The following is a 457267-nucleotide window of genomic DNA, read 5'->3' on the forward strand; positions in this document are numbered from 1 at the left end:
TTTTTTTTTCCTTTCTTGATGAATATTAATCCCCAAATGTCTGTAATTAGGTGAAGATCGACCCTGTTTGTTTGGTTTATTTTATTTCAGTTAACTGGTGACACTAACAGCATTGCAAAAAGTCGTACAGAAGATTACTTCAGCAGAAATTAAGAATCAAAATTAACATCTATACTACTAGACTTAACTACTGTATTACTGTACTTAAATAAAACTTACAAAGCAAGACCTTACCCTTTTACACAAAAATAATTTTCTTGGGAAAAGAAAACAGACAAGTGAAAATTTTTCACCTTGGGTTAAACTCCCCCTCAAATTTCAAAACTCAAACTTTCTTACTGATGCACCTAGTGAAACCTACAGGTGGTAATATTTCTCACTATTTTTGGTTACATTTTTCTAAATATATTTTCACTACTCCCACAGTATCATTACCACTGCGGGATGATTTTTTAAGTATTTTTAAGAGAATTATTGATATTGTAAAAACCCACTTCACAAATGTTTTACAACAACATCCATATACTCAGCTGTCAAGCTGTCCCCATCATCCCATACAAACACAGTCCAATTCAGGACACACCAAACTGCTCTGCTACCTAATTAATGCACTGTTAGAAGGGTTAAAAGCAGATGATAGGCAATGAGGAGGAGGATGAGGATGGTAGAGTTAAGTGACCTTGTAGCTTGGAATGTCAAGGTCTGGAGAAGAACAGTGAGGCCTGTATATTGTGTCTACTGCTGTTTATACTCTTTTGAGAAGCATTTCTGTGTAGAGACAATATAGGTGTTTTGAGAGACTTGGAGGCACTCTCATGGACATACTTAAGCTCCCTGGTTTTGGGAGAGAGAGGGTCAAAGCTCAGAGATCATTAAAAAAGCCCAGAGGAGATGACAGCGCATGGGTAAACTACAAGTGCATGGGCCCTTGATAAACTGCAAACAGCAGGCCTGCCTTTCACTTGGATGGAGTGAACCTAACAATGCCTGCCTTCCTGCTTGTGTCTCTGCCAGGGTGTTGCCCTGGGACCTTCCAGTTAGTAAGGTGACAAAAAAAATTTACTCTTTTCATTTTAACCTGTTTTAACATGTTTTTGTGCTTGTTCAAGCTGTCTGTGTCAACACAGACACAAACAACAAAATCCTTATTTGCATTAAATATGTTAAATATGTTAAATATTAACACAGTTGCTACTCCCACTTTTGTTATATTAACTAGCAGAGTGCCTAATGCTAATCTGCCAGAGCCCAGTTGTTCTCCATTTGCTTAACTACATCTGCTAATAAAAGGGTAAATATAGTGATGCTGATATGTAGTCTGTCTTTCAACCCCTATTTATCCCTCATGTCTGGGATGTTTGGACCTATATGGATGGCATTGACAGCACAAAATGTCCCTTCCTTGCTTCCAGCTCCCTTGCAACTCTTATTGTTAATTGACAATCTTACTGCATGTATCATCAGGCTGATTGAATTCTCATGTAATTCTGTCTTTAAATATATTGTATTAATATCTTGGAGTTTTGGTGTTTTCACCTCTTAAAATGTATTTCTTGAATAATATTTTAACTTTTGTTCGTTTGAAATATTTACTTCCATATTTCCCCCTTGTCTAACTCTATTCCTTTACTGATCTGACCTTTTCAGAAATCTTTTCCTGGAGTCTATTTGTGTAATTCCTAGCCCAAATCCTTTTTTTTTTTTTTTTTTCTGTCTTGCAGTTCTCCATATTTTTTATTACTTCTTTAAATGTTTGACATCCAGGTTATACCAGGATTTTAGTTCTAACTGCAATGCACAGGTACCTCTGTACTTACTATAAATAGCAGGGTAAATGTTCTGAGCTGGCCTTTCAATTCCTGCAGGCTGTGAAGTGAGTAAAGCATGAATCATGCAGTGAAGAGAGATTCAGAGGGCTGCTTTAAATGGAATATGCTCTCACTGTTAATTTGTTTAAGTGGAGAGTAACAATGGTCACATCCCTTGTGACACTCTAAGTCTCTCTGGCTCCACTTATACAGGGCTTGCGAATCCTAGATTTATTCCACAAATCCCCTGTTCAAGACTAGTGCAGAGGCAGAGAAAATCTAGATACACCTTCACAATCTTCTTAAATTTATCCTGACAGGTAGGTCTGTCATTTACCTCTGCCTCTCACTGCATGCATCTTCTTCATTATGTTTAGGCTGCTGTAACAAATACTTTCATTGCATCTTTCTTCTGTTATACTATTGTATTTTTGGTCCCCTTTGCATAGTTTTTCAGGGCATATATAGGGACAAAATCTGCCCTGTCCCTGCACTAGGCTTTCTCCAAAAGAATGTTATCCTTGTATTTCCTTACAAGATGCTCTATGTACTTGAAATAATTTTGCTTGTCATGCTGGGGGCAAGGGAGAGTTGACTTGTATTTTTCCTCTAATCAATCTTCCTCTGGTAACTTTTGAGCATTGATTCAATGTTAAAGAGAGGGGCTGAAGTATCAAAGATTCAATGCACTCACATTCTTGAGAAATTGGCGCCTGAGTAAAGAAAAGAGAGGAAGATTCAAATTTCTACGACGGAAAAGAAAAGCAGAACTCAGTCTTTTGTGTGTGGAGCAGCAGCAATGAGACAATTAACACAAGCATCCAGGCTGGTCAGCATAAATACAGCTTGAGCTCAGCCCCTGCTCCATCATCTCCAAACAGGAGAAGGTTTGAACTATCCAAAATCAAGACCAAAAAACAGTAGAATTCATTTCTAGACTTCATTTAATTTGCTACATAAAGACCTTCTTCTTCCTAGTATGTCTATCTTTATCATATTTAAATTGTGAGCTTCTGAAACAGAAAAAGTTTTTCAAAGCTTGTCTGTTTGAAGGGATCTTGATGTTTTCTTTTCTTGGATTTTTATTATGACTAAAGTAATTTACAGTAAGAAAATACTTTTGTTACACATAACATTTAAGATTTACTGCATTTCTAATACCCTCCTGAGAATAACCAAAATTCTACCTGTGTAACAGAGAAGAATAGGATGCTTTCTTATCAAGTAATCCATAGGTAATTGAAAGATTTCATTAACCCCAAAAGTATTTCTATCCAACATAAGAGTTAGACATAGTTATATACCTAAGATTTTTAACTTTTTTTAATCAGATAAAGACTTCTTTGTCAGGATTCAGAATAATACAAAAAAAACCCCAAAATTTAAATAATTTTTACAAGGAAAATCTCATTTTCTGAAAATTTAAAAATATTATTCTATCTCCATTAAAAGAAACCCACTGCAGTTGAAAGATTTTGTTCAGCCTTTTTAGTGTTTGATTGTATAATACAGGCTTGGCCTGGAAGACTTCCTGTTTTAAGCCTATGACTTGATGATGAAAAAATGTCTTGTTCAGTCCTGACACATACTGAGTTTTCAAATACTCAACCACTTCGTAAAACAGTCTGCAAAATTCCAAGCTAATTGTAAGCAGCCAGCCATGTTCCAATTCCTAATAAATGTTCATATTAGACTTAGAGCACTTTCACCATTACAAGTGAAACCCCTCAAAATAAACATGAGGGTGGGATTTATTCTGCTAATCGAGCCACTAAACCTGCACCTACCTTTTAACCTCTTCTTTTAAAGGGAATAGTTTTCCCAAGAATATTTGGAAAGAGGTGGGTATCCTGCAGGCCTCCAAAAGGACATCTAGACTGCCTAAATTTAGGTGCTTACATAGTTGATTGTTTTCCCTTTGTTCACCTCAAGTTTGTTTGGCTTTTTTACTTGCTTGTTTTCTGGGTTTGAGGTTTGTGGTCTTCTTTCAAATACAAGTGGTGTTCAGGACTGGAAACTTAAGTGTTTTTGCAAATTAGGGGAATGAAGTCTTCCTTGCATGTAATACAAGGTCCTCTTCCCTGTTAGGAATAGATACCAACATAAGGAGCTAACTTACATTCCCTATGTAAGCAAAATTGCAATTAATTGTAAGTTGCCTAAGCAAGACATATGAGACAAAGATGATTAACAAACATACCAGCCAATTCTTGAGCCAATTCTTTCCTACTGTAAACCAAATATATTAGTTTGTCTTAGTTCATAGTATTTTGCCTTTGTGTTACTTTTGTCATGGTCTGTAATTTCCTTTGTCTGAAACTCTGTGGAACTTGAGCTAAGATAGTAAAATTGACTAGGAAAAGTTTCAATTAAGGCTCCTCTCCCCATTAAGTATTGTCTAAAACTGCATTGGTTTTGCCAGAAGCAGAATATAGCCTCAGAATATAAAACCCCAAGCCCATCCACCAGCACTGTGGAAATCAGTTCCTACTGTAAATCTCCTTAAAATTCAGGGCTTGCTGATAAAACTGGTGATTTATTTTCAGACTACAGAGCTAGAATAACTATTGGCACCAGTATCTTGGCAATCTTTCTTCAGCTCACCTACATGAGAATGCAGAAATCTGGTACACACATTGTTATTTTGAAAACTGCATGGCATATTTGCATAACAAATTTCAGAAGCTGAGACTCATCCTAATAGCTTTTGAATAACCATTAAAATTGCCTACAATATAGCCACACTAAGTACAAGGGTTTAATATGTTTAAATTTACAATTTGAAAACCAAGTTATCAGTTGCATTATTAACAACACACACACATATATATATAATGCATTGTAACCTGAACCACAGGGGCTTCAGGACACATGGCTTGCCTATAGCCAGCAGCTGTAGGCCAACCCACGACCCCCTGCTGTAACCTAAGCTATGGAATAAACAGCATTAGAAAGAAAAGCCTTCTGAAGTCCCCATCTCTCTGTCAGCTCTTACAGCTTGGTACAACTCAGTTCACTCTGACAGTTTCTGGGCCCCAGGAATTCATGATGCTCATGGTCTCATTGTGTGTGTGTGTGTGTGTGTGTTTCCTCATATTTCCTTTCCCTGCTCTGTCTTCTACATAGGCAGCCCTTGGGTTACTGCCTGCCCAGATCATGCCATTCCAAATACGTGCAGGCATTGCTCATTTGAAGGCAGCAAAACAGTAGTCAGAGTAGTAACCCCAGCAGCCTGGTGTTCTGGACCACACCACCACACTTCACTTCTTGCCGTCTCTGATGGCCACACCACCAATCCAATTTCTTCCCCTGCTTCTTTTCACCAGCATCACACTCACTAACCTGCTGATTCTGCATCTCCAGGCATTCACCTTCAGCAGTTGCAGGTGAAGTGATCTAGACTTTGTTCTTCATTATGGTTCCACCTCAGCCTTGCCATCCAAGGAGTTTACAGTGTCCAGGGAAAAGAAGCAGACCTTCCAACATTCTGCCCTTTCAAATGTAGGCATATGCCAAGTAGGCAAAACAGTGACACCTTCCTGATGCCATCTCTTGACAGCACTGAAATTCAAAGGAACACATCAGACAAAGGGCTTTTCTGAACATTCAGTTATGTCATGTGTAAAAAAAGAGGGAGGGGGTAATGACATTTTAGATAATTATAAATACATTTCCTCTTACAAATTATTTGTGTTGGAGGCAAAAGACTAGCTTAATTTCTCATTGCATTTATCCTTCTTCATAATGTTTTACTTCAGTTTGAGTGTTTTCCTGAATCAGGTATAAAAATATCTGCATTCTCTCATAAGCTTCCTGTCTCCCTCAGTAAACTCAAGTTGGATTCACTAACTTCTTTTTTTAATGTTGCTATGACAGACTCTTCAAAGTTCAAGGGTAATAGCCTGAATATTGAAGAGTTTTCACTAGCAGCCAAAGAAAATATCAGGAACTCATTCTTGCTGACATTTTTCATCTTCAAACTGAAAAAAATGCCTGGCTGAGATTTTTCTAGACCAACCAAATTTATATATCAGTTTGGTTTGGTTGTTGGGACTCTGTACTAGCCTCTTTGTCAGTCACAGTTTTACTCTGGGGTATTATCTTTACCATATTGCATAGAACTGAGAAAGCAGTTGGTTAGTAACTTTGGATATCTGTAAAAACTACTTCTAAATTAGATGGCTCTGGAAATTCAACGGTACAATTTCTATGTTGTTTTTGTGATTGACAGATCATTTTCCATCAGTAACAACTGTCTTATTTTAAATTGTGCCGTACTGATGACAGGTTGACTGTAAGGTGCTTACTCATGATCTACAGGAGACTGACAACACAATTAGAAGAAGCAGAATATGCTCCATGACTTAATTTTAATTTAGGCTCTGTAGCCAGAAGGAAGTATATTTAAAAACTTCCTGTATACAATAATCATGGAATTCATCCACTGTATGCACCCATACAATTAGAACTGGTCTAAGATGCTTGATTTAGGAAAGAGTGGATCTTGGATTCTTTCAGTTAAATGCAAATTTTCCAAAGTAAACTTGAAGCAATTTGGTTGTACCAAAACTTAGTATAAGTTCACATGCTGTGGTCACAAGAACATGGATATATCTGAAATTTGCAGCAAGACATTGCAAACAGTCCTTCAGATCAATAATTATTTATTCATATACAATAGCAAGACTGGGGTTGGTAGAGACCACTGTTTATTTTCTTATATTTACCAAAATGTAAGGGGATTTTTTTCCCCTATAGTCTGGTTGTAACATGCTACAAATTAAAATTATATGGTCCTGTTTCTTTTAAGTAAGGGTAGTTTTTCTTAACCTCTCTTACTTGCAACAAAAAGCTTACTTATCATGAGCAAGCCCATAAACACAGAGGCACAATATTCCTGCTGTAAAGACATTCCAAAGTTGTCTCTATGTTTTCCAGTTGTTCTTTTGCTTTTATTGGTGCTAGTTAGTTTCAAATTTCTTGTCTTATTTTCCTCTTTGTGAATGTAAAGTATTTCCTTGCCTTATTTTCCTCTTTACAAATGTAAATAGATTCAGTTTTTCTGTCTACATTGACATGATCTCAGCCTAACTGTACATCATGGGAAGTTGGAAGATTTATGGGCAGAAAATAGCCTGTTGGAAAAAATCTGGGTAGTGTTTATTGGAGAGTGAGTCAGTGTCTGGAGTCCAGCTGTGCTTACTACTCAAGCCTGACTAGAGCTGAGTTACTCAGATTTCTTCAACTATCTGAAACTGGATTCTTTTAAAAAATAAATAGACTTTTCTATCTATTGGGCACATTTTTGGTTGAGAACATTTGTATAAAAAAGGCAGCAAACCATGTTTCTTTCTTCTTCTTGTTGTTAGTATTGCAGTGGCATGCAAGAGCCATGCTCTTGAAAAAGCAATTTATTATCAATGCACAAACCAGCATGTCTGAAAGATGGTGTGGAATCAACAGCTCAAAATGCACCAAAAATAGTTTGATATGCAATCAGTTCTGTGACTAATATTGCAAAAAACCTACATCTTGACTCTGGGAGGCAAAGCTTTGCTATTTCTTGTTGCATACATTTACAGTGGTTGAAAATTAAGAAGCACCAACCAGTTTCTGGTTGGTGTTATTTTAATTATTGGGCTGTTTTATGAGGCTTGCTTCATCAACATCCCAAACATTGAAGTTCTAACCTTTGGACAATATATAATTTTGAGGAAAATGGCATTCAAATGTCCTTAGAGAATATTGTGAATCTAGATATTGAATTTAAAGCAGATTTTATAAAATTAAGGTCTTAAATTGCGATTTTTATCTTTCTTATTTTTGGTATACTAATAAAGAGTTACTTTTAAGTTCTTCACAGATTAAAGTGAGAACCTCAGCTGTCTGCATTGCAGCAAAGACATATAAGACAAAATAATTAACTATTAGTGTGAAAGTAGAAGCATTCTTTGTAGCATTAGTTTATTAACTAATTAACCATTAAAAGACCTTATAACCTATAGTCTTACAACCTATAGTCTTACAAGCACTTAGCAAATGTGCTGAATTAACGTGATCTCTGCTCATAGCTGAAGTAGAAGAAAGAGACCTAGATGTACGTTCACTCTGGGCAAGACAGCTGTGTGGGAATTCCAAGCACAGAAAATAGATAGAAAGTTTTAAGGTGTTAAAGATATAGAAGTAGTTATAAAAGTAATAAAAAGTTCTAAGGTGTAGCAAGTAGTTGCCCCTGGATGAACATACCTCTAGGTCTCTTCTACTTCAGCTATCAGCTTTAAGGCATGCTGAATATTTACCATCTCCAAGATGTTTATCTATCTATATTGATTGAAATTTGCCACTACCAGCTGCCAACTCAAAAATCTGCTGCTGCTGCTGTATTCCAGCAGCCTGCAAAGGCAGCCAGTAGAGATCAGCTACACAGACAGCATTTGCCACTTAAATAGTGAGTCCCAGTCCTCACCACAAAATGTCACATGGAATGGGAACAATGCTGGTAAGGTAATATGGTACCTACCTTGCACCCTTAAGAATTCCTTAAGAATTATGACTATCAGAATTCAGTTCTATAGAACTTCTGAACAGTTTATCCTCCTAATTTCCTTAATCTGCCTATCCACAACTCTTCAGCAGTTTCATCCAAGATACCCAGATGTCCCAACTATCTCAGAATAGCACAGATGCTGCTGATCTGAAGGCAGTGCTCAAGGAAATAGAAAAGTACACAGGAATCTTAGTCCTTAGAACTACCTGTAGGTGTTAGCCTAGAATTTTCCAGGTCTCATAGCAATAGTATTTCCTTCATTTCTATTATATTAATATGAAAATAATAAATAGTATCTTCTGACTGTAGTGAGGCAAAGAGGAAAGTGAGAAGTCACATAAAAATAAAGAGGATCAAATGGTCCTGAAACTCACTAAATGAGAAATAAGGGCATTCCCTGGAAGCGAGCCAGTGTTAACTTGATTCAGACTTCTCATAAGCAAAATTTTTGCATCACTGCAATATTTTCTTGCATATCACTGCATATTTTACCTTGAAGGCAGCTTTAACTACCACAAATTCACACATGAAGGAAAGCATTTAATGACCGAGTCTTTTTTTCTAAGTAACAAAAACATGTCCCCTTGACAGTTTTCTTTCAAAAAATGCTTGAGCTATGATATTTTAGGAGAGAAATCAGATTTGTCTATTTTTCAAATGCAAGACAGACAAGCTCTAAAGGCAAAGCTAACATAATAAATAGAAAAGATAAAAAATAACCCCTACCAATGCTAAGGAGATTGATAACCAGTCACAAGACAGAGCCTCTGTACAGAAATAAATCTAAAGCAAGCAAGAGGACCACCATGCACTACCCCATAACAGACATTGGATTAAAGTGCCAATATTCTTTAATTGCCACCATCACCAAGGACATCAGTTATACAAGAATGTGACAGAGATATGGGAACAGATAGATATCTTTCTACAAATGAAGAAAAAGGGGGCTGTTTTCCATCTGTAATGTTGAAAAATGAAATACTGAATGACTTGACAAAGAAGATTAGTAGCCATTGGTCCATCTTTTCCAATCACTTTCTACCCCCATCTCCTCACTAACATCAGGGCAATGCAGAACACAGGTGGCTTGTCTTTTCACACAGTTCTTGCTCAAAGTACAGGAACTGCAAATACAGGAGCAGCCCAAGCAGCTACTTAATGTGATCTGGTTTTAACAGTGCTTGGTTCCAGATGCTGCAAAAGAGATTTCCACAAAACCCACAAGGTAAACAGTCATGAAAGAACTGATGTACAAGGACAGATTCTTCCCAAATTTACTGTTTAGCTGGTTTATGCCCCTGGCTTATACCCTTTCCAAATTCACTCTCTTCCATCATCTCAATAATATATATCCTGTTTAGTGAAGTCTGTCTCTTTCTGAACTCTGCTACATACTTCCCACATGCCCAGGGCTTTAGCAGTCTCTGCACCAAAGATCCTCTAACACCACAGCTGCACAGCCTCTGCTCAGACTGCAGAAAATGAGCTGTGAGTCCATAGAGAGACAAGGAAAATAAATATTCTATGTATGGTGTGCCAGAATTATTAGCAGCTCAAGGATTCAAGAGGGAAAACAGTAGCACAAGAAGGTATATAATTGTAAATTAAAACAGAGAGGACAGCTCCTTGGCCCAGAGACTATTCAGGAGCTTCTTGGTCATGTTACCAGTGCCATGAATGTCAGTGTTGCTGGTGGTAGGTGGCAGCTCAGCATCCCTGGGCACCCACTGCAGGGAGCTGTGGGACAGCCTTCCCTCCCTGTCGTGACTGATGCCTGGCTGAACAACAACAACTTTGGGTACTGTATCTGGAGCAATGAGTATATCCTTAAACTCAGAGGTCATTAAATCCAAACTGCCTTTGTGAGTCATTAACCTGTAAACTGGACATGTCATGTTTATGGGGTATGGACAACATTCCCAAACAATCCAACTCAAACAGGGCCCTGATGTGCGTTTACTGCTGAAACCTACTGGACTCAACCTCAGTCCTTACTGAACAATCAAATGTTCAATCAAATGGGTCACTTACAGATAACCTGACTGAAGCAAATCTTTTTCAACATGCTGTTTTAATCTCTGTAAAACCAGCCAATTCCTACCATTCAATTTGTTAATTCTGCAGCTATTTGACCCTTGGCACATTCAGCAGATTCACCATAGGTCACCAGTTGCAACCTGTGTGTACAGTTTATTGAGTAGCTAGCCCACAACCATGTCTATTTTGTTTTTACAAGCATTTTTGTCCAGTTACACTGACAAAGCAGTCAGCAGAATAATATTTCATGAGGTCATCCTTTGCATTTTTGTGCATTAGTAATGAAAATTTCCACAACAGAATATTGTTTCTAATTACATTCACTTGGCCAATTTAACCACCTAAAGGCTAAGTCTAATTTAAGTTCATTTACTTGGCTGCCTCATTGTTTACTGCAGTGAGAGAATGGTCTCAGAACAAAAGATCTCCAGTGTATTTTTGATACTTACACCATCCCAAGATGAATCACTGTCTAGGAGTCCTCCCGCTTTCTGCTGAGTAGAGATAGTCAAAATGACAAATTTAAAATGGATGCCCACCCCTGCTTTTATGTAGTGTACATAAAAAGTTCTCTGCAGATGGACTGCAAAGAAATGGCATTACATAGACACAGCTTGAAATTGCAGTTCGCTGATGTGAATGAGTGGTTTAGGCCACCTAAAGAATCACTATCAAAGGTATTGGCAAAATCACATATAATATAAATTTGCAAAAGCATGACTTAAAACTTGGTGGCAAGTTTCACTCTATTACCTACTACACAGATGAAGTACAGGAAGGAAAACTGTATTAGGATCAATTTGCATAGAGACCAGGGTCACAAAAAGGCAAGGGTAAGGGAGATCCTCCTACCGAGACAAGTCTCAGACCCTTTACTTTCTAAATGCCTGATCCAGCCTAGGTGTGGTCAAGTCCAAGTAGCACCTCAGACTTGGTCAGCAGCACATATCTAAAAGGGTTTAACAACTTTTAATAATTGACTAATTTAACAATGAATAATACAACATGATTTACAATAACCACAGCAGTAGTTTAAGTATAAATCAGAGATGGCAACATTCACACTACACTAGATGAGGTATTTACATCAATTCACACACAATAATGTACAAAGATACATTTCAGGAAGGGGAATGAAATCTGGAACAGCACCAAAACTTGCCAAAATTATTACCATTAAAATCCCTAAAGACTGAGAAAAAAGGGAAGAAAAGAGACAGAAGAGAAAGAGAAGAAATAAAAGTTAAAAAAACCCCTCAAAAATCCCTGTAGGAGGTGAAAACAAGAATAGTGAATGCAATGATATGAAGTGCAGGAAAAGGCACCGAAGCTTGCCCACTTGATCCTCATTGAAATCACAAGATTTTGTTCCCTTTCCTGAAATCTTGAAATTGGAGGACAGAGTTGAACAGCCACTCTGGAAAGAACATATGGTCAATCAAAAACGAAATTTTGAAAAATAAACAGAAAATTTGAAATGGAGTAACTACAACCAAATGTACTGAGATGAAATAAAGTGCAGTGAATAGGGCCAAAACTTTCTACAATTATTCCCATTAAAATGCGTAAAATCTGGGAAGAAAGGGGAGCAGGAGGACAGATGAGGAACAGAAGAAATGTAATTTCTAGAAATAAAGCCCAAGAAACCCAATAGGAGGTGAAAACAAGAAAAGTGACATGAAGTGCAGGAATAGGCATCAAAGCTTGCCCTCTTGATCCTCATTGAAATCACAAGTTTTCATTCCCTTTTCTGAAAGGAATTATTTATTATCATTCCAGTGATAGGCCATCCCACAACAAAAGCCTAATTTTGAGACACTTGTTTGGGGTATCTGCTTTTTCACCAATAGTTATTTGGGGTATTGCTTCAGGTTATGGTTGAGTACTCCCACACTGAAAAAGAGTAAGGAAAATATCTAAAATTACCACTTGTCCTATAAATAAATTTGGCAGAAATAGGATCTCAAGGTATTTCATGGTATTTTCTTGGGAAACAAGAAAGCACAAGACAGAAATACTCTAAGTCTAGGGAAAAATAGAGTAAAATGAATAGCCATTAAAAAAGGCAGCAACAAACCGCACACCTGCAGAGTGTGCACTGATAGGGAATTTGCATTCCTTTTAAAACATTATCTCATGATTGTGTATTGAGAAACCGCCAGTTTATTCACCAGCCTTCACAGAAGTAAATGTGAACACCGTTTATTTCTATCTCTAGCACACCTTTTATAGGGTTTTACAGGGTCTGCGGGCAGAGCAAGCTACTATTGCCGAACACACACAGTTTCCATTTTTTCTCCTACACACAAGGATATTGTTTTGCTTTACTCTCTCTTCTGCAGGCAAGTTTCAAGGATTTTAGCCCTTAATATTATGACTTATTTCAAATGCTGGTTTGTGCATACAGGCCTTTACTAATATATAAAATATATCAACAATTGTGTCTGTTGTGTGTTCCAGGGATGCTGTCTCTCCAGCTGTGACACATTAAGCTATTCCTGAGGAAAAGATAGAGTCATCCTGGGATATTATCACATCCATGTCCCACAGGAGAAGAGACTGCGCCCGGGACATCTTAGCAAAAAGAAGCAACAAAGAGCAGCCAGGAGGGGAAGCAGGGAAGAGAGGAATCTGATAGACTCCCCCTCACACTCTTCTCCAACCTCTGTGTTCAGCTGGACTCAGCATTCCAAGGGCTCTCCCCACAAGGACATGGGTGTGGGAAGCGTGCAGCTGGCAACGCACCTGCCAGGCTCCAAGGGATCCGAGAACATGCTCAGGTTCACAGGCACCCAGAGCCTGACAAATCATTTCAGCTCATCTCTATTAGCTTGGGACTGTGGCTTTGACATAAGGACAAACAGGAGGGCTGTTACTGGCTACTGAGATGGGAGGAACTTCTGCTCCAAGGAAGAAAAGCATCTTCCACGGCAGAATGAAAAAAAATTCTTTTTTTTCCTTCCCACATGGGCTAAACTACATGAAAGGCTAACAGAGAAAAGACAAAGGGACTATGCAACAGATGTCCATCAGCCTAAACTTCCCCTATTATCATATTAAAAAAAAAAAAAGGTTTTCTGTCTTGCCTCTCAGTATTAAGTAGTAAGAGATCTGTTTTATAATTGTCTCCAAGAGGAAAAAACCAGAAGGGAAAATAGCACTACATGCACCAATCCCAGTACAGCATGACTCCTCATGAATCCTCAGCTCCAGGAGGTGGATGGTTTGGCAGTGGCAGCTCTTTCTCCAGGGCACTTCCCTCTCAAATGACTGGTCCTTAAGACCCATAACTACAGTGAAACTCTCCCCATGCCAGCTGAAACTAAAAATTTATGTAGATGGAAAGTAAAGAGAGAAGGGAAAGAAGAGTCTTGACCATACCGAGACCACCTTTTTTCAGATTACACTAGAATTCTGATCTTTCCATATTATTTCCATGAATGAGTTAGCCTAAGTTAATAGTACCTAAAAATGCCCCAAACACATTTTTGGTTTTGCAAACAATGTTTCATTCATGATGCCTGGTGATGCATCTTTACAATTGTAATGAGATAGCTGCCAGCCCTGGAAGGGTGTACTGCTCCCTGCACTACATTCCTTTGGAATGCTAAAGAGGGACTGAAGGCATGGAGGAGGTTAACATGAGTTTCACTATAAAGAAATGAGAGGGAAATTAAGTCAGGCCTAGAGCCAGAAGTTACCTGAGCTTCCCAAACAGTCCAGGGCCACAACCACTTCTGCTTTAGACTTTTTGGCTCAATACGAACAGTAAAAGCATCACTTAGATGCCAGGAACAGGCTGAGATCCCAGGAGCAAGCTCAGATACATGTTGGACCCTGGGATGGAGTCAGGCAGCACCTGCACCTCCTCACGGTGGCTGGGGACAATATGTGTCACAAACAGGGAACATAAAGCAGCCCTAAATTAAAGCACTTCCAACACAATGCAATTACACTACATAGTGTTTACTTATCTTATATACACTCAGAGGGAAGATAAATGTCTAGTAAAAACCACAGTCCACTATTAAACAGCTATAAAATACTTCACTGTCTTTCTATTTCAAAAGCTCCCATAGTACAAATAGTGATGAAAAGTTCAGTAAACTGTCTTGTAGTCTGGTTCTCCATTCAAACCATGCTATTTCCAAAGAGTCTCCTGACACCGTATCTAATTTACAAAATGAATACACTTAAATTTTCCTTCTTCATGCATTGTGCTTTTTCCTCATTTAAAACATCAACAGCCTCTGGCAGTAAAGGACATCACATTTCTGTGCAAGATGAAGCTTCTTTCCCCCAATATGCAGGAGAATGCCACGTGAGTCAAGGGAGAAGAAAAAATGTATGCAAAAAACATCACACCCCACTGACCCCAGTATATTTTACATTACAATTTCACCATTTCCAGTATAGGCTCATTTTGCACTGGACCATATCAGCCATATTTCAGGATTTACACAGGGGAAAAAAAAAAAGAAAAAGAAAAAGAAAAAGAAAAAGCAGCACCTGGAGCATTGTCTGCATAGGGTCTGTCCTAATGCAATATACAGATTGTCTTATTGATGTGTAATGTAGCTTGCAGAGAACACACAGGCATGCAGGGAATACTTAGGCATGCCAGGGAGGCAGCTCCGTTGGGGATGTACATATACATTCAATTACCTCTGCAGGTAACACACAAGTGCATTTTGATGGGTTAAAACCCAGCCTGACCCACACTGCATATAACCCCCTGGAATCAGAGGGACTTGCCACATAAAGCCTCCTCCCTTCAGACATTAAAGTCCCCAAAATGGGCCATAGGACACAGTTTCACCCATTTAAGCTAAGGCAGCCATGCTTTCAGTGAGCAGCAAAAGGAACATTATCCCCTAGCAGACATTAAAAAGCTTCCTTCCACCTCTAGCACAGGCAGAGAAAATTAATTAATCCACAGCCTGACTGGAAAAGCCCAGAAGGTTCTGGAATCACCTCATGGCTTCACCCTTTAGCTTGAATTGTTTAGATGAGGCCCAGCTGTGCTTCATTAACACTGCCCAAGCTCCCTGAAACTCTGGCAGCTGAGAAAAAAGATGCACCTTTTGTTATCCCAACCCTCCTCCAAGACCAGGAAAGGGATGAAGTAGAAGCTTGTGGTAATCCCTGTTTTAATCAGAGGTAAAATCCCCACACTCAATAGGAGCATTGCCTAACTAAAGGCCATAACAATTCTGACTTCACACACTGCAAAGACCATAATGCTTGTGGAACTAGCACATCTGACCATTACCAACAAAATAATCATCTACTATTTTGACAGAAAATCAAAGAAGTCTGACTCAAGAAGTACCAAGTCCCATAAAATCCTGCTGCTCTCCACAGATGAGCAGCTAGGGGAAGGCTCACAAGGGAAGCAATACATGTATACAGTTATCTAAAGGCTAAACACACCAGCAAAGCAGAACCATCGAGCCAATGGTAAATGTAGATGGAGAGAGGGCTTAAAAGAGAAACAAATTTAGGATTTCACCATAGAAAGACCTTTCACATCAAGCAGCTACTCCACCTTACAACTGTCATATAAAAAGGAACAACTTCAGGCCCTACAACCATCAAACTTTCTCTGCTCATCACCTCAAAAAAAAAACCAAAAACAAACTGGAGCACTATCATGCTACAAAGTTCTAAAACTTTAAGAACTACAGAAAGACTTACCTGAAGCTCAGGGTAGCCCAAAGAGCTGGAGGAAGTATTCTAAGAGAATACAGACTAGCACACAGTAAAAGCATTTACACAGCCAGCTGAAGCTAAAACCATGCTCCACAGGTTCTTTGGGATAACACACTAATCAATTCCCTGGAGCTCATTGGCTGTAATTACTCCACATCCACACCCTACCAGCAGCCCTGACTCAGCACAACCTAAATTCTGGTGTGGATCTGCTTACAGAGTAGATAAAGCTGCTTTGGGTTATTTTGAAGTCCTGGCCAGAGCACTGATAGAACAGGGTTTTTTTTAATGGGGGGCAGCTTGCTGAAAATGCCCCTAAATCCAATTACAAGAGCAGTCCATTTTTCATGTTATTTTAAACAGAAAGGGTAAAATATGCAATATTTTCTTCAGGTGTTAGAACACCTAAATATCACATAGAAGCATCCTATTGTCTAGCAAGTTGTGGACTTGAGGCTTAACAGGTTTGCTTGCTTATTGTCAACATTTATCTGAACTGTTCTTAATAAAACCCTTTGAAGCAAGAAAATCTCCTGCCTTACTCGAGGTGTTGGGAGCCTGAGTGGAGAAGCCTTTCAGGAAAGGGAATAAAATCTTAAAATTGGAGGACAGTGCTGAACAAACACTCTGGAAAGGACATATGGTCAATCAAAAATGAAATTGAAAAAAACAGAAAATTTGAAGTGATTACAATCAAATGAACTGAGATGAAATGAGGTGCAGTGAACAGGACCAAATCATGACAAAATTATTCCCATTGAAATCCTTAAAGTCAGGGAAGAAAGGGAAACAAAAAGACGAGAAACAGAATAAATGAAAACTAAAAAAAAAAAAAAAACCTCAAAAAACCCGATAGGAGGTGAAAACAAGAAAAGTGAATGGGATGTCATGAAGTGCAGGAATAGGGACTATAGCTTGCCCACTTGATCCTCATTGAAATTGCAAGATTTCATTCCCTTTCCTGAAAGGGAAATTTAAATTTCAGTGTTAAAAATTCTCCTCAAGTTCGGTGAAATACCTCAAATAATAAAAAGAATTGGAGCTGTGTATTACAAGTCCAGGTTCCATCATCATCTTCCTCCAATTATCTTGAGCTTGAGAGTTGACAAGCACTGAGAAAGCATCCCACTCTTAGGGAGATGCTGCAGCCCAGGAAACTTAAAGAGCCTTACTCAAGACTTCAGGTTATAGGGTGACCAAAGGTTTGGCTGTAATCATCTGTCAGTCTCCATCCTGGATGCAAACTATCCAAAATGGTAATTACTGAACTTTCCTCAGTAACAATAATATTGTTCCACTTGGGCTATGATTCAGACAAAATAATGTTCCAAGGCTATCTGTTAGAAAACAGAAGTTCCTGGGAACAGACAGTGTTTCTGATAGGCTCAAGGGGAGCTTAATTGCCCAAGAGTCATTAATCAAGACAGAGGCCTAACAAGAATTCCTAAGGTCGAAGAGCAGCCTGGGGAGGAGGAGGAGAGATGCACCACCACAGCTGAGATATATTACTTCAGATATAGGAAGAGGACTTGAAGTTTTCTACTCCAAATCAAAGCTCGGGTCTCTGTCTTTTGCATTGCTAGGTTTAAAGTTAAATGAAGTTGGTAAGCACAAAGAGTCTTCTGGCTCTTCAGGTCAAGGTACTTCAGTTTCTTCCGTGGGTTTTTTTTTTGGAGAGGAGGGGTGAGGGTGTGGTATTTCAGTAGGAGCCATCATCACCAAAAGCCCAGACCACAAGTGAGGGAGGCTGTAAATATGGTTTTGCAACCAAAATTTGGTCATGTGATTTTGGTCATCACATTGAAGAGGGATGCACAAAAATTGAAGACTGTAATCTTCACAAACAATCAAAGTTCCAGAATCAAAAAATATATAATAAAGTGGGGTTGTTTATCCTAGTAAAGGGAACACTGGTAGGGGAGAGTGGTGCCTGATGATTTTCAAAAACCATCATGAAGGAAAAGCAATGATAATTGTAAGGAAAATTTCAGGGTAGACATCAGGAAAAACCTGTCAGAATGAAGAAGTTCCTGGGATAAATTGCCAAGTTTTCATTATTGGAGCTTATTAAAACCAAGACAAATGTCTATCAGGAATGACTTAGGCATAGGTGCTTTGTTAGAAAGATAGAAATACAACAAATACATCCTTTGTCTGTAAGACTTAAGGTATAAGTCAAGTTAAAGTGCTGTTAAGGTTTTAGGTTGTATTCCTTTTTATCCTTGGCCTCACTTTCTTTTGTCACATGCACCTAAACATACACCCCCCTGCCCCCCCGATAGTTCTTGGTTCATTTCTGTTTTGAATGCCTGGATTTTTTTGGTTTTGTTGTCACTTGTTTTCCATTGTTGTGCCTTAACTGTACTGTAAGTAGTAGACTGAATCTTGACAATCAATTTGTTTTGTTGCTTAATATTGCTCATACCCCTGCTAAAGGTTTTTTTAAGGGATCTGAAATGCTTGTTCATAACACCGGAGAGCTCAACACTATAACACTACATCAGTCGGCTTCCCATTGCTAGTATATTTACTTTTTTACATTGAGATTTTTCTTTGCATTTGATCTCATTCCCAACATGCATACTGTAAGGTACATATATATATATATATATGTATGTATATAAAAGTGTGTGTGTGCACGTAAGTACAAATACAGGTAAAGTTTTCTAGGTTACTTAGATTCTTCAGTTCCACTGACTTCCAGGCAAGCTGTAAGTCCTCAGTGTATCTAAAACTCATACAAACTCTCTCATAGGTTTTAGGTGAACTCTGGCACCTCTGTGTAACACCACGAACTTGAAACTTACTTCTTTTGGCTCCAGACTCTGGAAATTCAGATGTAGTGTTCCAATCAACAACATTCCCTGAAAATAAAGTAAAAATAAGCCAGTTGTTTGCTTGACCATAGCAAGCATTGTGTTCTCCAAAATACCTCAGAAGAGCCTATATATCCCACAAAAAATTAATATAGGAATTAATTATTAAGAAAAAAAATTACTGGCTAAGCCTTCTTATCATCATTAAGATAATTCTCATCAACTACCTTCAGCAGCAATAGGACTCCCAATGACCCTCTGTGAGACAGTATTTAACATTTCTATTGATTAATCAGACATATATGATACTCATATAAAGCTTGCTGTTAACAGATGATTTTATTAAAAGTTGGCAGTACTTTCCTGTTAAAGATCCATTGATTTGCCTTGTTTATCAAACAAAACAATTTCATTGTAGCTAACTGCACTGTGGTGCATCTGGGAAAAAAAAATACAGGCTACATCCTCATGTTAAAAAATGCCTTGGAAGTAATCACAGAAGAATGTGCAGAAAACTACATGAATAAGAAACCTTGATAAAATGCTATGGCAAGAGAGATTAGCATTACCTTTTGGGGGTCTGTAAAGGGAAGACAAACTAGAATGGAGGAAGTTGTCTCACCTCTGTATAGCTAATACTATAACACTAAGATTTGCTTGCTAACTTGGTGTCTCTGTTTACAACAAAATACTTCAGTGTTCAAAGAAAGTCACAGAAGGGGATCTAGATGCTGAAAAGTTAACATTGTGGTAGGTGTTTTACAGGGTTTGGCATATTTAGTTTGCTGAAGAGAAACTTCACAGATTATGTGCATATTGGTACCTGAAAATGGAAAAGATATCCAAGAAGAGGTGCCAGTCAGTCTCTGTGAAAAGATGTAGTAAGGTCCAGTGACTGGAATGATAATTTAGACAAATTTAAAAGAGGTAAAAAGTTTTAGTTGCAAAAAAGTCACACTGCTAGCTGATCTCATCACAAGTCATCAAATAACGTGTAAGCTAAAGCCTTGAAATTAATGAATGTGAATTTTCATTCTTCCTTTTCCTTTGTGGGACATTGTAAAATCGTTTCCTGGATCACTCTCAACACACCCATAAGACGTGCAAGAATGGTTTAGCCTCACTGAACTTTGGGGACCACTGCCAACAAGACGAGGCAGGTGATAGTACATGTTCTAGCCTTACACCTCACAAAAGCATTACCCAATCTATAGAATTTAAATAACAAAAAATTAAAAACGAAAATTACCAAATACTAAAATTACTAAAATTGGAACTTAAGACAGGCTATGTTTTCTCTAACCTTGTACAGCTGTAGCCACAGGCTCACTTTTCCAGTCAACAGTGAGACACAAAGGAGCAGTCCACCTGGGATATTTGACACCCATCTGAAGGTGAACCATACCATACAAGTGTTTGCAAGGTAGGCATTAGGTGAGAGGAATCCCAGCCACACCCCCAATGTCTCCCACGATGAAAACAGGGAAGTATAAGAAGGCACACTTCCACTATATTTGGTGTTAGGCAGGTAACGAATTTCTGTTAATGTGAGGGTTCTCCAATTCAAGGCCTTTTGGAACTGAGAAGTCCTGGCATCTGACAGACTCTGAGACTAAAAGCCAGTGTCAGCATTAACAAAATGAACACATAAATCTCAAAACAAAAACCATGCATAAAATCTTACTATTCCTTTGGCATGTAACTGCACAATGTTCTAATCCAAAAAGTGTCGCCCTGAAAACTCAGCTTTGGAGCTTGTTGACATAGTTTCTAAAGAACTTTCCCAGGACAGTAACTATAAACATAGATATGTGTACATTCCTTCTGTTACACGTCTCTTGATGGACATCTCTCACGGCCAGTGTGGTTGGAAAGGTGCTATCCTGACTATCCAATCCCTGGCCATGGTCAGAAACCTATAAATTATGAAAAGAAATAAAGTTCTCTCTTTCCTTTATCATATCTTGAGCTGCATCTGTGTGACTTATTTTGTGTCCGACAGCAACAAAAAAGTATTTATTTAGGGACAGGCAATACTAATTGCCTCTAGAACAAAGCTGTTGCCTTGGGAAGCACAGGACAGGCATAGAAAGCTCTCTCTTGTGGAAGGCAGATTTCATTAACCCACACTTGGCAATATCTGAGTGCTACTTGGCCATCTTTGAGTAGCAAGAGGGCCGAGGGCACTGAAGCAGCCACCCCAGCCATGTGCCCGGCAGTGTTCGAAGGGACAGAGGACATCTTTCAGCAGCTTAACTTAAAAAAACAACCAACTGAAAAACCAAAATAAGGTTAATAAAGGTTAAATCTTCAGATTTTAAGACTACCACGTCTATAGTTATGCCAAAACTTATCCTGTTTATTATATAGTCTAGGAGCCGGCAGAGCACGTACCACGGGTGATGGGAACATCACCCAAAAAAAAGGTGCCACACACAGGAAGGCAGCTGCCTTCCGTGGTAGTATAAGGAAAGCCCGTGCCTTATCACACGGTTTTGTTTTCCATGGAGGATGGGATGAGGAATGCCGACATACAGGGAATGAACCAGGGATGAGCCCGTGGGCAAGGAAAGATCAGCCTTGTCCGGACCTTTCCTCAGGAACCCAGACGAAAACCCCTCAATAGCAACTTCTCCCTCGCCTCAAGCCCGACTCGGGCGCACACGAGCCCCGGCGCGGCCCTCCGGGAGCAGCTCCTGGGCAGCCCCACACGGCAGGGTCCGCGGCGGGGGCGGGGGCAGCGGGCAGGCGCCTCCCCGAGCGGCGCCCCCGGTCCTGACGGCGCTTCCGGGCGGGGGAGCCGGGATGTGCGTCCGGGTTGGGTCGGCCCCAGCGAGCGGTTTCCTCTCGCCTTCCCTCCGTCTCCTCTTCCCTGCGCCCCTCCGCCGCCGTGCCCCCGGAGAGAACGCCGCCTGCCCGCTCCGTAAGGGGTTGGTGAGAGGGCGGGCGGGGATCGGAGCCGGGGCGCCCCGGGCTGGCGGGAGCGGGGCCGCGGGAGGGGCCGGGGTGGCCGAGCCTCCGCCCTCGGCGTGGCCTCTCGGCCGGGGCCGGGAGGTGTCGGTGGGATGAATGGCTGCGGAAACCCGTGGGTGGCTGCCTCTGTTCTCGCCCAAAATGGCCATGCGGCTTCCCGGTGTTCACGGGGCTTGCCGAACTCCGGGTAGCCGCGTGTAGGCTAATGCAGTCAAGGTACATCATCATACATCATCTGTCTGAGCGAGCCGAGCGAAGGGAACGGGTAGCTGCGCCCTGCCAGCACGGCTGCGAGTGTGGTGGTGGGCAGAGCCTTTAAAACGGGAGCATTTTCCCCTCCTTCGAAAGGAAGGTGATCTGATTCTTGGGAGAAAATTTGTCACTCTGCAGCTGCAAAATGTTACTGTGATGATATCCCGGCATAGAAAAACGTGGGGGAAACTTAGCTTTTATCAAGAGGGCAGGGATAAAGTTGTAGCAAGTCTGAGGGCGGCCAAAAAATACTTCAGAGCCTTGGAACAACTGGTTAAGAGCAGGAACACAAGCAGTGTTCTCTTCTGGCCTTCCAGTCACAGGGAATGAAATAGGAAGAAAGAGGAGGAGCCGAATGCTACAAGGCAGAATTTTGGTTTTTTGGTGGTGGGTCAGTCTACACAACAACCATGCCTGCTGATAATAGATGCGGTATACCTGTTTTGAAGGAGGAAACCACTTTTACAGGAGTTAGTAGGACTCAGAGCAGAGTGTGGGGAGGCATGCATTTGAGGGATGGAGGTTCAGAGAGTGGTGGTGAGTAGATTTAAATCCATCTGGCAGCTGGTTGCTGGTGGTGCTCCCCAGGGCTTAGTATTTGTGCCAGTCCTGTTTAATAACTTTACCAGCAATCTTGATGAAGTGATTGTGTGCACCCTCAGTCAGTTTGCAGGTGACACCAAGTTGGGTGGGAGCGTTGGTCTGCTGAAGGGTAGGAAGGCTCTGCAGAGGCATCTGGACAGGTTGGATTGATAGTCCGAGGCCAATTGTGTGAGATGAAACAAAGCCGAGTGCCAGCTCCTATTTTTGGGTCACAACAATCCCATGCAGAGTGACTGGAGTGGGGCCCGCTGGGAAAGGAGCTGGAGGTGCTGGTCAACAGCAGCTGAACATGAGCCAGCGTGTGCCCAGGTGGCCAGGAAGGCAGTGGCATCCTGGCCTATGTCAGCAACAGTGTGGCCAGCAGGAGCAGGGCAGGGATTGTCCCCCTGTACTCAGCACTGATGAAGCCACACTTCAAATCCTGTGTGCTGTTCTGGGCCCCTCACTGCAAGAAAGAAATTGAGGGGCTGGAGGGTGTCCAGACAAAGGCAATGAGGTGAAGGGTCTAGAACACAAGTCCTTATGAGAAACGGCTAGGGCAGCTGGGGTCATTGAGCCTGGGGAAAAGGAGGCTCAGGGGAAACCTTACTGATTTCTACAAGTGCCTGAAAGGAGGTTGTAGATAGGTGGGGGTTGGTCTCATCTGCAAGTAACAAGCAGTAGGACAAGAGGAAATGGCCACAAGGTTTGCTAGGGTAGTTTTAGGTTGGATATTAGAAAAAAATCTTCACTGGAAGGGTTATCAAGCATTGGAACAGACTGCCAGGGACAGTGGGGCAGCATCATCATCCTTGGAGGTATTTAAAAGGTGTGTGCACATGGCACTTAGGGATATGGTTTAGCACTTGGCAGTGTTGGGTTAAAGATTGGATTTGCTGATCTTTGAGGTCTTTTCCAACATTAATGATTCTGTGATTTTGTAGTTTAGTGCCTCCATTTCTTCCTCATTAAGAAAAAAGCCACTAATACACCAGTGAAATATCTTTGCAATAAGCCAAATAAATTATTTTCTACTTTCAATTTTTATTAATTTTTAATTAGTGTCAGACCAAACCTAGTTAAATAACTTGCCTGAGGTCACTTCAGCAGTCTGTGACAGACAGAAATAAATTTTACTACCTATATGCACCCTAATCTGTGTGATCATCTTGCCTCTTGCTTTCTATTCACAGCATTTTTATGAACATAATAGCTATTTACTTTGTTGACAGAATCAGTAGTTTCCTGAATAAACCAGAGAGTCACCTGAGACGCAAAGATGTTGGAAGAAGATATGGAGGTTGCCATCAAGGTGGTAGTAGTAGGAAATGGAGCTGTTGGGAAGTCCAGTATGATTCAGCGATATTGCAAGGGGATTTTTACAAAAGACTACAAGAAAACTATTGGTGTAGATTTCCTGGAAAGACAGATCCAGTATGTATTAAACAGATGACATACTATTGATTTTTACCTCTATCTCTATTTCTTTTTCCTGTTGTAATCCTGAAATTTACAAAGGCTTAGAAAACAAGGTCTGCTGTTTCTGAAGCACACTAAAGGGAGTTGTTTTCTGTCTTGCACTGTGGGCTAAAGTTATATCCTTTATTCTCCATCCAAAAGTTAAAATTATAAATAAAATCTGGAATCTCTGCCATACAAAAGCTCTTTGACAAGTTTGCTTTGTATTCTACCACCTGTCGATTATTTTAAATTTATTTTTTGCAATTTCTTGTGAAGTGAAACTGCTTATGATAAAAGAATTACACAAATTTATTAGCCAATATAGAAAAAAATGACTGTGAAAACATTTGTTACAGTCTTTATGCAGTATAAGTAGGTAATACACAATTATGTTCTTAAAGTGGAAAATTTCATAATAAGCAGTAAGAAAATTCTATGAATTCTGCAAGCAGATTAAAAAGACAAAAGCACCATTCTTCAGGCACCTAAGTTTTGTTTCAATGTCTATCTTATTTTTCATTGTAGAGAGAAATGCAGAGGAAGAAGAGGAAAGGAAGAGGAAAATATAATACAGATTGTCTGTAAAGAGCATATAATGTAGTTGAGGGACTGTTGCTATAGTATGTTATAAAGGTGAATGAATATTAATAATAAGTTACATTATGTTTAAATCCAGTTAAATTTGATTTGGATTACTCTTACTAATAGAAGAAATGTAGAAATAGAAGTATTTCCATATTTCCAATTGTTTTGATTTGTTGCTGTTACTGCATTGGTCACAAAACTATCTTGTTTATTTCAGAGTTAACGGTGAAGATGTCAGGCTAATGTTATGGGACACTGCAGGTCAAGAGGAATTTGATGCAATAACTAAGGCCTACTACAGAGGTGAAAATACCATGTTTGTTAGTTGTTGGGTTTTCTTGGTCTGCACATCTCTAAAATATTTTTGTATTAAGAATTTTAGTTATTTCATGTGTGTGCAAAGCATGTTTAGTTCAGCTTTTCATTTCTTAAATATTTTTTCTTCTTGTGAAAGTTCTTTGTCTTAATTATGTCCACTTTATGCAGTTGTGCCCTTTGGAAAACATTGAATGAAATGCGACAAATACCTGCACAGAAACTGGATGGAATGTAGACATTCAAACAATGAGATGCAAATGTATATTTTGCCTCTAAAAGTGTTTCATTACTTCTGTGAGACACATATTTGTAAATATTCCAAAAACTATGGATGAGGCACATAGTAATTAATCCAAGGAGGGGAAAATCCACCAGTCATCCTAGAAAGGCAGTTTAGAGGGCACAGCAGTTCTTTTGCTAGTATAGTCTGCCCTGAATATGTTAAAAAAAGAGCAGTGAGAAAAGCATATTTACTTCATAAAATAAACTGTGTTATTTTTGTAATGCAGCTTATCAACTTAACCAGTTACAAATTGCATATTTAAGCATTCTTTACTTACAATTTAACAGTGGTTGTGTAAATATTTATCTTGTTGTTTTTTTTTAATGGGAGAGATACAAATGACTTGGCAAAAATTGTGCTCTTCAGTTCTTGCCAACTAATTACCTGAGGTGGGGGGAAAAGATATTGCTATGGTATAAAATTGCCTCATTTAGAGATGATTATGCCAAACTGTTTCAGGTTGTTACAGTCTTACAATCTTTTTATTTCATAATCAGTTTGCTAATAGGTGAGTTTTTTTGGTAATACTTCTCACTGTTGCCTGTGATTGATGATTACTATTTCCTCAGAAAAAGATCTTCTTTTGTCATGTGGATATAGATAATTTACAGATGACAAGTTGAGTATATGAATTTTAGACAGGAGTAATCGATTCACTTGGAGCTTCCTTTTTACTGTCTTGGCCCTTGGTCCTCTTGTGTGCTTTGCTCAACCCACTTGTTTCAAGTCAAAGAATTTTTCTCCGAATTACTGGGACTGATAGGCTGGAATATGGAGAGAAGAACTCAGAAGTACACCTACTGGCCTCACCACAAGCAACCTGGTGGTTTAAAAGCAAAATAAAAAATTTGCATGAGTATCTTGAAATCTTGGTCGTGACTCATGCCCAGTATAGTGCTGTTAGATCTCTGCCTTGGGGTTCTTTGTACAGTTCTTTGCAGTGAAGTCAAACACAGTCAGCCTGTACACATTGTGGCAGCATGATGTAATAAATAGTTCAAGGTGTCAGATACAGGGCCTGCTCTAAACTAGACTTAGATTCATGAAGGACAAGGGAATTTGGAAGAGCCTGGAATGCAATTTTGGTCTAGCATCAGCAATCACACTATTTTAGAAGCAAAGAGTCAAGCTTACTTTGGAAATGCTAGGATATTATTGGTGATAAGGGGAGAACACCTCTAAGATAGGTAAGATAGATACTGGCTGTTAATTTCAGGTTTTCTTCTCTGAGGTCACTGTCCCGCTATGATTCACTGGGGCTCACGTACTCCCCTGGGACACTGTGTATTGTCAATTCTTCAGTGCTAACACGTGAATGCTTCAGAGCCGGTCTCTGAGTGTTTCTTGTCCAGGGACCAAATTCATTCAGCCTTGCAGAGAAAGAGAATTGGAGTTGACAGTGGATTTGTCATGTGGTTTTCTACATGCAGACCCCAGTGTAGTTGCATGCCCACGATCACACAGTGCAAGGAATCCATCAGCCTAAATTCAGAGTTGAAGGAAGCACTGTATGTATTTAGTAATTTCTTTTTTTGTATCGTACCATGCATCTTCTCACCAGTTTGTTTGTGATTGAAGTCAAATATTTCTCAAAGCAGTATGTGATCATTTCTTCATGCATGTATCCTCTTCCTTCCGCTACCACTGGTATATCTTAAAGATCCTTGTTAGGTTTTTGATGGAAAACAGACATCTTGCTCATTAGTGTGTTACTCGGTTGCTGACTAGTCAAATTGTCAGGATCCTCATTTTGCTGAAAAATAGTTCATTCTTTGTAATAAAGCCTTCATAGGATTGCTTTAGTTTGCATTTGTTAACCTCTTTTGTCTGTAGCAAATATGATAATGGAAGGCCTGCAATACTGCCCTGGTACAGTTCTTTTAGATACTGTTAAGGAGACATTAAATCCTGCTGAGCCTGTTAAAGACAGACAGGATCCACAGAAGTTAGAACATCAGCAGTAAACAAGAATTTCTGGGTGATGATACTGGATTTTGATCTCAGAGTGAGATTGAACAAGTTACCATCAGTTTTATAGGTAATATGTGCTTTCTGTCGTAGCCTGGAAAAGCTGAGGCAAAGTACTGAGTGAAATGAGTAGAGTCAGGTATAAAGCCCTGTGAGAGTCTCCTCATGGCAAGGAATTTCCTTATCCTTTTTCTATTGCAAAAGCTTGTACCATTATGAAAGTAAAAAAAAATGTGGTTATGGAGTCTATGGGGATAGGATTATCTGCTGAAGAACTCTGAGACCAATTCAGCTGACAAGCTCATGCTTTACTTGAATTAAGTAGCACTAGTCTCTAAATTTTCTTCTGAACAGCTCTGGGTATAAATATTATGTCAGTGATTCTGCAGGCAGTTGAAACATTTTAAAATATAGAGGAATTATCAATGCAGTAATTGCACACAATGTCATTTTCTTCAGTACTTTAAGAAAGCTTTATGGAACAGCTTCTTACAAAAGAATTTTAATTTAAAATATTCATTGAGAACATCATGAGCTGTTAGGCTCCTGTTTGACACTATCCTGAGCCTTTGCTGCCAGTGCCTGTTGTTGTACGACAGAGGTGGTGTATCACTACATTAGTAGATGACTGAGATAGTAATGTTACTGACCCTTGAATACTGTCAGTGCCTGCATAAAAAAAGGTGTTTACATGGTTAAATTCTAGGGTTTGTCTCCTTTTTTTCCTCCTTAGAACTCTTAGATGGATATTATAATTGCTCAAATTGTTCATGTTTTCAATAAAATACTGAATATTTAGCAGATTTCTTGAAGGTGAAAAGAAAATAAAAATCTCTGCCCTGCAGAATCTGCTGTTGAACTCTGTTGCCCTACTAAATTCTGTACCATAATGAAGCACACTTCAGAAAGGTCACAAATGGTACTGTTTTGCATTGAACCTGAGAGGAAAACTGCTTTTTTCTTCTTTTCTTAAATAAGCATCTTACAGAGTTATTGGGTTAGTTAAGTCTGATCCTTACGATCCAGTGACCAAAAACTTTGGCAAATGTTTGGAAATACACAATGACAGGAGTGTATAGAATTTGTCATTGTTGATGACACTTTGTTTTACTGTTGTTTGTTGTAAAAATCGTGAAGGTCCTCAAAAACATTTCAGTTTGATTCTTCATTAAAGCCTATCATATACTTCCCTTTTGACACTAATATGGGCGAGCTAAGGTATTTTTACTGTCCTTGGCACCTGCATTCTACCTGTACTATATGTAAATTGAATAACATCTGATGTAGTATGCTGCCTTCTCTTTACCTACCACATGCTAGGGGCTTTTCCCTCTAAACTTACTGTTAACTGTGGTAGCATTCAGAAGGAATGGGTAAAAGGAGAAAGATGAAGTGAAGGTGCCTTAGTTTGGAAACTTCACAAAGGATTTCTTGGTCTTTAAACTGAACAAAGTGATGTTTACACATGGTTGGGAGTATTTTAATAAATGCTCTCATCTCCATTAAGCTACCTTGTGAGGTAATAGGCAATTACAAACTAACCTGCCATGGAAAGAAAAATAAATTTTACACCTATGTCACAAGAATTGCATCAGAATAACTGCATGCTTTCGAGTACATTGTGGACAGTATGGAAAACAGAATTTTACAACACAAATAATAGGGGAAATTATGGAAGGCTGCATTGCTGCTTTTCTACTGGTAGAGCTTCAGTTGAAGTTCTTAGGGCAGTTCTTACTGTCTTCTATAAAACCATACCAGAAGGGTCTTAATATGCATGTGGAAGAACGTTAAAGACTGTAGGAAATATTTTTCAAGATAGACTCTGAACCTGGCTTTAAAAAAGTTCAATAAAAGCAAACCTAGTAAGAGAACTTGTGTGCTTTGTGTCAGAGAAACACAAAGATAAACAGAATACAGGAATCAAGGATACGTGGTGAAACTCAGAGGTAAAATTCATGCTGATCAAAAATTTTTCATGCTCTATGATATTAATTGGAGATGTTCATCACAAGATTATACTAGGGTCTCAAAAAACACTGGCTATCTATTCCTTTAATGCTCTGTTACTAAATAACTGGAATATTGAAGGCATATAAATAATATGTGTGGAAAGAAAAGTAGTTTCTGAAGAATGACAAAGGGCTGCTGGACAGTCAGAAGACCACAAACTAATATTGCAGTTGTGGAAGTACCTTCTGAGTATCCATGGAGTTTACCTATTGTTTATTTACAAAACCATAACAAAAGGTTTTGTATAATTTATTGTAGTGCGCTGATAGAATTATTAGACTATCTGATGCTATTAATTAGAAACACACTGTTTCTTTTCCCCAAAAAGCTACTACCAATTTACTTGAAATAATCACAACTTCATGTGAAAGCTTTTTAAAGTTTTCTGCTTTTCAGAATTCAAATTACTGTACCAGAAAGAATAATGTGAAATGTTCTTTACAGATGCAGGATACAGGAAAAAATTTTCCCTCTGGCCTCCATTAGTCTGTCTGTAAAACAGCAATAAACGAACCTTCCCTTCCCTTTTTCCAGCCTTTCCAGATCTCCTCCTGTTCTTTTCCCCTGCATACATTCAATATGCTAGGTTTAAAAATTACCTTTAAAGGTAACAGACGCATAGTCATCATGAAGATGGCTGTAATGATCAAAATAAAATGGCAATGAATTTTCATTAAGGGAGTCTATGACCAGTGGTTTGACACAAGCTGGTGGTAAAAGTGCATGTTTATGGAAAAAAAAAAAAAAACCAACTTGAAAAATCCCTCATATTTTAAATACATTACAATTTATTTTTTTCTATCTTTTATTGGCTAATTTATGTATTTGTAATTTATTTGTATATTTCTAGGAGCCCAGGCTTGTGTTCTTGTGTTTTCTACAACTGACAGAGAATCCTTCAAAGCAATCCCTACCTGGAAGGAAAAAGTTGTGACCGAAGTTGGAGACATTCCCACAGTTCTTGTGCAGAATAAGATTGATCTTCTTGATGACTCTTGCATAAAGAAGTAGGAGTTCTAGTGTACTACTTTTAAAGATCAGTAGGTGCCCCCTGTATACACAAGTTTTAAAAAACGAAGTCTGTGGGAGTTTCTGGTGAAGAGAGAGAATCTGGGTTGTCCCACTTGTGTCCTGCATCCAGATGTGCCCTAGAAGCACATGGGGCAGGTGTTGTTGCATGAGTGTAGCTACTTGGGCAGATGTGCTGCAAAGCTAGGAGCTTTCTGTTTGTTTCATGCTGCATCCTGATGCCAAAACTAATAGAGGAATGACATGTAAAGTTTGGTTCTGGCATAATATGAGTCACACCCCCTTTTTTTTTTTTTAAACTCAGAAAATATAAAACTATAAATTTTCTCTCCTGTTAAAATTCAGTTACTTTTAAACTGTGCTGTGCACCACTGAAGGCACATTATCTGTTTGGCTAGTGAATGCTTGCTAATATTCTTTGCTTTCTTTAATTTGTTTTTTATTTTTCATTTTTATCAAAACATTGTAACTACAGAAGTATGTGTGTGGTAATATTCTCAAACTGCATGGTGCTGAATTTTCCTTGCTGTATTTTTCTTCACAGATTTTATTGTCAGTTCATTCTGCCCTTGTGTATGTGACCAGTTTCATTCTTGTCATAAAATCAGCTTAACAAATCCTTTTATTTACCACAGCATTTCATGTAGAAAATAGTGCATGATGAAGTTGATCATTCTCCACTTCTTCAATTTCTGTCATCTTCCTGAGAGATTTAAATTATTTCTTCTTTTTTGTTGTTTCCTGCACTGGCTTTCTTTGTTGTCTGTTTGCTATCATTGATGGCATAAATCAGCTTCTACTTCCTCTGCAAAGAATTCTGAGGATTTTTCAAAGGAAAAGCAAAATTGCATTTGAACTCCTCCTTTATTCATGGTATGTCACTTAGGTTTGGTTCTCAGAATACACTGTCTGCCTCAGTAACATAATCTTTCTGATGATGTGATTTTCCTTAGGGAAGTATTCATAAGTTTCTTAAACTAACATAAGTTCTTTCTCACTTCACAGAAAAAAGTAATTCTTGGTTTCATCTGTGCACTCATCTGATTGCACAGCACATTGCTTCTTTAAGATAATACTTAGGGATTACTTTTTGTTGTTGTTCAGTTTGCAGTGATAGTGCTGTTAATTACAGCCTCCCTTTGGTTTCACCAACACTCTTCTTCGAACCCTTGTGAAGTTTTATTTAATAAAGTCAGTAATTATTATTTTGAGTCATAAAAAAGCTGCATGTAAATACCTTCTTTTTATAGTGGAGATATTGTAAAGAAATTAAGGATTAGGTATTTTTTGACTGTCTTGGAATTTCTCAACCCACTTTGCCACGTTTAACTTAAAATGAAGCATTTTGTTTATAAGAATAAATGCTAACAAATGAACCAAATAAGGACTTACGAAGTTGTCTTATGTTGTGCAGTGAGGAAGCAGAAGCACTGGCAAAGAAGCTGAAGGTGAGGTTCTACCGAGCGTCTGTGAAGGAAGACCTGAACGTGAGCGAAGGTAGGAGGAGCTGTAGGTAGGGCGTGTCCTGCCGCTGCTCCCTGGGCCCAGCATCCCCCGGGCTGGAGCCAGCTGGGGCTTACCCATTGTTGCGTGCTAGTGGCAACCCTCTTTAAATTCCGTAGCAGCAGGCCTTAAACACAGCTAAAATTACCTGGTATCAGAGGGTTAGACCCATCTCTTTGTGCACATCTTTCTCTTCCACAAACACGCACAGCTGTGATGTTTACAAGTGCCAGTGTTAAGGCTCCTTAGTCCTGATGACTGTCAGTAAGCACGAGCTTTTGAAACAAATAGGCATAGAAGTTCAATTATCACAACATACAAATTGTCGAACAGATTATTTAGTAATTGTTAATGGTTACTAAATAATTGATAGAAACAATTATTGTATATTTTAGTCTTATTTATATAAACCACATTGCATCTATTGCAGTGTTTTGTCTACCGGTGATATTTGATTAGTTCCTAAGTACCACTTTTAATGTACTTAATTATATAAGAGTAGTGCTAAAATTTTGAGTCTCTGTCTTTTGTGGGCTGGATTTGAATAATCATGAACTATACTCCTTAATGATATATTCTTGTTTAATTAGCCAAGATTAATAGTAAACTCCCTGTTTCTTTATTAATATGATTCACCATGAGAAAAATCTGTGAATGAAAACGTAAAACTCTTTTGTATCATTTTTAAATGAGCTGAGTTACAAGTGTAAATAATCATAAGACATGTGGGTTCTGAAAATTCTGCTTTAGTTCTATATTTTTTCAGATTCCTAGGTCAACTTTTTATATTCCAGTAGAAATGAGGGTAGCATTAGTTAATTAGAAAAAAGTTGTTGCCAAGTTTTATTAATGGATTTACTTTACATAACTACTATTTTTCTAAGGCTTCTTGCAAAAAATGTATATATGAAATTCCTACATAACTGTAAAAAGTTCCAAGTTGCATTAATTGAAACATTTGGCAATATGTGTGTGCCTGGTTTTTTTATAAGTGTATTGAGGTATTTCTGTGCAAGTCTTCAGTACTGCAAACTGTAAGAGCTGGACAGACACTGGAGTGACCTGGATTCTGCCCAGGCACACAGACTTGCCCAGAATCATTCACCAAGTGCTAAACCTGGGGTGTGAAATGCATTTTTGTCACCATGCAGAATTTTTATATAATGGCATTATGAAGATGATGATTATTTTTAAGCATTTTGTGATGTGCCTTTTTGCTTTTTAACTTTTCAGTTTTTAAGTATTTGGCTGATAAATATCTTCAAAAGCTCAAGCAACAAACGGCAGAAGATTCAGAACTAGTACATACAAGCAGTAACAAGATTGGTATGTATATTATAATAAAAAACTTCTAAAACCAGTATTTTGTGCTGTTTGTGAGACCATCAAAGCTTGTTGTCTCATATGTTTCCTTATGGAATTAATACAGTGTGAATCAGGGTCTAATTATTACCTCCCTATCTTAGGCTATCATCTCTTTCTGTAAAATAACTTAGTGACTTTGAAGTTACAAGATGATCAAACTGATATACAAAAGTTTCTAGCTAATGCTTGGCTCTAGCTAATGCTTTTACTAAATTAATTTAAAGAAGATTGTACAAGAATTTGAGAAGGATGCTTGCTGGGTTTTTTTTTAATTAGCATTACATAGCATTGCTCACCTCGATGTGGACGTGTAAGACTCATGGGGAAATAGTCTGGCATGTAATCAGAAGGTGTTCACAAGTTGCCTTCTGTAAGAAAACAATGAACTTCTGTGGTTCTTCTTTAAAGCATTTCTGAGTCAGGTAATTTATTTTTCATAGAGCAGTCCTTTTTTATTCAGGGAAAAAGGCCTTTTACTTTATATCAACAAAGTCTCTGAATTTTATATCATCGGGTTTTTCTTCTCTTATGTTACTCAACTAACCACAACTTTGTGCAGTTAGTAACATACACATACACAGATGAGTGCATAAGCTGCCCTTCAACTGCACAGATATATACCAGCTCTAAGTACTGCCTGGCTGGTAGTAATTGCAACTGCCTCTACTTCCAATTTAGCTGAAAAAATGACCCAAAATAGATTTAAAAACTGGTGTACACACTTGAGGTGCTCTCCTATGCTTTAGCAGGTGTTGTGTCTAAAATGTTAATGTATTATGCTGCAAGCAATAAATAAATACAAATACTTCTCTTGTCTGAATTCTGTAGGTGTTTTTAATACATCTGGAAGTCACTCAAACCAAAATTCTAGCACTCTTAATGGTGGAGATGTCATCAACCTTAAACCAAACAAACAGAGGACCAAGAAAAACAGAAGTCCTTTTAGCAGCTGCAGTATACCTTAGACCACTTTTGGAGGAAATTAAGCAACTCAGAGAATTGGATGAAGTTGTGCAATTGAATACAGAATAAAGCCAGCCGTAGAGGTATTTTTACCGGTGCTTTAGCAAATCTTGTGCCTCCTTGACTGAGGGTGGATTTAGACGAACTTGCTGATGCTTTGGGTTTGTTGCGTGGCGAGAGACACCTGGTGGCGACAAACAGAACCGTGGCTGCCTCGTGCACTTTGTACAGGTTAGGTGAGCCTTTCCTTTTTCAAGGAATTTCTTACAGAGCTATGAACTAGTTTATTGCTGAATTTCAAAGCACATTTAATGTAAGGATAGTACTTACACATATAGGTACGGACTGTAATTCTATGGCCCAAGATAATGTAGCAACCTTGTAACTAAATTTCAAAGAAGATATTAGAGTGGTTAGTCTGGACACTACCAAGATAAATGAAGAGCAAAAAAAACACTACTTAATTTTATGCCTGACCATATTAATATGGATTCTGGCAGTCCTGTGGGTGCAAGATCCTTGCATTATATATATGTGTGCTAAGGTATATATGTAGACATTTGGGATGATATCTATGCTTGGTTCCAATGTGTACATTACTTGGAGATCAGCTAATGATCATCAAATAGCATCTTCCAATTGTCCTTTAAAAATGTTGCATTTCAGAAGAGGCTTTTCAAGCTGCCACTGTGTGTGTTTAACTTGCTATACTTCAGGCCTAAAAGCTTAGATTTAAAAATGTATGGTGCCAAAACTGCTCCTTTTTACCTAATGCTATGCTACAGATGTTTTGTAAGTTTGTTTTTCTCAGTTGTAACAGGTTGAACAAATAACACTAATAGCTGTTCAGAAGGAACACATAATAGTATTCTTCTTATTGTTGTATCCTGTGTTGTCTTACGAAAAAGGAATTTTCAAAGTGGTGTTACAAAGTATTTATCTAATTTGAGTTTTTTTTATAGATACCATAAACTAAGTTACAGGGATCCAAAAAATTGCAGCTGATTATATTAGGGAGACATTCTTGAATGTTGACTTAGATTTCAAGTTAAGGAAATCTAATTCTGCAAGATGAGAGACATGGCAAAAAATTTTCAAAGTGCTTCAGTAATTTAGATGTTTAGGAGCCCAAATCTAACTTCGGAGTTATTTGGGCTAAGGCTCCTAAATCACTAAGGTGCTTTTAAAAATGCTAAGCAAGATACCTTTTATTTAGCAAAAATGAAGACTTTATAATCTTCTTCAAGAGCATGCATGCCTTTTAAAAACTATCCATTTTATTTACATGTTTTGTATGGTATGATATAATTTTAACTTTCTAAGATTTCTACAAGTCTGCCAGTGACAAATGCAAAATATGCTGCTTAAAAAAAATCAGAGTTTTAATAGTTTTATAAATGGTGTATGAGAATGAAAATTGCTTGAGTGATCCTGTATATTTTTGAAGGAAGGACTTTTCACTATGTGAATTCATGTAGGAAGCTTGACTGACTTTGTTTCTAAGTCAATGAGTATGAAAACTGAAATGTATTCTTATTCCCACTGTCTGCAGGGAGAGAAGTGAGTGGCAAGTTATGCACAAACACTAAAGATCTCTGAACTCTGTATTTTATGTTTACTGTATTAGACTTTGTACCGAGTACAGCAGTTTCTTTGACAAGCTGTTAGAGATTTCTTGTTGCTGGCAAGGAGGAGGGCACCCCATCCCTTTTGCTACTGCAGCTAAACCATGTGTTCTTCACCATAATGTCTCCTGTATTTTCTCTTGGATAAAGGCCTCCATTTTTTAACAAGTGCATTTAATCACTGTATCTATAAATGGAGTCAAGTCCCATCTGTCTTAGCAGTTTAAGAAGTGAGGTACTTGGGATAAGATGACTGAACATCATGAGGCCACCTCACAACTTAAGGTACAGTGTATGCATGAAAAAATTTGTTTTTAATATGTAAACTTCAACATTTCATTGTCTATCTGCAAGTTTCTTGGGGTTTTATTCATTTTTCCTGAAAAACAAACAAAACCACAAAGTGTGTGAAACATCTTTTTTGCCTTGTTTGACTTCATACAGGGTACTGAAAAGTAAGTCTTTATTATGTATAATGACAATTTGTACTATTTTATGTTATACTGTGACACACTGTACAATTAATATAGGCTGTTTATATGTAAAGTATGCCACTACTGTTTTTAATGACTCAGTAGTAATTTTCATAGATGGAGACTTGAAAGACTTGATAAATTTAAGATATGTTGAAATGTAGTGCATATACTTTAATGTAGGAATAGTTATTTGCAGCATTGGGTAACAGTGAGTTTTCATTTTACTCCCCTCCTAAATCTAAAGTGGATCTTTCTTTGTTGAGACATTGCAGTGCTTGTCCTCCAATATGACTGAGATGGAAAGTGCCGAAATTAGCATCTTTCTGGGAAATGCCCTGCATGTACACTGCTTGAAATTTTTGATTCTTAGTGTGTAGATGTAAGCCAAATGACTTGGATATTGCAGGAACCCTTAGGTATTCACATCACTCTTCAGTGGCACTAACTCTTGCCTTTTGGAAGAAGAGACATGCCTAAATGTTTTAGCACTTGTGTTGTCCCTCATGAATAATTTTTTATTACAAACATTATTTCATTCTCCACTCCAAGTGTACTCATTAAAATATAGTATGTTTTAGTCAGCAAAACCTACAGGTGTGGGGCTGGTAATAAAAATGCTCTTCTCTTTGCAACCCTGGGACTGCATGGTGGGTGAGGATATAGCTCTGTTACACCCATGATACCCTGGATTAAGAGCAAGAGATGCTCGTCCCACAAGACACAAAATTCATTGCACTCCTGTATATTCTTTTTGTATCTCTTGAATAGCTTACTGGCTGTATTATCTTGATTTTGCCACAATTCTTTGCCCTTGGCTGATAAAGCTACCATTAGCAGGAAACTTTAGTGATTGTTACTGCCTTAGTGAAATAGGGATTCACTAAAGAGTATGACACTACAGCTTTGTCACTTCTGTGTTCTATCCATTCAGTGAATGGGTGTTCTCCCAGTACGTGGGGCATCGTTAGATGCAAAGCAGTAATGCTAGGGATGTATTTCCAGCTGGAAATAGAAAATCTCAAAGTTGTATGACTGATCACACTTAATTTTTGTGCTTGTGTGTGTGGTTAATTAAAAAGAAAATTAAATATTCCACTTAAGACAATTTTGAAGTATTCTTTTCAGTGTTTCTTAAGGCCAGACTTTTACAGTCAAAGTGCCTGAATTATCACAGTCAGTCTCATTTCCTGTTTAATTTTTATGCTTCAGTAAAATACAACTTCTTATTTTCTTCATTATTGGGCTGCAGCACATCTGTCATGAGGTTTTCCTTCACATAATTTTTGTGGAGGTGGGATAATCTAAATAACATTGAGCAGCTGACCACACAGCACTCTGGGGTTATGTGGGGTACATGCACAAGACTCAGCAAACCTGCATTTGAAGCTGTCCATGCACCCTTCAGGCTGAGAGCTCCAGGTGTTAACAGGGTCAGTGATCTGCCCTTCTCCTTGGTGGGAGTTCATCATACAGTGAGCCAACACACGCTGCTCTCATTCCAGTGACACTACCTGAGCCCCTGCTGCTCTTCTAAATGTACTCATAGACCTTTGGTTGAAGTTGCAGAACCTGAACACTAACTGTACCAAAATTAGAGTGCAAGAATGGTCCAGCAGACTTGAATTCATCAAAACTACCTTGCCATCTTTTTGTAGGAAGCAAAAGCTGTGCAGATCCTCTTTCTAATGCACCAATAATATTGAGACAAAAAAATAACTCTCTGTTAATTATGGCATCCAAGCAGGTAATCAAAATTATACAATGAAAAACACAGCAATGCTTAGATTTAAAATGAAAGGTGCTATAGTGGAGTAAGAGAAACCTGAAACTGTTCCATGTTGCAGTGTTCTATATGAGTTATCTTGAAACCAGGTGAGTCCTAGTACTGAACTAGGCTCATTCTCAGGTTTCTCAAAGGGTAATACAGATAAATAGTTTGTCAGTTCTGCCAAACTCACTTAAGTTGATAAGAAAAACTAAAAATTACTGTGGACCAGGAGGAACACCACTCTCATTGTGAGGATTAAGATGCATTGATACCAATGGCTTAAATGCAAATGGCTAAAAGAAGAAATGTACATAACTGGTTTTATCACCATCATGCTCTCAAGTAAATGTAACAGATTTGTAGAAAAAAAGGTCATCATACCATAAATCCTTGATCAGAAGAATCAGTGTTTAAAACTGAGTATCTTGTGTATGCTGTTCTGTAAAATCCCTACAAATTAATTCTGCTGTTCTCTTGTAAGTGACACTAGTTGCATCATGCAACTTAAAATGTTTGTTTGCTTGTTGTTGAGTCTGATATAAGTCACTACTTTTGTGGTTATATTAAATTGTGAGTATATTAAATTTCAAAAATTGCTGTAACTACAAACTGTGCAACCTCAGTCTGACTGAGAAACATGTGCTTGATTCTTGTGTGTGTTGCCAACAGCTGGGATCTAAGGCAGCTCATGAGAGCACTCAAAGGAGCAAGTGTGGACACCCCAGTCAAATAGAAATGGTGTTTCTTAGCTCTTGCCTCTGATTTACCATGTGGTTGAAAAACAAAATAGGGATTCTTTTCTGCTCTTTCTGGTCATTTTGCATTTCATGACTGGTTTGGCCAATATAGTGACAAGGTTTAAGTCAAAGATTGTAGACATTGGAAGTGGCATTAAAGTATTATTAATATGTCAAAGATGCCTAGTACATTTTATATTTATGAAAATAAACAGGTAATAATCACTCACTAGTGATTGTTGGTTAGGGGTTTTGCATTGTTTTGGTATTTTTTCTTTTTTTCAGTAAAACACAAATCAACCATCTGCTTCTTTGCCAAGGTATCTGAAGAATATTGGAAGTAACATACTCCTGCTCCCTCTTGCATACAGTTTTAAACACAGAAAATCAGTGTGTTTGCTTAACACCCTGATAAGGATTAATTGGCAACGCTTTAGGCTCATTACAGAGGCAGTGGACAAGATGACCTTCACTGGTCCCTTCTAACCCACATATTCTGCAATTGTGTGATAGCTGTAAGAAATAAAAATTCTTTCAGGTATCAATACAATGAAGAATATCTGAGAAAGAAAACAAAAAAACCTTTTGCCTGAATAACCTTATAATGAGCTTAAAAATCCAAATATTGAAGGAATATTCTAAGCAACAAGCAACAAGAAGCTGTGTTCAACTTAAGTGTTGCACAGCACGAGTTCTGAAAACAACCCAGGCTGTGTATTACTGTAAAGGGTTTTAATACCGTTGAATAGCTGGAAAATTTTTTAAAAAGGAATTACAGAATTAATGTCATTAACTCTTAGAACTTCTCACAATCTCAAAGCTGAAATTTGGTCTGCATTCAAAGCACCCACCTGAAGTGCTGTTTCTGCAAATTAAATGCAGTGACAGTGACCTCACAGCAGCTGAGGTTTCCAAGAAGCGCACACAGCTCTGGAGATTTCCTGCGAAGCATGTGGGCCCATCCAAGGCATTTAAAACCACGGGGCTCCTGGCTGTTGGTTGTGCAGGAGCCTGACATGCAGGGCTCTCACCGTGGGCTGGTGCCCTCAAAGCATCCAGGTGTGATACTCCGACTGTAACACCCTAGGCACTGCCACCAAGGCAGCTGTGCTTGGTGGCATCACTCACACCCTTTGGGCTCCCTTCAGCTGAGTGCTAACCTGAGCCGAGTTCAGCATGCTGGTGGCTGAGCCACAGAGGCCCCTGCTCCCCTCAGGGCACTGCCACCCTTGGGTGAAGTACTGCAGCACTGGCCAGGTTACAGGGGGTTACAAAATTCCAGACACACCCTAAAATCTGCAATTTTTGACCCACAGCCAAAGAGCTCAGTGATGATGTGCAGCAGTTACCGTGAGAGGGTGGAAGATAAAAAACCAAAAACCACTCACAAGAAGAGGCAAGTAATGCTGGATGTACAAAGTACCATCTTACACAAGACACAAATATGGTGTTTGGTGAGAAGTCAAAATGTTTTGCTCTGTGGCTTCATAGATGATGCAAAAATGGAGTAGTAGCTGAGGTACAGTTCCACTTTCTATTATCTTTTAAAAAGAAACACACAGCAATCTCAAAGCTACAATGTGCTTGTGGGAGCAGAATGGTTCACCAGGCATGGAGGGGCAATTTTGAGTCAGGTCATATCTAGCCTGGCTGGTGATCCCTGGGGTACAGGAGTTGCTTTTCACTTCCACAGTTACAAACTGGAGGTAGCTGTCTGTATCTAGAAAGTATTGTGATCAGTTTGTTCAAAATAATCAAAACGTACAAAATTATAAATGGTAATGAGTAGGACGCTGTGTTGTTTATGAAAATACCATAAACGGTTTATTAATTTGTTTTGATTTATTGCCATAATTGTCTTTTGTCCCCAGAAGTCTGGCTCACACACTACTTACACAACAGAGAAAAGCTGAAATCTCATGATAGGACAAAACAACTTTAGTTTTCAAAAACCCAGGAGAATGGAGAAAAGGCTAGATTTTCAGTTTCTGTCAGATCAGCAGAAGCACAATTACAATTTGCAATAGAGCAGTATCGACTCTACAGAAGAACTGATAGCATTCCTTATTGCCAAAAGAAAATGCCAATGCTACCAAAACCCATTAAATGCTTGCACCTCGCAATCAAAGATAAGTTGGTGCGTGTGGATGTGTATATACGTGTGTGCTCGTACAGAGAATTCTTTTCTTGGCTTCTGTGTGCTTTTTATGGGCACTTGCTCATCCTGTGGTTTGCCAGAAGTAGCTGGGAGGATACGTTAATCCTGTTTGCTGTTGCAAGACTGACGAACAGATGATTTCTGATGCTCCAACAATGTGATGGACTTTTCAGAATTTTCCAAGTTTCTGAGCAGAGTCTCTAGGCGCCTTTTGATTTTCTTCTGATCCTCGATGGCACATCCGATGACCACAGACTGGAATTTCTGATCGATGGGTCCTGCTGGCACGTCAGACGTGCATGCACCGTAGAGTGACATTAAGCGCATTTTGGCATCTTCCAAATCATCGAGGAGTTTACTGACAATCTCATCAATCATCTTGGTGGCATGCAGTAGGGATTCCTGCTGCTGCGCATTGCGGATGGTTTCTACGGAAACCTCCACAGTGAGGGTTCGGCCCATCAGGCGATTAGCAGTCAAATTAAGTTCTTCTCTCTCCCCTCAATCAAAAACAAGAAAATATTCTCAGTTACAGGCAAATACTTCCCTGTGCAAATAGCATCATCAAGACACTCAAATTGCTATAACTTAGCAGTAAACAACATTTTATTTAAGTAAGTGACAATCAATAAGATTTCCTGAAGCCAGAAATGAGCTTTTTGCATTTTTCCCAAGTCACACTCATTTCACAGAAGCCAGTGTCTGATTCGAAATGAGGCATTAAACTCTACTAAAATTGTAAGCAATGTTTTTCCACTGCTGACACAATGCTTGCTGTGTCACTTTAAAGCAAAATATACAGTATTTCCAGGAAACATTCAGTAATATAACTGGCTCATTAAGGACTTCCATGCCATTCTGAGGGAGAGATTTAGACAGTACCCCAGAAGGCCATAAAGAGAAAACTAGATATAATGAGGCCATGAAAAAACTGGTTTTCTATTTCCTGAAACTATAGCTGCTTTTCAAAACACACTTGAACACAACACACTTGATACATAGGCTCTTGAAGAGCCAATAAACCAGCAATTTAAAGCACCTAATGATCAGGTTTAGGGAATATATTTAAATCTGTGAATCACACAACTACAACAATGATTTTAATCATCAGGTTCTTGCAGGCTTGTCACTTTGTAACACTCATGCCTATCCAATAGTCAAAATAATTTTCAACTATATTATCATCATCATCATCATCAACGTCTCTCCCCCAGCAGAACGATGTTAATCTTGATTTCGAAAATGAATCAGTGAACTGAGTATAGGCTTTCACATACACAGTTGTGACATTCATGGTAGTCCATCCACCTGAACAGCATGAATTTACACTCAAGAAGAGATCTCAGAATAATGGGTGTCACTTCAACAACCTCAGCTGGCTCCAATGTTACACTTTTACCAGCAGCAAAGACAGCTGCTCACACAGAGCTGCTCCAGAAAAGATGGGCTGATTAGACTTTGGGTCAGTTGGAGGGTACAGGAAAGCAGCTTCTCACCTTCACTGATGTGCCTCATATCCTGGCTGTTCTGTATATTGTGGATCATTTCAAGCAGAATTTCCTTCTCTTGCTCCATAGCAGATGCTGCATCACGGAAAGCCTCTACCCTGTAGAGGTTGAATCAAACAAAATGTTTAAATAATAAAATAGCTGTTCACCTATATTAAAACAGTTGCAAACAACTGTTTTAAACTTCAACTTAAAGTAAGTATAGTCAGTTCTTAGTTATCAATGAGATAGACTCTCTGATTTTATGACTTTATCTTAACATCACTTTTCAAGACTCAGTATAATTTAAAAACAAACAAAATCTTTTATTTCACTGACAGTCCTGTTCTATCCTACTCCGTGGTTAATCTGGATATGCAGAGCGTGATGGTACTACAGCCCCATAGCAAAGTCCTGTAGCCAACTGGCAATTATTATCAGCTGCCTAACTAGGAACCAGGAGAGAAAGGGACTGAGTTCCCATCAGGGCACTTGGGTGGCAGCTGCAGAGATGGAGGCAGCAAGGGGATCCCTGTGCCACCTCCAGGCCAGCAAAACCCATATGATCCACTTGCAAAGCAACAAACACTCCAGAAAACTGCAATGTGCCAAACTATCCCTTTCGCAAAAGAGAAAACCCTGTGAGTGGGACAAAACTCACACCCTTTTATTAACATGAAAAGGATTTCCCCAACACAAGTGGTGTGCCTTGGTTGCTGGGAGAAGATGCTGGACTGCCTGTCCCCACTGTCACTGGTGCTTTCCATGGAACAATGCTCACTGTGATTCACACAGGGAGGAAGCTTATGTGGTAGCAGCTCCAATTTCTGGGCTTGCAAGGAAGCATGAAACTTGGCCCCTCCTGAAACCAGATCCCTACTCCAGTCCTGTTACTGTGCTGAAACTCACATGTAATGCAGTGAGGCCAAGGAGAAAGTCCATTAGAAACTGCTGTCCCTGTAACTTGGGCCTTGGTAAGGTGTGTGGTTCTGTGCTCACAGCCTGCCCTCCTCATGGCATGAAGTACAGGCTGAGCTCACTGTGGACTGTGTGAAAATGCTGCATGAGAAATCTGAGTCCAGCTCCATAATTCTGATCTTATTCCCCACCACAGTTTTAAAGAAGGGGCTTTTGCATTCAGCTGAGTAATATGGAAAAGACCACTGGAGAACTCTAATGAAACAATTTGAAGACATGATACAAAAGAGGGAAATATCCCGTTCCCTTTGCTTTTCTCTGAGACTTGAGGGTAAGGACTTGCAGAGGACTTTCCAAGCTGGAACTGGCTGCAAGAGTTGCACCAAAACCATCAATTCTGTGTTCACAGGCCACACAGAAAAGCAAGAGCATCACATGAAGCTGGCTGATGGTCTGAGATGCTGGCAGTGCACAGCTCGGGAGGTCTAGCTGCATCACAAGAATCCATCCATCTATCCTGAAATGTTTATGAAACCTGGCCAGAACAGGGGAAACAAGCCAAAACGTTGCTAAGTCTCTTAGGTGCTCCACACTCTTGAACATTTCTGGGCGATGCCCTGAGACAGCAGTGGCACATTGCTATCTCTGCTGATGAGGGCGCATCTCCTGAGACAGGAACTGAGCTGCTGCTCCTTCCTCACAAGCTGGCTGAAGGCTGGTAACTTCAGGAAAACAGCAGTAAGAGAAAAGAGGGTGAAAGCAGAACAGGAACATTTGAGGATATAGTCAATCTTCACATGTAGCCTGCTCACAAAATTATTCTGTTCTACAAAATATTTAGCCTAATTTAGTCAGTGAAAGCACAGACTTCAGGCTTTGCCTTTAATGTTTGTTCTGAGGAGGAGCTGGAAAAGTTAATGCAATGCAAATTCATGCCAAGAGCAAATACTTTTAATTATTATTTTGGTCTGGTTAGTAAGAGCGATGAGGCAGGTGGCGTCATTTCATACTTCAGATGTCTCCACTTTCTAATTTGGGAAGTCTAGCAATATTTTCAAAATTCCTTGCCATACCTTTTTTTTTAAAAAAAAAAAAAGTATTTTCACAATTTAAGAAATGCATTGTGGTCACTGGAAAGTTGTAAATTAAAATTTTGAAGTGCAGAATTTCAATTTTGATAGCGTTTTTAAATCGGATTCTCTATGTCATTGTACTGACGTAAAAGCTTAAGTTCTGCCTTCAGTAGATAAATCAGTCCAGTCCATGATTTCCACAGGCTTTGCCGAGTCCTAAGAAGAATGTGGAAAACCTGCATTGCAGATATGTATCTTGAATTGGTACAGTTTTAAAGAGAGTGCCTAAAATATCACTGCTTTCAAAGGCCAGCTTGGTATGTGAGGTAGGACCTAAAAGCCAAATTGTCAGAATTAATGTTGCATACCGCAAAAAAAGAAATCAGTCAGACCTTTGATTGACATTAATTTACTAAAGGCAATATAACCAAATCTTAAGAACTATTTTAATTACTTCTTCAGAATTATTTTTACCATTTCTTAAACTGCAGTATAGAGTGCCACACAACTATGGGACAGGGTCATTTCAGAACAGTCCTCTAGTGGGAGAAAAAAACCAACCAAAAAAATGGAAACCAGTCATACCAACTTCAGGAAAATAATGTGTCAGGATCACACCATGCAGTCAGTTCTCATAACTTCTTTCCTAAAATGCATGGTTTCTTAACTTCAAAGGTTTCTGTAAATTTTTTCTTTCCTTATTTGGGGGACCCAAATAAAAGGTTGGAAGATTTAAACCTCTAACAGAGGTGACTGATGTGGGAAGGGGTGGAAACACAATACAAGTCTCAAAAACAACAACCAACCAAAGAATAAAAGAACACAATGAAAAAAGAACACAAAATACTCATATTTGCGCCCAGTTATCAATTATTTTGATGCAGCAGTACAGTCTTTTTGCCTCTGAGATGAAAACATCCAATCAGATTTTTACTTGGAGTGTATTTGTTGCTTTGAACCTCAACTAAATATTCCATCTATTACCTAGCACAGAAAAACATTCCTTACTACTGATTTTCCCTGTTTGTGAGCAATTAGCTGAGAAATGCCTTTCTTTACTACATACCATTTGCATGAGCAGAGCATTCCCCTGAGAAACAGGTGGACCAGGCTGTGCTTTTGTTTCCAGATGAGAAACTTGACACTCGCTTTCTTAGGACAGCTGCAATAACTCTGTCCTTTAAACTACTGACTGACTTAAGCAGCCCACTATTAAAGTCCACGTGCTGGAGGTTCAGCTAAGTTTTCAAAGGAAATAAGAAACATCTGAGGATGGAATAGCTTTTTCCTGAAATGGAGCTAATCAGGCACACTGGAGGGAGACAAAATGAAGTTTCACCCTGGCATCCTCAGCTCCTTCAGCTGAGTGTCCGCTCCCAGGTAAGCAGTCATGTGAACACTGGAAATTAATGATGGGGGAAAACTGTTGATCCAAAGAACAAGACAAAAAGCATAAAAAAATGAAGATAAAAAATACCCAGCAAGAATCTGACTTACCTCATGTATCATCACACCTAAAACTGTGTTTTCACTTAACACAACCAGCAGAACACAGTGACTCATAAACAGAGCCTCTGGTCTCACTTCCAGCTGCTCCTGAGATATCTTGGCAAAAGTGCCACCTGCCCCCCTTGCCACCTCTACCTCAAGCACTTGCTCCCTGGCAGCCAAATTAATTCCCCTTCCCTGCTCACTTTCTATACAGAAGAAAGCTCCTCTGCAAACACCTACCAGGGAGGTAGAAAAATACCCCATTACTGTTGGAAAATAAGCTCTCACAGTAGAAAGAAAGGGAGGAAACGGAAGGCTGTTCAAACTGGAGAATTTTACAGTAGCTTTAAACTGAAAGAAGGTAGACTTAGATTAGGTATTGGGAAGAAATTCCTTACTATAAGGAGGGTGAGGGCTGCAACAAGCTGCCCAGAGAGGCTGTGGACTCTCCGTCCTTGGAGGTGTTAAAGGCCAGGCTGGATAGGACTTTGAGCCACCTGGTCTACTGAAAGAAAGGTGCCCCTGCCCATGTCAGGGGGTTGGAACTAGTGACCTTTAAGGTCCCTCCTAACCCAAACCATTCTATGATCCTGTGATTTCAAGAGGGATGAGGCTTGCTTCAGAGTTCAATTGACCTTAATCAACTTGAGAGGTTTTAATTAAAGGCTGTAGTTCAGTTTGACACATTTCCACTTATTGTATTTGGTAAATATTATAAATATTATTATATTTATTTGAAGGTCTGTAAGAAAACCAACCAGCTGGAGAAAGAGAAAGTTTGGAAGGTTTTCCTTCTGTCATTCAAATAAATTTGAAATTAATCATGTTGATTAGATGTGAATAGAAAAAAAAAACATAAGACTTAAGCAACTTTTATCAAATTAGACTTTTTTTCCCTCATTACTATTCTACATTTAGAATTATGGCTGTCTGAAAGAACCACAGCAAACTGGGAAGTTTAATTGAGGGTTTATTGCTAGCTAACCAAACTGTCTGCTTTGTTTCAGAGTCACCCAGCAAATCTAAAACACATTTTTGCATATTCTCATGCTAATCTTTGGATTATATATTCATCATACGCCTAGACCTGGATGTAAGCAGTGAGACTTGTTTGCAGACAGTGATTTTGTTTAGTCAAATTCAGAGAAGTCTGCAAAGGACTTCAAGAAGATTTAATCAAGCTAAGTGAAAGGCTAATATAACAGCACATCGAGTCCACTCCTGAATAATGCAAAGTAATGCAGGCAGAAAGGAGAAATAAAACTCCTGCATCCCACAGAGCTCTTTTAATTACAGGAAAGTCCTAGAAACATTCTGGGTGGCTCTGTGAAAGGCGCTGATCAATATGCAGCTGTAATGAAGGAAAGGGTGTGTTGAAACAGTACTAAAGGAGGTGAATCAGTGACATCCTGCACATCCACCACCTCAGAAAGGACACTATGTAATTTAGCAGAGCTGAGAGGACAGAGAAGATGATTAAAGGCAAGGTATCATCTCTCACGAGGCCAAACTGGGAAAAAAAGTCAAATGGTATTATTTAGGGAACATCAAATAGCAGAAAAAAGTCAGGACATGTCTTGGCACAACGATGAAATTCACACAGCATTTGTGATGACTTCGGAAAAACACACCTCAGCTGCAGAATGCAATGCTCACATTTATAGTGAGACGTTTTAATACGCTTCAGAAAGGAGGTGGACACAAACACAGCAAGAACATCCATAGTTGAAACAGCAAGTGCAAAGGGAGTCTCACACGCCAGCATTCACCACTGCAGCTTAAAGATTTGCCAGAGTCTCCGAGAGCCCGAATGACACCACGTTTTATCCTCGGATTTCCTGCGTCCTCTTATAAAACACCTGCCCACAGATGCGGGATAGGGGCGACAGGGTGGGGCGACAGAAAGGACGGACCGCGGGCTCGTAGCCGCCGTGTCACAGCTCCCAGAACACATTCCCGTCTGCTGAAGGCTCCCCGCACCCTGAAGGGTAACAAATCCGAAGCAGCCCTTCGCGCTTTCTCTGAAAAACGTCTGCTTTCATACATATCCACACTCCTATTTTCGTATTTCCAGGCCACGCTAGCTCACCTTAGAGCAGCAGTTCCCATTTTTAAACTTTTCCCCCCACGCAGGAGAACCCTTTTTCCCTCGGTCCGCTCAAGAAGCCTCACACCGGCGCCCCCCCACCTCCAAGCCGGGTGAGGGCTCCGCGCCCGCCGCCGGCCCGCGGTGCGCAACCAGCGGCTCGGGGCCGGACGGCTCCCCCGCCCCCTCCCAGCGCCCGGCCCCGCGCCTCACCTGAGCTCCAGCTGGTCCAGGTTCTCGAGCAGGCGGCTGGAGCGGTCGGCCATGGAGGTGGAGCGGTAGAAGCGGCCCCGGAGCTGCCCGGCCGACTGCTGCTGCTGCTGCGGTTGCTGCTGCGCCCCCTCGCTGGCCTTGGCGCTGATCCTGGCCTGGGCCATCCCACCCGCCGCTGCCGCCGGCGGAACCTCGCTGCGGCCGCTCCCTCCCCGCGTCCCGCAGGCGGCGGCGGCGGCCGAATGCCGGCACCTCTCTCATGGCCAAAGAAGGAGCCGCCCCGCCGCCGGCCCCCGCGGCCACCCCGCCCCCGCGCCGGGCCCGCGGGCGCCGCCTCACGCAGCGCGGCGGGGCCGCCTCGCCTCGGCCGGGGGGCAGCAGAACCGCGGGACGGGCCCGGCTGGGAGGGACCACACTGGGTCATCTGGTCCAACCTCCCTGCCCCCTCTCGAGTGAGGGAGACTCCACCACCTCTCTGGGCGATCTGCTCCAGTGCTCGATCACCTCGGCAGTAAGTAAGTTCTTCGTATTCAGGTGGAACTTCCTGTGCATCGGTGTCTGCCCATTGTCTCTTGTCCTATTACTTGGCATCACGGAGAAGAGGCTGGTCCATCTTCTTGACACCCATCCTTTAGGTACGTAATCACATTGATGAGGAGACAGAGTCTCAGTCACCCCTTCTCGAGGCTGAACAGACCCAGTTCCCTCAGGTATTCCTGGTAAGAGAGCTTCTCCAGACCTTTGGTTAAGTTACCCACTCCAGGAGCTCCCAATATCTCTTGTCTGTGTCCCCGCACGCCTCCCTCTCGCACACAGCGGTGAATTCCGGCTGAGCTGACCAGCGAGCTGGCACCGCAGCAGTCCGGTGTTCCCTGCTGGCGACACCGCAGTGTGACCTGCGCCTGCCCCACGCAGGTGCCCGGCCACCGCACACCCCGACACACGCAGCCCTGCGGTGCCCCTGCTCCTCGCCGCCACCAGCTGGGCACAGAGAGACCCCGGGCTGCCCTGCTCCTGTCTCCGCTCCCTTTTGGACAAAAGCAACAAAACCCGGACTAGCCAAAAACAGCATGAGTTCTGGCTGTAGTTCAGCCTGAAGCTACGGGAGCAGTAATGATATTTTTCAATATCTACATTAACTTTGTGTGAGATGGGAGCTATTGGTATGAGGATTTGTGTTCCTGAACTGGCCTGTATGGGTGGCTCATTGGTTTGCTCTTTCATTAATGGAAACAAGAAACCTCCAACCACCCAATTTTTTTTTTTTTTTTATTTAAGGTTAATTAAACAGTAAACTACAAAACTGAAAAACTATGGAATGTGCAAGAAACAGGAGGAGAAAAAATAAAGGGCTTTAAAAATCCAGAAGTTTGAAAGTTAAACCAGACAGCCCTTACTGCAAGCAGAACCTGAACAGAATTCCTTAAAAAAAAAAAAAAATCTACTTTAGATACTGCTACTCACAGTGCATCTTTCTCCTGCCAACTGTAAGAGCCCCCTAGTACTTGCCGAAAAGGAGCTGTTTCACCAGCTGTTATTGTAACATTCTACAAAAAAGCTTGCTGGAAAGAAAAGTGATTTATGTTCTCCTTCTGTGCCAGAAAGAAAAGAGATACCAATTTAATGGTAGCCAAGGTCTGCATCTAGTAATGACTTGTCCCAAGAACATATTTAACTTGCCGGTATGAAACGGCACCTTCTCTCTCACAAGCACCAGCAATTCAAGTCACACGTAAGTTTTACTTGCCACTACTGAGTATTTAAAAAGGAATTTGCTTATCCCAAAAGTCGAGGTTTGGGCAAATACCCCATGTCTCTAATAGACCAATTTTTGGCACCCAGCTAAGAGGGATTTTGTTGCACAGGGATACTGTTTTGTATGCTTATCCTCCTGTGATTCAAAGTAGCTGTTTCCTGAGGCTCGTCCATTCAGAATGATATCATGTCCCAAGTACTCTCGTTAAATTAATTGCCTGAGTTTTCTTTGTTTTACATGGTTGGATAAGCAAGGCTTATTGCCTGTGAGCTCATGGAAATAATTTCATTTGAACAATTGTTCCATCTCTACAGTCTCTATAGAAAATAATTAAAAACCATTTCCCACCCCAAATAGAAACCGTTTGTAGCCATGACACATAGTTTGCCACCATTTATTTCCTGGGATCCTTCCATTCTTCCCATGCCAACTGATTAAGCATCAATTAGATTGGGTTTAAAAAGCAGAAATCCAAGTAGCTGAACAGCTGTGAACTTGTAAAGAGAGGTTTAATTCCACACAGGTAGAAGTTATAACAGTGGAAACAGAGGCGCAGAACAGCTCTAAGTGTCCAAATGTATCACAATTGACTTACCCTCTTTAACAGAAAAAGGACTCTTTATACTCTAGAAGGAAGAATAGCAAAACTGTGGAAACAAAATGCAAATTTAGAAGTAAAAATGGTCTTCCAGGACAAGTGCTGATATGATTGCCTGTGAAAACTGGGATATTTTCCCTTTTAGAGACTTGGAACGACTTGGAAAACTGCTTTTCCTTCTCTGTAGAGTAGATTGCCTCCATCCCCTCTATTTTTGCCAACGTATATTAAAGGACATTTGGCATCACTTTTCCAAAACAGTAACTGGTTGGTCTAGAAAGATTGGAGTCCATCCCTGAAGGAAGGAAAGTGATTCACACCCGAGTTGGAGGAATTTGCGGGACACAAAAGGCAGGGATTGGTTCCCTTGGGGCCACAAGGCAATGGGAAGAGAAAGGGCCCCCACACCTGAAACAAAGCATATATTTCACCCTCCTCCTTGCCATCTAGTGGTGACGCATGATCAGGACTCCTGGTGATGCCATGCTAACATCCCTGTCTTCTCCCATGTCCCTACCATCTGTGGTCATGTGAAGGACTGCACAGCTCTGGCTATGGGCTCCAGCAAAAACACAAGCAGAGGGTGTGTATCCCATTGTTCCCATATTCCCATCACAGCAGTGAAAACACTGGCTGTCTCTTGTTGTAAAATAATGGGTGCCGATTGCAAAACAGAGCAATGAACAGAAGTCTCATTCACACACACGAAGTCCCTTGAGACAGCAGAAAGAGCAACTTTCCCAGGTCTCAGACATCTGATGTATCCGTAGAAGTCCCAGAGCCAGGGAGATGACCTACTCCAAAAGCACTGCAAATTATAATACTACTAAATAGCACCTTAGTTCCAGCTTTGCCTTATTTCAAACCGTGATATATACCTTGTCATACACCTGAACACTTACACATGAGCTGTCATGGAACAGGATCAAAGAGAAAGTCCACACCCAAGAAATGCCATGCAGGATTATTTTCCTGCCTTCACCTACAGGAACTTAGTATTTTCAAGCTGAGAAAGGGGAAATTTAGGTTAGATGCTAGGAAGAAATGCTCTTCTGTGAGGGTGCTAAGGCATTGGAACAGGTTGTCCAGAGAAGCTGTGGATGCTCCATCCCTGGAAGTGTTCAAGGCCAGGTTGGAAGGGGCTCTGACCAACCCGGTCTAGTGGGAGGTGTCCCTCCCCACAGCAGGCATGCTGGAACGCTATGATTTTTCGGGTCTCTTCCAACCAAAACTATTCTGTGGCTAAGAACCTTCCTTGTGTGCAGGTTTTCTGGAAACAATTCCCAGACATGGCTGAAGGATGTATCCATGACTCAGGCCAACCAACCAAAACCAGCCAGCAGTTTCCCCAGTACTGTAACAATTAACAATAGAGATAGGCCAACTTCACTTTTCAGGGTATGTTTTCAATCAAAATATGTTTGCTATCACAGTAGGCTGCCCCCTCACTTCACACCTGCTGAACCTGTGCTGCTCTGTCTTTACTGCTGTTGTTACCAAAGCTAATTAAAACTAGCCCTGGGTTTGCCTCTACATGCCAAAGTCATTTTACTGTGTAGGCAAGCCCCGAGGTCCCAAGCCTGTTAGAATTCTGAATGAAGCCCTCTGTCTCAGAAGCAATCTGAGAGCTGCTATGACCATTTTGGGGCATGCAGCAGTTCATTCTCACTGGAACACAGTTGACAATTAAATGAGCCAGTGCATTCTGTAGAGCTGCAGATGCTCAGTGGAGTTCTGAACAAAAAACCAAAGGGAAGGACTACCAGAAATTAGGATACTGCAGTCAGTGAAAGCCAAATTACACAGATTTACAAAGGGAACTTTACATTAAATTTCCACGCACAGAGCTTTGCTGTTCAAGTACACACTTGGCATGTTCTTGCCATTTGCCATAAATTTTCTGATTTGTTTGCATCCACTTTTAGAATAGCTCAAGCCATATTATTTGACCCAGATTGTTACTGCTAAGCACCAAACCACTTGAATTAAGAATTTCTACTGGAAACTTGAAGAGGTTTAGAAGTATGAAAGAAAAATGCAGATGCAGACTTTCATAAATCTGCTTAGCTGGAAAGAATTGCCAGAAAGTATCTTTGTGCTAATGTCAGCCAATTTTTCTGAATTAATTTTGAAACAATTCATCATTCATCCTTCTCACCTCCTTCCAATTTACAGCAGTCTCTGTAAACATAGCCAGGACACTGCAAGCAGATGCTAGAACACTTTCCTTTTAAGAAAGACGATGGCATAACTTCATACCTCTATAAACTTCACTATATTTGGTAAAGATTTCGTAAAGGTTTGCATTCCATGACCACTACAGGAACAGTGGTGGTCATTTCTGTATTCCTTGAGGAGCTAAGAAAATTAACCCAAAAAATACATACAAGGCAAGTATCTTAAGAGTCAGCTCATACCTCTCTCTTATTTTTAAATTATTAAATAGCAGAAGCAACCAAGCAGATATAATACTTCAGTGCTCCAGTGACTTTAGTAACAGTTGCACTGACTTATTTGGCACCTCACCTTGTTTCTGAATATGACCAAAACCAGATTTTGTTTCATAAGAATGTGGCACACAAAGCACCAAAGAATTAAGAGGCTTATACCAAACTCAAGTTGTCAGTTTCAGTTTTGTAAAACTTAACACATGCACCATACAGAAATTAAGAGCATTAAAATGAACAGCTAGTGGTAGTCAGGTAGAGATTAGACTTTCTCCTCATTGAAGATAAAAACAAAAAACCACTACTGAATTACTTTAGGCTCATGAAGGATGAACTCAAACATCACCACAAAACTAAATGCTCTTGAAAAGAGCATGACAAATCACTTCTAGTACAAATGTACTGGGCAAGCCCCTTTTAACAGACAGGTTGTGCTAGTAAATGCAGGTAAATTTCTCAGCATATGCAGGACAAACCTCAAAAATTTCAGCCAGTTTAACAAGACTCACCAGACAAAACCATTATATTCTGAAACACATTTACAAGACAACTTTTCCAGTTGAAGGTGTTCAACCACAAGATGCTGGTGAGTAACAAGTCACATGTCTGTACATGCAGTGTTTTAAGAATTCAGTTTTCTCTGTTCTTCTGGAAAAAGAAGTATCACAAACTTGTGATAGCAGAAAATTTCACAAAGAAAATTCTGAGTTAAGAGAGAACCTCAAAGAGACCAAAAATTTTCTTCAAAATGAGGCCAAATTGCAAGACATTGCTAATTCTGAATTACTTTTATAATGACAATAATAGAGAAACTAGAACTCTATTTAGCTGTTTTATAAAAGCCAAAGCAGCAACAGTTGGGATTTGTCACTTGTTTTGGTAAGCAGATGACAAGACCAATACAATGTGGTTAATAAGTGGAGCTTCAAGTATATAGAGTATGTGTACAGGATTTTTTTTTTAATGCAACCAGTTAAGTCATGGCCCATCAGGTACAAGCAAACTTTACATTTATGACAGAATAAAATGTTATGAGAAATAAAGCAAATAATCAAATTCTGACATAGCAAACTCTGGAGAAGAAATTCTACCCAGGTTTTAAACACTGTTGAGCCAAAGAACTTTCTCAGACTGAAACATCTTTTCATATGAAAGAAATTTGAACATTTAGTATCCACATGGAAAAAAACATGCCCAAATGCTTCTGTAACTTGGATGGAGATGCTTTTGAGGATGAAAACTGTTTTCTATTTCATTCCACCCTTAAACAGAAGCACTGGGTGGGAAAAATTCTGGAACTGATTTAAGCTTGGGTCAGTAGCTAAAGACAACTTAAAATCTCCCAGAATAGGGCTTTCTCAGCAGCAGTGTGAATGACACACCTGAATTTTACCAGGAGTACAATTAATCCAAGACTGGCAGTAGGAAAACCAGCAGCAGGCAAAAGGGAAAACCACTAAGAGGTCCTGTTCACCTTTTAACACCTGGGAGTCACTCAAATGCACTCTTAAGTGTTCAAACTACTTTCTGGCATTTCAACAGTTTCTTCATTTACAATTGCTAATGAGTGCTAAGATACCTCTCTGGATTCTTCATTCATTCTATTTGCTTCAGAGACAGCAATTGTATCAGAGTGTGATTAGAAATAAAACCAGTGTCAGCCTTCCAGCTTTTCTAACTATCATGACAAACAGCTGTAGTTATGCTGACTCTCTGGGACAGAGAGAAAAATCTAGCATTCCCCACATCCTACCCTCCACAAAAAGTATCTACTTGCATAATGAGTATTTAAGGACACAACAGGTCGAAGCAAACTCGCAAGGTGAGTGAATCATAAAAAAGAATTAAGCTGGCATTTTATTACATTGAGATTTCTTATTGATTGACAGCAGTCATTAACTGAAGGGTAACAGGCTGGTAAAGCTGGACAGTTTGCATAGGTATTTTTGAACAGAACGGAGAAAGGTAACACAGATAATTTTAAACACAGAAATAATTCACTTAAAACAAGGAAAGTACAAAAATAATTAGCACATTTACATTAATTTATCCAATGCCACCTCTTCATGAATGGAAGAGAGCAAAGACCATAGTATACAGAAATATAACAGTTTAAATCTTCTCACAGGTATTTCAAACAGAAACTAGGAAGTTTACTTAGATTGTGCTCCCTTAAAAGGTTGTTCCTGCCTCAGGTAAGGGAGAGGCAATGAAGTCGTCAAACTTTAAGCCATCAAATCCAAATACTCTACCATTACTGAAAAAACAAACACATTTATAAAAACAAAGCTGGTAAACTAACTGTACAGCCTGTGGTCCTGATTCTGACATTTATAATAAACTGGACAGAGACAAAATTATGGCCTATGAAGTGAGACCAGCCACAGGCAAGAGTTAGGCCACATGTTCCAACAACCCTGGGATCTAAGCTTCTCTTTATAACAAGATTAGCCAGGCAAATGTGAGATTAATTAGAGTTTGCTATTTTTATCTGTTGCAAAGACCACATGAAAAAGTAAATAAAGACAATGACATTTTGTGACAAAAAAATAAATACAAGAACCAATTTAAGAAAAAAAACTAAACAACCAGGAACCCCAAAATACCTAGTAAGACCAGCCTACTAATTAGGTAACAATTTTAAACAGCTAAATTGGAGAGACTTAGTCATCACCCCTTAGAAACAAATATGAAAAGGCTTAAAAAATTATTTTTATCAAACATAACACATTGCTGTGAATATGAATAAACTCCAGCTGTTCATCAGTATGACAGAGGACATCAGATTATTAATCTAACAGTTGCAGTTGAAGTGTTTAAAAGTGACACTTCTGAACCCTTGTAAATAGATTAACAAGCTTCCATTTTTGTGAGCAGTTCTGATGGCATGATGTTAATGTACTGAAGTATCTTCATTTACATTTCCTCGAGGCTTCTTTTGATAGCTTCTTGCAGTTCTGCATCTTGCAGCTCTGCCTCTTGCAGTTCTGCATAAATAAAAAAAGAATGTAATCTCAGACTGAAATTGGTAACTAGCCATAAATACAGCTACCTTAATATTACTACATAAAGCATGAACTTACTTCTGTGGGCAATGCCAGTTGACTACAAAGTCCTTAAGAAACATGAAAATATTTTCTCTCCTTCTGTTTTATGCTATCTTTTCAACACTACAAAATATGGAAAACACCTCCACAACCTTTCACTGTATTAACCAGGAGCAGGCCAATGACTAGTTTAAGACCATAATGCAACTATGTATTTACTGCTCAAAATAATATGAAGATTAGAACCCATATGTATGCACCAAGAAAACGAAGCATTAAAACAAAAAATATGCACACATAACAAGCCAAGAGGTTTCAGTATTTTCTTTCCAGTTTCTTATCCAGAGAGATGCCCATACCTACTGACTCAGCACCAGTGTTGTCATTCTTACTAAGTAGGCCAGACAAGTAGATAAAAAGTCATTATCAGCAATAAGAATAGTCTAGATCAGGGCTGTAACAGTTTTGTTGATGGGGAGGAAAATCACATTGCACTCATCTGAGTTCTTAACCATCTCAAACAACTTTCATAATACTCAAAAAAGAAACTCTGTGCATTACATTCAGATTGTTTTGGGCACTAACTGCTAGGTGTTAGTGCCCAAAAGTTGGTTTATTAGTTAGTTAGTTCAAATACCATAAATTTTACAAGGTGTGTACATAGAGCAAATATTAATATCAATATTATAGCTGGAAAAATTAAAGCAGCTTTCAGACACACTGTCATTCATGAATTATTTATCTTCTGCTTTAGGAGGACATAAGCACATCCTATTATAAAGAAAGATCTGTCTGTTCTTATGAAAAAAGAAACAGAATTTTAGAACTTTAATAATTGTTGGGCTGTTTTATGCAAGGCTGAGAACTGGAACAGAGATCATATCACTGACTGCTCTCTCATGAATCTGGACTTTCCTGTAATATCCAGAACTACTGATAAAAGAGAGAAGCTTAAAGAAAAATATTACATGGTCACAGAAACAAACAAAGACAGAAAACCATTTGCAGACAACTGCTTGCCTTAAAGTATGTTATTTAGCTACTAAGTCTGTGCAAAAATGCAGAATAAGGTCCAAGCTGTGACTCATCTGGAGTCAGATGCCTCTGCACTGCAGCACCAGAAGTGGGACCTCCTGAATGCACCACTCCACTGCTATCCCAGTACTAGGCGGGCCTGAATGCACCAAACTTTCAGTTGCTGGAGATGAATGCTGGACATTTAACAACAGTATTTAGTAACAGTTGGTAAACTTACAAATTAATAAATTCTGCGAACATAAGATTCAGTATTCAGTTTTATCAGTGAGCTTGTACAACTTTTTTTGTTTTTTTAGTTTCTTGTATTACCATCAGGTGGAGGGGCAGAATCAAGTCTGTCAACAGTAAATTATTTTCAAAGTACACCATGGTCAGTCACCAAAAATGCATGACTACATTGAACACCACCAGTAAGCTCAACAGCAAAAGGATGAAAACAATTTCAATTAACGTAAGATAGGAACAGACAGATAATGAACAGAGAGATGTGATGCTGATTCAACCTTGTGCATAACTACAGGTCTTTTAGGAGACCAGAGTACTTTATTGTGAAATGGTATCTAAGATTGAATTATTTATCAGAAGTTCAACCATTTAGTCAATAATTCTGCTCTGACACAACACAGTCATATTAAACTGGTACAAAGAGAACTCAGTCAAGTCTCTAATTGATTGGTACCCTGTGGTGCCAAATGAAATAGATTTTTAGTCTGCTAGCATACTTTTCAGGTTAGGATTTTTTTTTATTTATAACTCATCACAGCATTCTTCACTACTCAAGACTGCCCAGCATAGTTTAGAGACGAATCCTAAGAGGTCACTTGCTGTAAAACTGATTTTAAGTTTAGTTTCAGGATCTTCCATAATTAATAATGCTCTTGAACACAGAAAAGTAAAAATTCCCAGACCTTCCTGTTTGTTTACTTCTTCTAAGCTCCGCTTCACTGTTTCTTTCATATCTTCATCCTCTTCACTATCTGAACCTTAAATGCACAAATGAAATAAATTACACATTGCTTCTAATAAAGATATTAACAACCTCTTGCATTTCTCTTACTGTAACATCAACTTACTTGAAGATTACATTTGTTATGATCTAAAACAATCAAGATAAAAATTCATTCCAGTGGTAGCTGAAGACAGCAACTCAAGAGACAGTTATTTTTCAGCTACCTTCTTCCCATAATCTAGAGGCAGATTGATTCAATTTTTAATTATGTTAAAGCAGTAACATGAAATAACAGCTGCAGAAACTACTGTATCTACTGCATTTGTAGGTTTTTTTGGGTAATATTCAGTTATTAAAAAATGACTCACTTTTTATAAATTACTCACTTTCTATAAAATGCATCAAGGATTTAATTATGGGAAGAAGTGTCTTTGTGTGTCTCTGCCTACACACAACAGCAGCTGTATTTTATTGCCCAAATACTGCATTTGAACAATGGGGTGCTAAAATTCAACAAAGCAGTGCAATTCAGGAGATGTTGCTGTTCAAGTCTTATATAAGCAGGAAGTTGATAGACTTGGTTTAATCTGTTAATTCATCACAACCCAGCCAAAACTGCACAGTCTTTCCCGTTCTTAGTAACACTCTTCACAAGGCTGGTTTCCAGCTCCAGAAGGATGGCTTTATTTTGAAGTGTCTAGTAAGGATTTGTGTACCTAAAGTGGTGTGGGGTTTGACTGGTTGGTTGGTTTAGTTGTTTGTTGGTTGATTTTTTTCCCCATTAAATAGAGAAGCAGTAACCAAGCCAATGAGTCATGTTAGGCATTCATTCTCCTCCTGCTACAGGCTATTGCTATTTTGGGAGATGGTCTCTGCAATGAGGTTAGCAATCAACAAAGTCTCCTACAGTCATACCAACTTAAAGAAGACAAGCAACTTAAAGGGAGAAGCACTCCCCTTAAAGTCATCACATTCATTAACACATCAGTGTACTTCTGATTACATTAACTAGCAAAGAACTTTCCGATATGGCCATCTCCTTTACTGACTGTTTGACTTCTGGCATTTTGAATTGCCCAACTTAGCTATTGCTGTTTTCAAGCCTCTTGACGCACAACCTGTTTGAGCAGAACCTCGCCGACTTTCCCAGTTCCAGGAATAAGAATTCCAACAGCTGGTGTCAAACAGTGATCAGAAGCCCAAAAAGATGCCAGAAATAGATAGATATACACTGCAGTTAAAATGGTGTTTCTCCACTCACTTGGCAGACTGACTGTGAACTCTTTTTGGAGCTGCCTACTATTTCTGAGCAGAAGAGATAGTAATTTTTACATAATTTTCCAAAGCAAAGCAAAATCCACACCCCCTCCTCCCCCAAAAGCAATCACTGCAATTACTAATGAAAGGAAGGAAAAAGTGCAAAGAAAAGGCTTTTCCCAAGTGGCTTCTCCCTAATTAACTAGCCTTTTAATCTTCCAGCCTGGAAGACATGTCAGACTGCCCTAAAAAGTTTTATAACTCTCAGAGGTGGAACAGTTGAAGCAATCACTCCCTAACTCAATTCTTGGTGTAAGTACACATGACACAAAAACACTTCCAGGGATGGGGCATCCACAGCTTTTCTGAGCAACTGGTCAGGTGCCTCACTACCTTCTGAGTAAAGAATTTCCTCCCACCATCTAATCCAAATCTTCCTTCTTTTAGTACAAAACCATTCCCCTTGCCACTATCTGCCCACATAAAAAGGCCCTATTTTTTAAAAGCCCCCTTTAAATACTGGAAGGCCACAATGAGGTCTCCTCAGAGCCTTCTCTTCTCCAAGCTGAACAACCACACTCTCAGCCTTTCTTTACAGCTCTCTGATCATCTTTGTAGCCTCCTCTGAACCCACCTGAACAGGTCCATGTCTTTCTTGTGCTGAGGACCCCAGAAGAGAACATAGCAATACTGGTGGGGTTCCATGAGGGCAGAGTAGAGGGCAGAATACTCTCCCTTGACCTGCTGGCAACTCCTCTTCTGAAGCAGCCCAGGATGCAGTTGGCCTTCTGGGCTGTGACTGTACACTTTGGCCCATGTCCAGCTTTTCATCCACGAGAACCCCAAAGTCCTTCTCCACTGCTCTGTTCTGCATGCAGTTCTTCCCCCAGGCTGTACTCACGTCTGGAATTACCCTGACCCAGGTGGAGCACCTTGCACATGGCCTTGGTCAACTTCATGACATTCTCCTGGGCCCACTTCAAGTTTGTCCAGGTCCTCCTGGATGACATCCCATCCTTTAGGTGTGCAACTGCACTGCTCAGCTTCATGTCATCTGTGAAGCTACTGAGGGTGCCCTCCCTTCCACTGTCCATGTCACTCATGAAGAGATTGAAGAGCACCAGTCCCAAGACACTTGTCACCAGCCTCCATTTTGACACTGAGCCACTGACCACACCTCTCTGGCTATGTCCATCCAGTTATGTCCATCCTCCTTATCCACTGTCCATCTATCAAATCCACATCTCTCCAACCTGGAGATAAGGATGTCATGCGGGATGGTGTCAAGGCCTTACAGAAATCCAGGCAGACGACATCACAGCCTTCCCTTGTCAATCATTACAGTTGCTCCATCCATAAAAGGCCACCAGACGGGTCAGACAATGTCACAGAATGGTGGAAATTGAAGGGACCTCTGGAAGTCATATTGTCCAACCTCCCAACTCGACTAGAATCATCTACTGCCCAGGACTATGTCCAGATAGCTTTTGACTAGTACTGAAAAGACAATGTAGTGGGGAGCTCCCATCTTGTTAGATATGACCTTACCTATTAAAGTGAAAGGATCACCTTCCTGAACCTGCTGGCAACAATCTTCCTAATGCAGCCGAGAATACTGTTGGACCTCCTAGCCACCAGAGCACGCATTAGCTCATGGTCAACTTGGTGTCCACCAGGTCCTTCCCTACAAAGCCATTTCCCAGCTAGTTGACTCCTGGTCAGCATATATTGATGTTTGTGGCTGTTTCACCCCAGATGCAGAACTCTGCACTTCCCTTTGTTGAACTTCATGAGGTTCACTGTCAGCTGTCTGGAGTTTTAGTGCTACCCTATGGATACCATTTGTTAACTCATTCAGAAACCCAGGAATTACTTAGCCAAAATATTTAGATCAGTACCCCACCCTTACCTTTGTTAGCAATCACATTTGGTATGTGTGGCCATGCTGTCTTTAAAATACTGCTTCCTTGGCTTCTAAAATATTTTCTTTATTCCTTTTTTCATATGCTCCTGGAGGATCCTTCCCAAATACTCTTCCCCAATACTTACTCCTCTAATCTCTGTTCATATTAAGGTAATATAATCTGTAAATGCAAATACACCTATGCCCTGCTGTGGGTTACCACCATACAAGACCTCTCTTCCTCCATGCAAAGCAAGCTTCACTCTATGTATCTCTGCCTACAGTTGCTCATTCAAGTGTAGGAGAAATGAAAATAAAGCTCTCAAGCTGCCACTCTCCTCCAATTGCATTTCTTGGATACTGTGGCCAATATAATGATGGTGACTCAGACTTTCATCTAACCTTTATCTTAGATTTCTCTCTCAAATTCAAAGCCAGATTTAAGCTAAACCTCAAAATTTTTTTTTTTGTATGATCTGAGTAGTGAGGTCGTCCTAGTTCATCTACTGACATACAATTATTGTTCAGGCTCATTATCTTAGGTCTCAGTACATTGCTTTCTCCCTAGGGCATATACATACAAGAGATGCCACTGACATACCAAACCTAATAGTAACTTCCTGCTGTAGCTAAACACAAGGTTACAACTGCAGGGTGATTTTCTTATCACTCTACTGCAAGAAGCTGTGGCTGCTACAATAAAAGAATATATTACTACAGAAACTATAATTCATTCATGGTGCATCACTCTGCAGATGCTCGTGCCCTTCACATTCAGTTTCACATTCAGGGAAGTGGAGGCTGGAGGTTGTGACCTAACTTTAGTCATTTGCAATCTGTGTTAACTAAAGGTTTGATGTAGTACTCACACTGGACCTCAAACAAGACCATACACAGACCGTCACCCATGAAAATCTTCACCATGGAGAAAGTAAAGCAACTATTCTCAATGTTGTCTATGAATTTGTTCTTCTGTCCTCTCAAATTCTTTTGTTGGCTGTATGTAAAACAAAAGCTTTTGGGCATAGTGGGAGATAGGAAGCTTAGGACCATTCATTAAAATGAACTGAAATCCTGCTCTTCCAAACATAAAACCTCTCATGGAAGCCACATTTGGTAGTATTTAAACACACCTGGCAAGAGTAGCAGATTGAAAATGCAGGCTGGCAACTCCATTTGAGCACAGTGAAATGTACCTTATGGGTCAGAGAAAGAGGTACAGTGTCTGTTTGGCAGACAACTACATTCAGCACACCACGGATTTTGACAGGCTCATGAGACAGACTGGCTCTTCAGAAAAAAGGACAAGAAATACTTCCAAAAATTTGCTCATATAATTTAAAATAGTCTGTTTTACATAAGAGCTTGGTCACTGAAGGATCTCATTTGAACATAACCAGAAGAAATAGTCAAGCTAAGGGCATCAACTTACACAAAAATAGCCTGTTAACAAAAAAACTTGTGGTCTTCCTGTCAGTGTTCAGATGGATATGATGACCCCAACCTACCATCAGCTTTGCCGTCAACATCGTCCAGCAGTGTACTGGATGTCAACAAGTCCAAAAGTGCACTTTCAGCACACAGGGTATCATCAAGACATAATGGAATACTGGTATTTTTCTGCAAGCTGTAATTTTTTTTGTCATAAAGGAAAACATTGAAAACTCTTCTGCCCTTCCCAAACCACTGGGATAACATGCATGAAGCTCTTGTCATGTGTTGTGGCTTCAGCATAAAAACAAAAACATTGTTCATTTATGAACTCATATTTAGCAGCAGCAGAGAAAGAAAAGAAAGAATGTTTCCTACTGTTTCCATACCTCAAAGGATGTTCAAGCATCTCCTCAGCCAAGGGTTTCCTATAGTTACATACAGTCGGTATTGTATTGCAACATATGCAGAAAATTTTATTTTAAAATTAATACAGCACTACAGCTCCTATAGCAGTTGTGCTGGCAAAATGGTTCACAAGATGCACCTGTCAGATTGCCACATCCAAACACAACCCAGGTGCTCACAGAAGCTGATGATAGCTCTGTGAAGGTGATTTAGGGAAACAGCTTTTTCATTTTGCAGCTCATCCAATACCAACTACACAGTCTGATATTTTTCAACATGATTCTCGGTCCTGTTTCTCACTTACTTCTCTCTTCAGAATAATAGCCATAGGCTTGAGAAAGTCACAAAGCAAGCAATTCTTGTTTGCATTTCCTTATACTCAGCTGCTTTTCTGTAACACATCAACAAGTTATACCAGCCTATGATAACACTGCATGACTTTCCATCTCAAGCCTCCAATACTGGTTTTGCCACATTAAGACTTACAAATGATGGCTGATGCTGCTGAGCCACACAGTATATGTGTGCTACGTGGTGGCTTTATATTTTTAAAGAAAAACTTTATAAACTCTTGTAATGACATCAACCCACAATGCAGCAAGTATAGGCCTATTACTAATGGTGAATTTTCTAATATTCTGTTTTAATACAGGATGGAGAGACAAAGGCAGCTCTTGCTGTCTGGGTCCCCCCCTTGCTGACACTGACTAACAAAGGGGACAATTCTGTTCCTTACAAGTTTGCTAAGGAATGCCAACAGCCAGAGGAATCATGTCATTCTATACATTTCCTGTTAAAGGATTTTTTTTTTAATGACCATATGTGTAACTTAAGTGGAATGTGTAATGAGCAGCCAGCCAGCAGGTAAAGGTTTGCAGCCTCCAGGTAGGGCCAATTACCATAATAGTAAATATTAATGTAGTAAAAGACATTGAAAGAAGTGTTAAATTAAACTTAGAAACTTCTAATGCCTGAGGTGCCCAGAAAACTCTGTATGCACCCTTTCTGTATCAAAAGCACATAAATCAATTCCAGCTCACCATTTTTTTTTTTTAAACTATTTACTTATTTTTTTTCCATTTAATCAATCAATGCCGATTCATCGTTCAGAGATAGCACTCCACTTTAATCTTCTTGGTGGAACAGCAGCACCATGTTATAGCTTTCATGAACATGTATCAAGACTAGAAGTGCAATTTTTCAGAAAACAGTTTAGGGCTAATTCAGAAACAGCCTTCTGTAATACGCCCTGAATTTACAAACCTCCAAAGCTGCAACAAGAAGCCAGGAAACACAAAAATGTTTACAGAGAAATGTCAGGTCTTCTAGGAAAACAGCAAAATACTTTAAAATGCTGATAAGTATTAAAACTCATCTCAGCTCTGGTACCCTTTGCATGAAATCAGCTGGCTCAATCCTCTTAGATTATCCTATATAAAACCAATGTGACCATTTTAGCATGCTGGCAACTTAAGAGAACTTAAAAACTTCCACTGAGATTTTTTTTCTCCAAATGGGTGTGTGAATCATGTGCCAGTGAAGACAATTATCAAATGACAGGAAGTAGCCAGGAGGTCAGAGTTAAAACAGAAGTATTTTGAAAAATAATGATGCTTTAGCAGGGTTACATTTGTTCAGACACAGCATAAATCAAACCAAACAGATCTGAGTAGAAATTGATGACTATGCACACTATGTGTACTTTAAACAGCTTCTCTTTAACTAGAAAGGAGTTTTCAGACTCAGACATCAGTTTGTCTCCTGCTGATGACAGAGTTTCTTATATTGAATAAAAATGCTCAATTAAGTCTGTTTTCAAAACATGCCCAAGCATAATGATTTTCTCATCTATTACTCATTGAAATACCACTACAATACAAGAAGCACCAAGCAACAGTTTATGTTACCAGTGTAAGTGTTCCATTTTTTTATTGGAAAGAACTAAAAGTTTACTGGAAAAATTGTGTTTAATGTTTACTTTCTACCTTTTGTGGTATCTGAAATGCTGTTTAGCAAGGCACACATCATGTCTCCTTCAATGTGGTGAGGATTCAGGATGCGAGCTGACCGCTGGGTCATTTTAAATTGGTTTTCCAGTTCCAGGAAGCTTTTGTCTCCAGAAAGAACAGTGAAAGGAATTTGCTTGGGCAGGTGCTCATCCAGACGACCAGCCTATACAAAACAAATGACTAGTGTTGAACAGAGACTGTGTTTTTATCTCACGGCATTTAGCTAGCTTTGTGCAAGACAGGTCTTCATTGGAAAGTTTTCTACAGCAATTTATTCCTGCCTTTATGATCCAAGCCACATTACCCCACTGTGAAAAGCACTGTTTCAAAAGTTTGATGCTCATTTCTTATCCACATACAATAGATACTGGTGATGGCTACCAGAACAGTGCAGATGGAGTATGAAACAAATACCTAAAAAGCAGCATTTTAGAACTGTCTCCAGATAAAACAAGTCATCTCTGCAGACCATTTTAAGAGTAACATAAAAAGCATGATGAAACATAAAACCATTGTTGCAAAAATGTGCTTATGAAGTTAGATAGGTAGTAATTTATCTAACTCATAAAGCACTATATGGCCTCAAGCTGCACAAGGGGAGGTTTAGATTTTCACTGAAAAGGTTGCCAAGCATTGGAACAGGCTGCCCAGAGAAGCAATGGAGTCATCCACCATCCTTGGAAAAGTTCAGAAATCATGTGGATATGGCACTTGAGGACATGGCTTAATGACAGTGGTAGTGCTGGGCTGATGGCCGGATTTGATGATCTAGAAGGTCTTTTCCCAGATTCCCATCCCTCACCTGCACATCCCCAACCGTGCCAAAGCCTAAAGTCTACCGAATAAAGGCACTGCTCTTTGTCAGCTCAAAAGGGTCTGTGGAACCAGACCCATTCAACTCCATTGCAAAGATGGCTCGAGATCTGGGTTACTTGAAGAGAGACAAAGCAGTTACATGCAACTCTTAGGACAGAAACTGTAAGAAGTGTAGGTTTTCTATACTCTTCATCCCCTAACCAGCTCCCTTTCCCCCCCCTCCAATAGAGAGTTGTCCTATTCGGGCTAATTTTTAAGTCACTTCTTGACCACCCAGTTCCACTCAGTCCAGGTTTATCATTCTTTATAGGGGACACAGAAGTCTCATGGAAAGAACCTAAAAATGTCATCTGCAATTAGTACTTAGCATCCATAGCAGATGCCATCTGCTACCCTTCTCTGGGTACAGAACACAATAAAGCAAGCGTGCCCTAACTTACATGAACACAGAGAGCAAAGTCTGCTGCTTCTCTTCTGGTACTGCAACGTGGATGAAGAAAGAAACATCCAATCCTTTTAAGATAATTGTAAATTTTGCAATGTACTGGAGGCTTCCAGTTGCTGTATCCTCCTATATAATGAAGAGGAATAATATTAATAATAATAAAAATCAAACATGACAAACAAACAAACCATGGGTTTGGGCAGAAGCGCCTTTATGAATTAAAAATGCATAGAAGGTAAAAGCAAATATAAAACTGTTTTTAAAGACAGAATTTATTTTAACCAATGTGAAAGCTAAGGGAAACACATAACCCAAATCCCCCCAGCCCACTTGTTCTTTAGATAGAGGGCAAAAAAAAGTAGTTAGCCTGGTGCTACTCAATCAATTTTGTACTTTTTTTTTTCCCTTCAAATCCTGAAAAACTTATCTTCTAGATATCATGTGATTTTAGACACAAGGATGTGTTTTTCTCCAGTTTGAAGCACAGTAATGGTTAATGTGCAGAATAAGAAGAGCTCTGTAAACATAGTACAAGTAACAGAAATGCTTCTCTTAGGGAAACCTCTACCACAGGACTTACAGACTCAACATGGACCATAACTGCCTGAACTCATCAAAAAGTGGATCCAAGAACTGGATCAATAGCTGAAAGAAATGATACAGTCCTGACAAACCCAGGGATGAAGTCAAGGATGAGTAAAATGAGGCTACAACTGGGAAAAAAGTGCAGGAATTTTCTAAACAGTACACTAAGCATTTAGTTACAGGCTGAGAAAATAGATGGATAATAAAGATGAGCTGAGTGAAGTGCCTGCTACAGACAAAACCAGTTCCAGACCGAAACAAGTTGTAAGGGAAAGAAGCAGAAAATCTCTCAAGAAGAGAGGAAAAACCAGAGGAGCTTACACCATAAAAACACATAAGACACCATAAAAAAGCAAGCAAATGGAAGGACAATTTGACCACAGTTTTGTAACATTCCAATGGCTAGGAAATAATGGGTCTGCAACATGAGGGAAAACACATTTCTTTATCTGCTAGATGACAGAGTGGCTGGATATAAGAGGATTTTGAACAGAAAATGAAAGCAGCCATTGATGGCACTTCACGTGAGGATGTGGGAAACCAATGCTCAAGTAAACAGGCTAGAGAGGATGGTTTATGCCAACGTCCACCCACAGTCTGACAAAGAAAAGCAGGACTCAGTAGATTTCTCCTGTTTCCCCCCTGCCTTTTCAGCCTAATGGTAAGAGTATGATATCAAAAATTACTACAAAGATTTATTAAGAGTCTACACAGAAATGATTTAGTGGAACCTGTCTGTAAGAAAAAAATGCTATTTACAAGTTGTTCTTGTCTGCTGTGACAGCCCTCAGTCACTGCTATTTGGCAAAGACTTGTAATCACCAGCCCTGTTTTCTGGCTGCATAAATGTACAATATAAGCATTTGACCAGGGCAGCTGAAAACAATGACTGACTTCTATTTATTTAGTTAGCCCACAAATGGATGAAAGACAATTGAGTATCTGAAGACAGAAACAATATAGAGTCCAGACAATGCAATGGAAGAACTCAAAGTAAAGGCCATACTAGAAACAGGAATAATAGAAATAATGAAGATATACAGTATAAAAATAATAATTAATAATTCATGGAAATGCAGGAAAAAATGTTACAACATTTTTCACAGGTTAAAGAGACAAGAATAGGATGCTTCAAGTAACTATACAAACCATATTATGAGATAATGATCCAGATGTGCCTGGGAGCTTTAGTGTTCCCAGGCTCAAAACCAATATAGTTGACACTAAAACTAGTAAATTTCTCTTTAATATGAATATGGTCCATTTTATTCACAAGTTACTCTTCAGCATATTTTTTTAGTTCACATGCTTCAGGGGGCATTCCCATGAGGCAGACTGCGTGCAGCAAACCCATTAGGAAGAAAGGAATCAAGTAGTGCTGATATGGGCTGTGTTTGGAGAATCTTAACTAGCACAAAGGTACCTTTGGTAGGAATATTTTATTAGTAGGAGTTCCTACTGATAGACTAACACTATGGTTTTACTATGATTATTTCTTTTGAGTAAGTCAGAGAATAGAAATTTCTGACAACACAGCTCAGACATCCCTAGGTGCAACCAATTTCTTCTTAATTCATCAAAAATATGTTCTAACCTTGGAAAACAGTAACATAGAAGACCTTGTCATAGCAAACAAGCTTAAGTCAACTAATGACAAATCAGTTTTGAGTAAATTAGATAGAATGAAGTATGACTGAAAGTCAGTGTCTGAATTCACGTGGGGAAATTCTTTTCTACTAAATAATTCTTTATAAAAGCCAGACAGAATAGACAGACATAGATTCCTAATAGTTTCTTATTTTTATCAGTAGAAGAAGTTTTTCCAAGGCCAAGTAGATTGAATAACTGTAGAAATAAACAAGTCTTCAGAAATTAAAAACTACAACCAAACCCTAAATCACAATAGAATTCAAGGAATGCACAGGTGAAGTGAAATCTGCCCAGAAGTTTAAACTGGGAAAAGCCTTACAAAAGATAGTAAAAACAAACAACAGGTTGCTCAGCCATATGGAAAAGAGAATGTATATAAATGAAGCAGCCAACCAACATGGATGAAACAGAAATCTAGTACCATTAGGTATAATATGGAAAGTGTGATATCTTTTATATTGTTTATCTTGTGAGACCAAATCTAATCGTGTCCAGTTCTGGTGTCCAAGTGTAAGAAAGACATGGAACTGTTGGAGCAAGTCCAGGGGAGGGTCAGAAATTGGTAAGAGGACAGTTGATAAGAACACCAGCCCTATGAAGAGAGGCTGTCAAAGTTGGGGGCTGTTCAGTCTGGAGAAGAGAAGGCTGCATGGAGACCTCACAGAAACCTTCCAATATCTCAAGCAGCCTAAGGGAAGCCAGAGCAGGACTCTGAGTCAGGAACTGTAGGAAAAGGAGTAATTGGTACAAACTGAAAGAGAAGGGATTTAGGTTAGATATTAGAAGGAAAGTTTTTACTGTGAGGGTGGTCAGACACTGGAACAGGTTGCTCAGGGAGGTCTTTGATGTCTCAACCCCAGCAGTTCTACATGCCAGGTTGATAAGGCCTTGAGCAACCTGGTCTAGTGGGAGGTGTCCCTGCCCATGGCAGAGGGGGTTGGAACTAGATGATCTCTAAGGTCCACTGCAATCCCTTAACATTCTATGATCTGAAAGCTCAAAATCAGTATTTTCTGTGGCTTGCATGTGTACAGGAATGCTGTTACAAAAAGGCCAAAGGTAATGACCGTACAGGTAGTGAAACAGAAGTAATGCTGGAGTAGGACACAGAACTCAGGAGAATAACCTGCTCTAACAGGGAAGATCAGAGGATTCATCCCCAAAACTCCTAACAAGCAGATACCAGATTTCAATTTCAGGAGCACAGATCACTGTTTGAATCTCTACCACTTTACGTTAACAGTATTAATTGCTCTGCTTTCATCAGCTAACTGGAAAATCTATTTCTAAGAGGAAAAAAAAAAGTGACCTAGGCATCAAGAGGCCTTTCTGTCCAACATGAGCAGCATGACAACTCCCAGCTTTCAGAATATCCTTGATTATCTTTTATGGGAAGAAATAATAAAAAACACTTAACAAGGAAGTGCAGTGCAGTAGTGTTTACCAAATGTAAAACATACCTGACCTACAAATCTGGTAAGATGATGCCTGTGTTTCAGGCCATAAGTATTTTGAAAGTATCCCTTATCTACACTTTACATTTCTTCTTCTTTCATTGAAGAAATCAATGTACCACAGACAAAATAATAGTAAAGACAGATACAGGGAAAACCCATAGAAAAAGCATGAGGTGGACACACAGTTGGTTCAGAAACAGTCAGTTAAGCAAAAGTATCAACTTAAAGGGATGCTACTTGTAGACTTGGCAAAGTGGTATGATCTTTAAGGTCCCTTTCAACCCAAACCAATCCATCATTTTATGAAGCACGTGACAATGTGAGTTTCATCAGTCACTGGTATCTTCAAGATGGGACATATACCTATTGTTGTACAGGATGACCAGGACCATCCTTTACAGAACAAACCAGAGACAGAACAAAATTAATAGTCTAAGAGTGCAAAATCATGCCTTCTGTAACTAGAAATACAAACCAAAATAAAAAATCCCAGCCTTATGAGAAGGACTTAGGAGTTAATATAATCTCTGAGTATTATGTTCTGGTAATGATGAAAATATGATACAGCTTAAGTAAGCTCATGAGGGAAGCCAGAAAGACTCATAAACAGTTCCACAATCCTGGAACTATTCTACAAGGAATAGTAAGAGCAGCGGAGGTTTAGACAGAGTTTGCTAAGTTCAAGAACATTTCTGTTACACAGTGCCTGTGACACTGCAACTTTAGAAGCCTAGCACTACTTGCTCTTGTTCTTCATTCTCTCAGATTCAAGGAATCTCTGCTCAAGTACATGTGTAGACTTGTTAATCTTACCTTTAATTTAGTTCAAACAGTTTTTACCTTGAAAACCCCAGATAAATGTCCCTTGGTTCAGGTTAGCTGGCAGCTGTGTGAAAAAGCTTCCCCAGTTGTCCAGATCCACCAACACAATGTGAGTCATAGTACTTAGATAGTCCAGATCAGGAAGTTCACCATCTTCAATGGGATAAAAAGGATACATTTAAAATTCATGTGACTTTCTGGTCAACCAATTGCTTTTGAAAATTCTTGTAGTCACATATATAAATGAAAAGTTACAAAATGAAAAGTTACCAAACATGATGCTATTTGGTGAATGCATATATTTTTAAATCAACTGAATTAGCACTTAATAATGCATAGATTAAAGAAAAGGGTGAAACTTGGCAATATGATGGTGCAAACCTGGATAGTTTTGTGGTAAGCACAAAAAGCTGTCATCCCGCACCAAGACATTTATTTAATATCCAGCTGTGTGATTTAATAACCACCCCTGACTATGCCAAGTCTCTGTAACATTCAACTGCTTGCATGCATAAAAGCACATGAAATGTTTAGATATGCACTTTTTGCTGCACTTCTAACATAACATAACTTCTAACATATGTCAACCTCTTAATCAAAAGCATTAAGACACCACTAGTAATCAAGAAACACTTCCAATTTCTGAACACAAGGTACACCTTCAGCATCCTCGATGTCATTCTTAAAAGTGATAAGGAACTTGAAAAAAATTGCATGCTTGAGGGAAAAAAAACCAAGTCATACTGGGAATATAAATTCTCAGCTGATACTGCTTTTTGGCAAGCTAGGAAAGCTGAGATGATGGTGATATAACAGCACTGCCCACACAGAAAGCACTAACAGGCTCATAAATATTTATATATATAAAGAAGGCAAGTTTCTTTTTGAATGTGTATGATAAATCACTTTTACACTTCTAGGCATTACATCCCTAATTGGGGTATCCTTGATGGTCCTCTTCCTTTTAGTACCAAATTATGCTCCAAACTAATTTGAAAATCAAATGTTTCGGTCTCAGGATTCTCACATCTGCCTTTTTGTTTGTTTTTCTCCCCAAGACTTGGTACACATAGCGTATAAAAATAAATTGTGGAGTCTGAGTTTTGGAAATTCAAGTACTGAGAATTCAGTGTTTGAGAAATAACAAGTACTAAATTCTAAGCTCATTTATAGACTGGATGTAACCAAATGGTATGTGACATGTACTGACAATGAAACAGAGTGTGTTAAGGACAGCAATACTTTTCTAATGTTGAAACAAATTTTCTACATACTTTCACTACATTCTTCAGACTGTTCTGAGTCCTCATTTTTTCTTTTCTTTCCCTCTATTGCGCCCTGCAGAGGAGAAAACTGTGGTCTCTCCTGAGTTTTGGATGGAGATGCTTGAAGTTGTTGCCTGTGAGGTTTTCTGACCACACAAGCCCCACTTGCTGAAAACTTGAATACTGTGTCTTCTGACTCTGATGCAAGACTTGATAGATCAGGTTTCTGCAAGAAGCAGTGTTTCATGTGATAGTGCTGATGTGCGCTTTGAAGATCATCAAAGTTTTTGTTGCATGCAGCACATCTAACAACGTACATATCTCCCTTAGGTTTTACTGACGTGTGACTCTTGAGATGACTGTTCAAATCAACAATATTCTGTGCTGTTGCAGAACACAAGCAGCATCGAAACCATAAGTTTCCTTTCTGCAGCATGACTTTCTGACAATTCTCATAATCATTCCTCCTGTTTATTTTGGAGATGTAACTTGTCCGGCAACCACAGGTTAAACGGTCTCCTTGTTCAACTGGAAGGAAATCCTCTTGTTTTTTTATTGACGGTTCCATCTGCTCAGGCACAAATGTATAGTCCATGCTATGAAGGGCCTTGTAATGGATTAGAAATTCTTCCTCTGTGTTGAAGAAGAGATCACCACAAAGGCCACAGAAGTATTTAGTCTGTATCTCCTCATTATGATGCTCTTGGAAGTGCCGCTGTAGTGTTCCTACTTTCCGAAAGTGATTTCTACATAAGCCGCATGAGTACCTGTGAAATGCATGGCTTTCTAAGGACATGCAATGCTGTTTAACACTCTCTTCAGACTCAAACATCTCCTCACAAATGCGGCACTGCCATTTTCCCACAACAGGAGCACTCTCAGGGGAGAGCTCCACAGGGTCAGAAATGCAGTCTTTATCTTCATCTGCAGAAATGCTCACTGCATAAGAAACAGATGGCATAGGCTCATCTTCTACAGCTTCTTGCTCATAATAGTAACTATGTCCACCATGAAATTCAGTTATGTGTCCCATAATATCCTCTTCTCTAAGATCTACAGAGCATGCTCTGCACCAGAGAAGAAAATTAGTTAAGTGTGCTCCTCCATGGAATCGACTCATATGCAGGCGGATAATGCTTGAATTTTCAGCCAGCTTTCCACACACAGCACACTTGTGACAGATCCTATTTGCTGATAAAATGTGCTTTTCTACTGACTCTTCTGTAAAAAACTTTTGAAGGCATTCACAAAACCAAGCTTTTACTTTGCAAGCACTACCTTGCCTTTGGTTTGCAACTTCATCTTCATTTTTGTCTTTTAAATTACTCTTCCGTTTTGAAGTAGACCCCGTTTCACTGGAGGACTCATCTGGACTCAAATGTCTTTTAAGCAGTGGTCTTGACCGTTCCACAGTGTAGCAGAAATGAGACTGATTTTTATGTTTTCCATTGACATGGCAGAACATCAAGATGGACTCTTCCAGTGTAGTAAAACCTCTAATGTTATGCTGAGTGCTTTGTTTGTGTTGGGTCATCTGATTCTTATCAGCAAACAGTTCATCGCAGTTCTCACAGTAACCTTTCCTTTTAAATATCTCTGCAACTTGGGAGATGCTTTTCTTTGACAGTGCCATGGGCCCAGAATTATAACAACGTGTTCTAGAATGGATTAAAAAAATACAGAGGTTATATCACAACCTGGAACATTTTTAAACTTTCAGATGTACTCGATGTATTACCAAGTAGCTACAGGATAAGTGCACAGTAATGGTGTCCTCTATGTACTTTAACCCACCTACCAGCTTGTCAGTAAAACCATACAATGTATATTTAGTCTCTGAACTTTGAAGAGAATTAGGTGCTAATTTCCAAAGCTAGCATGTGGATTGATGCTTATGTTTTTGACCATGAATTTTCAAAATCAAATGCTGTCAACTCAGAATTAGCAGAACAGAGAACAGCTTTTGTTGTTCTGTTACAGAAAATACAAAAAGCATCCTGACATTGATCAGCTTTCTGCAGTGTGCAGTACAGTTAAGGGGGCAGGCTTTTGATTGCTTATTCAGATGGTCCTAGCTTTCCTGAACTCCACTAGTACCACTAAAGCATATCTGCATACATGTCACTGATCTATAGATGATCACACTTTAAAGACAGCTGACTTTCACAAACCTGAAATGAGCCGTTAATTCCATATGTGAGCGCAGTATCTTGAAGCAGGACATACACTTCACTTGGAAGGGGACCTCTTTGCACAGAGATATCAAGAGGTTCTTTGCAAAGGTTGGAAAAGGTAGCGGATGGCCAGACTTCAATGCATCTATAAAACAGAAGGGTACAAAGTGCAACCACACATTAGAGTTTTTCCATAGAATTTCAGCTCTCTGATGACATCACTGTTTACAAGTGCTATTGTTACTGGTTTGTCACAGGGTTGAGAATGCAAGTTAACAAATATAAACTGAGCTACAGTAACGGTGCAATGGAAGCTGTAACTAAGTCCTTAATTTTTTAAACTTCCGTAACTATCTTACACCTGAATCTGTTTGAGTCTTGCTTTTTCATACGCAGTCACTGACCTTACTTCCCTTTTCTTTCTTCTACAATGCCAGGTCAATATCTCTCTTAGAAAGGTTCTTACCATCTTAACATCATCTCCTCCACCTACCACCAGCTCTCTACACTTACTACATAAAATTTTGTTTTAAGCCATAGAGTATTTTTTTTTTTAAAAAACACAATTTATTTAATAAGTTGCCACAAACTCTGACCATCTCTTTCTCTCTTTCCCATCCTTAATGTTAATTCTTAAATTTTAGATACAGGACTTCCTGTTGTTCTGAGTATATACTCCACAGGTAACTTCTGGTACCAGAATAAGAAAATTCTACTTAAAAGAGAATGGAAAATGGTTTCTAGGTTATATATTATTCATGCTCTGCACCTTAGCAGGCAAATTCTCCTTGATTTTTATGTTTTAGTACGATGTGATGATCAGCAGGCAGTAATTTGAGGTTCTGCCCTTCAGCTAACTTCACTGGCAGATCTCAGGCCATGCTGATAATTGTTAATCATGAAGCCTTACTAATGTGAAGTAGAAAACAGAGCACTCAATTTTTTGTTCTGAGTTAAGCATTCTCCATCTCTAAACGAGAAAACACTAACTTGTACTTTTAATCTTTTCAAGGCAATAGCTCACCAGTAATCTTTTTTAAAACCTAGGACCTAAAAGCATCTGCAGTCATCACATTCAGAATTAATAACCTAATTGAGAATAGAAGTCCATTAGAGTGACAATGCATAAGGGAAAGTATAACCATGCATGACTGTCATTTCACAATATGAAGGCAGCAGGACTGACTCAACCTGCAGGGGATTCCTTCAAAGCTTGCCTTTTCTGTACATTTCCTGCAGCCACTCTAGGGAATGGCAGAAGTTGAAGATACACTTATAAAGATGAGAAATAACTGCATGAACCTGTGCGGCCATGTAGGCTTATCCAGAGAGTTAAAATGTCTAAAATATGGCAACTTGGCAGTTTAGCTAACATTAAGGCATAAGTAAATGCCTTAATGCCTACTGCTTATGTCAAAAAGTAAGTACAGCTATGTTGGGCAATTAACCCTGTTTACAGTACCATGCTCAGACAGATCTTTCCTCTGGACTTTATTAAGCATGGTTCAGGATGTTGCAAGATCACAACATAACAGTATCTGAGCCTCCAACAGGCATGTAGTTTGTGCAAGCCATCAGAACGGCAGCAATGTTCCAGCTAAGCACTCTACATTTGCAATTATACAGAGAAGACATTTTCCAAAGTCTTTACCATCAGGAATGCCAAGGACACCAACAAGAAAAATAGCCTCCAAGCACACTACAGCAGAATAAGAGGAAGGAATTCAACAGCCACTCTGACTGAAATTGAAAAGGTAATTTATGTGTTTTGCTCTGAGTCTCTATCAACATGCTAAATGTAAACTTATTCAGGAAGGTAGCTGCATGGCGTCACTGGAGGCTGAGAAGCTTATATGAGAGACTCAACAGCATCTTATTACAACAAGTGTGATAGAGGAATCATTTCTACACAAAAATATGAATTTCAAAGTATCACATTTAAGATCTTAAAAGAAAAACAAGAATTCATTAATAACAAACTTAAAATCTTAAGCTTTTTTTATGCAACAGAAAAATGTAAGTCACTTTCTATCTTATGAATGAATTATCAGAAAAAATATAAGCAGTACACTTAGTAGCAACGTACCACTCAGTTCAGAAACCTGGAGGAAGTGGTTCTCTTGCGACATATGCTGCACACATTCATCTCTTTTGGTGAAAAGGAGGAAGCAGTTTGGGCATGCAAAACACTGAATATGCTGTGCAGGAATACCTTTTTTATGCCCATCATTTTTATTTAGCTGGAAGAGAAAATTATCTATTTAGGAAAAAAACTTAAGTCAAGAAACTAGTCCCAGTTCTCATATCCTCCCATTCCTCTCTCTCTCATTTCTTTGGTAATATTTTCATTTTTAGGTTTTCAGCTAACACATATACATTTATCTACAGCCTACCCTCTGCTCACAAGACACAAAGAACTGGCCAAAGAACCCCTGTCAAACCCAGTTACTCATCCACCCTAACTACACCATCAACTTCTCCACCCTCTTCTTGCATCACTGAGATCAAGCACCTTCCCTGGGACTATGGGTTCCAGCAATTCTTAGCCATTCCATTTACCCAAGCTCTCAGAAAAAGCTCCCTCTGTCAATAAAGCAGCTGTTTTACCTCATGTCAGCTCTTCTCTAACCTCTTGCTAACCTCTAACTCCCCAAAATGCTGCTCCTCAGAGTGGCCCCCAAAGGTCTGTGACTTTTGTAGAAGTGAACTCCTTCCATCCACTTTGCCTTCTACATCAACGTCAGAGCTCTGCCTTCAGATCAAAAATCCTTTAGTTCTTCTGATATTTTTACTTGCTTCTTTCTACATCACCCCAAGAATCTTTATTATATGCTCAGAGCTTTGACTAGGATTATCTCCTCAACCTTATGCACCAAAATAATCCCAAGAGACACTCACTGCCTCTCCCCAACCTCGGCTGCTACTCTTGCTAATGTCCCTGAGCACCTCAGAGGCATACAACTTTGAAGCAATGGAAAAAGAGCAGGGACACACTATGATGCAGCCTTTCAGTTTGTCAGGTATGACTGTATATCAAGAGTTATTACTACAAGCAAAATTTAGCCTTATTTTCAGAAAGTCTAACACTTCCCAAATTTAATGCAGCTTCTGGAGACTAAGTGAGAATATTTGTTATCAAAACACCCATTTTTGAAAATGCTATTCATTATCCAATTCAACACCAGACTGCTTAAATAAAACGCCCATCTCCTTTCTGCTGCTTCTCTTCACTATCACTTATTTCACCCTAACTTCCTACCTTTACCTTTCACAGTTTTGGAAATGCAAAAAAAAAAAAAAGGGAACACCTATCAACAACACCAGGAGGTTCAAGACAGAACTACAGTCACCTTGAAAGCATACCAAAAAGTACAACCTAATGGTCACATCTAAGGGAAAACTGTCAGGCTACACCTGGTGTTTGAAACACAGCAGAATCAGATAAAACTATCTTGAAGAGTAGAAGAGAGGAGAGAAAAAGAGGGTTAAAGAAAAAACAAAACAAAAAACGCCACCAAAATTCAAAACATGATTTTAAGTTTTAAACCCTCTACTACATTCAATCAGATGAGTTATTTATCCTTATGCTCTTGCCTTAGATAAAAGATGATCATTGTACTGCTGAGAGGTTGAAAATCTTTCGCAGCATATCACACAGGCAAGAGCATTATGTGGGGGTCCATGTAATGTGACTGTTGGATCACAAGGAGAATGATCAAACCTGAAAAACAAGAAATAATTAGCAAACTAGCCCCCTCTAAATAGTCAAATAGTGCTTTTTTTAAATGGGAAAAATTCTGTCCTTTGAAGCTATCAGACAAAACCCCCCTATCTAACCAACCTAAATTATAAAAATTCCTTAATTCCCCTGTCGTGGAATGTGTCAGTTCAAGTGTCCTGTACAGAGATGATTTTCCTGCAGCTTACATGTTAAAATGGCCACTCTGGAGAGAAAGCATACTGCTTTTAAGAGAACTAACAAAATCTTAATTTCCTACATAGACATTTCTATAATTTATTTGTTTTTATCTCCCTGTACTAGTTCTGGTTGGGATGGAGTTAATTTTTTCTAGCAGCTTATATGGTTGTTGTATTTTGGATTTATGAACAACAGTGTTGCTGGAACAGGCATGTTTTAGAGCAGTGTCAAGGTCATCTCTGTTTTTCAGACTGTCCCACCAGCAAGATGTTGGGAGACACAGCTGGGACAGCTGACTTCAAATGGCCAAACAGACATCCCACAGCATAAGACATCATGCTCAGCAATAAAAGTTGGGTGGAGGAGGAAGGGGAGATAGTTGGGAAGAAAAATGAAAAATGCCATCACTCCAAGCTCATATGTGATAGAGCTCTGCCTGTCAATTCCTTACTTTGCTTTGCATGTGTGTGCAGCCTTTTCTTTACTAATTTAATTGTTTTTACCTCAGCCCAGAGTTTTCTCACTTTTACTCTGTATCCTACTAGGGTGAGTGAGTGAGTGAGTGAGTGAGTGAGTGAGTGAGTGAGTGAGTGAGTGAGTGAGTGAGTGAGTGAGAGAGGCTGAGCTGCCTGTGAGGGGCTGAGCTGCCTATGTGGGTTAACCCATGATACTCCCCTCAACTTCTCACCATCCTGCCTATGGACACATTCACTAGTTAAAAGGCAGTATCTGCTGGAATTGAACACAGACACACTGAGCACTGACTAGCAAGATCATCAATGAACACACAGCCTGTAGCTTTTGTTTCTCTTCCCTACATTAGGGGTTTTTTTTATCTTATCATCAACTTACAAGTTGATGGTAAGTTAGCCTTTTAGTTTATTTCAAGATTGGATGAAGATACAACTAAACTGGAGTACAGAAATCTTACTTCTCAAAAAAATTCAGACATTAAAAAGCACTCAACAAGTGAAAAACAACAGTTCTGAATGAAAAAAACAAAACCCACACACACCAAGTAAAAAACTAAACCAAGCCAACCAAAAAAACCCCCATCCATAGAGTCTGTATGGATGAAGCTCATCCATACAAATTGTAACATTTTAATTGGCTGTCAAAGTGGAGCTTTGTCAGTACAGGCAGCTTAAAGCAGACTTGATGCTGATGCCTCAACTTAGAGTATATTCTTTTATTATTATTATTCCTTGCACTGAACTCTTGCAATGTATCTCCTTACCTTTGAAGGTGACCTAGAAGAAGATGTACATTATCAAATCGTCTGTTGCAATGCATCACAGGACAGTATTTGGGTCTGCTGTTGACTTGAGCCTGACCTGTTCTCTTATAAACACCCCTTTTTCCACCGTTAACAGAGCCTGGTTTCAGACCTGAGTTACAAAACAAAGTACTTAACCAGAAGCTGAATTACAGAGACTTAAGAAAACAACACACATGCCCTAAAACATTCCAGAATCAAACTGCAGTGATTCTTAACAGCAAACTAACAATCCACTCACTGTCCTTCAATCCTACTACACTAAGTCTGCTCTGTCACTGTCTCTTCAATTCCCAGTAGTGTAACTTTTGAAACAGTTTGATACCTTTCCTCCAGGTCCTCCAGCCAGTATTTTAAATTCATTAAACATTGAGATGTTACTCTTACTTATACATTCCTAAGCAACAGTTCAACAGTAATATTTTTTCTTCCTAGCAACTTTGCTTATAAAAATAACTAACATTGCCTTACTGGTTTTTAGACTTCTTATCTTAAATTTTCTACATAGCAATGCATTACAAGAATAGTTTTCATGGAAATAAATGTTTAGGTACTTTCAAATTATATGCTCTAGCAAAATTAATATTGTAGGATTTGGTTATGCATAAGGCTCCTGCAAGCTCAACACAATTTTCATATGTTCTACTCTGTGATGCAGGATTTAGCAACCATCACTCAAATTATTTTTCTATTCTTACCTGGCATTTTTAACCACTGGTCCACACATAACCTTGCAGCTTCTGTATCACTGTGTTCCCGAATAAATTCTAATTCTTGCAACCCATGAGCATACAGGGAATCAACTTTCTCCTATGGGAAAAAACATACCAGACAATGTTGTGATCAAATTTTTTAAAAAAAAAGATTAAGTATGTATCTCAAAACTCACATAAGGGCTCCTAAAAAACACAACCACAAAAAGCTGAGTGAGGGGAAAAAAATCTTACAACTTAACTGACTTCTATTTAACACAATAAAAATGTAACGTAATAGAAAAAAAAAAAGAAAGAAAAAGGAGTTTTTACTTTGAAGACTAAATTTAAGTCTGCAGTTTGCATTACCTGATGAAGAGTGAAGAGCCAAGCAGGAGCATATGCATCTTTAACAAAAGGGTATTTTAGCCTTCATTCTCAAGCCACTTTAAAATCTACACAGTTATTTACAGCTGAAAAACCATATATGGAAACATAAACAGATTGCCAAATTCAAAGCGGAAGAGACAGAAGTGGGATGGATGTCGGCCTCCAGACCTCAAGGCATCCCTGGACTATATGTAATCTAGCCTTTTACTGTTGTACTACAGTTGCACAGTCTACCATAGACGGTAACAAGTTCTAACTATAGTAGAATTATGTCATTTTAAAAACCATTAACAGTGTTGAGAAAATCAGGCTGGGAAGTCAGCACGTTTTGCCAACTCTGGAGTTACATTTGTCCCTGCTCAATTCCATTAAGTTCTTGCACTCCCATTCCTTCAGGATGTCCAGCTCCCACTGAGAGCAGTCCTACCATTAAGCCCACTGACTGTATCTCCCAGTTTGTAATAAAAGTAAAAAGTACATTCTTTTCAAATGGCTGCCAAGTGCAACTAATAGAACTCAACTTTAAAATTACACCTTAAACACTAAAAATTTTATCCCATTATGAAATACTACCTGATACAGATTTAATGTGGCAAACAGCTTCCCAAAAATCTCAGACAAAAGCAGGTAAATAGCAAGGCTTGCTGCATGGTGGCTTGTGATAACTGTTATTTTTCAATTAACTGAAATATCAGAATATCAGAATAATTGATACTAAGGTACCTCTGCTATATATACAAACAAGAGAACAAGTTTTTGCCATTAGTTTTCATTAATTTCATTCCTCCCCCCTTAGGAGCTACAATAAGACTAGTAAACTGATTAGTTAAAAGCTGATGCCTTAAGTCCTTAAGGCATCAAAGCCACTGAAAAGACAAAGTCCATGTCCATGCTGTGTTTCACACAATGCCCCAGAAGCAGAAGTCAAGTTGCTAATTCCAGGTATTCCTAACAAATTTTTTCATTTACTTAGTAGTGAAAATAAAGACACTTGTGACTACAAGTCCTTTTTTATGCAATTCTTCCAAAATACCTTAAAAGCTTTATTTTTCTCTTCTTTTTGTTGTTTCTCTACTTCAACATGGCGTGCCAGACGATCCAGGGTTGATGTAACTCGTTCCTTCTGATAGTCAACGTGATCCTTACGCTTAGTGTTTCTCTACAATTGGAAAGTTAAACTCTTATTTGGTGATTGTTATGAACAAGACTAATAATAATTATGAACATAATTATTATTTTGTTATGAACAAACACTAATACAGTGAAAAGTGACACCCAAGCACTGTGACATAATTCAATAGAGATACTTTTATCCTAAGTTCCATGATCTACCTTGCAGCTTTCTCTTCCTTTTTACCAGCATCTGCAACTTCTGTTAAAAAACAACCTTCCCCTCCACATATTCAAGGCAATTCACCATAAACATTAGCCTCACCATGCAGTTTGTGCTGAGTGTGAACATGCATGATTGTGCTGAGTGTCCCAGAAGTCTCCAACAAATGAAAAGCAAGTACTTCTAAGTAAACAAAATCCCTCCTGACTTCAAAAAGTCAACACGCAGCCCATCTAAAAAACCTGAAAACTGCTATCATTCTTGCTCTAACACTGCCCACTATCTTCAAAAAGGCAGAATATGAGCTTTTTCTAGCCTAAGGGATACGCCCCATACTGTAGTTTCCTCTTCTTACAGTCATTTCTAGAAATGATCCCTGTAATGTCAGCCTGTCCATGTAGAGAAGATCACCTTTCCTTAAGAATCACGTTTATTACAAACATCCTCTGCTGCAACACAGAAAAAGAAAAAAGCCTAAAGATAGTCACTGCTGCCAAAACCAGCTCTAGTAGGGTCTATCGTCCCCTTCAGAGGCCTTGCAGAGCAGGCAGGCTAAGTTTGGGGGATAGATAAACTAATGAGCCTGCTTCTGGCTCGTACATTCTTAGAATGGATTATGAAGGATTAGGCTAAGACCAGACTGTCACTGGAACAAGGTCATTCAACCCATAAATTGTTCCTAAAAAGTTATTTTAGAGAGAAAAGGCCTGCTAGTAGACCAGATATGTTTTCAAGCTAGAAACTGGACACCCTGACTTCTGAGGCTGCATGCAAAGTGACATTTTATTTCCACACATTTGTTAAGATGACTGAAAGACAAATAAAAGTACTGAGTGATTTCAAGACAGAAAAAAGTACCTCTGGAAAAAATGGAATACTGGTATTCTTCCTTTTCATTCAACAGCAAGTAGAAAAATCAAAATATTTCAATACTGGTTATTTTGTACTTGTGAGAAATATATCTAACAAGGCTTTTGTGAAGAATAACTGATCGGAAAAAATACAGAAGACCAATTATTTTATTCAACCAAGATGTCTCCAAATACATTCCAACATACTCACATGAAAATAAGAACTGCTATTAGGTTCTTCATCCTCACTGCTTACAAGATCAATGCATTCAAGGACAGGCCTTAAAGGTCCTTCCTGGAAAAAAGTGTTAAAAACACACACACAAAAGCATTGAATTGTCTTCCTCAGAGATAAAATGTACCATCTGCCATATATTGGCAGTTTGTTCAAGATACTAAAAATCAGCTATGTAGGGTAAGGTTTGAAAGACCTACTGCCTCATGATGAGTAGCAGAGAGAAAAGCAGCATGGAATCCCCTCTGCTGCTCTTAATGCATCTCATTCTTTACATTCTTCCACCTTTCAAGGCAGTAAAGCTGTTCAGCTGACCAGGCGTGAACAGCTTCTCTTTCTCACTGGGGAGAAGAGAGATGAAACCTCGGACAGATGACAAAGGCTTCTATGAATCAACCTGCCTGCCTCCAATTACCCCCGAAGAGTAACTCTTTATGATTAATAAAGATAACATGGTTTTCTAAATGAAATATTAAAGAAAGATCCTCTGCAGATTTGCTTCTGTAGAAATTGACAAGCTCTGCAAAACTTTTAAGAAATTAAATCTTTATTAAACAGTGTTAGCAAGTAAGAGTTCAAAGATATACTGACCACCTGACTGATCAGTTCAATAATGTGTTTTGAAATGCCCAGTTCTGATCCTAACAGCTTCTTCAAGGGCAGAGATTTTTCTTGTTTGTGTTTACTTACTCTCAGGGCTGAACAACTAACCAAAACTTGCAAAACTGACAGCTGAAATGCTGAGTAACTTGCTTTCAAGCCTAGAAGTTCAAGTGATCAAAACAATAATTTTAACACAAGTAATATTACACTTGATTAAATGCTTTCTGCACACATGAAATGTTCTTTTTCCTTCCAATATCTGTGCCTTTTTCTATGCAATTATTGGGTACTGTTTACCTCCACACAAGACAAGCCCCAAACTGAAAGTTATGAGAGTTTTAATTACTTTATTTTCCAGATGGTTCAACTAAATAGTAAGGCAAAGACAGTGAGAAGATTCCATCACTATAAGAGAATTAAGAAGATGAGGATCGGTGAGGTTCATCCTACCTGCTGTAACTGCCTCCCGGATGAGTGCGGGTGTTAATCTTGGCACACACAAAGTTTGCCATTTCAAAAAAACAACATGGACAAACTCTCCATGAACAGCTGAAAGCTGGGGCCTCTCTAGCTGACTATACTGGCATACTTGGCACCCAGAAAGACACATAAGTATTCAGATGTACTAGCACTAAGATATGCTCACTCTTCACATCTTAACAGCAGATCCTTCACATTCAAAGAAAAAAAAAAAAACCAACAAAAAAACAAACCCCAAAAACAACCAACCAACCAAAAGTAAAACAAAGAAACACCCAACCTAAAAACATCCCAAACTTCCAACACAATCCATTTCTAAATTACTTCCCTTGACAATCTTCATAAGCCATTTTTCTCACAAACCAACAGCCATGCCGTTGCACAACAAACAAAATTCACAGGTACTTCTGTGAGTAGAAGAATTTCTAGGTTTTTAATTCTCCAGCCAGTTGTGGCATCTCTGCCATTATTCATAGCTTTGCCTGGAAGCATCACCAGAACTGTAATTTCACTATGCTATCCAAAATACCCACTCTTAACTGTTAATACAATCGTATTTAACTGGTGACTGGTAAAGATGAAGCCCCATATTCATCTCCAGGTTTCTTTTCAAGGAGTTCTGTGAAGCTCATTTTTATCCCGAAGTTTTCTTTGAAAGCCCTGAACTGTGGTCTCTCTTTCAGGCCCTTCACCATTTCACTTGATCTTTGGGTGATGTGGCCTAGCTAACCTTGTCCACTGACACCATGCAAGGTGTTCTGTTTGCTGTTTTAGCTTTGTGTGCATTCAGACCAAGTGCCAGTTTACTTAAACAGCACAATAAAACTTCTGCATAGCTACACACACACTAGCAAACAGAAAACATGGCTCTAGCTTTCATGTATGTGACCACAAACTTACCTTTGACAAATAATTACGTGAACATCATTGTGTATACACATGTAAATACACCTATTATCACAGAACAAGTTTACATTGAAATAAAGTTTTAAAAATTGACACAAGATGTACTCTGCACAAGATTTGTATTCTGAATCTTTGTCCCAGCAGACTTCCAACTTTTAAGACTGCTAAGAACCGACCAACATTATGAACCAACATGCATTTAACATGTTTTGTCTTTATAACCTAGCAAATACAAATATTCAGGTCCCTGACTGACGTGGGATGGGTGCAGAAAGAGTTGCTTCCCAACACCACTATCATTTTATTCAGTTCCTGCTGTGATACAACTAAAAGCCAGAGAGACAAATACTTCATTCTGAATATCTAATATTTAATACCACAGAGTGAAAGGAAGCAAAATCTTTAATTGGTAACTACCATGTTTTAGTGCATTACTTGATTTGGTACATTAACTAACTCTCCTCTAAATCTAATGTTTTTGGTGCCAACTGTGGCAACCTGAATTATCTAGCTATTTGTTCACAGGGCATTACAATTGTGAATTTCTTCACTCTTGCCTTATCCTTCCCAAGTATGCAAAATGGAGGCAAGACCATCCTATGTTAGGAACACAGGAGTAACAGCTTGCACTGCAGATTAAATCATATCTCTCTGGTGATATCCAAAACTTAAAACGTAATGATTTTAAATTGACAAAATATGTTTTAATGCAGAATTAAAAGGAAAATTATGGAAGAATAGTTTAAAGTTTCTTGGAATGAGGGTCAGTCAGACTACACAAGCTGAAAATCTCTGGCAGCAGCAGACTGATAAAAAGTCTTTATTTGAAGGAGCAAAAGCACAGTCCTACAGTATGAATTCAAACACTAGTATGAGTGAATGAAGTAGAAAAAAAACCAAAAACAAAACCACAAAGAAAACCTGATTAGAGATAAAAAACCCACATCAAACCCACATCTGACTGTCAAGAAGGAAAAAAAATAGAGAAAAAGGAAGAAAAACACAGATCACATGGGCTACAGCTACTTGTTTTCTATCAAAATGAGCAAAGGTTGGGATACTCCAGTAGCTTCTCTAATTCAATTTATACAGTACTATCTTGTGCAGTGGGTCTTTAGGACATGCAGATAATCAGGAGGCATTCATCCATAACATTTATGAAGAGTGTAAGTTTCCAGTCATACACATTATTATATGGAAATGATGATCTAAAGCTAGCCAAGCAGTCTAGAAATCCTTTTGCTAAGTCCAAAGTCACCTTCATTCAGAGGAACAAATGAGAACTGAAGACATACTGCTGGTATTAGGTGTTGGCCTAATAGGGTCACGCCCCTTTCCCCTCAGATTAATCAATCACAATAACCACCTCCTCACCCCAGGATATAAATCTTGCACAAAAGTTGAGCAGTCATCTTCCTATATATTCCTACATACATATATATATATTCCTATATATAGCAGCCTCTCTTGGAAGCAATAGTCACTAGGACCACAAAAACTATTATCTACAGGCATAAAGACTATTATCTACAGGCAAAGCCAAGGGGGGGAAAAAAAAAGGTAGCCAGAAGTGTTGGTTTTAGTTCTTCTGTTTCAGTTGTCTTTCAGTTACTGTTCTTGGTGCTCCAGCAGCCCTCCAATCCTTACACGTTCCAAGCCATACTCACTTCCTTGTTCATAGCCCAGTTTGAAGAAAATGAAGCTTATTCAGTTATGACCACAGAAAAACAGAATGGTTTGGGTTGGAAAGACCATCTCATCCCAACTCCCCTGCCATGGGCAGGGACATCTTTCACTAGACCAGGCTACTCAGAGGTCCCTCCAGCCTGGCCTTGAACACTCCCAGGAATGCAGGGCATCCACAACTTACGCGGACAACCTGTTCCAGTGCTTCACCACCCTCACAGAAAAGAATTTCTTCCTAGTACCTAATTTAAACACACTTTTAGTCTGACCATACAATAAAGAGTGCCTCACCATTTGAGAGGATTGTTTAAGGCCTCTAACCCATTATTTCCTTCCTCTTCCAAACTGAGTACAGTGATTTCAACATTGATTTGGAGATTGAGCAGTGATTTATTCCATTAACTCTAGAGGGACTATTCATTAATCAAAATACTATGCAATATGTTTACCAGGAAAGGTACCCACAGTGCCTTCTCATATACCTCACCGACCACTGTAATACCCCCCTCACCTGCTCACGTTTTCTCTACAGGACCAACCAACATCATCTTATACCACTCCAAGAAAGGGCACATAAGCATTTAAGATCGAGTTGTTATCTGCCACAAACATTCACAAATAAAATTATGTTTAAGAGTAATGCTCTACATCGAAATACAATCATCATCAACAGAGTCAATGAAGACCCTTTTCCTGTTTTCTGGACTACTGAAATGGTATTTTTTACAACAAGCAGTGTATTTCCAGTACAAGGTCTACTTACTCCAACGAACTCAATCTCGTCTTCACTTTCACAAGGTGGTAAATCACTCTTGCGAAGACAATCAGAGCTATGATTCTCCATTATCTAAAGAGAAACAAAACATACTATATAATTTCACTCTCTAAGTTTCGTTTAACTATATAGCAGTTTCCATTTCACCCCTTCTTTGGCTTTGCAGTGTATCTGTACTCAAACGGTCTCTATCACTCACTCTCAATTATCAGTGACACCAGAGTAAGTGGTAAACGCCTGTATCTCGAATCACGCCACCGTAATTTTCTAAATACGCAAACCGTGGTTTTATCTACAAAGCATACCAATACCTACACTCCTCCAGCAGCCATAGCTGTAGTGTGGCAGCCCAAGGACATGCCTGAGCCTGAAACCCCAGCAACAGCAAACACTCCAGCCTAGCGGTGCTCAGCCACCGACGAGCCGAGGCCGGCCCCTAAGAGCTGCGGCTGAGCTCGGGCCAGTTTCTAGCAGCTGCGGCTGCTCTGGCTGCTTCGGGCCGCTCTAGGACCGCGGCAGAGGGCTGAGCTTCCCGCTCCGAAACAGCGGCGGGGGCTGCAGTGCTGACTCACGTTCCCGTACCGCACGGCCCGAGGCACACGGCTCTGCGGGTTCCGCACGCCGGGCTGGCCGCGCTGCGGTTCGCCGGGCCCTGTCCGCGACCGCTGCTCTGCAACCGCCGGCCCCGCGGCCCGCGCAGCGCCCCGGCCCCGCTCACCCGCCGCAGGGCCCCGCGGGCAGCAACGCCCCGAGCCGCCGTGGCCCCGCTTCCTCTGCGGCCCGGGGGCGGGGCGAGGGCGCGGCACGGCTCGCCGGGATCCGGAGGTGCCGCCGCTGTGCCCCGAGTTCCCCATGGCAGGTGCCGGCGCTACCGCGGCAGCACCATGGCGCGGCCCCCCGGCCGGCGCTCCGGCCTCTCTCCTTCTTTTGAGCTCTCTCCTTCTTCCGGCCTCCCCTCGGCCGCCTTCAACTCGATGTTGGGCTGCATCGAGTTCCGGCTCGGCCGGGGAAAGTCCGCACGCCCCTTCCGGGGAGGAGGAGGAGGAGGAAGAGAAGGAGGAGAAAGGGAGGCTATTGGGGCTGGGAGCCGAGAGGAGGGAAGGCGGCAAAATCGTCAACTTGGTTAAGCCTAATTTCCCCTTGGTAAAGCCATACTGATAACGCAACGATTTTTTTGTCACTGAGAGGCCTAGAAATAGTTATTGGGATTGGACTTCATTAGTTTTCCAGGAATCAGGATGAGGCTGACTGGCCTGTGGTTCTTCCTGCCTTCCTTCTTCTGCCCTTCTTGAAGATGGAGATGGCATTTTCCTCCAGCCTCAGGCACCAGCACCAGACACCATGATCCACAAAAGATAATAGAGAGTGATCTCACCATGACATCCGTCAGCGCCCTCAGTACCTGTTGGTGCATCCTGCCAGGGCCCATAGACTTAGCATGCATGTGTCTAGCTTGGTAATGTATTTATTCCCTGGCTTGATCCTCTCCCACAGGGGTACATCTTCCTTGGTCCAGCCTTTCCTCCTGATTTTTGGGAACCTGAATTCCTAGAGGCTGATCTTGGTAGTGAAGACTGAGGCATGTGCTGTGTCATTGTCATCTGTCTCATTTAGCAATGGACCTACATTTTCCTTAGTCTTCATTTTGTCACCTATGATTTACAGAAACCATACTTCTTGTCTTTGACATCCCTAGCTAGACCCAATTCCAGTCATGCTTTAGCTTTCCTAACTTCATCACTATATGCTTGAACAATATTTCTCTATTTCTCCAAGGTAAGCCATCCTTCCTTCCATGCTTTGTGTGCCTCCTGTTTGTGCTAGAGTTTGACCAGGAATTCTTTGTTCATCTATGCAGGCCTTGTGGCATTTTTGCCTAACTTCCTATTCACAGGGATGAACTGTTCCTGAGCTTGGAGGAAGTGATCCTTAAATACTAACCAGCTTTCTTGAGTCCCTCTTGCCTCCAGGGCTATACTCCATGGGGCTCCTCCAGGCAGATCTTTCAGGATGCCAAAATTCACTCTCCAGGGTAGTGGGCCTGCTTTTTATCCCTCCCCTCAGGATCCAGAGCTCCACCATCTCATGCTCACTGTGGCCAAAGTTGCCTTGAACTTTACATTCCCCACAATCCCTTCATGAGTATAGGTCCAGTAAAGCATTGCTCATTATTTGTCCTTGTTGACTCCTTTTTGACTTGAAAGAAGTAGCCACTGCACTCCAGAAACCTTGTGGATTGCTTATGTCCTGATGTCTTGTCCCTCCAGCAAATATCTGAATGGCTGAACTCCCACATTAGGACCAGGGCTTGCAAACACGAGGCTGCTCCAATCTAGAAAGGGACTGGGAGATTTCTCCATTTATATTGTCTCACAGACGTTCCTTTGCTTGCATGCAAGAGCTGAAGGTGACCTCTCCTAAGACCCATCTTCTTGATTTTGTGTTCTGCTCCTGCCACATCACCTTATGCCCATTGCTTTTTTTCTGTGTTCATCAATCCCCCACAAGGCTGCTGATTACTCTCTCTCTTAATTCTTAGTTTAAACCTCTGCTTATGTGGTCAGTGATCCTACTGAAAATAGTAAAAATAACTTTTCCCTGCTCAGTGAGGTGCGTCTCATCTCTACATGATTTACAAGCAGGGTCCCATGGTCATACAACTCAAATCCTTGTCAGCAGCACAGCTTCTGCCAACAAGTATTGACTTGTCCTGTCAGTGCCCCCTCACTGCCAGGATTGAGAAAACATCACTCAGACCCCCAGGCCCATGATTCTTGCTGTTTATCTGCTACTGCTCTCCTGCTTCTTCCTATAGTTATTTTTGCCACCCAAAGCAAAAGTCAGTATGAATATTCTTTAGTCAATGCATTGGCTTTGAGTAAGCTGAACAGTGTAAATGTCACCTGTGAGTTGTGTGTCAGTATAAAAGAGCTGCTTGCACACCCACAAAACACTTCACTAGTGTGTGCTTATCAAATCCTGTAAACACAGGAGAGAAACAATTCAAGGTAGCATGTTAAATTTTGGTGTTATGTAAGAGAATAGACAACTATCAGCAATATCATATCACATACTGTAAGCACTAATTAGCACACTTATTTTTGCTGAAAACACAGAGTTACTACTGAAAACACAGAGTTAGTTTTAAGCCTCTTTCCAGATGAATGTAAAAACAACTTTATGATAGACTATAGACATATTGAGCTGCTAGTTGTATCTACTAGTAATATACTCATTATCAGCTGTACTACTTAATCACTCTTGTTGGAGTGTATAAACAACCCTCATTTGTCTAGTTTTATTTCATTATTAAAATAATGGAAACCTCACTGCCTCTTAGAAAGTCATTGTTCCTGCCTAAACTTTAATATTTTGCATTTCTAACTTGAATTTGCTAACAGAACGTTGATAACAGTCATTCTGTTTGTAGCTTACATTTCCATTTGCTAACTTTTGATTTTTGAGATTAGATAATATGAGGACCTGTAGTAAAAACTTACTAGGGCAGCGTGGTGGCATCATTTTCCCAGACTCTGGGACCCTATGAAAATGAAGCTCATTTAAAAACTAATTTTTCAGTAGTCATTCATGTAAATGTTAACTCTTGCAATGACAAGTCCAAATTTCCTCCTTGTATGTAAATAATACAGTTAAGGAAAAGAAAATAGTAAGGGAGTTGCCACACGATAATTTTCAATATGCTAACAAAACTCTACATTCCAAAATTTGTGTATTTCATCTAATTCCTGTAAAAGAATAGTTGCCAGGCTTTGGGCCAGCTTAGAAATGTTCTTGTGCAGAACTTGTTTGGGATGGTAGGGAGGTGAGGTAAGGACAAGCAGGGGTTTTTGTGAGATCTTCATGAGCTCTCCAAGTCCAAAGCTCAAATAAAGTCTAGATATCACATAGGATCTGGAAACTGTTTCAGGGCAGCTGATCTTTATAAATTCAGTAATGCTCTCTAGAAATTAATTCCACATATTCACTATGTGTCCTTAATTATAGAGTAGGTTTAGATTAAATAATATTAGGAAGAAAATCCTTACTGTGAGGGTGGTAAGGCACTGCAACAGGTTGCCCAGAAAAATTGTGGATGTCCTATCCATGGAAGTGCTCAAAACCAGGTTGAATGGGGCTTTGAGCAGCCTGGTGTAGTGGAAGATGTCTCTGTCCATTACAAGGGGTTTGGAACTAGATGACTTTTAAGGTCCCTTCTAACTCAACAATTCTATGATTCTAGTTCAAATATATTTCAACATTATTGCTTCTCTCCTTGCTCCTGTAAGTGAAATTCTGATTTTTTTATAACCATTTAATTCCTTCTTGTATCAACATGGCATGCTGCCACTTATTCTTGATTTAGAAAATTTAGATATCTGGTAGTTTGGGTTTTTTTACTATCTGTATACCCTACTAACAGGGGACGTGAACTTGACATGCATTAAACACCCTGATTTATTCAACAGTATACTTTTTCAGAAAGATTTTTATCCTGCTCTTCGCATATCTCAATATTCTTCCCACCTTAGAAAACAAGTGCTCTTCTGAGCACTTAATGATAAACAGTTACCAAATTTTTTTCCCATGGTAACCTTCAAATTCAATCTAATGCAGTATATAAATAAATAGTTGAAATTGTTAGTTTTAGTATTGCTTACCTTTTCAGTAGTAAATCTCCAGTTACTAAATGCCATTACATCTAATGTCACTACAGCTTCTCTAGCAGCCATCAGTCTTCTCCCATTCTGAGGACTACAAATAACGTGACCTCTGTTACTTATATCAGAATTTTACACTTTGGAACACTACACATTTATTTATAACCAATCAATTTTTATTTTAATGCAAATTTTGAGGAGTGGTATTATGCTGATCTGATGTCCTTTTCTTTTACTTCTGAAGTTTCTAGTCTGTGATTACCTAGTCTTCAATTTTGTGTTCTCAGAGTTTGTCAGGGTAATTTTGAAAAAAACAGTTGTATTTTGTACCTTTCTGGTTATATTGCAAGACATTTGGCCCTTTTGTTAATGGTATAATTGTGTAACAGCTATTAATCTCCTTTCATCCAATGGGATAACATTATTTCTATACTTTAGTAAGAGCAAGGAATGGTCTTTTTGCGGCTCGCTCACTTTTTATCCTTTGTTAAAACATTAAAATATCTCTTTCCATTTGTTGTCACTTTTGTCCAAAATACCCACCTATCTCCCTGGCCCATGCCTGGGAGGAGATGTTCCACCCTACCATGAAACTCCTCCCATACTTTTTGTGGTGAGCTGCCAGCCCCGCTGGTTTTCCTCTGACAACAGACCAGCAGAATAGAAAAGCACAAAGTCCAGCGGGATCTGCAGCTGCAGCAGCCTCAGGGAGAGCAGCTGCTCACATCTGGCTCCCTCTCCCTGCCCAAGGGCTTCAGCACCTCCCGAAGGGCAGAACAGCTGCAGCTGTGCTACATCAGCTGCGACAGCTTTAAGGTTAGAGTGCCCTTGTAAGGTGGGCCAACTCCTTCCCCAGGTCAAATGACAAGCTTTACAGAAGCTGGCTTCAGAACAGTTATTAAAGAAAAAGAAAAAAACACAAGAAATGAGTGAGAGAAAAACCCCAACCTTGTATTTTAGAGTGTACCACAAAGGCTGATGTAAGTAAAGGCCCATTAGACAACAAGGACAATAAAACAGCACTAAGACATAGTAATGTTTCATTTTATTTGATAGAAAGTTGCTTCAAAAATATGATCAACTATATACATTATTATATATGCTGTACATACAATTACATATACAAAATTTACATAATAGCAGACATCCTTCTGTTACATTTTATAGATGGTAGTTAATAGCATGAGATAGAACTAACATATTTCATACCTGTTTTCATCCTGATCCTATCTACAAGGAATTGTTAGGTGAGAGATGAAAAAGAAAGCAAATCAATTTGTACCCAAGCCCACACAAAAGTCTTCTCCTCAGTGCATTCTATTAGTGCTTTGCTCTAGAACAGTTAGATTTGTGCACTTCCCTTCAGCGGTATTTGGTTGATAATGTTATTTTAATTTTTTTTTTTCAATGTTCACACTAATATTATTTCTAATTTATTTCTGTAACTCAAATGTCCTGAAATCCTCCTTAAATCAAGCCAGATTTCTTCAACTTAATGTATTTTTGTTTTTCCAATCTGATTCGTTAGTTGCTTGTTTTGCTTGTTTGAAATAGATTCAGCTAACAGTACTCTCAGTTCTGGGAGAAGTACACTCAAACAGGAAAGTTATAGTCTCAAGCGTTCTCTCCTTCCCATGTCAACACACAAGACCTGAAATCAGTCAGCAAGGAAAAAAAATCCTAGAACCGTAGAATATGCTGAGTTGGAAGGGACCCATTGGGATCATCAAGTCAAACTGTGTAGGACACCCCAAGAGTCACACTCTGTACCCGAGAGCATTGTCCAAACACTTCTTGAACTCTGCCAGGCTTGGTGCTGTAACCACTGCCCTGGGGAACGTGCACCTTCCACTCCTCCTCAGGCTGTTACAGGGTCTGTGTGACTGCCAGCTGCTTCCTGGAAGAAGTGGTTTCAGATCTCAAGGGGAACTGCCCAGATACTGGGATTTTTCTGGTCCTAGTCCCATGAGGAATATTCTGCCTGTCCACCCTTTCTCTAAGCAAGGAGTTGCATACCAAAATCAAAACACAGGGAGTAGAAACTGGCAACTCTGCCCCTTACTAGTTGCTTCTGCTTAAGTGTCCTCTATTTCCAAACTGAAGGGACCAGGCACCCTCATTCTATGGACCTGATGGTCAGGGAAGAAGAGAAAGAGCAAGAGCTGCCAAACCAGCAGAGTACCAGCAGCAGAATCCCTGTAAGAAAATGGCTTCTATAACTAAATAGGCTCTCCTGGAGGACTCTTCCCTGAGCTACAAAGGAACATGGCTTCTTCCATTGCCTTTCCTACTTCGAGAGGTTAAAAAATAGCTGCTTCTTTCCGTGGATATCTTCAAAGTTTCAGTTTCATTGCCCTAAGTTTTTTTGTTTTCCAAGTTAGTAGCAGCCTTAAACATATATTTTATTTCTTCTCTGCTCATGTGGCCCTGTGCTTTCTACTCCTGTGCTGGTCACAGTCTTCATTTTACTAGGAGATCTTTATATTTTCTCTCCATATCACTATATTTTTTTTGCATTAGTATACAGTAGCTTTCTTTGATCAATTAAGCAGTTTTCCCTCAGTTGTCAAGGTGAAAGCAAGGGGAATTATGGTTCCTTATATATATTCTTTTGGTAGTACATTAAATAATGTTTTTTTCTAACTAAGGGGAACTCTACTTTTGTCCTTCAGTACAAGTTTTAATTATCACATAACATGCATATATCTTATAACATCTTAAATCCAAATATATTAATACGCCTTCATTTTTTTTGCTAGACTATGGGATTTTCATTTGTTTGACAAAAAAAAGAGTTCTCAGGCATCTGTCTCTGTCCACTGTTGGACACTACCATATATCTAGTACAATTTAGATATTATTTCTTTTTTATTTTGTACTGCTTCTTAATCTCCATTGAGCATGTGAGCTGGAATGAAACTTCAGTTATTCCTTGTCTGAATTCCTGAGATCCTGTCCACAACCTTGGTTGGGAGAGGGCGCTGGTGAGCTGCTGGCGAGTTGAGACTCCGCCTTAGAAGAAGTGGGTTTGGGACACTCTTGCTGACCTTCTGGGGTGGGAGGTGGAGGAGTCAGGCAGCTGTCACTTTGCTGAAGTTGTGCATTAGCAGCTGGTGAATCATCATCCTGCTGGTCTTGCGTACAAGGAGGAGCAGCCAAAGAGATGATGCCCTGAGGAGCAGCTGTTGAACCACTGGTGAGACAATTTGTAACTAAGTTTGAGATATTAACATTAAATGTGCAATTAGTGCTGTTCTTAGTTTCCATGCTGCAGAGTTTATTAGCTAGTTAAATAGTTTTCTTCACTGTCACATTGCCCTTTTCTTTGTTTCACCTCAGCTTCATGGATCTGAGATGGAAGCTTGTCTGTGTCATTAGATTTGACTCCAAATCTTTTCTCTTGAATCATAGTTCTACTCTGGGGAAAGGTGGAGGAGGTGGGTAATGAAGAAATAGCAGCAAGGGAGGAAATAAAAGTGATGCTGCAGCATCACCAGTTTTTAAAGTTATTAATTTGTGTGGATAAGGTTACTAAAGGTATTGCACAACAGAATTTTCTCTACCCCTCTTCTGTACTTCATTGCTGGAAGGCGGACTGAAGGAGTAACAGTGAGATTATGAGCACTTTTAGATGGTCTTGCTTTTCTTACAGAGAGTGCATGTCATCTGAGTTAAAGGAATCACCAAGTTATCTTGATTACTTACATGGTGAGTAACTGGCTTGACAGTGAGGGAATGCTTAACAGATGTAAAAAAAAGTCCATTATAAATGCATCAGTTCGAAAGACACTATTCAGGCAATATCTGAATTGATTACAAAGGATGTTGGACTGGATTTTACATAAGCACTGATCAATAACAGCCGTAAGGGCATTTTTAAAATATTAAAAGGACATTTTTGAAATATTGAGTTTAATTTGCAAGGTCTATAGGCAGTATTAAATAACAACCCAGAATTGTTTTAGGATAGTCAAGGTCTTCCTATCAAGGCTTCAGTAATACCATGTACATTAGAAGACTCAGGAATTAGCAAAATTTATGGACCCTTCTGATGAAGATAAAGATTTAAAATATTTAAGATTTTAATACTTTCAAAGAAGACAAAGTCTGTGGTTTTGTGCTGTTATGTTTTGTGCCTGTGTTAAGGACAAGGAAGAATACTGCAGTGAATCATTGCATACTGTATGTTACAAATACACAGGACCTTTGATTTATTAAGTCTTCTCACCTCTAGGAGAAAAGCATTAACATAGTAAACTTTATTTTTGCCAGGCTGATGCATTTATTTATTGTTTATAGATGGAAAAACCTGTGTATGTGGATTTTCCTAACAGATATTCTGTAAGTATTTCTCAAGTAATAATTCATAAACCACAAGTGGTCCATGGAGTACCACCAGGTGGCTTAAAAAGGAATTTTAGAATCCAAGCACTACTACTTTTCAAAAATTTGTCATAGCATAGTCAAAGATCTTGGGTTGCATCTTAGCTGTTGTTGTTTGAAGTTTTTTGTTTTGTTGTATTAATTTTTGGTTTTGTTTTCTATGAAGTGTCTTACAGTTGCAAATTTGGATTTTAAAAACATGCAGGAGATAAGTGAACCAGAAGAAGAAAAATGTTACTTCAGTACAGAAAGTCTAAGTAAGGACAAATATCTTTTCTCTGTAATCCCATTTAATCTCTTGTTCTGTTTCTTGCTCATTTCTTATTGGGTTCTTGAGCAGAGGCTGAGACAGCTGGGCCTATTTAGCCTCAAGAAGGCTGATCTTATCTATGTGCACTAATGTCTGATGGGACAGTGTAAAGTAGATGGAGGCTCTTCTTATGGGGCCTAGTTGCAGAACCAGAGGCATTGGGCAGAAATGGAAGCACAGGAGCTCCTTTCTGACCAGCAGGAAACACAGTGAGGGTGGTGGAGCAGTGGCACAGGGTGCCCAGAGAGGTGGTGGAGTCTCTGCCTTTGCACATACCCAAACTGTACATGGCTCTGAGCAACCTGGTCTGGGTGACCCTGCTTGGAGCAGCAGGGGCTGGACCAGCCAACCTAGAGAGGTCCCTTCCAGCTCCACCATTCTGTGATATGTACATTTGGTATATGTGGCAACAGTACTGTGCAAATAGCTGACTTCACCAACTGTAGCCAAGAGTTTGGCAATTTTATATTGGTTTCATTTGCAAGGCAAAAATACCCATAATGGGTAACGTGTTGTTTAAGAATTCCTATGACACAATAATTTAGACTCTTCTGACAGTAAAGGATTGCCGGCTTAGCTCTCCTACAGTACATTTACAAATATGTACCAAAGATGTGTGATATTCTTTGTATTCACTTGTGGGTTAATTGAGGTACAACAGGTGACATGAAAATGGAATTGGCTTGTCTCTGGTGAGCCAGAGAATAAGAAAGGTAAATAATGCCAAATCTAAAATAGACATATTGAACAAAGCAACTCCTTATGTTTACTTCTGTTTTCCCTTCCTTTAATTTAATAGTCTTGTGCTGCTTTGTCTGGAACCAATAACTATTTTTGAGCAGTAATGTTAAGCTGGTCTGCTTCTGTATTACTTTTTGTGCAAGGCTATGGAAATATTTACTGGCTTAGTACTGTGTATACCAAGTAGGTAAATATGTATTGTTATCTGAATTTTAAGACTGCTTTTAGATTTTATTACTATGAAGTCATATACAGAATTACAGAGTGCAGGCATTTTTTTATTTGACTTACCAAAAGCTATGTTTCTGAAAAGCACCTGAGTTAAGATCTTTGCTTAAAATTGGCTTCTTGGTGCAATTGTTCAGTTTTTGTCCCATCATTCGCCTAATTAAAGCATCATCTGTGTTTGGAAACAACTGTTTTGTGATTCCTGCAAAATAAAGAGATTATATATATATATATATATATATATATATATATATATATGTAGAGAGAGAGAGCCTCCAAATCAAGGGAACAAGAGATGTGTGATAAAAAATGTATTTTTTGCATCTTTACAGTTCCAGCTACTTCAGCTTCCACTCTAGTTTACTTCACTATCTTTACAAACTCCTTCGTAGATTTTACACATGCCAGCTCCTGTTTTTCTCTGTGCCTTCCACATTGCTGTGCCTGTTCTTGGCAGATTCCAGAGGAACTCCAGGGCCACAAGGGCTTCTGTAGTAAGTGATTTGTACTTGCTAATCCTCTGTCCTTAGGTCCTGTTCTTGATCAGAGTCTTTTTCCTATCCTCATCAGTCCTTATGATTCTGAATCTTACTTTTTTTTTTTCCTCATTCATTTTCATTTGCAGGTGATATCACTTTTTCTAAAAATCTCCCTTCTGTTTTGCCTGGTTACATTTTTTAATGCTCAAAAATAGGACTCAACATGAGGATTGTGATTCCTGCTCCCTTCTTTTCCATCATCTTCTCTCCCCTTGATTTCTCTGCCCTTTCGTTTCATTTTAAAGTCCTACAATTTCCATCTTCTTTAAATAATCTGATCTACTAACTCATTTTCTGCAGTCCTAGAACTCTCAAGCTTCCTTCTATTTTTTCTTTTTCTCTTGTATAATGTTGACAGTTTTCTGTTTAAATTCTTGAGTATTCTCTTCTACCTTAACAAAGTTCTTTGATTTCTTTACAGACTTTGTCACTGCATTATCCACAACACGCTGTATTCCATGTCCTGATTACCTTCTCTGCCTCCCTTTTCAGTTTTGCTTAGGCCCTAGTAGGATTTAGAATCATAAAACCATTTAAGATGAAAAAGACCTTTATGATTGAGTTCAACCATTTTTCTCATCCCATTAAATATTTTTCATTTTTCTCAAATGCCATTCTGAAACTGTCTCATCTTACTGCCTCTAAATATATTTTTACCATCCTACACACTCTTTCCTTTTATCTCTCTTGACTTTGAGCCTTTTTTTCTAACAAGGTTCTTAAGGGAAAAAGGTTTTTGTAATTGATAACTTTTGAAACTGATGGCTAACTTCAACAAAACTGTACAAAGGTCCAGGAACTGGAGCTAAGCTGAGAAGGGAACCAAGAGAACTGCAGAAATCCAAGGGAATGGCAATGAGGGAGGAATTATGGTACAGTAATTAGGGCTATACAGTTCTAGTATTTAGCTATAGGTGTGAATCCAATTAAAATTTGGCTTCATATGCTTACAAAATACTGTTTTCTTTAAAGCTGTTACTTCCATCTGGAATTATTTTCTATCCTATGCACCAAATATTTTCTGCTGTAAACCTCAGCATAAATCAAATTTTGTTTGCTTCTCTGATCACTATTTCTGTCCTCTATACAGTCTCTAGCCCCTAGCGCTATTTAAAATGTCAGCATTCATAACATTCACTAAACTTCAGAACACAGCAGACATAATTTAAAATTTGATCCAAGTGTGTCCTCTTTTTGCCTCCCCTTATCTGTTATCATCAGGCTCCAAGTTTGACTGTTGCAGGTTAACCTTGCAAGGGCTAAAAAAATTTACAATATCACTGTGCCTGAGCAGTCACCTGAATAAACCCCACAGAATTCACACAATAGAAATACTACGACTTAGCATTTCACTGGCAGTATTTTTAACAGATGGTTTAAAAAAGCATGTAGCTGAAGAAGGAAATAGGAAGCAGCTCATCACGAGTACTTAACCAGCTGTTAAGCATGACAGCCCCTCCCTCCGAGAAAGCCCCCTGTCACGTCAGAGCCACACTGAGTAATGTTATCAAGTCATCACCTATGATTTCCTGAACTTCATTCTGATTCATAGCTGGTTTTGCCGCTTTATCCTTTGAAGAGGAGGACTTTGCACCGGTCAGGCTGTGTGTAGCCATGTATTCATGTGTATAAAGTGCTTGCATCAAGTCATTTATAAATTTTTGAGGTTTGCTCTTGTTACAAAGTGCAATCTGCCACTTTTCGATCTTGAACTGGAAAACAAAATTGGTCATAGGCATACCTATTGCAGCTTTCTAGAAATATTATATAGTATTACCATTGAAACATATTTTTCATTTTCTATTTTTAAACCACAATTTCAAAAGCAATCTCTGCAAACAGTGTGCTTGAGATAACACCACACTTGCATACCGCTCAGCGTTTGGGACTATACACACAGCTTGATTGTTTTCCAGAAGGAAGTGTGGGGCAGACTAAGGACCCCATGCATCCTAGCAAACCCTTCACCAGGCCATCCTTATTACTCACTAGCGGAGGCAGGACATGTTCAGATGTAGCAAAATCCTTCTGCTTGCGCTCCATGCAGGCTGGCTGTGGGCCAGTTCTGGCATGGTTTCTGTACTGCCTTGGTACCATGGAACTGTGCCCAAGCAAATATTCCTGCCTGTGAGCAGACATGCCCTAAGAACTGTGACATCTGGTCCTGGGCTTTCAGAGTGGCTTCTACATGCAGCAGTGGTACAGCCTAGGAATCTGGACTCTCCTAAAAGGCAATTTTCAGCTACCTCTACGAAGTAAGGCAGGTTGCTCAGAAAATTAGGTCCTTTTATTTCTTTGAAGATGTTAGGTCAAATTTTGTGGTTTGCAATATGCAGTCAAAACATACCACGAAAATTCTTAACAGACTTCTTTGGATTTTAGCACTCTGTGACTACACTCAAGAATGATTTGCATGGATTAACATGACCCAATGCATAATGTTTATGTAAATTATGAATGCAGATGCTGGAATCATTCTTTTGGTTGTGCCTTCATTTTTTTCATGTACAGCCTCTGTGCCTTAGATTTCTCAACCATGCTTTGTTATAATTGCAGAGACTAAGGGAACCTCTTTATTCAGTATCGCTGTATATATGTATTTCTACTTAACTGCCAGCCAGTGTCTGGAACAGGAGAAGAAACATAGCAGCTTCCAATTACAAATTAACAGTTTGAACAGAATGCTGGTATTCTTCTTAGATTATCTTTGAAATACTATCATTCCCCTTTGGCATCCAAACAATTAGGCTGGAAGTTATCCCTGGATCTCGGTGTTTTCTTCATGCATCCACATTCTGCCCTTAGCCACAGATATGCCAGGTCACTGAAATTAAAGTGAATTTGAGAGTGTACAGGACACTGAATAAAAGCTAATGCTTATAATGGGAAGAACATTCTGTACAAAAGGAGGTCATTAGTCATGTTATCAATGCAGTGATGACGAATTATTTTACTGATGGCTATTTTTTATATTACGCTATAGCAATAAACTTTATACTGTATAAAGTTTTATGCCTGAAATTTTTAACTGACCTGTTTTTCAGTCTGTTGCTCCTCATCTTCCACATTCAAAGTTATTGGTGAGCTGGAGTTACTATGCATAGCTGCATAGGAATCTGCTAATGGATTGTGAGATGCCTTCCAAACAGCATGTGGATGCAGACTGGACGTAGATGATGTCACTCCTCCTTTGAGCAGCGCTTCAGCCATCCCTACCAGCTCCTCAAAATGAGTGACTGCCTGTGGCAACACTGAAATCAGATGAAAAGTGAGGGGTAAAATAGGAATTGAAGCTTTCAGATGCCAATTACATAAGCAGAGATATTTTTGCAATTAGATTCCTGTCATAATGCAAAAGACTCAATCAGCAAAGACATTTCAATTTCAAAAATTACTTTTTTTCCTCCTCTCTCAAATGCTTTCCTGCCATTCTGCTGTCCCCACCCATGGGGCCTTAGAATTGAGGCCATAGAAACTGGCCTCAGTTTCTAGAATATATGAGTTCATCAATATGTCAATATCAATTCAGTGCAAGGCTAAGAGAAATGATTAGTTTATGTCCATCATGGCACAAAACAGATTATTTATCTTTTCTTTTTACAATCGCAAAGTCTCTACAAGTCCCTAAAACTACTGAATATGGGCTAAGTGAGGTCTCATTTTTTTTTCCCCTCAAAGAAGTTACACAGACTGTAGAGGCTTTTCCTTTTTTTAATCTATAGAGAATATGTTTTAAATAACTTTTCCTCAAAGTAATATTGTCAAATGTAAACTTTTATTGCATCCATTAAGAAGAGTCAATGCAGAGCAAAAGGGGTGTAGATGACCTGTCAGCAAGATACAGGATCACTATTACAGAATTAAATAACAGATTAAATTACAGAAAATACTGTAAAAGACTAAGATAATTGTTCAGGATGCATGGTAAATTGACTTATATGTGTGAAAAAAGTTGTCAGACACTAAGAAATTGTTTACAAATAATATTTTAAAAGGTGGAGATGAATGATTCAAACCAAGATGAATAATGTAAGAAATGCAGTCAAGTGGGAAATGAAAATGATAAACAGTTGCAAAATCATCTGACAATAAAAAAACAGATACCAGACTGTCTAGGGATGGTATGGTGTAGCTGTAAATCCTCTTTAAACCTTGTTCATTCTCTACCAGTCTGAAATTTTGAATTCAGTTTTGGCTGCCTCAGAATAAGGGACAGGGACAAGTGAGTGGTGCTTCAGAGATGATCACTAGAAGATGAAGGATTCATTTACAGAGGATAAAATATTTCATCTCTGGCAAAGAATTAAATTAGGTGCATCTGAAACTAATTCAGATTATCAGTAATGAGAAATCACCAAAATAATTAGAAATAAAGTAATTTCAGAAGAAATTAAATATCATTTGATCAAGAAAGACTGCTAATAAATAAGGTCAGTTGGACTGGTCAGTGGAGTATTTGAGCTTAGCCAATGGTTACACAGCATGCAGAGAGGTTCTCTTGGGAACTGCTGGCAGGATTTACACAGATTTTTTCATTTCTAACTCTATGATTGCATGGCCTCTGTGTAAGACAGTAAGTGCTGCTGGAATTAAATGCTGCCATGTATCACAGACTTGGATGCTAATGGTAGGCCTTGATCATGTCAGGTGCTTGAGCATCCATAATTCCCATCCAAATGGCCTCTTATAAATCAAGCTTTTCCTGACCTTCAGGCTTTCCTCTTCATCAAAATACTCCTGACTTTACCTTGAAGCATCACCAGGGACTGCCTTAGGCGGCAGTTTTCTCTCATGGTATCTGTCAGCTTCCTCTTGAGACTTTTAATTTTGGCACATAGTTCTACCTTGGAGAGTTGAAATAAAGGCTCTTCATCATCACTGCTACTTTCACTATATAGAAAGTTGCTTCCTGAGTATGGTTCTCTCTGAAAAATACCCCAAATAACTGTGATATCTAGAACAACAACAACATAAAATCAAAGCATCAAAACTAACATTAAAATATCTGGTTAAATCAAAAATTTCTTATGTATAAACAGACTCAGTGCATTTTAATAAAAGCTGTTACCAAACATAGGTATTAGTATTCTTAGTGAAATTAAAAAGGAAAAGTCAGTTTAAATATGTAACTGTTAGGTACCTTTGTTCTCTATTCACCAATTTTCAAAATTCTTTCATCTTTCAAAACTGTTAATTTCACTATGGCAAAAATCCTATGGCTCCCTCAAAAATACCTTTCAGACTGCTTTTCGTTGATAGATTAACATTGCTGAAAATGGATGTTTACCTGTTTGTTAATTAAAGATGTTTCAAGTTGACTCAGGATGTTGGCAGGAGTAGATGCCTGCAATGATTTCTTTCTTTTTATATGTTTCATCATCTTCCCCTGTAAAAAGTACGTAACAGTGCCTTTGCATTCCTATAGAGCCTTTTATTACAGTACTTCATAATATACCATACATTTTTATTCACTGTGCATTTCACATTCTTGATTAGTTTTTAAAACTGTATTTGTAACTTTGTTCACTTTTATGTTTTCTTTCCCTGTATTTTGTCACTGCCGATCTCAGCACAAGGCACACCTCAGAAAATCTGGTCCCTCCCCCTTTTTATGCACTAGTCAGATTTCTGTCTTACAGGAGAAAATGCAATGGAGCTACAAAGCATCAAAGCCTTGAATAACATTCATCTCTTGACATAGAAAAGGACAAAATCCATTGGCCTAAGTAATTACTCTGACAGGTTATTGTGCTGAGGTACCATGTGAAGGCTGCCTGTATTCCTACCTTTACTATACATCTTTTGTGTGTTATATCATGGAGACTCAGTAGTTGCAGTCTCTTTCATTCCTTTATGGCCCTAACAGTATAAGGCACATAGAGACAGAAACTCACCTTTTCTTTATCCAGGTCACTGTCCTCACTTTCTGAGAATATCATTTCTATCCTCTTTCTCTTGCCTTTTCCAAGGACTTGTATTTTTGTAATTTCATCTGCTCGTAATATCTTCTGCATCATTTCCACCAGCTCTTGGGGATCATCTGAAGTGATGGAAAGAAAAAAGGCCAAAGCACAGACAATCAGGTAACTATACCTTAAAACCAGATTTCGTATCAGACAAATATTCTGGAACTGCACTCACCGCTCATGTACACAACCTTCACCAGGTGCTTTTCTGTCTTTCTTTCTCCCACAGGCCAGTTCACTAGTACATGCTCATTAGGTTTCAGAAGTCTTTCTAGTTCATTGTCGTCACAGGGAAGGTCCTGTATCCATGAAGTCTCTCCAATTTGCAGTGAATTATCATTTACAAAATCAAACAGTGTGAATTTTTTCATCATTAAGTGGCTTTCTTGTCACACAAACACTTCCTGTAGGACATCATAGGAAAAATAAGAGCCACAGGGATGTTACAAGAACACTTTAAAAAGCTCCAAACAACTCTCCTTTTGCTGAATATTGGTAATTACCTTGTATGAAAATATCCTAAGAAACTGAAAACTAGCCAAGCAGTGAGTTGTATCCCCCTTGAAAGATGTTTAACACAAATCAGACATTTGCCTCCAAAACTGTGCACAGAAGACAGCTTTCACTCACAGAGTCCTGGCTCCCATATTACTTGTGTTCATTCTGGCTGGGATCTCTACTACTACTACTACTACATTTGTCTCAGTAAAATTTTTAGTCCAGCCTCTGACTAAAAGATACATGTGTGATAGAACCTTTCCCTAGAATGAAGGAAAGTGCTAGTTTTACGTGCTGTTAAGTGGGATGTATGGTTATAATTTCATGGACAGGAAGACAATTGCAGCCACAGAAAACCAACCCAGAGCTACCCAGGACAACTGAGTGGATGAGGTATGACACATCCTGGCAGTGGAAAACTTGATGTATAAAAGAAATGACAGGCAAAGGACTGCAAGAGAGCTGGGCTGCTTCATGAGGAATAACAGCAACAAGGAGAACCCAAACCCAAGTATACAGTTAAATCATTTGCTTCGTAAAACAATACTTTTAAAGCAACACACTATTCTGGGCTTTTTAAAACACTTAATTTCTCTACCAGGAGAAGAGAACAAGTCATACTTTGTTTTCCCAGTTAGGCTGATCGCCTTTCATGAAAATGTAAATTCTATGGGAAATGTAACCAGTTCTTTTAAGTGTTGCCATTGTACTCAGAGAAGATATTTTCTACTTCAAAATTATTAGATCAATACATAGAAATCTGATTTTCAAACCTGAATCTTCTTTCCAGCAAACATGTGGTCAATTCATAAAAATGAAATACTTTCTCAGAGCTGAAAACTTATGGATTCCTAGATGTGACAGTGTGATTTGCTATTGACTTGGCCTCAATCAGTCAGAAGCAAATTTAGTGCCTCATGAAGAGGCTGTCAAAAAGGTAACTGAGAGCTAGAAAAGGAGAATTATGTGGGGCTATTATGTCAAAGTGAGAATATCTGGCTGCTCTATGAAGTAATGTCAATTTGTTTGCAGAAGCCCAGTTTGCCACTATTCCACATATCTGTGCTATGCCCCAACAGAGCGGGCTTTCCATACAGGGGTGAGCTTGTTAATTTGCAAAAGACAGCTGCAGTCCTGTCAACATGTTTACTGATACAATGGGGCAAGCAGTACAGATAAGAAATCACCATTGAAAGGAGTATTAAATCAAGCTTTTATACAGAATGTGTTTAGTGTGATAGCAGTAGGATTGTTAACTATTGCCTCATTGGAGAAAGAAGACTCTGTTTGCAAGAATTGACATTACTTTTCTTTAAAGATCAGAAAACATCCATCCCAGGCAAATTCTGGAAGTGGAAGCAGCCTGAATATCTCTGCCTAGCATGACTCACCAGAGACCCCATTCTGCCACTGATCCATGCTGGATGGATTCTCATACCACAGACATGGATTATTCAAATGAACAAACATTTGAAACATAGACAAAAAGAACACAAAGGATCAAAAAGTTTCAGCACTGACTTCACTATGAAGAGGTAAGGTCCAAACTGTAACTGCAAGATTTGTCTGAACAACAAAATACCAGATTTGAAACAGGTGGAGTATGCAATCAGCTGGGCATCAGTATTCTTCCTTCTTTTTCAAAATGCTTTTGAATATATATTTCACTCAGATTAGCATTTCTCATCTGGTTTAAAGATGCTACTTCTGCCTCTGATCAACCCAGCACAGCAAACTCCACCACTTAGTTCTTTGCTTCCCAAATGAGGCACTTTGATATTTCCTCCCTTGGCCTTGGCAGTTGTGAGCTACTTTTTTACCCTCCTAAAAGCCCACATAAAAGCAACAGAATTGTGATAAAGTTAGAGCTGCCAGTGTGCAAAATCTAACAACTGATTGATTGACTTTTATGTGGTTTTTTAATGTTTCCCTGCAGTCCTCTAACAGTTTGTCTTTTGTCTCTTATTTTGTATTGAGACAAATATTCTCTGAGCCATGGGACATTTTTGTGGTCTGAATTTGTACAGGGTTAGCAAGCCAGCCCTGGATTTCCAAAGGTACACTGAATACACAGGCTGTTCACAGCATGCAGGGCAAGCGATGATTCCCCACGGCACTAGGGTTAGTCATGTACACACTGTGCCAATACCATGCACATCAATACCAAATCCAACAGCTTTTGGAAGGTATCAGACTTGTCTACATTTTGGAACAGATTAATGAAGCCAATGGGCACGTGGACTTCGGGATGAGCCCATGAGAACAGCCTGGTGACACTAGTAGACACTGTGAAGCACATGGACAACAACATCTTACACAGTCTTTACACCAGGCAAGACCTGGATCCATAAAAATCTATCCTGACACTTTAAGCTAAGGACAATTTTTACCATGCTCATGGCAGGACATGGAGCTCAGCAATTTATCTACATTATATTTAAAGTTCTTCTGAGCTGACCAGATTCTTGCCTCTGGTCAGAGGATGTACTAACAGCTAAACCAGTTTCACTAAGGGACTTAGCAGCTGCCATGTTCTCTCAGCATGCTGAGAGAAGGAATGTTCCTGCTGTTTATAAAGGGACCAAGGCAGGAAAGCAGTTGAGGGGCAGCAACAGCAACTGGCCAGGACCACTTTTCTCTGCTGCAGCTCTACTGGACATAAGCCCAACTGCTTATGTTGTGAGTAAAATAATGAAATAATTACATCGTCAAATAAAAGGAACGGAGTGTAGTATATAAGTACACAATATATACTTATATGCAATAATATATATACACAAAATATATACTTACAATATGTAAGTATTTTCATGTTATGGAGCAATGCCTTCAGCTCCTGCAGTAGACATTAATCAAACTATGACTTTTCACAGAATTTACTGTGACAATCCATGGGCCCTGGGGATAACACCTAACTGTCTGCTGGCATCATCTCTAGCCAGTGATTAAAGGGAACGGAAAGGTAGAACAAACTGTCACTAATAAGGGAGAGGAATAGTGAAACACTTCACTTTCTTGGAAGTCCTGCAGTGTTTTCTCACCCTGACCTCCCACTGGAGTCAATGTGAACCTTGTCCAAGTCATCATGGCTTCAGATGCTTCCCTTTAAAATCTCATTTGCCAAAACAGATCAAAAGCAAAATATGATGTGTCATCAGAAAACAAACAAAAGAACCTGGGGACTGAGATTAACCTTACCAAACTTTTATTGCCTTAAAAGGGAGAAGTTGTCTAGCCACATTTGGCTCAGTCACTGCAGAAAGGAGGTGATTCATCTTACCCTATGACACGTGTCTGAAAGAGAGCAGATGACCTTCTGTCTGGGAGAGCCTCTTTCTCTCTACTCAGTGACTACAGGGTTGGTGTGTCTCCTTACAGAAGCTGGCTTGGTCCCTCCCATGTTGTATTAGCTTCTCATGGTTTTGAATGGATTTTGAATAGTAGGATAGATTCCAGTAGACCAGCAGAAGCTATAGAGAGCTGAAAAGATGGCATATGAAATCCATTAAAGTATCTCTGGTTCTCTGTTTTAAATCTTTCTAGTATAGTTCTGCAAGTCTTCAAGTAAGATTTCTGACACTGAATGCTTTGTTCAGTGTTCATGTGGAGGAAACATTATCATTCACAGGCATTACCTTGTGTGCAGCTACTAATGACAGAAACAATTATATGACCTTTGAAAGCCACTTATGCTTTACAAGTTACTTAATTATGCTATATGCTCCATTTGAAAACACAACTGATTTGAGTAATATACTGAAACACAGATTTATGATTTTTCACTATTCTAGGTCATTTGTAGAAGGGGAAAAAGAAAAAAGGAGTCATATAATTTAAAAGTTCTGCAGAGGAAACATTAATTGGAGTCTTAATTTTTACAAACAGGTTAACACCTCACATACTGCACAAATGCTATAAATTTATAATTTTGATATTATTACTAAGGCACACAAAAAGCCAGAACAAAACCAAACCAAACCAAAACCATGCAAGAAACCCCAAGCCACCAAAATCCACACAGGTCAGATAGTGTGTTCCATTCAGCCAGAGAACTGGCAGATGGCATGCTGAGATCATTATTTCTCTTTTCTTTCAGTAAACACAGTGCAAAGTGTTACAAGTTTACAAAATGATATTGCATACCCACTTGACGAGTCTGGTTCTGTTGGCTTAAAACAGGACTTTGAGACTGGTTTCAGCAAATAAAGAACTGTACCACAGATCCATAATCACAGTAAAGGTCAGGCTTACTACAGAGTTGCCTTAAGTCGGTGAAGAACTGATGAGACTGGTTGAGAAAAACATGAGATGTGCCACTGCTTATCTTATACCTGACTTGAGTAAGGTATAAGGACTGAATGATGCCTGGGTGAAGTGGAAGTCTCAGAGAAGCCCCAGAGAGAACCTGCACCTCTCTACCAGGCACTGTGCATAACCAGCCTTGTTATAAATGTGGTCCTTTTAAGGATACAAGGATGTACTCCAAGACTTTCTAGTGAAGGTCAGACAGCCTTTACTGCCACTTCAGCAGGTGAAAGAGGACCAAAGTGTTTATTCTACCTTTGGTATCAACTATAAATTCTGAGAGAAAATAACCAAGACCCTCATTAAGCCCTATTTTCATATTAACTTTTGCATCCTAAGAATGCAAATTAAGAGAAGTGAAAACACACCTTACATGTACAATCATAACCATCAAAACCCCACTATAACATAAAGGAAGGGTGATTTTGGGGCAAAGAAGAAAATGAGAGAGAGGGGGAAACACCTCTGCCTACTTGGGATTGGTTGATGGACTGTCCTCCCCTGAAGGGATGCCTCTAAGTGAGCTTTGTGCCTCCAGTGCATTGCAAAGACTCATGAATATTTTTATATTTCTATCTATATATCACTAATAGATCTCTGTTACTACCAACTGCTGCAAGTGAAACACTGTACTTACTGAAATCTTATCACCAAAAATCCTGAACCTGCTTTCCTGTTACTTCAGTAAACTATACTGTTTGTGAATCTGGACTGTGAAAGTTTTCATTGAACTCAGAAACTCAGATCTATAGTACTGAACTGATAAACTGCACTATTTGCAAGTCTGTGATCATGCAAGTTCTTACTGAACTCCACCAGGCTGGTAATGCTGAACCAGTTCTAATCAGAAACTAATCCCAGCTGCACACAACTCCTCTGATCTTTGAGGACCAGGTGGAATGCAAGAGGATTGATTTTAGGCAAAATGTCTGTAGCCTTAATGCAATACATAATGAAAACATAAAAAAGCTAACATTTTATTATGTACTAACATTTTGTATTATTTACCTTCTGAGTTCAGCCTTCAATTATCCCAGTTTTCCTTGGGAAAAAACCAAACCAAAACCCAAACTTAACTGGTCTTAAAAATAATCTATCTCATAAAAACCTATTTATTTCCAATTCAGCATAAGTCGTAGTGACAGATTTGGTCTGTGTTACTTACACTAAGACATTTTACACTGGACTTGTCAGAATATTAAATACAATGTTGAAGGAAAACTTGGGCTTCACTGAAGTCTCAAAATTCCCAATAGAAAGTGTATGATGGAAAACATGACCATATTTAAATAAGTTAGATGCTTATTAGATGTGTTACAGGTTCTAATATTTTGCTGTTGTAGGTTCTAATCCTTTTTACCTGAAACCAGTGAAAGTAAAAAGATTTACTAATGAATTCAGTGGAATTAGGTCCTGTCAGAATACAAAAGTGTGTTACTTCTCAAAAGATTTACAGTGCAATATCTTAGTCATTTCTGGAAAAAGATGATTCAAAAGCACAAATCTGCTGCTCTCAGCTGAGAAATACAAAGTACAGATTTTCTAGAATCATCAGTATTGCTGCATTCCAAATTCAGCTGGGAATCTGGGGGAGCATCTATCAGAACACTACTGCAACTCTTAAGACTATAAATGCACTGAAATGACCCCACTTATCTTCCACAGGAAGGATAAAACTCTATGATTTTATTCCTGATATTCAAAAGGTCACTTCCTCACTGCAGATCACTATCCTGGTGTGACTTGCTGTGAAATAACCTGAGATACTTTTCTAAGAAGTGATGCTATTCATGGTAAAGCAGCAGCTCTGGCCTTATTTACCCAGATGGCCTCCTTGACTTTAAAGCCTCAGCAGCATTTACAACTCACAGGATTACACAGAGAACTTAGTGCAAACCTTGTACCACATTCTAAAATCTATTGAGTGACCCAAGGAATTCATGAAACCATTCTTACTTTTCACAATAGTGCCCTCCTCCTATGTTCTAGCAACCTAGGAATTGTATAAAATAATATTAATATCTAAATATGCCAAAGTCCTTTCTGGGATTGTGGCTTAAATCAAAAGCTTGAAGAAATCTACTGGAAAAGCTCTGATTTTTGCATCAAACTATTATTTTATGCGTTAAATTGAGTGACAGGAAAGGCTGAATAATGAATTTTTAAGCAGGTATATTTACTATGTCTGGATGTACTAAACTTTTGTTCTAACCAATAATTTGTTCAACTATCAGTGAAACATGGCATTCAATTTAATCCATTTAATGGATTTCAAGATAAGCTAGCATCATTACTGGGTTTTTAGTACAGGATTCAATTCTGCATTAATATGCTTACATTTAGGTATCAGTGGTGCACCAGGTGTCTTAAGTTATTGCTGTAATCACTGGAGATACAGGGGTCAATTTGGCTTTCTAAGCAGGTGTCTAGCACCACTGTTATTTGCTTGGCCTTCAGCTGCAAGTAGCTTCTAGAAGTACAAATCTCCCACAGGTTTTTTATAACAACTGTCATCCTTTTTGGAGTTGAGTCAGCCTTGAGCACCTCCAGCAGTCATAAGTGTGAAGCCCCTGCTCAACACAGTTAAAGCTTCCTGGAGAGCAATTCAGCTTTTTTCAACTGCTGTAGGGTTCAATTCAGTGGCCTAAAAATAAATGCATGGTGCAATCTTAGATACTGTGCATTATTATGGCTGGCCTCCAGCTGCCTCTTCTGATGGGCACAGACTTCACACAGGGCTTGGACCCTCTTCTGGGCTTACAGTGGTGGTTACTAACTCACCTCAAATGGCACTAAACACTAATTCAGGGAAATGCATTGTTCTCTGAGCCTCAATGATTTAACCGAGTTTAAATAGGAGCCTAGATATCTCATGTGCCTATAAACCATGTACATTAAATTATCTGTATTTCAATCCCACACTCAGGAAAAGATTCACATTGAGGTAACCAAATGCCAAGTAAGATGCAGGAAGCTATCTTAATTCTACATGACAGATTAGTATCTTTATTAAATAGCTATATTCAGCTTTATTCACAGATGACAGATGGAGAACTAATACTCGCTTCAATTTGGTTGTTCATAAATGCCATGCACAATAAAATATATTAATATACAAACCAAGAAATAAAGCTCTTTATCTATTGAGATGGATGAAATACCTATGCTACAGGAGTTTGAATAATCCCAAGAAAACTTGTTTCATGCAGGTTAATATAGCAAACACTTAGAAGCAGTAAGTAGCCTGGAAGGAGAAACAGTCAACGTGGCTTTGTAAAGTCACACACTTGGCTATGCTCATTGTGACCTGGCTTGGGTAATCTAATGCAATCCATTTTAACAGCTCCCAAATTATAAACATTAAAGAACAGTGATTCATCACTTATCTTGTCTAAAGATGTTTATGGGATCATTAGACAAAGTTTGACTACATGCAAATCTGTGCTGAGGTGCAATAATTGTGTACTTGCTCCATGCAACAGCCCAAGCAGTCAAATAAGCTTTTCCTAAAAGGCTGAAAAAATAGACATACTTTCCATATGCAACAAATGCACTTTCAAATTAGACTTATTCAAACAAGCCCTCTGATAACCTGATATGAGAGGCTATAAGAGGATGTGTCTTACTATTTTTATAACGTAGTAGACTTTTTTCATAAGACTATATCTTTCATTCTACCCCAAAGTGTTACTGTTGGTGGCATTCTCCATTCAACTCTTAAAAGCAAAAAAGTGAAATAGCAGCTAGAAAATTCCAGGTTTGATTTCTGGTCAGTATTTAATAACTTAGCAGCATATTTACTATCTCTACTTCTATGTCTTTACTGGCTGTCATAGGTGTGTTATCCTGGATGAGAAGTCATGCCCGATTAATACTCAAAGTGCTTGCTCTTGTACTCTAAAGCTCTTCCCCAGTTGCTCTGGTTTTGCAGCATTTTGGTAGGTAGGAGGAGAAAAAAAAAAATCTGCATTACTATTAAAGGTCATGAACTAGAAAAAGAGACATATATATTGTCCCCTTACTCCAGGGAATATTACTTCAACTAAGAATAATTCTGCATGCCCTTAAGAGAATTGACAGTAACACATCTTCCCTGCAAGGATAAAAACCTCAAAAGTTACTAGAGCAGTTTTTTTCCCTTCCTGCAAAATTAAATGTCTTTTCACTGTACGTAGTCCAACCTAACTTTATAAAGTAATATAATAGTGGAATGACCAATGTTGTGTATCAGTCTGAAACAATCCTTAAACAACTTTCAATTATATAGTTAAAATACTAATGAAGTGCAATTCCCTCTGGGATGTAAGACTACATATAGATTGACAACTGCTACTTTAAATACTGCCAAAAATGAATACAGAGCAAATTTCAGCCAAGGACAAAGGGGCACACTGATGCTGCAATAAAAAAAAAGTGCCATAGGAACTTCAGCAGTATATTTCCATCTAGACTCAAGAACAGCCTTTCTGTGTACAAAGTCAATTTATGCCCACAGAATTCCTGCCAGCATTTTCCCAGCAATACTATGAACCATGAGTGTACAACTGTACGGCTCATTCTCCATTTGATTTACATTCAGTCTAATAAGCAGAGGAAATTTAAATACACAAATAGTTTGAGCTGATGAACAATAATAATAATAATTACCTCTACATATATAAAACTGACAATTTGATTTTATGTGGTCACCTATGACACCTGCAGAAGGCAGGATGTTCCAGCCATGGAGGGGTTCAGGCTGTAGCACTGGAATCACAGGGTTTGGTCTTGAGTAAATCATACAACCTTTAAATTTATAGTTCACCTTTTCTTTTCAAGGCATCTGAAATAATAATACACATTTACCTAAATTCAAAGATATTGTGAGAATCAACTAATGCTAGCGTGCCTTTTAACCATACGAAGCACTGTGTGGAGTAAACAATTTAGCAAGTTTTGCAGGATGAAGACTTGTAATAACCCTGCTGAATTTGGAATGTATTTCAGATAACAGATTTCTTTTAAATGGGCTGCCTATATCAAGCCAGCAAATATTATTCTTTCACCACAAGAAAGTGTTTTATAAGGTTTAATCAACTACTGGAAACTCACATTTCCTATGGTATATTTAAGCTGCTAGTGTAGCACTGGTGGCATCATGTAATCTGTGAGTAGAATATTGAGGGGGAAAGTCAATTATTTCATCAAAAGAAGCTGATAACACTCATTCTATGATGTCTTCTGTATTTTATTTGCTTGCCTCATTGGTTTTGACTGTATTTACTCTGGTTCTTGTTTGATGAGGAAAAACCCAAATATTTTGTTAGAAAATATTAGATGATTAGAGAGCCCTTCTAACCAGTTAAGCAGTCATTTCGGCAGGATATTTTACTCAATTATAATTAATTTGTACAAACACAGTCCTTAAAGCATACCTACATACCAGTGAAAAGAGATGATCTCACCCTTCCACTCACTCAGCTACTCTTCTGAAACCATTTCATGCATCATCTCGTATTTTTATGTCCACATCACCAGATCCAGCATGTGACCTTTTTCCCTCCCACTGACACAGGGAGTCTTACAATGAGGTCCACAAGGCCTCAGTCTCCAGGAGCAGAGAGGTGCCTCCACAGAGCTGTGGAGTGCCCTTGAATCCCATGGCTAACAGTGGGGAAGGTCAGCAGACTTCTGAAGACATGGTTTTTCCACTCAAAATGCCATCACATTTTCTTTTTGCTTTTTTTTTTTTTTTTTTTTTTTTTGCCTGTCAGCCAAACCTATGGCACTCAGCAAGAATTTTTAGTTTCTTTTAAAAGGTGTGGCTGAACATCACCCTAATTATCAAGAAATATGCACTGTCCCAGAGACTGTACTGCAATTCTGCAAGCAGGAGAAGGGTAAGGGAAGAAAGGATGTCTTCTTTCAGCCTTGCTAGGTAAGACTGCTAAGTCAGAACAGGCTATCATGAGAGACCAGCTGAACAAATACTTCAGGGGAAAACTGCCTTGTCTCCCGGCAGGAGGGCTGCTGCTGCTACAGCACATTCCCTGTTCAACTCTTACCTTAAACTGCAGGAGTTTGACACAATTTCCTTGTTGTTTCCCTACCACACTCAATTTTGGAAAATAGGTAAACTGCATTCAAGAGTAACAGTGACCACAGAAACATCCTCCTGTGCCTTTCCACTTCCAAACATTTGCTGGTCACCTCTTCTCTGGGTTCTCTGAACCAGAACTTTCCTTTTTCATTCCCCTGACCAAATACTTATCATGACCTCCTCCCTCAGTATTGCTCAAGTGAAAGGCTGCTTCCTTCACTTCTGCCAAAAGCTTCAGCTATGCCAGTGACTTTGTCACTGCTCTGTTTGCCTGTGGTGCCCATCAAAACAAGCATCTGCAGGACCCTGCATCCCACTGCTCACAACTCTGCAAAAGTGCATTCACATTATGTGTAGTCTGAATTGGCAGCAGGACCCCTTGCTAATTACAGAACCAATAACTGCCTTCTTAGATTATAAAGCACTTAATTCCACTTCTCAACAACTTCTGATCTCCCCTCCCATTCCACTCCCTGTGATCAGTTAATCTCAAGACTTTGTTACCTTCTTTCGCTTCTTCTCTGCAATGGCTTCACCTCCAGGATTTCCCTTCTGAGGTCAAATCTCAGATGAGAAGTTTTGTTTTAACCTTCTCTCTTCATTTCTTTTGTCTTCTCTGTTTATTATCCTTAAGATTTAGGAAAAGTCCCCTAAAAAACATTCTGTAAAGAATCTTAGATTAAAAGTGTGATACATATAAAACTTCTCTTAAATTCTCTTTATTACTATTTGGGAAAAAAAATCTACCCATTATCATTTGCTTATTTTTAATGTGTAGTAACTTGACCAATTTAAACATTATTCAACATGGAATTGATATTTTAACCACACTACCATACCCTGCAGTATTTAACAAGCACAGAGCAGTAATAAACACAAATAAAGCTAGAGCAGCAATTTGGTATACATGTGAGATAGTTGACTCAAAACCCTGGAGCAGCAGCTCTCTAAAAAATCATGCATGTCAGCAGTAAACTGTACTCTCTTTTGCATTTGAAAAAAAAAATAAATTAAGCAGCTGTCATGAAATTTATTACATCCTTGCAGAAAAACATTATCCTCAAGACATCAGTGAGCTCTATCATCTAGAAGGGAAAAGCTATAAACTTTAAACTAAAAAGCTTTCACTAGAGATTTGTCTATCAGATGATTTCTATGCACTATTACCCGAGAACAACGTGAAAAGAACCGTCCCCCCTCAGTTCTCTGTGATTTACCGTGCTGTCACTGCCGTGCTACTTTTGCTCTATCATCCCACTCTGAAACAATAAATCAGCGCAGAGCTAAAGGTGTCGAAAAGTTTCCTGCTCCTGCAATATCCTGCAGCGTGGCACTGCAGCACGATGCCAGGAGGATCACACCAATTTGCTTCATGTTTCAGTGAGGCAACGTGGACTGTTTGAATAATCTCCAGGTAATCTGCATTAAAACCATTCTACTGCAGTGTACTGCGGTATTAGGAAAGATTTCAATATTGCACCACGTGATGCAACACAACCCTACAGCATTTGGCAGTTTTTAGACAGTGAGGGAAAGCTTCAAATCCATGGCTGCAATGTAGCAACTTTCCATTTTACAAAGTAATAGGACAGACTATTTTGGCTCACTCTGTTGGTGTACAGCATGAAATGATACAAATTTCCTGGAATAAATTATTATAGACCTAAATCCCATTTTTTTTCTTTTTTTACTTACACCACCCCCACTAGCATGAGCATCTTTCAATGATAATAAATTTCCCTAACCTTAAGGGCAAAGTGTTACAATGTTATTAGCCCAGTGATATATTAATTTTACTAATCTAGACATTATTTTTCCTCTTCTTATTCAAGCTACCATAGATACATTTCCCTGTCTTTCCAGCTTGCATATTTTTTAGTTTAACTTAAATTTACACATATGCTTTTCTGTACCTTTATGTCAGTCACATGAAGAAGTAACATTTCAGTGTTTCTCCAGTATTTACACAGAGATTTTAATTATTTTTGTGAAGTTTTGGAAATGTTTTTCCTATTTATGTGCTCACCTCAAAGATGCATGAAAAGCACGTGAGTTTTGCTTTGAAGGAACCTTATCCCCCAGTGAGTAAATGCAATGTTGCAAAGAAAATCAGCAAGTGATTTTTTTTTCTGCGTGTATGTGAGAGAGTTCAGAACTGCATTTTCAAACACCCCTGAAACAGTTTTTGAAAGTCTGGACTACCTACAGAGGTAGAAAGAGCGACACAGGTGAACTCTTGTTATCATCTGCATTAGCGTGCTGCTGATGGCAGGATTTTGGTGCTGCAGCAGCTGCGGCCGGGCGGTGAGCGAAGGGCGCGGGGCTGACATTGGCTGCAGCGCGTTGCGGTCCCTGCAGGTGCTGCTCGGCACAGCCCCGCCGCCTTTCGCCTCGGGCACGGCCGGGCAGCGCGCACCCTGTCAAACATCGGGGACACGGGGCAGCGCCGCCAGGGCCCTGCTCACCTTGTCAGGATGGATGGCATTATCATTTCCCAATCCCTTTCCCGAGGAAATCGGCCTCGACCAACGCCTCGGCTCCAGGGTACGCCACAGACTCCCTTCCCTCCCGGATGGACCGCGCAGCGCTGGCCGCTGCCGACACCCCGCGCCCCTGGGTCGCAGCCCCCTTTTCCCACGGGAGGTCCCCCGGTACCTCGCAGCAGCCATTTTCCGACTCTCTCAGCAGCTCCAGCGGTGATGTCACCTGCCGAGGCCCCTCGGCGGCGGGATGCACCGCTCCGTGTTCCTTCCTCCCTCCTGACACCGGCGGCACCTTCTTCTTCTTTTTCCTCCTCCTCCTCCTCTTCCACCTCCTCCTCCTCCTGCCGCCCGGCCCCGCCGTGCCCGCGCCGGCTGCCATGCGGCGCCCAGCCCCGCCCCGCCCGCCGATGCCCGCGGGCGCTCCGGCTCTGCCCGCCGCGCTCCCCGCTCCCGGCAGCCGTGCGGGCACGGAGGGGCAGCCCCACCGCAACCATCGCCGCGGCGGCGGCTGCTGAGTCACGGCCTGAATCTCATCCCGCCCCTCCTCCTTCTCCTCCTCCTCCTCCCCCGCGCCGCCGCCTCCCGCCCGGCTGCCGGCTCCAGCAGCGGTGCCGGCGGCGATGCCCGCCCCGCTGCCGGGGGGAGAGGCTGCCCGGCGCTGCCCGGCCCCTCGCCGCTCGCCGCAGACCCGCGCACGCACAGGGGCAGCCGGGCGCTTGAGCCATGATTGCCGCGGCTTTCCTGGTCCTGCTGAGACCCTACAGCATCCAGTGCGCCCTCTTCTTGCTCCTGCTGCTGCTGGGGACCATTGCCACGATTTTATTCTTCTGCTGTTGGCACCGCAGGCTCCAGAAAGGGAGGCATCCCATCAAATCCGTCTTTTCAGGTCGCTCAAGGAGCCGAGGTAAGAGACGCTGTCGGTCCCTGAGGGCGGAGGGGGGTGTCCCCGGCCCATCCCCAGGTTTCTGCCGGCGGAGGGCCTCTCTGGCACGGTTTAGCCGGGCAAAGGCTTTAAAGAAAATTCAAGCCGAGCCCAGGACTGCGGCAGCCTTGTCTCCACCCATCCCTCAGAGAAACCACGGCTAGAGGGAGAGAGGTGAGAGGCTGGGAAACCCCCCAGCCCTCCCCGGTCTGTCAAAGCGCAGCAGAACTTTATGCTGAACTTCTTCCCGATGAATTAAATATAAATGCCGGGCGGAGCTGCCGGCTGTGCCCGAAGGGCCAGAGCTGTCCCGGAGCGTGCGCCAAAGGGCGAGTGGCGGGGTAAAGCCGCTAGCCGGGGCGAAATGCGAGGTGCAGCTAGTGAAGCCTGTGTGTCTTTCTGCTTCCCTTCCAGATGCTGTCATGAGAACTCATCACTTTCGCTCTGAGGTAATTTATTTAGCACGCAATTTCAAGGTCAGAAGTTGTTCTCTTTACCCGAGTACATATTGTCGTGGTCTTTTGTTAATGAAATCATATAGCGAACTTTTAATTTTGCATGAAAGACATAATGTCCTCTTTCATTTCTTGGTTCGGTTTTTCTTCCTTCCCAACACAAAATGAGCTCTTCATCTGTGTTACCCTAACCGGCCTGCCGATTTGTGTCATTCCCAAAGGAATTGGTTACTTGGAGAAAAGCTGTGCTTACTGTACGTGCCAGACCTCCCTGTGCCCAAAAGCAGCCCTGAGCCCGGTTACTGACCTCGCTGTAAATACGTGCAGAGCTGATCGGTTTTGTGACTGCAGAGCCTCTGCTCGCTTACTTTGCCCACAGCCCTCACCTGCACCCTGCTCCTTGTCAGGGAAGTTGCCTGCTTGGCTTGGATGTTGCCGCGGGAGATCCCAGAAGGATCCAGACTACAAACCTGCTTGGCAGGCACCTCGGTGTGTGACTTTGTATTTGGAGGTCAGGGGAATCAAAACTCTTACGTGCCAGTGCTGAAAGTATAACACAAACCCCAGTCACCTCCTAGGGATTCTGAATGATGAGCATAATTGCTGGAAAAATATGAAAAATAATATTTGTTTTAGTACCCACTTTGTTTCCATGCTGCCCTGTAGAGCTCTTGTCTAGATATTTCTCTTGCCTGGTTTCCTGCTATTGATTTAAGGCATATTTTCATGCCATTGCCTATTATTCTGAAAGCCTTGAGAGACAACGAATCACACAAGCGATATTTTGTTTTAAATTATTTGCATTTTCCCTTACCCTGCTGTGGGTGTGAAAATTAGCCAGTTATGACTAATGTTTTCAAAAGTGTGCATGGGATACATTTTTGCAACATGGTTAATGTTTGCTATAGGTTTTAAATTCTTAACTATTTTGAAATTTGTACACACTATCACAAAAAGATGCTACAGGGAGTGTCCTATCTTTCAACCATGAAAAGCCTGAGTTTGTTGTTCACCAGTGCTTCAGTAAAGTGAACAAACAAATGTGTCTCTGGCAATCAAAAGATGTTTTCACTATTTGGTTTATCTAATATGAAAAGCTTGGTTTCCATGCAAAATTCACTCAGTCCTAGATGGAGATGAAGTGTAATGTTTTGAAATACGTGCCATCCTGCATGGTGACACTTCAGAGGGAAGCTGGCAGAGTAATTTATTTTTATTGCTTCCGCATGTGGTTATTTGTTTATCATCCAGTCAGAAGTAGACAAATAAAAAATATTTCCTAGAATCTTCCATTAAATGAAACATGCTAAACATGTTATATTCTTTCATAATTTTCTGTATTTTGTTTAGATGTAGTAATACTGCAGCTAGTGGTCTAAACTGCCCTTCTAAATAAGTGGTAAAACTGTTTTCGCCTTCATTATCTGATGAGACTTTTGATAGAGAAACGATGACTCATTTGACATCATTAAATTTTCATTTTCCAATATTTTTTAAAGTAGAATGTCATTTTAATGAATCTAATAGAATTCATTAATGAAAAAACTACAGGCGTACTTCCAATAAAAATATTGGAAACATTATTATCTGAAGCAGAATTTGACATTCTCTGTCTATATCCTCACAAAACATTATGTACTTCTAAATGCAACACGATGTTGATGAAAGCAAAGCAGGATACATGAAAATATGGGCTTTGCAAAATCCCCCCACCTCCAAAATTAATGTAATACCTCCAAGTTTTATAGCACAAGGTACATCTGCTAGCTTCCACCATGCTTAGTTGTTTGTCAGGTGTAGTTATAAATAGTGTTTCTTAATTATAATAAAAGATTATGAAAAATAGGTTGATAGTAAATAGCAGTGGGTTGGCATTCATCTCCTGAGAGCTGGGTTCAAATCTGACTTCCATCACATGTGAACGCGCAGGTGGTCTAGCAGCAGTGCACAGAGAATTATAATTGCCCTATCTACAGAGCGTTGGCAATTCCTGCATGATTGACTGCCTGCCAGGAAAGCCTTATATTTGGAAAAATAGATGTGTGCAAATTTATGTTGAGATTCTTTGCCACAGCTCTCATGGTGCATGCCTTCATTGTCTATATACAGTGAGAACTATTGAATCCTTTTCCTTTAATGCTGAACCACACAATAAAAAATAAGACTGCATACTATGGAAGGGTAGATACAAAATTTGAAAATGTATTTATGGTCCTTTTCAGCCCTTTTGTTTTGAATTTTATATGCCACTGGTGAATTGAATCCACAAATAGTTCATTTTTGTGGGCCTTGATTTTTAATGTCTCTGCAAAATATGCCTCATTATAATACATCAAAAGTCTACATAAATATTACTTATTATAGAATGAACTTAAACACATGACCCCCTGCCTAAAAGGAGGTAAATTTGCATGAATCATTATGAATATAAAGTAGGTTAAAGTCTGTCTTTGTTACAGATTCTTAATAACAGAAAAAATTAACCAGGAAGATGTGAGAGTTTATTGAGATAATACAGTGATGTCTCTACCTCCCTACTAACACTTGCTACCATCTGAAGTTTATCAGGCCTAATTTTTAATATATTTTTTATTGCAGTCTTCAGGTTCATTATAACTGCTCCTAAGATTCTTCCATCCCCCAGGTACTACAGAAATTCCATGAAGCCACAACGGAATCACACCCAGAATAGTTAATGTTTCTAATCTCAGGAAGACCTAGATATGCCACTGCTTTAAAAAGAAAACAAGTAAATTTCCAACAGAAATATTCATTGCTACATGACACATCAGACTTTGATGTAGTTGTTTGCACTAGTCTGTCTTTACTTTGAGAATCAGCTGTAGAATGAAATATCTATGCTGAACCAAAACCTCACCAAAATAATAATATAACTCAGTGAGAGTTTTACCAAAGTAGGGACTATGCTCCATTGTTGGGCCTTTTAGTATTATTAGTATTAGTATTTATTAAAATTAAAATTTAAATTAAAATTATTCTTGAAAAAATATAAAGACTATCAATGATTCACCAATTTCATTCTTGTGCTTTTTGTAGAAGTTTTTTTTCATGAAGTAGAGGAATTTTCTCTGAGTACTTTGTGGGCTTGGGCTTGATACATTTCAGTGGTTATCATTTTATGCTTTAGAAAGAGGTCTGAAAGTCTCCTGTACCTTTCAATTTCAAAGCACTGCTTAATGTGTTGGTGTTGCCACTTCTTGTGATTTAAATTTCTCTCTGAATTAGTTTTCCTCATAGTTGAAGCCTCTGGAGTCATTGGATTAAGTGAGATTTTTACCTTTCAATTAAAAGAGAAGCAAGTTTATAGCCCTTAGGCTGGAAAGAATTAATCTGAACAGTATAATTCTTAATATCTTTTGATTTGGTGGTAAGAACTGTTGAAAAGGAAGGTTCTCATTCAGGATCTATAAATGGTTGTGTTTTATGAGATTGTGAAGGATTAGTTGTGCTAACTGCTAAAGTAGCAGTTTTCATACTATTGAGGAAAAATTACCAGATTTATAAATATTTTCCTGAATTTTTCTCTGAGCTTCACAGTTTTTCTTTATCTTAACTTTTGAATGTGCTAGAGATGCTGTGACCTCAGGAGCTGAAGGTATCGGTGGCAGTGGGTAGTGACAAGCAACATAGTATCACTTTGTTTTTGTTTAATTTTGACTCACATATTTTGGGCAAGTTTCCTGTGACTGCTTCCAATGAAACCTACAGGTCTAAAACTACTAGGCAACAAATCAGTACAGGTTTTATAGTCCACTGTGAATTCTGACTTCACATAACCCAGGTGGGACTAAACACACCAGTAAGACAAATAGGAGTTGACACTTTGTGAAAAGACTCTCTGGGAGGGGCTGGCAGTGTGTGTTAACCACGTCTGTAGCAAAGGAATAACATTTGGTGGTTTGAGTTTTGAAAACCCCACATTTTAATTTTAGTACCCTGAACAGTTGCTATAACGTTGTAAATATCCAGTCTATTTCAATATTTTTTGATAACATGGGCATTGAGTCTTTCATTAGTAAATTTCAGACGTGTGTCGACCTGTTGGAAGGGAGGTGGGCTCTGCAGAGAGACCTGGAATGGTTGGATGGATGGGCAGAGTCCACAAAGTAGAAGTTTAACAAGCCCAAGTGCCGAGTCCTGCATTTTGGCCACAATAACACCCTGCAATGTTTTAGGGGCTGTGTGGCTGGACAGTGCCCAGGCAGAAAGGGACCTGGGGGTGCTGGTGCGAGGTGGCTGGACATGAGCCAGCAGTGTGCCCTGATAGCCAAGAAGGCCAATGGCCCCTGGCCTGTATCAGGAGTATTGTGGCCAGCAGGAGCAGGGGGGTCATTCTCCCCCTGTACTCGGCACTGCTGAGGCCACACCTGAGTTCTGTGTCCAGTTCTGGCACCTCAGTTTGGGAAGGACCTTGAGATGCTTGAGTGTGTCCAGAGGAGGCAACAAGGCTGGTGAAGGGCTTGGAACACAAACCCTGTGAGGAGCAGCTGAGGGAGATGGGGTTGTTTGGCCTGGAGAAAAGGAGACTCAAGGGTGACCTTTTCACTCTCTACAACTCCCTGAAAGGTGGCTGTAGACAGATGGGGGTCGGTCTTTTTCTCCAGGCAGCAGCTGACAGAATGAGAGGACACAGCCTTAAGTTGTGCCAAGGGAAATATAGGTTGGATATTAGGAAAAAGAATTTACAGAAAAAGTGAAAAGGTACTGGAACTGTCTGACCAGGAATGTGGTGGAGTCCCCATCCCTGGATGTGTTTTAAAAAAGACTGGATGTGGCACTCAGTGCCATGGTTTAGTTGAGGTGTTAGGGCATGGGTTGGACTCGATGATCTTGAAAGTCTCTTCCAGCCCAGTGGTTCTGTATTGTTGTGATTAGACTGGTAGTGAAATAGTTCATCCAAGACTGATGACATTTTTTTAAGAGCAAATGGATTTTCTAAATCATCCATTATGGATATGCAAAACTATAATACAACAATCCCCAGGAAATGTATGTATTACTTTGGCAACACGGATGCCTAGAAAATTGTTCATAAACTTAACCCTAGTCTACCTTTGCCATAATCAGGCCCCTTCTGAGGCTGATTGAAAGACAGTTGCCTAAAAATACAGTTCTAGTGTCTTACAAAACAATAACAAATAGTCTTTGAAGAGTTGCACCATAATTCATCCTGAACATTGCAGTTATTTATAAACTGCTCCAGATATGTACAGCTCCAGTGAAAGGAGAAATCAGCAGACCCTCCAAGCTGAATTTGAGTCTTCTGTTTGATCGGAGGGAGTGCATCCAAGGAGCACCACAATTGTGCAGGACTAGACAGAAAAATACATTCATTCACCTTTTGAAAGGATGTTTCATTGTCTTTACAGAGCTGAATCAGCCTGAAGATACTTTACCTTTGTGTTTGACATGATTTTCCCTCAGGATGCCTAAACTATTTTTCCATTAGCTGCCTAAGAATTAAGGAGCAGATTCAAAGGAAAATAAATCAGAGAAAAAATAAATTGTTTTCTTAGATGTATGAGAGCACTTATGTACAGGAATGAATGTAGGGCTATAAATACAGGTCACACTGTATAAGGACAAATCCTTCTGTCCATTTTTCATAACATATCCCCAGACAGAGTATGCCACACTACAAACTAGGTATCATTGAGATTTGGTTTACTATATGTCACCTGTCTATCACTCTTTGTCAGCTTTAGTCACAGCAATGGTGCCCTTAGATAGCCCACGAGCACTGTTCTGTGCTGAGGAACAGCCTGTTTGGCAATTGTATCACAAAGTATACGGCAATTGTCTGGGTCCTGCAGCCAGACTGGTCGAGTGCTGAGCTAAACTAACTCCAGAGAAGTTAATTGTAAATATTTAGATATTCATGTTTCTCAGTATCTACTGTTACCTGTGGAAACATGGGTTTTAGATGAGCTGCAGTTCAGTTGAGCTGTGTGCCATTTAAGTGCACAACCCCAGTACAAGCCAACAGAGCCCTGGTTTCAAGGGGATGCAGGGGGAGCACGGCTCGTGGCCATTCACCTGTTAGCAGACACCTTGTACAAGTGTACAGAATGGGAACTTCTACCTACTGTCTTTTGCCCTAAACAAACCTCAGATTGAAACCATGAATTAAAATAGCTGAGGTCATACTTGCAGTGAGCACATGTATTACCACATCTGCAGAAACTGTTCATACACAGACAGAAGGGATCATGCAGGGCTCTAGATCACAAACTGCTCAGAAAAGCTTAATCATCTGCACTGATTTCTCAGATACTGTAGTTAGATTATAATGGGTGACAGATCATGTTGTGGATGCTCCTAAAGTAGCTCAGCTCTTTAGACTGAGGGTATTAAATGTGAGAAAGCACCACATGAACAGGGTAGTATGACCCTTGGGGCTGCTCTAGGGCTGTTACATGTGTTTTCCTTGGGCATGGAAACCTCACGCACACTCTCTTCCATTCCCAGACTGTTTTAAGTGGAGGCACCTTTGATGTGCTATGGAAGAATGTGCAGAGCGCAGGGTGAAGTCACCTTGATGTTTTCATGTAGGATCTGATTCAGCTGAGCTGGCATTTTGGTGCCTGGCCATGTCAGACATGAGAGGATGCCAGCCAGAGCTGCAGCCGCTCACCCTGCTCCACGTGCTCAGCAGCCTGGAGGGGTCTCAGGCTCTGGAGCGTGGGCATGTGGGCTCCCCCAGCCTCCTGGGGCAAGGACTCAGCACTGTGTGGCAGAGACGCTTTAGCATGTCAGGCTCACAGAGGAGACACTGTCTAGTGCTAGCAGAGCTGGTTTTGAGCTTATTCCTTGTGCTTCTGGTTCAGCAGTGAGCCTGGGTACTTGTTACCTGGATACTTGTACCCAGAGTGTCTGAGCCCCTGCTGGGCTCCCTTGTGCCCTACTGCCTTGCATCAAGGAGAGTCAAAGCTTTGTTGTTCCTGACTCATCAGTGGCAATGAAACATGAGTTGTGGCTGAAGTGTGAAAATACCGTATCAGCTACAGAAACTAACTGCACTTGATGTTTGGGCAAAGACACATTTCCTGCAAGTTGTGCCAATGTCCTTATCTCCCCTGTCCACTCAGCTGTTTAAATATGGCACTCAGCTTCAGGGTGATAGGGTAGGTAGTGGAGCAGACTGGAAGTGAAACACAGATCCTACAAGCTTAATTGATAATTACATAAATTGATAGCTCGATTGATAAATTATACTGAAATACATAATCATGTGAGGCTGAGGTATTGTATTTACCCTTCTTCCTTGCTCTAGAAAGAACAAAATGATGCAACCAAGTTGATCTGTCATTCTCTACTGATCTGCTTCCACTACCTTCCTTCATGTGAAAGTAGGAGTTGGAAAGTGAATTTGTAAAAACAGCATCCCCTTCTGCAGCCCAGTAAGCTCACTGTAGGCATTTACAGATTACAGTCTATAGAGCTACTCAGCCAACCTTGTGTTGATGTCTGCTTCAGGATGTGCTGAATGGTTCTTCAAGCCCCACTGAATGTGTCAACTAAATTTCTTATTGGTGATGACAGGAAGCAAAGGCTTGTTCACATATATTATTGGTGTCTGAATCTAGTTACCTTAATAGATACCTGAATTCTAGCCTAGGTATCTTTTTATAATATATTCCTGCAAATCTCTCATCAGTTATGCATCAGTTTTATAATCGAAAAAGTACAGACACATCTTCACATGCTGTGGTGGGATAAATTCTCTTACCAGTTTGTGTTTCAAACAGGCACACTGGACAGAAGAGAAATTAATATCTTTGTATTAGATGTTTGGCAGCAGTGGTATGGTTTAGAAATCTCTGTTATTTCTTATTCAGCTTCTCACTGTATTTTTTATATTTAAAGCTAATTCCTTCTGGCAGGTGCTTGATATATACTGGACACTGCCCAAGATGAAGAGACATGATGAGATGGAAAGCAGGGCTGGAAAGGGAACATGCTAGGGGAATGCATTAGTATATTTTAAATTAAACCTTCCCTTTCAGACCACTGATCAAGCAGTATGCTGATTTTTATATATATATATATATATTTTTTTTTGTTGTTCTTAAATAGTTGTTCCCTTTCTAGGTAGGCATGCAGTGCCCTGAGGTAACAGAGAAGGAACTGGGACAAGCCATTGCAAAGCTGCCGTGGAGAGCTGCAAGCCCTCTTGTCAGAGAATGATGGGGCTGCTTGGAGAACAGGCCAGCCTCTGTGGCTTATAGCTTTAGACAGGAAAGAGTTTTTAAAGGGTATCTTGAGGCATGACTGGTGTGCCATTTGGCTATTTGTTTGCAGTTTATCAGGTTTTCCTAACTTTACAACTTACCTGTGGTTTGATAGGAATCCTGATGTTATGACAGGAAAAACCAAACGTGTCATGTCAAACAGCAGTGTAATATAGCATGGGTTATTAGACACTGTATTCTAAATTCACACATAAACCTAGGGGCTCCTAAATACCTAAATACAAGGACTCCTATGTATTTACATGGGGGGCCTGCTTAGGAACTGGAAAGCAGATTATTGATGTTCTGTTTCATGGACATGGTTGGGAAAGTAATCTTGTTCAGGTTATGTAAAAAGCAATTGCTTTAAATGCCTTTGAACGTGTGGACTTATCTTGGAATATTACATGTGCCAAATCACAGTCTTCAATATCTGAGAAATGGTTCCAGCGCTGCTTAGAGTTTAGATTTTAGAAGATAAGAATAATATCTCCTAAAATAAACATAAGGCATGCAAAGCAGCATCAGTGAAAGCTTGCTAATGAGGGAGTGGAATGAGAACTTGAATGTAAAATCTTATATTTTACGTTTTAAATCCCGATTCAGATCTTACAGGAGTAGCCCTTTGTAAGATTGAAAAAAAAAATCAAGAGAATCACACAAAAAAAAAGTTGCAGTCTATTTTCTTAGTTCTGATAAACACAAAATAGAATAAATGCAGTTGCATCCTCCTTGGGTGTTAGTGAAGTAATACACTCAGTGAGTGTAGGTAACCTCCCTGTGACAGAAGATTTACTTTACATTAAATATCTTGGGAACTTCACTTGGATTTTGGATGGAACTTACGGAACTGGCAGTGTTGTGGGGTGTTCTTTGGTTCTTTGTAAATTGATGATCTCTGGAATGGAAGAGGAAGGAGGGAAATAATGCAATCTTTGCCACTTTTTAATTTAAAACCATTCTCACAATTCAGATGCATAGATAAATGCATATATATATATTTTTTTTTTTCTTATATATATGTATATGTTTTTCTATGTAGTAGAAAGAACCTCAAATTTTTCAGTGTGCAGAGGAATTTGATACAATAAAGTTATTTAATTAGATGTGCCATTTTAGTTGAAGTAGGTACTCCAGCTATAGGGTTTAGTTCTATTTCAGCCTGTCTGCAGAATAGCTGAGAATGCCAGCTCCTTGAAAAGGGTTTGATGCTGCACATACTGATGGCTGCAGGCCCTAAGATGTGGTGGGTTGTGTAGACATGAAAGTTTTAAACAGGTCATAACTGACAATTTGAAGGCTATTTCTTGAGGCCATTGGTTGACAGTGGTAACAGATGACAATTCTCATGCACATACAACCACTGACACAAACCTTAAAAGCAAGAACACGAAGCTGGAGATCCTATCTGAGCTTCTTTTGGCTTTGATATTCATTAGCGTGCATTAATCTACAGAAATTATTCAAATATCTGTAAAAACCTTTGCAAACACACTTGAGATCTGCTGTCATTGAACTGTGACCTAAAGCTAGCTAGCAGTTTCTCTGTGATTTACTGAAGTTCTGCCAGCAGGTGAGCTGGGCTGCAGTCCAGTGCCCATTGAAGTTAATGCAAAGATTTCTGTTGACTTCAGCTGGACATCAGATAGTGCACTTTTACCTCTATTGATGTTAATGCTTACTGAGTCCAAAAACCCATACTGGCTGGAAAGGTTGAGTTCCAAGATCAGAATTCTGACAACCAATATATTCTACATAAAATACCTGTACACTGGAAAAAATGAAAACTGAATACGGCTTCTTATCAAGCATAAAAATAGAGATAACATATGATGAAGGCAGTAGGGCTAGTAGAAACTAGAATGGAAAGGAGAAGGATCTGGCAAATCAATACAATTGCACAGTGAAAGAATGGAGGAGTCAGAGATTTATATCACTAAAGCAATAATGCACACATGGGGAAGCGCTGATGTATTCATATGGTGGTATTAAAGTATCAGACAGAGAATTAAAAATAAATAAGGAAAAACTAAGACAGTGAAAGAAAAAGGTTCCATACATTATTCAAAATGTTCTTATCTGTAAATTTAAATAAAAGCAAAAATTAGACAAATTTTTCAGGAAATTTCAAATTCCTGGTTTTTGTGATGAATGAATTAGGAATGAGAATAAGTGAAAATAAAACAAGGATAGCAGATATAACATATTTGGTTATCAAATACCAGATCATACTCAAGAAATGGGGCAAATAAATATACATGATGTTGTTAAGAAATGCAAGGCTGAGTATATTAGAGAAAAGTCTGTAGTCACTTTCATAATTTGTAGGTTTATGATCTTCAGAAAGGACCTTTTGAATGACTTTCAAGTTTGGCAAGGACTACTTTCAGATGTGTAGCCTCTTTCGAAAGAGAATGGGATGGGAAATGTTTAAACAGAACAGAAAAAATCATGCTACTGTTATATATATCAGTAATATGAATTTATAAGAGTACTGTACTGAATTATGGGGGTCCATCAAGGGTGATATCCATGAATAAGAAAATGTGAAATTCTCACAGGAAAAAAAGTGATGGAAGAGACCAGAATAATTTCATGTAGAAGGACAAAAATAAAAATCTGATGATAAAATATGTATGGAATGTTGAATACCATGGTGAAGGCAGACCAAAACCTGGTCACTATGGGTCTGATCCATCCTATTTAACTTGGACATTCACAGTATGGCTGTTGGTGAGTGAAGTGGTCAATTTGAACTCTGGGTATTTCCAATGGAGTGAAATAGGTGCTGTGAGGGAGTGGCTCATCTGTCCTGCTGGTTTCAGTGGCTCAAAGGGCAACTTGGGGAGGGGATGTCTGCTGAACTAGGGTCAGAAACACCCCACACGTGTTTCCATAGACAAGGAATTGGTCACTGAATCAGAGATGTGAAGTTAAAATCTGGCTGGATAAGATATTTTTTTACAGAACACCTTAGTCTGAAAGTAATTTGACACAGTGTGGTCTGGCACACAGGGGCCAGGCTGGCCACGTTTATCATCTATTTGGGTATAGACAGAATAGGTTCTTTCAATATTATCACACTCCATTCCAGACAAAAAAACAACCAAAGAACAAAAAAACAAACCAAAAATACCCCAACATTCAGAGAAGACTTAAAAGGATGAATTTCAGCTAAAAGAGGCTGATCTCCAGCCTGCTTCCTAAAAGAGAAAACCTCCCTTGAGACCAGGTGGACTAGCCTTTGGCTCTGCAACAGCTTCCAGAGACACCTCTCCATTCCTAATTGCTGTTGACTTTGATTAGGAAGATCATTCTTCCTGGATTCCAACAGACTCTAACTGGAATGATACACATGAATGCTTTTGCAGAGAATATAATTCCAGGGTCAGTTGGTCTTGTATCTTCCTCTGATATGTCTAAAACTCGTTCTGGTGGTCATGTGGGCTGTTTCTTTAAGGAAGATTACTTTACTTTAGTGTAAATCTTTGTGCAGCTATTTTGGTATTTGGAAGACAGGTTTTCTAAAAATACATGTTTGAAGTTTTGTTTGGTTTGCCTTGTTTCAGAATTTTACAGGCACAAAAATGAGTCAGGCTGTAGATTCTGGGAATGAGCAACTCCCTCCCAGTGCAAAGAACAAGAAAAGGTCTTCATTGCCCAGTGACACAGCATTCACATGATACTGGAAACTACAAATTGCTTAATGGTGTTAGAGCAACCTCGTTGTAATATCCATATAATTTTAAAATCTCCAGCTCTTCCTCAGTGACTTGGCCTCAGGTGGTGTACTGTGCTTTCCTGAACATTTTGTAATGCTTTTCTTCTCATCTATGAGCACTGATTTAACATCTAAAATAGTGCTGTCTTTGCCAAACAAATATTTGTGTGTTTTCCATGGTATTTATTTTGATTGCTGTATTAATATGATGTTTTTAATTCTGGGCTAAACTGAGGGATAAATAACATAGATAAATAACAAAAAGCTTCTGTTCATTTCACTGTTTAGAAGGACTCACCAGGCACTGAGCATAGGAGTAGCAGCTTCCATATGTTACATCACTTTTAACTCCTGTCTTCATTTTTGATATGTCAAATTTTGAATTTTCTAGATTTGCATCTTTGTTCTGGCAAAGTCTCATTGCAGGAATGAGTAAGCATTTTGGGATTTGGTCTGAGGACTCTGCCCTTGTAACATTATCTTTGTAGATGCAGAATTAATTTTCCACCTGAAATCGTGATCCTCTGCCTTTATCACATTATAATCCTCCTCAGAGCAACCATTTGTGATACTGCAGGCAGATTATGACTTCAAGAGAAGAATGAGCCTCAGCAAACAGAAGCAGATGAGCTCTTAAAGAGATAAAGATCCCATTTTCTTGCTAGAAATAAACAGCAAAAGTGAAAAAATATGGAAATTATCAAGGAAAAACATTGTCTATAAACAGATTTTTCTGGAAATCACAAGTGACTTTCCCACAGTGAAACATAATAATCAATAAACCTAGACACGTTTTGAGGTGAAGCCACTTGGTGAGACAGACCCACATACTTAAATCCCCATTTGGCATGTGTTTCTAAGCACTTTTAGAGCTGCTTAGCTTCTATCAAATTCTTCTGTTACATAAACATACTTTCCCAAAGAGTTTTATCCAGCTAATGGGATGGGAGTGTGGCAAGGGAGCAGAGCAGGGCATATCACAAGGCTTTGGCCAGTGGCCCTCATGTAAATAAAACATAATGCATTTAACGTTTAGGAAATCTATTCTGATTTCAGAACTTGGAATAGATTTGCTGGGTGGTTTGGTCTCTTAAGGAATATTTTCACTTGCTATGGGATAATCCCTGATGCAAGTAGCATTTTTTTCTAAAAGAAAATTTCCACAAGCAGTAAGCCCCAGCAGTATAGCAGGCTCCCTGAGCTGTGTTTTCCCCTCTCATCCGGAATAGCCCCTAGTATCATGTCGAATGATACATTGTGAGTATCTGTTAGCTATTTCACAGCCTAGAAAGAAAATGGGGCAATAAGCTTTCCCACTGCAATAGTGTGGCAGGATCTCAGATTTACACCTTTGAATGTCTGGAGATCCTCCTAAACCTGCAGAGATCTGCTGGCTGCAGTGGTTTTCACTGTGCTGCTTGCTTTGGTTGATATGGGTAGGGTCCTGCTTCCATTCAGATACAGGGTGTCAGGTCTGTCCTTACCTAAACTCGGAATGATTCCAATGCTTCCGTAGAGTAGAAAAAGATTCAAGACATTTTGGCTGTACCTTTGCACATATGTATATCATATATATTTCACAGCCCTGATGTGCTGCATACATGAACCTCCCAGACTGACTAAGTAGATTTGGGCTCTATTTCTGTCCCTCCTCTCCAGTGTTCATGTGTAGAAGGTTGTTCCCTGCAATCTGCTTCACCTTTCCACTTCAGCCTTTTTACATCATCTGTTGCATGCAGTGTGCATCTATAGCAATTACTAGCATGTGTATGTAAATGTGTGTTTGTGTCTTTTGGCCATTTAAGGGTATATTTACTTAATGTGGAACACCTTTAAATAATGATGATAGATGTTTGTCTGTCCATCTGAGTGTCCAGGACAGACTGTTGTCGTCTTCCTTCGCAGTCTCATGAACATTAGTAGAGTAAATCCAGTTTTCACAGAGCCATACTTTTGATTATTTCAATTTACCAACATAACAGCATTTTAGCATAACTCTTCTGTGCTGATTTCCTAATTAAAACAACAACAAAAAAGGCAAAACAAATCACAAAACCCAAAAGCTAATGGAAGGGGGAAGAAAAAGAACAGCAGGTTTATGTGAAAATGTACTGCTCCCACTAGTTTTCTGCTGGCAGGAATTCAGGATATTTAGATTCACAGCATAGATTTCTGCAGTTTTATCTGAAATCTAACCTTGCAGAAGTTTGATTCTAAAATGCTGGCTTTGTTGCATAAGGACTTGAGCAGAGGTATTCTACTAGACGAAAAAAGAGAGTAGAAAATTAGGAATTGTTGCATCTGTTCTTGGTTTGAAAATAAATATAGTCCTTAAACTGCAGACTGTCACTAAGGACAGATTTGGCTCACCTGTTCGGAAAGCTGATATGACTGAGTGAATGATTATTTACAACCTGGCCAAGTTTAATATCAACCAACATTGTATTCAGTACAAATGGCCCTTGTCAGAGTTGTGCATGCTCATGAGGGGACTCGGTGAAATGAGAGAATGCTCATTGGAAATGCTCTGCAAGTAGCAATAAAGGGACAGAATTATACATGTTGCCATTAAAATAATGAAATTCTGTAAGGCCATGTGACATTCTGGATGATGCTCAGAGGTTTTCCCAGAAAAAAAAAGCATTTCTGAAGGGCAGCTTTTCCTGAGTTTATTAATTTGGCCAAATATACCCGTATTTATAAGATGATATAGTTGTTGCCACCTATCAATTTTTCTTCACTTTCATTCTCAGGAAAGAAGTCCGCATTTTCAGCCCATGCTCCCTAAAACCATTTCTCATGAGGCCAAGAATTAACCTGGAAAATTGTAATTATAAATTTTAAATTAGAAATTTTTAGTTATAAATAACTAAAAGCGTGAGCTTATAAAGAAAAGCAACAGGAGTTACTGCTACAGTCTGTGTCTATAATACATATAATTGAGTGATATAAATCAAATGTGATATTAACAGCACTTGGCAACATCTCTTTATTGTTACATGCAGTGTATATGGACATTATGTCAATTTAAGGTGAGCATGCCTGTCCCTTGAGCTGCTGTTAAGATCCTGTGTGATTTTGCTGTTGTTACACATCTCCATTTTGGGAGATGCCCAACACAATGGTGGCATTTTCTCTTACAGGGCTTTAGATCCAGTCCTCGCCATGCCAGGAGACGTGTAACACCTCGCCTGGAGGAAACACAGCCTGTGGTGGAAGCTCACCATCTAAGTGAGCAGGAAACTTCTGTAAGAAAAAGAAAAATCAAGAAAAGCAGCCGAGTCCAACCAGAATTTTACCATTCTGTTCAAGTCACCCCAACTCGAAAGCCTGTAAGTATTCTACCTTTAGGGATAAATAGCACTTAAAGTTATAAAAACACATATAATTAGGGGCATGTAATATAATTCTAATTTTTTGGCTATTCATATTCTCTTCCTCAGTTTAAAAACCTTTTCAATTCTCATATTCAGCAGCAGATCCAGACAAAAGTTGCTAAGACTGTATTTAATGTTGATGCATAACTCTAAAAAATAATCCAGTTCTGAAGAGGGTTCTTTGAATTTTGGTTTTTAAAATTTATTATTTAGACTATAGACTATAATCAAATCAGACATTTAATTTGATACTTTTATAGTGATTATTCTTAACAGGTTTTTATAGCAAATGTGCATTTTGTTGAAATTCCTTACTCAGATTTAACAGAGATGCTATGTACTGAAACAGATTTATACTAAATATCGTTACTAGATCCAATTTTGAGGTCTCTTCTACTTTATACAGTGTTTACAATCTTTCTGCTCAACAAAACTTAGATCAAATCTCATAATTCTTTGCTCCTCAGCTTGATTTACACACAGTTCTTTTAGTACTGAAAACCTACTTTTAGTATGGAAATATGACAGTTTGAGACATACAGTTCCTAATGCAGATTTAGGTGAAGACATATTCTGTTCTGCAGGCATAATGCATTTTTTGTTTTTAATGAGAGCTCATTGCTTTGACACATTCTCTGAATAACTTTTCTGTGCTGGTGTTATGGTGCTTGAACAACTTCTATGAGGTCAGTATTATTGAAGAGGTAACTATTGAGCATACCCTAAACCAGATTATCTTGCAGTTGCTGGAACCTAACTGAGCCTTTTCTAGATTAGTGTTAACTGAGCACCAAGAATTATCAGTGAGCCCTGAAGATGGTTTGAGGAAGCATTCCTTAATGTAATTACATTGCCTGAGAGAAAGAGCAACTTCTGCAAAGAAAGCCATAGTTGCCAACAACTGCCAGAATTTTTCTCTATTACCTGGATTTGTTCCTCTGCTTTCACTTCACTAGTCCCCATTTCCCTCTGTTCTCTCTTGCTTAGATTTATGATTTATTTTACACTGCTCATGTTTTTGTGATTTATCTGATGGATTTGTCTTCTACTCTTCTTAAAGGATCTGCTGTCACTTTCTTCTCAACCATCTCCCTTTCACTCCCATCCTATCTTACTTTCTGGACTACTTTGTCTAGCTCTGTTATTAAGTCTCCAGCCTCCCACCAGGCTCCCTCTGTTCATTATTCACTTCTGGTCCTTCCTCTGCTCTGTTGTCCTTCTTTCACCTCTTCCATCATCAGTCCTTATTTTTCATACTGCTCTTCTTGGGTTTGTTTTTTTCATTCCCTTTTTTGTTTATTCCCTTTTCCATGGTAGGCCTATGCCAAGGGTAAGCCTGCCTGTCACTGCTGAGGCTGTAACCAATTGCCAGTGATTACTAACATTGGAAAAAGAGCATCAGTGCCACTGAATTAAAGAGCTGAAACTGTAGAAATGGTGTAAAGCAACAAAACAAGCTTGGAAGAACGGATTAGTGAAGCTAAGAAGGTTCTGCTTTTTCCAAAAGTCAGTAGCATGTCAGGGACTTAAGAACTAGCAAAATAAAAAAAATAAAAATAGAAAATGTTCAGTGTTACTATGTAACCTCATTTTTGTATAATTTCATGTGTCTGCTAAGATCTACCACTGTGTTCTAGGGTGTCCTAGGTTTCAGTGAAACAATAATAAATCCCAGATTTAGAGAAAACTTCTCTCAGCTGTCATCATTATGTCACTCCCATGAAATTGCTTTTGCTGCATATCTTTTATAGAGTTATACAATTCTTTTGATAGCTTTTCCTTCTACAGCCTTGATGAATGCACATTTCTACCAAAATAAAATAAATTTTCTTTGTTAGACTACAATCCAGAAAACGTAAGTCACCAATTTAATTTCTCATGGACATTGTAAGTTATTCTGACTGTATTATTAATGCCATGGTGACAGGGTGAGTAAGGTTTATGCCACTGCCATGACAAATCACTGCAGTATTGTGAAGTTCCAGGCAGTCACCAGGATGTCCATCCTGCAGTTTATTGCACCTTCATCCCACTTAGTCTCAATGCCTTGAAATTGAGAGACTTTTGACCTTCATCTTTGTACAGTTTTACATGATTCAGTGCCAGAAATGCTCTTTTTAATCTGTATAATTTCTTTTCCCTTTCCCCCCCTGCTATTCCTAGCTCTGGCCACTTGATCCACTCTAAATAAATCATCTGTTGTCTTGATGTTTACATTAACAGCCATATTCTGCTGAGTCATCACTTGAAAAAAGTAGGGTATGGTATCTGCTAACCAGAAGACATAATTTCTCTCATAGAACAGTTCTCCTTTTTGGTTTGTTTTCTGTCCCTACTCATGCCTTTTTGTCCCCCTTTTTTTCTGACAAGAATGGTATCTCCAAAGTAGCTATAAAAGACCTTATGGAAATCTTTTTCTTTGCTCCAGCAAATTTTTAAGTCCTGAAATATGTTAGCCTGTTTTGTTGTCATATTAAGATAAATGCATAAAGACTTTTCAGATATTTCATTAAGAGCTTTGGTGGATATTTAGATGCTAGGCTTTCTTATTCTTGCTAATTTAGACTATTTCGTATTTGGTTGGTTTTGTTGTGTCTAAATCTTGTTTTGCAGTTTCCTAGCTGCTGCTATAATTATCTGAATTTTCTTGTATTATTTCTTACTTCCTGCATAGCAATCTGAGATCTTTCCAGTATTGTTCCTGATCTTGTCAGAACTAAATTAGTTGTAATTGTTTGGATGGGAGTAATCCTGCTGAAGACAATAATTGCTCCACTTGAATATCTACATGAGGAGATGTTTGGAGAAATAGAACATTAGTTTTATCTGAAAATTTATTTTTTTTTTACACCTTCCAGGTAATTAATAGAGACATTAAATGTATTTTGTGCTAATATTGATCCTTGCCAAACAAGGTTTATAAGCCATTTTCATTTTTATTTATCTTACTCTAGTGGAACATGAACACAGTGCTGAGGCTTCCCCTTTTAGGCTATGTTGTTATATCTCATGCCCAGTACGTCACCCTCTCATTAGTGGCTGCATTACTTGTGCTGACATTCTCTATAGGTGACAGTTTTACATCAGCTTCATCTAGAGGAGAGTACAGATACCCATTACTGACGTGTACTTTGAATTTTTGAACATGATGGAGAACCGCTGAGAGCAAACAGAACGGTGTTTTTTAGATTGGTGTGACTGCCTGCAAGTCAAGGGAGTGTTACATATTGCTCCTTTCACAAGCTGAGTACCTGATTCTGTATAGGTAATTAAATTTTCTGAAAGTGCAAAAATCTCTTGTGAGTGTGCTGCTGCCCAGCAATACTTCTCCAGGGCAGATTTTAAATTGAGGGTTCTATTACAAGCATTTTTAAAGTATTATCTATATTTTAAATAGCACTTGTGCTCCAAAGCCAAGTATAAAACATTGCAGATTATTCACAGGTGGCCTTGAGTTTGTGTAAACATATGTGGCTCCTGAGCTGTAGGGTTAGTTAGATGTACAGTTCTGCTAAATGATGCTTGTATGTCTATGAACATAATTGAAACAAGATGCAAAGCAGCATCTTTTGACATCTCTGTTGTTAAACAGAGGGGCTCCTAACTCTACTGTCTTGTGCAGCCACCAAGGATTATTTACAATCATGAGATGTAGTACCAAAATTTGCACTTTTGCTTGTCATGATCACTCTAAGATAAGTGGTAGATGAGACTACAGAGACAGGGTGATAGATAAACCTGTTTTCTTCACTTTCAGATGTGAAAGCCCTCTTTCTACTCAAAGGCCTTGTACTTTGCACATCCAAAGATGATCTTTTTGATGATTTTGCCCAGAACTGTAGTAACAGCATATATTGAGGTGATTATTTACTGAGTATTGTTACAAAGGAAAGTATCTCTGAAAAAACCTACAAAGAATAAACTGTTGACAAATAATGATCTCAAAACCACTGCTGATTGTAGGTATTCCTCAGGGTCTCCTAATTTACCTGTTTCTAATTATTTAAAGACTGGCCTTTGCTGAAGCAATTTAGCTCCTTAGGGGTGGGTGCAGCATTGCTACAAGTCACTACAAGGAAAACAGAGAGAGGTCAGATGTCTGGGAGGTCACATCTGAAAAAAACCTGATTTGAGCAGCTTCATTTGGCTCCACTGAGACTAATCTCATGGCTAAAGTGAAACTTGCACTATGAATACCCTGATGAAGAAACCATGAAAACAAAGTTTGATCAATTTTTAATGCTTGTAAAACCATAGGCTGTCCCATTCATGGTCTTTTCAGCTATCCTGTTTTTTACCTATATGTTGTGTTTAAGCCTTAGAACTTGTGGGAAAATGAGTATTAGAATTCTGTCTGAAAAACACTTAAGAGTTTTTTTAAATATCTGATACTAAATAATTTATAGAAGTCTCAGAAATCTCTAATTTCTCACACCTTACTTGAGAAATGTATGATTTTTATATGGGTAATGTTATTCTACAGGGCCCTTTAGGAGTTTTTAACATCTCATTAAATAATATCAATTTCATTAATTTTCATTTATTCTTACTCTGATGTTATGTACTAATTTTCCAATATCACTATGTCCTTTACATGCTATTCAAATGACTTAAAACGTATGAGATGCAAATATTGCCCATAACCCTGCACAAGACTTGGTCATTTCCAACTACTAGCTATTTAATCTATAGATTGCATTCATATCTTCTTTCTTTTGGAGACATCTGCTCATGCTGGATTGTGTCTCCTTTGTATTGCATTTAGAAGCAAACTTAGCAAAACATTATCATGCCCTCTTTCACTTTCAGCATTTTTATTAACATTATATTAATGTTCTCAAATGTATGACAAAGATGTGAGCTGTCATATTCTGCATGCACGTGTGCACACACACATGCACAGATCCTCTCTCAGGACAGCCTGAGCACAGCCATACTGAACAAAAACAGGGATCATATGAATCCCTATAAAAAGGGAAAGAAGAACTGCATTTTTTTCATTTTTGAGACTGCTATGGTTTAGCCTGGTAAGCAGCTAAACAGGGATGGCACCACAGAGCTGTTTGCTCACTCCCCCCAGTAAGATGAGAGGAGAGAATAAGAAAAAGGTAAAACTTGTGGGTCAAGAGAAAGTTTAATCAGACCAAAAAGGAAGGGAAAATACTAAGAATTATAAAGCAATGTACAAAACAAACGATGTCCATGCATCAATGCAGTTGCACAGCACCTGCTGACTGATGCCCAGCCAGTCCCTGGACAGGAGGAGCCTGCCACCCTCAGCCAGCTCCCCCCAGTTTTGTTGCTCAGCATGATGCCATATAGCATGGAACATCCCCTTGATCAGTTGAAGTCAGCTGTCCCAGCTGTGCCACCTCCCAGTTTCTTGTGCTGGCAGGGCAGAATGAGAAGGTGAAGGGTCATTGATGTAGTGTCAGCCATGCTCAGCAATGACTAAATCATCAGTGTGTTATCAACATTATTCTTACCTTAAATCCGAAACACAGCACTGCACCAGCAACTAGGAATCAAAATAACTACCACAGCTGAAACTAGGACAGAGGCTTAAAAGATATTGATGGGGATTTTGAGAAGCTCAGTTTATTAGGTGATGGTTTCATATTGTTTTTAACAAGATTTAAGCATCTGGCCATCTCAAACATTCTTTAAAATACCTCAAGGAACCTATTTTAGGTGCATAGGATCTCTGTAAATATGACTATTAATGCTAAATCCAGTCATGTTTGAAATGAAGAGAAAGCTTTCAGTGGCCATTAGGTTGACTTTGAAGTCAGGTCTTTCTCCAAGAGACTGTTTACATATCTTTTTTGGACCGCTGTGTTTTATTGCTTTTCTTATAGCAAGTAACTCCACACTGATACATTCTTCATAAACAGATTTACCCAAAGAGTTCATTTTTCCGCTGTTCTTCCAGCTTCTGTGACCTCCTCCCTTGCTGCCTGCTCCCGATTTCCTCTTGGCTGCTTTTCCCTCTCCACCCTGCAGCTCATCCATTGCGTTATAGCAATTGCCCGTTTCTTCCACTCCCTTTGCCCAGCTCCTAGGCAGTTCAGGTTTTTGAAGGGATTTCTTAAAGCTGTATTGCCATGAGTTTCACTAGGCCCTGGAGGTGATTGCATTACTATTTTAAAACTACTTTTTCCTAAAACACAACAGCGGTATGTTAAGAATTAGATCTGGGATTTAAAACGTTTGTTGTCTTTCTAGTGATTTATTTTCCTATAGGTGAGGTACTACAGCTATTAAGCATAGTACAAAAGAAACAGGTTAATTGCAATAGTGCTAATAATTGATAACACATGACTAGAAAAAGACATAAGAAATAAGCATAGCAGTAACAGTACAAATCTGTATTTAGAGCACCTTCACTCACTTCACTGCTAGCTCTTATTTGGAGGGTTAAGGTCATTTGAATTGATTGTCCTCTGTGGTGACAGATCACAGATCATGCTTGTTTTGAATATGTTTACTTAGACTTAAAGTTACATGGTTGAAAATTGCATAGAATCTGTTATTTCTCTGTACAGCATTGCAAATCATCCTGTACCTGTGGGCAAAGCCCTCTAATATAGCAGGATTTTTCTTGATAGGTGAGCTGATTGCATACCATTTTTATTTTGTCTGAGTCAATTTTCATTCCCATGGCAAATACTTATTTAGTGAAAATGATGTGAGAACTTAAACCAGTCTAACTGTCTTTCATCTAAAGTGTTCAAAGCAGGTCAAAGTGCACCTTTGGTCCTTGGAGCTGAAGCTAACTTGCTACTAAATTAGAACTGAATGAGAGAAAATACTCTTCAAATGTTGTATCAAAAAAACAGTTGTGAAACTCTGGCTTGAATAATGTCAAATTTTTTTGCCACCATCATTTTGCCATGATTTCTATTAACTGGGATTTTGTGTTCATTGATAAAATTTTACTACATGCATGCTGCACAGCCTCACTGAGAAATGAAATCTTTAGCTGTTCAGAATTTTTCTTTTTTAAATCCCAGTGTCCTTCTGGGAGAGCTAGTAATAGAAACCTATGCTGCTAAAATGTGCTAGCAGTCTTAACTGTAAGAAAAAATGTTCTATGTATGTGATTATAAATGGTAAATTCTGTACAGTAGCTGAAAGCAGGATAAAAAGAATTAATCAGCTCTGATCTTGTTGATAGTGTTGTTTGCACAACTTAAAATGACCAGTAATTGTCTCACAGATGCATAGTAATTATAGTCTAAATGCAGATGTTTCCTTTTCCTTCACTGCCATAAGAGTCACTCTTCAGAGCTGTATTGTGTAACATCCTACTGTGGCACATAAAAGTACATCTTTATATAGCAAGGGACTCCCTTATCCATTTGTATTTATATATAACACTACACATGGGTATGATGTTAAAAGAATAGTTTGGCAGAGGCAAGTATTTAGATATTATCAAGCACTGGAATAAAGGTTACACGTGCAGTTTTAATTCAGTGTGTTATGTGTCTGCGTTGTCATACAGGCTTTAATTGTGTGATGGTGTACTGGATTTTCACACTCTGTATTCATCATGGGGTGGAAGTGCTCCTAGGATGACTCTTATGTGTAGGAGTTCTGCTGCAGAAGTTGTAGAGCGTATAAATGAATAAAACAGGAGATAGCAGGAAGACAGAAGCTCTCTTATTTCTTTAAAAAGAATGAGTGCTGCTTTGGAGATTGAAGGGTGGGCACAGGGTCATTGTAAATGAGCTGAACAACTGGTTTGAAATATTTTTTTATCTTCCATTTTCTAAGTGCCTGAGTCGAAGCATGTAGCTGGGTTTATAGAAGTTCTTAAGCTGCCATTCACTACTGAAGCCTGTGTGTGCTGTAGTCCGAGTATTATTGATATATAATTTTAATGTCTCTTAGAAGTCAGATCCCTGGTGTCTCAATTTGACCTAGGTAAGAAAAAAATGTAACTCCTGTTTTATTTTGCATCCTGTATAATGGGAGTGAAGCAGTCAGATACTACTGTAGTGATGAGCACCAAAACCCAGCCTATTAAATAATAGTTCCTTCTTCACACTAGTATTTGAATAGCATGAAGTAAGTTAAGTTCTAGGGCTGCCCATTGAACTGAGGATAACAAACAAAATACTGAATAACTGTTTATGGAATGAATATCACTCATCATTTGTACTAAATAAAAGCAAGACTTTTCTTAAGAAAATTACTAAGAATGTAATAGTATATGATCACATCATTATGACTGCATCATAATATACAAATAAACAGGCTGAATCAAGGCTGCCTAGTGAACCTTAAGTCTGGGATTTGGTAATATTTTAGCACTTAACTTTGCAGCCTTAAGAAAAGCATTTTAACAGGAACTTTGTGTTTAGTTTCCTACTGTTAAAAACCAACTGGAAAAGCTCTGCTGTGTAGCTCATTGGCAGGTTTTGACACTTCAACTACAATATGGAAAATTCTGTTGGATTTCAAGGAGAGACTGATGGCATTTGTATTCCTCATATGAATCAGTAACATAGGGGAGGAGGTATTTTTTTTTTTTCTAGAGGAACTCTCAGATATTTGCTAATGGCCAGAGTTGGGGTGAAATTTCCTTCCAGGCTCCTTAGGGGAATGCACTTTCCTGTGCTCATTCTTCCCAAGTGTGGCTGTTTCTGCCATGTCTCCTCCAGCCTGCTCCTGACCCGCCTCTGCCAACTCCTTCCTCTCTGTCCAGTCCTCACTCCTCTGCTGACCTTGGCCCTTCTGTTCTTGCTCTGTCAGTTCTTGTTTCACTCCTTCATGTCACAGCCCTTCCCAGGTTCACCTGGTCAGTCCTCTCATTGCTCTGAGGCACTTGTTCCAGCTGTCTCTTTGATTTCTGTGCCTCCCTGTGGCCTCTGGCTGCATACTCCGTTCCTTGTCTCTAGTCCATCTTCTCTGAAACCTTCTCAGTTCACACCCTTCTTGTACATTAAACTACCTTGTTCAAAGCCTCTTGCAGAGGCAGTACCAGTTTCATGCCAGCATGTCGGCTCCTAAGCTCTCCCCCAGTCTGCTTCCTCCAGCACCGATGGTTACTAATCCCAACAGTTACCTTGCAGGTCCACTTCTCCTGTAGTCTTTATCCAGAGTCTGCTGCTCCCTCGAATGCTCTTCAGCTGCAGGTCCTAGACTCTGGCAGTCTCTGTTTGTCCCCCAGGCTGTCAGTCCCAGTGTATTTCTCCAGCCCTTTCCTGCAGCATGCCGGTTCCGGTGTTTGTCCTCTCCACATTCACATCATACGGCTTCCTCCTCCTGTACGTGGAACAGCCTCCTGCCTCTCAGGTCTGGTGCCTGCCTTCCCCTGCTCTTCATGCCTCTTGTCTGCACTGCCATCAACCTGAAACCACGGCAAGCAAGGATTAAATGCAAAGATTAGTTTTTCCTCTGGATCTCCAAGCTGGAAGGATCCTGGTCAGCTCCTTAATGGGAGGATGGTAGGTGTCCCGAGCGTGGTGGTAAGAGCTGTGAGGGTGAAATTTGCTTGGTCATTCTGTGATGGAGGGGTATTGGTCTGGCAGACCTAAAACCCCTGAGAGACTCTTTGGGGAGCCAGTCGGAAGGGATTTCTCAGAGATACAATTGAAGACATTTTAGTTGAGAAATTTGAACCTTGTTAAAAAAAGTCTGGTAAAATAACTTGGTTAGTTACCTGAACACTAGAAATAGTAAAATCAAACTATTTACCTTTGCAAAGAAGAACTACTAGCAGGAGAGATTGAAAGAACGAAAAACAGGTAAGAGGAGATAAAATACAGGCTATGAATACACCAGGGAAGGAAAAAAGGTTATTTAAGGAAATGAACATTGTTGTTGCAAAAAAACCCCCAAAGACCAGGAATAAGATTGAGGTGCAAACTAGAAGATCACTTGTAATCAAGACAGTAGGAGGTTCTGCAGCAGTTTTCCTGCCAGAGCAGTGAGATCAAACACAAACTTTAAAAGTTTTACTTTATACTCTCTGATGCCAGGGATAGCAGATGATATTTATACCTCAAAGACTTATCATTCTGACAAATGTAGACAGATTTTTAACAAAGATGGCAAAAGACTTATGTCTGGCTTAAAGCATATTCATATTTGAAGTATCCATCCCAAAACTTACAGTCTTCTCAGAAAAAGATCGCTGGGATTTTTTTTACTGTTTACAAATAACTACTGGGTGTTTTCATAATCTTGCTCTCAGGATTCTCAGTCAGCTTTGGCTAAAAATTTTCAAGAAAATTAAACCTTGGGAAGGGGATATTTTTCTAGCAAATTTATGGTAAAGGAACTCAAAATGGATTTTATAAGAGAAAATCTCATAATTTAATTATGATTATAAGAATATGTATTTTTGAATAAATGTTGATTGATTGCTGGATTGAGTCTTCAAATTTAGTTCTAAAACATGGAATTAGAAAGAGTTTGAAAACTTGTTTATTTCTATAAGAAGGCAAATTATAAGTCAGGAGAGTTAACTGTTGTTACTAAAAGCAGAATATCAGTACTACTGTTTTAGATTTTCCTAATACCATTTAAAAAAAAATTCTTCTATGTCCCCTTTTTATTTTTTCTTGAAAACATTCTATGCCCATCACAGATTCAAAAGCTACTTAGAACTTTAATTTGCTTTCCAGAGCAAATTAAATATGTATTGTTATGATTATTACAATACTAAAAGTATTGATAGCTTTTATAGCAGGAGTAATTTAGTTAACTCTTAAAACATAAAGATATAATATAATACAGTCTACGAGGAGTCTACGAGATCTACGAGGCTGAGGAAAAGGATTTGAAGCTGATTTCTTATTCCAGAGTCTTCCTCTGTTACTTGGTTGCCCTTGTAGGTGTAGTAGGCAAATAAAACTCTGTATGCCTTTCTCAAATCCTAGTTATTTTGTCATGTTATGCTCTTTTGTGTCTGGCAGACCAGGAGGATCTGGGTCTGCCATATCTGAATGAATACAAAATAGCTGCAATTAAAAATGAACACAAGATTTAATTTTACACTGGGAAGTTTTCTTACAACAGTTATATTCAACAGTCATCTAAGGTACATACATTCACATACAATAATTGACCATTTTGAGAACATGAAATCCTGACATTTTAGGTATTAATATAGGAAGCATTAATTTTGGAACAAGATAATGATAACAGAAGAGCACTTATATTTTCCTGATGGATTTAGCATAAAACTTAACTAAAATACCTATTGCCCATGCTGTAACTTCTCAGATACTCACAGCTCAAAATACTGTTTCCCCATTGCAAAACCTCCAATACATTTCTGTTTGCTTCTATAATGTAGGTAAGCTATTTCAAGATTAAATTCTGCAATTCATTGGAAAACTAAGAAGAGAAAATGGATGAGGAATAAAGGAATGGATTTAGTATATAACATATCATGGCTGTCATGTTGATTATATTATTAATTTTTAAATGACTTTCAGAAAGAATCCACATTTTTGTTAGCAGTTTTACTAAGAAGCTGTTCAAAAGAGCTAATGGCTTTGGCATGGTTATTAAACAATATTATTTGTCCCCACTTGCATGCAGGTCTTGGTTACACTACAGGAAGTATGCCTTGCTTTTCAACATAATCATATGAAAAAGAAAAAATAGCAAGCAGGTTTTCCTTGCACAGCAACATACTTGTTTTTATCTCATGATGGCTATCTTCCTTGGTGGATGTTGCTGAGATCTGTGAAGATTACTTTGACAGTATCTGATCCCTCAGCTCAATCTCACACTTAACAGAGAAGCATCTGTGAAATGTGATAAATGTGAAGCATCTACCAACTTTCTGTTCCTGAATCAGAAACTCTGCTTGTTGTAGTGTAATTTATTATACACTAATTAATTTTTTTAGCTACTAGAAGCTGGTATTGCTTCAGACCAATGTATTAGTGCTTGAAATTTGGTGTAGTTCTGCAGAATTCATACATAAGCTGCACAGTGGTTCCTGTTGCTTCCATTGCACATGTCCCATTCAGGGGCTACTTCAATATTTTTCCCAATTACTACTTAAAGTAGAATGTAGAAGTAGCTGTCAGAGCAGGGAACAGAGCCCAGCACTTCCATCTCCCCAGAGAGCACTGTGTGCTCCAATGTGGAGTGGCTATGCTCCCTCTTCCTCTTTTCCCATTCTACATCTAGAAATCTTAAAATTTATTTTTTTTAAACATTTTTCCTCAACCAGGAGGTCATTGAGGAATAGTCTCCAGACTGGCTGCTGGGAGATGAGGGTCTGAGCCTAGGTCTCAAGCTTCCTTTGATAATAAGGGAAAGACAAACAGCCTCTTCACTTCCCTTAGAGTTCAAAGGAAATGGATGCTCTCTGCTATTATGAAACCTCCTCAGTTTCAGAAGAAGGTTTGGGTATGCTTAATGTCCCTCAAGAATGAGATGCTTTCTCATGCTGAGTGAACAGTTTTTCTGACCATTTGGTTCTACTAAAAGCTCAGTTTTGCATCATGTCACTTTTATATAAATAGATGGCTATCAAATAAACATAATTTAATGTTACAAAACTGTGTTGCAACACCCAAGTGCGCAAGTGGATCTAGCCCTATATCCATTTTGAATTTCATGTCCTCAAATAACCTATTTCTTCCAGAAAAATTGCATCCATAATGTTATTTTCAAAGTGGGGGAATGATACAGATTGACCTACTAGCATCCAGAAAATACCTCATCTTCTTCTGAAAGCCTACGAAAGCATCAGAATTTCCTTGTGTAAATACAATCACAGACTCAACAATGCATGTGATAGAATAAATATTGAATGCTAACTTCCATCTTCTCCTGCCTTTTGAAAGAAAGAATGTAAGTTCTCTCTACAAAGCTAGTAGATACTGTCTTGATGTTTGAAAAGCCTACCTGTTTGCAAAGATAGTTTAACATAAAGCCAGACCCTGGATAATCAGGAGTTTCAGATTTAGTGTATTTGCCTTCCAGCTTTCTGTTTATTGTTTTATAACATTAAATACAAACCTAGAAACGTTGTAGTGATTTTCATATTTCCTGATAATACAGGTGCTTGGAAGTATGGATGTCCTCTTAAGTGAGTGGCACAGAACCAAAGAAAAATATTAATTCCCTATATCTGCAGCTGCACTGGTGATTTTTTTTTTTTTTTTAACTTGGATTTACATTGTCCTTGTTTGTGCTTTCATTTGTGTGTGTTTTGAATTTTGATCATTTCTGACAACATGCAATCCCAAGGGACTCACATAGCCTGATTACATACATTGGATGTTTTGTGTTCTGCATTGCATTATCATCTAACCAGGTTAAAGTGGTAAAGATTTACTAATGGGAACATTCAGTTGCCCTAGATTTTGTCTTAAATTTGTTAATTTATTTTACTTTAAAAGTTGATCCACTTCAATATGATTCAGTCTGGGATGCTAAAGGACAAAAATAGCTGTTTACTTTCAATTGATATTCTAAATTATTTTAAATTAGAAGGAATTTTGCTGTAACACACTGAGTAAAATAATTGTTCTAGTGCTTCATTTCTGTTGATATTTTTCTATTTCCCACAATGAGTACAATAAAAGAAAAAATATATATTCCAGGAATTCTGAGATAGTTTAGTATAAGTGAAATATAAATAATTCATAATTAAACTGAAAATTAAATGTCAGTCAGTGTTGACCTGTACTTCCCACAGCTTCCAAAAACCACCTTAAAAGGACTCACTGCAGTGGACAATCTTCTTAAAGATAAAATGTGAAAGTACAAGCTATTTGATTAGAATTCCGCTGACCAGCACAATCTCTGATGTGTTATAGTGTCGGGGAATTTTTGTAATATGAAGATAATTTGGTATCAGCCTTGCAGTAGCTTTTCCCAACTGGTTTGCCTGACCGAATTTAAAACCTGACCTGGGCTAATGCTTCCTCCCCCAGGAATGACTGAACAGTTCCCGCTGTTCTTGACCCTTTCAGCTCCTATTTACAGGTGGCTTACCCGATCTCTGGCGGTGTGCAATACCCTACACCATTTGCCAGCTACAGCATCTTACACTCTGATCTTCTGCAGTGCCTCACCTACGACAAACAGCGCTGCTTTCCCTCCTCAAGGGCAATCATGTCTTGGAACTCGGCCGAATCCCTCTTACAAGAAGTATACTAAACGCTTCTTTGCAATCATTCCCGTTACTGGAAACCAGCTCGCTTTTACGGCAGGGTTGGGAGCCTGACGGACCCTCCGGCGGCTGCTGTAGTGCCCTGGTTTCGTGGAGCCGGGCTCCCGGCAGTGCCGCTCCCGCGGAGCCGCGGCCGCCGGGCACCGGTGTGCGCTGTGCACCCCCGTGCGGCCCCGGCAGCGAGCAGAGCCCCGCAATCCCGGCCCTGGCAGTGCCGATCCGCTTGCTGAGCTCCCGTGGCTCCCCGAGTGTCCCCGCAATCCGGCCCTGGCAGTCCCTCCGCTTGCTCAGCCCCCGTGGCACCCCGAGTGTCCCCGCAATCCCGGCCCTGGCAGTCTCTCCGCTTGCTCAGCCCCCGTGGCTCCCCGAGTGTCCCCGCAATCCCGGCTCTGGCAGTCCCTCCGCTTGCTCAGCCCCCGTGGCTCCCCGAATGTCCCCGCAATCCCGGCTCTGGCAGCCGCTCCGCTTGCTCAGCCCCCGTGGCTCCCCGAGTGTCCCGGCACAGCCGGTGAGCCGCTCCCGCGGAGCAGCGACACGGGCTGCGCACAGACCGCCAGGCTGCCGAGCAGCGGCAGCAGCAGCGCAGAATCGGAGACGGAGAACAAGCAGCTATAGCAACTGGGCTGTGACCTTACAGGCCTTCAAGCTAAGAGCGGCCAAGCCCTGATCCTTTCTAAGTCCCTAAGAGCAGGCTCATGTAGCCCCCCAAAAAGCACTGTGTTATTATTAATTGTTGCTTTTCACATGCATACAGCCGTGTACTTTATACAGAAATAACAGAAGTGCCTTACACATTTTGATTTTAACAGAATATAACATTTTATTTATTTACTTATTTATTTTTTTTATGCCTTGTCCTAATGGGTGGGCCAGGAACCTTTTTCAGAGTGGTACAGATGTTCTGCATGTTTTCCTATTTTTGAAACTGCTCAATATGTTGCTCTGACAATGGAATACTTATTGGGACTTAGAACTCTATCAGAGTTCTATACTATATGTTCTATATGTTCTAGTTCTATACTAGAAACATAGTGTCCAGTGAGATGAGTGATACATGAACACTGCCTGTGCAAAAGAGGAACAATTACAGAAGTCTTATCAAAGCTGTTAATTTACTCAAGCAAAGTTGTTCAGTTCCTTATAAACATCTTTGGAATAGCAAGGTAAAAATACTTAGGTATTTCAATATCTCTGTGTACACATTACTCAGAAGTATCTCCATGCTGAATAAGAAAGTAGACTCTAATTAAGGTAGAAGTTGACATTTCTTAATGCTTTCCAGATTTTGCTGTTATGAAAAATTCCTTTCTGAACTTCTTACATTACTCTGAAAATGAAACAACATGGTCCTTGAAGAGTTAAAAGCTAAAGTGGGTTTTGATTATTGATTTGGTTACTGCATGTATTAATTAAGGTAGGATAACCTAAAAGCCGATAGCTAGTTGTAATACACACAGATGCCAAAGACTACTTTACCATTGGCTGTTCATTTTGATTCCCATAAAATATGAGTGGAGCCTTCTCACACAGCTTATTTTCCAGTATTGTAGCAGAGCTGACTAAAAGGCTGACTCCTTTTCCCTAAAATTGACATTTCAGTGCATAATGAACGACCACTCAACAGTGTTTTTGGCTTCTACAGGTAGGAGATGAAATATAATAATGGGCTATGAAGGCCTCTTTGAAAAAAGAGAATCCTACTGGATAAAATTAACAACTTACTTTCAAATATAAATCTGAGAGTTGAGAGATCTTTCCTCAAAACTTCAATAGCAATTGCTATTTTACTTTATTCTTGCATATTTAAAGCTGATACATAAATACTAACAAACTATTGCTCCAGCACCTCACAACACTGTGTTTGGGCTCTTTCCAACTTTCATATTATAAGCTAGAAATGCAGAAGGTGGAAAAGATGGACGTCAGAATCTGTCTCAGTGGGTCTGTGTGATCCAGAGTTACTGGGGGTTGCTGATCAGCCAAAGGAAGGTTCAGGCCTCAAACAGGATGTTCAGAGCTGGGATTAAAGGCAACACTTTCTCTTCTATGGCAAAATCTGGAGCTAAGGACAGGCTCAAAGGAACCTAATCCCTGACTAAGCACATGAGGGGCCCTGGTAGCCCAGCTGGTACAACAAAGTGCCCTGCAGCAAGCCAAACACTTCCAGCTTCTATCAGGAGTGTGGAATGTGACCATCCTGCTTTATGAGATCCAGTTTTAAGCCTATTATAGACTGACAGCAAAATAGTCTCTGCACTAAAACAAATTATGAAGGTAATCCAAGCTGGTGTCAGACATCTCATGTTTCTGTTTTTCTGCACTTACCTTTTGCTCTCTACCTCACAAGACAGTGAACAAGAATTCAGTTAATTGGTTTTATGTATTCATTCCCTCCCTCTCAACTTGCATGTTTCAAACTTCACCATGGAGTACTGTACAAGGAGAAAAGAGAATTGGGATAGAAGAGGGTCAGAAGGGAAAAACACTAATAAGTGATCTCCTCTCATTACAGCAGATTTTTTAATGTATATTATTTTTAGTTTTATGCAAAGACTGCATCATGCTATTTCTCTGGATTATGCAGATTCTGAGTTTTAAATGGATAAAATACCCCCATGACAACTGACAGAAAAAAAAAAAAAATCAGCAGCAATACATTTTATCAGACCTCAATCATTGTACAAATTTCCTCTCTAAGTAAAGGTACCCTTTAAGCCCCTTTACAGAAAAAAAAGAAAATTAAGAAAAGGGGTACAATAGAAGCCTAAAATACTATCTGGTTTAGTATCAAATCTGGAATCTAGAATGGCTGAATGGACATGTTTCTGCGTAACCAAATATGCTGGCTTTAAACTTACAGGAAGTAGATTTTGATTAGGTATAAGGAAGTAATCCTTCACGATGAAGTTCCAGTGAGGCACTGGAACAGGTTGCCCAGAGAAGCTCTGGAAGTGTTCAAGGCCAGGTTGGATGGGGCTTTTTGCAACCTGGTCTAGTGGAAGATGTATCTGCCCTCAGCAAGGGGGTTGGAACTAGGTTGTCTTTAAAGATCCCTTCCAGCTCAAACAGTTCTGTGAGTCTGTGATTCTGCTACACATGTAGAATTTGACAACAGCACACACCTAAAAATCAACAAAATTGGAGAAGTATCAGGTTGCACTTTTGAAAGGCTGTTACAGCAGCTCCCACATGAAATGACAAATCAAACCCATCATTTTCTTGTCTTGTGCCTTGGAGATACCACAAGTCCCTTCAATCACAAAATACAGAGTAAAAGGAATAGTATCTTGCTGTCCAATGTGTCCTGATAACATGTGTTTAATGATGTACCTTAAATTTCAACATGGTGCTGAACTGTTACTGTTCACACATCTCCATTTCCCTCTTTACCATAACCAGGGAAGACAGACATGGCAGCAGTCCTCTCCCTGCAGTACATCAGTGTTTATTTACGTTTCTGGAAGAGCTCTTTTTTTGAGTGGCTGGGAAGCCAAAAGTGGATACAGTCCATACACCGACTTCAGTCGTTTGTTTGCCGAAGCCGCCTGGCAAAGTGTGACCGAAGGCTGCCCATTGTGCCCTGCTGCCCAAAGGGGCTGCTCTGAGAAATCGTGTTCCTTGCTTCCCTCCTCGCCCCCGTCCCCGTTAGGCAGCCGCGCCGGGCTGGCCCCGGGAGCGCGGGGCAGGTAATAAAGAGCGCTCCTTGGCTGCCGGCGGGCCCGGCTCTGTCCCAGGGGTGGATTTACCAGTAGCTCGGTGATGGCAAATCTTCCCCTTGTCCTGGCGGGGGAGCCAAACGCCATCGATCTGTAGCCGGGAAGGTTGGTGGTTTTTTTTTTTTTTTTCCCCTTCGGCTGTTGTTGCTGCTGGGTTTATTGTTGGGGAAGTGGGAGGCTCATTTGCGAGCTGGTTGCCCAGCCGCAGGCCACGGCTCTACCCCAACATCCTTCCAAATGCACTCCCGCTAAAGACCAGCTATTTTTTGGAGGATCACCCTCGGCACTCCGCACACGCACCCCTTTCCCCTCTAAATTCACGGCAATGGTGAGCGGCGGCCCTCTCCCCTATCCTCCTTTTCCCGTGAGATGCTTTCCACGCCACGCGGGGCGGGTGTTCGCCGGCGCCACCTGAGGCTCGTCCCGAGCTGCTCCCCACGCACCCTGTCTGTCTGTCTGTCTCCCCGTGCAGAGCTCCGGCAACGCGTCCTACCGATGCTCCATGTCGTCCTCCGCCGATTTCTCCGACGAGGAGGACTTCAGCCAGAGATCGGGGACGGTGTCGCCGGCGCCGGGGGACACGCTGCCCTGGAACCTGCCTAAACACGAGCGGTCCAAGCGGAAGATCCAGGGCGGCTCGGTGCTGGACCCCGCCGAGCGGGCCGTGCTGCGCATCGCCGGTAAGGCGCGGTCGGGGGTGGCCGGGCAGGGGGCGGCCGGGGGCCAGAGGGACCCACTTCCCTTCTCCTTCAGAGCGCGGCCCCGCCGGGCAGTGACTAAGCTCTTTGGCCGCCTTTTGCGGCTGGGTGAACTGATGCGTGTGGAAGGCGAGCCGAAACACGCGCAGGTGCGCCCATTAAACTTTCATGCGAGAAGGCATCAGCGGCTGGGGGCTGCATCCGCGGCGGGGGGCGGTTCAGCGGGGCCGGCGCTTTTTTCGGCCCAAAAGGCCGAGGCAGCCCCTGCCGCCCCGGGTGGAAGCGGCGCGGGACCGCCCGCAGCGCGGGGAGAGGCCGCGGCGGCCGATGATGCTCCGCCGGGGGCGGGGGACCAGACGCCGGTCTTTGTCCGCTCGGGGCCAGAGCTGCGCTCGGGGGGGACGGGGACCGAAACGGAGCCGCCTCAGTGTGCCTCCAGAGGCTCTGGTCGCGGCCCGGCAACAATTGATGTCGAAAATAGGGCGGAGGTCCGCATCACCCTGGCGAAAGCTGGAAAACGCCTGAAAATGAATCGCAGAAAGATGCGGCGGTCCTCAGTGCTCCCCGGGGACGCCGCTGTTGTTCTCCCCAGCCACCCCGGTTATATATGCTCCTCCGTGGGTCCCTCCCGGGACACCATTTCCCAGGGTCCCCCATCCTGGCGGCGCTGTTAGCGGGGGCAGCGCTGCGGAGCCGGGCTCCCACCAGCCGCAGGATGCGGCCGCGAGTGGGGGGGGTTGCGGAGCCGGCCCGGCCGCCCCCCGCGGGCAGGGTGCGCAGGCCGGGGTCCAGCGGGCCGGGGGCAGGGCAGCAGGGACCGCACCAGAGCGAGCCCGGCGGCGGGGTCAGGCCGGGGGCGGCGGGGGGACGCAGATGCGGCGGTGACACCTGCGGCGGTGCCGCGCCCGCCCCGCCCCTCCGCCGGGACTGCGGGGCTCCCTTCCCCGCTGCTTGCCGGCTCGGGGTCCCTCCCCTCTCGGTCCCTGCCCGCCAGCGCGGTGTCCCCGCCGGCCCCGTCAGTGCAGCAGGCGTCGCGTCCCCGCCCCGGCAGCCGCCACCCTCCTCGTGGCGGGGGAGGCGGGGGCGGGCCGGAGGCGGCGGCGGAGCTCGCCGGCCCCGCGGGCGGTGCCTCGGCCACGGGGCTGGAGCCGGGGTCTGCGGCGGGGAGGCGGCGGCCGCCGGGCTGGTGCCGCCCCCTCCGCGCTCCGAGGGGCGGCTACCGAAACCCGAGCGGCGGCGGGGGCGTTTCCTCGGCGCCTCCCCCCGCCCGCCCCCCGCAGGCTGCTCCCGGGGCTTTTCTTGTGCCGCCCCCGAGGCTGCCGGCCGCCCGGAGCCGCACAGGCGGGCAGGGCTGGGCTAGCTCCCGGCCATGGCTGGCTACCTCTCCCCCGGCGCGTATTTCTACGCCGAGGAGCAGGAGTACCTGCAAGCCTACGAGGATGTCCTAGAGAGATACAAAGGTAGGGCAGCGCTCCCCGCGCCGTATCGCCGCTCCCGCCCGGCCGCTCGCCCCGCCGGGTGTGGCGACTGCGGAGCCGGGAGGCGCTGGCGGCCAGGTGGGGCAGATCGGTGGCCCCGCGTCCCTGCGAGGGTCGGTGTGGGGGGAAAGGACGTGGGCGGCTTGTGCGATAGCTATAAATACCGTGTCACCTCAGCAGTGTGTGACAGGCGCTCTCGTGTGTTTTAAAGTCGCTTTTTCGAGTGCAGTGCGGACACAGGGATTTGTGTCTCGATATGCATTCGTATTTAAAGCTTCGGTTGGTTTTTACCTATTTATTTATTTGGGTTTTTTTCGGTTTTTTATTTTGGGCTAGGGGAAAGTATTAGCTCAGTTCGTGAATTTTTTAATCGAATACAGAAAAATAAGGAAAAAGGCATTTATCATGATGAAGATGCACACAGCTAAATTAATCTTGCTAGAAATGTACATTGCATTGATTTCTTAAGGATGTCGGGATGGAAGGGATGGTTTAGATGATTCATTGCTGTTTTTCAGTACATTTGCTAGCACTAAATCTGAAGAAGCTTATCAAAAGTGTTAGAGCTCTGATTTTAATCCAAGTGCGAAACGGATGGAGTTAACTGTTCACGCTGAACCTTTATCCCTGAAATAGTTTTTACAGCATGTCACAGCATATGCTGACATTTGCAGTGCTGAGTGCTTTTGTGATGTTAGGAAATAAGATTTCTGAAGTTTTTCAGCTGTATGCCTTCAGTCAGTCCTGAAGATTTTTGTTAAATGGTTTCCACTGATGGGGATGGGAGTGGCATAGTTTAAGACAGCTTGATTTGAAGATACTGATAATTGATTTTATTTATTCTGTATTGTTAGTAGCAATATTTTGAAAAATAAACCCTCAACAGATGGTTATTCTGACTAGGAGAACTTGTTGGGTCTCAGTGTACTTTATACTGGTGTCACTCGCAATTTCATGTGTCATTAGCAGTATTGACTAATGACTCCTTTGTGTCTGTTGCCCATTGTGTCAATGCAGCAATGGAGCATGTGCACCATTTCTGTATTGAAATGTATTAGTGCATTTTAGTAGAGAAATAGTTACCATTGCATGATTGCCATCATCTTCAAAAGCACATCTTTATTCCATTTTTTCCCTCAATTTATATGCAGCTGATCTGATTTTTTGCAAAATTTTTGAGCTAGTAGACTATTTACTTTGTAAATAAACACTGAGAAAGCTTGTCCTTCTGCTTTGGATCACCTTTTATTTCCTGCTAGAATTAGGTTTAATAAGGTTCCTTCTCATACCAATTACTTGCTTAAAAACCTGGGAAAGAGATTAGGCCCAATTTCCCCTATTTCAATGGGAGTTTTATCAGGAAGGGGACTGAGAGGTTTGGTTTTTGTACGTTGGGGAACAATAGGATTTTAATTAAATAAACTCTGAAAACTAATTTACATCTCTGTAAGAAATAAAACACTTTCTGAAAGTATTTGAGTATATCTCATTGTGGGGGCAACACAGAGTCCATTCATATGCTATTTTCAGTGATTCCCAAATCCTGAAATTATTTGGATAATGTCTGTTGTCTTAGTTTTTAGTGCCATAATTTGTATATTGGTATGCTGTGTTTCACTGCTCAAGGTAGACATTATTCAGCCATTTGGAGCAAAGGTAAAGGCTTGGACTTGTTTTAATTAAGATATATTGGAAACCTGGAAAACACATTACTTTCTAAAATATGTTTTCAAGCCAGTCATGATTTCTCATTTGAGTCCCAGTAGCATGACTTCACTACAGTGATTGTTGTTCTGATGACTTGCTATGGGAGCTGATCTAATCAGAAAAGAATTGCTACAATATAGGCTTTGAAGAGGGAGTGCCTTTTCTCTGAATTTCTCTGTTTTGTAAACACCTCCTTTAGTAAATTTCTTACTCAAAGGTGAACTACGTTGACTTTATGAGATGAGCTTCAATCTATAATTTTCATGCTGATTATTCTTTTTTTTTTCCTTTTTACTGTCTGCAGAATGCTTCATGCTCATCTAGGCCATTATCAGGGTGCCAAATTATCTATGTCCCAGCTGTTGAGTACTGTAACTAGCAGAGTCAGCTGTACAAAATGCATTGCCTGTCTTGGAAGGCTTGGGATCGTATGATGCCGCATCATTAAGATGTTCAGGCAGTTTCATTTAGGAAGATAAAATCTGACCTTTTTAAACATAGAAAAGTGAAATTTACTCTTCCTCTGTTTCTGTTGCCAAAGTAGGCTGTGGATCTTGAAGATCATGCAAGACCAAGTGCCTTGTTGTTTTACAAGTTTATCCTTTACAAAGCCAGATATTTGTGTGTCTCCAAATTCTGTCTGCTGATCATGTCTCTGGCTGTGGCAGTAAATAATTAGGCAACTGTTTGCTAAATCTGACATACCACAGAAGTGCTGTTTGCTATGGGAGAAGAGAGTGTTGTTTTCTATTCCCTGGTCAGCTCAGTAGCTGTCTGTCAAATTTTTTTTTTTCCTTGATTAGTGATTATTTGGCAGTATTTCTAAAGCATTTTGATGGAAAAAAAAAAGTCATATTATCTCAGATGTTATAGAAATCAGGTTGAATCCAGCTACTTATTCAGGGGAAAAAACCTGCTTCTTTCTTTGTAGCACCTCTAAGAATTTAAAGGCAAACCCTTTATTATGAACACGGCAATAAAACATGTAGTATAGTTTATCTGAAGTATTTGACATATTTCACATCTTGTTTGTGGCTGAATAGTAACATGAGACATCCTACAAATATTTGTTAATATAACTAAAGATTCAACTTTTGCTCAAAAACTGTATGTGAGTTATCTGGGAGGTTGTAAAGGACTTCAAAATTATTCTTGGTTCTCTGTAAGTTACCTCATGGTTGCCTGGGAACAAAATGTAATAAAATTATTAGCTGTAGCCTTTTTGATAAATAAAATGTCCAATAGTATTTAGTATACTTTTGATTTTTAAAACATTAAAATGCCACCTCTGTCATATGGCACAGGAATCCATTGTTCCGTGACGTTATTATTTGAGCATTAAATATCTGAAGATTATGATTTCAAGCTGTAAATGCAGTATGCTTATTATATTTCCTCTGCTATAAATCTGAAGTAATAAACTGAGAATCAAGTTTCTATATATAAATATATTATACCTCTGAAATGGTCACTCTTTAATGTATTTTTCAGTTCAGGTAATAAATTTTTATTTGAATAACAGTTGCCACAACCCTTTTCTGAAAGATTTTGAACAACTGTGTAACTAGGTTGTCTCCATTTTGACATAATTTTTGATATGGGTACATCTGTTAATGACAGTGTGATTGCAGTATCTGGAAAAGAGCTAATTCATGGAGTTAAGTGTTGAATAATTCATAGTTATTCAACAACATTCTTTAGCAATGTAAGCCCTTAAAGTTTGAAATATATAGGGTTATCCTGGGCTGTGAAGCGCTTTTAATGCTGTAGATTTATACATCTACATCTACAGGAAACAGATCTATTAGAAAATTCAGCTTGACATGACTGCCCATGAAAAATTCAGTGTTGCAGTTCAGGGACTGCACTAAGTTGTTGCTAGAGCCAGGAAAGGTGTCACATGAATATTTTGTTTGGAATGGGTGTCTGATTAGTGCTTCTTTGGGTACTTTGGACTTGCTGCATAGCTCTTGTGTCTGTAGGAAGGAGGGGTAAATCTGGGGCTGGGGACAGCAAAGCTCAGATCAGATTGTTAAACTTTGGTGCATTCTGTTTCACTGTTGGCATTGCCAATGTGTAATACTACACATTCAGCTGAAGCCCAGCAAACAGCTCTGGTTCTGTATTCTGAGAACAAAGACACTGGAGATGGACCAGAGCTAGCAGGTCATCTGATGCATTTTGTTGCCTGTGTAGACAATGTAATTTGTTCTAATGATTGATTGAGGGTAGTGTCAAGTAAAGCTGTTCTGACACTGGGTACAGGTTTTGAATTAAGGTAGAAACAATAGATGCCTGTTGTCCAGCTCCTTTGAGCTGACTTCAAGAAGGGAGCATTTGCACAGAATGGTTTTTATACATCTGAAAATGAATTCCTGCTGCCTTTGAGGAATTTGGAGACTCCTAAATGTGTTAGGTGTCAGATTTAGTCCAGGGATATTTTTCTTCTGAGATGTCTTCATAGGGCAAAGACAGTAGGGGCCATGATAGATGCTTCTGGCTCTGGAATATGCATTTCCGCATTTATACTTTGAAGTTGGGGACCTGAATTTTTAGTCAGCAGAAATCTTGCTATTATGGGATCTCGGCTGTGAACTAATTGGATGCTTCAGGGTTCTGATTTTGAATGCAGAAGGAAATCCTGAAGTGAGTAATTGATTAGGTAGTTTCCACTATGGGTGGTTTTCTTTGACCTCTTTTTAGGTGGTGGTAGTATCTAGCCTTGGGCCTGGTATTTTTTAAAATTATTATTATTTTTTATTTGTTTATTTTTTAAATAGCAAAGTTGCTTTGGCTGACTAGTGTGGACATGTGGATTATCCAGCTGCAAGTCACCTAATCCTTTGCCACCATGCCAGTGTTCAGCAAGGCAACCTTGTTGTTTCCCATATTCCCAGCACATTTCCTACAGCAGGTTGTCCTCCTGGGAAGGAAGAATTGTAGCCAACAGAAAATGTCTTCAGTTAGGGATGGAAACATTATAGCTTCTGTGCTGTCTGAAGTTAGACTAAATTAATGGGCAGCTTGGGCCACCTAAAATGTAAAACCTATTTCATTTTAAAATGTAAAATCTGTTTCAACATTCCTCCTTATTTAAAGCAGAAGTTCCGACTTTTCAGGGGCTTGGAGACGGGATATTTCCTTGTGTACATTCATCTTAAAGATGAACCAGATCTTGCTGATTTGACTTGTATGAGGTGTTCACTTGAGCTAAAGTGAAGAGGTCTTGGAGTAAAAGAACAGGAACTTGAATGTTGGGCAATTCAGTGAGGTTTGTTCGTGTAAAGGCCTTGAGATTTGGACAGCATTTTCTGAAGCTGAGTTTGATGGGATACATAAATTGTGGCTGCTTTGCCATGATTTTAATAGGTACCTGTTTGGGTGACTAAGGCAGACAGAATTTGGCCATTGATTCAAGTATCTTTGGTATGTGGATTGGAGCAGACATCAAAGGTCTGCTTCGTTGCTTTTCTGCTACTTCCCAATTCCCATTGAGTCAGCAACATCTTTTATTAGAGCTCACTAATAAATATTATGGAATATTCCATAATGCTTTTTTTTTTACAATGAAAACCAAGAGGTGGTGAAGTATAAGGGAGGAAAAAAGGAAAATAAATTTCAGTCACTATTGAGTTAAAAGGTTTGTTTTCTTTCAACCTATATTTTTGACTGAGGTGTTAGTAATTGCTTTCTGTGATCAAGTTGTCTAATTTCTAGTGGTATTTTGCTTGAAAACCAGATTATGTTTTATTATTTTTCCTCTATGCTATGTAAAACATGCCTGATTTGAGGAATTTATTCCACCATTTCAACATGTACTTGGAATTAACTGCTTTGTAAAATAAAAATGGGCTTATTCACATGCTTGAATTTAAGTGCAAGAATTTTATAAGTTCAGGCTTAAAATAATAACGTTTTGTAAATGTCAGATATGAATGCAGCTTATTGCTGCATGCCTGAAATGTTTCCTATAAAACATCATTAAAGCCGTTTAATTTAACAAAGCCTTGTTTTTCTGAAGTGGGTGAAAATATTCATGTGCTGAATACTTCCAGTCAGCCCAGCTTTCAAACAGGTGAAACAATGCTTACAAAGACACTTCAGTCTGCTGGTCAAATCCTGAAGGGCATGTTAATAGCCAGACCTTACAAGTTGATCTGTGTAGGCAGACTCGGTGCTTTTGTGGGGAAAGACTGGCTTTGGAAACCCACCCACGCAAGACTCTTCCCAAGACTGGGGCCCAAGTAATAGCTGGTCCTTTGATAAGGCATATTCCTCCTAAAACCAGGCCTCCTGTAGGGTATTATCTGTAGCTGCATTAAAAGCAAGTCAGCATGGTTCCAGATCTAATTTTATTTTTCCCGGTAAGTACATAATTTTGCTGTGAAGTGTTAATCTATTAATTCCTTGGATTTTGTACAAGATGACAATAGCTGCCAATAAATCTGTGAAAGGGTGAAGATTCTAGGCAAATGTACTGAGGATTAAATTCTGCGCCTTGCAATTGCACAATTAGTGCAACTATTTCTGTAAGACAAGGAGGATTAGGTTTCTGATGGGCTTTCCAGTGGCATAGGCCAAAATCTGCTCTTGATTATAGCCACATGGCCCTTTTGAACTTGGTTTGCTTTTAAACATATCATCATTGTTCAGTTTCATAGCTAACATGTGAAATTACAGTATTTAATGATGTGTTCTGCAATGCATATACATACAGATCAGCAGTTAAGTGGGGCTCATAACCTAATTGTGTTGGAAAACGAAATGAGTTTGGCCTGAGGTTCAGGTATCCAGCTATCTGACAGCTATGACACTTGGCACCACGTGAATCTAAAATTAGTAGAGCTCTTCTGTACTGGGATTAGAGAGGTGTGTGTATGTTTTAGTTCACAAAATGAGTAAAAGTCTGACTCTGTATACAGCTTTCAGAGGTATGTTTTTGGGTGTTTTGCAGATGAGACTATGGGTGAACAGAGAAGTTCCAGAAAGTCTCTTGCTGGGTGCTGAAATGGGTATCCTGTCAAAGTCTGCTCATAGACTTTGCTTCTGCCTGATCAGATTACCCTCTGTGTGCTCCTCATGTGACAAGTCTCCTAGGCACAGTAGAAGCAGCATTAGAAAATGAGTGTAATCATTTGAACAGACATTTTACAGTGGTATTAATGATAAAGCGTCTGAACTGTTCAAACAAAAGAGCTTTTTTGAAAGAGGAATGGCACTTTCAGTGCTGTGTTTTTTATTCAAACAAAACTCCTGTTAATTTTGATGTGAGTCAGGAACTTAGCTATTGATGTTTATAAATATTTAATGCTTTAAATTACTTTGCCTTTAGATAAATTTTTAATTTCAAGAAAGGGTTTACATTACATCCTAGGAATTAGGAAATGACTAGAGCACTTGTCTGGAGAAGCCACTGCTCTGTAGTTGTATACAACTTCTGGGAATAAGATATTGCTAAGGCAGTTAAAGTTTCAGAGTAGGATATTTTCAAAAGAACATATAGCAATGTGATTGCAAGTCCCAATGACCTTTAATAGCAATTAGGCTCTTCCTAGCTGTTTGTGCCTTGGAAGTTTTCCTCCAGTGACTATACATTCATTTCTGAATTAAAAAGAACATACATTTCAAACATACTGAAATTTTCTTTGGAGAGCAGACTTAGGCTTCATGCCTTCTAATATTTTAATTTTTAGCAAAGCAATTACTGAGAAGCATTTGTTTTGGTTTGGTTTTCATTTTGCTTTGCTGGAAATTTTTGTCTACCTTCAGTTTACACTGGAGTTAAAGCAGCCTTTTGCTCAGTATCCCTTTAAAGGAGAGAAGAACAGACACAGATGAACCACAGGAAGAAAGACAAAGTTGATTAGGTCCCTTGATGAAATTACCTTATAATTTTACTGTGGTCAACAGGATACTTTTGCATTATATTTTTGTTTCAATATTTTAAAATAGAGCCCTTGCTAATGAAGTCCATGTACTTCTTGTGAGGTCAGATCTATCCTACCTCTGAGGATATCCACCCAAATTCTCATTTTCTGCTGTTGCAAATTGTATTAAATGAAATCACATTGGTTCTTGTAGACCTTGTATGTTTCTACTTAAACTGTACATTTATTTTTGCGTTCTCATGGATATACATTTCCTTCAGATCTTTGATTACCCTGATTACCAGCCATCCAACATGCTGTTTAAAGTGGGTGTATGGTAGGACTGAGCAGCATCAAACAGTTATAATCAAATTTATGAAGATTATATTAGTGTCCTAGAAACAATACATGTTTATGCCTTGATATTTTGACTGTCATACTGGAGCATTTCTTTGCTTTGGGAACCACATAATACTCAGGAGAATTTAAAGAATGAAGTTTACACTTTGAGAGCTCGTGTGAAATTGCAATAATTTGCAATTTAATACCAAATGTAAAGATTTGATTAAATAACAAGAGCAAGTGGCTGATCATCTTTATTCTAATCTTGAAATGTACTGTGAATTTGTAGCCACTTCAGTGGCAACACTGAATCATCTGTTGGAGGTCTGGGTGTGTGATTAAATCGTTGATGGATCTCTATCATTTGTGGTGGATACTGTTTTTTTTCTCTTTGCATTTCCTCATCTAATACACTTTGAGTCTACTCCCTTCTGATCTTTGATCATTTGGCTTTTTTGGGGAATACTCCTTCATTAGAGGTTGGGGGAAGCTTTTGTTTTTTTTGAAAAGACTTTGTTCCTATAATCTGTAAGACCTGGTGTAATTGTTGCTCTACCCTTGGTTCCCCTTTCTCCCATCCTTCATTACTTTTAAGCTAAATTTTAGCTGTAGGTTGGATTCCTTGTAGGAATTTTGTAGGCCTGCACCTACAAAATGTAGGCAGAAGACGGGTTTCCTTTGAGGTGCTTCTTGTGGAGCTGAATTGTACTTCTTCATCAGGCTGGTCCCTTCCCTCTCATGGTGGAAAAAGAGAAGTCCTCTGTTCCATTCTCCTTCTGCCTGCCACTGGCACAGAGAGCATTCTGGAGCACTGGCTCCAGTCCTAGGAATTAGCCTGGGCTTCACTCCCTGAACTGTAGTTGAAGCTGTAGAGACATCTTTGAGCTTTTCCTTATCATAGTGAAATGTAAAAACTGAGATTTCTCATGCTATGAGGCTATGTTCCTGCTGTGAGCTTGAGTTCCTAGTGTCAGGATCAAGCCTGACTGGAACTTGAGTATCAGGTCATGCACTGAGGTGCTGGTGTCCTGCTGTGAGAGAAGTTCAAGGCTAGTTTAATCCCTGTCAGGGACAGTGCAGACAGTAGCATGATCTCTTCTGAAATGACTCTTTCCTTTGCTCCTGGCTTCAGTACTCTGACTTGCACCTGGATGTGTGAGCACTGCTGCTCAGGATGAGAGAGTCAGTCTGGTTTTGCACTGCCACTGAAAGCAAATGCTCCTGCCCTGCTGTGTGTAACCAGGTTAATTATGAAATACACCAAGATATTTTCTTTCTCTTAACTGCATTTGAAACGCCAAATATTTGTTTTCCATGTGTTGGCTTAATGACTTGGCTGATAAATAATTTTAAGTTGATTTATTTGCTTTTGTTCTTTCTAATAAATAAACACATTATCACAGTATTTGTGTCGATGTCTAGCAGTTAGTGTTGACCAATGGCTTAGATGCTATATGAAGCAGTCTGCTTGCATTTTCATTTTGTCAGTGTAACAATAAGCAAAAGGGAGTCTAATTAATGGTTTTTATTTTCTTTTTTTTTTTTTTTTTCTTCAGTTAAAATGTTCTTACTTCTATATTTCAAGATTAAAAATGTCAGCTTCTACAAGTTCTTTCCATGCCATGGTACTAAAGCATTTGATGGCTGTACATATTCTTCAGTGCTCCTACTATTGATTCACTTTGTGATGTGACTGTGATTGAATGTAATACTTTTGTTACATTACTGTTTTATGTAGTATGTCTTTGATGTGAATTTAAGAATTCCTTTTGATTTTTTTTTTCTTTTAGGTAGTTCTTGAGTACCTAGTATACAATTTATTATTTACCTGTATGCAGTTAACAGACAGTTTTCCACCGATGGTTTTGGTAATTCAGAGGTGCTTATCTTCTGTTTTTAATTTCCTTTTTTTTTTTTTTTTTAACTTTTTGTTTAAATTATATTTCCTATCTTGCCATTTCTAATAATCCTCCTAGTTTCAGTAAGTGAGTCTGAATTGTAGCATTTTGGAGTGCTCCCAATCTGAACACATTGATATAATTAGACAAGACTGAATGTTTTTGTTTGCTGCCTTCTCCAGCTCTTTAGTAAATGTAGAATGCATTGTTGACTTCTGGAAAACCACACCATTTTCTCATGTTGGAAGACAGCCAAAATTCAAGACTTTATTATTCTGTAAGTAATTTTTCAAGCTACAAAAGGATTGTGTCTTATATCCTTGTTGGTTTTAGTTAGCTTTTGTAAATATGAGTCAAATTTCCTTGTATTAACATGTACACACACACGTCTGTGTGTATATATATATATATATATATATGCAGGCATACGCATAGCTATTTTTGTTTGGTTTATCATGACAGAAATTATGGGAACAGGCTGCCCAGGGAAGTGGTGGAGTCACCATCCCTTAAGGGTTTCAAAAGATGTGCAGATGTGGCACTGGGGGACATGGTTTAGTGGCGGACCTGGCAGTGTTAGTTTTAAGTTTGATCTCAGTGATTTTGGAGAATTTTTCCATTCCATTATGGAACATTACATTATATTACATTACATTACATCATAATTTTCCATTATGAGTATTGTTCCCAGTATTTTAGGTTTGGTTTCATTTGTTTTTATGTGCGCTTTCCAGTTTCTCTTGGTGGAACCGATCAGATTACCACCAGAATTGAGAGATTACACCAGTAATCTCTCAAGATTTTTCATTTACTTCTTAAAATTATCTGGATAACAGTGATCTATTTTAGTATAGGTTTTTGTTGTTTTTTTCTCTGATACCTTAAGTCCATTCTGAATTTGTAGTTAGTTGGTAGTAGCTGGCTATGTATGCTGTAGGTGGACATGTTTAGGTTTCCTGTCTAAATAATTTATTCTTTGAGACTGCTTCCTGTGATGTAACTTGGTAATTTTTCTGTAAAGGAGGCTGTGGGGAAAGGAAAAACAAATTGTTGTCTTAAAGCCTAGGTCCTTTCTTGGTAAAGAATTCATTCAGGTATTTGGCCTTTGCAGTGGCTTGTCTGTTCTCACCACCTCCCTGATTCTGATCATCTGTGAACATGTGTGTTATTGCCTGGTTTTGTATCACAAATCTTCTTTACTTTTCATAGTTACTATGTCTCCTACTTATTTTTTTTTTTTTTAATCCTGATTTTTCTCGCCATTGTTTGGTTAAGGCTTCTATCTGATTAAGAATTTTGCTATGCCAGAAGATTTTCCTGTAGCATGTGACTGTTTACTTGATGGCACTGGACATTTAGTCTACTAACCTTCTGGTATCAGAGTAAATTATACTCCCTAACATTCATGTGAAAAAAGGATCAACATTTCAATCTCTTTCCTTTTTTGAAAATTACTTTATAATTTCCCTCCATCATCTAACAATATCTATGGTAATCTAATGGATGGGAAAATTGTAGAAAATAGGGGCACATGTGTATTTTAAAGCAAAAATTTCCCTTGGTACCTAATGTTTTCTTATTTTATCTTGTTAAGATATTTATTTGTTCAATATAGCTTTGGTTTCAGTTTCTTCTGTTTCTATGTGACTTACCTGTTAAGCTTTACTCTGTTTTATAAATCTTGGTTATTTTTAATATAAGTAATTTAAAGATGCTATTACTCACCTTTCTGAAATCCAACCTAATTTCTGACATTTGAAATCTTAACTGCATTAAGATTTTCACTCTGGTAGCTACATATTGATCTTCTAAAATTTCTCTAAAACTTGAACAAGAAGACATATGGAGTGAAATCCTCACTTTTAAATGCTAGTCATCCCAAGTCTTGTCCAAAATACTGACAGTACATTCTGTAATCATGTAGATATGTGTCTTGTTAAATTATATCTTGAGACAACTGATCAAAACAAAGACTGACTCATGATTTCAAGATTTAACCTTTTCAAATTAGCTGTATTTTTTTTTTCTGATTTGGAAGGCACGAATGGCATTTTTATTAACTTCAGTAACTACATATTTATTTATATCTGCCTCTTCTCCCAATTGTCTTGCCCATGCTGAAGGTTTCCTGATGGACACTGTCGGCTGCTTTGTGAAGGGTGGGATCTTTCACGATCTGATTCTTCCTGTGAGTTTGTAAACAGGAATTTTCATGTGTCAGTTGCTGATGATATTTTTAGTATGACAACAGTTTTATCTGCAAGTGGAGCATTCTATCTCATGCTGGGCTTTTGACATCAGGGTAAAGCTATTTTTATGTTTAAATTGGTATCACAGTTGCTGTTGGTGTCCCAGCCCACCCTGCTGGGCTCCCCCAGTATCCCACAGTCTGGAACCCCATGTCAGCTCCCTGGGAATGAATGACCCTCCAGAGATTCCACAGCAGGGCTGGTCTCCAGGTCCCTGCAGCCTGGCACTGCTGGGTTCCAGCTGTGGTCTCATGGCCTGGCTTAGGCTCAGCCCCTGTCCAGGGAGGAGTGCCTGGAGCAGCCCTGCTGTCCTGGCTGGGCTGGGGTGGTGGGCCCTGCCAGACCTTGCCCTGCTGCCTCTCCATGAGAAGCACCCACCACCCCCAGCTCCATGAGAGTTCTGTGCAGACCCATCCTTTGCTTTACCTATTTGTTTGTCAATGCTATATAATGTCTTAGTTTGTAATTTTGTGGTCTTTCCTAGCCTCATGGCATGTGCATGGCAACTTTTCCTATTGGAGTGTGGTTTACACCTGCCTGGCTTTCTGTACATTCCTGGCAGGCTGTGTTATATCCCACCCTGTTTAATGTGCTGCCATTGTGTGATGACTTGACAGAAGATCAAATGTGTGCTTGAACACATGGCTTTTTTTGTTATCATTAGCAGTGCTTAATTACTTTAACCTAACAACCCAGTGATGGAGAAGGACTAGCCATAGAACAAATTCATTGCACAAGTTAAAAGGTTATAAAAGTTATAAAGTGACTTTAACAAGACATTAAGGAAGTGGGAACAATTTTCACTTAGGATCTCGGAGAGGCTCACGCTTTATGCATAAGTATTGCTGGTTGGAAACATAATTAATGTTTGGAAAATACTGTGACTTGTAAGAAATGCTCTGGAGTGTGTTATGCTGATTTAATGCCCATCCCTCAGGCCACCCAGTGTACAGACAGCTCCTTTGTCTGATGCAGCCAGGAAATGAAGTCTGAGAGAGGTACTAAAGCCTTAATGCAAACTCAGTGATGCCTAGCAGTATGCCCATATGTAACAGAACTGTATACAAGACAAAGGACCAAATCCAGTCCTAAATCCTGCCTAGGTCAGGATGTTTCATACAGTGGTCTTGGTTAGCTGCTTTCCATCACTGCCATCTTCTCTTTAGGTATCTGAATTTATGAGGAGTATTAGTGTGTCTGTGTCTTCTCAGAAATACTGCATTCCCAGTGGTGATGCTCTTGTCTTCTGCCTAGTGTTCACCTTCACCAAAGGTCAGACAGCAAACTGCCTGAATGATTTCTATGGTTTACTAACCAGGGAAACCTAATCCAAAACTGAATGGTGCTTCTGTATGAATTTACATAAGAATAACAGTGATTTGAGTGTTTGAGAGTTAGATGTATTTTTAGGCCTCTCTGAGCAGGAAGAGTTTTGATTATCTGCAACTAGAATGACAGGATTTTGCTATTTGGGTAGGAATATAATGGGTTTTTTAGAACTGTGTTACTGGGTGATATGTAGGAGTAAAAAGGCTGAAAGGAAAGCAAATTATAGATCGGCATGCAGGAGAGAAAAGTGTATGTTCTGGCCTTTGCCTCTAAGGTTGCTTTTTGTTTATTGTTGTTTATATCCATAAAAAATTAATAGGATAGGATGGAACACTGAGCTGTACTCTACAGTATGGAAACACTTTCACAAAGAGGCAGAGCCAAAGAAATTCCACTAATTTATTCCACAGTGATAACCCATATAAAATGTAGAGCTGTCAACAAGAAGAATATCAAGAGAGGTTATGATATGGCCTTTTCAGGATGTAACTGTATTCATTGAAAGCACTGATAATGTCCTCCATCCACTCTGTTGGAAAGAGAGGATCTACAAAATGATCTGTGATAGGAAACTATAAAAATTCCAGCAGAATCAGACTGTGGCAGGCAGCCCAAGCAATATTTATGAAAACAGTGGTGAAGATTTGGAGGATAATGGAGATTTCCCTTCTCCATAGCACCATCTATGCTGTCGCCTGGCTAAGAGAATGGAAACTCTGCGGAACCTGGGGAGCACGGGCAGCTCTCTGAGGAACAGGGTGCCCAGTGTGATTACAAGGCTGGTGGACATGCTGCCCCCAGGGCCCAGACCCATCACCTCTGAGCTGGGCCAGCCTGGGGGCAGTAGCTGACTCGGATCCCCCAGGTGTTTTGAGATGTGCCCAGGAGCCTTAAGACAGCTCTAAGGGCTGATGACTCTTCAGCAGGGCTGATAAACACCTTTCTGCTGAATCTATTTGCACATGATACATCACTCCTTCCCCCACTGCCCAATACAGTGCTTTATTTCTCTCACTGTAGAGTGGTTCTTTCTAATATTGTTACATATTTCTTAAACAAGGTGTCTTCGCAGAGATTTCTTTGCAGTACCGTGTTACTCGGGAAGGAAAGTTTGAGTTGTTCAAGTGGACAAGAGATGTGCTTATTCTCTCCCTGTGGCTGCCAATATACTTCCTTGGCATGGTCCAGATAGGAACTGCTGTGTATAGCCCAGGATGTTTTAGTTTAGAGGAAGGGATCATCTGATAGATGAGACTGAAGTATGTGTTGAAGTATGGAAGAGATTCTTGCATGATCTTGTACAGTCTCATGTACATTTCATTACTGACAGTCCTTGACTATTTGTTTCATTACAAGCAAATACTCTTTTTTCTTTTAAATTACATTTCAGCTTGCTGCTGATAGTTTTTCTGCATCTTGCCATTTTGTCGTGATACTAAAGCTTCTCCTGCCTGTCAAAAAGCCCATTGCTGCAAGGTCAGCTTGGGATCCTGTGATTTTGAAATTTATGAATCTCCCCTTGCACGATGTTGCCTTCATGATCTCATGCCAAATGAAATATCACTTGAGCTATTTTTAGTGGTTCTTCAGTGACAAATTTCTACCTGAGTCTCCAAGCAACAGCATTTCACCAGGACCCTGAAATTCCCGTGGTTCATTTCTGAATGATGAATTTTCATCAAAAACCTCCCTTTTTAGAACCACATTTAGTACGGAAGAAATAAATACATGTCTAATGTTCACAAGATTCTGATTTCTTTTGCTGACTATTGCTGCCTCTGTTTGTTTTGGTATGTGGAAGCTAAGAAGGCACAGCTGTGTCTTCACAGATAATCATGAAGTGCATAACCTAGTTAATCTTGCCAAGATGCCAGCTGTCTGGTGACCTTTTTCTCCAGCTGAACATCAGGGCTCACTCCAGGAGACCAGTTGCTGCATCTTCCTCCCACTTCCAGGATAGATGTGAAGGGGAGTAAGTGCAGCAGAAGGTAGTGTAAACTCTGAGTAGCCAAACAATCAACACAAGCAGTACACTTTGGGCTGAGCTGCTGGATCAGGTGTTCAGCTCAGGAGAGCAATGTTTCAGCTGCTGCTTGTCCAAGGCAGCTGAAATGGCTCTTCCATGTCTGTTGTGGAGAGGATGGTGTTGGGCAGTCATGTGCAGAGGGAGTTCCAGACTCACTCGCAATAGGGTATGAGAGTTTTGTACACTGTAATCCAGGAAGACCCAGGGCACATGATCACTTCTGCCATCCAGAAATGGCCAGTCTCACAAGCATCACGGGTTTAATACTGCCTGTCTGCATGTGAAAGGACTGTAACTGCTGTGGTGTTGCAAAAGGACAAGTTGCACTAGACTAAGATAAAAGGAGAGATTACAGTGCATGAGCCAGTCTGTATTAGCTGCCTCATGTGCCTGCTCATGCTCAGTGATGAAATGGGATGTAACTAACTCTTCTTTCAGCAAGCACTGTGCTTCTAGGCACATCTGACATTTGCCTCAGAGTAACTGTGATATATCTGATATGCTCTGTGTCCCTTTGTTGCCTGGCCTCACAGTACCCCACTTGTCTCAGGAAGGCATTTTCTCTTCCAGAGTGCAGCAGTCAGCATTATTGATGTTTGCAAGGATTAAAGGTAAGGAGTTCAGGACAATCACAGCACTACTTTGAAACCTGAATTAAAAGGTTGAGGCAAAACTTGTTTTACGGTTACAGAGACACCAGTAAATTAGCATGATTAGGACAATTCTGTGACACTGATGCCCACTGCCATAGAGGAGCCTTCATTCATGCTCTGAATTCTTTTTCTCTGTATTGGGCTACAGCCAAGCTCTGTTGGGAATGGTGGATGACCCATGCTCACCCTGAACAGTGCCTGAGAATTGTCTGGGAGGTAGGCAGCTGGCATGGGCTGAAAGCAAGCTAGAGCTATCTCCATCAAAAATCTCACTTGAATGGAGGGATTTACTTCTGCTCCCCATGAACACCTGGCTGGTGTTTAATTTGCTAGTATGGGTCTAGTCTAAAGTGTCCTGAAAAATATTACAACTTTAGTTTTTTATAATTCCTAGGCTATAATAAGTGTCACAGTTGCCTTCTAGTCACATTAATGAAGCAATCTAAATTCAGATGTCCTATTTTAAGGAGTATAGCGGTTAGATTGGAAAAATTGGATGTGGAGATTTAGAGCAAAGACTTTTGTTCTGGATATCAAGCTCTGGGGAAAATTTCCCAGTCAGTAAGTGTTATTTAATTTGTTATGATTTTTATTTGTTTGAGAAAGCATGCCATCTACTTAAATAAGAGGCTTCAGTGCTTTTCCTAACCTCTTTACAAGTCATTGCTTTGCAGTTATGAATTCAGTTTGTGTTTAAAATGGGTATTTTACAAGGGAGTATTTCAGTGCATAGGATAAATGAACTTATGCCAAAGACATTTCAGGAAAGATTGGAACAAAAAAAAAAAAAAGGTGAATTTAAGGTTTTGTGGTATCCAAGCAATGCTTAAGTGGTCAAGGAAGTTGTATTTGAGCATTGAGAAATTGGGTATTTTTCTGAGAAACCAGCAAAGCTTATGAAGTTAGGTTAACCAAAGATACTTGCTTTCTTCTTAGGCCCAGTGGGCAACGAGTATGCACTAGTACTTGTGTGTGTTTTTAAATAAGATTTTTGTATTGTTGGTAATAGAAATTTACTTGAACATGGAAATATGTCAAACCCATGCTGGAGTTAGCTAAAGTGCAGTGGAAATGTGGCTACTAGTTTAGAGGTGAAAAGGGAATAATGAACAATCTACAGTGGAGTTAAAAGGTGAAGCCTTACATTTGATCAGTTTTTGCAGACTTGTGTTGCAGTAAAAATTTTGGAGATTGTGAAATTGTTATGAATTGTATGCTGCTGTCATGCTCTATCTTGTAGTCTTTGGCAGAATTGTCTATGAGAAATGCAAAAGTAATTTTCTTGGTTATGTTGATGGAGTGGCTTATTTCTCATGTGTTTGTTCCAAATAAGAGTTGATGTAATATGAAAGATGGATAATTCTCTTAGGTGAGACTTATTGCTTCTAAAAATTTGTATGGAAGATGATTTTTAAATCCTTTTTTCATATTGAAGATATTAATTTTGTTTTCTCAAAGTTGAGAATAGTAGGCTTTTTTTCCCCTAGAGATAGCTTACCTCCTTAAAGCAGAATAACTGATTTAAGACTTCTTCAGAAGTCCTTCAGAGAGTACTTAATTGTCCTTGTGTATTCACAAACCTGTACTGTTGCTGTGCACCATTAAATTGTCATTTTAAAAAAATGAAGTGGCCATAAAAAGTCCAAATAGTCAAAAGATAAGTTTATTAAAAAGGGATTTTTCTTTTGCTTCATAGCAAAAAAAGAAAAAAAAAATCTGAAATATGAAAATGGCATTTATAGTTTAAAAAAAAGACCAGTAATATTTGGAACCTGAAAAGGACATAAACCAGGTGATAAAGTAATAAATCTCCTAGCTTGTCACTGGTCCCCAGGAGCTGCCAGTCACTCTGCAGTGCAGAGACATGGGACATGACATGTAGATGACTGCCCATCAGCAACAAAATTTTGACAGGCTCTTGGAAAGCCATAGTAGCCCATAAACCAGGCCTGGGGGACTGTGACCTTTCCAAAGTGACGTGGGAATGTGCCTAGGATTCCAATGAGCACTGGGAAGCACGGGTACCCCTGAAATGCAGGTCTCGTTCTCCACAGATCACCACTTTCCTGGTTGCATGCTCCAGCTTTTGTTGTGGTTTTTGATGTGGTTTTATGGTGTGGCCAAGTGCCACATAAATTGTTTGGAACTGTATGGAAAGGAGTATGTGTTTTTACTAGGGACAGCTGAATAAAAATATATAAAAAGGATATTCTCATGATTGGATTGATTTATTTATTTCTATGCAGCTTATATGTTGATACAAGCATTTTCTCCCTATACCATGGCGTTTGGTTTTGTGTGTTTCGTGTAGCTTGAACTGTGATGTGTATACATTTGGCTTGGTTGCTGACATTTCTTTTTCTTATTTTAGATGTCCATAATAACATTCTATGCATGTTTCCCTTGTTTCCTTTCTCAGACAATTTTACTTTTGTTTGGTGCTATTGCTTTGCAACAGGCATATGGTTTAGTACTTTGTAACATATGTCTCTAGTTAAGCTGTAGCACAATTTGATTCTCTTTACATTAACTTTGCCCTGGACACCTAACTTTATGTTCAGACTCACTCTTCTGGCCACATTTAATTTCTTTTCTTGGGCTATACATTGTTCCCCAGTTCTATCTTTCCTGAAAAATTAAATTGCTCTCATTACCTTTTGGCAAGTTAGCCTAGCTGAGGGAGAACAGCCACTGAATACATGAGATGCAGAGTGAAATTGGATTGCTTCCCAGTCATTGTTTTCATTTGCATTGTACCCTCTCACAGATCAGACAAGTTGAATTGTAAGCATCAGCCTCCTAGAAGAAAAGATTTTAATGCATAGGCTGATAATGAGAGTTAACACTAATTTCAGCTTCAGATAACTGTTGGTAGAGGAAAGGGAAAAAAGAAAGATGACCAAAGAGTGTATTCTGTATTGGTACATCAAAAAATGTATACATCAAAAAATGTATGTACCCAGGTTTTGGGACAAAGCATTTTAATTCAGAACAGTTTCAGAAACTTCTGATTCTCTAGCTTGGGATGCTGCTGGCTGGTATACTGACCTTGGGAGAATTTTTATACTCCTTCTCTTCAAGGCAACTGAACCACATAATTAGATGGAATCGTCAGCACTGTTTGACAAAATGTAGCAAAATGAACAGAAAATGAAAATGCAAATAGTAGATAAAAAGTATTGCTTTTCCTGCAAGCTAGAACACATTTAAAAGACTAAAAGAGCAGAAAAATATCTAAAAGCTGTAGTGAATACATGAATCTGAGCTCAGAATATCGTGCAGTGCTGCAAAGCTTTATTTTTCCTGTGATGTATTCATTATGCCTGTGGAGGTGTGTGTAGCAGGAACAGTAAAATAATAGAACTACTTAAAAAACTGTACTGGAAATATGGCAGACTAGGAAAAGCTAATCTTGAGGAATATATATTAAGCTTGTACATATTTTTTCTTTTGTTTTTTTAATCAGCATTTGCTTCTTTTTTTTCTTTAGTACTTTTCTAAATTCTAAATTCATCAAATTCATCTGAGAGCCAAATGCAGAGATTACCTCCTACATGAAATGTTGACGTAGATATCTCACTCCTGTTCCAGCATCACAAAACAGGCTCTCCAGGAGTGATGTGGAGTAACTGAATTTGCAGCAGATGAGAACAAAGGCAATGCTTACTTTGAAAAAGTCAGTAATTTCTTTTATACTGCCACTGCATTTTGTGGCTTAGGCTAACCTTCTGAAGTATTTTGTTCATTGATCACCTAAATATCTTTCTAAAGCAAAGTACTCTGAGAGCATGTGAGTCTGTATGGCCACCCAGCCCCAGAAGACAAGACCTCATTCAACCCAGTGTTGATTTTTGATATGATGCTCATGATAAAATGATTTACAAACACTTCTAGAAGAGCTGATGTCTTTAGTGGAAATGAGACAATTCTTAAAATCTTCTTGTCTTCATGGCTTTCCTCCCATGTTGGAGTTACAGTTACATTGTATAACTGAAATGATCACAACATAGGGTTAACAGAAGTTTGTAGGAAAAATTAGTTGACCATAATTCTTTATTTATCTAGTTGTTTTTTCTTAAGAGTAAATAAATAGCCTTGCAATATGGGAGCCTTTTCATGTGAGATATAAAACTGTGAAAAGGAATGCAGAAATTCCTTAAATAAAAAGACACCCTCCCACACTGTGGGCTGAATAGATCATTTCTGTAATAAAGTATCTAAATTCATCACTTGAAGATCTTGATAAATGTCACTGTACTGTTACTGCAAGTCATGTAAGGATGAAGAAAAGGTAATGGACTGCTGTTACAGAAAGGAAGGAGGAAGAGTAATAGTTACTTTCTTCTTCCCTATGTGGACTGTGATAATATATATTTATACTTTTAAAGTTGATATATTTTTGCTAGATGTTAGAAGGTCTTTATGATTATATAATGGATGAGGAAATTTCAGGAGTATTTCATGATTTTAAGCTTCACTCCCCTTGCCTAGGCACTGAATGGTGGTTGATTTCCTGTGTGTAGAATTTGTTCTGGAGAAGTATTTTGAAGTTAGGGTGCACAGGATGGTATTTGAGCTTGAGTTTAAACTGATTTTTGACTTTTAAGTTTTTTTGGTGATGAATACTGTGATGCATAGCTGAAGACTGAGGTACCCCAAACTGGTCATGCTCTATGAAATAACAAATTGTTTTTGTTGTTCATATCTGTTAGTGATAAAAGTAGTCCACAATATACAGTTTTTTTGGTAAAAAAGTGTAGCTAGCCTGGTTGCATGAATCATTTCCAGAGGAAGGTATGTTAAGAAGTGCTGCTGAGAGGCATTTTTAAAGGCCCTTACTCATTAAAAAATAATAATAAATTGCATAAGCGTTACTTCAGCCATGGCTTTTAAAAATACTGTGTGATACTTGTTATAAAAGACTTAATATGAAATTATTCCACTGCAGTTCTGTTTTTCCTTATTGCAGTTAATATTTCAGTATATTTCAGTTGCTTATATACATAGACTTGCACTACTACTTCTACATGTTGTTGTCAGAATGCTGGGGAGTATCACTTTAAACAGTGAGATTTTATTACTAGCTGTAATAAAAGACCCTGTTGTGTGTGTTGTCATTTTTGTGATCAAGGCTGTGACTTTTGTAACATTTTGTTGAAAAAAATCCACTGAGTTTGTAGCTTCGTCTTTTACTTGTGTAAATGGATGATGTGTTTGTACTTCTTACTCTTGTGCTCACTGTTGTATTTAAAAAAAACAAACCTAAACCAACCACCCACAAAAACCCTTCAGACAAAAAAGCCGAACAACTTAACCCCCCCTCCCTTGCCAGTCATGGGAGTACTGATGGGCCTGCACAGGGCCATGACAGAAATGTGAAGGTCAAGAGTAATCCCACCTCAATGAATTGTCAAAATTAGGAGTGTGGAACCCAAACTTTGAACCACATTTTTTTCTTTATGTTCCCCTTTCTATTAACTGCAGAGTGCTTTCCATGTCCTACCTCACAGCCTCTCCATGTCTGATTTAATACTGGGATAAGCCCCAAGCACATACTGCTATTTTTTCCTTTTCTTTTGCTTCTTCATTCAGTCTGAATCCTGGTTTCCAAGAAAGAAAAGAGGGGCATGAGGATGTAAGAAAGCTGTAGTGTACTCAGAGCTGGTCCTTGGTCTGAATAATCTTACAGCCTGTGGCAGAGCATGGATATTCTGCAGTGTAGATGTAGCCTAAGAAGCAGTGAAAGTTGTCTGACGGTCCATCAGCAGATGGTCTAAGAAGTTCTCCACTGAAAATCAAAGAATGGTGCTGACTAATATGGTGTAACATAATGGAGACAAGTACAGTGACTGGCAGAGAGGAAAACCAAGAAACTTCTATGTCTTTTGCAAAGCCATACACTAACAGATAATGTGGTGCCTAAATTTTAGAGCTTATTTCCTGTTTACAACCAGGATTCAGCCTTAAAATGGCTGTTAAACAACATTTGCTATCAGTCTGCTGGTTAATGGTGTGGAAGAGCAAAACCTTATTAGGAAGTGATATCACATGCTACTTTTGAGTTAACATGAGAGCATGATTGTGCTTCAGTTAGGATTCTAGAGGCCAAATGTCTACAAAGTTTATTTCATTAGGATGGTGAATTTAGGGGAGGAGTGTAGAAGTAGGTAGTCAGTGGTGAATTTTAGGCACAGGAAGCAAATGATGTTCAAAGAGCATCAGGCTATTTATTATAGACAAATAATTTGAAGAAATAAGTCTACAATACGTAAAACTCCAGCCATGAAAACTTGTGGTATTTCTCTGCTAACTTAAGCAGATTTTCTTTTCCCTCCTTCCTGAAAAACAAATCTGCCTATGATTGTGAATACTGAGCTGTTAAAAACTTTTGTGATAGTTATAACTAATCGTGGCTTATATGTGTAGGAGAAAAGCAGAAAAACACCTTGAATTGTTAATTTTGCCATTAGTCTGAGTGACATCTCTCTGTAGGCTGACAAACATTCCTACTTGCACATTTACTCACATTTTCTTTTGCATGGGGAGATATGGACTTTAAGGCTTGGATTTGATGTGGTTAAAAGGCTTTATATTTTAAGTACCAGTGGCAATTTTGAATGTTACAGCTTACCTTATAATTGCCAAATATTCTTTCAGAATGCTAACAAACATTTGGAAATCCATCATTATCTGGCCCATGTTTTTGATCCATTCCCTCAGTATAAAAGTGTGGCTAGGGATTAACTTCTGCAAGCTGGTGAGTTTCCATTTTTGCCATCAGTAGAGCGGCTTTAAAATCATGACACTTGCACAGGAGTTACTGCTGGTGGGATCTGGCCTGTCCTTTGGTTAGTAAAGTGTCATCCATTGTGGTGTCAAATACAAAAATGTAGGATATGGTTAGAGAAATCATATGGCTGATATTTTCCCTGTTAAAAATAATTATTTGAATTTTTTTTGGCTGATCTAGATGTTGTAAGACAATTTGTATAAAAAAATAGAAACTAAACCTGAACAAAAGTTTTGGCTTTTATCTGGTAGGTGTTCTGACTTTATGCACACTTTTGGATTGAAAAGTTATGTGTTTTATCTTCCACATATAGAAATGATTACATGGTTTGAGTTGAGGGCTGGCATTGGACAGGGCAAGCAGACAAGAATCACTTCCTGACGTTCCTCAGGACCTGTTGCCCAATGGTGAGGGAAGTTCAAACTTCTCTATAATGCTCATAGTTGATGATTACAATTTAGATCTGTATTTTCTTATTTTTGACACTTCTATTTTAACAGAATTTCCAACACTGGCAGTCAAATGTTTACCATATTATTTTTTTAACCCACTTTCATGGTGTGTGTTATGGAAACACTTATCTGAGATGTAAAACTGATTCAGGAAAATCTAATAGTCACAAATAAAATGTGAGTAGTTGGTAAAGGTTAGGTGATGTTGCAGATTAATTTCATGAAGCAGCAGGAATTTGAAGACCTGCTTGGAGATTGACAGGCTCAGGAATGAGACTTGACCTTCCATAGATGTATGATTCAGCAAGTTAAGGGGCTTGCTAAATTCACTACTTATAATAAACATCCATTAGCTGTCAGAATGAAAAATTGCCGGGACCTTTCATGTCCTGTGCTAAGAAAATTTTGTTAGATAGGGTCCCATGGCACGGTGCATAAATTAGTGTCCAAAATCTTATTCCATCTGTAACACAAGACTCTGGACAATGTGTCCTCATTATCATTTATTTAAATATTTTCACTCTTGTTTCATGGGTGACCAGTAGCTTAGTCATACCACTCTGAAGTTGTATATGATTATTCTAAAACAAATTATCTTTAAAAAAACCCCAACTTTGAATGCCATAAGCTGAGAAAAAAAGCAGATATAATAAATAAGGGGTGAGAAACCTTAGTGAAAAATGTGCACACCATCTCAAGTTCAAATGATAAAATGTCATTTTCTAGTAGTGAGTTCTCTGAGGCTGCTAGGTCATGCACATTCCATGTATTTTTGTAGTAATAATATTATTAATAATAAATAATTCTGTAATAATAGTGTTACTGTGCAGTTGCTTTATACTGGGGGAAAAAAAGAAATTACTGGGCCAAGTATCTGCTAAAAAGATCTGTTAATGATTTTCCTTATTTGAAGTTGAAACCTGACCTTGTAAATACCTGGGTTTTATAACACAAGAAGAATTGTTCAACACTTTTTTGGTTGTGGGTTTTTTCCCTAGTGATTTGCCAGATACCTGGCACCAAGGAGTAAAATATGATTTTATTATTTTCTCATGAAAAAGAAATGGGAGAACTTTGAGAAATATTTCTATTGGCTATTTTTTGAAAGATGGAGAGTATGGTAAAGATAGTGAAAAATAAAGAATATGGTGAAGTGTAGTGTGCTGACCTATTTAGTCTATTTCATCTCACTGTGATAATCCTGGATTATGCTCAGTAATTCTGCTAACACTATTTACAAGAAACTGTGGTCCTTTTTTCACTTTGCTAAAATGGTTTGGAAGTAACAAAAATATTTTAATGGTGATGGATAGCCCAGAGTTTGAGAAGTACTCATGCTTGGGGAGTAATAATTGACAAAAGAATTGCCTTTTCAAAATTGGAAAAAACGAAGATGTTTTCAAGGTGAAATATTTCAGAGAATGGAAAACATTGTGAAAATCACTCAGATGGAGGTGACAGGGCTTGCAGGGCTTACAGTCCTTCCCCAGTGCTTTCTTTTTGTCCTGGAATAAGTGTCTTTACCTCTTGTAACCACAGTAGCCTTCTTGCATGGTCTGAGTGATTAAAAGTGATTGTTTGTGCTAGATTTGAGGGTGAGATCGCAGCTCTCCCCTCCTTGTAGCTGCTTCCACAACACTGCAGTTAAAATAGCCTTTCCTGAGTGAGATGTTTGTTTTCTATGACTGTTTCTATCTTCCTCCTCAGTGAGGGAAAGACTCATGGTTTTGTTCATAGAAACATGCTTTATATTTAATTAGTATTGAATTAAGTTTTCATTCATGTCCATTACAGGATTTTTTTCTAGGGTTCTCTAGGTTGTAACTGGGGGGAAGTGTGTATGTATACTTGCATTTTCTATAATTTTGAGTCAAGGTAGTAACTTTTGGAGTTGACCAGTTAAATATTAGACACCATGCTATCGTGACAGTGCATAATGGCACTACCTCCTGCTGCACTTTGAGACTATGCATTTTTGGGTAAAGAGGACACTGAAGTTCTGATTTCCACTTCTGCTGTCAGTAGTAATAAATTTTCAATATACTACTGAAGGGTCTAGGAAAATTGGAAGGCAGGAACTGGCAGGTAAATGTGATGAATTTATTTTGGCCTTGCTGTTGGATAAAGGAGAGCTGGAAAAGTCAGAGCCTGCCAAACAGAGCTTCCTGGCAAGAATTACTGCCCTACCTCAGACCTTTGGAAAAAAACACTCAGTATGACTAGATGTGTTAGAAAAATCTCTCATTGCATCTGGAAAATCGTTTGCAACCTGTTTCCATCAGTCCACAGACTGGAGTGTTCATGTATCTGCAACTGATTTGCATCCAGGGCCAAGGCACAATAACTAAGATTGACTATCACTCATGGATCTCTGTGTCATCCTTTTTTGTTCCAAATCTGGTGATTACAGTGGATTACAGTGGATTTTGTCTTTTTATAGGTTGTTTTTTTTTTAATTACTGTTTTCCATTCCCTTGGTACCTATGTGTCCCAGATGAACCTTGGCTCCTCACATTCTGTTGGACTGTGGATACAGACCTTGCAAAGAGCTTTGTGGCAACCACAGAAACTGCATCACAGATTGATACTCTCAAAAAGTTCAAAACAAGCTTACTCTGTGTTTTGTTGGTTTTTTTTATGTTAGTCTTATAAATTACTCTTGTTAATCTTACTATTTTAAGGGCTTTACATTTAAAAATATTTTTGCAGAATCTAGTGGTGCAAGAACAGTATGATCTTGTGACTGGTGAAGCAACTCTTTTGGATTTCTCCAGTTTATTTGAAGGAATCAGGGAGACCAAATTGGCTGGAGGAGTTAAGTTACTCTTATAAGTCATTCTAAACAGGAAATTAAGGAGGAAAAAGCACCCTGCTGTGAAAATAGTAATGCACTGTGAGGAAGTGTTGAAGTGCAGTAAATAGGAAAAATGTGTTGTGGCACTACTGCGTGCTTATAATTTGTCCTGTGCATTGACTCCATTTATTAATGCCAAAAATAAATGTGCTTGCACAGTTCTGAATAAACAGTACCAGTAATCTGCTAAGATAGTAGTGAGCATGAGTATTAGTTGTCATCAGAAGTTCTTTTTTATATTGGCAGTAATTTTTACCAGATGATGTAATTTTTTTTTTCCTGACCATTCAAGTGTGGTGGATTAACAACCTAAAAGCCCACATAGTTGCTTAAAGAGGGGAACAGATTAATGGATATAAGGTATTTTATTTCTAGTTTGTGGTTCAGATGTGGTGAAGAAATTGTCTTTTTTATCCTTTCTATCTCTTTCCAGCTTGAGAAATTTTTAATTATTTGGATAGTTAAGCAGTCAGCTTGGCTGTTTGGAGAATATTGTCCTAATTCTACAAAGATTGGATAGACTTAATGTTTCCTTCCAGGTATGTTTTAGAGTGAAAAAAATAAAAACTAACATGATTTAGATTATATTGACTTGAGCAGCTGCCTTTTCTGCATGATGCAGCACAACATGAGTTCAGCTTGTCAAGTTGTGGTAACTGTTCTTGACTGCCTGGGGTCTGCTGGGGGGGCCTTCGTGTTGTCAGATGGTGGAATTGGCTTCCTACCTCTTTTGACAGATGGGGTATCTGTTGATCTTCCAGAGGTAAAGATGTGATTTTAATTCTGCACTTACCTTTGATACAAGCTTGGCTCCTCCAAACAATGGTGAAGTGAAAAAAGAGACTAAATATTGAACCTTTGATTTTCTGTGATTTTCCTAAAGTCACTTATTTGGTAGCTTAAGTCTTCATCTGAGGTAATCATGGAGGCCTGCAGTTGTTTCCTGTTAGTGTCTTTATTTTAGACATAATTAGAAATGTAGTTTTGTTGGAAGGCTTCTTGAAGCTATTGCAGGTGCTCTTTGTGATGCTCTGCTGCTTACTGACAAGTTGCAATATTCAACTGTTACCAACTGCATGCTTTACAGAATGTGATCCTTTAGGCTGTTTGAATTAGAATTTAAACACTAATAAAACCAAAAGGGAAGAAGCTTAAACTTTCAGATGTTGTCCCTACTTTCACCCATCTTGCTTTTTGTAAGAGTGCTCGTCCAGGTCTGGGTGTTTGAGTTGGAGGGAGCTGGATCAGGAAGCTGGCCTGCCTGTGAGAACATATCCCTGTTGTTCATACTGTGTAGCTGTAAGATTTTTTTGGCTAGCAATGTGACTCCTATAAAAAAGCTGTGCTTTCCAATGCCAGTTCTGGTTCTGGAATCTCCGTAATGAGATACCTCTTAAAAGTAGTTAGGTAACGAGACAGAACCCTTCAGCACTTTCCAATTTCTCATCCCTGAAGGGAAAAGTTGAAGTTAGTTATTTTAAATTCACTCTGATTTATTTATATGCTGAATCTTTCTTCTTGGTGAGGACACATATTGCATTCTGGCATTGCTACCTCACTTATGGCTCAAGAGGCTCAGATCAGGTTTCTGAACATGGAATTAATCCCATTCTCCAGCTATTTCAGCATCCCTTCCATCATCCTGGACTGTATCAGACCAATGCCAGGTTTCCACTGTACTAAAACTTAGAAGAGTCTAATAATATTAACCCTACCTCCCAGCTTTCTGCATGAAGGATATTGAGCAATGCTTTTGTATCTTGTTTCTAGAAAATAAGAGACAGGGAGTGTAATAACATATTATTAGATGGTAATACTTGATGGTTAAAAGAGGGTTTAGGGGTTTATTTAAAAATAAATTTAAATCATGTTAAGTTAGTTTCTTCACAAAGTCATTCCCTACCGAAATAACAGTGTACAATTGCCCTTGGAGTAAAACTTAAGAAAGATTTTTCGTTAATCACTATTTCATCATTTGATGTATTTAATAAGTGAACAGTCCTAAGACTGGTAATAAAGAAAGTGAATTTATTCAATTGAAATTTCAATTGAAGTTTCTAACTTCAATCTCTTTTACTATCAGGGAGATAGAACTCCTCTTGCTCCACAGTTGTCAATACAAAATATTTTAATTTTCATCTGTGGTATTACACTGAAAATAAATCATATAAAAATATGATTTAAATATAGTATTGAAACCTGTGGTGGGTTTATACTTGTCTCTGCTTTTTGTTTTCTTAGTCATCAATCTGTTTCTTTAGTTACTTCAAAAGGGCACCACTAAAAATTGATGCTATTATTTTTCACTTAAGTATGACTCTTGCTCTAAAGCATCACTGCTTGTCACAATCTGTGTTTTTCAGTGGCTGTAACTGAAAGCTAAAGCTAAACCTTTGATTTCCCAGAAGTTTTATGCAACTGAAATAATATGCTGGGAATTTGGAGTCTCATGTTAACCCCCATGGCTGTTCCTTCTATGTCATCAGGCCTGTATCTTTGGGTTTGGTGGCCCTTTTGAAAATGCCAGAGCATTTTAGGATGCTTCTCATACCATGGCCATGGGAGTGGGGTTTTGCCTCTGGGTAGTTTGGTCTTTGTGGCTGCACAGCTGTTGTTACAAGGATGGTGGTACTTTCCTCTTTGGAACCATGGTCAGCTCTCAGATGGTCATATTTATGTAAATAAAGTCTCCATCTTGATCTCACTGAGGTTAACAGAAGTGTTTGTCTTTGATTGTAACATCTTCTGTTCAGACTGAGCTTTTAAGAAGGTAGAAGTATATAAGGATTTAATTGTTTGTATTTGGATTAACTGAGATTAGATGAGTTGTTCAGTATTTTGTCAAGTCACTAAAGAAATGCTTATGATTCATAATGGTACAGCACATTTGAGAAACCCTCATGCCACTGAAGTTTAAGGAGTTAAGTGTAAAAATCATGAACTCTGATACAGAATTGTGTCATGAGTATCTTACGTTTCTAGTGCATGTGTCACACAAATATGATACTTGACACTTCCTTATTTTGTCATTTGGGATTGGAATTCTCTGGGTTTTCCTTAGTACGCCTTTCTCTGAAGTATAATGTTATCACTGGTCCTCTTAATTTTGTGCCTTACAACATTGACTGTCGTTGCTACAACTTGCATTTCTGGTTTCTATGCTTTTAGAAGAATCTGAGTTTATATTACAATGTAATTAAATTTTGTTAATATGACTCCTAAAGATTCAAAAGCTGATGGCAATGAAGTGAGGCTATTAAAAACAAAACAAGCACAAAATCCCCACAAAAACCCTACAAAAATACCAACAGACTCCCAGAAAAAACCTGCCTTTATGGATTTGAAACCATTCTTGTTTAAGCTGAACTTGGAGGGCTTTTTTGGTGTTGTGAATAGTCAGAACTATTCATAGATACCAGACATGGAGTAACAATACAAAAGTTATATTTTCTCCAGGTGTTAGAGCATTGAGATGGCTTAGAAAGAGCTACTGGGGCAAAAAAAAAACAACCCAGAAAATCCCCCAAGTGCACCTACTGCAATTAGCTTCAGCTTGAATAGGAAAAAGAGGGATTGTTCCTGTATCTGTGGGGTATTTTCAATTGAGCAATTTACAGCTGAGGTTAGGTGAGCAGGGAGGGCTTGACAGAGTGTGGTTTATTGCTGGTGACAAGTAAGACCAAAGGTACTTGCAGTGCCAGGTATTCTTTTAATACTTGACCAAAATGATTGGTTGTATTTGCCTACTGTAAAATATAACTGCCAGTGTTGGAAAATATGATGAGTATTTAATTATATGAGGAAATGATGGATTTTACTATGCAGATCCTTTGAATAAAAAGGGCCAAGTGAGGTTTTATGACCTGCACTGTAGCATAGATTCATTGCCTTTTTAAGCATTTGATGTAAAAGAAGACTAAATTAAAAGTATGAAAAGGACCCCCCACCTCAGGAAATAGATTTAAAAGGTGAAACTCTCAAGTGAGAGTGAGTTAAAAATCGTGGGTTTGGTTTTTCACTTGAAAAGGAGTTCTTTGGTTTACTTGCTAGAATAGCAGAGGATGCTGTAAAGACTTGTAAATTCTTTCTGACCAGCTCATAGGCTGTGGCTAAAATCAGCATTAAACCTGCCCTGAAGTAACATTCAATTCTTAAAGCTCAGATACTTAAATTGACAGCTGTGGCCCAGAAGAATTTTCTGTTGAGCTTTGAAATCTGCCATGTTTACAATGATTTGTACATTTTGGTCTTATGTATTTCAGACCATTCCCCAAGTGTGTTGACCCATAAAGATCTTTCCTTAGTGCTGGGCAAGTCATTTATGAAAAGCAATAGCAACAGCTGCCTTCATCTGCATGGTGAATGTGTTGTATGTGTTGTGTGAAGTTATTGCTGGGAGCTCTGCAGAAGAGGAAGAACACTGCTGCATTCAGTGTGTTCCTTATGCAGTGCTAATGCATGACATGGAGGGCAAGAGCCTGTGCTGATGCAGGAGCTGACCTTATCAAAAGAGAAAATAGTATTAAAAATGTATGACTCTTTCTAATGCTTTTTAAGGGAGAGCATGGGGAAAAACTTGGTTGTGCCTGGAACATGATAGTCCATTTATTTTCATCATTCTTGGCCTGTTTAGTTGTTTTACTTTTGTTGACTAGTGATGCAAATCTCTCAGTCTCCGTGGAGATTTAACTTTGGCAGAGGAATTGTGTGGATGCAAGGCACACCCATTATTAATATTTCAATGTTTCTATTACAGTGCCATTTTGGTAAGTGGGAGGTGAGGATACATCTGTCCCCTCTGCATGAAGGAAACGAAGTGCATGGGAGTGTGTAGACAGATGGAGAAAAAGATAATTTAAGAAGAGAACTAGAACGGTTTGGCAGACTGTTGCTACAAATCACTCTTATGGAAATCGAGTTTTTAGACCACAACATCTTTCTTGAATGGAAAGAAAAGTAGATGCTTTGTAAAATTTTGATTCTGTGACTTAAAATTCTGTGTATTCTAACATCAGACGGTCTCTTCTGTTAGCAGTGTTGATACGTATTATCACAGGGACTAATCATTGCAGAAGATATATGGCTTGTATTAATACATAAATTCATATACACACCATGTGGAACACCATTACATATTTCATTTGTAGCTTTAAAATGGCTCATACAAGAGGTTGTATGACATGCTCAGACTGTTCAGATCAAATTGAAGTTGTTCAGCCTTTCCCTTGTGGCTCACTGGGGTGCATCCATCAGGACCTGACAAAGGCTGGGCCCCAAGGACGCCCCATCCCTACTGGTTCCCCCTTTGCCCACAGCCCATGGCAGGTCCTGCCCCAGCAATTGCACAGCAGGGCCAGTCTGCAGCTCCCTGTCCCCTGCACCAGGTGCTGCTGCATCCCGAGGGCAGGAGGGGTACGAAGAACGCAAACAAGAACCTCTCCCACAGATTTCTTGGGGAGCCAGTCCAGCTGTGGCGTTGTTGGACAGCCAAAGACAGAATGCTTTACAGAATGCTTTACATTTTTACAGAAATGCTGCAGTAGTCACCTCGATTTCTCTTCATTTTGCTCAAGGTGTGTTTGAGCGTTCAATTGGTCGCTGTCCTTTCTTATGCCCATTCTTGGCACCAAGATAAAGTATTTCTCCTTCTTGGACTACTTCAAGCAGAACATGTTACCGTTTGTTTTAATTTCTTCTGCCAGGTGTGCTCTGCCTTACAGCTGCAGTGAGACAAAGTAGCTTTAACCTTTTTCTCTGTCTTGCCTGGTTTGTTGACCCCATCACTCGTGGGCCCAGGTAGGGCTCTTACCTCTTCCTCTCCTCTGCCCTGAGCTGGTGATGGATTTGACAGGCTGCTGGATGGGCTGTGCTGCAGACACTGTGTATCAGCACAGTGCTAATTAGTGCTCTGATGGGGAGAGCCAGAGGGAACAATGGCAGTAGCCTCCCCTTAATGAAGGCTGTTTTCATGGTTAAAAAAGTGCAAGAGAACAAATTCTGGTTACAAGTGCATTTGTGAACAAAAGCTGTTGAAAAAGGCAAAAAAAAAAAAAGTATTATAATTTTCAAGAGTTTTGAAAGGAAAAAGCTGACTTTGGAGAGAGATTTTACTTTGGTAGAAAGAGTAGGCCCTAGTCTCTTACTGGACTAGTTCAATTTTTTTCCTCAGCTTTAAGTTAAAAGACTGTATGATTACAAATCAAGAGCCCTGCCTTGGAATAGGAGTTGGTAGTATGAAAGTTGTAAATCCAGATAAAAATTTCAGCAAATCCTTAATCAAAAATCTGAGTGTGTCTTTAAAACAATCTAGGTAAATGTTAATAATACCTGTTAAAATTTAACTGTAGGATTTAAAGGGCTTGGTCTGGACACACTTCTAGGGTTCCTGGGGTGGAGGGGCTGGCTCCAGAAGAGTATTTTTCCATTGGACTTAATCTGCTGTTATCTAGTTTGTCTGTAGAATCAGTTTAAACTGGAATAATGCATGGTGATGGTGTTCATCAGGTTACGTTATTTAAAATATTTTTTAAATTTCCCTTATTTCTTGACTGCATCTGTAACTGGCATGCCTTCTTTCCAATGTATTCTGAAGTTGTGAGAATTGGGTGTATCACTAAAAAAAGGTATTGGAAATTTCAAATTTTAGAGTTTAATTTAAAGAGTTACAGCAATACTCTCAGAATGGAAATCAAGCTAGTTCAGAGGAATTGTACATGACTGAGGAAGCATGGATCTTGTAGGAACCTTCTATATGAATGAGGATGGTTGAGCTGCAGCTTTTTGTCTCAGTTACTTCCCAAACCTTTTCTTTTTATTTTTTTTTTCTCCTATTCATGGGTGTTGCACCATAGTTACTACTAGAGTGATAAAATCCTGTGCTAAAAACAGTATTGGAAGGAGAGGTTCTTTGGAAAAAGGGGCTTTTCTATTTTATTCTGTAATTGCATTTCTCCTCTGTAACCTCATTGCATAACAACCATAACATCCTGGAGTTTCATTTTTATGATATACAGATATATTAATTATATATTATATTTTAAAAATTACATAACATAAATCTATAATTTTACAGATATATATATATATACACACTCTTGGGCAGATGTGTTCGTTCATCTTGCTTTGCTTTCTGCACTCATTTGTGTTGGACTGAGTGGTACAAGGAGAAGTACAGATGCAACTGAAAGATTATTTTCACTCATTCCCTTTAAACTTTTTTCAGGGAGAGGCTTTAGTTTAAAACAGTTTTTGCTGAAGTGTGACCTAAAGATGAAAAAACAGAAGCTCTGTAGTGCCTGTTCGTGTGTTTTTTGAGTACTTTGCACTATGGAAGATAGTCACTACTCCAGTCAGTACCAACAAATTGACAAAGAAATGGAATAAAACACATTATCTTTTTCCTGTTCTGCAGACACAAGGCACAGTGAGGTAGTGGGGGCACATGCAGCCAGGCTATCAGAGCAGCTGGCACCCTGCTTATGTGGGGCTTACAGGCACCAACATCCTCGATGGCTGTAGGAAAGTGACATGAATGGCTTTGGTGCCTTTGTTGTTACTCTGGTTCATATTAAAACACTCAGTTTTAACCACCTATTTATTTAGGTGTGTTCAATGCAAGTTAGAAATTTTCCAGTGTACTCACAAAATACTGTGAGAACATTTAATGTCTCCACTCCTCTGTTGTACTGGTGGTTTCCTAAATATGTGGAGCTGAAGACCAATGGGCATGTTACTGGTTTTCATTTATCATCACTTTTTTTCTGTTTTAAATTTCAGTTTGTGTTTTATTTTCAAGGGATTTATTTTGAAAGCAGATGTTTATATATTTATCATGTTTCTTTCTGAAGATGTCTAAGCAAGCCACTTTGAGCAGGGCATGAGCTTCCATTTATTGTTGGTAACCATGACTCATCTGTGTTATTTTTAACACTGTAAGCATGAATTTATTTTTTCTTAAGCTATTCTGATTCTTTTTCCTACAGTTCAGTTTTAATTTTTGTTCTTGGGTTTGTTTTTTTTTTGTCTACCACAAATCAATCTGGAAACCTAGGCTATATATCTGTAACACAGCAAGCTACCTAGAAGTGAATATTTTGACAATTGCTGTTGTGTTGTAACTGGAGCTGTTAATGTAGGGTGACATTCTTGCCCCTTATTAGTCAGTAGGCTTTGTGCAGCTGTTCTGGAAGGCATTTGGGGAGACAAGATCCATCACACCTACAGTGCCTGTAGAGACCTTGAAAGTGAGGAATGTCTCTGCTGTAGGCTGTATGATTTTTTAGAAAAAGAAAAGTATCCTTGAAAGTCATGGACATAGTTAGACTTGTAAACACATCCAGCATCCTGCTGATTTGGTTCAGCCAGTCCAGTGAAGACATAAAGGAAAGAATTAAATACAGACTTGGGTTCTTTTTTTTTTTTTTAACCTCCCTAGGAGCATTGTGTGAGCCAATCTTAAGAATTTTTTCCCCCCATAAATAATTGTATTTTCACAGAAAACAGAACTTCTGTTGTGACTACCATTCTAAATAATGCTTTGCAGAACCCTGGTTTTCTTAATAATATTCTTCTCCCTCCATAACAATGTCATGCATGTGTCCCCCAGAGATACTGTAGGCAATCCTCAGCATTGTGTGACTAGTCCAAAGAAATACTGATCTGGGAGATTGGTCTCTGATCCAGCTTTAAGCTTTGTAATGTTAATAAATATTGTATTTTTTTTTCTTTTTTCTTTGTGATGATGTACAGCCTCATAAGCCATTAGTCTATAAAATGTTTGCCTCTGCAAAGACAGTGGTGCCAGGCCTGCCAGTTAGACAGCTTTTTGCATTCTTAATATTTTGATTGTTAATGTTCAGTAATCTTTACTTCTCTAGTCAGAAAAATGCAGTGTTTAAAATACAGCTTCTAGCACAAGTGTGCTGTGCTTTTACTTGAAAGATCTTGTCCTGCTGACTGGTATTTAAGTGACGGACTGCTGCAGCAGCATCTGCCCCAGCTACTCTTTGTTTCAGATTTACAGTCTGCACAACTCTGGATCTAGTATTTTTTTTTCGTAACACTGACAGAAATTGATATTCCTCATAGTAATTTATAGATTAGAAATATATAGTCCCATTCTGGCATGGGGACAGTTTCAGAATTTGTTTTGGGACTTTGCTGGATCATGTCTGTCTGTGGTTCTTGGAGCATCTTTGCTGAAGATTAGTTTGATTCATACCTTCTTTATTGTTATTAGCACAAAATATTGCCTATTTTCAAGGGGATCATTTAATCATGTTTACTGTTCATTTGTGGCTGTACCTTACATGAAAGATCACAATTTTCACGAGGCTGGATTTGCTTCAGCAAGTGTAAAAGAATCCTGACAAGCTGCTTGTTGACAAAATCCTATGAAATTGTAAATAAATTTCTCTTCACCCCAAGTTGTAGTTGTACTGCTACCAGACTACTGTAAAATAAAGTATTTTGTGTCTTGTCAGCATCTTGTGACTAGGCAGACTTGTATCTTATTTCATTACAGTAATTTCAGACAGTAATTAATTCGATCCTTTTATTTCAAGCAGTAACTATTTCAGGCTTACAAGAAGAGCTTTGGACTCAGCTTTTGGAGGAAGAAAAAAGCTCCTCCTTTTAAAGGACTGGGACACTTAGAGACACTCTTAAATGGCATCTGACCTTGCTTTTAGTAAAGTAGTGTGGGTAATACAGCACTTCAGATAGGGAGCTCACTGCTCAGTGGTTGGCCTATGTGACCAGGTGCCATAAACTGACCTCCTTTGTACCCTTCCACATTCCCTCTGTCTGGACTGGACATGGCCTTGCTTGCAGGCTGCAAAACAGCTATTTTGACCTGACAAACTCTGTTTGGGGTGTTGCTATATATATGCATCAATGCATATGTAAGACAAGGGTTTGATTTGTCCTTAATGTTGTGGTGGCATACAGGAGAAGAGAGATAAACCAGCCCTGCTTTACCTTGTGCTTTTAGCCTTCATGGAACTTTTCTCTTGGTTTTGGGAGGGTGGTTCTGGCTTTACCACAGTGGGCAACTTGGTCCCTCCATCTGTTGTAGGGATGTGTTTCTTTCCTATTTGAATGAGAGCAGTATTAGCGAGAAGGCAAATCTCCCCCTGTGGCTGAACACATCATTCAGTTTCCTTTTGCATGATGGTTGTTGTGGGCTCTTCTGGGGAGCCCCTTTTGTCCTCCATGGTCTTTGCTGTCACCTGGTCTCCTTTCCTCAGTTCTGTGACACAACCTTGTGTGTCAGGAGCACTCCTTGACCTGGTGCTTGGCTGGCACCTGAAAGGGGCAACTAACCAAGGCTCATGGGGTTCATCATCGTTCTTTCCTCTAGCACATGATTTCTGCTTTTAGGATGTCAAATCCCTGTGCATAAAAGCACTGTTAATTCTATATTGCAATAATAAATAATAAAAAAACTATTAGAACAACATGCGTTTATAGTTCAGTAATATTTTCAAAGACTAAAAATATATTCTAACTTGGATGAAGAGTGAAATTTTGTTCTGGCAACCGCAGTGGTGGTAATCAAACCCTCTGCCTGAGACAGGCAGGTGGTGTGTCACTCAGCCTGCCTCACTTACTGTCATCCTTCTTCTGTTGGCTTGTGTTCCCTGTCTTGGCATATATTAGACTTCTTAAGGTTATATTTTGTGATAAACCAAGTCTGGTTATAATTTTTAGATCCTGTGATCCTTTCATCTTTAAATGAAAGAAAATAAGAACAATTTCACTGTGTTCCTACTCCTTAGCTTTTTTCTGTAAATAATTAAATATTGAAAATACTAAATTTAAATAAAAGATTTGTAAAATCCATCATTTAGCTGTGATTCTACCTATGACTCCTTTTTTTTTTATTTTTTTTATTTCCAGGGACTGATTTGGCGTGTTCAGAGCTTTGTATTGACTTTGCTTTTTAAAATCCTTCTTCACCTTATTTGACCTCAATGACTACACTGAAACAACTAACTGCACTTCCCTTCTTCCTTTGCTTTTGTTGCTCACTGTGGTTGTTCCAGTGGCTTTTTCTTGAATGGAGTCCTTCTTGTCCCTATTTTCCTTACTTTGAGATTATGATGGCTCACTGGTGGTCTTATCTCCCATTCAGGATTTCTGGGCAGTCTGATTCATCCTAGAGACATCTGTTTCTGGAGTGAAGATAATTCAGAACTCCTGTTGTATTGGTCCACAAATTTCTGTCTGCATGTTCAATCTCCTTTCCCTTTTTTTTTTTTTTTTTTTTTTTTTCCTGTCTGTGTGTTACTGTTGAGAGCACTTACCAGCCTCCAAGGCTGAAACATGTGACTCTTCTCTCAAGCTCTTATTCTCAGACTGTGGAGTGCTTCTGGGAACTTGCCTTTCTTCCTGTGCATGCAGCGTAAGTTTTCCTCCAGAGATGTCTGAGTCCTGTACTGACTGCCACAGGATCCATCTTTATAACTCTCCAGATGCTAAGCTTAACCAGTCATTTCAACATTAGTTTTTACTGAAATCATTATCTTTGTATACTGCTGCCCAGGAATCCTCTTCTTGCACTGTTTAATCTACTAGCTTCTTGTCTTTATCTCCAGTGCCACTCACAGCTCTCTCTGCCATATCATTTCTCATTCCTCAAATTTTCATGTTCTTCAGACAGTACCATTTTCAAAACTCCCTTTGCCTGTGGTTCTTGTTCTTAATCAGCTGTTTTTTATGCATGGCAAGGGATTCTCAGAACTGACCTTTTCATCTCCTTTGAAACCTTAAGATCTCCATCTGTGGTGACACTTCTCTTACCTATTAGATAGCATGGAGCTGTTATTCACAGGAAGCTTTCAGGGTCTGTGAGGGAATTTAGGTGTCCCAAACTCCATAGGATCAGAAGAGCAAAGGCTCCTTGAGTGCTGCCTTGGCACCTTGCACTGCAGAGTAAAATCCCTGGCTGTGGTGGTACAGTTAGATGGGCAGCTGCATTTAGGTGGTTATGCTAAATTTAATGAAGAAACAGGGACCTACCCTCATGTCATCCTGAAGCCCCACTGATCCCTTGTTCAATAACCTTTAGTACCATCTCAGGACTGATAAATTTTGCATGATCATAATGGATGATTCAAATGATACCATATTTTCTTAACCAATGCAGTCAATGCATACTGCAATCAATGCAGTATGGGAAGGAAATAGTTAATTTAATAAAATATGCCATTTTAATTGTCTGCTTGTGTGTGTAAATTCAGAGTGATAATTATTCAGGATAATTTGTATCTAATAAATTAGTACTATTATTCCTTTTTCTATCCTGAGTTCACTCACAGCTCTCACACTAAATCATACCAGCATAGCCACACAGAGAAGTTATGTGGTTTGTTTCTTTTACTAGCATAGGTGGGTTGCTTGTTTCAGAACATTAAGAACAGAAAATTTGTGATCCTGTATAACTTTCACAGCTTTCTGTAAAGTTAAAGGCAGAAATACATTTTGATACAGACTGTGAATGTATATTGTAAGTCTGCCTTAAATGGGCACATGAAGAAATTGGATATATGTTCAGCAAATTTGCATGCTCCTGAAATCTAGAACAAGATTTTAAGATGGGAAAGAGAATTTGATGATCAGGGCCACCTGCCTGCCCAGGTAGACTTCCCTCCCTGGCATGCTGTTTCTGTTTGCTTTCCATTGATTTTCCAGATGGTTGTGCAGCTGTATATGCTGTATAGAAACTCCATATTCAGTACTGCAACCCTGTATGTAAAAAGCAGTCACATGGCAGTCTTCAATAATTTTCCTATTGCTTCTACAAAAGATCATTCTGTACATCTCAGCATGACTGTTCAGTCAACTGGCATCTCTTTACATGAATGAAAAAAATGTTTTGCTGACAAGTTTTTATGAAATGGATTAAGACTGTTGGTATTCCTATTGAAACAATATGTTCAAACCTGTTCAACTCAATGGAAGTATTTACTTCAGTGTGGTAATCAAGAAAAACAGTCAACAAAATTTTTGAATTATGATAGACTCGTGTTAAAAAATAAAATGTGCTCTTTGGTTCAAGTCTTTAGATTAAATTGGCTGGGATAGTTTTTTTATTTTCGGGAAATCTGATTGTGGTTTCAAACCATGTGTGTGTTCTTTGTCTTCCTACAACACAGAAAACATCCTAGTAGTTATTTTTACATTTCTTTGTTGGGGAAGAGAATCTTTCATTGTTCATGAAATTGGAGGGAGAACAATGGGTGAGTATGTTGGTGGAGATGAATGAGGAGTAGTATCATATACATCCGTGGGGTAAACATCAGCTGGTGAGGTTTTTTTTTAATGCTCAATGATTTTGATTTTTGTTCCCATTATTTTGATATCACATGCAAACCAAATTTCTCTTCTTTAATATAAGTGTATCAAAGAGTCTGAAGATCAGAGGAGGGGGAAAGACCTAATGATTTAACCAAACCTAGCAGCACATCTCTGCTCATATCCCCTCTTTTCAAGCTCTCTTGAGTCTGTTAGTTGGTATATTCATGTACATTAAAGCTTCATAGTCTTAGCTGATCCTGAGGTAATGGCCCTGTGGAGTGTGCTGTTCAGAGGCTGTGTGTGTCACGTGGAAATATTGCTGCTCTCCCTCCAGGTCCGCTCTGCGGCAGTCAGGAGATGGTACAGTCACGTAAGCTTCAGAGGCTGGCTGAAGAGTTTGCAAAGGGAATGCTGTTCTGGGTCTTCTTTTCTTCTCTCAGGACTTTTACATGGATTTCTTGGAACATATCCCACTGCTTTTTCTCCAAGGGAGAGTATTAAAAGGAAAGCAGAAGGACTTAATCAAAGGACAGACAGACAAAATCAGCATAGATCTCCACTGGCTTCTGGGGATTTGGGGAAAATGCCTGCAGTTTTCTTAGTGCAGTGATGCAGTACACACAGTAAGTTGCTGTGACCTGAGTTTGAACTGCATTGATGAAATAGGCTTTAGTCTCATAAGCCTTTGTTGTTTAGTTAGATATGTCTTTCCAGTGCAGGATTTGTTTTAAAACTTGGTTCACCACTTAAAAATATATAGGCTGTCATGTGGTGGTGTAGAAACCCATTTTTAATTTGTGTCAGAACTTCATTGATCACTTATGAAAACACCCAAACAACCAAAAAACAACCACCGAACATTATGATCTGCTAAGTGAGAGCTGTCTGTGCCCAAATTAAGGTGCGAGCAAAACCACTTGCTGAAGTCAATAATACTGAGTTTATTTAACAGCAATTGTGAGGTAGAGAGATGGAAAATGGGGGAGTGGGGAGAGAGTGAGAGCAAGACAGATTAGGCAGAAGATAGCACCCATGGATCCAGTGTCATCCACTGATCCTTCTTTACCCTGGGCTTCCTGCTGGTGGGACTCTCAAGGTCATTCAAAACTTGTCATTATTTATACATTTTAGAAAACAAAGGGTTTAATGCTCATTGGCACATTTGCCTTATTCTGATTGCTAATGTTCACTGGTCTCTCGCTCAGTCTTTCTCTTCTTTTGAGTTGGTGGATTGTGAGTGGGTGGTTGTGATTTCCCACTGCTGGAATTGCCTTTTACTCAGTCTGAGCAGACTTCAGCACGGTTGCTGAGTTGGCTTTCCTTGTGGCCCATAAATTCTGCCATTATCAGTGATACATTCTTCTCCCCAGCTTTGTTTACCTCCCCCTAGGCCTGAGATAACACTTGGACAATAATACCACCTTTCTTATCTCAAGTTCCTGTCACTATGGCTTAACTTACAGTCCAAGTTTCAGGTATCCACAGAGGAATATTGTGGGGGGGTTTCAGTGGTGTTTGGTGGTCACAGCTGCCATCTGCCCTATCACTTGGGGTGATCTTCATTTGACTGATGATTGGTGTATGAGCAGTTGCTTCTTCACACAGTTTGCCACAGTGGGAATTTTTTTCTGGACACATTACCCAGGATGTGCTATCCACACTTCCTCCCACCAGGTGTCAAGTTGTCACTCCATTCAGTGCTTATCTCATGGCAAAATCTTTGTATGGCTTAAACAGTTCATGAGGCAGGCAATTGTGATGTTAAAGTCCTTACATTAAGCACACAAACGTAAAAAAAAAATTAGTTTAAATTCTGTTTGGAGAGGTAATTTAATGTGGGGTGATACAGCCACAAGTCAAGGGGTGCTATAATAAATTCTGCAGCATAAGGTGCTGTCCACTGAGTTTTTTGTTGGACTGTATAAAGGCTGCACATGGCTTGGTAGGTGAATGTGACATTTTCACATGGGCCTTCTCTCTCATTTAGCAGGAAGAAATCAAATAATATTGAAAATTTCATCAAATTGGAAACCAATTATTTTCATGATAGTTTTCCAGTACTGCTAGTTGCCATCTGTGCAGTTGTACTACTTTGGGCTCTTTGTAGTAGTTAAACATGTGTCCTGCTGTAGGGCTTAAGGGTAAGGTCTACACAAAAGAAAATACTGTGGAAGCTCACCAAGCTTCAGGAGTTTTGTTCAATATGTAGGAGTTTTGTTCACAGAATATTGTGCTGATGTAGTCCTCACCCAGGAGTGATCCTCTGGGCACAAAAAAAGTAGACACGGAGATCTGCAGTGGTCCAGAGGACAAGAATGTTTCCTTACGTGGCTTCAGTTAATCTGAATTGGCTAATGATGCTTTTTAAATACCCAAATAAGAAAGTTGGATGCCCTAATGAGTTCTTTTTTCCTTTCCTAAGTGGAACAGGCTTATAGGCAACCACTATTGATTCATTATCTCCTGGTTCGTCTCCTGTGATCTGCTTGTATCTCTTGATTTCTTGTCTAGTTCTTCAGCTATCAACTTTGAGCAGCTGGGACCCTTGTTTCATTTATGATTCTAAAAATCTTTTGGAACACTCATTGCTTGGACTGGAAGACACTAGAGGAAATTCTTTTTGAACTTAATTTTATGTCTCTCTCCTGATTAGTTTTGAAGCAGCTACTTAACCATGCCAAAGGGCTGACTGAGATTATATGAATTTTGAAGTCATCTCTTGGGGTTCCTCTTGGTTTTGATGTCTGTGCACACACTGAGATATAACAATATTTTTTCCATACAGTTGTGGAAATTCTTAATTTACATTCCTGCAAATCATACCAGAAGTACAGCTCTTGTTCCAGTGGTTTAAGTTTTATATATTATCTTCTGCATGGAATGGTAATGCCAGGCAGGCCTGGAGTTTTAATGCAGTATTTCAGGTGTAGGACAGCTGAATTCTTCATCCTTCTTCAAGCAGAGATGCAAAGTAGTGGCAGAAAATGGTCCAAGTGAAAATTTGAGTGCAGTTTCCTATGGAGCCAGATGGGTGTGCAATTAGCAAGTTGTTGAATGTTTTAGGGACCAAAAGTATTTATTTGCTGCTTATTGTGGTTTCGTGTTCATCTGCATTTGTAGGGTTGAGGTATGTTACAGAATATCACAAGCTTAAATGGTGAGCCAGTTGTTTTTATAGCTTAGATTTTTTTTGTGTGACTTTGTCTGCACGTGGTCTTGATTTGATTTTGGTGGTGGTCATAGCTGTGTCAGAATCAATGGAAGCTCAGTGATGCCTCATTCACCTGCACTTAGGATTAAACTCTGACCTCCAAAAAATAAAAAAGTCTTACTTTGTTTTTAGCAGACTATAAAACACTGTTCTGTGTTGTGCCTTCAGACTTTTCATTTCAATAAATATCTCTTGATATCAGTTATATCCATCTGGAGTATGAACATTGATGTTACTCAAACCCACCTGACATTCATGCTGTCATGCATGACCTGATACACTTGGGAAGCAACTACTTTGGAAACCAGGAAGGGTTTAGCCACAGCAGTTGTGCATAAGCTGAAAAATCTGTCTGTGGCCTGGAGTGTGAATTCATGGTCCCAGGTACAACTGGTTTACTACAGTTTCTCAAAACAGGTTTTTAAAGGATGTCAGCAGGACTCTGAGGTCATCCATGTGTCCAGGAAGCAAGTGTACCCAAGCCATGTGGGCAGCTTGAGCTCCTGGGATTCCAGAGAAGTCTTCTCTTCCTGGCTGACTCTTGGAGTTCTTCCTGCTAGATCAGTATCTTACACAGATTGAGGGAACTGCACTTATTTGTTTGATTATGGAATTGCTTCTTTTGTGTAAGAAAAGAACCATGGACTGGTGTGCGTGCAGCTGGAGGGGATGGTGCAGCTAATGGTATGATTTTATTGTTGAGTCTGTATATGAGAACCTGATAAGCCCATCTAATCATTTAATGGGTTGTTGTGGGCTTGAGAGTCTAAATGTTGGATTTGATTTTACAGCAAGGTAGCGATGTATCTTTCAGAGCACAGTGTTTTGCAAAGCCTTTTACAAGAACAAATAGAATAGTTTACATTTGACTAAGGACTTCTTTTTTTTCCCAAGTCTTGTGATTTCGTATACTACTAACGTATCAAAGCAATTAATTTCAGATTTTAACAGATTTATTAATCAAAAAGATTATCCTGATACTTACTTGTGAAGTATTGCAGAGTTTCAAAGATAAGTATCATTCTACATCACAGAATTTCAACTTCTGTAATATTTTAAGTCTTCTCTCTGTGAATTAATCTGCACTTTTGTTTTATTCCTTTGCTTGGAAGGCTGGGAAGCTGCTGAAATGGGTCACTGGAGTTGGATGAACAAACATGTATCAAGTAAAGCACAGATGAAAAGACATTTTTGGATTATGTTTGCAGCTGTTGCATTCAAGACAACTTCATTGGGAAGCCCACTTAAGTGATGACTGAATGCAATGCATAAAAAAAAATGCTGAAGTTTCCCAGGTTATTTTCAGTCCTTGTAGTTTTTATTATGTATTTTCCACCAACTTTTATAAGACTTGCCAGTCTTTGATGTATTTATGCATTTATGATGTCTGTTAAATTTGGTTCACATTCAGCCTACAAATTACATTGCTCATTTCTTTAAAGAACATTTTTTTCTGAAAATATTTTCATTTTTATAGCTGAATGCATACTCACAGAAATGAAGTGGCAAGTAGAATTTCCAATACTATTTTGTTAAAGAGAAATAAAAATATTCTGTTTGAAAAAATATGTCAGAGGTTCTAAACATTATTTTTTGTTTAATGAAGGCTGAACCTTAATGACATAGAAACTAAAAGGGGCTTTACTTAGTGAAATTTACCTGTTAACTTCACAATGAGTTTGAGTTTGTCTTATTTGACTGAAATTCCAAGAATATCACATAATTTCTTGTTCATCCTCACCTTTTAGTGTGTATAGTTCACAGTTTAATAAAAATAGGGCATGAAAGGGGAATCAGGTTTCAGAATAAGTGGGAAAAACCTTTTATTCTGATTCATCATTGTAATCAGACCAGCTGTGTATGTGTCCTTTCATCCTGATGTGTAAGAGATTTGATTGGTTTTCAGAGGAAGTTAAACTGGAGGGAGACTTAAGTTCTTCACAAACTAACTGAAGCAACCAGAAAAATTAGGAAAAGACCTAAACTGAGGTTTGTATTTCATTGCTATTTAAATTAACAGTGCAAAGCTTAGGATAGTTATAAATTTGAAATTCTTCCATAACTGTGTGCAGATCTGATGTGACATGATATATAAAGTGAAGCTTTACAGGAGTTGATTTGATAAGAATGCAGAAGAGGAGCCACTCTTTTGAAAGAACCTTGCCAAATCAGTGCAGACCTCACCAGAGGGCAGTGGTTGAGTGGGATACATTTTTTGGAGCAACACAGGGTAGATGATGTCAGTTGTCTTAAGTTCTATTTGTGAGGGTGGCAGCTGACTGTGAGAAATATTGGGGAAGCCCTGTTTCACCTCACCAGTGCCCTGCTCTGATGGCTGGTAGTGAATGTCTTGGTAGCAACACGAGAGGGATCCAGTGGGACTTCTCCCATCCTTGGGTGGTGTGTGGTTAAAAATACTGCTAGCAGTGAAGGAAACACCAGCACATAATGCAAGCTTTTCTTCAAGGGTTTAGACATAAATAAAAAATATTTTGGATGTGAGAATTTTCCTCTACATTATTCTGGTTGCTGATGGAAGCTTTGCTTTCTAGCCTAGATGTACAGTTAACAAACAACTGCCAAGTACTGGGCACTGCTGAGGCCACACCTGGAGTGCTGTGTCCAGTTCTGGGCCCCTCACTGTGAGAAAGACACTGAGGGGCTGGAGCGAGTCCAGGGAAGGGCAGCGGAGCTGGGGAAGGGTCTGGGGCACGAGTCCTGTGAGGAGCAGCTGAGGGAGCTGGGGGTGTTCAGCCTGGAGAAAACGAGGCTCAGGAGAGACCTCATTGCTGTCTACAGCTGCCTGAAAAGAGGCTGTAACAAGGTGGGGTTTGTCCCTTCTCCCAAGCAACAAGTGACAGAACAAGAGGAAATGGCCTCAAGTTGTACCAGGGGAGGTTGATGTTGGACATTAGGAAGAATTTGTTCACAGAAAGGTTGTCAAACATTGGACCAGGCTGCCCGGGAAAGTAACTGAATCACCATCCCTGGAGGTATTTAAATGACTTACAGGTGTGACACTTAGGGACATGGTTTAGCAGTGGACTTGGCAGTTGTTTGTTAACTGTACATCTCCAACCTAAGCACGTCTGTGATTCTTCTTGGGAGAGCATTGAAAAGGCATCGGTGCCATATGTTGCCTTTGGTGCAATCCTGTTAGTGAACTTGACTTCCAGACAAACTGTCCTGATTTCCAGGCACTGTGAGCCATGTAATTTTTAGAGGTTTGTGAAAGGGAGCGTTGGTGTTAGAGGGATCTGGCTCCCGGGTTCATGGTTGGAATTGAGGAATGACAAAAATGCACAGGAGACCTTAGTTGCAGCAACCGTTTTTAAAGTTCAAATATTCTAATCTGAAACCTCTTTAGACGCCTATGTGTTATAGTGTAGGTTCATAAAGTAGTCCGTCAGGTTATTCAGACTGGTGAAATTTTACTGAGCTACTTCCCAGGCACATAAAATATAAAATACTTCGAGTTTGTCTGATATACCAGAATAATGTCTGCAGGTAGAAACAGACGAGCCTAAATTGATTAATTAACCACAGAGGGTTTATTGTGATAATCTATAGCTCAGATTATCTAGCAATATGTGTTCGCTTTCTGCAACTCCTGCTTCATCTGCATTCTTAAATTACCTTGTCTTAATGAGTATCTGGCTGATGGATTCAGGGTGACTCTTTCCTTGCTGTTCACTGATGGTAGAGGAAAAAAAACAGACTTCCTTGTTTGGAAAGCTCAACATTTGTACTGAAATGTCTACTAGTGAACCTAAAAGTTAAAAAAAAACAACCCTCAAACACAGATCCTTGGTTTCTTTCTCGTTGTGAGTTTAAGCCAGAGGGCTCACAGTTTCACTTGCTGTGACAGCTCATGGGCTGTTTGCTCCTGTTTTTTTAAAAAAGGGGTGTTGCTACTCTGTGTCAGCCAGGAGAAGCCCTGGTCACTCCTTGGCTCTCCTTTCCCCGAAATGAAAAGAAGCTCTGAAGTTTTGAAGGGCAGAACGAGAGAGTGTGGTGAAGATGAGAAGGAGCAGGGTGCAGAGCTGGTGGGCATCATGTGCTGCATGGGTCAGTAATGCAGCCCCAAGCTGGGCTGGCAGGGCTGCCTGCGGGACAGGGCAGAGCTCTCTGCGGGGACCCTTCTCTCAAGGGGCTTTCTGCTGGTATCCTTCCTCAGCTGCTGTTTATGTGGTCATTTACCTGTTTTCTGCTTCATCTGGGGAGTTTCATTTGGTGTGTTCTGCTCTGAGCTCCAGCGCACTGAATGCTGTGGCACTGTGTTTTCTCTTAGTGTGTATTTGCTTTTCTGGGACCATTTGGGTTTTTAATTTAAATCACAGTTGTGGTGTTTTGGTGACCTTTTTCCCCCTTTAATACTGGTGTTTTTCACAACATAACAGGTGTTAGCTTTCCTCCTCCTTATGCATTTGGGTCTGTCAGTTTCAGAATTTTTCTGAGTGTATGTGTAATATGTATGTGTATATATATAAAGGAACATGGATAATAAGCATAAACTCTTTTATGTATGTTAGTATTTTAATTGAAAATAGAGTTGAAATGAAGAGTGACTTCGTATTCTAACAAGAGACAAGGAAGTGGATTTTTCAAACTTTTTTTTTTTTTTTTAAACTGTCATCAAAGTAACATTTCCCAAAATGTGAACTTCTGTGTACTTGGTCAAAACTAGATGGAGTCACTTTAGTAAAAAAGACACGTTGTACACATTGTGACATTCTGCAGTTGAGAAATTGTGTTCTTTTTAAAACAGCTGCTCATAATGAAACAGTTAAAAGTGAAAGTGTTTCTGGAATTATTTCTGAGATTTTCTGTTCTCTAAATTTACTGAATCAGAGCTTCCACCTTATTATGATAAATAACTTATGTCAGAAATGATGTCTTGCTAGATGAACGCTGTGGAAAAATAGCTTCATCTAAGCAAAAGATTTTCTTAATCTGCCAGATTTTTTTTCCAGTTGCCTTGCTCTCTAGTTTCTCTTTCTCTTCTTTATTTGTGTCTTCAAGTAAAATAAGAGACTATAGAGCTGTGAAGTGGGGGGGAAAAAGTATATGCCAGAAGCTTAGAATGGTGGTGTGGAAAAAGCATTTTTGAAACAGCAACTCTTCTGTACCGAGCTGAATATTCAATTATACTACATATACTGCCTGAAGGTTTCATTGTCACAGTGAGCTGTGGCTATAAAACTTATCGGCGTGTTAAAAATTATTTAAAAAAAAAAACCCAGAAAAAAAAAGTATCTATGACTATTAAATGTGCGTGAATGAATGTGTAGGAAGTCTGTGGGTCACTTAAGAGAACTATGCAAAGGCTTCACAGGCTTTTACTTGTTTTATTTTTGCTTCTGTTCCTCAATACGTATTTCTCACTACTGTTAGAAACCCCATATGGTGCTTAGTTTGGTCCAGGATGGATTCTTGTAAAATACCTTGCTGTTTTGAAAGACCTCAGTATCACACCAGGGACTTCAAAGTTCTTGAAAGACCTATGAATTTATTTTAATTTATTTATTGCTATATTTGACCAACCTGCAAACCATATTTTTTAATGTAAAATGCAGGACCTGGTTCACTCTTTTAGTGAAGGCAGTGGGTACACAGGGATCTTGTTTTGCTACCTGAGCTCATTGCTCATTCTCAGCCCCACTACAAATAGCCTGAGTCAATGAAACAGCTGCAGTTGTGCTGTGCAGGGGCTGAAGGGCTCTTGCCATTTTAGGCTTGCACAGATGGTCCCGTCCTAGTGCACTGACTCCTGCTCTGGGAAGCTCTGGGATGGTGACCAGGCTCTGTAGCAGTTGTACTGGCTGTGGCCCTGCTCGAGTTGCTGGAGATAACTCTTGTGTTGGGGTGGTGGTTAAATTTTCTCCTGTGCGGCTCAGCAGAACACATGCATATGCTCCCTACCCGTTAGAGGGATGCTTTCTTACCCTGAATCTATTGCTTTTATTATTTCTCCACAGAGAAATATGTGTGATGGCAGTGCTAACTGCCACACCTGGGGGCAAACTGCTGCCTGGGTCCCATATCTGGGTTAGTGGACATCCCTGTTTATTTTGTAGAGGGTTAAGAGTCCTTCCCCTGTCTGAAGCTCTAACTAGTCCTTGTGTGTTTGAACAAGGGTAATATTCCAGTTGAAAAGCGTAATGATTGAAAGAGTTAGCTTTCATATCACAAGTTTTCTATTACTACTACATTAGTAATAATTTGATTATATAGACCATGAATAGCATTTCTAGTTCTTAAAAGTTTGCCATGATCTTTTCAGTACATTTTGAGTGCCAGCTGACTTCTCCTAGGCAGTTAGATTTGTATTAGTAGGCTACTGAAATACCTGCTGTTGCCCTGGAGCAGCTCACCTGGAGTGTCAAGAAAGTTTTTCATATCATGCTGTGATGTCCTAAAAAATAATTTCTGTGTTATTATTTTCATTGAATATTTTGGAGCTTTTGTGGGCTGTTCTGTTTTTAAAATTGATTAGGAAATTAATATTCGAAAGGCCTTCAAAAAAAAACCATCTTCTGCATAATTTGTAGCACTGTTAAAGAATTTGTTTTTCCTTTTTCCCTCTAGATGAGCGTGACAAAGTACAGAAGAAGACATTCACAAAATGGATAAATCAGCATCTCATGAAGGTCAGTTGTTATTTCTGTCATGTCTGGATGACTGATTGCTACAGCAGTGATTCTGTCTTACTACATGTTTGATTTCAGGATGCAGCTGTGTTACCTATAAGGGAGGTCTTAAGTTGTGAGGTTTATGCGTTTGCTTTGTCTTTGAGGAGTCTTGGGGGAGTTGAAATGCTGCCCAAGGTGATCTAATTGAGTACTTGAATTTGAAATTAAAATGAGTCAAAGTTGATTTCTTTTTATAAGGCTTGGCTCATTACTGGAATTAGTGTGTCATGGTTGTAGTACCACAGCTAAGGCAAATGAAGAAAAAAAAAAATATTTGAAGTACCATGCTGAGGAGAGGGGAATGACCTTGAGAGAGAGATCTCTGGATCATCCTGTGGCATCAGTATATTGCTCATGGATTAGAAATAGAGGCTTTCAGGGGTAAAAGTCATATTTCAATATATTTTTTTTTGAACAGCAGTGAACTTTGCTTCAGGGACAGAGCATATTATTTTAACATGTACAGATTTTAGTTGACAGAGAACTAAAAGCTGTGAGTTCACCTTCACTGCATGGCCCTTCAGTTCTAAATTTAATCTTCCGTTCCAGTGCCAGCTGTCTAGCCTAGACATTTCTCTGGAGAAACAGATTGTATAATTACTTGACATAACTTCCTTTGATATGCCCCCTCACTCCAAGGCTGAATTCATGTAAGAGTCACATTAAATAAAAATGTATCTGCAAACTGTCGGAGTTGAGATATAATTAACAAGTGCAATGTTCAAATACTGTTGGGAAGATCTCCTTGTATTCGTGTTTAGAGAAAAATAGGATTTTTTTAGGGAACAACATCATTATTTCTCTCTTTCTTGTGGCTGCTCTTGTGGGTATTTGAGAAATATTGGACACTGAAACAGAAGAGAATTTCTACAGGGTTACAGATGTTTAAAACTATCTTTTTGGTTTTACATCTTTTAAAATTTTGAAATGTATGTAGCTCTTGGCAATGGTGTGATGTGGCAAACTAACCAGGCTTGGAACTGAATTTGGACTCAATCTTGGTTTTTGCAAGAGAACTCTCTTGCAGAGGAATCTTTTGGTCCTTCTCACCATGACTGAGATCAGGAGTGGTCCTGCCATCAGCCTCTGTGCAGCATACAACCTTTCTGTGGGCAGGGTGAGTCTGGAGTCACAGGACTGCTCATACCAATAGGTTTTCCTTTGGGAATTTGTTAGACCCAAGGGAAACATGCTGCATCTAGAAACAGCTGTTCCAGGGATCCCTTCTATGCAGAAGCCTCCTCCTTGTATTCCTGAAACATCCAAGTGGCCCCATGTCCCTGCAGAAGTCTTTTACTTGCTAATGAGGAAAGACAAAAGGCAGTTCTGCAGCCTTCCTTTTCTGAAGTTTACATCATATTTATAATATAAGAAATGTATCCATTGTAGAATATTTCAGAGAAATTAGATTTAAAGGAAAAAATGAAAAACACCAACATCCAGGAAGGTTGCCAGTACTCTGGCAGTAAAATTCAATATCCAAATTAACCATCAGGCATTTCCTCATCTAATTGAGGGTTATTGTTTTCATGCTTATAGGGGCTACTCATGTTTTTGTGTATTAAAGAAGCATTTTAATGATGCAGCTTTAGTTTTCTGGGGTATGTGAAAAAGTCTATATGAAGCTTTTTGGACAGAAATCCTTTAATATGGGTTTAAAATAGTGCCTTATTTTGCAGAAGAGCAGCATACTGAAAATGATATTTCTGTACAACTTTATTTTACACGTTTCCAAAACATGCACAGTCATCTCTGCCATGCTGTCAGCCTCTTCGGAGTAGCTTAAAAAAGATTTAGACTCTAAACCCATAAGGAAATGAGGGTAAAGAGTTCACTCTAAATCCTTTTGCATTGCTTTCCAAGGTCAATGGCCTTAGGCCTTCATTTTCAAATGGTTCTGGGTTGGATGATTGTAGAGGAATAGATACAGATAGATGAGACAGATGGGGTGTGTTGACTGCGTGTATTCCTGGCCTTGGTTTTCATCTCGGATTGCTCACTTTAGAATTCAATTTAAGGGTTGCTAGCTCACAGAAACACAGTTTGACTATAGCTCTTCTATTAATTTGGAATTTATGTAGCATCCTTACCTTCTGGGAATAGTTTGAAAGCAGATAGTGATTCAGTTGTCAGATTTCTGTTCTTAGACATTGTTTCTAGAACAGTGACTTGTGTGGACATTAAAATCAATCTTTCAAATATTCTCTTTCTTAAGACGTAAAGGCTTATTTAGAGAACACTATATTGTGGAGGGAATGTAGAAAAAATAGCACAGTAAATGAGTGCATTTCTAGTAGAGGCAGTGGACCTCTCCTAGTGAAGTCATTAACTTGAACTTGAGCCTTCAGTTTTAGCTACCTCATATTTAATACAAATCATATGCAACTTGTATTTGCACATTCACTGACAGTACCTTGTATTCAGACAAACCAAGATGGGAGTTGTCTCATTTCAGGCATTGCAGTAGGCTTGTTGGAGCTGTTTACCCAGACTTCTCTAGTAGATGGCTGAGGGAACAGGCCCTTTTAAGTGTGCCTCCAATAAGACATCTACCTAAGGGGAAGATGAATTGTGTCCTAGAAATGCTTTTGCTCCACTGACTGTAGAAGGAAGCCAGTGTGCTTTGTCTGTCAGGTGTAACATGTCATGCATGTGGACATGACCCCACTATGGGCATGGGGATGGATCACATTTTAATTTCATCATCTTTCCCTTCTATTTCTGTTCTTTGCATTCTTCTCCTGTTTCTTTTCTGTGTCCCCTGATTATTTTTTGCTTTTTTTTTCTCTTTTCTCATTTCTTTGTACATTTTCCTTTCTTATTTACTGCTTTCCTTACTTATTCTAATTAAGCTCCTATTCTCCTGCAGTCCTTGAGAAAGTACTGAACTTTCATGCTTTTATACCATTATATTCAAGAGGTTTTATTCTAAGTCAGCAGCAATGGCGCTTTGACGAGTTCCCATCTTTTGTTGTGGAATGGCATGGAAGCTTACAGTCACTCTTCTAATTAAGTTCTATATTTATGGGTTTTACTGAGTAACCACAAACAACAAGATGACTGATAAATATTTACCCTTCTGCTGTCTGTTGCATTAGATTCAAAGTGTGTAAGTGCATAATATTTAAAATTCAATGTTAGTCCCTTGTCAGTTTAGTTCAGTAGTAAAGCATATTGTGTGCTTTGCTAAAATAGAAACATAGTTATTGCAGAAATACTTCCTGCTCATGTTCTTAAGATGCCTAGTTTTAGACAGGTACATAAAGTGTTATTTGCAAAATTAAGCTGTGTAAGTTATCTTTGAATTCCACAGTTTAAGGTCAAGTGGCCTGTCACTAAATTTTTTTAATGCTGAATTTTTTCTTTTGATTTGGTAACAGATTTTCTGAGGACTGATTGGAACTTTAGACATGCTAAGGCTACTGTTTGCTGTCTGATGGTGTGGCTCCAGTTTAAATGTTATCTTTTATGTCTTGTTGACATACAGACTGGAGAAGTGAAATATTGGACTTTGGACTCGCCTGCTGCTGTGGTATGAGCTTCCAGGGAGGGCTCACATGCCAGTGTAGTGTGGTGGTGGGGTAGAGATCTCCTCTCTTCTATAAACCAGCCTCTGCTTCCAGCAAGTGCTTCACTCTGCTGCTGTAAAAATAAGGTGTTAAATCTTGCTGGAGCAGTAAGTAACCCTTGATGTGACAAGATCAGGTAAATTTGTGGCTGCAAGTTTTATTCTAGTGTAGTGTTCTCGTGGTCCTAAAGCACCCTAGGAAAAATCCAGCTTCCATGAAAGCCCAGAAATTCTTCCTGACATCCTTTGAATTTGAAACCCCAAAACTTAAGGAAATACTGAACCAAGTGTAAAATAGAGGTGGAAGATGAGATATGTCAGAAAATAAAAAAAGCTGTTGATGAAAATGGAATAAAGGCAGATAAATAAAATTGTTTGTTGTTGATTTTCTTTTTCAAATCAATTAAATATACTTTTGTTGTGCCAGGTCTTAGTCCTGAGAGATCAAATGGTCTGTTTTGAAATACTTTGTTCCTTTATTAGAAATCATGACGTACAGCAAATAGGACTAAAGGCAAGGCAAGCAGAGATTGGCCAGTGATACAGTGAACACCCCGGTATCTTCCCTTCAAGGGAAAATGTTTCTTCCTTTTCATGGAAGAAAATGCTGTAGGGAGCCTCTTAACTGGTCATCTAGCAACACTCTGGGTACTGGGGCAGCGCCCTGGGGAGGGACAGCTGTCCTGTCCGTGGCACTGACAGGGAGCCTAGCCACTTGAAGTGTGGGTTGGGTTTTGGGACCCTTGGCTGACTGTACCTTGGGAGAAACAAGCTGCTGATGGGAGCAATGGGCAGCATCCCTTCACAGACACTAGTTACTCTAAAGATCACTTGTAAAGTTGTTATTAGCAAGAAGGCTTTTGTAAGTAGGATGACAAAATGCTTTTGAAAACTATTTTTTTAAAGCCCAGTGTTCAAAATCATGTACTGTGTTGCAGTGGTAGTGCATTAGCAAAAGAGAAGGAGAACAGCTTTTTGTTGTGTAAAGACTGAATGAATAATTCAGAATAGAAACCTGAAGTTATTGATTCCTGTGTGTCCTTCAGGCAGCACACAGTTTGCAAATGGCCTCTTAGGTCGATTGCTTTGTGAAATGTGCAGGTATGACCTTAATGGCAGCAGGATTGACTATTCCTGATAGAGTGCAGTCATTCCTTGCTGAAAGCTGGCACTTTTACTGATGGTTATTGTTTTAGATAGCACTACTCTCAGTATCTTAATTTTTAGCCATGCAGTTAAAATGTCATTTAAAATTTCCCACCTCTGCTTTCAGAAATGAGTACTTTGTAGCTCTGCATTGGTATTTAAAGGATGAGGCACCTGGTGTTAGTCTAATGGTAGTAGCTTTTAAAAAAATTTTCAATTGAACAACTTTTGATTTTGAAACACACTTAGAAAAAGCTGATTTTTTTCCCCCTTTCTGTTAAATTAAGTAGAACTGATTCCTTGCTATGCTGGTGCATCTAAGTGAGCTTTGTCTGCATTTGTCCCAGTTTATTCTGACAGCTGTTGCAAACTGTGTTGGGTGCAACTTTCATAAAATTCCACTTCATTGTGGTCCCCAGCTTGCTTTAGGCATTGGGTGAAGCTAAAGTGTCAGTATTTCCTCCTCTATTTTGGAATTCAATTGTTTAACTGTGCCTACTGTCGTACAGGTGAAAAGAAGAATATTTCAGTTTTTCTCCTAAAAGTTTTTGCTGTTGTATTTTCAGGACTAATTCTAAAAGGTCTTGAACTGCTTTTTCATTGAGACATATTTCTTCTAAAAAAATAAATAAAAATAACTCTTGAAGAACAGAATCAGTTAATAATATAAAGGAGTTTCTATTTTCCCTGGAGATATGCAAAATTGTAATTTATTAATTGTGTACAAATTTTTTTCCAAAATCCTCTGCTTGGAGGTAAATCACACTGCTTACTATAATCCGTAGCTGTTTGCAAAGCAGCTCAGCAAGCTAACTGGGAACTTTTTTTGGTGTTTAATCCAAGTTTAGATGAGGGAGTAAAGTGACCAGTAAACAGTGCGGAATAGTAGTGACAAATGCCACAAGTTAAAGCTGGAGGAGGAAATTGTACAAAGTTTTAAAGGCTAACGATGAATTGCATCACAAAAATCTCTCTGCCAGTAAGTAAGGAAATAAATAAACAAATTCAAGTCAATAAAAACTGTGCCACAGATTTTAAGTTTATTTGATCCTCTTTAATGCATTCAGACTTCATGACTAATTTGGAACAGGAAAGAGAATAACTGAAACCAGTAAATTAAATATGCATGAAATGTAGGATAGCTTGAGCATATCGATACTTTTTTATGGCATGCAGCCCTGTTGAACCAGTTGAGCACATGCTTTTAGGTGTGTTGGGTTTTTTAAGAAATTGATTTATATAGGTGCTTTTATATGAAAGAATGAGTATCCAGGAGAACTCAGTCTGCCATGCATGACTGCATGATGAATTAGAACCACTAGAATCAATATGCTTCCTATTACAGACTTAATATATTAATGTATTAATTCATTCTCTTTTTGTTCGGTCCATTGTTTGCAATTAGCTCACAGCATAGATTTTATTTAATACTTTGTGTTCCTTGGAGATTGTAAGAGATAAAATTCTAGCTTTTGCAATTAAGTGTTGACTTTTTAATTAATTGTTAAATTATGCATGGGCTTATTTTTATCTATCTGCTTTTGATGTATCTGTATCTAATAATAATTTATATATCAGTTTAGAAGTACTAGGGCTTGATCTAGCTCCCTTTGGGCTAATGTAACTGTGCCATTGGCTCCAGTGGGAGCAGTTTTTTGCCCCAGTATGTGGACTCCAGACAGTGAGCAACTTAAAACATTTAATTATAAACAGTACCTAAAGTATTTTGTTCTACAGCAATATGTCATATACTCTGGAAAGTGAGGCCTGCCCTGAGATATTGTAGATGTGTGACTTCTTGAGGACTTAAAAGGCATCAGAATACAAGTTTTTCCTGTAAGAAAATGTGTTCTCTGCTAGAGGCATTTATGGTGCTTTGAACAGGAGCACTTTAAGGTAATCACTTAGTGTTCACAATGCTCCTCTACTTAGAGTATCTTCATTTTAATTGGAGTAATATTTTCTCAGCCAACCTTGGCATTTTTTACCTGCTTCAGGCATGTTTGGAGTGTATTGCCTTTGGTGAGGGTTAGTTTTGAGCTGAGTTTGATGTTGTTAGCATTACATTTGCATACTTTAAACAAGTCCTCCCTGGTAAGTTACCTCTGACAACATATAGTACATATGTAGTATGTACATACTACACATATAAGTAGGCCAGTAATGGTGAGGCAAGTTGGAAACACAAAAGGGATGAGAACTAGGTGTACTGCAACACTGTAGCATGTCTCTGGCCAAAGATAAAAGAGAAAAAATGGCAATGCAGCTGCTGTTGATTGGAAGCATTGAGCTGGATCAAGGATGTTGATGGTGGATTTTTGGTCACTAACTTGGTATTGGAAAGACAGAACTGTGTAGCAATGGGGAAAATAATTTATCCTCATAATTGACAGGAGGAACATGGAATTCTGCATTTGAACACCTACAACAGATGTAGCCACACCTGCTGTTCTGTTCCCTGCCTGCTGCAGGAGTTGCAGTGGCTGCCTCTGGTGTGGACAAGTTTTGTGAGTGAAGTGCCAGCCAGAGAGAACTTCAGCCTGCCAGATTCAGAAAGTCACTATCAGAGTTGCCTAGTTAGATAGGTCTGGACTGGCTGGGACAGTCTGCTTCAAAATGTAAAAAAAGGAAGGTAATTTGGAAGCAAGTGGTTGTAAATCCCAGGCTCACTTTTCAAAGCGAACAGAGAAGTTAAAGCAAGATAATGAACTGGAGAAAGCAATAGGTAGGGTCTCCTGGGGAAGTAATAAATGAGAGGTAGAAATGCAGGAGATCTGGCAGTTATTGAAGGTGTTTGTCTAAGAGGCACAAAGGCAGGCTACAGACTTGCAGGACCTATAGGAGTATAGAAAATACTGCTGCTTTCACAGTGTGTGAAATAAAAAGGAGCTGTACAAGAAGTGGAAATAAGGGCAGCAGGACTAAAGGTTTGTATAAAGGACTTAATAAAGCAAGGTGGGGTAAAATCAGAGAAGTACAAGGTCCAGAATGAATTAATGTGACATGGAAGATCACAGGAGAAACTCTCTGTAATTATGTCAGAGTATGAAGAAAAAAGTAATGGATACATTACTGAGGAATAGAAAAAGATAAATAGTTTTGACCAATGTAGAAATGTCTGAATTACTCTGGTCTTTTTGTTCTATAAAATGCTGACTTGAGGAAATATGTTTTAGTAAGATGAGGGTGAAATTCAGATAAGGAAACAACAGATTGAAGAATATTTGGGTAAGTTACATTTTTCTTGTCACACAGCTTTATTTATCCAACAGTTAGTAACTAAGTGATTTATAGCACTTTATCATTCTATTTAAAAATTCAGAGGAGAGGGGGGACTTCTGGAAGTCCATATTTACAATAAGTACCTCTCTCCCAAGGAGAAGAAAAAAATGAGAACCTTGCAGGGTGATTTCTCTCCCTGCAGAGATTGTGGAACATCTGGTCTTTGAAAGCAGGTGGACAAAGAAGAGGTGCAAATGGTATGTCTGTACTTTTTTACATGCTACCACATGTAGTCTCATTAGCAGGTTACTGTCACAAAATTTGAAAGAAAGGATAACAGAGCTTTCTGGGGTGTATAGTAGCTGCAACTGCAGCTGGAAGTGGTGCTGAGAAGAGCCAGTGCCATCGGTTGTTGCTGCTGCCATAGGTGCTAGGCATCTGGCTCTAGGAGGCAACACCCATGAGCAACGGTGAGAGGGAGCATCCCAGTGCCTGCTGCCCTCACTGTACCTCATCTTCAAGTGAGGTTTCAAGCTCTGTGACTTTACCTTTGTAGGTAAAGGTACACCTGTTTCTCTCTGGCTGTACATCTCTGGCTCCAGCCTTTTGTCATGTCAGCAGCAACTGTCATTCTTGCCTTGCCACAAACCTTACAGGGTTCATTGCTTGCCCTGGGCTGTGTTAGCCTGTGCCCAGGGAGCTCCAGGAACTACACATGAGCTCTTCAGCCTGCCAGTGGGCAGCACGGTGCTTAGGAGACATGGAGGTGGCTTTTGATTCTGCCTTCTCATAGACACACCTGTGGGCACATGGCTGTGAAACTCTGCCTGGCTGCGTAATTTCTGATCTTTGTGTGGACCAAGAGGTTTGTAGCCATTTCTAACAAAGTACGAAGAAGATAAGTTTTCTTGGAAGATCAAGGGTAGGTTGTGATAACTTGAGTTTGTTTAGTCTGAAACTAAGAAGACTGAAGGGAGACATGATAACATGCCCTCAGTATGTAAAAATTGTTATGCAGGGGCTGCACAATGATTTCTGAGGTCAGACTTTAGGGGAAGGGACAACAAAAACATCAGTTTATTTTACAGAAGATTTAGGCTAAAGATTAGTGAGGAAAAATGTCTCCCTCTGTAAAGTCAAGTAAGCATAGTCAAACACTGAAGCACTTGTACTTTGTTTTACATTTCCTTCATTTGGATTTTCAAGAATAAATTAGAGAAGCATCTCTAGTGTTTTCTAGCCAAACTGCACAGGACTGAGTGATCTGTTCAGTCCTTTTTAACCTTACACTTTTACTATTCTTTGATGGCCTTGTAAGGCACAACCCTTCTCCGGTGAAGTATTATTCAGCTTTTGAGCCTTGAATCAGATCACTACCAAATTCCTTAGCAAAGCTTATATTTTTATTCCTTTAGTGATTTCAATCTGTATTAATCCTACAGTTCCAGTAAGAATGCCTTCTTTCAGATGGTTGCCATGTAAAGTGAAGGTTAGTGATGTCTGCTTTATATTCTTGGTTAATTGCTTATCGCATTTATAACTTTGTAAATAAAATATTTTTAAAAGGGGAGAACAGATGTCCCAAATGAGGCTTTGAGCAGATTGTGAGTCGCACTTTGTTTGATTTTAGTTTTATCTGAAATATATAAATATCTTTAGCCTTATACACGAAAACATTAGGAAAAAAGTACTGATAAGAAAAATCTAAAAGGATGATAGTGGTGTAAAAGAGGGAAGAGAGATGGACATGCTGTGCCTTGAAATCACAACTGGTGCAAGAAGTGTTGTTGGCTGGGAGTATGAGTGGAGTGGCATGGAACCTCACATGACAATGCCACGTGTGGCATCAGCCCCTCATGTTCTCATAGAGCTATCCACAAAATGAAGGTTAATTCAGTGTAGTAGATTGTAAAACTTGCTGGACGTCTCTGTGACTTTATATTTTAGAACTTGAAGTTGTAGCAGTGATGGAGTAGATATCCATTTTATGTTAGTAAATATGCATTTCTGCTTGTGAATCTGCAGGGATTTGCTGATCCCAATATGCAAATTTACAAGCAGGCAACCAAGACTGTGCCAAGGATTAATAGCAGTGAGGGGGGTGCTGTGATAATGATAATAAGTAAGTGGTGCAAAACCAGTGTAAGTGGGACCTGGGAGGGGCGTTATCCTGAGTGATTGGGCCGGTGTTGGTTGGAGAGAACCTTCCAGCCCATTCCTCAAAATGTTTTGAGATGTGTCCAGTTCTGGGCTCTCAAGAGAGACATGGAGTTCCTGGAGCAGGTGTAACAGAGGGCAAAAGAGATGATTTAGGGACTGGAGCATCTGTCTTACAAGGAAAAGCTGAGAGAGCTGGGCCTGTTGAGCCTTGAGAAGAGATGACTGAGAGGGAACTCATCAATGTGTGTGAGTACCTAAAGGATGGGTGTCAAGGAAAAGGACCAGTCTCTTCTCAGTGGTGCCAAGCAATAGGACAAGAGGTAAAGGGCAGAAACTGAAGCACAGTAGCTTCCACCCAAACACGTGGAAGAATTTCTTTACTGTGCAGGTGACCAAGCACTGGGACAGATTGTGGAGTCTCCCTTACTGGAGATGTTCAAGAGTCATCTGGACACAACCCTGTGCAATGTGCTTTTGGGTGACCCCAATATGAAGGTTGGACCAATGACTCACGGAGGTCCCTTCCAATCTGGCTCATTCTGTGATGGTGTTAAGGGAGCCAGTTATTTTCCTGTAGGAAACAGAAAGGACTTTTGACATTTAGGACACTTGCTTAAAGTTCTTCTGTACAATGCCATTTCAAATATCACACATCTACTGAAATACACAAAAGGACTCGTCAATGTGTATGTTTATGTCCTACGGTTTGGTATATATATATAGATTATACTTCTGCTTGCAAACTTGCTGATTTGGGGATTAGGAAAATATTGGAATGCATTTCATGAAACAAAAATATGGGAAGTTAAGAAAAATATAGGTATATTTAGCAAGATTTAGCAATGGCTGTAATATTTTATTTTTTTAATTGAGCCAGAGTATATTTATACTTTAAAGCCATACAAATATTTTATGATTAATAGAGTTATCCAGAGACATGTAAAATAATTGAGGGCAGGGGCAAAATAGCGTATGTGAAAGCAATGGATGATTGAGTTGTCTGGGAGAAATGTGAAGGTTAATGTGGAAAAAGAAAAAGTGACTGATTTGATCTTTTAGATACAAGGACAGGCTGTTAGAGGGATGGAACACAAGGAAGGGTGTTATGGTTGTAATCATAATAGAGTGTAAAGCATTGTCCAGATGAGAAAGTGAAGGATGAATCCAAGGATGAAATCAAGGACAAATCTCCAGTTAGAAAACATCTGTTATAAACAAAGATTAGGGGTGTTGAACTCAGTCAGTAAAGGAGACTTGTTTAAATGTGCCTTAATAAAATCATAAAGGAATTTTATGAAATTGAGTAACATAGCTGTGTCTGCTATTTCTGAGAATTAATATCCAGAAACATATGCAAACAGAAAAAGCTACTCCTGTGTATGAGATAAAGAACCATTTATTTTCCATGAACCACAAGAATTGTTTCCTGCAGAGCAGATTATTAGACTGCCCAGCAAAAGAAAAGAGTGAAAATGAGTTTTGGAACCACTAGGCTAAAAGTGGAATTGCCAGACTGTGCTTGCAAGTGATCAGGAGGACAGAAGAGACCTGGCACAGGTGTGTGTACCAGCTGGCCGCCAGCCCTGCTGGGTGTCCTGGGCGGGGTGCGCGGTGCTGGAGCTGTGGGATCAGCACCATCTGCAGCCCAGCGCTGCGCCTGCCTCTGCCCTGCGCTCACACAGCTCCAGTTCTCCTCGTGGAAATTAAATTCTCTTCTTCAAACTTGTGTGCCTGTTTATTTTTAACAGAATGAGTGAAGTTTGGTGTGGGATTCAGTACAAAACAAGGGCGGTGACCAGGAGGGTGGGTGTTTGGAGTTTGGGTTTTTTCCCAGCAATAAGTTTTGGGTTTAGAGTAGGAGATTAAAGAGCAGGGGAGGCTGTCAGCGTGCGTGTCAGTCTGCACGGAGCTTTGGCTCCCTGATCTCTTGGAGTGGCACCGAGCTGGCCACGGATCACAGCTCAGTGCCTCGCTGCCCCACACTGCGTGGTGGGGAGAGATTACCTGAGACATATTGAGCCATACTCATCCTTTACACGGGGGAATGTGAGAAGTCTGTCATGTAAAATAAGTGCTCTTCGAGATGTTTGAAGAGGCAACTTCCTTGGCTGATCAGTCACGGGGGAATGTTTTGACAAATCTCATATTTTGACAATTACATGCTTCATGGATGTTGCTACAGCCTGTTCAGAATTTTAGTGTTTCTCATAGATTATGCTGCATGTGTCAGGCTAGTACTTATTTATTTTTGTACACAAATACAACTTTTTGCATTAGAGGTTTTTTCATTCTTTACTTAGGGCATAGGTTTATTTATTATCATGCAGCTAGAATTGCCACTGTGATTTCTTAATTTTTAAAATTGAAAGGACTTAAACATGCATATTCTCAAAAGTTACAGAAAACTGTTTCCCCCTTAAGTATAATTTTTTAATACAAGTTTTCCTTTAAAAATAAGCTTAAGTGTGTTTTTAGGAAGCTGAAACATTAGGGAAGCTCATCCGGGTGTCAGGATCTCAACAGTGGCTGCATAAGGTTTTCAGCTTTCAAATGCTTATGGCATTTGCTGTGGAACACTGTAGTCATAGGAGCTCTTAACTATCTATCTATTATCTTGGTGAAAATTGTTTTATTGTTAATGAAGTGAGTCAGAGTTCTAAGAGATCTTTCTTCCACAGGCATTGACTCAGATTCCTAAGGAATGAATTTGAAGTTTATTGTGAAACTCACAGTGGCCTTGTGCCAGCTGTCATTTGGACTTATCTGTGACCTCAGTGGTAATTAAGGCCTGGCACTTTTTTTTCCCTAAACACTCCCCTTGCAGTTCTAAGGTTTGAGCCTTTTCCCATTTTTCTTTGAAAAATCAGTAGTGCTTTATGTCTGGGCTGGGCATTTAATTAACTTTGCTTCCAGAAGCAAGGAGAGCAGTACTTGAAAAAGACTTTAGCAGGCATGTGATCTGAACAGCCACAGCTGGATCTGTAATATTATAATTCTTGATAACTCCTGGCTACTGACACTGATTTTTTGACAACTTGACAGCTGAACTTCAGTTGTTCAAAATAAGTATGTTTCAGATTTGATTCTAATTTTGCCTTTTCCAAAAACCATAAGAAAAGATATAATTTGGCATGTTCTCACAATCATCAGTTCAGTTTAGCTATAATATAGAAAGGGAGACTTCTGATATTTTTAAGGCAGATATTTGGTTATAGCAGTCTGCTTTCCTGACCCTGTAAAAGAATGGATGATTTTACAAGTAAGTGAGCACAAAACTCTGCATTGTTTCCAAGTCATGCAGCTTGCCAGGGCCACAGTGATTACCTCACCTGCCTCAGGGATTTCCTGGTGGCCTCCAGTACATGGGCGTTACTTTGAGTTGTTCCTGCTTGATCCGATTATGTTCTCTCTCCAGTCTCTTTTGCCTCCACTCTAGATTCTGCAGCACATTAATGTTTGTTTCTGCTTCTTCACATGCTATTTCAGTTGAGAATGTGCTCCATACATTTTAGGTGCTGGTCTGGAGTACACTACATCCTAACATGAAAGTCTGAGGGATCTATGTGTGTGCTGGGTGTTTGCTGATGGTGGTGCAGAGATTCCCCACGGCACTAGACTGCAAAGCATAAGCTTGCTGGAAAGGGATGATACAAAAATATCTGATGCTGATGTCAAGGAGAATGGAGTTTTCCTTACCACAAACATCACAGTATACTTGTCAGAAGATGAAGATCAGAAGATGAATCACTTCTGAAACAGCACCTTACATTCACTCTGTCCCCTTTTCACTGGTGAAGCCATTTTGCTTTTCTTGTTTTAAGTTTTGTCAGATACACCTCAGCCACTCAGTGTTTCCCACTCTTCCTTAAAAAATCTCTTCTCATGCCCAAATTATCAAATCTGTCACACTCACATGAGAATATTGCAAGAAGTTGCCTGAGGCAACGTGTAACCTACTTTGTAAAATGTTGGACTGACAATTCTGTGATTTTATTGAAAAGCCACAACAACTGTTGTAAAATTCTGTGGGCTCAGTAGATCCCACACCTCTTTCCAGGACCCTCACCTGCATCCAGTACTTGTGGTAATATGTGTTTTGAAGGAGGCTGAATATGGCAGTAAAGAGCAATGAAGTTACTGTAAGTTAAAATAATTTGTTATATATGTTGAGAGACAAGAGCTGCCCATGTGACAGAGGTGATTTTTCAAACTTTTCCTGAAGTTTCAGTGTAAGTAAGATCTCTTGAGGAACACAAGATGCCCCTTTCAAAAGAGGTGATCGGATGCTTTGAGTGAACATACTTGCTCACATCAGTTGCCCAAATACAGCATTTTAGATGCACATCTGCTGCTCAGAGTATTGGAAGAAATTCCTTGTTATGTTGCCCTGTACCAGGATGACTGGCACAGTATGTACTAAATAATTAATCCTCACAGTAATTGCCAGCCAGCAGAACTAAGTTGCATTAGGTGTACTGCTGGTTTTCCTGTTTTGGCAGCTCTGTGCCGGTTTTTTCATATCCAGTGTGAGTTCATCTCTGAAGTGTCCGTGATTTCTAGAAAGATAAACCGGGGAAGATGGTTGTCTTTGTAATACTTAGGGAACCTTAGAGCATAAGAAACAAACAGAAAGTTAACAAATGTGTGCTGTGAGAGACAGAGTAGCAGGATAACAAAATTATCTTGCATCTAATGGATAAAAAAGCAGACACAACAGAAATAGTGGTGTTTTCTCACCCCACAATTCAGATACATGCACATTGGGAAAATCCCCTGAGTTTTATGTTGAAAGGAGTGTGGGCATTGACTTGGTGCTGCACAAACAGTCCTTTAACTGGTTTAAAGACACTGGTGCAGTGTCTTTGAGATGTAAACCACATTACCCTGTCCTTAACCTTATGTCTTCCTGTGCCTCTGGCCACCAGCCTGCGCTGTGAATCAGTTCTGGCTGGGGATTCTGCTCTCTGAAGAGAAGTGGAAAGTGACATGTCCTGGGTGGTGGGGCAGGCAGCCCTCTCACAGGGTCTTGTCATAAAGAAAACCTGCCTACTTTAAACAGAAAGAGTTTAGCACTCGGTTTGATATAGTTCTTTGAATAACAAATAACAAGTGGATTAAAAATTAAAGATTTTTATGTTTCTCATATTTCAAGCATTTATCATAATCAAATCTTGATACCAAGATATCAAGAGATATCAGAGATATCAATTATTTATACGGCTTCCCTTTTCTTTCTTTTTACCAGAGATGTAGTAGGAGAACACCTGTTCTTTTTTCTTTGTTCAGCTTAGCAGAGCTTCAGTATTATCAGAGAAACATTTTTTAGTTATTTTTTTCATTATTTGCTTGCAGGATTAAAAAAAAAGTAACTAAAATTAAAATTATACATACACTATTTTGTGTATGTGTGTGAGGGTGTCAAGCTTATGTATATGTATTAGGGTATTGGATTGTAACTTGTCTGTGTATGTAGAGTCCCTGTAAGCGTTTTGGAAAATATGTGTTGTAATTCCTCATGGAACAGTCTTCTAGATGACTTGTTCTGGCTAGTCTTTAGCACAAGTGTAAATATGTTCTGATGCTACTCTCAATTAAAATGATGGTGTTTGTGAAAACAGATTGCAGGGTAGTTTCATGTTTAAAAATTGGAGTAAGAAAACTTGAACTAAAAAGCATTTATGAAGCTAGTCTTAGGTATGGAGACTGTTATTTATGCAACATGATGAATCTCAAAATTCCCCCCAAAGTGTGGCAAACTGAGTTGTTGTATTAAGTAGAAGATCTGGGTGGATTCTTTCTGCCCTCATCACACACATATGTTGGCAGAGTGTGTCTCATAGATCTCATATTGGAAGTACAACTTGTCTCTGGCAGAGATGAAGAAGAAGAAAACTTCTGATGTTGTATTTTATACTAAGCTTAAGAATTTTCTGATCTGGTGGTTCAACAGGAACATCAGGGAGCCGACATTAAACTGTAGTTGGAAAGCCTTCAGCCTCTGCCCTTGCAATTTAAAAATCTCAAATTCTGAAAAATTGTGTCCTTTGTGTCACATTCAAAGAGCAGCTGGTTGAAATTGCTTAAGACATGTCAGATAAAGTTATATTTAAGCTAGTGGTAAGAATCAAGAAGCTGGCCTGTGGACAGATATCTCCAGGTTTGTTGTGCCTGTCAGTAAAGGTGGATCTTCCAGCCGTCTGTCTTGTCATTGCAGCCTCTCTCTAGATCAACCCAATGCCATAGTTCTTTGGTATGGTGTGTAAGGTGGACGTGTGAGTCATTGGGAAAGCTCAGTAAGAAACCTGAGGTGACAATATATGGTGTTAATTGGTAGATGGTATGCTTTGATTAGCCAATTGTATTACTTTCAGTGTGACTGCAGTGAACGTGCTTGCTGCTGATACCTGTTGTGTATTTTTTTACAATTCATTGAATCTAGCTACTGTTCTCAAATGGGCCTTATTTAGGTCCAAGTAGGAGAGTATCTGATATTGTTTAAGTTGTCAGTTACTGATTTTTTTTTCATTGCTACGTGCATTCATTACCTGCAACTTAATACTGTTCTTCTTTTCATAAAAGTGATATAAAGTGTGATGAAACTGTGCAAGTGCAGGCTCAGATGTGAATTTTGTCTATTACAATTAATTTTCATTTTTAAATTTGTTGTGAAAGTGAAGAAATTAAAAAAAGCAATTCTGAGGTATAGCTGAGGCTTATCTGTATTTTAAATATGAATATGAATTCTCAGGTGTAAACAGGGATCATGTATTTATTTTTTGCATTTATCTGTACAGGTTCGAAAGCATGTGAATGACCTATATGAAGACCTAAGAGATGGACATAACTTAATCTCACTTCTAGAAGTCCTTTCTGGAGACACCTTGGTAAGCTTTTAGATCATAATACAATGGTTTCAGATTGTTAATTATGCATTTTCTCTGTATTGTGTATTGAGTGCTGTAGATTTCTTTGATATTTTCTGTAATCTGTGACCTGATACCAAGACACAATATATCAGTGGGTAAATATGCTGATGTGAATTCTGTGGGGGAGTGCAATCTGTTCTCTTCATTTCTTGTGGTTAGTGAGACTTCTTTCTTAATAGGGTAATGCACTATTTCTTCTGTTCTTTCCTTTCCTTTCTGATTTTTGTTTTAACAAGTATTGGATGCTTAATATCTTTTTGCTTTTAAGGGAGTAACTTACAAATAACAAGGATCAAATGTCCCTGAAATTGTCTAACACACTCCTCAGGTGCCATTTCCTTTCTTTGTGAGCATTACTTCCCTTGCTTGGTATTTGTTCTCTTCATTATGTTCTTCTTTTCATGCTCTTCTTTTCATTTGTGGTCTGTCTTGTGTTTTTGCTGTCCTGTCTCCTGTCTGTTGTATTCATTAGCCAAGAGAGCGAGATTTTTTGAAGACCTTACGGTTGGTGAGTTCAACAGAAGCATGCGCAAATGAACAGCATGAGGATGTGGAGGATGAGGATAAGGGGGTAGGTGCCGACCCCCGTAACTGTACTAATGTAGTGTTTGAAGTGTGGTGTCTGCTAATGTAAATTCTTAGCTTGGTGTGCTGCAGTAGTGGGCTGTAGAAAGGACAAAAGAACTTTTGTTGATAAACCAGGATACATGTGTTTATGGTTGGTGGTATGGTAAAGACAAATTTTTATTCAGAACAGCTAAAATGCAAATGTTCAAGATTTCTATTTGCTTTCTTTGATTAAACTGTACAAAAACCATGGCACAAATGTATTCTGGACAACACCATCAAGAAGGTATAAAATAATTTTTTAAAATGATAGGGAAATACCATAATTCTATTAAACTGACTTTTTTTTTTTAAAACTTGCAAACAGTATTGTCCATATACAAGTAATTTAGACAAAGACTTCATCTTAGTGAAATCAATGGTAAAAATTTGATTTGTCATAATTAGAAACAGTTTACTATGTGCATGGTGTGTGTGCCATAATATTGGATAATATCTTGAAATAAGGTAATTAAGTGTGTAGATCTGTTTGTTAGAACTTACCATATGTAGTAGTGATTTTTATCAAAGCAGGTAGATTAGAAGTTAAGCAACAGATTTGTGTTGTGGCTACTAAAACTACAGACAGTTTGCAGGGTTTATCTTTTTTGCAACAAATGCTGAGTTATCTATTCTCTATATTTTGCCCATCCAGAAGGGAAATATCTACTGATGAAGTGTAAAATGTTGGGTGCTTGTTAGTCCAAGTGAGCTGTTTCATGCCTTTTTAGACCTTGCACTTTGGCATTTGCTAAAGCAACTTGCTGTCATAGGGCCCGAGTGCCTCCCTGGTCCCTGTGTGTTGTGCTGCAGTTGTGATTTCAGTGGAATTTGTGTGCTTTTTTTTTTTTTTCTGGAGTGCAGCATAAATGAAAATGCTGCATTGTTTTATAAAAAAATATTTCCCCTCTGAGATGCTAACTGTGTATTTTGGGATTTACTATGCCTTCCTTATTGTGGAAAACCAGGTTCCAGGTCTGCAGTCCTTCATTCCAACCATGGAAGCTACTTGACAGCAAGGGCTGTAATGCTTGACCCTGAGTTATTGGTGTGAGAAACAGGGGGCTAAATAGAAGATTCTGTAATGGAAATTAAATTTTTTTTTGTTTCAGTTTATGCTTCTTATTCAACTTCATTTTCCTATGTTTCTTTTTGGCAAGCATCTGATACTCCATAGGGGGAAAAGAAAGGCAGTTGAGGAAGGCTTGGGCTTATCTGTGTGTTTCACAGTGATTGTCTGAGGAAATGCTCATATTCATGGCTGATCCCTAGCAATTATAGTCCGCTTCAGTTTATTGCTGTGAAAGTTTGTGAAAAATCTGAAATAAGGAAGAATAGAAGGACTTGGATATGATGTTGATGGTAGAAATTTAACTGCTTTCCCATGCTGATCTGTGACAGCTAAGTATGCGTTTTCTGTGTGATTCTTCTTGGTGATTTTACACTAACTGCATGCAGTTTTGCCATGTTTCCATTAACACACTGCTCATTTTTATTTTACAGTTTCTTTTTGATAGTTCTGACTTTGCTTTGAGGGGAGTGACTTGTTAGGTTTTTTCATGCTTTAAAGTTTTCTACCCAAGTCAAGGATTTAAGCTTACACATGAGGACTGTTTGTTATATTATTATGTTTGGATGAAGGTACTGTCTTTATTAGATGCTTTAAATAAATATGTATAGCTATCATAATGATTATGCAGTCATGTCATTAAGCCATGAAGTTCCATAAAGAGGTAAGCTGGTATGCTTTTCCATTACATTTTACTAGAACAATGTAAAGGTCCATGACATTACTTTTGTTTTGCTTAATAAGCTGTCAATATTTTATAATAACGTATTCCAGTTTAGTTTAAGTAGGTAGTAGCCCTCTTGGCCTTAATAGTATTTTACAGGGAACAGGTATCAGCCTGCATGGATCAAAGTTGCAGTTGGGGACCATTGATCTCTCTTGCCATCCACTGTACTAAAACATAACTACAGTTAAAACAAGTAGTTAAAGCACACTTTTCCACCAAAGGTACTGACTTCATTAAAGCTGTAGTGCTTCAATTGTTGTACATGGTATATTTAAATCAGGCTGTTTGTTCTTTTGTCTGATGAGAAGATCTCACAACTACTGTTTTCCACTTGTAGCCCCGAGAAAAAGGTCGGATGCGTTTTCACAGACTGCAGAACGTCCAAATTGCACTTGACTATTTGAAAAAGCGCCAGGTATGATGAAAATAATTAAAAAAAAAAGGACTATTGAAAATTTTGTCACCTATAGCTAATAAAAAAAAAAAAATTCTCCTGCTTTGTCTGTTGTGCATGTTGTCTAGCAGCTGCTCATGTAGGCTCAGCTTTATGTCATGCTTGAGATGGTTAAGAGAGATGTGGGAAAGGTAGATTTACACCACCCTTCCCTGAGCAATAACAACACATTTCATGTGCTGTATGTTATTAAAGAGGAGAAAATTACGGGTGACATCCTTAGGAGCTGCTTGTAGTAAATTTAACTCTTTCATGCTGCCCAGACACTAGCTGGTATACAGTTTTGTTCACAATCTAATTTTTAGTGCAAAATGCCAATTCAAGTATATTAGAATGGTGTATGGGAGTTCCTTGTTTTGATTGTGTTTGTTTTAGGAAAACTTTCTCAAACTTTGATCCTGATTAAAACAAAACTGGTCTTTTTAGACCAATTAGAGAGGTGTCAGAACCACCTGGGCACCGTGGAAGATTCAGGCTTGATTTCCCTTGTATCTCCTTTTAGCCAGACACTTGAAATCCCCACTGTTGCATTTCTGCTACTGTGAATTTCTTTCCACTTTTCAATATCTTTTAAATGCTTACAGAAGTCTTGATTTCTCCCTTTACAAAATGGAAATTTAAAAAAAAAAAAAATCCAAAACATGGGAAGAAAAACTGTTCCTCCCTATCCATCACATCCCAATGAATTGACACTGAAAATCGGCTTTCTGATTGGTTGATTAAAAAATAAAAATTGTTTTTGCTACTTCAAAGGTTTGAGAGAATATGAGGTGGCAAACCATAAACAGAGACTTAGGTTTGTTATGAAACCAGATGTTGTTTTGCATTTTGAAATTTCAAACTTACTTTCGGGTCACTGAATGGTGTGTGTGCACTGAGAACAAAATCCTCCTTTGCTGATTTCAAAGCAAACTTTTCCTGTTAACCTAAGTGAGCCACTGAACCAGTACGCTACAAAGTAAATGAATGGCTACTTGACGGTCACACCTCAAGACTTGTGCTGCATTGTGCCTTATTTATGCATGGCAGAGCGTGTGTATTGAAATGCAGGTGTAGAGCTGTGTCATCCTCACGTTTATGAACGTGCACGTGCTGCTGTTGATAGCAATCTGAGGATTTTTGTGCTCTCTTTAGCCTTGCAGCTTTGTGAAGATGGCTGTATATTCTAGTATACAAAGTGTTTGTAGGGCTTTGGTCTTGGCAAATTGTCGGTGGGGCTTGCAGCTGATTCAAGTTTCAGCCCTCTAAGAGGTGTTTCTAAATTGTATTTAGGAGTTAACTGTCTCAGGTTGGCTGTGTAACCTCCAAGTACAATGCTTTATTGTGATTGTAGGGCAGAGAGAGCCTATGTATTGATAATTTTGAAGCCTGACTTGAGAAATAAACAAACAACAAACTGTGGAATACCCTGTCTTTCTTGCAGAGTGTGGGTTGGTGCTTTTTTTCCCCTCCAAATAGTTATGTCTGCAGATCAAAAGAAGGACATGCCTTTGCTTGTCCATTTGATAACAGGCTATATGTTGAAAAGCATGTGCATGAAACTTTACTGATATAAGCATAAAATAAAATGTCTTTTAGCTGAGTTGTCTTTAACTGCTATATGGATGCATAATACATAGAGAGAAATTAAATATATTAATGAAATTAAAGAAATGAAATTACGAAACTCACTGTGTGTTAGTTTATGGGAGTGAAATAACAGCAACTCTTGTTAAGCCATTGTTTACTTAAATGTGATACTAAATTCCTAGTTTTATCAAGCCAGACGTGTGTTTCAGCAGGCCAGTTCTCCTGCTGCTGAATCTTTGTTTAAGCATAGGAAAGTGTGGGGTGGAAGAACAGCAGTGATAACTTCCCAGTGTCAGCACTGCCCTGGGACTGATACAGCAGCTACAGGTCATTGTATTCATGTTATCCTGCCCTGCTCTGTCGTGCCTTCCCCTTTTGACAAAAGCTGAGGCAAAGGGTATTTGGCATGGGGAGCAGATCTACCAGCCTACTGACAGCTGAGGAATTTCCTCATCCCAGTGTGAGTGGGAGAGGGCAGTTCCTGGCAGGCTGCTTACAGGCAGAATGTAATTCCTTTCTGCTTTTGAGAATTAAAAAGCCCAGCAGAGTAGGCTCAGGAAGTGAGTAGTGCATTCTTTACAGTCATGCCTGTGTAATGCAATATGTATTTGTGGCACATTTATTTCAGTTTTGCCTCTGTCTTCTTTCTGTGATGGCAGGTGAAACTGGTTAACATCAGAAATGATGATATCACAGATGGGAATCCCAAATTGACTTTGGGGTTGATATGGACCATAATTTTGCACTTTCAGGTAAGCCTAATTTTGCTTGACTGTATTTTTTTGGTGAGATTCTTGCATAGTTGTGGGGAATGTCGACTTAGACGGGATTCCATAGATTTTATCTCTTCTCTAATGTGTTTCTGAAGGTTTTGCTGATGTATCTTATTTCGTGATGTAAACTGAATCTCAAGATTTTATTTGCTAATTTCCTGTCTGTGGAGTCAAAGCAAAATATATTCAGTTTTGAACATCATTGAAGACAGTAACTGATGTATTCCTGCCAGCATTTGGACATATCATTCCTGTTTTATTCTACGGACTTCTTTTGATGAGTATTGAAATATACTGAAAAGTTTTGAATATTTTTTTTCATTCAGGATCTGCTGCTATGAGTATTTTAGCAAGCTGTACTCTCAGCCTCTTCAGTAGTTCCTCCCATGTCAGCATTTGTTTCCATCCCCAGTGATGGTGGCACGGGTCACACTAGGTGGCACTCTGGTTGTTGTACACTGGAGGGATTGTGTACAGTATAATGCAGCCTTACAGTGTGTGGTGTTAAATTGCTCCTCAAAAGGAGGCTTGCATAATGGCCCTGGCTGCAGATGATGTAATTCAGATGACAGATAATTCCCATTTAGTGACTGCAGCATTGTTAGTGATGAACTCCCTGCTGTGCAGACATTTTAAATGATCAGAAATTTGCAAGATCACACAGAAGAAACATGGTTCACTTCTGAGTCTTCCACACTGGATTTATGACTGGAAAAAAATTCTTAAAAAAAACCCAGAAAGGCTTCTAGGACCTTTTGTGCCCTTCTAGAAATCCTAATGAGAAGCAAAGACATGAATAGGTCCAGTGGTACCTGGATATAAAAAGGGTGCACATCTTAGCCCAGACCAGCACACAGAATAAAGGAGAAACCACTGGCAAGGACCTGGAGTTCCCTCAGGTTCCCTTGTCACATCAGTCTTTGCTCCCACATGGTTATATTGAGGAAAAAATGTCTAGGTTTAAGTATATTTAAGCATGACCTACAGAATTAGGCTGTGATTGAAAGTTACTCTATTTTAAGAAATAAAGATTATTAACAACTGGAACAATGGAAGCTGTTAGTGGAAGTTAAACCTTTACTTGATGTGTATTTGTTTCTGAACCTGATTATTAGGATTTTGCAGAATGAAATTGTTAGTTTTTCTCATTAGATGAAGCACAGGATATCTGGCACAATTTTATGTGCTTGTAAAATGTGATGAATGTCAGTGCTACCAGTTGTAAGGAATGGAAAGGAAAACCAATTTATACTGGTGTGGCAAGGATTTTCCCCTGTAGGGTAGTCAGCTCCATATGAAATATGTGGAAGCATTTAAATTGTATCCAAAACACACTTCACTGTGTCCTAACCCAAGTAACTACCAACCAAATGTCTGCAAGTACAATTCAGATCTTGTAGATCTGTCAGGGTAGAATATTTCAGTTGGAAGGGATGTACAACACTCATCTAGTGAGACTGCCTGACCAATTCAGGGCTGACTGAAAGTTCAAGCATGTTCCTTAAGGCATTCTCCAAACACATCACTGTCAAACACTGACAGGCTTGGTGCATTGACCACCTGTATAGGGAGCCTGTTCCAATGTCTGACCACCCTCAAGAAAGATAAATGCTTCCTGATGTCAAATCTATACCACCCCAGCACAGTTTTGAAGTATTCCTATGTGTCCAGTGATACCTGGGAGAAGAGAATCAGAATGGTTTTGATGGAAGGGGACCTTGAGAATTACCTCATTGCAGCCCCCCTGCTTGGGGGAGGGACACCTTCAATTAGACCAGGTTGCTTAGAAACCCCATCCACCCTGGCCTTGAACACTCCCAGGAATGGGGCATCCTAACATTCCCAGGACTGGGGCATCCTAACATCTTCCCTGGGATCTGTTCCATGATCTTCCCAGGCACAGAGGAGAGGCTGACAGGTCGATAGATCCCCGCATTGTCTTTTCTTCCATTCTATAGATAGGTTCTCTTTTAAAGAGCTCAATGCTCCCTCTAGTTCCCTGTGGAGCAGTGAGGTGACCCTTCAGCCTCCCTTTCTCCATACTAGACAGACTCAAAGTCCTCAGGTGCTCCTTTTAAGACATCCCTGCCACCAGCTTTGTTGTCCTTTCCTGGACAGATTTAAGGACCTTCATACCCTTCTTAAACTGTGGGGACCAGAACTGCACACAGTTCTCAGGGTGAGGCTGCACCAACACTGAGTGCAGCATGGTACAGCTTCTCCCTACTGGCTGTTTGGTGTGGGCCGTGTTTGGTGTCCCCCCAGTATGGGATTTGCCATCTTGATGGCCTTCTTTTTCAAAATAATATCTTAAAAAATGTGTGAAAGAAGTAATTTTAAGGATGGCTACTGGTGTTTGACCAAATATTAATATTTAGTATTTAGTAAATAAAAAAAATATTTAGCCTCTTTAGTAAATTATGTAGTAACTGAAGACCAGGATGTTTAAAAAAATTTTTTTTTTTTCACTACTTATGGCTGCAATTTGCCTACACTTAATGCAGAAGGGATTTGTAAAATGGTGTAAGACATACACCATGCACTAGTCTGTGCTTGCATGACATTCCCTGCTGTGCCACTTCATTTGAAGAATATGGCAATTTGGTGTCTTTGTCACCCACATATGACCACTTCGGGTTCAGAATGTGAAGTTCAGAAGGATGTACATGTCTTGGGTTAGACAGTATATGCTACAACCCCAGGTTGGTTTTTTTCTTCATTTAGATTAAAAATGAGGGAAAAATCTGAACAGAAAAATGTACCAGTGGAGTGTTCACCAAGCGATAAAGCTTTGTGATAATAAGTGTGTTCAATATGCAGTAGTTCAATAGTTAATGGGAAAGTTGTGATTAGATTCAGCTTGAAGTTAAGACATCTAAATCCATGTGCTTATGGGGAGCTATGTTCCTATGCAATTGTTTAAATTGTCCCTTTAATCTGATAATCGGAAGGATTGCGGTTTAGTCTATTATGGTTAGCACAGCCTAGACAGTGAGTCAACTAACTAACTACTAGATATTCACTCCACTCAGCTAGACATAAACATCTGTGTTGTTGGAGATTTGTGAGACACACGTGTGAGCATGAGAAGCATGACATGGGTCTTACGGGAAATGCACTCTCATCTGGGAAGAGACAGATCAGCCAGGATAAACTGCTTCTTAAATGCTGGTAAACACGTTTAGCAGTAGATTTGGGGCCTGGAGGGCTAGGCAATACAGAGGGTGAAGCTGATGGAGTAATTCGGATTGCTCCAAGGAGATGCCTAGAGCCCCTGTGGAGTTACTCATTGGGCATAGTTGCTGTGTGTGTTCTGAGATGACACTTCACATGCAGTGGGAAGCAGGTTTTCTTAGTCTTGTGGTGTAAATGTTATCTCCATATGGATATCTCAGGTATCTTAAAGTGTCTCAAGTATTCTAGGTGGTCAATTGACTTTCTTATCCCTCTGCTTCAGGATGTGAAAGGTTACTGTTGATTGAATTATACAACTAGTATAGGGCTTTTGCTTCAATCTCCTAAAGACAGGTGGCATTTGAGTGATATCTGAAATGTCCTAGAGTATGTAGGACATATGTGTGGAGTTCTCTGATGAGACACCAGACATGTGAGAGTCTCATGATCTTCTGGACCTGCAGCTGGAGGCCAGTTAAGGTGTTGCAGGGTATCTCAAAGAGCTCCAGAAGCCCATGTTGAGGAAACTGAATCCTGCCCCCACTGCCTAAAGTGAACTCTTTGAAACCTAACCAGTGTGTAAACATGAGTATCTAGACACCTAAGTGGGGGTCTTTTAACCTGAATTATCCCTTAATTTTCCCAGCATTTGAAGAAGTAATTAATTTCTAAGTGAGCATAAGAAGCTGTTTGCTGTGTGATGTTACTGGCTCTGCTACACATCAATTATGTGTATTCTAGTAACACTGCAATCTGGGAAGTAGTCAAGATGCCAGAAGTTTTTTTTTGTGTTAATTGTGGCTTATTGTTTTTCTGAGTCATGGTCCTTATCTGGAGGGTATTATTTACTCAAAATAGAAAATCCCTCTGATTATTGGAATGATTTAGGGGAAAGACATGATGAAAAAAATAAAAGATAATACACATTTGAGGATTATGTTTCTCTTGCATCTGAATTACATCTAGAGATGGTTATGTCTTTGTGAATTGGTATGCATAACTAGATAAATATAAATGTTATTCTAAGTTACAGCACTGACTTCTGCAGCTGCACAAGTATCCATTCTTCTGTGTCCCAAGTAATTACATAAGAGATACTGAAAAGCTGGAACGGGAAATCTGGTGGATTATTAAATTGAGTATGTAAGAAAATAATTTCCTCTGTGGGTATTGAGAAACTCCAGTGTGTGTATGTTACTAGGATTTATGCAAGCTTTCAATGTACGTATTTCACATGCCTTTAATAGTAGGTGGCTTAGTTTAAATTCAGTTTCATAATGTAATAGCTGTTACAAGTTATTTTTCTGGCACCTGCAGAACATGCTAAATCAGATTATAGTATTTTGTATAATCATAGGCTGTATGTATAAATATCCAAATTAATACTTTAATGGACTTCTTCTTCAACATCCAGTACATTTTCACTGACAACGTTGGAGATGAGCAACTATAAATGAAAGCAGCATTTGTCTTCATAAAGTCATCACAATTTTAGTAAGATTTAAATTCTGTGAAAACTGGTGATAATTTCTTTTCAAACTATTGCAGGCATTCTTTAAAAAATGTTAAATGTTTAAAATCACTTGCAGTTGGTTGAAAAAAGTATGTTGAAGTAAAGAAAAACTTTAAACTTCCATCTAGCTAAAAGTAGGCCTTTATGAACTCGGACCTTAAACGTTTCAGAAAGTTCTAAGTAATGACTCAATAGACTACTTCTATTTCAGTTTTTAATTTTTCAGCTCAGGAACTGACATTAAACACTTTTCCTTCCACTCTCCTCTGCTCTTTGCTGTCAGACCTCTGCAGGATAGTGCTTTCCAAGGTTCTGGTCAGTGATGATTTTGTCCAGATCTTACAGTACCATCCAGCCCTCTCCAGCCAGATGGGCACTTTCTCTCAGGCACCTATAACCTCTTTACATTTCTCTTTCCAGCCAGCAAATGCTCTTTTATTTTTTGCTGCCGACTCCTCATAAACCTTTAAGAGGAAATCACTTGGAATTACTCTTCCCCCAGGCAGCCTATAGACTGTTCATTTGATCCAGCATCAGCAGTTAAACTTTTGCCAGTGCTGATGGAAAGGTGAGACAGGTGGATTTATAAGGCTGTGGCCTTCATACAGGGCAGCCAGAGGAGGAGGCAGCTCAGCCTCCTACTGAAATTTACCATTTCAGTAAATGATGTGCAGATGACAGAGGGATGTCCCATGGGAGGGTCACCATTCAGTAGATGTGCTGCCTGCTTTCCTGAGGTGGCCATGAGAGATCAGGAGAGCTGGGTCTGGCCTTCAGTCACTGTTCTCCTGGCAGCCATTCCTGGTGCTGCCTGAGCTGTGTGCCTTGCAGTCCAAGGATTGAAATTTACTCTGCTTTGAAATAACCAGAACGTTTCAAGGTCTGATCTTAAAGATTTAAAAATGGAACTCTGTGGCCAGTTTTCCCATCTGTGACTGTATGTGATTGCAGGATGAAATATATTCCATGTGGTAGCTGCATTGTCTGTCATTAACACAGTGCAGCTGCATTACCTGTCCTTCAGCATGTTAGGATATACTCTTGTGATATTTTATTTCTCAGCTGAACTCCTAGTTGTTTCTTCTGGAATTCTTCAATGATTCATAAAAAAAAAATAGTGAAATTCCTAAGTCTTAGGTAAGAAAACGAGTGTAGAATTCTTGAAATTTCTGGAACTCATCTGAATCATATCAAGGGGGAGAAAAGCATGAAGTCTCTGTCATTAATGCCATTAAACCACCAGTAAGGGGCAAATTCCTCTTTTTGTAACCATCTCTTGGGATATAAAACCTCTTCTATTGGTGGTTGTGACTTGGTAGTTGAACTTCTCTTTGAGATTTTGAGGAGTGATTACAGCTCAAACAGCTCCAAACCTTTTGTTTGTGCTGGCAAGCCTTTGTTTTTATCCTTGTTTTCTATCTTGTGCTACTTTAATTTTCACTTTCTCTTTGGCTTATGTTTATCTCTCTGTTATTCTGCATGTGACCTTAGGGCTTGTGCAACAAAATGCTTGCTGGTTATCTGGTATGCTGTTTTAGTACTGTGAAATGACACGTCCCATTTGTTCTAAATGCTCCATTACTTCTGCTGTGTTGTATAAACACACAAAAAAGTAAGGGAAAGGGAGCTTAGATCCAGGAGTATCTGAAATGCATTACTAGTAGGGTTTTGAAAAAAGATCCCTGGCATGGTTTGGTTAGCAAAGTAGAATAGCTTCTCCTGTACAATGATTACTAGCTATATGAGATGAATGATAAAGCATAAATTAGCAGTGTAAATAGGGTGAATGATATTATAATTTTGCAGACTAACAAATACACAGATATTAAACAACATTGCCATTTTAAACTTATGCACCTGTCCTATGTTAAGAAATTAATCCCAGTCACAGACATGCTTGACAAATTACAGAAATCTCTGGTTAAATGCAAACCCATACAAATCTATGTGAGCTATTTCATGTTTCAGTGTTAATAATTTGTTTTCCATGTCTTAACCTCTTGTTTGTAATTAAGCAGCCTCTAAGACAGGTGAAATTGCACACAAGTGTTGGTCTAATCCTTTATTCATGTTATACTTCTTAAGGGTTTTTGTGCCAGAAAAAGTCTATTGATCTCCCCATAAAACTTTGCAGCATTGGTGGGTATAAATTTGTATCTTTTACATCCCCTCACAAGGAGCTGTAACTGCAGTGAGGTCTCCCCTCAGTCTCCTTCAGGCTGAACAGACCAAATGACCTCAGCTGCTCCTCCCAAGGCTTCCCCTCCAGACCCTTCACCATCCTTGTGGCTCTCTTTTAGGACTAGCTGCAGTTACAGCAGGTGAATTTGGGTAAATTGACCTGGAATACAGAGAAGATTGCTGGGAGCACTGATCTTGTAACCAGTGCTTTAGAACTGATTCTTGTATTTCTGCTGTCTTTTCTCTCTTTTTTTTTTTTTTTTTTAACTCTACTTTAGCAGCACCCAATTTTTGAAAAATTGAGTTACTCTTAAGAAAAATAATCAATATTTAAAGTATGAATGAGAGAGGATGTGCAAGGGACTCTGTAAATTACAGGTTGCATTACAAAATGTAATTGTCAGCTGTAGAATAACAATAATATATTTCTTCTAACCTATCTTGAATTAGATATCATTTTACATTTTTGTGACAGTCAGTGTGCCACTGAATCTACAGGAACTTGGACATAACAGAGTGTACTTTAGGGACATCTTCTGTTTGACAGGAGATGGTATCATGGTGACTGTTAAACAGATGTAAACAGTTTAAACGAAATACATATCAAATCACACTCCAGTAAAGCTCAGTAAAACAATCTAATATAATACTGTTTAGAAATTTTGATATTCACATGTATTAATTAAAAAATGTACTTGCACTGAAAATTTAAATTTGTGCTATTTTTAAGGAAATTCTTGCCCCCTGTGAAATTTGTGGAGGAAGAATAACATTAGCTGTGTAGTAGTGGTAGATTACATTAATACATCTTGAATTAGACAGTGTGAAGATTTGCAGTTGCCCATTCAAATGTTGGACACTTGTCTTTCATATTTTATATAATCTCTCCTTTATCAAAATAATATTTTTAATATATATTTTAAGACTATTATACTACAATCTCTTTAACCTTATATTATTACTAGGCATCTTGTTGTTAAACCAGGAACTGTATCTGTGTGAAATGAAATCAGCCTTGGCCCATGGCACTGTAAAGTCCTGAATTGTCTTTTCTGATGAGAGAGAAGAAAGAGAAGTATATATTTAGATGTAAAAGCTGTTACTTTGTACAGACACAGGAATGTCATTTAGAAAGATATTTTTTTAATGTGTTTTTCTGTTAATAAAGGGGGGGGCATGTCAGAATCCAACACAGACCCATGTGGAATTGTGCTTTAAATTATTAAGTCCTCTGGTCTTAGCTAAAAGTCACTTTTCTAATGTAATTTTTCTAAATGGACTAGGATACAACTTTTTAATGAGGGAAAGAGAGAAAATGTCACAAGTGCACCTGTATGTTGAGCATGCTACAAATGCAAATATAAATGGAGGCTTTGAAAAGGTGTAGTCAGTCATAGAACAAATCTCTCCTTTGGAAAGAAACAGGTTAGCATTGTGCCTGTACACAGCTTCCCATCTGTCACAGTATTCTGTGGTGTTACAGTATAGAATTTTCTAAGCTTTACTGTCAAATTTTACCACAGTACCCTGAGAGTAGTCAACAGTGAGCAACTGTATCCTTGGAAATTCTCTGGAGGCTCATCCTAGGTCTTTGCTGTATTATTCATTCTAGATCATGTCAGTAAAATGTGGAATACTTCAGTGGAACTGGCCTCTGTGAAAAAAGTCTCTGGGTCTCATTATTGCAATTCCTTTTCTAATAAGCAAGGGAAAGTCAATGGTAACACCTGATAATGCCTGGCAAGTCACTCTGTAGTTCTTTCTCAGTGTGAGAAACCATACACATCTGCCCTTGACAATGTGTGATGGTTTTAGTAGATTTCACATATCCATGACAAAAACAAAGAGGAAAGTTAAGAAGATTTTTCCAAAGTATACTAGAGGTTAGACTTGCTTGCATCTAAAAAGTATATATTTCTACTTAGTTTTAGGTTTAGTTGGATGCTTCTGTGATCTTATGCTCAGAGCCACATGGAAATGTTTTACAGGAGCATGGGAGGAGGCTAAAGCTCCATTTCTATAAACAGTAATCTTAAGGTCGATTTTCTAGATAGATTGGCTTTTGTGATTTGTTCCACTTTTATCTGCCAGAAGGTTTAACTCTACTGCGAAGTTTCAGCCCCAGTACACAGTGTCACTGCCCTGACAAAGCTGTTGTGCTTTTATGATGGCAGTGAAGCAGCAGGTTATTTATAGCTGACAAATCTGTGAAAAGTCACATTAGCCACTATGAAAACTCCACATACAAATAAAAACTTGACCCCCAGCAAGCTGTCAGAGCAATTTCTGATCCTTTAGTTTAATCTTTCCATTTGTGGATCATTGGATGGGTAATAAAAACATATGAAGTGCAAAACAAATCTGCTGACTAAACCCCTGGTATTTACCGTGCTGCTTACTTTTGGATTTGGAGTGTAGCTAATAGTTTCAAAGGTTGCTACATATTTTTCTACTTTATCTTGCTCAAGTTACGAAGTGAAACGGGAAGTTAAAATGCATGTGAGAAATTTCTATTGCTCATAAATGCTATGTCATCTCTGTGAAAGGCAATCAGCATTACAGCCCAACGCTGGAACAGTGATGTTTATTTAAGAGGATTGGTGGCCAGAAATAAGCCACAGTGTCTAATCAGACACAGGCCCTGCCTGGGCACCGAGCCACAGCGTTTATTGCGTGTGCATTTCTCATAAGCAAAATGGCTACGTACTGAGGCGGGTGGATGTGAGGTCTGGAAGAAATTACGGTGGAAACGGCAGTTCTTGCATTTCTGAGGAGGATTTAAGTGTCTATAGATATACGGGAATGAGTGAAACTGTGTGGCTGTGAGTTACAGACAGCCAAATGGGGAATGTCTGTGGATGTGTGAGGGCTGAAAAGGAAGAACAGTGTTTAGATCCTGCCAAAGCTCCCTTAAGTCCAGATAAACATTCCCCTGGAAGAAAATATTTCAGAAGAAAGAGGAGAAAGAAATCAACTGAGGAAGGATCAGATTCAGTGCACGTTAAAGAAAATGAAGAAAAAAGACCGTATGAAGTGGAGATTTCAGAAAACATCGAGATTCATCCCAAGGGTGTGGGATTGGCTGACTTCTTCCCCGGGAGAGTGACAGTGGCTGGCAATGCTCTGCCTGTGAGTACAGACCTTTCAGTTGAAATTGCTAAAGCAGAAGTTTTCTCGGGCAAAGCAAAAAGTGATTCTCTTTGTGGGGAGAGCTTTCATGGTGATAATCAGAGGCTCACCAAGTCTGATGAAACAGACACATGGTTAAAGGAGCAAGACAAGAGCAATTCAGAGAAACACTGTGCATGGAAAATTAAATGCTCACAGGATCTTAACAGGAGAGAATTAGCATTCCTGAAGAAGTCCAGTGGTCTTTGCTATAGAAAAGGAGCTACTTTGGATTCTGCTGTCCACATTTTAGGCAGACAACATGAAGAAACTGAGTTGAACAAAACTTGTTGCAGAGTCGTTGAAAATGTTTCAGACAGCAGTAAATCTGAAAAGTTGTATTACTTTCTTTCTGAAAGCAAAAGTGATCCGTTACTTGAACAAAAGAGGTTTTATCCTGATGATGTACTTCCCCATTTGCCAAAAGAAAAGGCATTATTTAGCATTGCACCAAACAGGAGCAAGGTAAATATTTTGATACAGTACATTATCTTTGAAAGTTAGCTTAGACTAGGTATTTGAATAGTAATTTATCTATGACAAAAATATCTTCACTTTGTTGTGTATAAAACTTTTACTGTGCTATGCTATTACAGATATTTGTAGGGCAGAACATTTCATTTGATCTTTTTCAAAGGCTATGTAATAGCTCTATACTTTAGGAGTATTGGTATATTCTTATGCTATTTTTCTCTCTGTAGTTTGATCTGCTTCCCAATTTAGGAAAGAGATTTTCATGTTAAAATGTTGCTAGAAGGTGAATTTTAGAGTTCACATTCAGTATCTGCAGTAAATTTTCTTAACATCACTTCATGGTCTTGTAATTCCTTTGGGTCTTGTATCAAGGAAAGGAATACTTTTCATTCTCTTCAGTTATGGCCAGTAGGAACTGAAGAATGACAGAGTTATGTAGGCAGCTTGAAATAGAACAAGTGGCCATTAATCATGTTAATAGCACTCTACACTTCTTTTAAAGGATCTTTTCTCCCAAACTGTCTAGATGACCTATTAACATCAATTATTGAAATTCCATCTTCCTCTGAGGGTTGGATTATTTTATTTTTACAATAAAAGAAAACAAAATACAATCTTAGTTGCAGAATATCTGAAGGAACGCAAATTTTTGGTAACCATGCTTAACAGTTCAATCCATATTTCCAGTTTTGCCCCACCCATTTCAGGACAACTGAAATCTGTACACGTGAGTCAAATGCTGATACCAGGATCTGGTCCAAAACTGATTCCCCTTGCTCAGTGGGAACATCTGAGCTTTCACTTGAGTGAGCAGAGGGAGTGGGAATATGCCAAAGGCATTCTTTCCAGCAAAGAGCTAAGTTAATGTCTTTTGCTTATAAAATTTATTTTTCTAACAGGAATCAAACAATACTTTGTCTGAGCTTAGTTTTTTAAACATAGGTAACACACCCATTTACAACATGAAGTACACAATAATACAAATAACCTCCTAATACACATAGAGATCTTTGCCCTCTTAATCTTAGCTGGAATTCAGGAACAGCTTAGGAGTGTTCTTTGATTTGTACAAAACGTCACTGCTGAGTAAGAGGGTGTGAGGCCTTGTTTGTTGAGCTAAGCATGGCTGCTTTTTCCTGCATAATGGAAATAATACAGCTTCTAATACTGCTGCACATACTACTCCAACCGGGTCTATATCTCTTGTTACCACAGAGGAAGGGAGAAAAAGAAGATTCCTATTGAGCACCCACATGAACTGATATTGATAAAAGACTGCATGACTATGAAACTACTGACACATGAGGCTAAATGCCTCAGTTGCTAAAATGTCTGGCTTTCTTCTCAACCCAAGGTTCGCAGTATAAGCAATTTTAAGAACACCAAGGTTTGACCTCTAAACAAAACCAGGAAAAACTAGATTTCAGACTTTAATTACTGTACAAACTCTTAACCACTTTTCTTCTGATTGTTTTTGAGAAGCAAGCATTTTAATGTCCTATATTTCAGTCTTTTTTATACTGAGTGAAGCTGGTATTTATAAGAGTTTGCAAAGGTCCTATTACTGGTCTGAGCTGGTACACAAACTTCACAGTTAGCAATCTCATCTTTACCATTTTCTTTACTGTGATTGCAGAGGTCAGTAGCCTTCCCTTACCTTGTCAACTTACCCATGCTGTAAAGTACTGTCAGCTTACACAGTGCCTCAGATGTGGCTGATAATCAAAAGCACATTGGATTTTCAAATTGAGAAGCAGACACCAGAGAAAACTGCTTGGTACAGCTGGCTAATTTGCAGTGTAACAGAGATATGACATTTTACCCTCTGAAACAATATGGTCCCCTCTACTGAAATATATGCTTTGAGTTTTTCTGTGGCACATTCTCTTACGTTTTCTTATGTTGTTTGATTTTACTTTTTATGCATGTAAAAAAATAGGATTTTTTGTTCAAATAGGTGCTACTTCATTACCTCTGTTTTCCTGATTACAGAACTCAGCTTTGAGGGAGGGATCTACTGGAGCGTTGCTCCTGGCTACTCATTAATAGCTTTGAGAGAAAAGTTTCTTAATTTCTGTTGAGGCCTAATAAGAATTTCTCAGGTAATTTCTCCCACCTGGGAGAGGGACGATACACCACCACAATCATGCATGTCTAGCTCATTATATACTTTTGTGGTGTTTACTAAATTATGTCAAGTTTAGACTTGCTTCAAAACATTTAAGATAAGATGGAGTCAAAGGGAAGACATCTTACTATCTCTCTGAGTCTTGCACTTCTGCTGTTTGCAGTGTGAAAATGAATCACAGAAATCCAGCATCAGTGTTGATCTCTTGGAAAGTCTTCTCCAGTCTGCTCTGCTCTTTGGGCTCCAAACTGCATCACCAAAATCAGTGCAAGGAAAGAGCTTGAGGCTTTTTGTTGTTTGGATTTTGTGTGCTATGTGATGCAGGGGGAATTTACAGGCTGACAAAAAGCATGTGCAGTTGCAGAAGTAAACACATTCTCTCAGTTATAAGCAAGAACGAGTACTTAGTGCTAATTAAGACTTTGATCCTGAAATAGAAGGGCTATATAGAGAATTACCTCTGTTGCTTTTTCTTGCATAACTTTTAATTCACAGGCTTTGAGATAATTTGGGGAACTGGATCTCTAGCAAACAACTGCTCAGACTCATGCAAATGCTGTAATTCATTCTTTCCGTGCTTAAGGAGCAAATGTGCTCTACTTAAGCAGTTTATAGTGAGTAAATGATAGCCTTGTGGGATACAAAAGGCTCACACAAACTTTTCTTGGAAGGACTAAATTTTATGAGTAGATTTGATTTCCCCTTAACTTATTTTCTGTTCTAGCATTCTTAGGTTAATAGTCTTTCTGGTTTTCTCCTATGGGAAATGATAGAAATACTGATGATAATGCACAGTTAGTGGATAAGTATCTCTACTGTCCTTATGAGATTATCAAAGGCATGATGGGCTCTCTCCCTTTCTCTTACACCTTGATTTTGTTGTGGTAGTATTTTACGTGTTAAGAAGTTTCAAGTTAATAGGGCATCTTCCAAACTAGAGCCCGTATTTGTAGGTGTAATAAAACATAACCAGTGGACTCACAATTTCACTTAGAGTATTTCTACTTTTAAAATTATAATTCAGTGTTTATGAAAAAGTCTGAAATGTTAGCCTTGAAAGCTGAAATACTATACTTAGAGAACAGAAGTACTCAGGCTGTTTCATGTCTCAGGCTGATGTTAATGTTCCTTAGCCTGTAGTGAAATGGGCTACCTCAATGAGTGAAAGGCCTTTTCCTTTCTGTTCAGGTGGCTAACTAGGATGCTTAGAAGGTTTTGGATCAAAAACCTGTTAATCTTCCTGTAATAAACTGAATTAATGTTTTAGCCATCCAAAATTTCAACTGTGAGCTTTCCTGGTGGTCACGTTCAGGGTAAAAGTTATCCTTGTGTTTGTGTCCCTGACTAATATGTTTATATCTAACACCAGATACTAGCACAGGCTTCAGAAGTTACCTTGATGTTTGAAATTACTTGTTTCCAGAGGAATTTAATGTGCACTGAAACATGCTGTGTTTGCACTCTCTGCAGTCTGAAGTGTACATAGCCATCCCTGCTCAATTAACCGTGAAGGAGGCTAAGGGTTTGAACTTTGCAGTAAGGAAGGGCCATTAGCAAATTGCATTGTTAGCTTGCTCATGCTAAAGTATATTAAAAAATCTGATCATTAAGGATTACACACAGAGAACTTTCTCAAAATGACAGACAAAAAAAAAATATAGGTTTGGGTTTGCTGGTTGTTATTTTTTTTTTAATGCTAGACATCTGGCACTTTGAGATGACATCATCTCTTTCAGAAGCGTTGTCTGGGTAAGCAGTAAATGGTTGAGTTCATTTATATTGTGATCTGGTTGTTCTGTGATGAATAGAAACTAAAGCTACTGAAAAAACATTTAGTTTGCTTTCTTGCTTTGAAATACCAAACAATAAGGCTGACCCACAGAAAAAAGTCTTGCACTACAGCTGAGTTCCCTGGATTTTTACAAGAAAATTTTCAGAGTGGCTACAAGTGGGTCTTTTGTATTTTCTGTTGTGTCTTCACACATGCAACTCATCCCATCTCTATTTAATTCAGTAAATACTCTCTGCAGGATTTTGATACCTAGAAACTTACAAATTATCAAAGCTGCATGTGTTCTCTACTGTGTTTTGAACAAAAAAAAAGATTTTTTTTTTTCTCTTCTGTTTGATCTTTCTTAAAAATGTGCTGAAGCTGGAGACAATAGAATTCAAAAAATGCTGTCAGATTAGTTAGGGGCTAGTTGAACTGTTGGAACTGTTTTGCTTTCTGGCATTGGTGTTTGTGTTTTTCCCTCACTAGATCCAGCAGATAAAATGGCCTGTGATAGGTATCTGAAGGACTGCATTCACAAATTGTGATTTTGTGGTTACTTGAATGAATAGAAAGTAGTGTAAATTTTTTCCTATATTCAATTTATTTATAATTTACTGTATAGGTGTAAATCCTCATCATTCTCTGAAAGTATGTGAGGTGCTAAAGCAGAAAGTGCAGTGAGCTCCACTGCCCTGACATCTCTGTCTTCCTTTAGTTCCCTGCTCCCCAGGTCTTCCTACCACCTTGAATTAGGCCATGACATAGCAACATCAGTAGGCAAGCTACACATCTTTCTTCTTGGCACTGTGATCTGTGTGCCTCTAATGTGAGAAAACCCCATCATTTCCAGCCTAGCCTGTTGGAATTCCCCCTGACAGCCCAGACAGAAGATACATCTGTGTGCAGAGATTCTGAGGCCAGAAGCGGTTCTGACCATCCCATCTGACCGCATGAACGTAGCTGCCTAGTTTATAATCGCTGGAATTGGCACAGCTCAATTTACAGCTCTCCTGCATCCAGCTCAAGCGCCCAGAGTTGTCTGTGGGCAAACCTGCCCCGAGCTGTGGCCTCAGGCTGGCTCTGGAGCCAGAGCAGACCTGTGTCTCTCTGCAGTGCTGGCTTTGCACCCATGGGCAGCAGCCTCTTCCAGGGGTCACAGAGGTGCTTGTTGGCCACCCACAAACCGTGGCATTGCCCCAAGCTCTCTTGCCTCTGCCCAAGAAGCTCTGCCGGCTTCTCATAATGGCTGAGCTACATATTCGGGTTGTTATACAGTGCCTTGTGGTTCATGGGTTCTTGTGTACTTCATAATAGCACCTTATATTGTCTCTTGTTTAGATAAGTGGTAAAAGACAGTCACTAGGAAAAATGCCAACATGCTGTAGCACTTCCTTTGTCAAGGCACATCTTCTTTTTCTTCCTTTTTAGAGTTTGCATTTACATCGATTACAACTTCTGTAACATGAGCAACCAACAATATATGTGCAAATTAGGGAAATGTCTGCTTCATATTTATACTGTGATAATTTTCTCATGAAAGTGACTGAACTTTATTAGGGGATAATCTAATGTACTATAAATTAGTAGTTGAATGTAAAATTCCCAGTACTTTCCTGCTTTCCCTGATATGGGGTTGATAATTCTTAGACAATAAAAAACTGATCCTTCTTGATCAGACAAAATTTCTATTTATAATCCTTCAGTCTTTTAGTCATTCCTGAAGTACTTCTCAGAAAATTTTGTTTTAAAACTATTGTTATCAGTTTCACTCAGAATGACTGTTTTGTTACTGAATTGCAGAACATGTACTAAAAATTAACCTGTTTTAAGCAAGGGATTTCACAGCTAAATTAATTATGCACAATATAAATGTGGTTATTGTATAATACTGGATTTTATATACAGTATTTATATAGAATGGGTGTTGTATGTAAAAAAGATTATATTAGCATAACAAAATAAACAGTTAAGTATTTTGCTTTATGTAATAGTATTACATTGTCCCCAGAAATTAAGAGACTGAGAACTGTCTAACTGAATTTTGAAGAAAACTGAATTTTGTATTTCATATTGAAGATACTAAGAGTGCATAAGGATAAGGCATGAAAGAATATTAATACAGTACCTGAATAATCTTCACATTCATGCATGCAGACACCAGACAGTAAATTCTCCATCAATGCAGAGTGATTTTCTGCGATTTTTTAAACATTCTTATGGATTAGATGTAACTGTAATTTTTACATTAACTGTGTTTCAGATATCTGATATCCATGTTACTGGGGAGTCAGAGGACATGTCTGCTAAAGAGAGACTGCTCCTGTGGTCGCAGCAAACAACAGAGGGTTATGCTGGAATACGTTGTGAAAACTTCACCACCTGCTGGCGCGATGGAAGGTTATTTAATGCCATCATTCATAAATACAGGCAAGTACTCTGTTTGCTCCCTTGGAAAATGTTAATTACATAATTTTAATGTACAAAGAGAGAGGGCTCTATGGTTTATGTTGTGATTGAGCTGCAGCTGTAGAGATGACACTGACTCTTCCTTGGTGATTTCTTGCTCTTTGCAGCCAAAGGATGTCTTGTTAACCTTTGCATTTCCCTCCTTCCTCAGAGAAGTATTTCCAGGAATCCTGTACATCTTTCATGGGGCATGTTCAAACTGCTAGGAAGTATGTTTGCATAATTCAGAATTCAGTCTTCTCCACAGTCCTGTTTTGTCAAACTGATGTTTAACTGTAGACAGGGTAGAGGCAGAACTGATCACCAAAGTCCAAAACAGTGCTGCTGGTGAAAGCCATCAACTACTGTATGACCTGGGATATGTCTGAGATCCATGTCTTCTTTCTTCTGTGACATTACCCTTGGATGGCCCTGGAGTGTAGAGCTTCTTCAGTGTTTGTGTGTATATTTCCTGTAAAAGGATATTCTCATCAAAAATGTGACCAGCTGGTTTGAATGCTCTCAGTCTGAGAAGGGATTTGTGCTTTTGTAACCGTACTCTAACAAAATTAAGCATTGTAGAGTTACTGGTGCCTATGACTAGAGACTAAAGGGTTCAGGATAGTACCTTGAAGTACAGCTGAAGAAGTCTGTTGACAGGAGAGGATTTCTAATTGTGGATTCTAAATGAAAACAGGTGTCTCTTGACAAAGCTGACTTTGGCATCAAGCTTGTCAGAGATTTAATCACTGATGAGTTTTCTCTTGGTTGGTGGCACATCTTCTTTATTGTGTATTTTTTTGGTTCCTGAATTGACTAAGAAGGTTTGTGTCTTAGAGGACCACGTGGGAGAGTGTCCTGCCTGCTGGGATAATCAGTGTGTACTGACTTGAACTTCACTGCACGAGGCTTTCTGGGCTTATCATGGCACGTGTAGTTTGTACTCTACGCCCTGAAGCATATCATAAGGAAGTTTAAGGGTACATGATTTCATTGGCATAATTTGAAGGAGTGTCCCCAGTAAAGACAAAAGTGTTTTTTCATGCACATCAGTGAAAAGAGCCTGGAGCAGATTATTTTGTTCTTGGATTTCCTCTTGTGGGACCCAAGAAGAAGGCCCACCACAGAAGAAAGTCTAGGTAGACACACAATGTACATGCGATCCTTATGGGGATTAGGACACTAAAGTAAAATGGGAGACAGATGCAGCCTTTTCCTCACAGGCTGTGTATAAAGGCTGTAAGCATCACACACAGTTCTCAAAGTCCCAGAGAAGCTGGCTGTAGCAGTGCATAATTTCATGGTGAAACGAAGCTGCATTTCAGTCAATGAAGTTGTTTTCTGACTATGCTTCTGTTCTGGGTAGCTGGTCAGGGGGGAGGTGCATGCCAGCAAGAAAGTCTCTTTTAGTAACATTGGCAAGACAAAAGGAAATAGCTGGCAGAAGACAAGGCTGTTTTACTTGGGACAGAGCAGCCAAAGGAATGAACATAATGCAGGCAAGTATTTGAAAAAATAAACAATAAGAAAGATACAGAGGGATTGGAGAGAGAAAAGGAAAGGGACTTGATGAGATGGAATAATGGAAAATATTTCCCAGAGCTTCTTCCGATCCTTGTATCTCTTGCATAGAGCAATGTAGCATTTACTGCTCAAGCAACTGGTAATTATGGTACAGATCTAGTAAATAGTTCGACACTTGAATCCTGTCCCCCCGCTGTGCATATGTTAGTACCTTGGGATATGACTGAATTTCTTTGTTGGAACAGTGTTTCTGGCGTTACTCTGAGTTTCATTCACAGTGTTTCAGCAGGGAAGAACAGGCAGCTTTGACTTGAGTGTATTGCACAAAGCAAGTGATTCAGTGGTTGGGGAGCAGAGGTCCCATTTTGTGTGCTTCTGTGTCACTTTCCATTGAGTTTAATTCCTTTCTGTAAACATAACTTCACCTAAGGATTGTGTCCTTCCCAGGAATGTTTACCAACCTTATCTAATGTTTTTGCTGTGAGAAGTTACAGTTCTTGAATTCAAATTCAAATGGAATGAGAGAGAGATTCTTCCACTGATTTCAGTGAGTTTCTCTGTGTCTTTCCTTTTTTGTTTTGTACCATTAAAACAGAGATAATAATTTCCAGCTATTGCTCACGAGAGAGGAATGATCTTCCCTAACAGTCATCTGTTATTTTTAACTATATTGTTTTACTCCAGAGACCTCTTTTTAAAGCTTGGTTTGTCTTCTGAGCAGTAAGTAGGTTAAACACTGAAAAATCTGAAAAGTTCTGGCGGTGATTCTCCATTTGCTCTGTTTGTCTGTTTTAGTAGCTCCCAATTTGTAGATCACAGGTGGTGTCAGGAGCTGGTCTGAGCATCCTGCGGGTGCTTCCAGCTGGTGTGCTCCACCAGATGTGCCTGCTTGGGTGGGACTGTGGTGCTGCCACTGTGGAGTACCCCCATGGGGGCACATCTGTCAGTCATGTTGCAGTGTGGCAGCCCCCTGCACCAGGTGTGCTGTACCCACTGGAGATACTTCTCTGTAAGAAGCACCCTGGGCTGGGAGGAGCCAGCCTCCCTGCAATTTGCAGAGGATTTGCACCTCTGCAAATGGGGGATGGGGCTCTTCAGGTGGGACATGACTTCCAGTTGTGGAAGGGATTTAATTCAACCCAGAAGGCTCAGATACCCAGACTTGCATCTAGAATTGCAGTTGTGCTGAGCCACAGTAAGCTAGGTGTTGGATGGAGAGCACGTGCTTAGCCATGCCAGGGCGCAGCAGCAGGAGCTCCCTAAAGAAGCCCATCAGGGCAGGGCCTGGCAGCCCAGACCCATTCCACTGCCCCAGTCAGGGGAGCAGGGCAGCCCCAGCCGTCACACTGGGACCTCCCTGGAGGTGTGCTGGGGCTCCCCTGCCATCTGTGTTGCCTGCAGGTTGGCTGCACCACTGCAGGGACCATAGCTCAGCTGTGGGCCAGAGCACCAGCAGCTCCCAGAGGATAGCCCTTGCCCACAGCCCTGGCACCAAGGCTGAGAGGTCTTCTCTGGATGCAGCACCAAGAGCACAAGCCATGAGTCCAACATGATCCCTGCAGTCAGTGATCTAGGAGACAGGGAGATGTCACTGTCCAGTTCCAGGTGATGGGATAGGAGTGGCAGGTCATAATTACCTCCTCTGTAAGCATAAGAGATTTTTTAAATTGGAGGTACATACCAGCTTCAAGACTTCAGGAAATTGCTGAAGCTGTGAAGGGTTGGGCAAGGAGCTGGGCTGTGACTCAGCTGCCAGCAGGCAGGGAGCCTCTCCCTTCAGCAGAACTGGCAGGCTGCCTTCTCTTAATGGCAGGTTAGAATTGTTTCTTTTGTTTTTCTGTCTTGACAGAGGATCTTAGCACCTTTTAGTGCAAGCGAGCTGAGATTTGTGATGCAGAACTGCAGGAACAGTGCATGGGTATGCCACGTCTCCCTGCTCCCCCAAGAAGCATGGGAGATGTGCCATAAGGCTGGGATTTCCCTGTCATGACTGACATATCCACTGCAGCATCTTGGTGGACACTGGTGGCCCAATGGGTGACCCAGGTTCTTCCCTCTCTCCCTGTCCTTCCTGCACCCACAGCTGTGCTGACAGTGCTCCACTTCCAGTGACAAGCAGGATGTGGGCAGTATACAGGTGCTGGAGCACATACACTGGAGTCATTCACCCTCTCTCCTGAGCAAATGCAGGATATTTGTTTTCTGTCCTCTTGAACAATGAGGGTTTGGTTGTCAGAGCTTCTCATACGGGCCTTCAGTTACTTTCTCTCTTACTTCCATTAAGAGTATGAATGACTTGCCAGTGATTTTGTAGTGCTCTTTAAATCAAGGAAAGCAATTTTATGAATAATGGAAATGAGAGGAGAAAATTGCTTTATTTAAGATACTTGGATACATATACCATACCATTTGATTTTTTTTCCCACCACCAAATTTAGAAAAAAGTATTTTTTGTCTGTGTGAGAAGATTCTGTGTATTTTCTCAGTTTCCAGTGGTTTATGTTACAGGGTAAGATTGAAGATCATTTGGCTGAACTTTTGAAGAGTATAGAGAATTTCCATTTATATCCTGTATGTGGTTAAATCCCTGGGAGCAGGACTTCACACTGACCTCAAGAACTGCCCTGGAGTTTGGTTTAATCATAGAATCACAGAATGGTTTGGGTTGGAAGGAACCTTAAAGACCGTCTCGTTCCAACCCCCTGCCATGGGCAAGAACACCTCCCACTAGACCAGGTTGCTCAAAGCCCCAGCCAACCTGGCCTTGAGCACTGCCAGAGATGGGGCATCCACAACTCTGGGCAATGTGTTCCAGTGCCTCATCACCCTCACAGTAAGGATTTTCTTCCTAATGTTGAGTCTAAACCTATTCTGTTCTGTGGGAATGCTTATCGTTGCACAGAAAGGCCAAATAAAATTATAACATTAAAAAGTGAGTTTTAATATGTGTAGATGCTTCATTAAGGACAATGGCCATTGATATTCAGAAAACAGACATGGTCACAGACTAACTCATCTTATTTTCAAGAGAAAAAAGATGAAGTATTGATAGGAAAAGATGAATATCACACATACATGTTTTTTGTAAAAATGTGTGTACTCCTTCCTACTCCTTTATTTTTGTATTCTCACAGCTTTTGTAGTAGAGAGTTAATTTTGATTTTAGCATTTACAAAAGGAATTCCAGCAAAAATGTTATGATCTTATACAACTAGATAGTAGCATTTAATGAACAGCTTCACTGGTGCCTGTATGGTGAAAAATAGCATCTGTTCAGAAGCCCTGCAAGCTCAGTTCCCAGATAAAGTCATGTTTCTAAGTTCTACTCTCAGGTGTTTGGTCTGTTCTAGTAGGGTCCAGCCCTGAGGGGGTTTTGTGTCTGCTTGGCTGAGCTCCCCCTCTGCCCCCCAGCCAGGGTGCAGCTCTGGTGCAGCAGTCCTGGGTCAGTGCTGTCCCTGGAACCAGACTCATGTATTCCCTGGGAGAGTGTGGTCACAATGGGACACAGTCATGCTGTGGGAAGGACTAGTGACTAAAGGTAATGGGCCCTTGATCTGCCTTCTGTACACTTAGACATGTCCAGTTGTGTCTGGACTTCTAGGTGAATGTCAGCAACCATAGAAAATGTGAAAGACTGGTTAGGAGAAAAAAGGGATGAAATGTGTTCAGGTCAGGCAGCAGTCTGACAAACAAGCAGGACTGTAATAAAAGAAAAGAAGTGAGGCTATTTTATATAGTGTTGTTCTAAGGCTTGCCAAGGCCACATGCAGACAGTTTCTATAAATTTTGGCACCACCTAACAAACAAGTATTAGAAATGCTCCGAAGAGGGAAGGTGGTGATAGAGTTAAAAGGGCACGAGAAAATGTTTTTACTGTATTAAAGAATTTCTGTTAAAGAGATACAGGGATCTGATACAGAGGAACCTTTGTTACTGGTAAACTTTGTGCAAGGCCTTAATGATGCCTGTAGTTTGAAGCTGCATACAGTGTAGAGAGTGAGTGAGGAGATGGCTGCTATTCCCAGACAAAAGAGAACAGAGGCTAACAGTGAATGCAGCATGGAAGAAGTGTAGGTACACCGAGCATTTCATGTGGGAGCAAGAGGAGTAGAAGCTGCAGTGTGTTCCCAGAGGAAGCAGCAATGTAGCAGGTCCATAAATGCTAGATAAAGTGAGAGAGACCAATTTTCCAGGGTCACAGTGCTTTTCTTTTGAAATGTTGCTATCGTAAGTCAGTATGCTTTCAGAATTACGAAGAGGATGTTTTTCTGAGTGTGGTATAGCACAGAGCAGGCTAGATTGATGCCTGCTAAATAACTGTTCTGGTTTGGAACAAGCTGTCTCAACCTTACCCAGGATGATTTGTTCATCTGTATATATAGTTGGTTGAGCACTAAGCTCCTGGCTGGCAGTGCATGTGGCATCTCTCTGATGTTAAAACATGTTGCAACCGCTCAGGTGCTGACTTGAATACATTCCTTAAGGGGAGGGATAATAGTGTCTCAATGTGCAGAAACATGTTGAACACCCTTGGGGAATGAATGAGAAGGAAACTAAATATTACACAGTGTCAAGCCTAAAAATGCTAGGGGATATGTTTTAAATAAAGAGATTAGTCGGGTCTGCTGGTTTTGGCTTGCTGTTTTGTGACTTGTACTTTACTGTAACCCAGCTTTAACAATAAGAAAACGTGAATTTGGTTGTGTTGCACCCCTTGTTTCCGTGCATCTCATTGTGTGGGTCTTACTATTTTCAACAAGTTTTGTTGTGTAGAACAAATGAAGTTGATGTTGAGAATTGGCAACTTGGGAAAACAGACTGCATTTAGGATGCTTAAAAATATTGACAAGCAGACATGCTTTTAATATTACCTGCCTAAGTATGAGTAGTATTTGTAATGGATTTACAAATAGCAAGTTACCTAACCTGGAGCTTAATTGGATGCACTCATAAGAATTCTGTGATGGGTCTTGGTAAAGGCTGTATTAAAATAGTGCCGGAAGCGTGCCTGCAATTTTAGCATCTTGTGTTGTGGTGGTGGTTAGCCTTAGTGGGTGTTAGATGGATGACTTCCAGTCAGTTGGGTTGATTAATTTCAGAACTGGACTTAAAATGATCTCTGTGTATGTTGTGCCGGATCCTACTGCTAAGTAGCTGCTGAATAACAGTTTTCTTTTTGCAGTAACTGCGAAAAAATCCAACTGGGATGTAATCAAAGCTTTTTTTTGTCATTTTAATGGGAATAAAATGTAAAGTAATGCTTTGTTTTGAAGGCCAGTTTTTTTTTATTTGGGTTTCACGTGTTTCATACTCTTGGATTGGCAAAGACCAGGACACCTAAAGCTGTCAGAAGTCTTAACCAAAAAGGACGAGGGGGCATATCATATATAATCACACAGGGAAAGGTCTTGGTCTTCAGGTAATGCCTTTGGCAAATTCGTGGCACATGGAGAAACGGTTGCCTCCAAGACAGGACAAGGAGCCTTTGGGAAATTGTTTGAACTCATTACAGTACCTTGCCATTCTTCCTTGCTGGTAACTGTACTAATCCCACTGGGAAGCCATTCTGTCAAGCAGCCACTGCTGTGGTCTGGAGGGAGTTTTCTGAAGATGCAGAACAGAAAAAGAGTTTTGTTTAGTTTCTTCATTGTCTTTTTGGTATTCACAGTTCAAGGAAAAGTACATTATATATGATGAGTTTTGTGGGTTGCATGGTGTGGGTTCAGGTTATGAGTTACGAGCCTCATTCCCATTTAAATTTCAGCCAAAAAATTCCCATTTTAATTTTAGCCAAAAATTGCCAAAGTTACTGTACCATTGCTGGTTTTGTAATGATGGAAACAGCTCTAAGTACTAAGAGAGTGTAAAAACTGATTTTAAAGCTAGTGAAAGAACTAACAGATCTTTTCTAGTTTCACTCGTGTTTGTACTGGGTTTGAAACCTGCATTGCAAACTTACTGCCAAGTTGTGATTAGGGTTTGTTTTACATGGCTAAAGATGAACTCCACATTTAACTAAAAGATCTGTGCTACAGTTGTGTATTTATCTAAATTAATTGGTATGGCAAGTTACAGGTAAAGTTTTGCAGTGCTAACAAGGGGCAGGTGGCTTCAGTAGGTTTATTAAATTCAGTGCTTCTCAAATCAAAGGTATGCACAATAGAAATAATTACCTGGATTAGCTCTGTATATTGTTAGGGGCCAAATTAATGTTAGGGCACCTGACAGCTTTTGCTTTCCTTATTTTAAGTGTGGTTAAAACATTAATTCTTTTTCTGTGTGAAGTCTTGATATAATATATTGAGATGTCTGAAGAATAGACATGCATCTGCAAATAGTGTGCCCTTGTTATACTACCTGTTGCAATTGGTTTTTTTTTTTCAGATTTATTAACCATATTGGAAAATTTAGATGAAAAACTATGAAAAAATAAGCAAAGGAGAGCTGAAGAGTTCAGATCACATGAGATTTTTTTAGCTCTCAATGGAATAAAAAAAATTTTGTTCAACTTTATAGAGGCATTGAATGAAATCTGTAGAGATACATAAATCATGAGTGCTGGCATTCCTGTCATACCAACAGAAGAGGACAATACCAAAAAGAGGATACAAGGCATAATGATCATATTAACAGTATGTAATTGAGGCTGGGGACCTGTGGAGCTTTAGAAAAAATTTTGCCACATACTTGAGCAAACAATACTCAGGGCTGCATGCAGCAGCATACTTTTTTTGGTTTAACACAGTTGTAAGGATAAAGCTTTAGTACAGTGACAGTTTTCTAAATGAAATCTTTGATATGCTCTGAATTCTGAACTGTTGCCTAACTTCAGTGACATCACAGCTCAGCTTCACCCAGTGGTTTGATGCACTGGGGTCATTATTTCACCATGTCATGTGTGAATCTAGAGTTTCTGAATGAGGGGGAAGTCTAGGGTGTAATGGAAGATAGTGTTGACTCAGAGTCAATATTTTATGTCCTTTCTTCAGCATGAGATTTTTGACACCAAGGAACCTGCTACAAAACCTTCTGCTATATGGCCACATTGTGGTCCTTGATTCTGATGATGAAAGATATCTGTTCGTCCCTAATGCAACAAAGTCAAACCTTCTTGCCATTTTGAGCAGAAACTCTTCTCTTCCTCTTCTCTAGGTGAAAAAAAAAATAAAAAATCAGGAAAATGTGGTAGGCATATCTATTAGCAAAAAGTACCTCCAAGACTGTGAGGCAGATCTCCTGGTCAGGACAGTGTGAGAGCACTGCAGACACGGGGAGTCAATGGAGGTGTGTGGGGCACAAAGAACAGAACGCGTTAGCTGAAGCCCAGCCATCATTCTCATTGCCTTCTTGGCTCAGTCTTTCTGAAGCAGGTTCTTTGACCACCTCTTTTGAACAAGACTTAGATTTGTACCTGATGTGGGGACAAATTCTTTAGTAAGTTTCAAAATGTTGTAAACTGGTGTAAACATGTTGGTATTTTTGAAACTGTGTTAAGAGATAGGCAAATGGTAGGCCTAATTATATATGGGTTAAATAATACATTTTGCTTCATCATCATATTTGTAGAGCTCCTGGGAAAGTAACAGGAGATGTATATTTGAAGAGACAGAGCTAAAATTTCTGTTTTACATGAAAATTTATTATTTTTTGATTCCTTTCTTTGCAATGTTTCTGTTATTAGCCAAAATCTCTAGAATAGATGATTTTTTATTTGTTTTTTTATTTTTATTTTTTCTATGACTCTGTATTCTGGCATGGTCTTTCATTTGTTCTAGTAGTCCTTCCATCCCTAATAAAGGCATGAGTCTTTCTGGCACCCATCCTTTTCATTCATCAACAATGAAAATGAACAATGAAAATAAAAAAGTTTAACTTCTATAAGCATTGTCTAGTTACAGTAGTGGAAAAGCTAATTGGACTATAGTGATGTGATACAGTTCACTCTGCATCTTCAGCCTTTTTTTTTTTTTTGAGAGTTCTTCTTGAAAGTCTCTATGTTGGTGTTTCAACTAAATATAAGCCAAGGATAAAATATCCTTTAATATCAGGTATTACTCAGGCAGCATGCAGAGTTTTGACTGAGAAAGAATTGTACAAATTAAACAGTTTAGATGATTTATGTAAATAACGTCAGGGTTCTCAGCCTTCTGAATGCATTAACAGAATTTTCATGTGGAATATTACTCTGATATATATTTGCTTTAGTACAGATAAACATTGTTATAATGTTTATCTGTAAGTGTCATCCCAGAACAGTGAGGAGAAGGATGTGATTTCTTCATCATTGACTGGGAAAATTATAGTTCAGTTAAACATCTTTTCCTGTTTTGAGGTATCAAATCTCCTTCAAATATAATATTTTATTTTAACAGGCAAATATTATAATTGCTACTATGGATCTTAAACTCCTGTGCTAGGTATTAAGTTCTGGCAGTGAGAAAATCCACATGTACCTAATGTTATTTATTATGCAAAACTCTGATTTCAAGGAGTCTTTGCAGACCAGAAATATGTGCTGTTATTCAGATATTGTTCACTGCCTTCTCTTTGTGTTACCAGGTATTGTTTTCTTGAATTTTGTCAGATTCCTAATTCATGTGGTATTAATTACACTCTTTTTCCCCTTCACTTCTGATACAAATTGTATCTAATTTCTGACACCCACACTAAGATCTCAAATGGCAGGCACCAGTTTTTTAATAAATTAAATGATTAATGGCTCTCAATGTGGAAGCCAAACCCTTGACTTAGGTGTGGCTGCAGCAGAAGCATCTTCTTTGCATGGAATGTTCCAACTCGACTGGTGTTTGGGATCTTTATGTGTGTTTTCATGGCAAGGCCCCAGCCCTCTGAAAAATCTCCCACAATGACTCACAATATTATGACAGAAGGTAGAGTCATTGTATGTTACTTAAAGGGCGTTTAGTTTAATTTGTTCTTGATTATGCATAAAACTACTTAATAATGCTATGCAAATTGATATAAAATGTATTTATAATACATTACAAATAGCTTCTACAGAAGTCATATATTTGCTCTGTAGCCTTAAAAAAAATGGAAATGTTTGCCATGATGGACAGTGCTTTTAAATCTAGGGCTTGCTTCAGCTACGACAATTAAATAAATATGTATTAGAGGACACTCATCACAACTGCAATTTCAACAGCTATTTTGAATTAGTGGACAGGTATCTGCAAGCTTACAGCATGTAAAAATGGCATTTATTTCTGTCTGAAACTGCAATATTTCCCACTATTAAACAAAAGGAACAGTATGGCAATCAGTGATTTCCTGAGCCATGTTTTTTTGGGATGCACTTTTCTCAGGCTAAAAAAATTCTTTTACCGAGCCCTGGGAGGTAAACTCCTTTTCCTGTGGCTTTGCAATACATCCCTCTATTACTTGTGAAGACGATAGGGTGATCTGCAGAGGGGGAGGCCCCAAGCCCCTGGCAGCATGATCTTGCTGTGGCTCCTGCCAGGTGCTTTTGCATTCAAGTGATAATACCTGTCTTTTCCCTTTGATAAACCATCAGTGGACTTCTCTCAGTCAGCTGTGGAGCCTTCTGTCTACTTTGAAAAACCCAAGACATGCACTATCAATATAGACATGAATGCCATCTTCTGTAGTATTTTCTTGTAGACCAAGAATTTAGATAAATATGGACCACTTAATCTAGGTCAATATACTATGTGCTAATTGTATAATTAACTGAAAATGGCAGTATTCATTGCAATTTTTCCTTGTTCTTAAGGGAAACTGTAATATAATCCAATGCTGGTAGGAATTGCAGGGATGGGAAAATATGTTTAAAAGGTGGAGAGGCATCTCACAAATGATCCCCTCGCAGAACTCTTCTTCAGCTGGGTGGTGAAGCCACAGCACTCATGTAGAATGATTTATTTTGCAAGAGCAGTTGTTTTTCTTGATTTTGTTTTCTGTATCGCAACGTTACCTCTTCTTCAATTAAATTAAAGCTTTATTATAAGGAGATTATTGTGTCAGTGTCTCTGCAGCTTGCAGCTTGTTTTCTGGGAATAGTCAAGGCTTTTACAACATGTCCTTTCATGTTCTGAGAGTTGGCAATCAAACAGGCAGTGCAAGTAATTATTCTTGGGACATTTTTTATCAAACGTGAAACAAATGTAAAGAAGGCAGGAGGAAAAAATAACCCAAGCAGCAGTGTTATGCTTAAAAAAACCTGATTCTCTTGTTAAAACTGCTGTTAAAGCAATCTTTGTCATACCATCTCCATTATTGTGGCTGAAACAGGAGATGGGGGTGCTCAGTTTTCTTTTCTAGTATTGTCTTTTATTTTTCATGGCTTTTCTGTGCTGCTGAGAGCAACGGCTGATATTGGTTTCATTGCATTGTTTTCACTGCACTGAAATTCAGAGCAGAACAGCATGAGCTTAATCATGCTCCCACTAAGCATACTGGAAGTGGAAAGTCCCACTGCCTTAGGAGGATTATATTGCACCGCTTACATTTTGTATTATTAAATGTTCTTTTCAGGGCATAATGGGTGCAGTGTTATTATCTGTCTTGTAGACTTGTCTTCAAAAGAGCACAAGGAACTGAGTGATTCTAAATGGCTGAAAAGAAATAGATTTCTATTTACAGTGCCCTTGTAATTAGTTCAAAGACAAGAGTGTACTGAGTGTCTGAATGTTAATACCATTTTATCAAGGGAATTTGGGGTGCTGCCAAATGAAATAATAACATTAATTTTGAGCAGTAGTATTTAACAGTTTTATTTCTATCTGTTGCAATTATTTAAAACTTCTACTTGGTAAAACTAAGATAATAGTTTCTCTAGAAACAAAAATGAGAAAATTTAAGAATTGAGTTGTTAGCTGAAAGTTGTATGCCAAATATTTTTTCTTTTGGTGTTTTGTTTTAGGTTTTTGGGGTTTTTTTTCATGGTGTGTCTGGTTTTCAGTAGTTTAGGAGTTCAGTAGCAAAGGTTTCAGACCCTTGTGGCTCTAGTTGACTTCAATGAGATGAGCTTTTGCTCAGCGTGTTTGAAAATCCCTTGTTTCTTTTTGGTGGGTGGCTGTGAGAATTCCAAGTACAGAAAGAAGCAAGGGGTAACACACTGAGAATCACAAGATCTAAAACTCAGCTCCTACATAGCAAACTTAAAGGACAATATTAGTTTGGAAGTTTTACATTAATTTAAAACATTGAAGTAGTATATATATAGTAGTACATATAGTAGTATATGAAGTGGTACAGGATTGATAACAGGATAATACTTACGTGCCTTAAAAATATTTATAAGCAAGATTGGCTTAAGACAGTTATTCCATTAAAGCAAGCATATAGTGGCTGGAAATGGATTTAACAGCAGGATGAAGGTGTGGAAGTTTAGGTGCATGGGGCTGAGAGTTACCTATAAGAGAACAGGCACCAATATATCTGAAAGCCTGGCTTCAGTGTGTTTGAAAGCTCATCCTTAAAGCTCATCCAAAAAGATTAAAGTGATGTTTTTATGACTAAACTGTTACTCTGTGGCTTCTGACACATGCTGAAGAATTTGATGCAGAATGACTGAAAACTTGTGAAAGCTGTAGAAAGTTACTCCCTCCTGTAAAAGAGAAAAGTGAATTTAATCCCCTCAAGGGCAGCAAAAAGGACAAGGTTTTGTAATACAATGTCGATGCACATGAATAAATATGTATAAGAAAATGGAAGTGTATATAAGGGATGGTTGGAAACCAGCTTGTACATGAAGAACTGAATGTTGTAGTTTTCTGCTGCTTGTGTTTCTCAGCAGTGTTCACCTGATTTTAGTGAAATCCTTCTATAACAAAAATGCTGTTGCTGTGTCTGTCCATACTCATGGCTTGATTTACCAGTACAGCAGTAATTTAAAACTGATAAAGAATTGTGATCAAGTGTTTCTGTTTTTATTTTACAGGCCGGACCTGATAGACATGAATACCGTTGCTGTTCAAAGCAACCTTGCAAATTTAGAACATGCTTTTTTTGTAGCAGAAAAACTTGGTGTTGCCAGACTTTTGGATCCTGAAGGTAAGAGAGCTACCTTGGCTTTTGTTGCAAAACTCCCAGCACTAAAATAAAGTCCAATCTGTCTGCAGGTTGTAGCATATTTGTGGGCATTCTTACAACTATGTGATAAAGCACTGTTCTGTCTTGCTCTTTTAGATGTTGATGTTTCCTCACCTGATGAGAAGTCAGTAATAACTTATGTGTCATCACTTTATGATGCATTTCCCAAAGTACCAGAAGGTGGTGAAGGCATCAGTGCAAATGTAAGTAGGAGAACAACATTTGTGCAGTGTGTGAACTACATCAATAAAATACTGAATTTCAGATCCAAAATATTAGCTAGATCTTCCCTAGGACTGCTGTCACACTTTTCTTTGGCATGGTTTTTCTATGGTGGGATTTTAAAGTCTTAGCCATTTCATGTTGTGGACATGAAAATATTTGTGCAATGAGCTTAACTGAAAATAACGTGCCTGAAGGTGGAGAAAGATTGAGTCAAAGTTCTTACTTTTCAATTGTGATTGTATAAATTTTGCCTTTCTGATTCTTATCAGTTTGAAATTTATTAATCTCAAAAATATTTTGTTTTCAGTAGAATTATTTGGGGTCAAAACTGAAGACTGAAATAATTTGGATCTGATCTTTAAATAAATATTGCCTCAGAATTGCAGGATTTCAATATCCATTTTCTATGAGTGAAAAGATTTCAGTCTTCAAAGCTGAAGCAGAAATGAGCTCTTGATGATTTTCATCTCTTCTGTAATCTGGGTTTTGCTTTGGCAGGATGTTGAAGTCAAATGGGTTGAATATCAGAATATGGTGAACTACCTCATGCAGTGGATCAGACACCATGTCACGATAATGTCTGACAGAACATTTCCCAACAATCCCGTGGAATTGAAGGTGAGGTGTGGTGGCTTAGACTCCTTGTTGAGAATACACTTTATCTTACTGACTCAAAGCATACTTGAACAAATTACATGCTTGTTGATTTATACAATCAAGTCAACTGTAGAACTCCTTAACCTTTTCAAAGTATAATCAATACATTGCTAGCATATGAACAATCAAAAGCCAATCGTTACCTTGTCACTGAGTGTTTTTTGTAGAACTCTAGTTGAACAGTATATAGGTAAGCTTGTGAAGAATATTAGAAGAGGGTTTAGAAATTAAGGTTATATTCACTCTAAATAAAACTTGATGTTGTTTTTCACATTTCTCTAGGCACTTTATAATCAATATTTGCAGTTTAAAGAAACAGAAATTCCACCGAAGGAGACAGATAAATCAAAAATTAAACACCTATATAAACTGCTAGAGGTAAGTCTTAACATTCATTGAAATGTATAACAGTTCCTTTTCTGTGGCTTAAAATAACAAGTACATATGAATTTTTAAGGTCTGGATAGAATTTGGACGCATCAAACTTTCTCAAGGCTACCATCCAAATGATATAGAAAAAGAATGGGGAAAGCTGATTATTGCCATGCTGGAAAGAGAGAAGACCCTTCGGCCTGAAGTGGAGAGGTATGCTAGTGAATACTTGACAGGCTTTGTTAATATATTTTCTGTTGTTTTAACCCATATTGAAATTTGTAAATATCTTCTTCTATGACAATGTCCATATAATTTTTCTAGATCAAATATTTCTGTCTTTGTTCAAAGTCTGAAGTTCTCTATCTGCCTAAAGGCAGGTCCAGACAAAAACAACTTTGGTTGGCTCAGATGATTGTGATGAGCGGCATCTGTGCCTCAGATCATCAAAACACTTATACACATATATAACCACCTTCTTTAGTCAAAGCTGGATTTGTATCACTTCACTGTCTCATTTCAACTTGATTTCATGTAAGGACCATCCTCATCCTTTACATGAAATGTGTATTTTTCTTGGTGCACACGTTGTGGGCTAACATCTTGTGTAGAGGTTGTTTAAAACATTAGTGGTACTTGAGAGCACACCAAGTGTTTATATGTGGAAAGGCACAGTAGCTTTCCATGACAGCTGCCCGTGGGACACTTCCATGCATTACTGATGATGTGCTAAGCATGATTAAAATCTTGATGCAGTATGAGAGCATTTTTAAATGGTATGTCTTTTTAAGTTCTGTGGGAGACACAGGTGCTATCCATTCATTAATTAAAAAAAACCTGTTAAAGTTAAATGATTTTTGAGGCTTCTACATGTGGGTAGATACAGACACATGGATCTGGATTCATTTTTCTTGACTTTATGCATCCAAAGGAAACATCTAAGATCTGAATTACTTTCTAGAGAATCTTGTTGCTGACTTTCTGGTGACAACAGGGTGACCTGTCTCTCTGGTTTAGGTACCTGAAACTAGGTGTGAGGAATCCAGACCATTGTATAAGAAGTCCTCAGCAAGAGAGATTTTAGTCAGGGGGCAAAGACAGTCAGAGTTGATTAAACATGTGTTATGCTTGCAAGAGCAAGAGCATGAATGAAATGGCAAATTCAGTAGGAGGTGCTGATTCATAGCACCCTACTGTGGAACAAGTTCCTATAGAGGAATACAAAGTTGTCCGCACAATACTGAGTTTTCCCTCTTATCCAGAGCAGAAAACTGGAAAGCAGCAGCAGAAATACAGCCTGCTTGCTAGGTCTTGTAGGTTAATCTGTCCCAACCTGCCAAAAGCAAAGTGTCTGACTTCACCAATAGAAATTCTGTCCATACTTGCAGGAAGCTGAATTATCTTTGTTGAGAATGTGTATAAATGACATTAGTTTATTTCTGTTTTATTCATATGGTCTGAGCACAGATAAACAAACATGAACATAAATTCCTTCCCATACTTCAGGAAGGGTAAACACGCTTAAAGTGACAGCCCATATGGTGATAGTCACTGCATGTAATGGTCACTGTGAAATGAGACAAAATGTCATTAAGTGATTCTGGCTTAGCCACCAAGATGTGCACACAAGAACATATCCATGTTTGTTGCACTGGTTACCAGTGCATCTTGTCATTATGAGGTGGTGATACAGTTGCTGGAGTGAAATTTGATTGTGGCAAAAATGTGACTTCAACCAATACTGAAACCTGGTGAGTAATAAAACTTCGCCTGCAAGTCTATTGAATTGAAAATCTTTGAGATGTCTCAAAGTATCAACACAAACAAATGTGTGGCCAGATTGGTGTATGAGATCAAAATTAATATGGTGTCAATGAGGAGAGTGCCAAAATGAGCTTTAGTTTGAAAAACTAGCAGAGTTTGGCATTGCTGCAGGGGTGTGTCTGTGCCTTTGCTGAGCTCTGCTGCATAAACAGTCACCTTGTGGGATGGGTGTGGTTGTTCAGGAATCCTAAAAGCAGGGGGTGAAATACTGAAAAAATTTCCTCAGACCAAATTCTGAGTTAAAAAGTAAGCTTAAAAGCAGTGATCAGATTTTTATTACTTATTTTCTGGTCAAAGCAGCTAGAAGCAATTGGCTTGTTGCTGAATGTGGAAGATGATGAGGTGAAATTTTCGGGAGGACAGTGTAGTGGGACAGGGCAGTTAGTGAAGTTGTGTGCTTGGACAGTGCAGAAATGGCGGTAGGTTGATGGTGTATAGGTGTCTCAGAATATGTTGTAATGAGCTGATTAACCCTGAAACTCTCCCAGTTTTACTGTGCAGTTTTATTTGAAGGAAAAAGAGTCAGCCCAGCCTGGAGGTTATTTGTACTCCACTGTCGAGTATGGATTTCTCCCTTCATTCCTTTCTGAAACTTTCCATTGAAGAGTCTGAGAGACACTGCAAAGAGTTCTTTTAGTTCTTACTTGAGTTATTTAGTGACACTTCAATAAAATATTTGGTGTGTCTGTTTCCTAGAGACGCCCCATTGTTGCTGCCTAGTCTGTACTTGCAAAGCTTTAATGCAAGGTAGGGAAGCCAAAAGCAAGGTAGCGTACATAGCCCCAGGTAAAATCCTTTGAAGAGCTGGCAAAATATTAATTGCTGGGTTTTAAATGTGCATAGTGAAGCCTATATAAAGGAGGAGTCTAGGTGTTTCAAAAGCCAGTAGTGGAATTTCATCCCTAGAAGCTGTACATTTTGCAGGAGTTTTATCTTCATTTTCCAGCAAATGCAAACAGCCAGAAGAACTGTGCTCTGGATGTAAAAATGAATAGCAGTAGTTACAGCTATCATAGCAGTGATTCGCTGTTTAGTAACAGCACTAGTACTCGAACCAGCATTGACTCTAATGAGAATTTCCTTTCTGTTAATTGTGGTCCCACGCTGATTAAATCTTGTATAAGCTTTGGTAATGGAACCTTAGAAGGGAACAGGTAACTTGACATATGCATTTGTGCTTTGTGTAAGATGCTGTTGATTCGTTTGTTTTTAAAGTCATGCAACATGATTGTAAATATAAATTACCTATTTTTCTGAAATGCTTTGGCATCACCTAGGTTGGAAATGCTGCAGCAAATTGCGAACAGAATTCAGCGAGACAGCCGGAGCTGTGAGGACAAACTGATACTTGCCCGGAATGCTCTGCAGTCTGTAAGTCAGTCAGTGATTTTACTTGTCTGCATTTATAAATTTAAAGGAGTTAAATGGCAAAAATTTCTTCAGGGTTTGTGAGGGCAACCTTAATAGCTGCTACTTTTATTTTTACTATACTGTTAAGGTAGCATTTCTTCAAGAAAATGCCACAAGTTGCCTAGAGTGTGTTCCATTTATTTTTGTTCTGTTGTTAATTAAATGCTTCACAATTGCTTCAAGATAAGAATATGTTGTTTAAAAAAAAAAGGAATTCTTAGAGCTGATATCTCTTCAGTTTTAGCTGCAAGGCTTATGACTTTCTCTTATTTACTAAGGACACCAAGCGATTGGAGTCAGGGCTCCAGTTCCAACATGAAGCAGAGATAGCTGGGTATCTTCTTGAATCTGAGAATCTTCTCCGCCAGCAAGTGATTGATGCCCAAATTCTTATTGATGGAAAATACTATCAAGCAGACCAGCTTGTTCAAAGGTACTTTACAGTATGTTTATGTGAATAAATAAATGTCCCAAATATGGATTCCTATTATGGACAAAATTTTCAGTTCTTTATAACTATGCATAAACTTGGTCTGTCACTGGACAACCATTTGGGTGATATTTATCAGAAATTCTGGTGCATGCATTGCTCACAAATGTTTACAACAACAGAAACTATTTGTACTTATTTATGAAAATTAAGTCAATCCCTGAACATGACTTAATGTTTGCTAGATATCTGTGTGTAAAGATGTTAGCTTGTGTGTAAAGGTTGTTAACTTTTATTGCATGTGAAATATATTTAGAATTTACTAGCTTTGATTTTTTTAAATGGAGGTGAGATTTCTGGTGACAGCTGTAATAAGTGGGGTAACATTAGGTTATGTGTGGCACTGTGTACAGTGTTGGCAGAAAGAAGCATTTAAACTGCATAATTCTATTTTATGAAGAAGTGGTTCCAAAGTTTTTTTTTGGATTTATCCTTGGGACTGATTGAGATAAAATGCATAACTCCTTGGCAGTGAACTGCAGGTGTTTGATCTACTGCAACATGTAGTGTCTTGTAAGATTTCTGGTTTGCTGATTGTTCCCTGGAATCGTGTATAGTGCATGTTAGCGCCCATAACATTTTTTAGTCTTTGCCTGATTTCTGCATTTATTATCTGTATAGAACTGTAAGCTGTATTCCCTGTACTTTCTGATAAAAATACTTGCTTATTAATTAATTGCAACTAAAGTGTAAGAGAAAATGTGAGCTCATACTGCTATTCAATTGATCACAATAAACCTTAATCATAAGCATTCATTGTTAATTTTTTTTTAAAATTCTAATTTAATAGAGTTGCAAAGCTTCGTGATGACCTGATGGCCATACGGACGGAATGTTCTTCTGTGTACAACAAGGGGCATGCACTGACCACAGAGCAGACAAAGCTGATGATATCAGGAATAACCGAAAGCTTAAACTCAGGATTTACAACAAACCTAACACCTGAATTAAATGCTGCAATGACACAAGGTTTAACACCTACTTTGACTTCTTCCAGTTTGACACCTGGCCTTTCATCAGGTCTGGCTTCCAGACTGACACCAACCATCACTCCCGCTTACCCATCAGGCATCCCACCACGGTTAATTCAGAGCTACGTGACAGGAGTAGACAGTGGGACTCTGCAAACACTCAAACTGACGCAAATTAGAAAACCTCGTATGAAATCAGCTTTTGTGGATCAGAATTTGACAGAAGAAGAGGTGAACATGAAGTTTGTCCAGGACCTGTTGAGCTGGGTAGAAGAAATGCAGGTAGTGTTTTTTGCAGAAACAGTCCACTTTTAATGATTAAGTTTACTTTTTATAGATCATGGCTAATCTTTTCTTCCTGTTTGTAAGGTTCAACTTGATCGAGCAGAATGGGGTTCAGATTTGCCAAGTGTTGAAAGCCATTTAGAAAATCACAAAAATGTCCACAAAGCTATTGAGGAATTTGAATCCAGCCTTAAAGAAGCCAAGATCAGTGAGGTACTGAACCATGTTCTTTATTTCTTTGATTACTTTCTTACTGGGTGACCCATAAACTAATGTTGAATTTTAGAACTGTGTTTGGGTTTCACAGTCTTACCTTTATTTCTGACTCTACATGACTTATGATGAAATCAGAAGATCTAATGGCTTAACATGTCTAACCTTTTTATTCTCTTTTGATCTGGTATACCAAATATAGATCCAAATGACTGCCCCTCTTAAACTCAGTTATGCAGAAAAACTGCACAAACTGGAGAGTCAATATTCAAAACTCTTGGTAAGTCAACAATACATCTTCCGTGTTCAGCTTTTCAATGTGCATAATTTCTGATAAGGAATGAGCTTTAAATTCTTATTATTTTAAATCTTTTCCTTTTAATAAAGAACACATCAAGAAACCAGGAAAGACATCTAGATACTCTTCACAATTTTGTGTCTCGTGCTACTAGAGAGTTGATATGGCTGAATGAAAAAGAAGAGGAAGAGGTTGCATATGACTGGAGTGAAAGAAACCCCAATATAACAAGAAAGAAGGAATACCATGCAGTATGTATTTCTAATATATTCCAGAGGGAATTATTAAGTGATCTTTAATTATTAGAGAGAGTTCTAAGACTTTTTTCTTTTTGTCCGAAAAAAGGAATTAATGAGAGAACTTGATGAAAAAGAAGAAGTTATTAAATCAGTACAAGAAATAGCTGAGCAATTGCTTCTTGAAAACCACCCAGCCAGGCTAACCATTGAGGTAAGTTAGTTAAACCAGCACCAAAACAGGAAAAAGTTTTGGAATTTAAGAGCTGAATTTTGAGGGAAAAAAAGGGGAAAAAGAAGGCTAACTTAGAGAAAATGAAATAATATTCTAAATAAAAGGGGCCTTTTGAAATTTCCTCTTCAGCATCTCTGTTGTATTTATCTTCCAGTTTCCAAAATGTAGAAATGCTTTTATAACTGGTTACACCTTGGATTGCTTAGATGAAATCTCCTTAAACTCTAAAACTAATTGGTCTGTACAGATGTTTCTGGTCATGCAACTTCTAGAGCTGTTGATACAAATTGCATTGACAGACTGAGGGCACAGAACACTCCTTATGGTGTTTCTTTCCTGTTGGATTGCAAGAAACTTCACTAAGAGCTTTTGTTGTCACTTACTGCATGTGCAGGTTCCTATTACAATTTAGGGTTGGTTTCATAACTTACTTGTCAGTGAATTATGAAACTTGTTTGGATGTTAAAAATCTTGACCAGATGATGATTTACTTTAGGCTTGAATCTAGCTGTGTTATTTATGTAAACAATTTACAGAAAAATTTATTGTAGCTGTTGTAGGGTCATAACAGGGTTTTCAAAAGAAAATGCAAAACACTTTTCCTTGTGGACCTTCAAGGAAAGAGTAGATACAGACAGTGGGTGGTAAAGACTGAAGCAATAATTTAGAAGAATCGTAGAAGAATGAAAAAAGTCAGAGGGAATGTGTTTTTATTATTCTTCTGGAAACACTGAAGAAAACCTCTCCCTTCCTTCTCATGACATCTACTTTGAATAATAAATGACTTTTTATGTAATGTGGGCAATTCTATTCTTTAAAAGTATAGGCTGATCTAATGGGTTCTTACTGGTGTGGTGTATAAATGCACTGAGGATGCCTGTTATGAAACCAGGCCATCGCAGTCATGGTGACTCGGCAGGTTATGCCATCTCCAGTGATGCTATATTGGGATATTTATAAAAAATATCCTTTAAAAAAACATTCTTTTCTACAGAACAATATATGTATTAATGCATCAATTTGAAATTCCTGGAAGACGATGGAAAAACTGTTTAGAATTGGGAATGACAGGAGTGGAAACCCCGAGATAGGGGCTGATTTCCCAAGGGCAGGAGCTCCCCCTGCTGACAGGCCTGGGGCCGCGTTTTCTACTTGTATTCAGTGCTGCGTTATGAGTTTTTAACTGTGTATTCAATGCTGTGTTACGAGTTTTTAACTGTGTATTCACAGAGTTAAAACTGTGTTCAGTGCTGCATTAATATACGAGCTGTACCCGGCAAGAGTCCCTCTGTTTTGGCTGAGTAAATAGGCACACGGAATTGCAGATGAGCTTAGGCTGGAGGAACCTCAGGAGCTGAGCTCCCAGCAAGAGCTGAAGTACTACCAGGGATTTGTTTGGCCAAATTCTGACCAGGCCAGAGGATGATGATTTCACAGTCCCTCTGGGCAAGTTTTGTTATGTTTGACTATGTTGTAGCGACAGGGTTTCTTTCTCTCATCCAATTGGAATTTTTCTTGCTGTAGCTTAGTTTTCCAGGGTGAGATGGTCAGGTTTTAGCTGTCTGTGTTTGCTGCATTACCTTTGTGTTTACTAAATTCTTTAAAGGTGTGCAAGTTTTAGTTTTCATTTCCATTTGTAAATTGTATTTCCCTTCCTTAAAGGCCTATAGAGCTGCAATGCAGACACAATGGAGCTGGATTCTTCAGCTCTGCCACTGTGTTGAACAACATTTGAGAGAAAATGCTGCATATTTTGAGGTAAGGAAGTAAATTAATCAGAATATGAAATATTTTAAGTTTTGTGCATAGTTCCACTAGAAGCTGTAGTTGTTCTCTTACAGTATTTGTAGAATTGACATTTGTCTTGTACAACTACTAGATGGTAAAACATACTCCCACAGAGTTGCTACACCTCTATTTCTTCACTACAGTTATGTTAGTTCACAGCAGATGAAAATCTGGCCTGAGATTTTTTTCAGTGCTGCAGCTGCAAGGAGAGACTTTGAGAATGAAACCTTGTTCTCTTCCATGTCGTGCACAGCTGCTGTCAGTGGAGCTTCTGTGGATGATGTAGAGTGGAGGGTGGTTAGTGATGGCCATGGGAGAGCATATTCTAGGCAGTTATTGCAGGATTACTCAAAGCAAAATGGAATGTGCAGCATTAGTAATGAACGGAGAATAACAGAGAACACCCTGACAGCAGACATGTGCCATGAAACACCTGTCTGATTATCTCATTGTCACCCATTCACATACTCAGTAAATGATGAAGTTACTTGCATGAGCATGATAGAGGAGTTTTTTTGTTGGTTTTGTTTGTTTGTTTTTAAATCTACTAGTTTAAAATATTTAAATTATAGGGATGAATCCTTAATGTCTTCTGGTTTGTGTGGTTGAAGAGAAAGTTAGGTGATGAATGGGTGAGATGTCTTTGGACTGAGAAGGGTGTGAACCCAAAGTCAGGAAAGGGACACTGGAGAAGACAAAGCAATTTGAACTCCTTGTGACAGGGGGAAGAAATTGGAATTCTGGATTTAAGAAATGGAGCTTAAGGGAGAGAATGGGATTACTCTTCCCAGTCGTGCCTAAGCAGGACCCAAATGTGGCAGCTCATTTCTCTTCCTGCACAGAATGTTTGCCCCAGCTGTGCTGCCTGGATTTTGCAGCTAGTTTCTATAGTTTGTAGGCTTTGTCTGTGCTTTCCATATGAAAGTAATTGTAATTCCAAGGAAAGCAAGATTGGCTTAATAAAATTTTTTCATTGCAGGAATGGTTGTTAACTGTAGGTTCAATAGCTGCAGAATTAATTTTGCATGTAGCTCGTACTGAGAATAACTGGTGCTAACAGTGTGTGCCTTTTTGAAGAGTACATTTAGACATGAGATCATGAGTAGTTGAGTGTGATGCAGTGGTCACTTCCAAAGAGAAAAAGTCATTTTAAAAGACAATACTTGAGAACTTCAGTGTAGCTGATTCTGTATTTTTTAGGTTGTTTAAAAATAACCCAGATAATTATTTCGTCCTAGTTTTTCAGCGATGCCAAAGAAGCCATGGAATATTTGAAGAATTTAAAAGATACCATATACCGAAAATACAGTTGTGATAGATCAAGTGGTCTTCATAGGCTGGAAGACCTTGTCCAGGAGTCTATGGTAAGATCCTGTTAACAGGCATTACAATAGAAAAAGAAACGTGTAGGTTATGGTGGGATATAAAATGTCTTAAGATTATTCTTTTAAAGGGAAGGAAAAATGCTGATTTTTCAGAATGTCTAAATAAATTACTCTTTTTCATAACTTTAAAATACGGTTTTATATATTTATATTTACAATACCAGATGTGGGAAGACGGTGGCTTCAAAAAGATAATTTATTTTTGTAAAATGTGTTACTTTTAGGAAACACAGTAGAAGGAGTCAGGGGAAAGAAAAAAGCATAACAGGATCAAAGAGGCAGTACTGTATTCTGGACATCTCTTTTGACGTATTCTTTTCTTAACTGTTCTAGGAAGAAAAAGAACAACTCTTGCAGTATAAGAGCACAGTAGCAGGCCTTGTGGGAAGAGCAAAGGCAATAATTCAGCTGAAGCCAAGGAACCCTGACTGTGTACTCAAAACATCCATTCCAATTAAAGCCATCTGTGACTATAGACAAATTGAGGTTAGAAAGTAAAATTTCTTCAAACCAATTACAGATGTAAGAATTCAGCTAAAGTTTCATTAATTACCGCGTTCCTGGAGAAAGCTGGGCTGTAAATTTCTTCCACCCTAGTAAACAAGAGCAAATCCTTTGGTTAGAACATTGGTTTTGTTGTTCTGTTGCTTATTTGTTGACAGCATTTGTAGAAGTGCTTTGTACAATTATTTTGTAATGCTTGGCTCATCAAATTATTCTGCTTTTCTGTTAATACTAGATAACTATTTACAAAGATGATGAGTGTGTATTAGCAAACAACTCCCATCGTGCTAAATGGAAAGTCATTAGTCCAAGTGGTAATGAGGCCATGGTTCCATCTGTATGCTTTACAGTTCCTCCACCAAACAAAGAAGCAATAGATACGGCCAACAGGTAAGGACAAAGTAAAACTACCTATATTCTATTAAAATCTGCTTACATGAAGCTTAGGTTTAAGGAGTATCTCACAGTTTTTGTTGGTTTGGGGTTTTTTTTGTTTTTATTTCTTCTTTTTCTGTTTTAATATGTTACCCTGATCTGAAGTTGGAATTTTTTTGTTTCAGGATTGAGCAGCAATTTCAGAATGTCCTGGCCCTTTGGCATGAGTCACATGTAAACATGAAGAGTGTGGTGTCCTGGCATTACCTGACAAATGAAATTGAAGCTGTTCGAGCTGGCAATGTTGCCTCAGTAAGTGTTATGATTAAGAAGGGCTCTTAAGCATTTACTAGGAAGTTATAGGATGATTAAACTGTGTGCAATCACAGAGTGTTGCTTTGCAATACTGAAAATTACATGTTCCTGCCTAATTTATCACTGTTACTGTTGGAAAGAAGAATCTGAGATATTTCTTGAAGTGTCCCTATTTGTCCTTGCTATTGTTTGCTGCTGCATGGTGTTAGATGGCAGAAATGAAATCTGATGTAGGGTTGGCTTAACAGAGGCCATTCCTGATGCGAAAGACTGAAAAGGATTTTATGTTAAGTGTAAATTATCAGATGTCAAGTGGACTCCAGCTAAGGAACAGTGAGCTTTCAGAACCTCAGTTCTTTGACATTACCTTCTTACTAATTGATCAGTATTGCTTTTTGATAAACTGTGTGAGTGATGCACCATTGCTGAGTGTGTTTTTGGTCTATAATCTGTTGCAGATAAAGACAATGCTGCCAGGTGAACATCAGCAGGTTCTAAGCAATTTACAGTCCCGCTTTGATGATTTTGTGGAAGACAGCCGGGAGTCCAAAATCTTTACAAGCTCCGATACGGCACATCTGGAAAGGGAGGTTAATGTTTGCAAGCAATACTATCAAGAGCTTCTCAAGTCTGCAGAAAGAGGTAAAACTTAGCTTAGAAGAGCAGAAAGATACCCTTGTGAGATAGATTTTGTTCTTCATCTTGAGATCTTTTTATCATGGTGATATTATTGCAGTTTGTGTTCTTTTTAACAGTCATTTTGATGATGTGTGCAATTGCATTGTATAGAAGCTCTTAATTTTTCTTACACCTTGTATACATTAAGCTATATAAAAATATTGATGTGTTACATAACATCTAAATGCTACAAAAATTTTTACACCTAAGAATTTATGATGTGCATTACAGCTCACTGCGTAGTCCTGCTTTCCTTCTTTTGGAATGCTGGAAAAACAGCTTGTTAACTTTATTGAATTTGTAACATAATGTCCTAGGGTGTCCCAAACCAGGGCACAGTATTAGAACTTTTTTCACCCTCTTAAGACAAGGAAAATGTCATAGCTATTTTCCTAGCTCCACAGGATGCCTGTAGTTACTGCTCTCTTAACTCTAATTAACACTGTATTAATACAGTGAGAACAGAAAGCTTAAAATTTCTATTTTGATTCACTGTTGAGTGGTTGATGACTTAAAGAAATACAGTAGTTCAAAGCTGATTACTTCATTAGCAAAGTTCACTAAACTTCAGGAAAGATGTGGTGCCCTGAAAGGCATCTGAAAGAGGATTTATGTCCCTGATACCACGAATTAAATGAATCAGTCACTGAATTTAGCAATGTCACCATAGAGGTAATGCCTGTGCAGAATGATCACAGATAGTAATTTTTCATGTATGAGGAGATGATTTAATAAAAACAAAAAATCAAGAGTTTCTAAGATTTTCCTTATAACCAAAATTTCAATGGAAACTGATGGCATTTTGGCCAGTCAGGAAAAGGCCTGTAGAGCAGTGACTTGATAAAGTGTAAGAAGTTATGGTGAAAATGACACGATGGCTTTGCTGGCTAACATGTGCCTTAATTCTTTCAACAGAGGAGCAGGAAGAATCTATTTACAATCTGTACATCTCTGAAGTCAGAAATATCAGACTTCGGCTGGAGAGCTGTGAGGAGAGGTTAATACGGCAGATCCGGACGCCAATGGAAAGGGACGATGTACATGAAAATGTGCTTAGGATTTCAGAGCAAGAGGTGAGCCTTTGAGGAAGTCTGTTTTACCTAGGAAAGGTTTTATTTGAAAAGCAAATATACCCCGACTTTTGAGTGTAAGCCAGGAAGGTTTGCAGTATGCCTTGAAAAGAGGAGTCAAATATTTAGCTTGTGTTTGTGAGCAAAAAGATGCTGATCAGTGGCAACTCCGTTAGTTTCCCTATTACACATACATTTCTCTTCCATTTTTTTCAACGTTGTCATCATCAAAGAAACAAAGGAGGGCAGACCTGTACTCATAATAATATATAGAGTATATATCAGGTTGATGTAGGATGAAGCACTATCAGTCTCCTCATTTTACAGAAACTGAAGAAAGAACTGGATCGACTAAAGGATGACTTGGGAGTCATCACAGATAAATGCGAAGAGTTTTTCAGTCAAGCTGCTGGTTCACCTTCAGTCCCTACTCTGCGCTCTGAACTCAATGTTGTTATACAAAACATGAACCAAGTTTACTCCATGTCTTCCATTTTCATAGATAAGTACGTACTAGACTGTCTTCCATCACATGTTTTAGTTTACAGTTTTGTCTTAAATTAAAACTATTAGTATGAATAATACTGATCAAAGAAAAGGGAGTTAACATTTTAACAGTGTATAAAGGGGTACCCTGTGACATGAAAAGGCTGAAAAACACAAATCTGTTGAGTGTTGGTATTGATGGTTCAGTTAACAGGGGGTCTGTTTTTCAGATTAAAAACGATAAATTTGGTGCTGACGAACACCCAGACAGCAGAATCATTAGTAAAACACTATGAAACTAAGTTATGTGAAGAAGAGGCAGTAACGGCTGACAAAAACAATATTGAAAATCTGATGGGTACATTAAAGGTAAGAGCTGGCTGGTGCCTTTTCATGGGCAAATCAGAAAAATAAGACAAAAACTATCTTTCTTGTAGCATCTGATTTTGTTATGCTACACTCCATAGTGTATCATACATTGGCTTGTGTATTTAGTTTTAGGTGGTATTAGGATTGACATTTCAGAAAATAATGGCACTTTTGGAGCATTAGGATTTGGATAGGTTGAAAGCATGTTCCTACTGCTGCAAAATGTGTTGAGCTATCTGAACTTGCAAAAGTGACACTTGTTAATGCTGCAGTAAGATTTTCTTTGCTCTTTAGAAGGTAGCATATACTTTAGGGTAATATAAACATATGTTATGCAAATTTGAACACAGTAACATTCTTGCTACTGCTTCAGTGTACTAAGCAGGGTTTCTTAGGAAGTTTGGCAGGTATCTTTGAGAAATGGAAAGATTGAAGTTTAGCATATTTTGTTTGCTGTACATAACATAACTCATTTTAATATTACAAATTATGAGTAGTGTTTTTTTGCTAGATAGAATGATTGGCATCTGCCTAATAATTTCTTTGAAAGCTGTAGTTTATAAGGTGTGTTCATTTGATGTCTGTGTTTTGATCTATGTGTTGTGGGGATTGCTGTTACTTAGAATTACTTTGGACTTTATTGCTTCAGACCCATTCTGGTGCCACTCAAGTATTTTAGCAAGCAGAAATCAAATATTAATTGAAACATTTTTATTGATTCATTTATACAGCATACTCATGTATAATACTAATTTATAAAATAGTGTCTTAATTTTGGCAGTTATTTACAACTTCTTTTATCACCTACTAGCAATGGAGATCTGAAGTAGATGAGAAAAGACAAACATTCCATGCCTTAGAGGATGAACTGCAGAAGGCAAAGATGATCAGTGATCAGATGTTTAAAATGCACAAGGAACGTGATCTTGACTTTGACTGGCATAAAGAAAAAGTTGATCAATTGGCTGAGAGGTGGCAAAATGTTCATTCTCAAATTGAAAATAGGTTTGTATGACTTTATTATAATCAGTTAATGTTTTATACTGTTTTTGGTTTTTTTTTTATTTTTGAGGAAAAACAATCAGAAATTAATGTCTAAACAGGTCTGAATAGTTTTCTGAACTTTTTTGGAATGTGCTGGGATGAAGACCTTTATTGTGCTGTTGATAACATTGTCTTACTTTTCCACTGGAAATATCTGTGACTGTTAAGTTCCAAAAGATGAACAAGATACAGAAACTTGCTACTTACCAATACACAGTGTAGATAAATTGTCTTTTTTCTTTAAAAAAACAAAAAACAAACCTGCAGAAATGGCTGGCAGTCCTATGGAAATACCATCTGTTTCTCCACATAATTAGTTCTGATGGGCCAAATTGATGAGCTGATTCATCAGTTATTATTGGATTCACATTAATTTGCTTTTAATTACTCAAGTGTTAAGTCTGGAAGTTCTTAGCTTCCATTGACTTCTGTGATAATTTTTGGTACAATCACTTTTTGGTAAAGTGCCTTTTATTTTTTTAAATATCCAGTAGAGATAGTGCTCTAAATTCAGCCCTTTACTGTCAGGTTGATAGTGAAAAATGTTGCTCAGCTACACATGCCTATGCAGATGTGCAGATACAGCTGAACACACCTACCTGTATTTCTGAAGGAGATGTCCATACATCCTAGCATCCGTGGCATTCCTGGAAATGCTTTTCTCTTCAGTCTCTACAGTCCTGTTTCCTGTACGGAAAGGAAGTAGAAATGTAGAGGATGAAGGAAAAAGTATGGGCAAGGGTTGAGGAATTGTGTACTGTGCAGTCTGAACTTATTTCCTTTGAAATGTACTTTAGTTTGTCCTTACAGATAGCCTGAAAAAGAACATTGAAGATAGTGCTGTTGATATAAAAGTTCACACAACTACCTGTCACATTTTTGTCCTCCTTCTCTAAGGGGTGAATATACAATTCAGGTGCAATATTGAAGTTATTCCCTCGTAATTAACTAATTGAGTTGTGTCTGTCTAACATTGCTGGAAGTTAAAAAGAAGATGGGGAAAAGGTCACTCATTTAAAGCTGGCTGCAGAATAGCTAGCTTAAGTTCCACCTCTTATTTTTCATCAGTTGTTAGTGAGACATAATTTAAGTAGTTTTATGAGGTATCGAAGTGTTCTTATTTCTTCAAGCATGAACCGCATGCTCTCCTCCCAGGACTGTATCCTGAACAGAATATGCTGAAAAATGACTGCTAATACATAGTGGCTTCTGGTGTAAATAGGACAGATTGTGGTAACTGCAGTACAGAGCTGTAAACAAGCTGCTTTCTGCAAATATTATCTCTGCTTCTTCCTACCAACTTGACACTGATAATCATTATACAAAATGTATTTACAAATATTGGCTGCAGTTATCATGATCCTTTCTCTTTTTCATGGTTATTAGCTTTAAAACATGCTTAAGTATGAAACCTGAGCAAAAAAAAAAATTCCTTTGCTTGCTTTTTTAATCTCCTTTTGGCATCTTAAGAACAACAACACTAGAGCAATTCAAAGTATTCATTCCAAGCTGAACTGTAAAAGGTTATTTAATTCTGTTTATTCTCCAGTGTTGAGTGGTCACTTATGTGATCTTTTATGTAGAATCATAGAATATCCTAAGTTGGATGGAACCACAAGGATCATCAAGTCTAACTCCTGGCTCTGCAAAGAGCAGCCACCAAAATCACACCATGGTAACAAGTATAAGGATCATGAAAGAAAAATTGTCAGTATCTCCCTCAGTATGGAAGTGACTTTAAAGAAATACACAGAATTCTCTTTTTGCATCAAAAACATGATTTAAAATTAGATGTGCATGTTCAATTACTCTTGCACATTAGCATATTTTCAGTCTTTAGTTTTAGTGTAACTCCTGCTGTTTTGTGGACATGTAGAGTATGGTGAACCACTACTTGACTCCATCATGACACACTCCTCAATTCATAGATTACATTTTAAATATTCCCACTTGTAACAGAGTGGTAGCAGAGGTCTCCCTCTTTCTTGGGGTTTTCTTGTGGAGTTTCAAGCAGTTGAACACACTAACGAGGGATGTATGGAGTTTCTTGTGTAGTAGGATCTCTTCTGGATGTCCTTTATGACAAATGGAAAGAGTTTGTCAAGCTGGGAGCCCTAGTATTTGAGGAAATGAATTTGCTGTTTAATTAGTGTCACTTTAGTATGTTTATACCATGAACTGTAACAGAGCCAAGGCATTTGAAGCCTTTGAAGCTGTATTTGCCTTAGTGTTGTATTTTTTGTCTTTAATAATCATCTTCTCCCCTTTGATTTGTCTTCTAAAATAAAATCAGGTTGCGTGACTTAGAAGGTATTAATAAATCTCTGAAGTATTATAAAGATACTTACAATTCTTTGGACACTTGGATTCAACAAGTGGAAGATACTCAGCGAAAGATTCAAGAAATACATCCTGAGAACAGCAAAGCATTGGCTAAGCAATTGAACCAACATAAGGTATGAAAGGGATGTCATTGTGGCAAACCACTGCAGTAAGCTCTAACCGAAGAATTACAATATCAGTGGTATCAACCTTGTTTATTAATATGAGGGGCTTATATCCATCAGCCCTTACTGTAAAACTCCAAATAACCACCAGATTTTATGATTTTGTGTCAACAGTGCAGCCATGAATAAATCATCCAGTGACTATTGTCACTGTGTTATAGACCAGATTGTTTGGTCCTCAAGTGTACAAGAACATCAAAACCTTAAAACTTCTGGACTCACTTCACCACATAATTTCATATTCAGTGCTGCTTTTTTTTTAATTTATGGATGTAGAAATATTTTTATGGAACCATAGCTAAACTCAACATCTTTCTCCTGCAAGAAGGAAATGCTGTATGAATAGACAGGATAATAAATTATATTCATGAAATGATACATTCCTGATTTTAAGTTCATTCCCCAACTATTAACCTGGCTTTTTCACTACTTCTGTACTGTAAATCTCATAAAGCTGAGGATGTAGGCTTGAGCATAATTACTTGTATACATATAGATAAGATCATATTAGATAAAGTAGATGTTAATGAACCATCTATTTGTGTTAAAAAATATTAGACAAAGTAGAAATGTTAATCATAATAGTAATAAAATAACTTTTAAGATGAAAACGTATATTCATATTTTCCAGATGCTGGTTTCTGAGATTGAAATGAAGCAAAGCAAAATAGATGAATGCCAGAAGTATTCAGAACAATACTCAGCTGCTGTGAAGGTAACAGTAACATTACACTTAATCTTATTTTTTTAGTGTCAGTATCATGTGTAATGTCAATGATTTTGTTTATTTTCTCTTTTACAGGACTATGAGTTGCAGACCATGACCTACAGAGCTATGGTTGACTCCCAGCAAAAATCTCCAGTAAAGCGCCGAAGAATGCAAAGCTCATCAGACTTCATTATTCAAGAGGTAACTGGTTTCTTATGGCAGGAAAAAGTGAGTTTTTGCTTAAAACAGAGTAAACACAAGAATTCAGCTTTGGATTTAATAATGGTTAAATATGGTAATCCAAGAAAGATTGGGTCTTTTCTCTCTAGATACACAAGTATTCTCTTGTTCCTTATGCTGCATTTTGGTAGCAAGATAGTATAATGCACCTGATTAAAAAAAGTCACCCAAATTATAAAAGGCTGTATGACAACTGTGCCTCAGTAAAACTGCTTAGAACTACCCCTGGACTGGATCTTGAGCACAGTAGACAAGAAGTTCATCTTGACCATAGTAAAACCTACCAGATCTAGACACTTTGATAGATTCTAAGGCAAATCAGCCTCCTTCAGATGAGAAAGATAAATCTGTCTCTCTGCAACCTGTTAGAGAGAAGAATAGTAACAAACATGGCTTGTTCCTCTTGAAGCCTTTTCATGCAGGGATAAGAATCATGAGACTGTGAAGTTAAAACATTGTCTTCTGTTTCTTCTTCTTGTGGAACTGCTCACAGATCCTTAGGGTTTTTTGTTCAAGTGCACCTTGTTGACAGCATTGAATTTTGGAATCAAAATTAGGACTTTGGATTCCACAATCATGATTTTGAAATCAAGATCAGGATAGGTTCTAGAGCAGTGTCTATATCACTTCTTTCAAGCTTAATGGGAGTGTTTGACCTCTATGACACCTATCCCCCCTTGTTTCTTTACAGTTCATGGATCTACGGACTCGGTACACTGCCTTAGTGACCTTGATGACCCAATACATTAAGTTTGCAGGTGATTCTTTGAAAAGACTGGAAGAAGAAGAGGTAGGTTATTCTCTGGCAGTCAACCAAGCAAAAAGAACATCTAGGCAACCAAAGAGAAATATAGCTGTTGAAATAATTCACAAAGTTACCAGCAAATGTGGAAAACTAAAATTCCTTATGAAGTGCACATAGTACAGGAATGTAGCAGTGTTAGCACTGTTATCATTCAGATAGGCAAAATCCTTTACCATTCATACATTTTACCAGTTCTTCCACCTAGAAAGATCATATGATTTATTGAATTCTGATGGACATGTAGTTTTAATTTAAATACTAATACTTATAGTTTTAATACCCTAGGGCTTGATCTTTTGGGTAAAAGCAGACATTAAGATGAAAGCAAACTCACTGTGTATACCCTATGTATATATATTTTTAGTATTCCATAGTATGCATTCTGATCCACTAAACAACCGGCAAGGAAGCACTTTCAACAGGGAGATGAAATGCCCTCTTAATTAATTTCTGAAGTTATTTCGATCTGTTCAGCTATTTTTTTCTTCTGCCTTTCTACTGTATTGATTCCTTGGAGTCAAACAGCATTTTATTTATGCTTAGAGTTGGATCTTATTAGCGAGAGTAGGTTATTGAAATTAGGCAGACAAATTTCTCAAAATACATGCTTGCTGCAGAGCAAACCTTCCAAATAATTGAGAGGAAAAAAACACCAGCCTTCTAAATTTTTCTCATTCTTTTGAAAGCTGTCTCTCAGAAAGAGATTATATAATCATTCTTTAAGGACTACATTGTTTTAGTATAAACAGTATGAATTGGATAAAATTGGAGAACACTACCATATGGATGTAAATTTTAATGTTAAAGAAAAAAAACCCAGTTCTTAAATGAATGTTTTATAATACCTGTGCTGATTTTGCTTTTATTGGCTTTTCTTGCTATTGAATACCTCTGAATCAACACTGACAGCATGTATCTTTGGGCATCATTAAGTGGTGGAGCAAACTGATGGAAATAGATAATATTTGTTGATAAGTAGCCATTATAACTGAGGATTTAGTATGACTAATAATGATAATGTCATCAAGGATAAAAAGTCAGAAGGAACAAGGATGAAGAAATCTGTGAATGTTGATAGACTTCACATTCTTCAAGAACAAGTGGAATCTTTCAAAATGCTCAGAGTTTCAATCTGCTCTGACTCTCCAGGAATACTTTTTTTTTTTAAATCAAGTACTCTTCATCTTCCTCCCTCCTCTACCCCCTGTCAGCCTTCTAAATCTTTGGTATCTTCTTTGAAGATAATCTAAGCATGTTACCAGTCTCAAAATAATATAATGGGTTTTCTTCTCTTTAATTAGGGTAGCAAATAAGAAAAAAAAATCTTTTTCAAAAGAGGAATGAGTTGTTTTTTTTTTCTTCTGGGAAGAAAAATTCTTCACAGACCTCTGAAGTTTGTGATTGTTCAGAGATTATATTTTATGCCAGTCTTTCTTCCTAACTCTCAGTAATGGCATTAAGAAAACAGAGAATAAGGAAAAAATTAGATGAAAAATTAGATGATTTCCATCATATCTCAGTTTAATCCATGTGCTGTCATGCTCAGAGTTTATCAGAAGAGAATCAACTCCAGCAACCTGTGAAGTCAGCTGAAATCTTTCAACATTTGGGATGTAAAGAAGATCTTGAATTGAGAGAAGGAAAGAAACCTAATGAAAGCATGATGGATGTGGAATATTTGCAAAACAAGAACTCTTCCAGTAAACCTGAATATACAGAAAATAAACTGGAAATAAGCAGAAGAAAATTAAATGTAGACAGATATGATAAAATCAAAATTGATAGAACATTTAAGCAACTTCTAAATTTCAGTGGTCAAGAAAGTAGCATTAGTGGCAACAGAGACAGTGAACTGCATACAGAGCAGGGGAGTTTAATGGGTTTTGGTAGTCAAAGTACAGAAGAAAAAAATGGCAGCAAAGATTGTTTTGTTTCAACTGAAATCTGTGTTAGTGTGAATGATCCTGGTGAAATGTTAAATGAGCAAGTTGCTAATGGAGACAGACAGAAAGCAGAGTGGAAATCAAAGAAGTTGCCTGAAGTGGAAATGATACACAAAACCACAGGAAAAAACAGTTCAACAAAGGCAGGGAGTGATGTTTCAACAAAGGAAGAATGTGAGATGCAATCAGAAACTGATTTTCACCTAACAGCAAAGCAAGTTGAAGTAACTGCAAAAACTCCAAAGCAGGCCCTGGGTATCAGCCCTTACAAACAGCAACATTTTTCACAGAGAACTCATTTTCCGTGTCAGCATAAACAACATTGCTTTGCAGAAAGCAAAAGCCATAATACTTTAACATCTGAAGATGGAGAGTTTCAAGTGTGTGGTGAAAAAGGTGATACTCTTTCAGGTGCAACACCTTTAGAGAAAGTTGCATCCTCTTTCAGAGGGTTGACAGTGCACAATGGAAGTGAAAAACCAAAGTTAAATTTGCTGTCTATGAGCAATCCAGGTACTTACTGTCATGTTGAAAGGAATACTGACAAACTGCAGAAAGCATCTCTGGATAAAGATTACTTCCTAGTAGAAAATGAAATCCTAGAAAAGTCAAATTTAAATAAAGCCAAGAATACAGAGGAAGAAATTCTGTCTCTTTCTTCAGGAAATGTTTCAGAGAATCACTGTGCAGCAAAAGTCTCTGAATCCTATCCATTAGATTTTCAAGTATCACCAGTGCAGAATGATCAACATTTAGGTACAGAATTGTTAGGAAATGCTGGTGATTTAAATGCAAATTTAGGTCTCTCAGGAATTTTTTCTGGAGGAGATGATTATTTTTCATTATCAGGACATGAACAAGGAAAAAAGCTTTCTTGTCACTATGAGAAAGTAAGTGTGAAGAACATACCACAGGGTAACACTTATGGTTTGGACAACATAAACAGAAGTGGGAAGAAGCAGAATGGAGAAGACAGGCTAGAACAGGGTCAGAAATGTAAAGATTTATTGCTGGTTTCAGAAGTAGACAGTAGAGATGAGGATAATAGCACAAAGTTCCCTGGAAAAACCACTGCACTTCAAAAAACATTTGGTGAAAAAGTAGGCATAAAAGCCTCATTTGAAAAAAAAGAAAAGCAAAGAAAGAGAGACAAAGTTAATGAAGAGAAACGGAGTACAACTATTAAGGTACCAGAGTTTTTATGCAATGCAAATGAAAGAGTTAATCTGAGAATGATTCTAAATCAGTGCAAATCAACATTTGAATCACAAAATATGTCAAGGTCAAGTGATTAAAGATTGATTGAACATAATTTAAACAATGAATATGCTAATCATGCATATCAATTACTGTACATTTTGTGATGCTTAAGAGTTTTAAGTTCTTAGAAATTAATTTTTATGTTTATTTTGTGTTAATATTTGCCATCCTTTTCTCCACCCAACTGATGCTCAGCGTATAGACTAGAAAAATGAAATCTAAGAAGATACAGTTTGTTACTGTATCTATATTTTTAAGTCTTCTTTTTCAAGCATAATACATTAGACTTTGTGTTTATGTGAGTATAAAAGATCTGATAACAAATCAACTTAAATACTTTTTTTCTATTGGGGGCTGTTCAAAATTATAATACAGGGAAATACAGAGGAACTGAAGAAGCTGCCTTTGCATTAGCCTTTTAAGAAATGTCTCAGATATCGTATGAAAAATCAAGTAAAATTTTAAGTAACCCAACGATTTGTTTGTTTGAAAACGTTGCTGTTATTACCCTTCATGCCCTGTTTGTATGATCATAGGAATATAGGTGTGCTCTTTCTTCATATTAGCTCACATTTGGTAACTTAGCCCCACAGTAGCGCTAATGAAGACAAGGTATGTATACTTTCAACCGTATTGTTACTGGTGATTACACTTCTTGCTTAAAAGGATTTGCTCTGGATCTGCCAATGTATGGACCCTACCAGCCAACTGGTTTTCATTAGGATTTTCCTAATTACCATGTTCACACTTGTGTGTCTACACTGCAGAACAGCTGTGCTCTTGCTCGTCCCCCAGCTGAGTCAGCAGGGGCACAGGGACTGGGGAGCACACTGTGGAGCACAGATGTGCGGGGGTTTGGACACTGCTCTTTCTGCAGCTGCTGCATCTTGGCTCTAAGATACCTTTTCTTATCTTGGAGGGGATTTCCAAACTTTCCTTGTGTCATTTGTGCTTGCAAGCTTAAATCCTTCTTCCAGTTCCTGCTGAACTGATTGAGAAATGGTAGGCCACTTTCTCCTTGGGAATTCTTGCACACTGTGTTTGGGTCATTGTTTGCTCTACCTATTTGTTTGGAGAGATAGCCAAAGTGAGCTGTTTGGTGTTGCTTTCTGCTAAGAGGCATCTGACTGAAGTGAGAGGCTTCAGGACTTCTTCGCTTTGTGGATGTCTTTGTCAAGGGTTTCATACTTGGCTAATGGTAACTTCCTGAAGCCTTCAAGAGAAGGTGATGGTGGTGGGAACTGCTCATCCTGCTTTCTGGACATACCATATATACATGAGTAAGTATTTTCCTTTCTGCTTTTCTAAGAGCCTAATAGGTTCCATATGCTGTATTACAAAAAGTGCATTTCAACTTATCTTATTCTTTTACAGATTTTAAGGAATAAGGAAGCATCCACACGTCAGGCATATTCAGATCTAATGGCACAGCAAAATAGCACAGCTGATGAGAATAAAATACTCATGGGAAAGGTAAAAACACTCGAGGAGATGTTGGAGAATATGAAGAAGCAAAAAATCCAAGTGGAGCAGGAGCTCCCTAAAGTGAAAGAAGCTGCAGAAAAAGAGCGGAAGAAGCAGCAGAAGGACATGGAGGAGATCTGTCTTCAGAAGACCAAGGCTGAGCAAGAGGCAAAGCAGTGTCGTAAAGATCTAGAAAGCATTGAGAGAGAGAAAGCAGATGCAGAGCAGGAGTTGGAGTATGTAAGGCAGTTCATTTTTCAGGCAGAGACCCAAAGAAGCATACTGGAAGAAAACCTCCGTGCTTTTCGAAATCAAATAGAAGAAAGCACCTTTACCAGAAGAAACCTTGAAGAGCTTCTAAGAAGAAAAGATACAAATCTTCATGATTTAGAGAAACAAAAAAGAACCTTGATGCAGGAACTGAAGAAAAAAACAGATGGAGAAGAGAAACTTATGAAGCTCATCAAGCAAATGGAAGAAGATCTTGACTTTAAAGGGAACCTATCAGAAATAAAGCTGCAAGAGAGAACTGAATCCAGAAGGAAGGTTGTTGAAGGCACATACTCTATAACTAGAGAAACTTCTCTGCCAACTTTCACAGCTGGACAAGGCAGCCATTGTAGGATTGACTCTGAAATGACGAGTTTCCAGAAGAAGCTAGAAGCCAAAAAGGTAGAAGAGCTTAAACAAAAGATAGATGAGTTGACCCTTGCTAACAAAAAAGCCGATAAAACTATTAAAGACCTGAAATATGAACTGAATGAAATTGAGCTGCAAAAATCATCAACAGAAGAAAAGTCTCATTTATTAAAAGAAAAACTAGATAAAGTCAACAGTGAACTTAAATGCCTAAAAATTAAGTTGGAGGAAAAAGACCAAGTAGAGCAGGGATATTTGCAACAGTTAAAAGAACTGGACAGGCAGCTGCAGAGAGCCACGGGTAAAGCTGAAGAGGTGATGCAAGAAAATATGGATCTTAAGAAACTTAAGATGAACTATCAGGAGGACCTGAAATCTGTTCAGCAAGAAAAGACACAACTGAAAAGAGAAATAGAGGAATTAACCAGATCACAGACAAAAACGGAAATCACTATCAAGCATTTAAATTCACAAATCAGTTCCCTTCAAAAAGAGAAGCTGGCAGCTGAACACAGAACACAGTCCTGCAAAGGAGAAGCAAATAATCTTCAAGACCAATATAAGAAAATTAAAGAGCAGTTGCTTCAGAAAACGAAAGTAGAGAAAGAAAACCAGCATGAAATTCAGATGCTGAAGAATGAATTAACCAAAAGCAATCAGGTATCAGAAACATTGAAACAACAGATAGAAGACCTTAATAAATGGAACACTGAAACAAAACTACTGATGAAGCAAATTCAATCTGAATCAGAGAAGATGACATTGGAAAAACAAAATATTGAGAGGAAAAATGATGCCTTGAAAGCCCTAGCAGATGGTTTCAAAGAACAGTTGCGTACGACAAATGAACAATTGCACAAACAGACAATAATTGAGCAAGAATTCATATGTAAAATCAAAAGCCTAGAAGCTGATCTTGCAAGAACTAAAGACTTAGCTAGTGACTATAAACAAAAATGTGATAAGCAAAATGCTTCCACCCTTAGCATTGACCGGGAGATTAAAAATTTAAATGCGCAGATGAATGCTCTAACTGTGGAAAAGAGAATGAGTGAGCAGAAGATAGCACTACAACAAGCTCATATACAAGAACTAAGTAGCAAATTAAAAAAATTGCAGGATGAACTCCATCAGAAGACTCTGGATGAACAGATGGCACGCAAGAAGATGATTCTGTTTCAGGAAGAATCCATTAAGTTTAAACACTCTGCAGAGGAATTTAGGAAAAAAGTTGAAAAATTACTGGAATCCCATAGCATCACAGAAAAGGACATATCTGGTATAAAACTAGAATGTGTTGCTCTTCAGCAGGAGAAGCATATGGCTGAGGAGAACATCATGTTGTACAAGAGGCAAATGGAAGATCTGCAAGAAAGGCTTAAAAAATGTCATGAACAACTTCAGCAAGGGAAGCAGGCTGAAATGGACTATCACCAGAAGTGCAGGAAACTCGAGGAAGAATTGGAAGCACAGAAGCGCATGGTTGAGAGCTTGAAACAGAAGATAGATCTGCAGGTCAGGGAGAGTGAACACAGGTTTCTTTCATTTCAGAACGAAGTTCAGCAAAATAATAAACTCCAAGATTCTGGATTTAAATTGAGCTGTGAGAGAAGAGGGAATGATTTCAATTACCTGAGTGAGGCTGCAGCTAAAGAATTTGAACAGCTTCCTCCACGTACAAAACCAAGCTCACCTTTGTTAAGGCAGAAACAGGAAAGATCAGGTTTTAAATCGGATCAAATAGAAGAAAATACATTGTATGTGAGTGCTGATGATACGATACCAAGAGAGGTGCAGTTCCAGATGTCAAGCATAAACCAATCATTAGAAGATTCAAGTTCCCAGTCTTTTACAGAGTTTGTTTCTCAGATGAGTACACAATTCCAGATAACTTTTGATAAAGGAAGCCAAATCTCTGGAACATCTGAAAGGGACACACTGAGAAACAGGAACCTACACAGTTCCAGACAAGCCGTTAGACACGGCGAAGACACAAAACATGAACTAGGAGTGGTAAAACTGCATCCCTTGGAGGTACACACTACATTTTGTGAGGGTTTGCCTTCCTAATGGTGCTTGTTACTAGTCCATCTGGTTGGTTTTGGTAATGCTTTATTACTATTCTGTTTAATATTTCTTATGTTCCTGCCTTGGTGAAGGGAACCCCTTCTGTCTTACATAACACAAAAGGCTTTGTATTAGACCATAGTGCCAGGTTTGTTAATGCCTAAGAAAGATTATTTTGGAAATTTGTATTGAAAATAGGAATTCACATACACTGTTTTATCTTTATTGGTCAAAGTAAGCTTTGATTAACAGCAGTAAGCTCATATAATAACAAACAACAGTTACTGATGTTTAGTCTAGTCGTATTCCTGTTATTGAATAAATATTTGAAATGGCAAATGTACTTCAAAACTCAAGCTCTTTATATATCTCTGCTCACCAATCCTAGTAGCAGTTCTCCTTTCTGACTTGCATTCAAGTTCTTCCTTTGGTTTCTCTGGTGGTGGATTTAGGAGTGAATTATGTACAGCATAGTCTGCAGTTGTATTTCTCACTGTGTCAAAAACTTCCTATTTACAGATAGCGAAGAACAAGCACTATGACATGCATGTTGAAGTCACAACATTAAACCAAGAAACTAACAAGACTTTTGGTAATGAAGAGAGAATATTTCAGGGATACAAAACTTCCGAAGGGTTTAGGAAAGAAGACTTTGCAAAGATGAGCTCTTTCTTAGGAGAAGAGATTTTGAGAACTGTTGATGATGCTACTCAGCTGGAATATTTTACAGAGGAATATGACACTATTAAATTTCAAGGTCTCCGACATGATGTAACTGCCAGGCAGTTGACTGAAGTTAAACTTTTAGACAGGGCCACTGTTGAACAGCTCATTTCAGGGCAAAAAACTGTTGATGAGGTTCAGAAAAGTCTTGAAAAATTTTTAACTAAACCTACAGCTATAGCTGGACTGTACCTTGAATCCAGCAAAGAAATACTCTCTTTTGCTTTAGCAGCAAAGAGAAAAATCATAGGAAAAGCACTGGCCTTAGCATTTTTAGAGGCCCAAGCAGCTACTGGTTTCATTATTGATCCCACAACAGGTCAGAAATTCTCTGTTGATGATTCAGTTGTTAGAGGTCTTGCAGATAGTGAATTCAAGAGTAGACTGCTTGAGGCAGAGAAAGCAGTTTTGGGTTATTGCTGTTCTGGGAAAGTGCTGTCTGTATTTCAGGCTGTGGAAGCTCAACTTTTAGAAAGACAAAAAGGTAAAAATATCCTTGAGGCTCAAATTGCATGTGGAGGGGTTATTGATCCTGTAAGAAGTGTTCGTGTACCTCCAGAAGCCGCCGTGCAGCTTGGCTTGCTTAATAACACAATTTTAAAATTTTTGCATGAACCTTCAAGTAATGCAAAATGTTTTCACAATCCAAATAGCAGGAAAGCTATGTACTACTGTGATTTGCTGAAAATGTGTTTGTTCAGTGTAAGCAGTAAATGCTTTCTGCTTCCAGTTGGTGAAAGGAAAATAAGCAGCCCATCAGCAGAGAAAAGTCACAAAACTTCTGTAATAAATGTTGACACAGGAACTGAAATGACTTCGTATGAGGCTTATAAAAAAAATTACATAGATAAAGCTACATATCTTGAGCTTTCAAAACAGGAGTTTGATTGGAAGGAGTCTACGTGTTTTGACTCTGATGGAAATTCTTTCCTTTTGCTTACAGATCTTAAAACAGGTGTACAGTTTAATATTGAGGAGACCTTAAATCAGGGTAGAATTGACAGAGCATTAGTCAACAAATACAAGGAGGGCCTCATCACAGTTAATGAGTTTGGTGATATTTTAGTTAGCAGTTCACAGCCACATAAAGATTTAAACAGTCCTATTGCAGGGTTCTGGCTTTCTGAGACTAATGAAAGAATTCCAGTCTTGAAAGCCTCACGCAAAAATTTGGTAGACAGAGTTACTGCCCTCCGATGTCTTGAAGCTCAGGTTAGTACAGGTGGTGTAATTGACCCATTTACGGGGAAAAAGTACAGTGTTTCAGAAGCCTTGCAAAGGGAGTTAATTGATGATGGTTGTGCCAAGCAAATCCAGCAGTGTGAGCTGATCTTCACTGGGATCATTCATCCTGTGAGGAACACTGTTATGTCAGCTGTTGAAGCTGTGCATTTAAGTGCCATAGACAAGGAAATGGGCATGCGCTGCCTGGAGTATCAGTACTTGACTGGTGGCTTGATAGATCCAAAATCTCATTCCAGATTAACAATGGAAGATGCCATTAAGAATGGTATTATTGATGCTATCACAGCTACAAAGATGAAGGACGAAAAATTGCACATTAAAGTTTTAACATGCCCTAAAACTAAGAAGAAGATAACCTACAAAGAAGCTTTAGATAGAGCTGTTTTTGATTGCCACACTGGGCTGCGGTTGTTAGAAGCAGCTCAGCCCATGAAAACAGGAATTTCCAGTCTTTACTATAATTCATAGTGGACAAAAGATATTAATACTCATTTTGGGCTCTGCATTAAAACCTGTTAAAGTTAAGGAAAATATCTGTGATAGCCTTTAAAATCATAAGTGGTGTTTTCTACCATTAATTAGTTGCTGTAAAACTAATTGTTATGAACAACTAATTAGCATAAAGCACTGAAAGTGGAATTAGATATTACTTATTACAAAACTGAAATTTATAGATAGGCAGGTTTGTAATTTCAAAATGCAATGTTTGTGTTCAGTCTTTACCTGAAGGCCTTGTCTGTCATTACCTTACATGTAGGTAGTGTTAATGAGAAATAATACTGAGGTTTGTTAATATTATTTCAAAGTGGATAGATTTAGGTGAGACAAGAATCATATTCTTACATTAAAGATTGAAAGGGATTGCCCATTTTGTGAGTGAACACAGTGTAGTGTTTCATGTGACCTGTTACTTAAATTAAAATTACAAATGAGTCTGCAGATACCATTTGTTTTACAAGAGTGACAATAAAATATATTGGATTAAATACTAAATATAAAGGATTAAATCTGCGGTGCCATAAGCACACATGCATCAGTACTTTTTCTCATACTGGTATTTCATTAATTTTAATGGGCTGCTTACACCAAAAAGTTGTGTTTCCTGAGTCCTGAGTTTTTATCTTATTTCATGGGTTTTTTTTTTCTTAAATTGTTTTCTTTTCTAATAGGCAAATGAATTACAATTACATATCAAATTTTGAGAAAAATCCATTGAAATAAAATGTTTTCATTTTTACTTATGGTACATGGCAGGGCTTAAGCAGGTTTTCTCAGTATTGATAAATGTCTACCAAACAGATTGTACTTGTAAGAAAAGGAGTATGTTTTCCTGTGCAGAAAAAGATTAAATGTCTCAGTATTTTATTTTTTCTTGTTTCTGTAGACATAAAAGCAATGTATTCTTTCTAATTTTACTTTGGTAATCCATGTGCATAATGTGCAAAGTACTGTTCTGCTATACTGGTTGTACATGTCCTTACCTGAGGGTAATGCAAAGGCAGCAATTCAAAGATACTTTATATGCAAATGCTTTTTAGATTTTATCTGCTGAGTAATGGCTGGGAAGCTATGCTTTTTCTTGCTATCAATCATTTTATGATGATTGTATGTGTGTATGAATAAGCACCTTTATCATAATTAAAAATCACTCAAGGTATTATTTTGTTATTGTTTATAATTATGTGGCATTTTTTGTTCCTACATCAAAGTGTAATAGTAATGCATGTGGTGGGAAATAAAAAAGAAATCATTTTATATTTATGTGGTAATACTAATAATTGTGATAGAATTTTGTTTCTAAAGACATTAATGTTGCACATTTCAACAATTTACATTTACATGTTTCTTTACAATTCATGGCACTCATCAGAAATCAATGGAAGAGGAAAAGAAGGAACATGTTGAGAAAGCTGGGGATTTACTGAAATGGGTGTCAAACCTCAGCAAGACACTCAGCAAAGAAGAAGGAGAAAAGGCTGAAAAGACAGATTTACCTAAGCAGCAGGTACACACGTCTTTTGATAAAGCACCACTTCCTCTTTTTAGGTTTTTGCATGGATTAAAATGCCAAAATAATCCATAAATACTTTTTTTTTTCCACTACAAATCACCATCCACATTTTCCTCAGAACATAATTTCACATTTGGTTGTGAGTAAAGAGCTGGGTAAATAAACATCAATGTTTAGGGACACAAGCATGTTACTTAAGAAGAAGCTCCCACTGCTTTTTACAGACCTAGCATGTCACATATTCTGACACTGCAAAATAGCAGTGAAACTGAACCCTGCACACCACATCTCAGCCTTTGTAGAGGGAGAGTGCATCCTGTCAGGATGGCATTTTGGGCACCAGGAAGGAGAAAGCTGGTAGCAGGGGCCTGAGGGCCAAGTTTCAATTTATTTGCTTTTGAAAAGTTAATCTGAGGAGGCCTTTTAAGGGATAGTCAAACCTGCTGTCCTAGGAAGTACAGCAGGTGTTGACTGAGGCCACAGGCTGTTGGAGTGTCACTGTGTACAGTTATAACTCAGACCATAAATTTCAATCTGTGAAGTTTCCTGTCATTTCTAGGACCTCCTCTGCAGGGCTTGCCCCATGGAATAGCTTAGTTACAAAAGGTTTTCAGTAGGTGAGGGCTTACCTGCACCCTGAGCAGCAGAGGGACAGAGCAGTGTTTTGTCCACAGCCCTCAGTACAGGGCTGGATGTGTCATCTAGCAAACATGATTTTGGCCCTCTTGCCATCCTGTTCCTATGTTTTTATTTTGGTGATGCTTTCTGGTGTCAGAGCCTCTGGACCACTATGAGCCTAAATCCAGCTTGCTGTTGGTAAGGTTGGCAGTCCTGATGACCACTGTTCCAGCATGTAGTTTGTTCAGAGAGGACCAGTGCTAGCTCTGAGTTTGTCCCTGTGGAGGAGGAAGTAAGCTTCTACTGATTTGAACGTACTGATTGGTAAATTGCTCATAGCTAAAATCAGGATTTGCAAAAGCATTCAATTCTGGTCCTCTTCTGTTCTTGTTAATGACTACACTGCAAACCTTTATCAGAGCTGGGCCAGCCCTCAGCTCTTTAGGACATTTCAGCTTACCACAGCAACTGTGGGTGGCATCTGCTCTCTCCAGCCCAAGCCTCCAATGAGTAACCTCTGAGTTGGCTGTCTTGGCTTCCTTGGGAGATGGGTATTTGCTGTGAGGGTCTTTGCTTGTCTTGTGAAATGGCCTGGCAAGGTAGCTGCACCTTTCAGAGGTGCCTGGGTTTGTGTCTCCACTGACTAGCAATGATGCCTTGACAAGTTGTGTAGAAACACATAGAAACTGGTGATTTAATAGCTAAAATCTACTGAAATACATTTCACAAAGAGGATTGGGCTTGCTGTGGGGTGTAGTCTGATGCCTTAAGAGGCTACCTAGAAGGGAGGCTAGGCAGTGTTAAGGGAATAAAGTAGGTATTTATTACAAAGGCATTCAAGGGATATACCTTGGGCAGTGCAAGATCTCAGTTGTGGCTACACCCAATATGGATGACAGGTCATGAGTCACTTTTGTAAGTTTTGCTTCATTTACATGTTGGGGTTAATTGTCCAATTACAGCTTCAGGGTATGAAATCCCATCCTCCCAGTTTGCTCTCCTCAATTTGCTGTTTATACTTTTTGGGCCTGCAGCTGCAGCAGTGTCCTTGGTTCTTGGGCAGGAAAAAAGATTGTTTTGTCTAACTAAACTGTGAAGAGAACTTGCTAACACTTTATATGAAGTTCTGAGCTATATGCTAATGCAGTACAGAACCTGGAAAATATGAAAGCTAAAACTTAAGGCATCAGCCAAGTACTGGGAAGAGAAGCTGATGTCAGTAGTGACAGGGTACACACAGCAGCCAGCGACACTGGTTCCCTGAGTAAACTGGATTCTGTGACCCCCATCTGCTACTTCAGCCTGCTCACCTCATCTTGCATAGTGCATCCAGTGCTTCTCTTGGTTCCTGGGCAAGCAGTACAAGTGATGAGACTGGCTTGCTGGTGGTGACTGCAGAGGGAGACTTTTTGGGCCCTTTGATACGTTGCATACAAGGACAGATTGGTTGTGTCCAGACCCAGATGAATGAAGGGCCCAAGCGCCATGCTCATGACCTAGCACCTATATGGAAAATATCTCCAGCTTGTAGAAATCCCTTTTGATAATTTGCCTTTATTTATCCAAAATGAGTGCTTTTCTTTGAAGAGACTGCAGGGAGTTTCTCAGCAAAGTTAGAAGATTAAGTTCCTACAAGTTCCTCTGTCAGAACAAATCCTTTACTGGGGATGACACAGGACTGATAGTGTGGAGAATATTAATAATTCAATTTTTCCATGTGTCTATGTTATTGAATTTCATGATGGCTTGTGGTCTTCTGATTTTCAAATGGTCCTTTTCAAATGTGGTCTTGTTTTTTCAAAAATTTGTTATCTCTCATTTTGGTGAGCAGCTTCTTGAATGTGACTGTCATACACAATCTTTTTAAGGCTGCCATGAACTGTGCCAACTATAATAAGCGATTTAAATGATTTGTTAACTTTCCATCAGATAACATTTTGAAATATTCTTTTTGTGTTGCCCAATAGTTTTCTAAAAACAGCTTCCTTAATCGAGAAGCATATCACAATGAATTACACATATGTAAATGATACAATTCCGATAAATAATATTGCTTTAAGGATAGCCAGTGTTTTTAAAAAAGTCAAGCTCTTATATTATTGAGATTAGTCCCAGATACAAATAAGGTTTTGTTTGTTTTGTTTGTTGGGTTTTGTTTATTTATGTACATTGTTAAGTCTTGAACACAGTTTATTTATTTTTCAGATTTCCCTTCATGAAATGTCAACCAAGAAAGAACAAATAGCTGAAGCTCTGCAGACTACACAGTCATTTTTAGCTAAGCACAGTGACAAGTATGCCATTTTTCATTTTTCAAATAATGAAAATTGATTGAATCAATACATACTGTTTGCTTAAAATAAAAATCATATCCTTATAGTTCTAATTGCATTTCACATACAGTTTGGGGGTTTTTAGTCTTCCCATTGGTGAAGTTTGATGCAATTTTGTTTATTTCAAGAATTTGACTTGGTATGTATACATCTGGTCATCTTAAAAATATTATATATTTAAATTTTCATTTTAAATCAAATTAATTAGAAATTTGTACTAAATGAGTATGTGAACTACCTATCATGACACTGTTTCATCTATGTCTGAAAACAGACAGTTTAAGTTATAAAGAGATATCTCATTGTTCCTTGCTGGTTATATTACCTGTCTTGGCTGGTAATCAGCAGACGAAGGCCCATGCAAATGTTAAATGCTTCTTTTCCTGAATAACTGCAATCAGATTGTAGATTTCTTGAACATCTTTATAATTAGGCTGTATTTTTTCCAGACTACTTGTACTCATTTCTGCTCCCCATTTTTAAGTAAAGGTAGGCAGATCACTCCCAAACAGTTACACATTACCCAGAGATCTCCTTCTTTGATAATTTTTTTCATAATAGAATGACAGATGAGGAGAGACATGAAATGGAAAAGCAAGTTAGATCCCTCCAGGAAAGCTACAGCTTGTTATCCAATGAAGCTTTGAAGCAGCTGCAGGAAGCACATCTGGGTGATGAAAAGATGGAAGAAAAGGTAACAGGATTCAAACCTAGATTTCAGTTTTTCTTGAGATTTACTGCATGGTTTTCAAACCACACATGATCAGCAAAAGAAGAAGCTGCAATTAAAAGTGTGTGGAAGGAACCTGATATTTAATTGACTGAAGGGGTTGTGTATTTGCTATGAAATACTGTATGTGATCTTACCTGTGCACATGAGCATTCATTCTGTTCATCAGACTTCTTTTGTGAAGAGTCTTAATAATGTGTGCCTTGCATGAAGAGAGATCAGCAAATCATTCATTTCTTAACTCTTCTCTTAAAAGCCATTCTTTGACTGCTAGATAAGTCTGTGTTTCTGCTGCAAAAATGACACCATAAAATAACATGTTAATATCTCCCATATATCACTCAGAAATGTCCTCGAAGTGATCTACTTTCAGTTTTTCTTAAAATATTTTTGGGTATGAAAATGGGAGGACATAATACAGTTAGCTCTGAGACACTATGAATATATTTGTTAATGAATATTAGTCTTAAATATGGAGTGAGTATTCTCATATACATATAGAGGCAGAGTCTGTGTAATGAGTTCAAATAATGTTGCCAAACTGACTTCATGCTTTCCATGCAAACTAAATGCAATATTTGGTACTAGAGTATCTGATTCCGTATTGTTGAGTGTATATACAGAAATGCTGTATGCTGTAAACATGAATAGCATGGTTATGTTGAATCACATACTGTTTCCAAATATTCTAATCTTTCACAGACATTTATAGCATGAAAATGTGCTTTTCAGGTATATGTTCTATTTTCCTTCTCTGCAAGCATTTCTTCTATTGTCTTTCACTAACCCTATTTATGTATGCAAAGCATAGGTTTTCAATTCACAGATGCATGTTGGTTTTAAATCTTTTATCACATCGTGTGCTGTTGAATGACTGACATAGATCACTTGCGCATTTGAGCTGCTAACATTCACAACATTCCTCCAGGCCTGGTAAGTACATGTTTTTATGCTTCTCATGCATTCAAAATCAAAAGAAAATTTTAAACATACAGTCCAAAAATGATGATAGCTTTTCTTTTATATTCCCTTTTAGGTGAATAAAGTCATTGCGGGTGTCATTGACCAAACAACTGGAGAAGTCCTTTCAGTCTTTCAGTCTATTTTAAGAGGTTTTCTTGACTATGACACTGGAATTAGATTGCTTGAGAATCAGCTGATTCTTTCTGGAATAATTTCTCCAGAATTAGGAGTGTGTTATGGTTTGGAAGAAGCTAAAGCCTATGCCTTAATTGATGAGCAGATTCTGTTGCTGCTGCAAGAATTAAGTAATGCAAAGAAGCTTATATCAGAGTCATCATTAGCAAATATTCCAGTTGTTTCAGCTTTAGAACAAGGTCTGATTTCAGAACCTCTAGCTGTTAAAATTCTGGAGAATCAGCTTTCACGTGGGTATTTGATTTTGCCATCTACTGGAGAAAAGCTGTCTTTGCAGAATGCTTTCCAGAGAAATCTCATTTCTCCAACTTTATATTCAAAGCTCCTGGAAAGACAAGATACATGCAAAGATCTCATAGACCCCAACTGTGCTGAGAAAATTTCCCTTGAACAGATGGTTCATAGAAGCATAATACATGAAGCAACAGGGTTAAGACTTCTACCTGTGAAACCACAAGAAAAAGGGAGAATTGTGTTCAAATGTGGAAGGAGGGTAACTGTTTTGAGGGCAGCCCATGAAGGGCTCATTGACAGGGGAACAATGTTTAGGCTGCTGGGTGCTCAGTTAATGTCTGGAGGTATCATTGACCCTGACTCGGGGAAGCGAGTGACTGTGGAAGAGGCCATGAGACAAGGGATGATAGACCAGGACACTGCTTGTGGGATCCTCACACATCAGGTTCAGACTGGTGGGATCCTTTGTCAAAATTCAGGACAACGCTTGACTGTCGATGAAGCTGTGCAATGCAACTTAATATCATGTACCAGTGCTCTGCTGGTATTAGAAGCACAGAGAGGCTTTGTGGGACTAATTTGGCCTCACACTGGTGAAATATTCCCTGTATCAACTTCTTTGCACCAAGATATGATTACAAATGAGCTGGCATTCAAAATACTGAATGATAGAAGGAAAATAGCTGCACTTTACATTCCAGAAACTTGTGAAATAATCAGTCTTGACAAGGCTGCAGAATCAGGGATAATAGACAGTAATACTGTATCAGTTTTGACCAATGTGACTTTACCAGATAAAATGCCCAATGTAGAAGAATTAAAATCCTCTTGTAAAAATGCTGCAAAATGGTTATCAACTTATGAATTTCTGCCATCTGTATTTCATGACTGTGAGGAGGAGCATGAAGATTCTGGCACAGAAGACCCTGTATGTCATAATCTAGATCAGGCTAAGAAACTATTAATGTCTTACCTGATGGTAAATAGTTATATGGATGCAAACACTGGACAGAGACTTTTGTTGTATGATGGACAACTGCAAGAAGTCATCAGTATGTTGCTGGAAGATGATAGTGCTGGGTACAATGCTGGTGTGTCAGAAATGGAGTTTAGTAATAAATATGTAAGCTCAAAAGGAATCCACCTTAAGTCAGCAGACACTGTTCAGGGTGCTCTTTCAGGTGCTGAGGATTCTTGTAATAACAGGAAATGTAATCAATTTGATGATTTTGGGAATTACGGATCTTCACAAGAAGATCTCCATGTGTGCAGGCCAGATGTTTGCAATATTCTTGGTACTGAGCAATCAGAATATACACAGGAGATGCTGTTAACTATCCCTGCAGAACTCAGAAATGTGGTAAGCAGCACTCAAAATTCCATGAACAGAAATGAACTTGGAGGTTTTTCGGAGGTTTCTGAGTGGACAGAACTCTGTAAACATAACAATCAGCAGACAAATTCAGGAAACACTGAAGGATATCTTCCAAATGACTCAAACACAAATATTTTTTCACAAACAGCAAAAGAAGAGATTTGTGTGGGAGACAGTCTAGATAATGAAAACATGAATGATAAAACATTAAAAAATTCCTTGAGCATGAATGATTTGTCAGATAATGAAACATGGAGGGAGCTGGAAAGGTGCACAGAACATGGGTCTCACATATTTCAAGCTGATGGTAGCAGAATGGTACAGGATAACAGCAAAAAAGATAATTTTCAGAGAAATCTTGGTTCATCCATCAGTGAAGACACTGAATATAGAATCCCAGAAGAATTGGTTAGTCAGTGTGGTGTCACACTAAAGTTTGAAGACAATAGGTATGGTGTGCAACTTCTACAGGAATATGCAGGTCCATCCCTAGAGGACTGTCCTTATATCCATGGAGGGCCATCCCTGGAGGATTGTACTGTTTTTCAGAACAAGCTGTGTCCAGAAGACAGCATAGACATGCACCACAGGCTTTCATTGGATGGTAATACTGTCCTACCTGATGTACCACCCCTGGGGGACAGTAACAGCACAGCACAAAGGCTGACAGAAGAAGAAAGTGATCTTATATTCCACAAGTTACTGCCATGTGACAGTAGTTCTGACTCATCGATAGAGGGAGATGATGGCATCCCACAGCTTGAGAGTAACTGCTTGCAGCAGGAATGTGGTGAGGCAGCCTCTGAAGAGGACAGCTCTCAGTTGGATGACGGTGATGATGATGCCTATGAAACACCTCAGGGTGGTGATGATGATGACAGTGATGTCTATGATACTCCACAAATTGATGATGATTCCTCTGACACTTCTGAAGGTGATGAGGGGTTTGATACCTTGCAGTTGGGGGATGATGGTACACCAGAGCCAAAATTGGCTGGAAGATCAGTTCCATTAGGTTTTCTGGAGGAGAGAGGTGGTCGAATAACCGTAAGAGAAGAGACCAGCTCTTTTCAAAAACTTGCAGATAATGCTGGAGAGAATGTTCATGTAAATGTGAAAGGGCAGCCTGAGAGCATAACTATAGCTTCTGCAGATTCCAAAACTATGGAGAAAATCCCTGAGGAAAGGGAAAAAACAGGAAGTTTTGGAGAGAAGGAGCAAGAATTACCAGTTACTGTTGAGAGTGAAGGAAGAAAGGAAGGAGGCATGAGCTATTTAAGGAATATGTATGAAGATGATGTACAAGACAGGAATGAGGATGTTGAAATGAAAGCAGAAGGTGATCTGTGTGAGGAGGAATCTGAAGGTACACAGGAGGTGGAAGATTACGAGGAGGATTATGATAGTTATGATGACTCTGACACTGATTCTGACAGTGAAGATGAAATGGATATTTTTTATTCACATCATCAATCTATAAGTGAAGGTGACCAGCTGCTAATTTCTGGAGAAGATGTAGAAAGGAACAATGAAAACAATCAGAATGATGACTGCTGCTGTTCTTTAGGCCACAAGACAGGATATACTTTGCAATTCCAGTCTAACCATGAAAATGAAAAACTATCCTCAGTAATATGTGAATCAATGTCAAATATTTCTGAAGAAAGATATGTTGGTCTTTCATGTACCAGTGAAGAAGACAGACAGCAGGAAACAGAAGATGAATATGGGACTTGTGTCAAAAGTGAACACATGCCACAAGATACTACTGAGCCTATTCAGTCTGAAAATACCTTTGACAGTAAATGGACATCCACTAAGAGTGAAGAAAATCCTGAAACACAGTTTAGGGTTCCAGGTTCTCAGTTTCTTGATGGTACTGTGAAATCTGACATCAGTGTGGCAGCCTACCTACAGCACGCTACTGATGATGACCAAAGTACCTGGACAAATTTGATCCTCTCAGAATGTTTTACTGATAGCAGAAATAAAGACAATAATACCATGAAAATGTTAAATTCAAATCATAGACAGAGAGAGACACTACTTGCAGAGGAAAAAGTATTAACTTATATGGAACAGCTAAAGGAAAGTTCATCCCAAATGGACAATAAATTCCTTACAGATACCCCTTATGTGAGTGATAATAGTTCTCTTAGGGACCCAATACATCCAGTCACCAGTTTGAAGCATGGTCAAATAGAGAGAGGTTTTGAAATTCTTACAGAAAATAAAAATAGAGTAAATATTATGGAGGAATGTGATGTCATGGGTAATAGTCCCATTCAGATGGAAAACCTTGGGGAAATATTTGATGCAACAGTACTTAAAGCTGCTAGAGAAACTCCTGTTGCAAGTAAAGAAAATGTTGATCAAGCTTTTCTGGACATTCAGGGTACAAGATCAGATGAATTTAAGAGCGATGTTAGCATTTCTGCTTCTTTAGAACAACATACAACATGCATAAAAGAAGGCGTCCATTCAGAACTCAATAAAACTGAATTTTGTTTTGAAGACATGGAAAGAGGGGAAAAGGGTATACAGAAGGAAAAGGATTTTCTGCTAAATACGGAAGAAATGCATTCAAGTGAATTTAACACTTACTCTTTCCCCCCACCTGATACAGTGAAAGGAGAGGAGATTAGTGTAACTAAAGAAACAGGGAGACTTAACTGTCAAAATACCGACAATGTTCTTAAAGATGTTCCAGAAAACAAAAGCAGCAATGATAGTGAAATGTTCCCCACAAAACCAGATGCTTTAGGAAGTATTGAGGATACCAAAGAATTAGGGGATGGAGGTGAAGTGCTACCTATTGGGAGACATACCTGTGTCACAGGTGTTTCTTCAGTTCTGAGTAGCACAGGGACTAAGTGGAATTACAGTGCCCAGAATGAATGTGAGATGCTGAAAGACACAAAGGGAGAAAATGTCCTGGTCAGTGAGGCTTCCTCCCTTGGAAATGGTTTCAAAAAACAAATGTCCGTGGAGCCATTGCAAAAAGAAATGGGACCCTGCAAAGATTTTCAAGTAAAGGAAGGTATTTCACAGTCAGCAGATGTATCTGATACACTGATGGAAGACTTACGGAATATATTACAAAGGAAATTGAAAACGGAGCATGTTTACTGCAAGCAGGAAGGTGAACCTCTAAGTTACTCTGATACCAGAACTTTAATGCAAAATTTACTTAAAATGGTTGGAAGCACCCAACTTGCTAGTGAGATGTCTAGTGGGTCAAATCTGAAGCAAATAAGCAATGCTGTTAGAACTGCATTAATGGTCACCACGCTGTGTACAGAGCCCAAGGACGGTGATGCTCCTTCACTGCTTTGGCCTGATTGCAGAAGTCCTGATCTTCTTCATGACATTCTGAAGCAGGAATCCTGCAGGCAAAAGACAGCTGATCCAGATGAAAGGAAGTGTGAAACAGACGTGAAAGTTCCTGTTCCCAAGCTTGCTACCACTGATCTTCTAGAAATTTTTCAAGTCTCACTTGGAGATGAAAGTACAAGCAAATTAGAGGAGCTGATAAATGGTTTGCTTATGAGCTCACAGGTTGCTGGTACCACCACAGAGTATGAGGGTAAAGGCAGAGGAGATGGGCTTCATTCTCTTTCCTCAACAGAACAATCAGAGCTTGGATCAGAAGTTGATGAAGAGAAAACATTGGCAGATAACACAGCCACTACTTGGAAAAGTGATCAGGAGCATGGGAAGACTGAAAGCCTGTCCAAAGGTTTTATTGAGCCTGTTTCGAAAACAAGAGAAGCTGTTGTGGGAGACACCCCCACTAGCATGGTAAGTAACAAGAATATGTGCTCAGTGTCCTGTGTTAATGGAATTGCATGGATCTTTCTGAGTGCTGGAGGGAAAAATTGAACTGGAAAAATGGTTGAAAAATTAGATTATAAGTTTAAAATAAATCATAATAAACTCAAGGAATTGAATCACTTATTTTCAAGTCAGTTTGGAAAAATCTTTTCTTATTTTTAAACTCATTTTCAGTTTGATGGAGTACAGCAGTGTTTAAAGTCGACAGAGAAAATGCAAGAACATTTGGCAGTGCTTCAGGATATGAAAAACCACCTAGATAAGCAGCAGCCTATTAGTAACAGCCTGGAAATACTAAAAGCTGAATTGGAACAGCTAGAGGTAAGTGTTCTTTATGCTTGTACTTCAATGATCGATGCTAGAAATAGCCCTTAGGTTTAAAAAGAGAGATGTAAAATGTATTTAAAGCAATTCAGATATAAATGTTTTTCCTAGTAACTTAATGCATTTTTTATACATTCTCTTTGTAGTCATTTGAATCAGGACTGGCTACCTTTGCAATTATCCTAAAAAAGGACATGAAGTTGGCAGAAGAATTCTTAAAGTCTTGTAACAGGGATATTCCAGAAGAGAAACTTAAAGAGCTAAAGATAAGCTATGACTCTTTGCAGGACACATTTTTGGTGGTCTGTGATAGATCTTCAAAACGAGCAAAACAAATAGTCTGCGCTGTTGACTTGGAAATGGTAAGTTTTTATCAGTGTATGTTTTTACCTTGATTTTCTTCAAGGTAATTGGGCTAAAATAAAAGAATTTGGCTTTTCTTTATTTTATCTTAGTATAAAGATACATGTATGATTCAATTTAATATGGTAGAAAATATGACTAGACTCCAGGAGCATAAATAAATATACAACTTCCCTCTCTAGTCTAAGCTTGCCGGATTGCATCAGCAACTTTTAAACCAACTGCAGGGATTTTCAGACTGGATCACAGAGAACAATAAAATCATGAATAACTTCACAATGAGTACTCATGATATAGAAGAGATGAAGAAAAGTTTACAGCTATTTAAAGTAAGTGCTCTTTACGGCAGGTATTGATGATTCTGGCGAAAGTTGCTCCTTATTAATTATTAGCTAGGTTTTTAATGCCTTCCAAGTAACCTCTATTGAATAAAGAGATGACTAGAAGTAATTGCTTAAGAAGACAGCAATTTGATAATCCAGTAATAAAATCTTGTTGATTTGCTTTTTCAATTGCAAGAGAAGTTTCTCAGTAATCCTAACTGAGAAAGCTTCTATTCTCTGGTTCTATTTACATTCGTTGCAATAAATCTGAACCTTTTAGAAATCTAATTTATAATACAAATATTTTCAGTGATTAAAATTGGATTTTTATGCATTGGGTTCAGAATCTTTGCTGAAGTTTGTCTTCCAAATCAATTATATGTGAGAACAAAAGATGGGAAAAGATGATAAGGTGTCTTTATTACACACTCCATAGAATGAGTAATGGGAAACAAAGCAGATCAAATTTTTAGTGAAAGTTCTTATACTTCTATATGTATCAATTATAAAAATTATTTTTGATGTTTTAGTGTGTTTAAAAAGAGTTCAAGAGAAATGGTATGGTCACAGGGGCTCCATGGTATGTTGCTATTGGAAGAATTTGCAACACTGCTAGAAATGTTGACATTGTTGCTATAGAGTTAAGAATAGAAATGATTTCAAGTACATATTTTGAAATTTCTGGATCTTCAGACCTAGAACTTAGAAATGTTATATCTAACCTGCCATAAATCTTTTAGAGTTGAAGGTCAGTCAGTTTTCAAACGTCCATGAGAGAGCAAAGAAATAGAGATGTACAAGATGACATTTTTTATTACTTTGACACAAGCTGAGACAAACCATGCACAAGTTCTAATGTCATACCTGAATGTGTCAGCATGATTCTGAGTTTTGATTCTCCATTGCTAAATTGTCTACTAAAAGCATTTTGGAATAGGGGCTAAGAAGAGATGGCAGGGATACTTGCGACTTGTTTGTACTCAATTTTTCTTCATTGCTAGTAATTCGCTTTGCTTCATTTACAGAACAGTGCTGCAGAGCTCAGCAGTAAAAAAATGCAACTGGAGTCCACTGCATTTGATGTTCAGTTCTTCATTTCTGAACATGCTGAAGATCTTTCTCCTAATCAGAGCAAACAGCTGTTGAGGCTCTTAAATACCACCCAGAAATCTTTTCAGGAAGCACAGGAAGCAATAACTTCTCAAGTGGAAAGTTTAGAGACTCAGTTACAGGCAGTGCAAGAGCTGGGTGATCAGAAGGTTTGCCTTTCTGTGTAAATGTGGGCTGAATGTTTTTGTCTGTGGATGAGGAATTTTAATACCAGCATGGAATATTGAGTGTATTTCTGTGTTTTCCCTTTTTACTACAGATATATTTGTAGTTCTACAAAGATTGTATTGATGAAATTTGGTGAATCATCACTTTTGTCTTTCCTTGGTAGTATACTTACAGAAACAGCATATTAAATTAAGAACAGGTCTGTTCTTTCTAGCAAGGAGAGAAATTAATGTTTCTCACAAGTGTTGTTTCTTCAGCAGCTATATCAGTAATTGATCTGAGCTATACTGATTACTGAATTTGCTCTCGCACCATTGCATAACACTTTGGTCTTGCTGAAGATTTTCTTTCCATTTATTAATTTGCTAGGTCATCTGCTTATGTGATCTTTTCTCTAGATCTTCATAGCTCAAGAACCACATTTAAAATCTGTGTACCATGGATTGTTTTGACTGAGATGGGTTAGAGGGACAACCTATGAGTAAATCAGCCAAGATACTTGCAGTTCTAGGCCTGGGCACTGGGAAAACTGTGAGTTAAGTTGGGCCAGTTATGTCTTCAGCTGGTACAGCTGCAGTTGGCAAGTGTAAGCAGCCTTTGTAGGGCCAAAAGAGGCTGATAAGATGCTGCAGCGTAACAGCACCTCCTCTTCTCCCATAGAAGCACTGTTAGGACTCAGAATCATCACCTCAGCCCCCTGTTTATGTGTAATTAAAAGTGCTTTAGTATTCTGAAGACCTCGTATTATTATGTCATAGAAACAAAAGAACATTTCTTTCTACTATATTTTATGAAAAAAACATAAAATTGACTATAGGAAAGGCACAGATAAGTTTTCTAGGACTTTGTAACAATAATGAGCTTGCATGTTTTCTTATTCTCTACTGCTTAAAAAGTCCACAGTTTCTATTCAGGTAACATGTTATGCATACCAACAGGAGCTAACTCACATTGACAACTAACCTCTGTTTTGATGTCCTTTTTTTCAGAATTAATAATGTTTATCACAGGTTTCAAGTGGTTAAGAGACTGGATTTTCACTCCTGTTGTTTGGAGATTTCATCCTTCACATGTGTGCATGGCCAGACTTCTATTGGGCAATTCCATCAAACATGGTCTCTTTTACTTACAACATTTTTGAGGTTTATCCATAACTTCTGTATGTTCATCTTGCTCTTTGTACCACTGCTATCATGTTTACAGCATACTTTTAAAATTACTGCTTTGCAATATTGATGTTCAAAGATTTCTAATGTCTATTAGAGTGTTGGTTCCTGGAGTGAGGATTTTTGGCCTTATTGTTCAATTGTACTTGGCTCTAATATAGGATGTGGCTGAACGGCAGCAGGAATGCAAAGAGAAACTGCAGGAAATCTGTGATTTGCTTACACAGACTGAAAATCGACTCATCGGACAGCGACAGTCTCTTGTTATTGGAGACAGCAAGGCTGAGCTGGAACAATACCAGACCAAACAGGAGGTATGCACAGCTCTAGTCAGAGAAGTGAAAGAAGGCTGAGTGCAGAACAGAGTGACTCGACTCTTTTGTTGAGTAACAAGGCTCATCATGTGAGAGGAGAATAAAATAGATTTGTTTGACCTACCAAAAGTAAAGGCTCAGTGGCATGCATTTAAACTGCTGCCTGTGAATACACTCCAGTACGTGCCAGTGAGAGAAAACAAACTCCCAAATGAGGAGACACTAGAATAGGGAGTATGTGCTACACATTTCAAGAAGCACTCTTGAAGCAGGCATAAATTTTGTTAATATATTAGCTTAAGATTGTTCCTGTTGAATGTGATAAAAATCATACATGCTTATTATGCTAAAATAATTTAGACAGCTTTTTAACTGGTATCAGGAAGTGTTTATTCCCGTTCGGAGTAAATTGAAAAATTTTACTGCAATGTTTTCTCTTGCCTGAGGCTTTCCATTGCTTCACTCTTGTTTTGTTCTGAATTCTGGTTCTTATTAGTATTTCTTGCAATCTCTTTGGTGTCCTCATGTAGCAAAACCCTTTCAGTTTGTTTGCTTTCCTTGCTCTTCAGCTGTATCCAGTCATCTATAAGCTTTTACTCTGTCCTAATAGATATTGAGTTTATGATAGTTAAAAGACTGAAGGATTTGGTAATCTTCTTGTTCCTCCTCCTAGTACTAGTTTACTATACTGTAGAGCTCCAACTCTCTGTAAAAAGAGAAATTTCCTTATTCATCTTGCCTTGCTTTACTTGTCTTTGAAGTAATGCATATAGTTTGTCAAAGTTGCTCTTATAGTCAGTCACCCCTGGGGTAGCTTTTAATATCTCTTTACTGTCTTAAGGATTTGTGGTCTAAATGGGGGTACTCATGGGGAGGGAAGAACTGATACAGCATATGCCTTTTTTTTTTTTTTCATCAGCTGTTTGTGACTATCTAACAGACTAATTGTTTTCTGACTGATTTCTTGGAATGGCCGTTCAAAAAATGTGTCTTAGGAGGGGTTGGGGGTTAAAACCCAGTCTTTTTTATGTCAAGTCAAGCTTTCATCCTCAGTGCACTGTTTGAAAGGGAGTGCAGAGAGCTTGGTCACAGGAGAAGCTGTTGTTGATACAGGGTCCCCAGGAAAATCTTACTAATGTACTTGCTGAAGTGTTAAAATGAGCTGCAGTTTTAGCTGCATTTACATTCTATAATTGCTGCAAAATCTGTAGTCTAGAATGAGGATCAAATGTTCTGTCTTGCATCTCCTAGATTGTTACGCTGCATAAAAAGGTGAAAAATGTCATTGTTTCAGTAACTGTGGGAATGTATTCAACAGTGAAATCCTTACAATTAAAGCTCCTCTCAGATAATTGGGAAGACAGACTAAGAAAACTGCTTTGGGTAAATTAAAACTGAAGATCTGCCCTCTATAAAATTCAGTGGAAGTAAACATTCTTGAGAGACTGAAATACTATGATTGATTACAATAGAAGAAGAAAAAACATTTATGCCATTTCTGGCCTGAACAAACCCAAGAAATATGGGACAGCTTTCACCCAGGAAAGATGATTATAATTTTCTGACTTCTATTCAGTTAGCTTATTTTCAGCAGCTTTCTATTAGGATAGTAATGAACCAGAATTTGTAAGGATACTCACTTACTAACTGCAGTGTAGATTTACTTAAGTCTTGATTTCTAAAAAAATAAGATATATGTTCTTCCACATATGTGGAAACACAATATTTGAACTTCAAAAAAAGGCCAAAAAAAGGCCTCAGTCTGAATAGGACTGTAAGGAAACAGATTTGCAATTCTAAAAAAACAAGTTGTGAAAGACAGATTGAACTGTAACAACACTGTCAGATATTGATGCCTTTGATTTTAATAATTGTCTGCAACTTAGTAATGTATCATGTGCAGCTAGGAAGGACCAGTGTGGTGCTTACCCCTAGAAGAGAGATAGTTCCAATTAAATTAATTGGGAAGATCTCATGAATAATATACTAACTCCTGTTTGCTTTCTTTTTTATTAAAAGGAGATACAAAAAGACATGAGAACAAGTGCCCAGACACTGGCAGAGATCGTGAAAAATACTGAAACCTTCTTGAAAGAGAATGGAGAAAAGTTGTCACAAGAAGACAGGACAATTCTGGAGCAGAAATTAAATGAAGCTAAGACAAAGTGTTTGCTCCTTAGCCAGAAGGCAGAAGAGTCCAAAAAAGAACTGGATAAAGCTATGACAACAGCAATTAAGCAGGAAACAGAAAAGGTTTTTAGACAACCATTTCATACCTTTATTCAAACCTTTTTCATGTCTTATGATACTAGTTGTGCAACTTATTGTGTGGTGGGTTGACCTTGTCTGGATGCCAAAAAGTGATTCCATCACTTCCTTCCTCAGCTGAACATGGAAGAAAAAATGTAATGGAAAGCTTGTGGGTTGAGATAAGGGCAGGGAGACATCACTCACAGTCGGAGTCACAGGCAGAGCAGGTTTGACTTGGGGAAATTAATTTATTACCAATCAAATCAGAATAGGACAATAAGAAATAAAAAAATAAATCTTAAAGATACCTTCCCTCTACTTCTCCCTTGTTCCTGAGCTCAGCTCTGGAGTTCTCTCCCTCATTCCCACCACTGATGCCAGGGGGATGGAGAATGTGAGTTGTGGTGAGTTCATCACACATTGTCTCTACTGCTCCCTCCCTCAAGGGGAGGACATCTCACACTCTTCCTGTGCTCCAGTGTGGGGTTCCTCACGCAGGAGACAGTCCTTCATGAACTTCTCCAACATGAGTCCTTCCCAAGGGTTCCAGTGTGGTCCCTTCCATGGGGTGCAGTCCTTTAGGCACACTGTTCCAGTACGTGGAATGACCCCATGGGGTCACAAGTTGTGCCACAAGCCAGCTCAAGTGTGGGCTTCCCACAGGGTCACAGCTTCCTTTGGTCATCCATGTGCTCTGCAGTGGGGTCTTCCCAGGATCTCTGCACCCCTGTGTCCCTCCTCAGGCTTCAGGTGGATCTCTGCACCCCTGTGTCCCTCCATGGGCTGCAGGGGCACAGCTGCTTCACCATGGGCTGCACCAGGGGCTGCAGGGGAATCTCAGCACCTGGAGCACCTCCTGCCCCTCCTTCTGCACTGACCTTGGTGCCTGCAGAGCTGTTCCTCTCACATCTTCTCACCCCTCTCTTCAGGCTGATATTTTTTATACATTTTTTTACTATGTGATCCCAGAGTTGCTACCACCATTGCTGATGGGCTTGGTCTTAGCAAGTTGTGGGTCCATGCTGGGGCCACTTGGCATTGGGTCTGTTGGACATGAAGGAAGCTTCTCAGAGAAGCCTCCCCCGCAGCCCCTCCAATTCCAAAACCTGTCGAAGCAAATACATACCCAATACATATTGATAAACTGTGGAGAGGTTAATATCATATTTAATTTGGGTAATAAATAATATGTTGATTTATTCTCTCATAAAATAAACAGCAACCTCTTTATTAATAAAAAATTTCTTTGATGTTAATGTATTTTAAATCATTTATTTGTGTATTTATTACATATTTTGTGATATTTAAAGAAGATTTCTAAATTGAAACTTTGAAATTTCAATGTAGGTTGCAGCCATAGAACAGCTGGAAGAAAGCAAAAATACAATAGAAAATCTTTTGGATTGGTTATCAAATGTGGATAAAGAAGCAGAGCATGGCCGGAAGTTTCAGCAAGTGATAGAACAGAATGGAACACACTTTGAAGAAGGAGATGTGAAAGTTTTGGAAGGAGAGGAGGATGATGTCAACGGTAATCTGCTGGAAGACATTGAAACTCGGGTGGATGGACTAGTAAAAAGCATAGATGATAATCTGAACCAGCAGTATCAGAAAGTCAAGGTATTGTTACTGAGTTTATTAAACATTTAGGTATATCACTCCTTATTCAGCATAAGTGAACTCAATCTCATCCTGTCTGTCATAGGCTTTGGAGCAAACCCTAGAAAGATAGTAATACACGGTAATACAGGAATTCCAGTAGTTAGAATGTATTGCACATTTGTCACTTTTTTGCTGCCACTATAGATTTTTTCTGCAAAATAAGAGATAGGACATATTCTGCAAGGTAAATGTAAAGAATCTTTGTGGTGAGTCTGTTATTTTTTGTAGTGAGGAATTGACGCAAGCAAATAAAATGCAAAAAGTAGCAATATAAATTCATACCCTTTCTGTGACTTTTTCAAAAATCTTTGTGATACCCAGATGATTCATCCCATTTTAATCCCCTGTGAATACTGATTGCAAATTGCTGCAAATAATAGTTTACTGAAATTATAGTTTTCATTTCCTACAACTTTAACACATGGACAAAGCAGTGTTTGAAGTCTTCAGAAGAGTGAATTACATAAAATTACAGTACAGCATTCTAAAAATAGATTTTCCTTCCTTTTGAAGCATTTCAAATAATATGAGTTCAGTTTTATGGTGTTTGCTGACTTACAGCTGAGAAGCCAAGAAACTTTAGGTATGTGTTGATTGGCACCGTAAAGAAAATTATTGAGCTTGTAGCTGATAGTATTTTGGATTTCCTATTTTATTAGAAAACCTAAAAACCAAAACCCCAAAAACAGCCTAAACAAATAGGATTATTGGGTTTTGTGCACATGATATTTTTACATCTACTTTTTTGACAGTTAATTTCTGCACCAACTGCCTACAGAATAATTGGCCAGTGTACTCATGGAGGAAAAACATACTTATTTTTCATGGGGGACCTTCAAGAATGAAGGATTTTTTGAAAGAATATATTTGAAATATGTTTTTCATTTGGAATATAGTACTAGTTCCTGGACTTAAATATTTTTGTGGGATTGAAAATATACATAGATTGTGTGTTGATTTTTAATGTCAGCTGGACCTATAGTTTTTTAATTAATTATGTTTAATAAGAATCATGGCTCTTGATTTTGAAATTTCAAAACCCAAGTAATAATTTCTGTTCACTGAGTGTAGGAAGAAAATAACTCTACTATGTTTGATGCTTTTACTCCTTTGGGTCTGCTTGTCTGTAATGGTAGCTACAATATAAGTAATGGGACATGGAGAGTTTTGATTTGGGAAGCTGCCAAGTTACATTTGAATGTTTTATTTGTTAAATCCCGTTTTGAAATTATGAGAATTAGGGAAATTTTGATTACGCTAAGTACACTACCATAAATGCTAAATAATAAGCAAATTGATTTTGTTAGGAAAGAAAATAAAATAGATTGATAATGTCTAGTTTTGCTCTACAGAGTTGTGTTTTGGAAGTACAGGGGAAAATATTTGTGATATATACATCCACATATTGCTGCATTGCAATGATACTTGAACATTGCCATATACTCATGGCCTGTACATCTGGCAAAAATTACCATTGAATGTTTTTCTTTCAAAATGTTAAATGTTAAAAAATTTTTAACTGCACAGAAATATGATGACCAAGAGTCACACTTTCACTTAAATTGCTGAAAAAATGTGGGGTTTAAAATAAAAAGATAAGAAAATTAGAAAAGCCTTTTATCATTTTGTTTTACATGTCCTTTTCTAAGGAACCGTGTGAGAAGGTGCTGATTGTAATTTATTCTTTTATTTGTAGGCTCAACATGAGAAAATTATTTCACAGCAGCAGGCTATCATAGTAGCAACTCAGTCTGCTCAGACACTGCTTGAGAAACAAGGGCACTACCTTACCCCTGAAGAAAAAGACAAGATGCAAAGGAACATGAAAGAGCTGAAGGCTCAGTATGAGACTGCTTTGGCTGAATCAGAACGAAAAATGAAATTGACCCATTCTCTAAGGGAGGAATTGGAGAAATTCGATGCAGACTATAGTGAATTTGAAATGTGGCTGCAGCAGGCAGAACAAGAACTTGACAATTTGGAGGCAGGTGCTTCTGACTTCAGTGGTATTATGGTCAAACTGAAAAGGCAGAAGAGTTTTTCAGAAGATGTTATCTCTCACAAAGGTGATTTACGCTATATCACAATTTCTGGACAAAGAGTTTTGGATGCTGCAAGGTCATGTAGCAAAAGAGATGGTGTGAAGGTTGACAAAGATGGTATAGATACTTCGGCTACTTATGCTGAAGTGCAAAATAAACTGGATAGAGCTTCAGATCGCTTCAAATCTCTCTATACTAAGGTAAGTTTTATTTATACTGAATAGGAATGACTACTGTAATTGACTTAGCAATTTGTGTAGACAGGAGCTAGTTGATGAAACAAACACCATGAAAAGCTGTAAATTCTTTGTTTCTCAAAGATATCAGAACAAGATGCTTTTCTGGCAGATCTACTTTAGTCAAGTGTCAGACTGTTAAAGGTCTGAATAGATGATACTTTCTACTTTGTGTTACAAGGAAGAAATGGGACTAGAGTTCTTCATTGTTCTTTCCAGTCTTAAACAGCTTCTGAGACTGTGGCATCTAAGAATGCCTTGAGTAATGTTTTGGGGGGGAAAGAAATTGTAATACTTTCAGATGCATAATGTTATTTTATGTTGCTTGCAATATTTTCCCAGCTATTTATTTATTGTGCTCCCTACTAATAAAATGAGTGTAAAAAGAGACTATGCCAAAAATAGCAGTAAAGATTTAATTTGTATCCTGAAAGAGTTTGTCCCAGTGTGACCTTTGTTGTTAGCACTAGGCATGAAAGAACTTAGTGATTTAAGGACAGCAATTATTTTCCACTGCTCTGCCAAGTGAACATTTTATCCTTAAGAATACCAGATTAGTGTCTAACTAATGAGTAATTAGCAGTGCAAAATCCTCCATGTACCTTAGAGAGGGAAGATAACCTAGCTCTTTTTGCCAGGGTCGCATATGGAATCTGCCTGATAGAACTAAACAAATATCACCAACAAGTCTCACATGCCAAATTTCCAGCTGTTTTCCAAAACACAGCTGCTTTTCAATATTGATAATATTCCAGAATGGTAAACTTTTGAGATAATTATTAACTGAACCATTGAAGAGAGAGTTGCTGTCAGCAGCCTTTGATAGTGCCATCTCATATTTTTTTAAGGCCATAGGTTCAAACTTCTTAGTAGGGCTTCAATGTCCACTGGTATAGTGTTGGTCCATAATAGTGACCATCTGTGTTTGGACATTTTTATTTCTTTAAGGTTTTCATGCTCAGAAATGTAAATTGTATAAAGACATGTGTTTGATTGCGTGGTTAAAAAAGCAGTGTAAAACTTGTTTTCTTGGTTTTTCAAGACAGCTGTTCATTTATAGAAGCACATTTTCCTTTTTGTGCTTAACTGGTATGAACAGAGAAACTAAATTGGCAGCTCTGTTGACAGATTTCTTCTGGTTGGTTATTGAATTATATTGAAAGTGAATGTAAAGATTTAATAAAAAAAGTTTCAGATCTGTTATTTTTATGCACATAAAAATCCCATGCCAGCAGCTTGATTTGTCAATTTTCCAAATTCTGTCCTTTCCATACATACATTTAGCAGGGTTATAATAGAAATGTTTTAAATATTTGACAATAAATATGCAGAACAAAGTAGACATTTTGTGTCTTTAAGGACAGAATTCTTAAAAGTGAGATTGTTCACAATTAGTGAGATTTTCCAAACTGTAAATGAATTGCTGGTAACCTTTTTTGCCTTTTGTAAAGGTTTCTTGCTTTTAATAAATATTTAGATTGCTTTCACTTCTATATATATATATGTATTTGCACATGTGTGAGACATGATTTTATAGGTTTATGTGTTGAGGGAATCCTAAAGTCAGTTCTTGGTTAACTGATTCTATAAATAAGCATGTTCTATGTTTGCCCGCCAGATGGCGACCAAGTATTATTTGTAAATATTAAAATACAGTGTCAGGAAGGTTCAGAATATAAATATTTAATATAACTGGTTATAAATATTATGACTTGATACAATCAGATTTTTCTTGTGCAACCATCTCCGTCTCAGTGAAAGAGTTTCACTGACTTTCTTTATGTGACAATTCCCTGTAAACATTTTGGGGTATGCTAACATATAGGACTAATAGGACCTTGTTCAGATGACATTTTTAAGTGTATAAAACAAAGCATAAGTACAATACCCAACCATATCACTTTGGATTCACTATGCAGGTAAGGTAGCTATGAAAACAGGCTGTATTTTAATGAACATACGTATCTCTCCTTATTCTTAAAAAAAAATTATAGCTTCCATTGGCTTTCTACATTTCTACTTTCCACTTGCTTTCTACATTTTTGGTGCCTGAGTTCTGATAAAGAATCTTTATATCAGTGAATAAGAAATAATTCCTGAAGTTTTTCCTATTCTAATACAGCAAGTAAGAACCAAATTTCCCATCTTCATCAGTGATTTTATCCTAAATCCTTGTTTAGGAGCACAAACTGGTAAGCGCTGAATAGTCTGTCCAGCTGTCATGTCTTAGTTCAGAAATCAGTTAGTCAGTGAAATGATGGTAGGAAAAAATGATGCAGTATTACAGGAAGGAATGTATAACTTTCAGATTGGTATGAAATGCAGCACACAGTTTAACACCTGTGTATTTGCTTGTTTCTTTTTCACTCTTTTAGTGTAGCATCCTTGGAAATAACCTTAAAGACCTGGTGGATAAATACCAGCATTATGAAGATGCCTCATCTGGACTTTTGTCAGGTCTCCAGGCCTCTGAAATAGCTGTGAGCAAACAATTATCAGAGCCAATTGCAGTGGATCCCAAAAATCTCCAAAGACAACTTGAAGAAACTAAGGTGAAAAGCTTTAGAATACAGCAGCACTTTTGTCTTAAAAGGAACTGCTTTTGGTCTGAAAAATGGGTTGATCTAGTGTAATCCAAGTGGCCACAGGCCAAATTCTTGCCTTGCATGTGGGCATACATATGGTTCTGAAATTTGGCTGTCCAGAGTAATATCTGAAAACACTGGGTGAAAAAAAATGGGGTACCAAGATGCAGTGGTGAAAGCAAGATGTGTTTTCAATCACTTAGCAAATGATAGGGTGAAATCTGGAAAGTTTTTGAACTACAAAAGGATTTAGTGATGATGGTTTGCTATCAGAATAAGGCATGGATAGGGTTCCAGATAGAGAATTCCATTTGATTGTTGTCTGTGACTATTTATTTTTTTTTTCTGTTCACATTTGTGTGTTACTTCATTATGAAAGGGATCATACCAGGTGAACAGTGTGATGTGAGTAGTCTGTTTCAATTTCTCCCAGTGCTACATACCCTGCAGAGAGTGAATCTAACATAATTGGTGTTGCACAGAAAAATGGTATTTTTTGGGTTTTTGCCACTGAGGATGTAACTCATGACTTCATGTAAATCCTAGTACAGGCAAGACAAGTTAGTGATAGATCTTATGAAAGTTAAACTCTGGATACCTATACAAAGTGTAGGTTTGGAGAAGTCTTTAGAGCCCAAGTATATAAAATTTCATATAGTCTGTCATCTTTGAACTGACTGTTATATTTTCATAAACACATTCAATCACCTATAATATAAATAAAGTGCAAGATTATTTGGTTTTTAGTGAGCAAGGCTAATGGTCAGGCACTTCCTCACTGTTTTGTCTGTGCTCAATAAAGTATCAGTGCAGGTCAGACACATTTACTATTGGAAAATGATCATCAATGGCCTTTGGAAAGTATATGCTTTAACCATTTCCCTTTCAACAGCATGAGCAGTAGTTACCTTTATCTATGGTATCTTTCAGATTGGCCACTGGAAATGCCCAGCACTTTTTTGCATGACAGGAAAAGGAGACAAATCACAACCATGTTTAAGACAACAAAATTAAAAGTGTAAATTGTGGACTCCTAACAATTGAATGTTTAGGTGTATTTGTGCTTCCAAGTACTAGAAGAGTAGGAATAAAACTAATTATAATTTGAAGCATAATTTAAAATTTTTGTTCCTTATGCCAAAATGAATTATATTCTCTATAATGCAAATTTTCATGGATGCAATACAAAAGGAGTGAGTACTAGGGTTCTTTTTATGAAATGTCTACATGGATTACTTGCTATACAAAAGAGCACTCAATGACTATGAGCTGGGAAGAACGGAGAGGGTACAAAATGTCAAAAGATTCAAAGGAATAGAAAAAGCAGGAGGCTGAAGAAAGCAAGCCAATTAATGAAAGCAAAACAAAGAGTATTTTGAGGAAGTCAGGTGTTGAAAGTTAAAGCTGTCCCTTGTAGCCAACACAGGCAGCTGATAATCCAGCTAGACACAGACCTTGGCAGCATGGTGAGGTCTAATCTTTTTATGGGGATTAACTGTTCTTCAGAATATTCTTCACTGCCTCTGGCATCAGCTTGCTTGCCTTCTGTTAGCATACAAAGTTTTCTGGTACATCTTCTTTTTCTTTGTTTTTTTTTCTTTTCCTTTCCTTTTTGTTTTTCCTTTCTGCACAAACACTAGCCTAAGCCTCTTGGAGACTCATTGTGTCAAATGGGTCAGCAAGATGATGTACTGTGCTCTGGCACACTCTTATGCTCTGGGTACCAGTGATGAATGCACTGCCAGCACTTTGTGCTGGCAGGGCACATAGGATTACCTTTTGATTCATATATTCATTGAGTATCAATGAATATTCAAAAAATAAATGAGATGTCCCTTCATTTTGGACTTGAATAAGGTTCAAGTGAATCAAAACAAACACTAGCACAGAGGCCTGAAATAATTCAAAGATTATTTACCCTAAAGTACTCTTACACACTAGAGAGGTGAAGCCCCTAGATGTTGATTCAGCCTTACTGTCTTTGTTGAGTCTGGAGAAAATCATGGCTGGGCTAGTCTCTGAACATGTGTTCCTTGGTTAGGTGGACAAACCTAGGCCAAATTCAGCCACACAGGGGTACCTGGCTGTGAAGGCAATCATCTTGTTTCAAGCTGTTCCTGTTTGTGCTACAATATCAGCCTGATCCTTTGTCAGTACCACTGCTGATGAATGTGTAACTGCTGCTGTTGATTGTACGCTTTTCCTTCTGAATTGTTCTGAGATGCTGAACTGAAAAATGTGTTTATAATCATCTGTACAAAGGGTCTTTAGAACAAATTAATCAAAAGACATGTTTGAAGTTACGTGTAAAAATAAGTTGTGTCAGACAAGTGTTCTAAAACATAAGGTAAAAAAGATGGTGAATGAACTAAAACAATGGCCAGAAGGTTAACAGCAGCCATAACCACAGGTCAGGGTTTTTCTTAAGGAGAGGTCACAAATTGAGTTAGTTTATTCCCAGCACTAAGTTTAGGTTCTGTGATTGTATCTCAAGTCTTACTTATGTAAATATCAACTGTACTGAAAAGCATAACTGATAATAGTGGAATTTTACAGGTTCTTCAGGGACAAGTGTCTAATCACCAAATTGCTGTAGAAAAACTGAAAAAAGCTGCTGAAGTGTTATTGGACACAAGGGGAGAGTTGGCACCAGACAAAGATGAGATTCAGAAAACACTGGGTAAAATATTTGCTTTTCTTAATACCTCTTTTTATCACTTGTGTCTGCACACAGGTTCTGGAAGAAAAAAATTACAGAGCTTCCACATTCTTCTGTCACTGTTTAAATCCATGTTTTGTTGAGTCATAAGTCATTACAACACAGTAATTTTATTGTTGGTCTCTCTCCTACGTGGATCCATATGTTTTTCACTGACATTTCATTTTTTTTCTTTTTACAGAAATAGGGATTGCTTGAACAGAGGTAGTGATTTGCTGGGGATCATAAATTCTCCAGAGAAACATTACTCCAAAGAATCCGTTTACAAGCAGTTATTTGAAGTTTTTTTAGCTTAGGAATTACTTCCTTCTAACTTTAAGGAACTATCTGTGAAGGGGTTGACTTTGGCAGGGTGCCAGATGCTCACCCACCTTCTCTCTCACTCCCGTTGATCAAGTGGACAGGAGTAAAAATTAAGATAGAGAAGCCCATGGGTTGAGATAAAGATGGGGAGATCACTCACATTTTACTGTCATGGGGAAAATAGATTTGACTTGGCAAAAATTAACTTTCTGTTGTTGCTAAATGAAATAGGTTTGGGAAATGCGAAACAAAGACAAATTACAGCAACACTTTCCTCCACCCCATTGTTTTTTCCAGGCATACTATTACTCCTTCCTTCCTAACTGGTCCCCCTTCCTCCCTGCCAAACAGTGCAGTGTGGATGGGAAATGGATGCTTGTGGTCAGTCCATAATTTCTCTGCTGCTGCTTCCTCCTCACATGTTTCCCCTGCTCTGGTGAGGGACCTCTCTGCAGGCTGAAGTCTTTTGGGCTAATATTATTCTAGTGTGGATATAGGCTGTGTTTACTTCAGGAAATATCCACCTCCTCTAGCCTGGGTCCTCTACGTGCTGCAGTGTGTTTATCTCCTCCTCCATCCTCCACAGGCTTCAGGGGAATCTCTGGTCCAGCACCTGGAACATCTCTTCTCCCTCTTTCTTCTCTGACCTTCATGTCTGCAGGGCTGTTTTCATACTTTATTTTCCCTCATTTCTCAGTCCCGTGCAGTGTTTTCCCTTTTCTTAAATATGTTTTTCCAGTGGCACCACCAGTTTGGCTGAGGAGCTCAGCTGTGCCCTGTGATGGGTCAGCTGGAGTTGGCTGCAACCATCTGTGTCTTCCATGGGGCAGTCCTTGACCTCCTCTCACATGAGCCAAAATTTGTCACTAGCAAACCCTTACCACCACCAAAACCTTACCACCTACACCTCTTTCCTATCAGTTGTGGGAAGTAGCACAGCATGACATTCACCACTGTCTGAAGTTTGAAGACTCTTTCTGTGTGTCACACAGCTATCTCTTCATGGAATCCCATAAATAAGTTGCAGAACAAAATAAAACAACTGTGGCTTGACTCTTTGGAGTTGGTGATAAAACTCTATGGGAGGTACACAGAGCTTATAACTTTGGGAGAGTTATTTTGAAAGTGTTGGATGTCTAATGAAGAACCTCTCAGATCTCACAATAACATAAGAGACATAATTATAGAAAAGCTGTCTTAATACTTTGCTGTTTTATTTCTTGGGTACAGTCAACAGATACCTTAAGCTAAAGCTACGTGGAAACCAGTTTCTAACACTGGGCACTACAGTTATATGCTACTCCCTCATTTCCCTTGTCCAGTGTGTTTCCTGACTCTGTTTGAAGTTGTTGGTCTTTGTTTCCATGTTTTTACTGACTAAAGTTGACTTCTGTTTTCTTCATTCTAACGTAGCAATTTTTGACTCAACTGGCGAGTGCTGGTGAAGTAACCTAAAAGCTTAGTTTGGCTAGAGATAAAAATTGAAATATATCTTCTCTTTATCAGATGATATTGTGGAAAGATATGACAATTTGTCTAAATCTGTGAATGAAAGGAATGAGAAGCTTCAAGTAACTCTGACACGATCCCTAAGTGTGCAGGATGGTTTGGATGAAATGCTGGATTGGATGGAAGGAGTTGAAAAGAGCCTTAAAGAGCAAGATCAAGTGCCTTTGAATTCTGCTGCTATTCAGGACATTATTAGTAAAAGCATCGTAAGTAGCATTCTTTGAAAAAATAAACTTTTGTTTGATAATTCAGATTTAAATAAAGAATTAAAATCTTAGGTTGGCACTTTTTATGGATTCAAAATACTAGAGGACTGTTGTGTGAAGTGAAACTGTTCATACGGATTTTGTAGCTGAAATAGATTACACTGATGGTCTAGCTTTTGTTGCTTTATATGGTAGATGAATTTCACTTCTTAAAATTTAATTGCAAGTAATACAAAGTAGTTATTGTATGTTTCAGATGCTAGAACAAGACATTGCTGGTCGCCAAAGCAGTATAAACACTATGAATGAAAAAGTGAAGAAGTTCATGGAAACAGCGGATCCGTCCACTGCATCCACACTGCAAGCTAAAATGAGTGAACTTGCAGGACGGTTTTCTGAAGCAAGTAACAAGCATAGGGAGAAGCTTATGAAAATGGAGGAATTGAAGACTAAAGTGGAGTTATTTGAAGGTCTGTCAACAAAACTTCAATCATTTCTAGATGAGAAAAACCAGGCACTCAGTGAGACGGAGGCACCGAGAAAGGATGTTAGTGAAGTGTCTCAATACATGCAGGTACTGTAGCATTCCATTGGTACGTGTTGTGCGTTCTTAGTCTAACTCGTCTCAGTGACTGAACAAGAAACAAGGCATGTCTTTTTTCCCAGCATTGGTTGGTTAGCTGAAGTGAAGTGTTTAATTTTGAACAAGTGATTGTAGAATCTAATATGTTGAATGTAATCCTATTTTGCAGGAAGCTGGTGTAGAGTTGGCACAACACAAGAAGGATCTGGAAGTTTTGAAGCAGCTCCTTGAAGAACTTTCTTTCCATGCTCTTCCTGGAGATAAAGCACTGGTATTAGAAAAAGTAAATGCTTTGTCAAAGAAATTCAAAGAAGTAGAGGAGACAATAAAAGAAAAGTAAGTTGAATAATAAAAGTGTTTCCACTTCAGCTAATAACACAGTGTGAATGTGTTTACAGTGTTTACTGCTATCCTTTTGTATGCAATCTCAAGATATTGCAGTTGACCAGAGGAAGTAAGGAGTTTTCTATTGAAAGGAAAAGATTCTATTTGAAAATGCCTTTGTAGTTATCCTGACTGGCCCAAGACCTCTGAAAAAGGCCATAAAAATAAGTAATTGTTCAAATTTTGTGACATTTACAGGATTCTTGGCAATTTTAAGAAAACCCTACTTCTCTCCTTCCATGACAGAACATAAATTGCTGCTTGTGTATATTGCTTTAGAGTATTATTTGGCATCAATCTGCAAAGGAAAGCTGGAGAAATTCCACAGAAGTTACATTTGCAGTAAGACTAGGTTTTGCACATTCTGCTTATATCCATGAAATTAGCCTTTTGATACTTTGAATTTAGGAATAGTAATATCAGATTAATAATATTTGTTGGTTTAAATATTAGAAGGAATACTGTCATTCCTTTGTCTTTAATTGTCTAGAGAAGAGGATGTATCATCTTGTCAGAAACAAATGGATGCTTTTGAGCTCCTAGTAGAATCATTAAAGAAATGGATAAAGGAGACAACAGAACGAATTCCAGCAGCACAGCCCTCTCTGAATACAGAGGAGTTAAAGAAACCTTTGGAAGATACATTGGTAAGCCTTTGTAGGAGAAGTGAAATCTGGCTGAAGGAAATAAGGCATCTATTACTAATATTGAAATACAGATTTAAAGTGTAAGCAGTCACAGTAACTGGGAGTAGGGGGCTTGCAGTCTGCATTTACATTCCCATTTGTTTTGTATGTTTCGCAAGAGATTCTCAAGCAGTAAAGTTGTTCCTTTCTGAACGCTAATTCTCTAAAGTCTGAAGTCAGTTTAGTAATGAACAAATTACTATCTTTATTAACTAGAATTTAAAAGATGAATGGACATTAAAGGCACCTGAACTGCAGAAAATGAATAGCAGAGGAACTTTGCTGTGTAACTTAATCACTGCTGTGACTTCTCCTGCAAAATTGAGAGCAGTTGCCAAATCAGGTATGCTTTTGTATAATCAGGTAAGCCTAACATTCCAAGAATTTTTAAAACCTTTAAGACAAAAATTAATATTGTTTCAGCCTTGGTTTAGCATTCTGAATATTATGGCTTGTGAGAAAACATTTATCCATGTCTCTTCTGACCATTGTTTGCTGTGATTCTGTTTAAACTGCCTAGCTGCTGCAATAATTCAGCACGCATCCTCATTGTTTTATTCTGCCATAATGTAAAAGTGCACTGATGGTTTAACATGTCCTAGAGCTGTTATGTAATTTCCAGATAGTGAATAAAATTACAGTATTGCAGTTGCCTTCACCTCATCCCAGAAAACTTCTGAGAATGAGAAATTGAATTTTTCTGGTCAGTGTTTTGTGCTTCACATATCTATCAAGTCTGCAAGTAGGAGAAATACAAGCCTTGTTTTACAAACTCTGATGTACCTGCACAGAGATACCTATTTAATGGCCAACAGGCTATTCTTTGACACCAAGGAAACACAGAAAGGTTTGTGGAGTCGTGGAGTTTTTGTTAGAAGGGTAGTGAGGAGATGGTTTATATAAAAAATGAGCCTAGGTAAACTTATTCATCCTAATTAGTATTAGTCAGTGTTTTAGTTGAAGCTGCAGCACAGAAGGGAATCAACTTTGTATCTCAGCGTGATTTTCCTGGGCCAAAGTGTGTTTTCTGTCTAGATCTTCAGCTAAATTCTACTGGTAATCATACTTTAATGATAGCAAATCTATTTCCATGATTTTTTTTACTCTAGTGCTAAATACTAATTTGTTTTACAGAAACCAGTAATTCTGCCAAGTATCATTCCAGACATAGTTCAAGGACATGGGGTGTTTTAATGGCAGTAAGCACATTTTCAGTCAGTTCTTGAATTGACTAGGTCTGGAAATAAATTCAAGTGTTTTGGCCTTCATTGGTCATCTGCAAATGACTGGGAGGTTGGGGACTGCCAGAAGATACCTACTGGGCAAAAGCAGAACACTCTCTTTCTTGTATCTCTTTGTAATAGCTGCCTCTGCTTTTGGTTTGTTTTTTTTTCTTTCGAACTTTCAATAACAATCTTCCAAAGAACTTTTTGGAACCTTCTATGATCTATTTGGGCTCATTCCTCTGCCTCTTTTCCACTCCTATGCATTCAGATAGAAAATCTAGTTAAATACCTAACACATAAGAGCAGCTCCAGACCAGAATATTTACCCTTCTTGACAAGAGCTGTACTGTGTATCACTTTATTGCAGTTACAAATACCAGAGTCCAGCTAAAAGAGCGTGAAGATCTACAGGGCCCTGGTTGGAGCCTGTAACTTCTCTTATCTGGTTTGTTTTCTCTTGCCATCCTCCAGCTGCCACTAATGTGGTCCTCACTGTCCAGCTGGTACTGGGGGGTGGATGCATAGCCTTTTCCAAGGCAACCATTAATCTTCCTCTGCTAATTGCTCTTCTGGGATTACATATGTGCAGGAGAGCGGGAAGTGATTATCCTTGCAGTTCTCTGCAGTGTGATCATATGGCCCTGCTCTTTGGTCTGACTCTACTTTACAAAGCCCATTAGCTCTGGTTTCAGAGGCTCTGATATTATGGTTAATTAGCAGGGCAGCCTGGGTGAGTGGCTGCCTCCAAGTGACAGTAAGAACTTTGGGTGTAAGAGTCCCACATTGAAATTCCTGTCATGGAGCACATGCTTGAATCTTGCTTATGACAAGATAGGGAGGGATTAATCCAGTTGGTTTCAAGAACTTTCTGTGCAGAGTTACAATGCACATAGAATCTTTTTAAGTTGGAAAAGACCCTTAAGGTCCAAATATTAACTCAGCACTGCCAAGTCCAGCACTAAGCCATGCCCCCAAGCAGCACATATACATGTTTTTCAAATACCTCCAGGAATGGTATCTCGACTGCTTCCCTGGTGGGTACAGGTGCCCTAAGTAAGCAGTGTCTTTGGTTGGGGTGTCTGAAATAAGGACTCTGGGACTCTTTGCTGTTTAATGTTTAGTGCTCTCCTTAGTGGCAGCATTTGCCAGCTTGTCTTCTCCCAGGCTACACCCGTCACAGCTGGGTAAAACCATGTTCTTAGTAGAGAACAGGATCCTTTGGGAGAGAGGAAGGAAGTGATATTAGCAATCTGGATGTGAATAGGCCTCACAGGTAGGGAGTAAACCTTTGGCCCTGGTGAGTTGTTTAGTCCAGAACTGCAAGCAGTAGGACTGCTGATAAATCATAGATATGTGCACCCTTCTAAGTGCATGCATATGCACATGCTCTGCCTGTGTGAGACCACCGATGGTACTGGCTGGTTGGAGCTTCATTCTTGATGTAATGACTGCTATGGATCATGCTGCTTTGAACAGGAAATGAAGTGCTGGGGTTTTGGTGGGAAAAGGCTCAGATAAGCAAGAGGCTTAATGTCTGTTGATCCACAGGTGGCATAATTTTAAATGGTGAAGGAGGAGCTCCAGGAACTCAGGACTTCTTGAAAAATAAAGGTCAGTAAAAATTTCAGCATGTGATAAAGAAATGTTGCTTGCCAATTACTATTAAACATGGAAGTATTTTTTAAATGTTATACATAAATCTGCTTGTAGCAGTCATTATTAGACTGAAATTTCACATCACCATCACATAAGACAACTACATTGACTAGGGCACTGACTATTGTAAATAATTATAACAATACCTGTCTCATTATTTTCTTTAAGGACCAACCAAATCTGGCCTTGTATTCTGAATCAATATGTACTTTTATAAACGTATACAGGGGTGGCTATTTTAAGATAAGGCATGACTTTTGAGAAATACCTTGCAATGGGATTGAAACTTTAACACCCATCAGCATTGATAACATGTGTATGTAGAAATATTTGTATACAAAGACACCCATTTTATATACATTTGTATCACTGTGACCAACTCTTTTATAGAAACAAAGGAACTTTTATATAAGGGCTTTATAGTAGCTGAATTGTAGCCAGGTACATTCAACTTTTGGTCATGGAATTGCTACTTAAAATACTAGAACAGCGAAGGGTAGAAAGATTGAAAGATGTCTGTGCACTTGCATGTATTGAAATAATGATTTCTGTGAAATAAGAAGTTCCTGCAAATAGGAACTAATATTAGCTTTTTTAGGTGTATTGTTGCCACACTTAGAGTGTTTTGGAAGTAACTCCAACATATTCAGTGACTTCTTATTTGGGGGACTATTAGCTACTGTAGCTCAGAATACTGTTCAATACTGTTTCAGTACCTTCAGTATTGTTTCAAAGGCTTGTAATTTCTAACACAGTCTTTGTGCACCTCTCTTTACAGAACTGACAACTGTTCAACAAGCTATGTCTAATATAAATCACAGCTATGAAGATTTGGGAGTTTTATTGAATGAAAAGATTTCAGAACTAGAAAGTATGCTTTCAAAAATGCAAAATATTCAGGAAGAATCGGCCTCAATGATGCATTGGTTGCAAAAAATGGACAAAACTGCATCAGACTGGGAAGCTGCTCCAACAGATAGTGAAGCAGTTAAAGCCCAAGTTGAGCAACATAAGGTACTTCATGCCTTCAAACAAATACTTTTTCTTGTAGTTATTAGGCAGATGCTATGAAATAATTGATATCTCAGCCTAGTTTAATGTTGCAGAGAGTATTTAAATGATCCTACTAAGCATATTAGTCAGGCTTAGAGCAAATCTGGAAAACTGTGTCAGTAGAGTAAAGGAGCACTGTGTCAGAGAGAATGAGTTTTGCAGGTCAGAAAATAATAATTACGGTGGATAGTTTGAATATACTGATTATGCAATAAACATTTTTGATCTTAGTGGTTTAGAGGTATATAATAGATTACTTGTAATATCTGAAGGTCTGTATCAGTCCAAAAGCTGTTTCTACAGCTGCTGGCTCACTGACGCTCCACAGACCTCCTGCTCTCTGCAGCTGCAGCGGCTTATGTGTCTTCCAAGGCAGTGTTTCTCTTCAGCAGCCCTGTCATGCTTGTTAAGTTATATAGCTGCACAACAGCCTCCTTCCCCCTTTATAATTGATATGAGAAAACCACTGAATCAGCAGTAAGCTTCTGTCCTGTTTCAGCATAGGAGACATATGCTCCCCTAGCAATGAAGGATAATATTTACACATGTAAGGTTCATCTGTAAAGGGAAATGAAATAGATAGCAAAAATTCTTTTCTTGCTTGGGATTGTATAACAAAGACAAAATTAGATTTAACTGAGTTTCTTCTATATTTGGCGGGTCACCCTTAAAAATTAACCTGACCACCTACCAACTTCCTTAGAGTTGGATAACCTTCAATCATAAAATTCAGACTAGGTATGAAAGAAAACCAGCTCTTTTTTCTTAACAGAGAATGTGCAAAGCTATCATGGTCATCTAACCTGCAGTATAGTAATAGAAAAGTATTCACAAATAGTTGGAAAACTGAGCAAGTGCTCAGGCAAGAGTCATCTGATGCATTGGACCTTTTACTAGAAGTTCTAAATCAAGTACAGTTTGTTCAGTGTTTATTTTTGTGGGGTTTGGATAATTGAAAAGCAGCTCCATGAGGCAAGCTTTGTTGCTTAAGAACATTCATAAAAGAGTCCTTTGCCAGGCATGTAAGAAACATTCTATCTGCGAGAACAGCATTAATTAAGATTTGCTGGTTTATCTCAGTCTTCTGTTAGATTTACACTTAAAACTTGAAACTATGGGTTTAGAAGATCTACACAAAATAGCCTGTCTCTGATAGCAGGACTTCTACTGTGGCCACACCATACTCCTCTCTGTCAGAGCTAGCTGGGTTATTTTTGCTGTGAGCTGTGCTTTGCATTAGTCAGTTTGCTTTCTGTACACAAATAGATTCCAAATATATGTGAATATGATGGGACCTAGTGAATCTTATTTATCTGAATTCTTCTAGTTCTGTCAGTTGTTCAAATTAAGCCATAATTATTAATATAGTTTATATATGTCAGGTTCTCCCAAAAAGATTGACTAGCAACATATGCCACTATAACGTGTTTTGAGATTCATGGCAAAAAAGTAGTATATAGAGGCTAGATATTTATTCTTTTGTCTTCATGTTTGGTACCTCAGCATTATGGACTGCAAACGTTATCATTCTTCTTTAGTGTCTTACTTATTTATTTTATCACCTAATTTTTCAGCTTTTTGAAACTGAATTAAAGCAAAGTGCAAATAAGGTGCAGGAATTAAAGGACAAAGTTACGGAGCTGTTGGAGAAGAACCCTGACTCTCCTGAGGCACCTAAGTGGAGACAAACGTTGGAGAAAATAGGTACTTCAATAAAGCTATATTATAGCTCAGACTGATTTGGAAGTTGTTTTATTACAAGTTTTTAAATTTATTAGCAATAACAATTACTTTCAATAACTTGTTTCCTCTTACCTCTTAAATTCTGTGGAAATGACTCCATTCACATGTAGATCTGAAGTAATTCCAGTGATGTCCATGGGCTTTGAATTTGTATTTTTGCACAGGCTATATCTTGACTCCCTGTTTGAGAGGCTTTATCTTTTTTTAAATGGTGGGCAGCTAAAACTTGACTGGCCAGTTACAAGCAACATATGTATTTTATTCTTTTTATAAAATATAACAAATTAAGGTGATTCTAATTTCATGTAGAGAATGGTTTGAGTTGTTGGTAGTGCTCTTCTACATGCATTTTCTCATGAACTAGTGGCTTTTGGCACTTTGTGGGTTTGGTGGTTTTTTGCTGTTTTCTAAAACTGTATAAATTTTGCTAAAAATTTTAAAAAAATCCAATGGGAAAAAAAAAAAAAAAGAAAATGACCATGTTTAGTCAGTAGATTTTGAGATATTGCAGTACCTAACTGTCATGAGTTTTTAAAAATTCTTTTTGTTAGTCATATTTTAAGTGAATTATAGATCAATAGCATTGCATGTCAATCTTGTTTCATAGTGATAGGCATTTCCATTGCTACACCAACAGTAATTTTGAAGCTGAGAGTTTTTCCAGTCTGTCCTTCTTGTAAGTGAAACTCTGAAAAGTTTAAGTAGCAGGTAAGGTCTCGAACAGACCTCTTGTTGTGTTGAAAGGGGATTAATACAGAATGAGCAGAGCACTGTGATGCAGCAAAAGGAACTGTAAAAAACAGGGATGAAAATCAGGGACAGGGAGAGTTAGCAAAATACCAGAGCTGACTGAGCAAGCACTGGCAATATCACAGAGGGGCAGGGGGAAGTTACAAGACTAAGACTCAAAGGCTGCTCTGGAAGCCACTTGCCACAGTGGAAAGGACCACAGACTGGCAAGGTGTGAACCTAAGCTCACCCAGTGCTTTTGAAATAGCTATATGCAGTATTCTCATTGCTCATCATTAGGTACCTGGTTTAGATGTTTTAGATGAATGGTTTCAGATGGATGTTACAGGCATTTGAAAGAGCTAGGCTTTTTCAGAGGGCTGTTCAGAGCTGAAGCATAATTTCAGGCTTCTGATCACTCTTGAGAACTTATGGGGCTTTATTACTAAATAAGCAGGGAGATTTGTCTATTTATATCAGGCATATATGATATATAACCTGAGTTATAACTGAGTAGAACCCTTTACCTTCTATATCATTTGAGACCAAAGCCTAAACTTGGGGGTATTTAGTTTAGTAATATTCTAATATAATTTTATATGTTGAATATCCATTGCTCTAAAAATTCCATGTGTGGCTGACTGTCATCAAAGTGTACGTGGGTCTGACTTTTAAAAGATGTTATTTGCAGAGTTACTGCAATAAGGTATCTGGAGTTAATCAGCATGAAGGCTTATGAGAGGGTGCTGTTTATGTTTCATATATGGTCTGCTGTCTCACAATCCATCTGCTAGAACATGCTTGCAATATGCTAACATTATCATTGTTAGATTCCAAATGGAAAGAACTCAATAAAGTTACATCTGAGAGACAACAAAAACTGGAGGAGTCTTCAAATTACCTGATCCAGTTCCAGACAGCAGAAGCTCAGCTAAAGCACTGGCTTGTAGAAAAGGAGCTAATGGTCAGTGTGCTGGGACCATTATCAATTGATCCTAATATGCTGAATACACAAAAGCAACAGGTTCAGGTGAGTAGTGCCAACACACATTATTGATTTAAGTTTCTTCTGCCTTTTTGCTATTAGCAAAGTACTATTTTGCATCTAGGGCAGAGCATGGCTAGTATAAGCCATTAGATTTATTTATCTTTATGTATCAGCTTACGCCATACTTGACAACAGTAATTACGAGAAAAAATTATCATAAGAGTGAAAAGAGATCAGAATAGGCAAAGAAAAATGTCAAGGAGACATTGATCCTTTGATATGTCTTTCTGTTTTGACCTTACTGTTGTTTCTCTCTAGTGGAATGAAAATGTCCATTTGAATTTTATTAATTTGGTATTTTACTGTCATTCCTCATGTATAGTCTGTGGTTAGAACTAGCTTTTTGAGATTTTATTCCCTTAACTGTGCCAGTAGCTAAGAAAAATATGAAGGCAAGAGAAATGCAGTACTGTGGATAGATACGGGGCCAAGAGTGTCAAAGACAGGAAAAAAAATATAATGACAAAGTGGAGTAATTTACTGACAGCAGCACAGCAAACTTCAGACAAAAGTAAGTGAATGTGAAATCAGATCAGGCTGCAGAAGGTAGAATATTTAATTTCAAACGTTTCTATTGCTGACAGTTATTCTAAACTAATGGGAAATTATTTTGTTTTTGAAAAAAGTGTTATTAAAGCTATAATATCAGTATTGTTTAAAACAAAGTGTTCAAACCATGAACTGTGTTCTAATACTATCTCAAGTACTATGATTCAATATTGGTTTGTAAGTGCTTCAGAAGTCTAGACAGATGGCATAAGACTATCATGTATCACTTCACAATCCTTAAAAGTTCAACCTAATTGACTTAGAAAGGGTTTGGAATGTTCTGTAAAGTAAAACCATTATATTTGTCCCTTCTTTTGCAAGAACTGTGACTTACTGTAAAAAAAAATAAAAATATTGAGAACCAGTGATATTAATTTAAAAGGTCTTACACTACAGGTTCAGTCATCTTGTGAATTAACCAAATAGTCTCTGTTCTATAATAAAACATTGAAATATTATGTCAGAATACATTCTTTGAAGTTCTTTCATAAGACAGATATCAAATCTGTCTAGGAAAGTAAACAGCACTTATTTTGCTTGGTGGACTCAATTACTATAATATTAACAGAATTCATTGTTTACTTGTATCTCCTGGTTGAATTTCTATTAGATGATGTGTAAATTCACCACTTTTTTTTCCTGTTTCTTTGATGTAAATACTTGGAAACAACACAGTTTATGTAGAAGGCACATTTATTTCACTGCCTTTCAAACTGGGATACACTCAATAATAGAACAACAAATTCTACATTACTTTTTTTTGGTCAGAAGCACTTTTTTCTTCTCATGAAGTAAATTATTTTTAACATTCTTTTTATTTTTTCCTAGATTCTGCTCAAAGAGTTTGACACCAGAAAGCCACAATATGAGCAGTTAACTATGGCTGGGCAGGGGATTCTGGAGAAACCTGGTGAACATCCACCCTCACATGAAACTGTAAAAGAGCAACTGGCAGCTGTGGCACAAAAGTGGGACAGTCTTACCAGCCAGCTGAAGAAGAGATGTGACCGAATTGACCAAGCCATTGTGAAAAGCACAGAGTATCAAAGCTTACTCAGAAGTCTGTCTGATAAGCTAAGTGCCTTGGATAGTAAACTCAGCGGCAGCCTGGCTGTGAGTACACAGCCTGATGCTGTGAAACAACAGCTGGAAATTGCTAAAGAAATGAAGGAGGAAATAGAACAGGAAATGAAGAATATAAATGCAGCACAAGCTCTTTGTGAAGAGCTGTCAACACTGGTTGGGGAAGAGTATTTGAAAGCAGAACTTACAAGACAGTTAGACGGCATCTTAAAATCGTTTAAGGATATTGAGCAAAAATCAGGTTAGTATTTATTTAAAGAAAAACAGTAACTAAAGCATAAAGTAAGGCAGAAGTTTGTGACAGAGGTGTTGAGTGAAGTGAGCCTAGTGCTGGCTCTCAATCTAGTCTAACCCCAAGCAGTTGTACATTAGAATTTAGAAGAATCCCCATGTCTTGAAAAGGTAAGAACAATGCTTGGGATTTCTAGTGAATAGCTTGGGAGAGAACCTGGAGTAAAATAGCAAGGCTGTTTTGTCATGTGTTCCTTCAGGTGCATCTTCACTGAATTAGAATTCCAAAAGAGGATGCTGTTCATGGAGTTACCCAACTTCATAAGGGCAGAGTATAAGCCAAAATGATAATTTCTAGGCAAATACCAGTTAATGGCTTGGTGAAACACAGTGGTAATTGTATAAAACTGCCTGTGACAGAAGGGGGCTGGCAGTCTGCAGCCTTTCCTTACCTTGTGAACAACAGAACTGAGCGAATAACACATTGCAAGTGATATTATACTTTGTTCTCCCTAGCAGCCTCAGTTTTGGGTTTTTAATTTCCTCTGGTCACGAGGAACTTCAGAGAATCTCCCCAGGAACATGTATTTCCTGTAGGCCATGAGTTAGGCACTACTGGGAGTTAGGCACTTAATATTCCTTGTGCTTACACCTCACAGTATCATGAAATGTGATTGTGTGTTTTTTACCACCAAAATCTGCCCAAATGGGATCCATGTAGACACAGACTGGATAAGCTCATCTCATTTGATTCATATCCTAATGCCTTCACTGCTCTTCTGTATTACAGGAATGAGTCTGCCCCTTGCAAGAAACTGGCTGCCTGCCAGTCAAACTCCACATACTAAGGACTGGCTATTCTTAAATTAATGATCATGCATAATAGAATCAATATTAGTTATTATTTTTTTGTCACTCAATACTAGCAGGTTGTGCTAATGAACCTCTGTGCTGCCTTCTTCTTTGTAGATAACCATGTTCAGCAGCTTCAGTCAGCATATGCCTCTTCTCATCAGTTCCAACAAATGTCTAAGGACTTCCAGGCCTGGCTAAGCAAAAAGAAAGAAGAGCTGAACCAGGCGCGTCCTGTGTCAGCCAAACTTGATGCCTTGCAATCACTAATTGAAGAACAGAAAGATTTTAAGAAGACAATGACTGATCAGATTGGTTCATATGAAAGAATTGTTGCAGAAGGAGAAAGTATTTTACAGAAGACTCAAGGAGATGACAAAGCAGAATTACAATCCCAAATTGCCACACTCAAGAGTAACTGGGATGAAATGAATAAACAGGTAAAAGAAAGGGAAGATAAATTGGCAGATTGTCTGGAGAAAGCCCTCAAATATAAGCACCATGTAGAAAATCTGCAGCCATGGATAGAGAAATGCCAAAGCAACCTGTGTGAATTAAAAGTTGGCATAAACCCAGTTGAAATAGAGGATTCTATTGTTCAGGTAAGGGCGTGGCAGAAGGACCTGGATAAACACCATGGGATGGTGGAACTATTAAATAATTCTGCTGAAAGTTTGCTCAGTGCAAGTCAAACAGATAAAGAAATTGTACAAGAACAAACTAAGGCGCTGAATCAGAATGTGAAAGTGGTTACAGAACAGTTACATAAAAAGAGAGAGTGCTTGGAAAACATGGCACAAAGACTGAAAGAGTTTCAGGACTCATCCAGAGAAACTGAAAGACAGCTTAAAAGTGCCAAAGAGCATCTGGAAGCTCATGACTCACTTGGACCTCAGTCATTCAGTAACAAACACCTGACAGTGATGCAGGCCCAGCAGAAAGCCTTGCAAGCTTTAAAGCCTCACGTTGATTTAGCAAAAAAGCTTGCCCAAGACCTGGTGGTAGAGGCTTCTGATTCAGCAGGCGTTTCTGACCTCTTACTCCAAGCCGAATCTTTGGAGCAAGAATACACTGCAGTGAAGCAGCAAGTTGAGGATAGGTGCTCATTCCTAGAGACCAAACTTCAGGGAATTGGCCATTTCCAAAACAGCATCCGAGAGATGTTCTCTCAGTTTGCAGAGTTTGATGATGAGCTTGATAGCATGGCTCCAGTGGGGAGAGATCTCAAGGTACTGCAATCTCAGAGAGAGGACATAAAATGTTTCATGAAAAAATTGGAGGATCTTATAGTGAATAATGAAAATGCTAATAAAAACTGTAAAATTATGCTAGCCACAGAAGCTGAAGCTTCTCCTGATCTTGTTGGTATAAAGAGAGACTTGGAAGCTCTAAATAAACAGTGCAACAAGCTACTAGACAGAGCAAAAGCCAGGGAAGATCAGGTGGAGGGTACCATTTGCCGTGTTGAGGAGTTTTACAGTAAACTAAAAGAATTTTCCACTCTGCTTGGGAGAGCTGAAGAACATGAAGAGTCACAAGGTCCTGTTGGAATGGAAACAGAGGCTATTAATCAGCAGCTGAATACATTCAAGGTAGGAAGATTGCTTTCTTTCTATTATAAAGTATTTTACCGCAATGCCATTTTATTAAACATCATAGTGAAAGGGACTGGTTAAATGCAGACCTTAGAGGAGGCTTGTTTCACAGCATTTTGTTCTGCCTCTATTTTATCTCTTTTATTTGTTTTAAATGGGGATCTTATGCTCAGAGAAGCTTTCCTTTTCTTCAGCTTGCAAACGTTGGGAATTTTGCATCTCAGCTCCCAGTTCCTGCACCCCAGTTCCCTCTTCACCTCTCTTCACTATCTTGTTACCTTCTGTAATCCGTATGCCTTTCTGTTTTTGAGAATATTGTCTCTATTTGATGTCCATGTATTACACAACTTTCATCTTCACAGTGGTGTGAGTTTTAGACTCCGACCTACCTGCTCCTTCTGTTCACCTGTCAGCCCACATTGACTTGGCTCATCTGAGCAGTTTAGGTTTTTTCACCTGGGTATAGATTTCAGCATATTTAGGTTTAAGATGTTACCTTTTGCCATTCTCTGTTCTGATACACTGGCCAGTTTTACCTCACTGAATTCCATCCTTACCTAGAAACGTCCTAATAAAAGAAAACAGGCAAAATAATTCCTCTATCATACTGGGATTTTTCTGTAGCATCCTTATCCAAAATTCACTCCAGAGCTTCTGTGTGTAGCTTTTTTAATACACCAGCTAGCAATCCATGTCCAGCTCAAAAAAAAAAAAATGCATTTCAGTGGACATGAGTGTTAATTGAGCTTTGCTGCTGAAATAAGTAGAGATATTTGCTTGGGTTAGGTTACAAGAAATGAATTTCCAGTGCTCACCAGAAAGATTTGTAGATGTAAGCAGTGTTTGGGAAAGATCATAAATCTCCTAATGGCTATATAGTAGCAATGAATATTCTGCACTGCTTTGGTTTCATTCCAGTATAATATTGATTCAAATGTTTATATAACTTGTACATTAGTCGACACTTAATGATAAAACCAAACCTTCATTAGGATTTGATAAGCTATGCTGTTAAAAATTTGATGACCTTGGAAAAGAGTCATTGCACAGCTAGCCCAACAGAGGGTGCATTTCACTTGTTTAAGCCATATTGGAAAGGAAAATTAAACCAGAACACTTTCATCTGGGGAATTCAAGTGGAAGTTACTGTGAGTTTTGATGATCTTTGAGAATACATAAATAGAGACAGAAACCTTGAGCAAATGGTTGCATTATGAGGAGATTCCATTAGACTGGGAGGATTAAAATTGTATGCCAGTCTGTCCTAACAAGTCTATTTCAATTTAAAAGAGAAACAAATGGCTTTTCTTTGTATATGGTTAGTAAAACATTTTGGATATTGGAAAACAGCAACAGATTCTGCTGTGAATGCTCTTGCTTACATTGGCTATACACAACTTCAGTTGTAACCAATTTGGGATCTCTGATTTCACTACATTTCTTACATTTCAAACATTAGGTACGGCTTCAGGTCTTTGTTAATACATACTCTATACAATGAATTGTATATGTGCAGATATGTATTTTATTATAGAGAAAAAGGTTTCTGGATTGTTACAACCTGATGAGCACATGGTGGGAAAATCCAGTTCCCTGTGTGTTGTCCCGGTGTTGTAGTTCATCAGGGCATTGGACACAGCACAGCAATTGAGCAGTTTGGGGATGAGAGACCTGTGCAGACCAGTAGGGTGACAGCATCCCTGAAACACAAGAGCTTATGTGGTAAGAAGACTAAAAAAAAACCTGGAGAGACATAAAGGAGAACAGTGATAGCAGCATGTTTATATCCAGAAGTCTACTCTGGGACTGTATTTATATTGGATATTTATAAGCTTAGAAATGTGTTTTGCTTGAAGCAACTATTTTAGGCCATGCTTTTGCTTATGATTAAAAACACAATGCCATTAAACAGGAGGTGAAGAATGATGAAAAAGTGAAGGGGTTGTTTAAATAAGTGAAAAACAAATGCAGAAATAAAACAGCAGAGTGAGGAGCCTTTGAAGAAGGGAAATAAAGAGACCAGAATGGGAAATTTTGCTCTGTGAGAGTGTAGTTAGTGAAGGGATACTGATAGCAGGAGGACAGGGATCAACTCTCCTAATGCTTAGTGTCAGTGCTACTGGGGCATATAAAAATGACAGTAAGTAATCTATCAGTTTATACTCTGTCTTTCCAGAGAGCAGTTCTACCTGAGGCAGCACACTGTAGGGAGACTGGATCCCACAGATCCTGCTCCACTCGTGGTGTGTTTGTGTTTGCTCACATGTTTGTGCACGTACGCAAACACATACAACCTGAAAATGTGGCTGTGGCCACAAAACCACTGTCTGGCTCCTTATGTCTTTAGCTTCTGTGGGCAGCTACAGTCAACTTAAATTCCTCAAGAGTAAAGCAAAAGAGTTGTTCTTTGGTATAGATCTATTAACATGAAATCTTCATGCTCTTCAGGGAAGGATCTCACGTAATGGGCCAGAGGTGGTTTTTTGTGGTTTAACCAATTTTTATGTACATAAAAAGAGTTACAGCTGCATGCATCTTCTTAGCATGACATTAAAATGCCTAGTGTTTTTTAAAAAATAAACTCACTTTGAGTAGTATTTGATATATATATATTTAAAATGCATATACATATTTGTTTAATTTATATTTCTTCTTTGTAATGTACTTATTCCAGTCAGTAAAGAATGTTAAATTGTAAGTAGTTGCTGTCAGTGTTAAATTGTAAGTAGTTGCTATCAGTGTTAAACTATATTTATTTACATATTTCTGTATTTTATAAATATATATTATATATATTTATAAATATTTTATATATTTTATATTTATACATATTTATATATTTTATTTACAATGGAGTTATAAAATTTACTTTCTGTAAATGAAAATCCTCAGAGCAGTTCATTTCAAAGTAGAACCACAACTGTTATTTCTCTTCAGGAATAGTATAATCAAATTAATAATTTATCTCAATTAATATGAAACACACACAAAAAATTACTAGTTAACTTGGCTTAGTAAGACACTTTTTACTCCAAAGTCTGTATGCAATGTGTAGATTAGTCCTGAAAGGAAATTTCAGTAAATTAGGTTTGTTAAGGTACACTGAGTCTGCCACCATTCTTCAAAATCAAAACAAAAAAGAATTGTGCAAATGGACTGAACCAAACACTCTGGTTTTGAGTAGCTGCACAGTGCTAGAATGTTTGCAGTTGGAGAAACATTTGCAGCTAGTTTCTCCCCAAAACAGAGAAAGAACCCGAAGTTGAATTATTTTACTTTTCCAAACTTTTTTACAGTTCTTTGTACTGTCATTCTTCTTAGTAAAACCAATATGTCACTGCTACAGCTTTCATGACCATATGGTTCATTTGATTTTTGCTTTTACTTTTGGATTAAAGTAGATATAGTCATTAGAGGTTGCCTTCTAATTGGACTTTATGGGAATTTTTAGGTAGCCTGAGTAGTCCTGCCAATGAGCTTGAACTAAGATTTTAATTAGCTTATGTTATAGAACCACAGAGTTGTTTAGGTTGGAAAAGACCTTTAAGAACATTGAGTCCAATGTTAATTCAGCCCTGCCAAGTCCACCATTAATAGCGTCCATAAATGCGACATCTACATGTCTTGTTAGTTATGTAGAATGTGTCAGTCCTCTGATTTTTGCTTTGAAGGCAAATAATGTTGAAAGCATAATGAGAATTTTCTCTTTGAGCTAAATGTTGCATATCCCACGCTCTGTTTACAAACCCTAGAATAAGATACTAAAATCTTTATGGGATTTACTACAGTTAAGGTCTGTATTGAAAAGCAAAGGTAATATAAGCAAATATTAAAATTTTTTTTAGAGTTGCATTTTAAAGTGACTTATTTGTCATACAAAAATCTTCAGCAGAAACAACTAAAAATGGTAAACTATCTTTAAACAGTTAACATAATTTTGCTATTGAAAAAATACAGACCAATTTCAGCTATATACTTCCCCTATAAAATCATCCATGACTTTCTGAATTCAGCATGTTTTGGTTGTTCTGGGTGAAAATAACCATGGGTGATATGACCTTTCATCCAAAGCATCTAAAATTCTTTCTGCATCTTTAGCATTGTATCTCCTAGAGAATCTAGGTGATTATCTGTTTGGCATAATCCAAATGTTATATGGCTGCTCAGCAGAGAGGAGGAAGAGAGAATTTGTTTTGCAAGCCCTTAGTGTTTTGATATGTAGCTGTTTATTAAGTAAATCAATAAACATGAAGTGTGGTGTTGTTTGTATTTGTTGCATGCAGTGTATCCTGCTTGCTGCTGAATGCAGAAAGCTCCAGCTGGTTGTAGTGAACGCACTGTGTTAAGTTTCAGCACTAAGTGCCTTATGCTGTCCTTAAACTGAGATCTGAATTGTCCCTGTAACTGATGGCTGCTGTCACACCAGCAGCTGAGGTCACTGGGGGTTTGGCTTCTACTGGAGAGGAGCTGCTTGGTCACGGCAGCTCCTCCTGTGCTGTTGGCAAATTACCTGCGAGTCTCCCCATCCCTTCCCCTCCGCGGTTAGGAGCTAGTCTTGAACTGTATTTAGAAGATGCTAATTTCCAAAACCAGAATCTTTGTCCTGATAGGCTGGTTTGGGGCTCCAATAAATCCCACTGGAAAAAAAAAAAAAAAAAAAAAAAAGTCTTTCAGATATAGTTAGTTTTTTTCCCCAGTATTTTAATGTTTATTTCAGTGGGACCTGGGTTCTTCAGGAGTGGCTCCCCTGTCAGCCAACACCACCCTAAGCTCTTGCCTCAGAGCCGGTGAGCAGACTGAAAATAATCAAAACTGGACTGAACATCTCACTTTGCATGTCAGGTGGAGCAATGTGCGACTACTCCAGCAGCTAATCTAAACACTAGGCGAGTTTGGCGGATTTTTTTTTTTTCTCTTTAAAGTAATACAGAGGTAAAGTTTCGGCGTAACTTTGGAAAGGAAGGCTCCATTGAAGCGGTGTGTCGGGGAAGGTGCCGGCCGCTCCCCGCGCTCAGCAGCGGGCTGGGGCGGCAGTGATGTCACGGCCCCGCCGCCTGCCCTCGCCAGCGCCCTGCGCGGCACCGAGCGACAAGCCAAGGCGAGGGCGGCTGAGGAGATAAGGGGGCGGCGGGGAGGGCCGGAGGGAGGGGAGCCCCGGGGGGAGCCCCAGAGCGGCGCTGCGGGCGCGGGCGGGCCGGGAGCTGATGTTTGCTGAAGAGCGAAGCGGGGCGGTGCCGGCGGCTGGAGCGGGGCGAGCCGGGGCGCCGGGCGGGACGCGCCGGCGCTGCACGGCGGGGGTTTCCCTGCCTCCCTCCCTCGGCTCCTCGGCAGCTGCGCCTCAGAAATGAGGAGGAGGCGAGCGCAGCCCGCTAGCTGCAGCTTGTAGTCGGGACCTGCCGAATGTAAACCTGCCGTGCCTTCGGGGAACGCGCCACGCTCGCTCGGCTCTGCAGCTGCCTTAAAGAGCTCTCCAGGATGGCATCGGGAGAATCGGTCTGAAACAATCGTCTTCCGACCGTCTGCTCAAAGGACGCGTTGGCTTGGCTGCTAGAAAGTGATGTTTTCCTGTGGGACTGGTGGAGGCACCACGAAAAAGCCTGTTACAAGAGGAGGATAAGCTGCCTTTCAGATCAAGGTTATTTATAGCTACTGCCAAAAAAGTAAAGGGCTGTTTTATTATTCTTACTCTTCTGGATTTAACTTATTTCCCCCCACACCCCAGGATTTTCTCCGTGCCTTGGTCGGGACCATACAACCATCCTGTGGATTCTGTCTTTTTAAGCTGCCACAGCATGTTTTATTTATAAAGGAGATGGGACCCTGCAAGCCAGCTAAATGGATTACAGTTAAGCAGTCATGTACAGAAGATAATGTACTGCCTTCTATAACACTTGTCCATTTGGAAGCTTATTTGGAAGATACAGATTCTGACCTGGAGGAATAAATGAAGCCTTCCTCTGAATGTTTGACATATTTGGCTACTGCTGGTTTCTGCTATAATTTGTTTTTCTGGGACATTGGGACATTTCTGTTACTTTCTTACTGAAGCACTTTATATTTCGGGGGGTGGGAAACCTCATATCCAGGTAAAGTAAAATTTTAAGAGATGCACTGATTATTAATGACCTCAGCCACTTCATATCTTATCATGTATATTTTTGTATCTATGCATCTTATGCTAAGGGCAAGTTTACTATTTCTTCAGATTGCTAGTGTTTTTCAAATGTTTGCCCTGAATCTGTGAAAACGGAGGTATAATTGTGTGAATACTTTCAACATGGGGAAGCCGCTTAGCAGGCCAGACTGTCTACGTCAGAATCCTCCATGTGTTGGCAAAGGGGAAGAAGATGAAGATCTAAATATTGAAGACTGCTATGTTCCCCAGAGGTCTATCTATGACACTGTGCGGCTGAATGAACAGATTGACTCAGGCTCCAAGGGCAGCCTCTCTTCGAGGCATTTCACAGACCGGACCCTACCCTACAGTCACAGAACACTGGACATCAGTACTTTGTGCTCCAATGGTGCCCTTACTTCTTCCAGTGTTTTTGAGCTCCGAAGCCGTGAAGCTAACAAGTTAGATGAAAAAATGATCTTTGATGCTCTTAAACTGAACAGTGATATAATTCGGACAGCTGGGTTACCCAAAGCAAAGTCTCACACCGAAAAGAAGGAGCACAGACGATCGTGGAGAATGCTTGTTCCACCCAGCTTTCCAGATTACACTAATAGAAGTGAAAGCTCCTTTAATGAAACTGCTGATCTGTCAGAGGCAGCTACACTAGGCAAATGCAAATGGGGTACAAATTCTCTTACCTCGGAAGAGGATGATTCTGGTTTATGCAGCCCTCCAACAGAAAGGGAAGATAAACAAGACACACCGTTAGCAGGGGAGCAAACTCAAATACAAAGTCTGTCTTCTGCAGAAGATATCCAAGTAGTAGGTCAGTTCAGACCATATATCCCAGCAATTTGCAGAGAGCAGCAAACCCCACTGCTTGCAAGCATGAGTGTCCCTGTCAAAGAAAACTGCAGACTGGCTTTGCATGACATTTTACCCTCTGGAAAAGTAAAACAAAACAATGCCCAGACATGTGAGAGTGAGGAGGAAGAGATGGAGGGGAAATACTCTCACTTACAGGGTTTCAAAGAGAAAATTCTGTCACATGAAGATCCCCTTCAAGGTGATGGAAGAAGTATTACCCCTGACAAAAATGAAGTGGAAAATGCATATGAAGTTCATGAAAAAACTAAAATACGAGTCACAATGGTAGAGGAAGATTATATGGATGATGTATCTCCTGATGTAGATGTTTATTACACTAATGCTGCTGTAAATACTAGTGACTTGGATTTTGAAAAATATGAAATTTTATCAGATACAGAGGAATGCAGTGTAGCATGTACAGGCTCAAACGAAGTGGCATTTTCTGTTCGACAGCTTGATTTAGATAGTACTGTAAACTGCCCAAAAGTTTTCCCAGAGAGCAATAAAGGCGATATCTGGACTACTGGCATCCAAGACACCTTGGATACAGTCTGCAATGGCCTCTTGTCTAACAAGGTAATTAAAAAAAAATAAATCCATAGGTTTGTGAGATAATTATGTAATATCCGTAAAGATACTTGTTTAAAACTCGTAAGTTTTGCCATTATTGCAAAAACGTAACTTAAAAAAAATTATTAATTAGGCAGATGCAGTGATCAGTATCATTTGCATAGTGCACAAGGGGTGTCTAAAATAGGTGAAATAGTATGGGAAATCAAGTGGGGGCAAAGTCGGGGGGGTGATGATTACTCCGGCTGTTTTGAGCCGGGTTGTTATTGCCCAGCTGGGTTACTCTGTTACTCCGGACGTGGAATGGCTCCTCCGTGCCCGTGTTGGTGCCCGGTGTCTGCGCCGGCAATGCCATTCAAGGGCAGCTACGGCCCGTGTGCTCAGCCTGAGCAGCCTTACTCATCAAGGTGTAAGCAACAGTATCAGATGGCTGTGGTTTCCAAAGCAGGCAGATTAAAGGCTCACCGCCTCTTCTGAAAGATGCCTTTTGCATTTGCGTGCCAGAAGGCAGATCTGAAGTTACGGTAGTATTTTACAAGCACAGGATCTTGCAGTGCTTTGTGAGTGGTGGATGAGGTAAGAGGGTAAGGGAAGCTTTGTAATAAGGAAAGGGTGTTTGTCGGGTCTGTAATTTTTTTCTTCCCACTCTGGTTGAAATCTGAGATACTTCAAGCTTTGTTGCTAAGTTGTTCTGGTAAACTTTGGCCTCAGCAATAATTGTAATTTATTTTAAACTTCTCTCCACAAAGAATGTGTGCATTTTTAAAGGGCAGATTATGGAGATCAGTCCCCTCTGTGGTAGGACGTTGTTCTCAAAAGATGAGACTTTATGGCACATAAAAGAAGAATTTGTTATTGATTCTGTGTTGAAATATTATTCTGCCTCCTCCTTACCCTACAGTCAAAAACACAAGCATTTTCCTTCTTCTAGGAGCAGCCAACTCATTGCATGCTCTCAGTTTTCATGTTGCCACAGTCTAAGAGTTTTTAGGCTTTTTTTTGTCTGTAGGAACAAGTCTCTTAGGGATGCTAAATTTATTTTACCTCTCATGTTTAGTGTATTTGCTGTAGCTTGTAGATTAACTTGTCAAGCTGGTGGAAGTGTGCTCAGCCACCTGAGGTCTGCCTCTTTAAAAGCAGTCACTTGCCACAGCGTGTTTGGTGCAAAAGAGGAGAGTTGCTGGTACATTCAGAGTGATCTCTGCTTTTCAGGATGCTGAGAAAGGTTGCTTTGAATGCACTAAGTGTACACCAAAACTGTTACTGAATGCTGCTATAGAAATTGAAGGATTTAGGGTCAAAAGTTGAGCATTCTTTAGCATTGTTTATTCATTGGTTATTTTTCACTGGCCTGTGTAATTAATTCAGGGGCTTCAGGCCATTTTCTGATCTCATTGACACTTGTGTCAGTGCAGCTTAATGCTGCTGAATACAAATGGAGATTTACATTGCTGTTGCTAATGGTAATAATCTGGCTCTGAAAAAGCCTAAATACCTGCAAGAGTAAAATAAAGCAAACACAGAACTGCTCAAACTGCTGTTGGGCAGGGTCAAAGCCTTGGCAATTTGCAAGAGTATCCTTTGAATGAAAGCCCATTTTCCTGGGTGTCTGCCGGGATACTGTTTCAACAGCATCTGTAGTGCCTCCTCCCCATTTGGTACCCTTGTAATCTCCTAAACCGATTTTAAAATATCTATTCCTTTACTGTTTCTTTGACTTGAAACTTTGGCTTTGGTGCTAATTTGGAAAAAAATACCCACCTGTCTCTCTTGATCTGTGCCGTTCTTTGTTAGATTTTATAGACAGGTAATCAAAGAGATGAGTTTCTCCAGAAGTTTTATTTTTTTCACCTCCTAAAACTTCCACTACCTCTCTTTTTCTCTGTCCCTTTCCTTCCTATCTAAGACTACTCATGGAAATGTATGTCATTTCCCCTTCTATGATGTATTGAATTTACTCTGTTTAGATTTAATCTATTCTGTTTAGATTTATTAATGCTTTTTTAGGAAGGTCCTGACAAGGAATGGCTTCCTTTCTTCTATACACCAGTTTTAAGCAATGTTTTTGTTGCATACTGTCATGTAAACACCAGATGCATTTTATGGCAGAAGTTACCGTGTTTCATGTCTGTCTTGGGTTTCAACTGCAGGTATTCCAGAAAGAAGAAATTGAACCTTTGCAAGTTAAACAACAGGAAGTAAATTGGTTGGGTCAGGGCCTTATTCAGAGTGCTGCTAAAAGTACCAACACAGAAAACCTTGAACACGACCTTGAAGATGTCAACACCCGATGGAAGACTCTTAATAAGAAGGTTATTATCTTGTATACTATCCTGCTCTTGTTGGGTTCTGCCTTTTGACTGTTTGCTCACTGATGTCTTTCCAAACACAGGAAATTAAATATTCAGTAAGAATATGAATTATATTTGCTTTACACAGTCACTTTGTTTGTAATTCTAAGGATAAGATTTATATTGCTAATAGCCAGAGGTATTGTTGTAATTTATAAGGTTTTGCCAAACTTTCCCTAGGTCTGTCTTTGGATTTTTATGTAAGAAAGCCTCACAGACTCATGAAATTGGGTTGGGGTTTGAAGGGGTCCCTGGAGATTCAGTTCCACTTTCAGTCATTGTTTGCCTGTTTTTTTCACTTTGTTTTATTTGCTCATGCCCACACTGTTGTACCTGCACAGTGCACAGCGCAATGGTATAGCCCAGCTTTGTGTGTCTATGGACTGTTTCCTTTAGAGCACCTTAAGGATTGTATTGCTTGAGGCATCAGAAAGTACCACTTTGAAAAACCAGCTGTATTTCTGTGCTTTTCAAGTCTTCCTTCAGCAGTAGCTGCTGTTGGAAAAATGGAAATGGTGGGGAGTAAAAATGGTGTTCATCCTCTTCTGCGCTCTTCCTGAAAGAGTGATGCAGCAGAACCAGAGACACCTGTAGTTCACATATTTGCCTTCTCCTTTCCTATTTGTCATTGATGACATTGATTATTGGGCCTTATTAAGAGCTGCTGCTTTGAGATCCTGGCTCATTCTTTCTGTAAGTAAAATAAAGACCATCTGAAATGCAAACATCCCATCAGTATATTTCATAACACTGTAGCTATATAAAGCGGGAGTAGCTTGTAAGGAATTACTACAGCAGGCTGATTTACTGGGAGGTGGTCTATTCTTTTCATTGGATGTCTCCAGCCCCAAGAGATTCATGCTGAATTGTGACATAGTGCTGTTATGAATAGTTACAAAAACAAGAGTATTTATTAGCAATATTGACAGATGTTCTACAGATTTTGACTAATTATTTCACAGAAATAAAATGAATAGGTGAGATCCTCTGCTGTTTTTTCAGGTTGCTCAGCGTGCTGCACAATTGCAGGAAGCTCTCCTCCACTGTGGGAGATTTCAGGATGCCCTTGAATCTCTGCTTAGCTGGCTCATTGATACAGAAGATCTTGTGGCTAATCAGAAACCACCATCTGCTGAATTCAAAGTTGTCAAGGCCCAAATACAAGAACAGAAGGTAAGTGAAATGGTTTTAGAATCTCTCTGCATCCACTGGATCAGTGAGAATAAATTCTCAGTCTTTGGCAAAGCATAATATCTGTTCAAGAGTATTATAGTACACTGGGGTGTGCTGAGGTGTTTAAAGGAGCCATCTGTTCAAAACTCAAAACTTTGTCCAGGGTTGGGAGAAGTGCTCATCTTCTTGGATATAAGACAGAGTGATACTGTGCAATCTCAACTCTGGTTAGAATTATTGACATTATCTGGAAAGGATGTTAAAGATCCATTGGAAAAAGAGCATAAAATTCAGTATCTGGCCATTTGAAAGGTAGGAAATAAAACTTAGTAATTTTTCACTCTACCTGGTACTGTACTACCAAGATAGGATTGCAGATTACAGACTTAAATACTTTGCTCTTGACTTTCATGTGATCTTTGTTGGTAATTAGTTGGAATCTCATTGGGAAGTGGCCTGTGCTAATGCAGGAACTCTTATCAGTGTTATCAGCTTTGGCATATTTTAATAGTGGTTATATAAAAAAAAAAATGGTAATGTAGCTGATGAAACATACAATTCATGCAGTTGGACTGTGTGGTACACTGCCATCCAAGGATTTAATATAAAATTATGGGCAGTACAGGTTGTTGTCTTGGGATACTGCTGTGGCAAAATGTTAATGTTACCAAAGGTACCTAGGGGATGGAGGAAGGGAGCATTGTAGACAGGGGCTCATTTTATTCTTCACAGAAAAGGTAATGTGCTACACTAGATTGGTGAACTCAATTGTATCTCATATAAGTGATGAGTTGATTATACAATAGTTTTAGTATCTATTTTCCCATCCCTCTATGTATCCAAATTACCTCTGTGATGCCAAATCTGGAGGGGCATGCAGTTTGCTCATAAATGTTCCTATAAAATGTAACTTAGTTCTGAGTAGCTGCATTCCTTCAAGAGTGTTAGGCAGAACTTTTTCCTCTATGTGTTCACTTTTTGGGTTACCTCAGAGAAACCAGGGCTGTTGTTTGAGCTTCAGGAACCTCCAGTCTTCTTAGGAAAACAACTGAGAAACTAAAATGAGCCTGTGTTGGTCAGGGAAAGAGTTGTGATGTGTGTGTTATGTGTGTCTCTTTGATTAGCTTTCTTCAAATTTTTATCACAATATAGGCATTGTGGTTTAGTTTTTGGGGATTTTTTTTTTTTTGGTTTGGTTGTGTTTTGTTTTAATGGCTTTTCAAGAAGTCTACTGTTGTTACATTTGCATTATTGCAATATTTCTTGATAACCTGGAGCTTGATTGCTTTCCCTATAGCTTCTCCAGAGGCTGCTGGATGACCGCAAGCCTACTGTTGAGGCAATCAAGCGCGAAGGGGAGAAAATTGCCGAGTCAGCAGAGCCTGCTGATAGAGTGAAAATCCTGAAACAGTTGAGTTTCCTGGACAGTCGATGGGATGCCTTGCTCAGTAAAGCTGAAACAAGGTACTTCAAATTCTTTCATGGCTTTGAAAAGTGCAGACATAGAGTGTGATAGATGTTGAGAAGCAGCGTGTGGAACTCTATACTGTGAAGTATTATCATGCTGTTGATTGCATTATGTCTCAGTGTCTTGATGTACTGGGTCCTCCAAGGGAAAAGTGAAGAAAAGTGACCTGAGGGGAGACCAAAAGCTCTTCAAAAAATGTTAAGTCTAAGGTGTGATAATCTTCTAGGATTAACTACATATGCATCTTCTGAATATTTTATCTCTGTTAATTAATTAGAATGCAAGTGTATTCAGGCAAGAACCTGTTTTGCAATAGAATCAAGTGCAAATTTACATCTAACAAACAATAATGATATTCTGTTGGAACTTCGAAGTCCTGGGCTGCTGCTACAAAGAAGGGACACTCAATTATTTCCTTTTTTTTTTGTTTCATATATATATATATATATATCATCTACGTAATTTGTTTCTGCAACTTAGAGGTCATCATAATGTCAGTTGCAGGTGCATGCAAGGTGCTTAGTTTTCAAGGAAAAAAAAGGACCTTTAATGTATACAGATAGATGTATTCTAGCATCACAGAAAACCCTATCTCTTAAATGACATTGAGGTCCACTTCACGTTCCAATTGAAAAAAATCAAACAAAATCCATGCACAATGTACCTGTGTAAAGACAGACTTACATTTATGAGTTGTCGTCAATGTATAAAATACCTGTAAAATTATTAACTGTAAAGTGTCTGGAGAAATCTGTGTGGAAAGGGTTACAGAACATGTTTACTGGGTGGAGATTTAAGAAGGACAGTCTTTTTTAGAGTAGAGAGAAGAGTGCATGAGATATAGCTTGGAAAAAGGCCTATAATTGAGAGCAAGAGAGGACTTGGAAAGCTGAAGAAAAATTTAAAGTGCACAGTGAAGCTTTACAGTGAAGAACAAATGGTTGTGTTGGTACTTAAAGTAGTATTGAACTCACCTCATCTCTGCTGTCTTCTATTCTTTCTGGTAGCCTCTCTTTAGCTGAACCTGTTTTGTTACCTCATAGTAATAATAGGATTATTTAATTAGTCAACCACTAATAGACCATTATTTCCTTTTTTTTTTTTTTTTTTCCTTTTCCTTTTTTGTTTTCTTTTTTATTGAAGGAATCTGACTCATTAGCTGGGGTAAATGTTAATGTCATGTTTAATTTAATAATATCCTCCCAGTCTGGTGATATCTAATTACAAATGAAATTGCAGCTTTTTCCAAGCCATCCATTAGCTGCAAGCTTGTCTCCATTTTCCTTTGGCTGGTCTCTAGAAATGAAGAAGGAATTTGAGGGTGATTTTGTAAACTATGTAGAGTACCCCACAGAGTGTTCCATGGCTAAGTATGTCAAGTCTACCTTGTTTATAAGCCTTGGAAAGCACATATAAATGTAGCTTTTATTTGGGACAAGATCCTCATTTGAAAGATGTTATTGTGGTGTTTTCATGTAGAACAAATCTCTCCTAAAAGTCTGATTGAATGACATTGGTTCAGCACTGCTTGTAGAGACGACTTTGCTGTAATCGAGAGTCTTCTCTGACGTGTAATGATCTGAAACAGAAATGTTTTAGATACTGCTTTTCTGTTTTGGAGGTCAAGTCTCTGTGCTTTATTAATGTTGTCTCACTAACTTCATTGAGAGCTTTTATCCAGGACAAGAGATGCAAATTTAGTACCAAATAATTCAGTTGTCATCATTGAAAAAATGTTTAAAGGTATTTTACAACACTGACAAAGCATGACAGTGTAAAGCCTTTGCCTAACTTTAAAACATGTATAACAGTCAAGGGAATGTAACTTTATGCTTTAAGACAGCTGGAAACTTGAGAACAATCTTAACTGGGTATAAAACAATGTTTTGCTGAATTGAGTGCTAGATTATTTTTAGTAATAGTATATGAATAAAGTGATATTATTTTTATTTTCGAAACTGGTATATTAGCCAAATGCCTTGGAGGTGTTTGTTTGTGTTTAATTTTATTTGATTTCTGCTTTACCTTCTTTTTCAATAAGTATCATGGATATATGTTCAAGTTGGTGACTAGTTCCTACAATGAGATTGAATTATTTCTGGGGTGTTTTTCAAAGGATTCAAGGCACTTCTTTCTTTATTAAAAGTGTTTGACACTTACTTCACCCCAAGAGGTAACCATTCCCTGGGTGTGTTGATAGGAACCGTCAGCTGGAAGGCATCTCGGTGGTAGCACAGCAGTTCCACGAAGCTCTGGAGCCACTGGTGGAGTGGCTGACAACCACAGAGAAGAGGCTTGCAAATGCAGAACCTATTGGAACACAGGCCTCCAAACTGCAGCAGCAGATTTCTCAGCATAAAGTAAGATACAAACCACTCACTTGCTGTGGTTATTGTTTTTAGATGCTTCTGTAAAGCTCGACACAACTGGCAAAGCTGTTGCACTGTACTCATTTTACCATACCGTTTCATTTTTTTTCCCCTGTAATTTAAGTTTTATATATTTCTGTTGGCAATATGTCCTTTTTTGTTCAACTTTTATTTAGTTTCACTCAATTTTATTTTATGTTTTTCTGATTTTCTTTTCCATTATTCTTCATTATTTAAAATAAAATATAGGCCCTAGAAGATGATGTCCTAGCTCACAATAAGAGTTTACATCAGGCCATTAGCGCTGGCCAGTCTCTAAAGACTATGAGCTCCAGGGAAGATAAAGATATGGTGCAGGAAAAGCTAGATTCTGCTCAGGCACGATACATTGAAGTTCAAGAGAGGAGCAACAGCAGGTCTGAACTTCTCCAGCAAGCTTACAGCAATGCTCAGATTTTTGGGGAGGACGAAGTTGAATTGATGAACTGGCTGAATGAAATCCATGATAAACTGAACAAATTGTCAGTCCAAGATTGCAACACAGAATTGCTTGAGAAACAGCACTCTGAACTACTGGTATTTTGATTTCTGTTCATTTCTTATTTAATTCATGTTTTTAATTTGATTTATATTCCCATACATCATTTATTTTCATTGATATATTTTGTTTAAAATGTCAGTATGCTTATTCTAAATAAAAATAATACTTTCTTTAGGTCTGTGCTAATGTAAATGACCTTTATTCATAGGATCTTCAAGAAGAGATTCTTCTTAGAAAACAAAATGTTGATTTGGCTATACAAAATGGCTTAGAGCTTCTCAAACAAACAACAGGTGAGAACTTACATAAAACTATAATTTGTCATACTTTTTTTCTTGTAGGTGCCTAAGAAAATTAAAGTGAAACTCGTAAATATGGTTCATATTTACTGGTTAAAGCAATCATAGTTGTTTATTTTAATAAGGTTTAAGGTCAAGCCTAGGTTATGTTTTGGGGCCAATTTTACTTTTAATGTAAGTGAGCAAAAGGCCTTTTTTGCCTGTAGAGAATTTAGCCCTTGAATCCCTTTATTATTTTTAGTGGAAAATTATTTTAGTGAACCTGCATTCCATTCCTAATAGCGAGTTATGGACATTACTCATACTGGAGGGCTGTTTGGCAGTGGACACAATAAACTCCCTGCAGGCATCCACAGATGAACAAGATATTAGCCTACCTAGTACTGCAAGGGAAAAGCTTCAGCCATGGGAACTAATACTGTGGGAAAAGCTGCATTCCAGTTCTATACAATGTGTCCCTTCTGTAGAACATCTGTCCAAATTTTCCAGTACTTGTAAAGTTCTTGAACCCTTTGACATATGTTTGTCCAGGGTGACATTATCCTCTTCTGTTCCAAACTTTGACATTATACATATTCTGTGATGGAATTTGAACATTTCTAATATTGTGGCTAATAAATTTCAATGCATTGTTTTTCTTTTAGCCTTTTATCTTGTTTGAAATGGACAACAATGAGTGTGAACTGTGATGTCAAAATCTACTGTAATTGAAGGTCTAGTTAGTAATGTGTAGATTTTTTTTTGTTCTTTACATTTTCAGTAACACTTTTACAACTTTTGTTTGGCCTTTATAAGAAGTATTGTGAATTTAAGGGTGGATTTTTTTATTTTATAAGAATATTTCTGTTTAAAATTGGATTTAACTCCTTACTTTGTAATAGTTTAGTAAAGCAGAAAAAAAGGACTGATGCTGAACTGAGGTCAACTTTGTAGCTCTATGGGCTTTAGAGATGGTAGGATAATTTACAGCAGTTGAGGATTGGTCTTGTCACCTTGTTTGGATTATTTTATATATTAAATATCGGGATTTCTGTAATATGAGGAGTTTGGGAATTTAGGTTTTTTGTTGTTGTGGTTTTGTTTTGTTTTCTTTTTTTTTAATATTTGTGATCATGGGAAATAACATTCCTTTAATATTTTAGGTGATGAAGTTGTAATTGTTCAAGATAAACTGGAAGGCATTAAAGCAAGATACAAAGACATTACAAAATTAAGTTCTGATGTATCCAAGACTTTAGAGCAGGCACTGCAGCTTGCAGGCCAACTGCACTCAACTCATGAGGAACTCTGCAAATGGCTTGATGAAGTAGAGATGGAGTTACTCTCCTATGAAACACAGATACCAAAGGGTGAAGAATTAAGCCAAGTACAAGAAAGACAAAAAGTAGGTTTTAGAACCTGTGATATATTTACTGTTCTGTGATTCGGTGACATTTTTTGTTAATTTATGTTTGATATGAAGTAATTTTTTTAATAACTAGTTTTGCATCCAGATAATTTCACTAAATGTAACAGTACTTAAGAATCAAACTCTTTTTCCAGAGTCATCTGTTATAATCACTTATGAAATTAGGCTGAGTTTTGTTTTTAGCACAAGAGAAGCACAGCATTTTTGTTTCGTTCATGGAGTTACCTAAGACTGGGAAACTTCATAAACTATCAAACAAAGTTATTTTAGTTCTTTAGCTGTGGCATGGATAAAATCCTGTAAAATGCACTTTTAAACATATAAATACATGTTTAAAAGTGCATTTTAAACATATATTACTAATTTTATTTAACAAGGTTCATTTCAAAAGAAAAAATGTGTAAGCTGCATGGTATGGAAAATGCTGAGGGTGGAAGCTTAGAAAAATTCTATTCAATTTCTTTAATAGATGGGGAGTTCTGTACAGGTAAAATCTCGTTCCTTTGTGTGAATATGTGCTTGAAATTTAATCCAGTCATTGCAGAAATCATTTGAATTTATCATATTTTGCTGTATTGCATGCTGATTTCCATTGCTGATGACTTCATTATGGAGTTGCAGTTCACAACCATCCATTAGTTTTATTTTCTTTGGATGCTTCATGAAGTACTAACAATTCTTAGAAAATTTTAAGATAGTCATACTGAATGGAGAAATATATTTAGGTTAGATTCTGTGGAAAATTCTCTGAGGAATCACCCACCTTTCTGTCAAACAACTTACAGTATTGAAAAGCTAATACAGTTTAGCTGAAAATAAGTATTCTAGCCCTTTGGTTTGTGTGGAAAACATTTCAGTTCTGGACTCATGGATTAGTTTAAAGAATGAAAAAACTGCAAACTTTGTATGTTCTGTTTGTATACTGCCACATTTAAATGGTTTAATTGTTTAAAATGGCCTTTTACAGGAGCTGAAAAAAGAAGCAAAGAACAACAAAGGCTTAGTGGACACTCTGAATGAAGTTGGCAGTGCCTTCCTGGAGCTGGTGCCATGGAGGGCCAGAGAGGGGCTGGACAAGATGATTACAGAGGACAACGAACGTTACAGATTAGTGAGTGACACGATCTCTCAGAAGGTGGATGAGATTGATGCTGCCATCCTGAGATCCCAGCAGGTACTGAAAACTGTTCTTTGGAAAGTAACAGTCTCTGCAACATGTACTTGAACAAAAGCTGTCCTGTAATAATGTTGCCAATAGTTTGTTATCCTTGAGCAGCAAAAGGCCCATTTGAATGAAATGGGACTCCAGCATTAAAATAGCATTAAAATATGAATGCCAGAAATCTGTTAATCTGTACTCTGTTGTAGTTGTCTCCCTTTTTGTTGATGCAAACAGCAATATTTTAGCTAAAATTGTTGTTACTATGCTGTGGCTCCTTAAGTCAGAGTTTGCTTAAGAACTGAATGGCCCACATCTCTTGTGCATCATATTGTGTTAAGTAAAATATGCTCCAAGATCCTGAGCCACCTTTTCTGGATGTGGCACTGATATTGCTAGGTTAGCCGCACCTTTTAGCACCAGTTGATTGTCCAGCTCCTCTGCACATCAGTAAATTAAAAGCTAGATGGCCTTGTTCAAGCTGTAGTGGAGGATTTAAATAACACTTGCTTTTATTAGTATCCACAATACTTCTTGGGGCTCAAAACCCAAGTTATTTAATATGTGGAGGTTTCTATACATGCACAGAAGTATATAAGGATGCACTTTGAGAACTGGGCTCTAATTTTGTTACTAAGTAGTCTCATATTTAAGCCAGTTTATAAATGCAGTGTGGAAACACAGTTTTCCAGTTCAGGCATAAAAATATTAGTGGAGATTTCTCCTTTTGCTGTATAGTTCCCACAAACTGTTGTAACAGGACAAGGAGAAAGCATGTGTGATAATTTCAAAATTTGCTAAAAGCTGATTAAAAGGAAACTGTCAGTAATTCAGATTTTCTTCTAAGTGAGCCTAAAAATAACTACAGATTTCTTTTTAAGGGGTTTGCCAATTATTTTCTTGACTCGTTAACCTAATCCTCAAAAATGAAGGGTGATTCTTCTTTTCTTTTCTTTTTTTTTTTTTTAATGAGTGATAAGGTGAGATAGGAGATTATATATTGGCCCTCTTTCAGATTTTCTGAATTCCATGACTATGTTGCATCCTCTAGCATAAGCTGTGCAGTTTCAGGTCCAGGCATGAAAAGCCCAGAGCTGCTATTCCACTAGCTAATGTTGCAAGGGCCTGTTGCACCCTCATCCTGCATACCCCCTACCTCCACTTTGGCCAGCCCACATCATCACAATAAACTCCTATATGCTATGTCCTGTGATAAGTTTCAGGTGGCTTAATGTGCTTCCAGTAAAGGATAAGATACTTCCCATTTAGCTATGCAAAATAAAAAGCATTTTTGGAGAAATTAGTGCTCTTTAAGTTTGCTCTGTGGCAACTTGTTGAAGTGCCTATAGTGTTAAGAAGTTTTGGGTGGAGGACAAAGCTGCTGAGAATACAAGGCTTTGATAGGAGTAAGCTTGGGTTTTCTGCAAGATGTTCCTGGACCAAGGTGAGGAATGCAGCAAGAAACACAGATGATTAGGCAGAATAGCTTCAAGTTGTGAATGGAACCTGGAAGAATAATTGACAAATGGAATGCCCAGGATTTTTAACTACCTGGGTAAAATGGTCTCTGGCTGATAATAGAGACAAATTCAGATGCATAGTTTAGTCATCATTTCTCAAGACTGAAAGCCTTGGTGGGGTCCTCTAGTGTGTAGAAACACAAGGTCATACTCTACTTTGGGCTTGTTCTTCACTCTAAAGCAGCCATAGAGTGCTTTAGAAATCATTCATGGAGAAAATCACAGCATCATCATATTCAGAAGTCAATCATTCCTGATCAGAAGAAAATGTACTGCAATGAACTATGCTTGGTTAAACTGGATGGGGATTAAGTAGACGATTTTATAGCAACTCAAAGTGTAGCCCAGGGCTCATAAGTAACTGCCATGTATAATGGGAAGAAAACATTTCAAATTTTGAATGCAGAGAGTGCCAATTTTATGCTTTTTATTCCTTAATGTTTTTTTTAAGCATCACAAATTGGAAATCCTATACTTTCAGCAAATTGAATTTAGAGTTCTTCCCTTCCTCAATGCTATTTAACTTAGAAGTTTCAGTGCCATGCCTTGACTTTGTAATTTCCATTAACTATTTCCTTAGTATTACCTACATACCCATGAATATCAGGAAGTCACACTGCAGTTAGTTTGTACATCTAACACATTTGAAACCATCTTCTCCATTTCTGTCTTAAATAGATGGACTTCTGAAAACCTTGGTTGTGAACTGCAGTTTCTAAAGCCAGGGTTTAACTACCACGGGTGCATGTGCTTCATGCTAATGTTTACAGTACTGATTATTTCAGAACATACCTTTCTAGTAGGATGTCACAATATTTAGGACAAGTCTTCCTTTCTGTTATTTTAAATGAGAAATGACATATAGTGAAAAATAATGTTCTGCCCTTTCATGTAACAAATAGATTATAAAGGCTGAAAAACTGTTTCTTTCATGTTGTGGGACTCATGATTAACCACTAAGAAAAGTCTGAGTTAGTGACTAAAGTCAGTTCCAGTTATATTAAGGAACAAGGCTGCTATGGACTACAGCCATAAAGGCACAGATCAACATATTTTAAAGGCAAGTGGGACTGACAGTGTTCAGAAGATTTCTAAGGAAAGTGTGGGCATCAACAACACAAATAGCAGGTTCTGACTTAAAACAACCTGACAGATTTTTCACAATAACTCATGGCTATATTAAGGTTCAGTTAATTTTGGAGAGGGGGCAGAGTTTTAACAAATTCAGTAAATAAATTCTTAATAGGTTCTATAATGTGCATCTGATACATCCCATGTAATATTTTTTCTATGGCTTAGGCTCAAAGCTGCCCTGATTGAGTATTGCAACATGAGTGCTAAGATGCATGCCTATAAACTTGATCAGAAGAGAGAATGTATGATTTATTGTTTTTTAATTTGGTCTCACATTTCAGAAGACTTAGAATCCCACATTCTTTTCATGCTTTTCTTTGCCAGTTAGTAAGAAACAGGTCCTATGATTACATTATAGCTTTCAGGAAATTTCTGAAACACTTAAATGTTGAATAGTTGTAGTGAGAAATGAGTGCTTTTAGGAAAAGGACTGGATGTATCCAAATGCTCAAAAAGAAACCCCTCTTGCATTTAATCTGTGGCCTAGATTTGGATGAAATTCTGCTCTAAATTTGGTGAGGTTTTTGCGCTAACTTAATTCAACTGTGATTGTTTTGCCTTGATCATTTAATACCAAAGCAGCTCTTCAGATTAGTAGGGTAACATCAAACAATTGCAACACTAGCAGTAATAACAAACACAGAGATGAAAAAGTAGAATAAAATAAAAACAGGCAGTCCAGTTAAAACTCTGAGATTATAATCCTTTTGTATTTTGTTTCGACTGATAGAGAGCTGTAGGCTCTGGAAAGAAGTATTTGCTTCTGTTGCTTTGTCATGCTTATGAATTAAGCTGCTTGTATTACAATCCCTCAGAACCATTTTGGGCATTGTATTTCATTTATATAAAAAAACCTCAAATGGAAATTGAGCTGCTATCTTTCTAAAATCTTCTTAAAAATCTTCTTTTTTTGTTTAATCTTCTTTAAAATTTTTGAAACTGTTATTCTAATTTCATGTCTGTAGAACTGCTGAACTAATTCTTGTCTCCCTCACTTAGTTTGATCAAGCAGCTGATGCTGAATTTGCCTGGATTGCAGAAACAGAAAAGAAACTGATGTCTCTGGGTGATATTAGGCTTGAGCAAGACCAGACCACTGCTCAGCTGCAAGTTCAAAAGGTAAAAGAAATGCATTTCCAACTGTCATTTTAATTATTGGCCGGCACACTCTCCATCTAGAAAATGTACTGGCATGATTTAATTTTCAGTCCATCATAATTAATGCACTTCAAAACCAGCTTTTGCTCCAAATACTTTTTTTTTTCTTTAATTATTATTCTAACCAGTTTTTATTGTGTTTCAAGGCTTTTACCATGGAGATTTTAAGGCACAAAGATGCTATAGATGAACTTGTTAAATCCGGGGATAAGATTATGAAAACGTGCACTGAAGAAGAGAAACAGATGATGAAGGTAAAGTGGTAGATATACAGACAATGTATAAGTAGAAGGATTCCTATTCTGTCTTTTTAAAAATACTAATGAAGAAGCATTAATTACAGTCACTTCCTGTCAGAGGACTATAATACTAGAAGAAATGATGCTGCATATTGCCCTCCTTCCTTCAGGATGTTAAAAGAACAAACACTGTGTACTTGCTTCTTTGCCTGACACTAATTTGGAGCCCCATTTATTATCTTCATCCATAGTAAATAGTGTTTTAGCCTACAGATGATTGAGTGAAGAGGTGTTAGTCATCTGGGTCGATGTGTGGAATCTGGCAGTTTATCTTCTGGAGTTCTTTTGGGTCAGTGATGCTCTGGGCATGAGCATTTCCGTGCCGAATTCAATAGTTCTGCACCTCAGTGTGAATCTTTACTTTGATTTCTGCTGATTTCCATGCAGACTTTGCTTGCCAAGATTATTTCATCCTGTCATAGCCCATGAAAGGCATTCTTATTGCACACATACACAGAGAGCCCAATGGCAGGGATGGAAACACGTAGGGATAGGTTTTCTCATGGGCATTTAGGAAGGATTAGTTGTGGGGTTGAGATTTTTTTTGCTAAATTATGGTGAGGCTGGATATATTGTGTAGATTCAGTCCTTCCAGTCCATGAAAAACAATGCTTCAGTAATTGTATTCAGTTGTATTCAATACTGTAACTGTGTGCAGGGTCTCTGAATAAATTTGATTTGCTCTTAAGCAGATTTAAAAGAGAGGAGATGTTCTGTCTTTGAAACTGTAGTCATAAGGCAGAGCAGTTTTGTGTGAATCTCTACTAAATATTTTTATTTGTCAAAAATATTGTATATCTGTGTGTTAAGGTTATGTTCTGTCCTCTGGATAGCATCTCTATACTTAATTTACATGCAAGACATAATAAATGAAAGGATAGCTTGTTCTGCCAAAAACCAAAAAGCTTCTTCACATTCAATGTCTTGCTTATATGTAGTTTTTCCAAGGCTTGGATTTGTGTGCATTGTCACGTTTAATATTTCATAAACATGATAACATGGGCAGTTTTCCACAGGAAAAATATAGCTAGTATAGCAAGTTGATACTTTTGTTTATTATCACACGCCCAAATACATAAAATTTGTAATGTAATAAGCCTATAGTTCTATCACTATTAGCTATTTATTAATAGTAATACACTCTCATTAAGAAAGTATGCTAACCTGGAAAATAATGTTTCGTGGTTTCTGTTGCAAGTTTGTAAATGACAGTCACAACAGTACATACTATTATCTTGCCAGACTGGAAAAGAAAACCCCACCAAAAAAACCCACCAAACCAAACTAAACATCCCAACAGGTTTTGTGAATTGTTCATCTTGCTTTGATTCAGAAATACTGTGGAAAACTTTCTGCCAAGCATCACTGAGGATAAGTGTCTGCAGTAAGGAAGTTGAGCTAAGATCTGCAGTCAGATCATTTGCATATTAACTATGAACTCTATGAATAAAGTGTTATTTGTAAATACCAGTATTGTTAAATGTATTCTAATTATTTTGCAAGTACTCTGCCAAATTCTGATCTCCCTCATTGATGATTCTGTCTACCTTAAAATACTGTGGAAACATCAAAACTGAAATTCTATTCACTGTGAATTGATGCTGTAATCACCAAAGAATGTTCAGAAATGAAGGTAAGAGACACATGGAAAAACATACTTTTAAAAAATTTATATTATTTTACAGAAAAAAATTGAAAGCCTCTTACAGAAGTACGATGCAGTCTGTCAGATGAACTCAGAGAGAAATCTCCAGCTGGAACGGGCTCAGTCCCTGGTTAACCAGTTCTGGGAGACTTATGAAGAGCTTTGGCCATGGTTAACTGAAACAGAAATGATCATTTCTCAGCTTCCTGCACCAGCCCTTGAATATGAAACATTAAAGCAACAACAAGAAGAACATAGGGTAAGCATTGTGCCAGTTTTGAAAAAGAAAGTGTTAAAAACCAGGAAGTATTTTGCGTAGAATTGTGGAGTACTCTGTAAAATTCTTAAAACTGAGAGATACTCTTCTGTTGAAGAAAAAAAAAATTAAAATAATAATACAGATTAATTTTCAGTCATGTCTCTACTGTTTACCAAATTGTGCATGTAAGCAAGAGTCTCTGGGGAAGGCAGCAAGTGATGTATAAACATAAAAGAGGCTAAAGGGTAATAATTGCCATTGTACTGAGAGAACTGAACACATAAAAGTTATTAGTTAAGAAGTATATTTAAAAGTACACATTAATGTCAGTATTGGAACAAACCAAAACAGAAACAGAAAGAACAGATATGGGATTTTGGAGCAAGAAACAAAAGGGGGGTACAGTCTGTATACAGATATGTACATATGCTGATCTTATGTATGTATAAAAAATTTGGCTTTTGTTTTGTTGGTAATATTGAAACTAAACTTAGCTAAGGAAGATGAACAATTAGAGGGCCAAGAATTGATTGCTTGGGTACCAATCCCATAATAATTTATCATATCAAGAATGTTTGCTGTGTACTAATTTAAATAAATAAATAATTATTTCCCCTAGCATCACAAAATAGAGGTGACAGTGCTGGCCACTGTATGGGTCTTCTTTCATGGATATATAATCAGTTTGGATAAAAATGGAGGTGTTTCATAGGTGTCTGCTAGTATCACATGGAATAAGATACATCCCACTAATGTTAAAAACCTGCATGTTTTGGCAGATGCAAAACCCATGGGGCCACTGGAGATACCTGTTTCTCCCTGCTAAGCATGGACTAACTAGTGTTTTTTTTTATTTTAGCTGCCTCAATTAAATGACTCAAGTTAGATAGCATGAACCCTGGCTTCAAAGTCTTGTTTACTTTGAGACCAGCTAATGAAATGTACCACTCTTATGTACTGGTAAACACCAGGTTCACTCATTTGTCTTCCTATTATGTCCAGAATGAACAAACATGTTCTGTTAAGACTAGCTATATAACATAAGCTTTACAAACTACCTTGATTAGTCACCGTGAACCATATCATGCTTGCTTTACTTGCAGAATTGTTCCTCATGTACTTTAATCATGCTGCTTCTATGAGAAGCCTTTCAGATGAGCTTCTATTTTTGCATTTTCCTCGGGCTATGCCATTAGCTGAGATTTGTTTGTTAAATAGAAGTTTAATGTCAGGCACTTTTAACACGTAATCTTCTCTGAAACGCTTGTTTGATAGAATTGTTTACCCAATAGTAGATCATGGAGAAGACCAAATCATTTGTTGTTCCATTAAAAAGAAGAATAAGAAAAAAAAGTAGTTCTCAATGTGAATGAGAACCTAATGTTTCGGTTCTGATGTATTTACTGATGACTATCTTTGTTCCAAGCTGTGGAATTCAGAGAGTTGATTCCATGTGAGTAACATGCAGTTAGTTTGGTTTGAAATGAGCTGTTGGCAGAGTATTAGCATAAGGTTTAGACCCAGAAATGTGCACTCTTGTGGCCTTGTGTCAAGTCATCTCTTTGTGCTCAAAAGTAAGCTACAGAAAATTTTTTTCTAAAAGTTTTCAAACTGGTCTTATAATCTCCTCTTTGTCCTCTAAGCTAATCAACATTATTTTTCTTGTCTGGTGGCAAGGTGTACAAATTGAGTTACATTTACAGTAACTGGTTAGAGTTGGGGGTGAGTTATTTTTATTTCTGTTTTGTCATTGGGGGACTGAAGAGTTGTGTCACTGTCTTCCCAGTCTCCTCAACGTCTCCTTTTCTGGGGAGGAGCAAGGAAGAAAGCCAGCATCTAGATTCCTTTTTAGGGGAAGGACCGTAGTTGAAGAGAGGAGCACTTATTTTCACTGAGACTGATATAGATTCTTTTCTGGGTCTTCATTACTTTAAACAAATTCTCAGCTGAGAGGAGCAGTGCATGCACCTCTCATATTCCTGTACTGGAGCTATTGGGTAGAAATGCATAGAGTTTACAGCCTTGAGGGGGACAGTGCCTCACAAGAAGGAGACTTTTCTGAAAAGAGAGAGATGAGATGAGCAAGTAAATAAAATGAGGGAAGGATTTCCTCACACACAAAGCAAACCCTTTCCCTTTTGTCAGTTCTATGAGTGCAAGCAAAAACAACTGAAATCCTTATACAGCTTGGAAGACACTTTGTGACACTTCCACAAGCCTCTGCACAGTCTTCAGCACAGTTTTCGCTTCTGGGACAGATGATGAGAAGGAATAGACAGATGAGATCAAATACAATTCACTTATTAATTAGTTGTTAAATATTGTGTGAGTTTTATAATAGTGCTGTTATAAAGACAGAGAGGGGTCTTGTGGCCAGAAGGGGAGACAGATAAACAAGGCTGATAGGCCTCACCCTTGCTTGTAGTTTTGCCCTTTTCACTGATTTCTTTGACCCTCCCTTGTGCGGGTTTCCTCTTCTTAAATCAAGGATAATTTGAATTAGTTTTCTTGCAATGCTGCTATCTCTTTCTGTGATATTCTTCAATGAAAGGCTTTGCAGCAAGTGACCAATATCAACATGAAAAGTATATATGTGGTGGTGTTACGCCCATGTCTGGAATATCGTTGCCCTTTCTGTCATTATAGGTACTAAATATGACGGGCAATGTCTGTTGTTAGCATCATATGCATAATTAGCATCTTATATTTTGCCTGTAATCATATGTCCTACCGAAGTGTTTCCAGTGTGTCTCTAGTTCACATGTTTTATGCCTGGATACTTCTGTGTTGCAATGGGAATGGTCACTGGCAAAGCAGTCATTAACTTCATTTCTGCTTTACATTAAGACGAAAGGTATTTGTTTGGAATTTCTTGCCAGCTGGATGTGTTGGAAGTGTGGACAGTTGTAATGTGGTGGTGCAAGCATAAGAAACTGATAAGTTGTTTCATTTGTTATAGCAACTGCGTGAGCTGATTGCTGAGCACAAGCCTCATATAGATAAGATGAACAAAACTGGGCCTCAGTTGCTGGAGCTGAGCCCAGGAGAAGGCTTTTCTATCCAAGAGAAATATGTGGCAGCTGACACCCTTTACAGTAAAATTAAGGAAGATGTCAAAAAGCGAGCACTGGCACTGGATGAAGCCATTTCTCAGTGTACCCAGGTATCAATTAAGGTTTAAAGTATAATTGGGTTCATTCAATAGAAAAATACACATTGTCATCTTTCATGGATATATCAAGATTAAACGACTGTTTCATATGGATTTTTCAACCTAATGGTCTGTGAATGTTCATATCACTGCTAATGGTATTGATTTTTCTCTATCTTAAGGGGTTATAATTTTATATACTGGTCAGTATTATGACTTTACAGCCATTGAAAAATTTTACAGCTTCTTAATTTTGAAGTAAAAATTCTAGTGGTCTAAAAATGTGGGATTTGATTTTCACTTTTGTTTTCTCTTACTGGTCTGTAACTAGCTGATGCTTCATTTGTAAACAAATAACACTTTTGATCAATTAACTTGGGTATAGTTATTTCGAGGAATGAGCAGCTGTAGTTAACAGAGTTAGCAATAGAACTAGTGGGTATTTTAGCAGTGGTAGTGGCATTGGCTCTTTGCTGCAGACTCCAAAGAACATAATGTGCTGAAACTATTACAGAAAAGTATTATCAGGAAACTTAGATTCACAAAATGTCATCAGCATAAAATTCAGGTCAAGTCCACAAAAGCTGCGTATTCTAACTTCATCAGCCTAGGAAATGAACATCAGTAGAGAATTGTCAAATGTTGTGTTCTAGCAAATGTTAAATATTGGGTTAGTTGCCATTAAATTTACAAAGAAATTATTTTTCTCAACCCGAGATTCAGAAAAGAACTCAGCAAAACTTTGTACATTAACCCATACAAAAACCTGAATAAAAATTCTTTGTTCTATACTGCTGCTTTTATAGGAAATTCCGTTTTTTTCCTCTGTTCACTGGAAATTAAGTGCTATATTCTGTTTAGGTCTTAAATACTAAATAAAGAAATACACCTTGAAGACCTTACCAGTTCTACATTCAAAGTAATTTTTGTCATGTCATTATAATTAATGTTGTATTCCTAGCCCCTGCAGCTGAGTTTAAGAATGTGAGGCAAAACTAAATGACATCAGAAATCATCCTGCTTTTGAACTGGTTATAGACTTTATATATTATATATGTATATATATATTTAATGTATAAACTTTCAGTCATTCTAAACACCTTTCTTATTCACACCTCTGAAATATGCCTGATTACTTAGATCTTGTCCTTTTCCATAAATGCTTAGTCCTCCCCATATTGGTGGAGCTGCCAATTTGAAAAATCAAGATATTTACTTAGAATTGGAGTCCCTGTTTTGTATGTGATAGACATCAACATGTTGGACCAGCTAAGTACAGAAAGCAAGAATTAGAAATGCATTCTTTGCTAACACCTAGAACATAATCAGATGTCGAGAAATTATGGAATTATTTATGCAATACTTTATGGTTCATTTCATATACCTAAATATATATGCAGATGGCAAAGCAAAACATTCTAATGCCCACAGAATATAATTTTATATAATCTTTTTTTATGAAGATATGTGAATATATATTATCAGATCTCTGTACTATGATGTCTATGTCAATGTTTGTCTAGACAGTCCTTGAAGAGTAATTATTTAACTCTTCAGGTTTGAAATTATATTAAATTGCACTGGGTATCAAAGGAAGGACATAATGTATGAAGCTGCAATGAGAGGTGGTAATTACTTGTATTTTCTTCCTTTTAAGTTCTAAAACACTTTGTTCTATTTGTTAAAGTTGAGTAAAAGGAGACCCACTGAATACACTGACAACTTAAAAATGTAATATATGTCCTAAAATTAGACCCAAATATTGCCAAATTAATTTCAGTTTTTATCACTTTTATAAGGTTTTGTTGCTACATTCAGTTTCTCAGAAGTCTCAAATGTGGGAAGGCTACACATTTTATTGGCTTGTGTGATATTCACACTTCTAACAAAAACATTGACGCCCATAATATTAGTCACAGAGTCAGATTTGAAGTGGGTTGTATGGTGGGAAAAAGTAATTATATTTATATTGCCTGTGTATATTCATTCCTTTGAAGACAAAGGATGTAGCTATTTGTTCACATAAGGTAATCTTGTTTTGCTGTGTTTTTTCTAGTATCTTTTCCAAATGTTCTCAGGAGTGCTTTTTTGTAGATCCTGGAGAGTCATTAAATGCACCCACGATTTAGCAATTTCTTTAACTTGAAAGGGGCATGGTGGTGCGAGATATTTAGGAACCTCTATGAATCCAAAAGCTTAAGTTAGCAAAGACTAAATTTGGACCTATCCTAAGGCTGAACCACTTTAACATAGCTGTAATTGAGTTTCTGAGCACCTGCCTGGGCTCAGCCAAACTTGGAAGGATAGAGTATGTAAACTGTTGTGTACTTTTAGTTGCAGAAAGTAATGCAACTTTAGTGCACTAGTGAGTTTCACAGGGCTAAGTGTAAGTGGTTCTGCCACTCAGAGGGAGTGTCCTAGGACTGGACCCAAACTTAACAGAAAAATTCTTGAATTTGAGAGAACCTACCATTTTGCAGGGTTATTTTTGTAATTTAGATATTAGAAGAGCCTAGAGGGAGGTATTGCAGTTTGTACATACATATGTTGTATAGAGATGTAAAGTATCTTTTTCCAAGATAATTTCAGATGGCATTTTTTAGTTTATTGATTTTGGGTTTTTTAGGTTTTATTTTATTCTAATCTGTCTGCCATTTCCTTCTGTCCTGTACCACCTTCCTAGTTTCATGACAAGATAGATCCAACTCTTGAGAGTCTGAAACGCATAGTTGAACGTCTGAGGCAGCCACCTTCCATCTCGGCAGAGGTTGAGAAGATAAAAGAGCAGATCAGTGAGAATAAGAATGTGTCAGTGGATCTGGAAAAGCTTCAGCCCGTGTATGAGACACTTAAACAGAGAGGGGAGGAAATGATTGCTCGCTCAGAAGGCGCTGATAAGGATATGTCTGCTAAAGGTAATAGACTGAGAAAACTTTCATGTAGTGGAAATGAAGTAAGCCGCAGCATATAAAATTCTTCATTTCTGATGACCTCTTATCTGGAGTATATTCTCCTGGAGAAGCTGCTTAAGATTTTTAAAAACAAAGCATTTGTTTAAAATAATTCATTGTGGATATGACTTTTATTTTATTTTAAAGGCCATTGTGCTTGTTTCCACTTAACATTATAAAGAGTTCTGCAAAGAAATATTTTAGAATCTAAATTTTAAAATGTACCCATATGTTTCTGCTGTAGAGCTGTAGAGAGATTTATGACCAAGAATTGTTTGCCAAGGTAGTAATCTAGTTCCTTTGTTGTTCAGCTGTTCAAGATAAACTAGACCGAATGGTCCTAATTTGGGAAGACATCCAGACCTTGACTGAGGAAAGAGAGGCCAAACTGTTGGATGTAATGGAACTAGCTGAAAAGTTTTGGTGTGATCATATGGCTCTTGTAGCTACTATTAAAGATACTCAGGACTTCATTCGAGAACTGGAGGGACCTGGAGTTGACCCATCTGTAGTCAAGCAACAGCAAGAAGCTGCAGAGGTCAGTAGAAAGTATTTTCTTGGTTTGAAGTACTTTATTTACAGTATGCAGATGAGAATGTATTATTTTGGAAGGACTAGGGGGGATGATTGTGTTGAAATGTACAATAATGGTATCTCAAGAGTCTACAGTTAATAACACGTATCAGTGCTTAACTGCAATAAGCATGCAACATGTGCTTGTCATTACATTTCCTTATTTGTTTGTAAATATGTATATAATAACCATCTCACTGAGACTTTCAGAAGTTATACATACTTGAGATTCCTCAAGTAGTACGTAACATCTAAATGAAAGGTGGACAAATGTATTATCCTCTAAGCCTGTAATTATTTATACTGATAGTTAAATGTTCGAAGGTTGAATGATAACCTCTGAAAAAGAATGCACTCTGATTAAAGAAATCTAATTTAAAACTTCCTGTTTGTTTTTTCCATCTCATGCAAAATGGTATCATAAACCATTGTTACAATTTAGACTGATGTCAGCTGATTTCATCTGATGCTGCAAAGGGATGCTTTTTTTTTAAGCATGCAGTTGTAAGTCCGAGTGACTAGAAAGAAAACAAAGGTGGAATCCTGCTGTGTTCTATCTTGAAAGCAAGTTGTGCGTAGGTTATTAAATTTTGTATTGGCAGTGTTGGCTTTTTTTCTCCTTCTAGGCTGCTAAAGAAGAAATTGATGGACTACAAGAAGAACTAGAAGCAGTTGTGAGCCTTGGCTCTGAGCTGAGAGCTGCTTGTGGAGAGCCTGACAAACCTATTGTCAACAAGAGTATAGATGAGGTATGGGAAATGGAGATGTTTAGGTCTGCTATGTGATAACTTGCTCTGCTGAAATTGGTATATTGCCCACGACCCTAACAAATTTTGAAAATAAAAATTTTGTGACAAAAGTGAGACACCACTGAAGCCTTTGTGGTAAAGCAAGATTTGCCTTTTGGGTGAATGAATCTTAAATTAGATTAGAATGCGTACACTGTGGTATTTCATTGATTCATGGTTTAAAACTTTTGTAAAAGACAGATTTTTATTTTGATTTTTTACAAAAAATTAATGTTATAGGTGAGTATTTCTTGCAAAAGTAATGCTAGAATAAATTTTGGATATATATTGTTCATGCCAAGTGAGACATCTTAACTGAGACTATCCTGTTTGGATGACTATAAAGTACTTTTTATTTCTCCAGTGTTCAGCAATGGATGATTATTTTAAGCCATTTTTATTATGGTGATGCAACTCCAAATGATTTAGTAGTATTTACTTAATTAACTGTAATATTTCTGTTAATAAAAATATTCAACCAGTACTGAAGTTTACAGCTTTTATAATCCAGAACCTCTACTGAATTCTGGAAGAAGCTAGTTATGCAGTCATAGGGAGGACAAGGGTATTAGTATGAAATAAATGTGAACTGGTCATGCTTAGTTTTTTTGTATTATTGCTCAGTGAAGTGTTGGTAAAAGCACATTATATAGCAGTAAAATTCTTTGGTCTATTGAAGTAAATTGTGCTTACTTGCAGCTGAATTCTGCCTGGGATGCATTGAACAAAACATGGAAAGAACGTGTGGATAAGCTTGGGGAAGCTATGCAGGCAGCTGTTCAATACCAAGATGGACTACAGGTAAGATGATGTGATATGCCTAACCCAGCCTTGAGTCAATGGGATTCAACGTGGTTGTTGTAAAAAGTGTCATGTGATTAGGTAGGTGGCAAGTAAAGCACTCTGGCTGTAGTGACTATTTCCTTCAGTAGGCAGGGTTTTTTCTCAAAATTGGTTGGGGTTGGTTTGTTGAGATATTTTTGCATTAAAGAAACGTATGTTGGGTTGTTTTCTTCATGTCTTCATATTGTACTGTGTTTAGATTCAAAATGTCTCCTTTTTTGTTGATGAGAGCAGAGTTTTTTTGGCAGCACACAGTCCTAGTAGCTCTGCTCACATTTTCTTTTGATAGTCAAGGCAGGTTAAAGTTGTGACACATCTTTGTGGTCTGAAAAGAACAGAGTACAGGTCTGTATACTCATTTGCTGCTATTTTCTTTGAGTGGAAGATAGTTGAAACACTTGAATTTTATTCCACTTTACTTATAAGTAAAATATTTTAGTATTTTAAGCAAAAAATTATTAACATAATGTTGCTAAAATGTTATACTCATTGTAATTTATCGTATCATAATATTTTAGAAGATGATTTCCTTTTTAAATCTGTAGGCAAATATTCCAACAGTTTTAAGATATCTTGTACATTGTGCTTCCTAGAACTGATGAAGTTTAAAAAAATAGAGGGGTTGTACTTTAGATGACCTTTAAAGGTCTCTTCCAACACAACCTATCCTTTTAAATGGTGATGTTTTCTCTGTATGTGCTGTTGGATTTTTTGTAGCTTTTTTGTTTGTTTTGGGTTTGTTTGTTTTTTCTTGATTGAATTTCTGTCTTGTCTGGTTCATTAAATCATAAAAACTGGAATTTCACATGACACTGAGGGTAGTTACTTCTGCATTTGGTGCAGATCAAGAAGCAGACCACTCCTTAATAATAATGCAACATCTGTTTTGCAGAGCATCATCACTTTGGATTTTAATCTGGGTGCTTTGTGAAAGAACTGTATTTGAGTGCTGTCTTACACTCATTTCAATAGACAATATGAAAAGTCTTATGGACAGATTGTTAACTGCAGCTGCTTCACCCTCTTGAGCACACTGGGCATGGTTCCCTTTTCTCAGGGAGCCATGTAGCAGTCGGCAGCTCCAAACAGTTGTCCTAAGCATTTCTCTTTAATGGTAACAGGATAACAGGCAGGTGGAAAAGGGGCCTAGTTGGAGGTGTTTTTCCCCTTGTGCAATTATTCAGATTTGATGCAGGTGTTCTTAATCTGTGTAGAGTATTCTTGGGGTTCTGCATTGTATGGGGAGCAAAAGAAATACCTACAAACATCAGAACTGGGGAGACATAATTTATTTTTTATTTTTTTGAAGTCACTCTGCATTATCCTATAGAAAATCATTCTAGCTCAGTCCTTCACTGCCTAGTATGTACTGAATGGGTAGTTCCATGTTCCTTGCACAAATAGCTTTCTTCAAAATAATTTTGTTTGTAATCCTCATTTAAGGTGTGTTATCCACCACCTTCCATGTTCACTCCGAACAACGGTAGAACAACGGTAAACCTGTGTTTACCTTTCAGGGTAAAAAATTTCAGGTTTTACACAAGAAGTAGATTGCTACTCAGCATGAATAATTCTGGTAGAATCTTGCTGCTAATAGAAGTCCAGTCTTGCAGAATTTACACTGCTGTAACTGTTACATGCATAGTTATTCTATTGCATTACAAAGAAACCTAGGTTTTGCTGGGAAAGTTATTTTCTTTGAAAGAGCGCAGCAATACCTTCTCTGGAAAAAAGAAAAGATATTTTCTGATATTTTACTTAATACAGCTTTTAAAAATAACAGCATTTGTCTACTCACACTTAAGTATCATACTGTGATTTTCAGGCATTATTTGACTGGGTAGACATTGCTGGCAGCAAGTTAGCATCTATGTCCCCAGTTGGAACAGATCTGGAGACAGTGAAGCAGCAAACGGAGGAACTTAAGGTATGAACTAGCAATTTATTTCCTTTATATTTCTATTTGTCTGTGTTTCTCTGTGTTATTCAGTATCTATTGAGAGTCAAATGCAATTTTAGTTTTCAATTTTTAGTAAAGAAGAATTCGCATGAAAATTATAAAATATTTCACTGCAAACTTTTCATTTTAAAATGCACTTAATTAAAAAATCTATTGTAAATTTTGGCAAGGCTACATTTTATTTTTTCTGATAGCTCAAAAACAGTTGTAGTATCATTCATTCTCTTTCAAAAGCTATGAAATTGCTATGTACAGGATTGTTCTGGTAGGATCTTTCATTTTCTGGTTTCTTACATGAGCAGTTGCTTTGAGGCTCTGAGAGAAGGCCTCCAAAGCTTTGCTTCTGCCATTAGAGCTTTTATGTGAATGCTCACGCATTTCAGATCATCACATTCCCAATACCTGAATTGGTGGATATAAAAATTCCAGTCTAACTTAGAAACCCTTCTGCATGGATCTGTACTTGTGACTGAATATGCTCCTGATGTTTGGATGCTGTTGTGCTATGTTTAAAAAGCAGAGATATGTGATGATCAGAGAAGGTTCTTGGTTTTGTTGCTCACTTGTAGATTTTGTTGGCTGTGGGCAGGTTGTTTTATATATTTTATGATGTAACTTCAAATGAATCATGACCTTACATAGTTCAGACCATGTGTACACAAGATGCGTTCAGACTGTTGCACCAACTGTGTGTTAAAGAGGGTGTTCTACTAAAGATGATTTGCTTTCACTTCCTTTCAAGAATAATTCCATTTGAAGTTTAAAGCATTATCACCATCAAAAGAGCTAGAACACAGAATCATTCTATGATTCTGTAGTCATTACTTGTGTTTCATTTATTTCTATTCTTTTTCTATTTATCACAGCAATTTAAGACAGAAGCTTATCAGCAGCAGATAGAAATGGAAAGACTGAACCATCAGGCAGAACTATTGCTCAAGAAGGCAACACAAGAGAGTGACAAGCACACTGTTCAAGACCCTCTCTCAGAGCTCAGACTATTGTGGGACAGCCTAGAAGACAAAATTATAAGTAGACAGGTAAATAAGCTTGGGAGGTGGGGGCTTTATTAATGACTTCGATTTTTGTGAGAAATTCTTTGTTATGTATAATGCTTATATTAATTTACACATTCCTTTTAGTTTGGAAGCTACAAAAACTATATATAATAGGATTTGAATTGTTCAATTAGTTGAGTTTTTGAAACATTTTTAAACCTTTTTAAATTTTCTGCCAGTAATGCTGTGTTGAATGACTGTGATTTAATTTTGTTTATTTGATGATGTCTTAAGTAGCAGTTGGAAACATGTTTATATGTGCAAAGGTAATAGTAGCTGCTGAACTGAACAATTGAATAAAACCCCATTAATACTAAACTATTTCAGTGTTATTTCCTTTAATTATCAAGCTGAGAGATCTGAAAGAATCCTTTGAAGTGAGCCATTTTTTCAAAACAGAATCATTTCATGACAAAGAAAATGTTTTAAAAGGATCATGCACCAAATTGCATTTATATTGAAAATATGTTTTAAGTGATAAAAAGCTACTGATATATCTGATGAAAGACCCTTCAACCTTAACTCTATTTTGGTTGTATGGCCTCTTCCAAGGCCAGGAATTTGAGCCTGGAATGCAAGGCTTTTCAAGGGAATTGCTAACTCAGCTGTAGTTATAAAGCATTGCCTGTATTGGGTAGCTGTTTCTCCCTGGTTTTTATTCTGTTTTATGCATGGACTCTGCTCTGGAATATGGTGACTAATGGTAATGTAAGACAATTCAATTGCATTGTGAAACGATTTTATTGTTAACTTTATTTTTACTGTAGCACAAGCTGGAAGGTGCCTTGTTAGCCTTGGGGCAGTTCCAGCATGCCCTGGATGAGTTACTGGCATGGCTGACGCACACAGAAGACTTGCTGAATGAACAGAAACCCGTGGGTGGAGACCCCAAGGCTATTGAAATTGAACTTGCCAAACATCATGTATGTAATTGTAATCAATATTAACCAGAATGTTCTTTCGATATTTTATCCTAGGGATGAGTCTTTTATTAGTAAAACTTCACATTTGATAAATAATTCTCTATGTATAATTTCAAGATGCAGATTATAGCTGAAATGAGGGCTTGGAATAAATATCTTTCCTCTTAGTCCTCCACATTCCTACCTTTCTTGCATATGGTATGGTTTTAGTCAAAAATAAACAGCTTACCCTAGTCTCCACCTCTAATCACCTTTCTTTGACCTAGGGAATTCAAAAGTTCCTGAACCTGCTACTCTCCCTGAAGCAATAAACGCCTTGATTAGTTCTGTTTAAGCCAGGTCTCAGCAACTGCACAACTCTTGCATATCTTTGCTTCTTTCTTCCCTCTCAGAAAATAGTGATTTATTCTGAATTCTGCAAAACTGTGTGTCAGTTGGGTTCTGCTAAGATGGAAAATGCTTCTCTGTAAATCTGTGCAGACTCCCATCTTTTTCTCAGTGTTACTTACAGTGTAGGTTTAAAGAGTTTTTGTTTGTTTGTTTTAGTATTTTTACTGATCATTGTTATTTTGGAGCCCGTGGAAGAATGCTTCTACCATGCCTTTATTTTTAGAATATCTCCTAGGAGTAAGAGATTTTCTCTGCCTCTGTGTGTAACTGTGCTCTTCATAACAACATGTTCTTTCTAGACTTGAAGATTTCAATCTAACCATGTAACTCCCCTCCCTTTAAAACTGCCATTTAATATTTGGCCTGCATATGATGTAAGAAGTACTCAGAGTCCATTTTGGATTTTGAGAGAATTGATTGAAATTGACAGTACACAGATAATTAAGGTATTTTCATTGTCTGTGTTAATGCAGCTATGCAGCTTCTGAAGGCTTTTGGGTGGTCAGTTGGAACTTGAACAGAATACAGTATCTGCATACCTTATGTGCATACCCTATTGTTATAAACAGACCCTTTTAAAACAGTAAATAAAATTACAAAAATAGGTTCTGCTCCATGAACCTTTTATATTCTTATCAAACGGAAGTGTTTTACTAGTGAAGGGGCATAGAGACATCATTTGTGTCTGTACTGAAGGAGTTCAGCAAACACATGAATGAATCTACTTCCTTTTCATAATACAGAGTTTATAGGTTAGAAAGTTCGCACAGTAGTGCATCCTGTGGTAGCCTGTAAAAACATCCACCTCTTGAATAGAATTTGGAAAGAATAGACCTTGTTCTTAGTGAGTCTCAGCAGGAAGGAAGGGATAAGATGCTTCTGTGAATACCTTTTTTCACCCTGTCAGGAAAATAAAATAATCTAGCTCTTAGCTTATAAGAATTAAAGTAAATGTGATGTGTGTTTTGTATTCAAGGTCTGCTTGTGACTTGGTATTTCGTATTGTGCTCCATTGAGTTAATTTTTAAGTTCCTTTTTATTTAGCTTTATGTTTTTTCCATATGCTTGCACTTTGATGGAGGTGAGTTTGAGTCAGACCCCAGGAAGACAGCAATCATAAACTTGAACTTCTTAGACAGGGTTTACCATTCTCTTCCCAACCATTTTGTGTATTTCTTCTTCTGTTCTATATTAAAGCTTTTCTTGCCCTGTCCCCCATCCTTCTGAAAACAGCATTTTTTTCCCAAATGTACATTTTGCCTTTTATGGTTTTTACTGTGGTTGGTGATAAGAGGTTTTCCAGCAGAAGGAGGAGGTCTTTTGGCCTTAGTACTACAACCATCCCCCAGCTCTTTGCACAGGTCAAGTGTCTGGTAGCCTGACATAACAAGAAAAGAGTTGCAGCCGTGAAATGCACAAGAAGACATTGTGGCAGCTGTGTTGTTGTATAGCACAGCAAGCACATAGTATTCAAAGAAAAATCCCATTAAAGGAAAGTATAGAATTAACTTAAAAAGTGAAGGAATAATTATTCCCTAGCACTAGTAAAAACCTTTAATAATTTCAGAAATATATGCTTTCAGAAGGAATATATTATTTTTTCCGAGATTAAAAAAAACCAACAAAATTCAGTATTTTGTCAGAATGGTATTTTACTGCTTTTGAATGAAGAGGTCTTAGTTATTAGCTTTAATTTCTGATATCTGTGCTGATGTTAAACTATTGCCTTGTCTTTGGTCTACAACTGGCTCAATCCCTGTGAGTGCCTTCATTCAGTAACTTACCAATATGGCTATGCTGTATTACAATTGTAGGTGCTACAAAATGATGTTTTCGCCCATCAGTCTACGGTGGAAGCTGTTAAAAAAGCAGGAAATGACCTGATTGAATCAAGTGCTGTTGAAGAAGCAAGTAATTTACGGAGCAAGTTGGAACTCCTGAATCAGCGCTGGCAAAAGTTGTTGGAAAAAACAGAACAAAGGAAACAGCAGCTGGATAGTGCCTTGATCCAGGTGAACAGGAAATGATCAAATATAGACATAACTCAGAAAAAGTGTCTTTTTACATGAAATACACAGATACATCTATTAGAAGTTGGCCTAAATCAAAACTATGATACAGACACTTCTGAATTTGGAGAAAGTTTGAATCCAGCTGTATCTTTCATGGCTGGACACTGTCCTTTACAGTGCTTATGAAAGACTTCAGCTTTTGGTCTGAAAATTTTTGTAAAGGATGAAATTTCTGTATAGGTGTATTATTCAGGGAAAACATTTGTCTCCCAGTAGTTATTTTGACTGCTTTCATGATTTCTATGGTTTTTGTTCTTATCCTTTGAATTGAATTGAGCCAGTTTGTGTGTTTGCTTTTTCTTTTTCTTTTATTTTTTCTTCTTTAATTTCCTTCGATTATTACAAATATCTGAATAAACCAGCTGCCAATGTGCTTATGCATCTGAGCTGGTATTGGAATGGAGAACATTTAAGTTATCTCTAAAATGATATGGTATAATTTAGGCTCAAGGTTTCCATGGTGAAGTTGAGGATCTGCAGCAATGGCTGACAGACACTGAACGTCAGCTGTTGGCATCAAAACCTGTTGGAGGCTTACCAGAAACAGCAAGAGAGCAGCTTAATGCACATATGGTAAGTATCAGTGTTAGAATGCTTTGCAAATTGCATTTCAGGACTAACTATCTTTTAAGAGTGTTTTTGGTAAATATGTTGTGTGTTCTATATACCACAATGTCTGTACAGTGTCTTAAAGCACTTTAATAGCTTTCAAAACAACACTGTTATTTACGGTGTAGTTTAGTAGCCTGTTGGGACATGCCCAAAGCTGAATCATTATTAGTGTTGAGACAAATAAAACAACTTTTGCATCTTTACAAAAGGTGTATGCAGATTTTTCAGTGATTCCTATTCTTCTTTCCCCTTCTGATCCCATAACTAAATTTATGATTTCTCTGAAGTTTGAAGATTAATCTAAAAACGGCCCACATTCACTGAACCTTGACTTAAGAGACTTGATCCTTTATTCCTTATCTAACTGAAGCTGACAATAAAGTCATCATTAGCATAGAAGTAAGAAGGACTACTGGCTCATAGAGGCTGTGCTTTAATTAGAAATGGCAAGCTGACCAGAATGCCTGAATTATTCCCTTTCTTTCTCTTTAAGAAACGTTCTGTGGATTTCTCTACTCCCGTAGAACCGTAGTGTTTAAAAAAGACACTTAAACTTGATCTCTTACCTCTAAGGAAGGTGGTTCTTACTGCTTCATTTGTGTAAAATCATGATGTGCTATTAGGTCCAGGATATAAGCCCAAACCTGGTGATTGAACCTCTAAATTCCTGGCTCAGATGTAACAGTGATACTGAACTGTCCTTGAGCAGGAATACACCTGACCTGACCCTACCAATTAGAATGCTTCATTGTCATAAGGTTAAAAAATCAAATTTTTTTTTTTCTTCTAAATATCATTGCTTACCAACATGAGGCACATCTTTTTTCCTTCTTTTTGTCCTCAAAAATTTGCCAGTATATATAATTGATAGGGAAACTAATTTACATTTTTAAAATCAGTTAAGACAGGAAATTAGATCTAAACAGAAATAATCTTGTGGTTTTGAATCCGTGTAATCCTTTCTTTTTATCATTAAGGAAAAAAAAGGGGGGAAAAATAGGTGGTGGGTTTTTTTTCCCTTTGTGACAGTGGACTGTAATCATGATTCCCTGAAAGTCAGTGGTGGTCTTTCCTTTTTCATCTTGCACTTAGATCAAGATGCAAAAGTTTTCCATGGAAAGCTTCAGGATTTTCTTTTAGTTTATTCCTTGCTATACAAATTTTCTGCACTTACAATGTTTACAGGTTGATTAGTTAAAGGGCCTTTTAATTCAATGTTGTAGTCAGAACAAGTCTGACTGTCCCCAGTAATATGCACCCTAGATGTACAATTCCTCCTGTACATGTGCATTTTAACAAGATGTTCCTATCCTGGTGGACATCTGCAGGCATTGACTTACTATCAACCCTTAAAGCACAGAACTTGATTTCCTTTTGGTTAAACCTTAATGAACATGTGAGATAAGTGGTAATTTTCTCCCTCATTTTATGTATTTATTTTCCTCTGAAATGTTGAGGGCACTTGTCATGTTGTCTACTACTTTCCAAATTCAAACTTGTCTCTAAGTGATACCAACTATGTTAGTTACTGATGTGAAACTGAAGGAGATAGTTTTGCACTACATTTTGATTTGTTCCTCTTTGGAAACAATGTTATGAACTATGTTCTTGAGTATAAGGGGCTGTTTCTACAGGTATGAATAAAAGATATGAATAAATGAACCTCAACCACAATTGGTTCACTAATGAGTGTTGAGATTGGGCTGCATTTCCAGTTAAAGCAGCTCCAGGAAAACAAAAGATATGAGGAGACGTTACAGGATATGAGTAGGAAAGGGGCTTTAAAAGACACCTTTTTAGCTCTCCCAGTGCTGCTCAGACCATCCCTCTCCTTTTCTTAAAACAATCATTGTTTCCAGTTTCTCCCTGAAGTAGTAAGAGGAAGCAGACCAGGTGACACCACTTTCCATAGTCCTCAGAATGAAAACCAAGCAGCTTTTTGTTGTGTCAAAATGTTAATGAATAATAAATTAATGAATAAACCTGCTTCTTTCTTTGCCCCTGTGGTCAGGTACAGCCCTGAGTACAGTATCCCCTAACTCTAAAAAAAAGTTTTGTTTGGGCTCTTGTCCTGAGAATCAGGGGAAAAAATATTTTCTTATTTGCAAACCACTTAGTCCTCATCTCCTCGTGAAGATGTTCCTTATTTGTGAGTCTTCAGCAACTTTGTTGTTTCATTTTGATTTCTCTGTTACCAATACTGAACATGACTTTTTGAGTCAGAGGGATGCATGGGAGCTCCCAGACTTTTCACAGCTTGCCTTTAACATGATTTAGAAACACATCATTATTAGCGTAGTTAACAGGTTGTTATCATTATTATTACAGCTTTATTTAAATGTCTGAAATGTCTTCAGTGCTCATGGTTAGCAAGTGAAGGAAGATACAGCAATGTACAATAAACCAGCCCTCCCAAGCTGTCCCACGCACTTTTGAAGGGTATTGGATAGGTCTGGGCTTTCTGCATGATGTGTAATGCTGACACATTTTGTGTTTTGGCTACAAATGGACTTTAAGCCAAGCAAGTTCTAGCAACTCTTTTTCAATAAATGCATAGTACTTACTTTGCCAATCTTTGAATCTCAGAAAAGACATTGACAGGCTACAAGTTTTCATTTCTTGAGGAACTGGGTCCCTCATTTTCTCATTTGACTTTTTACAAATTACATGTATTTTCTTTATTAGTCTTACTCATACCTGCTAAATCTGGGGAGAGGAATAAATATTATACTGGTATTTATAAAGAGTATTGACTTTCTACCTTTCTGGTTCTTTCTTTATTTAGGAACTTTGTGCTGCCTTTGAGGCCAAAGAAGAGACATACAAGTGTCTAATGCAGAAAGGCCAGCAGATGCTTGCAAGATGCCCAGAATCTGCTGAAACAAACGTTGAGCAGGACATAAATAACTTAAAAGAAAAATGGGAATCTGTGCAAACGAAACTCAGTGAAAGAAAAGTATGTGTTTTTACATAAAAATTGAAGTGTTAATCATGCATTTAAGTGTGCTAATAATCAGTGCTTTTATGGATGCATACTTGCCTGATTTTTTACATTTAAAATCAGTTGAAGAGACTGGTGTAATTCAGTAATGTTTAGAAAGTACTGGGGAAAATAAGATTCAATAAGTTAATTATCCATAACTGGGCAGGAGTATGGTGAGAACAGCACAAGTCGGTTCCATATAAATATATTAACTGATACTGTTAATATGATAATATTAACTGATAATATATTAACTGATACTGTGCTCATTTGGTAGGACTAGGGGTTTTCTAGGTTTTATTGCAATAATCATAGACACAAGAGACCAAATGATCCTTCAAGTTTATCTCCTCCTCAGTAAAGAATTGGTGTGTTATTTTTCCTAGTTTTCAGCCATTTTTTTTTAAATTCCCAAACACTTGGCCTTTTGCCATTTATTTCAAGTGACTACCTTCTGTTCTAACAGATCAATAGCATGATTTTGCTGATATGTAACATACGTTTTCTTGTTATTAATTTCATGTGGCTTTCATTCCTTCACGAAATATAGTCCACTTGTTCTAACTCAATCAAACAAAAAGGATACCCATGATTGCAAACAGAGAAACTCTCTGTACAGCCCTGATATGTATAAAGCACAAATATTTAACTCACAATTTAGCTGTATTTTAAAGTTACAATGCTGATGTCTCTTAAGGTACTAATAAAGTAAAAATTACAAACTAATTAATGCCCAATGCGAGCACCTTCTTGCAGGAAGTTGTAAGGTTGGAGTGCTCAGTGAGGTCAGCAGTGTAAATGTTTGAAAATCTCTGACTGCTGTCTCATGATCAACAAAGTTTTGTATCCCAAATTAGTTTCTGTTCAGGCAACCAAAATGATAATTGGGCATTATTAAAAAGAAGTGCTCTAGGAAAACATATTCTTCATTAAATGTAAGAGCATAAATTTGATGATCTACTTAAGGCTCTTCCAAGTGCACTACCACCTTAGATTTCTGAAATTCTACTGGTTTTGCATTGAACTTGATAAATCCAAATGTCCCATTTGGATTAAGTAGTAGGAAATTTGTTCTAATGTGGTAAAATTTACCTTGATACTAGGCGCTGTATTTTCTATTCATCTGTTATACATAATTTTGCTGTAAGTCCTGTATCCATCTCCTTGAACATGCTCAAATATAGGCTGTTATTTTAGAAGTCAGAAACTTTGAGTTGGAAAAGTGTTTGAAAATGCTAAACTAAAATGGTTTACTCCAAAGTGCTGAACTAAAATGGTTTCCTTGGCTGGAGCCCCTGCACAGTATCAGCTGCTAATAAAGTATGACCTGTCTTTACAGACCAAACTGGAAGAAGCCCTCAATTTAGCAATGGAGTTCCACAACTCACTTCAAGATTTCATCAACTGGCTTACTCAGGCTGAGCAGACTCTAACTGCAGCTTCTCGGCCAAGTCTTATCTTGGACACTGTCTTATTTCAAATTGATGAACACAAGGTATGTAAAGAAACAGATGTGTAATGTTTTTCTCCCACTCTGTGGAGATACTGTAACAATGTCCAAATGAACCCTATAATGCTGGCACTCAGAGAAACATTTCATTTGTTTAAAAATTGTATTTTATTGTCTTTCTCACTACATCATTCTTTATCAGACTGGGTTTTTTCAGTGTTTACCCAACACAGCATTCAGTAATTTTCACCCTTTTTTCCCAAGGTTTTTGCCACAGAAGTGAACTCTCATCGAGATCAGATCATAGAGCTGGACAAAACTGGAACCCATTTGAAATACTTCAGCCAGAAACAGGACGTTGTCCTTATTAAAAATCTGTTGATTAGTGTACAGAGTCGATGGGAAAAAGTAGTCCAACGCTTGGTTGAAAGGGGAAGAGCTTTGGATGATGCAAGGAAAAGAGCCAAACAGGTAATGGGACAACAGCTGTTATACAGCTCTTTGAACTTTGTTGTAATTGCATCCAGATTGTTGAAGAATATGATGCTTTAAAAAGCAAGCCTAGGTTTAGTGTACAAGACAGTGTTGAGTTAGTGGAGTGATTTCTGTGATTCAATCCCAGAGCACTTCATTTGGAAGGTGAAAGCATCATTTTCAACCCAAGCAGTGACTTCTGTCAGTAGTACAGGATAGTCTGAAAAAAGAAAGTTACAGTATGGATTCCAGATGTGTATTAGTGCCATCTGTCTTCAAAAAGAAGTTTCATAATCAACTTTGTATATTTTAAAGAATGTGATGAACCCTTTTCACTAATCTGTGGGAGTATTCGTTAGTATTTTTTTCTTGGGTCTATGTTGTGTCCTGATTATACTCAACACTTACCACTCAATCTCTTCTGTTAGTTACTAGACCAATATCTTCTGTGTGGTAAGAGATCTCCATTTATTTCCTTATAAACCTGGAGAGGTTGTTTTTTGTGGGGAGCAGGGCTGTTTGCAAAGTTTTCTTTAGTTGGAAGCATCTGTGGATTTTTTCTTAGATACATGTTTCTCTCAACGAGGAATATAAATATAAGATGCAAAATGTGTGAGAGGAATGTAACCTGTTTAATATCAAGAGGAAGTTCTAGCTCCTTTCTGTTCAAGGGAATATGGTCATTCAAGATTTGGTGATGTTCACAGCTAAACCACGTTCCAATGTTCACCAATACCACCCCTCAGCTCATAGAGCAAGAAGTTCTCTGGGCAATTAATTAGCCCATAAGCCAATCCCATGTTTCTTATTTTCCAGAAGTTTCTCATGTGCATTCACACACACAGCAGTTCTGCAATGAGATGGGTTTCATCTCAATATGCATTTAAAAGCTAATTACAGTGTTATAAGATGGTAATTGTGTGTGTGTAGCGTGGAAAGAGTACTCAAGGCTACTCAAGGCCTAAGCAAAAGCCCTGAACAAGTGTGTTAGATGCCTTGCAAGGTTTCTGAACTAGTTTCCTGTGCTTCCATGTGTAGGCAGCCCAGGCAAGAAGAATTTTTAAGAGGGAGAGAAATGACCAGCTTCGAAAAATCAAAACCCAAACGGATGACACACTGTGTGAAAGCTGATTGAATCTTTACTTTTTCCCTGCTTCCTTCCCTGAAATGTTCTTTTCTTTGAAACAGGAAGGAAGATCAAAAATCTGTTCCTTGCTCATCAAGATAGCATTTGATATAATGAGAGCTTTTATGAGTGTTACAGGGAACATCTTGGGCAGTCATCCAGATGGAAGTTTTCCCCAGTGATTTACTGCCATGGTCCCATATAAGCAATAGCTAAGCCCTGTTCTTTCTGTATTTACTATCCATTACTTAAACTGTAGGAATCTGAATGACCAACACATGGACAGATGTTACCAATATGTCTCTGACAGATACATATGATGTGTGCACTCACTTGGGGAAGGGAGACTAAATACAGCGAGCACATGGCTAGACCTGTTCTGTTTAAGAGACCAAGGAGAAAAACATGAAATTTTGTCAAAGTTTGCTTGGGGTTTAATGCTTTTAGACTGTTTAATCAGCAAGTGAATTTTAAAGTTCATGCAAATCTGACTTTCCTTTAGTTCCATGAAGCCTGGCATAAACTTATGGAATGGCTGGAAGAATCAGAGAAATCTTTGGACTCAGATCTTGAAATTGCAAATGACCCTGACAAAATAAAGATGCAGCTTGCACAGCATAAGGTGAGTCATTATACACAAAATTCCCAGTAAAATGTATGTAAGTCATTCAGACTTGTACTGTTCAATCAGCAGTGAAAGTAGATTTGTGGCCTTACTGCAATGGGGAGTTTATTCACATCAAATTAAATGGTGGTGTTTTAACAGGGTGTGAATGAAAAGAACTTTTCACAGTACCTGATATGTGGGGGAATGGTTAAAAATGAAGAGGAAAGAATAATACAGCACCATGGAAACTTGAAAATGATCTGAAGAGGCTTTATTTAAGTTCTTAAACCAAAAATTTACTATCCACTTAGTGTGGTTGAGATTTTTCTTTTAATACTACAGGACATCTTCAAAAGTGAAAATTAGTGAAAAAGTGAAAAATCTTAATCAAGATCAAATCTTAATCAAGTGTTTTGATTGGCAGTTGTTTTTTATATCAAGTGGAAATATTAATGAAATCCCCTAGAAAACACTGTTGACAGTATTAGAGCAAATACTGCTCCCATATTTCTCTTTATTGGATTCAAAATTTTGAAAACATTTTTTCAGAAATTCAGCTGTGAATATGTAAAAATCTCTCATTCACTTGGCTTTTCAAACTTGTAATGATAATGTAAAGCTCTGTAATTCCATCTGACACAGAGCAAAAGCAAAGACAGAAGTAGTCTTTACTTCATTTTGACTTCTGTAAAATGCCTAGAATAATATATTATTGAGGATCAAGTGGATGAGTGGTAGAATTTTCAGAGATATGATTGTGTCTTAATATTTCTCATGGGGCAGTTTCATCAAACACTAGAATATTGAAAGATCATTCAGTTTTCTACATTTTGGCACATATTTACTTTTTATGTCAGTTTTATGTCAGTTCTGTTGTTCTCCATTTATTCCTATTTTTTTCATATTTCACAGTATCCTGAGGGGTTTGCCTAATTTTTCTTTTCACTGCAGCTTCTGGTGATTGCTTTTACCACTGACAAATTTTGTCATGTGTATTAATGACTTCTTTAGTCTGGTTTATTTTTTTTATCGTCTCTCAGGTTGCATGACATTGTTTATCAACCAGGAAAACATTCTCCTTTAATACAGAGAGAGCTGGCAGTTGGTCAAGAAAAAATAGTTTTACCTGTGTCTGCTGTTAAAACCTTTAGATAAAACCTACGTTAACATTCCAATATGCCAACTCTGCAATTTCAGTTTGTTTTGGGATTGCTGCTGTTGCCAGAATTTGAAATCAGTGATCTGAACTGGCAGGGGGAGATCTTGCTGTTATGATAATCTCAGTCTTACTAATCTTCTAATCCTTTCACTCCTCTCTTTTCTTTACATATTCAAATTCCTCAGCAGTATGGTCAACACTCTGACTTTGCTTTGAGGTTTTCAGGACTCCCTGTCTGTATTCTCATCCCATCTTCAGAAATGTTAAACCTGATATGCACTTTATAAACCTGATATGCAGCAGTGCGTTTTATGAGACCAAGCTTCCTCAAATGGACTGGCAGACTCATCACTTCTGTCACTGATGTCTTTTCTGCAGCTTCTCTCAAGTAAAAAGCCTGCAGAGCATTACTGCTTGAGTTGCTTGAATCTCATTAAGGAATGGGATGAAACTGGTACAGGCACATAAGGATTGAAACTGGTGATCTGGAGAAAAAAGATAAATGTGGTGAACTTTGTGACTTTAAACTTCAAACACCACCCTCTCAAGAAATCAACTCAATTGTTTTTTAATGAGTTCTTAAAACTCCCAACACTGCAATGTCCTTCCTTGTATTTTGAGTCTTTTCCTTCCACTCCCACATATACCCTGTGTCTATCTTTGTGTTTTCTGTCCAGCCTTGAAGGTTTCCTTGCTCCTTTTAGTTAAGGATTTTGCTATCCCAACAAATGTGTGCTGTAAGAAATAATTTGGACCCGTTCTTTGCCAGTTGTTACTGCCAAAAAAAAAGTCCCTGAAAAAGAAAAGCCAAGATAATATGTTTTCTCTCTCATTCATATCTATCATGTTGCCAGGGACTTTTGGGGGTTATTCATGGTCTGTTTATTGGAATTTTTTTCTCATTTTTAGGAATCAGAAATGGAAAAACCCGCACTAGGTCACCCAATCCATTCCTGTGCTAGAGTTCTTACAGTACGTTTATATGAACCTGGCTAATTTTATCAGTATGTGCCCATCTTCCTTAGAAGGAAGGTATCTAGCTGAACAAAATCTCAGTAATTAACTTACCTGTCTGTTCCTGGCAGCTTAAACCAAAATCTACTCTCAGTTATACCTGAAGTCAAATGAAAGTAGATATGGTTTAATCTCAGGGAATGAACTAACTGCAACCCTTTGCCATCTTTTAATCTGTTTTCCCTCTTTGATCTTCCTGTGGCATCAATTAAATTGTGTTTCCTTGTGCAAACCTAGTGTCATTTTGTAGTGTCAGTAGTTAAAAAAACCCATCAAATAAAAGAAGCATAGACATATTTTTTTGTATTGAAGGTGGTGTTATAAAAAACTGGCTGTTTTGACAATTGTATTTATTTTTACTGTAATCCTAGCTTGACAATTAATTTTTTTCTTAAAGTTTGTTTTCTTGTTTTATATTAAGAAAATCAAAAAATAGTAAGGAAATAGTAAATTACAAAACAAATATTGCTTTTTTGGTAACAAAAAAAAGAAAAAAGAAAACATTTGATGCTATATATAAGAGTTTTCTAAAGCAAACTCATGATTTGCTATTTTTCAACTGATTCCCTGCTAGCAATTCAAGTCAGTGTGAAATAAAACATTTCAAGCATTGCTCCAATTCAAAAGCTGCCTTGTTGGGCTGGTGCCGTCTTTTGGCAGTGTTCCTTTATTCAATTATTTACTCAGTTAATTCCTGTGTGGTATCAGATGAGCTGTGTTTCTTGTGCTCTTCTGGGCCTGTGAAAAGCTTCCAGAGGGTCTGTGCAAAAGGAGCTGGCAGGCAGACTCTGTCGCTGTCATTGTCCAAAGTTCTGGGGCACAGAAACCTGCTTGGGATTCTTCTGGCACAGATGGAGTTATTGGGATGTTACCTGACTGCTGCTGCTGCTGCTCAAAGGTTTCCCAGCTTGTCCATGTTGAGCTAAACCAGAATAACCTTTGTAGCTCTTGGGGAGCTCCACAAGTGGCTTGAAATCTTAGTTTGTACGAGTGTATTGGAAAGAATGCTCAGTTAATGGCCCCCAAAGTGGCAGTTTTTCACATCCTTCTGACTACTAGGCTGAAATTTGGGAATATTATGGTAAGACAGGAATCATTGCCCTCACTGAAGCAGGGATTTTCCTGAAGTTGTTCCAGTAAGCATAGAGCTACAGTTCCAGAAGAGGACAAAAGGCAGGGGTCTGCTAGTGTCAAGCCCCAGGTGCACTGTGGCACTAGCATAGAAATTTTGCAGTAAGTTTAAATTATTCTTGCAGCAACATTTACAATTTATGTCAAAAATAGTGTGTCAAAAACTAATCAACAATGACCAGTTAATAATACATGGATATTTTCTTTTTTTCCCCATATATATATATATATAGGAATTCCAGAAATCTCTTGGTGCCAAACATTCTGTGTATGATACCACAAATAGGACTGGACGTTCCTTGAAAGAGAAAACCACCTTGGCTGATGACAATTTGAAACTTGATGACATGCTGAGTGAACTAAGAGATAAATGGGATACAATTTGTGGAAAGTCAGTGGAAAGGTAAATGAAACTCAACTAATTACTCATCAAATAAGAAAAAGGCTTCTATTTTTGGAATTTGTTGTGTAGAAGTAGAACCAGAGTGGCTAGCTTGTTTGATAATTAAGAATGCCAAAGCAGTAAAATACTGCAAATGCGTATTTTTCTAATGGTATGGTTGAAGAGCTGGGGAGGAAGTGGAAGGAAGAGCCCTTTAAAAAAGGGAAACTTGATTTGCACTTCTCTGGAGGTGCTGGTCAGCAGCAGCTGAACATGAGCCAGCGTGTGTCCAGGTGGCCAGGAAGGCAGTGGCATCCTGGCCTGTGTCAGCAGCAGTGTGGCCAGCAGGAGCAGGGCAGGGATTGTCCCCCTGTACTGGGCACTGCTGAGGCCACACCTGGAGTGCTGTGTCCAGTTCTGGGCCCCTCACTGTGAGAAAGACACTGAGGGGCTGGAGCGAGTCCAGGGAAGGGCAGCGGAGCTGGGGAAGGGTCTGGGGCACGAGTCCTGTGAGGAGCAGCTGAGGGAGCTGGGGGTGTTCAGCCTGGAGAAAAGGAGGCTCAGGGGACCTTACTGCTCTCTAGAAGTGCCTGAAAGGAGGCTGCATCCAGGTGAGATTGATCTCTTCTCCCAGGCAGCAAATGTCAGCATGAGAGGAAACTGCCTCAAATTGCACCAAGTGAGGTTTAGGTTGGATTTTATGAAAAATTTCTTCCGTGAGAGGGTTGTGAGGCATTGAAACAGACTGCCCAAGGAAGTAGTTGAGTCACCATCCCTGGAAGTGTTCAAAAGGCATGTGGATGTAGCATCTGGGGACATGATGTAGTGGTGAACCTACTGGTGCTGAGACAGTGGTTGGGCTCAATGATTTTACCAGTCTTTTCCAGCCTTAGCACTTTCATGATTCTGTTAGTTTAAGCTGAAAATATTTTCCTGAAGTGTATAAATGCTTATTTTGTGTGTGTGTGGTTGTTTGGCTTTTTTTCCCCTCACAGACAAAATAAACTGGAGGAAGCCCTGCTATTTTCAGGACAGTTCACTGATGCTCTGCAAGCTCTCATTGATTGGTTATACAAAATTGAACCTCAGCTAGCAGAAGACCAACCAGTGCATGGAGACATTGATTTAGTAATGAACCTGATTGACAACCACAAGGTAGTTCCAAAAATTCTGGTTTTTAATTACCGGACTGTTCATAATTGCAGCATTTTAATACCATCTTTATCTTTCACTATTCTGTAATTTTTAGAAATATGAAATAGTTTTGTAACACATAGTCAACAATGGAAAATGCTAAAAAAACATACATGAAAGAGGACAACTCTTAGTGATTCATGAATACCAGTGGCATGAGATATTCTGTTTTATTGTGCTGTGCATTTATTAACATCATGTCATAAATCACAAATATGCATTTGCAAATGTGTGTTAAGGGGCAAGAGATGGCAAAAATTTTACTGGAAAACTCTGGGGCAGACAGGTCTTTTTTAGTCTATCTGCTAACTAAATGTCCAGTGTACTTGCCATGACTTCAGCAGCCTTTCAGACCTGTGGGGCTGCTGTATATTTATTGAGAAGAGTAATTACAATGCTAATGTTATACACAGATTTCAACTAGACCATGGCCCAGGGAGCTTGTGTTGGAAGCCTGCAGTATTTTGTTACTGAAGTGGTTTTGGATGTGGGAAGAAGTAGGAGATGCTGGACTCTGCCTCTGGATCTCTGGATCCCAGTTTTGCAGTTCAGTGTGCCAGAAGAAATGGCTGCTGAAGTTACTTGTATTGCAAGGGTGACACATAGGCAGAGCTCTGCAGCCTGGGAAGATTACGAGGTGAAGGTGCCTCTGTTCATCCACCTGTCACTTTCAGTATCTCATCTCCACTGAGGAGGAGATTTTGGGCCTCAAAAAATGTGTTTGAAAACATGGCTTGTCTATAAAAATAAGCCTGCACTATGCTTCAATTGCTTCTGAAATCCTGCTGTCCATCACAAGTAAGTTGCAGTCAGTGGCACAGCACACTCTAATTATCTTCTTTTAAGAGCTTCTTTTAAGTAACTGGAGCTTGTTCAATCTAATAATATGAACATACTCCCACATAAATATATGAATTAGCAGCAAGTTCCACAATCTTACAGTTAGACCCCCAAATTTATTTCTGTTTGGAAGATTTTAAACCCTCTCCTTGATTGCTAGCTTTTTATCTGATCTTTTCCTGCCACAGCAGTCTTATGCTTTAATCCATGTCAGATCCATTGCTTTGGTAAAGAATGGAAAGCCAGCAGAGGTAAGGAGACAAAATTTCCCATGCATCGCACCAGAATGGATTCTTGGGATCTGCCTGACATTTTCCTACCATATTCCAGTTTTATTATGTTAGAAGAGAGTATTAATATCTTCCTGTGGGATATATTAAATAGAACTTAGGTGTTTTGCATCACTTAAATAGAGTTACTCGTGACAGAAATAAATCTGTATTTTCATTTCTTTTCGTAGCCTGTAGTTTTTTCTTGTTATTTACATAAGTGTGTCTTAATAAGCTAAACATTTCAAATGTATTTGATGGTTTCTAGGTTTTCCAGAAGGAGCTGGGAAAAAGAACAAGCAGTGTCCAGGCTCTGAAGCGCTCTGCAAGGGAGCTGATAGAAGGCAGTCGTGATGACTCTTCCTGGGTCAAAGTGCAAATGCAGGAGCTAAGCACTCGCTGGGAGACAGTTTGTGCCCTGTCAGTATCCAAACAAACACGACTGGAACAGGCCCTCCGGCAGGTAGAGGAATAATAATGTTGCTGCATGTACAGAGTCAGTGAAAAATATCTTGCAGTTTAGTCGCCAAAAATTTAATTTCATTTCACTTGGTGTCATTCACTCTCATTTCATTTGAAAATACTCATTTACTTGCTAATGCATTGCTTACCTTGTCTATCATTTTACCACAGCACATAAATAGTGCCTCTTAGTATTTATTATTCCTGTTATTATTAGTCTGCCACAAATGCAAAACAAATGTTTCGAAGACCTTACCATCTAAGGAAATCACTGAAGTTACAGTCAAATATGAAGGATGACAAAGAACTATGCCCCATTCACAAGAAACAGAAGGTTGCAATCATATTTTTGTTTTTTTGTGCCTTATTGGAAAGAAGTAAATTTGTGTATTGAAAAATTCTTTACATTGGCACAATTACAATGTATGGTGAGGTACTTCAGAGAATAAATAGATTTCTTTGTGCTGAGTGCAGTCATGACCTATAATTGTCTATGTATGTCAGCATTATCTGGTACCAATTCCAATAAATAGATATATCTGTACTGTTTCCAAACCTGAGATAATATGGATGTACAGCTCTCTGAAGATATACTAGCTTGGACTTATGCTAGGATGGGACTCCTGGAGTAGCAGTCATCTGTTGTTTAACAATATTCCTGCTCTGCTTTGCTCAGCAGACACAATCCTGAACTTACCTCAGACACTAATTGTGTCTGAATATTCCTGTACCCAAAGGTGAATCTTTCTTGTTTTCTCTAGACACAGAAGAGTCACTATCCAACAGGCTGTCAATTAATTTTGCTTAACTGGTGCTTTAGGCTGTGCAGACAATAGTTCTCATCTCTCCAGCTGGTTCCTGAAAACACCTTCTGTGTAATTTGTCAGTGTAAAGGCATGACATTCTCAACTGAGCTGCAAATACACTATAAATCAGATGGCTAAAAGCATGAGCAGGCTTTTAGGCTTCCTATATTTTTTTTGGGGAAGCATGAGCTGTTTTTTTACAGTTATGAAAATGTAGTGCTGTGCATCATTGACTTTTTAATGGAAAGATAATGTGCCGGTACTGCTGGATGATTAATGATTTGAAATGTGGGCTCAATCTCCCTGTGTAAGCTGAAGTGTGTCTGTCAGGTCACCTCATGAGTGACCACAACTTCTTGTATTTTAACAGGCAGAAGAATTCCACTCAGTTGTCCATGTACTTTTGGAGTGGCTGGCAGAGGCAGAGCAGGCTCTTCGTTTCCACGGCATCCTTCCAGATGATGAAGAGGCCTTGCGAACGCTGATAGAGCAGCACAGGGTAAGCAAGAAAATGAAGAGGATCTTCTTCATTCTAATTGCTCTCATAGATGGTAAAATAGAGGAAAGAAGGCAAAGTCTATCCCAGATAGTTCTATCCAGCATGCAGTGCTGGGGCAATTCTTTCTGTAGAGAAACTAGAAATTTTAAGTTAAGAGTTTGATGTCCAGACTGGTGTTGGGCTGTTGTTTGTGTCATCTTGGCTTATTAAAAAAAAAACGGGCTTCTAGAAAGTTGCTATAAACATTTAGAGACAGATGCAAGCCCCTCTCTGGAGTATACCAGACCTGTAATTACCACACAGACTGGTACAGTAGCAAAAGTGTCTCCTTGGCAGCATTGACCTAAAGGACTTGGACTTTTCTTGCAAGGTTATTTGTAAATGTCAGCAGGATGATGTTATTATCCATGAACCTTTTGTCATGGTGAAACAGCATGTTGTCATATCTCACATGCTTTGGCAACTGTAATATTGCAGTGGCATAGGTGCTGCAGGTTGTATATTATAGGCCATCAAACTAACTTTGCAGTAATGAAATGGGAAATTGGCTAAGTAAGGATCTTAGAGGTCAAATTTTCACACAAAATAGTACCAAAGGTGTGCTGCCCACAGTGTTATAGAACAAATTATAAGTTGTGGATATGTTCATCATTGCTCTGAAGAAATTAAAGAAGTAGTTAAAGAAAAGTCATGGAATGGAGATTGGAAAAGCATCCTGTTTAAATTGAGTTTGGTTATATTATTATGCAGAGGAGTACATGCAAGATAGGACAATTAAATGGTCCTTAACTGAGGGATTTTCAATGCAGTTAAAATGCAATGTTATGAAAAAGCTTTCAGTTTTAATTTAGGGTCCTGGAAACTGAGTGCTAGTCACAAGCTGGCAAATGTATATATGCATCAAATGTGTATATACATCAGTGTGTGCTGATGTAACAACCTCACAGTGTGTTGACTAATGTTGGCAGCAGCAACCTAATGTCTCTGTTCAATGAAATGTCTTTTAGCTGCCTTTCCTCTGCATGTGCTTCACCAGTTCCCTTTTATTTGAGTTTTTAAATCTTCTGACTACAGAGAAGAGAACTGAGTGAAATCTTAGGTCCACTGAAATAATTGGAAAGTAGAATTTTAAATGTCTTCCTCCACACTGTAGATGGATTAGCAAAACGTTTCTGTACTAAGTTCAAAATTTGTGCTGCCAAAGCTAAAGCATAACTTGGAAGCTCAAAGCAAAGTTTGTCTCTGAGAAAACCTTGTCCAGCTGGGAAGGATGATAGCTAGCACAACACAACCAATCTCAGTGTTAGATGTGGCCATGCTGTACTTAATTTTTTTTGGTAGGCTTTAGAAGGCATTCTCCCAACCCCATTTTCTTCTTAAAGGGCAAGCAATAGAGATAGAGAAATTGGCAAGCTAAGAAAGATTATGATGCTACCATTCTGCCACTCAGTCTTTCTCAAATAGGTCATCTCTCCTTTTAAGTGTATACCATTCGCTTTCAAGAAGACAAAAATAAAATAAGGGAAGAAATAATATCTATTACTTATAAATACCATGTATGCATGATAATGCTGCATACTATAATAAAAATGTATGAGTTAAATAATTGCATAAATATGAAATGTATCATCCTTTTGTCACTGTGATTTTTGTAAAATAGTTTTATTGCATTTGTACTCAATTGCAAATGTAGAAATGTTTTCTTCAGGACAATATTTTATCCAAATGGTCCATCTTTATGCCCATTTCTGATTTTTCTCATCTTGAGTACTGCACATGATTTAGTGAATTCTGATGTCTCAGTCAGAGAGGTATCTGTCAGTTGTCCACCTCTCTAGGGACTGAGAGCTGTAGTGGGCTAATGCACTGCACTGCTCAATGAGAAGCATCCCATTTCCTCTTTTGTAAATGTGTCTGTGTCACTGGTTTGCCAGAGTCAATACAACTGGGGAGTTTAACACACTGCAAGTTGTGCATCATAGATTTAATTATTGAAAGACTCTAGTACAGCCAAGCAGGGGAACACAGTGGGGGGTTTTTGCCCATTTTTCACCTGTCTCTGGCTTATTTTGGTAATTTCTCATTGTAATCCAATTCAATTTTTCCAAAACCATGTTGAACTGCAATATTGTAAGGATGCATGCATTTTTGTGAAAGCAGGTTTGTTATTATGATATGGGTCTTAAACTCTGGCAGTAATTAAAGCTTAAATCAAAATCAGTTAGCAACAAATGCATTTAAATATAGAGCCTACATATTCCAGGCTTCTAGAACAAGGTAGAAGAGATTATGTCTTTGACATTTTAAATTTTTATTTGTAACTTCATACTTATTTTGTAAAGGCACAGGATATTGTCATTATGAGTTGCTAAAGAGCCTGTTTTTAGAATGTTTTGGTGATTTTGAATTGTGTAGGCTCTGACTTGGCTCATCTTTAATTTCATCTTTAATCCAAAATAAATGGATTTATGGCTGGAGAGAGGAAGAGTTAAGCTTTCAGAGACACGATTCCTTTTTGTAGCCTAATTAAAGATGTTAAAGGATATAAAAAATTTCCACTAGGCACTGAGAGATATTAGCAGTTCCAGTTAAGGATGCTCACAAAGACACACAGACTTGCATAATATTTAGGCAGAAAAGTAAGACCATTTTAGTAGTAATGTTTAACCAAAAATAAAATTGAAAGTGGAAAAGAAAAAAACAAAAACAAAAAGAAAGAGAGGCAAGCTATAGAAAGGATGGGAAAAATCCTCTTTTCATTTGCTTTTTCTTATTGTTGTTTCTCCCCCACATCCATTTCTGGTCCTGCTGTCACAGGAATACCAATAACTATGAGCTTGGATGCCTAAGGCTGTAAACATCCTTTTGCTTTTACGAGATTTTTCCCACATGCTGTGTCTCTCCCCCTCAGCTGCTGAGTTGTCACATTTGTGTTAGCTTAGTATAGCTGCTCCTGAACTCTGTCATCTTGTCTGAGCATGCAATTATAGTTGGACATATCCAGCCTCTGGTAGGAGCTTGACAGTTTATTGTGAAGAATTACTGTAACTGACAAACCAAGTCATTGAAATGTTGCCAACAGTGATTCTAACCATCATATAGCTGGTTTAGAGCACTCCTAAATGCTGTGATTTTCTTTCGTTTTTTTATTAAGGGTATGCATCTTTCAAGGATTTAGAGCATGGTGGGCTTTTAAGGAGTGGCAAGTTGGAATAAGGTTTTAGAGCTTTGATTAGTACTTTATGTGTAATATTCTTTTTAAACAGTTTAATCTTTTCTCATACAAATGAAACTTGCCCCTTGCAAGTTGAATCTGCTTGAGCAGTAAAGAGGCTCATCACCTTCCAAATTTCTCTTGCAAATTTTGCACTCAGATCCTTGCAGATCTTGCACTCGGGTTTCTCTTGCAAATTTTGTCAGCATCCAATTAAAATTGCTATCTCTGTTTTAGGAATTTATGAAGAAACTGGAAGAGAAAAAGGCAGAACTGAATAAAGCAACAGGTATGGGAGAAGCTATTCTGGCTATCTGCCACCCAGACTCCATCACCACCATTAAGCACTGGATAACAATCATCAGAGCCAGGTTTGAAGAGGTCAGTATATGTTGAACCATCTTCGTTGCAGCAGTCCATCTTCCATTAGAACACAGCTGACAACTAACATGGTAGTTACACTGTGAGGAAACAATCCAGCTGTTGAGAACTAAACATTTAAAATACCCATGGTGATGGATGTGAATACCGTGCTTCCCTAGGCTTTCTTTCAAAACTTCCAGGGCTTTAAGAGCTAAAGCAGATGGTCAAGCTTCTTTGTTTGTATGCATTAAAGGAAATGCTGTCTGATACTTCCCAAGTGAGGAAAACCAATAGTTTCTAGGGGGAAATTGAAAAGTTACAAAGGAAAGAAAATGCAGGGCAAACGTGAAGGATTTTCTGATTACATTAGAGAGGATTTCAGTCCAACACATTTGTAATCTAGAAAATAGCTGAATTATTTAAGTGGCTACAGGTAGGTTGTACCCTCAGCTGTTAAGGTGATACCTTCTGTTTTATATTAAGCTTAAAGAAAGTATAAATACTGGTGATAGCAAAGTATGGCTTCAGGAGTGCCCAGGATCACCAAATCCTGTGTGATTCATTAACCTACACATGTACTTAAAATTATTAATATGTTGCCTGAAGGTGCTAGTTACTGTGTTTAGCAGCACCTAATCCTGTATATCTGTGGAAGAAATGTGTTGGACTAGGAATTCTAGTTACCTAGCTACTGTTAGTGATCAGCCACTAGATTTAACACCCTTGATATCCAAACATCAACGGGCCTAAGAAGTAGCTCTGGGTTTACAGTTGGCAGAGCAATTTTATGTACAATGTGAAGAGTTTCAGATGCACATACTCATGTATTGGTTCCTTTTTCAAGGTCTTGGCATGGGCTAAACAACATCAACAGAGACTAGCAGGAGCTCTGGCTGGACTTATTGCTAACCAGGAGCTGCTGGAAGCCTTGCTGTCCTGGTTGCAGTGGGCAGAGACTACACTAACTGAAAAAGATAAAGAGGTTATCCCCCAGGAGATTGAGGAAGTTAAAGCGCTTATAGCTGAACATCAGGTAAGGATTATCAAGTGACATGTGTCACTCACATGGGGCTCGCATCTCCATGGGGGGCTGGGCTGCATGGTATTTTTGATATTTTTTTCTTATAACTGAATGCAAGCAAGGATAATATTATGAATAAAAGAAAACCCACATTAAATGTATAGTGCTGCCACCTTAGATCTAGTGGTGCAGTGTGTCATTACTGATCAGATAACAAAAATCAGTTTATGAAGTGCCAGAAGGAGCTGCTGGTGTTGTGAATGCCCCCAGCTTACACACCAGAGCTGTCTCACTTCTGTGAACTGCAGTCTGAACAGGAGGATTTTGGAGGCAAAATTCTGTTCTGTATCACCTCTCCATATATAGTTAATAAAGGAGTTTGACAGATTGGTTTTTAGATTTAGCCTTCTTTTAACAGCCAGGCCATAGTGCCCTTAAAAGCTTATACTGCTGATTTTTCTTATCTACAAAACATTTCTCTAAGTCTGTATTGTGAGGCTGGCATTGTAAGTGTCTTGCTGTGTGTTTCTTTTTAACTTGGGTGTTTTGCTATTGTGTATGTTTTTCATTCCTCTGGTTACTTTTCTGTATTTTTAATTAAGATCCCCTCTATCTGATTGCAGACATTCATGGAAGAAATGACCAGAAAACAGCCTGATGTGGATAAAGTTACAAAGACCTATAAAAGGAAAGCACTTGAACCCTCTCCAGTACAATCGCATATTCCTGTCCTTGATAAGGGGAGAGCAGGAAGTAAGTAACAGTGTATTTTGGGGTGTGTCACACATACCATTGCTCTATCTATAAAGTTTACAGATTGCTAATAATCTAATAGGCTTGATTAACTTCTGGTGAAAGAAGGTAAAATTCTCTTGGCTGACTTTTCTAATTATCTCTCATTTTTTATAAATTGTGAGGAAATTTCTCAGAGCAGACATATATTTTTACATTTTGTCCTAATCTTGATGAATATCTATTTTTAAAGTGCGCAGCCTTTCCTGTGCCTTTAAACTTCCAAGAACCAGTGCATGCTGAGTCTTTTAAATCTTCCATTATCTGAAAGTACAGACAACTTCACAGAGAGATTTAGAGACAAAATTATGCTCTTACTGTCTATAAAATTATATTAATCCAGTTAGAAGTGTATTCAGTGAAGTTGAATGGAAAGTGAATCATCAAGTGAGGAAATGGATTTTTGTATTTTTAGATATACTTACCCATTGTATTTTATACTTACCCATACATGGAACCTGCTTCTAAAATGAGGTTGTTTACTTTGCAACTCTGAGAGATTTACGAAGATTTATTTAAATTGTGGAGCTTGACTAGCTTGACTCACTAGCTGCTTCTGGCTAGATAAAAGAGGCTGTAACTATCACTGGGTTGCTGGAATAGGAAAAAAAAGGAAAAAAAATCCCACTATATGGAATCATCTTGGGGCATGACCTCCTTATTTGGGACAGGAAGGAATAATTTTAGGAAGGTCAAGTGCATTTCATGTGAACATTTGTTTTGTTTGAGCTGGGTGAGCCCTACGCATTTTATCATGTTTTAACAGGAAAGCGTTCCCCAACACCAGGCATTTATCCATCAGCAGCCCAGGCACAAATTGAAACCAAGAATCCACGGGTAAACCTTTTAGTCAGCAAATGGCAGCAAGTTTGGCTTCTGGCCTTGGAAAGAAGAAGAAAACTTAACGATGCTCTGGACAGACTTGAAGAGGTCAGAAAAGCACTGTACAGAATATACGTACTTTTTGCACAATTTTCTTTACCCTGGATTAAATTCCAATACTGTAAACAACTTCCATACTTGTTGTATTATATGGTATGACACAGCTAGCTGAAAACACTGTGATCCATGTGTTTTAATGTGCTTTAAAAGCTGTCATCGTCATTTTAAATGAGGAGAGTTGAGATATTTAAAATGTTTGCATAGGTCCTCAAAGAATCAAGTGTTCAACAAAACGCAGATGGTATCTATCTCATTGATGTTCTAGATTGATGGATTTCAGCTGAAAAAAGTTCTTTCTGTTTTTTATTAAGCTGAGAGAATTTGCCAACTTTGATTTTGATATTTGGAGGAAAAAATACATGCGATGGATGAACCACAAGAAGTCTCGTGTGATGGACTTCTTTAGGAGGATTGATAAAGATCAGGATGGAAAGATCACAAGACAGGAATTTATCGATGGAATTCTTTCTTCAAGTAAGTTTTAAAATTAACGTACTGTTGAACTTGGAACAAACATCTCATGAAGTCTTATTGTCTAGATAGAGTGACCTATGCATTTTATTGTGTTAGAAGGTCACGGATTTTCTTTTTGAATGTATTCATTATTATTGCTTCATTATTACTTTATTTGAAAATATTTTTAGATTCTAGAAACCCTAGTTATTTTACACTGTGAATCAGGTTACAAAGGTCACATTCATATTATTGTTTAATGAGTAGTTTGTTGGTTTACAGAACTCAGATTTTCAATCCTACAGTACACTAGCTACTTCAACAATTACTTTTTGATTGATTACTCTAATAGTAAAAAGTACATTATGTAACCTAACCTATCAAAATTGGTTCATAGGATCATATGATTTTTATTAAAGAACTTACATGGAATAGTTTCAATTATAGAAGGAAACTCTTATTTTTGAGACCAGTGTTTTCATGAGCCATGACAATATTCATATACCTATATAATAGGGCTTAAAATGCCAAGCAATCAAATTAGAAAGCAATTTTCCTAGCTTTCCCAGTGGATTGGTATTCCTTAGGTATGGTGGTAATGTAAGTCTTCCACATCATACATGTGATCGTATTTCCTTTTAGGAGCAGACTCATAACAGATAATGACCTAATATTTAAAATAGTCCTTTATCTTCAGATCATGGAGACTTTTGCATTGAACAGTAATGACTCGGAATCGGGCTTCTTCTAGAATTGCATTTTAGTGTTACTCAGTAGGAAAATACTGTACTCTGAATATTTTTCCCCTGCCTTAGGAAATGCAGTATAAGATCACTATATGTGGATATTTCTGTTTTGCTTGAATTAATAAAAGTTCATGAAAAAGATATAATACCACCAACAGGTTAAATCGTTTATGCTTTTAACTCAGTTGCTATCAATTTATTATGACCACCAAACACTCCTAATATAATCCCTGTTCCTCACCTTGAAATTTTCTTTGCCCATTTCATTGAGAATCTCTGTGTGGGTTAATACTGTGCTGCTCTGAACTTGATCTAAAGAAGGACTTCATGAAACACCATGCATGGATCTGCATTGAGAAGGCTTCACATTCCAGATTTAATCAGCACTGAAATGCTTGCTTGACCTCCTCTGACTAACTATTTATCTTGTTAATTTCTGGTATTCTATGCACTTTGAAGGTCAAAATGTTAACACCCCCCCCACCCTCCACCACCCCCCCCATATATATTTTCAGTTTAATCTCTGTCCTTGCTTTTGTCTCTGTCTTCAAACCACATTATGATACTCATTTTAATCCAATATATGGGTAACACTGGAGATTCAGATTGGGGTTTTTCAGAAACATTCCTTCACTTGTCCAAATATCCTTTTTTTTTTTGATAAGCACTATCTGTCACCAAATACTTAATATTCACCTTCTAACATTTGTGATAGAGACTCTCATTGTAATGTGATTGAAAAGCGAAAAAAAATGTGTTGTTGTCTTTTTCCTTCAGAATTCCCTACAAGCCGACTTGAAATGAGTGCTGTTGCAGACATTTTTGATAGAGATGGTGATGGATATATTGACTATTATGAATTTGTAGCAGCTCTTCATCCTAACAAGGATGCATACAAGCCTCTCACAGATGCTGACAAAATTGAAGATGAGGTATGTTCTCTGCTTTCTTAGGTTGCGTTCTGTTCTACTGGACTCACATTCTATAATAATTCACTTTATTTTCACTCCTGTTTAATTTGAAGTTTACTAGGTACACAAATCTTTAGAAATGTGGTATTTAAAGTAATTATCTTGTGTTTTTTTGCAGGTTACAAGACAGGTAGCGAAATGCAAATGTGCGAAGCGGTTTCAGGTGGAACAGATTGGGGATAACAAGTACAGGGTAAGTCTTTTAAGGTCCTCAGTTCTTTCAGCTTTCTTCATATGACATGGTTTATGCCAGGAATTAGGCTATATAAATTCACAAGAATCTTGTATGACACTACATTTTCTTTAAATTGTCTAAATTTTTTTTCTTGTTAGAACATACAGACTAAAAATATGGAAAATTGCCGATTTTATTTTCACTTAAACTACTGAAGCTGTTCTCAATCATAGGAATATTTAGGAGCTGCACACATCAGTACACATGCATGCATACGAACAGTATATCCTCAAAAGCTGGTCTTTCTGCCCGAGTACCTCAAGAGTTTAAACTACAGCTGATTTTCTATTAGTTTCATAAAAACAGTGACTGATATTTTCTTGTTGTGTTGTACTTCAAAAATCTTTTACCTAAGTGTATTCATTTTTACACTCTTTTGTCATTTTATTGGAACACACATATTTCTGAAGTAAAAGCAAAGCATTAGATACCTGCAGAATTATTTTAGATCACAGAAAAGTAAATATCACACAGTAGAGAAGATCTGCTACCCCTAGATCAAATAACCAGAACAACTGAGGTAAAATGCGCAGTATTTGGCTAAGAGATTTTAATAAGTATGTGTAAATTTTAAAAGACCACAGAAACAGCAATGGGAAGGAAATGAAGGCCTTGAATATTTTCCAATATTCAGTCTCTGGATGGCTAGCTACCTGCTCATCTCTCTAGTAGATACTTTATTTAGAATGTCTAATGTGTTAGTTTGCATGTGTTCTAGGTCATGTAGAGAATTTCCTGTAAACTAATCGTGTCTTTCTTCCATTTTTCATTTCTTATCAGTTCTTCCTGGGAAATCAGGTATAAACCAGTGGAATGTGTTATGAAGTTTCTTTTTTTATCTTTTTTTATTTTTTTTAATTTTATTTTATTTTCCCTAACGCATAGTGATTTAAGCTTGCAATGGTCAGTCTTCTTGCCATCCTTTAATTTTCAGCTAATTCATTGCTGGTCAGCTGTGGTATTTCTTTAAGTGCTATGGAGAATTCCTTGTCTCAGGGTCCCTCCTCTACAATCCCTCACCTGCTTTCTTTGGTCATTTTCCTCATTAAGGAGATTACTTTTAAAGGAACCAGATAATAGTCAGCAGCAATTCCCATAACAAAAAAATCTTGAGCATTTGAACTGCAATTGTAGAGATTACAATTACCTAATCAGTTTTATAGTTGAATCCTTCAGAACTCTGTAATGTCTCTTTTAGGCTATTTGATTAAAGGCTAATCATAGGAAACAGATATCTCAGTGCCTTATCATTTATTTATTGCAAATTGCACAAAAAATACTTTCATTTTTGCAAAAAAAAAGTACAGTCTCTATGTTACAAGCAGACTGATTAGGAACCTGGCTGATAGTTATTATTTTATGTGCTAACACTGAATCTTTAAATAGATATTTTGGAAATAGGCAAAATAAAATTGCTGTTCCCATTTAGACTAATCCCTCTCCCAAAGTGTTTTCAAGGAGCTGTGGCAAGTTTATATTGCACTGGAACTGTGTTTAAGAATACTTTGTGTCATCTGGGTCACTGGTGGGTCCTTCCTCTGGACTAAACACTACCCAGCATTTATTTGGGTGCCACACACTGATACACATCTTCCTGAAGTGCTAAATCACATCTGCCCAGTAAGAATGGAAACACCTTATGCAAACCAGGTATCAGATACTGTTAGTCTTAGCTTTTGAAAAGGCACTCTTGTTTGCTAGCACAGCCTGTTGAAATATAGAAGAAAGCATAGAGCAGTGGATAATCTTGCCACACGCCTCAAGCAATACATGTAAGCAATAATTTAAATATTTTCCACATAAAGAACAAGTCTCTTTTGAAGGAACTTTTTGAAATTATGTTAATTCTGTTATCTGTCATCTGTACTCTCAGATCTGCAAAACATAGAGCATTTCTTGAGAAACTCTTACTGATGCAGAACGGCACCTACAGGCTATTGTCAAGATCAGGCCTTTTTGTGGCTTAAACTCTTTTATGTTTTTACCTCTGGTTATTTGAAATAATGTTCAATACTGTTTAAAGAAAGTTGGTATCCAGGATATTTTAGGATGGAAATCAACCGAATTATCATAAGAATAAATGCAGCAATAGATACTATTGTATTACTGTGGTACTTTCCAGCCCCACTTTCTGAATTAACCTCAGCTAGGTGGGCAGTTTCCAAAGCACACTGTTTTTGACCCTTGGTGTAGTTGCCTGATAGGGTCTGCCTAATGAGGCTGTGATGGGGAAAAAATAAAGAAAAGAAGAAAGATACTATCTTCAGAATCACTAGAAAAGAATTTTGGTAGGAATACGCCAATGAAAATAAACAGCATTAATTTCTATGCCTTTTTTAAAAAAACAACTTTGATCTACGTATATAAAATGGTTCTTTGTTTGGCACATATTGAATCCATTATTAAAAAAACTCTTAGAAATAATGCTCATGTGAATGTTCTTACTTCTAACAAATACAATTTATTATTGAATTAAGAAGCAAGCTTTGCTTTTGTTTGGTTCCTAAAAGTAATATTCCTTTAAACTTATTCTCTCTTCTTGGCTTGAGTAGTACCAAACAACTAAAGTCATCTAACAAGTAGGGAGCACGTTTGTTGTGTGGTTTGTTCGGTCCCTTCACTGGAGCAAGTAGGTACAGCTGAATTATGGCCAGCCTTCTCCAAGGGTCAGAGATTGTCCCAAAGATGGGCATTCAACTCCCATTGGTTTTAGTGAGTGCTCTGCATGTTTGTGTGAGAGTGCACTGCACTTGGCCTGGTGGTCTGGTATCAAAATCTTTTTTAGCTGGCTTAAAAGTACTGAATTCTTTCGGTTAATTACCTTGAGATTGTGAGGTCAACATATTGGTCATGCTTTCTTTGATCTGAATTTGGGTGAAGGTACTGCATACAGGTTTTGTTACACAGGTTTCAAGAGCAAAACATGTATTAGGCCTGGCCATCAGCCCAAAGGAAGAATGGACTCATACAGGAACTTAGTATGAAACAGATTGTTGTGTACCTCTGAATTGTGAAAAACCTTGATGTGTAGACAGTGGAATGACAAACATAATGACAGTTATTACTCATTTATTGCTTCTTTAATGTTCCCTTCCCCACATGCACCTTGCTATAGATAAGCAGTGTCAGCAAGGTAGTGCTATACCTGAAAATATTCCCATAGATGAATCAATTAATAGAACTGTGCAACACACATAACACATTGAATTTCCAGATTATATACTGATTGTTTGAAGTGATGCTGCCTTCCTTTCAGCTGACAACACTAAAAATCAAGACTGTTGCAGAAGAGTGCTCGCTTAAGATTTTACCAGAGAAAAAAGCAAATAGGTCGTCATTAATAATTTGCACAAAAGCAGACTGTAACCAATTAAATAATGTACAACTAATTTTGCTTCTTTTACGACCTCAGACATTTGAGAATCAACCATAAAATTAAACCTGAGTTTCTTTCTTACCATCCTGCCATCTTCTTTTGATTAATGCAGTGCCATCTGATATGAAATCTTAACAGCTTTAATAATCTGCATAAACAAATTGATTTTTTAAAGCATTTACTAATAATTAAATATCAAAATAAACTGATTTTTTTAACCTGTCAGTGTTATCTGCATCTGAATGCCTGAGAACCTCAGACTGTCATTTGATTTTTATTGCAGTTTGGTGACTCTCAACAACTGCGCCTCGTTCGTATCCTAAGAAGTACGGTCATGGTCCGTGTTGGAGGTGGCTGGATGGCACTTGATGAGTTCTTAGTGAAAAATGATCCTTGCCGTGGTATGTAGCAGAACTGTTAAAAACTTGCAGCATATTATTTGGATGCAGTCACCATTCATTGTCTCAAGATGGAGATGGACTTGTATAAAATGCCAGTTGTTGTATACTTCATCTCACTAAATGTCACGTTTTTGTGAACTTTAAATCACATGGTTGAGATCCTCTTCAGTTGCACTGATGTATGTCTGGAAAAACTCTGGTGTGTCTTCTGCACAGTTCCTTCAGTGTTATAGTGGTGTAAGTAAGAAATCATCTTAGCCCAGATAGATTTTATGGCAAAGAAGTGGCTTGTATGACTTGGCAGAAATAGCACACAGAAATGTCCAATAAAACCGTCTCAGCTTCACAATAAGTCAAAATAAGGCAGTTGAATTGATGAGTAACACCACCACCACCACCACAAAAACCTTTGGCCAGTGACTGTTCCCAGTCTTTCAGTCTCTACCTTTGTGACCTTGTCTTTTCCTTGGCATCTTCCCCAGAAGCACTTTGTAGAGCCCTGAGCCTTATACAGAGCGAGTGGAAATGTTCTGGTCCAGAGGACATTGTGCTTTGGAGGAGCAGGGAGTGCTCTGTCACTCAGCCCTCAGGGCATTGCATCAGATGAGCTGTTTTCTCAGTACACTGTTGACAATACTGATGACTGTAATAAGGGATTCCAGTAAATTAATTGGATATTTATTAAGTATTGTATCTTTCAGTGTCAATATAGGAGTAATTGTAACAGTCTACAATAGGCCTGAGAAAAATGTTTGGGGAACAACAGACCCCAAACAACCAAGTTAACCCTTCAACGAAGCCAGATCTTCTGGGGCACATTTTATTTTCTACTACTCTGCACTTTTGAGGAATAGAAGTAGAAAGGAATAAAAGAAGGACCCTTTTTCTTGGGTATATGTGAGCAGATGTCAGCACAGTGGGTCTAAAGAATACCTGTAAGAATACTTCTCTAAAACCAACGTCACTGGATGTTGTGCATTGGTACCTAATACTCGTCTGGTTGAAGTCAGTGATGTAGGTTCAAACTTTTCCCAGCCCACTTCACCTAGCAAGTCTGTATTTCCATTAAGTGCTCCTCATGTATTCAGATGAATCACATTGCAAAAAACTGTTGTCATAAACAACTTTAAAAGTACTGCACCTCGTCATATAAAATCACTTTAGCTTGTATTACTTCTTTATGTCAGCAGATAAATACCGCTGCTTCACAAATATACTTGGGACTGTAGCTGAGTCTGTCAAATGCCATTTCCTTTTAGCCTAGGAGACCTTTGAGAACTCACCTCAGAGCACTTAGGGACAGCTTTTGCTCAAGTCCTGTCTTTTGGCCTGGTGCTCCAAGTCTCTTGCATATGCAGCTGCTGTACTTGATTTCTTCTCCTGCTAACGATTTTCTTTAATGTGACCCATGTCCTGTGTCATTTTTTCTAGTTCATCATCACGGGAGTAAAATGTTACGTTCGGAATCAAACTCTTCAATTACCACTCAGCCTACTATAGGTTGGCAAACCCCTCTCTTTGTCTCCTCCTCCTCTTCTTCTCTCTCTTCATTTCCTTCCTGCTTTTTTAATATATATATACTTTTAACTATATGCTTCACCCATCATATTTAGCTTAACGTGTTCCTACATGGGCTGGTGCTTTGCAAGCTAATTTTTTTGACACGCTTGAAGAGTGTTTCAAAAACAATTGTCATTCACACTGACACAGTTAAATGCTAACATGTCTTGCATTTATTCATGCAGAACATTCCCTCATATGTGTGTTTGTATGTGTGTATGAGTGCTTAGCCACCAATTACCTCATCATAGTTTGGGTTTTATGTTCATCATTGCATGTTGCCAAACTACATAACTTCATAGTTTTGAATAAATATATTTGCTGCTTTCCTGTAATTTGTATTTACCTATTTCTTCTAGAACATCCAAGCAAGTATTATTTATTATGAATAGCTGTAGAGTTAGCAAAACTGCCCATCAGGTTGTGTCTATGTATTAATAGTTGATTGATTAACAATGATTTAGCACGTTGAGCATTCCATTATCACGCTGACTTCCTTTGACAGTGGTTCATTCCTGCTGGCATAAAGTATTAGAATAAGTGAGTCCTGCACATAACTCTTCTGTGTCCAAAATAAATGCATTACACAGTAATGCATTTTATTTATTGTTAAAATGTGTTGGAGTTGGCATGGCAAAAATGGCAATGAACAGCCTTGTGACAGCTTTCATACCTGAGTCAATGAACACCTCTCTTTGCAGCTAAAGGGAGGACAAACGTGGAGCTGCGTGAAAAATTCATTTTGGCAGATGGTGCCAGTCAGAGCATGGCAGCTTTCCGACCAAGGGGCCGTAGATCACGACCCTCCTCAAGAGGTGCTTCTCCCAACAGATCCACTTCTCTGTCAAGTCAAGCTGGCCAGGCAGCTGCCCCACAAGCTGTTACTACAAGTACACCGAAGGTAAGGAGAAACGTACAAAACTGCACTGGTTAACACACGGGATATAGAGTGAATTTGGGCATTTTACCTTGCTCCAGTAATATTGATGCTCTCTCTAGCTGATGGAGAAAAAGTATTTCCTAGTCTGGGGGATCTGAGAAGTGTTTTCAATGTGTTTTCTCTACTGTTTGCTTGCAACATGGCAGTAGGAGAATTTCTACGTTTAAGGTGCCACATGAACTAACCGGCAGTTTGGGAACTGCCCTGAAAGATCAACAGAGCTCTCCATTTCAGTTGAAAAATAAACTGTCATCTCTTCAGTTTAGAACATTTGTCATTAACTCTTTCTGCTTAGATTTTATTTCTGCTGAGATTTTGAAAGCCCGGGTATCCTTCTCCATGACGTTGTTTTCCTGTACTGTCCTTCATATTTTGATTTACCATTGTTTCATACAGACACCACATCATTTAACACGCAACTATGGTAAACCATGGTTGACAAACAGCAAAACATCAACTCCTTCTAAACCACCAGAATCCTCAGACTATCAAGGGTCATCTGCAGAGGTACAGTAAGGACAGAAATTCTAGTCTAATGACTTCCTTCACTAAAACTGTCACTTCACTAACAGCCACTAGAGTTTCAGTGCTTCTGAGCTGCAACATCCTGTGTATATTAATGCATTGTCTTTATTTTAGACCTTTGTCAAATTATTTCTTACTTTTTTTTTTTCTCCCAAGTTTGTTGATTTTTTTTTTTTAATGTTCTGTTTTTCACAGTTTTTTAATTTTTGGAAAATATAGCCACAATGAGCTAATGTTTAAAGCTCAAATGGTTAATAAATCATAAAAGTATGGAATGAAATGGTCAAGTAAATGTGAAAAATTACTTTTTTTTAAAAATAAATAAAACATTCAATATACTTTGTAGGTTTCTTTCATAAAATTGTTTACTTTGAATTCATGAGGTACTCCAATGTTTCTGAACTGCAGACATGGGATTAATAAATCATGATCTCTAGTGCAAAACCACTAAATAAAGAAATACACAATCACTGTGAAGACGATGGCACAAAAGTCTGTCTGTGATACATAAATCTTTACAGCAACTAGAAGTTTTGTTTAGGGGGGTAGTGACCAATCATTTCTCTCATAGGATAGCTATTTGATGACTTAACAGGAAACTAGCATGGCTTACATGGAAATTGCTAGTATAGCAATTGGGACTGTGCCAGCAATTAGGCTGTATGACCAAAATTCACAGGGCCTTGGAGCCAAAGTGTTTACTCTAAGGTCATTACAGTTGGTGAAAAGGTTGCAGCTGGATCAGGCTGCACACTGATGTGTCATTTGTGGGAGTTACTCTTGCCCTGGGCTGGATGGAGGGCTAGGATAGGAGAAGCTTGTGCTACCACCCCCTCTGTTGTATCTGCTTTTCACAAATCTGCACTTTGATGCCTATTGCTGTTCATGTGACACCTTCTGGTGTGAAGTTTCCATAACCTCAGCATGGCTTTGCTCAAAGATGCACAACAAACTTCTTCCTCCCTCCTTCTGTGCATGTTGTTGTGCACACTGCAGGTGTGTCTGTGGGTACAGCACTGCAAGCACACAGGGCTGTGTCTTAGAATGATTTACAGCACAGTTTAGTCAGTTGTCAGTTTCTAATATATTTGTGTATTTTCTTTCATCTCGTAGCTGGTAACTGCAGTGAAAGATTAATTGATGGTACATTAAAGGGTTTATAGACATGGAAAGGTGGTGTTTTCATTGAATTACAATGACAGGAAAGCAGCTGGCCTGATTTCATGTAGGGGCACTGTGTTTCTTATCTGCTCTTCCAACTGCCTGTAGTTTCAGTGAGTTTCTTTCATGTAAACCAGTGTGGTTTAAGATTATAATGGAATGGTTAGGGTGGGGTAGGTTCAGTGAATTTCTAAGACGTTGTGCAGCATTTACTGCCCAAGAGAGCAGTTATTCATTTGATATGTAAACTGCATTTGGGCTTAGGGCAAAACTGAAGAACAGACTAATTTTATTTTTTGCACTGGTTATTCTATCCCAATGCCTTGCCCAGAGTGCAGCAGCTCCAGTGGAGGTAACAGTGTTCTCTTTCTCCTTCCCCTCCCAAGCAGTGTCTGTATAGAGATTCCCATGGTGTGGCTGGCTGTGTCAAGCACTGCACTTGGCTTTAACAGAGTTTAATACTGTGACCTGCCCTGTCAGAGCCTGCAGATTGCTCAGTAGCATCTCAGCACTCTTTTGTTCAGAAGTGCCAGAAGTGGTCTGAACTGGCAGCTGCCAGGCAAGCTCCTGCCAGGCTTCTGCTCTGCTCTTAGCTCAGGGCAGCTTCCAACACACTTCTCTGGATCCTGGTTTTCAGTGCCTAATTCTACCTACAATTACATGGGGATCAAAGGCACAGAGTGCAGGATCCTGGGATCCAGGCCACTCCACAAACTTCATTTATCACTGCACTGTTTGTTCTTATTTTTGGATATTTATGTAGTATTTTTGTGTTAATTAAATTACTGTGAACACTGTAGTTTTCCTCTTACTTGCATACGCCTCTTATTTAGTGAGTAATATTAATTTTGAGATCTGATGATTCAATTTTTGTGGCTGTGAAAGAAATTTTCTTATTTGGGGCAAATTGTAAATCAGGACTCATTTCAGAAATAAGGAAACAGGCACGGTAAGACTGTGTAGTAGAGACACTGTAAGGCAATATAGAGACAAGTGGAACTTTTAAAATTAGTTCTATGCCCTTTTTTCTGTTTTTTCTTGTTTTGGCTTGGTTTTTTTCATCCTAGCAAAAAAGTTTCTGAAATTTGGTAGCCTAGTTTCAATTTTAAAAATATTTTCATCACCTCTAACTAAAGTCAGGATGATGTAAAGTCAAGATATGCTGACACAAAATCTCAGTATGTACCATCAACTAATCTTACCTGCTTGACTAATTATAAGAAGGTAGTTTTTTCCTTTCTTCATGTGCATTGAAATACACACAAAGATGCTGAAATGTTAAGCAGACTGTTAAAATTATTTCTTTATTGTTGTTGTTTTACATTTGGACTACTTCAAATGCAAACTTCTAAAGGAACATTCTAAACTTCACATTATGAATAATGTGGCTCAAACCAGTATTTCAGATTCACAGTGAATGTTGTTATGATGATCATATTCTAAGCTATGTGGCCCCTAATACCAGTCCTTATCTTCAGTTAAAAAAACTCTTTTTTTTGTGTTTTGGTTTGCATAGGGAACACCAATTCAAGGAAGTAAGCTCAGACTGCCAGGGTACCTATCAGGGAAGGGTTTCCACTCAGGAGAAGACAGTGGCATCCTGTCAACAGCAGCTACCAGAGTCAGAGCTCAGTTTGCAGGTGAGTGTTCTGACTTCAGAGGTTGATCCTTGCTTTGTTTTCCACCTGAATACTTAAGGTCACATTAGGGTTCAGGGGAGATGTCAGAAGAGTGGGAAGGAGTAAAACTCTGCCCATTGCTGAGGGTGCACATCATCAGGCCCTCCATTCACAAGTTCAGCTCTGGATGTGCAAATTCATGACCACAATCTTCTTGACAGCGGTACCTCCAACGTATCTGCCCAAGGAACTAGGGAAGACATTTACTCAAAGGATCCAGTTCCTCACAGTATTCAAGTTATTCTCAATTGTGATGGAGCAAAGGGGACACTTAGTCATGACCTGTCCATTTCCTTTGGAAGAACTGCAGGGAACAGCTGTTGATTACCTTAGTAATGGAATATCCTGCAGAGATTTTTAAAGTAGTATACAAAAATAGAAAGCAGTGAAGCTGTGCTCTTCAACACAGTGTTCTTCATACATACAGGGAACCAGATTTGTGAAGATCAAAAATACTTAAGTAATTGGAAATTTTTGAAAAACCACATTGTTTTCAGTTTAAGATTCCTTGTTGTGTTTTTTTCTTCATGGCACATTGTCTGGGCAGGCTTTTACTTAACAGGCTTGCTGAGAACACATCTTCTCAGCCCTTTGTTGGGCAGGATGTATACTTTGCCCTTGGTTAGTTGCAGCTTTCATCTGTATGGATTTTAATTTCTTTTTAAAAAGAGGGGTACATACTTAAATTTTGGGATGTCCATTTGTATCTCCAGGAAATCATATACTTAGAAATCATAAATACATGAAGACACCAGATACTGAATTTTTTTTGTTTAATTTTTTCAATTAATAGCTGAGAAAATGGCAGGGGGAAGAAAGGTTCTGGCTGATGAGTGAAGGTACAATGCATGCCTAGGAAGTCAAGAAAAGCTGCCAGGATAATGCATTTTTAACAAGATGTGCTAGTGATGAATTAATTATGTTTCAGCATTTGATCTTGCATTTCTTTTTCTTTAGTGTGAGACACAGCATCATTTAGCTTGCCTGGCAGAGGTCTAAAGTTTAGTTTGTGAAATGAGGGATTTTTGGGGTTCCCAAAGACCTAGGAAAGACCTGCACAGGTTTTCCATCCTTCCCTTTAATCCTGATGGTTATGTTCTCTCTCTCTAGAAACCCGAAGAACTCCCAGCAGACCTGGTAGCCGAGCAGGGAGCAAGGCTGGCAGCAGGTCAAGCAGCCGCAGAGGCAGCGACGCATCTGACTTTGACATTTCAGAAATCCAGTCTGTGTGCTCAGATATGTCAGAGACTGTTCCTGCTACAAGCAGGCCGACACCCCGAGCAGGTTCTCGGCCAGGATCCACCAAGCCTTCTAAAATTCCTACTCCCCAGAGAAGGCCACTAGCCAGCAAATCGGACAAGTCCTTGAAGAGATAATATGATTGGCTCCATAAAGGTCTTTTCCTTTTGCATTAAATATTTAAGTTCATAAGATGTAAAATATTATGTAGAAATTACTGTGAAATATCGCAAGAGGTGGGTTTTTAATTCTGCAGATGGCCTTATTTGTGTATTTGTCTTCTTATTTTATGTGTATAATTTTTGTCAGATTCTTTTTCGTTTTGCCATATCCCGTGAGAAGGGGAAGAGTTCTAATGTAAACTAACAGTTGTACACAGTAACATGTAGAAAGTACACTAAAAATAATTGCCGAATGTACAGTGTACTGAATGTACAGTAAGTCTCTGCAACCTCAATAAAAAAGGCCTATCACTATGTCATTAGTTAACAGTAAAGGATACCTCATGATTTTTCTTTAAAAAAGAAAAAGAGAATACTGAAAGCCAAAAGACACAATTACACATTTTGAGCTAACTAAACAAACACTAAACGATGTATGTTAAAACTACTAAGGAATACAAACACACATTCACAGTACCCTTATTTATACAGCATCTCTCAGAGAACTCACAGAGTTAATTAAGCACTTGCCAATAATATGATATTCCGATACCTTGCAGCATTTCTGTGCCATTGCTTTCAATGAGGCCAGACACATTCTGGATATCTGAACTATTATTCTGTAAGAATATCAATATAAAGTGCATTCATGTAAATGTGAGGTTTTCTTTCGCTTGAGTGGATGGTAGCACTGTATCATTGAACTCATTTTGTATCAAAGCAATTTTGCTTGCAGAAAGCTCAGAAATAAACATGTCCCTTAACTTTATTTCTATTGTATTTCTTATTTCACAGGAAGGTAATTTTCAGTGTTACGTTTTAGAGCATATGCCATTTCAGATGACCAATAATTACCATAGGAACACAGGCTTTAATGTTATTTCCCATTACCAGCTATCTGATTTTGGTTAGCTACTGTATTTGTTTAATAAAACACTAAATTGCACATATCAGAGCATATGAATTATATGTAATTATTGTGTGTCGACAATTATTTTCTCCATATTAAACTGTGTCATTTATATACCATGTATGAAAGGCATAGACAGTAATCCACTTGCTCTATCAGTGAAACATTCTAGCCATTCATAGATTCATTGAAAGGATAGCTAGTGGTTCAATTTCACTGGAAAAAGGTGCAGCTTCAAATGGGAGTGCTGTAGCATGGCTGGATAGACACTATGGTAAATAGTGATAGAATGCCTAGAACTTTCAAATGCCCTTTGATAATATCAGAAAGACTTGGGTGGGATTTGGCCAGATAAATAAAATAATACTCAAAAGATAATTGAATCAATCAAAGTCCACTGTATCAGGATTTCCTTCAACACAGAGTTTTATAAAAGTTTATAGAAAGTGATGATCAACCAGTCCTGCCTGGCTTGGGAATCAGCACAAGTGTTTACTGGTTACTGAAGCATCAGTCTCTGCTGCACTATTTTGTCTTTTCATTTTTCACCTCCCCTGTTGCTTCTATGCTTCCAGGGCTTGCTTCCCTAGAACATTAAAACAGATCAGAATTACTTTGGTGCTTTTTCAACCTAACACCCTAACAACCTTGGATAGTTTTCAGTATTTACAGATGACAGCTGAAATATCTCTAGTTGTAAGCAGAAGGGAAAAGGATAGAATTTAGGCACTTGCATGGATGATTTGACTGAAAGAAGTGGTGGTACCCAGTGAGATATTCTTGGTGAATTTTTTTAACCCCTAGAGTGATGTTCAAGGATGTGGGGAGGACAAATCTAACTCCCTTGCAAGGGTACATACATGGTTCAGTACCTTGTATCCCAAGAGCAACCGACCTACACAGGAGGTAGTCTTGGCATCTACTTAAAGCACCTTTTATATTGCAGTCTTAGCTCAAATATGTTTTTAATGCTTCACTAATTATGCAATTTTTTGGAATTTTTGTATGACTACATTGTAACCTTACAGGAATATTAGAGGGGTGACCAGCCTCTGAGAAATCTAATGCCAGCTAACACCCAAGGACAAAGTTGATTATTGTGACTTGCTAGTGATTGCAAAATGGGTGAGGATGGGACTGGTAAAGTGGGAAAGTTCATTTATTGGCTGGAGAGAATCATCCAGTGTCAGAAACCAAATTAACAGTAAATTAAATAGAATTGAGAATTCAGTTAAAAAGCCTAAATCTGCTGCCAGATGTTAAACCTTTATTAACTTCTTCCAAAAATTAACTGCTTTAAGTCAATACTAAAGAGACTTTTCAAAAAATTCTGTTGCCTGTGATACAAAGTCCATACTGACAAAAGTCTGAAAATAAACAATGGATGTTCTATACTTCTGTGACCCAAGGATGAATCTGCAAAATTTCATGGAAAAGGCATATTTTGAACATGCAGAAAAGTGATAGGTAGGTCAGTCTTGGTGAACTATTTTTATAAAGAAAGTAGTGGTATTCTATTTCCATCTTTCTGTAATTAAAAGGTGTTTCTTCTTTGGTACCAGCATAAAAGGGACATGAAGAATCAACCCTACAAATACATCCCCACCTTATTCAGTTGCATGAGTTTTTACCTAATCTCATCATTGGAGATGTATTTTTCGCTGTTTTATTACCTTCATTTTAACAGTAGGCGTTGATCATAAATTCATCAGCCTGCTAGGTGACCATGAGTTGATTACAGCTTAGTGTGGCCCAGCTTCTTGTACCTGTTTATTGTGTGATTGTTCTGCACGGTGAAGGAGCAGAGGTGATGGGCCAGGAAGAAGGGTTGGACAGCCTATGGCTATGGGAACCATACTGTTAAGTGAATAATGTATATTTAGCACTTGGAAAAGCTGGCTCAGTTCTAGACTCTTTTACTTTTTCACTTTCAGCTTTCTGCCTTTCTGTTTTGCTGCTTTCAAAATGAGACAGTTTCCACAATTTTTTTCTGCAATCTGCAGATGAAATCCTGGCCTAGGCATCCCCAGGTTCACTTAAGGTATATTGTCAGCTTCTTACATGCTATTGCAATAGATGACAGTAATTCAGGCTTTGCCTCCAGCACATGTCTTTACAAAAGCAAAGGAATGAGGTTATATTTCATTTTCATTTAAAAATGAATGCATTTTATAAAAATAAACTGAAGCAGCTGTGCCGTACCATAGTGAGCAGCAGGGTTTGGACCCGTGGTTGCCATAGCTCTGACAGGGCTAGCAGCCCCCCACAGCATGCACTCGAGCCAAGGGCTCTAGCATTAGGTGTGTTCCTCAGAGTATGTGGCAAGAAGACACATTGCTGAGCACTTGCTCTTTATGCTCTGTAAATAACCTCAGGGATGGAAGATGAGCAGTCCCTCATTTGCTGCAGAGGAACTTCCCTAATTGCTTCCAGGTGTTTCCCATTCTTAGGCTGTTTGGTAGCACCTGAGCTCACCCTGAGGTATTTAGCTAGATGTTTGTTCTGACTGGGGGTTATAGGAGGAAGTGGTGATGCTTGGAGGTTTATACACTTGTGCAAGGTGAGTAGGCTTTTATAGAGGAAAGAAAATGTGCTTCCCTACTGAAACTTGTTTTCTGTACTGAATTTGAATAACCTGTTTGCAGACATGGAGGTGGAAGAGATGGTTGACTTGTTTGCTTGCTTTTTTAACAGTGCAGGTAGGTTACTCATCTCTGTGGAAAAAAAAAACCAAAGAACTTAAACTTTCTAAAACCAGGAACATTGCAGAGGGAAATGGGAGCTTCTCAGTACCTTAAATTCTATGTAGCTTGCATAAAAATGCTGGGTGGTTGATAGTACTGAGGTGTTTTTAAATCCTCTGGTAAAGAATTGTTCAGACTTCTGCTGTTGCAAATGAAGTGGTATCTGACCTGAAGCTAAAGGAATATTGGGGGTTGTTTTTTCATAATTTATTAGTTGTTCTGATGAACTGAAATTACTTAAATACTCTGAATTGTACCTTGGGATGCTCAAACTGTGTTTCTCTATTGGAAGGGTGAAGGAAAGTGTGATGAAGGTGAATTGTGTAACTTAGCTGGAATCCTGGCTGAGTAAGTATGAGAGTGTTAATACATGTGTTATTAGCACTTGGATAGTTGAATATGAGTAAACCCCCCAACCTATTAATCAGGCCCTGTCAGCATTTACAATACTATTTGTTCTTCTGAGAGGAGGCAGATGGAGTGGTGATAGCTTTGTCCTTAGGGAAAGCTGATGTGGAGCTTTTTGTAGGGGTCATGATGATCTTTATAATAATTGGAAACTTACCCAGTACCATTCGTGTTTTCCCCCCGCTTTTTGGGGCTTGATCCTGGCTCTTCCAAATCTTAGAGTCATAGAATAATTTAAGTTGGAAAAGACCTCTAAGATCTTTCTGTTCTTTAGGCAGAGCAATGGGAACCTAGGGATCTATGAAAGAGCTTGCAGTGTCTGGACTATTTTTAAAGACAGTGATTTCACATAATAAAGAAATATCTCTATAATTTAAAAACAATGTAAAATATCAAAGTATATGAAAAGACACAAGTGGGGATGAGGCAAACAGGCTTGTAAATATGAAACATTGAGGAATTCTGCATTTGCTTATCAGAAGAGGGGGTGTGACTTTAAGCAACACTGATTTGAAGCTTTATAGACCAAACCAACAAAATAAGGTAATTCAGACTAGGTAATGTCCACCAAAAACTGAAGTAGCTAAGCTGCTATTTGGAATTGTCTTGTGTGAGCATGAGAGAACTGAAAACAAATATATATGTATATATATATATTTATATATATGTGTGTGTTATATATATGTGTGTATATATATATTTATATATGTGTGTGTTATATATGTGAGTTTTATATATATATATATATAAACAAATATATAATGGATATATTTTCCAGAAATGTAGCAGTAAACTCAAGAAAAGTGCTGATCAGATTAGACTTGGAAAAATTATAGATGCTGTAATAAGCGAGATAGTAGTGGAAGCCTGAATAAATATACTATGGAAGAGTTGGCTTAGCTTTTGGAGGGATGTCATGCCTTAGAAGCTGCCTGAAAGTCCTTGGAAGGATCAGTTAATGCAGGCAAAGGTTGAGATTGACCACATGGCTTTGCAAAAGAAATCAGTGATTCTCAAAGTGAGCACTTATGGGATCAGAAGAAAGGGCTTACTGAAGGAAAATAGCACATTGAAAGCTAGGAAAGTGCAGGAGAATGTGCTCAGTTTTAACAGAGGAAGGAGTTTTGCAATGGAGCCCTTGACAGGCTTTAACATAAAGCTGCAAACGCTGGCTCAGAGGTTCCTGAAGTGCACATTGTTGGACAGTGCTCTGGAAAAAAGCATCACTGCATTTCTGTGATTCATCACATCTCCTGGGGGTGTGCATTGCTTTCCACTGATGCTGGCAATCCTGCAGTGACTAGCTCAGCCCTAGCCAACTTATCTTCAGATAGCTAATTTAAGTAGAATTAATCCCATCCCAAATTAATGAGTTTATTTCAAGCTAAGAAACACTGGGTGGGATTTTCCTGAGTGGTTTGGAAATTCTGTTTCTAGCTCTTATTACCTTCACACCTTTTTGGTGCATTCAAGGTACTTTAGGGTAGGTAAAGTTTGAGTTTTTCCAATTGTTAATTCTCCTGGGATCTACTGGCATGAGGGAAATGAACACATCTTTTAGGGAATAGTGGCAGATCATGCAGAACCTCAAGATCTAAACCATTAAAAAGCTTAATTAATTGAAAAGGATAGCATATTGATATGTTTCTCTTCCTTTCAAGTGTCCTATGGATCTGAGGAAGTGGCTTTTTCCAAAAGACATGAGCTATTCATTAGTATGATGTGATTGTCTTTGTTGTTTTCTGTTTGTGGCTTTTGGTTTTGTTTTGTTTCTTCCTATTTGACTTCTAAATAAACACAATTGAGCATGGCCATGCATGAATAGCTCTTTCTGGAATGAAGGAAAATAAGTAAGTAACTTTGAATAGTTACTCAGTGAGAAATGAATCCAGAGCAACAGTTTATTATATTTGAACTTATGGGCAAAGTTGAAGTCGAATGAAGCAAATGTAATTTCTTTTGTAAAAATATAATGAGATGTAGTAAACAGAACACAGATAAATTTGGCAAGCCTAAGGAAGGCAAGATGCCCTCAGTGGAGGCTGTTTCTATGCATTGCTATTGTTTTTTTCCCCACAGAGTGTATTTGCAGATATAATTGTTCTGAACTGTACAAGAGCTCAGCAACATTTCCTATTAAAATGAGCAAACTGAAATTCCCTGCCCATGTGTACAGCTCTGTAACAAGTGCTGAAGTGATGATTCCTGTGGCCAGAGGGTGAGGAAGGTGTGTGAGCCCCAGCTCCTGAGCTGGGCTGGAGCTCCTGGTTACGGCCCCACATAGGCAGAGCTGTCTCTTCTCCCGAGAATCCTGGCAGTCTCTTGGGAGGTGATGCCTGCTGGTGTTTGGGAAGAGCCAAGAGCATGATCACAGTGCTTTCAGGCACTAGAAAACCTTCTTTAAGTCCACTGATTAGGCCACTTGGTCAACATGGACTTCTGCATCTGACTTCTTTTTTTACATATGCTGTCTTTACCTAGTGGAGGAACTAATGAAGAAATAATCTTTAATAATGTATCTCCACACAATTCAGGGCATTAATTTCTCTCTCTGTTTTTTTTTTCTTTCCCTGCCCCTCCAACCCCTCTACCTTATCAGGATTTATTAAATCTTACCAGATTCCTGAGGAGGATTTTAATCTTAATGATGCAAAAGAATTTTAATGTAGCACTTGCTAATGGAAAAGCTCTTCTTAAATGTCATTGGAAACTTCAGCCCCTGAGTGAGAATCTAATATTTGGTAGCTTTAAAGCTTTCCATGTGAGAGAGCTCTTCCTCCCCTCCAAGCTCCCACTCTGTTTCCAATATTGTGTGCAGGGCTCTCCAAAAATGTTGCAGTGATCTCATCTGGTAAAATAACCCTGGTCAGTACTAGCCCAAATCCTCCACTGGGCTGCCACCACCCTCTCCCCCCCTGCAGGAGAGATGCCCTGAGGCCCTCTTGGAGGCAGAGGGTAACACAAAGTGTCTGTGAGAACAAGATGTTTGTCATAGCTGCCACCACTCACCCCTAGCAGCAAGAGAGTTTATCCCCTATGCTCTAGTGAAACACTAGGAGAAGTGGACAGTTATTCAGGAATTTCCTAAATAACAATGCAAACTAAAAAGGGGGATTACCAGCTGGAGTTTTTCTATCAAAATGGCAGAGATTAAGGAATCTTTTCCTTGTCTTAGATATATGGCCTACTGTGTCCAGGATGTCTTTTTATATGGTCTTTATATAAGTCAGTCTCTGGCCCTGAATGCTGTGTTATTGAACTCTAGGGTATAAGATACAGTCTCCAGTACTACATAAATAAAAGCAAATCTTTTCAGTTGAGTAGTCAAGTGATATTGAGGGAGTTGGAGTTCAAGCAGTGATCTAATTTGGCTGTTAAAAAATTAAATAAAAACTCTGAGAAAAAACTATTTAAATGTGCAAAGATTATGCTGTGATTGTTAAAGTACCAAAAATTCTCAGAAGAATCTGCTGGATGGGCAATATTTTAGGCAGCTGCATGAATATCAACTGATGGTTTGGAGAATTAAGTCTTGGGGCTAGGTGCTGGGTTTTTTGCAATTAAATGCCTGTGCATGAGTTTACCAAACTGAGGTCATTTGGATGTATGCATGGTTTGGAAGGTAGAGTTGGAGATAAAATCTGTTGGAATAAAGTACAAGAAGAGAAAGACATCATTGGGTTGTTGTGATATTAACTTGCAAGGAAACATTTTTTCCTGTAAACTCGCATGTGTAGTCTCAGACTGGAGCACCAGCTGTGTCTATCTCTGGAGAGATCTAGCTAACAATGCATGTCAGAAAAAATTATAGCCTAATTTATTCATACCTCTCAGAATAGCAGAAATAAGGCTGAAATCCATGTGCCTGAAAACAAAAGGTTTTGTACTAGTTCCAATCCTGTCCAAGGATGGTCTACAAGAGTGATAAAATGCCATGGCAAAGAAAAAAGCAAATTAAAGCGTAGTTCTTAATAAAACGCTAAAATACGTGTTAAATTCAAGGAAGTACAGACTTGTCAATTAAAGCGAGAGCAGCAGGCCCTGCAGCACAAAATTTTTTCCTGGCTCTGAGTATTGGGGGTTTGGGGTGAGTTTGGGACTGACTTGATCATGCCAGGAGAAAGATGGCTAAAAATCAAGTTCCATTTAATTTTTTTTAAGTCAATGTTAAATTGTGTATTCTGTCAAGGTTATTCTTCAGTTAGTCTTTCAGGAGGGGAAACAGGCCAAAAGAAAACAAGGAGTCTCACATTCAATGTCATATCTTGCAAGAGCTATTCTTTGGCAGGGCTCTGTTCTGGCAGTAAAGCAGGAGATGGACAGTGATTCTTCAAGCTAACAACATTGGGAGAGTCTTTTCTCAAGGAGATGTTGCAAAATGGTGTAAAGAAACAAGCCAGAGTATCAGGCTGGATGATACTGGGGCATTTCTTTGGCTGGTATTTCTGTAAGAAATCAGTATAAAGCACTTGTGTTGGGGATTGTTCTATAGTTAAAAAAAAAAAAAAAGGAGGTTAAGTTACTGGAAATATGAAAAATACCATAAGTGATAGTTTCCTGGCTAGTCTTGGTTTGCCTCAGAAATGCTTTGGTGATGCTGTGCTTCCAATAAACATTAGTATAACAAAACACATTCTGTTTCCAGCACTTCTGATGGAGACTCTCGTCTCAAATCTGACTCTTTGTTGTCTGGTTTGGTGAAGTGGTTACAGCACTCTCCCAGCACTATTCCTCTGTCCCTAAGGCTGTATCGACAGTGACGACTAGCTGAGATGGCATTTCTTGCTCACAGTGTGGGGTTTTTTTTCTTGGACTTCATAGTTCTGGGTGGAAAAATAATGATGACTATTTGGTACTTCTTTTGCCTGTGGTGAACGAAACCAAGGTACAAAAAGCAATGTAAGAATGCAAAAATCAGTAGATGTGAGTACTTTGAAAAATCCAAAATAAATGCAAGCCTGACTTTAATCTTTAATGGTTTGCCTTAGGATGAATTTTCATGTTCATACACATCTCTCCCTAGCATATCAGTTCACCTGGAGAATGGAATTCAAAAGTACTGAAACACTTTTTTTTTTGAGGCTAACAGGTGGTTGATTTAGAATGGGATAAGTATTCTGTGTACTTCCAAACTTTCTCTTATGTTTGAGATATCATATTACCTTGTCCTGTTTCAAAGACAAGTCAAAGTTCCAAAGAGATGTTTAAAATTAAAAAGCAGATGAGATGGGAGAGCAAAAAAACACCTCTTGGTGGAGTTAGAATAGTTCTGAACAATGTGGCTCAAAGAGCAAACATTTAAATGGATCTTGCTTATAAATGCAGTACATACTAAAGATGTCTGCAGGACAGAAGTGTTCAGTCCTCATAGGGAGTGTCCTAAATACAAATTAGGGTTACTGTGTCACTGCTGGTCCCTCATTCTGGTGTCTCTAATCTCTGCAGAGTGCTGCTCTGCTCTTATCATTTTACATCTGAAGAGTATGAAGAAGAGAAGCAGGAATATGCCACCTTTGCAGATAGGAAATAGAGAAACAGATTAAGCCTTTTGGCTGGGAATATTCAGGAAATTTGCTGGCAAATCAGGAAACTGTTTTGGCACATGCTAATCTTCATCTTCGGCCTGAGTAGAACATCCCTCTCTTTCAAGAACATCATTATTTAATTATGTCTGTTTAGGAAACTAAATTTAATCCTCATCTGAAAAGACATCCTGGCTAATCTGGAAATTTAAATTATGATTTAAAAATAGCTACAAGTCAGTGTTTACTCATACAGTATTATCTGCTAGAAAAGGCATTGGATATGCTAGTCACAAATGTACAAATCAAGCAGCTGCACACTACACTGTGCCCATCAAGTGTTTCTGCTAGGGAGCAGAGGCTGAAGGGAAACACAAACATGAATATGAATTTGTCTTTTAGTTTGGGGCTCTGGAATGTTTCTGTTCTAACAGTGTTCTAATATAACCAAAACATTGACTCTTTTCCATCAAAGTTATATATAGAAAGTAGGCACCCTCCTTCTTATACAGAAAGATAAAGTGCAAAAGGAGATTGTTCACAAAATGGAAAAACATCCAATTTAAAATGTTGATGCTTTACATGTGTCTCAGAGCTGCTGTACTTCTGCAACAAGCAGCTGCTATTTCTTCTTCATTTTCCCATGTAATTGATTTATTCTCATAACAGAGAACGGCATGATGCAGCACAAACAAGACAAATAGTCTTTCTGCGCAGTGGCCCCTCTGTGCCTCTGACAGGTGAGCTGATGGTAATTCTCAAGTCTAGATGGCCTCAAGTAACTTTGGGGCTGTGTAAACTGTGCAACCAGAATCCATTAGTGACATAGGTCAGAATGTACTCCCGTTCCTGTTATAGACTTGCAGAACCATTTATGCTGGAAAAGCCCTCTAAGGTAATTGTCACACCATTAACCCAAAACTTCCAAGTCCATCACTAAACCAAGTCCATAAGTGTCCCATCTACACAACTTTTAAATATCTCTAGGAATGGTGAGTGCTTGACAAAAATTTTTGTGAAGAGAATTTTCCATCCAAACTTCTTCTGGTTCAATCCACTTCATGTTTATTTGGGCCTGGAACTTGCTTTGTCAATTATATAAAGCTGGGAGGGGTGGCTGATATTCCAGAGTGTTGTGCTGCCATTCAGAGGGTCTTGGCAAACTGGAGAAATGGTGACCAGGAACCACACAATGCTCACCAAAGGGAGTAAGTATGAAGTCCTCTACCTGGGAAGAGGTAAATCCAAGCACTAGAATATGCTGGAGTCTGACCAGATGGGAAGCAGTTTTGCAGGAAAAAAGCTGGGGCTCCTGGTGTTGTGATCAATCAAAGTTGATGTGAGCCAGCAGCATGTCCTTGGGCACAGGTGCCCAGTGGCCTCTTGAGCTGCACCAGTAAAAGCTGTGCCAGTGGGTAGAGGGAGGGGAGCCTTCTGCTCTGCTCAGTCCTGGTGAGGCCAGTGGGGGCTGTGTCCGCTTCTGGGCTTCCCAGTACAAGACATTGGGGCAGTAGAGGGAGGCCAGCAAATAACCACATGATGAAAGGATTGCAGCATAAAAATAAGAGTGAGAGAGAGGGAGATGTTACCTGAATGGGGCAGAGATGGGAATAAAGATGGGAACTGATTGTGCTCAGTGGTATCCTGTGAAAAGAGGAAAGGCAATGTGCTCAAGCTGGACTGCGGGAAGAACGCTTGGAGGCTTTGCTGTAAGGATGGCTGAATGCTGAAGAGATTGCCCAGACAAGTTGTGGAGTTGACATCCTTGGGAGACATTAAAAACCTGACTGGATATAGTCCTGAGTGGGATTTTGTAGCTGGCCATCCAGAGGTAGAGGTCACTTCCAACTTCAGAACTTCTCTGGTTCTGTGACTTGTAAGCTCATCTTACAATATACAAATTCTTATTTTAAATGATAGGATTTACCTATATATATTTATATATTTATAGGATTTACCACTAAAGGAATATTGAGGAGCATCAGCCACAGCCATGGTTCCCAGGGAGCTGTTTATACAGGTACACAAGACTTAGGACCAAGAAAAAGAAGGACAAAGAAACAAAGGGATTTGTTTGAAGGCAAGCTGCAAGCCTTATCTTCCTCACTCCTGCTTCAGTACTCTATTAACAAGTAGGTTTTATTCCCTCCTCCCCCTACAAAAACACTCTGGATTTTGTAAAGAATGAGATATGAATGCACATATCTCACTTATAAATTTACTAATATAGATTACATTTCTGAAACAATTTTGCCCTCTATTCAGCATTTGGGGGGAAACAGAGGTACATTCATTCTGTGAGAACCTCTTGAAAGGTCCATTCACAGCCATTCATGGGAAGTGCTGGGCATGTGTGAGAGAAAAAGCACTTTAATTGAATGCATGAGGATCTAACTGACTGCCAGATTGTGACTGGCCTCTGTGCAGGCCCAAAGTTGCACATGTCCTGCTGGGAGCAAGAAACTGCTGTAGAGACAAGCCATCCTCTTACTCTGAGCTGCCTAGCACACCAGGCACTGTGGAATGAGGACAATCTGTCAAGCTGGCCATGGGAACTTAAAACAAGGCTTCTTGCAATAAAGATGATTCATTTGGCTGAAGGACCTCCTAAATATGGCTTCTGTCTGTGTACAGAGCTGTGAGTTGTAGGTACTTTGACTAGAGCTGAATGCTTTCAGGTTGGTGTAGGAAATGCCAGGTGTTAAATTTGGTCTGGGGTACAAAACTACTGTCATGTGGACTCCAGTTTCACTCTACCTTTGCTTACTTGTTGTATAATATGTTTCATTTTCTGTCCTTCCATTATTAAAAGCTGATGTACTTATGTTTTCCTTGAAAAATACCCTGATGGATACTGACTAATAATACAGTGCATCCATAAAGAAGATGAAGAGGCTGGGCAAAGGCAGCAGGGTCTTTGGGGATGCACTTAACGCTGTTCATTAAAAATATGTGAATCTGCTTTGGGAGGTTTGATAAACATTGATTTTGCTTGTTGAGAGCAAAAGATAAAAAACAGTCCCCCTCCTCTTTTTCTGCAAAATGAAAGGAACTGATGTAATTGTTCTAACTCCAATACAATGAAGTGCTATTGGAGCAGTGCCAGAAGTGTATTTCCTGCCAGTGTCTGCTCCTCCAATCAGTTTAATTATGAGCAATTGTTTGGGTTGTGCTGTGAAGAAATATTAGAGAATGGAAAAAAAGAACATATTTTGGGTCTCTATTTTGTAACTGATTCATGGTTTGGCAGAAACCATTAACTAGATGTTATGCTTTACAACACTGTAATAGTATCATTGTGGACCGACCTTGCCATATAAGCACATACAGCACAAATCCACCGTTTATTTTGACAAGGCTCTAGTTGAAGCATTTGAAAAATGCTGAAATAACATCAGCTATTGGCTAGAATTTTTGGTTAATCATGTGCCTACTCTTATCCAAGGGATCTAAGCAGGCTATGAAAAACTGGCTATTGTTAATGTCTCCTATGTTTATCTGTCATGTCAAATTTTTATAATAATTTTTCTTATGCTTGACACACTTCTCACGTCTTGCTGCTGCATGCAGAGGCATTTTGTAATGCTAGATCAGTTCCTTTGGAGGGGCAGACTGGGGAAAAGATGGTTCTTCTCCCAGCTTGTAGGACTGCTCTCCTTCCAACTGTTTTTCTTGGGATGATGAAGACTTAATTAAGCTAACAGGATTGCTCTGGAAGCAGATCCTGATTAATGTGTATTTCAACTTGTGTGGAATGGTTTCAATGCAGACTAGAGGGGGTGTTTACTAGGGCAGTGCCTCTGTGCTGAATAGTCTTCAAGCAGAGATCTTGCAGGACAAAACCCAAAATGCCTATTAGTGCTGCTCAGCAGCCTGGTCAGCTGCCAGGACGGGAGCCAGCCGGGCACGGCACTCAACTGTGGAGGGGAGGAGGTTCTCACATTGCCCAGCCTGATGTAGCCACCCCTGGTGGCATCCCTCTCCAAGCAGAGAATTTTAGATTTCAGACATTGCCAGATCTATTGATCAGAAAAATAGAAAGAAATCCCTTGGAATACAGAAAACAAAGAATTTGTAGTACTTGGAGCAAGCGCTAGTTTCAGGGGTTCATGCCTAGATCTGATATGGCATGTCACAAGAGCAGGCTCTCTCCAGGAATGTCATATGAACTAGCCCAGTCCAGATCCTCTTCCAACAGAAGACAAAAGATGCACTTGTTTTCATATTTGCTAATGGAAAATGTTCATTCCACCCATCTCCCCCATGTGTACATCCTTTAGTTTTCTGATACCAGAACATATCTTGGATAACTATCGTGTCTATTCTTGTACTGAGTAATATGGGATTAAAGCAAATTGTGTAAATGCTGCAGGTGGCATTTTGTATCTCTGCCAGGTTATGCAGTCTTTACATTAAGCATATTTCTTAGATGTAGCTTAAGCCTGCAGAGTTCAGGGGGTACAAGGGTCCATCTGTTTGCAAAAGCGTGGGGATTTTTTCATCTGCAACTTGGGCTGCTCCAATTCTGCTGTTAAAATGTGAGCAATGGTAATTTCTAGCAAGAGAGCTCTGAATTTTAACAGGGTTCAGAAATAAAAGTGAGAGGAACAGAAGTCCTGTGTTTGGATCCTATATGTTTAGTACTTTCTTATATATCTGCTTAGATTGAAGATCATTGGAGAGATCATATTTTGCCTGATGGTATGCTGCACCTCAATTACCTAAACATGTCTTGGAAAATAATTTTCCATCAGGAAGCAGTATTATCTGTGAATATGGATCCTTCCCATGTAGAAATGTTGCAGAAGGAGCGGTAATCTTGGTTGTTCCGGGAAACAGAGGGCAAATGAAACTGCTGTTTAGAAAAGTAGGATCAAGAGCATAATTGGAGATAAGGAGATAAGATCATGTGATGCACTGTAGATGATACCAGAGAAGAAGAGATTAAAATCACCCTAGTCTAGGTCAATTGAATAGAATAAACCCATGAAATACTGTTTTATTCTAGCCACTGACATACTAACAAATAAAGGCAGAGGTGGGTCTCATAAAGAAATTTCCATTACCACTGATGTTTTTAAGAGCTGTATTTTGTCTATAAATAAGATTTGTTATGTTGCCAGATTTATAACTTCAATTTTTTTCCAGCCATATTCTTAGAGTTACCCAGAAGAGTGTTGTTGATTTGAGAGCATGGCTGTGACCTGCTCTGCTGCTGTCTTCTTCTGTACCCTCAGGAATGGTTAAAATGAGATGAATGCTTACCTGGTCCTTTTACCAGTCTCATTATACTGCTTAACATTACTTGCTGATTGGAAGCTTTTTGTGTCAGGGGAAGTTGTGTCCCCCTGACATCCTCTGGCTGTTCAGTGCTGAACCTCATCTTTCCTTGTACTGGCTCATCACCAAGTTCTCACTTGTGATAAGCTCCCTCTTTTTCTAAACAATTTATGACAACATTGAAACATTTCAATTTCCTAACATAACGTCCATATGAAAGCTGATATTTGCTTTATTTCTACATTTTATCCTCCAACCATTAAAAACATAATTCTGTAAAGGATGTTTCCTTTTCCTTGACACCAGTCTTTCCTTATTATGGGTCTTTGGGAGAGACCTTGTTCCACTTTTTCTGGAAATCCAAGAAAATTATTCCAGGTATATTGCCCTTGCAGTGACTCTGGTAGTGTGCTGAGACATAACTCCCTTGTTTTCTGGGAACAGTCCTCCTCAGGCTATCACATTGATCTGTCTACTGCTTGCATTTTTTGCTACAGTTTCTACTGATTCCTCAAGTCCAGAAGTGAAATTTATTGGTTAGCAAGCTAACTATCCAAGTTACAGAGAGCTCTTAAAGAAAAAGAAAAAAAAGAAAAAATTAACACTGAGTTTGCCTCTTCATATATTTCTGTTACTGTCACTATTTTATAGCAATGGCTGGGCTTGGGTATTAACCCCAAGGAACATTTTGGTCTCCATATAGGACCTACCAGTACAAATTTATATGATCTTTGCCTACAGCTTAGTATGTAGATGAACTGTAGTGAGGCAGTACTCATATAATGCCCAAGCACTGGTACTCAGTGCCATCTGTAGCATTAAGCTATTGATTCAGGCCAAAATCACACCAGAAACCTTTCCAGTCTTGACAAGGTTTCTGGTGTGACTTTGGTCTTTCTTGTCTTCACATGCAGTTCCTGGGCACAGCTTGGGAACCGGGACCAGTCTTCATCTTGTGCTAATAGCTGTTTTAGAGACAGTGGCTCCCCTCACCCCACCTCCCTTTTTGGTGTGTGGATTTAGTGTTAAGGATGGATGTGAATTGCTCCATGGCACCTGGTCTGAGTGCTGTAGAATGGTTCCAGTTTTGGTCAGTGAACAGCTGGATGTCCCCATGTGCCATCATGGGGACTCTGCTGGATTCCAGCCTGTGACTCCCTTCACATAAGGGTTTTATCTATTTGTTAATTTTTCTTCAGAAGAATGTTTTGGAAGATCCCACTGTGAAATGTTGAGTGAGCTATGCAATAATTTTATTCCATCTCATTTCTTCCATGCAGATTTCTCCTGAAAACCTGCCACAAGGCAGTGCCTGTCTGCACGTGTCCCAGCTCCTGTAGCTCAGTGGCTTCTCCTGGCCTGCACAAGGTGTCCTGTGATCCTCCAGTAGCACTGGCTCCATGAGTGCCCCCAGCTGAGGGACACACATGTTTTAGATTTGCAAGTTGGTCTTCTTATACCATTTCCACACAGTCTCCTCCCCCCAATACTCTGTTCTGTCTCATCACAGAGCTCTTGGGTCTGTCCTTCTGCCATGAGACAAGAGCTCCCATCTCCATGCAGTGCTTGTGCACAGTGATCACAGGTAGGGTCTTTCAAAGTGGCCCTACCTTTTGGGTGTTTTTCACCTCTCTGACAGTGTTACATTCATGGTGTTATTGTTTCATGGCACCCACTGATTGAAATATCCTCTGATGTTTTAAAGAGCATTTATTTCATTGTAAGTTTCAGTGGCTTTTCATGTATTTAAAGAAGACAAAAGTCTTTGGAAAGACATTGATACTTCCTCTTCCCCCATGTCTATCTCCTTGCAGTACCCTCATCAGAGTAACTCAGTAAGCTCCTGCTCCTACAAGAGGTCTCTTTGGCTTGTACATCCATACAAGAGAAAGCAGTAGCCACCTTCATGGGCCTCCACAGGCTGGTCCTTTGCACCCAGCTTCTTTTCATAGTTAATGAGATTTGAGCTCCAGGGAGATACCCCAGCAGAGCAGCACTGTGGCTCTGGCTGTGCCTGGCCAGCTTGAACAGACCAAAATGAAGATTAATTGACTTGGTCTGACAGCATGAACTTGCCACTGAGACCCAAACTAACATCTCTGTGCAGTCTGTTGGCCTTACAGTATATAATCAAAAGTGTGTCTGTTTTCATATTCCTTCTCTGACACTGGCCAAGAGCAGATGCTTTGGCTAATGATGTTTATATCCAGGCCATCTTGCTAGGAGTTACCCTCAATACTGCTAAAATGATTGTCCTGCTCTATGGTGTGTATATACAGGACATTAAATAAGATTGATGTTAAAAATCCTCTACATGATATAACACAAGAGACAGTGTAATGAACTCTGAGTATTGCTGTAATAAAATTATTTCTAGCTCACATGTATTGCAAATTATCTGTTTTAATTTTTTTTTCACCCTCAAGAACAGTTTGCATTGTGGCATTAGGATCCTTTTCATGAGTCTCTCAATTCATCTCTCCTTTCATGCTGTTGGCTAGATTATAAACTCTGCAAGCAGAATTGCCTTTGCACCCTAAAGTACATACTTCTAGTGTTTTAAAATCCCCTAGTTTTAGAATTTTTTTTTAGAATTTAGAATTGTTGGTCAGGCTACTTTGCTCTGCAAATCTGTTTATAAAAACAAAATCTTTTTAGGTCTCTCAAATATTCTTATCAGAAAATAATAATGTATTATTATCAAAATAGAACAAACCCATTTCTTTCTTTTTCTAATTATAGAGCAATTTTCCACAAGTTAAGCAATAAAAGTACTTGGCTGAAGGAAACTTATGGGTTTGTTTTTGGGGGTTATTGGCTTTGGATTCAAAATGACCTTCTACCCTTTGGTTATTTGTTTCCTGTTTTGCCTCATAAGAATCCTTCTTTGTTTGCAACCTGCTCTGTTGCTGAAAACATGAAAAATGTGTAGACTCTTATGGAAACACTAGCACTATGATTGGTACTAGTCTTCACAATGTAGATTTAATTCCTTTACTCTTTCTTTATTTTTATCTATTTTTTTACGTCTGTGCCTTCTCTCTGTATCAACATTCCTTGTTCTGGTGTGGTTGCTGTCCAAGTGGAAAAAGCATTTTAAAAATGAATTCCTATAGCTTTCAGGTGCTAGTCTTCTAAGTAGTACTCAGTCAAAAATGGTTGTGGTTATCTTCTGTTTGTGTTGTTGCTATTCAAATATGTTGGAGTCCAATCCTGTTGGGTATGCTGTAATTGTTCCAGCTGTTGGAAATGCAGTTTCCACCAAAGTCTGGTTTGTCTATATGGATGTCACAGCTGGAAGGCAATCCAGCCTTCCTGTCAGAAGCATCTTCTACACACAAATTCACAGGCCATGCACATGGGCCTGAGAAATCTGTGTTCTAAAGATTTGCCACTTTTCTCTTGGCATCTAAAGGACTGAGATAAAATTGCCAAGATTGAGTGATGCTGCACCAGGACAGCTTTCTTATGATGGTGAAGAGTGACCACTGGCAGAAGGGACTGCTCTACCCTCTCTGCTGGAATCAGATCATGGTATTGCTGGGCTGGGGATCTGAAACAACTCTGCTCTGGGGGTTAAAAAGAAAGACAGACCTCAAGAGAATAAAAGCTTTACTATATAAATTTCAGTAATTAAAGGCCACAAGTAAGTCTAGAAAAACAGTACCGGTTTAACTCTGCCTTGTGCCCAGCAAATGATTTGAGGCCATGCAATTTCTGTAGTAATTCTGCTGCTGTTTCTAATGCTATTACATGGGAAGTGATTTTCTACCACAGGTGTTACAGATATTCTGCTAAACATTATTTAAATACTGATTAATGGTAAAACCAACACAGAGTATTGGGAATAAGGAAGGAGGTGGGATACTTTATAGGTCTCTGGTGATCTTTATGCCATATCTACTTTGCAAAAAAAGAATTCTTTGCTGTAGGAATTTAGAAGTAGGTAACATAAAACTCAGCTGTCAAGCAAAAGAAAAAATATGTGGAAAGCTTAAAAAAAAAAATAAAAAGGCCACTAGTCTGTTTGAAGCTGAAAATACCCTGTCCAGAACATTCTTCAGAAAAACTTTAGTTTGAGCAGCAGGGTTACTTGTGGAAAAGAGTAACTACTTTGAATGACCACGATGGGCAGAGAGCTTTAAAAAAAGAGGCTAAAAAATAGACTATGGGGAAAGTGGACAATGAAGCTGGTATCTCCAACCCTCTCATGAGGCTGAAGGTCAGGAGCTGTAAAGAAGCCCAGGCAGTAAAGGAGGCTAGCTTGACAGAAGCATCCATAGATGGTAATGAAAGGAAGCAATTAGGCCAGCTCCTCCCACGGTATTCTGGTGTCTTTTCCAAGATCAACGAAGAATTTGGATGACAGGATTAAGTGCAGTGCTGCTCTGTGCTAAACCACTGAATGCTCCTGGGAAGCAGTGCTTACTCTGACTTGTCATCCTAGGAAATGGATAGAAATGTTAAATGGAAGGGCCTGACTGTTCATCCTAAGGTGTTGCTGGCATTCTTGGTTCTCCAGGCGCATCCTTCTTCTTGGGTGGCTTCAATTTTTGTTATTAATACACTTACAGCCTTTGAAGGAGCTTGTTAGCACAGGTAGCACCCCCAGCAGGTATTAGGATCTCTCCTGGCCCAGAGGTGGATCAGCTAATTGTGTGAGTTGTGCCTGTGCAAGATAAGAGCTCCTGAGTGGGCTGCGGGCCAGCGACTCCCAGGTGCTGATGCCCATTCCTGAGGAGCACTGAAAGCCTGCTGGGACATGCCCCAAACCTTCTTCTGCACAGACAGCATTAATCCCCCAGTCCTTAGTTCAACTATACCTGCAAAGATGGGGTTATTTCTGTAACTTTTATCACTCTGGGCACATTGGCCTCAGGGCACTGTCAGACTGGAGTGGGATATGCACACAACATGCTGCTGGAGCAGTCTGTGCTGAGCCCTGCCAGCTACACAAGACATTTTGGTCTCTGTGCAATATACTTTTGCCTCTTCCTTGTGGAAGACATACATTGTCCAGGGTTTTCATTCTCCTGAGCAATCCCTTATTTCTTGGATGAAATTTATTTTAATTCTTTAAAATTTCGAAGGAGACTTAGTGCTAAATGCTGTCTACAGAAAATTTCATCTTCAGCCTATTCAACACAGATGTCTTTCTCTCTGTGTGGTAAGCAATCCAAATTCAATTTCAATGAAAAATATTTTTTTTCCCTTTTGCTTTCTCAATTTTGTTTTCTTTTGTTAATTTTGTTGCTCACAAAATTGTTAGGTTTAGATGAGAATTTACAATCTTACTCTTTGCATTAGCCTCTGGGGGATTATGAATCTCCTGGGTTAAGTGCAGGATTTGGGTGAGCTCCCTACCACAGTGCTCTCTGTAGCTTTCAAATCTGCAAAATCTTCATGTGTTTTGTGTGAACTTCACATTATTTCTCTAGAACATGGAAGAAACAGCTAATAAAAGAAGAAATTGTAAAGCTAGCAACACGCCCAGTTTCTAAAGTTAGGGTGGGAAGGTATGCAACCATTTAAAACCAGGAATTTAAGTAGCTCCCAAAATAGTCTGGTATAAACCTGATGGTAAAAAGTTTTGATGCTAATGGAGTGCCTAATGAATGTAATCATGCTTCTCAGACCCATAAAGGTCTTTCCCCAGTGTCCACTAACACACCTGTTTGCTAATTCATTGACTCAGGCTCCTTATTTCTCTCCACTTATAAATGTGAATAAAACCAAAGAGTCCATAACTGAGGACAAGACCATGAAGATAGAAAGCATCAAGAAGAAAAGAGACACATGGATGAATGAGAAAACAGAGAAGCTTTGGTGCAAAGCTGACAGAAGTTTGACTGACAGGTGAAAGTAGTTCAAGAAACCTGCCTTTTTGATGAGGACATATGCAGATACTTTAGGATTTGAAGTGTAGATAATTTTTCAAATGTTGCTTTTATTATTGAGCTGGGCTGGTTGAGACAAACATGCAGTCCTGGGGGGATGATGATGCCAGATTGTATGAGTCAGATTCTGCCCTGAGAAATAGTTTGGTAGGCAATCATAAGCCAAATGTTAAAAGTGTGATTAGATGCTAAATTTCATGCCAAAGAGGGAAAAAAAAATAAAAAATAGAGGAACTGCAAGCTGTGAATAAAGTTTTGCAAGTCTCAGTACTCAAGAAAGGTAACTAAAACATCAGTCAGTGAGGATTCTGCCAGAGTCTACTAGATAATTAGGCAGGGCAAATAATTAAACATTGGTCATAAATCATGTTACAGTATTTTCCTCTGGTTATGGTGACATTTGTTTAATACACTTAAGTTTCTCCTTACAAAGTTAGGAAACTATTACCAGTTTCCACCAGTGAATCTGTTTCAGCATATGCTTTTGTAATAAGTAATTTGATTTGTAGTGCTTGCTCCTTAGTTTTTCTATTGGTGCAGATTTTAATAACGTATCAAGAAGTAATTCCAGTTTAAAAAAACAGATCAGCAACAGAAATACTCTCATTTTATTGAAATAGTTGTACTAGAGCACTGTGTGCTTCACTATGAATCAGCTCAAATTCACTATCAAATCTGTATAAACTACTAAGAGATATCACCTATTCTCTCAAGTCTACCCTCATATCTGGACTTGTTTCCTGCACAGAACCATCAGATTCCTGGCTTGGGAGTCTCTAATACCCTTCCCAACTGTTTGGTAACATCCCAGGTTCTATTTTCCATGGTGAAAGCCTGAAGGGGAAAAAACCCAGTAGTTAAAAACTACAAGCCCAGCAATGAGATATAATGTCAGAGATAACTGTATAATAAGATGTCCAAAGTAACTATTTTAGTACTTTAAGTACTGGTGAAATTTCAGATGTGATTCTGTGGATGCTTCACTCTCAGAAAAGATGTGGACCAGAGCTGGACAGAGTTCAGAAACAAAGAAATAGAAAGATAGAGGTTTAAAAAATCATGTCCTATGAGTTGAAGGCAGTGGTGATGTTTAGTCTAGAGAAAAGAAGACTGAGGAGAGGCGTGATAACACTGTTTGTTAAAATATTTTAAACAATACTCCAAGGAGGAAGGGAATAAATGATATTCCAAGGGGGAAAAAAAAAAGCACAGGAAGCAATGTTCTTAAATTGCAGTAAAGGCTACTTCTGTTAAATTTTAAAGGAACATAAGCTGTTCTAATACTAAAGATAACAAAGGAATGGAGGATCTTGAGAGTAGATGTGAGAGGTGATGGGAGCCCATTATTAGGATTCTGTAACAAATGATTGTACATACATTCTGCTGTGTAAATATCCAAAGTATGCCTGGAAGGATTTAGCTCAGCTTCTTAGCAGCTGTGGTGAGCTGCATAGTGTCTTAAGGATAATTGAGGGTGACCATTCTTCTACCATGACATGAACAGAACTAATGAGGAAAAGGCAGAAGTTGTTGCTCATCCCCATGTACGTGGTTTCAGTCACTCAGGGCATGACACCTGGGTTTTGGTAATGCAGAAGAGGGGCTCTAGGGTCTTGAAAGGGAGGCATGGGCAGGCAGGCATGGGCTCCAGGTAGGTGTCAGCTCTGTGGATGCTGCTGTTCAATATAGAAATGACTTTGTCTTGCACCTTTCAGAGTGGTTTCTGCTTTTGCCTTTTTTTTTCTGTTCTCCAAGTGTTCTGTGTGCTAATGCCAGGGCACCCAGCTCCCATGAACTGGAGAACCCTGTTCTGTTTATGTATATTTGCCTCCTTGCCTTTCAGCTTTCACTGACACCCTCTGGGCAGCAAAGTCTGCTTAGGCCAAGTCCACTCTTTCCCAGGATCCAGTTCCCCTAACCAGCACATCATGCCATTGGATGTTTCTGTTGAATCAAGACATTTCCAGCACTTGATGCAGTTTTGCTGCTAAGGTCTGTTTATAGTCTGGACAGTCCTTATGCCCTGTTGTTCCCAGAATTGCTCTTTGTAAACTGCCACTTTTTGCCTTCCTTAAGAATCATTCTGAAATCCATATGCATAGGATGGCAGCCAGAGGTTGGTGGAACTGATTTAAGATGTGAGCTTATCTGCCTCATTAAGCCAGAAGAAGCTGGCTGCAACTTTCCTTTAAAAAAGCTCAGTCATACCAACAGCAGAAGATTAGAGTATAAATAATCCATTTGGCAGAGTTAGTGCAAAAATACCTCTCTGTTGCTCAGCACTTGTTTTTCATCCATTTTCTTAGTTACACTGCCTCACTACCTCTGGCACCCACTATGCAGTTTCTATTTTGGGCAGCTCCCTGAGCCATGGCTCTCAGGGACCCACGGGGCTTTTCCTGGTGGAAAAAAGTGGGGTTTTTCCTGGGCATGGTGAGGGAACAGAGACCCCCCTCACCAGCTGCACCTTGAACTCACACCCGTCTCTAAAGGCAGCTCTAAGCAGGTATGTCCATTTGGCTGAAGGTGCATCCCCAGCTCTCCTCCTTCCCTGGGAGCGCCTTTAGGTTGCCCGGGACCCTCAGCCACCCCTCAGGCATTGTGCTCCCTGCACTGTTTTTGTCTAAGCCTCAGGGATCAGCGCAAACTTCAGGAATGAAGCTTTCCTTCTTTTCCTCCCCCCCGCGTTGCTGGAGGCTGCCCCGGCCATCTGGCCGCATGACTCATGGCTTTTAGCCCCAACGAGGGGCCGACACAAAGGAGCCATTCTTCTGCTCAGACTGGGAGCGCTGCGAAAGCTGGGAGAGAGGCATCTCCCTCCCTCCTTCCCTCCCTCCCTGCTGGAGACCCGGGCCCTCATTTGGGGCATGAGCCCCTGCAGAGCTGGCACTATGTCCTGCTGCTCCGCTGCTGCCATTCCTCCGGCTCCTCGGTCTCCTGTGCATGCCCAGCTCGTTTGTCCCAGCTCCGAGCCATCGTCCCCTCCCTTGCCTGGCAGGATGCTTTTCTGTCCCCAGCTGCAGCTGTGCCACTGCTGTGTGTGACTGGGGAACAGCCCGGGGCAGCAAGGTGCTGCTGAAACCCGGCAGAGCCCTGGCTGCCCCCTCGCTGTCCTTGGCCCTGCTGGACCCCCGCTGCCAGACAGGAAAACTCTATTGTTCTGGACAGAACCACGCTACAATGCCTAAGCATCCATCAAAAGCGAGACGTGTCTTACTTCTGCCTATTTACTGCTTGTTTCTGGGCTCTCCGTGAGCTGTTTATTAAAATATAGTTTTACCTAGTGTATTTTTTTCCAGTGGGTTTAATCTCTCACTACAGGAAAAGAGTATATAATTTGCCTTTGTGCTATGTTGGAGAATAATTCTTGTTTTGTTTTCTACAACTCCAGTTACAGGGGTAGTTGTAACTGGAAGACTCAGCAGATATTCTGTGTTTGTGCCTGGGTAGAAATACAGGAAAGTCTGTGGTGTCAGGGCTATCATGTATCCAAGTGAATGTATTCAGACTTTGCTTCACGTGTTTTGGGCTGATGAGACCTGTGTGCTCCCAGGTGAACTTTAAATCACAGTTGGTTTGCTCTATTCCAGGTCTGAGCTGGTGCTCCAAGTGAGCTGCCTGCTGTCCTGGCAAAAATGCTGAACTAAAAAGGAGAGACAAAAGAGGAAAGCAATGAGTCAGTTGTAGATGTAGGGGGAAGGACCTCGTAGAAGAGTAAAAGGCATCATCTCTTTTGCTTATGTTTTGAGGTGGATGTAATCTAGCAGTTTAAGGCAGGGAAGATACTGGGGAAACCAGGCCAGGCATAGCAAAGACAAGTGACACCTTAATAAGCAGTGCCAGGCTTCCAGCTGTGCAGAAACTGTGTTGATTCTCATCCCAGAGGTATGAATGTATATTTTGTCAAGGCTGAAAGGAAGCTCCTGATCCTTTGCTGGCACTTAGTGCTATGAAAGCATCAGAGCTAAGCAGGCAGAGAGCAGTGGAGCTAAGTGGAACTGCACAGCAAAGGCAATAGCTCACCACTGTGAGCAGGACAGGGTGACACCCCCAGGCCCGATGGGAAGCCAGCAAAATCTGGAAAGGAAGGACTGTAGCTCCAGTGTTTGCACGGGTGTCTCTCTGACAACCTTGGCAGGACAGTTCAGTCCCAGAGAGCCGGGTGGGTGAGATGTTTTTTAGCAGCTGAGGACCTGGTTATTGTGTGCACTGGGCCACTCCTCTTTGCTATTGTTTCACTTTTCCGGCATTGTTCCTTTTAAATTTTCCATCTGATCAGACCCCATAGCAATTAATACTACTGTAAACAACCACTTAAAACAGCTCCACATGCTTTAGAAATAATATTCATGTTTTCCAGTTGAGAAACAACTGCATTGAATGAAACCTGCCCATGCTCTTCAGAAGGCCCTGGTGACCTTACAGCACTGGGACACTCAGACAGTCCCTGCACTCTGTAGAGTAGAGCACATCTCTTTTGCAAGATTTCCACTCTGGTTCCAGCACTCACTTTATGAGCAATGTGTTATCTGTAATTACATTTACTACAGTGAGTGCCAGTAAAAATAATTTGCCAGAGTCAGGTGTGAGCATGAAGTATAATTTAGGTGTACATAGAGCTACGTTGTGCATTGTAACTACTCATTACTGATGTTCTGTGTGGGTAAGTATTTCTTATGGGTAGTTCATTCAGCTCCAAGAGGAAGTAGGATCTTCATTTTACTTTAGTTTTTAAATTTAGAAATAAGGCTCCATAAAATTCTGTGTATCCTGTCAGTGAATTCCCCTTCCTTGGCTGAAATTGCACCTCTCACTAAGAGATCTCCTGTCTCTTTTGCATCTTCACTCAGCTACCAAGAAACTTACCTTATCTAAAGCATCAGCTCCAAATAGACTGTTGCTGGTTGTAGGACAGTCCTGCTGGAGCCCTGCTATCTTCCATCCCCCAGCCACAATCCTGGCTCTTTGCTGTTCAGCAGTTCTGTTGCATGATTATTTTCTTCACTTTCACTGTCTGCAGCTGAGTATTTACAGTACAATCAGCTGCCAATCTCTAAGTGAGAAACACAGTAAAACTTTTCCTGTTTCTGAGAATTTCTATTTTTACTCAGGCTACTCTCTCCTGAATTCCCAGGTATATAATCAGGAATAATTTCATTGTGTTTTCCTTACAGCCTGTTTTATGGTGTCAGAGGGGTTCTCCAGTGCACTCACTATGTTATCTAGGTGCTCACTGATATATACCTTCATCCAGCTGATAGCTCTTTGCTTAATTCACAATTTAAACCACTGAATTTTGCCAGTGTTTGCCAGGAAAAATCCCCTGCAGGTTCACATTTCTGCCCATAATGTGTGCATTGTTCCCAGCATGTGCTCCTCAATATTTCAGCCCAAGCTTGTGAACACACAACAGTTGTGACCCTTAGGAGGTGGGCATCTGTTCTCCTCTGCTGCCAGGGCAAACTCCACTGCTGGAGCTGCTCTGTGGCACAGGTATTGCCAGCTCAGTGTAAAGTGTGAGCAGATGCTGGAGGCAAATACAGCTGCCTCTGTACCCTTGCTGACTCCAAACCACTTTGTGGTGACTCTTTGTACTATCTTCTGTCTTCTTGTCACTATAAAACTAAGTAGGAGAGGTCGTTTCCAGGAGGATACCCCAACCATATAATGAAGAGAGTGAGGTTCTTTTTTAAGCTGTAAAACACATATGCACTCTTTAGTTAAAGATCTTTTACAGCTCTTGTGCTTTAGACTAAAGACTTTTAGACAAGATGTATTTTATTCTCAGCAGTCTTTCTGCAGTCATTCTGTCCTTACAAGGAAGGTTATTATCAGTAGCTTTCCATTAAAAATCAGTGTAAGCTAGATGTATCTGTTAGTCAGATTATACTAAAGAGAACTGCACAAAATCCATTAAGAGATTCATTAAAATATTTTCCTTTTTTAATTTGGCTTCCAGCTTAGAACAGCCTTCAAACTATTCCATTAGTGCTGCTGACTCCCCTTTCTGTTAAGCTAAAAGCTGAGATAACGTGTGCTCAGAGCAAATGAATGATGCAAGATGATCAGTATGCCAGTACAGCTGTGCTGGAGGTTTGCAGTTGCATTTAAACCATTGGTAAATTTACACAAGCATTTCACAGAGCAGACTAACTGGCTTCGAGGCAGAGCACAGTACCCTCCTCCTCTTGATACAGATGTCATTAGTTCTGGGAAGAATGGGAGTACCACAGAATTATTTATACAGCAAGCGTTGTTTGTTTTAAGGCATGATCTCTGATGTGAAAATAGTCTCAGAAATTCTAAAACTTATTTCTGACTAAAATAAACAAATAAGTAAGGTCTTGTAAACCAGACGAAGAAGTACGGAACCCTTCCAGTGTTTTTATGAAGTCATTTGTTGAGAACTCAGTGATGAGGACATTTAAGGAGGAATGTTTAGTAGGTATTTTGCTGCCCTCCGCTGGACAAGCAACAGCGTGTCCCCAGCAAGGACGGTGCCCAGGGACCGACTCAAACTGAGGCCTCGTGTTCCCAAATGAGCATTACAGAGGGTTGATTTTAGAAGCTAAAATTGGATGGTTTTGATTTTAAACTGAAAAATATTAAAGAGCTGTCTGGTACAGCGGTGAACCATCTGCTGCCTGTGAAAGTGTGGACCAGAAATTGTACATTCAGCCTATAGAGGGATTTACTCTTTTTGCCCTAATCAGAAGACAAAACAGAATTGGGGGTTTGTGAATAGATACCTGGAAATAGGAATGATTTACTCCTTTTCACATTCATGAATTTTTTTTTGACCAATGAATATGAGATATCTGCAGGCATCTGCGCCTGTGGATGGATTTTGTGCTTAGTCATTGTATATAATTTCTGTGGTTCACAGTAATGATGTCATGTTGACCTTGCCATTAATTCATTAGCAACTTTGTATCTGCTGTAGTCCTTGGCAGAGGACTAATATCAGTATTGTATCTAGAAACATTTATTATTAAAATATTTTCTAGTTTGAGTAATGCTGGAGATAATATATTGAAAGAATTGCTTTATCAAACCAGGAGATTGAAGCAGTCACTGGGACTGAAGGGCAAAATATTCTTGTGAAAGTAGAGAAAGGACAGTTTAGAAGGGAAGGGAATTTGCAAAAAAAAAACCAAAGAATTAGCAGACCTGCATGGACAGGGGTCAGAATTGGTTGCTAGGAAGAAATATTCACTTTGTACCTACAGTTGGGAGATTTCCTGTGTGAGGGATACTTTTGATGACCATAGGCTTGATCCATGATGTAGCAGAATTCTTCCTTGGGAACTCATTAGGCTTCCATTTGTATATTACAGAGCATGTATCAAGCTGACCCACTCTGGCACAGGGACAATTGTTGGGTTTGGCTATGAATATTTTCACCACTGATTTTGTTCTGACATTTTGGTATGAAACAGAGGAAGTGGAAACAAAAACAAGAAACATTAATCTGTTTGTTTTCAGTACAAGAAACTAGTCGTGATTCATATCAGACAATAAAAATGTACCACATGATAATCAAATCCTGAAGAGCCTGAAACCTGGTGGTACCTGTTTGTCTGAGGATGGCCACATTGGTTTTTGTTAATGTTCATGTAATTTACAGTTGCTGTCTCAGTATTATAATTGAAAGGATTATAACAGAGCAGATTTTAGCTCCAGTCTTAGTTTGAAAGCTACTTGATAGCTACTATGCTAGATTTATTTTATCCTAGTTGATAATCATGCTGCCACTCTTCTGGTTCAATTTTACCTTATTATTTCTCCAAATGTCAAAGATCTGTGTTTTGTTGTTTTCCTTTTTTGTTTATTGCTTTTTGTTTGTTTGTTTTTTTGTATTTGTAATGTTGCTCTCCTGTATTGCAGAAGTTCTACCCATCACAATTGCATCCGTATCAAATGGCTGCTCTTTGTGACTGCCACTAACACACAGCATTTGGTTAACTGTGTTAGAGGAATTCTTGCATTTGATTTCTCTTTCTTTTCTTCATAACAACATGTGATTTTATTCAGCATAAGGAATTTTATTCAACAAAAAGGAACAAATGTTTAAACTCAAGTTCATATAAGAATTTTTTAATGTTGTATTATAGGAATATTAAAAGCAATTTTTTTCCTCAAGGTACGAAGTATGAAATGTTCTGGCTGTCTTTTAAGGTAAATATACACATACTTTAGCAAAAATGGCTTTTTAATAATTATGAGATTTGTTTTGACATGAGTAATTTTGATTTTTACCTTCTAAAAATAAAGAAGAAAATTCCTCCTGGCTGGTTCTTATTGTGATAATGATAAGAAATAAATCTGTTTAATATCATACCTTTCTATGTAGAAAAAAATTATCCATGTCTGGATAATTAAATTCAGGAAACAGGAAAGAGAAAATCATCAAAATAATGTGAAAAAAAAAAAAAGGCAGCTACAATAATCACCTAGTGCAAAACTATAGAAGAGCAGAAAGCTGACTTTTTAGAGCTAACTTCCACAGTAAATTCTAAGTGTTACATTCAACACCTAAATTCACTTCTCAGCAATATAGGGTTAAATTATACTACTTCTCGAAGGGCTTTAATACATGTTGTTTGAAATTCTGTTATTTTCCCAACAAATGTAAGGAGGTGTTTTATAATGCTCTTCCTATGGAAAAGGCTACTTGTTGCTCTCTTATTGTAGAGAGTTCTTCAATCTAAATTTCAAAAGAATTATAGTGTATATTTCTAGACCATGATTTTATATATTTACATGTGTAGCACTTCTAAATATTTCGTTTTGTGTAGAGGTAGAGTATGTTTAGACATTATGTTAGATATTCAGAGCACATTAAATAGGAATACTTAAGAAGTCATCAACTTTTTTTTTTAATGTTCAAACATAGGATTTTTGTATAAAAATAACTTCAAGGCTTATGCTTAAGAGGTTGTTTTTACTGGACAATCACTAATAGTGTTCAGAATCAACAGTAAATGTCTGAATGATAGATACATATATAATGTATCAAATCATTCACACAGTGCAATTTCACTTGTTTTGGTTCTACTGGTGATACTCTTCAGTATTTCATTGTGACTGTATTTAATTGATGCTGCAAGTGTGCAAACATAAAAACGGTCTCTCTTATTCCTTTCTCTTCACATCTGAAACTTCTTGTTTGGAATTAGTCAAAAATACTATTTTTGTTACAATATACTATGATGAAGAAAAATGAAGAAGTAACCGTGCTTTTTCTTCATAGTTTTATCTGTGATATTTTAAAATTGAAATAGTCCAACAAAGTCTGTTAATAATACTAAAATGCAACATGTTTTGTGGGTTTGTTTTCTTTTATTTTCTCCTGAGAGAAATGAACTTCAATCTAAAGGAATTAAAAATTACCTCTTTTATTATAACATAACCCTCATTTTTTTTTCAATATACTCATGTATTTATGTGTATTATATATGTATTTATGTGTATTATGTATTTATATGTATTTATTTCCTTTACCTATACACAGAATTAGAAGACATCCTGAACAGGACCTTCATTTAGGATACAACTTAAAATGGTTTACTTTCCCATGAAAATGAATAGAAAACATCCAAAGATTATGCTATTTAATAAAGTAACCCACCAAATTAATTTCTAAATCTATGAGTGGGTCTTTCAATGTACTCTGTAATCATGAATCTCCTTTAGTTGGTATAACACGTTGAATATCAGTACAGAAACCCTGGTACTGAGCTCTGTGCATGGCTTCAAAATTTCCACAGCCAATCCAAGGCTGCCAGCCCATGGTCTGCAGAGAGACACTGCAGCTTCATTTACACAACTGAAACCCACACATAAATTAAGTGGATGCAATTGTGTTTCATGCAGCTGGATAAGAAACACATTTCCTGACAAAACACTCCCTTTTTATGTCTAATTACCTATGGAATAAGCAACCCTGAACAGCAGATATTTTTTTCCCAGGGCAAGAAGTCATTGTTAGAGCTGGGGAAGGAAATGTCTCATACCTTCCGACTAGTCTATTGGTGTGAAAGTGCATTTGCTGTATAATGGACCAGGTAGCCAAAAGAAGGAAATTAATAAAATTACATTGAGCTTTCTTAAGGGAGATATCAAGTAATCAATTTAGGTGCAGATTCAGATGTGGGGAGCTGGGACTGTCTGTTCTCCAGTCTAAACCATGCAAAACCTCCCGTTTTAGTAGGCAATGAGGAAGCAGGTCCATAATTTTGTCTTAGACTTCCTCTGAGTCAGCCAACGATCCCTTGGGAATCACCAGTGCCAGAGCTGTGCATGCCCTTGGTCCTCAGACTTTCTTGGAAAAAAGATGAATGTCTTCATTCCTTTGAGTTGCAAAACCTGACAACTTTAAAATATATTCCAGGAAATAACCAAACCAAATACATTTTCTATTGGCAGCACTCACAAGGTGTTTTTTGATAAGTATCTGCCTCTAAATAACAATTTCACCCCCAAAGTCAAACAGATTGGCAGAAAACTCTACCATGGACAAGTTTGTAAGGATCCACCCCAAACAAATGAAAAAAAAAATATTTACAGTCTGTAATGTTCAAATTTCTTCAGGGATTCAGAATTCATATTGTCTGGAACAAGTGAGATAGCTGAAATTGAAAAATTCAAGTCACAAAATGTAGCCCACTACAGCAATCCTGGCATGAACCATAGGAAAAGCTTTACACTATAAATCAAGCTCTCTGCGATTTTTTTTTAGGAGACAAGACATTACTAAACAAACAGATCATTGTGTTAATTGCAATCAATACACATAAAATCACCTTGAGAGCACTCACATTGGATGTGCTGGAAGACAACCCACCCCAAAGGATCAGGTAAGTGGGCTATCTGTTCTTGGTAGTCTCATCTGCTGTGCAGCTGCCAGAGCAGTGCTGAGTGCTGCAGGGAGAGTGGCCCTGGTGTCTTCAGCAGAGGTTTGTCAAAGAATAAAAATTAAATAGTGACCTCTTGTTCTTTGAGCTTTCCAGACATATAGCTAATTAGTCTCAGGAAGCCTCATGCAGCCAAATCCTTTAACTACTCATCTTAAAATGTGTCTCTTGATGTGGATATCTCTGCTGCATTAGAAGACCATGAAAATAGCCGCGTGACAAACCTTGGAAATGTGATTCATTGAATGGATCTTTTCTCTATTTGTCAGCAGGCATACTCTAACAGCCCTTACATATATTTTTCTTACAGTGTGGCTTACCCAAAAGGCTTCCCATTTGAGTAGTCCATCATTCTGGCCTTTTGGGTTTGTGAAAGGTGGTCTGTGGCTTGGGTGAATTTACAGCAAGTCTGTAGTTCTAGCAGCAAAGACCATTCATGTCCTGACAGAAAGGCAATCCCTCTGTCTCTTCTATACCACACCAGATCAAACACCCATGCTTAGGACTGTAAAGAATGCAAGGAAAGATTTTAGTGGTCCTTAGCACAAGATAACATTGGGCAAGAAAGAAAATCATGCAAAATTATTTCTTGATCGTTAGAAGGTCCATTCTATCCCTTAAAGCAAGGAGAGCAATGCTTGAAGATATGAATATATTTTGCCTGAAGCCATCAGCTGACAAATCCTCTTTTGCCTGGTGGATCAGGCAGGTGGACCATTATTGTCTTCCTCCTGGTACCCGAAGGTGTGTGATGCTGACTGACTCCCTGATGGGACTCACAAGTGAGTTATTTTTCTGAGTTTAACCACCTTTTCTTCCTAGTGCACCCTTTTCCACCCTTGTGTAACCTCTTAAGGAGTGTCTTCTTTCCATTACAGTCAGTATCCTTTTATTTTTATTTTGGTGGGATTTTTTGTTTGTTTGTTTTATTTTTTAAATCTTCCAAAATTTTTAACAATCTTCAGGCGGATTCCCACCCCACCCCTATCACCCATTTATTGATCTTATAGAAATAGGGGAAAAGATTCCTGATTTTTTACTGGAATAATTGAGCTTTTAATTGTGGAAAACTTGTTTTTCTTCTTTCTTTTAACAGTTACCCTACTCTGGAGCTCTTTACAACTAGTCAGTGTTTTTCTTGCAAATGGAATTAAGTATTATTTATCCAGCTCCTCCCTCTAGTGGTGATCATAGGCCTCAAAACTGAAGGAAGTTTTCATGCATGTGAACTTTATATCTACAGGTCACACAATCCTGTGTATTGGTGGCACCCTTTTTGTCTGTAGATGCAGTGTTGCAATTACCGAGTCCACTATTTGTGAAAGAGTTTACTGTACTAATTTTAACATTTTTTCTGGATATTAAATGGAAGAAATTAAGAGGGAAAGAAAACAATTGGAAGAAAATTACGTACTATACTTCGAATTAAAAGAGTCTTGTTCCTCATGAAGTTGCAGACAGTGACTATTTGACCTAAAACTTTCAATTGAAAAAGAAAATTATTTTATTGCTGAAATGAGTAGAGATGTAATTGCCTCCTAGCCCATATTCAATTAGAAGACTCTGCAGTTTTTCCACAGGACCTGAAATCTTGTTTGATGGGGGGACCCTACTGGATACATGTGGAGATGAGTTAAACCAGCAGAGCAGTGTCTGGCTCTGTGAGGAAGCAGAGGCTTCACCAGGCTGATGGACACGGTGGCTTGTGTGGTCACAAGCTGTGTCCAGGAGCAGAACAGGGCTAGTGGTTTTGTTTTCTAATTAGTGTCATGGTGTGTATAGTTAAAGACAATTAGTTTATGTGTCTCTGAGATGCTCTTAAAGAAACTTGAAATTCACTGTGACGCAGATGAAGCCTGCTTGGAAGGCTGCCGGAAACTTCCCGATACAGCCAGGCTGTGCTCTCTTCCCGGCAATGCAGGCTTCCTCTCATGATTGCTTTTCCTGGTGATTATTTAATATTTGCTTGCCAGTTCTCCCTAATTCTCTGTGATTGTCTGAGAACATGCAGTCTCTTTTTATTGACTGCACAGCTGAGATGAATTTATAAACAGAAAGGGCAAGTTTTAGTCTCACTCGGTATATGAAACAAGAACATTTGGAAACTGATTTTTTTTTGTCAAAATGAAGAGACTGATGCTCATAGTGAGTTCTGCCAGTGGAGGGGGCTTAGAAGGGGTTTGGAGTTTAGGAATGGATCAGAGTTGCTGTGCCTGTGAGCCAGCCTGGTTCTGTGTAGGTCACCTCCTGAGGGCTGCATGGGTGCCCTGCTTGACGTGGGAATTGCAGGAGCCCCAAAACATTTATGTGATTGCACTTCCAGTGTCTGCCAAGGTACAGCTCTGCTACGAGAATTTACAGCCTTTCTAATGTACTCCAAGAAGAAGCAGTTTTGCAGTTCCTCACTCAGCAAAAACAAAAACCAAAGCCAGAACCAAGTGCTGTTCCCAAGAGCAGCTTGCTGCAATCTCAGCTGGTTGCCTGCACTTGGCACAGATAGGGGCTGTCTCTCTCCACCTCCCTCTGCCTCCTCCCTGTCTGCACAGGCTTTGTCTTTGAAATCTTCTTTCCAGATGCAGGGAAAGAAAAGGCCTGCCAGCTCTCCAGTGCTTTTTCCTTCCTGGCTTGCAGAGTCACTGAAACTCATTTGCCAGAAAATTTGCCTTTAGATGGAAATCAGAACTTGGAAAATAAATAATGCATCTTCATTGCCAGCATGGAGAGAGTGCTGAACTTGGTGTCACTGGAAACCCATCAAGCCAGTGTGTCAGTGGCATTCAGCAAAGGCATGGAGCCCCAGGCCACCAGATAACCTTTAAACACAGTCAACTGTGCCTGAGGAGCTTTCCATGTCCACATGGAAGTGCTGCTGATTTAGTTTCATGGCCCATTTGTCTTTTAATACAACTACCAAGTGCAAAAAGGACAGTCTGAGAGACTAAAATATAGCAGCCATATGCTTCAGTTTTGGTATCAAAACAGGGTACCACCCTTCTCTTACCAAGCCAGCTTTGAAGCAAATAGGGTGAGAATCAGATGCAGCAAACCAGGGTGCAGGTGGTCAGCACAATTTTTTGATTCCCTGCACACTGTGATCCCACAAAAATTTACAAATGTCTTCCCACACCTCTCCCCTCTGCCTGTGGAAAAGCACCTGGGCTCCACAAATCTGGCTTTGTGTAAGACTTGTTCTCTCAGCAGAGAGGAAGCAAGGGCCAGGGTGTGTTGACGATGGCTGCTATGGGATTTGGGATTTTAATCACTCATTAAGAAGTCAACATACACTTATGATTCTCTGTGGGGGGAAAAATAAATCTGAAACTGAAGCATTCTGGTGTCACTCTGAGCAAGCTGTCATCCTTGCAGCCAGACCTAAAAGTACATGGAGGAAGAGGAGAGGTTTTAATCACTGTCATCATGGTATGCTCTGCTCTGGTACCTGATCTCATCTGTGCTGTGCTGTTACGTGTCCTACATGTGTGATGTGAAGATTTCTGATGCTCAGCTGTCACCTTTGCCAAATGCTGTAGGCTGCACTAGAAATGCTGGTTTCTCAGCCATGAGTGTTACTCAGAATATAGTCTGCTGTGGGAATCAGTCCTAGGGTTAGTAATGGCAGCATCTTCTCCTTGCACCTCCAGGACTGTACTGAGCTACAGGGTAAAACTAAAATATCTTCTGCCTCAAGGTGTAACTAGAAGATGAACAGAAAATGCTGTGCTTCAGCACAGTCATTAAAAAATTATTCAACAATAATAAATTCACTTAGAGATAAAAAATGCATTTGTCTACTGTTAGCAGGGTTCTAGGTTATCCAATAGAGTACCAAATTGTCAGAGTTGTGGCACAATTGTACAGGATTTCTATTTTCATAGGTCTCTTATTGAATTTTCTTTTCATTTCACTAAAAAAGACACTTTTCTGCTTCAGGCAATAGTAGTTGTTTAAGGTGAGAAGGGTTGGAAAAGGGTAAAAGTTGGAGGGAATAACATTTGCCTTCTATTCTCTACGCTTTAAAAAAGTCTGACATATATTGTTACCAAGCAAGCTAACATTAAATTTTAAGGAGAAAGTTAATATCTTGACAAGGAGGTAAGGACTTTTTCATCAAACTTTTTATCTGAATTTTTTATCTGTAAATATAAAAGCATGAAGGAGGAGAATTAACAATTCTCTAATTCAATTTACAAATTACAAATTGTATTAGATGCTTTTGTGTAACTCCTTTACATCCACAGAACCTTAGGCTAAGACACTTGGTCTGTATGAAGATACGGAAATTACTTAAAGTTACATAATTACTGAAAAAATTAAGTGAGATCAGTAATATAAAATTGCTAATTTGGTTGACAGGTTTTTAATGCTGTAGTATTCTCTGCATTAGGAATGCATTTCTCTTTCAAGGGGGTCAGCTCTTTGGCTATTGTGTTGGGAAGGTAGAATTAGAAAGGAATTATGACTCCTTAGCCAGAAAGGCTAAGGAAGAAATACAAATGAAAGCATGGTTTGAATAATTCAAAGAAACTGGGCTGGTATGCCAGAACACATTCTTTCCCCCAGTAAAACTAAGCTGAGACCCCTCTCCCCAGCCTTATAAGGAAAGGTCTGAAGGACCCTGAGATAGCTAAAAATGTGCAAAAGCAGCAATTTCTACAGGTCGCACACAAATGTTATTGTATTAGTATACTTAGAAAGATTGGTTAGTGAAGGAATAGAATATTCAAATGTATAGATTATATAAGCAATTGTAAAGGAGAGCTTGCTCTCCTGCCTTGCCCTTTCTATGCTCTCTTGTTTCTCTTGTTTCTCTTGCTTCCTCTTGCTTCCTCTTGCTGCTCTTTCTGCTCTTTATCCTCTTTTCCCGGCTCTCTCACTTCTGTTCTGTTACTCTCTTTCTTAGCAATCTTAAGTCTAAAAATCATATATTCATCTTCTACCCCCTTTTGTATTGTTCCCGCTGAGCCTGCTTTGAGCTTCATCTGCTGGCTCCTAGCAGGGCTCTCTCTCCCACACCCTGAAATAAACTACTTACATCTAACTCAGCTATAGAGGTCTCTGTCGTGTCCCGGACCGTCCACACCCCAAAGCATCTCTTACACTGTTGTAAATTCTCCCTGCAATACCTACGTGTGTCTCCTGCAGTTTAAGTGTATTATTAGAGTCTAAAGTTGAAGTACATGTAGCATAATGTCATTATCTTCAACAGAGCCATAAAATTGTTATTACTAAAGGCAGCTGGTATTACAAATGACTTTTTTTCCCTTTGGGAAGTATCTGAGAGACTTGAAACAGAGGACAGCCCACAGCAAAAGCAGAGAAGGGTTTTTTATGACTTGTCTCCTACACAAAGGTTTTCTATTGCTCTTACTGTCATCTTTCCACGTTCCATTGGATAATTTCAACCAAATGTGAGTCATCTCAGAGTAAGTAAAGGTCTCACAAGCTTTGGGAAATGCAAAATAATAAATTCTTGAACATGAACACCTAAACATCAGGAGTGGCTGGGGTTAGCATTCTGGTTTGAGCAAGACAAACAGAACTCAGCCTCTCTTCTTGCTGACAGCACAGGCTGCTCAGGCAGTAAATGCCATCTATGCCCTGTCAGAGGTCTGGAGCCAGCTGCAGCTTGTAGCGGTTTTCCCCATGTGCCAGACTGTGTAAAGGCTGGGAGAAGATATGGAAGGAAAACAAGGGCTGAATTTTTATAAAGTTTATAGTGGGGATGTGTAAGGATCAGTGGGGACAAAGTATACTGAAACAACCTTCATCTGTTTTGCAGTGAGTCTCCCTGCTACTGCAGCCATTGCCAATTATGGCTTCAAAACAGAGAAACAAATTTGAAAGTCCTATGATAGGGAAAGCTTTGGTGTGTAAGTGGTGATACCAATGACTCAAAAGACATCTCTCTTCTTGCTGAGTGGATACTGAATTGATGCTGCAGTATTTTTGTAGAATGACACCTTTCTGACCATGACCTTTTCCTGATGACTTTCAGAAATTTGTTTCTGGTTGCTTATGGTTTTTGAATTATCTTTTTCTCTGACACAGAAATAGAGACACTAAAACTTTCCCTGACTTTAGACACAGAAGGATGTTTGTATGAAAGATTTGTGGCTTGCTGAATCTGAATTTGACCTTACAAGGAAATTAAACTAATCTGATATTTGCTTGTAATTTTTTTCTTATTTTTGTAAAAGCCATATTTTAAAACAACCAAATTTGAATATTTGACTAAAAACATAATTTTAACCTTATCTGGATACTAGAAGAAGACACTACAGCCAAACACTGTTAACCAGATAATTACAGGGAATTTAATTAGCTTTTTGGTGAGATTTTTTGATGGAGCTGTTTCTACTATAATTTCCTATTGTTTCTAAAGCTCCTTAGCTACAGGGATTACTTTTTCTAGAAATTCTTACAATGAGAAGTGTGTAAAAGAATGTTCTTGGTGCAAACTTCTGCTTCTGCAGACACCATGAGGAAATAAGGTGCTAACAGCTGCCCCTTCTGCAGAAACTTACTGGTGGTTTATCCAGGACATTGGGATATTCTTGTATATCCTGGGCACTAGGTAAGTGTACTGGAAGAGAAAAATAGGCCCATTTCACAAATCTCATGGAACATGAAGGACTTCTATTGGTGTAATATTATACTTCATTTTGTTGTCATTGAGCTAAAGCTGAAGTGAGTTTTCCATTTCCTTCATCAGGAATCAAGGGTGTTTTTTACCTGCAGGGAAAAAAAGTACAGATCTATTGAGCTTGAATGTCCAGGATTTGGTATTGGCAGGCTACAGAGGTCACTTCAGTGAAAAACTGACAGAAGCTCATATGGCAGAGGCAATGCCAGCTGGCTCCAAGGCTGAGCCCATCAGTGACAGTGGTAGCACCTCTGGGATAATAACACAGTTAAGAAGGGGGGAAAAACATTGGTTGGGCAACTGCAGCCAGAGAAGAGAGAAATGAAAATATGTGAGACCAACAACTTTTCAGGCACCAAGGTCACTGAAGAAGAAGAAGGAGATGTGGGAAGTACTAGAGCAGAGATTCCTCTCCAGCCCATGGTGAAGACAATGAGGAGATCTAGGGGAAACGAGACCATGGAGTTCAGGAAGTGTTAAGCTCATAAGTTCAGAAAGGGATACATTTGAAAGGTTATTTTATTCATTCTTTGGCTGCTAGACTTGTTGCTGAGGAAATGATAGCTGAGATACTGAATATTCTAGGTCTATCATCCAGCTTATGATCTTTCCTGATGAACCATATAAACTACTGGACAAAGGGAAATGGGGGCTTAATTCTTTCAGCTGCTAGAACACACCCCTCTGTTCTCTTCTGCTTAGCATCTCTCTCCTCAGTAGGACTATCAAGAGAGGGAGGAAGACAGAAGTAACCAGCATTCCCAAACTTTCTTCTTGGGGATGCAAGACAAACAGAGACACTTGTCTGTATGTGACGTGAAACTGAATTTGAGCATCAGAAGCCACGAGCAGGAAGGATAAGCTAGTTCAGGAAGGTACAAGAGGACACAGGCTTGGTGAGTGCAAAGTTTTTAAAGCTGCTTTAACAAGGCAGGTGAGGATTTTTCAGAGTTATTTTTTTTAAGGTATTTTATCTGTACCTTTGTTTTTGAAGGTTCCTCACTAATTTAGAGGCTTGTATTTCTGGGTCAAGCAGAAGTCAGAGAAGGATCTAAGAAAAGCAAAGTCTGCCCTGAACCATTGAGTGTGTGCTAGCACCATCCAGCACTGAATGACATTTATTTCACTATCTTCAGCTCAGAAATCCTGAAACTTTTTCCACTTTGGAGCCAAAAGTTACAAATTCAAACTGACTGATGTGATGATTTGCGGAAGAAAAAAAGGATGAGAGCAATATGCATTTATACTTTAATAGTTGTCTTAACATCTCCATTTTCCCCATCTTAGTGAAGGAAATTCACCCTATAGACTGGACTCTGCCTGAATGTGCAATGGGTGGATTCAAGAGAGATTGGGCTTGCTTCTGAGTCCTAGTCCTGTAAACACTAAATTGTTCATACCACAGCTGTTATGGCTAGTCATAAAGATTTGCTGAGCTGATGATTTCAGAGCCTGACCTTGTTCAGAGTATTTTGTAATGCCTTCTCTTTTTAAATCTGCTCTTTTTTTTTTTTTGTTGGTGGAAGATAACCCAACAGCTTGGACTTTTCCATTTATTTATATAAGATTTAGATGGAAGATGAATTTGATATTGGTCAGTACAAAATATTCTTCATAATAATATTTTCCATGTTGGAAAGTAAATTTTCTAATATTAGGAAATACCCCATTCAAGACTGGTTGTATTTATTATACCTCAGCTTTTCTTCAATTAATCATACAAAGCACATGATAGATAAGGCTGTCTTAGGCACAGCTTCTATGTCTGTTGTTGACTTCACTGCATGGCTCTAGATGTTCTTATTTCATGACATTTGAGCTGCTGTTAGAAAAAGAATAATTTTTTTTTTCCTAAGGGCTGTTAATAGGCAGCGATTACTGGAGTGTCTTCTCTGTTTTCTGATGAGCTAGTTTTATTTGACAATACCTTGTATGCTAAAGGAGTGTTTTTGTCTCTCTTTCAAAGCTGTGAAACTGAGGAAAAAAGAACCATGTTGGGAGTGGAAGACAACTGCTGTTGGGAGAAGTCACTACTACAATATTAAAGAACACATCAAAGCCCCTGAAAATTTATGTTTCACTGTATTCCTGCCCAGTAAGACCCTGGTATTACCTGCCTGCTCAAAATCATACAGAGAATTACATATTTTCTGGGGCTATTTTTTGAAGTAAACACAGAATTTTCATGAGATATCCACTGGGTGGCAGAAGTAGATCAGAAAAAAAACCTACTCAGACATTGGAGGGACATACAAGCCTAGCCACTAAACTGTTTTGTAGCAGCACTATATCAATCTGACACCTGAACTGCATTTTGAGAATAATATTTTATGAGATAATATACTAGAGTTTTCTTTTACTCTCTTCCCCTTTCTGTGTGTAAGAAGAAGTAGATTTCTGGATGCGCGCACATTCTCATCCCTTTCTTTTTTCCTCACCAGCTACAGGGACAGCATTTTCAGAGCAGAAGAGGGCCTGCCCTGCCCTGCCCTATAATCCTTTCCTTTCCACCCCTTTTGATGGAAGATGATCTGGCTGCAGCCAGAGGCTCTGCTGTTCTGCTCCATCCCTGAGCAGAACTTGCTGCTTTGGAAAAACTCCACAGGGGGTGTCTTAAACTATGTGTACTCCAATGTTGCCATAGCTAAAAGCAATTGTTAGTATTGATACAATGAAGATCCTTTCCAAAGGTACTTGTGCCTAGGTGATCCAGGTCCTTGAGCTGATCACTTTTTCCAGTGGCTCTCCCTTTGTCTGGGTTTGTAAGTCAGACCAGATTTGTCAGTTTAAGAGAGGAGCTGAACCCATTGTAAAATAGTGAGTGACTAGTTAAGAGATGTAGAGGGAGGGTGATAGATTTAATAGTGATGTACAATCCCCACCTCACTATTAGGTTAATACCTGACAAGTTTTAAGTCAGCACAGTGAAACTGAAGGTAAAGGGGGCAGGAGTTGTGGACCAGTTGGTTTGGAAAGCAATTAAGAACCAAGAGGTAAGCTTAATTCTTGAAAATTTTTATGATAAAACTAAATTTAAAACACAGTCTACATGCTCCTGTCATATGTAATTCTGTTAGAAGGAAAGCTCACATTGTGATCCAGCATGCTTCCCATGGGTGTGTGTGTGCCCTGTTGTGATAACTGAACATCCTTCTGTCCACTGTAAAGCCCCCAAATCCTAAGTGACCTAAGAGATCCTGAACATAACTTTTTATAAGAATATAATATAAGGGTTTGAAAGAATATAGTATTTTGGCTCTCCTCCTGTTTTGTTTTGGTGTTTTGTGGTTTATGATGTGAGTTTGGTTTTTTTTTGGGTTTTTTGGGTTTTTTTGTTTGTTTTTGTTTTGTTTTGTTTTGTTTTAAATTCATTCTCTACAATATCTGTGAGAAAGAAATATAACTAGTGTTGTCATTGTATAGGATGTTTTTACAGAGAATTTGGCCTTGTTGCCAGAATTTGTCTTTTACATCTGCCTGTTCCACTGCCATCCACACACTGCTGCTTCAAAACTCACTCTATTCCCCCTTCTCTGCTCTTTGTGGAGTTCCTGCTTTCTTGCACTGCCTGGGCAAGAGAATGATGCAGTAACCAGCAAGATTAGTCTTCAAGTATACTTTTTCCCTATTAAATCCAGGGCTTGAGAAGGTCTTTATGATGTGTTTTATTATTGTGAGGCTGTGAGGACTGTGGCTCTTAGGAAGAGGTGCTGCCTGGCAGGTGGGCAGAGCACATGGTGGGGCAGGTTGAGCTCAGCATCTGGAGGATTATGTCTAACTGTGTGTAGGGCCATTGACCTGGAACGCTTTTCATTTACAAGGGTAGTTCCCAATAGCGTATTTCTAGCATTCTTTCTTTAGAGGACCATGAATGCCAAGTTGTAATAACTAAAATGAGGTCAGCTGTATCAGCCCAAGCTATTTCACAGTACACTTTGCAATCTCTGGAATGAATTGGATGAAAGAAATTGTTGAATCTTGTTCTGGCATGACCCGTTCCCCTTTTAAAACTACTTATGGCAGAATTATTCTACTTTGAACTCTAGTGTTATACACAATATTATGACAATGAGCATGTTTTTTCTGACCCACATGGCAGTGATTTTTAGATAAAACTTACATATATATAACATATATATATATATAGCTTATAGCTATATTGTGTCCAATCTTTGAGTAAAAATATACGATTCCACTGAACATGCATAGTTAATTACAAAAAATTTCTGTATTCTATACAAATCTACACAACTTGTTTTATTCATATTTGAAGATCAGTAGAAGTTTCTATACAAAAGTTAGCATCCTGTAAACAGGTGTGATGCATACAAATAATGTGTTTGCTATGCTGAGTTTTTTCACTGAATAGCAGCAATCCTGGTCCACAGCAGCACAAGTGGTAGGGGAAAGAAGGATGTTCTCCAATAGTCTGTATATTTTTATGCCAGACATAAGAAAATTAGTCTGTTGGGCACACTCACTGAAGAATTGCACATTATTCAGGTCTAAATTTACTGTCAGAAACAAATTCTTCCAGCTAGGCTCAGTTCTAGGGAGTTCTGAGAGTTCTGTAAAATCACAGTATCATTTAAAAAAAAATAATAGCCATCTAAATATTTCATAGATATCACTTAGAAAATCCCAAGTTTTGAAATCTGAATGAAAATTGTGATGTTATTAAAACATCTCAGGAAAGTAACCCTAATCAGATCTTGTGAATATTTAATTCTGATTAAATTAATAAATTAAATTCTGATTTAAAAGTGTAAAATGCTCAGCATAAAGAGCTTGAAGAAAAAGGAGCATACCAGTTTCACAGTCTTAAAAAGAAAGAAAAAGCCCCTGAAAACATTAAGTACACAAGAAGAGAGCTCTGGTATTGTGGTTTGGTTTGTTTGTTGGTTTTTGGTTTTTTTAGTTCTAAATGTATAGCTGAGGTTACTTGGAATGCTGGAATGCCCTACTGTATTTAAATAACATATGGTGAAATATGTTTATTTTTTACCCTTGTTTTCTGTAGTAAGGAAAATTAAATCTAAGACACTCTACACTCAGTTACTGGGATGGAAATATTTTTATTCATTGAAGACATAGGATAATCTTTATTACCTTCTGTACTACTTTTATTTTTTTTCTCCCTTACTATTTAAAAAAATAGCAGAAACTTAAGGCAAAGTTTAGCTAAACTTAAATTGTCCTTAATTTATACAAAAAATTGAACCGAGTACTCATGGGCTAGTGCTATTAGCCCAGGAGAAATTAAGTTCTTAGGGACATTGTATGATACTGACATGAGTTTTGGACATGCAGTGGCTTACAAAACTGCTTCTAGTAACTTGAGTGTATACATTTTCCAAGGAAACACTCCAGATTTTCCGAATAAAAGATGCTAAGTGGAAGGACATACTGGAATCGGAGAAAAAAGCCAGGGTGTGGGAAATGTTAACTCACAGAGCAGTTGAGTAATGCCAGCTGGTCCCTGTTCCATTCCCCACTGACCTTTCTGTAAATGAACCTTGGCATGACTCACCCTGCAGTCCCACCTCCACACCTTGTCTGCCCTCCCTCCCTCCCTCTGGGGCAGCTGAGAGCTTGCAATGGCAGTCACCTTCATTGGCTCATTCATAACAGCAATTTGGTGTCTGGGCTTGGGGTTTTTTCAGCTCCTATGAATAACATCCCTTTCTGTTCCTTGGGTTAAGGGAGAATTCAGTGTAATGTGATGTAAAACTGCACGCTTTCAAAAAGATGCTAATTTTTGCTTTTCATCTGTAAGGTTCATCTTAACATCTCTTTATAAGTATTTCTTCAATTAAGTATTGAGTATTACCATCCTTTTGATTATTTGATGCCAGTTTAATATGGTACATGTATTACCATGGAAAACCAGCTCAGTGTAACATATGATCTACCTTTTCTCATATGTCAAAGTACCATAAACAGTCATGTCTGCAAGAATATTATCTATTTATCTTGAAGGAAAGTATTAGTCTTGCTTCACTTTCTATGCTTCTGGAAATCAAGTTCCCAAAGACACTGGGATCAGATTTTATGTCAGAAAAACAATTTTATTGCACCAAATTATTGTTGAACCTTGTGTAATAACAGGATGGACTTGATTATACTTTGAGCAGTAGAAATTACAGAACTGGAAAGAGAATTAATGCCTGTTTTCTGAACCACTCAGGATCCAGCAGACTTGAAAAAGAGTCAGAAAATCATTGAGCCATTTCAGTGAGCCTTTGGAGAAGCAAAGCAAGATTGCGTCACAGAGGCATCATGCCATTTCAGGAGTCCATAGCTCCTCAAATACAATTCCATTTCATGTCCTCCTTTCTTATTTTTTTCCCCTATCTTCTCCTCATGTTTTCCTTGTATTTATGGCTCTATCTCATATTTTAGCTCTTGAAATGGAAGGGGGAATTATCCATTTGCTTAGTGGGAATTTGTATGTGTTAGGCAGACTGAAAGGGAAAAACTGTCATTTCTGTAGGTGCCAAAAGTCTGATATCCTGGAGTTTTTCCAGGTATCTGTGTTAAAAACACCCACTGAATCTTAGGCTTACCTTGAACATTTCTTGTTAATTTAAATTTATAACACCCTTTCACAAAAATCTCCATTATCTATTTTTAATGATATTGTTATTCCCCTGTTTCTTGTAGTTTGACAACTGTCTTTATTAAATTATGTTAAGTGAATGGTTGACAGATTGTTAAGAATAAAAGTATTCAGTATAAAATTAAATTCCAGTGCCTAATAAAAACTGTGTGCTTAAATATGTAATATTAGAATAATGGAATATGAACAAAAAGACCTATGTTTCTATTCTCAAATCTTCTACTGTAACATAATGCAAATCTTGAATAATCACAGAACTTATCCCTTGTACTGTAAATAATGAATTGTATTTTATTTGCTGTAAATTTATAGATATATTATGAATTTTCAATAGAAAGTATATAAATAACATTTTAATTTGATTGATTGTAGAATATCATGGGAATACTTTTCACAAACTTCAATTATACTTTAGTAATTATAAAGCTCTAATATGGAAGGCTAGAACATGAACCAGGCAGCTTCCTTAAGTAGCAACACAATGCTGCTTAACACTGTTTTCTCATTTGCTCACAACTGACATGTTTTTGAAAAATAACTAACAAAGGGAAAACCTGGAAAATAGTATGCACAGAAAAGAAGGATAAGAAGGATTCTCCTCAAAGAACCAAATGATGGAGGAGGACAAAAGAAAGATGAACTTTTGTTTAAACATTATTGTTAGGGAAAAGGATCCCCCTTTCTGAAATCCTAGCCCTAAGGAAACCTATTGCAGTTCTGTCACTGATTTTCATCCATGTAAATTCCATCTCTACATCAAGAATAAATTTCTAGTATTGACTAGGCTATAGAACAGGTGCAATATTTTGTGATGTCTTACTTTGCCTTATCTCACTTTGATTTTTGTATCTTTAATGACAGTGGTCATGATAAAAACCAAAATATTATGAATTCTTAATTAATGTGACAAAAAAGTTGTTTTTTAAATGCAAACAAGAATTATTTGCTTGATATTTGCAAAGGGACAAGGCAAATGGAACTGTTACATTTAAAATTGGGGAACTGAAAAAATATTGAAGGTGATCTTTTTTGAAGTCAAAAGTGAATAAGATAATACTGGGAATAACACAAAATAAAAAAAAAATAAAGATAAGAAGAAAATATTTTAAAATATTGATAAATAAGGTTGTTAAGATATTGCCTTGATAAAATGGGACTTCATTGTGTGACACCATAAGAGTAAATTAGGGAAACTCCTGGATGATTTAGGGTGGGGACTATACTTAATAATATTTTTTCCCCCTGCTAATGATTCATTGACTTCCCTGCCTTCAGCTTACCTCAAGCTATCAATTTTTAGGTAGTAACAGTAATGGTTGACTTTTTAGTTGACTTTCACTAACTGTTTTAATAATTAGCAGAAATGTGTTTTTTGAACAGATTTCTTTTTCTGAACATTTAAGAATCTCTGTAGTGTAAATCTGACGTGTCATCGGACACGTGCAGCCACGGTCATCTGCCCAGGTAGGTTCAGCATTTGATTATAGGCTTAGCCTGTGGTAGGACTCAGACTGATGGGATCTAGCTTAAAATTGTTTGAATGTTTCCATTTGCTTTCTGGACTTTAGAGGAGACTGCTGCTCAGGTAGCACATCCGATCTGGTCAGCTGAAAGCCTTCTCCAGTGTTCCTGAAAATCCACTTCACAAAGTGCTATTCTTAGAAGTCATCCCAAGTTAGGGATGAAGTTACTCTTGCTAGATCTGCAGCAGAATTGAAATAATTGACCACTGTTCATTTTCCATCATTGTGGTATTATTTGGATGCATATTTAGGCATCTTTTGAATTCACAAATATCCTAGAAGTCTGAATTCTGTGTTCTTCATATCTGTTCTTTCTGTATTGAGTAAGTAAATTTATGTCAAAAATGGAGGATCTCCATAATAATCAAATCAATGAACTTTTTAAATTCTCTGATTTTTGGTTTTCAACAGATTTTGTTCTGTGTCCGTTGAGCTTGACAATTTTTTTTCTCAAAGAACATACTAGAAAATTTTGACTTATCAGAGGTATATGGCAAATAGCTGGAATGAGTCAGACATGGCAAAATTTAAAAGCCATTCCCTTATTCAGAATTGATATTTTGACAATTTCTCAGTCTAGAAGAGTAGCTTGTATTTTCTGCCCTCTAAAAAAGTTGTAAGTGCCCTCACTGTGCCATCCTCACTTATACAGGAACTTCCCATTGTTTTACTCTCTGTGTTTTTGGAGACAAGCCCCCATCCAGCCCCCCATCACTGACTTTTTGTCTGAGGAAAAGTGTGTGATCCTTTGTAAATGAGCATTATTTCTCACAAATTTAAACCGTGACTCTTAAAAAGATTTGGAGTACTTTCCAGTTCTACCAGATGTTCCACCCATGTTTAATGGGAACAGATGAAGTCATTTAAGGATGTGAGGGTGTTTTTTGATCCTTGAAACTTGGGTTATACTCTTCGCAAACGTCTGAAATATCCCTGGTGCATTCAAGAGTCTAAATGGAATTCTGCATCACTGTAGCAATCCACAGGTTATCATACCAGATGTTTTTATTTCCCCTTCCATCTCTCTATGATAATTCAACTTGAAAGATAACCATATATTCAATAAGTTAAAACAATGAATAGATTCTGTTCCTTATATTTTTTTTCCAAAGTATCTCTTGTATAATAAGGTGGATGATCTTGATCTTTTTGTGAATGAAGACTTTTGTAAGCAGAAATCTTTATGTACCTTCATGTCTCTATTAGATGTTTGATACAGTTCTAAATGTGAAAGACGGTGGTGATCACTGCTTCAAGCCATCCTCTAACATGAAATAGAATTTCTTTTTAATTACTAGGTCATATGCTATAAGATCCAATGGGAGAGGGGCTGCTTTGTTATAGCAATATTGTGTATGTTATACTTTATTGCTGCTTCTCATCATATGTCCCCACCTCTTCATTATACTTGGAGGAGATAGGAAACAAGGTAATTGTTCTACTACTTCCTTTCACTGTTTTCTATGGACATTTCTGTTGAGTTGGTTTCTAGTTTTTTTTTGATTCTGGTGCTGCTTTTGAGTTCTGTCTTTTCAAGAAGCTCTGAAATACCAACCATGTTGTATGCTGTCCTCATGATGCCTTTTTCTTTAGCTTCACTTTCTTCTGGTCATTCCTTTCCCTTGGAACTCAAATCCCTCATCAAGCTTGACTCTAAATTCTGCAAAAGAGCAGTCCGAGTTTCAAAGAGTAACTGGTAGTCTTACAGATGTAGTTGTGTGTTGATTTCTTATCTTTCTAACTCTATTACGAGCCCTTGTTCAGAATAAGGACAGTGACAGAATGTTCTCCTGCCACCTGCATGCAAGGCCATTGCTTCAGGTGGTCACTCTTTTTTCTGTTAACACTGGACACTCACGTATTATCCTGAAACTCCCTTACTCTATTAAGAGTCCTGAGGAGTCCCATGACTTGGATCAAATCCATTACCAAAACACCTTGATTAGAAACCTTAATACAATAAGAGCACAAAACAATTTACTGTGAAATAAAGCATGGAAAGTAAGCTGAACTTCTCTTCTTGTCTGCAGTGGTAGAAGATTAATATTAGGCACAATTTTATCAATGCAACCATCTGACCGCTTCTTTTGTATGGGTCAGTAACCAGGACAACAGCTCTGCCATTTCCAAGCCATGAATATTTGGAGAGAAGTGCTCCAAGAAACCCAGCAGATCTGGGGTTCACTTCTAGGAGCTGCTGCCAGCTCTCCAATAACCCCAGAATTTCTTTTCTTATAAGGTGACAATCCTCAGCATAGGTTGTTCTACTGTCTGATGTCTCTAAAGTCTACTGCATCTCTACCACATGGGTTGGAGCCAGCTATGAAACATATTTTCTCACTTAGCTGGCCAGTGACATTTTTGTGGAACTTCTGCACCTTGAAGTCCTTTAGAATTTTCTGATTACACTCAGGTGATTTTTTTTGCCTCTGGATAAAAAAAATTCTTCCATGAAATTTCCATGCAGTTTCTGCTCATTACTTGCTACTCTTGAACACTGTTTTTGCACTGTGTTCTTTCTTCATCAGGAACCATTTATAAAATGACTTTTCATTCAGGCTTCAAAGTTCATCTCTTGAGCAGACTCTTACAGGAATTGCCTCATCAGCTGATGCCTTCCTGTGCATCTGGTCTTCTGCTGTCAGTAACAATAGCAAGCTAGGCAATTATTAAAGTTACAGCCTTTCCACATTTGAAAATCATCTATTAATGAAGAGCAAAAACAAACTGATATTTAAACACAAGTCTAATGTACATTACTATGTAAAGGCTGTTTATTGTTTCAGTTCTTATATGTTCTAGATCAGAAATTCTAGGCTTATCTGATGTCTGTTTCCTTTTTGTGGAAGTCAGCAGCCATAACTGTTGGGAGCAGTTGTCAGAGCAGCATTTTGAGGCAGGACTAGGTTGGTGTCTTGTTCCTGTTATATCCAAAGCAACAACAATGAAACCAGTGCTAAAATGAAGTACTTCTCCATAGAGATGCTTCCCAGAATGATTATTACATAAATCACGGGGTCAAAATCGGATGTTTGGAGCTGCATGTTATCAAGTTGTTGTAAGATAATGATCTAATCACAGAAAAAGTCTTGAGTGTTAGCCAGTGCAAATATATTTTAAACAATTTTTGCCTATTCTAAGTTCACTTCTGAGCTGATCAATATGGATTATATTAATTCACAAGAGAAGAAAATAGCTTATGATGTGGTTTACAAAATACCTGAGTTACAGAACAGTTGTTGAATTAGGAAGTTCCCACACACAGGGCAAAAGAGTACTAGAGTCTGCTACACGTAGCCTTTTATCTGTGGTTAATCCTACTTTCATCCTTATCTTCTTTTATTTTGACAAACCAGGGTGATTTTATCCAGGTGAACCTTCTGTACAATCCAACTAAATGAAAATGATATAGTGGGAACAGAGTCTGTATCTTGAGTCATGCTGAGAATGGTATTCTGAAAATCATAGAATGGTTTGAATTGGAAGGGACATGAATCTTGTTCCAACCCTCCTACCATGGGTAGAGACACCTTTCATCAGACTGGGTCACTCAAAACTGCATCCAACCTGGCCTGGAACCCTTCCAGGAATGGGGAATCTACAACTTCTCTGGGCAACCTGTTCCAGTGTCTCACTATCCTCACACTGTAGTCCTGATATCTAATCTATATCTAACCTGCCCTCTAATCTATATCTAGTCTGCCCTCTATTAGTTTAAGGTCTAAAAAAAGGCATAAAGGTGCTGAAGTGCCTATTGAACTAATATAGAATTGTGCAGTGAAAAAGAGCCTCTTACTTTTATTTTTTTGAATGGATAGAAATCCATAATATTTCTGTAAAATCTTACGAGTCCAAGAAATGTCTATTTTCCAAGTTTAGAAGTTTCTGTGTTCTTGTCTTCTGTGTTAATCACTAGTAACCGAAAATCAAATGCACTACCTCTTTTGTAAAGAGCTATTTCATTCATGAGCTATTGACATAATGTAATTTCATTCCAGATTTGTAAAAAGACCTAGTTTAAATGTTCATGTAGTAGTCTCTGCTCAGTGTTTACACAAAGAGACAGGGCTCTGAAAGTGGAGAGCCAATTTAAGTGTTTGTATCACTAGCCTGGAGTGTCTACATTAGCATCATTTAACAGTAAAGAGCTGTAAAACTCTTAAACTGTAGAAATACAGCTTTTCAATCATGTTTTTTTTAAGCAACAGCTTAAATGACAGGGAATGTGGAAACTTCTGTTTTGCAAATCCTGAGCTCCAGCTACTATTTTCCAGTTGTTTCTTCTCTTGCATTAGCTCTAGTTTCTCTTTTACCAGCCCCAGTCCCTGCTCACCATAACAATGCAGAATTCATTTCAGGATCTTGACTATGCCACTATGGTAAACCAAAGTATGTTTATTGGAGAAATGATGGAAAATACAGAAACACTGGTTTGCCATAAGGTTGTTGAATTTCTGTCTCTTAAAATACAACCTGCTCTTGTGGAGATGGTTTAAGAATGTGATGTGGCTGCTGGCAGCATAATTAAGTAAGCATCTTGCATTGTTAAAATTGCATTCTAAAGCATAAATTCTAAGTGGTGTGATTTTTATAGACCTGTATTTATTAGCATTTCCTACTGAGGTGGTGCATCTGTCCCCCTTCTTGTGCTGTTGCTTTTATATTAAATCTGGTTTGGCTGATTCTTTTGCTGGTGATACTTTAAGCAACCTTAAAATACTCATTTGTGACACCCTGATGTTGTCTAAAATGTAACTTAATTAAGGTGTCACCCTGTTGTCCTAAACATAGCCTAATATCTTACTGAATTTTGCCATTCACAGGCAAACACGTGATTATCAGAACCATAAGTACACTTTATGTATGGGACGTCTGCTGAGGTGTAAAGAAGTATTGGTATTTACCAGAGTGGGCTTGATCCCATGAAAACTATCTATCATACTCAGGTTTAAATAGAGCTGTCTCAGTGCTTACAGTTATCTCTGAGCTTACTTGGTCCTGGCTGACTTCCTGCTATTCTGTGGCTGATTGTAGGGGTGGATAAAGGTAAAAATAGGCACAGAATTTCACTGAAACTTCAGGACAGACAAACCTGACAATTAGAAATGATGTTTGAAGCTAGCAAAAAATATTTTTGATCTTGAAGCACAGAATATTCAGAGCTGGAAGGAATCCAGAAGGATTATCAAGTCCCACTCTTAACCAAATAGCTCATACTGGGATTGAACCTGAAACATTGGCATTATTAACATCAACTGAGCTAATCTCAGGGTGATAAGGAATATCAGTGTAGCTGTCTACAATACATAGAAATGTACATTTTGCCTGTGATTACTAGTAACAAATACAGAAGGTGATATAACTTAATCAAATTACATGACCTGAACACTGTTGATTGGAAATTATCTAAATATGTGTATTTTTTTGAACCATTATGCAGAACAGTATATGAATTTAAAAGATGCTGGTTCCTGACCAGTCTTTAATGCCCCTCTGCTCCATCTGCTCCATTTGTCCTGCACTGAAAGATGTAGGAGAGGGCCCTGTGTTGCAGCTGTGAGGAAAAAAGGAGAATTTGTGGCTGGTTAATTGGGGCTTGGGAAAATTGACCTTCACATGGTTTCTCCACTGCTGAGTCATGCTACGTCCATGACTCACATCCTCAGGATGGTGCCCTGCAAACACCATATCCACACCAACATGCACACCATGGAATTCTCCTGAGTAAAGTACTTCTGAGTACTTGTGCACTACTTGAGTATACAAGTCATTAGAGAAGCAGGCCTATATAATAATGAAATGTTTATTAATGTACATTTTATATTTTCCAAACTTTTCCATTGACACAGCATAGCTGTGTTCCTGTCCATTTTGTTCTTTAAAATTTCACTGAGGTAAAGAAAATGGAAAAATTAAAATTCTTCTTGAGCAAGGAAGAACAAGGGCTACAGAATGCCATGCCTGTTTCAGGAGGAAAATAAAAGAATAGGCGTATAAGTTTTGAAAGATATTTTTCTTAATCCCAGCCAGTAAAACTTGAATCTTCAATACATTTAGGTAATATCAGTGTACCCTCTGAGAGTTTCCACAAGAAAACAATTTTCTGTCTACATAGCCTTGGTTAATGCAACTTGTTTGTAAAATAACCAGAAACTTAATTTGAAACCACAGGATCCTGAGACAAAGAAAGGCATCGAGAACTTTCACAGTGTGGGAGGAGGATGACACAATTTTTGATTGCCTGAAGCTAGATAGGAATGTAGTAGAGACCTCAAAATGACTAATTTGGATGCAGCTCGTGCTTAGATTTTAGACTGCCTTTTCATTTAATTTCTTTTTTGCATGGCCTCACTGGGCACCATACTGTTTTATGCTTTACATAAGAACATTCTTTCCCCCTCTCAAGACTCATTATTTAGGAAATAACATCAAATGCTATTGACATGTAAACAGCTAAAAAATCACCATTTTAATAATTTATTAGTAGGGAAATTTTAATGGAGAATAAACACATTGGCAACACAATCATCTACTGGGGGCTCTGCTCACATCCACTTTGAGCATCATCTCTTCTATAATGACCAGGATAAGGGCTAACAAGACTTAAACTTCTATCCCATCTTTTGGTGTAAGTTAAAGAAAAGAATTTTTTGTGATGCCTAGGAGATCACTGGTAGATTTAAGTCACAAGACCACTGCTTTATTACTGCAATTTTCCAGACTTAACTGTAGATTTGGTTAAAGGCAAAGCTTATGCATATAGTGTTATAATGTTTCTAAAGTCATTCACAGGAGCTAGATTGGTTAGAGTATAATGAAAGTTTGTAAATGATTCATGTTTAAGGAGTCACAATACATTGGCCATGAATTGTGGGAAATTTTTCAAGCTATAAACAGAAATATCATTGTTGTATAAACAATGGCCCAGAGGTGCTACACTTCAAAAAAATATTGATTCTGTCAGATTTAAACCCTCTTTAGAGTTGACATCTGCTATTATGTACTCTGCCCATGGTATTAAGATTTTTCATGAACTTTTTTAGCTATAATAGGGTATTGTCTACTCCATGGCAGTTCATTTGCAGAATTTCTTAAACATCTCTCTTTTAGAGGCTCTTCTTTTAAATTTGAAAAAAAGAGCTACAGAAAATACACATATGCATGTGTCTTCAGGCAGATATGTATACATACATATACATATATATATGAACAAATTCACTGACAGCAATCAAACTGCATCATCATAAAGGGATATATACATTTGTTCACAGCTGACCTGCTCAGTTTCCCAAACATGTGGTGAGAGGGAGGATGGGAAGCTATCAAAGATGCTCCTTTCAGATCCAAATAGTGCCTTTCTGGGATTCAATTTAGAAAGAAAAGCGTCTTTTGATCCTTTGCTGTGCTGGGGAAGGCAGACAACAGCGGGGCTGATTTTAAAATTTCTTTCTTATTTTCATTTAGCCGAAAGGTGAAAACCCTTTCTGTCAAGTGTGGAGGTGTTTGCCTAAAATTTGTGTGAGTGGGCAACACGGACACCTCCTGCGTTGTTCATTCAGAAAAATCTGCTGGTCTTCAGCCATCCTTGAAAGAGGCTACCTGTTAAAGCTTATTTGGGCTACATTTGATCCCAGGCTTGTCTCCTGGCTGAATGAACTTTGCAAACACAAGCTTTTACACAGGCATGGGTATAAGGCAAGCAGGAAACATCTGAAGGAAGAGCATGGATGAGGTCTCTTACCACAAAACAGATTAGTTGGTCATGGGTACTGGTGAGCCCACAGTACAAATAATCCACAATGTCCTGGGAGGGCATCAAGATAACAAGCTGGCCCCAGACCCTGAAAATGGAAGTGGCAGAGGGGTTAAGGGCCTTGAGTATGAGAGCAAGGAGCCTCTGCTTACAACTGCTGGCAAGCCACACTGGTTTCTAATGTAGGCATCCTTTATTCACAGAGAACTAGGGAAGCTGCATTCCCTTTTGTACCTATCAACATTACAGACCCCTCTTAGGCAGGCACCCAGTCTAATGAAAATTAACGCTTCTGTGTTATTTACTTAATGTTTTTCTCCATATGCATTCTTTCACAAAAGGGTGAGGCCTGTGTGACACAGCTCTGATGTTTCTCCAAGGGATTTCATGGATGTGTAGGGGCAGACATGAGGAACATCAATCACCTAGGTGCAACCTGTAAATAAATAATTAGGGAATTGCCCCAGAGATGTTAAATATTGTTTCACCCAGGCCAGGCAGGCTTGGACACCTGTTTCAAGTGTGGGGATTCTTGAACTTTTTGTGAAGGTGATGAGGGACACCAGCTCCTGTTTTTAGTAAAACCTCCCTATGATAAGCATATGAAAGTCATATGCTTATTGTCTGGTCATCCAGCTACTAAACACAAGGTGTTCTCACTGGTCTGTCTCCTGGACACAGCAGTCTCTGAGTCCAGAACTCAAAAGCCATTCTGTCCCTTCACCTGGAGAAGAAATGCTGAATGATGGGCAGGAGTATATCACAAACTACTTCAAACCAGTGGCCTGTCCCTCTGGTATCCAACAGCTTGCTGATCCCGATGCAGCCCGGGTTCGGGATGCTGTTTCAGACCGGGGAAAGCCTTTCCGAGGCGGCACGGTGCGGGACGGCGGGGGCGGCACTGGCGGGTGCGGGGCGCACGGGAGGCGCGGC

General features: G+C 38.7%; 5 protein-coding genes and 1 long non-coding RNA gene across 30 annotated transcripts; 3 read left to right on the forward strand and 3 right to left on the reverse strand.

The window, feature by feature from the left end:
- Positions 1 to 21741: 21741 nt before the first annotated feature.
- RAB23 (RAB23, member RAS oncogene family) lies at positions 21742 to 39053 on the forward strand. Of its 3 annotated transcripts, none has more exons than XM_015622787.3 (7): positions 21742 to 21850; positions 23960 to 24161; positions 24991 to 25076; positions 30206 to 30362; positions 31799 to 31881; positions 33121 to 33213; positions 34081 to 39053. In XM_015622787.3, exons 2-7 carry the CDS (start codon positions 24007 to 24009, stop codon positions 34215 to 34217), a joined length of 711 nt encoding a protein of 236 aa, XP_015478273.1. In that variant the 5' UTR covers positions 21742 to 21850; positions 23960 to 24006; the 3' UTR covers positions 34218 to 39053. The 3 variants fall into 3 exon arrangements, with proteins under 3 accessions (XP_015478273.1, XP_015478276.1, XP_033368890.1); XM_015622790.3 differs by having other exon boundaries at positions 21754 to 21843; XM_033512999.1 differs by having other exon boundaries at positions 21767 to 21854.
- Positions 39054 to 40619: 1566 nt separating this feature from the next.
- On the reverse strand, positions 40620 to 48584 carry BAG2 (BAG cochaperone 2). Its single transcript, XM_015622793.1, has 3 exons — positions 48248 to 48584; positions 42476 to 42585; positions 40620 to 41479 (listed from the first exon to the last, which is right to left on the reverse strand). The coding sequence occupies exons 1-3, from the start codon at positions 48409 to 48411 to the stop codon at positions 41079 to 41081; spliced, it is 675 nt and encodes a 224-aa protein (XP_015478279.1). The 5' UTR covers positions 48412 to 48584; the 3' UTR covers positions 40620 to 41078.
- A 6287-nt stretch (positions 48585 to 54871) lies between these two features.
- Positions 54872 to 88420, reverse strand: LOC107202072 (E3 SUMO-protein ligase ZNF451-like). Of its 4 annotated transcripts, none has more exons than XM_015622337.3 (15): positions 87766 to 87997; positions 87439 to 87522; positions 82977 to 83060; positions 81615 to 81740; positions 80198 to 80309; positions 79461 to 79611; positions 77899 to 78025; positions 76391 to 76544; positions 74302 to 74449; positions 72140 to 73788; positions 70884 to 71018; positions 66347 to 66477; positions 65067 to 65253; positions 58042 to 58116; positions 54872 to 56035 (listed from the first exon to the last, which is right to left on the reverse strand). In XM_015622337.3, exons 2-15 carry the CDS (start codon positions 87517 to 87519, stop codon positions 55965 to 55967), a joined length of 3231 nt encoding a protein of 1076 aa, XP_015477823.1. In that variant the 5' UTR covers positions 87520 to 87522; positions 87766 to 87997; the 3' UTR covers positions 54872 to 55964. The 4 variants fall into 4 exon arrangements, with proteins under 4 accessions (XP_015477823.1, XP_015477821.1, XP_015477824.1 ...); XM_015622335.2 differs by lacking the exon at positions 87766 to 87997 and adding an exon at positions 88169 to 88420 and having other exon boundaries at positions 54876 to 56035; XM_015622338.2 differs by lacking the exons at positions 58042 to 58116; positions 87766 to 87997 and adding an exon at positions 88169 to 88420 and having other exon boundaries at positions 54876 to 56035.
- A 4961-nt stretch (positions 88421 to 93381) lies between these two features.
- On the reverse strand, positions 93382 to 117943 carry BEND6 (BEN domain containing 6). 4 transcript variants are annotated; one of them, XM_015623209.2, is made up of 11 exons: positions 117813 to 117943; positions 115662 to 115819; positions 108054 to 108253; positions 104451 to 104679; positions 104204 to 104349; positions 103597 to 103695; positions 103057 to 103234; positions 101343 to 101560; positions 99829 to 100021; positions 97834 to 97972; positions 93382 to 95301 (listed from the first exon to the last, which is right to left on the reverse strand). In XM_015623209.2, exons 4-11 carry the CDS (start codon positions 104647 to 104649, stop codon positions 95034 to 95036), a joined length of 1440 nt encoding a protein of 479 aa, XP_015478695.1. In that variant the 5' UTR covers positions 104650 to 104679; positions 108054 to 108253; positions 115662 to 115819; positions 117813 to 117943; the 3' UTR covers positions 93382 to 95033. The 4 variants fall into 4 exon arrangements, with proteins under 4 accessions (XP_015478695.1, XP_015478697.1, XP_033368893.1 ...); XM_015623211.2 differs by lacking the exon at positions 108054 to 108253; XM_033513002.1 differs by lacking the exon at positions 108054 to 108253 and having other exon boundaries at positions 95142 to 95290.
- A 404-nt stretch (positions 117944 to 118347) lies between these two features.
- Positions 118348 to 403074, forward strand: DST (dystonin). 17 transcript variants are annotated; one of them, XM_033513007.1, is made up of 104 exons: positions 118348 to 118544; positions 118977 to 119011; positions 134134 to 134322; positions 152711 to 152918; positions 203680 to 203741; positions 220674 to 220763; positions 221278 to 221376; positions 223545 to 223622; positions 225890 to 225982; positions 242676 to 242842; positions 256308 to 256420; positions 256556 to 256662; positions 257183 to 257302; positions 257624 to 257719; positions 257799 to 257926; positions 260815 to 260908; positions 261226 to 261380; positions 262228 to 262690; positions 262778 to 262906; positions 263109 to 263186; positions 263294 to 263455; positions 263550 to 263654; positions 265338 to 265433; positions 266702 to 266827; positions 267182 to 267334; positions 267588 to 267742; positions 267913 to 268039; positions 268501 to 268684; positions 269636 to 269793; positions 270118 to 270296; positions 270507 to 270645; positions 271457 to 271650; positions 273983 to 274145; positions 274828 to 274911; positions 274999 to 275106; positions 275837 to 275935; positions 287162 to 287296; positions 290126 to 290214; positions 290815 to 290947; positions 292020 to 297551; positions 297759 to 297905; positions 298055 to 298270; positions 298454 to 298600; positions 299620 to 299853; positions 301200 to 301352; positions 303372 to 303605; positions 304950 to 305222; positions 306961 to 307506; positions 309918 to 310094; positions 312684 to 312807; positions 314656 to 314864; positions 315121 to 315438; positions 315617 to 315783; positions 316322 to 316478; positions 316734 to 316860; positions 319292 to 319354; positions 320178 to 320413; positions 322027 to 322156; positions 323755 to 323954; positions 325350 to 325845; positions 326805 to 328279; positions 337991 to 338152; positions 339194 to 339364; positions 340662 to 340828; positions 343033 to 343192; positions 343451 to 343777; positions 343951 to 344035; positions 345184 to 345425; positions 346417 to 346623; positions 350262 to 350381; positions 350567 to 350674; positions 352405 to 352623; positions 355583 to 355786; positions 358458 to 358689; positions 359037 to 359263; positions 359925 to 360047; positions 360786 to 360887; positions 362755 to 362856; positions 363756 to 363929; positions 364715 to 364870; positions 367075 to 367272; positions 367777 to 367905; positions 370730 to 370900; positions 372267 to 372422; positions 372642 to 372848; positions 374480 to 374599; positions 378122 to 378291; positions 379266 to 379425; positions 380842 to 381036; positions 382212 to 382340; positions 385792 to 385935; positions 386762 to 386950; positions 387562 to 387691; positions 388497 to 388660; positions 388984 to 389146; positions 390649 to 390803; positions 390961 to 391035; positions 391858 to 391875; positions 394737 to 394854; positions 396286 to 396354; positions 397116 to 397315; positions 397751 to 397861; positions 400557 to 400680; positions 401830 to 403074. In XM_033513007.1, the coding sequence occupies exons 1-104, from the start codon at positions 118364 to 118366 to the stop codon at positions 402093 to 402095; spliced, it is 23484 nt and encodes a 7827-aa protein (XP_033368898.1). In that variant the 5' UTR covers positions 118348 to 118363; the 3' UTR covers positions 402096 to 403074. The 17 variants fall into 17 exon arrangements, with proteins under 17 accessions (XP_033368898.1, XP_015476466.1, XP_015476464.1 ...); XM_015620978.2 differs by lacking the exons at positions 292020 to 297551; positions 297759 to 297905; positions 298055 to 298270; positions 298454 to 298600; positions 299620 to 299853 and having other exon boundaries at positions 118364 to 118544; positions 118977 to 119038; XM_019005962.2 differs by lacking the exons at positions 292020 to 297551; positions 297759 to 297905; positions 298055 to 298270; positions 298454 to 298600; positions 299620 to 299853 and having other exon boundaries at positions 118364 to 118544.
- A 2635-nt stretch (positions 403075 to 405709) lies between these two features.
- Positions 405710 to 414666, forward strand: LOC117244082. The gene is made up of 4 exons (XR_004496495.1): positions 405710 to 405728; positions 406066 to 406121; positions 412373 to 412443; positions 413655 to 414666. It is a non-coding gene; the product is annotated as an uncharacterized LOC117244082 (long non-coding RNA).
- Positions 414667 to 457267: the final 42601 nt, after the last annotated feature.

The sequence above is a fragment of the Parus major genome, chromosome 3 (assembly GCF_001522545.3).
Source record: "Parus major isolate Abel chromosome 3, Parus_major1.1, whole genome shotgun sequence".
Classification (NCBI taxonomy): Eukaryota; Metazoa; Chordata; class Aves; order Passeriformes; family Paridae; genus Parus; species Parus major.

Excerpts from the sequence above, each read along its gene's own strand:
- RAB23 (XM_015622787.3), top strand. The coding sequence starts at position 24,007 with ATGTTGGAAGAAGATATGGAGGTTGCCATCAAGGTGGTAGTAGTAGGA. Across the intron at positions 24,162-24,990 it reads TTCCTGGAAAGACAGATCCA|AGTTAACGGTGAAGATGTCA; the intron begins GTATGTATTAAA and ends TGTTTATTTCAG. Across the intron at positions 30,363-31,798 it reads GATGACTCTTGCATAAAGAA|TGAGGAAGCAGAAGCACTGG; the intron begins GTAGGAGTTCTA and ends TATGTTGTGCAG.
- BAG2 (XM_015622793.1), bottom strand. The coding sequence starts at position 48,411 with ATGGCCCAGGCCAGGATCAGCGCCAAGGCCAGCGAGGGGGCGCAGCAG. Across the intron at positions 42,586-48,247 it reads CTGGACCAGCTGGAGCTCAG|GGTAGAGGCTTTCCGTGATG; the intron begins GTGAGGCGCGGG and ends CAACCTCTACAG. Across the intron at positions 41,480-42,475 it reads TATGAGGCACATCAGTGAAG|GGGAGAGAGAAGAACTTAAT; the intron begins GTGAGAAGCTGC and ends TTTTTGATTGAG.
- LOC107202072 (XM_015622337.3), bottom strand. The coding sequence starts at position 87,519 with ATGGAGAATCATAGCTCTGATTGTCTTCGCAAGAGTGATTTACCACCT. Across the intron at positions 74,450-76,390 it reads CCAGGTTTCTGAACTGAGTG|ATGCATTGAAGTCTGGCCAT; the intron begins GTACGTTGCTAC and ends TCTGTTTTATAG. Across the intron at positions 66,478-70,883 it reads ATTTATCTGGGGTTTTCAAG|GAGGATACAGCAACTGGAAG; the intron begins GTAAAAACTGTT and ends TTCATTATATAG.
- BEND6 (XM_015623211.2), bottom strand. The coding sequence starts at position 104,649 with ATGATGAAAAAATTCACACTGTTTGATTTTGTAAATGATAATTCACTG. Across the intron at positions 100,022-101,342 it reads AGCAACAGACTGAAAAACAG|TTCAAGATCGAAAAGTGGCA; the intron begins GTCAGTTAAAAA and ends TTTGTTTTCCAG. Across the intron at positions 95,302-97,833 it reads TTTCAGAAACATAGCTTTTG|TGGTTCAACAGCTGCTCCTC; the intron begins GTAAGTCAAATA and ends TTGTCTCACCAG.
- DST (XM_033513007.1), top strand. The coding sequence starts at position 118,364 with ATGATTGCCGCGGCTTTCCTGGTCCTGCTGAGACCCTACAGCATCCAG. Across the intron at positions 274,912-274,998 it reads AATACTCAGCTGCTGTGAAG|GACTATGAGTTGCAGACCAT; the intron begins GTAACAGTAACA and ends TCTCTTTTACAG. Across the intron at positions 367,906-370,729 it reads AGCAGCTTAATGCACATATG|GAACTTTGTGCTGCCTTTGA; the intron begins GTAAGTATCAGT and ends TTCTTTATTTAG.